At 33.9% G+C, this 561,075-nt stretch overlaps 1 protein-coding gene, 3 long non-coding RNA genes and 2 pseudogenes across 7 annotated transcripts; 2 read left to right on the forward strand and 4 right to left on the reverse strand.

Annotated features, from left to right (window-relative positions):
- Window positions 1-32,884: 32,884 nt before the first annotated feature.
- Window positions 32,885-273,728, forward strand: LOC141514148 (uncharacterized). 4 transcript variants are annotated; one of them, XR_012475954.1, is made up of 11 exons: window positions 32,885-32,935; window positions 98,083-98,167; window positions 103,258-103,387; window positions 162,606-162,687; window positions 167,716-167,797; window positions 255,669-255,722; window positions 268,173-268,241; window positions 268,859-268,919; window positions 270,500-270,558; window positions 272,989-273,069; window positions 273,339-273,728. It is a non-coding gene; the product is annotated as an uncharacterized LOC141514148 (long non-coding RNA). The 4 variants fall into 4 exon arrangements; XR_012475956.1 differs by lacking the exon at window positions 272,989-273,069; XR_012475955.1 differs by lacking the exon at window positions 162,606-162,687.
- On the reverse strand, window positions 118,636-253,489 carry LOC141514149 (uncharacterized). The gene is made up of 3 exons (XR_012475958.1): window positions 253,359-253,489; window positions 119,753-119,858; window positions 118,636-118,688 (listed from the first exon to the last, which is right to left on the reverse strand). It is a non-coding gene; the product is annotated as an uncharacterized LOC141514149 (long non-coding RNA).
- Window positions 248,256-249,141, reverse strand: LOC141511432 (small ribosomal subunit protein eS27-like). Its single transcript, XM_074220621.1, has one exon. It carries the CDS (start codon window positions 248,870-248,872, stop codon window positions 248,618-248,620), a length of 255 nt encoding a protein of 84 aa, XP_074076722.1. The 5' UTR covers window positions 248,873-249,141; the 3' UTR covers window positions 248,256-248,617.
- A 36,579-nt stretch (window positions 273,729-310,307) lies between the features above and the next one.
- On the reverse strand, window positions 310,308-353,680 carry LOC141511433 (uncharacterized). Its single transcript, XR_012475332.1, has 3 exons — window positions 353,633-353,680; window positions 313,354-313,461; window positions 310,308-310,877 (listed from the first exon to the last, which is right to left on the reverse strand). It is a non-coding gene; the product is annotated as an uncharacterized LOC141511433 (long non-coding RNA).
- A 62,743-nt stretch (window positions 353,681-416,423) lies between these two features.
- LOC141511434 (small ribosomal subunit protein RACK1-like) lies at window positions 416,424-417,356 on the forward strand (annotated as a pseudogene).
- A 16,598-nt stretch (window positions 417,357-433,954) lies between these two features.
- Window positions 433,955-434,885, reverse strand: LOC141511435 (bridging integrator 3-like; annotated as a pseudogene).
- Between the last annotated feature and the right edge of the window lie 126,190 nt (window positions 434,886-561,075).

Genomic DNA, 561,075 nt, shown 5'->3' on the forward strand with positions numbered 1-561,075 from the left:
CAATTTAGGCCAATGAAAAAAAATACAAAAGGCAAATGAAAAGAATACCTTAGAAAGTAGAATTGGCTAGCTGGAACAGGAGATAAAAAGCTCTCTGAAGAAAATAAATCCTTCAAATGCAGAATGGAGCTAAAGGAAGCTGATGATTTCAAGAGAACTCAGAAAGAAATAAAACTATACTAAAAAAAATAGAAGAAAATGTTAAATATCTCATTGAAAAGATAACTGACCTTGAAAACAGATCCAGAAGAGATCATTTAAAACTTTTAGGTTACCTGAAACTCCTGACCAGGAAAAGAGCCTAGATTTCATATTTCAAGAAATAATACATCAAAACTGCCTTGAGATCCTAGAAGCAGAGGGTAAAATAGAAATTGAGGGAATTCACTGATCAGCTCCTGAAAGAGATCCCAAAAGAAAAACTTCCTGGAATATTATAGCCAAATTCTAAAACTCCCAAGTCAAACAGAAAAATACAAAAAACTGCCAGAAACAAGCAATTCAACTAGCATGGCTCTATATTCAGGATTACACAGGATCTGGCAGCATTTACATTAAGGGGTCATTAGGGCTTGGAATGTGATATTCCAGAAGGCTAAAGATCTTGGTTTACAACTGAGAATCATCTATCCAGCAAAACTGAACATCCTCTTTCAGGAGAAAAGATGAGTTTTCAGTGAATAGGACTTTCAGATGTTCCTATTGAAACAAGCAGAGCTGAACAGAAAGTCTGACTTGGGGGAAACCATAGAGGGGGTGGACAAGAAGGACTAACTATGAGAAACTTGATCATTGAACTGCTTGTATTCTTGCATGGGAAGAAGATAATGATAACTCCTATGAAACTTCTCATTTATAATAGCAGTTAGAAGGAATATTTATAGACAAGGCACAGGAAGGAGCTGAATATAATGGTATAATATAGTAATAAGATGGAGTCAATGGGTGATAAAGGAAAGTAATGGGAGGAAGAAAAAGGAAAGAAAGAAGGGGCTAAGATATTCCACATAATAGTCAAGAAAAAGCTTTTACAATGGAGTAAAAGAGAAGGCAAGGGGGAGTGAATAAGCCTTCATTTTCACCAGAAATGGCTCAGAGAGGAAATAACATACACACTTAATAGGGTGTAAAAATCTATCTTACCCTAGAGAAAAATGGCAGAAAAGGGATGGGATAAGGGGAAATGGGGGAGGGAAAGGGAGGAGTAAGTGATAGAAGAGAGGAAAGATCTTAGGAGAGGGTACTCAGATACAACATACTTCTGAACAGGGACAGGATGAAAGGAGAGAGAGAGAATGGAATAGATGAGAGTGGGGAGGAATAGAGAGGAGGGAAATATTTTAAATTTTATACATTTTCTCCTACCCTACCTTCCCTCCCATTCCCCCCATACAGAAGGCAATGTGATCATCTTTATATTGTTTCCATGCTATGCATTGATCAAAAATGAGTGTGATGAGAGTAAAAGCATATCCTTGAGGAAAAAAAAATTAGAGATAGCAAAATTATGTAGTACACAAGTATAAAAGATAGCAAAATTACATAATAAGATAATTATTTCCCTAAATTTAAGGTAATAGTTTTCGATCTTTGTTCAAACTCTACAATTCTTTCTCTAGATACAATGAATAGGTTGAGAACCATTCTGTATGGGAGCATTGTGAATTATTTTCACCTGGTGTCCTTGAACACTAGAGTCTTATCTTACTATGTGCCTTGAGAGTGAATTAGAGACTGAAAAGGAATTTAGGCTCTTTTGCTTTGGTGAATAAATGGCATATTGGAGATCTTGATGGAGTACTTGTCTCCTTTGTCATCCTTGTCTCCTGCCCCTCCAACTCTCACCTGGGGAGACTGAGGGAGGCCAGAAGAGTCTGGAAAAGGGAATTTACAATCCAAAAATAATAGGATTTTATATATTTTATATAATTGGAAAACACAATATTTATAAAATAAAAAAGAGTTATATATCTATTGGGAAGATTGAAGGCATATGCTTGAACAGAAAGCATGAGTACAAATTTTTCATGATAGTGAAAATGCTTTTGGCTTCTGAAATTTATATTTCTATCAGGATAATTGAAAGGAGTATACAATGACAGAGGTAGCAGGGGGGAGTACAAATCAGGTATAAAATAAGCCATGAAAAAAGGATTATACTGGGAGAAGATGGTGGAGATACTAAAGAATAATTCATACTACATGAAGAGGCACAAAGGATGTATTATAGCAGAGGGAAAGAAGGGAGAGTGAATCTTACTCTCAACAGATTTGGCTCATGGCAGGAATGTTATTCATTCCCAATTGGGTTTAGAAAACAAATAGGGATGCAGGAGGGAAAAGGGAAAAAACAGTGTGAGTCAGGCAGCAACCAGAAGCAAAACACTGATGAAAGGCATTAGGGCAAAGAAGGAAAAAAAAAGTATAGATGGGGGAAGATATGATGGAGAGAATTTTTTTAAAAAATTGCACAAATAAAACTAATGCAACTAAGACTAGAAGGAATGCAAAAAGGTGCAAAATAATTTTTATAGCTAAAGTGTCTGATAAAGGACTCATTTCTAAAAATATAGAGAAATGAGTCAAATTTATAAAAATAAAAGTCATTTCCCAGTTGATAAATATTCAATGAATATAAACAGCCTATTTTCAAATGAAGAAACTAAAGACATATAATCTAAACTATGATCATATTAAGAAATACTCTAAATCATTGGTGATCAGAGAAATGAAAATTTATAAAAATCTTCAGCACTATCTCATACATATCAGATTGACTAAAATTAAAAAAAAATAGTGAAAATTATGAATACTGGAAAGAATATGGGAAAACCAGTGGTGGAGTTGTGAACAGATTGAACTGCTCTGGACAGCAATTTGGAACTATGCCCAAAAGGCAATAAAAGCAGACTTTTTGATCCAACAATAGAACTACTAGGTTTATAAGCCCAAGAGATCAGAAAAAAGGGAGGGAAGGCCAACAAGTACATAAATATCTATAGCAACTTTTTTTGAAGTGGTAATGGAATCTCCATCAATTAGGTCATGGCTGTACCATGAGTCCTATTATTCTATAAGAAATCGTGAGTGACCAGACTTAAGGTCTGGTAAAAGGTTGCATGAACTGATATTGAGTGAAGAGAATAGAATTGGGAAAACACTACACATTAAGACTAACATGAAATGATGAAGTATGATGGCTTTAGCTACTCTCAGCAGTTCAGTGATCAGACAATTCTGTGATTGTTATGGAAAATGCTGTCCAAATTCAGAGGAAAACAACTATCCACAGGATACAGCAGAGTAAAGCATATGTTCATTTTTTTGTTATGTTGTTTCTTCCTCCCTTATGATCTCTCCCCCTCCGCCTTAGTTCTAATTCTTCTTTTCACAACATGCCTAATATGGAAATATGTACATGTAGGTATATCAAATTATTTGCTGCCATAGGGAGGGAAGAGGGAAGGGAGGATGATAGAAAAATGTGAAACTCAAAAGCTTGCAAAAGGATGAATGTTGATAACTTACCTTTCTACATAATTGGGGGAAAAAACTGAAAAAGTAAGGAAAAGAAAAGTAGTTCTGAGGATGGACAGGATAAAAAGAGAGAGAGAAGGATACCCAGAAGAAAATATAATTAAAGAAAATGCATAATTTGTAATTATATCTGTAAATTTCAATAGGATGAATTCACCCATAAAATAGAAGCACAAAGTAGAATACAATAGAGATTGGAATTTGCAATAAATTATTTCCCAGAAACAAATTGGAAATGGAAAGAGACACACAGAGTTAAAATAAGGAGCTGGAACAGAGACTATTTTGCTTCAACTGAGGTTTAAAGAGCAGATGTAACAATAAAAATCTCAGAAAAGCAAAAGCTATAATAATCTTTTAAAAAAGATGAGGAAGCCAAAACAAAAATAGTTCAATTAAAAGAGATAAGGAAGGAAAGATATTTTGCTAAAAAGCATAATAGATAATAAATTAATATCAATGAAATATTTATGCTCCAAGAAGTATAGTTTTAAAATCCTTAAGAGAAAAGTTAAATGAGAAAAGGCAAGAAAAGTTTGTAAAGTTATATAAAATATAAATAGCATAATATTTATTAATACTAATTAATAAAATATAATATAGTATATAAATATAATATAATATAAAACTATATTTCCCTTCTCAGAACTAGATAAATCTAACAATAAAATAAAGGATGGATAGAATCTTTAAAAAAGTTTGATATGAAGCATCTCTGGAGAAAAGTGATGAGAACAGAAGACATTCTTTTTTCAGCTGCACATAGCACCTTCAGAAAAATTCACTATATATTAGATCATAACAACTTCATATACACATGTAGAAAAACACAAATATTCAATGTATCCTTTTCAGATCATAATGTAATAAAATAAAAATAATATTGCAATTAAAAACTGTTAATATGCTACCCACAAGGATCATTTTGTGCAGTTATGTGCCCACAATCTAGTTTGTGTTTGAGTTTGAAAAAAACTGCCATAGAACTGCTTTATGAATAAAAATGGTAAAACTTAATTCTTTTAGTTTTAATTAGTTTTAATTCTTTTAAACTAATCTTAGCAACAAGTGATTAAAACAATCAAACAATCATCTAGCTAGCTACCTTTTGTTGAAAAATTCCACTGCTAAATATGTATAACTTCAAAAATCCTTCTTATGTTTCAAGTGTCAGTTACCAGAAATGAAACATGAATTATAGGATAATGTTCTAAGTTTGAGATTTTGGTGAGATTAGGGTGGTGGGGATGGGAGTTCTAACAACTCTATTGGCAGAAACATATTGTTCCTTCATCAACACATGGAAAGTCTTACTTTCATTAACTTGCTTTTTCTTTCCATGGAAGATATCTTGGAAATGTAGCATCTTTTTTGGAGTGGTGGAAATTTTTTTTTATCCTTTGCCTTACTAAATGTCATGCAGCTTGGTCTTCTGGCACTCTTTTCTCAGTACAATATATTATCAATGATTCCTTCAGTATAACTATACTGAGTTCATCTTTTTTAATTCACTTTAGAAAATATTGTTCCCTGGAGATCAAAGATCCTTGTGAGAATAACAGTGTCTATTGTGGTACTTTATAATTATTATTATTCATGAATTCCTTAATGCCATAGATAAAAATGGGAAAAGATATTTGAGATCTTGTCATTGTATAGACCTAGGGCTTTAAGAAATTTTGGGGGATTATCTATAACAAGTTTTTCTTTACCAGATAAGGAAATGGGAGCAGAGAAGTTAAAGAACTGCCTGGAAGTTTAATTGGGAAAAAATCAAGATTTGAATCCAGATCTTTGACAATCAAAGGGCCTTAACAGTCAGGATACTGAATCTTGGAAAGTTTATGTGACTTTCCCAAGATCTCAAGAGTGGCAACAGAGTCATAATTCAAACCAAACTCCTGTGATTTTAAATTTAAATTTCATTTAAATCGAATCATTACTGCCACTCACTCTTCTTTTGTTCAACAATGACTTTAGCACTTCCACTTTGCAAATGGAAGGATGAATTATTTGATTCCTCATTTTTTTCTAGAGAAGTTTTCTCTTTGTAACTTTCTAAGCATTATCTATAACTAGATTCACAAAATCAATGCCCAATTTATCTATTGATTTTATGACATCTGTTATTTCTTTCTTTATCTTTAATTTCAATTATATAGTATAACAGAATAAAAAAATTTCCTCTTAAACCCTAACCCACAGACCTTCATTAATATGCCTCTCTTTTTTTAAAACACAAGCATCCAGTAAATCCAATTAATGTTTTCTTAAGTGGTACAGAAAAACAATAATTGCAAATTATTTTCCCCAATAGCAGATTCATACTCTCCCATAAATGTCCCTAGATTCTGGAAAGGGAGAAAGAGTGCATGAACTGATAGTACAATAGTGCTGAGGAACATATATGGGGAAATACATGAACAAAGTAACACACAATTCTGAACCTGCAGAGTTTTGTCTCTTTTTTTTAATCACAATTCTTACCATGAATTGCTCTGATGTTCATTTAAAAGAGATCTACACAAAACATGGGATGAATCCTGGTTTATGAATACTCTCAGGTGTACTTTCTTCCTCCAAGATTGTGATATCTCACCTGAATTGATGAATCCATTGTTAGTTTTATCTCTTTTAGTTGACTGCTGTGCTAACTCTTCATCAGATTGCTGCAGTTACACAGCCTCTGCCTTCTCAGAGTATGATATCTCTTCTGGAAAATTTTGTTCTTCAATGGGCAACTGAAATCTTTTTTTTTCAACTTTCAGCAAACTGGCTATTTGGAAAAAGGATACAGTGGTAGTGGTGGTGGTGAGGAGTGTTGACCTAAGTTCAACTACAGTGTTATTGAAAATTTCTCACTTCCAGATAGGAGGACTTTCTTCTCCTAGTAATAATTTTTTCATAGTTGAAAAAACCCTTAATTACAAGTCACTCATTGATTTAGGGTGATTATTTTCAGTTCAGTTATTTTCATATGTTTTGGGCGATTTTGAACAGAAGAGTAGTTACGAAAAAAAGCTGTGAATTGTTCTTATTCCCCCACCCCATTCACATTTGATGTGCTTCTATTCACTTCATATGTAAATAACAATTAAGACATTCACGATTTCCCAACATAGAAAAAGGATTGCCATTTAGATATTTGAAGACTTCATCCATTCATCTATCTATCTTTTAATCTCTTAAGAACTTCAGCTTTTGTAGAAACTTGAAGCATTAAAATCTCCCTTAAATGTGAATTTACAGGTTAGACAAAATTATAAGTAAATAGAATAAAAGTTTCATGTAACATCAATGCATAAACTCCAAGCTAAAATAACCCTGGCTCCCAACATCTTGTTCTTTGGGGTTCATTCTTTTCCAATATCACCACCATCTCCCCACATTTTTCTTTCTTTCTCAAGGAGTACAATCCTAGGTTAAATTTCTATGTTCACTCTAATAACTATTCTTAGACTAGTGAACTTTAATAAATATGAAAATATTCCCTCAAATCCCCTAATTTCTCAGTTCATCATTATGTTCAACTTTTTGTTTATTTAGGGTTTTGTTTTGTTTTGTTTTGTTTTGCAAAGCAAATGAGGTTAAGTGGTTTGCCCAAGGCCACACAGCTAGGTAATTAAGTGTCTGAGGCCCGATTTGAACTCAGATACTCCTGACTGCATGGCCAGGGTTCTATCCATTGTGCCACCTAGCCGCCCCATGTGCAACTTTTATAATTCTTCCACTCAACTTCACTTACACAAAGGGATGGTCATGACTACAAATTTGCCATCACCCACAAAGTGATCTACTTCCATGTTCAAATATTCCAAATTCCATTTGCACAAAAATTTTCCAAGGATCATACTTAATCAACAACGAAACATTTTAATAACTTATTACTTATTCATTACTAATTAAAAACTGAAAGCATAAACCCATATTAACCTGAAAAAATCAAAAACAAAAAAAATATGAGCCTCATATCTCTTAGAAACCTTTTATGGATTTTAGTCATAAGACAGAGCAGATAGAATGGAATTTTAGAATTATAGAAAAAGAAGGTAAAAGAGATAACAGGAGCAGAAGATCAATATCAAGTAACGGCAGGTAAAATAATAAACTAATCAGTAAACAGTAGGAATAAAACTTAAAAACTCAGGCACCTCATTATATGTTTCACTAAAAAAGAAGAGTTTTGTAACCTAGAACTCTCTCTTCTCTATTCATTTTCCTTTCACATATCCCTCAAAGATTATTTTTCACGATTTCCTTCTTCACTTCAATCTATGAAAAAAGTCATTCTTTTTTTCCTTGTCAAAACGTAATTTTCTCATGTGCCCTTCCTTGATTCCATCCCCTTACATTTTATTATATATAATATCTCAACTTACTTTTCTTATGTGCTCTTCCTTGATTCCATCCCCTTCCATTTTACTAGATATAAAACCCCAAGTGGCCTTCCCTACTCCCTTTCTACTCTTCAACCTTTCTCTGTGTACAGTTTTCTTTTATACTAGCTTCAAACATGCCCATACTTTCCTTATATATACCAAAAAGGAAAAAAAAAGAACCAAGATGCTAGGATACTTGATGCTAAGATCAACCCTAGAGATGTTTTTATATCTCACTTTTCTTTCAGCTAAAACCTGGCAAAACCTTTTTTCCAGTAGGTGTCTTTCATTCTCTCTTTTTTTAAAAATCTTTGACTTATGAATTTTGACGTCAACAATCAATAGAAACTTCTTTCTTCAAAGTGCTCAATGATCCCTTAATTTCCAATTGCAATAGCATTTTCTCAGTTTTCATCCTTGAACTGTCTGAAACATTTGAAAATGTTCACAACCTTCTTCTTGTTATTTTTTCACCTATATATTTCCATGATGCTGCTCTTTTTTTGGTTCTCTTCCAACCTTTCTGATTATTCCTTCTGTCTCTTTATGGATCTTCATCTCCCCCATTAGAATATAAGATTCTTAAGAATAGGGTTTATTTTGTTCTTTGGATTTATTTTATCAGGTCCTGGCACAGTGATAATCACATGGCATGTACTTGATAAATCCTTTCTAGTTGGTTGATTGAATGATACATCATGCCCATTAATTACAGGTAAATCCCAAATCTCTTCTATGGACTATCATGCATTTTTCTCATTTAAAGATCTCATCAGTTCCCTCGGGTTAAAATATCCTCCCTCTGCAAAAAAAAAAAAAGTCAAAATCTATCAATCTAACATTTAGCTCTTCAGAGATATAGGCCCATGTCACCAACTATATATTGGATGTATGTCTTGTAGGCATTCCAAACTTAGTTTGGATAAAGGAAAAAATTATCAACTTGTCTCAAAAAAGTCATTGTTCTTATAAGTTTTCCAATTATTATCAAGGGCATTACAATCCTCCAGGTGACCCAGGTTTACTTACTGGATGATATTCTTGGTTTGGTTGTTTTTTGGCATTCTATAAGACATTCGGTTAAGTGATTTGTCCATAGTCACAGAGGTAGGTAATTATTAAATATCTGAGGCCACATTTGAACTCACATTCTCCTGACTACAGTGCTGGTGCTTTAACCACTGTGCCACCCAGCTGCCCTGGATGACATTCTTAACCTCCTCATTCTCACTTACTCTATAAACCTGATAATCTGGAAACTCATCTATTTTTCTAATCTTCACTCACATATACAGTATCCTAGTTTAAATTTTTATTATCTCCCATGTAGATTATTGCAATAGCCTCATTATTATCCTCCTGCTTTAAGTCTCTTACCTCTTCAATCCATCATCCACAAAGCTGCTAAAGTGATTTTCCTAAAATTTACATTTTACTATTTTTCTCCTCAATAAACTCCAGCTTTTTTATTTAATTTTAGTATCAAATATAAATTATGATATTTGGTATTAAAAGCTCTTCATTCTTTGTCCCCCTTATTTCCTTTCCATATTTCTGTAATACCACCCCCACCACCCCCTTCTCCCACATAGACACATCCCCAGTGATTTAGAATGTCCTGGTTGAGTTGATGTTCCTCACACATAGCACTCTATCTTTCATCTCCTTGTCTATGTATTAACTGGACCCCATGTCGTCATTGCTTTACCTCCTTCCCTCTATCTCTTAGAATTCATTGCAAGACTTAGTGCAAGGGCTTTCATCTATAGAATGTCCTTCTCAGTCCCCAATGGTTATTGTCTTTTATCCTATCATATACCTACTTTGTAGATGCATATACCAATTCATGTACATGTATTGTTTCTCTCATTTGGATGCAAACTCCTTAAGACTCCTTTAAATTTCAAATACATAGCATAGTGCTTGGCAATAAATACCTTGTGGATTAATTGACTGAGCATGATGCTTGGAAAATGCAGGGCATCATATATATATATATATATATATATATATATATATATATGTATATATATATATACATATATATATATATATGTATATATATATATATATATATTTAACAAAGATACATCCTATTTTATACAAAATTCCAAATTGAGGGTATGATGATTTTAAAAATAGCAAGTCATAATTCATTCTTTGCATATGTCTTGGGAAGGAACATAGGAAATTAGATATTGTTGCTTTGTGAGCATCTATTTGAATTTTATAGAATTGACATACATGTTTGGTACACATTTAAGTTCAATAAAATCTCTCCTTAGGTTTACATATATACATTAATTAAAAAACCAGGTCATAAATGAGGAATAATTTTTTCATTGAGAAGGCAAAAAGTTGCATATAGGACATCAAAATTTACTCTTAAAGACAATAGAAATTACATACTATGTATACTAAGTTTCAGTATCTAATTCCATAGACCATATAATGCACTTGAAGAGACTCTCATGTCAAGGAATCTGTATTTTTGAGGAGCAAATAGTTCATGAGAGGCTGTCATTATTAATCACTATATCCAATCTTTTGATTATTCCAAAATAGTAGCTCAATTGAAAGTGAAAACATTTCAATTTTGGCAAGATATTTTTATTGTGCTTAAACTCAATGTATTATATTTGGCAAATGCAAAAATTTTAAATGTGAATCATATATCAGCCTAAATTTCAACTGATCAACAAGAAGTAGCTTAGATGTAACAGAGCTAAAACTACGCTATAAAGCAGTGGCCTAAAAACTGTTTGGTTTTGACTAAGAAATAGTATGGTGGATCAAAGGAATAGATTAGATACAAAAGAAATAGTAGTAAATGACAATAGAAATCTATAATAAATTCAAAGACCCCAGTTTCTGGGATAAGAACTCACTATTTGACAAAAACTGTTTGGAAAACTGGAAAATCAAATAGCAGAAACTAGGTATAGACCAAGACCTCACATCTTCTACTAAGATAAGGTCAAATGCAGGATTTAGACATAAAAGATGATAATAAGTCAGTTAGAAAAGGAATAGTTTACCAGTTCATGGAAAAGAGAAGAAATAATGATCAAATAAGAGATAGAAAATATAAAAAATGCAAAATAGATAATTTTGATTGCATATTTATTATTTTTTATTTATTTGTTTTTGTTTTTGTGGGACATTAGAGTTAAATGACTTGCCCCAGAACACACAGCTGCTAAGTTTCAAGTGACTGAAGCCATACTTGAATTCTGGTCTTCCTGACTCCAAGGCAGGTGCTCCTTGATAACCTTTAATTAAAAAGTTTTTTCTCAACTAAAATAAATGCAATCAACAATAGAAGGAATACAGAAATCTGGGAAAAATTTTATAGATAGTGATTTTGATAAAGGACTCATTTCTAAAATATGTAGAGAACTGAGTCAAATTTATAAGAATATTTGCCATTTTCCAATTGATAAATGGTCAAAGGATATTAGCAGACAGTTTTCAGATGAAGAAATTAAAGCCATCTATAGTTATTTGATAAAAAATATTCTAAATCATTATTGATTAGAGAAATGCAAATCAAAACTATTATGAGGTATTACCTCATATCTATCAAATAGGCTAATATGGAAAAAACAGAAAATGATAAATGCTGGAGAGGATGTGGGAAAATTGGGGCACTAATGCACTGCTAGAGTTGGGAGCTGATCCAAATCATTCTGGAGAACTATTTGGAACTATGCCCAAAGGGTTATAAAACTGTGCATACCCTTTGATCCACTAAAACCACTTATAGGTCTGTAGTCCAAAGAGATAATATAAAATGGGAAAAGTCCCACATTACAAAACTATTTAGAGCCGTTCCTTTTGTATTGCCAATGAATTTGAAGTTGAGGGGATTCCCATGAATTGGGGAATGACTGAACAAATTGTGTTATATGAATATGTTAGAGTATTATTCTTCCATAAGAAATCATGAGCAAGTGGATTAAATTAAAATCTGAGAGACCAATATGAACTGCTGCCATGTGAAGTGTGCAGAACCAGGATAACACTGTACGTATTAATAGCAACATTTTATGATGAACAACTATGACAGACAAAGCTCTTCTTAGCAGTACAATGATCAAAGACAATTCTTATAGACTTGTGATGGAAAATATCTTCCACATCCACAGAAAGAACTATGGTGTCTGAATGCAGATCAAAGCATACTATTTTTATTTTTTTTGAATTTGCTTTATATTTCTTTCCTTATGTTTTTTACCTTTACTTTGTTTCTTCTTTCACAAGATGACATATGGAAATGTGTTTAACATGATTGTACATGTATAATCTACATAACATTTCTTTCTGTCAAGGGTGGGGGGAGGGAAGGGATGGAGGCAGAAAAACATACAATTTCATCAGATCACAGATTCTGATTTTTATCAGAGCTATGACTTAGTTTTAAAATTTAATCCAATTTAATAATTATTTATTAAGTGACTTAAGTATTGGGCACTGTGCTAAGTGTATATATGTGTATATGTGTATACACATATAAAAAGAAATGCAATCTCTTTATTACAATATCTTATAATCTGATAAGGCAAGACAAAAATACAAAAGGAAACTGAAAAGTTACTGGGTAGGGAAGAAAGAAGGGCAGGATCAGCAGCTATCCAATGCATTCGATAGAACTGAAACAAAGCAGAAAGAGACACTGGTGGTCAGATAAACCATAAGAATTTTCTAGATTCAAGCAAAGGCAAAAAGTCTAGATCTTCAAATAAATAAATAAATAAAACATTTTTAAAGTACAAAAAAAGTTTGATTTTTCACAATGAGATTAGGTACTTGGAGTTGATTAGAAGAAGACTACTCTGAGGCCTTAAGTTCCTCTAAGATGTGGAGAGAAAAAATTAAATTCAAGGTAGACATGCATATAAGTAAATAAGCATCTATTTCACCTCCTGGAAAATGTACAAGAATCAAAGCACTTGCTGGAGTTCATAACTAAATACTCAAAAAAAACTTAAAGCAATGAAATAACATTTCAGTTTACCATGGAGACAAACTTTAGACATTCTATTTGCTCCCTAGTACCACCAAATGTTCCCACAAAATTTCTCCAAAATAACAGTATCAGCCTGACCAGAACCTTCTCAGATGCAAAAATACTTTGGATTTGCTAAACATTCAATCTACTTTCTATAATTCTATAACGAATCATTCAGCAAGCACTTATCAAGCTTACTAGACACAGAGCTAAGAGTTGTAGATAGAAGAGAAGTTAAAGTGTATATTCCTGTCCTCAAGGAATTCAAACAATAATGGGAGAGAAATTGTGCAAACAAGTAGGTTGATATGAGATATATAATGTAAATTGAAGATAATTTTAGCAAGAATACACTTGTGGTGGAGGAATCAGGGGGTCAGGAATCACAGCACAAAAGGTCTCTTAAAGGAGGTGAATTTTGAACTGAAACTTAAAGGAAGCCAAGGAAGGCAGGAGGTATTGATGAGGAGGAAAAAGGATCCAGCCATTTGGAAGAGTAAATGAAAAGGCATGGAATGTGATATATGAGTGTTGCGTATGAAAAATATTAAGTGGAGTAGCATAGCTGAATCAAAAGCATTTGAATAGGAATAATGTCTACGAACAATAGAAAGGTAAGAAGGGGTTGTATAATAATGACGTTTATTTGCTAAAGGGTTCTTATAATTGATTCTAGAGGTAATAGGGAGTTACCAAATTGACACAGTAGGGAAAATGGTGACATGGTGACATATGTACATAAGTAAAATTGTTTTGGCAAATAATTACAGAATGAAAAGATTGGAGGTAGGAAGACCAGTTAGAAGGCAGGAGATGGTAAAGTCCCATAACAATGTTGTGAAAATATGAGGGAAAATAAGAGAATGTTTATAAAGATGTAATGACCAGAAAATAAGAGGTTGAATAGAAAAGAAATAAAGTGAGGAGTTGAGGATGATGTGAATTTTATAAACAAGGACATTTAGGAGGATGATACTAACACCAACAGAAACAAGGAAGTTGGAAAGACAAATGGTCAAAATGATCTGCCAGTCAGAAACTTGAGAAAGGAGTATTTACTTGTGACTTGACTTGAATTTTGAGCATCAAGAATCTTTGTCAATTGAATCTAGATGAGGAGAGCAAGAAATATATATATATATATATATATATATATATATATATCATAGAATCATAATTAGTGGGAATGGTAGAATTTTATGAGAGTAATTTATGGGTGGGTAGACTTGTTTAATTTATAGACAGCAAAGGGGAAACCAGTAGATAGGGAGAAATTTGACATTAAATAGAGTGAGGAAAAGTGGTGAGGACAATCTATTAAAGGAAATAAGAGGAGATAAAATCAAAGTATTTATAAGAGGCTGGGTTTGATGGCAATGTCATCAGACATTGAAGTAAAGAAGGAAATAGTGAGTAATGATGTCAAACATATATAAGATTTGGGGAGAGGAAATAAAAGGAAATCTCAGGAAATTGAATAATGATAATTTTCTTATTTGGTAAAATTAATGGTTAGTTGAATGATAGGTTTGACTTGAAAAGATATTTTATGTATATATCACACAAAGAAATGAGCATGTTATATTTATAATGAGCATATTATATTTATGATGATCTAATATTTGAATGATCTCACAACACATTTGCCACTCCAATTCCAAAGCACAAGTTTCTTCACATCACTTTCCTATTCAACAATATAGTAGTTGCCTTTTATTTCCAAGATAAAATCTACCATTTGACTTTTAACACAATTCATAATCTTTCCCCTTCCTGCCTTTGTCATCTTTTTATACTTGAATTCTACTCTTTTTTAGGGTGTTTTTGCAAGGCAAATGAGGTTAAATGGCTTTGCCCAAGGCCATACAGATAGGTAATTATTAAGTGTCTGAGGTCGGATTTGAACTCGGGTACCCCTGACTCCAGGGCCAGCACTCTATCTACTGTGCCACCTAGCCATCCTTGAATTCTACTCTTTAATCTAGCTACATTGCTGTTGTTACTAATATGCCATCTTTCTAATCTTTTATTTTCAAAAGCATATAGTTTCAGCAAGGTCTTTCCCCCCTTACTTCCAATGTACCTAGAATATGACTTTTATGTATATTGTTACCTATTCATTTTTCCCCAGTGGAATATAGAATATGAGTTCCATGAGGGCAAAGGTATTTTTGTCTTTAAATCTTTATAGATTAGCACACTGCATGCAAAATTGTGAGTATTTAATATATGTTTGTTGACTTGTCTTGTTTGAATATTTTAGGAAAACTAGAAGTATTTTTGCTTGGGGCAGCCAGGTAGTATAGTGCATAGAGTACCAGACCTGGAGTCAGGAGGATCTGAGTTCAAATTTGATCTTAATAGTACCTACTAGCTATGTCACTCTGGCCAAGTCAATCACCACAGTGGCTAAATCACTTAATCTGAATGAATCGTCTTTAATCTGTGTTTCTCAGATACCCAATATGTTAAAAAAAATGAACTAGAGAAGGAAATGGCAAATCATGCCAGTATCTTTGCCAAGAAAACCCCAAATGGAGTCTGATACAACTGAGCCACCACAGTGTGCTGACTTTTAGTCAGTATAAAAAGAAGCAATAGATAAGGAGAGACTGAAGGTTAGAGAGAAGTGGGGAGTAGACAATAGTAAAGTCAAATCTGCCCTCAAAGTTGGGGAAAGATTGCATAAAGAGTGTATACATGAAAATGGCCTGTGAAAGAGAAAGGCTTCTTTTTTAGAGAATGGATTCAGGGAGGAAATGGTGAAGAATTAAATCAAAGGAAAAAGGTATGATGAAACATTGTTATTTGAGGAAAGTATAATCAAATAGTTTTTGTATTTAACTAAAAAAAAATGAAGCAAGTACTTTAGTTGAAATGGTCCCAGGTGAATGGATTGAAAAGAGAAGAAAAGGATAACATCTTTGTAAAGTAGAATAGAAAGCCAATTAAGGAAGAATTAAAAGATTGACTTCCTGCTCTAAGACTCATTTAAGATTAGATAAGAAGTACTTCCTCTAGATTTTCGTCTAATTCTTCAAATTAACATTCAGCAGAGGATAGGAGTGGAAAAAGGTAAATGATGGAAGTAATTCAGGTTTGTTGTTTGGCAAAGGATGAGTGTAAAGAGAGCTAGGGAATCAAAAGGATAGGCTAGCAAGGAATTGAAGTATCTAACTAAAGGAGTTTATATTAGGAAAGATGGAGAGTGTAGCCAGTATTTGGATGATATCCCAGGAAAAATATAAAGGAATGGAGAGATTGCTTGCAGGTCACAGTGAGGATTAAGAATTTAGTTTGGGAACAAGGCAGAGATAAAATGGAATTACAGGAGATCATAATCATATAAAAGAATTTAGAGAGTTACTGATTTTAGAAGAGATCTATAGATCTAATTTCAAAGACACAGCTATCCTTGTGTGTAGCTAATGTGGAGTGGAAGAGTAGCACTATAGGTTGGCATGCTGTGATTCACCCATATAGGTTATATGTGCTCACATGGGCTTGATTAAATGATGCTCACAGGGATGTATAAAAATTATTCTAGAATCTCCTCCATTCCAAGGCTAAAGATTGACTCTTTTTCTCCCCTCGGAGGGATCAAATTAGATATCAGAGGTTATCAAATTAGAATAATATTTATCTACCACCCTAAATGCTACTATTCTAGGGAAAATAATTTTAGGTCAAATTGAATTCTTCATTGTCATTTAATGGCAATGGTATGCCACATATTTCCCACAAAATACTAGTCCTACAATAAACATACATAGTAAATAAAAACATTTATTAAAGTTTCTAGCAAAAAAAGATACATATAATCTATGAATGAAGTCTCCCAATGAGAGTGAACTATATCAGCCCAATGAAGAGAATCTTAAATCTCAACCAAGATGAAATTCCCCAAAGACTCTAGTGTAATAAACTTAAGATCAAGGCATGACATGTATCATTTTCTATATATGCCATATTCTTCCTAGAATTTTACTTTTCCTTCAAGGAAATAAAGATAATCTGGAACTACATATCTTTTCTCTTAAAGGTAGAAGCCCAGAATTTCTCTTCTCTCAAACTTTCACTAATTCTCCCCTTCCTGCTGATGTTGAGAATTTAGTAATCAATCTCCACTAGTGAGGAGTCTCACATTCAAATGTTCTTTAAAGTACAGGTTACAGGCAATAATCCATAGAAATTCAGACTCTCAAAGGGCAATAAAAATCTGCATGCCCTTTGATGCAGCAAAACCACTACTGGTTCTATACCCTGAAGAGATCGTGAAAAAGAGTAAAAACATCTCTTGTACAAAAATGTTCATAGAAGCTCTGTTTGTGGTGGAAATCGAGGGGATGATCATCAGTTGAGGAATGACTGAACAAATTCTGTTATATGTACATTATGGAACACTATTGTTCTATTAGAAACCAGAAGGAATGGGATTTCACAGAAGCCTAGGAACACTTGTATGAAATTATTACTGAGAGATGAGCAGAACTTGAAGAACACTACACACACTCCTAACAACATGATCAACCATAATGGACTTGCTCATTCCATCAGTGCAATAATCAGGGACAAGTTTATGGTATCCACAGTGGTGAATACCATCTGAAACCAGAAAGGAACTGTGTTTATTACCTTCAACATTTTATTTAAAAGGTTGTCTTTTGTACTACATCATTTTGCTATCTCTAATATTTTATTTTTTTTCCTCAAGGATGTGGTATTTTTCCTCTCAAAACTTTCAATTTTGATCAATGTATAGCATGGAAACAATATAAAGATTATCAGATTGTCTTCTGTGGGGGGCGGGACTGGGAGAGGAAGGGGAGTGAAGTGTAAAATTAAAAAAAATACCAAAAAATGATAGGTTGAAGCTACTATTGTATATAAAATTGAAAGACATGATATTTATATAATAAAAATAATCTTTAGGAATTCAGTAAAATGATATCTATATCTATTGCTAAAGCTATGGCCCCTAAAATGATGTCAGGAGTTGGATGAAGAATTGTGAGTCAGACATTGAATCCATTGAGAAAAGAGTAAGAATGATCTGAGGTTTGATATATAATTGCCATCAGGATTTGGATTGGGTAATATATTTATAGAAATGGGATCTCGGGGCGGCTCGATGGCACAGTGGATAGAACACTGGCCCTGGAGTCAGGAGTACCTGAGTTCAAATCCAGCCTCAGGCACTTAATAATTATCTAGCTGTGTGGCCTTGGGCAAGCCACTTATACCCATTGCCTTGCAAAAATTTTTTTAAAAAAATGGGATCTCAAAGAAAGAGGGATTGTTGAATGTTAGTATTAGAGTGAGGGTCTGTATACAGCAATGTGAAGGAAGGAACATTCATTTTCTTATTCAATTTTTATTTATTAATTAACAAAGATGTATTTTTCCCTCTTATTTTTCTTTCAGTTGGAGAAGATAAAAGAAAAATTCTTGTTACAAAAATGAATTGTCAAGCAAAGTAAATTCTTGAATTATTTATATTTAAAAATTGTGTGTTATATTCTTCACCATGAGTTCACTATTTCTCTGCCATAAGGTGGGCAAAGATGCCATATTGTGGATCCTCCGAAATCATAGCTTATTGTTGTGTGGATCAAAGTTCTTAACTCTTTAAAGTTATTTATCTTTATAGTGTTGTTTATATAGTATAATAGTTTTCCTGTCTCTATTTACTTCAATAAGTTCAGAAGAGAAAGGGAAGGGAGTAAATAAATATTTTATTGAACACTTACTATGTGCCATACACTATGATAAATATACACACACATATAAAATACACATGCATACATATTTACATATATACATATATAAATATTATTATATTGTCACAATGTAAGGAAGGTGCTGCTATTGTACATTTTTTATAATTGAGGAAAGAGTGACTTCCCTTGGTTCACATACCTAATAAATATCTGAGACCAGATTTAAATTGAGGTCCTTCTGATTCTAGGTCTAGAGATCAATGCACTGTGATAATTCCAGATGATTCTAGGATTATTGTATTCTAGTAACTAGATGATTACTGAAGGTAGGAACAATTTCTTTTTTTTTACTTTTCATGTTTAATTTCTAGTGCTATTTCTATCATATAATCAGTTGCTTCAAAATAGTTTTTGATTTCTTGATCATCATGCTTTTAAAAATGGTCATAGCAATATAAACATTTGTTCTCATAAAAGGATTGCTATACCCATTCATTGAGTGTCACTTGTGTATATGATTATCTGAGCAAGTTAATTCAATAAACACTAATGATACTCCAGGGTTCAAGGAAGTCATATTAATATTTCTAAATCCTGGGAGTTCATTGTTTAAAATGGAGAAGGGAGGCAGGGAAAAATCAATGGACTGTCAATGAATGAAGAGAAGCAAGTTGTTAATCACTGTGGTATTTGTGAATTAAGAGCTCTGAATATGTGAGAGTTATAGCATTCTAGTTTGATAGATTTAGAGTTGGAGAGGACCTTCAAAGTCAGCTAGTTTAATTCTCTTACTATATAGATTGGGAAAATTATTACCCCAGAAGAGAAATGGCTTGCCCAAGGACACAAATTGTGGAGACAGAGGCAGTATCCAGATACTCTGATTCCACAACTTTTCACTATTAATGTTTATTTACAAATGAACTAAAATAATGTTTCAAATGACACATGGATATTTAAGATATTTAGCTGACAGAGCCATCAACTTGAAATCAAGTTTAAAATGAATCTACTGCTAGACATTAGTACTCCATCTATCTGTTGTTCAGTGGATAAAGAAGTGGGGGAGGAAAGATTTCTAGTTTACCCCACAAAGGATGGAACCCTTCCAGGACAATCACTTGTGCACTGTATGTATACACACAGACATACTTACATATTTTCAAGAGGGAGAGAAGTGTTGGATTGAGTAATACACATACTAACTAACCAGTGACAGAATGCTGGCTACCATTCAGAGTTCACAGGATATTTTTGGAAAGAAATCCTGGAATAGTAAATGGAAAAAGGACAAACAAAGAAAAAGCCCCACCACTGAAAAGGCACATTTGTTTCTGAAATCTCGAATGAGGTCTACAAACTGTAAAAACTGCAATTGTTTTTCTTTAAATACATCTATCATTCATAAGGACAGAATTAATTACTCACTTCTTTCCAAAATTCCTCTAAATTTGTGAAAATAAAACTGAATGAATAAATTATAGCAAAATAATCCTTCAGCCTGGCACAGAATAAAGCATTTAAAAAGCAAAGAAAAAAATGTTAAAATAAATGCAAGACAGCTTTATTTTCTCACAGATAAAATTTCATAGGTATGACTTCTTTATATTCATTCATTTTTTCATGTTTTGTTAAAGGTTAAAATAATTCTACTTGTCAGTGCTGCCAAAATTCATGAATGACTTTCCCATATAACATATTAGTAGAACATTCCAAGCTATAATATTTTACTTACAACTAATGTCAATTTGTTTTTTTTCTTTTTTCTCAGATAATATCTATTAAAAATTTCAAGAGATTTTTACCATTCCAAAGAGGAGAAATTTTGGAACTATGCAAGTGTTAAGTTATTCTGTTCCATTCTTCTTATTTTATGAAATATGCTATAAGAGATTACAACTGACATGATAATATTTTATAATATATATATATATATATATATATATATATATATATATATATATATGTTATCTCATGTTCAAAGATAGAACTTGAAACTTGGAACCAAAGTTGGATTTTAAACATCTAAGTCATCATCACTGATAGTTATTCTGAGTTATTCTAAAGAGTTTAACTTCTTTTTTAAGAAATTTCTAGTGCATATGACCAACAAGATGAAAGGTTAAAATCTAAATTCCAAAGCCTCTTAAGTCAATGAAAGATAGAAATTGTTTACTAAAGATAAAAAACCTTTAGGTGTCAATATGATTTAAGACATGTGGAAGAAAAAAGATGGTTTTAAAAAAATCAACTGATGCCTACTTTGAGGTCACTCATCACCCTTCCACCCAGCACTGACTTTCTTCCTGAAAAGAGATAGCCAATCTAACCAATAGGATTGATTCAGGATATTTACAAGCTTGAAATGAAAATGACTCCCATGACTCCCAGTCCTCCTCTTCAGTATCTTTTCACTGTCATGGAAATCCAGGCTTCAGGCTGAAGAATTTTGTTGAGGTCATGTAAATTTTTGCAGAAGAGCAAAGGAATTGAGGATAAGAAGGAAAATAACTATAAAAGCTTAAATACATCTCAGTATCATTCTCCACCATTACCCCCTTCTCCAAGAACCTCCAAATTATCAAAATTACAAATTACAAAACTCTCTCCTAGTTTCAATGGTACCAGTGTAATAGTTCTCTGAAATTCTGAGCTAGAAAAATGAGTAAAAGAGGAATAGCATGGTACATGTCTGTGTGGAATGGGAGCTATGTAGCACTCTACTAAGTTTGGGGGAAAGAGTTCATCAGCTGGGGCCAGTTCTTTTTCACAAAAAAGTTAACCCCCCCCCCAAAAAAGCAAACAAAACAAAAACAAAACCAAAGAAGCAACAACTGAGAACATAGAGCCTAGAGTTGTAAAAAAATGAATTGTTTCATGTGAGAAGGGATCACACATTCAGATGTACTTCCTAGGGAAAATATCATTAAAGGGAAGAGATTTAGAAAGTGATCAATAGGGGAAAATTAGGTATGCTGTATATTCCTGGGAGAGTGAAATGACCAATGATTGCAAGAAGAAGAAAATTTGAAAAAATTAAGTAGATAAGTAAATTGGAGGAGGAAATGTAAACTGAAGATCATATCACCAAGTAAATGAGTTCAGGTACATGAATGATAATTGATGAAAAAGAGTATTCTCTCAGATTTTAGTGCATGGGACCATATCACATTGTTCCAGAAAGCTTTAAAAAGAAATTAGAATTATGAGAGCAGAATATATAGCTTGAACAGTAAAAATATTTAACAAAATAAAAAAACCCTAGAATTTCCAAAGAAACAAAAGAAAAAAGAAACATGAATTGAGGATGCAAATGAATAGAAGTGAAAGTCAACCTAGAAGAAAAGAAACAAAGAAAAATAATCTTAAAAGAAAATACTACTTCTATCCAATAAAAGCATAAAAGCATACTGGTCTTGAAGAGAAGTTAAATAGAGATAACCTAAAGGTTAGAGATTTTCCAGAAGAGTTTAAGAAGACAAAAGACCTGAATATTGTAATGAAATAATTAATACAAGAAAATTGCCTAGAATTTCAAAAAATGAAATACCAAATAAAAGAATTCATAGGTCATCTCCAGAAAAAAAATTCTTTGGGTTCACACCCCAAGATATATAGTGATTTTCTTTAGCAATTAAATTCAGAAACAAAAATTCTGCAAATATTAGGATAAAGATCTACAAATACCAAAGGAAGGAAATTCAAATAATGCAGGATTCTTCTGTATCCATCAGAAAATGCAGAAGGGAAAGATATAATGTGCTCTAAAGAGCAATGTACTTTAAGATACAGATTAGGATTACTAAATCTACAAATTGAAATAGGTCATAAGTGAAAAAGCACATATATTCATTAATAAAGAGAAGACTGAAATATTCTTAGAAAGAAAATCAGAAAGAGATTATTATTTCTTGATCACTGAGAAAAAAATGTAGGAGAGGTCAATGCATCCAACAGCCAAAAAGAACAATAGCAACAGAATGACTACAGAGAGACTCTAAGATAATGTTCCAAATGTATGCTAAGAAGTGTGAAGATGGAAGTCAGCTGTTGGTAATGGTGTAGAAAAGGGACTGGGACATTAAGGAGAGGACTTTATCATGTGCTAACTATAGAGGAATCAATGTTTTTGTTTGTGTGTGTTTATGTTTGTGTGTTTGTGTGTGTGTGTGTGTGTGTGTGTGTGTGTGTGTGTGTGTGTGATGTGTAATGAAAAGCTGATCCTTCTGGTCTCTCAGGCAAGGAATGCCTATAGGAGATTGGATAAGAAGTAGGAGTAAAGGAGGAGAGAGAAAGAAGGAGCTTGCTTTGGTGTTGGAAGAGGATTCCACTGATGAATGCTTCTATGAGTGAAGAGATGGTCTGTGAAAGGGCATAAGGATCTTGTGCTGGGAATGACTGAGGAGATTTAGTGCTTGAAATGATTAATCATCTTATCTTTGAGAAGAAGAGAGATGGAATTCTTGGTATAACTGGAACCTGAAAGATTGAAAAGGCATGAACCCAGAGCAGAAAATATGAATAACATGGAAAAAGAAGGTAACCAGATATTGAATTTAGATTGTTGAATAATTAGGGATTTGGGAATGGAGAGGTTCTGCCAAGAGGTAGTGTCTTCTCTGTTTTCTGGAGAATTGTCACTATTATGGGAGTGAGTCAGGAATCTATTTGATCAAGAGGAAGTGAAAGGGAGTTGACATTACATAACTATTGGAAGACAGGAAAGAATACCAATTAACTAACTAATAAAACTCCAAAGCAAAATGAGGAAATGGGGGAAATCACTCCACATCAAGCTTATTTTTTTAAAAGCAGGAGTTGCAATTCTTCTATCTGACAAAAATGGATTAACTACATAATGTTGAAAGGAATCATAGGCAATAAATCAATAAACTTTTACCATCCAAATTCCCTAGCATTCAAATTTATTAAGGAAAATTCAACTATACGAAGAAAAGTGGTAAGAAAATATTGAAAAGATGTCGATATTTTTCTCTTAATTTTGTATAAAATAGCAAAAAGACAAGCAAAAGGGAAAATATTGAACTGAACAAATTACTGTGGAAAAGTAAAATTAAAAGTCCTAGTCTTTGGGTGGCTAGGTGGCGGAGTAGATAGAGTACTGGCCTTGGAGTCAGGAGTACCTGAGTTCAAATCCAGCCTCAGACACTTAATAATTACCTAGCTGTGTGTCCTTGAGCAAGCCACTTAACCCCATGGCCTTGCAAAAAAAAAAAGTCTTAAGATATCTTCTACATGAGACTGCAAAATAATTCAGTAATTTCAGTACCACAAAGGAATTTCATATATAAAAAATACCCTTATACTATAGCACAGTGATATTGCAAACAAATGTATAAAGGCAAAAACTATAAAAATATCTCTTGTGGACCATAATGTAATAAAAATCATCTTTGGTTTAAGGTTCAGAAACAAAAGACAAAAATATGAATGGAGACTTAAGAATGAAATCCAGAATAATGATTAAATGAAAAAAAGTTCATAAAAACAATATATTAAAATTTCTGATATGTAGTTAAAACAAGTTCTGAAAGGAAAACATAAATCCTTACATACATATATATTAGCAAAAGGTAAAAAATAACAGGTTAATGAAATAAATGAATTCATATTTAAAGATTTTAAAGGCAACAAATAAAAAGTCTACAATGAATGCAATGAAGATTTTAAAATAGGCATTTAAAATAGGGAAAATAGATAAATGAGAAACTAAAAAAGAAAAATGATAAATAAAACATTAATTCTTTGGAAAAGTTAAAGAAATTGATAATTTATCAATGGGAAAAGAGTACAAAAAGATCAAATAAATAAAATAAAAATTATCAAGGTGAAATTCAGCAAGACTAGAAAAAATAATTAGAGTAAATTATTCACAATTAGGCAGCTAGATGGAAAATACAGTAAAGTTAAGAAAACCTAAGTTTAGATCCAGCATCAGACACCTTAGTAATTTTGTAACCTGAAAAACACTTTTTGCCTCAATTTTCTCCTCTGTAAAATGAGCTAGAGATGACAATGGCAAAATATATCAGTATCTTTTCCAAGAAAATTCCATATGGTGTGACAAGGAATCTGACATGACTGAAAAACAACTAAAAACAAATAGTTAGATGCTAACAAGATTGAGAACACAAAAACCATAGAATATCTTCAAAAATATAAAATACTCAAACTTTCAGAAGAGCAAATAGAGATCTGAAATAACACAATCTCAGAAAATGAAATAGAACTTGTCATAAAGAAACTACCAATGGGGACAGAAAAGAAATATTATTTTAATGGATTCACAAAAGAATTCTTTCAAACAATTAGTGCCAATATTTCAAAAATTATTTTTAAAGATTATCTTGCCAAAATATAATTATGACAACATATAAGCCTAATAATTAAATCTGGAAGAAGGAAATTATATGCTGCTATCAATGAATATTGTCTCAAAAACTACACAAGATTTGTAAGATTATAACAATTTATCCAAGAAATCATTCATATTGACCAAGAGGGATTTATACTAGCTATGTAAGGATGGGTGAACATTAGGAAAACAATCAACATAACTGATTATGTTAAAAGTCAAAACATTCAAAGCCATAAAGCTTTTTTAAATGGATTCAGGAAAAAACCATTGTCAAAGTCAAACTTTTAGCATGCTAAAAATTTCACCAAGTATAGACAGAGGGAGAGAGAGAGAGAGAGAGAGAGAGAGAGAGAGAGAGAGAGAGAGAGAGAGAGAGAAGGATCTTTTTTTATATCAAAAATCATGATTCTAAAACAAAAACAAGATATACTAACTTTTTTAAAATTAATACATAACTGAAACAAGAATGCCTATTTTCTCCACTATTAATTGATGAAATTCTGGAAATGCTAGGAACAATGAGTGAAAATTAACTCAGAAAGATAGTTAAATAGGACATAAAACCCTCCTTTTTATGGATGCTATGATTGTATATTTGGAAAATTCAAAAAATCAACTACTTGAATAATAAGACTTTGAAATTATAATTAATTGATTTCTCCTTTCAGGGATACACATTATAGTATTGTTAGAATGTAGTTCAAAATGTGAAAACAGTGTTAGAGAATAAAACTTGGAAGGGGCTTCAGAGGTCATTTAATGTAACTCTTGTGGCAAGAATTCTGTCAAAAATTCTCCTGCCTCTGATTTATGTCCTCCAAGAAAACTCACTTTCTTAGAAGGCAGTACTTTAAAATACATAAATTAGTTGATTTTAAAGTTATTAGAAAATTATTTTCTCCATGATTAGCTTAAATGTGCCTTTCTTTTGGCGGAAACAAGCTTAGTTCTCCATCTAGCTCAAAGTAGGGTAAATGAGATAATATTCTCAGTAAACTTTGTCTCCTTAACCAATTCAGAAGGTGAAGGCAATTCTATTGCTTTATTCAAGTGCAACAGTCAATCAATCATTATTACTGTCCTATTATCCAGAAATTGTGGTAAGCTCTTAGGATATAACAAACCTAAAAGAAACATATATTCCATCAGACTAAATGTACATTTATAAGTAGGTACAAAGGCATATGAAATGTAAATATGAAGTAAGTTAGGTATGGAGATCCATTAGTAGCTAGGGGATTTGGAAGGATTCATAAAGAATGTCATATTTGAGCTTTGTCTTGAAGAAATAGAGCAGAAGTTCTTAACATTTTGTATGTGTGTCATGAATTTATTTGGCAATCTGGTGAATCTATGAATCTTCACAATACATAAAACAAAATATAAATGATTACAATTGAAAACAATTCTACTGAAAACCAGGTATAAAATTTTATTTTAAAAAGTTCAAGGATTTCAGGTCAATATATTTTGAGATAGATTTTAAGAGTTAGAACATATTTCAGGTATGAGAGATAACCAGGGTAAAGTCAAGGAGATAGTAGATGGAGCTTATTGAGCACGTTAATGAAATGACTAGATCTACACTTAAGAAAAATCATTTTGTCAGTTGTATTGAGAAAGGGCTAATCAGTTATTTAATAAATATTTATTCCTTGCCTTCTATGTGCCAGGTACATGAGTTCTCAGGTGTTCTAGGTTCTGGGAATACAAAGAAAGATAAACAGATCCTTTTCTAAAGATGTTCAGAGTCTAATGGAGAAGGCAATTTGTAAGGAACCATGTACACATATGTTACAATCAATGTAAATTTGCAATACCTAACAGAAAATAATCCAGAGGAGGCACAGAACTATGCAGGGGACAAATTAGGAGAGTGTTGCAACAATCAGATGATGAAGATCTGAGCTAAGATGGTGATCATATGAGAAGTCAAAAGGGGACATAATGAAAGAGATACTGTAAAGATAGAATCAATTAGATTTGGCAGTCTATGAGGTGCAATTGACTGTGAATGGCATTCTGGATATAAAAGGACAGCAAAGACAAAGACTCAGAGATAGGAGAGGTATTGTGAATGAGTCAGATCATGAAGAAATGTAATGCATAATCAGCCTGGAAAAGCAATTGGAATTCAGATTGTGAAGGGCTTTAAATGACAAACAGCAAAATTAATTGAGTATAAGAATCATTGCCTTTATCTGGTCCTAGTTATCTTTTTTTCCCCCTCTTGTGGGAGGTGGGGGATAGAGGGAGAATCACTGGGCAAGAATTTTATCTATACTTTCAAGGGAATTCAGCTTTGTCTACTGCTACTACTGTACAACCAATAAGAGAAACAATTGCAAAAGCAAACACTTGTTTCATTCTTTATGATTATAAAACAATTTCATCACAACAATCTTATGGGGTAAGTGCAAGTTTCATGATCTTTATTAGATGTGGAAATTGATGAATATTGAGTTTAAATGGACAGAATAACATTAGTATCAATGCCAGTTTTCAAACTCAAATCTTATGACTCTAAACTTAATGCTTTTTCCCTCTATTATACCACAACTGCCTTACTTTATTATAATAAAAATAATTTAATCTAGTAGCAAGTACTTCTGAAGTAATTGCTAGCTTTAACCAAATTACTTGCATTGTTAGCAAAAGGGGATGGGGGAACCCAAAACCAATACTGTTAAACACATATTTTCCAAGCATTGTACATTCTTTTATTACTTTCAAAACGAAGGCAGAAGCTTTGTATGTTTCCAGCCAAATAATTCCACAAAGGATTACAGAATGTAATTCCTCTCCAATTGGGTAGACATTTAACCTACTGTGTAAGGGAAAGCTTTGCCCTTTTCAAAAAGCTGGAGAATGAACTACTTTCAAGACAATTGAAGAGAGAGGAAAATGTCCAGTGAATCATTTATATCTATACATAATGATATCTGTGTTCTCTATGTACAGCTTGCATCTGAGATTCCTAAGCACTTTACCAATATTGATTCTTTTCTAAAACATCTTTTTCTTTTCCATTTTTAATGCATATTTGTTATTCACTACAACATGAAAGGAACATCAATTGTATGAAAAATTATAAATATGAGCATACACATATACATATTTTTGTATGTGAATAATACAGAATATTACAAAAGTTTAGCAACATTCTGATTCTACAATTATCATCAGAGATTAAACAATGGAAAAACAATAAAATTGCTATATACAGTTGAAGGGTCTTCTCCTAACCCATTATGAAGAGCATTCCTAATCAAATAGGTTTTCCCCATTCTTTATATTTGTAACTTTAGATTTTGCCATGCATTTCTCTCCTTGATCTCTGTTGAATTGCCATTTATAAGCAGCTGATTCATACCCCAAGCTACTGCAGTTGTGAGTTCCCAGAAGTGGTATAACCTATCAAAACCCAATAAACCTAAGCTATCACAGCTGGAGAAGATTAGGAGCTGCCCAAGTATAATGAGATATGTGCATAGACTTTTAAGTGATGTACATTCCTCTGATTAACAACGCAGAAGTCAACTATTTTACTGTGGTAAATGGAAAGTTCCATTGAAAAACTCATTATAAAGTCTGAAGAACAGGCAGGTTTATTTCATTTGATTGGCTTAACATATGCATTTCACATGATGAGAAGGATAAGGTTTGTGACAGACAATTGTATTTTGCCATCTATCAAGGACAATAAAATAAATGTGTGGGAGACAGAATACACTAAGGTCCCAGAAGTGATACAAGAATGAAAGTACAGCAGTTATATTGATCTAGAACGCAATTGTATTCAAATCAACTGTCAAGATTTATAGACAGCTTTCATTGAGAAAAGGTTATCAAGACACCCAGGGTTTTTCTCTTACAGAACTGGAATCTTTCGTTTGTTTTTCCTCTATCTTCCTGCCATACAAATTGATAAGCTCAATCTCTAAACGTTTTAATGAGTATAGATTTCATTATATTCTATCCTGCTTCCAATCACTAAAGCAAAAGCTAGGATCATTACAATTTACATAACTTCTTTTCCCTTTGCTTTCCATATGAAGTACTGAGGTCTGGGAGCCTAAAGGACCCAAGTTCAAATGAAGAATAGTATTTTATGTTTAAGTTCAAACTTTGTTAAAACTCCTGCTTTGACAATGATTCCCTCTGGCATCTTGGATTCAGCATTAAACCTCTTTGGCTCATTACCCACCTTACAAATGGAGATAATCATGCATCTCTCACAATGGGCCTTGGTGAGGAAAAACACTACTCTTCATTTCCACTGACTGGATTCATTATGGGCAGGCATAGCATTATGTGTCAATATTTCTATGGATTGAATTTTGCTCCTTCTTAAACTCCTAATTTTGGCAAATACCTTTCTTTTCTAGTTCTAGTTTCTATCATGCTATAAGCAGACCTCTTTTGAAAATGTTATAACTGTCACTTCCATTCAATTAGAAACATTTCAATAGCTTTCCTCAGTTGCTGAGGGTAGTTTCTTATTCCCATGTGTAGCAGGGATCATCCTATAGATCATTTTTTGGGACAAGATTGAACCCTGACCCCTTTCAAAAGATCATATGTATTCTGCCTGTCCAGGAATTTGTACTTTGGAATGATGCAATAATTCTATATTGATCCCTACGACTTTGAGATAGTGTTGAAAATGACCATCAATTGAGTGAAAAAGAGCTCAATCGATATGAAGAAAAGAGGAAAAGGGAAAAAATTTCTTGTCCTTTTGAGTATATTCTTTGACAATCCAGTGAAAATTATTTAGGGATTTTACTCCCCCAATAAGGTTCTCTTGCACCCTTAAGAGGATTAGTATTGTCTAGGTTCATTGCAACTAGCACCAGAACACACCAATGATTGCCCCTCCCTAAAACTTGTGGGGGCCAGGGGCAGGGTGGGTTGTAATTTCCTGCATCCCAGTTTCATTATCAAGTTACAGATTAATTTTTTTTTAATTTTGTAAGACAATGGGGCTAAGTGACTTGCCGAAGTTTACACAACTAGGTAATTATTTAGTGTCTGAGGTCAAATTTGAACTCAAGTCCTACTGACTCCACTCTGTCACCTAGCTGCCCCAAGTTTAACTTTTGCAAAGAAATATTTATTTTGAAAGGTATGTCTAATAAACTTACTCCCTCTTCTTGTACCTTCTTTGTGTCTTGATAGAGAAAGCAATTGAAGTTCATAGACTGGTTTAGATATTTGTAAAGTACCAATTCCAAGTTCAAATCCCCCCTCAGGTCTGAGCCCAGGATTCCACGTTCAGATTATACATGTTTATAAATTATTTGTGATTTAAGTTTTTGGTTTTTTATTTGTTTTGTTTCTGTATTGGAGGGCCCCCAAAAATATCCTATACCTTAAGGCAACAAAGTATAGTAAGGCTAGTATTGTGCTTAGAGTCAAGAAAACCTGAATTCAGATCCTACTTTAGACACTTCATATCTATCTCTGTTTTTCATCTCTTTATCTGAAAATTGTATGTGTATATTTCTGCATGCATGCATGCAAGCTTGTGTATATGGTGTGATACACTAAAGTCATATATATGTGTGTGTGTGTGTGTGTGTGTGTGTGTGTGTGTGTATGCAAGTTTGTGTGCATGCTTTGAACAGTGAATACTTTTTTAAAAAATTTATTTAAGGGAATGGGGTTAAGTGACTTGCCAAGGTCACAACTGCCAAGCTAGGCAATTATTAAGTGTCTGAGGTTGAATTTGAACTCAGGTACTTGTGATTCCAGAGCCAGTACTCTATCCACTGTGCCATCTAGCTGTCACTGTGAATACTTTTAGAGAAGGAATTTTGTTAATATTGGGGTCATCCTGGACATTAGCTTTACATAAACTTTGTTGAAGTTATTTTTCCCTCTAGATCTCTAGAAGGTTACTACAATGAGTAAGAAAGTAATGAAAAAAGGCTAAATTCCCACTCTTTGAGTTATTCTTCCACAAAACTAAATGTTTAGGTGACCTGAGCCTGGAATAATAGACCTCAAATTTTAGGCCCGTGGGACTAAATCTGATCCTTGTGGCCAAGTCTTTTGTGGGAGATTTGTGTTTGCTGGATCATGGATAATCTATGTCTACATATGGACAACTGAAAAAAAAACTTTTGTTGATGCTTTTGATTTTTATATAATAGTTGTTTCCAGATATATCTTCTTGTCTCATGAAGTGACCCTTCTCTTGTAATAAATATAAAAAATAATTTAGAAAAATAGCTTAAACAAAACCAAAAGAGGAACAGTGTATGCAAAATTCCACATTCCACTCTAAGAAAAAAAAAGAGGTGCATTTCATAGGATCCATCATTATGATTGCATAACATTTGGCTCTGTTTTAGTTTTATTGCTTTTTTGTTTCTATTATTATAGTTATTTTATATATATATATATATATATATATATACATATATATATATATATATATTAACAGATTTTGATAACTTTATCCTGGATCAGCTCATTCATGTCTTACCATATTTTCATGCACTCCTCATAGTTATTTCTCACAATACATTTTTTATCTTTATGTAGCCACTGCTTGTTTAGCCCTTAAGTATTTATTAAGCATCTACTGATGCAGAGAATTATGAGAGATTATGAATATAGAAAAATTATAATCAGAAAAAAGTTCTGTAATTTTTAATGTTGTTAAATCTGGGAATCATGTTAAGGGTATAGAAGGATCTTTGCTTGTGAGATGTAAATTGACTTCTATTGTTTCATTGCTTAATGTAAAATTTGTAAATTGTCTCCTCATTTTCAACCCCCTAGCCTTTAACCTTCTTTCAGTAACACAAGGGAGGAGGGATTTCCCCTTTTGCCCTCAATTCCTAGATAAAGGGTAAGGCTATAAAAGTTGAGTTGGACCCCAGTTTGGAGCTGAGCTTCTCTCTCTGACCCAGTCAGCCCTCTCTAGCTGTCTTTATTCCTACCTCTATTTATCTCCCTCTCAGTCTCATTTGCTATCTACCTAGCAAAGAAGCCTAGCCTTTTGTTATTCACCCTATCCTAAAGCGCCTATGAGCCTTCGGGAGGAAAAGTTGCATGTGTGTGTTTTTTTTTAACATGTTTACTTTGCTATATTTCAAAATAAAATCCTAAGGAATTTTAAATTTCCTGAGGGTGGGAGAATTCATTCCTATTTTGGTGACTTTCATTTCTCAACCACCCCAAATTCCTATCCTTATCTGGAAATGCAAAGAAAGGTTAAAAAAAATCCTTACTCCTAAGATCCTACATTATAATAGGGGACATAATATGAAAGCAATTGTATATGTATAAAATACACATCAACAGGGGTGAGCTGAACTCAATTCCTGATTTTTAATCTCATTATTAATTTTTAAGGTGAGAATTCAAACCTATAAATTAGAACTTCAGTTGCTGTTGGGGTTGAGTGTTTAGAACATGATAATATAATCTATACTTAAAAGCATGTTTTATATATATTTTTACATAGAACTAACATATATATATATATATATATATATATATACATGGAACATTTATAAAGGCTTAAAAGTTGGAATAATACTGGAATCCACTAGACTCATAACTTAAAGACAAAGAAGGGGTTGAGATTCTACATTTATACCAAAAAAAGTTTGAAATTGAAATTTGAATATTGAAAATTCAATTTGAAATTGAAAGTTTAAATTTATCTTTATACAGTATTTTATAGAGAAATACTTCAGTGTAAGGAACTGGGAGTTGACTTTGGAAACAGGTTTGAATATTGTTTTGTAGCATATTATCTAAGTGACCATAGACAAATAACAACTTTTCAGTGCCCCCCCCACTCCCGCATCTCTTTAAATTCTGTTAAAACTGTTGAAGAGGAGTTTTAACACTGGAAGTTCCCAATGCAGAACATACCCCCAACCGACATGTAAGACATTTTCTTATGTAAAGCAATAGATATGAATTTGATGATTTCATATTAGTACTATGTGTTGGCAAGTACTTTTTATGTTCTCATTATGCCTAAATATTCATGAAAATAGCACAACCTAGCAGGGAGTGGGATTGAAGGAAAGTAGAGTTGAAAAGTTGTTTAAGGTTAACTAGGGTTCCTTTAAGCTTTACATCTATTACTCTGTGAACTCTAAGATGGTACTATCGGTACATGCTGTAGGTTAATGTTTCTGTGCAAGTCAGCCACTAAATTACATGTTTCTTCTTTGTTCCCTAAGCAAACTGATGAGAACAATTTCCAGCATGTGGAAGCATTTTCTTACTATCAGAAGTAGAGATGTGAGATGGGGTTAGGGAGATAGGTAGGGGGAATGATCTGTAAACTTTCCCAAATAAAATATTTATTTAGAAATTGTGAAATTTTCCACAAAAGTTTTTTTTTTAATGACCTTTATCTTCAAGTGAAGAAGGCCACGATGATGAAAGAATGAGGGACATTTTTGAATATTCTTCATCATAAAGTATTCTTTCTGCTTTTGGGAGAGTAGAATTGTCACAAAGAATGGCTTAACAAGTTGTGGTATATAACTGTGATGGAATACTACTAATGAGCTCAATGATTTTGGAAAAACGTGGAAAGACAAATGAAATAATGAAGAACAAAAATAAGTAAACTAAGAGAACACTGTATACAGTAAGTTATTCAATTTTAAGAACACCTTTTTTTGACTTATAAATACTTAAATTAACTATAAAGATTACATGAAGAAAGATACTATCTGTATTCATAGAAATGCCAAATCAAAGTATGTATAGAACAATTTTACATATATATATATATTTAAAATAATTGTACACACACACATGTAAAATGGTAGCAAACTCTAGGTGGGAAATAGGGAATGGAAGGTAGGAAAAAAAGAAATTGACATGATAATTTTGTTGTTCAGAAGGAAATGCAATGTATAACTGTGAGAGTTAGACTATAAAGAAAGCTGAGTGTCACAGAATCATTGCTTTTGATATGTGTTGCTGGAGCAAAATGTTGGATGTCACTTGCATAGCAAGCAGATCCAATCAATCAATACTTAAAATATTAAATTCAGGTTATTCATAAAGGTCAAATACTGAAGCTGAAATTGTATATAGTAGATTGGCAGTTTCATGTGCAATCAAATTTTTATTGTTTATTGTTTCAAAGATGCTTGTTTTATTCTATAAATTAAAAATATTTTTAAATAGTGACCCCATTACTGCCAAAAGACATATGTAAAAACAGTCATTAAAAAGAGTTCATGTCATTACATGCCTTCCTATCATAAAATGGCATCTGATTATTAGGAAAATAAATGAACCAGGGTGTCATAATAATATTTTAAATTATTACCTTTTATATTTGCATAATATATATGATATATATATAATATATATGCATAATATATCATGAGAAATTCTGGGCTGAGTGCATCAAAAGTTGGAATTGAGGTTGTGGGAGAAATATCAACAATCTCAGATATGGAGATGATACCACACTGATGACAGAAAGTGTAGAGGAATTAAGAAGCCTCTTGATGAGAGTGAAAGATGAGAGAGTAAAAGCTGACTTGAAGCTAAAAATCCAAAAAACTAAGATCTTGGCAACTGGTCATATCACTTCCTGGCAAACAGGGGGAGAAGAAATGGAAGCAGTGTCAGATTTTATATCCTTGAGCTCAAAGATCATCGCAGACAGTGACTGTAGCCTTGAAATATAAAAAATGCTTTCTCCTTGTAAGGAAACCTGTACAGCTTAATAGAAAGCAGAGACATCACCTTCTTGACTAAGGTCCCTATAGTCTAAACTATGGTTTTCCAGTAGCAATGCATAACTATGAGAATTGGAATAAACAGAAAGCTTAGATTTAGAGAATCCATATTTTTGATATGTGATTCTGGAGAAAACTTATGAGAGTCACTTTTGTTGCCATTGGGATTTTGGGGGTCACCAATTAAAGATAGAATTTGGGGTAACCAAGAAATCAAGGGCTACTCAAAAGGACAAAAGTATTCGCATGCTCCCTGGGATGTGAAAACTGCTCAGGATTTTATTATGAATCTGGAAAATCTAAGTTCTAATTTTGCCTCAGTCATAATTGTAAGGCCACAGGCAAACATCCCTTCTGTGCATCACTTTCTTTATCTCTAAAATGGAGATAATAATTGCATCTTCCTCGAAGAGTTATTGTGAGAATCAAATGAGATAACTCATGTAAATTTCTTGCTAAAACTTAAAGTGCCAGATAAATGCTATCCTTTTTTATTCCATCTTCATCTCCATTATCAGTTCACTTGATTCTATTTTACATTGATGTGGGGAGTTATGGACATGGGATATGTTGTTATTAGAAATAAATTTTGTAGAAGGAAAATATTTTCTGTGCCTATCTGGAGAATTCCCTTTTCTTCGAAGTGACTCCATTGTTAAATTTGAATTCATCAAGATGGGAGCAGCCTCAGCTTGTTCCCCTTCCTCCAGCTTCTGCTTTCCAGTCGATTTGATCTTGGTCATTGATGTGTCAAACTTGCGCTGGTATGACAGGAAATGACAGTTTGGACTTAGAGGTCATGCCCACGTTGGTACAGGTAAGGCTAGCACATAGCTTGCCTATTGGAGAATACCTGGAACCAGATACTGGACCATTCTCCAAGCCTGATCATTGTCCAACCCTCTAAAGAAGTGCATTTAAGACTGACAGGATGAAAAGTTGACTTTCTCTCTCTCTCTCTCTCCATCCCACCTTTGCCTTGCAAGGTTAGGGATCTATTTCTCTCCTCCTTAGGTAATGCCTCCTGCTCCAGGCGTAGTATCACTGAAGACCAATGGGCCTCCATGCCATGAGGCTCAACTAAATCAGCCCTTATATTTGTGTCTCTTCCCCCACCCCATTCAACTTAGCCACTTGTCCTGACTATTTTCTTTTTCCCTCAGGCACCTGGCCTGGTCCTTTTGGTATGTAACATGTCCTCAAGCTATTTGCTGCTTCTCCAGGAGGAGAAAATCTTTTAATCTGTATACTTTGCAAGCTTATATAATAAAATATGAGTAGTTTTATAACTTCAGGGTTATAAGCGAATTCTTTCCACTTTCAAAACCACTCAATCTCAAATTGGTGACCTCATTCCTCCAGCAATAATATCACTTCAGAATACTCTTCCTTGATTTCTCTGAATCTGTCTTATTTACCCTTTCTTATAGTATAATAATTAAGTAGCCAAATGATAAAGTGTATAGAGTATTGAGGGAAACTCATCTTCTCAAGTTCAAATCCAACCCCAAAGGGCTATGTGACCCAGGACAAGTCACTTATGCTATTTGCCTCAATTTCCTCATCTGTAAAGTATTCTGGAGAAGGAAATGGTCAATTTTCCTTTCCAGGAAAATCTCAAATGAGATCACAAGTCAGTGACTGAAAAAATGATTGAAAAATTATTATAATATTCCATTCCAATATTTACTTTTTATCTATTTCTCAGTTATTTTTCTCCCATTACTTGATATGACAAAAAGTGATGCCAAAATATTTTGCATGTATAAGTCTTTTTCCTTCTGTCTATAACCTCTTTGGCATTTGGTATTGGTGTGGGAAGTTAGCAAGTGTGTCAAGATGCATATAAAATTTGGTTTAGGGAATAGTACTACACACACACACACACAGACACACACACACACACACACACACACACACACACACACATATATATATATATGATTCTGTGAACTCTGAGGAAGTTGATATAGACTGTGGTTTGAAGTTCATGTGCAAATCAGCCTCTACATTGCACATTTCTTCTTTGTTCTCAGAGGAAAATGTTGAGAAAAATTTCCAGCATGTGGAAACTTTCTTTGGAAACATCTATATCAGTAAAGAAACATGAATGTAAAGAGTAAAATTTTTAAGAAACTAAAATCATCACATAGTTTAACTAGCAAAGATTTTCTTTGAGGGAAAACCTCCCTGGGAGTTAGAATATAAATGACAATTTCAATCCAGAAGGCAAAACAGTGTGGGAAGAAGGCAAAATAGTAACCCAGAGCTCAATAGGTTAGAGAGATTTTGCTAATTTCTTTCCCCAGTTTCTTTTCTGAAAAGGTTCTTTTTTGAGCTCACAGAAGAGACTTAATTTCCCCCTTAAATGATTATTTTATATTATACAATAATATTAATTATTTATTCAGTTTTTTAAATATTTTGAATACTAAGCTGGCTGCAGAAAAAATAATTAGGAATTCTTATACCTGGGAAAATTTATTTAAGGGACAGAGAGTATAGTTGGGATAGATGAAATATTTTGCTGAAAAAGAGAAATCTTTTCCCCCAGAAAATGTTTATCACATTCTCTAGGAGAATGTAGAAAAGTAAGAATAGACAGGTATTGTGAGGGAAAGGCAACAGGGAAGGCAAGTCCTGGGAGAGTCATACAAAGGTAACTGGAGACTAGAAGGTTAAGGTCTTATATGATTCATAGAATAATGTCTAAGCTAGGTAATGTGTTCCTCCATAAAGCATAGGAATTGTAGGCCAGAGGAGCACCTCCAAAATGCTAGTGCCCTGGGACAAAGCTCCGGTTGCTTCATGATAATTATATTTCTGGCTGGTGCCCTGGGACAAAGCCCTGCTTGTTTCATGGTAATTATATTTCTGACTCACTAACATGCTCAGTGAGTCTGTTTGCTTTGAAATTCATCATACTGAACTCTCAGAAAAAATGTAAAACACAAAAGAAAATTGTATTTAAATGTGCAAATATTGTCTGATTAAATTATACTTATTCATTTAATGTACTAAATTCCAAAGCTATAAAAACAGTATTTTTTGTTCCTTATTGCTGTTGGTCATCAAGATATCAAAATTATGTGAGATGCAAAAGAAAGGGTTAAATTATGCCTCAATTTTCTTTTTTTTTCTCCTGGCAAGAAAAATGTTTTTCCTATTGCTTCAAAATTTTTCTGAAATTGTATATCATTATGCCATGATAAAATGACACAATATTAAAAGAAAGGCTCTCTTCTAAGATGGTTCATAGTTGTTTAAAAGGATGTAAAGTATTATAGCATACCACTTATCTGTGAACTCTGAAATAAATATATATCTGGAACAAACAGTGACTTGCTTTAAGTACCACTAGGCTGAGATCATAGGAACTGGTGACCTGAGCTAACCCTTACCCCTTATCTTGCATTGAACAATTTCTTAAGAGGAGTGATAAGCCTTCTTTCATCCATTGATTATTTGAATATAATAACACATACTTCCCAGGGTTGCTATGAGGAAAAAATAAAATAATATATGTAAAGTTTTGTAAACTTTAAAATAAAATATAAATGTATTTGAATATTAATAATATAATATTTAATTTGAACAATTATAAAGCATGTCTCAAAGAAAGATGATACTATGAGGCACTACACATAAAATAACAGCATATTTTCTTTTTAGTTTGAATTTTATGTAGTAATAAAATATATATACTTTATAAACATGCATAATTATATAATTTAAAATTAAACATATATATGTTGTAGAAATAGATTCATGTAATAGAAGCATATATACTATAGAAAATATTTATTTTATATTACAAATTTTTATGAAGGAGTATGTATATATAGCCAGTATTTTAAAAGAGTGAGTTTGTTTGTTTGAAGTCTCAGAATTTAGGGGTTAGCTAGGTAGCACAGTGGATAAAGCACTGGCACTGGAGTCAGGAGTACCTGGGTGCAAATATTGCCTCAGACATTTAATAATTACCTGGCTGTGTAACCTTGGGCAAGTCACTTAACCCCATTGCCTTGCCAAAACAAAGTTTCCTTTTTAGAAAGTCATTTTGCCAGCACCCATTTACAGACAACAATTGACAAGCCTTAGAAGTCAAAAGGCCTCTAAATATTACAAAGAATTTTGTTAAAAAACATAATGTAATATATTTATATAGAAAAGTACTGAATTGCCAACCCAGTATAAAACATTTTTTTTATTGAGCAAGCAATAAATTGTTATAGCTTATACCTCTGACTACCCTGAAAGGACCATTATCTAGTATAAAGTTCTTTGAGCTAAACAAAGTTGATACATTGATTGTAAATGTGGTAGGAGCACCTATACAAAGGAAAGACTGTAAGCCAAATTTATGCATTTCAGTGTATCAATATCCAATAGTGCATATCAATGCATTGAAGTTACATACATGCACACACAGACACAAAAACTGAAAGAAAACATGTACAGACATAAACACAGACTTATGTAAGTGTGTGTGCTATTTGTATCACACATGTATATGTGTTTGTATACAAATGCTTATGTGTGCATTTTGATGCACTGCACATAAACATATGCATTATGGATGTTTCATATATATATATTATTTATATCTATAGAGATAAATACATTTTTAAAGATACATATTATATATATACAGAGACTTACATAGATAGATAGATAGATAGATAGATAGATAGATAGATTTTTATACATATATAAAATATATGTGTAAGCTCCCTAGTCTAGGAACATAAAGTGTCCCAGTCTTCATGCTGGACAAACTGTTTTCTAGATACAGGCTCAGGGAGATGTTCCCCCAAAAAACTAAGAGCCATTGTATATCCTTGTTACATATCCTTGCTGTATTAGGGTAAAATAAATCTCCTCCATTACTAAATATTCAATGATTCATGAGTGTCATATTTTTCTTCACAATCAAATATGAACTAAGATAGTACTGGCTTTAGAACCAAGCTTATAACATGTAGATCATATGTATATGCTTTCATGAATACCCAAAGGATGCATATTTAAATATATGTGTGTGCATATACATATCTATGAACACATAAATGCATGTATAATACACATATATACCCTATAAAGGAATATTTATTTCTGTGTATACAGACAAATATACATATATGCATATGTATGTCTATGTGTAGAGGGATACAGAAACATATATTCATGTGTGGGTAATTCATTCAGAAAGATCTCATCTTAGATTTAAAAGAAACCTGTGTATTTGAACTATGATAGTATTTAATCATTTATAATAGGTTTATATTATTAAGTTCTTTCAGGCAATTTGCTATTTATACCCCTAGAATATGCCCCCAACAACTGGACAGCTGTGATATCTCAGGGGTTCCAGGACTCCAAGATAAAATTAACCTGAGATTTAAAACTAAGTTTGGTAAATTTGTAAAAATGCTAATTTATATGCAGATAGACAATTTCAAGGCAGAGCCAAGATGACAGCATGAAGTTAGGAAACTCCCAGAATTTTTTCCCAACAAAACCTTAAATGAATACTCTACACAGACCTTAAATTTATAAATCCCACCAAAAGGAGAATAAAACAAGTTTTCAACTTTACTGAAGAATCTTCAGGAAGAGTCTGTTTCTTCTGAGTAAAGGAAAGTACAGCCAGCAAAGGCAAGAGAGTAGGAATGCTAGCAGGATTCTCTTAGCCACAGCACAGCAGAACAAGTGAGTGAGGCAGCAAACCAGCAAGGAGGGTCCCAACTAAAACCTAGAAAACATAGTCTGAGCTCTGAGAATACTGGTGCAACAGATGGGACTGTATTGAGAAGAAAGCTCTGTACAGGCAAAGTCTTAGCATAAAGGGAAAAATCGACCTTTGCACAGAGTACATCTGGGCTGTGAAAGCAACACTTTGGCAAGTGACATAAGCCTGAGACCACATCCCAGGCTCAGTTCAAAAAGCTTAAGACTTCACTATCTTTACTCCACGAGCAGGGCTCACCTTTCAAAATGAGAAAAAAAAAAGTACTAACCATAGAAAGTTACTATTCTGATAGGATAAAAATGCCATCTAAGAAGAGGTATGTGGAGTCTCAAAGGAATTTATGAATTAGCCTCAAATCCATAACTTCTTCATTCAAAAAGGATTTTTAAAAACCAAAGAAAAGAGGAAGAAGCAAAATAGAGCAATGATATGAGAGCCATGTATGAAAACTTTGAAAAAGTGACTAAATAAATCAGCTCCTTTAAAAGTAAAATTGACCGAGGTGGCTAGGTGGCATAGTAGATAAAGCAATGGCTTTGGAGTCAGGAGTACCTGGCTTCAAATCTGGTCTCAGACACTTAATAATTACCTAGCTGTGTGGCCTTGGGCAAGCCACTTAACCCCATTTGTCTTGCAAAAACCTAAAAAAAAATTAAATTGACCAACTGGAAAAGGAAAACAATTTACAAATTAAAATTAGACAAATGGAAACTAATGGCTCTATTTTATACAAGATTCCATCAAACAAAACCAAAAAGCTGAAAAAAAAACAGAAGTACCTGAAAATATCTATTAGGCAAAACAAATGATCTAGAAAATAGATTCATAAGAGAAAATTTACAAATTATTGGTCTACCTAAAAGCCCTAATTTAAAAAAAAAAAGAGTCTGGAAAATATCTGTCAGGAAATTATCATGGAAAACTGATCTAATAGCCTAGGATAATGAGATAAAATATCAACTTTAGATGCACCTTAATTTGGGGGCCTGAAATTTGAAAAAAATGTATTACATAAAATTAATGAACTCAAGTTTTATTTATCCACATTATCACTGTCAAAACTCTCATCCATTAGCTTGTCCTAATCTGCGTTTGATGATGAATCATTGTTTTAGGAGAGCTCCAACTGTGATCCTTTCTGTGCTCTGGTCTGGAGTTGACCACAAACATACCCTGGGCAAGTCTGATGTGTGGACTCGTGCTTAGTCCATTCTGTTTCATGAACCTGAAGCACAAATTGTGTCCTTTTCATCAACAATTCTTCTGGCCTCCTACTTGAACCATCTTTGTGAACACAGGAATTCCAACTGCCCTTTGCTCTTCAATCCATCTTTTCAGTTCTCTCTATCAATCAGGCCATTTAACTGATTTGCCTTTCATGGCCTTCTTCTGCCAAGTAAGTTCAATAATGTTTCTTCTCAGATTGTTTTCTGTTGGAGGATGACAAAACTGATGTTCAGCAGCACAATTTGCATTCACTTTTGCAAACTGGATTAGTTTGATCACTTTGAACTTGAATTCAGCACTGTACACAAATCTTTTCTGATCCATTTCTGGGCAGAACATGGCAAAATGTTATCTAATATATAGGTAACAAAAGCAAAGCAATGAGAGCAAAGGCAACAAACAGACAAAGCAGGAAATGCAAATAAAAAGCTACAACCACAGTATAAAAAGCTCCCAGTTTTTAGACTCAAATTTATACAAGTGGATATACAGTAGTCTTTAAAAGAATCCATTGATTACCTCCAGAGAGAAATCCCAGAATAAAAACTCCAAGGAATATTGTACAAATTTCAGAATTCTTAGCTAAAGGACAAAATACTACATGCACTCTCCTTTTGAGTAGTTGAAATTCCAAGAAAGCACAAGAAGAACTACACGGTATTTCATCAGCTTCAACATTAAATGTTTGAAAGGCCTAGGATATGTTATCGTGGAGAGCAAAGGAACTTGGATTACCACCAAGAATCAAATATCCTGAAAAATATAACATTCTTTTGAGGGAATAAATGGATTTTTCTATGAAGGGGAAGACTTTGAAAATTGTCAAATAAAAAGACCAGAGATGAACAGAAAAATTCATTCTTCAAATACAAGACCCAAGAGATGCATAAAAAAGTAAATGGAAAAGGGGAAAAATGCCAGTCAATAACATTAAACTTGATACATCCCTCCAAGGAAAGATAATATTTGCAATACTTGAGAATCATATTTCTCTTAGAATAGTTAAAAGAAATACACTTAGATATAGGGTATGGGTATAGGATGACCCTGAAAGAGATGATCCATTAGCCAGTGCTTTTAGTTGAGGACTGAATATACTTGGAGGGACTGTATTTAGAGGGCATGGGTATAAATGGATCATAAAGTGATTTTGCTTAGGAGTGTTGCATTTCTGTTGGAACAGAGGGTGGGAGTTTACATAGAGGATCTATATTTAGAGGATCTATACATAAATAAATCATGAAGTGATTTTGCTTTATGTGACACTTTAGTTAATGAGGGCTAAAGTACTATAGGGTCAGACAGAGAGAGTGTACTTAAAAGGATTGTATATAAATAGATCATGAAATGATTTGGCCTCAATACATTAGTTAACAAGTGTTATAATACCCTGTGGATAGAGGGAGAGAGGGAATGAACTTGCTATTTTAGCTAATGAGTGTTGTAGTACTATAGGGACAGAGGGAGAGAGAGTGTATTTAGAAGGGCTAGATATAAATGGCTCATGAAGTGATTTTGTTTTACTTTAGCTACAATTAGAGGGAGTGTGCTTGGGTGAAAAGTTATATATGGCTCATAGAGTGATTTTGCTCTACATGATTCTTTGGCTCATGAGGATTATATGTCTATAGAGGGTCCTTGAAAAGAGATGTGATATAAATTGATTGTAATTTGATGTCATTTATGGTTCTTGAGAAGTGTATTTTTAATAGGACAGAAGAGGGAAGTGTTCTTGGACACTTGGACAGAGGCCATAGGAATGAAGTGACTATGAGGCAATGTTGTTTATCAATTAATCAACCCTTGAGAATTGTACTTCTACCAGGACAGATGAAAGGAGTATATATATTTCAAGAGAGAGATTGTGAGTACAAGACAGAGTTAAGACAATAAAGACAAGAAAAGAAGAATTGTACTAGGAAAGAGTTAAGTATTAAAGGATGAAAAGCACAAAGATTCATTATAATAGAGGGAAAGAAGGGAGGTTGTGAACATTGAGTAAATTCTACTCTCAACAGATTTTATATGGAGAGGGAATAACATACATTACAAAAATGGATTTAAAAATTTATTCTACCTTACCGGGGAAAGGGAAAGAAAGAGGAAAAAATGACAGATATAATTGAAAGTAAAAGTAAAAGTAAAGGTAAAGTTAAAATGAAAATGAAAAGTAAAAGGAGAAGAGGCATAAAACATTGGTAAGGATAGATAAGGGGAAAGGAAAGAGAAAAGTATAAATGGGGGAAGATAGCATGGAGGGAAGTAGAAAATTAGTAATCATTTTTTGGGCAGGTTCTTGCAAGGCAATGGGGTCAAGTGGCTTGCCCAAGGCCACACAGGTAATTATTAAGTGAATGAGGCTAAATTTGAACTCAGGTATTCCTAATTGCAGGGCCGGTGCTCTATCCTCTGCACCACCTAGCCTCCCAGAAAGTTAGTAATCTTAACTGTAAATGTAAGTAGGATGAACTTTTCTATAAAACAGAAGAAAATAGGAGAATAGATTAAAAACCAGAATCCAACAGTATGTTATTTATAAGAAACATTTTGAAGATAATAAAGGAAAAAAGGCTGGCACAAAATCTATTATGCTTCAGCAGAGGCAAAACAAAAAAGAAACATCCAGGGTAGCAATCCTGATCTCAGACAAAGCAAAAATAAAAAATAGGTCTCATAAGAAGGGATAAGGAAGGGAACTACATCTACTTAAAAGACACCATAGGTATTGAAGTAACATTATTAAATATATATATATATATACCCCTCCCCCAGTGGTATAGCCTCCTAATTTGTAGAGGGTAAGCTAAATGAATTACAAGAAGATAAAGACAGCAAAACTATAATAGTGGGGGAATCTCACCTTCTATCTCTCAGAATTAGTTAATTGGAACCATCAAATAGATAAGAAGGAAGTTAAGAAAGTGAAAAGAATTTTAGAAAACTTAGCTATGATATAGGCCTCTGGAGAAAACTTAAAAGGGATAGAAAAGGATATAACCTTTTCTCAGCAGTACATGATACCTCTACCAAAATTGACCACGTACTAGAGCATAAAAAATTCACAAATACATAAAGGCAGAAATATTAAATTCATCCTTTTGAGATCATGGTGAAATAACAAGTACATGTCTTAAAGGGCCATGGAAATATAAAACAAAAATTAGTTGGAAACTAAATCACCTAATTTTAAAGAATGAGCAGATCAAAGAACAAAACATAGAAATAATCCACAATTTCATCTAAGACAATAACAATGAGACATCATACCAAAATTTATGGTATGCAGACAAAGCAGTTTTAAGGGGAATTTTATATCTCTAAATCTGTATATGCATAAAATAGAGAATGAGGAGATTATGAATTGAGCATTCAACTAAAAAAGCTAGGGAAAGCACAAATTAAAAATTCCCAATTAAATTCCAAATTAGAAATTCCTAAATCAAAGGAGAAATGAATAAAACTGAAATCAAGAAAGCCACTGAACAAAAACACTGATTTAATTTTATTAAAAAAAATAAAATAGATAAATCTTTAGTTACTCTGATCAAAAATAAAAGAAAGAAGAAAACTAAATTACCAATATCAAAAATTAAAAAGGTGAAATCACCACCAATGAAGAGAAAATTAAAATGATGATTTGGAACTATTTTGTGCAACTATATGCCAACAAATTTCACAATAATATACATACATATATATGGCAAGAATTTCAAAAGAATTGAAAATGCCCCAAAACTCTTACAAAGACAATTCTGAAAAACTGTAAGTATGTGTCTGTCACTAGACAAGGAGGCACACTCAAAGAAAGTGGTATGTTCCATGGTCACATTTCAAGGTGGCAGAAATTTTGTTTTAAAAAGAGATACTTCAAATACCATTGGAACATACTTGTATTCAACTAAAAATTATAGATCAATATTAGCCTCATGATAATTAGGAAATCATTTTAAAATATCAGACATTAAAATCCTCAAGAATGTATTTGAGAATTTATAGAAATAAAAATGGTTGTGGGGTTTTAATGTCATAAAACTTTGATCTCATTTGCTGTCTTGTGATGTCTGTGCTAATATGGATGCAAATTCAAGACTCATTTGTCAAATTCAAATTTAATAGAGGAAATCTATTGTATTAAGTTTTATTCTGCATTTCAGCTATTTGAACAATTGGACTTTTTATAAGAATCTAGTGTTTTCCTATCCAAGTCTTAAAAGAATTGAGGAAAGCAAGTTACTATAAGCATTATTATTCTAATTTTATATATAATAAACTGCTTGGAATTATTAATTATCTTGACTATAGTCACTTGGCTGAAAAATATCAAATGTAAAATGTGAATCTAGGTCTCCAGACTCCAAATCTTTGTGATAGTAATTATATATATATATATATATATACACAACAAATATATATTTAATATATATTCATACATATAGCAGATAGGATCTCTATTAACTTTAATTTTTTCCTCATATTCTATAAACTATAAAGTATGAAGCTTAGTTATCAATATATTTTATTGATCTGTCAGATAATTTAGCCTGAGAATATATCAAAATTTCATTAGCTTTATATGTCAAAACTTTACAATATGTATCCATACCTACATTTATTGCTTTGAGTCTCTTATTGGGTTAAGTGAGCTGTGGCTTAAAGTTACTTAAGGTTTTTCTTTCTCTTAATCATCTCTTGCTCATTTAACAAAGGAGAAATGATATTGAATTAAACTAAGATGATTACTAAGTGAATGGAGTGAAGGGGATTGGTTTGAGATATGATTGGTAGGAATAACAAAATTTAACAATGAATTGGATACATAGGATAAGTGAAAGTGAGGAATCATAGAGTGATTAAAAACACAAGAATGGAAGAAATGCTGGATGCCATTGAAAGAAATAGTGATGCTTGGAAGAGTGGTGGGTGTGTGGGCAAAAATAATGAGCTGAGTTCTGTTTCAGACATATTGAGCTTAAGAATTTATTTTCAATATGCCTAGTAAGTAATTGCTGACAAAGAACAAGTAATCCACAAATAAAGAAGGGAAGGCTGTATAAATCTTGGGATCATCTTAAATAGAGATAATTGTCAAATTCATAAGAACTGATGAAATCACCAAAAGACAGTATAAACAGAAGAGAAGAGGGTATAGAGGAGAAGTTGATCAGCAAAGTTAAGAATTTCAAAGATTGTAATAGGCACAATGAAGATTTACAGTCTACCGTTTCATCATTTGTCATTATTTGGGGATGACTGTCTTTGTACAGCACCTTTCCTGACTCTAGGGAACAGAGGGATGTCATTCATTCTTGCTCTCTTTTCTTTTTCTTCTGTCTTTTCCTATCTGCAGAAATCAGAGACAAATTTCATTCCATCACCCCAACTTTTTAGTGAACAGGTTTAACTTTACACTGTCACCCTTATCTTATTTTTTTTCCCTCTTAGATTACCACTAATTGTGCCTTGACAAAGTTAAGTCCTGAATTATCGCATTATCCAGTGTGTCTTGCACCTACTGTCCTAGAAAACTGGAGAAAATCATGAACTGCGTTTCCTGGATTCATTACACACTATGTAATGTAATCTCAACTAGACTCTCAGTACTGGAAGGCAAACTTTATTACCACATTTAACAAAGAAATTTTTCCAGATGTTTTCATCTTTTCTCAAGTCTTCCAGAGGCCCTCCTTCCCTTATTCTCTCAGTAAGAATGGTAGCTTGTTATACCATTGAAAAATATTTAGACCTGGTTCTCCTGTCTTCATCATGTCACATCTCCCAGATATCATCTGCCACTACTTCTGCTTTTATCCTGCTCACTATGTCATAGACCTTCTTTATAAAGAAAATTTCTTTGCATGCAAAAATGATACAATTTTATCTTGTCTTCTCCAAGAGATTGCCTTCTCTATCATACCTACACTTTCACTAATATTCAAAATCTCTCTGTGAGCTGCCTACTTCCCTATAGTCTATAAACATGATTGTTTCCTCTGACTTCAAAATGACTCATTTTATCCTTCCATCCCTACTAGCTATCATCTTATATCACTCCTCTTGTTTGTTGCTGAACTTCTGAGAAGATCATTTAAAATGGGTATGTCCATTTCATTTCTTCCCACTCTTTTCATCTTTCCATAGTTTGACTTCTGATTTATCATTCAATTAGATTTGCTCTTTCCAAAATTGCCAGGGGACCTTGATCATTTTAAAATTCTCATCTTTCTGTACCTCACCATGCATTTGATGCTTAATTACTTTATTTTCAATGATTCTGTCCATGTTTTCAAGTCTTTCTAATATGCCTCCATCCTATTTTTCCTCCTACCTCTATCTATCCTTTGACTAGACCCTCCACCTCCACCTGGAGTGCAGAGTTCCAGGACCTCTATATAAGGAAGATGTTATTCTCCCATTTCCTGCCAGTTACACAGCTTTGAACTTCTTTGGAACTGTCTGTTATGTCTGTGTTGGATACCTTCCTCCCGATTTTCAGCTTCTTTTTGTTTTTGTTTTATTTTAGGTTTATTTTAGGCTTTTCAGATTCTTTTGCCCTTGAAGGCAAAGTCTATCTTTGTTATCTTCTGATGCAGCCACCACCTTGGTCTAGGGTCACACCAGTTCCAACCTAGACTATTGTAAGTGCCTGAATTTTGGCCTCACTGCCTCAAGATTCATTCCTCTCAGTCATTAAAATTAATCTTTCTAAAATTCAAAGCCAATCATGCTATCTCCTGCTGAATAAACTCCAGTTTTACTTTTACTTCTCAGATCAAATATGAAATCTCTTATTGGTCAAAATTCTTCATAGCCTGTCCTTTACCCAATTCTTTGGTCTTTTTATACCTCAGTTACCACCAGGTAGTCTGTGTTCCTGTGCTACTAGACTCACATAAACCATCTTATCTTTAGATCCCAGGCATTTTCATTGATTACCCACTATATCTGGAAGTCTTTACCTCCACATTTCGGTCTGATGGTTTCTCTGGTCTCATTAAAGTCCTAACTAAAATCTAACCTTCTAGAAAATGCCTTTTGTAATCCTTCTTCCTGCCAGTTCCTTCCTTCTGTTATCTTCTTCTTGACCTGTGTGTGTGTGTATATATATATATATATATATATATATATATATATATATATATTATATATATATATATATATATATATATATCTTTAATTGTTTACTTACATATTGTCTCTTATATTAGAGAATTAACAACCTGAAAGCTCACAGGGAGCATAGGGGACTATTTGTTTTTTTGTCTTTCAGTACTCAGCACAGTGTCTGTCTCATAGCAGGTTTTAAGGGGAAAAAATTATTTTTTGACTTATTGACCAACTTACTTTGTGTTTATTGACCAAACTACTTTGTGTTTAACAGATTTTGTATGTAAAGATGGAAGCAAAATGGACAAAAAACACAGCATCGATTTGGAGATAATCAAATATCTAAAAGTATATAAAAATACACTTCAAATCCTTTTATTAAAAACAAAACTAAACATGAATTTCAAACACTATTCATATATTTTAACATTTGATTATCTATAAACATCTAAATAATTTGTTTATCACTTAGATGCTTGCCATCACTTAGATACAAACTTAATCAAGAAAAGGTGAACTTTGACTTTGCTTAAATAATCTTTCATATCAGAATATTCAGTAATCTCATCTTTTCAAATAAGATTGAGGTATAACTATTATATAATTCTGCTCAACTCCAGATTTATTGTAGAAGTGTATTTAATCCAAAAGTATATTTATTTAGCAAGAAATTAAAATTCAGCAGATTTGTTATTTTTAAAGAGATTTACTAGTTCATAATGTTAAATGATGTGAAATCTTACAAAATAAACTTTTCCAGAGGAACTAATGGAAAGGAAATAATGTTTATTCTTTGATTATTTAAAAAAAAGTTGGATAAATTCTAGTCTCTGAACATGACACTAATAGGAATGATAGTTAGCTTGTTGCTGTTTTAATTGGAAATAAAGCATTTTTCTATTGTCCATAAACAGTTTTTCAGTTATAAGAATATAATAGGGACAGGATCTATGATTTCATTAGTATAGAGAGCTCCTGAGAAGAAACAATTTTTTCCCTAGAGGCAAGTAGACATCTCCTGGACCTTGGATTGTTTTAGAGAATTGAGTAAGATATTGAAAGAATAAGGAAGGGGTGGCTAGGTGGCATAGTGGATAAAGCACTGGCCTTGGAGTCAGGAGTACCTGGGTTCAAATCCAGTCGCAGACACTTAATAATTACTTAGCTGTGTGGCCTTGGGCAAGCAGCTTTAACCCCATTTGCCTTGCAAAAACCTAAAAAAAAAGAATAAGAAAGGTATGCTTGGTCATTCAGTCAGTGTTTGTCAAAGGACTCTGAGAACAAATTTCTACTTACTACTCAAAGGGACCTACATTGCAAATTGCTATAGTCCTAGCTGGGTTCAAAGACTCAATGTATTCAGACATGAGAATAATGACTAGGAACAGAATTCAGTATTCCCATTTTTTTAAAGGATCTATTTTTAAAAAGGGCAACTCCTAATCTTAGATTGTACAGGGACTTCTGGTCTACTTGTTAATGGTGCCTATAAATCTCTCTTGTATTAGTGTGTAAGATAAAATTGGAATGTTAAACTCACAAACCAGATTCAACTATGGGTTCCTTACTATTTTATATCTTATGGAGAAAAGGTCAAAGAAAAACAAACTAAAAGAACTCAACATGTATAAGCAGAGGAGTAAAATAACATGTATGACTTTGAACAAGTCATTTAATCTCTCAATAACTCAATTTCTTATTTGCAAAAAAGATGTCATTGTACCATTTGATCTTTGAAGTCTTTTCTGGCTCTGTAGATCTGTGACTCTAGGACTCTAAATCAAATTTATAGTTCCAGAAATTCTCTGTTGAACTTTATCAAAACTGAAAAAACTCTCCCTTTTAAAAATAGCACCCCTCCCTCAAGTTGACTCCATGTGGCATTATATTGTTCATTTAAAAATTAACAGTTATTCCCCAAATAATAATTTTCTTTAGAGTAAGACATCATCTCCTAAATGATAGCTTAGGTAGAAGGGGAGCTATAAGGAAATTCAGGAGAGAAGAAACAGCTGGAGAAAGGAATTAGAGATCATTTAGAGAGGGCTAAGAGGATCACATTGATGTCATGAGGACTGAATTAAACATATCTTTTATTGTAATTTGGTGAAATAATCCAGTGCTTATAAATACCAATAAATGTGGCTGAGTGTTATAATGGCTCAAGAATACTTAGTCCAGAATGATTAAAATGTTTTTATTAAGGTATCTTAACAAAATGGCACACCTCTCTCATGGCAGGAGAGACCAGTGGGGAAATTCCAACATACAAGCTGTTTTATGCACTTTGAAAGACTTTGTTCCTGCCCCATTCATGCCAATCATAGGCTGGGGTCACAAATCTAATTGATACATTAGTTCCTATATGTTTCCCCACCCTGTTCATTATACTAATGAGCAAGAACAGATAGATCTCTTTGAGCATATGCAAAGGAGAAGGTCAAGACTAGGTTACTATTTCTTGACCAGTAAAGGACTAGTTTCTTCTAATCTAGTTTGTCATTTTTGGAACAAGATTAGGAGAACTCTCCCAGTTTTGTGATTGACTGGGCCCATTACCCTTTTGTAATGGATTTCAAAGGGGGTCCAACTCCACACCCTGTGAAGACCAACAATGCCTTTCATTCCTCACACTGAGGAAAGGCAACATTTTACATGATTTTTAGTCTTTCTATTTTTTTAACTATTCATTACCTCCTTTTTAAAATGTTTCATATAAATGATAATTATATTTGAGGCACCCCTTGAACTAATCTTGTATAGATTAGCCACATTCCCCTCAGTTTTCTTCAGAGAGATGATTTTACATCCTAGTGTTATTCCTTTTTGCTGGGACCATTATTTTATTTAGTCACTAATTTCATTATTGTGGAAAGGGGATCATTATACTCTGAAGTCTACTAAACTTATGTCTCTTCAATCTCTCATTTATTGACTCTATCAGTTTACATGGATTTTATTATCATCTCAACACAGACAGGGCAGCCAGGTTGCATATTGGATAGATTAACAAGAGTCAGGAAGACTGGAATTAAAATCTGATTTTAGTTAATAGCTATGAACCCTGTTCAAATCACTTAAAACCATTTGCCTCAGTTTCCTTATATGTAAAATGATCTGGAGAAAAAAATGACAAATCATTTCTCCCAAAGAGAAAAACAAAAACAACTGAACAACAGCAACAACAATAATATAAATAGCTCTCGGATAAACTTATCTAGCCCCTTTACTCCCTGAACTTCCATCATCACTTGCCTTCTGGACATATCTGGACATTTCACCAAGGTATATATCCATCTATTCACTTCATTTTTATAAGTAATGAAATTTGGCAATTGAAGAATGCCTCTGATGGTGTCTCAAGGTGTAGGGGAACCTAAGAATCTGGTTTCTGAGAAAATCCCAGAGATGTCCAAAGACGGGATTGGAAATACCTGAGTAATCAAACATATTCTGTAACTGCTTTTGGTCTAATAACCAAGGATTCAGGGGAAGCTTGTTCTATTGGCTTTGAAACTGAAACTAGGAAGTTTTCAAATGCCCAAGGTTCTGATTTCTAGAACTTTAGGAAGTTTAAAAGGTTCTAGAAATCAGAATCTTAGATATTTTAATTTCAGTTTTTCTCTTTTGCTTTGATCCATTAGCTGATAGCCTCTGGTGAGAAATAATGTAAGGGGAGAGAGAGAGATATAAAGGCAGAAGACCCTTTCCATTGAATCTGACATGTGGAACAATGGAAAAGGAATTTTCCTTTGCCTTTGTAGTTGTTTGTTTGGTTTTTATAGATGAAGTGATTGAAGACCTCAAACTTAAATTTCAAAAGATTAGATAGAGCACTGGTCCTGGAATCAGAAGGACCTCAGTTCAAACAAAATCTTCAATCTTTGACAAGTCACGTTAATTCCATTGCCTCGCAAAAACTAAAAACTAAAAATAAAAAAAAAAAGATTAGAAGAGTGAAGAATCTAGCTTGTGAGCTTCTGGTTATCTCCCTGTCCTAATTTTGGTAGCGTTCTAAGATTAATGCCACAAGGAGTGACTTTCAAGAATAGTCTTGGGATCCAATGAATGAGACAAGGACTTATCTGATAATAATACTAAATTTGGATATGTTTGGTGTGATGAAAGTTAAGTAAGAAGTGAGCTACTTCTTAACCTCTTAGGGATTGAGAGGGGATAGAAGAGAGCGGTGAAGAAATGTTTCTATTTTTGTTCTTATTATATCTTCAGACTAAATATTCCTTTGTAAAAGCTAATTAGTATGCCCATTTTAAGTGCAACTGGATCACTAATCATTGACAACTAGCGTTTAGCAGAGTGGGAGGGACACAACTAGTGGAACTTTGAGTCAATAGTATTATAGAAGGGAATCTCTAAACCTCTCAGTTGATCACATGTTATCTGAGGAGGAGATGTAGCTGACCTTCCTCAGGAAGAGTGAAGCTATAAAGTACTTATGAGATTAAATTCTGTCAAAGGCACCAGTATCCGTGTAACCTGCCAGGTTTCTATCCATTATGATATACTAAACTTCTCAAGCTATATCAAACTTCAATATCTAATCAGTTGCCAAATATTTCCATTTCTGCCTCCACAATCTTTCATATATGTCTTTGTATCGTATCTTTTATAGTTACACCCTCAGTTTAAACCCTTATTAACTCTCACCTGGATTTTTGCAATAGCCTACTAATTGATTTTTCTTGTCAATCTGCCACACAGTGGATAATCTGGTTTTGGTTAGATACAGTCTGTGCATGGTACTCCCTATTCGTTAAAATTCAGCAGCCCCCTATTTCCTCTGGGATAAAGATAAATTCTTTATTTCTATGAAAATTATTTAAAAACCTGGCCCTTCTCTTCATGCTACAGTAAGGTTTTTCTCACATATGCACTCTTCTTATTCTGATTCAAGAATTCCTCTCTTTCTTCAATTACCTAAGTTGCTACCTTCAACATGAAGTCTTTTGTGATCCTGCTAAAATGTTAGATTCTCTCTTCTAAACTACTTTTGATCTTACTAATATATTTATTCATTCTAGATATACCATCTCTTGCAATTTAATAAAAACTGCTTCATAATATGGTTCTTTTTCCTTTCTTTTTTCCTTTTATTCTTATCTTTTCTTTCTAACTTCTTTCTTCTTCTTCCTTCTTTTCTTCCTTTTTTTTTCTTTGCATCCCCATCATTCAGCCCAGGGCCTAGGAAATCATATGTACTTAATGCATACTTATTGAATAATTGGTTGCTTGCTTGGATGCTATAAGTAATGAGCATTTCTTGTGATATTTTGTATATAAAAGTCATTCTTTAACAAAGAGGTAAAAGAATGGATAAGAGAAATTTCTAATCCATCTTGATCATGGAAAGCTACAAAGAAACTTATAGTACTGGAAACTAGATCTAAAAGAATACTATAGTTTAATCACTACATTTGACATGAACATGATTTTTTTTCTTTTTTTCTATTCCTTTTTAAAGACATCTCCAAATGTTCCAATTACTATGAATCAGTTTTTTAATGATTGTATATTTTTATTATTTTAATTAATTGCTTTATTTTCCCAAGTACATGCAAAGAATGTTTTCAATATTCATTTTTTGTTAAAATTTTGAATTCTAAATTTTTCTACCTCCCTCCTCTTCCTAACCATTCTTCCTAACAGTGAGTAGTCTGATATAGGATATGCAAATACAACCATGTTAGACATATTTCGATATAAATCATATTGTGAAAAAAGAGTGGGAAAACAGGGAAAAACAATGAGATGGGAAAAAACAAAGCATAAAACAAATTTTAAAAATTGAAAATAGTATGTTTCAGTTTGCTTTCAGATTCCATAGTTCCTTCTCTGGATGTGGAAAACATTTTTTTCAACAGAAGACATTTAAAATTGTCTTTGATCATTGTACTGCTGAGAAGAACTATGTCTATCATCACACAAAGTTGCTGTTAATGTGTACAATGTTCTGGTTATGATCACTCTCCTCAGCATTAGTTCATGCAAGGTTTTCCAGGCTTTTCTGAAGCCTGCCAGTTCATGATTTCTTTTTTTTATCTTTTTTTTATTTAACATTTATTTATTCTCATTTTGTAGAAATAATGTTTTTATACATTAATAAAATATTCTTGTTTAAGAGTAAACAAAATACCCCCCAAAAAAAAATTTAGACTCACTTGAGCAAAGTAAAGGGAAGAGAAAAAATTAAAATTAAAATTTAAAAAATAGTAATAATTGTAGGTATGGCCAGGTGCATAGTGGAAGGAGCAACAGCCCGGGAGCCAGGAGCACCCGAGCCCACATCCGGCCCTGTACACCCAACAATCATCTAGCTGTGTGACATGCAAGCCACCCCAACCTCACTGCCCTACAAAAACCCACAAAATAAAAAAGACCCAAAATAAAATAAAATAGTAATAATAGTAGGGGCGGCTGGGTGGCGGACAGAGCACTGGGCCTTGATCCCAGGAGCACCCAGGTCTAAATCCAGCCTCAGACACACAACGATCACCCTGCTATGTGGCCCCAGGCAGGCCACCCAGCCCCATTTGTCCTGCACTCCCCCCAAATAATAATAATAATAATAATAAATTGCTGCAGTCTGTGATCCAACACCACCAACTCTGTCATAGGTGGATCACATTCTTTATGATAAATCCATCACAAAAGTTACTTCCATATAGTTCCACTGTTACTATTGCTGATGGCAACTCCCTCCTTTTGTACTTCTCCACTACCATGTACTATACTTTCTTTCTCCTTTCATTGACTCTGATGTAGGGTAGATGAGTGGCACAGCAGACAGATCCTTGGCCCTGGGGCCAAGAGTCCCTGAGCCCCAATACCACCCCTTAGGCCCAACATCTACCTGGCCCTATAGTCCCAGACAGGCCATCCAATCCAAGCCCCTTGCAAGAAGTAAAAAAGAAAATGTGTTATATCTGACCACTCTCCCCCCATGGTCCATCCTCTACTCCATCATTCACATCCCCACCCCTTGCCCCTGTCCTCCCCCCTCTCCTTCTTACTCCCCATGTCTATACCCCAGTGAGTATATATGCTGTTTCCTCTCTGAGTCACCTCTGATGAGATCAAAAATTCCCTCAATCTCCCTTGACTTTCCCCTTTCCATATAACTGCAATAGCTCATTGTAATAAAAAAGATTTTTATTATATGAAATATCTTAGCCTATTCTACCTCTCCCTTCTTTTACTTCCATTATATTTTCCTTTTAGCCATTAACTCCATTTTTACAATGTTATATCTTCAAACTCAGCTCTTTCTTGTGCATCATCCATAAAAGCTCCTTCTATCTGCACTATTAAATGAGAAGTTTAATATGAGTATTATCAGTATCATTTTTCTATGTCAGAATACATGTAGTTCAACATCATTGAGTCCCTCATTGCAATAGCTCATTGTAATAAAGAAAAATATTATTATTATATGAAATATCTTGGCCTATTCCCCCTCTCCTTTTTTTTATCCCATTGCATTTCCCTTTTTTTCCTATTGACTCCATTTTTACACCATATTTCATCTTCAAATTCAGCTTTCTCCTATGCTTCAACTATAAAAGCTCCTTCTACCTGCTCTATTAACTGAGAAGGTTCATATGAGTATTATTGGTGTCATTTTTCTATGCAGGAATACATGCAGTTCATCATCATTAAGCCCCTCATATTTTCCACCTCTCCTCCAATCTCTATTCTTCACCTGAGTCATGTGTTTGAAGATCAAACATTCTGTTTACCTCTGGCCATTTCAACAGGAACATTTGAAATTCCCCTGGTTCATTGAAAGTCCATCTTTTTCCCTGGAAGAGGACATTCAGTTTTGCTGGGTAGTTGATTCTTGGTTGCATTCTAAGCTCTTTTGCCTTCTGGGATATTATATATACCAAGCCCCACCAGCTTTTAATGTAGTTGCTGCTAAGTCCTGTGAGATCCTGATTGCAGTTCCATGGTATTTGAATTGTGTCCTTCTGGCTGCTTGTAATATTTTCTCTTTGACTTGGGAGTTCTGGAACTTGGCTATAATATTCCTGGGGGTTGTGTTTTGGGGATCTCTTTCTCAGGGGGATCGGTGGATTCTCTCCATTTCTTTTTTTCCCTCTGCTTCTAGGATATTAGGGCAATTTTCCTGTAGTAATTCTTTGAAAATGATGTTAGGGCTCTTTTCCTGATCATGACTTTCAGCTATTCCAATAATTTTTAAATTATTCCTAAATCTGTTTTCCATATCAGTTGTTTTTTTTTCCAATTAGATGTTTCACATTTTCTTCTAATTTTTCATTCTTTTGGTTTTGAAGTATTGAGTCCTGGTTTCTTGTAAATTCAGCAATCTCCCTGAGTTCTATTCTTTGTCTGAAGGATTTGTTTTCCTCAGAGAGCTTTCTTATCTCTTTTTCCATCTGGCCAGTTCTGCTTTTTAAAGCATTCTTCTCCTCAGTAACTTGTTAAACTGTTTCATCCATTTGACTTAAGCTGGTTTTTAGCATGCTATTTTCTTCAGCATTTTTTTGGATTTCCTTGACTAAGCTGCTGACTTCATGTTCATTTTTTTCCTGCATCTCTCTCATTTCCTTTCCCAGTTTTTCTTCTAACTCCCTCATTTGATTTTCAAAGTCATTTTTGAGCTCTGTCATAGCCTGAGCCCAATTTCTGTTTTTCTTGGATTCTTTAGATACAGGAGCTTGTGCTTACTCATCTTCAGACTGAGTGTTTTGATCCTTCTTGGGCTCATATGCAAAATACTTCTCAATTGTATTCCTCTTGTTTTCTCTGCTTGCTCATTTTTCCCAGGCTAAACTTGTTTTGGGGGTGCTTCCTGAGCTTTTGGGACACTCCCACAAGGATCTCAGTGTGTGTGAGGCTCTATCCTCCCTCCCAGTTTGTGAATGACCATAAGCGGCCTCCTCTGCCACAGGGCTGAGGGACGAGTGGCCCTGCTATTCTTTTGGGAGGGGCCTAGACTGAGATCAGGATCTGAATGTGGTCAGAACCCCAGAGTCCTATTCCAGGGGCAGAGCTAGGCAGTCTCTCTTCACTCCCCTCCATAGGTTCAATGAGCTCATGCTCTAGGGGCTCCTGCTTACCGGGTCCGCCTGCTTCTGTTTCCTGGATCTAGACTACCTTGGCCATGCTGCTAGCTGTGTGCCCTCAGGGCTGGTTTTCATGTGCTTGCTCTGGCAGAGGTCCTCCCGCTGTTCCCCCACTTTGTGCCCGGTGCTCCCAGGGGCGTAAGTCAGGAAACTACCCCGCTGATGTGAGCCAGGCTCCCAGCGCCCTGGGACTGCCTCTGGGAGGCTGAAGTTCTTTTTCTCTGGCAGGCCACCCCTCTGGCAGGCCGCCCCTCCAAACCCGGGGAGCAGAGCCTTTCTGCTCTTTTCCAAGTTACCTTGAGTAGGAGAACTGCCTCACTCGGTCCCTCTGTTGGTTCTGTCTCTTGAAAATTTAGAGTCATTAGTTTATAAGTTTTATGAGAGAGTACCTAAGAGAGGATCCTCTCTTGTCGCCATCTTGGCTCTGCCTAGTTCATGATTTCTAAAAGAACAATAGTACTCTATCACATTCCCTCAATTTCCAATTCTAAAAACAATGGGGAAAAAAGAGTTTATATATATATGTATATATATATATATATATATATATATATATATATATATATATATATGGATCTTTTTTCCTCTTTTTTATGATTTCTGAATTCCAGACCTATACCAGTATTGCTGGATCAAAGGGTATAAACAGTTTTATAGCTCTTTTACCATAGTTTCAAATTACTCTCTAGAATGGTTAGAATAGTTCACAATTCCACCAATAGTGGATTAATGTACCAGTTTTCATATATTCCCTTCAATGCTAATCATTTTTCTTTTTTCGAAATATTGATCAATCTGGTAGGTGTGAGGTGGTAACCTCAGAGATATTTTAATTTGTTATTTCTCTAAGTTCTCTAATCAATAATATTTAGAACTTTTTTTTTCGTATGACTATAGGTCACTTTAATTTCTTCATCTGAAAACTGACTATTCATTTCCTTTGACCATTTATTAACTGGGGAAATGACATATTCTTATAAACTTGACTCAGGTCTCTAAATATATAAGAAATGACTCCTTTATCAGAAACAATAGCTGTGAAAAATTGTCTCCCAAGTTACTACATTTCTTTTAATCTTGATTGCATTGGTTTTATTTGTGCAAATCTTCTTAATTTAATATAATCAAAATTATCTGTTTTTTTACTTTACAATTCTCGCTTGCTTGGTAATAAACACTCCCCTTTTCATAGATCTGAGAGATAAACTATTCCTTGTTCTCCTCATTGGCTTATGGTATAACTATTTATGTCTAAAATCCTATGCTCATTTAAACCCTGTCTTGCTCTATGGTGTGAGATATTAGCCTACACCTAGTTTCTGCCATACTCTTTTCCAGTTTTCAGAGCAGTATTTTGTCAAGAAGTGGATTACCAGTAGATTACTATAGTCATTTACTACTATTTCTTTTGTACCTAATCTATTCTACTTATTCACTTCTTTATTTCTAAGCCAGTACAAGAGAGTTTTGATGACTGCTACATTAAAATATATTTTTAGATCTATTACAATTAGACTATCCTCTTTTACAATTTTTTTTTATTAATTCCCTTGATATTCTTGATCTTTTATTCCCCCAGGTGGATTTTGTTACCATTTTTTCTAAATCTATAAAATATTTTTGGGTAGTTAGATTGGTATGGCACTGAATAATTCATTTAATTTAGGTAGAATTATCATTTAATTATATTATCTCAGCCTACTAATGAGCAATTGAAATTTATCCATTTATTTAGATCTGTTTTATTTGTGTGAAAAGCGTTTTGTTTTTATTTTCATGAAGCTTCTGAGTTTGTCCTGCCAGGTAGAGACCCAAGTATTTTATGTTGTCTACAATTACTTTATATCTCTTGTTGATTTGCATTATTGGTAATATATAATACTACTGATGATTTATATGGGTTTTGTTTTATATTTTGCAATTTTGCTAAAATTATTAAATGTTTCAAATAGTTTTTGATTTTTTTCCAAGCAAACTATCATATCATCTGCAAAGAGTGAAAATTTCCTATTCTAATTCCTTTAATTTCTTTTTTCTTTTTTCATTGATAAAGCTAATATTTCTAATAGAATATGGAATAATAGTGGTGATAATGGGAATCCTTGTTTCACCCCTGAAATTACTAGGCACGCTTCTAACTTGTCCCCATCACGTATAATGCTTGTTGATGGTTTTAGATAAATATTGTTTATTATTTTAAGGAAAATTCTATATATTCCCATGCTCTTTAGATTTTCATTGGAATGGGTACTGAATTTTTTCAAAAGCTATTTTCAACCTCTATTGATTTCTGTTAGTTTCATTGTTTATATAATCAATTACATTGATAGTTTTCCTGATATTGAACCAACTTTGCAAATGAATCCAACCTGATCTTAGTGTATTTTACTAGTTAAAAATGCTGTCATCACTTCGTTAATATTTTATTTAATATTTTTGCATTGGTATTCATTAAGGAAATTGGTCTATAATTTTCTTTGTTTCAGCTCTTCCTGGTTTGGGTACCATATTGGCATCATAGAAGGAATTTGGTAGAACTATTTCTTCACCTATTTTTCCAAATTGTTCTTTAAATATTTAGGCCTTGGAAATTTTTTATTAGGGAGTTATTTGATGGCTCATTTAATTCATTTTTCTCAAATGGACTTATTTAAGTATTTTATTTCCTCTTCCATTAATCCAGGCAATTTATATATCTGTAAATATTCATCTGTTTCACTTATATTGTCAGGATAATTGGCTTACAGTTGGGTAAAATAGGTTGGAATTGTTATTTCAATTTGCTCCTCATTGATGGTGAATTCACCCTTTACATTTTTGAAACTGGTAATATGGTTTTCCTTTTATTTAATCAAATTTGTCAAAGGTTTATCTATTTTATTGACTTTTCATAAAACCAACTCTAAGTTTTTATTAGTCCAAAAGTTCATTATTTTCAATTTTATTAATCTTTGATTTCCAGAATTTCTAATTTGATATTTTATTGGGTATTTTTATTTGTTCTTTTTCTAGCTTTTTAAAAATTGCCTGCCCAATTCATTGATCTCTTCTTTTTCTATTTTATTTATGAAAGCATTTAGAGATATAAAATTTTCCCTAATAACTTCTTTTTGATAAATTCCAAAAGTTTTCTTTTGTTGTCTCAATAAAGTCACTGTCCTGGATGAAATTGTTAATTATTTTTACAATATGTTGCTTGATCTATTCATTCTTTAAAGTTAGATTATTTGTTACTAAATAATGTTTAATCTTTCTTTTCATGGTATTTTATAACTCACAATCTTTATTGTATCACGATATGAACATGATATATGAATATTTCTGAGGCTTTTATTCCCTAATACAGTCATTTTTTGCATGTGTGCCTTAACTTCCTTCATGCATATTTTGTGGTGAGATATATCTAATTCTGAGAGAGGGAGAGGGAGGTTCCCAACTATTATAGTTTTTCTGTCTACATCTTCCTGTAACTCATTTAGTTTCTACTCTAAGATTTTTGGATGCTACATCATTTGATGCATATATGTTTACTGTTGTTATTACTGAATTGCCTATTGTCCCTTTAAGGAAGATGTCGTTTCCTTCCTTATCCCTTTTAATGAGATCTCTTTCTTGCTTTTACTTTGTCTCAGACAAGGATTGCTCTCCCTGCAGTTTTCACTTCCATGGAAACAAATTGTGCTCCAGTCTTTCACATTTCCTCTGTATATCTCTCTGCTTCAAATGTATATTCTTTTAAAACAACATATTGCAAATATGACAGTCAATGCAATCAGTCAACAAGCATTTATTGTCTCCACTAAACCTAAGAGAAAGTGTTTAGCATCTATTTATGGACATTCTATGCACTTCAAAATTACCTAGGACAGAGATCTATGTTTGTGACCATGAAATAATTGGAATAGAAAAAGTCTTAAAGACTTTAAGATCTACATCCCTCCTCACAAAAGAAAAGACACCATCAGAAGAGACAGACTCACAAAGTAGATAAAAGAAAAATAGGGGGGGGGAAGTCTGAAATTGTCAAATGTCTCAAGAAGAAGCAATCTCAAAGACCTTGAAAATAATCAGTTAAATTAACCAATAAATTATTAGCAACAAAAGGAAATATGGATTCCAGACATGAAAAATGAGTTTGGGCATCTGTGAATAAATGCTGCAAAACAAAGGAATATGATATGACACTCCATGAAACGTAGGAACTTGTGAAATATAAAGAGCACAGAACCACAAAATGATGTTTCTGAATCATTTGAAAGAGAAATGGGAAATACGAGAACAATTTTGTTGTGACTTACATAACAAAAATAATAGAATACAAAAACTGGATCATATAATGTTATGGCTCACCAAATGAGAGAGAGGGAGAGAGAGAGAGACCGAGACAGAGAGACAGACAGAAACAGAGACAGAGACAGAGAGACAGAGACAGAGACAGACACAGAGACAGACACAGACACAGAGACAGAGACAGAGACAGAGACAGAGACAGAGACAGAGACAGAGAGAAATAACATGGAATTGTAAAAGACAATATAGAAGAGAAACAAAACACATCAACATTGAAAGAAAACACGCTCGATGTTCATGCACCACATACTGATCTTGAAGACAGAGTGCATATAGACAACCTAAGACTCATAGGGCTCCCAGAAAAATTCAAAAGAAAAAGAAACAAAACAAAACAAACAAAAACTCCCATAACAGGAAAGAAAATGATTTAAGAAAACTGCCTAGAACCTCTAAACATAGAGAATGAAATATCAGAGAAAAAATTCATCAGTCATCTGGGTCAGGGGTGAGAATTTCAATATTACAAACTCATAGACACAGAGTGGTCATATTTAATAATTTAATTCAGAAACAGCAAGTTTTGTTAACAAAAATTAGACATTAAAAAAAGGAAAAGATATTAGAATAATGAAAGACTTTTTTGCACCCAGTAGAAAATGTAGAAAAGAATGGAATAATGTGTTTTCAATAAAAATGGGGATCAGTCTGAAACCCAGGGTGAAAATCTGAGACTAACGATAAAGGAAAAAGATGAACATTCAATAATAAAGATGCTTTTAAAGCATTCTTTGGAAAGAACGCCAGATCTCACCTAAAGAGATTATCTGATTCTGCAATACCTCATAAATTCAGAATAAGTGAAAGAGTAGTCAGTGGCAATAGTAACAAAATGACAGCAGAGAAACAAATAAGAAGCATCTTTTTAAATGTGCACAGGGAGACAGGAGTGAAGATAGAAGTCTGATAAGTTAATGGGGAAGAGGTAGGCTTAGGACATTATGTACAAAACCTATTGACACAGGCTAGAGGTGAATTTTTTGTTTGTTTGCTTTTGGGAGATGGTACTATTTTGCTATATATAGGGATCCATGAAAGAAAAGAAAGATACAGGAGGTAGATAGGAACCTTTGATTTCCAGTATCAAAGCAAGGGTTTTCAATGAAGGAAAGTTCACCCCTATGGTCTCAAAGAAAATGGAGGCTGAAGAAAGGGGAAAAAAGGGGAAAAATGTAAAGGAGAAAAGAATAGAAACAGATCTTACTTTGATGGTACTTGAAAAACCTAATTGTTCTACCATAGGAAGGGGGGGTGGGTTAGAACTCTAAAGGGTAACTCATACCTGAGTTAGTAGGAGGGAATGAAAATCAGGAAGCAATTTTGAGACAGTGAGAGGGAAAAAAAAGGTAATCAAGGGATGGTATATATCAGTGGAATTCTATAATGAAGGATGTGATGGGGAATGGTCTTATGACAGAGCAGAATATCCAGTGTTACCTGCAAGAAATGATATTGAGGGATGTCTAGGTGGTGCAGTGGATAGAGCATTGGCCTTGGAGTCAGGAGTACTTGAGTTCAAATTAGGCCTCAGACACTTAATGGTTACCTAGCCATGTGGCCTTGGGCAAGCCACTTAACCCCATTGCCTTGAAAAGTCTAAAAACAAAAGAAATAATATTGTTCTAGGAGTGAGGTTCGATTAAAAAAGGAGAATCAAAAGGGAAAGGTAGTGGTAGAAATTGACTAAAGTAGAGAGCCTAGAATGGATAACTGAAACTGCTGGCAAGAGGCAAGATGGGCGGGGGAGAAGAAGCAACCCACCCAAATTCTCCCAACAGTCTTCTCCAATCAACTTTAAAATAATGTCTGATATCAAATTCTGGAGTGGTCAAATGAGACATTAATAATTCAATACAATTTAGAAGATTGGTAAGAATGATTCATTACAGCAAAATAAGAGCCAGTCTAGAATTAAATGGCAATAGCACCAGCAATGAGACTTGGAGTGAGCCACGATAGCACCAACAGTAGCTTCAGGAGCTATTAGCACAGCCTCAGGAAAAGAGTAGGAAACTGGTCAAAAAGATAAAATAAGGATTCCTGAATTGAAACAGAACTCTGTTGCCTTAACCATACAAAGTTTCAAGTTGCAGTTTAAATGCACTGGTGTTTGTGGCCACATCGAAGCTGATACTGATCACAGTTCCAAGGCAGAGAGAAGGCACATGTTCCAAATATTCATAGCAGCTCTTTTTTTGTAGTGACAAAGAATTGTAAATTAGGGAATCGATTAGGGAATGACTGAATATGTTATGGTATATGAATATTATGTAGTACTAGAAGAAACTATGAATGGTAGGACTCTAGAGAAGCATGGAATGAATTATATGAACTGATACTGAGTAAAGGGAGCAGAACCAGGAGAATATTGTACACAGTTACACATTGTGAGGTGATCAACCTTGATGGATGCAGCTCCTCTCAAAAGTTCAGAGAGCTAGTACAACCCTAGGAGATCTGCTATTAATAATGCTATCCACATCCAGAGGAAGAAAAAGATGAAACAAAACCAGAAAAAAAACCTGCACAATCTTAATGATTACTACACTTTTTAAAAAAAAATTCTTTTAGGTTTTCTTTCTTATCTCCATGATTTTCTTTTTATCCTTTAATCCTAAATCCTCATAACCTAAAATGACTAATCTGTAAACAAAATTCACCAGACTGTTTACTCCTGAGGGGAGGGTGGAAAGAAATTATTTAACTTAAAATATGCATATGCATGTGGATGAAGGTTGAAAAACTTAATTAGAAAATTAAAATAAAATATCAATTAAAGAAAATTGATCATAAAAAAAACTACTAGAGTAATAGAGAAGAATAAGAAACAAACTCCAAAAATAATATGAAAACTGCAAAAAAAAATGTGAACACAAAACCAACAAGAATTCATGCAAGAGCTAAAGAAAACATTTAGAGTGTTACAGTAAAAATTAAGAAAAGAAATGAGAGTTATGTAATAAAATTATGAATGGAGAATTAAAAGTTTGGTAAAAGATATGTTAAAAAATACAAGAAAATAGCTTTTTAAAAACTGAATAGGTCAAATGGCAAAAGAAGCACACACAAAAATAATGATTACTGAAGGGAAAAAAATTTCCTTACAATGCAGAATTGACCAAATAGCAACAGAAACATGAAGAAAAATAATAATTACTGAAGGAAAAAAAAATTTCCTTAAAATACAGAAATGACCAAATGGAAGAAGAGGTACAAAAGCTTACTGAAGAAAATAAGTACTTAAAAATTAGTTGTAAACAAATGGAATTTAATGACTTCATGAGACCATAAAAAATAAAAAAAAAAGTAAAAAGTATAAAAATATAGAAGATAATGTGAAATATCTATGGAAAAACAACTGTCCCGGAAAATAGATTGAGAGACAATTTAATAACTATTGGACTGGAGGAAGATAGGTGGTGCAATGTATAGAGCCCTGGCCCTAGAAGTCAGGAGGACCTGAGTTCGAATGCAGCCTCAGGTGTTCGAGCTAGCTGTTTGACCCGGGTAAGTCAGTTAACTCCCTCACCAGAAAATAAAAGGAAAATATAAGGGAATGCTATTCCAATATCTTAGAATCAAAGGCTAAAATTAAAAGTAAAATTATCTACCAATTACTTACTAAAAAAAAAAGATCTCCAAATAAAAATTCCAGAAATATTATAGCCAATTCCAGAGCTCCCAAGAAGAAAACATTGTGAGTATGCAGAAAGAAGCCATTTAGACACTGGATCTAATCCAGACATCACCACAGATACTTCAAGGGTTGAGGGGGAAAGGTCATTTTATGACATAGAGGACTTCAAGAATTCCTGATGAAAAGACAAAGACCTGAATATAAAATTTGACTTTAAAAGAGAAGACTTGAAAGAAGAATAAAAAGGACAACATGAAAAAGAAATCATAAGAAATAAAGTAAAACTGTTTACACTCCTATAAGAGAAGATCATGTATGCAACTCCTATGAACTTTTAACATATTAACATCGAAGAGATCATAAGTTTGAGTTAATTATGTGGAGATGCTCTCCAAACAAAAGACTGAAGTATTGAGAAACAGGAATGCAAGAAGAAAATGGGGGGGAAATGTCTTATGTAAAAGAGATGTGAAAGGAAGAGCTTTTACAATGGAGGGGAAAATGAGAGTCAGTGGTGGGCAAACACATCAAATTGAAGCTCATCTAAATTGATTCAGAAAGGGAAAAATACACACACACACACACACACACACACACACACACACAAACACACACATGCAAACACACCCCTACATACATTCAGTTGGTATGGAAGTCTATCTTATAGAAGCAGAGGGAAAGGTGATAAAAGAGAAAATGAATTAAGTGCAGCTGTGGTCAAAAACAAAACATCCTTTTCAGGAGAGTCAGGATAAAAAGAGAAAAAGGAGTATAAAGAGAAGAAAATTTGATAGAAAGAAATACACAGTAAATAATTAAAACTCTAATTGTGAATGGGTAATACTCATTCATAATATAGAAATATATAATCAAATCAATTATGAACCAGAATCCTACAATATGTTGTTAACAAGAAACACACTTGAAACAGAGACATACACAAATTAAAAGTAAGAAACTGAGGAGAATTTATTATTCTTTAGCTGAAAAAAAAATATAAAAGCAGTACTAATCACGATCTCAGGCATAGCAAAAACAAAAATAGATGCAGTTAAAAATAAAGTAAAAAACCCCTACATTTTGTTAAAAGGTACTCTATAGAATAAGGTAATATCAGTATAAAAATATAAGTACCAAATGGCAGCATTAAAATTATTAAAGAAACAATTAAATGAGTTACAGGAGGATATAGAAAAAAATGTACTAGTAAGGGAACCCCAACTTTCTCCTCTCAGAAGTAGATAATAAGAATTAAGGAGATGAATAGAATCTTAGAAAAGATAGATATGATCAAGCTCTGAAAAAGAATTGGATGGGAATAAAAGGAATATCCTTTTCCTACCTATTCATGATACATTCACTAAAACTGAACACATATTAGGGCATAAAAACCTCACACCCAAGTGTACCCTTTTCAGACCGTAATGCGATAAAAATTACATTCAATTAAAGATTGTGGAAGCATAGATTTAAATTAATTTGAAGCTACTCTAGTTTTAAAATATGAATTATAGTAAAAATAGTTTCATTAAAGAGATGACAAAAATGAACCAATATAATCAAAATTTGTACTAAGGCAAAGAAGTTCTAATGGTAAAATTTATTATCTCTTAATGCTTACATCAATAAAGAAAATGAACAGATAAACTAATTTGCATCCAATTTTTAAAAAAATCTTGAAAAGTAACAAATTATAAGTCCTCAAATAAAAATAAAAATAAAATCCTCAAAATGGAGAGATTAATAAAATTGAAAAATGTTAAAAAATTAATAAATTTTACTCATTTGTTTATTAATAAATGAAGTTGGTTTTATTTAAAAATAAATTGAAAAAGAAATAATTGTTTATGTAGACTTAAAAATATGTACATGACAATCTAATTTCCAGTATAGAAAAAGAAAAATTATGAATGTCCTATCAATGAAGATGAAATTAAAGCAATTATTAGAAAGTATTTTGCCCAATTATATGTCAATAAATCTGATACTTCAAATGAATTGAATACGTACTTATAAAACTATATATATATATATAACTGATAATATACACTTTTCCTAATACAGTAAACATGAAATAATGTATGAAATATTTTACACAAAATAAAATTGGCAACATGCAAAACATTTTTATCCCTTTTGATTCCCCACAATTCTGTGACTTTTTGTGCTAATACCTCAAAACCCCCCCACTGATTTCAAATAATTTTCACTTTTAATAACACATGAAATTTTCAGTATCATAAATATTATAAAGCAAATTGACTTTTAAAACTAAAAAACTTTTTTAACCTGTCACCTTCCACTTTATCAGATAGTGGTATGAGGCCATTGCACATCTTCAAATCTCTCTTATCTTTACAACCTCTGAAAACCAAGGGAGAAGTTGCTGAAACTAGTAGTTCAGCCCAGCCGGAAATTATTCCAGCATAGTCAGTTTCATGTGTCCCATTCTCTTGTCCCACTTTCAATCCTAGGAACAGAAGCAGTGTTTATCAAAAACTTCCCAAGGGGGGTGTCCCCACCTCTCCAGCTAAGCACCCCAGATCATGCCACTGAGTTCTTTCTCCACTTCTCTGGTCCACATAAAAAAAAAAAAAACAATTTGGCTGCAGGCTGTGTTGGAAGGAACTAAAGAAAGTAGTCAAATTTTATCCCTAGCAACTTGACAGTTTGCACAGTTCCGTGTGAGGAATTCACATCACCTCCAATACTCAGATTAACAGCATATAGTCTCAAATGTTCATCAATGCTTATGCAAAAGTGAAAATGAAGTTATTAATAAAATCACCAGATTGCTTGAAGTCTCAAAATTCAACTGTGAGAATGTTTAAGACTGACTATACTTAAATAACTTTATGTTTTAAAAAAGAAATTGAATGAGCCATAAGTGAGTTCCCTAAGGAAAAAATTCCCAAAAAAGAAATGCAATTAAACATTTAAGAGCAATTAATTCTTTATACAATATAAACTGGTTGGACAAGTAGATTTTTAAAAAGGAGTCCTTCTAAAATCCTTGCATGATGGAAATAAGATTTTGATACTAAACCAGGAAAAACAAAAAAATGGAAATTAAAAAATTACAATAGCGTCAGTTTGCCTAATGTATTGTATTACAAAAATCAAATACTATGAGTAGGAAGGACTGATACCATAAAAGCAGGGTTGGTTTAGTATTAGCAAAACTATAAGCATAATTTACCATATCAATAAAAAGAATATGATTATATAAATCTATGAAGAAAAAGTTTTTAGACAAAATATATAATTCATTCCTATTTTAGAAAGACTAAAAATCAGAGGAATGAACGTAACTTTTCTTAAACTGACAGGTAATATCTATCTATAACTGTAAGCAATATAAAATAGCAATAACTAGAAAAACATCCTAATAACATCAGAGATGAAAAAAAAAGGATGGCCATTATCATCACTATTATATAGCATTGTACTTGAAATTTTTGCTTTTGTAATAAGAAAAAAAAAGAAATTCAATGTATCAAAATGGGCAATATGGAAACTATACTATCACCCTTTGCAAATGATTATGATGGTATAATTAGAGAATTCTGGAAAATCAATTAAAAAAAAATAATTAAAACAACTTTAGCAAAAGGGCTGAATTTATAATAAGCCCACAAAAGTCATCAACATTTCTATATATCACCACCAAAACTTAGCAACATAAGGCATATTGCATATGAGATAACAGAAATTTAATCTAATCCTCAGGAAAAGAGTGAATCAAAAAGCAAATTATAGGAACAATAAAAAGTTTCATAAAAAGAATGATAACAATGAGCCAGCATACCAAAATTTATGGGATGCTGCCAAAGCAGGACTTAGGGGAAATTTTATTTCTCTAACTTCATGTGTCAACAAAATAACAAAAAGAACAAATCATTGAACTAGGTATGCAACTAAAAAACAAAACAAAATATGAAAAAGAACAATTAAACTCTCCATTTGAGTACCAAATTAGAAATCCTGTTGGGATATTGATGTATTACCTTTCTGGAGAACATTATGAACCTATGCCTAAAGAGCAATAAAACTGATTAGACCCTTTGACCCAGCATTTCCAATTCTAGATCTATATCCAGAAGTTGTAGAAAAAGGGAAAAGTCCTACATGTTCCAAAATATTCATAGCAGCTCTTTTTGTAGTGGCAAAGAATTGGAAATTGAGGGGATGCCCATCAATCGGGGAATGGCTAAACAAGTTATGGTACATAAATACTATGGAATACTATCGTTCTATAAGAAACCAAAAATGGTTAGTCTCTAGAGAAGCATTGAATGACATACAGGATCTAATGTTGAGTGAAGAGAGTAGAATCAAGAGAACAATGTACACATCAACAATAACACTGTGAGATGAATAATCTTGTTAGAAGCAGTTCCTCTCAGCAGTCCAGAGAGATAGGACAACTGTATTAGACTGGCTATGGACTATATTATTCTCATCCAGAGGAAGAAAAACCAAAACCCAAAAACAAAACAAAACACACGCAAAAAACCCAATCCTTCAGAATCGGATGAACACCTTATAAAAATTATGTTTTATGTATTGCCTTCCTTTAATCCTAATTCCTCATAGCAAAAATTACTAATCTGTAAACATATTTCTCAAATTATGTATATATAATGCCTTACCTGACTGTTCCTAATTGAAGGGAAAGGGATGGGAAGGGAAGGTGGAAGGAAATTTTCTATCTTAAAAATATACATGTGCATATTGATGAAAATAAATAAATAAATAAATTAGAAATCCTGAAAAATCAAAGGTGGGATTAATAAGATTGAAAATTAAAAAAACTATTGAGTTGGTTTTATTGGAAAAAATAGATAAACCATTGCTTAATTTGATTTTAAAAAGAATAAGAATATAGAAACACAAATACCCAGAATCAAAATTTAAGAGAATTAAATCACCACCAAAGCAATCATGAGGAAATGTCCACATTAACCTAATATTTGATAAATGCAAAGACTCCAACTTTTAGGATAAGAACTCACTATTTGACTAAAGAGTTGATGGACAAAAAGGAAAACACAATTAGATTATAGATCAATATTTTATATAGTGTATCAAGATAAAATCAAGACAGGCAAATGATATAGACAACAAATATTATATGCCATTATGACAATCTAAGCAAAATTGATGAATATTTTGAAAAATATAAGTAACCTTTACTAACAGATAAGGAAATAGAATGCCTAAATAAACCCTTCTTAGAAAAATAAATTGAATAAACCATCAATGAACAAATGGAAAAACATCAATTCTTATAGTTACATCAAACCAATATAAAAATGACAATTCTGCCTAAGTTAATTTAATTATTTAATGCCATGCCAATTAAATTACCAAAAAATTATTTGATAGATCTAGAAAAATAACAGCAAAGTTCACCTGGGAGAACAAAAAGCCAAGAATATCAAGGAATTAATTTGAAAAAAAATACATAGGATGGGATCTAGTAATAGCATATCTCAAATTATAAAACATTAATCACCAAAACAATCTGCTACTGATTAAGAAATAGAGGACTGGATCAGTGGAACAGATCAGGTACACAAGACACAGCAGTAAATGTCCACATTAACCTAATGTTTGATAAATGCAAAGACTCCAACTTTTAGGATAAGAACTCACTATTTGACTAAAGAGTTGATGGACAAACAGGAAAACACAATTAGATTATAGATCAATATTTTATATAGGGTATCAAGATAAAATCAAGACAGGCGAATGATATAGACAACAAATGATTCCATAAGAAATATCTATCTCCCGGACCTATGAAGAGAGGAAGAATTCATGAATCAAGAGCGTTGTAAATATAAATAGATAATTTTTATTGTACTAAAATAAAAACCTTTTTTTACAATCAAAATTATTACAAACAACATTAGGAGGATAGCAGAAAACTGGGAAGAAGTCTTCCCAAAGTGTCTTTGTTTAAGACCTCATTTAACAAGTATATATAGAGAACTGAGAACTGAGTCAAATTTATAAGAACACAAGCTATTCCCTAATTGATAGTCAAATGATATGAACAAGTCCTTTTCAGATGAAGAAATCAAAGCTATCTCTAAGTATATAAAGAAGTGAACAAATCACTTTTTTAGTATTTTTCCAGCTACATGTATTTGCAATGTTGCATTATTTGCAATGTTAGTTTTTATACTTTTGAGTTTCAAATGCTTTCTCACACCACTCCTCATTGAGAAAGCAAGCAATTTGATATAGCTTATAAATGTTATAATGTAAAACATTTCCGTAATAGACATGTTGTAAAAGAAAACAGACAATCCTCCAAAAAGAAACCTTAAGAAAAATAAAGTTAAAAAAGTATGCTGTATTCATATATCATAAGCACTTTCTCTGGGGGATGGTTATCAGTCTTATCAAAAGATTTTCAGCATTGTCTTGGGATCACAATATGACTGAAAAAAATTAAGTCATTCACAGCTGCTCATGCTACAATATTACTTCTACTTTGTAAAGAATACATTTCACCTTTTATCAGCTCATGTAAGTCTTTCCATGTTTTTTTTCTTGAGAGTAGCCTGCTCATCATTTCTTATAGCAGAACAGTATTCCATCATAATCACATAATGCAATTTGTTCAGCCATTCCCTAAGTAATGGACATGACCTCAATTTCCAATTCTTTGACACCAGAAAGGACCTGTTATAAGTGTTTTTGTACATAAAGATCCCTTTACTTTTTGTTTGTTTTTTCATTTTTTTGGAATAGAAACCTAATAGTGATATTGTTAGATCAAAGGGAAGGCATGGTTTTATAACCCTTTGAATAAAGTTCCAAATCATTGTACAGATTGTTTAAATCAATTCACAACTCCACCCACTGTGCATAAAATGTCTTATTTTCTTTACACCCCTTCTAACATTCTCCAGTTTTCTTTTCTTTTTAAAAGGTATAAGAGCCACAGAATTGTTTTAATATGCATTTCTCCAATCTAGTGAGTTAGAACTTTTTTCATGTATCTATAGATAGCATTGATAACTTCACCTGAAAATTGTTCATATTTTGATAATTTATAAGTTGGGAATAGCTTTTATTTTTATTAATTTAACTCAGTTCTCTGTCTGAAAAATGAGGTCTTTATCAGAGAACTTCAATATTTTTTTCGCAGTTACTATTGTTAACTGTATTTCCCTCCATCTTATTTACCCCTGACCCATTTAGACTATTCTTTCTCTTTCACTCTTGCCCTCCTCAAAATTATTCAGCTTCTGACTAGATCCTTTTCTAATCTGCCCTTTCTTCCATCATGCCTACCCCTTTTAATTATCTCCTTCCACTTCTACTTTCCTGAAGGGTAAAATAGATTTCTTTACTCAGTTGAGAGCGTATGCTATAATTGCTTTGAGTCAATTCTGATGAAAATGAGGTTCACTAACTCCTCTTACCATCCCCTCTTCCACTCCACTGTAACACTTTTTCTTGCCTCCTTTATGTGAAATAATTTACCCTATTCTAACTCACTTTCCCTTTATCCCAAGATATTTCTCACATCCATAAATTTCATTTTTTAAGATATGATCCCTTTGTATTCAACACAGATTCAAAATCTGTGTTCTATATCTATATCTATCTATATCTATATCTATATCTATATATCTATATCATCTATATCTATATCTATATCTATATATTTATAACTACCCTAATAATGAGAAAGTTTATATGAATTATGAGGATCATCTTCCCATGTAAGAATATAATCAATTCAACATCATTAAGTCCCTTATGATTTCCCTATCCTGTTTACCTTTGTATGCTTCACTTGTGTCTTGTATTTGAAGAGCAAATTTTCTGTTCAGCTATGGTCTTTTCATCAGGATATTCCCCTATTTCATCGAATATCCATGTTTTTCCCCGAAAGAATATGTCCAGTTTTGTTGGGTAGTCGATTTTTGGTTGTAATCCAAGTTCTTTTGCCTTCCAGAATATCATATTCTATGTCCTATCATCCTTTGATATATATATATATATATATATATATATGTATGAAATTTATACATATATACAAATTCACATCACATATATTTTATATAGAGATATTCACATACATATACATTTATTTATAGATGCAAATTGGCATACAAATTCATAGATATCTTTGTATTTAATTTGTGTTTCTCTTATTTTATGACATTTCCTGAAAGCAACAGCCCCTTCCTCATTCTTGTCTTTTACTTCAGGCCTACCTATTTCCTAACCTAACACACTTCCAAGAATTCCTCCCTTTTACTCCTTTTTATAACCCCCTCATTGAACTAAATACTGTTCTATATACCCCCCTTATCCTATCTCTCATCCCCTACCTCAGTTATCCACCCAATCACCCATATAGAAAGCTTTTACACAAACACAAACACACACATAACACACACATATATACACCAGAGTAGGTTTCCAGAACTATCAGATCTCCTTCTTCATCAAATTTCTCTGTATTAATTATTCCTCTCATACCTCATTTATTTATGATAACACTTTTTCCTAAACCTTTAGAATTACTTTCTGTTTATCTCTGCCCCACACTTTCCTGAAAGCAACTCAAATGTTAATAACAATCTTAGACATATGTTTATATTTCCATATATAAATAGTAAACAATTTGTCCTTATTAAATAGCTTGGAATTCATTTTTGATGTTTATCTAATATTTCTCTTGTATGATAAATGTCATATTTTCTATTAAATTCAGATCTTTTGGAAGAAAATTATTTAATATTCATTTTTTATTCATAATTATGTTTAACTTTGTTGGGTATGGTACTTTTGGCTGCAACTCTAGGTCTTTTCCTCTTTGATATGTAATGTTTCATGACCTGTGGTCTTTTAATGTATCTTCTCCTAGGTCTTGTGTAATTCTAATTGAGACTCCATCATATTTGAATTATTATTTTCTTTCTGCTTTTAAAATTGTCTTCCTTATCTGGGTATTTTGTAATTTGACCATGATATTCCTGTAAGTTTTCCTTCAAGGATTCCTTTCAGGATAGTGATTGGTGAATTTTTTCCTAGTTCTACTTTCCCCTCTTGTTCTAACAAGTAAGGGCAATTATTATATTAGTGTATCAAAATTATTTTTTGATTAGTGGTTTTCAAGGAGTCCAATTATTCTTATGATTTCTCTTCTTTTTTTTCAAATTGGTGTTTTTATTTTATTCATCTACATGCATATGCTTATTTTATGTCCCACCCCTTCTCTTCAGCTCAAACAGTATGGTGAATATTACACACACACACACACACACACACACACACACACACACACACACACAAACACACACATTTGTGTTTAACATGTTTACAGATTAATCATTTTCTGTATGAATAATTCAGATTAAAGGAAAGGAAAGAAAACCAGGATATAGCAAAGAAAAATATGAGAAATTTTTTTAAAAAGTGATGTAATATTCATGCAGATTCTGTAGGACTTTTTTGTTGTTGCTATTTTGTTTTTGTTTTGTTTCTCCTCCTCTGGATGGGAATAGTATTGTCTATAGCAGATCTCCAAGGGTTCGTCTAGCTCTCGGAACTGCTGAGAGGAGCTGCAACCATAAAGATTGATCAACTCACAATGTTGTTGTAAATGTTGTCTTGGTTCTGCTCCCTTCACTTACCATCAGTTTGTGTAATTAGTACCATGCTTTTTTAGAGTTCTATAATTTATGGTTTCTTAGAGAACAATAGTAATCCACAAAGTTCAAATACTATAACATGTTTAGTCATTCCCGAATTGATGGGTATCCCCTCAACTTCCAATTCTTTGTCACCACAAAAAGAGCTGCTGTGAATATTTTGGAACATATGGGACTTTTCTCATTTTTTATGATTTCTTCTTTATATGGGCCTAGTATTGGTATTGCTGGAACAAGGAGATGATCAGTTTTATTGCTTTTTGGGAATAGTTCTACAGTACTCTCCAGAATGGTTGATTCAGTTCACAATTTCACCAATGATGCATTAATCTACCAATACTCCCACAACCTCTCCAACATTGATTGTTTTCCCTTTTTTCACTTTACAATCTGATAGATGAGGTGGGACCTCATAGTTGTTTTAATTTTCATTGAGGGAATCCACTGATCACCTGAAAGATACCCCCATACCCCCCCAAAAAACCTCCCAAGAATATTATAGTCCAAATCCAGAACTCCCAAGTTAAAGAGAAAATATTACAAGTAGCCAGAAAGAAACAAGGCAAATGTTGTGGTGCTATAATTAGAATTACATAGGATTTTTCAGCATTTATATAAAGGACTCCTAGGGCTTGGAATAGGATATTCTAGAAGGCTAAAGAGGTTGTATTAGAACCAAAACTCAACTACCCAGCAAAATTGAACATCCTCTTACAGGGGGAAAAGCTAGATATTCAATGAAATAAGGGACTTTTAAATTTTCCTTTTGAAATGACTGGAGCTGATCAGAAAATTTTAATTCCATAACTCATTCCATCAGTGCAACAATCAGGGACAATTTTCGGGTATCTGCAATAGAGAATACCATCTGTATACAGAGAAAGAATTGTGAAGTTTGAACAAACAGAAAAACTATTACCTTTAATTTTTAAAAAATTATCTTATTACATAATTTTGCTATCCCTTATATTTATTTTTTCCTTAAAGATATGATTTCTCTCTCAAGACATTAAATTTAGATCAATGTATAGCATGGAAACAGTTTAAAAACTATCAGACTGCCTTCTGTGGGGGGTGGGGGGAGCAAGATTAGAGGGAAAATTGTAAAGTTCTAAAAGAAGAAAGAAAGAAAGAGAGGAGAGAAGAGAAGAGAAGAGAAGAGAAGAGAAGAGAAGAGAAGAGAAGAGAAGAGAAGAGAAGAGAAGAGAAGAGAAGAGAAAGAATGAAAGAAATAATGAACAAAAGAAAGAACGAATGAATGAAAGAAAGAAAAAGAACATTTTAACTCCAAATACAGCACTCAGGAGAAACATAGAGTATTCAGGAAGGGCAAATTTTGAGGAATTTAAGTATGTTGAACTGTTTGTATTCCTGCATTGGAAAATGATACTGATAATTTATACAAACCTTCTAATTTATTAGAGAAGTTAGAAGGGGCATAGATAGAGAGATGGAGTACAGAAAAGAGCTAAATATGAAGATATAATATATTGTAACTATGGAATCAGTGGACAAAAAAGGAATGTACTTGGAGAAAAGGAAAGGAGAGGTAGAAAGATATTTCACCTAAAAGAGTCAAGAAAAAGCTTTTACAATGGAGAGGAAGAGGGGAAAGGGGAGGCCTAATGAGGGTTCATTCTCATTGGAAATGACTCAGAGAAGAAACATCAATAGGGAATAAAATCTATCTTACCTTAGAGGAAATAGGAGAGGAAGAGATGGGAGAAGGGAGACAGGGGGAGGGGAGGGAGGGTGTAGGTGATAGAAGAGAGGGAAGATCTTGGGAGATTATAGTCAGATCCAAGACACTTTTTATTTTTTTGCAAGGTAGTATGGTTAATGACTTGCCCCGGATCATACAGCTGGGTGGTTGTTAGGGATATGGGCTCGGTTCCTCCTGGGTACAGGACCAGTGCTCTGTCTGCTGTGCCACGTGGCTGCCCTGTGACACACTTTTTAGAAAGTACAAAGTGAAAGAAGAGAGAGAATAGAATAAATGGGAATGAGGAGGAATAGAATGGAGGGAAATATAATTAGTAATAGCAATTGTGGGAAAAAATATTGAAGTAACTTCTTTGATGAACTTATGATAACAAATGTGATTCATTCCAGAGACAGAGCTGATGTTATCTGAACACAGACTGAAGTAAATGTTTTTCTTTTACTTTCACTTTATTTTTCTTGAGATTTATCTTTGAGGGGGAAGGGGAGATTATGTTTACTTTTACAACAAGATCATTTGTAGTAATGTAAAAATAAATCAACTGAAAAAGAAAATACAATTGGACAAATGCAAAAATGAAATAATTTGCTCAAATACACAACTGGAAAAACATAAAAAGATATCAACTCCTTCAAAAAACAGAAATTGATGGGTGGCTAAGTGGCACAGTGGTTACAACACCAGCCCTGGAGTCAGGAGTAGCTGAGTTCAAATCTGGCCTCAGACACTTAATAATTACCTAGCTGTGTGACCTTAGGCAAGTCACATTAACCCCATTGCCTTTCAAAAACCTAAAAAAAGCAGAAATTGACCAATTGGAAAAGGAGATGACAAAGATAAATGAAGGAAATGCCTCTCTAAAAATAAGGATTGGACTCTATGGAAACTAATGACTTCATGAGATACCAAAATTATGTTACATAAAATTTTAAAAAAATGAAAAAATAGAAGAAAATACCTCATTCAAAAAACTGACCTGAAAATAGATGGGGGTGGGGTGAGACTAGGTGACGCAATGGATAGAGCACTGGCCCTGGAGTCAGGACTACCTGAGTTCAAATCTGACCTCAGACACTTAATAATTACCTAGCTGTGTGGCCTTGGGCAAGCCACTTAACCCCATTTGCCTTGCAAAAAATAAAAGAAAAAAGTAGATACAGGAGAAACAATTTAAGAATCATAGGACTATTTAAAAACCTTGAAAAAAACTTCAGAATATAGTAAAGGAGAACTGCCTTGATATCCTAGAGCTAGAGGGCAAAATCATCATTAAAAGATTAAATCAACACCCTCTTGAAAGGAATTCTAAAATGAAAACACCAAGGAATATTGTGGCCAAACTCCAGATGAAGGAAAAATCCTGTAAATAGCCGGGGAAAAAATAATTCAAGGAGTCACAACTAGGATTACACAGAATCTGACTGCATTAACATAAAGGTTTCAAAGGTCCTGGAATATGATATTCCAGAGAGTAAGAGAAACAAACCACATAATTTCAATTACATTAAATTAAACAGTTTTTGCACAAACAAAACTACTGTAACCAAGATCAAAAGGAATGTAGTAAATTAGGAAACAATTATTACAACTAGTGTTTCTGGCAAAGGATTCATTTCTAAAATATATAGACAATTAAATTCATTTAAAAAACAAGTCATTTCCCAACTGACAAATGGTCAAATATACAAAGGCAATTCTAACTATAGTCATGAAAAAATTGCTCTAGATCATTATTGATTAGAGAATATCTTCTAAAAGGTACCACCTCTAACCTTAGATTGTTCAATATGACCAGAAAGTATAACCATCGATTTTGGAGGGGATGTGGGAAATCTGTGACACTAATATATTTTTGGTGGAGTTTGGAACTGATCCAAACTTTCTCAAGAGTAATTTCGAATTAACCCAATTGTAATAAAATGTGCATACCTTTTGATCCAGCAATACCACTACTGGATCTGTATACTGAAGAAAACATGAAAAAGGTTAACAATTCCACATATGGAAAAATATTCAGAGTAGCTCTATTTGAAGTGACAAAAAATTGGAAATTGAGGGGATGCCGATCAATTGGTGAATGGCTGAACAAATTGGGTTATATGTATATGATGGAATACCATTGTGCTATAAGAAATCATGAGGGACAGGATTTCAGAAAAGCTTGGAAAGACTTGCATGAATTGATGGTGAGTGAGATAAACAGAACCAGAAGATTACACACACTGACAACAAATGAGACAATGATCAACCATGATGGACTTGGACATTTCATCAGTTCAATAATCAGGGACAATTTTAAAGGATTTGTGATAGATAATAACATCTATATATGGAGAAAGAACTGTGTAGCTTAAATGAAGACTAAATTTTATCATTTAATTTTTAAAAGTTGTCTTATGTATTATATAATTTTGCTATTTCTAATGTTTTCTTTCTTCCTTTTGGATCTGATTGTTCTCTCACAACATGTTCAATTTCGATCTATGCTTATCATAGTTGCAAATGTAAGGCCTATATCAGATTGCCTTCTGTTGGGGTGAAGGGGAAGGGAATGGAGGGAGGGAGGGAGGGAGGGAGGAAATTGTAAAACTCAAAACCTTGCTCAAAATAATTGGTAGAAAATACCATTAAATATTATTGAAAACAAATAAAATATTTATATAATAATAATAATAATAATAAATAGTAAAATGTCAATTACTCATAGTCAGGACAAGTTCATATAATAAAAATAACAATTCTATACAAATTGAGTTACTTATTCAGTGCCATAACACTCAAACTAACAAACAACTTTTTTTCTGTACTATAAAAAAACAGTAACAAAACTTATCTGGAGCCTAGCTCTACCAGAGCTAAAACTATACTATAAAGGAGTAGTCATCAAAACAGCCTGGTACTGGTTGAGAAATAAAGCAATGGAACAGTGGATTAGGACAGATTCAAAAGGAACAGTAGTAAATGATTACAGCAATCTACTTTTTGAAAAACATTAATTTCTGGGATAAGAGCTCATTATTTGACAAAAATTGATGGGAAAACTGATTTCTCTTCTTGATCTTTTCTATAGATTGTTTTTTTTTTCTTGTTAGATATACTACATTCTCTTTTAGTTTTTCATTCTTTATGTTTTGTTTTATTATTTCTTGGTTTCTAATTATTTCACTTACTTCCTGTGTCCAATTCTAATTTTCACAGAATCATTTTCTTCCTTAAGATTCTGTTTCTCAGGGCAGCTAGGTGGTGTAGTGGATAAAGCACGGGCTTTGGAGTCAAGAGTGCCTGGGTTCAAATCTGGTCTCAGACACTTAATAATTACCTAGCTGTGTGGGCTTGGGCAAGCCACTTAACCCCATCTGCCTTGCAAAAACCTAAAAAAAAAGATTCTGTTTCTCCCTGATTCCACAATAAGGTCAAAATGGGTACAGGATTTAGACATAAAGGGTGACAGCATAGATAAATTAATAGACCAAGACTCTAAGACTCTTATCTATCAGATCTGTGGAAAGGGGACAAATTTATGGACAAAAAAAAAATTACAGTACATTATAAACTGCAAAATGAATGATTTTGACTATATTAAAAAAAAGTTGTTTCACTAATAAAGTCAATACTGCCAAAATAAGAAGGAAAGCAGAAAGCTGGGAAATAATCTTCACAACTAGGAGTTCTGATAAAGGTCTCATTTCTAAAACATAGAGAACTATATCAAATTTATAAGGTTACAAGCCATTCCCCAACAGATAAATGGGCAAAGGATAGGAATAGATAACTTTTAAATGAAGAAATTAAGGCTATAAATATATATATATATATATATATATATATATATATAAAATCATATGAAAAAATGCTCCTAATCATTATTGATTAGAGAAATGAAAATTAAAAAAACTATGAGGTATCACCTCACACCTATTAGTTTGGCTAAGATGAGAAAAAGGAAAAAATGGTCTTTGTGGGAGTATTGGGATATTGATACATCTCTGGTGGAGTTGTGTACAGATCCAACCATTCTGGAGAGCAATATGGAACTATGTCCAAAGAGCAATAAAAATGTTTATTCCCTTTGACCCAGGAATTCCAATTCTAAGCCTATATCCAGAAGAAATCATAAAAAATGGGAAAAGTTCCACATGTTCCAAAATATTCATAGCAACTCTTTTTGTAGTGGCAAAGAATTGGAAATTGAGGGGATGCCTATCAATTGGGAACTGACTAAACAAGTAATGGTATATGAATACTATGGGACATTATTGCTCTGTAAGAAACTATTAAGTGGTAAGACTCTAGAGAATCATAAGAATGAGTCACAGGATATGATGATGAGCAAAGTGAACAGAACCAAGAAAACAAAGTACACATTAAAGAACAACATTATGGGATGATCAACCTTGATGGAAGCAGCTAGACCCACTATGGACAGTGTTATCCCAATCCAGAAGATGAAAAACAAAACAAAAGAAAACAAAGAATCTGATGAACACTATAAAAATTATCTCCTGTATATCTCTTTCCCTTAATCCAAATTCCACATACTGAAAATGACTAATCTGTAAATATATTTATCAAAAGTATGTTGTAAGATGTTATCCTGACTATTTGCCACTGAGGGGGGCGTGGGAAGGAGGGTGGAAGGAAATTTTGTAAGTTAAAAATATACATATGCATATGGCTGAATTTTGAAAATATTTTCATAACATGTATTTGGGAAAATAAAATATGAATTAAAAAGATTCTGTTTCTTCTTTCTCTTCATAATCTTCTTTTTCTTGGATTGTTCTTATTTTTCCTTTAATTTCCCCCCCAATCTCTCTTATTTAGTTTTAAATTCATTTTTAAGTTCTATGAATTCTTTTTGAGTCGGTTTTTGACTGTACTCTTTGGAGTAGGAGATGCTATTTTTTGCTTCAGTATCTTCTTCTGAAGATGAACTCCAGTCTCTTCTATTTCCATAGTAACTCTCTAAGATTGGGTTTTTTCTTCTTTGGCTGCTCATTTAATTTTTTAAAAAATCTTAACAGCTTGTTATCATATTCACCTCTAATCCTGGGATGTGGGGGATGGTACATCTGACCTCAAGAGCTTTTGCCCAACTTGCTTCCTTTCTCTCTCTAAACCATAATTGTGATCCCTTGGCAGATTGTGGTGGAAATGTGCTTACTCCATGAGAACACTCTATTGGCTATAAGCTTCAGTTCTCCCCTCTGCCCTGGAACTGAGTCCAAGAACTCAATTCTCCTATAAGTGTCTACAGTCAGCAGCATCCTTATACGTTTACTCCTGTACTCAGTGGATATGTGTTGGTTTGTCAGAACTCTGTCCAGGAGCTAAAGGTTCCTGAGGCTGAGACAGAGGGTATCTCCCACCTGAGCTGCTCCCAGGGTTCTCTTCTTGCCATTTCATTTTAGTCTAGAGATGTTTATATTTCGGGGGGGGCCAAATCTCTATCCCAGGAAGTTTCTTCAGATCCTCATAGGTTTTCCCAGGGTGACATATGCTTTGCCTTAATTCTGTTTATTTTTGCCATTTTATGGCTTGAGTTGCTTTTTTTAACTTGGTTGGGGAAGAAATCTTGGAATTTATTGAACTACTCTGTTATCTTCCCAGAATCCTCTCTCCTTTCAATTCCTGAGAGCTTTAATTGCCCGGAGGGGATCAGTGGATTCTTTCAATTTCTATTTTACATTCTAGTTCTTGAATATCAGGGAAGTTTTCCTTCATAAATTCTTGAAAGATGATGTCTAAAATATTTTTTGATCATGGCTTTTAGGTAGTCCATTGATATTTAAATTATCTCTCCTGGAATTTATTTTTCAGGTCATTTATTTTTCCAAGAAGATATTTTATATTGTCTCCTATTTTTTCATTTTGTTTTGCTTTGTTTCTTGATTTTTCATGAAGTCATTAGTTTTCATTTCTTCAATTCTAATAAATTTGATAAAAACCTTATTTCTGAAATATATAGGCAGCTTTATCAAATTTATTAAAAAAATAAATGCTATTCCCCAGTTGATAAATGATATGAGGTAGTTTTTAAAAGAAGAAATCAAAGCTTCCAATATTCATATGAAAACTTTCCTCAATGAGAAATGCATGGTAAAAGAGCTCTGAGATGCCACCTTTAAAGTTATCTCCCATGATAGAAAAAAATAGAAAATTAAAAATGCTGAGGATGATGTGGGAAAATTGCAACACTAATGCATTATTCTTGGAGTTGTGAATTGACCCAACTATTATAGAGAACAATTTGGCACTATGTCTACAAAACTATAACTTTACATAACCTTTGACCCAACAATATCACTACCCTATCTATAATCCAAAGCGATTTTTAAAAAGAGGAAAGACCCTATTTATACAAGAATATTTATAGCAACTTTTTGTGGTTAAAAAGAATTAGAAATTGAGGGGATACCCATCAATTGGTGAATTATGGAACATATTGTGGTATATGATTTTGATGGAATAAAATTGTACTATAAGAAATGACAAGCATGAAGCTTTCAAAAAGGAAGAACTGATACAATATGAAGTGGGCAGAAACAAGAGAACATTGTACATAGTAATAGCTTTACCCATTGTGGTCAATAATATAATTTAAAAAGATTCTGAAGGCCTCATGATAAAAGGTTCTATACATTTCCAGAAAGAGAATAATGTTTGAGCCCAGATTGAAAAGACAATTTTCTCAATTTCCTGATTTTTCTCTTATTTATTTTTGTAATATGGTTAATATGGAAAAATATGTTTTTCATGATTTCATATGTATAATTGATAGCATACTGCTTACCATCTCAATGTGTGGGATAGGGGTAAGAAAAAAATAATTCAGAAATCATTTTATTTTAAAATGTATTTTATAAATAAATAAGTTTAATTTTTTCAAAAAGAAGTTTGGGGGCCAAGATGACAGAGAGAAGACAGGCACAGTGCTAAATAAAGTCTCTGTATCTTCCCTCATATATAATATGAAACAAATCTCTTAACAGAAATCCAATCTACAAAACCCAGAAACAGAAACTCTGGGATCATGGGTGAGCCGGGTGCAGAGGGCAGACTGCCAGGAGCACAGGACAGGGTTCAGAGCCTGAGAGCTCCACTAGCCTGATCAGTGGTGCGAGCAAGATCCTGAGACCCTGAAAATGTGACCAGCCTGATAGGAGACTGGGTGGGTGAGAGTCTGAGAGCTCTACTAGCCTGATCCGTGGGGCAGACTAAAGCCTAAAAACTTAAAAACAAGCAGGGCAAGCCTGATCAGCCATGGTTGTGGCACTGACAGTCTGGAGCTTGCCTGCAGAGCTGGAGGGTGAGTTCCAGTGCAGGGGATCTGCAGTCACACCTTCATTTCAGCTGAAGCTTCTTCCTCAGAACAAACACAATTACAGCCCACCTCTGCACCAGGTTAAGAACAAAGTATCTCCTTTAGCTGTGAATAGGGAGGGCAATTATCTTGCCCTATGGCCTCAAATTAAGGTCACAGATACTTCAGAGAAAGCAAGCAACACAGCCTACTGGCCAGTCCACTTGGAGTTATTAAACCCAGTGAGTAAAGTCTCTAGGGATCTCAACACCAAATTTCTGTGAACTAGCCCCTCACCAACATAAGGTCTTAGGAAAATGAAGAAAGGTCAGTGAAAGGAGGGACCATAGAAAAATTCCTAGAAGAAAAAGACCCTAACTCAGAAAGACCTAGAATCTGTGAGGAGAATTTTTCTTGGATTCAGTTTTGCCCTTCAAGGAATCATGACTCAGACTTGGAAATGCAGGTTTTTATTTGTGTGAGAAGTGTTTTGTAATTGTTTTCAAAAATTTTTTTTGAGTCTAACATGGTAGCTAGACTCCCAGGTACATTATTGGTGGAGCTATGAACTCATCCAACCTTTCTGAAGAGAAATTTGAAATTATGTTCAAAAGGCAACAAAAATGTGCATACCCTTTGATCTAGCAATACCAGTACTGCATCTATACCTTGAAGAGATTATGAAAAAGGGTAAAAACATCACTTGTACAAAAATATTCATAGTTCCCCTGTTTGTAGTGGCAAAGACTTGGAAATTAAGTAAATGTCCTTCAACTGGGGAATGGTTTAACAAACTGTGGTATATGCATGTCATGGAACACTATTGTTCTATTAGAAACCAGGAGGGATGAGAATTCAGGGAATCCTGGAAGGATGTTTATGAACTGATGCTGAGCAAGATGAATAGAACCAGAAAAACATTGTACACCCTAACAACAACAACAAGAAGGTGATGACCAACCTTGATGGACTTGCTCATTCCATCATTGCAACAATCAGGGACAATTTCGGGGTATCTGCGATGGAGAATACCATCTATATCCAGAGAAAGAATTTTGGAGTTTGAACAAAGATCAAAGACTATTACCTTTAATTTAGAAAAAAAATCATTATCTTACTATGTAATTCTGCTATCTCTTAATACTTTATTTTTCTTCCTTAAGGATATGGTTTCTCTCTCATCACATTCAACTTAGTTCATTGTATACCATGGAAACATTGTTAAAGACTAACAAATTGCCTTCTGTGGTGGGGCAAGGGCTGGGGGGGAAGGAAGATTAGGAGAAAAATTTAAAACTCAAATAAATAAAATCTTAAAGAAAAAAGTTTTGGCTATATATATGAGATAAAAAGAGGGAGAAAAACAGAGACCCTTTTTAAAGGGAGTCATGAATCAGAAAATAAGTTTCCAGGGAGACAGAGAGAATACATAATAAAGAGAATTAGATAATCATTTTTGGACATTAGTGTCAAAAAATGAAATTTTAAAAACTGATGAACAGCTATAAGTAATTGGGAAAATGAATAGATGGGGAATCTACTTGAGTGAGACAATAAGTCAGGTCTAGGGAATTACATGACCAGATAAAAGAAAAGAAAAAATGAATGAAAATCATAACCCCAAGGAGTTTATTCTTGCTGTCCTTTGAGCTCAAAATTTAATGACATTACTATGCTAGAGTCAAGGTTAAATATGTCTGACTTTGACTGATTATACCAATTTGATTTTGGAAGACTAACAAATCAGACACAAATAGTCCAAATGAATGATACCCTAAAGTTGTAAATTTCATGCTTCTTGTAAGTCATTGTAATTCTACTTTTCTTGTTGAGCACCATGACTTTTTTTTAATGCAGCCATACCATGTTGGATAGTGTCCTGTGTCAGTATTTCCATGTGTCACAAGTTTTGGAAGTTCTTTACAGGGATTTGAGAGTGCCTAGTGATGTTTCTTCTGATCTCCATATGTGTGAATGCCAATAAAATCTGTGAGTTCTCCATAAAATAGACCTTCAAGTAAATATATGTTTGGAATTCAAACAATGAGACCAGCCCAGAAGAGTTGCATTCTGTGTTGCCAGAGGATTAGTGCTGCCAATTTAAGATTGAGAGGTATTGAAGGTGAAAGAATTCACATACAGCTCTGGAATTTTAAAACTATTCAGTAATTATTATACAAAACTGCAAAATTTACAGATTAAAACCTTTTCTCCTCCTGCAGAGTTAGTAAACAGTTTGAGGACAGGTTAAATGAGCAAAGGATCAAGTCAGGTGCCTGAGGAAAAAGAGAGTGAAAAGATAAATATCCAGGAAATCGGGCTGAAAGGGAAAGGAGAGATAGCAGTAATGGTTGGTTTAATCCAGCCTTATGACATAAAGGCCCCTGGTTTTCCAGTGGGCCTAGGCTGGGAGCACAGCCACTAGTTTAAGAGGAGAGAAAGAGAAATAGTCATTCTTGCAGGTTGAAGGTACGATGAAGAAGAGACAGCTTGTCTTCCTGGTCGACTTAAATCCATTTCTCTAGTGGGTTGGACTAAGGTGGCACTTGGGGAATGGCTCCAGGTATTCTCCAATAGGCAAACTACAGGCTGGTCTTTCCTATCCCAAGGTATGTGACCTCTAAATCCAATATCTCATTTTCTGTGAAAGATGATTGTTACATCAGTGCAAGCTTAACCCATCAATATTCAAGGTCAGGTAGACTGGAAACTGGAAACTGAAGGAGGGGAATGAGCTGAGGCCTCTCCCACCTTGACAAATTCACATTTAACAAGGGAGAGTCACTTTGAACAATAGGAAATCTCCCAGACAGGCACAGACAATATGTTTTCTTCTAAAAAATTTATCTCTAATCACAGCATCTCCTAAGTCCATAACTCCCTGAATTACCTGCAGTAAGATTTAAATGCTTGACAATTTAGCTCGAGAAAGGATCCCCATGTCCTGTACCTTATTTTGCCAGGTAGTCTTCAGAATCATCTTAAGGCAATTCAAAGGGAAGCAATTCAGTATCCTAGCATGGCATTTATATGCTGTCCATGTTTCATAGGTAAACAGCAATGAGTTCAGTACAATGACTCTATAGATCTTTGTTTTGCCAGGCAGTCAATATATCCTTTCTCCCATATTTTTCTCTGGAGATTCTCAAACACCAAACTAGCTCTGGAAATGTGTACATCAACCTTATCTTCCATATGTACTTCCCTGAAAGTGAATTTATCCACAGTATTCAACATTTCTCCATTTGCAGTAACCATAGGGGCAAGAAAGAACCTTTGTTTCCTTTCTGCAAAGTTACCATAAGCAACAGATAATCAATTCCTATTCTTTTGTGTCTCAGGCTCAGAGGTTGCATTGTGTACATAATCATCTACAAACAAAAAAGTTGTTCAACAAATGTCTCTCCATTTTAATCTTGGCTTGTGGCCTTTTCAGTTTAAATAATCTACTACCAGGTGGTTGTTGACCTTTCTTTTATTTCTGTCCTCATTGAAGACTTTTGACAATATTGTTGAAAACATCACAATAGAAATCATAATAGCAAGCACCAGACAAATGAAAGTATCAAAGGGCTTGGTCATTTCAATGAATGCTGTATACATTCTCTGTTCTGCTCCTAGCATTTCTATAAGGAAATGTGGAGGAAATAAACGCAATTTTTTTTAGATTTTTTTTCAAGACAATCGGGTTTAGTGGCTTGCCCAAGGCCACATGGCTAGGTAATTATTAAGTGTCTGAGGTCACATTTGAACTCAGGTACTCCTGACTTCAAGGTCAGTCCTCTATCCACTGCGCCACCTAGCCACCCCAAAATAAACACAATTTTAACCATTCCTCAACACTTTCTGAAGCCATAGTAGTTTTCAAGTAGCTGACCATCTTCTATTTAAAGAATCAGTCTATTTAGGAGGACTTTGGTGAGAATCTTGCCAGCAATGACTAAAAGAAAGATTCTCCAACCACTATGAATATCACAGGAAAACTTTTCCAATGAAAGTATCTCTGAACATCTAAGAGATAACCCCCTCTTGCCATATAACCTGGAAGATTTGTCAGTTTTTTGTATAACAGAATGAGTATCAGGTACTTTACCACATGAGAGTAGCTTACTGGCATTCAAATCATCTTTTGCAGCTAGAAATTCAAATAGAGAGGGATTGACTTCAAACTGAGGTAGAGGGTCAATGATTTCAGCATTGATTGATGAGAATTGGTTAAAAACACTGCAGGAGTGTTTAGCACATTTCTCTAGGATCTTGTCCTCATTTATCATTTATTGTGGCTTTATCAGGGGTGAGTGGTTGATATATTTCATAGTTCTTTCCTTCTTAAATGACTTTTAGCATTTAGTGATGATGGACTGGTAATATCACCTTGGAAGTGTTCAGTCCTTTTCTCTAGGATTCTCTCCCTATGAGTGATCAATGTGGCTCCATCAGCACTGATTAGTTCAGATACAACATAGGTCTTTGGTCCATAAAAACCCTAAGAGCATCATAAAAGCACTTTGGATGTAAAATTATTGATGCAAAAAAATGTCATCTACCTTCTTAATGAGTCAAGAATCCTGCATCTCTCTAAGCATTACTTTACTTTTTTATGTGTGTAAATATATATTTTAATATGTACACACATGTGTGCATTATGCTGTATATATTTACATACATATTCACAGAAATGCCCTGCAGTAGATTCCAAAAGGCCTTCTCAAAGAACAGAAATTATAAACTTTTTTATATCTATACTAGAATATACTTTATATATATACATATATATATATACAAGGAACAAATATGCATCAATTTCTATGAATAGGCCTTATTGACAAAAACACTGCTAATATTAGGCTAAATAAATGGTTTTACAAGTTTTCTCATTGCTTTACTTTTGATGGAGATAATGCTACCTTCTTAGACAGATGAACTATTCTGTTGATAAATCTTATAGAGTTCCCATTTTTCATTTAATAGTTTTTTTTAATTTCCCCATCATTTTCATCAAATCAATCTTGAAGTTTGTTGAGTATTCTGACTTGCATGAGTAAATGCAATGATATACACCAAATCTCTGAAAACTTTGTTCTTTTTTGTTGACTCAGATTTTCTTCTAACTTAACAATGAATTAGAAACAAAAAAAAATGTAGAATGATGGATAAAACCAAAATCTCATTCTTTGAAATAACTAATAAATTAACAAGTCATTAGATAATCTAATTAAAAAGAGGAAAGCATAAAATCAGTTCAATATTATTGCAAATGAACAAAATGAAATCACAGGAAAAATAGAAGAAATAATAAAGATTAAAGCAATGTTTCCAATAATATGCTCACAAAACTGAGAATATAAAATTAGTAAAGAAAGACCTTCCAAAATAAAAAAATGCTCAAATTATTAAAAAACCAAATAGAGATTTTAAATAACCTAATCTCAGAAAATGAAACACCTAATTTTAAAGCAAATTCAAGAGAAAAGAATTAAAAACAATGATAATTGTATTCACAGTAGCAGTCTATTAAATTTCTAGGTAATAGTTAACATTCATATTTCAATAAATTATTCTTAAATGATGAGAAAGAAAGCCATCTAACATAATCCTTTTATAAGAATAATATAGTCTTGTTACCTAAATGAAAGACAGATTAAAAAAAGCTATAAGGTAATATAATTAATGAATTTTGTTTCAGAAAATTTAAACAAAATTCTATCAAGGAGACTATGGCAATTTATCGAAGAAATCATTCATTATTGCCAAGTGAGATTTATAAGCAAGGTCCAAGAATGGTTCAATATTAGGAAATCAAACATTAGGAAAGAAATAAACAGAATTAATCATATTGGTAATGAAAACATACAAAATCATCTAACATGATGCAGAAAAACCTATAACAAAGTATTACATTTCTCTATGTTTAAAAATATTATAAAGTATAGTCAAAGATGACTTTTTAATATGATTAAAATAATCTATTTAATTCCCAAAGTAAGTTTAATATCAAGGGAAATAAACCAGAACCTTTTCTATAAATATATGAGTGAAGCAAAGATCACTATTTTCTTTTTTCTTATTTGACATGGCTCTGAAAGTTGCAGCATCAATTAAAAAAGGAAACAACAAATAATAAGTATAGGTAAAAGAGAGATGAGACTATCTCTGTTGGTGTTATGATGAAAAATCTTGAAAATCTAGCAAAAAGGGGCAGATAGGTGGCACAGTGGATAGAGTACTGGCCTTGGAGTCAGGAGTACCTGAGTTCAAATCCGGCCTCAGACACTTAATAATTACCTAGCTGTGCAGCCTTGGGCAAGCCACTTAACCCCATTTGCCTTGAAAAATCTAAAAAAAACAAAAAATCTAGCAAAAATACTGAGATAATAATTTCAGCAAAGTTTAAAGTTATAAAATTGATCTTCAAAATTCAATAATATTTCTACATAATAAGAAAAACAAGAAGCAATAGCAGAAGGAAAAAATCCATTTCCAAATAATCATACAATGCATAAAATACCTGGAGATCAACTTATCAAAGAACAAAAGATTTCTAGGGTTTAAATTATAAAATATTTCTTAAATAAATAAAGAACAATATAAATTGTTGGAAGAATATCAAGTGTTTATACTCAGACCCTTCCAACACAAGGAAAATAACAATACTAGAAAAATAATTTGTATTTTGATGTTGTATCAGTCAAAAGGGATATTTTATTGAACTTGATAAAATAATATTAAATTAATTTGGAAAAAAGATCTATTAAAATAAAGTTAAAGGGGAATAGCACTATCAGACTTTAAATTATGTTATAAAGCAGTTGCCATGAAAAATATCTGTTTTTTTTTTTAAATAGAGCATTAATTCCATAGAAGATAAGATACTGGAAAAGCTGAAAACAATAAAAAAACACGAGAACTTTTGCAAAACAGAAGACATAAATTATCTATGAAAAACTCTATATTTGGTTTGAAAAACAAGGAAAACTGGAAAGCAGTCTGACAGAAATTGGTCTTAAGCCAACACCTTACATCATAGTCCATAATACAGTCTACACTGATTCAATTGTTATTTTGGTTCTTCAGTCATATCAGACTCTTTATGATACCATTTGGAGTTTTTTGGCAAAGCTATTGAAGAAGTTCACTATTTCCTTCTCCAGCTAATTTGACAAATGAGGTTAAGAGACCTGCCTAGGATCAAACAACTAGTAAGTCTCTGGGGTTGGATTTGAATTTAGGTCTTCCTAACTCTAGGCCCAGCACTCTATCCACTAGGCCACCTAAACCTCTAAATTGATGTATATGATAATATTACAGATCATTATATATATACATATATATATGAAATAGAAAAAGATCATGTTTTCCAGAAATATGGGTGGAAAATATTATTCTTAACCAAACAGTAGTCAAAGGCATTTACAAAAGAAAAAGAAATAAATTTCAATTACTTTAAAACTGAATAATTAAATCCTTTGTACAGAGATAATATATGCACCTAAGATAAGGTCAATTTTATATAAGGTAAGGGAAATAATTGAATTGGGAATGTTTATCAAATGTTTATCAAAATTATCTGACAAGAGTTAGTTATTCAAAGTAAATGAAAATTTTATTTGCAAATATTGTTCTGTTGTTTATTATGCTAGTTTATATCATAGTATACATGTCATTCCTTTAGAGATAAAATGCTCAAAATATATGTATAATTTTCAAAAGTATTGCAAACTATTCAAAACCACATTAAAGAATGCTCCAAATCATGCATAAGAGAAATGTATACTAAACAACCCTGAGGGATTTTACCTCGTCCCTTACAAATCAGCAAAATGACAAAAAATTGCAACAGTTAATTTTGGATGATTTATATAAAACATTTTTTTTATGTTGCTATAAAAATGGTGCAACTGGGGTGGCTAGGTGGTGCAGTAGATAGAGCACCAGCCCTGGAGTAAGGAGTGCCTGAGTTCAAATCCAGCCTCAGACATTTAATAATTACCTAGCTGTATGTCCTTGGGCAAGTCAATTAACTCCATTTACCTTGAAAAAACCTAAAAAAAATTGTACAAACATTTAGGATGACAATTTGGAATTATGAAACAAAATGACTAAAAAATCAAAAATCTTAGAACCAGAGGTTCCTTTATTGAGCTTATACTATGAAAAAGCTAGTCATTAAAAAAATTAGGAGCAATTTTATTTTTGAGAAAATTAAGAACTGGAAATAAGATAGTTCATTAATGGCTAAACAAACAGTACATGAATCTTATGAACTACTACTATGCTGTAAGAAATGATGTATGTGATGAATACAAAGAAGCTTAGAAAGGTTGCAGGAGATAGAGCAAAGTAAATAGAGCCCCCTCCATTTCACCCCAAAATCTACTACAATGTAAATAGAATAATTGTATATCAAAAATAAAAAAGTAATTTTAAAAAATTATAAAGATCCAACAGGATTTGAATAAAAAAATTCCTCTTTAAATCTTTTGTCTACATATGAGGCCCTTAGATGTTATGTTTTGCACAGGTTTTTTGGTCATTTTTTAATGTATCCATCTATTGGGCTGATATTTTTCCTTCTCTGAAAAATACAATTTTATAAGTGATGACTGTCTGGGAGGGTAGAGAAAGAGATATTGGGTATACCTGTAATCATATAAAAAGACTAAAGATAAAAAATTATTAACAAAGGCAGAAAAAGAGACTGAGTCTAATCTCTGACTATGAAGATATTTTTAAGCATAGCAGGTGGTTACATCTCAGTGCTGGTGAGTTCATTGAGGAATTTGGCCAAATTCAAATGTTCTGTCACATACAGTTTTATTGAATCTATTTAGACCCTACTTCATTCAATAAAAATATTAACCGATAAAACAAAAAAATTATCAGTTTCACAGAAATAAACATTTCTGAAATAATTATTAAAGGACAATGGAAAGAAAAACATAAATTTGAAAATGTTCATAGATGTAGAAATCTTATCATTCAGCACTGAGTTAAAAAAATTCATAATAGTTTCATTTCATTTGACTTCTGGTAATACTTAAAAATAATGTGATGCATTGAAGTATGAATGGATAGAGCATACTATTGAGTAATGGCTTTCATTTCCACAGAATACATAATAATCAGAGCTGAAAGCAATGAAAACACTTAGTATAACATTAATAAAACTCTGTCTTATCAATACGGACTTCATGGGAAGCCATTCACAAATAATTTCCAAGATAAGATATTAAAATGAAAATGACTCCAATCATCTTTAAAAATTGAAACTTTTAAAAATTTATTTTTTTCTACTTCAGCAGCTTAATAAATAACAATTGTTAAAAACATTTTCTCTCTAAAACCAAAATAAAATTCTGTTCAAATTTCCTGTTACCTTGAAGCTATCTATAAACCTTAATAACTCCTCTCTTCCTTAGATGTCTCTTGCTTCCATCCTGGAACTCAGAACCAATATGCAAAATAAAATGACCCAGTATGCAATTTGCTTGTAATACGAGAACTATTCACAATTCCAGGGTCAAGAAAAACATTAGCATATTCGTACAGTGGCAGACAAGTAGCAACTCTTTCCAGGTAAAGACAGGACCACAGAGAAGGAGAATAGTGAAGACATTTTCCTCTAATCACAGCACCTTGTAAGAACCAAAAATTGGCAGACCCCAGCTCTGAAAATAGCTACATAAAAAAGGTTGAAGTTCGAGACAGTACCTCCCCAGTTCAAGGTGAACAAAAGTAAACCCTAACATAAAGTTCAAAGTCAAGAAATAGAATGGAAAAAAATGAAAAAACACCAAAAGTAGAACTTAACTATAAAAAGCTATTATGGTCATAGGAAAAGCAAGACACCAACTCAGAAGAAGATAACATATTAAAACAGGTACAAGGGAAACATCAAAGAAAAACACTAATTGAGAAATGGAATCAAAATGGCAGAGTAAAGGAAGGAACTCCCCTGAGCTCTCCCTCAAACCCTTCAAATACTTTTGTAAACAAATTTGTAAACAAATTTAAGAGCCCATTAAAAATGGAGTGGAATAATTTCTCAGTTCTACACAAGTTAGAAGGTTGGCAAGAAAATCTGTTTCACTAGGGTGAGAGGAGAAATCAGTTCAGCACAGAGTAAGCAGAGAGTGCTCCAATAAAACATGAGAAGGTCTTAGGGTGGCTGAATCACTGACAGCAATGATGGTTTCCAAACCTCTCAGCCCACAGTAAGGGGGTTAGACAGTAGGGCAGAAGGAGATTTACAGGGGTCCTTCAGTTGACACCAGGGGCAGGACTTGGTTGTATTGTCTATGTGTGGAACTGGGTCACAGGCTTGGAACATAATTCCAGGGGAAGAAGGATCACTAGATTAGCAAAGTTTACAGCTGCAGAGAAGCAAGTCACAGTTCCAGGGTGGAATAGAGTGTTTGTGCTTATTCACATACAAGTGCACAGTACAGGATAGTAATAAAGACTTCTTTCCTTAGATCATACCATTTTGTAAGAGGTAAAAAATTACAGGTGCCTGGAAATACCTTTGAAAATAACTGAAAAGCTGCAGCTAAGAATAGTGCTCCCTCTACTTGGAAAACAGAGTTCTAAGAAAGAGATTGAAAAATAAAAAAGTATTCGGACCACTGGAAGTTCAAAATTCACATTCAGAAGATGACAAAGGCAAAATTTCTGCATCCAAAGTCAATGAAAAATACAAATCGATCTCAAAGTCTATTCAATTCAGTTCAATTCAAAAAGGATTTTGAAAATCAGATAAAAGATGTAGAGAAAAATTGGGAAGAAAAATTTGAGTAATGTGAAATAGAAGAGATGATTTAAGAATTATTAAACTAGTGAAAGCATGATAAAAATGAGGCAAGGGGAAAAAATGACTCTAGACAGCATACTACCCCAGGGTAAAGGAGAACTACTCCAATATTTTATATCCAAAGGATAAGAGAGAAATTTAAAGAATCCTAGAAGTGATCTCAGAATGAATCTCTTAGGAATACCATAACCAAAATTCAAGGAGAAAATATTGCAAACTACTATGAAGAAGCAATTCAAATATCATGGAGCTTCAGTAGTATTACAGAAGACTAAGTAGCTTCCATGTTAAAAGAGCAGTGGGTTTGAAATATAATATTTCAGAGGCAACTAGGTGGTGCAGTGGATAGAGCACTGATCCTGGAGACAGGAAGACCTGAGTTCAAATCCAACCTCAGACACTTAATAATTACCTAGCTGTGTGATCTTGGGCAAATCACTTAACTCCATTGCCTTGTAAAAACTATATATAGGTATAGATAATGTTTCAGTAGGCAAAGGATCTTGGATTGTAACCAAGAATAAATTACTCCACAAAAGTAATTAAATAATTGAGAGGTGGGGGATAAATATTTAATGAAATAAAGAAAGCTTAATTATTCCTTATGAAAAGACCAGAGCAGAAAAGAAATTTAGGATATACAAACAAGGTTCAAGAGAAGCTTAAAAAGAGTAAACATAAATGAGAAATTATAAGGGACTTAAAGATGTTCAACTGTTTATATCTCTATATGCGAAGCTAATATATGAAATTCCAAAGAATTTTATTATTATAAGAGCAGTTAGAGTCTATATAGGGTAGACTACAGAGGAAATGGGTATGAGTTAATTATGTTAGGATGATCTATGGGAAAAAATGGAGTGAGAAAGAGGGATGCACTGGGAGAAAGGGGAAGGAAGAGATAGAATGAGAAAATTTTCTCATATACAAGTGAAATGCAAGAAAGAGCTTTCACCTTGGAGGGGAAAATGGGGTGAGTGGGTAATGATAGAACATCATTTTCGCTGGAATTGGTCCAAAGAAAGAAGAAATACGTGTGTTTGTGTGTGTGTATTTGTGTGTGTGTGTGCGCGCACACACATATTCAGTTGGGTCTAGAAATCTCTTATACGCAAAAGGAAATAGGAGGGTAAAGGGATAGGAAAACCAAGGAAGGATGATAAAAGGCAAGGAGCAGTAAAGAGCACAGTGGTCAAAAATAAATAGACTTTTGAGGAGGGACAGGAAAAAAGAGAGAGAAAGATGAACAGAAGAAAATTGGATGAAATGAATTTTATCATAAATGAGAATGTAAAGCGGATGAGCTCACTTCCTCCCCGCCGAAATGGAAGCAAATAGTTGAATGGATTAGAAATTATAATCCAATAATTTGTTTCTAAAAGACACACTAGAAAAAGAAAGACACATACACAAAGTTAAAATAAAGGTCTGGAGCAAAATCTATTATGTTTCACTAAAATAAAAAAAGGCAGAAATAGCAATTATGATTCAGGTATAAGGAAAATTATATTTTAATAACAAAATAATAAAATAATAATAAAAGAGGACTTCAGTTGACAAAATGACAGAGTAAGGCAAGAACTACCTGGAGCCCCCAAATTGCTTCCCAATCTTATAAAAACTCCTCAGATAAAAATTTGGAGTGAGACACTAGCTTTGAGGGTCAGCAAGGAAAGATTTGGCTCACTGAATTTGGAGGGGGAGTGGGATCAAAGAGCATCAGTGACAAGCCACACCTTAGCCCCATCATGGGGTAAGTCAACATTTAGGCCATACACTCTACTGAAAGACAGAAGTTCAGGCAGACCAGCAAGGCATTAGCCAGTACTAGCCAACAACAAGGGCCTAGTCATTGCTAGTCTGTAGTACCTTCAAGGTGGGCCAGCAGATAGTGTCATGGAAACAATGAACATGAGCTTGGACAGACTTGGCGAAACAGTGGAGAGTAGTGGTGTTCTGTGCTCCATGTGATCATGAAGAGTTTGACATGACTGAAAGAATGAATATATAGATTTGTACTCTAAGCAACTCACTAATTCAAAAAATTACAAACAAATTTTTCATTTGAACTGATGAAAGAAGTTTCCAGATTGAAGATTCCTCACAGCAATAATAGCAAAATGTTAATGATGAAAATATATGCAGAGTTTTAGAAAAGCAATAATAATGCAATTTATCTGTTCTGTTAAAAGACTCCTTTGATTATACTTTTAAAATATTTTATCAATGTATTTTGTTTTATGTAACTACCATTTCCTATTATATTTTCCTTTTATCTGAGAGTCATCCCTTACAAGGAAGTTTAAAAGGGGGAGAATGGTGGACAGCACAGCAAAAATGATCAATACATTGAAAATGTGTGGTAAAATATTCACTATTCTACACCTGTCATTAGTCAGTCACCTTGTATCTGTTCTCTGGAGTCAAGATTGATTGTTATAATTTAATATATTTGTTTTTTTAAGGTTTTTTTAAAAATTGTTGCCTTTTTCCTTTATTACATTATTGAAATAATTTTACACAATGTTTTTCCTACTTTTGCTGAGTTCACTTTTCATGAGTTCATGTTTTCTCTTAATGTCCACTGATCATTGATTGACACTTCCTTGTCTTCCAGGTATTTGTAAACTGCAAGTTATAACAAGGCAGCCACCCTTCCCCACACCCTCAGATTGTGATAGAACAGTAACCAATGGAAAAAGGTATAAATGTTGAGCTATGTGATATATTTTAGAAAGTAGATATCTATTGCTTACAGAGCAAAATTTTCTTAAGATTGATTTGCCCTGTAAGCAAATGTGTCACTTCCCTCTGTCTCTTCCCCACTATAATACCTATCTCTGGAATAAGGCTTAAACTATAGGTATAATTTTGTTTCCTTCTCTCAAGGGGAATTAATAAGGCTCTAGCAAGAAAGAAAATAGTTATGTGAGACTGAAAGCAGTGGGGGAAATACAGAGGAGACTTCATAAGAATTTTGTCCTTGCTGGATCTCTGGAACCCTCTTCTAACATCTAGGAAGGCTTTTTGGACCTGGCTCTTAGCTAAGCCTAGAAATATCTCCCTTTGTTTCTCTGCTTCTTTGTCTCTCTGTCTCTGTCTGTCTGTCTATCTGTCTGTCTGCCTCCCCCTGCCTCCCTCCTTTTAGTGTGTTTCGATCTGGTACACTATAAAATCTAATGTTATATATGACTAATGAGAGAAGATTTCCTAATTCATTATTTACTTTCATCATCTTCAGTGTTCTGTTCTTTAGTCTTTTAGGTCTCCTCATGATCCCATTTGGGACTTTCATGGAAAGGTTGGCTGAGTAATTTGCCATTTACTTCTCCAGTGCATTTTACAGATGAGATACAGAGACACATAGGTTTAAGGGACTTGATCAAGATTGCATAGCTATTAAATATATGAGACTGGATTTATTTCCTCCCAATTCCATGCCAAATGCTCTATCTAGCCATAGTGCCTCCTAAAATACCCATGCACCATCTTTGAAAACATATCCATGAGGCATCAGTTCTTTGGTTTGGTCCTTTATAAAAATGACAATCTCAAGGTACTCTGTGGGTGTATATTCTCTAAAATAAAATCATGAGTCTCTACCAATGTGCTAACTTTTAATGGGAATTCAAAGGATAGTTGGCATATAACAAAATTATTTAAAGAAATGGCATAGTAGGGGAAATAACAACAAAATTCCCCCCCCACAATATCTTGTGTCACCTCATACAAACATGCATACTCTCAATGACAATAAAGCACATATGTGGGGAACATTCATAGAAGAGTACACATATAATGAATGTGTCTGAACAGTTCACAGAAGGACAACTTGGCTCTGATGTTACAGTGTTGATGTAATGGAATAGTGATGTGAGACTCTGTCATTTCTGCTCTCTTCTGATGTCATAGTTTTGTGGAATAGTAATCTCAAGGTTTTTGCATGATGTTATAGGATTTTCTCTCTCCAGCTTCTGGATCATCTAAAATAGTCTACATTCTCTTAAAAATCAGCAGCACTGTCATGGCTTTTTTATCTCAGATAAACTTTCACCAGTTCCTTTAGAAAAGGTATAAATCCTTGGGTCAGATTGGCAAAATGCCTTGAGTTGTGCTATCCTCTCAGAATTTATTATTTTCTTTGGACTCCTCTTTCTAGTCAAAGTTCTTAGGTTCTTTTGACAGAGATTTCAGTCTAGTTAATGTTAATGCTTCTGCATACTTCTCATCTTGCATCTTTGAAACTAAACTATTATCTAGGGGCATAGTGATTGAACCCCAGTTTCTTTCACTCTCTCATATAGAAAAATGGTTTGGGAAAATTCATAGAAGCAAACCAAACTCAGAAAGTTCATGTCTCTATTACTTACCTAAATACATTTCTGACATTTTATTTCCATTAAATGATTCAGTAAAGACCAGCAAGAATCCTCATAGTGAATTTTTATATTTATATGTGAAAATCTTGAGAATCATTATTCAAAATTATTTCAATTTGTAGGTTTTTAAAATTTTAGATAATTTTATTGCACTAGAAATTATCCCAAGACAATTTTTAAGTTCTAATTCAGTAATCCTATTTGAAGGGAAAAGGTTTTGTTCTACTGAATAAAAGAAGAAATATGTCACTTAAAAATTGTATTCCCAAAGCCCAGCATAGTACCTCACAGAAAGTAGACACTTAGTTAATGATTCTTGATTAACTGATTCAGTTCAGTAGACACAGTATGGTCCGCATGTAAAAGATGCTTCAAGATCTTAATATATGTTGGAAATTCCTTGGGAAGAAAACTCCAGTTTGGAACAAAACTAATTTATCTTCATTATAATCCATTAAGAACATTAATAGAGCAAAAGAAATGCAAATTGGAGGGATAACTGTGAATTTCTATTATTACATTTTTCTTTAAATGAGTGGAATAATATAGAAAAAATATGGAGTACTGACATTTGGCAATAACCACTATCCCATGACTGACTAAGTGGGTCACTGATCTGGTTTGAAAGAATTCCCATAGAGTATGCCACTTCAAACCATTTTTTATAGAACTATGGAAGAGATTGAAACCTAGTAAGAAAAATAAAGCCAAAATCTCTTCTCTGGTCACTTAAAGTGTTCTTCTTTTTTCCCCTTTGTAAACTATGTTCTGAGGCTTTAAAACTTACTTTTCAAAGAACTTTCCATGATCTCATTCAGAAATTTAGAAATGCTCAAATGGTGTCCTATAAAGGAATAACTATTTTATATGTTGACCATTTATCTTATAACTAGAAAAAAATCACAAATCCCAGCAATTACTTAATGTGTTATATACTGATAAAATAATTTGAAGAAACTTAGAAAGCTACAAAGATGGATCATACCCAGTGAATATTAAAAAATAAAGAGACCTTGAATTTAAGCTTGAATTCAGAAATGGAAATACACTGTATTTTTTTTCCTGCAGGTGATGACAGGCCTTAAAATGTAAAACTATTCTTGCCTGGAAAGGCTACTTACTTTAAAAAAAATTAGACATTAAATGATCTCTTGTGTATTTCTATGTTTCTCAGTGTTGTAGACAAATAGCAATGAGACATCCTATTTACTGTAATGTGGAGAAATGCCCCAAGCAGTTCAAAATGCAAGTCCCACCCCCAAAGCCAGATGGTGTTTGTGCCAATAATTCCAAGAAGATCCATTGAGAGAATGGAGGTGCCAGATCAGACACTGCTTTCTGCTGATTGTCTTATATTCACCCCAGACAATGTGAAAAGAATTAGTCTTAATGATCACTGATTAGTTTCTACTAGACTCATTTTTTTCAAATTTCTAAAAAGAAATAAACAAATAAAAAATATCCAAAAAACCAAAACTTCTTCTTTCCAGCCACCTTTGGACAGTGATATATATATATATATATATATATATATATATATATATATATATATATATATATATACACTAGACTATGTCTCTGCCAAGTTCAAAGTTAAAAAACCTTACTGTTCTGGCAAGAACTACAAACAATTTCCATTGTACTAATGAAAGCTAAAAGCAGTAGGATCTGCCATACTTTTCTTTGACACAGACAACACAGACCATTAAGTAGATATGTTTCTCTAATGGATCAATTTACTCAGTGTAACAAAATAAAAATCACCATCAACATGCATGTTTGGTTAAAAAAAACTGAGTAAAAACACACAATTAGACCATTCAGCTTTGGGGAAAAGCCTGTGCTTTGGAACATAATAAAATGGAACATTTCTCTTTTAGAAGAACATAAAAGTATGGCTTGCAAAAACCTTTAGAAGCAGTTATACCAAAATATTCACTGAACAGGTATATCCTGTGTTTTATTCAAGTCCTCCTTCAATTCTTATTTATGGTATTGCGATACCATGAGTTCTGGATTCTCGAAATAGATTTCAGCAGTTTATAAAGCTTTGGAAGAGCTTCAGTTATAGGTTCAAATGCCTGTCTTCTGGGGATTATACAAAACAAGGACTGAAGAAGCCCATAATCCAGAATTATCACTGGAGGATGATTTGGGGGGGGGTAGAAATTCACATACATAGTCTTCTGGAATGTGATAGAGCTGTGATTTCTTTTGATGGGTGAAATTCTCACATTGATGAAATCTTTCAATACTAAAAAGAAGTGAAGATGGAAGAGAGAAACACATGCAGAGCTATGAAATATTCCCTTCTATCCTTAAATGGATTATTTTATGTACTTCAACCCAATTCAGATTCTGTGTATATTTCATATAGCATTGCAGCAGGTATCTGAAAGTTTTGGCTGAATTTAATTGAATTCAATTCCACATATGATTATTAATCACCTACTACTTGCCATGCACTACTGATGATTCACACCAATGTACATACATATACAGATTCTTGTCCTTGAGAATCTTAAATTTGACAAGGAGAAACTGCTATTTAAAAAAAATAGATTTTGGAAATGCAGATGGGAGAAGTTTATTTATTAATGTGCAAACAAATGCTTTGTTATGAAAATATACTTATACCTTTAATATCCATTTCAAGTTCCATATGATGAGTATAAAAAACTTTTACTGCTATCTGAAATATTATTCATCATTTCCTTTACTTGCTAGTGGAATTAATTTTTTTAATTAATCCTTTTTACTTTTTATAATTGGAGTTCTCCATGCTCATTTACAGTCAGCCATTAAATATTTATTAAGTTTCTGCTATGTTCTTAGAGCATGGAAGATAGAGTATCTTATTCAAGGGTCAGCAGGAAGGTCAGTGTCACTGAATCATAAAATATATGAAGGTGTATAAAGTATAGGAAAACTAGAAAGGCCAAGGCAGAGGAAGAAAAACAAAACAAAACAAAAAAAAAAAACCACATACAGAAAAAAAGCAACTCTTCAGAAGCTGGTGAACACTTTATAAAAATTATCTCCTATGTATCTCTTTTCCTTAAACCTAATTCCTCATACCAAAAATAACTAATCTGTACACATGTTTATAAAAAATGTCAGTACAATGGTAATCTGACTGTTTGCCACTGAGGGGAGGAGGGTGGGAAGGTAGGGTGGAAAGAAATTTTATAATGAAAATATACATAATGTATGGATGAAAAAAATGATTACAGAACCAAAAAAAAAAACCCCAAAAAGCAAAGAATATGTTTCTAGGTTGCAATGAAGAAGAACAGACCAGATTATGAAGGATTTTAAAAGTCCATCTCATGATCTTGGAGGTAATAGGAATCACTGTTATCTGCTATGGCAAATGAGAATGACATGATCTGATTTGTCCTTTATCATTTCAGCAACTGAATGGAGGATGAACTGGTGTGCTGAGAGAATTAAAACAGAGAACAACTAAAGGCTTTTTCAGAGACTCCAGTTGGAAGTGAAAAAGACATACAAAGCAATGGTAACAGTGACAGAGGAAAATAGGTAAAATATAGGAGATATGTTGCAAAGGCAAAAATGACATGCTGTGGCAATTAATTTCAGACAGACAGTGAGGAGTCAAAGATAAATTCTAAGTTGTAAACCTCGGTAATTGGGAGGAAAGTGGTGCCCTTGGATATTATAGGGAAGCTAGAAATCCCTAGGGTTTGTTTTGGGAGGAAAATGATGAGTTGACTTTTGAACATTTTGAGTTTAATATATCCATATCTTGGGGGGCTTCTGGGGTAGAGCCAAGATGGCAGTGCAAAGCTAAGCATTGTCCCAGAGCTTTTCCTGATACAACATTAAATGAAGACTCTATATGGATGTTAAAGCTCCAGATCCCACCAAAAAATAAGAGTAAATCAGTTTCTCAACTCAAGACATCATGAAGAATCTTCAGTAAAGGTCAATCTGTTCTGGAAAAAAATGGGGAGTCCAGCAAAGGTTGTAGAGCAGGAAAGCCAACTGAAGGTTTTTATTCACATGCAATTCAGGTTACAACTAAGGAAGTTAATTTGATAATAGGCAAGCAGGGAGGGCCCCAAACACAAGGTCTATGAACTGAGAACACAGAGGAAAAAGACAGGATGGGGTTAGGAACAAACCACTGCATAGACAAAGCCTCGGCATAAAAGAAGAAAAAAATCTCTGTATAGGCAATACCTTGGAAAATAATAAGCTAGGGACCAAATTCTGGTTCCAACACATAAAGCTTGGAACTATACTTCCTATACCCCAGGAACAGAACTCAACTATAAAAATGAATTTTAAAAAATCAAAAAAATTCTAATCATAATAAGCTACTATCTAGATAGGGTTGACAAAAATGCCATCTCAGAAGAATCAAGTAGTGTCAGATTGCATGTGAAGTCTCAAAGGAGCTTATGAATTTATTTCAAAATCAAAATCTCTTAGAAGAACTCAAAAAGGATTTCAAAAACAAAGAAGAAATGAAGAAAACAAAAAGAAATTGATGGAACCAGAAACGACAACAAAGAAGTAAAGCTTTCTACATGAAACAAGTAACAAATTCAGCTAAGTAGCAGTATATAAAATAAACCAACATAAATCGTCAGCATTTCTCTATATGAATAACAATCCAAGAACAAGACTTAGAAAGAGAAATTTAATCTAAAGTAACTATAGACAACATATAATACTTGAGAAATGACCTCTCAAGACAAACCCCAAAACTGTATGAACACAATTATAAAGCACTTCTCACCCAAATAAAGTCAGATCTAAATAAGTGGAAAAAATCAAATGCTCATGGTTAGGTTGAGTTAATATAATGAAAATGACAATTCTATCCAAATTAAATTACTTATTCAGTGCTACACCAATCAAACTATCAAATAACTATTTTACAGAGCTAGAAAAAAATAAAAACAAAATTCATCTTGAGCAACAAAAGGTCAAAAATATCAAAGAAACTGATGAAAATAAAATATTAGGGCAGGTGGACTAGATCTACCAGATCTAAAACTATACTATAATGTGACAGTCATCAAAACTGCCTGGTAATGCCTAAGAAATAGAATTATGGATCTGTGGATTAAAATGGGTTCAGAAGAAACATTAGTGAATTACTATAGTAATCTACTGTTTGACAAACCTGAAGACATTAGCTTCTGGGATAAGAACTCACCATTTGACAAAAATTGTTGGGTAAACTGGAAAATAGTATGGGAAAAAACAAGGCATAGACCCATATTCATATCTTTACCAAAATAAAGTCAAAGTGGATACAAGATGGGTGGCTAGGTGGTGTAGTGGATAAAGCACCGGCCTTGGAGTCAGGAGTACCTGGGTTCAAATCTGGCCTCAGACACTTAATAATTACCTAGCTGTGTGGCCTTGGGCAAGCCACTTAACCCCATTTGCGTTGCAAAAAAACTAAAATAAAGTGGATACAAGATTTAGACACAAAGGGCAACACCATAGATAAATTAATAGACCAAGAAATATTAATCTATCACTTCTATGGAAAGGGGATAAATTGATGATCAAGCAAGAAATAGTTAATGAGATGAGAAAGAGGGAAAATGATCAAAGTCAGATGATTAGGCCATTAATGCATTGCTGGTGGAGTTGTGAGATGGTTCAACCATTCTGGGATATGAAACTATGCCAAGAGAGCAATAAAAATATTCATTTTCTTTGACCTGTCAATTCCAATCCGAGGGCTATATTCAGAAGAAATTAAAAAAATGGGAAAAGTCCCACGTGTTTCAAAATATTCATAGCAGCTTTTTTTTATAATGGCAAAGAATTGGAAACTGAGGGGATGTCCATCAATTTGGTAATGACTAAACAAGTTATGGTACATAAATATTATGGAATAATATTGTTCTATAAGAAGTCATAAATGGTCAGACTTTAGAGAAGCATGGAATGAGTTACAGGATCTGAACCTGAGCAAAGGGAGAAGAACCAAGAGAACAATGTACACATTAACAACAACGTTGTGAGATGATCAACCTTGATGAAAGCAACTCCTTTTTTTAGGTTTGTTTTTTTTTAGGTTTTTGCAAGGCAAATGGGGTTAAGTGGCTTGCCCAAGGCCACACAGTTAGGTAATTATTAAGTGTCTGAGACCAGATTTGAACCCAGGTACTCCTGACTCCAGGGCCAGTGCTTTATCCACTATGCTACCTAGCCGCCCCTGAAGCAACTCTTTTCAATAGTTCAGAGAACTTGGACAATCTTATTATGCTTATGGTCAATGCTTTCCTCATACAGAAGAAGAAAAACCAAACCAAACCAAAAAAATAAAATAAAAAATCCTTCAGTATCTGATGAACAGTTTATAAAAAATATCTCTTATGTATCTCTTTTCCTTAATCCTAATTCCTCATACTGAAAATGATTAATCTGTAAAAATGTTTATCAGAAATATTTATGTACAATGTTAATCTAACTGTTTATCATTCAAGTCAGGGGGGTGGGAAGGGAGGGTGAAAGGAAATTTTGTAACTTAAAAATATACATATGCATATGGATGAATGTTGGAAAATATTTATAACATGTATTTGTAAAAATAAAATATACATAGAAAATAAAAACAAAAAGAACATAAGTCCTTATATGAATAAAATAAAGAGGATATCAATGAATTAGGCAAACAACTTAAAAAGGTAGGAAAAGAACAAATTGAAAATCCCTAATTAAACAACAATTTAGAAATTCTAAAAATCAAAGGCAAATTAATAACATTGATAGTAAAAAAAACTGAACTAATAAAAAAAACTAATGGTTGATTTGCTGGAAAAAACAATAGAATAAATTTTAGTTAATCTGATGTAAAAAAAAGAAAAAAGTAAACCTAGTTACCAGTATAAAAAATGAAAAATGAAGAGGGTAAACACTACCAATGAAGAGGAAATCAAAGTGATTATTCAGAACTATTTTGTCCAAGTATATGCCAATAAGTTTGGCAATCTAAGTGAAATGGATGAATATTTACAAAAATATCAGCTCCTTAGATTAATAGAATAGAATAACCTCATAATAGAATAAACTCATTTCAGAAAAAGAAATTGAAGAAATCTTCAATAAATTCCCTAAAAAATAATCTCCAAGCCCAGATGGATTTACAAGTGAATTCTGCCAAACATTTGAAGAACAATTAATTCCAATTCTACATAAACTATTTTTTAAAATGGGAGTTCTGTCAAATTCCTTTTAGGAAACTAATATGGTACTGATATCTAAACCAGAAAAAGCTAAAAACAAAGAAAATTATGAACATTGATGCAAAAAAATTTTAAAAATTTTACCAAAGAGACTGCAACAAGTTATTTCTAGGATAATATACTATGATCAGATAGGATTTATACCAGGAATGGTTCAAAATTAAGAAATCATGGTAGCTTACCATATCAATAACAAAACTAACAGAAATCCTAAGGTTCTCTCAATAGATACTGAAAATGCCTTTGACAAAATACAACTTTCATTCCTATTAAAAAATACCAGAGAATATAGGAATAATTCCAGTTATCGTTAAAATAATAAGTATCTATCTAAAATCATCAATAAGCAACATATATATACATATATATGTGTATATATATATATATATATATATATATATATATATATATATATATATATATATATAACTGAAATAAACTAGGACCATTTCCAATAAGATCAAGGATGAAACAGGATGCCCATTATCACAATCACTATTCAATATTGTATTAGAAATTTTAGGGATATTTTGTTTGTTTGTTTTAGGGTTTTGCAAGGCAAATGGAGTTAAGTAACTTGCCCAAGGCCACACAGCTAGGTAATTATTAAGAGTGAAGGCTGGATTTGAACTCAGGTACTCCTGACTTCAGGGCCAGTGCTCTATCCAGTGTGCCACCTGGCCGCCCCTAGAAATTTTAGTTTTAGCAATAACAGGAAAAAAGGTAATTGAAAGATTTAGAATTGGCAACGAGGAAGCAACACTTTCAATCTGCAGAAAGTATGATAATATACTTAGAGATACCTAGAAAATCAATAAAACACGACTTGAGGGGCAGTGTAGTGGATAAAGCACCGGCCCTGGAGTCAGGAGTACCTGGGTTCAAATTCGGCCTTCACTCTTACTAATTACCTAGCTGTGTGGCCTTGGGCAAGTCACTTTACCCCATTTGCCTTGCAAAAAAACCTAAAAAAAACGACTTGAAACAACAACTTTAGCAAAGTAGCATTTTAAATAAACCTTATAAATCATCAGCATTTCAACATGAACAACAAAGTCCAAGGGAAGAAATAGAAAGAGAAATTCCAGTTAAAAAAAACTTTGGACAACATAAAATGCTCCCAAGATAAATGAAGAAATTATATGAATACAATTACAAAATACTTTTCACATAAATAAAAACACATATAAACAATCAGAAAAACATAAATTGCTCACGGTTAGGAGCTAATAAAAAAATGACAATACTACCAAATTAAATTGGTTATTTAGCATCATACCAATCAAACTTCCAAAAAAACTAGTTTACAGAGATAGAAAAAATAATAACAAAATTCAACTGGAATACAAAAAGTCAAGAATACCAAGGAAATTAATTCAAAAATATAAAGGAATGTGGACTACCTGTTCCAGAACTAAAAGAATACTATAAAGAGCAGTCATCAAAACTGGATCAGTGTATTAAATTAGGCACAAAAGAAATAGTAGTGAATGGCGACAGTAATGTATGCTTTGACAAAGCCAAAGACCTAGCTTCTGGGTTGAGAATTCACTATTTGAACAAGAATGTTGGGAAAACTGGGAAATATTATGTCAAATATTAGGCATAAACCCACATCCCACACTCTATACTAAAATAAGGTCAAAATGGATATAGGATTTAAACTTGCAGGGTGGGGTGGCTAGGTGGCATAGTGGATAAAGCACCGGTCTTGGAGTCAGGAGTACCTGGGTTCAAAGCCGGTCTCAGACACTTAATAATTACCTAGCTGTGTGGCCTTGGGCAAGCCAGTTAGCTCCATTTGCCTTGCAAAAAAACCTAAAAAAAATAAACTTAAAGGGTGACACCATAGACCATTTAATAGACCAAGAAATACTTTATCTGATGTATCTATGAAGAGGGGAGAAATTTATGACCAAGCAAGAGGTAGAGACCATTAAATATTGTAATATGGATGATTTTGATTATATTACAATAAAAATGTTTTGCACAAATAAAGACAGTGCAATCAAGATTAGAAGGAAAACAGAAAACTGAGAAACAATTTTCACAGTTTCTGATAAAGGAAGCATCTCTAAAATATATTGAGAATTGAAACAAATTTATAAGATTACAAGTAATTCCACAATAAATAAATGGTCAAAAGATATGAATATTTAGTTTTCAGAAGAAAATTAAAGTTATTTATAATCACATGAAAAATGCTCCAAAGCATTATTGATTAGAGAAATGCAAATTAAAACAACTATGAGTTTTTACCTCATGCCTATCAGATTGGCTAATATAACAAAAAAGGTAAATGATCAGTGTTGTAGACGATGTGGGAAAATTGAGACATTGATGTATTGCTGTTGGTTTTGGGAACTGCTCTGGCCATTCTGGAGAGCTATCTGGAGCTATGCTCAAAAGCCAATAATACTGTTCATATCCTTTGATCCAACAATACCAATACTGGGTTTGTAGCCCCAAGAAAAAATATAAGATAGGAATAGTCTCACATGTTCAAAAATATTTATAGCAGCTCTTTTTCTAGTGGCAAAGAATATGAAATTAAGGGGAGGTCTATCATTTGGGGAATGACTGAATGAGTTAATATGAACATTGTGGAGTACTATTTTTTCTGTAAGAACTCATGAATGAACAATTTAAAGAAGTTTGGAAAAACTTTGCATGAAATGATGTTGACTGAAATAAGCAGAACCAAGAGAACATTGTACACATTAACAACAACACTGTGAGATGATCAGCTATGATGGATGAAGCTCTTCTCAGCAGTTCAGATAAAAAGAGCAAGATCTGTTCTGAAACATCTGCTATATTGATGAAATGAAATGAAATGAAAGATCTGCTAATGGACAATGCTATCCACACCCAGAGGAGGGAAAAAAAGAAACTATGGTCTCTGAATACAGAACAAAGCATTCTATATACAATTAAAAAAAAACTTCTTTTATGTTTTCCTTCATTTCTCATGTCTTTTCCCCCTTAGTTCTAATCCTCTTTTACAACATGATTAGTATAGAAATATGTCAAACATAATTGCACACATACAACTTTTACCAGACTGTTTGCCACTATGGGAAGTGGAGATGGAAGAAAAAGTGGCAGAAAAATGTGGAACTCATAAATTTGCAAATAAATGAATGCTGAAAAACTACCAATTCCCATAATTGGAAAAATAAAATAGAATTTCAATTGAGAAAAAAAAATCATTTTGGGGAGAAATATCAACAATTTCAAATAGGCAGAGAATACCATTCTGATAGCAGAAACAGAAGAATTAAGAAGTGTCTTGATAAGGGTAAAAGTTGAAAGTGTAAAACAACTGGCTTAAATTTTAACATCAAAAACAAACAAACGGGGGGGGGCGTGCTAGGTGGTGCAGTGAATAGAGAACCGGCCCTGGAATCTGGAGTACCTGAGTTCAAATCCAGATTCAGACACTTAATAATTACCTAGTTGTGTGGCCTTGGGCAAGCCACTTAACCCCATTTGCCTTGCAAAAAAACCCTAAAACAAACAAATAAACAAACAAACAAACATTAAGATAATGTCTACTGGTCTCATCCCTAAATGGAAAATTTAGGGAGAACAATAGTTTCAGAATTTATATTCTTCATCTCAAAGTTACTATTGACCAGGTACTGCAGGCATACAATTAAGAAACTTGCTACTGCAAAGAAAGCTATGACAAAAAACAAATAAACAAAATATTCCCAGAGACACAAGAAGATAGGACTACTTGGAAAAGACCTTGATGTTGTGAAAGATTGAAAGCAAAAGAAGAGGGAAGTAGAGAATTAGATGAATAAATAGTTTTATAGAAACAATGAACATGAGCCAAGACAGACTTCAGGAGATGATAGAGAATAAAAAAGCCTAATGTGCATGATGTCATGAAGAACTGAACATAAGCAAAAGACAATAACAATAAGAGGGGATGCATGAATTATGAAAAGAAAGTTTTGTTTTTTAGGATTTGGGACAATTTTTCTTGTTTGCATAATGAAGGAGAGTCTAGAAAGAGGGACAAAAATCATTGAGAAAGTGTGGATGATAGAAGGGACAATCTGTTGGAAAAGAGAGAGAATGGAATAGGATCACTTCTTCATTTAGAGGGATTTTCCTGAGTAAAGAAAAAGACCACTTTAATAGAAATTATTTCCTGGTATAAAGAGAGAATGGCCTACATGTATAGAAAGGAGTAGTTATTACAGATGGCTCAAAAGGAAACAAAATAGAAATCTCTAGCTTCTTTTTACCTCACTGTGCTCCAAGGGAGACTTTTATTCTTGCCATGATGGAAAACAGGAATTTTGGGCCAGAGACCCCCACCACTCTCCTCAGAAAGAAAAGAATACCAAATTAGAAATCTATTTGTTCTCCTAAATATATATTTAAATACTAATATTAAAATAAATTATATATGATATATAATTATCTTCCCAGAGGTTTTTCCTTCAGCAAACCAGAGTTGATCTCTTCTGTCTTTCCCCTTAAAAATGGAACTCTGAAAACCCCAAAGCAACTCAACACTTGGAGAAGACTTGAAGCTTGATCAGTCTCAAGAACTGAAGTCATGAAGAGAGATTCCCATTAAAAACTTTCAAATGGAAATGATCATGAAGAATCCTCAATTGGGGGCAGCTAGGTGCACAGTGGATAGAGCATCGGCCTTGGAGTCAGGAGTACCTGTGTTCAAATCTGGCCTCAAGACACTCCTTGGGCAAGCCACTTAACCCCATTGCCTTGCAAAAAAAAAAAAATTAAAAAAGAGTCCTCAATAGAACTCAAAGGTCAGAGCTCACTTGCATCTTGGCAAATCTGCCCTGATGTTCACACAGGATAGGACATTTATCTCAGTCAATGAGAAGAGAATCCCATATTAATGGCCTTTGGAACAGGAGTTGTATTGATATCACTTAATTTCAGGACCCAGGATCCAAAAATGTTTGGATTATTTTCAGTTTATTCTGGATATAGTTTGTACATGATTGTTTGCAAATTGTTTCCCATATTAGAATAGCAACTCCTTGAAAGGAGGGAGTCTTTTATTTTTCTTTGAATTCACATTTCTTATTTGACCATTAATAATTGCTTTTTAACTAACTGACCTCTTTATGTGAGACAAAGGTAGAGTAGAAGATAAGGGGGAAAGTGTTTAAGTGAAGTGAGACAAAGAGAGAAGAAACAAAAGGGAATTCTCAGTAAATGACCTCAATATTTTAAAGTGAAATAAGATTCCAGAACTTTAGCTAAGTTTGGAGTGGGGGAAATGGAGGAGAAGAAGTCATGGGAGGATTGAAGAGAGTTTAAAAGAAAGGTTTTAAAAAAGGAATTATCACCTGAGATAAATGAATTGTTAGGAGGTAATGAAAGTATCCTCTTGCAACAAGAGGGTCCAACTGAGATTATGCAATATTAGGGAGTAAAAGGACCCATTCCACAAAATTTCAGTTCTTTTTCCAATTCTGTTTAGCATCATGTCAATAAAAGTGTAAACAGCAGGTGTGTGCTCAATTTCTATAGCATCTTCCTGGGTAACATTTTTGATGTATTCTTTTTTCTCTGTTTTTTTTTTAACCTGCGTTCCAAAAATAAAACCTATGACCCCCTAATGGTCTGCAGCTTGACTTCAAGTATCCATGGCATACTCAAAAGTGGGAGTGCTAGGTTAATATCTGATTTGAAAAATATCATTCTATTATGCTTTCCTCAACCTACCTATATTTCAAACTTCTTTATTTTTTATTATTTATAGTATATATAAATAGTATATATAGTATATAGATACTATATATAGCATATAGTATATTATATTTATAGTATATATGTATATATAGTATAGTGTTTATAGTATTATTTATAGTATTCCCATTTTTTATTCTATTTCAAATTCCTATGAATTTTGATTTCTCACTCACCAGAAACTATTCTCTTTAAAATCATAAATAATCCCTTAATTGCCAAATCTGACAATTTTTCTAGTCCTTATCCTTTTTGACTTCTTCTGTACACTTATTTTTATACTCTAGATTACTGAATGATGGACAAAGAACAAATGATCAATATCATAATTACAACAAAGCCGAAAACAAAGATGATACCATGTAACCCGTATAGGTGAAGAATACAACACATCATACAATTTGTTGCTCAAATGTATACATTCTTCCCTAACACAAATTGTTTATTACAGGAGTTTGTAATGCATTAATCAAATGGTAAAGACTTCATAAAGTCTTCTTCTGAGCCTTAAATGCTCTAGTAACATTTTTCTAACAAATCTTGAGTAAATTTTGCTTCTCTTTTCCTTATTCATAACTTCTTTACATACTCATGCTCAAATAATGAAATTGTAACAGTTAATATTATTTCCCTCTTTTTCTCATAAATTCCTCCATAGGGGGTGTGATACTATTTAATCCAGAAAAATTATACCTAACTTCGCAGCATCTCTTCTTTGATATTTTCAATAGTAACTTTGTTATATCCCAAATAAATTTTCAGCTTTGTCTATCAAAATAACTTTAGTCATATTTTTCTCTCCATAGTATAGTTGTTACCCATGGAGAGTTTTGCACATAAGAACAATATTCAGTTCTTTTTCCAGTTCCCACATTGGCTTTCTTTTTGCATGGTCTGTCCTTACTTCTCCTCTTATGCTTTCTTTTTTCAATTTCTTAAATGTAAGTTGTTCATTTTCTGTATTACTTGATTCATCTGGTCTGCATGGTCTGATGTTTCTTTCTGACATCCAGACAGTTTCTCCATCTGTGGACAAAACAAAAGCATACCCTTGACCCCAGGTTAGTAAATGATCAAGTCTTTTCCAATGTCCCTCTTTTGTATCCTTCCACATTACTCTATGAGTACTCTTAGGGATGTTTATTATGTTATCTATGGTAATGTTCTAACCAAAGTGTTTTTCAGCCAAGGTTTTATTCTTATCATCCAAAGTCAGAAAATTAATGAATGAATACAAAGCATTATTTGGACATACTCTGTATCTGCTTCCCCACATTCCCTCTTTTCTGTTTATGTGGGAACATTTTTAAAGAACTATAGGCTTGACCCCTTAGGACTATAAGGAATACCTGTAATATGTTTAATATTTTAATACAGATAGAATTGCTTAAAATGCCATAGAAGTATATCCAGGGCCATTATCTGTTTTTATGAATTTTGATATCCCTGCAAAACAGTAAGATACATGATCAATCACACCTAGAGTAGTAGCCTCTTAACTTTGTGCTGTTGTCATTGTATATGAACTAAATGTATCTAGAGTAACATAAATAGAATTCATTTTTCCAAAAGATGTATAATAAGTCAAATCCATCTGCCATAACTCATTAGGAGTCTGGTCTCTAGGATTCTTAAAATAATTTGGAGGGGTAGGTAAATACCCCTTTGTTGACAGGATATTACTATATTCCTAGTTTGCTCTCTGGTTATTTTAAATTATTTCCTTAGTGAAGAGGCATGCTGATGAAATTTTTTGTAAAACAGTTTAGTTTACTCTTCTACTAAGATTATAAGCTCATAAGGATTGGAAAGGTTAATTGATAGGTTCTATGATTACCTTCATATATATAAATCCAAGTAATCCAGGATGGGATTTTATATGTTCAGTAAAAAAGGAATTATATCCATTTCTAATAACTTCTATTTCTAGTAATTCTTTAAAGAGTTAATATAATACTACATCAGTGCTATGATTAATAAAAATTGTTATTATGGATCTGATGACATGATAATCATACTTACTATCTGTAAAAATAATAAGGAGTTGTGGCCATTCTTTTAATACCAATAATACAGCATATACATTTTTGGTATAGATGTAAAAAGATTATATAATTTCTTTTCTATTATTACAATATGCTTGGATCTACCTTATTCTAAGCTCCATTACATTCTTTAAAAATTTCGGGGAACCCAGAGGGTCATAGCTGCTGATATTGTCCCTCATCTATACAAAGAAATACAATTATTAATTCTAGACTTAGATATTATTAACTCTTAACCTATGTGAAACATAAGGTTCCCAGGCTGACATTTCATTCTCTTAAAGCAAAAACAAAACAAGCTCTCTTAAAGTTAACATTTAGATCTGAATATCTTTTACACAAATTTCTTTCACATCTCTGTATTTTAAGCTTATTTTCCTTTTATTCCAAATATACTATCACTTTCAAAAAAGAAAATAAGATTCTCTATAAATTTAGTTTTAAATATAAATTTCAAAAAACCCAATGTAAATTTTTTCCAAAGTCAGTGTTTCAAGATACACATATAATTTTTTAATATATATATATATATATATATATATATATATATATATATGTTTCATAAACATGAGATTGAAAAAATTTCACAAACTCTCTGGGCCAAAAAGACCTTGAGAGATATAATCTGTCAAGGATTTCTCTAATTTTTTTATAACAAATCTTTACAAATGTGATGAATGATACTTTAATTCATTCATATTTTGTTATTGTAATACAATTTAAAATTTTCAAAATATTGTTTGAATCTGTTATTGTACAGTTTACAAATTATACATAATCACATTTTCAATTTTAAAATATATTCCCTTTACTCCTTTAAAGATTTTCTTTATAGTTCTTTTTCCTGCTATGACTCTGGAGGAGTCAAAAAATATTATAACCACAAAATTATTATTATTTTTTTTTACAAATCCCTGAATTCAGTTACATGTATTTTCAGCGAAATTTTTTTCACTGGATTACACATCATAGGTTTAACCAATTTGAAGAAACAGTTAGCATTTATTTAGCAGTTGCTTTCATATCAAAACTTTTCACTTTATGGAGATTATTACTTTTCCAATCAATTTACTGCCAGATATTGTAAAAGTGGTTGTTTAATGCAATTTTCAGATTATCCCAATCTCATTTAAATGCATATCTCCATTTGCTTTCTCCTTTTTTTATCTGATTTTCAAATCATTTCTTCAAAGCTCTCCATATTGTTAATATACTATGTTGAACATGTCCCCATGTTGTTAATATACCATTCCATTACTCTTTACCATAAATTGCTTTATTAAGACTAGTCGAAAAATAATTTTAAGGACAATTTCAATTTCTACTATATCCCTTATATGTATAATTTACCAAGTCAGTAAGTAAAACTCTGTTAGAAAATCAGTTCGGAAAACAAAGAATAGAAAATAAGACAAATTAATAGAACCCCCTCTTTCCCAAAAAACAATATGATTTCCAGGAAAATCTCCTGTGGGCCCAAATCATGGATTTTTGGTAAAAAGAAAAAGATTCAATCTTGAAAAGAGAGAAAGGAAAGAAGAATGGCCAATCAGATAAAAGCTTTTAAAACAAACACATAGAAAACACAGAAACGGAATCAGAGCTCATTGAACCAGAGAGGCCACTGAACTCAGGGGAAAACCCCACCCTAGTTCTCACAGTAGAGAAAATACACAGAACATTTAATATATCACAATACATTTTTCCATAAAAGGTATTAATATTTTTAATATTTCTGCATTTTGACTAGTATAACTATTGAGAAGGTGAAACAGTCATTTAAAAATCTCTCAGCTTAATTGGAATATCCCCTGTCCCCCTTCTTATTTTAGAGTAAACCAAATAACTTCTTAAGTCTTTTCTGGGGGAAGGGGTAGAAATGTCTGTTCTTAAATCCTCACTTGACCCAAAATTTTCTAAATTAACTAACTTTATCAGAATATATATTGATAAAGTCCTGAAGCTATAATGTGATATCATTTTGCTAAAAGATTAAATATTTTCTTTTATCAATTTATTTTTGGCATTTTTAGTATCCAAAATATATACTTTAGAATTAATCTGACTCTCTTGTCTTTTTGGAATATTTATTTCCCTCAAACTTTATCAAATTAAAAATAGTATTTCTTTTTATAATATATATATATATATATATATATATATATATATATATAACATATTTGGTAATATACACTGTCTATCCTGATTCTTTTAACTCCAAATAATTTTCTTTTTTAATACTTCTCTCTCTCTCTCTCTCTCTCTCTCTCTCTCTCTCTCTCTCGATATTAACTCCAAGGTCAAAAGATTAGAGCCAGATTACAAAACTGGAGGTGTGGAGAGGGAGAAGGAGGAGGGGAAACATTCTGGCAGAATTACAGTGAAGAAGTGGGGAAGAGAAAAATTGAGCAGTATTTTATCATTGTAATATTCATTTATATGTTCAATTTAAAGTACCTTCTAAGTTCAATTCTCCTTTCCTTGGGAACCACGGAGAACATCATAAACAGTATGTAAAGACATTTCTTATTTGTTTTTTGATAATTTCTAAGCTCTTCTCTTTAGCCAGCTTCTTTAAGATATTTATGTCTTATCCTGGTTTATTTTTAATTCCTTGGAAAGTTCCTTCCCTTTTACACCTGTGTACCTGCTTGGGAAAAGAAAGTAAAAAGACACCTCTGCCGAAACAGTTACACTCAAAGCCTTCCCCTCTTTACCTGATCCTAGGATTCCTTCACAGCTTTACCGGAGGGTTTTCTTCTCCTGAAGGACTATCTCAGCTTCCGGACGACTTGAAGCCCCGCACCTGCTCCACATTAAGGGCGCCAAATGTTGCGATCCCTTGATCAGCAAGGGATTCATTCATTCAGCTCAGGAGAGAACAGAAACATGTATACACCTGGGTGGAAAATACCAGCTGGACAACTGGCAGAGCCAGTTTACTGAAAATATTAAACAGTTCTTGTATAAGAAAACCACAAAATTAGCATACAGGATAAAAACAATTGTGTTTGGGCAGGAATTAGGCCAGCAGGATGTGACCTAGGTCAAGAAGTTCAGAAACAGGGCTTATTGAATAGTGAGGCCAAGAATTACACAGTTGTGTAATCAAATCAGAGTTCTATGGAAGTTTTCAGCTCAAGGGTCACCAGAGTTTAGGTTTTCTGGCCATATCTGGCCTCTTGACCCCAAACTCAATTGAGAGGTTTCTATAGAAAGTAAAATGGAAAAAAATGCTCTAAATCATTATTTGAGTTGAGAAATGCAAATTAAAACAATTCTGAGGTATCACCTCACACCTATTAGATTAGTTAACGTGTCAAAAAAAGGCAATATGATAAATGCTGGAAGGAATGTTGCAAAACTAGGACACTAATACATTGTTGGTAGAGTTGTGAACTGATCCAACCCTTCTGGGGAACAATTAGTTATTATGCCCAAAAGTGATAAATTTATGCATATCCTTTGATTCAGCAATCCCACTACTAGGTCAATGTCCCAAAGAGATTAAAAAGAAAAGTTAGTGGGTCCTATAAATACCAAAAAAAAGTATGGCAGCTCTTTTAGTAATAGCAAAGTTTTAGAAATTGAGAGGATACCTATCAGTTGGGGAATTAGCTGTACAAGTTGTGGTCTATGTAATGAAATGCTATTGTGCTATAAGAAATGATGAGGGGGTAGTTAGATGGCGCAGTGGATAGAGCACCAGCCCTGGAGTCAGGAGTTTGAGTTCAAATCCGGATTCAGACACTTAATAATTACCTAGCTGCATGGCCTTGGGCAAGTCACTTAATCCCATTGCCTTGCAAAAACCTAAAAAGAAAGAAAAAGAAAAAAAAAGAAATGACAAGCAGGAGACTTTCAGAAAAACCTTTATGGACTCAAGCAAAATGAAAGGAGAAACATTAGGAGAATATTTTATACAACAACAGCATGTATGTATGTATGTATGTATCAACTTTGTATATGATCATCAACTTTGAATAACGTAGCTATTCTCAATAATACAATGATCGAAGGCAATTATAAAGTGTTCAGAGATAGAACTAATGGAATCTGGATTTAGACTGGGGGATACTATTTTTCACTTTACTTTTAGGGAGTTTTTTTTTTGTCTCTGCTATTTTTTCACAACATAATTGATATGGAAATTTGTTTTACATAGTTGCACACATACTATCTAAATTTGCTGTCCAAGAAAGAAGGAAGGGGAGGGAAGAAAGGAAAGAATTTGGAACTCAAATTTTAAATAAACTAATGCTTAAAATTAGCTGTACATTCAAAGAAAATGAAATGTCTAAAAAAGAATTAAAGTATTAAAGAAGGTATTCAATGAGTTTAAAAAGTAATGAAATCTTTGATTTAGCTTAAAGATATGTCAAAGGTATAAACTTGCATACATATATGTTTAAATTAAAAGTAACAACTTTTGAAAAAACATCAAGAAGTTGTTACTTTTAATTTAAACATATCTTTAACATGTGGAATAATAATATCTGCCCAATCCACCTCATAATTTGTGAGACAGTGACATAGAATCATGGTTAGAGTGCTATAACTGGAGTAAGAAGGGACAAAGTTGGCAGAGTAGAATCAAATAGCTTAATATCACATACTTTATGGTGAAATACTTTGAAGTTGGAAAAGAAAAAAAAATCTCAGTCAGGTTCCACCCTCAACCTTTTCCTTTTTCCTCCTCATTTAGGGGATCACTTCTACTTCATGTGAAATAGGGAACAAAAATATAGACTGAGTCTTTTGTCAGCCAAGTAGACAGGAAAAAATGGAGGAGGGGCAAACAATTAGTAGGTATATGGTAAGGAGAGTATAAGTTACTCAGTGGATGCAAGGGGAAGGACTTTTTGGTTGCTACCTACCTTCTTCCTCAGATCTTCCTTTCAGGCATGACTTTCAGTCAAGCTAAAACCCTTGATTCTACTCCTCGGGGGAATGGCTTTTCTTTTAAATCAGCAGATGGAAAACCTATGAGAATAGGAGGTACCTATATTAGAAAGACTAAGTATAGTTCTATTTGTAAATCTTACTCCCCTAGGATATTTAATCAATCATGTCCAATTATTGATACAAATTTAAATGATACTTTGGGGAAGTTTTAAAACTATGCCAATAAACCCTTTTTGTTCAATCCAAACCTCCAGTTTTCCAGGAAAGGCCTCAGAAACAAGATCTATTAGATGTTTTTCTCCTTATTTACCTCTCTTCATCACCATTTTCTTGGCAAATAACTCACACAGATAGGTAATATAAGGAACGACCACATTATCTTAGAGAAACTATTTTTTGTGAAAATGGCAAAACAAAAGCAAAAGAAACATTAAGAACAAAAACAAGGAGAACAATTCATTTCTCTCTTGAGAGAATGAGGTAGTGAAAAGGAAATAGAGGGTTCATTGATCTGCATTTATTAAGGGTCCACTATGTACTAGACATTGTGCTAATTGATGAAGATAAAAGAAAATGAGTGAAAACACTGCCCCTGTCCTCAAAAAGCTTATGATCTAATGGATCATAAGGATGGGAGAGGTGATATCTGTTCTTTCTCAGGAATATTAGGGTTACAGTATTCTGATCTGCTCTGATCTGTCACAGTCTGTATTTGATTTACATAATTTTTTGCTTCTCATTCCCCAGGCAGTTAACTCATGTTGCAGCATTTGCATTGATGGTAATTGTAATTCTGCTTTCCTGTCCTGGCAATGGCCCCAGATCAGGTTCATAACAGACATGACTACTGGAGAATCAGCACCTGCCTTGCAGTAGCCATGCCAGTCTGCCTTCTGCCCAGGCCACCCCTACTCATATCATCTCGGTGGCACAACAGCCAGGAGTTTTCCTGCCTCTTCGCCATCAATCCTGTCAGTCTGCTAGCATTCCTTTTATCTCTAAGTAGGCATCTTCTCTTCTCCATTCCTTTATTTTAAAAGAGTAGAACCTCAGAAATAGAATTGTAACAAGGACTTCATGAGCTAGTGGAAGAAATAAAGCAGGAGTTAAAAAAAATGAAACTAGAGTTCTTTAGAAATTATGAGAGAGAGCACATATCCTAGAACAGATAGTAGAATATAAGACGCAAGTAGTAAACTCTGGAAAGCAGAACTCAATGAATCCATGAGACAAAAAGAAATAGTAGATCCAAGTACTGTTCGAGTGGGCATCACTATGTTTTTTGCAGCTTATACACAATATATTCCAGAGATATTTGAAGTTGAGCCTTCCTAGTGTTTTTGCCAAGGTTAGATAATATTCTATCATATATAATATTTCCATCTGCTGGTCAAGGTCTAGTGTATTATTTTGATGCTCATGTTGGCTGATCACAATTTTATCATCTAGTTATATATCAAGGATCCATGTTCATATTCCAGCCTTACTATTCTCTTTTTTTAAGCTTTAACTTCTACTCTAACTCACCCTCTTAAACTTAAATTAAAAAAAATTCAGAGGACATTTCCTCTTTGTGCTGAATTGTGGATTTTATTAATTTCTTTCATGCCTGCCAAGTTGTTTTACCACCATAATAATGTTGCACTAGTCTGCAAAGGGATTTTATAACATGATTTCAGACTTAGTAGTTTTCAGCCTCTATACAAATCCCAAAGCTTGTTCTCTCCCTTAACCTAAACCCCTTTTTATTCTCAGATGTCTAACAATTCTCTAATGATTCTTACACGTTGGTCACTCAAATTTAACATGATACTTCTCTAGGTGAATATTGTTTCATTCAAGACTAGATGCCCAAGTTTTTAACTACATTCCTTTGTCATAAGATATCTAACTAAGTTAATCTCCTTTTCAAAAGATTTATTAATAATTACCATATAAAAGTATTATTACATTAAACATTAAATATATTGCAAGACTAAGCATAAAACAATGCATTAAAATAGAGAGATAATGAATCAGGAAATTAACACCAAAAACGTAATAAATACAGAGCTAAAACCACATATTTATTACTTACCTGTCACTAGGCATAGTACCCAAATTAAAATTAACAATGCACATGCATATATGCATATATATATACATATATATATATATATATATAAAATCTCAGCAAAATATGTTTTTTCGTAATACCAGCAGAATCAAATCATGGACTTTTGCACATACGGTTATCATGTGAATGTGACAGATTAATTATAAAAGAAATAAATTCCATTGCAACTAAAAGAAAGAAAAATAAAAACTACTCTTAAAAATCAGATGATATAATTTCAATAAAAACAAAAATCAAGAAATTGACCATCAAATTAATAATTGATCATCAAAATTAATAATACCAATTTTTTTCCTCCAAATAGCACAAAAAACTGAGCTAAATTTATCCATAAAACTAAATGTGTCAAAAAGAATGAAAAAATATACTTTTTTAAAAAGAGTAACAGTATTGCTGAAACAACCCTGGGAAGGTGGGGGAAAGCTGCTATTGTAAAAGAAGTAAGTAAAAGAAATATTTTAAGAATATCCAAATGCAATTTCTTTATCAAGATCAACAAGTATGGGGCAGCTAGGTGGCACAGTGGATAGAGCACAGGCCCTGGATTCAGGAGTACCTGAGTTTTAATAATCCTTGATAGTTCAGAACTGTGAACAAACTTCTTCCCTTCAAGGAGAAAGAGTTTTGTAAACAACTCATTCCTGCTTTAGGAAGGGAAAATGGCTGCTTGTATTCCACTTGCTCTCCAGTTTCTATGGCTACCAGATGGTGGTTCTTGGTAGTATCTGGTCACTAGAATTATACTCTCTCTGATAAAGACTTTTGTTTCTATTAAAACATATGATTTCAACCCCCCCCCCAACCAGTTTATCCTGGCAGAATCTAAATTTGATTTGCAAACCTCGAATAATTAAATCACTTTCCCTGTAGATTGTCTCTATCTTCCCCATTTCCCTGAATATATTCCAATAAGAAAAACATGCACAGATTCGATAGTTTTTCTGGTTTTGATGCAGTTTCAAATACATGATGAAAAATACCAAGCACATTTCTTAAAAAAAGAATAATTCTAAAACACTGTTTGCAGTCAAGAAGGGGGTCTTTCTTTTAATGCCATCCCATACTCTATCAGGATGTGTACAAAAAGGAAGCAAATTAAATTGGATAAAAGGGAAGTGAATCTCTGCTTCCCTTTGGTGTCTCCTAAGCTATTCTTACTACAGACACCCAAGGCTTAATGTTTATAGGGTTCTGGTAGGCTCTGAACCTATTTATATTACAAGGGCCTGCCTTCTAGTATTCCTTGCTGTGATTGGGGGTGAGGTAGTATTTGTGGGGAAACATGGACTTTACTTAACTCCTCAGTCAGAAATTTAGCCCTATGATGGAAAACTTGCATAAAGACCCAGGTTAGGATTTTTTCAGACTTCTAGACATTCACTCATCATTGTCATTTTCCTGCTGCTTCAAGATCAAAACCACTTTTCCTTTTAAATTGACAAGAATTGGAGAATTTCATCATAGCAAAAATAGAAAAACATCTAGATGAAAAGCACCAATTTTCATCTAGCTCTAATATATAAGCTTCTGGGAGAAGAATTAATTCCATAATAACATGTCTAAGAAAGAAAAGAAGAAATAAATATGTGTTTAAAATGATGAATGAATGAAGTTTGCATAGTCTGTATATTTATTCAGGGTAAAGTGAGAGGCATTTACTATCTTCTTTCTAATGATTCAGAGAAGAGCTCCTGATGGAAGAGCGATTCTTTTGAACAGAATGCAAAGCAGTGCCAGTTTAAAGTATCAGGGACAAAAAAATGTTAAGATGTTACATTAAGATGATCATAAATAATAATTTTAACTTAGATATCTTAGTTGTTGCTTTACTTCATTATCTCTTTTGTAGTTTCATGAAAAGAAACTTGTTTACAAATTAGCATTCAAGAAGTGAGAATGCTTTATTTTTCCCATAGTTAGAATCCATATAGAAATAATGTTTCTATGAAGCAGAAAGGTTTCTGAATTCAAGCCCCCATCATAACATACACTATACAGAAAACATTCGATTAGACTAGATTCACAACTGGTCAGCTACTGGAATTGAAAATGTGTTGTGCTGCAGGGGAGGGGACAAAGACTTCTTAATCTGAAAGATGGGCAGTCTCTCATTGTCTAAAACATGTTTTGATGATTTTTTTTTTCATATTGGGACTAGGGTAAATGAATATCAAAACCTCAGGTTTATATGTCTCTTTTTACTGTCTCTCTATATAGAAATAGTTTTACTTTGAAATGGAGATTTCAAGTCAAGAATGAGAAAATACAATGTAATCCACCTGCCTGATTTTCTTCCACAAAAATCTACATATATTTCTAATAAAATATAGTTAGAATAGATGTTCCCTGACATTTGCTTGTTTATACTCAAACAAAGTATAATGATTAGGGAGATTGTTTAGAGAAGAAAATCTACTGTAGATGAAATAGAGTTGCAGCTTTGAATCACTCTGATTAGCTTCCTACATTTTATCATGTGATGAAGGAACAAAATAATGTCATGAGAAAAAAAGAATTTTATTGGAATTTAACTGATCTGCATTTAAATGTAAGTTCAGCTACATTTCACCTATGTGCCCTTCTAAACTTTACTTTCCCTTTTTGATCCTGTTTCATCACTACAATAATAATTTCTATAAACTGAATGCCTTTTAAGATTTCTTCCAGTTCTTAATACTGTTCTTTACTTTTGTGCTTTATTTATAGTCATTGGTAAAGTTCTAACGTTCCTGTGTTTTCTACTAAGCTCAGTTCATGAATATGTATAGACATAACAGTAAATACAAATGCTATGCCTGATCCAAACTATCATGAAGTTCATTCTCAGTTGAATGTAGAGACAGAATACTGACCTGTAGAAGGGAAATGACAACTCTTGGAAATTAGAACAATAAGGAACTGCACCCAGAAAGAGAGGTGAGCAATTGAGTTTTGTGTGAGGAGCTCACTTAATGTGAAAGACTCTCATAGGCCTCTTGTTTCCCATTATAATTAGTTATTATTACTAACTAGATGCGAAGCTCTAGTGTTTCTATGTTTTAGGCAAGATTTAAAATCTGAAAATTGCACCTAGGAACAAAAATTCCCACTTTTCCTACCCTAATTACATCGCTACACAAAATCTTCTGTCTTATATGTTGGTTCGAGGTATGACATAAATGAAGTATAAATGTGTTACTATCCTGTGAGGAACAAAAAGAAAAAGGAAAAAAATAGAAAATTTTACAGCAAATGTAGTACAGGATCATCTATGTGCACCCTGGGAACATTTCTGATTATTGTAGTATAGTAATTACCATGAATGACAATATCAACTTAGCTCATTTATTTATTGGTTTATTCATTGGATCTGCAAAGACAATGCAAATTTTGAACACAAAAGGGCTGCTGAGAATATCACTCAGTTATATGTAATCAAATGACAATGTGTATTCTATCAACATCGACAAACACAACCAGAGGTTTTTCATAAGAACTTCCTTGACTCATGCATAAATGGTTACCATAGCTATTAAGCTAATGCAAATGGAAAAAAGGTAACAACAAGGTTGACTTGGGTGGCTTTTTGATGATACAGTCTTTGAGGTTTAGAATCTCTCCATACTTAATATTTCAGAAGTTCCACTTTGTTCTTGGTGGCATTTTGACTATTACATAATAACTGCTTAATTCTGTCTCACCTAAGTCCAACTTAAAATTCTTCAAAGTTACATATTAAAGTATTTTTTCCCATTTGTACTTTTTACTTGGTATTATTTATATTACTTTCCAATACAGCCATAGATTGGAAAATGAAAATGTTCTATCTCTAATAGTAGATGGTTATTTTTTTAACTACTGACTCATACATGAATAAAATACTCACCTCTTGGTTTTCACAAGGTGAATAAAAATGACCTATAATTTTTTATTGTTTTAAATAAATTATGTACTATAAATATAGCATTAAACAACAACCCAACTAATTAAGCTTGCTATCTCAGTGTATAGATTTCAATTCCTAAAATGTCACAACTTTTCAGTCATACCCTCTAAGTGACCACAGGATTCTTTATTTTTCCATTCACTCTCATTCACTTCTCCCCCCTCATCCCTGTTTTTTGGAACTTAGTAACACATTATCTTTTCATCAACCTTATGTCAGACACAGTGAGTAAATGTATTCAGTGAATTCAATCTTATTTCTGCTTTCATTCACTTGATTTCCCCCTTTAAGTAAATATTGTGCTGCTAAATAGGGAAAGAAGGTTAGGGAAGGTGGAAAATCATGTGAGTGAATCAATTCCACTCCACTTCTTACACATTTACTGAGAGTATAAAACCAAGTAGTACTAGAAAATCTGCACCTGCAGTCTGAAGCATTATTTGCACTGGCAACATCATTTTCCATCACCTGGAGTGGAATCAGTCTACCATTGTGAAGTGGTCTACAGGAACCTAAATCCTTTAGAATCACTTACTAGATTTTTGACTTCTAGTCCTTTATCAATTATCTGCTTCTCTCATCAATTGTCAACAGACTGCTGAGCCAGGAAAAGTTATTTCAATGAAGTATAGTTGACATCTGTCTCATGGAATTCAGAATTTTTAGGTAAATTTGCATGTAGTCCAGCTCACTAGTAGTTACATATAGCTTTTGTCTTCTTTCTTGGACATCACAGCAGCATCAATAACAACAACTTTGGAACAGGTCACCAACATCCACATTGAACTTCTTTGGTGGTTGAACTCAAGAGTTTGTAGTTGCCTAGTCCTAGTGGGCATTTAACTTGATACTGGCAGAATGGCTATAATCACTTATCAATGTCTCTGTAACTACATACTTCAAAATCAAAAACTTTGGGTTGTCTATGGAGTAACAAATTTGGTTTTTGATCAAATTTTGCTAGAAATTGTGACTAAGGGCTAACAAAACATTTTTTTTTGTTGTCAGACCACTGCAGAAGCCTCCAAAGTGACTTCTGTATGAAGGACAAGACTTGCTTGGGTTTACATAGACTAGTACTGCTGAATGTAAAGACAGTTTAATAAATTTTCAAAATTTGTTTACATTTGCCTGTATACTGTTTTATACATTTGCCTGTATACTGTTTATAAAGCATATAGATTTTGTCCTAAGTTGTATTACTTTAAGAATAAGGGCAAATTGAAAAAGTCAAATACTTATCCTCACCCCAATAAAAAAAAAAGTAACTTAATTTAGCCTTGATATCACTATCAGGTAAGTATTGCTCTATTGAATGAGATATCAATCAATATGAATGGATGTCCAGGAACATTCTGTAACTAAGGGCATAAGATAGCAAGATGAGTTGGAAAGCAAGTATTTGCATGTCTGGTGCCATCCAAACCCTTGAGAGAATCACTTTGGATAGGGAGGTTTAAAAAACTCTTTATTCTCATTTGCTTCCTAGAAAAGAGTATGAAAACCATGTAAACTTTGGAAAATCAGAGGATTTGCTCTTCTAGTTAGTATCCTAGTAACATGATTAGAACAGCAATGACTAGCAGCAGTATTTGTATCAGGAAATAAGAATGAATTATACATATTGAGGAAAAGAAACCTTAGAATTATGTAAGGAGGCCAGCAAAAAACAATACTATGCCTATAGAATATAAATCCCTTAATTTTGTATCCCCAGTCATTTCTGGAAACATGTCACTAGTCATTTAGCAATAACAGCATAATTATTTTGTTTTTCATCCAACATTTATTAAATACCAATTGATCACTTTGCTAAATGTAGTCAAGGCAAAAAAAAATGGTGAAACACACTCTATCTTCAGAGTTCACATTCTCAGACAATATATAATTAATTAGGTATAAACAAGATGTATATTGTCTAGATGTAATGATATATAGTATCCTGTTTCTACATAGTTTTGATTTCTTATAGATTTCTTTAAATTGCTATGAAAACTATTTCAAATTTCAATTGTGGTAATTCAGAATAAAAAATCTATTAAAATACTATTTTTTAAGTTTACATTTCAATGTTTTGTGGATAATTGTTGATCATAATTTTATTTATAATTATGATTCAGTTTTGACCCAGTTTAATTTACTAGAATGCTAATATGAATTTTTCATTCTTCAGATCCTCCCCATTTTTGATGCTGCTTCCACTTTCTTGAAAAGGGTTTGTTTACCCATGCTCATACTGTTTTTTTTTTACTTCAACATTCAGTTAAAATTGTTTTCTCCAAAATTATCAAGTTGTTTGGTAATTTTTGACAAATCTAATGACATTTTCTCAATTCTTATTCTTGTGCCCTCTCTGAAACTTTTGATACAGTTGATCACCCGCTTCTCTCTAGATTTCCATGATATTTTTCTAACTTGATTTTTCTTTTGGTCTTATAAACTTCTTCTTCCAATCTTATTTGCTCCTTCTAAGTCTCCTTAGTCTCCTTTCATCCAGATCACTTCTGTTAACTCTGTATATGCCAAGCCTCTGTCCTGAATCTTATCTTCTCTCTTTTATTTTTTTTAATCATTTTGCTTGGTTATATTCCAGGGATTCAACTCTCATCTCTATGCTGATAACTCTCAGTTCTCTTTATTTAGTGCTCACCTCTCCATTAGCCTTCATTTTCTCTAATTTCCTATTAAACATCTCAAAATGAATGTTTTCTAGACATATTAAATGCAACATGTCTACAATTAAAATTATATTTTCCCCTAAGTTCTACCATCTTCCCAATTCTTCTATCAGTGTGGACAGTACCACCATCCTCACAATCAATCAAGCTTGCAATTAATGTGTCATCCTAATTAATCATTCTCTTTCATCTAACTCAAATCTAATCAGTTGCCAAATCATCATCTACTCTATTTTCATAACACATCATATATATCTTCTATGCTTTAACTCTGATACACCCTAGGCTCTGGACATTACTGGAATATTGCAAAAGCCTTCTAGTTGGTCTCTCCAATTCAAATTTCTACCCACTTCAACACACACCCCATCAGAGGACCACCATTATATCCGGGATCATATATAAAATCCTCTGGCCTTCAAAGCTCTTCATAACCTGTTGCACTTCTATCTTTCTGGTCTTCTGGAAGGAAGGAAGGAAGGAAGGAAGGAAGGAAGGAAGGAAGGAAGGAAGGAAGGAAGGAAGGAAGGGAGGAAGGGAGGGAGGGAGGGAGGGAGGGAGAAAGGATCTCACAATGGAAAAGAGTGAAAGACAACACATAAAGGGAAATGGTGACCAGGGAGGGACACTTTATTCCAGAAAACTACAGCTATATTGACATAGTAGCAAGTGAGGCTGTTTGGGGAGTTGACACACCCCATTCAGGAACAATGTAAATATTTATATGATCATGGCTTAAATTTTCAGAGTTGGGGAAAGGAAGAGAGGGGAAGCTAGAAATGTTACTGAAGAAATGACCAGATAGTCAAGATAAAAGTGAAGTGTATGTATGTATGTATGTACAAATATGCATCCAAACATATATATATATATATATATACATATACATATATATGTCTCTGTGTGTGCGTGCGTGTGTGAGAGGTTATGAAATAGTGGTGTGAGAGTAGTGGTCATGAATCAGGTGAATGGGGTCCTGGATTTATTTTTCCTGGATGCAAGATGACTGTCAGTGCTTTGGACAAGATAATGGCTGGTGATTTTCTTAAAGAGGAAAATCTGAAAATCTGTGTGAGGTTGATGAACTTTTCAGGAATTTTTCCATTTGTTCAAATGATTTCATGTGGCCCATCAACTCACCATTGGTCATGTTGTTTCCTTCTTATAGGAGTATTTAGGGCCAAACCTGCAATCCTTTGGCTATTTAAGCCCTGCACTTTTGCTTTTTCAAAGGGTACTTTTCCTAGACCCAGTGATCTTGATAGGTATGTAAACACATGTGCCTATAATTGGAAAGAAGATTTCCCTCTATGCTGAAAGATCACACCAAATTCTGTTAATATTGTATCTGACAGACCAGAACTATAGAATGATTTAAGTTCTTTGAAGCACTCCTTATATGTGATTACAAAGGTTCTATTCTTTTAATCTTTCACGTATTCAAAACTTTCCATTAAAAATAATTCATCCATCTTTGTCAGATGCCTGTCACTCCTTGAGTAGTTAGTTATCTTACACATGACAATCATAACTGCTCTTTCCTTAGAGGATTCATTACTATTTCAGTCCTCTTATTGCTTATCTTAATGAGGTATCCAGTCTTGAACTAGTCCTTAGCTGTGACTATCAACAGATATAAAGTTGAACTAATTTTTTCCTGCTTTAGGAAACCTAGTATTGATTCTTCCAGACATTTCTCTCTCTGACTTCAAGGAAATATCCCTCCATTCAGATATAGGTAAAACTTCTGCTTCTGACATAGAGAATGTGATATCAGTCTAATTCACAAATGATATATCTGAATTGGATCCCATGGAACTTGCTGGAAGTATAGTCTGAAGTACAAATTTAAGCTAAAACCACAGCTACTATGTTTTGTTTTTCTCATTACTCATTAATATTGTCCTTTTCTTTTAAACAAGAATCTTATACTTTAGTTGGAAATTTTCTATCATATTTGCAGGTGCCATTCTATGTTGATTTTGTAATGAATCTTTAAATGGCAAGATAGGGCTGGTAATTCACCGCACAAATTACTAGATCCTACATTCATGATTCCATTAAAAATCAGTCTTTGGTTTCCCAGTTCTTTGACTATATTTTTCAATATTGGCATACCTCAGAGACATTGTGAGTTCAGTTCCAGACTACCATAATAAAGTGAATATCTCAATAAAGTGAATCACATGAATTTATTTTCCAGTTCATATAAAAGTTATGTCTACACTCTACTGTAACCTACTAAGTGTATAATGACATTGTCTGGAAAATAATGTATTTTAATAAAATACTTTATTGCTAAAATATGCTAATCATCATCTGAGCCTTTAGTGAATTGTAATCTTTTTGCTAGTGAGTAGTCTTGTCTCAATGTTTATGACTACCAACTGATCAGTTGGTTGCTGAAGATTAGTGTGGCTGTTGCAATTTTTTAAAATCAATCAACAATGACATTAGCTGCATTGATTGACTTCCATTCACACACACACACACACACACACACACACACACACATCGCTAGTATATGATGCTGTTTAATAGCATTTTACCTACAATTGAACTTTCATAATTGGAGTTAGTCCTCTGAAATCCTGCCATTTCTTTATCAACTAAGTTTATGTAATATTCTTCAATACTTTATCTCTGAGGGAAATAGAGAAGTCCAAGGAAAAGGAGAGCAGTTAGTGAAGACAGAACACACAAAACATTCATCAATTAAATTCACTCTCTTTTACGGGCAAGATTTGTGGTACTCCCAAATAATTATAATAGAAACACTAAAGATCACTGATCACACACCACTGAAGCAGATATAATTATAATGAAAAAGTTTTAAACATTGTAATTACCAAAATGTGACACAGAGACACCCCGTGAGTAAATGTTGTATCCCCAATAACAATAAAGTGATGTACATTAAGAAAAGCTATTGCTATACTTTGTAATACCTTCAGTATCACACTCAGTAGATCCTTGTTGGGTTTCAATGCCCATTAGTAATGTTTCATATACGATAGTCATACTTCCATAATATTGATTTATAATGGTAATATTCAATCAGCAGCCACAGTATACAATCGATCTGACTATTCAGGTTTGTGCCACAAAGATATTATAAAACCATGCTGTAAGCAAGACATAGTGGAGAAGATATGCACATTTACAGCAATGATAGAATTGCCATTCAATATGTCCAACACCAGGCAAATAAGTAGCAATGGCAGAGTCATTAAATAATAGATTTTCCATATGCAAAAATGATGTGATGATATAGTGGAGTGGGTGCAATAAATGCAATTAAATAGAAAGATTAAAACCCAACCAAAGAACAGGAAAAATAGAAAAAAAGGGTGAGAAAACAAAAAAAAAAGCAAACAAAATTAATTTGTAAAAAATAAAACAAAATAGTGTGGGAAATGCATTTCAAAAGGGAAAATTGGGACCACATTACAAAATCCAACAAATAGCAAATCTAAAGCACAAAACTGAGGAGACAAAAATACCTTCCAGGTAATAGCAGAAATCAATGAGTTAAATTTGTCTTAACTCAAAGCATTAAACAAAAATGAATGACATTAAACTAGAAAAAATTAAAAAGTGAAATAAAAATTTTAATGATGTAGGTATCTCCAATGTTTGTAGAAGAAATTTTCAATAAGTCTAGTTGAATGAACAGGAAAAATTAACACAAATAAACTTTCAAAACATAAAGAAAAATGTAAAATATAAAACAAAAAAATCCAAGATAAGATTTTGTAGAATCAAATTAAGTAATATTTATAGTTTCTGAAATCTTAAAGTAATGTATTAATTAGAGCTATCATTAGAAGGGAGCAGATAGGTTGTGTAGTGGATAGAGTGCCAGGCCTGGAGTCAGGATGATTTATCTCCCTGAGTTCAAATCTGACCTCCAACACTTACTAGCTGTGTGCTTCTGGGAAAGTCATTTAAAGCTCTGCCTCAGGTTCTTATCCATAAAATAAACTGGAGAAGGAAATGTCAAAAGACTCCAGCAACTTTTCCAAGAAATCCCCAAATTGGGTTGTGAAGAGTTGAATGTGACTAAAAATGACTGAACAAAAATTATTAGAAACTAATGCTTTTTTGTAGGGAGTAATTTTTTAAAAATTTATTTATTTTTGAATCTTGCAATTTTCCCCAAATCTCATTTCCCTCCCCGACCCCCCCACAGAAGCTAGTCTGTTACTCTTTACATTGTTTCCATAATATACACTGAACTAAACTGAATGTGTTGAGAGAGAAATCATATCCTTAAAATATATATATATATATATATATACATACATATATATATATGAGATAGCAAAATTACATAATAAGATAACTTTTTTTAAAATTAAAGGTAATAGTCTTTGGTTTTGGCTCAAACTCCATAATTCTTTCTCTAGATACAGATGGTATTCTCCATTTCAGATATTCCAAAATTTTCCCTTATTATTGCACTTATGAAATGAGCAAGTCCATTAAGGTTGAGCATCATCCACATGTTGCTGTTAGGGTGTCCAGTGTTTTTCTGGTTCTGTTCATTTTACTCAGCATCAATTCATGCAAATCCCTACAGGCTTCTCTGAATTTGTAGGGAGTTATTTTTAAGGTGATAAATTTCTGTTACTCTGATAAAGGAGAATAATTTTTCTTCTTCTAGCCTACACTTTTGTGAAATAAGCATCATCTGTCTTTTGAAGTCATTTCCTTTGCCTCCCATAGGATGTGACTTTTTCTCTAATAATCACTAGTTTCAGGTACCTCTTTAGGGCAGCTGAATGGTGGAATAGATAGAACTTTGAAATTGGAATCAGGAAGATTTGAATTTAAATCTTGTTTTCTACACTTACTATGACCATGTAACCTCATTTGCCTGTTTTGTCATCAGTAAAATAAGCTAAAGGAAGAAATGGCAGACCATTCCACTATCTTTGCCAAGAAAACCTAGGTAAGGTCACAAAGAATCAGACATGACTGAAATTATTGAATAACACCAACAAATTCATACATATAATATACCTATACATACATGCAGAATCCCCTTAAGCACACTGAGTAGCATTTATTAAATTTGTGTATTGCCTTTTTTATACAAAGTAGATGCTACTGATTTGATTTTAAGTGAAGTATTTAAATGGTGCTTCTAGCAGTAATAATGGACTATATATATATATATATATATATATATATATATATATATATAACTATCATATAATTTTCCTTGTTATAAATAGCCCACAGTTAAGATTACTCATGAATCTGAATCTCATAGATGCAACTGTAACAAATTTGTGTCATGCAAAGATGGAAGACATGAAAATGGAACTAAGATAGGATTAGCTAATAAAACATAGGAATTTATTAGTTTGCACTGTGTGTCAAGGGTGCAGTGGAAGAGTAGGTTGTAGGGTTGTTTATGGAGAGTAGAGTACTTTTCTGGAATAGAAAAACACTTTCACAATATTGTTTATAAATTAATATGATAGAAATGATCTGGAACCAACATTATATGCTCAAAGTTCCTATTGAGTAGAGACTATGCTTTATAGATTTTCATATCCCCAAAGCACCTACTCCATATAGAGAACAAAACAGTTGCCAATTAAACATTTCCTGAATGAGAGAGCAATTAGTTAGTGTAGATTAGTCAGTAAGTTTCTTGGTAGAAGGTGATGTTGACTTCCGGCCAAGATGGCAGAGAGAAGACAGGCACAGTTCTAAAGTCTCCTGATCTCTTCCCCATCTATCACATGAAACAAACCTCTTAAAAGAAATCCGACCCACAAAACCCAGAAAGAAAAGCCAGGAGAAAGAACATCTACCTCAGGGTTTGTCTCCCCCCAGCAGCTTTGGCCAAATTTGAATTTGAGCGGGTGAGTCTGGGCTCAGAGGGAGGATCAGCCCCGATCAGCCAGATTAACAGCTGAATTGGAACCAGGAGTCTGAGGACCAGAGAGCTGGACCTGCTGGATCAGTGGTGGGACTGGACAAAAGGGGCTGGGGTCCGTGGGGAAGCAGAGGCACTGGTGTTGCTGCTGTCCCCCTGAAGCTTGGGGACCAAGCTGGGGGGAGAGTTCTGGTGCAGGAGAGCTGCAGACACCATCCCTAGGCTCCTCAGGTCTGAGAAACTCTGAGTGCATGCCTCGATTGCACAGAGGCCTTTTCCCAAACAAACAAATGCAAACTACTTCTGCCTCAGGCCCAGTTGTGTGAGAAGAAGAACCAGCCCAGCTGAGAAATGACCTCAGGCCAGGGTGAAGCCCACCATTGAGTGAAGGCAAAAGAATTCAATAGTTCCAACTCCTCTCTTTGGGCAAAGGGAGAAGGCCTCCCAACCAAGGTCACAGACACTCCAGAGAGGGCAACAAGCACCTCCTACTGGCCAGCCAGAGAAACTGCACTCAGTAAAGCCTTTAGCGATCACAAGCCCAGGTGAACCAGCCCCACCCCCAACTCAAGGTCTTAGCATATTGAAGAAGGGTCAGCAGAAAGGTGGATCCATAGAAAAATTCCTGGAAGAGAAAGACCCCAACTCAGAGAGACCTGGAACCTCTGAGTAGAGTACAATCTGGTCTCCAGCACAGAAAGACTTCCTTGAAGAAATAAGGAAGGAGCTTAAAAATTTCGGAGAGACAATTAATACCTTGCATCAAGAAAACAAAATCTTAGAAAATACAATTGGACAAACACAAAAGGAGAATAAATCTCTCAGATCATCAACTGGACAATTACAAAATGAGAATAATTCTCTCAGATCCTCAAATGAGCAAATGCAAAAAGAAATTAATTCTCTCAAAACATCAATTGATCAAATGGAAAGCTCTTTCAAAAGAAGAATTGACCAATTGGAAAAGGAGTTGCAAAAGGTTAATGACGAAAACTCCTCCCCCCCCAAAAAATGGAGTCTACAGAAATTAATGACTCCATGAGACAGCAAGAGTCAGTTAAACAAAATCAAAAAATAGAAAAAATAGAAGCAAATGTAAAATACCTCATCAACAAAACCACTGACCTTGAGAATAGATCAAGGAGGGGCAACCTGAAAATTATAGGACTTCCTGAAAACATTGAAGAGCTAAAAAAGCCTGGACTTAATATTACAGGATCTAGTGATGGAAAACTGCCCTGATATCATGGAATCAGAGGGCAAAGTAGTTATTGAAAGAGTACTTTGATACCTGCCAGAAAAAGATACTAAAATGAAAACACCAAGGAATGTTATGGCCAAACTGCAGAACTATAAGATAAAAGAGAAAATCCTGCAAGCAGCCAGAAAGAAACAATTAAAATATCGAGGAGCCACAGTAAGGATCATGCAGGAGCTGGCTGAATCAACTTTAAGGGATCAAAGGGCCTGGAATGAGATATTTCTAAGAGCATGGGAGCTTGGAATGCAGCCAAGAATCTACTTTCCTGCAAAGCTGAGCCTTCTCTTCCAGGGAAAAAGATGGACATTTAACAAAATGGAAGAATTCCAAAATTTTCTGATGAAAAGACCAGAGCTAAACAGAAAATTGGGACATCAAACAGGAGGTTCAAGAGACACATGAAAAGGTAAAAAAAAGGGGGGGCAGTAAAAGAAAAAAAAATGCAATCCAGTAAGTTGAAACTGGCTATATCCCAGCACTGCTGGGGCAAGGGGGGGGGGGGGGGGGCAGAGATTCTCATAAACCTGGAGAAATGTAACTATAACAGAGAGAATACACCTAGCCACAAATGATGGACATTCATGACCTATTCATGAGACTACTATCTAATGGGATGTAATCAACTTTAACCCCACTCGGGAGAAAGACTCTAATAACTCTCAGGAATTTTGACTCTATTTGATAGAATATGTAGAACTAGAAGGGACAGACACTCAGTATTTTTTATGACTTAGATAGAAGGATATAAAAAAAACACTATCTCCCTAAAAAGGGGGACAGGAAAGAGACAGGAGGAGGGAGGGGACTGAATGGGGTAAATCTCATTACACTAAGAGGTACAAAAACCCTATAGTAATAGTGGGGAAGAAGGGAGCAGAGGAGGAACGCCTGAATCTTCTTCTCATGAGACTTGGCTTAAAGTCAACCTACACATACTCAGTTAACTTATAAAACATCTAACCTTTCAAGTATTAAAAGGGGAAAGGGGGAGGGGGATGAAGAAAGGGAAGGGGAGTGGGGGAAATAAGGGGAAATAACAAAAGGAAGGGAAGGGAAAAGGGAAAAGGGGAAAGGGGAAAGAAAGGGGAAGGTGTGATATAGGAGGGCAAACACATGGAAGTGGCTGAAGGGGGTGGTTTTCAGATACAAAAGACTGGTGAATATGGATAAAAAGGGGGGAAGGGGGAAATACAAACAGAGGGAAGATAGCATGGAGGGCAATAAAGATTTAGTAATCATAACTTTGAATGTGAATGGGATGAATTCTCCCTTAAAACGTAAGCAAATAGCAGAGTGGATTAAAAACCAGAATCCTACAATATGCTGCTTACAAGAAACTCATTTGAAGCAGAGAAATACATATAGAGTAAAGGTAAAAGGTTGGAGCGAAATATATTTTGCTTCAGCTGAAGTAAAAAAAGCAGGGGTAGCAATCCTTATCTCAGACAAAGCAGCAGGAAAAATAGATAGTGTTAAAAGAGATAAGGAAGGAAACTTTATCCTCCTAAAAGGTACCATAAACAATAAAGTCATTTCAATATTGAATATATATGTACCCAGTGGGAAAGCACCCAATTTCTTAAAGGAGAAGCTGAAAGAACTACAGGAAGACATAGACAGCAAAACTCTACTACTGGGATACCTCAACCTCCTGCTATTGGATCTAGATAAATCGAATCATAAAACAAACAAGAAAGAAATTAGGGAGGTAAATAGATTGTTAGAAAAATTAGATATGGTAGACTTATGGAAGAAACTGAATGGTGATAGAAAGGAATATACCTTTTTCTCTGCAGTACATGGAATTTATAGAAAAATTGACCATGTACTAGGACATAAAATCCTAATGATCAACTGCAGAAAGGCAGAAATAGTGAATACATCTTTCTCAGATCACAATGTAATAAAAGTCATATGCAATACTGGGCTAAGGAGATATAGACCCAGAACAAATTGGAAACTGAATAACCTCATTTTAAAAAATGAGTGGACCAGAAAACAAATTATAGAAAGAATTAACCATGTTATCCTAGATAATGATAATAATGAAACAACGTACCAAAACCTATGGGATTCATTCAAAGCAACTTTCAGGGGATATATTATAGCTCTAAATGCTTATATGAATAAATTGGAGAAAGAGGAAATCAATGAACTAAACATGCAACTAAAAAAATGAGAGAAAGAACAAATCAAAAATCCCCAATTAAATACCAAATTAGAAATTCTAAAAATTAAAGAAGAAATTAATAAAGTCAAAAGCAAAAAAACTATTGAATTAATAAATAAAACCAAAAGTTGGTATTATGAAAAAAACCAATAAAATTGATAAACCTCTGGTCAATTTGATTTAAAAAAAAGGAAGAAGAAAACCAAGTTGCTAGTATCATAAATGAAAAAGGTGAACTCACCACCAATGAGGAGGAAATTAAAGCAATAATTTGAAATTATTTTGCCCAACTCTACAATAAATTTGATAATCTAAGTGAAATGGATGAATATTTACAAAAATTTAAGTTACCCAAGTTAAATGAAGGTGAGATTAAATACCTAAACAACCCTATGTCAGAAAAAAGAAATTCAACAAGCCATTATTGAACTCCTTAAAAAAAATCTCCAGGGCCTGATGGATTCACAAGTGAATTCTACCAAACATTTAAGGAACAATTGGTTCCAATCCTATATAAACTCTTTGGAAAAAATAGGGAAAGATGGAACTCTGCCTAACTCTTTTTATGAAACCAATATGATACTGTTACCTAAACCAGGAAGAGTTAAAACAGAAAAAGAAAATTATAGACCTATTTCCCTGATGAATATAGATGCAAAAAACCTAAATAAAATCTTAGCAAAATGATTACAAGTCATCACTAGGCTAATACATTATGATCAAGTAGGATTTATTCCAGGAATGCAGGGTTGGTTCAATATTAGGAAAACTATTAGTATACTCAATTATGTCAACAACAAACCTATCAGAAACCATACGATCATGTCAAAAGATGCTGAAAAAGCTTTTGACAAAATACAGCATCCATTCCTATTAAAAACACTAGAGAGTGTAGGAATAAATGGACTGTTCCTTAAAATAATTAGCAGTATCTATCTGAAACCATCAACAAGCATTATATTCAATGGGGAGAGGCTAGAGGCATTCCCAATAAGATCAGGGGTGAAACAAGGGTGCCCATTATGACCACTACTATACAATATTGTATCAGAAATATTACCATCAGCAATTAGAGAAGAAAAAGAAATTGAAGGAATTAGAATTGGGAAGGAAGAGACAAAACTCTCACTCTTTGCAGATGACATGATGGTCTACCTAGAGAATCCCAAGAAATCATCCAAAAAACTACTGGGAACAATTAGCAATTTTAGCAAAGTTGCAGGTTATAAAATAAACCCTCATAAATCCTCAGCTTTTCTATATATGTCTAGCAAGAAACAGCAAGAAGAGCTAGAAGGAGAAATCCCATTCAAAGTAATCTCAGACAATATAAAATATTTGGGAGTCTATTTGCTAAGACAGACTCAGAATCTTTTTGAAAACAATTATAAAACACTTCTCACACAAATTAAATTAGATTTAAATAACTGGGCAAATATCAACTGCTCATGGATAGGGAGAGCTAATATAATAAAAATGACAATTCTACCAAAACTAAACTATCTGTTTAGTGCCCTACCAATCAAAATTCCAAAAAATTACTTTAACGAGTTAGAAAAAATTGTAAGTAAATTCATAAGGAGAAATAAAAAGTCAAGAATTTCCAGGAGCTTAATGAAAAAAAGTGCAAAGGAAGGTGGCTTAGCCCTACCCGACCTAAAATTATATTAAAAAGCATCAGTCATCAAAATAGTTTGGTATTGGCTAAGAAATAGAGTGGTGGACCAGTGGAATAGACTAGGTGTAAAAGCAGGAGATGATTATAGTAATCTGCTGTTTGATAAACTGAAAGAGTCCGGCCATTGGGATAAAAACTCCCTCTTTGATAAAAATTGCTAGGAAAATTGGAAGTTAGTATGGAAGAAATTTAGATTAGACCAACAACTCACACCCTTTACCAAGATAAGATCCAAATAGTTACAGGACATAGACATAAAAAAAAAAAACAATACTATAACCAAATTAGAAGATCAAGGACTAGTCTACCTGTCAGATCTATGGAAAGGGGAACAGTTTATGACTAAGGAAGAGTTGGAGAACATCACCAAAAACCAATTAGATGATTTCAATTACATTAAATTAAAAAGCTTTTGCACAGATAAAACCAATGTAACTAAGATCCAAAGAAATGTAGTAAATTGGGAAACAATCTTTACAACTAATGATTCTGACAAAGGACTCATTTCTAAAATATACAGAGAACTGAGTCATATTTTTAAAACAAAAAGCCATTCCCCAATTGTCAAATGGTCAAAGGATATGCAAAGGCAATTTACAGATGGGGAGATCAAAGTAATCCACAGCCATATGAAAAAAATGCACTAAATCATTAATTATTAGAGAAATGCAAATTAAAGCTTCTCTGAGGTACCACCTCATACCTCTCAGATTGGCCAGTATGACCAGGAAGGATAATGATCATTGTTGGAAAGGATGTGGAAAATCTGGCACACTATTACACTGTTGGTGGAGCTGTGAACTCATCCAACCTTTCCGGAGAGCTATTTGGAACTATGCCCAAAGGGCAACAAAAATGTGCATACCCTTTGACCCAGCAATACCACTACTGGGTCTATACTCTGAAGAGATGAGGAAAAAGGGTAAAAATATTACTTGTATGAAAATATTTATGGAAGCCCTGTTTGCAGTGGCAAAGAATTGGAAATCCAGTAAATGTCCTTCAATTGGGGAATGGCTCGGCAAAGTGTGGTATATGTATGTCTTGGAACACTATTGTTCTATTAGAAACCAGGAGGGATGGGATTTCAGGGAAACCTGGAGGGATTTGTATGAACTGATGCTGAGTGAGATGAGCAGAACCAGAAAACACTGTACACCCCAACAGCAGCATGGGAGTGATGTTCAACCTTGAAGGACTTGCTCATTCCATCAGTGCAACAATCGGGAACAATTTTGGGCTGTCTGCAAAGGAGAGTACCATCTGTATCCAGATAAGGAGCTGTGGAGTTTGAAAAAATGTGCAAGGACTATTCCCTTTAATTTAGAAAAAAATAAATAGCTTATTGTCTGATCTTGTTACGTCTTAGACTTCTCTTCTCTTTAAGGATATGATTTCTCTCTCATCACACCCAATTGGAATCAAGGTACAACATGGAAACAAAGTAAAGACTGACAGAGTGCTTTTGGTGGGAGGGAGGGGGGCAGGAAGCAAGATTGGGGGAAAATTGTAAAACTCAAATAATATCTTTAATAAAAATAAATTTAAAAAAATAAAAAGGTGATGTTGACTCTATTTCATACAAATTATAAAATCATTCAATCTCAGTATTGGAGGAGACCTTAGAAATACCATCCACATCCAGGAAAAGAACTATGGCACCTCAACACAGAACAAAGCATACTGTTTTCACTTTTTTAAAATTTGTCATGTTTTTTCCTTTCTCATGGTTTTTCCCTTTTGTTCTTATTCTTCTTTAGCAATATGACTTATATTGAAATATGTTTACCATGACTGTATATGTATAATCTATATCACTGTTATAGGGAGAATGGAGGGGCAGGGAGAAAGAGGGAGGAAAAATATGGAACTTCATATTATTTCAAAAATGAGTATTGAAAAACATCTTTACATTTAATTGGGGAAAATAAATTTAATTAAAAAAGAAAATTATCTAATTTGCCAATTTTATAGATGAGAAAACAATGAATTCTATGGAGATAAACCAGCTAACTCAAAACTATAGAATCATTAAGTTTTAGGTAGAAGGGACCTTTGAGGAAGTTAGATGACATAGTGGATAACAACACTGGACCTAGAGTCAGGAAGACTCGAATTCAAATGTGGCATAAGATACTTATTAGTTGTGACCCTGGGAAACTCATTTAATACCTCCCGCCTTAATTTACTAGAGAAGGAAATGGCAAGATACTCTAATATCCATGCCAAGAAAAACGCACAAACAGTACTGTATTGCTATATTTCACGGAATGATAAAGAGTCAAATAATACTAAACACTTCTAACTTAAGTTATCAAATATATAACCTACAATTATAGTTAAGGAAACAGAGATCCATTAAATTTAAATGAATTAATGGCAGGATACAAAGATGAGTCGGTCAGTAGCATTTATTAGGCTTTTGCTGTGTCCTAGGTACTATAACAAGTGATGTCTTTTAAAGAATTTTTAAATGTTCTTCCTACTATATACCACAAGTTATCATAGAGGGCTTCATTGCAGAGACAGGCCTAGAGACATGTGATGAAGAATTGCAGAATTTTCAAAAAAGGGAAGACAATTTAAGGTATGAGACAAGGATGATTCTAAGGACATAAAGGGAATTTAATAAGATACTGCCAAACAGAAGAACTTATTAAGTAAGAATTTTTATAACAATCTATTCATGATAAAGCAATCTTTTTATATATTTAAAAAATGCAATATTCCAATCATGGGTCACATAGATGTGGAAAGAATGTAAAAGCAGATATTTTCAATTTCTACGTGGCTATATTTAGATTCAGAGGGCAATTTTAGAAAATAAACTTTGTTTCCCCTCTGACTAAGAGTAAAATCATGAAAGTGTTCACTTTTCCAACAAGTGGTGGTCCAAGAGTATAAAAAGTTATCTCCTGGCATCCCTTTGGTCTTTAGTAAGTACATAAAACCAAAAAGGAAATCTGATGCTTAATGACTAACACAATGCTGGTATGGAATTTATGATAGCAAGTAAGCTTTAGCTAAAGATGACAGAATTGCCCCAGAGTAGACTACTCCACCCATTTCTGACAATTAATTTCAATTAAGGATATTTTTTATTTTTAATATGGTGAATTCTATGATTTGTATACCATATGAGGCTAAAATTGGAAAAAGATTATTTAGAAGATTATGACTTCTTTATCTTTATATTTACCACAATATCCATTACTGGATTGCCTTTTTTGCTGTTTATGTTTTTGCTTGTTTTTTCCATTCAGCAAATATTAATGAACTAGACTTCATTTCACAAAACAAATGGGGAGTCGATAAGCCTTTATTGACATATTCTATGTTCCAAGAACTGTACTAAATATTTGTGACACAAAGAAAAGCTAACATTCCCTACAAGAATCTTACAACTCAGTGAGGGATAACAACATACAAAAGTAAGCAGAAGAGGAGGAAATGGGAAGTAGGGAAGGAAGAAGGTATTTAGTGAAAGGGCATGATTGATAGAGAAGGGGAAAAGAAAAGAAAATAAGAGATAGGTGACCTACATTCCCTCGTTGAATGGAAGGTCTCATAAAAGAAATCTCTCCCCACCAATCAAGGTGGGGGTGGTATACAAAGAATAGAGGTTATATTACTGTTGTACTCAAAGCTATCACATCATGCATGAATATTTTAAATCATGCACAAAATTCTCCTTTTCTTATATATTATTTTTTTCCTTGGTGTTAAAACAACCAAAATAACTCTGTCTGGAATATCCATCTGACCTCAGCATCTACTTCCTTCTTATATGTCAGTTTCAATAAAAAAATTTTATATCACCTTTCATTTAATACATTATTTAGTTAATATATTATTTGGTTAGTACATTTAGAAATCCAAGATTGATCAAAATATTTTAATGAAATTCCTTATTATAACTTCTTAGTTTCTGTTACTGCTATTTATAAATGCTGATTTTTTTGTGAAATTATTTTGTGCCCTGCTACCTTTCTAAATCTAATAAATATTTCATTTAGCTTCTTTACTGATTCTCTGGAGTTTTCTATCTTCATAAACTCTGATAAAGGAGATTATTATATCTCCTCTGTGCTGATGTTCAGAAATTTAATTTTGATATCTGACCAACATAGTCACATTTGTTGAAATCTCCTGAATTTCTTGCTTTCTTCATTTCCCAGTCAACTTTTTTCTTGGACTTCTATTTCATTGTCTAGGAATTCTCTTATTCTCCATGATAACTTCAGTCCTAGAATTCATATTTTATATATAACCCTTGAAAAAGTACATTTCTATCTTAGAAATTACAACACATCAGCATCCCTCTGTTTTTTGTATACCATCCTCAGTTTGATTTCTTTTATGAGATTTTCCGTTTAAGGAGGGAATGCAGGTTTCTTATCTCATTTTCTATTCTGTTATCCTTCTATTTATCTGTAGAAATGCCAGAAATAAGGAATGTGATTTTGTGGAGAAGGTGTAGGAAATGTTGTAGATAGGTTGGAAAGAGAGAGGGATTTACTTATTCATACTATAAAATTGGCATAATTCAGATTTTCAGGCCAAAATACATTTTTCCTGGTGATTTTCCCACCTCAAAAATATATTTTTTTACATTTTTCAAGGCAATGGGGTTGAGTGGCTTGCCCAAGGCCACACAGCTAGGTAATTATTAAGTGTCTGAGGCTGGATTTGAGCCCAGATACTCCTGACTCCAGGGCCGGTGCTCTATTCACTGTGCCACCTAGCCTCTCCCATCTCAAAAATAATTTGTAGGATATCATGCCTTATAAACTATCAATAATTTCTAGATAGATAACCATATTGTAGTACATAAAGTTAATTCCATTTCCCTCATTGTTTTCCTCTGAAGGGAAAGAAATTATATTGTTGAATCCCTGGTTCAAAGATAATTTTCTGTCTGTTACCATAGATGTCATACTAATTGCAAGGTATGATGATCTCTTATCAGTCTCCTCCTGTATGTTGTTCCTTGTCTGATCTTTTGTGATCCTGTTCTCTTTTACTTCTATCTACCCTTCACACCATTTCTTAATATCTTTTAATGGCTCATCATTTATATCCGGAGTCCTGGACTATGAACATGCCTTAATTCTCTCTTTTTTTTCCTTTCTCTAAACTCTGTCTTAGTGATCTCATTAACATTCATGGGTTTAATTATCTTTTGAGTTACATGATTCAGAAATTTATTTATCCAATTACACATCACTATAGGCCTATTAGATATTTAAAGTTGGATGGCCTGACATTTCAAATGAATATAATTGTATCACAGGAGAATCATATAGCTGGAAGGGATTTCAGCAGACATTTATTTCAACTTATACCTTGAATCCTCTCTGTTAGGAAATTTTTCTTTACGACATACATAAGAGACTTCCCAGACATATTTTCCCCTCATTACTCCTAGTTCTGTTCACTAGGGCCAAGCAGGAAAAAATTGCATGCTTCTTCACGGCTGTTCAAAAATTTGAAGAGAGCTAGCATGTACCTACAAAATATTTTTTTCCCTTTCCAACAGGCCAGCCATCTCCAGTTGCATCATAGCTACAGTTTAGTAACGCAGATATTTCCTGGGAGAAAATTTAAAAGAAATTAACAGTACTTGTGTTGCTTTAGCATATAGACATAACTTTATGTAGTACTCTATGAAGAATAATCAACTAAAATAAGAAACTGCTAAAAGACTTCCCCTTCTTATCAGTCATGTAAACCCAGGTAATATGTGATTGGCCCTATTCCACCCTGCTCTTTTCCCCAAGTGATAGCTTTCCTAACATTATTGTCAAGGTACACTGGACTATCTTCCTTCCTTTGCCTTTTCTTCTTAGTTCCAATTACCTTCTGACATTTTTCCATAAATATAATTCCATCAGCTCAACTGAAGATTTCTCAAGAAGATCATTTAATGCTATATGCTGAAAGCAGCTTTGACTAACTCATGTGAGCAAATTGTTAAATTAACAGCAGAAAGATGCTGGAAATTGGTAAATACTACAAATGAGAGCTTGACTTATTGTGTTAATGACTGTCTAAACTAAAAAAATTATGGTGGGAAAATGTTAATGTAGATTAAATTTTAAATGTATCATGGCTATATTTTTAAGGAGGAAGAACTGGGTGGTTAAATGTTTATCATAAAACCATAATTTAAGCATGTTTGTGCTTCCAAGATGTTTTCTAAAAGAGTTTACCCAGAGAAATAGAATAGCTACTTATGGTTCTGACAATCCCTTTTTCTGTTAAATTATCCTACATTTTATGTAAGATATATGCTTAATATATATACATATATATTTGAAAATTATATCTAGTAATTCCTCTTTCTTTTTATGCTATGAATTTGATTTTTGCACCCAAAGCAAGATTTTACATTTCTCCCATTCAAGTTTATCCTAATAGATTTTCCTCAACAGTTTGTAAAGATCTTTCTAGAGATGAACTCTAAAAATAACAATCTAATTTTCTGTCATTTGCAAACTTGAGAAACAATAATTTTACCAATGTCTTTCATGAAAGTATTAAACAATATAAATAAAAGCACAAATGCCTGATGATATAAACATTAATCAGTACTTGATGGTTCTAGACTTTTTAATCCACCTAAGTATAATTTCCATTTTTTCCACAAATGCATGAGTGACTTTGTCAAATACTTCAATAAATTCTGGACATGACATCTACAAGCATCTCCTTGGATCTATCAGTTTAATAATAAAAAAAAAACAAGAATGAGATGAGTTTAGTGTAGTAATGCTTGCTTTGGATAAAACCATGGTGACTATGATTATTTCTCTATGCTCTATTATCATATTGTCATAATATGGTCTAAACTTTTCCTCCTTTCCCCTAATCCAGGAATCAAATCTTTCATTGCTACTTTTATCCCCTATGCAGAAATATATACACACATTTCCTATTTCTATTCTTTTTAAAAAGATATATACTTCAAGAGCCCCATGTCCTATATCAAAAAGGTTCATTGATTACTAATGCTGATTTATTGGGATTTTATCCCAGGGCACCAATATTGAGTATGAAGGTTATGCTTTCTTCCAAAGATGGGCCTTTAATCATTGCCAATTTTTCCTCATTGAGGACATTCTGTTTCTTTTGTTTTTTTCTTTACTATCTTTCTTCAGGAATTGGGAATGGGACTCAGATTCTCTGAGGCTTTTCTCATGGCAATATCATACCCTTTATGAGTTGAAAATATAGGCAGTATTGGAGAGAGTTGCATTGCCACACTGGTCCTCAGGAAGGACAAACAACAGCAACAGCAACAGCAACAACAACAACAAACAACAACAACATATTGATATATAGTACAGTACAGGGAACACTGGCAATCAGAGGCAAGATCTTTGAAAATGCTATTAAGTAATTATATGAGTTCTCATGTGCCTTTACTTCTGGAGTCCGTATTTTCTTATCTGTAAAAGGAGTACATTGGATGAAACCAAAGGTATTTTATCTAGAGTCTATGGATCCCAGGGGGTTGGAGGCTGGAGGGGGTGTCAATTTCAAAGTTTTACCTAAGTTTTATGTCTCCCTAATATGTAAGGACAACTCACACTCAGAAGACACTTAACAAATTTTTATTTGTGCTTGGTATTAAAAAGTGCTAACTTTACAATTACCAAGTAGCAAAAAATAGAATTACTATACTTTCTAGACACAATATGAGATTCTGACAGTATTGAACTCCCTGCTTTTATTTATTTGATGGTGTGTTTAAAATTTGAAGAGAATGAAGACTGTATTTGGATTTGGAGATTAAGGATCTGGATGCACATCGATTAATATTTAGTTAGTGCATACTATATGCAGAATATTGTACTATCCTGATGAAGTTTGTAATCTGTTGGGGGAGACAACATGCAAACAAATATATACAATGAGCACTAATTACAAGACAAATCAAAAGGAATAATTAATGGAGGGAAGGCATTAAAATTAAGAGGTATTAGGAAAGGCTTCAAGTAAAAGTAAAGATTTTAATTGAGATTTGAAGGAAGCTAGAAAGATTATGAAGAGTATTCCAGACATAGAGGACAGTTAGAGAAAATTCCTAAAGCCAAGCTATGGAGGATACAGCTCGTACTGAAGGGTAGATGCTGGGAGTAATGTTCAAGAAAATTAGATGGAGTTAGGTTATGAGGGACTTCAAAATAGTAATACAATTCATCTGGAGCAACAAAAGGGCAAGAATAGCAAGGGAATTGATGAAGAAAATATAAAGGAAGGTGGTCCAGCCCTACTAGTTCCAAAACTATACTCAAAAGCAGCAGCCATCAAAACTGCCTGGTACTGGTTAAGAAAAAGAGTAATGGATCAGTGGATAAGGAGAGGTTCAAAATAAACCGCAGTAAATGACTGTAAAAAGCTACAATTTAACAAACTCAAAGACATCAACCTCTGGAATAAGAACTCAATATTTGACAAAAATTGTTGGGGGAAAAAAGGAAAATAGTATGACAAAACTAGGTAGAGATCCACATCTCACACCCTATACCAAAATAAGGTCAATATGGGTACTGGATTTAGACGTAAAGAGAGATACCCAAAAAATTATCTATCTGATCTATACAAAAGGGATCAATTTATGACCAAGCAAGAATTAGAGCACATTATAAACTGTAAAATAAATGATTTTGATTATATTAAATTAAAACGATTTTGCATTAATAAAATCAATGCTGCCAAAATTAAAAGGAAAGCAGAAAGCTGAGAAACAATCTTCACAACCAGGTGTTCCAATAAAGGTCTCATTTCTAAAATATACAGAGAATCACATCAAATTTATAAAATCACAAGTCATTCCCCACTTAATAAATGGTCAAAGGATAGGAACAATTTTCAAATGAAGAAATTAAAGTTATAATAATCATAAGAAAAAATGCTTCAAATCACTATTGATTAGAGAAATGCAAATTAAAACAACAATGAGTTATCATGTCACACCTATTAGATTAGCCAAGATGAATAAAAGGAAAGATGATCAATGTTAGAAGATTGGGACATGGAAGCATTTCTGGTAGAATTGTGAATGGATCCAAACTTTCTAGAGAGCAATATGGAACTATGTCCAAAGAGCAATAAAACTGTTTATACCCTTTGACCCAGCAATTCCAATTCTAGGACTATATCTAGAAGAAATTATAAAAAAGGGAAAAGTCCTACATGTCCCAAAATATTCAGAGCAGCTCTTTTTATAGTGGCAAAGAATTGGAAATTGATGGGATGCCCATTAATTGGGGAATGGCATAATGGATAGGAACTGAAGTCAGAAAGACGAAAGTTCTAAATTCTGACTCAGATATCTTACTATGTCTCCCTGCCTTGAACAGTCTCCTATCTTTCAACTATGCTTCGAATCAGTCCCTCTAGGCATTCATCATTTTATTTCTTTTAATTCATGTCTTCTATGCATGCTTGATTTAATCCTATTACTCTTTTTTTTGTTTTGTTTTTTAGGGGGTTTTTTGGCAAGGCAAATGGGGCTAAGTGGCTTGCCCAAGGCCACACAGCTAGGTAATTATTAAGTGTCTGAGACCTGATTTGAACCCAGGTACCCCTGACTCCAAAGCCAGTGCTTTATCCACTGTGCCACCTAGCCGCCCCACCTATTACTCTTTTAATCATCCTAAACTCAGGAAGATAAGTCCAAATCTGGTCTCAGACACTTACTGTGTGACTGAGCAAGACACTTAAATCATTTTGACCCAGTTTCCCCCATCTGTAAAATTAGTTGGGAAAGAAAATGATAAACTACTTTAATATTTTTACCAAGAAAACTCCAAATGAGGTAAAGAAGAGTTATACAAGAATGAAATGTCTGAGCACAGTGAAGAGAGGTAAAGCCCAGATATGGTAAAATAATTTTATAATTCTCATTTTGTGTTCACGATCCAAGTTTTTCTTACCATCCTCACCTATTCTCATTTTTGAAGCTGATAGGTATCAAAAGGATATCTTTATTTAATTTGGAGTAAGTTAACAAGTAATTTAGATAGGATGAATCCAACTTTTCATTCTCTGCAAAAAATACTTTTATTTATTTTCTAGTCATTTTCATTATGGTAGTTTTTTGGAAAATAGTCATCATAATACTGCAATATGAGGAGAACAAATGTCCCATGTATGTTTCTCCTCTCTCTCTCTCTCTCTCTCTCTCTCTCTCTCTCTCTCTCTCTCCCTTTCCCTCTCTGTTTCTTTCTTCTTTTTTACCAAGAAACTTATCTACAAATAGTCAACAGTTTTCTGGTGACAGAGTGAGATAGAGCAAATAGAAAATCCAAATTTTTCATTGGTAATTACAATATGAAAAAAAAAATCTAAAGGTAGTTTAGTAGTTTTGTTAAGGTCTTTATAAAGTGTCTATATGATAATAAACAAAAATTTCATATAATGAGATGGTATGTATGATAAAAATAATGAGTATGAAAGTTATAATTATGTAAACTAGAATTATTTTTTCCTCAGGGAAACTGTACTTGAAACCAGACTGATCTAGAAAATCAATACTCTAGTAGCTTCCAAGTTGACTAAAGCATAAAACACTAAGACCAGGATTTTCTCAGGCTCAATTTTTCTCAGGATGTTTCACTGTCCTTTAATCAAGCAGAAATTGATTTAAAGAACTCTAATCTCCATTGTCATGCATGCATATTATATATTATCATGTTTGTATAAGTCAATAAAAAGAATAAGCAACACTCATTAATATACAATTATGTACTCATTGTTATGGTTATAATCAAACTGCTCCCAAAGATTATGTGGTTTGTTTGAAACCAAGCAGTTCCAAGAAAGACACAATTCATTTATTTATTTTCCTCAAAAATCATTATTACAGACTTAATTGGGGGGGTGAAGTCAAATATACAAAAGTAGGGACTCACTCAAGTTCTCTGCCCCCCCCAAACCACTCCAAATATCATTAAATATTGAGTCTAAACAAAATCTAGAGTGTCAGAACCAACAAAAAGGCTTACTGAAACAAATTTCCACCTCAAGACAACTTGGGAGATTGTTGGGAAGGGTCTGTGGAATCAGAGTGAAGAGGAGCACAATGCAGCACAATCATGCCAGAGCAGACCAGCCCCAGCAAACCAGGATCAGACAGCAGAGCTACTGAGCCAAAGGCAGCAGTGGCAGTTTCCAGATGTTTCAGCTAAGAGATTGCCAAGGACAACTTGGAAAGTCAGCAGGAAAAGTCTGCTGCACCAGAGAGAGAGAGGAACATGGTCCAGTGCAGATCTCAGCAGTGCACACCAGACCCCAGCTGACCAGGAACAGTTCTTGGGAACCTCTGAATTGTCAGAGCAACTGCTCCCCAAGCTCTCAGTCCACAGACAGTAAGCGGGTCAGAAGATTACAGGGGTCTCTTTGCTATCACTAAGACAAGACTTGGTTGCTTTGTCCATACTCTGATGTGGGCCACAGTTCCAGAAAAGGAGGAGCATTAGCACAACAAACCTCGCTGCTGTAGGAGAGGAGAGGGGGATGTGGGGGACCTTCCTCACAGTTCCAGGGAATAAAGGAGTGCTTGTGGTCACTCAAAGACCAGAATACAGACCAGGAGAGCAGTTAAAAACCTCTCCTTAGATCATAGAACTTTGGAAAAAATGAAAACTTGCAGGTCCTTAGAAGTACCTCTAATAATAGCTGTACAAGAGTTAAAAATCAAGTCAGTAACTGGAGAAATGAGCAAGTAACAGAAGAAAAAAATCTAACCCAAGGAAGTTACTATAATGATAAGGATAATCAAAACACACACTCAGAAGAAGATAACAAAGTCAAAACTCCTACATCCAAAGCCTCCAAGAAAAACATGAATTGGTCTCAGGAATGGGAGAGCTCAAAAAAAGTTTATGAAAATCATGTAAGGGAGATAGATAAAAAATGGAAAGAGGAAAACTGAGTCAGCAGTGAAGGAGACACAAAAAATTGCTGAAGAAAATAATATTTTAATAACCTCACACGGTGTGAACAGATTCAACCTTTCTGGAGAGCATTATGAACCTGTGCCCAAAGAGCAATAAAGCTGTTCCTACCATTTGACCCAGCAATTCCAATTCCAGGTATATACATATATATATATATATATATATATATATATATATATATATATATATATATCCAGAAGAAATTATAAAAAAGGGAAAAAACCCTACATGTTCCAAAATATCTATAGTAGCTCTTTTTGTAGTGGGAAAGAATTGAAAATTGAGGGGATACCCATCAATTGGAGAATGGCTAAACAAGTTATGGTACATGAATGCCATGGAATACTATTGTTCTATAAGAAACCATAAATGGTTGGACTCTAGAGAAGCATGGAATACCTTACAGGATCTGATTCTTAGTGAAGGGAGTGTAGAACCAAGAGAACAATGTACACATCAACAACAACACTGTGAGATGAACAACCTTGATGAAAGCAGCACCTCTCAGCAGACCAGATTGCTAGGACAACTGTATTTGACTGACTATGGATTATATTATCCCCATCCAGAGGAAGAAAAACAAAACAAAAAACAGGTTAAAAAAAAAACCCAACCCTTCAGAATCTGATGAATACTTTATAAAAATTATCTCTTATGTATCTCTTTCCCTTAATCCTAATTCCTCAGACAGAAAATAACTAACCTGTAAACGTGTTTATCAAAATATGTATGTATAATGCTAACCTGACTGTTTATTGCTTAGGGGAAGGGGGGTGGGAAGTGAGGGTGAAAGGAAATTTTGTAACTTAAAAATATACGTGTGCATATGATTGAAAATAAACAAAAAATAAACTAAAAAAAACTGATTTGGCCAAATGGAAAAAGAAGTCCAAACAATTCAGTGAGGAGAAAGTCTTAAAAAGCAGAATTGGCCAAATGGAAAAGGAGATTCAAAAGTTCACTGAAGAAAATAAATACTTTAAAATGTAGAACTGAGCAAAAGAAAACTGATGACTTTGTGAGAAATCAAGAAAAAAACTAAACTAAACTAAAAGAATGAAAAAACCTAGAAGAAATTGTGAGATGTTTCACTGGAAAAATCAAGCGACCTGGATCTAGGAGAGATAGATCTAGAAGAGATAATTTAAAAATTAATTGATTATGGGGAAATTATCAGGGAATAGGGGTGGCTAGGTGGTGTAGTAGATAGAGCACCGGCCCTGGAGTCAGAAGTACCTGAGTTCAAATCTGGCCTCAGACATTTAATAATTACCTAGCTATGTGGCCTTGGGCAAGCCACTTAACCTCATTGCCTAACACAAACCTTAAAAAAAGAGAAAAGAAAAGAAAAGAAATTATCAGGGAAAACTGCCCTGATATTCAAGAAGCAGTGGGTAAAATAGAAGTTGGAAGAATCTACCAATCACCTCCTGAAAGTGATCACAAAATGAAAACTGCCAGGAATATTACAGTCAAATTTCAGAGCTCCCAGATCAAGGAGAAAATGTTACAAGCATCCAGAAAGAAACAATTCAATTATCCTGGAACCACAGTTGGGATAATAGAAGATGTAACAATTTCTACATTAAGGGATCCTAGGGCTTGGAATATGATATTTCAGAAGGCAAAAGACCTTGGATTACAAACAAGAATCAACCATCTAGAGTAAATGGATATATACTTTCAGGGGAAAAGATGTATATTCAGTGAAATAGGGGACTTTCAAACCTTCCTGATGAAAAGATCAGAGTTGAACAGAAAATTTGATCCTCAAATATGAGACCCAAGTAGAGCATAAAAAGCTAAACAGGGAAGTCAAATCATAAGGGACTTAATGTTGATGAACTGCTTATATTCCTTCATGGGAAGATGATACTGATAATTCATATGAACTTTCTTATTTATGGGGATATTTAGAAGAAACATCTATAGACAAGGCACAAATGGCAGTTCAAAATGGAGGGATAATATAGTAAAAAAACTGGAGTTAAGGGATGAGAGTGGAATGTACTGGAAGAAAGGGAAAGGGGGAGATAGAATGGGGTAAATTCATATAAAAGAGGCAAGAAAAAACTTTTGCAGTGCAGTGGGAGAGGGAGAAGTTGAAGGGGAGTGAGTGAACCTTACTCTCCCTGAAACTGATTCAGAAAGGTAATAAGATACACACTCATTAGGTATAAAATTTAACTTATACTAGAGGAAAGTAGGACAGGAGGGACTGGGGAAAAAGTGGGAGGGGTGGTGATAGAAAGAGGGAAGATTGTGGCAGGGGGAGTCAGCTGCAAAACACTTTTTGAGGAGGGACAGGGTGCAAGACAACAGAATAAATAGAGTTGATAGGAACAAGATGAAGGGAAATATTAATAGTAAATGTGGGGGGAAAATACTGAAGTAAGATTCTCTCATGAAGACTTCATTTCTCAAGCATAGAGAACTGAGTCAAATTTATAAAAAATATTTCTCAACTGATAAATTATCAAATATATAAAGTTTTCATATGGTTATAAATGCTATATAGTCATATCAAAATAATGTTCTAAATTGATTAAAGAAATACAAATTTGAACAATTCCGAGATACTATTTTATGCCTATTGGATAGAATAATAAGACAAAAATAAAAATGACAAATGTTGAAGGGGATGTAGGGAAAATGAGTTATTCACTATTGGAGGAGTTGTGAAATAATAAAACAATTCTGTAGAGCATTTGGAACTATGCCTAAAGGGCTATAAAACCATGTCTACCCTTTGACCTAGTAATGACACTACTAAGTCTGTTTTTCATAAGAGATAAAAAAAAACAGGAAAGGAAAGGACCTATATATAAGGATATTTATAGCAGTTCTTTTCTGAGGGCAAGGAATTGGTAATGGTTGAACAACAATGGTTGTGATTATCACAAAATATGAGAATCTACTAAAAGAAATGAAATGCTGTCAGTAAACCTGGAAAGATTGACATGAGATGCCATGGGAAATGTGCTATATGCAAAGTAATGCCAATAACTTAGGATTTGCACCTACGAATGACTTAGGTTTTCTCAGCAAAGCCATCAAGACAATTCTGGATTTATGATAAAGACTACTGTCTATCACCAAAGACAGAGCTGATAGTGTCTGAATACAGATTGAAGCATACTTTTAAAAATTTTATTTTTGTTGAGACTTTCTATTTTTAGGAGGGTGGTTCTATGTTTACTTTCACAACATGACTATTTTGGAAATGTTTTGCATGGCTATAAATTTTTAACCTATATTAAATAGCTTGTATTCTCAAAGAGGTAGAGTAGGGTGGGAAGAAGAGAATTTGGAACTCAAAAGTTTTAAAAATGAATTTAAAATTTTTTTATATATAACCAGGGGAAATTAAATAAATTATATATTAAATTTATTAATCCAATCAGCAGGGTATCAATAACAATATCAAAGTCAATATTTATATAGCACCATAAATTTTGCAAAGCACTTTACCTGTGTCATTTATACCAATTATATGGATGAGTAAATTGAAGCAGATACAGGGTTGTATAACTAATAGATATCTGAAGTAGGATTCAAACTCAGTTTTCCTAATCTAAATTCCACTGTCCAGTTGCTAAATCTAAGCATAGCTAGCATGGTTTAGTAAGTAGAGAACTGAATTTGGAGTCAGGAAGGCTTGAATTCAAATATTTCCCATCATACTTACTAATTATTGGCCCTAGGCAAGGTACTTTCATTCCCCATTTTTAAATTAATTTTCTTTTTAAAAAATATTTTCTTTTATCTTTTATACTTACATGTAAAAAAATAATTGTTAACATTTAAAATGGTGAGTTCAAATTTTGCCTCCAATCATCCCTTCTTCCCCAGTGAGAAGTCAATATAGTAATGATTTGATATATACATATGTGCAGTCATGCAAAACATTCTCTTACTTATTTTCAAACTCTCCCTCTAGGCCTTTTCTTTTTAATAATATTATATATAGACTCTGGAAGACTGGATATATAAACTTGTCTTTTGACTGATGATTTCCAATTGTGTCCTGCCACTGTCAGATGACTCCAATTATGAGGGAAAGCCAGACATAAAAAACCCTTCTCATTCTCTATTTGCAGTTCTGCTTTCTCTGACCTCCCCCCCCCCCCAATAAACCTGACTTTGCCTGAAGCAATTTAAACTATATTTTTTATCCGTGGTACTGCTTGGAACTTTTCACAATATCTATTCTTCAACGATACATGCATCCTTAAAGCATCAAATTTTGTCACAAAACATATTGCATAGAACATGCAGTTTAAATAAGTCAGTATGGAAAAGACAACTGTATATATTAAACACAGCTTTTATGTTTGAAGTCTGATCAAATTTCTCTTGTCTCTTCCCTTCAGAGCCAAGGCTATTTCTATCAAAAATGGCTTTTATCAAAGATACCCTACTCTTCTTAGGTTCCCTATTTTAGTTATGTGTCTTTCTTTACCCAATCCTTTAACCATTTGGGGGCCTGGAAAAACTTCACAAACAAAACTTTAAAATCAACTTTTTAAGGTCAATAATCCTGGAAGAGATGGTTAAAGAGATAGATTTAAGATACAACATCTATTCTACATATAATACTTTCTCTGGCCCCTATAATCAGAAAGTTAGGTAAGTTATATTTCCCCCAGATTCCTCTAGTATTTTTTTAGGTTATTTTGCAATGCAATGGGGTTAAGTGGCTTGCCCAAGGCCACACAGCTAGGTAATTATTAAGTATCAGAGGCCAGATTTGAATTCAGGTACTCCTGACTCCAGGGCCAGTGCTCTATCCACTGTGCAACCTAGCCACCCCTCTGCTAGTATTCTTAAAGGGCTTTAGTCATCTGGCAATGACTTCAGCCCCTACTTGATGCTGTCCTCTTAATTTTAGGGAGATGTTCCCTGGATTAGAACTCCATTTAACCATCAACAGTTGAATTAACTTTTACAAAGCAATATTTACTTCAAAAGTATAATATATATATAAACATACTTCCTCAGTGTATGGAAAGCATAATCCTTCCCCCACCCCCACCCCATACCAGTTCAGTCTTGGAAGAAGAGCTTAAATAGATTTCTGTAGAGTCCTGAATTGCAAAACCAAAGGTTCTTTCCGATGGGAGTCCAGGATGCCCTGGCTTCTTTGGGCTTCCTTGTTAGCTGGCTGGTTGCAACATCTTGCTGGATCCTGACTCCAAGGTCATCATGGCTCAAACTTTGGGCTTAATAGACCAACTAGAGATCTCCTCTCAATTCCCAGATTTAGAAAAGGAAAATGACACAGAACAAATACAAATATCCCTAGGCCTATTTCTTGGAACCAGGATAAAAGCAAAAAGGACTTCCTTCCCCTCACTGATTCAGATCATTGCTCCTCGGCTGTGAGTGAACTTTTTTCTTCATCCTCTGGACACATCAGGAAGTAAGATTTTGGAAAGAACTTGTTGTGACTAAGCCTCATCAAAGGAAATAATACCCACCTTCATGGTAAGGAATGCAGAGTGTCTCATGTTAAAAGAACTGGGTACACCCAGGACAAGCCTTTTAAGGATTTTCCTTGCTATGTGAATTGGACATGCTCCAAAAGCCCATCATACATGGAAAAGCCCAAGGAAATCACCTTGTGGTGGGAAATAGCCCCTCATGTATTAGAGTCATTCAAGGAAGATTTTGGTACACTTCTACACTACTGTCAGAGAGGCAAGATCATAGTAGTAATCTCTAGGCATCCTGGAAAGAAAACTAGTCTATCACCTGGTTATTTCTGAATTTAATGATCAGTCCTCCACCCTACCTGCTCCCTTTATGTTTGTTCTTCCTTTCATGCCCCATTTTTGTAATAGATTTGTTCCCCTTTACCATTTCCTACCCATTTTCTTTTAAATCATACCATACCAACCTTTCATCAAACTCCCATAGCAATGATGACAGTTCTAATAATACTGATAACATTTTCATATATATATATATATGTATATATATACATATATATATATATATACATAATTAGTTTGATCTTAATGAGTTCGTTAGGCTTAGTCTTTAATGCTTTCCTCCTATCTTTTCTGAATTTTCATATTTAAATTTTCATTGAGTTATGGTCTTTTTGTTAAAAATAACCTGTAAGTCTTTCAGTTCATAAAATATCCATTTTTTTTCATTCAGGATTATATTTGACTCTGCTAGGCAAGTTATTTTTGAAAACAACCTCAACTTCATTTTTTTTTTTGCTCTTTGTGCTCTTTTTGTTGTTGTTGTTGTTCCAAGAAGAGTAAAAGAGTAAAAGACCTAGAGTAAAAGCTTCTAGGTCTTGTGAAATCCTGACTATATTTTTCAGAGCATTTAAATTGATTTTTCTTATTAATAAACACACGCACATATATATATGTTTACTTATTTTTAATTTAATTTTGTTTTATTTTCAGCAGCTCATTGTTATATTTAGGTTTTAATCTCAAATTATAGGTAATGTTGCCTTAGGCTTCAGGTTCTTCTTACTGTTCTTTTCTGAATGATGTCCAGAGCCTCTATCTTCTCTTGTCTCCTAAGGTACAATTAGTATCCCCAGTCATGCTGTCCCCAACTTGTCCTTGAACCCCATGATCCTGTCCTCACCAGGTTTTTGCCAGCTTCTCCTCACTGTTAACAGTTGGTGACCATGAATGGTCAGAACCACTAGGCCTGGTTTCTGGAACAGCCTCACTCAGCCTTCTGTTGTTCCTTAGATGAAAGTTTGTGAGGTGAAGCTTCCTGAGGTCCTGAGAGGAATTCTGGCCAGGCAAAATTTCTTTAGCTGGTGAGTGAGGTTATAGATGAGGTGAAATTGCTTAAGTCCTGGTCTTTTGGCCAATGGAGCAGCTCCAGGGCCTGTATTTCTTGATTCAGTAGTAGGCCTGGAGGTTTCTACACTTAACTGAGGCTAAACCTCAGCCCCTGGAGGTCCTGAATTTTCTATCTCCTCCATTAGTCTTCAGAAGACAACTGCTGTCATCTCTTACTTTTGCTGGTGTACACTCATTCTGTGGTGATTTTTTGACTGTGGAGAAATACAGAGAATCTGGAAATTTAACCTGTTTCAACATTTTCCCAGAATACCTCCTGTTATCCCCTTTACCAATAAACTGCAGTGACCTATCACTAAGATCCAATGTATGAGCCAATGACACTTGGCCTCTTTGCTGTCTCTTTCTCAAAACACTCTATCTCCCAATTTCAAGCATTATCCTTTTTCATATATATATATATATATATATATATATATATATATATATATATATGTATATATAACATATATAATATAATATGTGTATAAAATATGTATATAATATATACATATATGAATGTATGTAGTCTTATGTAAATATACATGTATACATATGTTTTATATACATATATATTGCATAATGTGTGTGTATATATATATATATGTATGTATGAAAGTAATCTTTTTTCCCCCTCTTCAACTTCTCCTAACAACTGAAATACTAAAAAAAAAAATACAGTAAAGGGGTGGCTAGGTAGCTCAGGATAGAGTACTACCCCTGGAGTCAGGAGTACCTGAGTTCAAATCTGGTCTCAAACACTTATAATTACCTAGCTGTGTGGCCTTGGCCAAGCCACTTAACCTCATTGCCTTCCAAAACAATACAGTAAAAAGAAATTCTTACTTTCTATTATTACATAAACATTATTAAGTAAAACTTACTACCATATTTGTCACATCTGAAAATTCAATTCTTATTCATCTTATTGGTCCACATTCTCTCTGTGAAACCTCTTTATCTATCATAATTGATGTTTTAAGTTTCAAAATTGTTAGGTTTTGTAATATTTATGATTTAGTATAAACTGCTTTTCTCACTCTGATCACTCCACTTTGTATCCACTCATAAAAGTCCTTAATGTCTCTTTGAAATCATTTTAACCTTATATAATGTTTAATTTTATTCTTCTACCACAAATTGTTTGACATTAGCCAATTAATTCAATTAGTTCCCTGCTTTGCCTCTTTTTTTTGCCACCATAAAAACAGCTACTCTAAATATTTTCCTTTTCCCTCTTTCTTTGATCTCATTGAGATACAAGTCTAGTAGTGGTAAAATTGGGTCAAAGGGCATGCACTTTTTGGAAAACTTTTTGTGCATGATCCTAAATTGCTTTGCAGAATGGTTAGATCTATTTCAGAATTCCATACAAAGGAAAAACTGTTAAGAAAACCAGGCAATATTATGGAAAAATTAGGTATTAAACCAACACTTTACAATTTATAGCAAGATAATGAATATGTCATATAAATATAAAAAGGTCTGATCATAAATTAGACAAACAAGAAGAAATTGCATATCAAATCTAGGGCCAGAAGAAGAGTTTATTACCAAACAAAGGGTTGATCATTGAAGATAAAATAAATAACTTCGATTATATAAAAGTTTTTGTTTGTTTGTAAGGTTTTTTCTTAAACAAATCTAATAGTTAATGCAAAAATGGAAATATTTAAAATCTTTATAGCAAGATTCTCTGATAAAAAATTTCCAAGAACCATGTAAAATTCTAAGAAAAACTTAACTGATAAATAATCTAAAGATATGAACATGCAAATCTCAATGGTAGAAACCTATGAACTATATAAGTGGAAAAAAGTCACCATAACTAATGATTAGAGCAATGCAATTTAAAGCAATTCTGAGCTTTTACCTCATAGCTATCAGTTTGTCAAAGATGATCAAAAAACAACAGCCTTTTCATTGTTTCCCCCCCTCCAGAAAATGCTCTCTTCTTACTTTTGCCTTCTGATTGACGTGCTTTTCTTTAGGAATCTGATAAAATCCTACCTTACAAAACCCCTTAATAATAGTATCTTTTCTTTGCTAATTAATTTACATGATGATGTGTATATCTTTGACCATAGTTATTTCCCTGTTGTTTCCTATATTAGATTATTCTTTCAGGTCAGGAACAATTTTTTGCCTTCTTTTTGTATTCCAAAGAGCTGGCATAAATTAAGAACTTAGAAAAATTTATAGACTGATATCACAAAAGATAGAGCAGATCATAATATTTTAACTGAGCATTTTGTTCAAGATATAAAAATTACATAGGGAAAATATTAATTGAAGTCAATGTGGACAGATGGCATCAGAATCATATTTTCTTGGAGCTGTTTCAGTCTCTGGTTCTCAGGGTATAACTGCACTTTGCCAAAGGGCTGAGGGGTGAAAAGGAGGTTATAACAATGGAGAGAAATGGTTATTGTTACAATCACAAAACATTTCTATTCATACTCAGCCAGATAGTTATCACAATAGTCTCTCAAGGAAATATATACAAGAGTCTGACTTGTGATTCACTGTATAAATATATAATGACTCATAATATAAATAATGTTCATATCATTTGGTTGATCAAACATTTTCTTATATATATGAGCTAGATGGTGTATTTGGCTATTATTGAAATTCCTCCTGGGTTTATTTTCTTGAAACTAAAAGAGAATTGGATTATAGATTGATTCCCCTTCCTCCCCCATCCCACCCCCCCAGAATTTTGGAATTGAATGCAAGAGATTATCTACTCCATGTTTGTCTTTAATTTAAGATTACACACACATACACACACACACACACACACACACACACACACACACACACAATGCCAGATGCCAGGCTTGGGTTTCAGCTGACACAAATTGTAATGTTTACATGTTACTTTATTTCTTTGGGTCTCATTTTTTTCAGCTGCACATGTGAAACCAGATTTTCATCCCAATGTTCTCTTGAGGAAAACATAAAACAAGATCTTAGTGTCTCTTCTACCTTGGTTGCTTTTATGATTCTATTGAAGTTCTAGAAAACAAAAGATGGCAAAGAAAAACATACAGTTATGGTGAAACAGGAAGGAACATAAAGCTTTGCACTGTATACACCATTCCTTTGCTACAAAGCATGAGCTAAAGTTTTCTAGTCTTTCCAAGACTCACTTTACACTAAGTACTGTACAATAGTTTCTACTTTAGTATTGCCAGATGAATGTTTGCAGTCTAGATTATATTCATATTTCACAGATAAAGAAAATTTTTGTTGTTATAGCCAAATTAATAATTTCTTGAAGTTTTATGACTAACTAATCACACCCAGCATACCCTATCAGTGAAGTAGTGTTAACCATGGCAATTCAGGTTTTGTTGTTGTTCAGTTGTTTTTCAATGATGTTTAACTTTTCATGACTCCACTTAAGATTTTATTGGCAGAGATACTGGAGTAGTTTGCCACTCCACTTTTCTAGCTCATTTTACAGATGAGGGCAGGTTCTGATATACTTAACATTTAATTAAACTTAAGCATTTAATTAAAACTTAAAACCATATATATATGTATATACATATATATATATATATATATGTTATGCAATAGACAGTAACTGCTAAAAGACAAAAGGAAATAACAGTACAAACTTCTTTTAATTATTAATGAATGATAGAAATTATCCTAATGTGATGTTGAAAATATTTGACCTCCTTGAATACTTGTGCTATCACTCCTACTCCCAGGCTACATTTTCATTTTCCATAATGACAGAGCAAAAACTGAGGACCTGTTAAAGAGGTCTTTATAGGTATTATAAAAGTTCTCATTGGCAAGTATATTCTAATTTAATAAAATTATTGAATATTATGGTATAAGTATCATGCTTTTCTCATAAAAGAGGTAAAATTGGATTCCTGAAGCCTAATATAATAAAGCAGAAATCTCAGTGATTCTTTTGAAATAGAAATAGAAATAGCTTTTATATTGCTAGTGTCTAGCTTAATGTCCAAGCCTATCAAAAGATATAATTTCTAATATCCTAATACAGGCCTAATGAGCATAGAAAGACTGAGTATTTGGTACCCAGCAAATAATTTTGGAGAGGGAGGAGATAATAGAAACTGCATTAAATGAAAATACATACTAATTCCCTTCTTTCTCTGGAGTCTCTATTTCTTTTTTATGGCTAGTTCTTTATTGTAACAATCTTGAAAAATCAATGATCTTCCAAAATAGCCTGCTTTTCTTTAACACTGTACAGTGAATCTATTCTTTTTTTCTGAGTTTTGAGATTAATTACTTAATTTATTTTATTTTAAATTTTTCCCCCAGCCACATGTGAAAACAAGTTTTAACATTTACCTCCAAAGCCTTGAGTCCAAATTTGCTGCCTTCCTCCTATCCCATTGAGAAAGTAAGTTACTTGGTGTAGGTTAAAAATGTGTAGCCATAATAAACACTACTACAATAGTCATGTTGCAAAAGTAAAATACCACCCCTTACACACACATACAAGGAAAGAGAGCCTCAAGAAAAGTAAAGTAAGTGGGGTGGGGGTGAAGCATGCTGTCTTCAGACATCATCAACTCTGTCTTTGGCTTGGATAGCATTCTTTATCATAAGACCATCAGAGAAATTACTTCATTGTTCTTTTTTCTATAGCTGCTAATACTAGCTGTATTTCCCTCCATCCTATTTTCCCCTCCCTCATTTATTCTCTTCTCTCTCTGCTTTACCCTGTCCCTCCTCAGAAGTTTGTTGCATCTATCTTCTCATATAAATTTCCATCTCTTTTATCACCTACATCCCCCCTTCCCTCCCCCATTCTCTTTCTCCCATCCCTTTCCTTTCCTATTTTCCTGTGGGGTAAAATAGACTTCTATACACAATTACATGGGTATGTTATTTCCTTTCTGAGCAATTTCCAATGAGAGTAAGGCTCACTCACTTGCCCTTACCTTCTCCCTCTTTCATCCCACTGCAAAAAACTTTTCCTTGACTATTTTACGTAAAGTAATGTACCCCATTCTACCTCTCCTTTCCTTTTCTCCCATTACATTCCATTCTCCCCCAATAATTCCATCTTTTTAAAATATTATACCTTAATATTCTGCTCCCTCCTGTGCCTTGTTTATATATTCTCCTCCTAACTGCCATAATAAATGAGAAGGTTCATATGAGTTATCAGTAGCATCTTCCTGTTCAGGAATACAAGCAGCTCAACATCATTAAATCACTCATAATTTGTCATTACCATCCAACCCCTCTTTATGCTTCACCTAAGTCCTGGAAAATAAAACTTTTCTGTTAAGTTCTGGTTGTTTCAACAGAAAAATTTGAAAGTCCCCAATTTCATTGAATGTTCACCTTTTCCCTGAAAGAGGATATTCAGTTTTGCTAGGTAATCCAAGCTCTTTTACCTTCCAGAATATCATATTCCAAGGTTCTAAGATTCCTTAATGTAGAAGTTAATAAATCTTATACAATCCTGACTGTAGCTCCACTATATTTGAGTTGTTTCTTTCTAGCTACTTGCAATATTTTCTTCTTGACTTGGGAGTTCTGTAATATGACTGTAATATTCCTAGCAGGTTTTACTTTGGAATGTCTTTCAGGAGGTGATCAATGGATTCTTTCAGTTTCTATTTTATCTCTTCTAGGATATCAGGGAAGTTTTCCTGGAGAATTTCTTGAAAAATGAACTCTAGGGCCTTTTTTTGGTCATGACTCTAAGGTAGTTCAATAATTTTTAAGTTATTCTAGATCTGTTTCCCAGATAAGTTGGTTTTTCCACATTTTCTTCTACTTTTTCATTCTTTTGCTTTTGTTTTACTCTTTCTTGATTTCTCACAAAGTCATCAGTTTCCTACAGCTCCATTCTACATTTCACTAAATTATTTTGTTCAAAGAACTTTTATATCTCTTTTTCTATCTGGCCAATTCTGCTTTTTAAGGCATTTTCTTCTCCTTGACTGCTTCTTCCATTTGACCCAAATGGGTTTTCAGTATTTTTTGTAACTCTTTTACCAAGCTGCTGGCTTGGTTTTAATGATTTTCATTCATCACTCTAATTTCTCTTCCCAATTTTCCTCTGTGTTTCTTTCTTGATTTTCAAAATCTTTTTGAATTCTTCCATAGCCTGAGACCAATTCATATTTTTCTTGGAGACTTTGGATTCAGGAGCTTCGACTTGTTATCTTCTGAGTGTGTATTTTGATCCACCATAGAAACAAAGTAATTGTCTATGGTTGGATTTATTTTGTTCTACTGTTTGCTCATTTCCCCAGCCTATGGCTTGATGTTAATTCTTTGTTAAGGTCTGCCCTAGAACTGTGAGGAGGATCCCTGCTCTGCTGCAGGCAACATTCTCTATTGTGCTGCTGTTCCTTTTCCTGAGACTGGGACCCCAGACTGCAACCTGGATCTGGGTATGGGCAAAGTCAAGGAATTCTGTCTCAGGGATATCAAAGAGACCTTTGCAATGCCCCCTAACACCTTTTACAACCATTGTCTGAGCACTCTGAAGCACTGCAGGTGACTCTCCAGGCCTGCTCCTGGTTCTCAGGCAGGATTTGCACTGAGGCCTGCGCTGGACTGGGCTCCACTTTCACTCAATTTTCCTGCTGACCTTCCAAGTTGTTCTTGGCAATCCCTGGACTGAGAGGTCTGGAACTGTCACTGCTGCCAGGGACTCAGGTGCCCCCAGGAACCCAGGTACTCAGCAATCTGAGTCTGGATGGCTGGAGCCCATTTGTTCCTGTGTTACAAGGCTATCCTGCAGCCCTTTCTAACACCACTGTAATAGACTCTTCCTATGGATCCTCCCAGTTGTCTTGGGCTGGAAATTTGTTTCACTCAGTCTTGTTGTAGGTTCTACTACTCTAGAATGTATTTTTAATTTATTTAAAGGTATTTGGAAAGGTCTGGGAGAAAGATTGGTCAAGTCCTAGTTTTACTCTGTCATCTTGGCTCCACTTCCTCAGTTCCTATCAATTTCCATATTGTCTGAAGTAGAGTAGTGGGCAAGGGGGGTGCAGAATATGCTAAAAGAACCTTAGCAAACAAGAATATTAATAATTGCTGGTAGTTAATATATTTCCCTTCCTTTTTATTAGATTGATAGATATATATGCATATAAAACATGATATAAAATATATACATATATATTTACATCACCCAGTATTTTTTCCTGTATTCTTCTACCTGTTACTCACCAAAAGTCATATATTATAATAAATAATATTTTAAAATTTGAAAAGGAAGGCAAAAATAAACAAAACTGATCTATGCATATTTTTTCCAATTTTATCTATTTTTCTGAATCAAATTTTTTTGTTATTTCTCCCTTTTCAAGACATTATTTTGTTTCTTCAATTAGCTACTTTTTTATTTCATTTATTTATTTTCATATTACTACACTAGTGTTGTTGCAAAAGTAAACATAATTCCTCCTCCCCCCACAAAGATAGAAACTGCAAGAAAAATAAAGTGAGAGGGAAAAAATGTTCTCCATTCTTTGTTCAGATACGGTGGACTCTGTTTCTGGGCTCCATCACATTCTTTAATCATAAGTCCATCAGAGAAGTTGCTTCAATATTTTTTCCCCACAGTTGCTATTGCTAGCTGTATTATTCTCCTCTTATTGCCCCCCCATCCCCATTTATTCTATTATTTCTCTCTTTTTACCCTTTCTCTCAAAAGTGTGTTGTATCTGACTATCCCCTCTCCCAAGATCTTCCCTCTCTTCTTCTATCACCCACACCATCCTCCCTCCCCTGTCCCCTCTCTCCTATCCTTTTGCTCTACTTTTTTTCCCCTATAGGGTAAGATAGATTTCTCTACACTATTGAGTTTGCATTTTATTTCCTCTCTGAGCCAATTTCAATAAGAATGAAGATAGCTGCTTTTTTCAATCTACTTTAAAGCATAATTTTAAATCTCCACTTCTTCCCTCTCCTCCAATTTCTTAGTTTTATTTTCTTTTTCTGAGCCATTTTAAAAAGGATTTCTCTTTATCTTGCTCACTTCATTAATTATCTTCCCCTTCTCTGTCTAGTCTGTTCTTTTATTCTGTGACTCATGGTCTGCATATTATTAATTTCTTCTTTAAACTTTTTGTTATTTGAAATTAAAGCTTCTGAAATACCAAGGTTGAGCTCCCTCTTCTAAACAACTTTTAAGTAATTGGCTTTTTAGATCCTGTCTCTTCACTTTCCCATCCCTTTTCCCCTTTATGATTGTATTTCACTCTTAAAAGCATCAATCAATTCATGAGTAAAATGAGCATAGAAGCACTGTCTCAATGCAAAATTCGCCAGTGTCCCAAATGATTTCTAACCTCTCCTGTCTTAATGGTATTTTCTTTCCTATTTGCCAAGCAAATTCCTTTTTACAACTTCTACAAACCTTTACCACTTTTATGTACCCTACAATACTGTATTATTAATAACACACAGACAAATTGATTAATCTAGAAAGGTTGTTCCTATTTCAGTTTTTCATACCTGCTTCTTTTCTTTATCATTGTTTCTCCTCATTCTCTAAATTCAACTTTGATTTTTATACCATTTTTTATTTAAGAGATTAAATCTTTTGTCATTTTTTTTAGCAATAAGGATCATCTTTGTCAATTTTTTTTCTTTTCCTTTTTCCTATTTTGATGGTCTTAAGAGATGGGGCAATTTATTTAATTATTCTTTCCTTGGATAAATAAATATAATTAACTGTTTTATTTATCTTTCTTATGTTTCTGTTATATTCTTGTGTTTTTGATTAGGTTCAGGTTTTTAGGGTATGCCAATTTTTGTTGCGTCTTGAACTCCTTTAGTTTTTGGAAAAATTAATACAGATTCTTATCACATTCTATTTCAAATCCCATCCACAGTGAGGGATTTAGATTTCACAAGTCTAAATCTCTTCTCCAAGTAGCTTCTGAGAGGACAGAATTGGCCCCAGTTGCATAATAGTCTGTTTATGGAGGTTAAAGAATAGTATTGTTTTATTCAAATTCTATTTCATTATATTTTAAAGCTTTTTTCTTTGTCATTTGCATAATTTTCTATTTGTTAATGGAAATTGTTGAATTTAATCCTGATGCACTTAGGGGTTTGAAATGGTACTTTTTTACTATATATTTGGATACTGATGTTTATTTGTTTGCCCTTAAAAAAAGGAAAGGTATATATTCTTTTGATTTTGTGATTTATTATGTGTTCAAAAGTTTTGGACAGATTTATTTAATTATTTCTTGCATTATGGTGAAAAAGCTTTTTAAATTCTTATATTATTCTTGGGCATCCATGTATCTTAAGTTGTCTATATCATATTTTCTAGATAATGGCCTCTACTTACATGGATATCATGTATTCTTTTAATGTTATTTTTGTTTCTCTCAGATTGTTTTTCACTTTTGTGTATTTTCATCCCTAATCATTTGCACAGATTTGCACAGAGCATAAAAATGTGTTGGCAGCAATAGCTACAGCAGCATCAATAGAAGTTTGAGGAGCTCAGCCCAGAGAAAGTAAGTAAATTGGACAATTGGTCAGAAAGAGATTATAGGGAAATCATTGTTGCACTGGGTACAACTGACACTGATGGCAATGTAAACATAAGGAGTCACATTCAGAATCATACGAGATTTATTGATTTTACATTCGAGAACTAGAAGACTCAGTATATGATATTTCAGGAGACAAAGGAGCCAGCCATTCAACCAAGAATAACTTACTCAGCAAAACTGAGAAACAACTTCAGGGGAAAAATGGATACTTAATGAAATATAGGATTTTAAAACATTCCTGTTGAAAAGACAATAGCTAGATAAAAAATTAAATAGAAATTTTCACATTCAAACACAACACTTGAGAAACATAAAAAGGTAAATGTGAAAGAGAAATCGTAAGGGGAACAATAAAGTTAATCCTATTATACACTGCAATATGAAAGATGACTCATCTAATTTCTAAGAAATTTGCCATTATTAAGCACTTTACATAGATAGATGTCATGGGTGTGAGGCAATTATGTTGGAAAGATGTCCTGCAAAAAGTGAAGGGGGGAAGAAAAAAATGATGCTTTTGGTGAAAGTAGATGGGAAAGGTAAAATGGGAAAAGAGGCATATATGTATAACTTATATCAGATTACTTCCTATCTTAGAGTGGGCAAAGGGAAATGTGGGAAGGAGCAAAACCATACAAAAATGAATGTTGAAAACTACAAATAATTGAAATAATTAATAAAAAAAACTAAAAATAAAGAGGCATACAAGGAAGAATTTTTACAATGGAATGTAATATGGGAGGGCACTCTAAACAGAATTGGTTCAAAGAGAAGGAAAAAACATATGTGATACACATACAGATACTCTCAGCTGCGTATAGAAATCTATTTTAATCCAAAGAAAAATAGGAAAGAAAGGCAGGGAGAGAATAGAAGGGTGAATAGTTTAAGGAAAGTAAAGCAGACTTTAAAGAAGGAAAGGGATTTAAAGAAAGAGGAAATATAATGGAACAGAGAAAAAATGAAATGGAGTAAAATACATAGTTAATAATTATAACTCTTAATGGGAATGGAATGAACTCATAAAACCAAAAGAAAGAGACAAATTAGATAACAACAATATACTATGAATAAGAGAAACACTTGAAACAGAAAGATATAAAAGTTAAAATAAAAGATTGCACCAGAATATAATATTCTTTAGCTGAAGTGCAAATTAAATCATAATTTTCTCACTTTGCCTTTTTTTGCTTCTTTTTTCACAAATAACTATAATGGAAATATATTTTACATGATTTAACAATTATAATTAATGTTATATAGTTTGGTTTCTTAAGAAGAAATGGGTAGAAAGGTCATTACCAAGAAAGAAATTAGGATATGGGAACAAGAGGAAGAAGAACATCTGGGATTGGTATTGTTTATATCCTCTAAATATTAGCACTCTGTGTCAAGAACCTAGTGCTCATACCTTAATTATGACGTTACAGTCTAACATATATTTCTAGGCAAAAGATTTTGGAAGTTCAGATAATTTTGATACTAGCCTCAACATTAAAATTTACTTAGTCCTGAAATGCTATCCTGAATACTTAAACTAAACTGATCCTTAATAGCTGTGAAACTATGGGAAATCAAATATACTTCTTTGAGCCTCAGTTTACTTATCTATTAAAAGGGGCATGGAAAGATATTAAATGATCTCACCAGAGCTAGTAAATTTCAGAGAAAAATTTGGATTCTAGGTCTTTCTGCTTAATTATCATAGGATGACTGTAAAGTCAAGAAGGCAGACTAAAAAGAGAGATTATCTAGATTCTGGAATCTGTCCATGATTTAATAAGGGAGAAATGGTTTCAGGAAAAGATTAAACAGGTTAAAGAGATGTTAAAATAAATTAGAGTTGAATTTGTTAGCCTCAAGATTCTGATACAAAAACAAGTTTAGTAAGAAGTATGGAAATAAAGATCAATCCCTCTTCCTTCTACTTAATGCCCACTTCTCTTGCTTTTCCTCCCAAGACTAGAGAATAATAGTGACTATTGTATGTAAGGTGTCAGGGAATAAATACAAGTTCAAAACAAAAATAAGGTGAAAAAATATGATAGAAGTACACTTAATTTAATTAGAATGCAAAATACATTTAAATCCCTTTAAAAATATTGTGATAGTTCATGTCCTTCACATTACCTGAACATTTGCAAACTGAAACCAAATACAGTCAGAAGACACAGACAGAAATTCAAGGAAATCATGCCTTCTAAAAACATTATAAAACCATTTTCTAGAAATCTCTCTCTCTCTCTCTCTCTCTCTCTCTCTCTCTCTCTCTCTCTCTCTCTCTTGATTAAGGGTATAAGATTTGATATGGGAATAAAGATTTGTTTGGTCTTCTGTAATTGTCAAGGACAGCCTAATCATGTATCTAAGATAGTGATTTCAGCTCCATCAACAATTTCAGGGTGAGTTCATTTAATGGAGCTATTGAAAAATGAACTGGAGCCAGAAAGACCTGGGTTCAAATTCTATCTCAAATTCTTACTTATTTTTGACACTGACAAGTCACTTAACCATAATGAGTCCTAATTTTCTCATCTTTAAACTGGGGATAATTACAGCACGTAACCTTATTGTGAAACTCAAGTGAAATAATAAGTCTAAATCACTATGTAAATTTTATGATAATATATTATCAGTTGTTAAAATGTATCATATTAATCATTTAAAAAATAAATCAAAAATCATTTCTTTACCATGTGCCAATCACTGTATTATATTCTAGATGATGGAGTTAAAAAACAATAATTTAATCAATCCTTGCTTGTGAGCTTGAAAGCTTATGCAAATTTTCTAGGTAAATATGTTATATTCAGGGGAGGTATTAACATTTGGGGGGACAAAGTAAAGCTTCTTGGAGGAGGCAATGATTGAGATTTTTTTTATTTTAGGCAGTGGGGTTAAGTGACTTGCCCAAGGTCACACTGCTAGACAATTCTTAAGTATCTGAGGCTGGATTTGAACTCAGGTCCTCCTGAGTCCAGGACCAGTGCTCTATTCACTGTGTCACCTAGCTACCCCCACAATTGAGTTTTAAGAGGTATACAGGAAGACAGAGGACACTTCAGTCTTGTGTGAGGATACAGAGATAGGTGATATAGGGTTATATGTGAGGAATAGAAAGGCTGGTTTGGCTAGATAATGTTTGTTGAATAATATGCATTAAATCTAGCAAAGAAGTTTGGAGTCAAGTTGTGAGGTGCTTTCAGTATCATTCAGAAATCTTCATGTTTGATCCTGGAACTAAAAGAACTATTGTAGTTTATCAAGCTGGAGAGTGTCACGGTTTTCTGACCTGATTGAAATCCTTCCACCTTTCATAAAGACTTCTTTACTTGGCTTCTCACATCTTTAATTAGAATAATTCTCAACCTGCCTAACATTTATGGTGATGAATCTGTTTTTACAGTTCCTTGACTGCCTTAAATGCAGTGTCTCCAGCTATGCAATGGACTCTACTTCGAAGCTCCACTTGTTATGACCACACCTTAAATGTCACCTTTCTCAGAATGATAAAATTCCAACATCCCAAACCCTAAACTTCAATACCAGGACACTTATTTCCCTTCTTTCTTTCTTGGTCATACACTACCCATGCTCTATGAATTATCAGGAACTCCATCATTCAGCAGAATTGCATCATCCTTATCAATATACCTGATCCCTGAGGGGATGGATCAAAGAGCTCTTCCCCAAGCTTCCACTTAAAGAGGGCACACAGGCCTCCTCAAATCTTTGGTCTTGTCCATCATGTCCTAAAACCGGATGTCTCCTTCCTCTGCCTCGTTTTCATTTTCTTTTTATGTATTGTGTTCCTCATTAATTGTGACCTCCTTGAGAAAAAGTAGCAATTTTCTTTTTCCTATTTGAATCACAAGAGCTTAGCACCAAGAGTAGGTGCCTGTTAAATATATATTTACTAAGTTTTATTTCTCCTCTTCCTTTGCTACTTTTTTTTAGTTGTTTTTTTTTTTTTGCAAGGCAATGGGATTAAGTGACTTGCCCAAAGGCCACACAGCTAGGTAATTATTAAGTGTCTGAGACCGGACTTGAACCCAGGTACTCCTGACTCCAGGGCTGGTGCTCCATCCATTGTGCCACCTAGCCGCCCCCCTTTACTACTTCTAAACCTGCATTTGAGCCTTTTTTCAACCTCAAATATTTCTCCTTCATCCAGTTCATCAATCATGTCATGGCTTCACTTATCTCCTACCCCAGTTAAAACTTTATAGTCAATCGTTTCAATGATTCTAGCTAGATAAAGTAATAAGTAGACCAGAGTATTGCTCTAGTCTATAACAAAACAATGGAAACTAACCTCTTCTGTGCTTTCATCACTTGTCAGTCCTTTTACTCATCTCTGTTACAACATTATCCCATTCCATGTGGTGGCTGTTCCCACATTTTTTTCCCTACTCTTCAAATTCCAAACCTTATCTTTGACCTCTTCGGTTTAAGAGATAGGTTTATAGCCTATTATACTGACAGTGAAGCTATCAGAAATGAGTTCCTTCTTTTCTTCTGTGCCTCTCCTTCACTCTCCAATTCATCATCCTTGTCTCAGGCAAAAAAAAAAAAAAAAGAATCACCCTCCTCCTTTCTAAGATTAGACCTTTCAGCTGTGTTCTGGTTGTCAAACACTCTGCCATTCTATATTACCGCATTAGACATTCCTCCCCTTCCCCCCCCCCCCGATCCTGACATTGTCTCATTCTACTCTACTAATAAGTCAGACAAGTTTAATAAATCAATCAATCAGCTAACATTTATTATGTACCAACTGCATGTAGAACAGTTTGGTAGATACTACCAAGATACAAATCTTGGGTAAAATAGTCACCGCCTTCATGGAACATAAAATCTAATAAAGGGTTAAAATATAAATACAATCATGTTTAAAATAAAATCATTAGGAAGGTGAAAAACAAAGTGCTAAGTGAAAACTGAAGAAGAGTGTCTGGCCTGAAAAAAAAAAGAAAACTATACAGGAGGCTAAATTTTAGTTGAGTTTTATAAAATGGGTAGGAATTTACTAAGTTAAAAAAAAGTAAGGGAATGTGTTCTAGGCACAAAGCTGAGCCTGACCAAATAAATAGAGATTTTGAAGGGTCATTTTTAAGGGAGGCAAGAGTCTTCTGAGTTGCCTAGAGTATATTGCATATAAAGGGGAGGAATGTAACCTGAAATTGGAAACCTAAGAGGCTGCCAAATTATAGGAGACTCTGTCATAGCTTCCCATTTTTTTGAAAATAAGAGAGACACAAAAGTATTCATAGCAGCACTGTCTGTGGTGGCAAAGAATTGAAAATCAAGGGTTTCTCCATCAGTTGGGGAATGGCTCAACGAATTGTAGTATATGTATGTTATAGAACAAAATTGTTCAAATAGAAACCAGGATGGATAGGATTTCAGAAAAGCCTGGAAAGACATGCATGCATTGATGCTGAGCAAGAGGAGTAGAACCAGAAGAATATTGCACACCCTAACAGCAACAAGAGGGTGATGATCAACCTTAATGGATTTGCTCATTCCATCAGTGCAACAATCAGACAATTTTAGGGTATCTATGATGAAGAATATCATCTGTACCCAGAAAAAAATTGTGGAGTTTAACAAAGGTCAAACTATTTCCTTCAATTTTTTTTTTAGGTTTTTGCAAGGCAAAAGGGGTTAAGTGGCTTGCCCAAGGCCACACAGCTAGGTAATTATTAAGTGTCTGAGTCTGGATTTGAACCCAGGTACTACTGACTCCAGGGCCGGTGCTTTATCCACTATGCCACCTAGCCGCCTCCAATATTTTTAAAAAGTTCTTATGTATACATAATTTTAATATCTCTAATATTTTATTTTTTCCTCAATAATATGTTTTTGCCCTCTCAATACATTCGATTTTGATCAATATATAGCATGGAAACGATTTGAAGATTATCAAATTGCCTTCTGTGAGGGGGGGAGATGGGAGACTAAAGGAAGGGGGGAAAGAATAAAATTCAAAACCTTACCAAAAATGATAGACAGAAATTACTATTGTATATAATTGGAAAACAAATAAAATATTTCTATAATAAAAATGAATAAATAAAATCCATTAAAAAAAGAAAATAAGAGAGACATGGACAGATCCATGCTTGAGAAAATTTTTTTCTGATGGAGACAAGACCTTGAAATGGTTTAGGGCAGGTTGGGATGTGTTATTGAGGGCATTACTGTCAATGGGAATAGAAAGAAAACAATAAATGTGAAAGCTATGGAGGCAAGATCAATGGGAATTGATAATTGTCTAGGAAAGTAAGGGAAGAGGACAAAATTCAAGACTAGCACCTCTACTATGAATACAGTAGACAAAAGAAGGATAGCTAGGTAGAGCAGTGGATAGAACACTGGTCTTGGAGTCATGACTGTAATTTGACTCTGGTCTTAGACATTTGATTTCTCCTAGCTATATGACCTTGGGCAAGTCACTTAACCCTGATTGTCTCACATCCAAGGCCATCTCCAACCACTGGACCAGATGGTTCTGGAGGAGAAAGTGAGGCTGGTGACTTAGTATAGCACCCCCTCACTCAAAGCCAATTTATGTGCTTGTCATGGCATCACCTCCCTGATGCCATGATCTTCAAAAATGAAGGACAAAAGAAAAAACCCAAACACATTAACATTAGTAGACCAAAGACAAAAAAAAGATGAAATAGGAAGGAAGAATACATTTAGAGTGTTGAATATTAAGCTCAGTTTTTGATAATGTGGAATTTGAGGTGTTGGGAGGACATCCAGTGTAAGATGTATTGTTAATGATTACATCTATTGATATGGAACTCACAAGAGAAATTAGGCTTGAAAATATAGTTGGTGAATTCATCTTCATAGACATAGAGAAAGAAGAGGACCAGTTGCACCAAGTCTCAGAACTGTTGAACTGTTCTCACTCCACTAATATTGATACCTAGAATTTAATTAAGGAAATGTTCTGGACAGTGACAAATCTCAAAGAATAATCAAGATACAGTTGTTCTTTCTGAAACTCATATTGGGACAAAACCAAAAGCTGAATAAATAAAATTTATCTCTCCTGATTTAGTCACATGAATCTTCTTTACTTAACCTACCATAGCTCAGTCTCCTGAATTCTATGTAATCAATTAGACTCAACCACTGTTAGTAGCAGGAATCACGGGTGTATGCTACCATGTATAGTCTCTTTGTACTTGTACCTGATAAGAATCTTACTTATTCTTTTGGGTCCAGTTAATAATGTAGTCCCTCCAACTAGGAGGGATTCCTTTTCTCTCTGAAATCTTGGAATATTCACCCATTTTTCTTATTATATCCTGCCTTGTATAACTTTTAATTTCTCTGCTGGCCTATAAACTTCTTAAGGGTAAGATCTGTGATTTAATCACTTTTGTACTACACCACTACCCACTATTGTGTTCAAAGGCCCCTAGAAGAAAACTAGCAAGAAGAAAACTTTAGGAGGAACATCCATCATTCCTGAAATCTATGATGTATCAATACAAATTCATGATGCTTAGCTGTGTGAAATCTCCTTTCTAATGTAGATAAGATACTTCTCTCTCTCATGAAAAGATTAGCATGAGTTCCTGATAGTCCCCAAATTTCATCACCTTGTGGTCAGTCTTTTAGTGGCCATTTTTCTCTAAAAAAGCAGTTAATTGTAACAGAGCTGAGCCAGAAGGGAGCATAGCAAATTCATTCAATAGCAACCTGAAATATCTGGCCTCAGACATTTAATAATTACCTAGCTGTGTGGCCTTGGGCAAGCCACTTAACCCCATTGCCTTGCAAAAAAACCTAAAAAAAAAAATAGTAACCTGAAGCAACAAAAAGTGGGTGCTAGGGCAAGGAATTCATTCTCCTGTCATAAAAGTTTGAAGTTTTGATTAAACAGATATATGAGACTAGGGATTATTTCTTGCTGTTTTGCTATTTTTATAACATTTTATAATCAGTTACTTTAAAATCATATAAATTTTGTTTTATATAATTAAAGACATTTTGAAAAGAGCATTGGAATAATTACCAGTGTGCCAAAGGAATTCATAGTCCAAAAAAAAAAGTTGAAAATATCTGATGCTAAGCACTCAAAACACAGACATACCTACTTCCGGCTTTTTAAAGAAAAGAGAGGAAAGTTATACTCAGCAGATACTTGAATATTCTCAAATTCTACAAGTCCTAAGATTAAAATGTACATGAAGACTTTTTAGCTTTCTTGGTTTCTCTATTATTTTTCCCAAATGCTAGCAAGGCTGTGAATCTTCTCAAATACTCCTATCTATTATGACTGAAGGGCAATGTAAGATATGGATATTAGAACATACTGAGAATCCAAGAAAGCAAAATAACGAAGCATTTGTGCTCAAATAAAAAATTTTTCAGATACCTCAGAATAACTATTATAAACTATTCACTAGTAACACCTTAACTGTATTCTCCATAATAATGCTTTCTCAAGAGAACTGATGAACATTGTCTCTATACATCACACACCCAGACATTTATGTATGAATGTGTGTTTCTTAAATATTTCATTTCTCCTTTTTTGCAAAGATTTATTATTCTATAAATCTGGATGAGGGAGGAGGGAGCATGCTAGAAGTTAGAAAAGGAGGTAAGCTAATTTAGCAAGCATGTGTTTCACCGACACCTTTAAAAGTATTATTAATCTTTGATATTTGTGGTCCATTTATTAAAGAAAACTCATCCAAGCTTGCATAGGAATCAGCAGCAAAAATAATTTTAATCTAGCTTTCCTGTTGGAGTCCCTTTGATAGGAGAAATGTTTGCTCAGTTCAGGCACTAAATGATATCAGTTAACCTCTCTGGGTGGGTCTCAGCTTCCTTATTTATAAAATAAGAAGATTAGACTAAATGACCTCTCAGTTCTCTTGTAGTTCTGAATCTCTTATCTAATTGTCCTACTCCTGCCCAACCCTCTCATAGCAGTGGTAGCAGCAACAGCAGCAGTAAGTCTCTGAAGCATTTGCAATGCCCTCCCAGTGAAAGGAGGAAATCTGATGAGAGCCTGGAGAAGGGTCTTGAAATCTAGAGGAATTGCCCACATAGGGCAGAACTAATATACCTGAGCTGCTGCAATTCAGCTAAAAGTTTATAACAGCTTATTTCCCTATAACCTCCCCTGCCTGTTAGAACCACAAAATCCAGAGAATTATATTTACCCATTTTCCCTCTTCATTGACACTTCCTTGGAAACTTCCCAGAAATAACATAGGACAATCAGATTGAGTGCTCTACCTCTCAGTTCAATCTGATTATTTACTTTCTAGTGACTGATCTACCTTTTTCCACACTCTACCCTTATCTTAAAAACTTGCTAATTTCTTCAAAACCAAGGCTGGCAACTTTGGGAATAAACCAGTAAAAACTTTAGTTGGCACAACTGGCAAGCTGGCCCTGACTCAAGATCTTCTAACATTTCTCCTTCCAGGAATTCCTCACTTTTATTCTAATTTAGTTTAATTAAAATAAAAGTATACATATGCTAAGTCCCTGTTATACATAGCACTTTATAAAAATATCAGTGGCTCCAAACTTGAACTCAAGGAGCTTCCAATCTATAGGGGGAAGGAAGATAGGACATGTACACAAAAGACTCATACACAGTTATTCTCTGTATATTTGTATTACTTGGATCACTAAAGAATACTTAAGCCAACTCATTTCCTCCTCTAGAGTCTAAAGTCAATGAAAATGAAAATCCATTGAATCCTTCCTCACAGCTGCAGTTTTCTTCTCCCACTAACCCCAAGAATACCTTGGTGACTTAATAAGTTAATTGGACTCTCTGTAAAAGAAGGGGATAAATTGCAATGTACTTGTATTCAGAGGAAATAAAGCTTAAAATAAATTACAGCTAGGTGATACAGTAGATAGAGCACTGGGCTTAGAGTGAAGAGGACCTGGGTTCAAATCCAACTTAAGACACTCGACACATTCTAGCTGCGTGACCTTGGGCAAGTCACTTAACCCTGATTGTCTTGCATCCAGTGCCATCTCCAATTGTCCTGACCCATATCTGGGCACTGGATCCAGATGATTCTGGAGGAAGAAGTGGGACTGGTGACAGCACCCCCTCACTCAAACCCAGTTCATATGTTTGTCACCTCCCTGATGTCATGGTCTTCTTTGAGAACAAAGGACAGGAAATATTGGCTTAGAATAATGACCAGTTGACTTTGAAACAGAAAATCCTGCATTTAAATCTGTCATCAATTATTGACTAATTGAGTGAAGTCATTTGACATCTTTGTACCTCAATTTTGTCATCTGCAAAATGGAAATTTCCTCAGCTGCAAAATGGAAATAATGTCATTCCTGGGTTGCTGGGTTGCTGGGTTTCTGTATGGATTTAATATAGTGATGTGTAGATAACATACCTTCTGGGACTATTTCCTCAACTCAGAATCTATCATTCTGCACAAGGTGTACTTCAGGGTCCACAGCTTCCACTGCTTTCACTTAGAAGGCTACTTGATATTTACCATACATATAAACTCATTCAGGTACATGTTTTCTTCTCCATTAGAATGTAATTTCCAATTGTAAGGGAATATTTTCATTTTTTCTTTACATTTCTAGCCTTTAGCATAGTTCCAGACATATAGCAATTTCTTAATCAATGATTATTGATTATATGGTTAATTTACTGTGATTTTATTTGTTTTATCTCATTTTCTGGGAATGTCATTGATGGGGGGGATTACTTGGCTAGGGGCAAACTCCTAGCATAAATATATAAATTACTTTGAAAACCTTAAATTCCTTATGAATGTGTTATTGTTATTAGTGTTAATAATCATAACTAGATGATTTAATGCTATTGTAGTGCAAAGAAATGATGACAAGGAAGATTTCAGAAAAACCTGGAAAAATTTCTATTGGATTCATACCAAGGGAAGTGATCTGGACCAAGAGAACAATTTTTATGGAAATAATGGTTTAATGTTAATCACTTTTGAAAGACTTAGTAACTCATCAATACTATAACCAAGAACAGCTCCAAAAGACTTGTAATGAGAGTTTGTTCCCCTTCAGAAAGAGAAATGATGGACTCAAAGTGCAAATTGGAACATATCTTTCTTTCCTTCTTTCTTTTTCCTTCCTTCCCCTTTCCTCCTTCCCTCCTCTGTCTCTGTCTGTCTCTCTTCTTTTCTTTCTTTCTTAATGTATAGTTTAATAAGTTATCCTTTTTGCAAACTAATATAATTCCTCATTTAATGTGCTGCATTAAAGAGGAAAATTTACTGAACCAGGAAGAATAGTTTGATCAGTGGAAATGAGAGAGAATGACTCAGATCTGTGGTGTTCTCTAGAAGCAGTTAGGTGGCACAGTGGGAAAGAACAAGAATTAGTTATTAAGAAAAAACACTGAGTTCAAATCCTGCTTCTGACTCAGTGTGAACCCGAGCAAGTCATTTAACCTCTTTCAGGCTCAGTTGCCTTATCTATAAAGTGAGGGTAATGATAGCATCTACCTTATAGAGTTGTTGTAGCATCAAAAGAGGTTAATGTGTTCATCACTTTGCAAGCCTCAGAGTGCAATATTGATAGTGGCAGTAATGATAATAACAAAACTTCTCTCTTCTCATCTGGAAAGTGAGTGTTCTTTGAGGCTTATTCCCTTGGATGTCCTATTAATTGAGTAGGAGATATTCTTCTTCTTCACCACCCCTACTCCTGAACCCTTCCTCCCCCATATATATAGCAACTTCTCAACACATACATCAGCTGCCTTGGCAAGCCTGAAACTTGGAATTCATCCCTAGTTACCTCTTCTGCTTTTGAGTTTCCTCCCCTTAGCATAGATTCCTGGACATCAATCATGACAGGTGGACTTTTGAGGAGTGGCATCCTCTGCATTTTGGGAGTTCCTAGGAGCATCAGTCAGAGCTAACTGGCAGCAAGATGAGCTTTTTTGCAACTACATTTTGGATAAAATGACCACTGGCCCTGGCTTTCTGGAAGCTGTGGACCCTGAGGGAGTTATTCAGAAAGTTCAGAGCCAAGGTGAAGATGAAATAGCTGTTCAGCAGTCCCAGAAAATGTTTCATGTTTTATGTTTTAAGTATCAACCTCCTGGGAGAGTATAACAGTAGTTCTGAGTTGATTTCATGTTTTAAATCTTTGTAAAAAACACACTTGTGAGCATTTCCAATTGTAAGCATTTATTTTATAAAAAGAAAAAAGATTGTACATAGTTATTTGTATGTTTTTCTCTCCCATTAGATTATAAGATTCCTGGAAGCAGAGATTTTTACCTTTCTTTATATTCCCTGGGCTAACTGTGATTGACCAAATTACTATATATGCCTATATTGAATACCTCCTTTTTTGGAGTCCCTATTTAAGTTCAAGAACAAAGTTTTAAATGACATCCTCTTGGGGTTACAGAATTGGGGGGCAAAGCATTATACAAACACAAACATGTATGTATATATATATATACATCTATATATGTATGTATCTGTGGATATATGGCATATTTATATGCATGCATATAGTATCTGCACATGCATGTATTGTATTGTTATGGTATGCATGTATGTATCTGCAGGTACAGTTACAAGCATACCTAAGAACAAAGTTTTAAATGCTGTCCTCTGGGGAGTTCTGAATTTAGGAGTAAAGCACTAGATAAATAAATAAATATGTGTGTGTATATATATATATATATATATATATATATATATATATATATGTATCTGTGAATGTGTGTATATATGTAAGTATATGTGCAAAAGACTGACACGTCTCATTAGAGGTACAAACTCAGAGCTGAGAAGTCATTAATGGGAAAGGGCTCCTCATATTCTGATGGATCAGTAAAGTCAACTATTAGAGATGCAAATATTTTTTCTGTTAAATTATTGAAAATAAAAATAATTGAAATCTTATTAGCTACAGATGCAAAACAGGCCTATATCTTTCTGGGTCCTGAGTCACAATGAAGAAGCTGGCTGGACTTCAGAATCTTGGTGGCTTGGTTATTTATGGATGCCTATAAACCTATTCTTCTTCCACCTCCCTGGACTGAAATCACGAGGCACAAATGCCAAGTTGGCAAATTTATTTTTCCAGGAGCAGCTGGCTTCTTGGCAGCCTTTCTTGGCAAGAGTGTTGCCCCCTTTGAAGTTGTCTCCTGCTTTGCTGTGTGCTTTTAAAGATGCCTGATGAACTGTTTGGGCTGCTTTGGTATCTTGGATGTTATTTTCCTTTTGACTCACCTTTTCAATAAAGAGACATTTATATGCATTTTTATCCATGTGGAAGGAAAACTATTGGAAAATAAAGTTTGTGTGGAGAGAAAAACAGACACATGCACACACACACACACACACACACACACACACACACACACACACTCAATACTCAAATTGATCCATGCTTTCATCAATGTGGCTATTGCTTCCAATGAACCAGATTAAAGACCATCTTTTTCTACCCCTCTTATAGGACTCTGTTCAAGTTCTCCCATATATTCTGTACAGAGGATCTACCCAAAGTACTAGAAGTCTTTTTACGAAGCTTTGGTGGTTAGGTGGTAAAAGAATTAGAGCACTTGGTCTCAAATTAAGATCTGAGTTCAAATTCAGGCTTACATGCTTACTAATATTGTGACCTTGGAAAAGTTACTTAACTTCTGAAGTGTCAGAGGAAGAACTAGAAACTAGGTCTTCCTGACTCCTATGCCAACCCTCAATTCTCTATGCTATGCCACAAAGTTTGATAGGAAAGACCAAATTGATGATTACCCCATCAAGAGACAGTCTAGGATGTATATGGTTGTCACATATCCTCAGATGCCATATGCTAATGCTTTCCTGGAGCTTATGGTGCTTAACTGATGGGGAGGAAGAGAAAACAATTAAAGGTCAAGAGATTCCCATAGTAGACAGACACATCTCCAATAGTCCTATTTCTCATCAATCAGGCCATGGGGTGAAATAGTTCTGGTTAAGACAAGTGAGAAGAATGTCTTATACAGCATGTCTCTCACTATAATAAACATAATTGTGCAAGTCACACCACCAATTGCTTGGTTGGTTGGTATGGTCCTCTTCAATACTGAAGGATGACTAGTAGAGCAAAAGTGGAATAAACACACACAACCACAAGGACTGTGTACAAAATACCAGTGTCCTATAAAGAGTCTAGGCCATTCAACACTTATATGATAAATGAGCTTATAGTTTTTTAATAGCACACTTTTATTGTTGGGGAATTCAGCCGAGCAAGGTGGCTTATTTCATTTTTAGACAGCTCTAATTGTGAGAAACTCTCTCCTTAAACTGATTTTAAAAACTGTATCTCTCTAATTTTTACTCATTGGTTCTAGTCCCAGTCACTCTTCCATCATACAAGAATCTTGAAGGAACCCACTCCTCCATCTACATAATAGAACTTTAAATCCTTGAGATAAATACTTTAAATACTTCATGGCTATCTGAAGCTTTCTCTTTTTTCCATGTTAAGTGTTCTGTTTCTATTACTCATGATTGCCAGAGGTCATTATATTACAATGTTAATGTGCATGTGCATGTTTTATTTCTTATATGTTCTCCAATGTATTGCTGCTTTTTTTGGTTCTTATAGTTAGTAGAAAAATATGATTTAAGATTTGGGAAGGACCTCTTCATGAAGTCTAATCTATTCCTGAGGACTGCTTCCCAAGCTCTCTACAATATCTCCAATAACTGATCAACTAAGTTCTGCCAGAAAACTAACAGTGAAAAGATATTTGCTAAATCACAAAGAAGCTTATTCCACTTATTTCAAATGAAATGTTAGATAGTTTTTGAGTTTGCTTATATTATCTAAATTGGTTCTTCTATCCTATGGGACCAAGCAAAGCAAAGCAAATCTCTTCAATCATAAGACAGTCCCTCAATTATTTTTATGTAGAAATAACTCACTTAAGCCTTTATTTCTCCAATTTTAAATATCCCCATTTCCTTCAACTGATCTTTATGAGTGTGGAATTATCATTTTTCCATCTTGGTTGATCTCTACTGGATATATTTCATATTATTCTGAAAATGTAGCATTCTGAATGGAATATAGTAACCCAGATGTGATCTGACCTGGGCAAAGAAGAGTAAAAGCATAAAGTTAATTTTTTTGGATGATCTTTTTCTATTAATTTGAACCAACAAGGCATGAGGTCTTGGCAAGAATGTCATACTTCTGGATCATATTGAATTTTCAGTCTACTAAAATCAACATTTTTTTTTCAATTACTTATTGCCTATACAGATCATAATCCCATACTTGTGAAGTTAAATTTTAAACTCAAAGTCAGTCCTTTAAATTTATTCTTAAGTTTTATCATCTCAAATTCAGTCCAACATTATGATCTGTTAGATTCTTTAGGAAACTATTTTTGACATTCATTTTTGTAGTCATTCCCTTTAGTTTTATGTCACTCCTAAATTTAATAAACATAGCCTCTCTTTATTTAATAAATTATGAAAATGTTGAATATAAGTTGGCTAAAATCAAAGTATCATGGCTAATAAATGTTTTCTTACTGATGAGTTTACCTAACTACTTTGATGTTTTGAAGGATATATATTATTTTCAATTTAGTTATGCCCTGCATGGTGTGAATCATAGGTCGTTTGTGCCTTTTCATCTTTTGTCAGTCTTTCCCATGAACCCACTGAAATCCTCTTTAAAGCCCTACCAAGTGAATTAGAGGTATAGGTCTCAATATATTTTGGGAACAAAAGTAGAACTTTTTGATGATAGTCATAATCTGTCACTCACTGAATAATATCCATTTTCTTTTCTGATCATACACTTTCTTTCAAACCACTTCTTTTACACTTCACTGTCCACATTTAACTAACTGCTACTAATGGGCAGATAAGCTCAAGGATTCTGAGAGTGGCTAAACCCCTAGACTCAGGTTTTGCTTCCAATTCAGCCCTCATTTCCATAATCTGAGGAAGAAACTTCTACAACCTAAATGTTACAGCCAGCTCAGAGAAGCTGAAACAATATATTACATGTAGTAGGCAAGGAAAAACACGATCATCATCTTGACAACTATCTCTCTTCCAGATCCTGATTGAGGCAACCCAGGACCCTAAACTTAAGAGCCTTGGTAACAGAAATAATTCTAATATACTACCTTTGCCCAAGAAGTAAGCCATGTAGAGATTAGATGCTAGAGTCAAGTTACTGAAAACCCAGAAAAGTCTTTCCTACAAAAATTCCTGGTAGTTCCAAATGGTTCGACATTAAAAAAATGAATGTTTTTTTTTTCAATCAACATTGTGAAATACCTTTCATGTACCAGTTACCACTGTACTAAATACTGGAAATACAAAGAAAACAAAAGATGGTGTCTGATGTCAAGGAGCTCACAAGGAGATGTTAAGGGAGACAGTTTTCAAATGTATCAAAAAATATATACAAGATAAATTAGAAATAAATGAACTAGTAGTATAGCAAAACCTCCAAATATTTTTGAGAACTGACTATTTGTGCCCAAAGTATGACTTGACATTTATCTCTATTATGGTTATAGATCATGATGCTTAATGATTTACAATCGTAAAAGAATCTCTGAGATTATGTTTAACAAAAAGATTGTGCGTGCGTGCATATTTGTATGTATATGAATGTTTTAGCCTGACCCCAAATCAGGTAGCTAAAGTTTAATTTTGGAACAAGTGTAGACACTTATAAGTCATTCAATTACCAGAGAAAGGGATTTACTTAGCCATAGAGGGAAAAGATTTATCAACAAGGAGAGGAATTAAGGACACCTCAATTTCATTCAGTTGAAAGAAGCTCCCTTGTCTAAGTTACCCATTGTTCCTTTCCACCAGTCAAACATCAGAGATCCACTATTGTTCTTTATGGATATTTTGTTCAAAGGTGGTGAGGAAGTAATATCAACAATTTGAACCTTTAATCCTCTAAGCTAAACAAGTCTTGAGGAATGTCTCAATATCTTTTTATAAGAAAACTAGCCCAACTTGCACAGGGATAGGGATGAGGATATTGGTCCTTCGACGTCTTACTTTTTTTTAAAACTGTTACTGTTCAACTTTGACATCTGATATTCAAGAATTCTAATTTGGACAGAATTAAAGGAGGAATAAAAAAACTAAAACATAAACAAACACACACACACACACACACACACACACACACACACACACAAAATAGTGTAACAGTTTTTTTCTGGTAAAAAAAAAAAATAGCTGAATCTGAGTTTCAGGAAGGACTGAGTCCTGGGTCTAAATGATCAGATTCATGATGATACCAAATCAATTTGTAGCAGCTCTCTCAAAGTAAACAAAACAACAAACAATCAAAAAAGTGACCATAAGTAGGATCATTAATTAAAAACGATAGGCCATGACAAAGAGGATGACACTTTCTGCAGTCACAGATCAAAAGAACTGTACTCTAAGACCACACACTTAAGTGTTCCCTGGTTTACCAGTCAGAATCTCCCCTCATGGAGAATCCTTCATATAGGAAAGTGAAATATAAAATCCTTGACTAATAAGATTCTTTTTAGATATTATACTCATTCTTCTGTATGGGATGGCTAAATAGAGTCATCTCCCTTTCGATTCCCATAAACAAACATCGTCTCAACATTATACTATGCCTAGGTCCTGCAAACCTTTTGAGAAAAAGTTTGTATAATCATGCTTGGGTATGCTATAAACTGGTAGCAATGTAGAAAGACATTGAAAATATTTTTGCATCATAGTAAGCAAAGAGGAACAGTAAACCTACCTTTTGCTGCTTCTTATGCCAAAATGCCCACTCCTTTCCAGTAGGCTGTCACTGTTGCTAAGGATTTATCTGCCATCTGCTATCACTGAGACCTACATTTCTGCCCATTGCTGCTGTCAGAGTCTGAATGCCTACCCATTACTCACTCTACCAGGAACAACCACCACTCCAGGACAACTGTTGCTAGGAGTGTCTGATTCCTTCTGCCCTTTGCTAGGCAAGAGTGTTGCTATAGGTCTGACCAAAATCCCATTGTCATTACTCACACCTTATTCTCTTACGCTATAGTGGGTCTGACTCTTCATCTCCTCTCCTCTATATTCCTTACAGAAGCTTTCTTCAGACCAGTGCGACCACTGTCTATTTTTGTATGGTTCAATCACTGTGAGAGCTGTTTCTCCTAAACTTGACTCTGTCATTCTATGACAGAAGAAATACCTAAAGCAACTCAAATGATAACAATTCCTAATCCTATCAGTTAGTCTCCTACTCCCTGGATGAAAGCAGTTATTTATGCTGATACTGCTCCTTGGGTCTGACTTCTCTTCTTTCTAAAAACCCCTTGGTAGAGGCTAATTCCAGATGGCACTACAGCTCACAGTTCACAATTTGAAGGTGTTAAGGAAAATTTTAAACAGGGGCAGCTAGGTGGCACAGTGGATAGAGTCCCAGTCCTGGAATCAGAAGGATCTAAATTCAAATCCAGTCTCAGACACTTGATACTTACTAGCTGAGAGACCTTGGATAAATCAATTAACCCCATTGCCGTGATCGCTCTCATCTATCACCTATCCCCCCGCTTCCCCTGTCCCCATTCTCCCATCCCTTTTCTCCTAATTTTTCTCTAGGGTAAGATAGACTTCTATACCCTATTGGTTATGTATATTATTTCTTCACTGATCCAATTCTGATGAGAATACTCATTCATTTCCCCCTCCCCTTCCCCACTCTATTCCATTGCAAAAGCTTTTTCTTGACTGTCTCATATGAAATATCTTAGCCTATTCTTACCCTTTCTCCTAGTACTTTCCTTTATCACCCACTGACTCCATTTTTATATAATATTATACCCTTATATTCAACTCCCTCCTGTGCCTTGTCTATATATACTCCTTCTAACTGCTCTAATAAATAAGAAGGTTTATATGAATTATTAGTATCTTCTTCCCATGCAGGAATCCACCCTCTCTATGCTGCTCATGAGTCCTGTACTTGGAGATAAAACTTTCTATTCAGCTCTGGTTGTTTCAACAGAAAAGTCTGAAAGTCCCCTATTTCATTGAATGTCCATCTTTTCCCCTGAAAGTGGAAGTTCAGTTTTGCTCAGTAGTTGATTCTCAGTTATAAAACCATGAGGCCATCTTGGCTCTGCCCTCTGCTGCTTGTCTGTTATAAGTTATTCCTGCCATTTGCAAGTCCATATGTTTTGATTCGATGCTGGAGCAAGTCATATTTCTGAAAGAGCTAAAGTAGGCCAACCCCTATGATCCTATGGGAATTTTTCTCCCTTAGTATTATATCCATAAGAATCAGGTAAAATGTAGCCTTTTTGGGCCACAAGAAGTAGTCAGATTAAATGACCATTAGACATTCATAGCACTAAGTTTTACTATTCATTATATAAGTTTTGAAAAGTAGTTGTCCTATTTCTAAGATCTAATTTCTACTTAAATAATGATATAGGGTCAGACCAATACTCTTCATGAAGAGCTATTCTTTATGATTTCAGCGACACAAGATGTCCCTTCTAACAAGAAGAGTGGGGCATATTGTTAAGTGGAAATGACATTTTCAAGTTAGTGCTTACCTGAGGGTCCTCAATAGTTGGTGCTCTTCAAGAAAATGCTGTGACTTTTCTAGAAGTAAATGTATTTCAAGTCCTTGCTCTAGTGTTTTAATAAGGTGGGATTTATATGCAAAAAAAGATCTGAGCAGTCATTCATCTAGTAATAGGGTATGCTCTGGTTCCAAGGGAGCAAAGTACAAGTTGCCTGATTAGCATGTACAAGAGACTTCAAGAGATGGGAAATATGGAATTTGTATTTATATTGATCTCTAAGACAGTGAGTCTCACTGAGTGTCCCAGGGTCTAAAGAGAATATCATTAGAAAATTAAAGACCTTTCTATTATGAGACCAGGACCAGTGAATAGAGTTTTGATTTTTCACTTTATACAATTGTTAATGTCAATCAGAGATATTATATACTTTCCTTGAAATGAATAATGTTTAATTCCCTTCAAAGATTGGCAAGAGTTTGGAAAGTGGATCTATCACCACTATAGAAATTGGGGCAATGGTGTTATGCTTCAGTGAGCACAAGATTATTTCCTAAACTAATGATATTGCAGTGGATTCTTTTCAATTATACTCTTCATGCGTATTAGGCTCCCCTTTTGAAAGACTGATATGGCATGATCCCACATGGTTCTGGACCAATTTCTAATTGGTACATTGACTATATTAGTAAAATAAAGTGAATATTTACCTAACTAGATAAATAGTAAAATGTTTTTTGATGAACAAAGAAAAAATCAATAATATCAAGGAAAGTAATAAAAATGTATGAACAAAGTTGTAAGGATTATACGTTCAGACATGAGCTTTTATGTTTTTTAACACCTACATTTCCAAATATAGTTCTCCACTCCCTGAGAGCCATGCTTAATAATAAGGAAAAAGAAAAATTCAGTAAAACTATGAGATTAATATTTTAATTATATTTTATATCTATAGTCTTGGATCTCCAAAAAAACAAGGGATGAAGAGTTCCTTGTTATATAGTTCTTGGGTCCAAGGTTTATCATTATTATTCCATAAAATTCAGTTTTACTTATTTTGTTGTTCTTTCCATTTACATTTTAATAGTTACTATACATTTATGAGGAGGAAGAATCCATTTGTGGCCCACTGGCATTTCACTAAATACCCTGGTGGAGCCACATCCATTCTGAATAATCTCATCAGCCACTATGGAAGTTAACCTGAAAGGAGAATGACTATAAAAATAAAGAAAATAGAATCTTGCTGAAACAATTTTTTAAATCCCTAGATAACATATTTAAGATACATCTTAAGGGTTTTTTTATTTCCCCTCCTCCCCCAGGAATATGAGTCTTTAAGTTTGTGTGTTTGTATATGTGGGAATTTACCCTATGAAGGTCAAAGATAAAAAGAAAGGGTACCAATACGCACACATACATACACATATGTATGTATATATATATATATATATATATATATACATATATATATAAAATATAAAAATATACAGTGACTTTTCTTTTTTGTACAAGCAAAGAAACAGAAATATTTCTGAACAAAATGAATGAAACTAAAACATAAAGAGAAGTAAAGATAAGGAGAAAAATCATTGTTATCATTTATTTGTAATTAAACTACTAGTAATTGAATTTCTGTGTCGAAGGACTTTGAAATTTTAGTCTGAATAACTGGAAATTATTTAATGTGTCCACAGTTTCTTTTTTGTCTATGTCCCATAATCTAACCTAACATTATCCTAATAATCTAACCTGGCATTATACTGACTGGTCTGTTTTTTTTCTTCCCTCCCCCCCCACCCCACCCAGGGCTACTCTTAGCAACCAACTTATATGTACTCTAGCAAGTTAAGTTCCCAAAGTGCGATATATCAATTCTCCTTTTAGTTTGGCTAAGAAGATCTATCTATCAGTTCAAGAGCCTCATTCCAGTATAGTTCTCACACATAATGTTACCCACCAATGACTATCACCCCAGGCCCACTTAACCAGTTAAGAATAATTAACTATAACAAGGCAATATTTACTTTGAAAATATAGTAAAAATGAAAGGGGAATCATGCATATTACAAAGTTTCAGTGATACATTCTTCCCTAAAGTCTCCTACTACAAAAGTAATAGTGGGAATAATCACAATCTTGCAGTCCACCTATAAGTCTAACTCATACTTTCCTACCAGTTCATGCATGTCTTTGGAGAAGAGTTGATATACCCTTATAAAAACCTAGCAGGGAGGCAAATATATGAGGAAAGTCATGTATTGATGCTACTAAAAACTGTAGACTATGATGATTAAAGCCTGTATTCCTTTGGCAATGATATAAGACTTAGAAATATTCTGCTATCTGATTGATATTTATCTTGCTTTCTCTTGTTGTTGAAGCAATGATAAACTCTTTTAGCTCATGGCCACTCTTAATAGGGCTGATTTAATAATAACTTTAACAATAATTTAACAATAATAGGGCTCTTTAATAATAACTACAACAAAAAGCACAGCAGCAATGTACTTGTACAATGAAAAGTAGTTTCCTTCAGACAGAAAGGTGCAGCATAGCTCAAATTAACTTTCTGTGAAATCTAAAAAGGCCCAGGCAACCATTCACTCAACAAGAGTCTACATTTCCCAGTCAGTTTCTAGAAAAACAAAATTTATTTTCCAATAATCATACTTCAATATAAAGCAAATGCAAAGCCTGTTACCCCTTCTTCCTCTCAAAGCTTAGAGAACAGTGGAAGACCACCACCCCTTGCTAACTTTCCCTCACTCAGGTTGTAGATGGCATTAGACAGTAATAAAACCAGACACTCAACACAGAACCAGAATTTGACTCTTACCTGGAGGAGCATAGCAGTTGAAGAGCTCCTTTAACTCTGCTTTCACCAGCCAATTAGCTCAATACCTTTCTTCCAATCAATAGATTCCCAGGAAAATCACTGAAGTCTTAAATCTTAGCAAGACCATGACTAGAAACAATTTTTCTAGTTATTTCTTATGTATTCTATCCCCAACTTCTTTCCCAAAATTCTTCTTATGTCAGTTTATTCCCCCACTGTTTTGTTCTCTGTTACTATACTTTCTTCTGTATCTTTCTAGATATTATTCTCAGGCTTTTCACAATGCCAGAAAACAGAGACTCTGGGAGTTTTGCAATTCACTTTTATCTTAAGAAATAAACTCAAGAAATCCACCTGAATTTATGAACCCATAACTTCTTAAATAATTTTCCTTATACTCCAAACAATTATATGATTCTAAATTCCTTAATTATAAAATACCTTTAAAAGACCAAATACAATTACATACAAATCATCTGATGGGATGCGGTGATATTTATCATTTAATGAGGAATTTCTCTATTGCCAAACCTGTGCTTTCACTATTCTTATCTAATGGGTCTTTCTCTTTCTTAAAATAGTCTTTTTTTGGAGGCAGCTAGGTGGCACAGTGGATAAGAGTATCAGCCCTGGATTCAGGGGTACCTAAGTTCAAACCTGACTTCAGACACTTAATAATTACCTAGCTGTGTGGCCATAGGCAAACCACTTAATTCCATTGCCTTGCAAAACCCTAAAAAAATAGTATTTTTCTCAATCAGTTTGAGATTTCATGCTTTTTTTCAATTATTTATCTGTTTTCCATATGCATTTTCCTGTCATTCTCAGGAACCAAAATTTCACATACAAAATATGTAGTAGTTTACAATATATTTTACCTAATATTTGTCTGATAAAGGTCCACTATTCAAGATATATAAGGAATTGGTATAATTTTATAAGAACAAATGCTTTCCTCGGTGCCCAAAGGATGTAAAGGTTTTTTTTTTTTTTTTTTGAGGAACTTAACAATCAAAAGAAAAGCTGCTCCAAAAGAGCAACAAGAGATAAGCAGATTTAGAAACTCTGAGGTTTCACCTCATACCCATTAGATAGACTAATAAATAGAAAAATAGATATAAAGATAATTGCACCTGGGTTAGGAGGATGATGTTTGTCCTTCATTCTCAAAAACTATGACATTAGGGAAATGATGCCATGACAAGCACATGAATTGAATTTGAGTTGGGTGGGGGGAGCTGTGTTGTCACCAACCTCTCTTTCTCCTTTGGAGTCATCTGGGTCCAGTGGGCAGACATGAATCAGAATGACTGTAGATAGCCCTGAATGTGAGGCAATCAGACTTAAGTGACTTGCCCAAGGTCAAGTGAGCAGACAAAAAAACAGGGTCACCTAATAGTGTCAGTATCACCCAAATACAAAAGAAGTGGTTCTTTTTTTCCTCAAGAGAAATAAAAATCCCAACTCTGCTTTTTGAAATTTACACTAAATTTACACTAAAAAATTTTCTACTTTTTCTTGTATACCAGTCACAATTTTCCTCTTTTTTGCCATCCCCCTTCATTTGCCAATACTCACAAACATTTATACATTTTTATTTAGAGTAAACTAGCTTTAAAATATGACTAAAGCAAGAACTTTGGAGCAGGTTTAGAGAACAAGGGAAAAAATGCCTTTATAGAATATGTATTCCTTCCTGGGTAGAAGGAGAAAGAAGAGAACTAAGGCACTTCACTGCCTTTTCTAAGCTCTCTTGGCAAGAAAAGAAAAGAAAAAGCCATACTGAAACAGTAAACCTTGATCTATTCCAGCCACATTGCTCTTTGGTGTCCAAACAGACATTACCAGCAGAGGAAGCATCTCTAGGATTTCTGGCCATTTCCTTCATCTCCTTTTTCTGTTCTGCAGTCCTTGACTCAACAATAACCCTAAGCAAACCTGACAACATAAGGCCTTTGGAATTGTGCTAGCTATTATCCTAAGCCTTCAGGGCTTCAATTCACACTCACCTGCTTTCGGTATTTTCAGTTCCCATTTTAACTTCTGGCATGGCAGGGTTACCTAATCTTCCTTGCCTGCAATCACTCCCTCTTTGGTATTCCAGTACTCATCCTCACTGGCAAGTCAAGAGGTGGGCCACTCAAATCCCAGGATAGAATTCCTCCCTGTCTGTAAGATACCTACCACCTGCTGCATTTATACCTCTAGTTTCTAGTACAGTGCCTGGATTAACATGTGCTTAGCAAAAGTTTGTTGAGTTCAACTGAATTTTGTTGACTCTTAATACATAAACAATGAAGGATGGTAATTATCTCTCAAATTAATTTCATATCTGCAAGTGACTTCAGAAATCAACACCCGATTAAACCCATCATTTTATGGATGAGAAAATTGGTATCCAGAAAATTTGAATGACTTATTTAATTCAATTATTATCAGAACAAATACTGGAACTTAGGTCCTAAAACTGCCAATTTTGACATTATCTTATTTATTATCAGACCATAAAAATAATCTTTAATGGGTCAGAACTGATAGCAATTTATCATTTTGAGAACTATAAACTTTTAAAAAAAGTAATTTCTCATTGTAATAGAACAATCCAATAATCCTGTGAGGTAGTTGCTATTATTAACCCCATTTTATGGTTGAGGAAACTTGGCCTTGGAGATGCACACAAGGTCATGCAGATGATGTCTGAGTTGATTTTCAAGTCCAAGACTGCTAATTTCAAGTCAAGTATATTATCAAATAAATCATCAAATGTTTATTAAGTGCTTACTTTATACCTTGGAAATAAAAAAAAAAAACAGCCTTTATCTTATATTCTAATGGAGGGGACAACATGTATTTTGTCCTACTCTCTGTGTCAAACTAGTTACATTTTATCCTACCCCACCATAATCCTCTAATCCCAAACCATGAAGATGTTGAGGAAGTTTTCTTTTGCTTTGTATCTTCCCTCATTTCAAGTCTCCACTAACTTGTAGTTCTTCCTTTTGAAGGTCTAAGGGCTTGCATTCTAATTCCATTTAACCATTGAACATAGAGTTAACTGCTATAGTGTAATATTTAATGGTATAGTAAGATAACATATAAAGTATAAAATACAAATCTTTTTTCCAGTATTTCAAGGGCACAACTAACCACCTTGACAGGGGAGGGGGTAAGGGGAGAAAGTGAGAGGTTCATAGTTTTGCTAAGTTCCTACATAGCATTAGTGCCATGAGTTATAAGTCCAAAGCCAGAAGCAATAACTTCTGCTGGGCTGGCATCCCAGCCCTGTACCTCCCCCCCCCCCCCAGAGTGTTGCTACTGAACTGGTTGGCATATTTTACCTGTATTCCTGAACTCCTTGATTCCATGACTTTCCCTTTCAAGACAGATGAGATAGCCAACTCCCCATATCTAGAATATGTTTTTAAAATAAAAAAATTCAAATCCCAGGTTCATTTCTGAAGTCATATGGCCTGAAGGGGAAAAGAAGGCAGCTCTCAGCCCTTTCCTGATAAACACATGATGTAAATAAAGGAGTAATCTTCATCCTCAGAAGAAAATGCAATAGAAGACCTCTACTCCTTTTAGAGCATTTTAAAAATACAGACAGTTCTGAGTATATAATCAATGAGAAAAGGCTACTTCTGACCATATTGGAGTCTAAAGCATAATATATAGACAATTTCCTATATTTCAGTTACCCTAACATAGTCTCCCTAGTCTAGGAGAATGTTTGTAGCTGGTGACCTAGTAGATAGAAAACTGGTCCTTTGGTCAGGAAGACCTGAGTTCAGATTTTCCCTCAGGTACTTACTATATCACCCTAGACCAGTCATTTAGCATCATTTTGCCTTGGAGGAAGCTAGGTGGTAAGTGGATAGAGCACTGACCCTAGAGTCAGGAGGACCTGAGTTCAAATCCAATCTCAGACACTTAATAATTACCTAGCTGTATGACCTTGGGCAAATCACTTAACCTCATTGCCTTACAAAAATAAAAAGCAAAAAACAAAAAAAAAATCTACTTACCTTAGTCTCCCCAAATGTAAAATACACAAAATAACAGTACTTAACTTGCAGAACTGTTGTGAGGATAAAATGAGATAGTTATTTTTAAAAAATGCACAGCACAATGTCTGGCATTGTATGCTACTCTTCCCTTCCCCAAAAGTGATGCAATTTTAAGTGGCATCAAGCATCAGTTTTAAACATAAAGAGGTATATATAGAAAATAAGCACAGAATAGATTGAGGGTAACTTTAGAATGGGGAATTTTTGCAGTTAGGAATCTGGCAGAGACCTCCTAAAGAAACTAGTATTTAATCACCTCAAAGAGTCAAAGATTAGGAAGATGAACATTCCAGACATGGGGCAGAGCCCGTGCAAAGGACTGTAACCAGAGATAGTGTATTATTTGTGAAGTTCAGTAAGGTTAGCATAGTCAGATGTAAGATGTTTGGAGGGGAATAATGTGAAAGAAGTCATGAAAGATAGAAAGAGTTCAAGCTGTAAAGGGTATTAAATACCAAACAGAGGAAATACTTCTTTTAATACTACTAACCACTTTGCCATGCTTTCTTGGAATCAGATTGGTTTTAAAAAAAAGATCCTCAAATATTTTGCCATAATTTCCTTAGCAAAACAGGGTTTGTTGTTCAATCATTTCTTTTTTATTAAAGATTTTATTTATTGGGGCAGCTAGGTGGTGCAGTGGATAAAGCACCAGCCCTGGAGTCAGGAGTACCTGGGTTCAAATCTGGTCTCAGACACTTAATAATTACCTAGCTGTGTGGCCTTGGGCAAGCCATTTAACCCTGTTTGCCTTGCAAAAACCTAAAAAAAAGATTTTATTTATTTTGAGTTTTATAATTTTTCCCCAATCTTACTTCCTTCCCCTGACCCCCCACAGAAGGCAATTTGTCAGTCTTTACATTGTTTCCATGGTATACATTGATCCAAATTTAATGTGATGAGAGAGAAATCATATCCTTAAGGAAGAAACATAAGGTACAAGAGATAGCAAGATCAGACAATAAGATATCAGGTTTTTTTTCTAAATTAAAGGTAATAGTCCTTGGACTTTGTTCAAACTCCATAGTTCTTTCTCTGGATACAGATGGTATTCTCCTTTGCAGAGAGCCCCAAATTGTTCCCTGATTGTTGCACTGATGGAATGAGTGAGTCTATCAAGGTTGATCATCGCCCCCATGTTTCTGTTAAGTTGTACAGTGTTTTTCTGGTTTTGCTCATCTCACTCAGCATCAGTTCATGCAAATCCTTCCAGGCTTCCCTGAATTCCCATCCCTCCTGGTTTCTAATAGAACAATAATGTTCCATGACATACATATACCACAGTTTGCTAAGCCATTCCCAAAATGAAGGACATTCACTTAATTTCCAATTCTTTGCCACCACAAACAGGGCTGCTATGAATATTTTTGTACAAGTGATGTTTTTACCCTTTTTCATCATCTCTTCAGGGTATAGACTCAGTAGTGGTATTACTGGATCAAAGGATATGCACATTTTTGTTGCCCTTTGGGTGTAGTTCCAAATTGCTCTCCAGAAAGGTTGGATGAGTTCACAGCTCCATCAACAATGTAATAGTGTCCCAGATTTCCCACAACCCTTCCAACAATGATCATTATCCTTTCTGGTCATATTGGCCAGTCTGAGAGGTGTGAGGTGGTACATCAGAGAAGCTTCAATTTGCATTTCCCTAATAAGTAATAATTTAGAGCAATTTTTCATATGACTATGGATTGCTTTGATCTCCTCATCTGTAAATTGCTTTTTGCATATCCTTTGACCATTTGTCAATTGGGGAATGACTTTTTTAAATTTGACTCAGTTCTCTGTATATTTTAGAAATGAGTCCTTTGTCAGAAACATTAGTTGTAAAGATTGTTTCCCAGTTTACACATTTCTTTTGATCTTGGTTACATTGTTTTTGTCTGTACAAAAGCTTTTTAATTTAATGTAATCATTGTTCAGTCATTTCAATCATATCTAACTTTTATGCTTTCATATGTGGTTTTCTTGATAAAGATATTGAAATTGCCATCATTTCTCCAGCTCATTTTACAGATGAGGGAACTGAGGCAAGGATGGTTAAGCGATTTGTTCACAGTCACGCTATATGTCTGAGCATCTTCCAACTGAGACCTGACAAACTTTTAAAACTACTAGTCTGAGTTCTGGCCAAAGAAACTCCATTAACTTAGAGATGCTTGCTCTCCCAAGCCCAGAAAGTAGTTCTCTAAGGTCTTCATGACATTTAGTAGGAGACAAATTGTGATGAATCGCAGTTAGGATGTAAATAATCTGTCCCTTATTCATATATAAATAATAACTGATTCATAAGGAGAGGAAAGAAACATTATTGGCCAGGACTAGAAAGTTCTTGCTTACTATTTTCTCCAAACCCCCTGATTTTAATGGCCTGGTATTGTGTTTGCTGGAATAATCTTTGATTTTGTAGTATCCCATTTAAACTTCTATGTCACAGTCCCTTGTTAACTATAGAAGTCAATAACTCCTAAATCTTTGGTCTTGTGCTCATTTCTTCAGCATCAAGAAGTGAATTAAAAAGAACCAACAATTTACCTCCATACTATAGTAATCATGTGACTTTGTCCCTATGAATTCATATACTTGATTTTGTAATGGTTAAATGGGAGTAGATGAAAGTCCACACAAAGTAATTCAAGTCCACCCAGACAGACAATGCTTAGGAGATTTTCCTAAGCCTTCAGGCAGCTAGCTGCCTGGAAATTGCCAGTAACAAAGGGGTTAAAGAACAGCTGTTGTCTCATGGAAACTTGTAAAACATTCTATTTATAAACAATTCTGTTTAGAGATTATATTTTCTATATTCCTATTCCCTTGCTTTATTTTTATGCCTAAGAACTTTTCCATGAAAGTGGGTGGGGAAAAGGGGTGCTTTTCCTCTCCTTTTAAAGGTTGTACCTATTCCTGAACATAAGTTTCAGCAGCTTCATTCTATATTGGGCATATGGAAGCCTTTTTTTTAAATTTCCAGCAAACATTTTCATCACACATAGGATACAACAAAATAAAAATACAAACTTTATGCATTGGTAATAAAATAATAAATGACAGTACTGTAGTTATTCGATTTGATCTTCTTGAAGTCTGTAACATTTAAGAATTTACCTTTGCTCAAAATCTTTCTAAGATTTATATTGAATTTAAACTCTAAGCTACCTTTCTGTCCTTATCTCTGAATACTTCACCACGTGGATTCTTAGGTCCAACCAAGTTTGTTAATTCGTTTTTCACTAATTCCCTTGCACTCATACTCTCTTTGCTTTTGGTCATGCTTTTCCCTTCACACACAATGTGTGATGATCCCTTGCTCCCATCAAAACCTACAAACCATCTTTAATCTTGTCTTTCTTCAGCATAAACCTAAGGTTTATTCATAGATTTTTGTTGAGAGAAGTGGCAGTCTCTGAATTGAAACTCAAAAATTTCATCTTTATTCAGTATAATTTGTTTCCTTAAACCTTTAAAAACATTATTCTGAGGAGGATCCATAGCTTTCAGCATATCTAACTAAGGGTTCATTTTACAGTATGAGAAGAGGGGGGGGGGGAGAGAGAGAGAGAGAGAGAGAGAGAGAGAGAGAGAGAGAGAGAGAGAGAGAGAGAGAGAGAGAGAATCCTTGCTCCGAAGGAAAGTGAGCTTTTTTTTATAAACTCCTGTATCACTTTTCTTTTCGCACTCATTTATTTCACTCTGCACAGTTACTATAGCAGCACTATCTACTATGCCAAATTGTTTCTAATGTTGACTTTTAAAACAAATATGGTCTCCAAGATGAGGCAAATAATAACTTACATTTAGATTGTAATTTTTTGATAAAATACTTTCAAATTTGTTGCCTAATTTGAAATTCCTAACCATTATGTGACGTGAGTATTATTAGCATTATTTAATAGCTAAGGAAACTAAGGCTCAGCTACAGCAACTTATCAAAGAAATCATCATTACTGTATAACAAGTCCCTGATCTTTTGATATAAGTCTTAGCCTCTTTATACAATATCTTGCATGTAAGAAAAATAGCAAAAAATTTATTGTCTGCCACTAAGGAAAATTCAATTTATATTTAATTCAATTCCATCCGACCAGGAAGCCTAAGTGGCATATTATATAAATTGCTGGTCTTAGAATCAGAAATATTTGAGTTCAAATTCATCCTCAGACATTTAATAGCTTTGTGACCTTGACCAAGTCACTTCATTTCTATTGCCTTAGTTTACCTTTCCATAAAATAGAAATAACAAGACTGTTATAAGGATCAAATAAGACACTATTTGTAAATTGCTTTGTAAACTTTGAATCACTATATAATTCTGTTGATATTATTATTTCAGCTATCTACAATTAACAATTATTAGTGCAAAGAGATCTGACTTTTTCCAACTCAGTATAAATAAATCTTATTTAGACCCATACCTATGAATTTCTCATTTTAGTAAGTAGTGATGAAAGGGATAAAAGGCATGGTATTTCTATCAGCCTAATCTCTAACTGGCTATCTGAGATTTGTAATCTCTTCTTTCTGAGGACAGATTAAATTCAAATTTTACCTTTCATCCAATGGAAGTATATTGCGGGGTGGGGGGGGGGGGGGGAGAAGGAGGAGATTATGGAGATGGCTCTTGCTTGTTCCCTGTGCTAAAGGATTAGTCCATCTAGAGACAGGTTAGGATTTACCAGGTTGTTGTATTCTATCGCCAGAAGTCACATGCTAGTGTTCGCCCAGTATTGATAATACACTGTGGTCCCAATTTAAGACCAAGAGGCTCCAGAAGTAGCCAAACCATTTCTAATAGTCCTGTTTCCTATTGTTCAGGCCTTGGGGTGGAATGATACTTGTAAAGGCAAATGAGAAGGATGCCTTGCACAGCATACCCTTTACTGTAACAAACATAATTGTACAACTCACACTACCAATAACTTAGTTGGTTGGTGAGGTCCTCTTTGATATCAAAGGACTAGTAGTAGTAGACAAATGTGTGGTAGTTCTGTGCAGTTCAATTTTTTCGGAATTCTGTCTGATATTGCCTTGTTAAGTTTTCTCACTTTGGGACTTCTTTCTTCCTACTATTCAGTTTCATGAATACCATTTTATCATCCATACTCTTTTTTGAGCACTCTAGATGTACTTTAAGCACTCTAGTTTCTTCCTTTCCTATTTCCATTTCTGATAAGCATCACCAAATGTCTCTATTTTTACAGAAGCTTAGAAGCTACTATAAATACTGAGTAATTGTTCCATAAAAAATATATTTGGAATGTGTATACCACAAAAATGAAATTATGGAAAATGAATGATATGTTAAAAACCAAATCCAAATTATTTTTTTCATGTGGAAAACTGGTCTGAATTATGCAAAAAATGTCCCATTCTAGATGAGCATTTTTAGTCATATAAGAACTCATAAATTGATAATGGCATAATATTTATACAAAGAAAATAAGACTCGGAATGAACAAGTCAGACTTCAGATGTAGTTTCTTAATCTTACAAACTAGGTGAAGATGGTCTCTGCAAATAAGTTTCCTCATCTATATAATGAAGGGACATGATTAGTGTCTCTAAGGCAACTTCTGACTCTTACAAAGCCACTATAAATTTACAGATGTTGATTGTTGCTATTTTTTGTCCTTTGTTCTCAGTGAGGATCATAACATCAGGGATGTGATGCCACGACATGCAAGTGAGTTGGATTTAGGTGAGGGCAAGTAGTGCAATGTCACCAGCCTCACTTTCTCCTTCAGAGCCATCTGGGTTAAATGACCAGATATGGATTAGGACAATTGGAGATGGCCCTGGACCATCTTTTTAAACTAAGGTCTTTCCCAAGTCTCAGTTTAACTAAGGCAACGCCCATTCAGTGATTAAGGCAATAAGAAAGAAAAGAAGTAAAGAATGGCCTCTTTTTATGTAGTCCAACACCCTCCCCACAAAAAACAAAAAATCAATATGGGAGATGTAGATGCTGCTAGTTTGAAAGAATACACTGATGTCAAATTAAATGCAAAAGCAAAAAGCTGTGATGTATATTTTTGGAAATATTCATTCATTTCACTTAGATTGTAAGATTCATTAGCAAAATTGTTCTTAATAATTACTTTAATTTCTTCCTCATTGATGGTTAATTCACTCTTTTTATTTTTCATACTGGTAATTTGCTCTCTTCTTAAAAATAAAAATGTTCATTTTATTATTTTTATAAAGATCAGTTCCAAATTTTATTTATTAGTTCAATGGCTATTTCTCAGTTTTATTAATCTCTCTTTTGATTTTCAGACTTTCCAATTTTATGTTTAATTGAAAATTTAAATTTTTTTTTCTAGCTTTTCTTTTAGTTGCATGCCAAATTTATTGATCTGCTCTTTCAAGGTGCAATCTGCTTAAATGGAAAAAGTTTCCATAAGAGAATCTCCCCTTACAAATGTCATTAGAAGTACAGACCTACTCTCTCTCAAAAAAATAAATTGAGAAAAATTTTCCTCTTCCTCAAGGAATTATGATCATAGTCTAGCCAACCATATGTAGGCCATTAGCCTGTTGTTCTTTATTCAGTCTCCAATCAACATGGTGTTAAAGAGATAGAGTCAAGAAAAATGGATTCTTATTTTATCTTGAACATTACATTAATATGGAATTTTAGGAGAATCACTTCACTTCTATATAATGAAGGGACAAGACTATTTTACTCTAAGATTTTTTTTAATTCTTATAACCCTCCAAAGTTATTATTGATCTTTTAGTTGTTAAATCTTATGATCTTTTCTTAATCTTTATCCTTCTTGATATCACCACAATTTTCAACCCAGTTTATTACTTTCATGTGACAAAACATTTCTACTTTCAAGTTATTTTCTTTCTATGATTTTTTTCATTTTCTGATTCTTCTACCTGTCTGACCTGCTCAGTCTCCTTCTCAGTCTCCTTTCCTAGATATTTATTTATATCATATCTGCCTATCATGCTCTTTGCTGAGTCATTTTCTCTTCTCCCTCTATAATATCTCACTTGGTTGCTCTCATCAGCTCCTCTCAGCTTAAAGATAATTACTACACCCTTGATTCTCAGATCTACAGATCTAGCCTTAGCTCATCTTCTGAATTCCAAACCTATATAACCAGTTATCTTTTGGACATCTCAAATTGGATGTCACACAGACATTTAAAACAACACTTCCAAAATGGAAAACATCTCCACCCCGATCAAATCTCCCCTCTTTTTGAGTTCCCCATTATTGTTAAGGGTTTTATTTCAATCTGAAGTTTTGCAACTGCAGTATCATTCTTGTCTCCTGACTCATACTCACCACACAGTTCCAATCTCTTTATCTAATTTTTTCATCTCTACTTATAAAGCTAGTACTCTAGTTCAAACCCTCATTATCTCTAAACTCGATCAGTAGTGTCAAATTCAAATAAACAATAGGGGCTGCTAGGGGCTGTTAGATGGCACAGTGGATAGAGCACTGGCCCTAGAGTCAGGAGTATCTGAGTTCAAATCCTGCTTCAGACATTTTAATAATTGCCTAGCTGTGTAGCCTTGGGAAAGCCACTTAACCCCATTTTCCTTGCAAAAGCCTAAAATAAACCCCTCAAAAGACAACCCCCCCCCCAAAATAGGGGTTGCTAAACCATACCTAAGGATCTCAGAGATCAAATGCTGACTTAGAAAAACACACGTGTTATTTTTTCAATTAACATATCAAATGCATTAAAATCAGATAGGAACCACACTTTAATCTGAGTGAGGCTTCCTTAAGGAATATTGTGGGCAGCATACAGCCTTGCCTGTGGATTACTTTAAAAGTTTAATCTAGACTATTACAACAGACTTCTTTTTATTCTTCCTTCCTCAAATATCACCATATTTCAATCCATTGACAAAATGATTTTTCTAACTAACAACATTTTACCTACCCTTTTTTCAGTATACTCCCAGCACAAAATAGGTTCCCAATTACCACTGGGATCAAATAAAGTTGCATTTTTAGCATATAAAGTCATTTACAGCATGACTCCTTTCTTCCTGACCAGTCTTCTTATTCTACAGCAGAACTCTATTATTCTGTTTCCTTTTACTGGCTCATCATAGTTGTCTGATTTCTATCTTTGTCCTGGCCATCTTCTTGACTCAAATGCTCTTCTTTCTTGCCTTCATTTCATATCCTTGGCTCTTTTCTGCTCAATCTGACATTCAATAGGACATCCCTGCTACTAGTGTTGATACTCTGAGATGACCTGCCATCTTTTCTACATTAAAAAAGTACATGGGGGTGCAGCTAGGTGGTGCAGTGGATACAGAACTGACCCTGGAGTCAGGAATACCTGAGTTCAAATCCAGCCTCAAACATTAATAATTACCTAGTTGTTTGACCTTGGGCAGGCCACTTAACCCCATTGCCTTGCAAAAAAAAAACCTAAAAATAAAATACATGTTCCTGAACAATTTATCAATAAAATTTATTAAGTGCTTATTATGTATAAGATATGGTGCTAAATGCTAGAGACATAAAAAAGATGCAAATGATAGTTTCTACCCTCAAGATTTTATAATCTGATGGGGTTGGAGGAAGGCAACAAAATGTATTCATAAACAAGCTATATAGAGGATAAATAAAAATAATTTTAAAAAGGAAGGCACTGGAATTAAGAGGGGTTGGGGAAGGTTTCTTTTATAAGCTGAGATTTTGGGGGCACTCAGAGGAAACCCAGGAAGTCCTTAGGGAGCTCAGAAGATGAAGTATAGGGGAACATCAGGGAAAATGCTATGAACTGTGAGATGGTACATTTTATATAGAGACCTGGCAGGATTCTAGTGTCACTGGATAAAAAAAGTACCTGCTGGAAAAAGGTGTAAGATTGAATAAACAGGAGGAGACTATGTTATACACATAGTACCTCACCAATAAAATGTTAACCTCTTTGTGAGTTTTTATTCTTTTTGTATCCCTATTACAATTATTGCCATAGAGTAATTGCTCAATAAAAATCATATTTCTGATGGCATAGGCAGGTAAAAGCTATGTCTCTTGAGACTTCAGTTATACAAAGCACAGGAAACATGGAAGTTTACACAATGGGGTGTGGAAATTTCCAGAAAAAAATAGGATAAAGAGTTAGGCAAAAGGAGCAACAAAATTTAGAGCAGTTCTGTCTCAGCCCCCAAACAGAGAAGTTTTGTTTCAGGATTTTTAAAACAGTCTAATCCATTTTTTTCAATGGTATGGCATTCCCCTCTAAGAAAATTACAAATCTAGAAAATGGATAAATATTATAAGTATTTGAAAATGTTTTAGGGAATTATGAATAAAACATTCTAAATAGATCATCAATATGAGTTTATTACAATATTGCCATTTTCCCCCCATTACTGGTATAATCTTTAACCTAACTAAAATAGACCTGGGAAAAGGCATGTTCAGGTGCCATTCATTATTGTACTTACCTGGATATTTTAAAAGAGAATTGTTATTCAAAATGGGATTTTATGGAGGAAAGACCACCAAAGTAAGGAAGACTTCTATTCCAAAACATAATCTAAACTAACTCTATCTTACCAACTATCTCTCATAAACCTTTTCATAACCAGTGCCCTGGCTTTGTTCTTTCCAACTTCTTTTCTGAAATCATCCTGCTTGTCAATTATTACAGCACAATAATAATCCAACACAACCATATCCCACAATTTGGTCAACCATCTCTCTTAATAGGTGGACAGGCCTCCTATTTGCAATTGTTAGCCACCACAAAAAGAGCAGCTATAAATATTTTTTGGTAAAAAATATCCTTTTTAGAACACAATCAGCATAATTGACTATATAAATAACAAAACTGACAGAAAAGATATAATTCTCCCAATAGATGCTGCCTATTGACAAACTACAACACCTATTCCCATTAAAAACACTAAAGTAAAGAAATAAATGGAGTCTTCCTTAAAATAATAAACAATACCAGGGTGGCTAGGTGGCATAGTGGATAAAGCACCAGCCTTGGAGTCAGAAGTACCTGGGTTCAAATCCAACCTCAGACACTTAATAATTACCTAGCTGTGTGGCCTTGGGCAAGCCAATTAACCCCATTTGCCTTGCAAAAAACCTAAAATAATAAACAATACCTATCCAAAACCATCAAGTATTACATGTAATACCACTCAGAGCATTTTCAATAAAATCAGGGGTGAAACAAGGATGTCTATTATCACCATCACTATTCAATATAGTATTAGAAATGCTAGCCACAGCAAAAAGAGAAGAAAAATAAATTGAAGGAATCAGAACTGGCAAGGAGGAAGCAAAGCTTTCATTCTTTGCAGATGATATGTTGGTATACATAGAGAACCTAAGAAAATCATCTGAAAAATTTTTGAAACAATTAATAAATTCAGTAAAGCAGCAGGATATAAAATAAATACACATAAATCATCAGTGCTTCTATATATCAGCAACAAAGCCCAAGAGCAAGAGATAGAGAAATTCCATTTAAAGGAACTGTAGACAAAATTAAATACTTGGGAATCTGTCTCCCAAGACAAACCCAGAAACTGTATGAACACAATTATAAAGCACTTCTCACCCAAATAAAGTTAGCTCCAAATAATTGGAAAAATGTCAGTTGTTCAAGGTTAGTTCAAGTTAATATAATAAAAATGACAATCTACCCAAATTAAATTACTTGTTCAGTGCCAAACCAATCTAACTACCAAAAAGAACATTTTGCCAAGCTAGAAAAATAATAACAGAATTCATCTGAAGCAACAAAAAATTAAGAAAAGTAAGGTAACTGATGAAAAAAATGTAAAGGAAGGTGGCCTAGCTCTACCAAATCTAAAACTACACTATAAAGTGGCAGTCATCAAAACTACCTAGTAATAGTTAAGAAATAGAGTATTGGATCAGTACATTAGGATAGGTTCAAAAGAAACCACATAAATAATTACAGTAATTGACTGTGATAAACAGAAAGACATTAGCTTCTGGGATAAGAACTCAGTATTTGACAAAAATTGTTGGGAAAACTGGAAAATACTATGGCCAAAACTAGACATAGACCCACATCTCACACCCTATATAAAAATAAGGTCAAAATGGGTACGGGATTTAGACATAAAAAGCAATACCATAGATAAATTAATAGACCAAGAAATTTTCTATCAGAGCTATGAAAGGGGACAAATTTATGACCAAACAAGAATTAGAGCACATTATAAATTACAAAATTAATGGTTTTGACTATATTAAATTAAAAAGGTTTTGCACTAATAAAATCAATGCTACTAAAATCAGAAGGAAGGCAGAAAGCTGGGAAACAATTTTCACCACTAGGAGTTCTGATAAAAGTCTCATCTCTGAGATTACAAGTAATTTCCCAATTGAAAAATGGCCAAAGGATATGAATAAATAGCTTTCAAATGAAGACATTAAAATGATATTTAATAATAGAAAATGCTCCAAATCATTATTGTTTAGAGAAATGAAAAATTAAAACAATTATGAGATATCATCTCATATCTATCATATTGGCTAAGATGAGAAAAAGGGAAAATGATCAATGTTGGAGAGGTTGTGGGAGGATTGGAATATTAATGCTTTGCTGGTGAAGTTGTAAAATGATCCAACCATTCTGGAGAGCAAGGAACTATGCCCAAAGTGCAATAAAATTGTTCATTCCCTTTGACCCAACAATTGAAATTTTAGACCTATATCCAGAAGAAATCATAAAAAATAGAAAAGTTCACATGTCCCAAAATGTTCATAGCAGCTCTTTTAGTAGTGGCAAAGAATTGGAATTTGAGGGCATGTCCATCAATTGGGGAATGGCTAAAAACATTTTGGTACATTAATACTATGGAATTTTATTGTTCTATAAGAAACCAAAAAGTGGTTGGACTCTAGAGAAGCATGGAATGAGTTACAGGATCTGATGTTGAGTAAAGGGAGCAGAACCAAGAGAACAATGTAAACATTAACAATAACTGCTATGAACAATGCTATCCCCATCCAGAGGAAGGAAAATAAAATTAAAATTAAAATAAAAACCTTCAGAATCCAATGAACACTTTATAAAAAATATATCCTATGTATCTCTTACTCTTAATCTTAATTGCTTATACTGAAAATGACTAGTTCTGTAAATATGTTTATCACAAATATATATGTACAGTGTTAACCTGACTATTTGCCACTGGGGTGGGGAGAAGGAAGGTGGAAGGAAATTTTGTAACTTAGAAATATGCATACGCCTCAGGATGAATGCTGAAAACCTTTCATAACATGTATTTGTAAAAATAAAATATTAATAAAAATATCATCTAAAAAACTACTTAAAGCAATTAACAAGCAAAGTAGCATGATATAAAATAAACTAATGTAAATCATCAGTATTTCTGTATATGAACAATAAAGTCCAAGGACAAGAGATAGAAAGAGAAATTTCATTTAATGTAACCACAGACAACATAAAATATTGCCAATAAAAGACAAACCCAGAAAGCAAATTAACACAATTATAAAACACTTTTCATACAAATGAAGCCGGATCTAAATAACTGGAAAACTTCAACTGCTCATGGTTAGACTAAACTAATATAATAAAAAATGAAAATTCTATGCAAATTAAATTACTTATTCAGTGCCATAGCAATCAAATTACCAAATAACTATTTTTACCAAACTAGAAAAATAGAAACAAAATTCTTTGGGAGCAACAAGAATATCCAGGAAACTAAGAAATAAATAAATCTATACATAAATCTATACATGTATACATATGTATGTATAGATACATATTTATATATGTATATATATATATATATATATATATACATATATAAAGGAAAGTGGTCTAGCTGTACCAGATCTGAAACTCTACTATTAAGCAACAGTCATCAAAATTGCCTGGTACTGGTTAAATAATAGAATAATAGACCAGTGGAATAGGACAGGTACAAAAGAAGCAGTAGTAAATGACTATAGTAATCTATTATTTGACAAATTCAAAGACATTAGCTTCTGGTATAAGAACTCATTATTTAACAAAATAATGTTGGGAAAATTGGAAAATAGTATGGCTAAAACAAGGCATAGACTCACAGCTCACATCAAATACCAAAATGAGGTCAAAATGGGTAGAGAATTTAGCCATAAAGGGAAACACCATAGATCAGTTAACAGATCAAAAAATACTCATCTGTCAGATCTATGGAAAAGAGAAAACTTTATGACCAAATAAGAAATAAAGTACATTATAAATTGTAAAATGGATGCTTTTAACTATAATAAATTAAAAAGTTTTAGCTCTAATAAAACCAATACTGCCAAGAATAGAAAAAAAAACCAGAAAGATAGGAAATAATTTTCCAGCTAAGGGTTCTGATAAAGGACTCATTTCTAAAAGTAATAGAGTATTGCATCAAATTTATAAGGTTACAAGTCATTCCTCATTGATAAATGACCAAAGGATATGAGTAGGCAGTTTTCAAATGAAGAAATTAAAGATATATATATATATATATATATATATATATATATATATATATATGTATATATATGTATATATGTAATCATGTGAAAAAATGCTTCAAATCATTATTGATTAGAAAAATGCAAATGAAAACAACTCTGAGCTACCACCTTGTACCTATCAGATTGGCAAAGATGACAAAAAAAGGAAAACTATCAGTGTTGTAGAGATTATGGGAGAATTGGGATATTAATGCAGTTTTGTGGAATTGTGAAATAATTTAACCATTCTGGAGAACAATTATGAAACTATGCCCAAAGGGCAATGAAACTGATCATACCCTTTGACACAACAATACTAATACTAGACCTATATCCAGAAGAAATCATGAAAATGTCCGACATGTTCCAAAATATTTGTAGCAACTCTTTTGGTAGTGACAAAGAATTGGAAATTGAGGGAATGTCCATCAATTGGGGAAAGACTGAACAAGTTATGGCATATGAATGTTTTGAACTAATGCTGAAAGAAGGGAACAGAACTATGAGAACATTGTATACATTAACAACTCCCACTGATGGGAGAGAGGTGGGAAGGGAGGGTGAAAGAAAATTGTGTAACTTAAAAATATGTAAGTGAATGAATATTGAAAAACTTTCATAACATGTAATTGGGAAAATTAAATAGAATATTAGTAAAAATAGATCCTTTTCCCTTTGTTGAAGTCTTGAAGATATCTAACATTTTTGAAGTAATTTTCCTCATGGGGCTTATTATAGTCTACAAGGTCAGAAAAACTTTTTAAGACCACAGGTAACTAAAAGAATATTATATGCAAAAATAGCAATATTGCATTTTGTTTTTTTCTTTACATTTATTTATTTTCATCCTTATGCACCTGCATATTTTTAAATTACAAAATTTCCTTCCGCCCTCCCTTCCTTCCCCCCCTCTCCTAAGCTAGGAACAGTCAGGTTAGTATTGTACATACTTATTTTGTAAAATATGTTTACAGATTAACTATTTTTGGTATGAAGAATTAGGATTAAGAGAAAGAGATACATGAGAGATAACTTTTATAAAGTGTTCATCAGATTCTGAAGGGTTGGGGTTTTTTTTGGTCTGTGTTTTGTTTTGTTTTGTTTTTTCCTTCTCTCAATGGGGATAATAGAGTCCATAGCCAGTCTAACACAGTTGTCCTAGCTCTCTGGACTTCTGAGAGGAGCTGCTTCTATTAAGGTTGTTCATCTCGCAATATTGTTGTTGATGTGCAAATTGTTCTCTTGGTTCTACTCCCTTCACTCAGCATCAGATCCTGTAAGTCATTCCATGCTTCTCTAGAGTCTAACCATTTATGGTTTCTTACAGAACAATAGTATTCCATAGTAGCAATATTGTTTTAAGAATAACTTTGAGCAAGTCATTTGTCTCACATAAACATAGAAAAAGTAACAGTATGAATATTTAAATGTATATGGAAATTTTGAGTCTTTGAACGCCTTATTTTATACACCTTGAAGTGAGATTTCAGGGTCAAAGGATATGAGCATCTTCATAACATTTTTAGCATAATTACAAATTATTTTTCCCAGAATGGAAGAAATTCACACCTCCATTAGTAGTATGTTAATGTTTATGTCTTTCTAATTTGTTCACTGTTTATTAAAAGCTCAGGATCATTTTAGTTTACATTTCTCTTTTTATTAGTGATTTTTTCATATGATTGCAAAGAGTTTGCAATTCCTTTTGAGAAATGGGTGTTCTTAAGTTTCGACAATCTTCAACTTCTAATAAGGATTATATAAACCACATTTTTATTTGTTCTCAATATAAGTTTTAATATTAGATTTGTATCAGAGGCATTTAATATAAAACATTTTTGCAAGTCAATACTTCCATTTATTACTCAAGCTTCATTAATCTTCTCCATGTAAAAGTCTCATTTCTATATAATTTGACTCTATTTGGTTGATTCCCTTCCCCCCCCCCCAGTAATTATTAGGAAAAGAATGACTCATTCTCTTCTAATTTTCTAATGGTATGACTTTATATTCAGTTCACAAAAGCTCAAGCTAATTTTATTTCTTTTTATAACCTATTTAATGTGTCCAAAGTTCATTAGAAAGCCTATGGAATGCTGATTTGACAATATAAGAGAATGATTTCAGAAGTGAGTATTCAGCAATTATATAATACTACTTGCCAAACAATGTGCTAAGTGCTTTAAATTTTTTTAACAAATATTATTTCATTTGATCCTCATATCCATCCCAGGAGGTAGGTACTATTGTCCCATTTTACAGTTGAGGAAATAGGTAAACAGAGGTTAAATGTCTTCCACAGGGTGATATAGGGTCTGAGTCTTGATGTGAGCACACTTGGACTGACTCCAGTCAGATGCTTTCAACTTTGGAATCAGATACCCTAGATTCAAATCCCAGCACTGTCTCGTACCTATGTGTTATCTTGAGAAGTTCAGTTAACTTATTTGAGACTCATTTTCCTTATTAATAAAATGAAGGAATGGTCTAAATTACATCTCAATTCCCCTCTAGCTATAAATCTATGATTCTGGGTTATTTCTGTTCTCTCTATTGATTTCTTAATTTGTAGAGTGGCAATAATAATAACATTCATACTGCTTCACAGAGTTGTTTTAGAGGAAATGATTTACAGATGGTAATTATTATCCAACAACTTATTTTGCTACCATGCTCTCTGAATGAGAAGAGTGAAGTGTGATTTCCTGTTTGAGTCTAGCTCAAGGCAAATGAAAACAAAATGGACTTTTCTTCCTTTCACTATGAAAATCCCTTATGTAGGAAGAGATACTTACCAATGAAGTGAGTCAAATGACCAGATAGGTCTAGAACTATGAGAATGAGAAAGGATCACTATTTTGGGCAATTAAGGGATCATGAATAACTTTAGTGGAAATAGTTTCTGGAAAATGATGAGGTTGAAAGCCAAAAGGTTTAGACAAGAGTGAGAAGTCGGAAGCACGCATCATTCTCTCAGGGATTTTAGGAAAGGGGAGAAGGTATGGTATAATGGCTAGCAGAAATGTTCGGAACAAGTGAGGGTTTTTAAGGATGATGAACTAGTTGCTACGGTGGATGTAGACAGGAAGAGCTGAATTCAAATCAGGCCTTAGACTCTTATTAGTTATGTGACCCTGAGCAAATCATGAACCCTATTTGCCTGCTTCTTCATCTGTAAAATGAGTTGAAAAAGGAAATGACAAATCACTTCAGTGTCTTTGCCAAGAAAACCCCAAAAGGTGGCACAAGAGAGTTGGATATGAGTAAAAATAACCAAATAACAACGAACATATATGCTAGTTGAAGGGAAAGAACTAGCAGGTTGAGAGAAAATGAAAATTAGAAATGGAAATTGAAAACAGGAATAATCTAATGGAAAAGAGAGGAAAACCTGGATCAAGGATGCCTTTTATTGTTAATGTAGACAATATTTTCTTGGTTCTGATTATTTCTCCTAATTATTTCATGCAAGTCTATCCTTGTATTTCTAAGACCATCAAGCTTATTTTTATAGCATGATAGTATTCCATCACAATCATATACCACAATTTGTTTAACCTTTTCCCAATTGACAGTATTCCCAAATTTTCCACTGTTTTTACTACTTTGCTACTTTTTACAAAGAGAGCAGCTATGAATGTTTTATAACATATAGGTTCTTTGCCTTTTTTCCTAATCATCTTTGAAAACATACCTACTAGTAGTATTTTTGGATACAGGTAATTAAATAATGGTTTGGGCATAATTCTGGATTACTCTTTAAAATGGTTGGATCAGTTCATTCTTTCACCAGCAGGGAGAGAAACAATTTTTCTATGTTGGGGGTATGTTGCAAACAACAGTGTATAAAATATCAGCACACTCAGAGATAATGGGGCTTTTATAAACAGAATTAAGTTTTTGCAAGTGTGTTCCAAGGGCATCACCTGGTGAATGAGGATCAGAGATAAAGGAATGTACTATTTTCAGAAGAAATTGACTAAATACCTTCATGATTGACTTATGTTACTTGTCTTTGGATCCTGGAGTTTCAGTAAGTGCACCTGGAAAATAACAAACTGACAGTTGCCAAATTTTTGTGTTTTTTTTTTTCCACTTTCAGCAATGGACTTAAAATGCGCATTGTGTCTTTAGAAGGTGCTGCAATGGCCAAACAGACCCCGGAACCTTCCACAGGTTATGCAAACGGGAGGCAACACAGATCACTGCCAAGTTAATACTTAAGGGTTGGAAAGGGTATTTTGCTGCCTCTTTCACTTTGGGTGAAACAGGAAGCAGAGATTTCCTGCTTAAGGTTTGCAGTTCCCTTAGAGGAGGCAGAAGGGAAAAACTAAAATGCTGAAAAATGTTAATAAATTAGCAGGTCATTTGTTTTAAAATATTCATTGGAGTGATGATTCAATCTGGAGGGTAATCTTAAGGAATGTTCTCCCAAAAATCAAAAAAAAGCAAAATATTCTTTGTAATGAGGTCTTGAGAATCCATGGCCCCAAAGAAAATTTTCAAAGAAGAAGACAAAATGAAGTAGCTTCAAATTAAGTCAGTTGTGTTGGAATCAGTGGAGCACTTGCTTAAGTTAAGTGGATCACAATAGGATGGACATGCAATTGAGTCCATGAATTTGGATGGTAGTGCTGAACAAGGGATTTGGGAAGGTATAGAAATTTTCCTTCCAGAGATTTTTATTATTATTTTTGTAAAGCAATGGGGTTAAGTGACTTTCCCAAGGTCACACAGCTAGGTAATTATTAAGTGTCTGTGGCTAGATTTGAACTTTGATCCTCCTGAAACCAGGGCTAGCACTCTATCCAATGTACCACCTAGCTGCCCTTTTCTAGATATTTTTTACTTGTTTCTTTTGATAGTAATTAAAAATTAGCAATGCCTTAAGCTTATACTGCATCCAATAGTTAAGTTACATATATAATTTTCAAACAAAAATAAAAATGATATTAAGTGATAGTTAAAAATCTAGTTTTTCTTGGACCTTTAAAGACAAACTGAGTATGGTTTTACCCGTCATTTTTATGTTGTAAGAAATTATTCACTTACATAGATATAAAGATAGAGGTAGAGAAAGAAAGATAGCATATAAATATAGAGAGCTGGAAAAAGCATTAGAGACTATCTGTTCAATTTCCTTTTATTTTTACAGATGACTAAACTGAGGCAGAAAAAGTTTATGTGACTCAAAACCCAAGGTATTGGATAAAGTGCTTTTAGTCAAAAGATTTACAAGGAATAAGAAGATATAAGATATCTGATATATATATATATATATATATATATATATACACATATATAATGCATGTATATATATATACATATTTGCGTATGATTGTATGCATGCATGTATGTACAAACTTACCTGAAAAAAAATTAAAAGAGATATAATTGAAGTTTCATCGTTTGCCCTAAAAAAAATATTTCAAACCAAGGCAACACACATTTATTTAACCCTTACTATATGGCAGGCCAGCTAGGTGGCACAGTGAATAGAGCACCCACTCTAGAATCAGGAAGATCTGAGTTCATAATTGGTCTCAGACACTTACTAACTAGTTAATTTGAGCACTTAACCCTAATTGCCTCGCCTCCAGAGTCATCTCTAGTTGTCTTGATTAATATCTGACCTCAAATGGAGTCGTGGCCTTTTTTGAAAATGAAGGACAAATAGCAACAACTTTGTGACAGCCACTATGCTAAGCACTGGGAACAAAAAATAAGGCAAAAAACTGAAAACAGGGGCAGCTAGGTGGCGCAGTGGATAAAGCACTGGGCTTGGAGTCAGGAGTACCTGAGTTCAAACCCAGCCTCAGACACTTAATAATTACCTAGCTGTGTGACCTTGGGCAAGCCACTGAACCCCATTTGCCTTGCAAAAACCTAAAAAAAAAATTAAAAACAATAATATAGTTACTGCTTTCAAAAAGCTCAGGCTAATTTGCAAGATAACATATGAACAATTATGTACAAAAAAGAAATTAGAGATAATATTGCAGATGATGAGGCTTTAACTGAGACTTGAAAGAAAGCATGTCCTCCTCATGCATGGAGGACAAGCCAGTGTGTTTGTTTGTAGGAGTGGGTAGGGGGAGAGAAGTCATGATGATATGGGAAATCAAACAAACAAAAAAACCTGGGTTTGGGAGATGGAATGTTTTGTAACAGGAATATGAAGAAGGCAAATGTGAATCAAGAGAATATATAGAGGATGGAAAAGTTGTAAGATAAGGGTAGTAACTGGAAAGGAAAGTTATGAAGGACTTTAGAAAGCAAAGAATTTTTATATTTTATTTTGGAGGTAATTGGTGGCTATGGGTGTTTTTATCTTTTTGTTTTTAAACAGATGAATGTGACATGGTCAGACTTTTGCTTTAGCCAGATCACTTTGACAAGAAGTGGAGGATAGATTGGAATGGTGAAAGACTGGGCAGGAAGATCTATAGTGGACTATTGACAATAATTTATATTGCATAATAAGAGCCTGCATGAGCTGGGGGGAGGGGGGGTGTTGCAGTATCAGAGGAGAGCAGATGAAATATTTGAGGGATTATTATGAAATTAGAAATGACAAGATTTAGCCATAAGAAGGATTAAAGAAAGTGAAAGAGAATAAGGACTCAGAAAATACACAGTTCTTAAGCTTGAGGCCTGGGCAAATAATGCTACTCTCAGAAGTATGAGAGAAGTAGGAAGAGGTATGGGTTTGAAAACAAAATATAATTCAGTTTTGGACTTCTTAGATCTAAAATACCTCTGATGTATTCAGTTTCAGGTGCCTAATAGGCAAAAATGTGAGACTAGAGGTCAAGACTGGAAAAATAGATCTGAGAACTATCTACAGAGAAATGGTAACTGAATCTCCTGGAAAAAGTACTTTGAGAATTCTATAACAGAACTTTCTTGCTCTCAGGAAGCTTATTATTGGTATAACCTCATCAACCTATAAGATCTCATCTACCATGATCATCTCTTCACTACCCTAAGCTTCTCTAATTTGGAAGACAAGACCATGATCTCCTTTTCAGAAGAGAACTGCTCTCATTTCTCATCTGACTGCTTTACTTTGACATTTCTCTGAAATTTTGCATTTCTCTCCACCATACCCCACCAAGTCATGCATTCAGAAAGAAATAACATGTAGCAATAAATTTTTTTGTCCTTCATTCTGAAAAAAGACCATGATATCAGGGAGGTGATGCCATGATAAGTACTTGAATCGGATTTGAGTGAGAAGGGGCTGTGCTAAGTCCTCAGTTTCACTTTCTCCTCCATAACCATCTGGGTCCAGTGACCAGATATGAATCAGGAAAACTGGAGATAGCCCTGGATGTCAGACAATAAGGGGTAAATGATTTGCCCAAGGTCATAAGTTAGTAAGAGTCAAGTGCCTGAGACTGGATTCAAACTCCCTTCAGTGCCACATTAAGGAACATACTAGACCTGGCAGCTATTTCTAAAAACAAAAAAAGCTCTCAGAACACAATATTTCAAAAGGCAAGGCTTACAACCAAGCAATTTACCCTCCAAAGTTGAATATATTCCTACAGTGAAAAAAGAACAGATCTTTATTGATAAAAAGATGAGTTCAGTAGGAACTTTCAATTACAAACATATGATCCACAGAAACCTGGAAAGATGAATGCATTTGAGTAATTAGAATAAATTCTATGATAGTATGTGTTAATATTCTAATAGGAAGACAAGAAAGAAGTATCCCATTAGAAATCTAGTGTATTCAAAATATTTTGAGAGTTAAGTAAGAGTAAAAAAATGTTCAAGAGTATGTGAATAGTTCTGTTCTGAGTATTTGAAGAGGGTAAAGAAAAGACAGGGTAAAGCAAATACATGGGTGTAGAAAGGAAGAAAAAAGGATGAAACTCGCTATTTCTCACAATTAACAAGTGTGAAAAGAGTATACAATCTTGAACAAAAAAGAGTGGGAATCAAATGATCCTTTTTCATATAAAGTGAAAACAGAGGATTGAATACACACACACACACACACACACACACACTCAGACTGGTATAGAAACTCAATTGGAAATAAATTAAGATATGATTGAGGAGGAAATAAAAGGGACAATAATACAGGAAGAGAAAAGTCACAAGAAAAACAAACTTCCTGATCCTGAAATTTGAGGGGGAAGGCAGTGAGGGGAATGATAAAAGCAAAGAATTAAATGTAAGTGGGTACTTCATACTGCCTCTTAGATACAACTGGGAAAGGCTGGAACAAATTGTGGTATATAAATGCAATGAAATATTTTTATAAGAAGCTAAGAAGTCCACAATTGAAGAGGATACTGAGTAAATGAACTAATAGAGAGTAATCTGAGTGGAATCAAGAGAATGATTTCACCTGCTAGGAACCATTCATTACCCTGTAAGTGGTGGGACTTGATAAATTAACTGGATCCTTTCCTGCTATCTTCTCTGTCATATTTGCTGTGAACTCAGAGGCATGGTGACAAGGGCTCTTTCCTCTATTACATTATCCACCTATTTTTCTAGACAACTTGTATCCTACAGTGATGGGCAAGGGCCATTCCTTTTCTGATAAGAGAACTGTATCTCACCTGCAATAGATTATAATCTCTATGTTAAGAAGTATCTTAGATCATGCCACAGTTGGCATCTACTTTCTAGACTGTTATAGACTTTCTATCTGTTGATTTTGCAGTGCTGAGAGTGGTGTAAAAAACCTACCCCAATAATGTCACTTAGAGCATGGACTTTGGCTAAAAACTTGAACAAATATCCAATAAAGTTCCCATTCATACCTCTCCCAAAATAATGATAGCAAAATTATAAAGAAATATTTTAAAAGACTTAAAAACTCTAATGAATGCAATGAAAAACCATGTCTATACAGATGTATATTGAAGGATGTTACCTACCTCCTGATGAAAAGGGAATGAATACAAAAGGCAGAGGGATACATTTTTGGACATGACTCTGGATTCATTTGCTCAAGCATTATTACTTGTTTCAAGGTTGCATGTTTATTTTTTCTCTTAGTAAAAATTAATAATTTGTTAGTTATAAAAACAGTAAAAAAATCATCAAAATGGATCAATTAATCAATATGTTAATGGAATGTAATATTACCTCTTCTAACTTTGCAAAGAAAAAATGAAAGTATATACCTATCTCTTTGAAGCCAAAATCATAAGTTCACAGCATTTACTTCTTATTGATTTACTATGGCTATTTTTTAAAAATTTCTATGATTGTAGTAATTGTGTATATATTTTTTCTGGTTCTGTTTATTTAACTTCCCATCAATTCATTGGTCTTCTCTTGTTTCATATTCTCTCTTTTTTTTCAATAATTTTTTTCTGTGCTTAAATGCCAAAAAAAAAAAAAGAAAAAAGAAAAATGATTTCCATACCTATAACAAATCATGAAACAAAACAATTCTATTTGAAACTTTCTCCATTTCTTAACACTGAGTTTTTCACAATATACATTATATGTATAACCATTTAAAACTACCCTTAATTTTCTATGCTTCCTTTTGCATTTGGGAAATAAAATAGCCCTTTAATTTTTGGTACCATCCTTGCAAAAATACTTCCCTGATTCCTCCCTTCTCTTCAAGAATGAGAGAGAGAGAGAGAGAGAGAGAGAGAGAGAGAGAGAGAGAGACAGACAGAAAGCCAGAGAGAAACAGAGAGACAGAGATAAAGACAGAAATACAGACAGTCAGAAACAGACACAGAAAATATAGTTGGAGGTAATGTACATAGACGGTTTGGGTATAAATGGATTTTGAAGTAGTTTTGCTTTATATGAGTTGAGAATTTCTATTCTATTATATTCTATTGGGACAGTTGGAAGAACTATACTTAGGTGTGGCCATAACTGGATCATGAAGTGATTTTGCTATGCAAGATACTTTAACTCATGAAGATTGTATTTCTATTTGGACAAAAGGAGAAAATGTACTTAGAGAGTTTGGAAATAAATAGAACATGAAATGATTTTGCTTTGCATGATACTTTAACTCATGAGGTATATATTTCAATATAAAGGTACTTGAATCTTAAGAATCTTCCTAAGACAATTTAAATGGAAGTGATTCAGTTTCCTAACATGGTGTTGGTAGATTGTCCAGGTTTTCCAGGCATATAGCAATGAGGTCAGCACTATGGCTCTGTAGACCTTCAGTTTCATAGTTAGTCTAATACCTCTTCTCTCCCACATTTTCTTTCAGAGCTTCCCAAATACTGAGCTAGCTTTGGCAATGTACGTTCCAATCTCATTATCAATGTGTACCTCCCTGGAAAGGACACTCAAAACTTCTCCATTTGCTATAATCTATGATTCCACATATGGTTGATGTGCTGCTGGCTGATGGAGCAGCTGTGTTTTCTTGGTCTTAATTGGGAGACCAAAATTAGCACAAACAGTAGAAAATTGATTCATACTTTGTTGCCTCTCTTCTTCAGAGGGTATACTGAGTGCACAGTCATTTGCAAATAGAAGATCAAGCACCAACACTCCCTCTACTTTGGTCTTGGCTTGTAGTCTTTTCAAGTTAAAGAATTTGCTATTGGTGCAGTAGTTGACCTTGAGACCATGTTCATCTTCAGTGCAAGTTTTGATAACATGGCTGAAAACATTATGCTATAAGGATGGGAGCAAGGACACATTCTTGTTTCACTCCATTAGAGACTGGAAATCTCAAGAGTATTGTTCTCTATCCAGAACCCAGGCAAGCACGCTGTCATGAAATTGATGTACAATACTGATAAACTTCTCTGGGCAAGCAAATTTTGATATGATTTTCCATAAGCCCTCACTACCAATGGTATCAAAGGACTTTGTCAGATCTACAGATGTTGTATACAGACCTCCATTCTGTTCCTGGGCTTTTTTCTGGATTTTTTGGGCAACAAATACCATATCGACTGTTCCCTGACCCTTTCCTAGAGCCTCACTGGCTCTCAGGAAGGTGACCATCTTCCAGGTGAAGCATCAGCCTATTGAGAAAGACTCTGCCAAGAATCTTACCAGTGATGACTAAAAGAGAAATAAATACTCCTGTGATTGTCACAGATAATCTATTCCCTTTACATTCATAGAGATGGATGATGGAGGCATCCTTGAATACTTGAGGGATAACCTCTTCATGTCAAATAACCTAATAAATATCAGTTCATTTTTGGATGAGCAATGGATCCCCCCACCTTGTAGATCTCAGCTGGAATAGAATCAGCACCAGGGGCTTTGCCACCTGAAAGGAGACTAATGACATTCAAAACCTCTTCTTCAGTTGGAACTTCAGCTAGTGACTGATTGACTTCACATTGAGGTAAACAGTCAGTGGTTTCTGTATTGATTGATGATGGTCTGTTAAGAACATCATGAAAGTGTTTAGTCCATCTCTAGAATTATGTCCTTATCATTAATCAATGTAGATGCATCAGCACTGAGTAGTTGAGATGTACCATATGTCTTAGGAAGATTCTGAAGATCACCTAGCAGGAGAAGATAGCAGACACTGAGGTTCTTTCTAGAGCTAAACCACTTAGTATTCTGACACTACTGCAGAGAGTGCAACTACAATAGGCTGGATATGTTGTTAGATTGCCTGATGTATGCTTGCCAAAAATACCTCACAAGGGAGTCAGAAGAAACAATACGAGACACCCTGAAGGTCTCATTGAAGAACTTTAGAATTGATTGTACGACATGGGAGACAGTAGCATAGGATTTCCAACATAGAACGCACCCATTAGTGAGGTGTTGCACTCTTTGAGGAAGGCAGAATTGAAGCAGCTCATAGGAAAGTTTAGAGTACCACTCCAGGTGTTCACATGGACTATTTGTGCCCAACTTGTGGTAGAGCATTCCAAGCTCATATTTGACTGATCAGCTACAGTCAGACACACTGTAATTTGTCTCAGGCAAATGAAGGCCAAGAACCAAAGATACTTGGAAAGAGGGTGTGGTAAAAATTGACTATGATTTGATGAACTTGTGGCTCTTGAGAATTGTATTTCTATTGGGATAGTTGAGGAGGGTGTATTTGGGCAGAGACTGTGGGTATAAAGTGATTTTGAAGTAATGAGGCTTATAAATCAATCAATAAATCAATAAACCCTTGAGAATTATACTTATATCAAGCCAGCTAAAAGGACCATGTTTTGACAAAGGCTGTGTATACAAGATAGGTCTAAAACAATTAAGATATGAAAAGAAGGATTATACTAGAAGAAGGCAAGGCATTAAAGGATAAATAACACCATATGAAGAAACACAATCATGCATTATAATAAAGGGAAAGAAACAAGGAAGTGGGCACTGCATAAATTTTATTCTCAATAGATTTGACTCAAAGAGGGAATAATATACATTGCCAAATGGCTTAAAAATTTATCCTGCCCCATAGGTAAGTGGGAGGGAGGAAGGGAGGAGGGGAGAGTAGGAAGAGACTGATAAAAGGGAGGGTCAAAGTAAAAGTAAAAGTGAAGTTAAAGTAAATGATAAAAAGAAAAGCAAAGGGGGAAGGCACAAGGAAAGGGAAAAGAAGTGTTGATTGAGAGGCAGCAACCAGAAGCAAAACATTGGTCAATCAAAGGGATAAGTTGAAAGGAAAGAGAAAAGTATAAATGAGAGAAGATAGCATGGAGGAAAATATAGAGTTAGTAATCATAATTGTAAATGTAAATTGGATGATCTCTTCCAAAAAATGGAAACAGTGAACAGAGTGGTTTAAAATCCAGAATCTTACAATATGTTGTTTACAATAAACACATTTGAAGCGGAAAGATACAAAATAAAGGTAAAAGACTGGAGCAGAATGTATTATGCTTCAACTGCAGTAAAAAAAAAAAAGAAGAGTGATCCTTATCTCAAAGTAAAAGTAAAATTAGATCCCATTAAAAGTGATAAAGAAGGAAACTGCAGCTTGTTAAAAGCTACCATAGGCAATGAAGTAATATTATATTAAATATATATGCACTATATTGTATGACATCCAATTCTTTGAGAATGTGAACAAGTCACAGGTGATATAGACATTAAAACCAAAATAATGGGGTCCTCAGTTTTCCTCTCTCAGAATTAGATAAATCTAAACATAAAACAAATACAAAATTAAGGAGGTGAATAGAATTTTAGAAAACTCAGATGTGATAGACTTCTGGAGAAAACTGAATGGGGATAGAAAATGATATAACTTTTTATCTGCAATATATGGCATCTACAAAAAACATGACCATATACATAAACCTAACAATCAATGCAGAAAGGCAAAAGTATTAAATGCATCCTTTTCAGATCATGATGAAATAAAAATTATATGTAATAAAGTGCCATGGAAAGATAAGCTAAAAATTAATTGGAAACTAATGTAATTTTAAAGTATGAGTGGATCAAGCAACAATTCATAGGGGAAAAAAATCAAGAATTTCATTCAAGACAATAACAATGAGATTCATAGTAAAATTTGTGGGATACAGCCAAAGCCACTTTTACAGGAACTTTTATATCTCTAAATAATTTTAAATATAGAATGAAGAGATCAATGAATTAAGCATGTGACTTTGAATAATGTACTGCTGAGAAGAGAAAGTCCATCTTAACTGATCATTACACAATGTTGCTGTGAATTTGTTCAATGTTCTTTTAGTTCTGCTTACTTCACTCAGCATCAGTTTATATAAATCTTTCCAGGCTATTCTGAAGTCCTATCCCTCATGATTTCCTATAGAACAATAGTGTTACATCACATTCATATATAGCATTTTGTTTAGCCATTTCTCCAATTGATGAGTATCCCCTCAATTTCCAGTTCTGTGTCATTACAAAAAGAGCTGCTAAAAATATATTTGTACACGAAGGTTTTTTTACCTTTATGATCTCTTTGGGATAGAGACCTAGTAGTGGTATTGCTGGATCAAAGAGCATGCCCAATATTATTGCACTTTGGGCATGGTTTCAAATTACTCTCCGTAAAGATTGAATTAATTACAACTCCATCAATTTAGTGTCCCAGTTTTCCCACATGCTTTGCAATTTTGATCATTTACATTTTTTGTCATATTGGCCAATCTGATACTCATGAATTTTCTTTAAGCAAGGCAGAGTTGCATAGTCAACAACCTCACTCTCTCTTCCTGAGGCATCAAAGAAGTATGCATCTGAAGCATGATTTGAACTCAGATCTTCCTGACTTAAAGTCCATTATACAATCCAGTCCAGTCTAGCAGCATAAGGGAAAAGGAAAGGAACCTATTAGAAGATACAGACAATTTAAAAACAAATGATAGAGCTATATTATGGCTATTTTAATATAGTTATTGTTATCTCTCTAGACTTTATAGATATCAGTATCTGAATCAGCATATTGATATAGGTGCAAATAGAAGAGTAGATAGGAAAAAGAGAGGAGAGAAAGAGAAAGAGGAAGAGAGAGAATCAGATAGAGAAACAGAGAGTATGGGTCGTTTGGCTCCTATTTTAAAAAGAAAAATAAAAAATACTTTAAATTTATTCTTATTCCTTTTCTCAAATAGTATCAATATTTCTTACTAATTGAACAGACCTCTGAGTGGAGGTTATGAGGTCATAGCCTTGTGGCTTCCTGTTTGCAAAGACTGAGAGTTGAATCTAATTAAACTCAAGAGGAAAGGTTGTTCAGGGAATACATTTGGAAATATGTGAACGTGCATTGAGGATGCAAAGGTAGGTTAAAATACTTGATAATGTTGGTCCACATGACATTTGTGTTTGTCTACCTCAGCATTATAGAATAAACAGAAACCCAAGAAAGTAACTGGATTACAGGATCATTTCTGCTACGTGCCTCAAACATGCAGAAGATAATCTCTCTAAATGTAACACTACCTCATGCATTGTGCAAAATAAATAAACTTGCCAAACAACATCAGAGTACATTCAGGTAACAGAGGGAACATAGGTATGAGCTTTGACCTCAGTATAACATTTCCTTTCTGCTGTGATGTTTATAATTTGGAGGCATTTACTGGAAATGGATATTCAAGGTTCTTTTGATTCAAGTGGAAAGAGCCTAGAAAGTGTTGTGCAATCTGTAGGTCATTTTATTAAATAAAACAAATTATCCCAAATCACAAATTTCTCTTAACCAGTTCAAAGACATAGGATCCTGTTCGGTATAAATGGGGGGTAGGAAAAAAATGAGGGTAAAAGACAGAATAGTGGTTGCAGGAGGAACGAAGCCTGGCTGGGAATTCAGTTGTATTGTAATCCTAGCTCTATCATTAACTAGCAAATGCATTCCTTCTCACATCCTTGATTTCTTCATTTGTAAAATAATCTAGATATTCTTCAAGAATCTTTCCAGTTTTAGCTCTGTGTTTTCTGAGTTCAAGGACTTTAAAGTTCCACTTAAGTCAAATAGGCTTCACAGTCTCCAGCCTTTCAAGGTGATTAAAAGCTTGAGAAAAGAAGATGGGGAATTTACCTGGGGAGAAGGAAATTAGATCTCTATTTCTCTCTCTCTCTGTCTTTGTATCCATCTCTAAATCCCAAGCACCTAGTAAAAAACTAATCAAATCTGATGTTTTTTGTCCTTCACTTTCGAAGACCACAGCATCAGGGAGGTGATGCCATGAGACAAGTACATGAATTGTATTTGAGTGAGGGGGTGTCTGGGCTAAGTCACCAGTCTTACTTTCTTTTCCAGAGACATCTGGGTCCAGAGGTCAAATATGTATCAGGACAACTGGAGATGACTCTGGATGTGAGACAATCAGGATTAAGTCATTTACCCAAGGTCACACAGCTAGTAACAGTCAAGTGTCTGAGGCTGGATTCAAACTCCAGTTGACCTGACTCCAAGTCCAGTGCCCTATCCACTGGGTCACCTGGCTTGAAATAATCAAGACCTATCAGAGAGTTAATCATTCTTTGTCAAATCGAATTGAATTCTTACATCAAGTTACAATATATGTTAGCTGATCTTGCTCCATTAGACAACCGTACTGATTTCTCCAAATCTACACAATTCATTTCATACTTTTGTAGTGCCTATGTGTATGTTCGTGTGTTTGTGTGTGTGCATGTGTGTATGTGACTGTGCTTGGTTCTAGGAGAGATAAAATTGCCTTTATGGAAATTATATTGGAATATATCATTGAGCCATCCAAAAAAAAAAAGACTTCCAGTGTTATTGCCTAAAATTATGGGAATGCATGATGAAATTATGTTCCTATTTGTAAACAATGGGATATTTTAATATACTAACTCCTAAGTAGTACTATAATTTACTTAAGCCTATGCAAACCAATTGAATAATAAAAAAAAGAAAAGAAAAGCTGAACCTAGTTCCAGCAAAACATCTAAAGCATAAACTTTATTCCTAGGGCATTTGAAAATGTATTAATGGCTAGTTGATAGAATGAGATAAACTCCATTAATTCCAAATTTATGTCATTTACATACAGGTACTATCAAAATTTACTTTCATAATGAATAATTTAAGTACTATGATCATGATATTTACAATAAGGTAGTATGTAGCAACGATAAAGCACTAGCCCTGGAATCAGGAAGACTTGAGTTCAAATCCTGCCTCAGACATTTGACACTTGCTGTGTAACCTTGGGCAAGTCACTTAACCCTGATTGTCTAATATCCAGTATCATCTCCAATCTCCCAGATTCATATCTGGCCACTAAACCCATATGACTCTGGAGGAGTGAGTGGGTCTGGTGATTTAGCATAATACCCCCCTCACTCAAATCCAAATCATTTACTTGTCATGACCTCAATTTTATATTATTTTATTTTATATTATATTATGATCTTCTTTGAGGATGGACAAACACAATTTCACACACTTAAAAATAACTTTAGCACTGTTCATTTCCATGCAAATGATTAGTATACTAATTTCATATTTGAAAGTTATCACAGGAAAGTAATGAAAATTCATTTCTTTCTAAACACTTTATAATCCAGGCTGAATTCATAAATAATTATATATGAAACTAATAATTCATATTAGTCTTTGTTCACCTCTCTCAATTATTTCTAATTAATGAAATAATATTGTACTTTCATTTCATAGGTCAGCCTTGTTGCTATCAGTGCATTAAAAGTTGATGTTTAAGTCACAGTTATTTCATCTGACTATTTTTGCAGCTTTCAGGGCTTTAAAAGGGAATATTATGTGTGTGTGTGTGTGTGTGTGTGTGTGTGTGTGTGTAACATTATATTATGTTATATTGTTATTCTGGGATATTCTGCCAGTTCAATCTTGTATATCAAAGAGTACAGAGGGAACCTCACTCTCCATCTCCCTTAGGGATTCATCAATGTTATCCAAACCAATTTGTGGTAAACACACAAAAGGATGTTAGCAATGAACCCAGACCATTTCACAGACTATGCTGATTCTGTGTTGGTTCTGTTCTGAGAAGAAACAGCAATTGCTATAATCCTAGAAAAAAAAAGTTCTGAGATGAATTGCAAGATGTTTCTTAATAGCCTGGGTGGTTAAGTTACATTGGTAGTTTTATGAGAAATATGTAGGGAGCTTATTATAAAATACATTATTCAAGGATAAGCAGACCCCAAATATTTTTTTAATTATACCAATCAGAAATAAGAAATGTGCATAAAGAACATAAGGACTGGGAGAATTCCTTTGGAGCTACAGTTATGGATTTATCAACTTTATTGACTTTTTCTGTCTTCTAAGCCCTTCTCACTTTAAAAGAAGTTATTGAGTTTAAACAACCTGAGTCAAGAATAATTAACTTTCTTTTAAAAAATATTTTATTTATTTTTCAAACAAAATGTAAAGAAAGTTTTCTATAATCATTTTTTGGTAAGGTTTTGTGTTTCACTTTTCTCCCTCCCTTACTTCCTTCCCACCTCTCCCTGAAAGAAAGCAATCTAATATAGGTTATATATGTATAACTATATTAAACATATATCCATATTAATCATGTTGTGAAGGAAGAATCAAATCACGAAGGGAAAAATTGTACATAAAACATTTTTAAAAATTGAAAATAGTAAGCTTTGTACTGCATTCAGACTCCATAGAGTCTGAGAAATTATGGAGTTTCTTCTCTGGATGTGAATAGCATTTTTCTATTACAAATCCTTTAGAATTGTCTTTGATTATTGTACTGCTGAGATAAGCAAGTTTATCATAGTTGATGATCTTGAAATGTTGGTGTTAATGGGTATACTTTTCTGGTTCTGCTCACTTCACTCAGCCTCAATTCATCTAAGTCTTTGCAGGTTTTTCTGAAGTCCTATCCCTCATTTCTTACAGAACAATAGAACTCCATCACATACATTTATCACCATTTGCTGACAATTAACTCTTTCAGTCAACTGATGAATAAATACTTATGAAGTATCTACTGTGTGGGCAGTTAGGCAGAAGAGTGGATAGGGTACTGGCACTAGAGTCAAGAGGACAGAGTTCCAATTCATCCTCAGACACTTACTAGCTGAGCAAGTCACTTAATCCTAATTGAATCACATCCAGTACCATTTCAAGTCTCTCTGAAATTTGGCCACTGGATCCAGATGACTCTGGAGGAGAAAGTGAGACTGGTGGGTGACTCAGCAAAGCCCTCCCTTACTCAAATCTGGTTCATGTGCTTGTCATCAACATGATGTCACCATCCTTTTCAAGAACAAAGGGCAAATATCCCTGTGTTCCTGACACTGAGATTAGTGCTGAGGATACAAAAATAGACAAGAGCTTCTACCCTCAAGTAGCTTAAGATCTAAGGCAGAAACAATAATGCAAACAAATATATGCAAAGTAATCTATGTATAAGGATAAATAGGAAATAACAAAAAGAAGACACTAGAATCAAGTGAGGTTGAGAAAGGCTTCCAGTAAAGTTTAAAAGGAAACCTGGGAAATAATGTTCACAGGTCTTATTTCTAAAATATACAGAGAATTGCATCAAATTTATAAGATTAAAAGTCATTCCCCAATTAATAGTCAAAAGATATGAATAAATAGTATTGAAATGAAGAAATTAAAGTTGCATATAATCTTATAAAAATATGCTCCAAATCATTATTGACTAGAGAAATGCAAATTAAAGCAGCTGTGAGGTTCCACCTCATAGTGTATCAGATTGGCCTAGATAAAAAAAAAGGGTGGGGATGTTCAGTGTTGGAGAGGTTGTAAGAGGATTGGATCACTGATGTATTGCTGGTTAAGTTGTGAATGGATCCAACCTTTCTGGAGGGCAATATGAAACTATGTCCAAAGAACAATAAAACTCTTCATACCCTTTGACCCAGCAATTCCAATTCTAGGTCTATATCCAAAATATTCATAGCAGCTGTTTCTGTAGTGACAAAGAATTGGAAATTGAGGGAATGCAATTCAATTGGGAAATGACTGAACAAGTTATGGTATATGAATGTTATGGAATACCATCATTCTGCAAGAAACCCTGAGTAGTCAGAATTATGGAATGAATTACAGAAACTGATCCTGAGTGAAGGGAGTAGAACCAAGAGAAGATTGTACACACTAACACAACATTGTGAGTTGAAGGATGCAGCTCTTTTTAGCAGTTCAGAGAGAGCTAGGACAACCCTAGGAGATCTGCTATGGACAATGCTTTCCACATCCAGAGAAAGAAAAACAAAAGAAAACAAACAAAACACCTTACAGAATCTGAATGAACACACTACACTCACTTTTAAAAATTCTTCTTATGAATTTCTTTCTTTTCCCTTAATCCTAATTCTTATACAGAAAATGACTAAACTGTAAACATATTAAAACAGAAATGTACAATACTCAGCTAACTGCTACTGAGGGGAGGAGGGGTAGGAAGGGAGGATGGAAGGAAATCATGTAAATTAAAAAATGTACATATGCATGGAGATAAATGTTGAAAAACTTTCATAACATGGAATTAGAAAAATAAAAAAAAAAGATTAAAGGAAGCTTGGGAGGACAATACTTTAAAACCCAGAAGAAATTATAGGACACACACAAGAATAAATTAAATAAAAGAATTGTCCTCCATGACATATACTTATTACTGGAACCAGAGCCATCCCATTTCAATTTACTTAGTTATGGATATTGTAAACTTACATGCTCCTGTGTGTGTGTGTGTGTGTGTATGAATTATTTTTCTGCATCTTTAAGCAAAAGTTGATGGATGAGATTAACTTTCACATCTATACTAAAGAAAATCTTTTTAATCAGATCAAATTAGATAAAGGTGAATTTTGTCTTTAGAGAGCCTTTTCAACAAATTATCATTTGTAAAGCTAAACCTAATCTTTTAGAGTAGATCAACATAACAAACAAATGCTAGTGTTTTTAATTCCATCAAGCTTTGAAGTTCTGTGGAACACTGTTAGGGCTCTCCTTTTACTAGAATGCCTGACATTTTCCCTCCTCCACCTCTTTCTAAATTGCCTCACCCCATCCTACTTTGGGGGATTTTACCCATCTTTGATTGTATGAATTAGAGGTGATGTTTCAGATCCTTCCTTCTGATAGTAAAATCTATAAAAAATGCTTAGGATAAGGTTTCATTTTGGGGCCTTTGGCAATCTAGTTATAGAACCCAAAAGCACAGGTGTGTAATTCTTGAATTTAAAGAAATATCAAAAAATGTGTATTTCACATACACATTTCTAATTCTATTGTTCTCTTTCTTTTCTTCCTTTTTGTTTTTTTTTTTTTTTGGTTTTTGCAAGGCAATGGGGCTAAGTGAATTGCCCAAGATCACAGAGCTAGGTAATTTTTTCAATTGTCTAAGGTCATATTTGAACTCAGGTCCTCCTGACTCCAGAACCAATGCTCTATCCACTGCACCACCAACTGCCCCAATTGTTGTTTTCTTTCTTAAGACCAAACCTCTGGGAACTTTTCTCCCTGATTAGGACAAACTCTAGATTTAATGTTTATCCCTGATAGGACTAACTCTGTAAAAACTAGCACATATCTCCCACCCCCAAAAAGAAAATATTGTTCCAAATCGAAAATAATTATGGCTAAATATCATAAAATTAAAAAAAAATATGTTATAAATTAATATAAAGATACTCTGCTTTTTACAATACTTAGAGTGGCAGGAGTACAAAAGCAAACTTGTAGAGTTTTGCAGAGGCCAATATTCTTTTCCCTGATACTACAGAGATTCTGCAGGAGTACTGCCACCCTGAAAGAAGGATAGAGGCCGATTCTGTCCAGTAAGTAATCTGAATTTGAAGCAGAAAAGTGAAGGCAAGTAGGCTTAAAAACAACCCATAATGAAGTTTGACTGGGAATTGACCCTAGGCAAGTGATCCTTTCCAAGTCTGCAAATTCTGTCCAAAACAGCTCCTATAACTCACCCACCCCACCCCCAAAAGGTGAATATGTAAATCAATAATAATCAGCAATGTTAAGTTCTTCCCAGTAAAGAGTAGGGAAGAAGAAAAAACATAGAGGGATCAGAATGAGGAATTATCACAGATAGCATAAAACAAAGCTATATGCATAAAAGGAAAGATAATAAAGTCCTTGGGAAGCCAACACTGACACTTGAGAAAGAGGCATCCTCTTTTTCCCCACTTTGAAGAAACTAAGGCAAATTTACAACTCAGCAGAAAGTAAAAAGGTCTGGAAAATAAGGAATGATAAAACTTTAAAAAAATTTAAGAAATGTTAAAGAAAGTGAACTATTTCATGGTAGAATATCGAATCCTATAGCCTCCTAAGAGAGGATGAGGCAATAACTAAAAGTAGAGATTCTTTTAAAAGAATTCACAAAAGAGAAATTTGGGAATAAATTTAGGTCAGCATTTAGTGCTTTAATTAATTAGATTTTGATAGATCATTTAATAATTTAATTAAAAATAGCAAATTTAGTGACCAATAACACACAGAGAAGCTGCCTGAAGCAAGATTTGATCTCAGCTACTCCTGACTTAAAATCTATAACTCTATCCCGTGTACACCTAGCTCTTCAAATAGAGAAAAATCATTATAAATTAAGAATGAAATCTATAAATCATTTAAATGAACTCTATTAATTTGACTTACTAATGGACTTAAGTTTTGTGCTCATCTTGGAAAACTCCCTGTTGTCAAGATTCTATTGTCAATCCATATGCCACCATCCCCTATTCCTGCAAAGATAGCAGACACTAATTTGACCATACACATTAGAAAGAATATTGGGAGGTTTGAAAACTTATTGCATTCTGATTAGAATCAAGTCCTAATTTAGAGAGCTCAAAGTTGTAGAGATTATGCCCAGAACACCTTCACCACCCTGGAAAAAAAATTTGCATCATTCTGACTTAGTCTGACCATGAGAGAAAATGGGAGCTCCAATACTCCTAAAGGACTTGGAGAAGGCCATCCACACCCAGAGAAAGAACTATGGAGCCTGAATGCAGACCAAAGCATACTACTCTCAATTTTTAAAATTTGTTTTATGCTTCATGTTTTTTCCCTCTCATGTTTATTTTTCTCCTTTTGTTCTGATTCTTCTTTTTTCAACATGACTAATGTAGAAATGTATTAATGGAAATTGAAATATGTTTAACATGGTTGAATATCTATAACATATCAGATTACTCACTGTCAACAGAATGGAAGAAGGAAGGGAAGGAAGAAGAAAAATGTGGAATTCAGAAAAATCCTATTCAAAATGAATGTTGACTTAATGGACTTGCTCACACCTACAGGGGAGCAAGCAGGCACAATTTTAGTATGTCTGTGATGACAATGCTCTCTATATATCCTGAGAAAGAACTATGGAGTTTGAACAAAGACCAAAGGCTATATTACCTTTAATTTAAAAAAAAAGTCTTCTTATTTAATTCTGCTATATCTCATACTATATATTTCTTCCTTAAGAATATTTATCTCTCATCACATTCAACTTAGATCAATCCATACTATGCGAATGATGTAAAGACTAGCAAACCGACTTTTGTGGGGGGGTGGGGAGAGGGAAGTCAGATTGGGGGGAAAAATGTAAAACTAAAAATAGATATTCTAAAATTTAAAAAAAAGAAAAATGAATGTTGAAAACTCTCCTTGTGTGTAATTGTAAAAATAAACAATAAATTTATTTTTTTAAAAAGAGTGGGGAAAAAAGGATGGTTCAAGGCAGAAGGATGTGAGTACTTGCATTTACAGTTGATAGACAGGAAGGAAGGAAAAACTGAAGTTCATCAAAGACCAGAAAGGATCCACCAGAGAGTTTTTAGGTCCATTATAAATTCCAAAATTTGCCATATTTATGTAACTTTGTAACCCAGTCTCAGAGGTATGTGCAAGAGTGAAAGGAAGAGATAGTAATGAGTTATATGGGAATATTAATATAAGGGGTCTTTGTAGCATAACCAGGTCATCTAAAATGGACACTCACTGGGGAAACTTGTCCTCAACATACTTGGATCACCCAATATGTAGGTACTCTGTGTCCTGTCCCACATTAGTGGTAAGAGCATCCTTTGCCTGCTTAGCTAGAAAAGACTGTATCATCAAAAAATGCCAGTTTCTTTCTTTGCTGATAAATCCCAAGTGTAAAGTTTACAATTTACTTGTTTCAACTAGCTTTTTAGCTCAATCGTTAGAATTTTCCAAATATATCATCTACAAAAAGAAAGATAGTTTTATTATTTCATAGTCCATTCTGATACCTTTAATTTATTTTTCTTCTCTTATTACTATTTCTAACAGTTTTAATACAATACTGAATAATATTGATGATAATGGGAATACTTGTCTTACTCCTTTTATCCATAGGTCTGATAGGTAATATGTCCCAAGTTCCTCTAATTCATTAACATCTTCCTTTATATCTAAGTCATGTATTCATTTTGACCTTATCTTGGCAGATGTGTAAAAATTTAAGAAAAAAGACAATTCTATCAAGCTACTTTGCTTTTATATATTTTTTTAAACCAAGTAGTGAATACTTCTCCTCAAAGCTTAAATTTTTAATTTGTCAAACATAAAGTTACTATAATCATTTAATATTGTGTACATGTCTACTCTGTTTCAGTGACCCACTTTTCTATTTCTTACTCAGTGACATAGTACTGATACCTTTCATTGCATTTTTATTAAATTCTTTGATATTCTTCATCTTTAGCTTTTCATAATGTTATTTTTTCTAGCTCAGTAAGATAATTTTCTACAATTTAATTGGATGGCATTGAAAAAGTAAAGTAGTTTAGGCAGAATTCTCATTTTCATTATATTGGCTCCACTTATTTATGAAGACTTACTGTTTCTCCAATTATTTGAATGTGATTTTATATTTATGTTCATGTAATACCTGCGTTTATCAGGGCAGGTATACCCCTAGGTGTTTTATGTTGTCTATGGTTATTTTAAAGGGGAGAATCTCTTACTTTCTCTTCTTGAAATGTTTCACTGGTAGTATGCTCATGATTTATGTGGGTTTATTTTATATCCTGTTACCTTGCTAAAATTTTAATTGTATCAATTAGCTTTTTAATTCAATCTTTAGAATTTTCAAAATATATCATCTGCAAAAAGAGAGATAGTTTCATTATTTCATAGTCCATTCTGATACCTTTAATTTATTTTTCTTCTCATTACTATTTCTAACAGTTCGATTACAATAAAGAATAATATTGATGATAGTGGAAATACTTGTTTTACTCCTGATGCCACTGGGAAGTCTCCAAGCTTATCTCTGTTACAAATAATATTTACTGATGGTTTTAGTTAGATGCCTCTTATCATTTCAAGGGAAAAAATACCTAAACTTTTAAATTTTATTGTTTCATTGTTTTTAGTAGCAATGAGTGCTATATTTTTCCTGTATCCATTGAATGATATGATTGTTGAATGTTGTAGAATGATATGATTGTTGTTAATTTTGTTATTGATATAATCAATTATGTTAATAGATTTCCTTATGTTAAACCATGTCAGCACAATATTTGTTTTACAAAAGGAGTTTGGTATTTCTTTGCCTAATGCTCCAAATAATTTTTTCATCATTGAAATTAGTTGATCTTTAAATATATGGTATAATTCCTCCATAAATCCATTTGGTCTAAGTGCTTTTTTCTTAGGAAGTTCATGTCTGGTCTGTTCAATTTCCTTTATTTCAAAATAAGTTTATTTAGATAGTATTCTATTTTTCTTTTCTGTCATTTCACTTAAATTGTTCAACATACTGGCATAAAATTGGGCAAAATAGTTCCTAATAAATTCTTTGATTTCAGTATAAATAATGGCATTGTCACCCTTTTAATTTTTGATACTAATGATTTGATTTTCATCTGTTTTAAATACCATAATAACCAATGATTTATCTATTTTATTAGTTCCTCCCCTGAAAACCAAATCCTAGTTTTATTGATTCAATGCTTTCCTTAAATTCAGTTTTTATTAATCTTATCTTTGATTTTTGGAATTTCCAATTTGATGTTTCAATTAGGCGATAGTTAATTTATTCTTATTCTATTTTTTCAGTTCATACCAAATTCATTGATCTGTTTGTTATTTTATTGATTTAAATGCATAGAGATATAAATTTTCCTCTGATAATTTTTTGTGTACCCATAGGTTTTTCTATGTTGTTTTATTATTACCATTCTCTTTAATAAAAATTATTCTTTGTACTTAAATGATTTTTTCTTTAGCCCACATTCTTTTTTTAAAATTCAATCAATTATTTTTCCAACTAAGCATTCAACAATCATTTTTTTTGTTAGATTTTAAGTTCTACTTTTTCTTCCTCTCTCTCTTCCCTCCCCCTCTCTTTGATAATCTACTATAGGTTATACATTTATAATTATGACAAACATATTTCAACATTACCCATGTTGGGAAAGAAAAGTCAGAACAAAAAGGAAAAATAAATGTGAGGGACAAAACATAAAACATAAGACAAATTTTAAAAACTGAAAAAAATAAGCTTTGCTCTGCATTGAGACTCTATAGTTCCTTCTCTTAACTCACAAGTTCATTAAGATTAAGTTATTTTGTTCACAATTAATGTTTAAATTCTCTTTCCATTGCCTCTTATTAAATATAATTTTGTTGCTTTATGATGTGCTTTTCTTCATTTATAGTTTTAATGCCCTAATATGTCGTCAATTTTTGTAAAGGTACTGCTGAGGGGAAAAAAAAAAACCCTATATTCCTTTCTTTTCCCATTCTGTTCCTTCAAGATACCTACCATATCTAAATTATCTAAGATTTTTTCTTATTTTTGGTTAGATTTATTTATATCTAAAGGAGGAAGTTGAAATCTCTCACTATTATAATTTTGTTATCTATTTTCAACTAACTCATTTAATTTTTTCTTTAATAATTTGGTTGCTAAATCATTTAGTGTATATGTTTACTATTGAAATTACCTAATCAGTTATTCATTTTCTTTTACTATAATGTAGTTTCCTTGTTTATCTCTTTTAATTAAATGTATTTTAGTTTTAACATTGTCTGAGATCATGATTGTTACCCCTGATTTTTTGTATCATCTGAAGTAAAATTAATTCTACTCCTAGTCTTTACTTTTATTCTGTTTATCTTTCATTTTAAATGTTTCTTATGAAAAACATATTTTCATACTCTTGACTTTTAATCCATTCTTCCATTATATAGGTGAACTCATTCCACTCACATTCAAAGTTATAATCATTAGTTGCATGTTTCCTCTATCCTATTTTTCTCAGTTAGTCCCTTTCCCTCTTTTTACTTATATCACCTGAGAAGTCTAGTTTACTTGTAACCACAGTCTCCCTAATCCTTACCTTTGCAAAATTGCTCCTTTACACTCTCTCCTTGCTCTTCTATTCTTTAATTTACACAACCTTTCAAGATTCTCTCCTTTTTAACTCTTTCCATTCCTTCATAATTTGAAAATTCACATCCTTCTAGGATTTCCACACTAGTCCCATCTTCTCATCCTCCTACTTCTCTATAAGTTGCAAATAATTTTTTACTCTTTTAGTTCTGTTGAAAATAAGGTTCTAGCACTACCATCTCTTCATCTCCTTCTGCCCTCCACTGTAATAGTTCTTCCATTCATGCCTTGTTTGTATAAAAGAATTATTCTCTACCAATTTTAACTTTTTAGGATCATCCTATTATATTCAACTCAACTTCAAACCTTCTATCTATGTATGCTGTTTCAAACTTCTCTAGTTATGATAGCATTCTTATGAGTCGCCAATGTTTTCTCATATAAGAAGTAGTTTAAACTTATTAAATCCTTTATAATTGGCTTTTATGTTTACCATCTTATATTTCTCCTGATTCTGTAAGTCCAATTTGCTGTTTAATTCTAGCCTTTTCCTCAAAAAAACTTAAAAGTCTTCTAAATTATCAAATATTTAATTTTTACATTATAGGATTGCATTAAATTTTGCTAAGAACCCAGCCACTTTGCTCTTCAGAATATCATGTTAGTTTGCCTTAGATCTTTTGTTGAAAAAAAAACTGCTAAATCTAAAAATTATATGTAATGGGAATAAATTCAGAGCATTTTCTATAAAATCAGGGATGAAATAAGGATGCCCATTATCACCACTACTATTCAATATAGTATTAGAAATGCTAGCAGTAGTAATAAGAGAAGAAAAAGAAACTGAAGAAATCAAAATTGTCAGTGAGGAAGCAAAACGTTCACTCTTTGCAGATGATATGATGGTATACTTAGAGAATCCAAGAAAATCATCTTAAAAACTCATTGAGGGGGTGGCTAGGTGGTGCAGTGGATAGAGCATCAGCCCTGGAGTCAGGAGTACCTGAGTTCAAATCTGGCCTCAGACAGTTAATAAATACCTAGCTGTGTGGCCTTGGGCAAGCCACTTAACCCCATTTGCCTTGCAAAAAACAAAAACAAAAATAAAACTTCATTGAAACAATTAGCAAATTCAGCAAAGTAGCAGGATATAAAATAAACCCACATAAATCATCAGCATTCCTAAATATGAACAACAAAGCCCAAGAACAAAGAGATAAAAAAGGGAAATTCCATTTAAAATAACTATAGACAACATTAAATACTTGGGAATCTATGTCCTAAGACAAACTCAGAAAATTGAACACAATTATAAAGTAGTTCACACCCAAATAAAGTCAGATCTAAATAATTTGAAAAATGTCTAATGCTCATGGTTAGGTTGAGTTAATGTAATAAAAATGACAATTCTATCCAAATTAAATTACTTATTCAGTACCATAGAAATAAATTACCAAATAACTACTTTACTGAACTAGAAAAAAATAATAATAATAAAATTCATCTGGAAAAGGGAAAGAATAGCAAGGGAACTGTTGAAAAAAAAATGTAAAGGAAGGTGGCCTAGTTCTATCAGATCTAAAACTATGCTATAAAGCAGCAGTCAACAGAACTGCCTGTTACTGATTAGGAAATAGAGTAATGGATCAGTGGATTAGGACAGGTTCTAAAGAAGTCACAGGAAATGACTACAAGCAATCGACTATTTGTTAACCCAAAGAAATCAGCTTCTGGGATAAGAACTATTTGACAAAAATTGTTGGGAAAACTGGAAAATAATATGGAAAAATTAGGTTTTAGACACACATTTCACACCCTACACCAAAATAAAGTCAAAATGGATACAGGATTTGGACGTAAAAAGCAATAAATTAGATCAAGAAATTATCTATAGGATCTATGGAAAAGATAAATTTATAACTAAATAAGAATTAGAACACATTATAATCTATAAAAATGAATGATTTTGACTGTATTAAATTAAAAAAAAATTTTCATTAATGAAATCAGTGCTGCCAAAATTAGAAGGAAAGCAGAAAAGCTAAAATATATAGAGAGAATTGCATAAATTTATAAGTTTACAAGTCATTCCCCAATTGATAAATGGTCAAAGGATATGAACAGTTTTCAAATGAAGAAATTAAAGCTATATATAATCATATGAAAAAAATGCTCCAAGTCATTATTGATTAGAGAAATGCAAATTAAAACAACAATGAGGTGTCATCTCAAACCTATCAGATTGGCCAAGATGAGAAAAAGGCAAAATGATCAATGTTGGAGAGGTTGTGGGAGGACTGGGACATTGATGCATTGCTGGTGGAGTTGTGAATGGATCCAAACCTTTCTGGAGAACAATATGTAACTATGTCCAAAGAGCAATGAAACTGTTCATACCCTTTGACCCAACAATTACAATTCTATGTCTTTATCTGGAAGAAATTATAGAAAAAGGAAAAAGTCCTACATGTTCCCAATTATTCATAGCAGTTCTTTGGAAATTGAGGGGATGCCCATCAATTAGGGATTGGTTAAACAAGTTACAGGACACAAATACTATGGAATACTATTATTTATAAGAAATTATACCTGGTCGGACTCCAGAGAAGCATTGAATGACTTACAAAATCTGATGCTGAGTAAATGGAAAAGAAGTAAGAGGACAAGGTATACATCAACAACAAAACTGTGAGATGAAAAACCTTGATGGAAACAGCTCTTCTCAGCAGTCCAGAGAGCTAGGACAACTGCATTAGACAGGCTTTGGACTATTATCCCATGCAGAGGAAGAAAAACAAAGCAAAACAAACACATAAAAAATAAATTCAAAATCCTCCAGGATCTGATGAAAATTATGTATCTCTTTCCTTTAATCCTAATTACTCAAACCAAAAATTACTAATCTGTAAATCTGCTTATCAAAATAGTATGTACAATGCTAACCTGACTATTCACTAGCTGAAGGGAAGGAAGTGGGAAGGGAGGGTGGAAGGAAATTTTGTAACTTAAAAATATACATGTGGGGACAGCTAGGTGGTACAGTGGATAGAGCAAGGGCTCTGGAATCAGGATGACCTGAATTCAAATTTAATCTCAGACACTTAATAATTACCTAGCTGTGTGACCTTGGGCAAGCCACTTAACCCCATTGCATGGCAAAAAAAACCCATATATAGATATAGATAGATAGAGATAGAGATAGAGATAGAGATAGATAGAGATAGAGATGATAGAGATGATAGAGATAGAGATAGATATAATATATAATATATATACACACACATACATACATACATATGGATGAAAACAAATAAATAAATACATTTTTAAGAACTGCTAAATCTTATGTTATTTTGCCTGTAGCTCCACAATATTCATTTTTTTATTTTTATTTTCTTTTAATGTTTCCTCCTTAACCTGGGAGCCTCAAATCTTAGTTATAATGTTCTACTGAATTTTCATCTTATTCAGGTGGTGATCAAGGGATTTTTTCCCTCTTCTACAACTTCAGTGTGATTTTCCTTAATAATATACTTGAAGTATAATATCTAACATAACTTTCAGGTAGTCCAACAATTCTCATATTTTCTTTCCTTAATCTTAATCTATTTTCCAGGGCAGTTGGTTTTATAATTATATATTTAATGTTTGCTTCAATTTTCTTCATTCTTTTGAATTTATTTTACTTTTCGTGTTATTTTTTAACTCATTAGTTTCTCCTTATCCAATTATTTTTAAAAAATTATTTTTTCCAATTGGTTAACTTTCTTTAATTTTTTTGCATGATGTTATTTTATCTATTTTTTCAACTTCTCTTTGATATTTAAAGTCCTTTTGGAGTTCTTCCAGAATTCTTTTTGGTGTTTTTTTTACATTTTTCTTTGAAGCTTTAGAAGTACCTGATCTGACTTTACTGTTTTTTTCTGAGTTCAAACCCTGTTCAGATTGTTTCTCTTCTAGATACTCATTTTTAGCAGCTTATTTCTTTTCTGTTAACATTATATTAGAGTCAGGCTCTAGTCTGGAGGTATGAGAGATAATGTCTCAGACATCAGGATTTTTGTGATATAGTCAGAACAGTCTTGGGGGCTTGACTTTAGGTTTTCCTCCCTTCCCTGAATTAAGACCAAAGCCTTCAGCAACACTGTCATTACCTGTACTCTTTACTCTTTATTGTTCCTCCAGATTCTGTAAGGTTTTGCTCATCCTTCAGCCCTAGAAGCAGGAATTTTGCTCTCCTGTGAGTCACCATAGCTAACAGCCCCACCAATTCTCTGTTGGTACACTCACCAGCATGTTCCTCCTGATCCACAACCACAACCTAAAACCTAATCTGAATGGTGCACTTGTCTCTGTCCAGAGCTAATGGAGGGCCTGGATCAGTCATCCAATCTCCACACTCTCTGTGGCAAAAGTTTCTGAAGTTAATACTGTCTCCAACATAAGACAGTTTTTTGTTGTTGCTATTTTTTAGTTTTTTGTTGGTTTTTTTTTTCTTTTTGCTGTTGATTCGGAGGTAACTGCATTTCAATCAAGCCAAATCAAAACCTGAAGTGAGGTTTTTCTTAGTATCCTCCCCAAGTTGTCTTAAGCTAGACAATTGATTTACCCCAACTTTTAATTATTTTTTGCCTTTTTTAAGTTCACTTTGTGGCATTATTTTAAATAATTTGTGGGAGAGATGGGGAAATTGGGAATTAGGTAATTTCTTGACTCATTCTGTCATCTTCCCCCTCCTCTGGGATTCCTAAAAGAGAATAGCTTTGTTAATCATGATTAACAAAAAAGAATAACATAAAAAATATTTAAAAGTCAACATGGTATATACTTTTCTCCATAATGCAAAAGAAAATGGCTTGTAACTTCTGTGTAAAATAAAGCAAGATAACTCACTTAAGAGGCAAAATAAAGTACAATAACTTAAAACTTATGTTTCAAATGTCAATACAAAGTGGTTAAATTTAACAATTTCAATAACAAAAATAAATTCTGCTTTCAAATACAAAAAGAAAAACCAAATAACACACGATTACTCTCTATGGGAGAGTATTGAGTCTATATGGACCACATCCTGACCCCAAAATAAGGAATATGAGGCTTCCACAAGGCAGAAGGTACACTTAGAGTACATGCATGTTTGTGACAGGGTGTGCATGAATCATAGTTCTAGAGGTGAGATGCCTTGGTCATTGTGAAGGAAAAATAATCATGGGAAAATAAGGGGTAGAAAATAGATAAAATAATTTGAGACAAATAATAAATGTCAAAAAAGATGGAGGAAATAGTCTTCTCAAGGAAAAATTCGATATTAATTAAATCAATACCCAAGATTCAATAAACATGGAAGCATATATTACCTATGGGAGTTGGGCTTGGGGTGAAATGCAAGAAGTGTCAAGAAAAATGGAAAGCACTCAAACAGAAATTAAAGAGAACCCAACATTTTACATCCAGATAAACTAAAAATATATATTAGACCTCAAAATTAAGATCACTCCACAAAATAACAGATGAAAATCATAGCTACAGCTAGGGCATGACTTCTTAATCAAACATGGAAAGTGAAGATAACAACAAATTTGAAAGGATAAAAATTGAAAAGGTTCTATATGACTAAAAGTAAGAAATGAAGCAAAGGTATTGACTAGGAAAGCTGTTTCTAAATCTTTTAAGAGAGACTGACCTTGCCCAAGATGCCAATACTTAGCATACTCCCGAGAATAAGCAATTAGAATCAACAATTTGCTTGGATATGAATATTACTATGTGCCTATGGTTTCATGGAGATCTCCCATTCATCATAACTGTTCTCTTTTTCTTAGTCTCCCTGTCATTTTTTGATTAATCTTAAGTCACATCTCATTTCACATATAGAATAATCAGCATTAGAGTACTGTTCTTCAAAAAAGTGCCCCAGTTCATCTGAAAGGAACTATACTCCTCTACTGGGTCAAATCTTTTTTACAATCCCTTGCAAAAGTCAGTTCTGCTAAACTTGAAACTTATTATTGTATAAACACAATATCAATGCATTAATTTCCAAGGACTCTCAAACTTCAGTTGTTCATCCTTGTTTTTGAGGAAGACCAGTGACTTACACATGAATTGGATTTAAGTAAGGCAGAGTTGTACAAACTTGTATGTCTCTCTCTCTCTTTCTTTGAGAGTCATTCAAGTTCAGAGACAAGACAAAAGTCAGGACTACTGACAATGGCCCAGGATACAATGGCTGAACTTAGCATCTGATAACTACCCAAATATAAGTTCTACACAGCATATGTTTTAGCCATCTACTTGGCTTTTGCAACAAATTATTCTCATCTACCTATCACACCTCTGGAAGTCATCACGTGCTTGGGGTAAGACATCATTTTATCTCACTGACAGTTTTGAGATCCATTGGTGACTTTCAACTTGGTTTAGCCTATCTGTTAAAATGGTTTAACAGGGTTTGGTCATGGAATCTGCTACATCTTTTTCATATCACAGGAAAGAGTTGGGTGAAGGTAGACATCAAAGGTAGATGAGCAGCCCTGAAAAGAGTTTAGCAAGTCCTCATTCCCGAACACCCCATACACCTGGGAGGAAATGTGGGTGACAACCTATGTAAAGTCAGAGATGGATGACGGAATGCCAATTTCTTGGAAGAGCAAATGAGCCAGTTTGTTGGAGCATGAAATATATGAGGGGGAAGAATACACAAGACTTGGAGAGATTTTTAAATGTCAGTCTGAGGAGTTTATTGTTTTATCCTCAAGTCAACAGTGAACACCTAGAGATTTTTGAGCAGGGGAATTACATGATCAAACTTTGCCTTGGGAATATAAATTTGGCAGCATTTATCAACAAAAATTCCCAGGTTTTCCTCATCTTAAAAGAACCCTTCATCCTTATCACTCCTTCACTTTTTCTCTTCTATCTCTTATTGCTACATTTATTGTCTTAATTTCCTCATTTTCTGTTAATTCTTCAAACCCCTACATTCAGGGTTCCAGAACTACCACTTAACTCAAATTGCTGTCTCAAAGACTAAAGGTTATCTTAGTAGTCAAACCAAGCTAATCTGCCTGAATTCTGCATTTTATCTCCAGATATACCTTTGTACACACTGGTTTTCATCTCAAAGATGCATTCTAACTTCTTTCTGCCTCTCACAAACCCAAACTTCATTCAAAACTCAGCTTATGCATCATCTCCCTTGAGAAGCCTTTGCTGGCTCCCCCCACCTCATCCCCTTCAACTACCATGTACATACATATTTATATGTGGTCTTTGCCCACCCTACAGTATCAATGGAAAACAAATGAGCAATAAAACTATTAACCCAGTTATAAAACTAAACAAAGCATCACTGACAGGGTACTTTGGTGACAATATATCTGTTACATGACCCCTAGTACAGGTACCATAATACATAACAATTATTCACAAAAATGAAACAAGTATGCTTAAGGAATATTGCACATTTCCTTAGCAATATAAAACATAAAGTTATAAAAAATAAAACATGATTATAGGTATTAATACATGCAAATAATAAACAAAACAATAGACATCACTACAGCATGAATATAACAGAGCATAAATGAACAATACATCAAAATAATGTATCAAAAGACAAACATTAAGCAATTAACATGTGTATTTATATATGTATTATATATATATATATATATATATATATATATGTATATAGTGTATAAACTATAGGTAAGGCACACAGGCAATCTCTATTCTTATCACCCTAATATTTGTGGAACTATTTCTAAAAGTTCATCCACAACATTATAAATTAGTCTGTTAATGGTTTGAATCCAGTTCCTTTGTCTTTAATCTCTCTGCTCCTATAATTGAGCTATGTGATTATCATAAACTGACTAAGAATGGGTCTATGAATGGGTCAGGAAAGGAAAGCAAGGGCAGTTTAAAATTGTCTCCCAATATGTTTTTACTCAGTAGAATATGCATAAATTTAGAATAATGAAAGGATTCTCAATAACTTTTTTAAATGCAGCTCTATAATATATCTAAAATACATATAACATTATGAAGCAAATTTATTCCAAAAATGCACAGATGGTTCCACATGAGGAAAACAACACAAAACATTTTTTGAAAAAGTAAGAAATTATATGATCATATCAACTACGAAATGCATAAAATATCCATAAAAATAAGTGTTTGTTAAGATAAATCCCCTAAAGCAATCTAAAAAAGGAGACTTCAACATGAAGAAAAATATTTACTCAAAACCAAAATCAAGCATTTCAGAAAGTAATAAAATATTTGAAGCATTCCAATTAAAAATAAGATCAGGGGGCAGCTAGGTGGCACAGTGTATGGAGCAATGGACCTGGAGTCAGCAGGATCTGAGTTCAAAGCCTGATTCAGGCACTTAATAATTGCCTATCTGTGTGACCTTGGGCATATCAGTTAAACCCATTGTCCTAAATTTTTTTTTAGTGTTTTGTGTTTATGTGTGTGTGTGTGTGTGTGTGTGTGTGTGTGTGTGTGTGCAAGGAAATGGGGTTAAGTGGCTTGCCCAAGGCCACACAACTAGGTAATTACTAAGTGACTGAGGCCAGATTTGAACTTAGGTACTCCTGACTCCAGGACCCTTGCTCTATCAACTGTGACACCTAGCCACCCTAAATAAAATTAAAAAAAAATAAATACAAAGAACAAAATAAGAATATTCAAAGGTATATCTAGAGATAAAAGGCAGAATTCAGGCAAATTAGCTTGGTTTGATTACTAAGATAACCTTTAGTCTTTGAGACAGCAATTTGAGTTAAGTGGTAGATCTGGAACCCTGAATGTAGGGGTTTGAAGAATAAACATTCTTAGGTTTTAGAAATGTAAGAAATTATAGTTAGTCATGAAAAAAGAAAATAAAAGTAATTTGGAATATCATTATTCATGGAAAACATGGATTTCTACATTCCAAGTGACTCAGTAGAAACATAAACACATAAACACATACAGATACAATATTTCTCTTTTTACTATCATTTTACTATCATTGTTTGAGTCTTGTCTGACTCTCCATGACCACATGTGGGGTCCTATTAGCAGATACTGGAGTGATTTGTCATTTTCTTCTCTAGTTAATTTAGTAGAAGGAGGAAACTAAAGCAAGCCAGGTTAAGTAACTTAACTAGAATCACATAGTTAGTAACTGTCTGAGGTCAGATCTGAACCCAGGAAGATGAAATCAGAAAATTAGTCTTCTTAAATCCAGGCCCAACACTATTAAAAGTCAGCAAAAAAAAAAGAGATCTAATCTTCAATAAAGAAAAAATATATTTATCAGAAGTAGTATTTTCCTACTCTTCACCACTGAACCTCTTTTAACAGCTTTAAAAGGTTTTGGTTTTGTCCCCTTTCCATAGAACACCTTTGACTTTTCTTGAGTTCACTAAAAAAATTCTGAACTTGTTGAAATAAAATGTACTATAGCCACACAAATTGTACACTGTTAGGACTACCTAGAATTTGACTATGCAGTGCTTTATGTTTTATTTGGATTATAGTTGTTATAAATCTTTCAAAGTGTATTTAAGGAAGTTTGTAATAGTTTAGAAAGACAAGGAGTCAAATGCAAAACTTTGGCATCCTAATTTACTATCCTTATGTCTTAAAATCACTGATCTTTTCTTTCAAAGTAAGCAATCAATCAAAATGCACAATATTAAATCAGCCTAGGGAGTATAATTTCATTAAATGAGATATTAATTGATTCAAAAAACATTTGAGCATCTACTAAAAACAAAGCAATATATATATGTAATTTGCAGCATAAGTCAGCTTTTCTTCCCTTTATACCCTCCTCCAAAAGGATGATTTCTTTTATGGAGAGAGGGCCATATGCGACTTAAATGTTTCTCACCTATGGCTATTTTAATATTTGGCATTTATTTTATTTTTCCATTGAGCTACTATGATTTGGAATAGGAAGAGGAGAAGGACATGGGGGATGGGTTCTTTCTTATTGGATCCAGTAAATTCCAGGTATCTGTGATACCCCATCCCTTAAATAAACCTAGGCTTTCAGCTCCAGGCCTCATTTTTAAAGGGGGTTGGGGAGTTGTCTGCGGATGAAACAGATGCCAGATGGAAACTACTTTGCTGACTTCCTCCAAACATCCTTGCAGCTGTTACTGTTTCCCTGATTTTTTCCAGTGAAATTTTTAGGCCTCACCTGTTGATATGCATGACAGGGTTTTCCCTCCCCCTCTCAACTTTTCCTTTGGAAATTAAAAGAGGGTGGGTGATTAGGGAACAATTCTAGAGATGACAGATCTGGACATCAGGCCTTTGATATGGATTGAAGGAAGCAAGGAAACTGGGAAGGAGGGAAAAGAAAAAGGGGAACAGGAAGATTCTAAACACAGTACAGTCTTTTCTCCAGAAATGCCTGCAAGGGTAGAGCTATTGCTGAACTGACAGTCCTTATTATTGCTATTCCTCCAGCATGCTCTTTTATTGCACTTAAAAGATAAAATAAAATTCATGATTTTTCCGAGCTTTGGACTTCAAAATGAAGGCTTCCCAGTTGGGTGATCCAAAGTATTAAACTTTCATAGAAATAGACATGAAAACTTGGGACATAATAAAACAAATGGAAGACAAGTTTGGAATATATCCAGGTTGTAAAGGACAGGTTCACTTGGAATGTAATTAGCAGTTAGAGAAAAGAAATGGCAGTGTTATAAGACATGGAATGATTTCCTTTTCTGGAACAGGTACATAGCTGTAGCTGCATATCCAAATTGTTAGATAACAGTGTTTTGGGGCAGCTAGGTGGTGTAGTGGATAAAGCACCGGCCCTGGAGACAGGAGTACCTGGGTTCAAATTCGGTCTCAGACACTTAATAATTACCTAGCTGTGTGGCCTTGGGCAAGCCACTTAATCCCATTTGCCTTGCAAAAAAAAAAAAAAAAAAAACCTAAAGAAAAGAAAAAAAATAGATAACTTTTAACAGGGATGCAGGGGATTTGAGGAAATTAATTATCTCTGTTGACAAACTTATGTTCTTTAAATGGACCCAATAACCACTAAATGCCTAATTTTCTAGTATCTTCCACAAAGAACATAAGAGTGAAGTATTAAAAATTAGCAGAGAAGGGATTGGGGGAGGGGGAAATGGCAGCTGAGAATGGTGTAATACAACTGCAATAACTGTTCCTGAGGCATCTGAGGCTGAAAGATCTCCTGAATTCAGAGTGCTGTGTCACAAGGCTTAAGCTGCTAATATTTCCTCAATGAATTTAGCAGCAGTATGGTTAGCTCTTGAGATTGTGATGGAACTAGGAACACGGGGACAGACAAAATGACCCAAGTAAGAAAATAGGGCTGAACAAACCTCCTGGGCTGATTAGAATGGGACTATCATGATTATTCTATCCACTTATATCCTGGGTGATACAGAGATCCAGTCTTAAAAAAAGAAAAGAAAAGAAAGGAGCTAGAGAAGAGGGCGGAGACAGGAAGAATAAGGAGAAGAGTGGGGAATATAAGGTAAGAAAGGAGGAGAGAGGAAGGAAAGACAAATGTATCATGGAGTTAGCTAAAATTCAAACCAAATGCTAGAAAACATTAAAACAGGGAGTCACCAGTGTCATGAAGAAATTGCTATACAGGATCCTAATAGGAAAAATTCTTATTTATTTATTTATAGTTTTACAAATGTCTCTAATGTTCTTTTATAATTATATATTAAATATGTAATATTTTACAATTATACAGCTGACAATGCAGTATTATAATGCAGGTAGCTCAGAGTATTACAAATTCAATATAATGAAATTCATATTCATTTGAAAAGGTTTAAAATAAATTCATTTAATCATGTGTATTAGGAAAAAATGCCACCACCATCACCACCACACACAGATGAAACTTTCTTATTTACTTGATCCTTCCAATGACCTAGGTTCACCATCTCAGTATTGTCCTTAACTTTTTATTCTTAATCACACCAACTATCTGGTGGCCAAATCTTTTTCTTCTCTATTTTCACAGAGGAGTTTAGGTTGTGGACCATGTATGCCTGGGAATGGCAGCAAGCCTAAATATGCACATTGTCATTAGCCTTTCTCTAGTTATAAGGAAAGGGTCAATAGTAATGCTTACCCCACAATATGCCAAGTAATGGCATGATCTATCAATCCTTATATCAATCTTTACAGCATCTCCTTTCTATTTATGCCCTTCTATCCACATAACTCTCATCCTCATTTAGGTCCTCATCAAATATGTCCTGATCTATTAAAACAAAACCAAATAAAACATTAAATGGTTTAGAAACTTGGAGCCTTGAAGATCCATTCCATCCTAAAAAGAATGGTTATTTCCTAAAACATAGGTCTGCTCATGCTGTTTTCCTACTCAATAAGCTCCAATGGCTCCCAATAAACTCTAATGGCTCCCCATTATCTGTGGATTCAAATGTAAGCTCTATGATTAGGCAATTAAAGCCCTTCAGAACCTGCATTCGGTCTTATTATAGATTATTCCTTATTTTGTTTTCTAGTCATTTCAGTCTGACCTATTCTATTCCTATCCCTTTGAACTGATTGATCCCCTCACCCCTCCCATGCCTAGAATAAAAACAGCACTTATATATAACTTTAACAATCACAAATCACTTTGCAAATATTATTCATTTGATCCTCACAACAACCCTATGAGGGAGGTGACATTATTATAATTATGTTATAAATGGGGAAACTGAAGCTGAGAAGTTCCATCACTTGCTAGAAATCAAACAGTTAGTATCTGAGGCAGGATTTGAACTTAGTTCTTCTTGACCCATTATACTACTTAGCTACCTTCCTCAACTGGAATGCATACCTTCCTCAAGTCTATATCTTAGAATCTTTAATTTTTTTTTTAAGACTTGGATATGAAGAAGCAAGAAGTATTCTAATGCAAACCTCCTTGTTTCTATCTTTATTATTATCCATATATGTACCTTGTCTCCACCAATATATATATATATATATAAATTATTTGACTCATTGCCATATTTACTCTGTTCATGATGACTTCTTTATTATTCCAAGTAAATATTTCCATATTTACTTATAATTTGAAATATTTCTTTCATTAGTCAATTTAGCCCTAAGACTCTAATCAGTTAATTATATCTTATTTTAATAAAATGAAGAAACCTTCTTTCCCATTAAGTAGTTGTTTATATCTCTCTAAAAAGCAAAACCTCTAATCTCCTAGGAATGAAAAATATCAGTAATTGACTATAAAATTTAATTTCAGAGTAATCAATAACAACATAAAGACATACATTTTAACTCCAGGGAAGATTACAGTCAAAGTCATCTCAAATCATTAACATAAATGTTTATGTAAACAAAATGTCATTTAGTTCACGGGACAAAAATAATTTCATGAAGATTGATTTTTTTTTTTATTATTTCTCTCCCCCACTTCTTAGTTTCTCTAGAGGCAGCTATGCATAGAGAATGGAGCCTAGAATCAGAAGGACTGAGTTCAAATCTGAATTTCAAATACTATCTGTGACTTTGGGCAAGTCTGCCTCAGTTTCATTAACCATAAAATAGAGATAACAGCACCTGCCTGGAAATGTTGTTGTAAGGATCAAAGGAGGTACTTGTAAAGTGTTTAGCAAAGTACAAGGTACATAAGTAGGTATAATATAATTGCTAATTCTCTTCCTTCTCAAACTGACTCTATTAACTTTGTGTTGCATTATTTAGGTCTGAACATTTTTTCTTGTGTTCCATATTTTTACCAGCAAGCATCTATAAAGGGAATATTTGATACTTCTGATTCTTAATATATATAACTATTTATTTTTACCCTGCCATATGACCTAGTTTTCTAAAGGTATTATGTGTATCATTTTTATATTTTAAAAAGACACCCATAAGTCTGTCACATCTAATTTATTCAACAGTTTTATCGATTCAATTTCCTTTTGTCTTTCTTTTCTTTCATTTCTTTTCATTTTCTAAATCTTTTTTTTAATCAAATTTCTTTTATGTTTTACAGTTCCTCATTCATTTTGATTCAGTTATTAGTGCTGCTTCCGTCTGAAGGAGCATGCTTCTGTAAGTCTTGCCTTTCCTCCAGTGGGCTGACAGAGCACAGTGAAGCATACGACACAGAGAACCACTGTCTGTGCGTGGCTGAAGACCGTGGTGATTTTATAGCACCCGGGGCACTTTACGTCCATGAAATAGGAATTGGGGCTCTGCACCAGGCGTTTCTTCTTGTGTTTCCACTTCTCCTCCTCGGGAGAGGGGTGCAGGAGGTCTCTGGCCAGAGGCATGTTGGCCCGGGGAGATCTTTACCGCCGGAAAGGCCCTTTTCTAAATCTTGATGTTAGATTCATCAGTTTCTGAGAAAAGGTATTAAAGCCTCCTACTATACTATGGAACTCAGTTCTTGTTTTTTTCAGAAAAGAAAACTAATGTGCAAAACCTCATCCCTCCCTTGTCAAAACCCAATATAAAGTAGAGAAATAGAACTCCTTCCCCCATGGAGTCATTAATTAAAGTCAGTACTTCTTTTCTCTTAATATTCTTCCACAGATATCATTCTTTTTGAGAATCTGAATAAATTACTGGTCTTTTCTTTCCCATCTTTTCCTCCCCTCACTCTTATATCTCTTCATGTAAACAAATTCCCCTTCTATTATACTAGCCACAAAAGCTACTGATTCATTTACAATGATGTAACTTAGTAATTTTTCCTTTATCCTGATTCTTTAAGTTCCTCTTAAATCTTTAGTATTTCATATCTTCTTTTTTGTCCTTTAAAAACACTTAATTACTTATTGGCTTATCCCTTTTACCCCCTTTATATAAAATGTACAAATACAAGAGAATGAAGTGGATTTTTTTCTTCACTTTACAGATGTACACATTTACCTTGTGTTTTAATTTTTTGCTTGTAAATTTATATACTGTTTGTTTCCCCCACATTCCTCTTTTTCCATCCCATCGTCCAGGAATGCTTCAAATGTTTTTCTTTTGTTGAAGGTTCACTTTAAAAAAATTGATGATTAGGCTTATTCTAAGACTTAATAGCAAGTAGCAATATCGGGATGATGTTAGTAAGAAAAGATGGGCATTTGCATCTGTGAGAAACTTAGGGATAATTAAAGGAGCCTGGAAGTTTTTTTTAAGGCAATCCAAATCACTTTATTCCTATTGAAATCTAGGTACACAATTCATTGTCCATCTGTACTATCTACTTGTCTATCCCAGTATGTTTACTAATAGACAAGCTCTATAGTTTACAATAAAGGCAATAGACTTTCTTCCAGGGTTCCTTCAATTCCCAGCTAAAATCTCACCAAAAGTAATGAATCTTTCATGATTCCCTTAATGCTTATAACCTTCTCCCTGTTGATTATCTCCAATTGCCCAGTACATATTTTGTTTATTCATTGTTGCTTCAGTTTTGTCTCCCCATTAGACTGAGATCAGGGAATTATCTTTTCCCTTGCTTTGTAACCTCAACACTTAGCAAAATGCCTGACACATGGTAGGCAATTAATAAATGCTTGTTGGCATGTTTGATAGTAAGTCCAAATTCCGTTGAGTGATTAGATATCTGTTCCAGAAGGTTTTTCAGTTCTGAGACATGATACAATCAACAAAGTGCCATCTGCAAATGTGAGCATCTGGAGTATCTAATCATCTACTGGGAATTCTTCAACTTGGACTGAATCTTCTCAATTAGAATGGTAAATACATTAGGTGAGGCATTCTACTTCAGTTCTCAAATAGCAGCAACACATATAATATGACAGTTTCTGAAGAATTAAAAAATAATGATATTACAACAAGGTCAATGGAAAGGTGAGGGGTGGGAGGGAGGAAGCTACAACATGTAATCAGTGATGAATTCCAAATAAGAAAAGAAATAAAAGATGGCTTTAAGAAATTACAGGATAGGAACAGAATATTTGCTTGCAAATGACAATTAGATATCCAGGAACCTCCATTGCCACACTTATAATATCAGGAAAAAATAATGAAGTCAAAGAGGTAATAAAAATTTGCATTTCCCTTGGCCTGAGATATTTCTGAGATTTTTTTTTTAGGTTTTTGTAAGGCAAATGGGGTTAAGTGGCTTGCCCAAAGCCAAGAAGCTAGGTAATTATTAAGGTCCAGTGCTTTATCCACTACGCCACCTAGCCTCCCTGAGATGCTTGAAAAATAGCATTCATTAGTAGGAGGAAACACTAGTAGTTTATAAGAAAATACAAATCATCACCAAACAAGACCTTGGTCTTCCCTCCAAATATGAACAGAAACTAAACTTAACAGAAAATAAACAGAAAAATTGAACTCATCTCCTGAAACATTAAACTGAAAAGTCTGAGAAGTATCATAGACCAAAAACAGTAATTCCAAGTTGAAAAAAAAATACTACATGTAGCCATAAACTAATAGTTCGAGTACCACATTGCCATAATGAGAATTACACAAGATCTTGAAGATAATTACTTAAGGAAAGGAAATCTTGCAATTTGAAATGCCAAAAGATAAAATATATATAGTACTACAACCAAATTTGTTGAATTTATTACACTTTATAAGTTTATTACTCAAAGAAATTCTACCAATTCACAACTCCAACAAGATGGTGTACCTATTTTCCCTTATCCCCTTCAGCATTTGGGATACATAATTATTATAAATATATAAGTATTAACTATAACCATAGCAATGGAGATGAATAGATTTAACTCATTTATAAAAATGAAAAGTATAGCAGAATGAATTAAAGCACAATCCCAACAATATGTTATTTTTAAGAAACATTCTTAAAATTTAGGTATTCACACAGAGTTAAAATGAAATATGTTCCGCTTCAATTGAATTAAAAATAAACTCTGGAGTAGCAATTATGATCTCCAGTGAGGTAATATTGAAAATAGATAAGATCTACCCATCAACTGGGGAATGGCTAAACAAGTTATAGGACATGAATACTATTGTTCAATAAGAAACTATAAATGGTCGAACACTAGAGAAACATGGAATGACTTATGGGATCTAATGCTGAATGAAGGGAATAGAACCAGGAGAACAATGTACAACACTGTGAGATAAACAACATTGATGGAAGCAGCTCCTCCCATCAGTTCAGAGCTAGGACAACTGTATTAGACCAGTTATGGACTTTGTTATCCCCAACCAGAGGAAGAAAAACAAAACAAAACAAACATACACACACACACACGCACACACACACACACAAAACCCTTCAGAATCTAATGAACACTTTATAAAAATTATCTCTTATATATCTTTTTCCCTTAATCCTAATTCTTCATACAAAAAATTACTAATCTGTAAACATGTTTATCAAAACATTGCACACCCACTGAGGGAAGGGAGGTAGGAAGGAAATTTTGTAACTTAAAAATATGCATGTGCAGATGGATGAAAATGAATAAAGTTAAATTTTTTTTAAAAAGAAAATAGATAAGATCTCCAAAAAAGGATAAACAGGGGAATATCATGATGAGTTAAGTCACCATATATAAAACATGACTTTTTGAGATATATATGCCAAATGAAATTGTGTGTGTGTGTGGGGGGGGAACTAGTTAAAATGAAAAAGAAATAGTAAAAATCATAATAATTGGAGGAAATCAATACATACCTTTTTAGACAAAAAAAAAATCCAATAAAATAAACAAGAAAAAATTAAGGACATGAAGAGAAGTTTTTGAAAGTTAGATTTGGTAGAAATTTAAGAAAAAAGTATGTAAGTGTGTGTATTTACATATGTATTCTTTAAAAATGCAATTCATCAATTATGAATAAATTTCTAAAGAAAAATCCCTCAGGAACAGTTGAATTTACAGGTGGGTTCTATCAAATATTTGAATAAATTCTATCAAATATTTTTCAAAAAATAAAATGAGTTCCAAATATATAAACTATTTCCCCAAAAATAGGAAAATAAGAGATCCTTGCAAATTTTTTCTATAATGTAAATATGATCTTGATGTCTAAATATGGTTACGAGAGAATAATCACAGACCTATACCCCTTCTGGCCAATATAAAAATATTAACAAATGTGTGTGTGTATATATATACACATATTTGTGTATATATATATATATGTATATATGTATATATACACATATATATAAATGTAAAATACATTATTACCAGATTGAATTGATGTAAGAAATCTAAGATCATTCCATTATTAGTCAAATCATAAGATTCAAAAACTACATTTTAACAATAGTAATAAATACATTATTATACCACTATATGCATTAAAAAGCTTTTGACCACATTCAGCAAACATTTCTGTTTTAAAAAATCTATAAAACAAAGGAATAAATTGACCTTTCCTTAATGTAATTTCTATTAAAAAAACAGAAGTTACTCTTATATGTAAGGGGAGTAAATGACAATCAGGATCCCATTGTTATCACTATTATTTGACATGTACTAGATAGTATCGATAGCAATAATAGAAAAGACTTAAAAGACTTAAATAAAGTTAAGCAAAAGCAACAAAGTACGGCTTTTTACAGATGATCTAAAATCTTAATTAGGGTTAAGAGGAATATCTAACCCCTGCCCCCCTAGAAGCTTAGGCTACTTCCTCCTTAAAAGGATTGAAACTATCTTTGCAACTTGATTGACTTAGAAAACTAAAGGCTCAGGTGGCTGATGTTGCTTAGTTGCCCGAGAAAAATCATTCACAAAGAGCTCTAGGCTCTTTCTAATGCTTAGATGATTGAAAATAGTGAGAAACACTGGCTTAGCTCACCTGAATCAACTCTAGGTATCCTCAGAGTTTATCTCTTCTTCCTTCATTAATCTCTTGTCCCCATATTTTATCAAAAATATTAACAAGTTTTAGCCTCTCACCGTACTATCACCTGCTTGCTACCTTTGTTCCTAGTCATGTGCTGCTGTTTAAAATAGAGAAAATCCCCCACTTCTATTACCAAATCTGTATGAGTCAGTCATTTCTCTGTCATTTCCTTATTGACATGTTGCTGGTTGAGTTCACACAGATGTTGCTTCTGAAGAGCCTTTTGATTCCATTTTAGTCGTTTAATAAACTGTATGCATGAGTGAAAAGAGCATATGTTTAGGAGTCAGAGCATTTGCATGAAAAACCTGCCTCTGATGTTTGCCAATTTTGTTAGTCAGTTGATAAATATTTATTAAGCCCCTATATACAGGCAGCTAAGTGGTTCACTGGATAGATCACTGGATCTAGAGTCAGAAAGACTTACCCTCAAATCTGACCTCAGATGCTTTACTATCTGAGTAATCTTGAGCAAATCACTTACTTCCCTGTTTGCCTTAATACTGTTTGTCCTTCATTCTCAAAGAAGATCAGAACATCAGAGAGGTGATACCAGGACAAGCATATGAATTAGATTTGAGTGGGGGGAGGGGGTTGTACTAAGTCATCAGCCCTACTTTCTCTTCCAGAGCCATCTGGGTCCAGTGGCCAGATATGAAGCAGGACTAGAGATATGGCCCTAGATGGGAGGCAATCAGGGTTAAGTGACTTGCCCAAGGTCATAAAGCTAATAGTGTCAGAGGCTGGATTCCAACTCCCATCCTCCTGATTCTAAGGTCAGATTCTATCCACCATCTAGTTGCCCTTTCTGTTTACCTTAATCCAGGGATAGGAGAACATTATAACCTGCAGCAGTATGGTCTGGCTTGGCCAAGGCAACCTAAAGCAGGACTCAAAAGTTAATAAATCTAGTAGGTTTTTAGGGTTATTAATTAGTCATTTGACCAAATATAGTCCTTGAATGACCCTTGGCAGATAAAAGTTTCCCCACCCCTGCCTTGTTCCATTGAAGAAGGAAATGATAAACCACTATAGTATAGATAAACCACTATAGTGGCTGTCAAGAAAACCCCATGGACATTATTGAGACATTATGGTCCACAGGATTACAGAGTTAGTCACAAACATGGGCAAACTCCATGTTAAGTGCTGAGGATACAGAAAAAAGCAAAAACAATTGCCTTCAAGGATCTCATAGTCTAATAAGGGATACAACTTGCAAACAGCTATGAACAAATTTTATATATATATATATATATATATATATATATATATATATATATATATATATATAGTTTAAATTTAAAGTAATATCAGAGGAATGGCACTAACTTTTAAGAGAAAGGCCATACAGTCAAGAAGCCTCAGAAAGATTTCTTCCAGCAGTTAGAATCTGAGCAGACTTGAAGAAAGCCATTGAAGGAGGGTGGAGCTGAAGAAGAGAGAGCATTTCTCTTGGGACAGCTCATAAAAATACTTGGCATCTATTTAAGGAACAGCAAGGTGACCTCTGTCACTGGATTGTAGAGTACATGAGTACAAATTATGAAGGGTTTTAAAAGCCAAATAAGGGATTTTGTATTTGATCCTAGGGTTCTAAGGGAGCTACTGGGGTTTAAGTCTATGTGACTCTGTGTGTGTGTGTGTGTGTGTGTGTGTGTGTGTGTGTGTGTGTATGTATGTGTGTGTGTAAATGTGCATATGTATATGTATCTATGTATGAATATATGAATATGAATGTATTTATGTATGTGTGTTAGAAGGAGATAAGAGGTATTGTATGGCATGACAAGACCTGCTTCATAGGTAGGAAGGAAGTATGCATTTGGGGTTTTTAAAGATTAAAGATAACGAATTCAATTTCAGACATGTTGTCTTTAGGAGGTCCTGGGACATCCAGTTCGAAATTTTGAAAAGAGAATTGGAAATGTGAGATGGGAGGTCAGGAGAAAAGTTAGATGTGAGAAACATTTGCATAGATATGAATCCAGTGCTTTTAAAAAATACAACCAAAATCCCTTCAGTAGACTAGAATATTCTGAAGCTCATGTTTATTTATTTTGGAACTTAAACCACTGGGTGTCACTGTGGAGTGGGAGGTGTCTTTCCTTATTTCCTTCTCCCTTTCAGAATGAGGAAGATGGGTCAAAAATCCTCACAAATCATTCCTAACTTTTTCTCCTGGATGTGATAGAAAGTACAACTATCTCTTCTAGACCTTCCTTACTCCTCCTCCCTTTTTTTCCTTTCTTGATCTTCTAGGTCTTGATGGAAGCTCATACTTAGGAACAGTCCTAAGGACTGGAAACCATCCAGGTAAGTCTGTACAAGAAGAATGAAAATGTACAAGAAGAATGAAAATAGGCTTGTGCATACATCTAGGGCCAGAAAGAAGAAAGAACTGTAAGCATTTTTAGATTCTACTATTGGAGTTTAAAAAATTATTAAAAACACAGAAACTAACAATTCATAAGTTAGTATTTATGGTACCTAGTTTCCCACCAAAATAGAATGGGAGAGTTCTAGGTTCTGGCAGTTATACCTGATATATATATATATATACAAATACACATACACACACACACATATATATATACACATGAATACATATATATGCCTTTATAAATATAATATGTTGAAGTCCAGATTTAATTTTAGGTCTTCCTGACTCTGCCAGAGTCAGTACTCTATCTACTGCATTACCTAGAGTCAGAAAGACTAGCTAATGTAATGGATAGAGTGATGGCCTGGAGTCAGGAAGACTTAAGTTCAAAATTGGTCTCAGACACTGTACACTTAATAACAGTGTGATCTCAGGCAAGTCACTTAACCCTGATTGCCTCACATCTAGGACTAGCTCCATTTATCCTTATCAAGATCTAGTCACTGAACCCAGATGGCTCCAGAGGAGAAAGTGAGGCTGGTGACTTAGCACAGCATCCCCTCACTCAAATCCAAATCACCTGTATATCATTACATCACCTCCTAGATGTCATGTCTTCTTTGAGAATGAAGGAGAAACAACAACCTATGTGTCTGTGTGTATGTGTATTTATACACACATATAGGAATATATATAATATATAAAATCTTCTTAGAGTTATCACATATAGACAACAATCGCAATTAAAAATATGCAAATAGACAAAGGCAACAACCTAATTAATAATATGAAATCAGACTTGGAAAACACATTGGAATTTAGGTTTGGAGGTGGGGGAGCATTAGGAAATGCTACAATTTGATTTGGTTAATTTGATTGTTTTAGGGGACTGCATTTTAAAGTATGAGATTAGATAGACTAGATAATAGGGAGAGAGTTTGCTACCTGTCAGATTATTTTCAGTACTGGAAAGTATTCACCACTACCTGTCTGATATTGCTGGGCTATCTCCAGTGAATGATGCTTTGGTATCATCATTCTAAACCTCTCTTGAAGCTTCCTTTCAGCCAGCTCTCCTTTATATCTCCCTACTCTGTGGTCATTACTCTAGAGATATGACTGCCAAAACTCTTCTTTCCAATTCAAAAACACATCCAAATTACAATGTAGTCCCAAAGGCTGGGATAGTTCCTAGTATAGATAAATAAGAAAAAAAATTCTCAGCAATTTCAGTAAGAGTTCAAATAACTCCCTCTTGATGCCTACATTAAAAACATATTTTGCCCTGCCTATGAGTGCATAGTGAAATAGTGAACAGAATACCAGACCTGAAGTCAGAAAAATTCATCTTCTTGACTTCAAATCTGGCCTCATACACTTACTAGCTGTATGACCCTGGTTAAATCACTTAATCTTGCTTGCCTTAATTTCCTTAACTGCAAAATAAACTGGAAGAGGAAATCAAAAACCACTCCAGTGTTTTTGTCAAGAAAAGACCAAATGGGGTCATGAAAGAATCAGGTGGACATAAGAAAAAATAATTGAGCAACAATGAATCTAAAGATCTACTAAATAAACATGATCAAATATAACTAATATAAGACACCCAAATGAGCAATTCAAAAAGTAGATTTAGTTTATTTACTAAAACCATAATCCCAGTTAAATATGTTCCTACTTCTCCAGAATGCTTGCTAATGAGGTGTAAACTTTTTTTGTTGGTTTGTCTACACCTTTGTAACTTTAGCCTTTATCCTGTTTAATTACACTTAGAAAAATCAAGCTCCTAATTTCTTTGCTTTGAATATGCTTTATTTTGGTGTCAGCTTAGAATTGCTTTATATTATTTACACTGCTTTCATCATGAACTGATTATTTGCTGACAGATCTTACCTGTTTACTGGTTCCAAACATCTGCAGACTTGTAATTAGATCTTATCAGTTCTGACCATATCCTGGTGAGCATTATTCTACACTCCTGTGCCACCGGCTGCTAAAACATCTTAAGAGGTTGGCAAGTTTACAAACTTCCTTATTTTTATACCCTTCCTACAAAGATCCTGTGTTTTAATTAGTTAAATCAGTTTTGTTTATGCAATTTTCTTTGAACCCAACATTCCCTATAATTTTGAAAGCTGGCTTTTAAGAATGCCTGTTCTTCAAGGCTAAATGGAAAAGTCATTACAAATTATCTGATCTACCTCCTTCATTTCACAAAGAGGGAAACTGAGACCCTGAGAAAGGAAGTGCCTTGACCATATTACATAGCTAGTAAATGTTGAAAGAAGAATTCAAATCATTTAATTCTAAGTCCTCTGATCTTTTGATTATATTGGGATAGCTTGAATTAAACCCTTTATTTAATACTCTACTCTTAACAATGGGAGTTATTTATATAGAATTTCAAAGAAATTCTTCAAGGCTATTTTTCTCCTTATAGAAAATAAAACTAATAATAAATCACTACTATGGGAAATAGTTCAAGTAATACCAAATAGGTTTCTGTTTTGACACTCAAATCATTTTAAGTGGGAGGGATTAGATGATCTGATCTGGATTTTATCATTTTGTAGTGCAAGCAGTGAAAATAATTTGGAATTGAAATGGGGCAGCTAGGTGGCACAGTGGATAGAGTACGGGCCCTGGAGTCAGGAGGACTTGAGTTCAAGTCTGACCTCAGACATTTAATAATTACCTAGCTGTGTGATCTTGGGAAAGTCATTTAACCCTATTGCCTTGCAACCCTCCCCCCCCCCAAAAAAAAACCCAAAAAAGAAAATAATACTGAATTGGAATCAGAATACCTGGGTTTCAGGACTGAATTTAATACATGGTAGAACTGTGGGCAGTAGATCCATTGCTAAATACAGTGCCTGATGACCTAGTAGGTCCTTAATAAATATTTATTGATTAGCTAACTACATGTGAACAAAGATTTTTATTAATCATTACTTAAATATAAACTATTGAGATGATTCAAATATAAGCTCCTTGAAGTAAGGGACTGTTCCTGATTTTGTTCCATAACTATATATTTATATAGTCCTAATATATGATATAATTAACATATATTACATAGGATAATTTAATTAATAGAATTAGCATTGGGTAATTTCTTTTCTTATTATTACCCAGTATTTATATAGAATCTTAAAGTTTGCAAAGTGCTTTGTATGTTATCTCATTTTTTCCACAAAACAACCTTATGAATTACCTGCTATTATTATCCTGATTCTGAAAAAGGTTGATGGAAAGTCTTCTGTGAAATGATGCTGAGTGAAGTTAGCAGAACTTGGAGAACATTAAATACACTGACAGAAACATTGTGTGATCATCAACTATGTTTTTTCCCTCTCATTGTTTTTTTTTCCTTTTGTTCTCTTATTTCTTTTTTTTTTCTTTTGGGTGTTTTTTGCAAGGCAGTGGGGTTAAGTGGCTTGCCCAAGGTCACATAGCTAGGTAATGATTAAGTGTATGAGGCTGGTTTTGAACTCAGATTCCTTCTGACTCCGGGTCCAGTGTACAATCCACTGTACCACCTAGCTGGCCCTCCTTTTGCTCTGATTCTTCTTTCACAATGTGACTAATACCGGAATATGTTTAATATAGTTATACATGTATAATCTTTATCAGATTACTCACTGTCAAGGAGAGTGGGGAGGGAAATCTAAGAAAAATGTGCAACTCAAAATCTTACAAAAAGTAAATGTTGAAAATTGTTTTTGTATTTAGTTGGAAAATGAATAAATAAATTTAAAAGAAAAAAGAAAAATGGAGACTGAGAAAGATTAGGTGACTAAGCTATGTCATTAACTGAGTAAACTGCTACCCAGGCCAATCGGGAAAAATAAGTACCCTTTAGTTTTATAGAGGTGACTAGAACATTTAAAAGCTACTTTCTGTGAGTCATTTCAGTTGTAATTTGAGATTAAAAAGATCTTTTGCAAAAGCCTCTCTTTTTTTATAAAAGATTGATTACTCCAAACTTCATGCTCCAAGACTGTGGTAAAACTGTAAGGAAGTAAACTAGAGTTGTGAAGAGTTTGAAAAGGTCCTGGTCTTCTGACTTGTAACCTTGAAAAAGAAGACAGGTGGATCCAACTTTTCTTCAGGTTCCTTATGGGAGAGAAAGACTAGATGAATTTGGCCTCAGAGTTAGTGTTAGAATAAGATCCAGAATTCAGGTTTTCAGTCTCCTAATCAAGTTGTTTTTTTATGATACATCACTGTGTGTGTGTGTGTGTGTGTGTGTGTGTGTGTGTGTGTGTGTGTGTGTGTTTGCAAGGCAAATGGGGTTAAGTGGCTTTCCTAAGGCCACACAGCTAGGTAATTATTAAATGTCTGAGACCAGATTTGAACCCAAGTACTCCTGACTCCAGGGCTATCCACTGCACCACCTAGCTGCCCTGATATATCACTTTTCAAGAGATAGATGGTACAACAGAGAGTGTGTTGGACTGAGTCAGAAAGAGAAGATCTGAGTTTGAATCCTTTTTCATATATATTTATTATCTGGGTGACCCTCAGCAAGTCACTTAATCTCTCTCATATTCAGTTTCTTTATCAAAAAAATGAGAACAATAATAGCAACCACCTTCTGACTTGTGTAGAATGAATTAGATGACATTTATAGAGTGTTTTGCTGACCTTAAAGTGCTTCACAAAAGCTGGCAAATTATCTACAAGTCATTTTCAATTCCTGTCTTTTTAAATCAGTGGCCAAATTTCTTTCTGCACATTGTGGTAGAAAGCATTTTCTAGAAGACAACTTGTACCAGACTGAATGTCTTATTAATTCTCTTTTATTGGGGAACTGTGCCACCTCTCACCTACTCCTCCTACCTGCTGACTGACAACCCTGTCTTTAATTAGCTCACTGTGCTGGATGGTATATGATAACTTCTCTGAATCATCACTTTATTATGATTTTATTTCTTTCTTTATTTTAACAGTAATTTTCCTAAAATCTTAGGATGATTTGCTTAACTCCAAGTCCATCTGGAGATCAGTGCATAAGGGAATAGTAATACCCAATACAAAACACCTGGCAAATATCTGAAGGATTCTAAGGAAGGAGAACTTGTAATCTTTATCTTATCAGAAAGAGAAAATAGGAACAAAATGAACTTGCAGCACAAAAACTCAGATCCCATCCTTAGGCCTTTCTTGGTTCTCTCTGTGGCTAATACCTTGCCCTTTCAGAGTACTTTCTATTTTCCTGGTTATTGATTTATTGTCTCCCTGATTAGAATGTGAAAGACTGGAAAAGGAAGGGTCTATTTTGTTTTATTTTTTAAAAGGGAGAGCATGATGGTTGCCCTTTCTTGCATCTCTAGCATATTACACAATGCCTAAAGAATTGTTTAATAAAATGCCTCTTGACTGACTTGACAAAGAAAGATTGAACAAAAAAATTTGGTTATAACTACCTAAGCAATAAGCAATTCAAACTGAATTTGATTTTTTTAAAATTATCTTTTCCTAAGATAAAAAATATTTTCCAAGAAAAAAGATGAAATATCTATAAATTATTAAAAAGTTCATCAAACCATCTCTTTTGAATCTTATAAATTTTGCAGTTCTTGCAAGTATGATTTTTCTCCATTTTAAAGAGGAAGAAACCTGAAGTTCAGAGAGGGTAACTTACCTGATATACTGGCTAGGAAGTGGTATAGTTCAGACATTAGATCAGACCTCTGATAACAACTTGAGGTTCCAATTAAGGGGAGGGGGGATTCCTGACAATTAGAACTTTTCAAAGTGGAATGGTTCCATTTTCCATGAAACTTTAAAGGAAAACTCAATGATCATTCATCCGATATATTATAGGAGGGCTTCGTGTTTAGAATAGAATTAGCAAAAATGCTTTCTAGGATTCCTGTAAACATTGAGAGTCTGTTATTCTTTTATTCCAAATCATACATACATACATGTATGTATAATTTTGAATGTATACATATATTAACTCTAGAGTCATTAGGGAAGCTTTATATGGGCATAGCCTTAGTAATATTAGAATGCAGAGAATTTGGAAAAGCAGAACTAACTCCCAAATATAGAATACAAACTAACAAAATAATGAAATACTTTCTGGATAAGAAAACAGAAAGCTGAATTGGAGATTCATTCATTACTTCTAAGAGAATTACAATGATATTCAGTTTGGAAGGAATTTCAGAGATCATCTAGTCCAATGTTATTTTTAAAAAGAATCTGAGTCCCAGAAAGAAAGAGGTTAAGGGATTTGTTCAATGTTAAATTGACTACATGTGGCAGTATCTTATCTTCAGAAAAAAAGATCTGCTCCATTTATGTATCTGCATTATTGACATTTCTTAGATCTAAACAATCAACAGAACAATAAATTAAGTTCTGATTTGTATGTTTGGCAATTTCTTGGTGTAACATTTTACAATGAAAATTTAATAAATGATGCTCACTAGTCAATTTGAACTAACTCTGACATATACCTGAATTTGGACTCAGGTCTTCTGATTCCATTCTTCTAGAACTCTCATTTTTACCACTCTTAAAAAAAATGGAAAATTAAAAAATAAAAATAATTTTATGTAAAAATGAATACCTTCTTTTATTCATAATTGAAATCAGGAAATTATTTTAACCATTGGTCTGTGTTCTGTGTAAGTGCTTCTTTGATGTCTTATAATGGTGCGGTGTGGACGTAATACAGGCATTCTTGATGTCTATGATAGTGGAGAGAACTCTCAGATACACTTCGCCAGCCTAGAGCTTTGAATAAGGATACAGTGATTTAGTGTATTTCTGTCATCCAATGCATAACACTTTTAAATTTGGAGAGGTCCAAAGCAAAATAATATTGAATTAGCATGTAATATGTGCCAGACCCAGGAAGCAGTTAAATGACTCATTGGATATAGTGTTGATCCTGGCCTTAGAATGATGTGAATTCAAATCCAGCCTCAAATACTTATTAGATATTTGATTCTAGACTAGTCATTTAACCTCTGTTTTCGTTAATCCACTGGAGAAGGAAATGGCAAACCACTCTTTTATCTTTGCCAAGTATCCCTTCACCACCACCCATAAATGGGGGTCCCAAAGTGCTTGGACACAACTGAACAACCACGTGCCAGGCACTATTCTAAGGAGTGGGGATACCAAGAAAGGAGCAAAATAAATAAATAAATAAATAACCCTTGGTTTTCATTTAAGGAAATGTTTACCTAGAAGAAGCTTTTCCTGACTTCCCTTGCCTATCCCCTTGATGCTAGTGACTTCCCTCAGTTTTCTATAATTTATCCTCCTTAGTCATTTGCATGTTGTTTCTAAGCTTTTCTCATACTTAGCCCAGGGCCTGGAATACAATAGGTACTTAATAAATGCTTATTGACTGATCAAATGACTACCATTATTGATTAAAAAAAAGATTTACTAATACATTATATTTTGAGGGAATATTATAATAACCTATATTAATTCTCAAAATTGTTTGACAATCTTTGAATGGATAATATCATTGAATGTTAATGTTCAAGAAGTTGAGAGATGAACTCTGCTTCTTTTGACTTTAGAATTGAAGAAATTCTTCCTACCTTCCCCATTTACCACCCCCCCTCCTTCTCCTTTGGAAAGTAATGACTCTAAGCACAGCTCCATTTAAATGAAGCTGAATTTAGATTACATTTTAATTATGTTGTGAGGGTGCTTCTTTTCAGCAAAGGCGGAATACAGAAGGTCTTTCAGGGAAAATTGCAGAGCTACTCGTTTTGAAAATGGTTTGCAAAAGAGGAAAGATAAATTACAGACTATGCATGTTTTGATATATTGGACTTTCTGATATGATGGAGTTTTTGATATACTGGAATTTCTTTCTAATTCATTCATTATTGTCAACAATTCATAGTTAGAACTTTGCATATTCCTGGAAGGGAAGTCAATCTCACTTCTGACCTTTTAGAATTTCTAGTGCTTTCCAATTTCATCTCAAAATAAATCTCCTACTTGAGGGTATTCTGAACCCCCTCCCAAATTCTAGTTTGTCTCCTTCACACCATTAAATGAACTTTTTTTTTCTTGTTAGTTTGTAAATTCCTTAAGTGCAAGATATTATTTCATTTTTTTTTAAATATTTATTTATTTTTCATCCATATGTACATGTATATTTTGTACAAACTTTCCTTCCACCCTCTCTTCCCACCCCCTCCTCCCCTCAGTGGCAAAAAATCAGGTTAACATTGTACATACATATTTTTGATAAACAAGTTTACAGATTAGTCATTTTTGGTATAAGGAATTAGGATGAAGGGATTATTTCTTTTCTTTTATTCCCAGCATCTAGCACAGGAGTCGCACATAGAAAACTTTATTTATTTATTTATTTTTCATTCATATATTTATTTATTTATTAGCTTTTTTGAATACCAATGACCTACACAATATAAATGACAGGACATTTAAAGGCTTGATAATGGATCACAAATCTTGTGTGTGTGTGTGTGTGTGTGTGTGTGTGTGTGTGTGTGTGTGTGTGTAGTGTTTCTGTGTGAATTCTTTCTAAGTCTTTGTAACTTTGAAACTTTCCCTCTCAGACCTTGAGTGATTCAGATAGAAGTTGGCAGAAGAAATAAGGAGAACTGGGAAACAAGGAATATTCCATTCAGATGGCCTCTCATTAGCTTTTTCAGCAGTTTTTAGATACTATATTGATTTAATCCTTAATTCTATTGCTTCAGTTTCTTTAGTTTTCCCAGCAACACAATGCAGAACATGGAATTTTAGAACAGAACCAGATTAAACTAAGGTTGAACTCCTTCATGTTATAACAGAGAAAATGAGGAGTTACAAAAATATGACTATGTTGTGGCAAGAGATGATATCTGAAGCCGGTCCTTTTAACTCCAAATTCAACCACTCAAGTTACCTTTTCTTGTCATATAAATTATTGTAACTGAAGAGAAAACTTTTTTTCCTCTATTTTTCTATATTTTATTAAAAATGTAGAATTCAATTTAGTTCAAAGAGCATATATGGAATGACTACTATATGTCAGACATACCGAGTACTAGTGGTATAAAGTTACACAGGCAAAAATTAAAATCATTACTAAGGTGCTTAGTTTTAATGGGAGAAAATGTTTTATTCATGGTTAAGCATATTATTATTGCTGTTCAGTCTTGCTTAACTCTGGGTGATCCTATGGACCATAACACACGAATTTTGTTGAGGGGGTTTTCTTGGCAAAGATACTGGAGTAGTTTGTCATTTCTTTCTCCAGTGAATTAAGACAGAATTTAAATGATATGCCCAGCCCAGGCAGCTAGTTCCTGTAAGAGGCTGGATTTGAATTAAAGTCTTCCTAAAAACAATAAGAAGTGTTAGAGTTGGGGGCAGGGAAACAAACACCCAGGAATCAGATGTACTGCTTGACCATCTCTATCACATTTCTATGTGCATGACATATGTGCAAAATGAATGAACTTCTAGCTTCCTCTTTTGCAGAAACTTCAAACTCAAGATTTTGAGTCAAAGATTGATGGGGGAGAGGCTGGACAAATAGTTCTATCATTGTCTCCTGGATCACATCACATAGTCCCCATTCCACCTTTGGATATTGATCCAAAGGATATGAACAGGCTGATATCTAAAATTGTTTTGAAGTTTACTTAAGGACTGAGTATAATCCTGTATATTTCCTAGGTAAAATTTTGTCAGGACTTTGCATTCAACACTTCCTGTATTTTTACAGTAATAGCAATGTGAGATAGTAATACTCTGGACAGATAATTATAAAAAGCCCTGTAAAGACATCTAATATTCTTTTTTTTTTTTTTTAGGTTTTTGCAAGGCAAATGGGGTTAAGTGGCTTGCCCCAGGCCACACAAGCTAGGTTATTATTAAGTGTCTGAGACCGGATTTGAACCCAGGTACTCCTGACTCCAAGCCCGGTACTTTATCCACTACATCACCTAGCCACCTCGACATCTAATATTCTTAAAATTGAAGATCTTAAATAGTTAAGACTATCCTCAGTTTTCTAAATTTTCTTGTTTAGTCAACACAATTTTATTTCATGCACTAGGGAAAAAAGAGACCATGAACACACCAAACTGACTCCATAAAAAAAATTCTATTTTTCTAAGTTAAAAAAAAATTTATAGTTTTACAATTAGATTGAGAAGACAAAGAATAGATTGAAAGTAGTATATCATTGACCCAAAAATGGATGGAGGGAATGTTATACAAGAGAGGTAGGTATAAGATCAGGAGACTGATGACGATAAACTACTATTGGAACACTTTGACAATAAATATTATTAGCTTAAAACTCTTTTTCTCTTGTTCTGCTAGTGTATAGAAAGTTAGCTCCTTGAGGTCAGAAACTTTTTTTTTCTTGTTTCTGAATCACCAGTGCCTACCAAAGTTCCCAACATATTGTAATTATTCAATAAATGATTGATTGATCAATTGAAGATTCAAGGTTTCCTTTAGGAAGGAAAATTCTCCATATTCCCTAGAGAAACAATATCTATCTCACCCATAACTTTTTTGAAGTAATATCAATTTCCCTAGAAACTGATCATAAATGATAGTCTCTACTAACTTGTAAAGCTTTAGTACCACTAAGAAGAATTCTGTAAAGGTATCCAGTTGGGTAAATCTCTTGATGTAACCAACAATTAAATGAAAATGGTAGTTTTACTCCATTAATAAATATTTATTAAGGACCTATTATAGCCCATGTATTAATCTGAGTGCTGTTGAACCAAAAATAAAAATGAGAAAAATCTTCCTTCAATGATCTTTCATTCTTTCAGGGAAAAGAACTATATGTGTGTGTGTGTGTGTGTGTGTGTGTGTGTATATATATATATATATATATAGTCCATATATACATATATACATATAAAGATAGATGGATCAATGATGGCTAGCTAGCTAGCTAGCTAGATGATAGATAGCTAAAATAGAAAGTAAGTAATTTCAGGTAAGGAGGGGGTTGCCAGTGGATCAGGAATCAGCAAGCTACTATGTAAGAGGTAACTATTGATCTTTGCTTTGGGAAAAAAACCTGGAGGCAAAGGATGAGAAAGGAGGATATTCAAGGCATGGGTAACAATTGTGTGTGAAGTACAGGTAATATATCTCTTTTGCTGAATTGTAGAGTGGAGGGGGAGAGAGAGAGAGAGAGAGAGAGAGAGAGAGAGAGAGAGAGAGAGAGAGAGAGAGAGAGAGAGAGAGAGAGAGAGAGATTTGTATTGCGGTGGAAAGAATCTAGATTGTTAAAGGCTTTAAATGTCAGTGGAAAAGGCTTGCATTAGTGTAAATATTTTACAAAGTTTTGAGGACTCCCTGAATTCTTTCTACCTGGCTAAAGCTAAAGCATCACTCATTAACCTCCTTAATTCTAGTTCTAATTACCTAACTAAACAAGCATATGATTCTGTAAATAAACAAACATATGTAAATAAATAAATAGAAAACATCTAGCTCATTGCCAAGCTAATTATCCTGCTACTGTTAAAAAGAGATTAATGTGGGCTGCTATCTCTTCCAGGTAATGACTGTGCTGAATGGAGCAAATCTGTTCATTCCAGAATATATTCCATAATTTCAGGTTAACATCTTTCTTCATTTTTCTTAAGAGACAATTAGGGAGCTAGAGCACCATTGGCAAGATTTATTAGTGTGGACAGTAATTCCTTTTCCTGGCAAAAGTACCAACTACTTGGTGCCAGGCCTCTTGCCTACCTCCATAACAGGGATGAAATTGAAGCAGCTGCCCTATGCAACCTCAATCCAGTTCACCCGAAAACCAGTGACTGGAGAGCAAAAGACTATTGCTTTTAGTGGAAATGATTAATTGGAAGCAAACAACAGAATTGGAAGCCTGACCATAGCTTTGCATCTTATATTAGTCAGTTCTACAAAGCCAATTAAACTTCAGAACCAAATTTTGTGCATTTAGCGCAGGCTAGAAATGGTTTTTACTTTTTTGATATTATAGAAAAGAAAAATTCACTCCAACTCAAGATACAAATAATTTTTTTAAAAGTTTTGAGGGGTTTTGTTTTGTTTTACATTTTTATCACTAATGAATGACCTCCATCCACCTCATTCATACATACACCTAAATAGATATATTGATTGTACCTGCCAATGTATACTACATTGTCTATAATTGGTATATAATTCATGGTATATATGGTATATAATTCACATTGTAGTATAAAGTTAGTAGAAGAGATACATGCTTTATTAGCAATTCCCTAAAGTCAATAATGACTACTAATTACTGATCTGAATGTTTCAATGTTGTTTTCCCTTTACATTATTTTCTTCCTTAAATAAATTGTTCTAGTTCTGCTTTGTTATGCATTATTTCATACAACTCTTCCCAATAGTTTTTTTTTTCAGGGAATTTCCTTCAAATGAAGAAAAAAGGAAGGAATTACAGCTTTCAGTAGGACTTGGTGAGTCAAAAGTTCTTGATCTGTTCTCATCTGAAGAAATTGTCTCTAAGAAATAACCTAGATCTGCACATTAAAAATATAATTGATATTTTAATAGAGATATGGGAAGTCAAAATACTTACAAGGAAATAATGAAACTTTAATCACAAGTCAATCTAAAGAAGTGTCTGATAACATGTACTGAATTCCATGGTGAGGCTCTCCTCACTTTCCTTAGAATGGATGGTACAGCATGTACCTAGAATGGGGGTGCTTCTTGCATTGTAAGTTTCCATCTCTCCTCTGAGATTTAGTTCAACTAATCTAAAATTTAATCAAAATTTGGAACTACTCCCCCTCCCCCATTTAACAGCTTTATGATCACTAGTGTTTATGGCTCTCTCATAAATCTGTCTATCTGGAATTTTGTTTTACATGGTATTTTGGCCCTAGACCATAGTAAATAATAGCTTACATTCATGTTTTTAGCCTCTCTTGAATTTCATCTCTCTATTAACGCTAAATACTGTTCCTATCCTACCTTTATGCAACTGCCAATTATATAGCCCTTTTTGGAACCCAAACTCCAAATTGTTTAACTTAATTAAGATTATCGTTCTTCACTGTCTTTTCTACAGACTACAAGATTGTCATGGTGTATATCCTGAAGAGATGTGTCCACTTTTTTCGTAAGTGTAGGTAAGCTGTATTTTATTTATAAGTCTAGGACTGTATAAAAACTGGTTTAACTTGCAAGCAGCCAATGTAAGCTAATTTAACAATAACTGGGGAACATTATTTATTTAAAGAAATTCATCAATTTATATAAAGATATTTAGTAATATAGATGGAGCAATTCAAATGGTTAAAATCTTGTTAAGAGAAAAATTAGCTAAGTTAAAAATATCAGAGTTCTTTTCTGGTTCAGAAATCAGAAATCAAGTAAATATTTAAAAATATGCACTACTCTGATGTAAAAGTATTTCCAGATGGGCAGAAGACTCTTAGAATGACATTCCAAAATTCAAATCCAATTAAAAAAAAGGTAGAAATAGTGATGTTTCTATGTCACTGCTTCAGTGATTCCTTTGATGTGACTACTTCATACAGCAATGTATCTCTTCCTTTTATGCCCTATTAAAAAGGAAGTTGCTGCTACTGTAGACAAACTAGTGATGAGACTCTGTACATAAACCTTAATCTCACTGCACTACTTTGATCAATCTGTGTCCTCATGAGTGAGTATATATTCCCTTGTAAATGACAAACTAGACTTATCTTCCTATGCATCTCTTCAATGAGATGAGGACCTTTCTGAAAGACAAAAGAGGCTCTACAAGTCAGGGGGCAGGGGTGGGGTGGGGAGGGAAATAAAACCTTACTAACAATTGGATTTATTCCTAAATTCAAGTCAATAAGGCAACAAGTCCATTTATAAAGAATTGGCTATGAAGCAGGCATTGTACTAAACTAGAGATCCAAAGAAAGGTAAGAAATAGCCCCTCTCCTCAGGAGACATGTCCTAATGTACAAAACAACTTATAATTATGTACATATTAAATAGATGCAGAATAAATAATGGTAATCTTGAAAGAGAAGACACTAGCAGCTGGAGAGACCAGCTGCTTCCTCTTCCTCATTGTATATCTTCAAAAAGATACTGGATGACAAGTTGCTGAATTTATTAAAGTAGAGATTCCTTTTCAGGTATGGATGAGATTAGAGGGTTCCTGAGATGCTTTCTAACTCTGAAATTCTACAATTGAGCATTTCCTAAATCTCTCAATATTTTGTAAATACCAAGGAAACTTGAGGCTGTTCTCTAGTCCTCTTAATCTTGTTTCCTTCCTAATTATGTAGCTTTCTGATAACATTCATTGCCATGCCTCCTAAAGACTTCTTAGTTGCTAATACCTCACAAACTGTTCATTTATATGTTGCCTTAATTCATTGACCTTCTCTAAAGAACTACTTTTAATGTAAAATTTTCAGAGACTATGATATTCTTGAAACTCAGCTGAAGTTTGTATAAAAGATAATGCTTTTCAGTTTTATGCACTGGAACAATGAAAATTTATAGATTCTGACAGCAAAAAAAAGTTTAAAAAAAGATGCATGTAAAATGTCCTTCTGTATCTATGTGGAAGCAGAGAATCAGTTTCCCTATCCTCAAAATCATTGTCACTACTAAAATGGATTTGCCTTTGACTTGTAGCAAAGGAAATGCCATTGTGAGAGGCCAATTTAAGTACTATTCTATATTTATTTATTTTTTACAGGTTCCTTGTTTCTGTTTCCATCTACATTTGTTAAGTTGTCAACTAGCTGAACTTGGGAGGTAAATTTAAAAGCTATTTATTTCCATTTTTATGACCAAAATTTTAAATGTATGATTCAAAGATAACAAAGAACTCAGCCAAAATTTAACTCTGCCAATAAGAGGTGTACAACATTATTTCTATTTCCGAGACAGTATGGTGGAGTACATTAAGCACTAGATTTAGAGTCAGGGTAATCAGTGTTTGCATTCTACCTTCCATGCTTCCTAATGGTCACTGGGCAAATCATTCAGCTATACCATGGAGATAAATTATAATTCCTACTTTATAAGATTCTTGTGAGCATCATATGAGGAAATGCATATAAAATATATTTTAAATTTCAGAGAATATCAGCTATTATTATTTTGAGAAAAAAAGAAAATTCCTAATTCTTCAGATCTTATTTGGCTTTTAATGTTCATTTTGTTAGTAACATAATAATTGCATTCCAAATTGAAAAATTATTAAATAGATCCTGAAAGTTGCATATAACATGTTCAAATTACTATATTCAGGGGCAGCTAGGTGGCACAGTAGATAGAGCACCAGCCCTGGAGTCAGGAATACCTGAGTTCAAATCTGGCCTCAGACACTTAATAATTACCTAGCTGTGTGGCCTTGGGCAAGCCACTTAACCCCATTTGCCTTGCAAAATCCTAAAAAATAAATAAATAAACAAAATAAACAAAATGAATGAATGAATGAATGAATACTATATTCAGCTGGTCTGGTCCAGTCAGATAGTACTATTGAATGGCATCTAATTGTTAAATTTCAATGTGAATATCTATAGGGCTTTATTGTTGTTGTTATTCAGTTGTTTTAGTTGTGTTCAGTTGTTTATGAACTTATTTGTGAATTTCTTGATAAAGAAATTTAAGTGGTTTGCCATTTCCTTTTCCAGCTCACTTTACAGATGAGAAACTGAGGCAAACAGAGTTAAATGATTTGTCCACAGTCTGAGGACAGATTTGAAATCAGGAAGATGAGTCTTCTAGATTCTAAGTCAGGCACTCTATCTTCTATGCCACTGGTAAATGCATTTTAGGTATTAGTTTATTATTTGTTGATAGTCTGGACTTAAAAAACAAATAAAATGCTAATAATGCATTTGACCTTCAAAATATGGTTTTAAAATTTTTTGCTAGCTATCCACTTGGTAATCATTTACCAGAAAAACTTTCCCTAGAAAGGGGAAATGCTGCTTTTTAGAGAATCAGAGAGGAAAATTGATGTTGAAGTAAGACTTTTATCCTCTCAGCTTAACTTCAGTTAACCTTTAGAAGCCAAACTTTGTTCAGTCTTTTGTTCAGATGTTTCTGATACTCATATTTGTAGCTTTCTTCCTTTCTGGGTTTTCATGAAGTGAATTTTCCCCATTTTTATCTTTTTCTGTAGTATCTTTTGATGAGTCTTCATTTAAAAATATCCTAACTATGTGTGTTCCCTAAGTATGGTCCAGCACCCCTGCTCTGTTCGACTTTTATACTCTCTCTTCTAATTATCTCATAAGCTCTCATGCAGATGATTCTCAGATCTTTTTTTCCAAATCATTATCTCCTCAACTTTATCACCAACTACCTATTAAATATTTTAAACTGGAGAATTGAGTAAAATCTTGAAGTCACTATGTCCAAAATAGAATTCATTTTATACTCACCCCAATTCAAGCCTCCTCTTTTTCAAACTTCCCTATTTCTATTGAAAGTAACACCGGGAGGTGGCTAGGTGGCATAGTGGATAAAGCACCGGCCCTGGAGTCAGGAGTACCTGGGTTCAAATCCGGTCTCAAACACTTAATAATTACCTAGCTGTGTGGCCTTGGGCAAGCCACTTAAAGCTGTTTGGCTTGCAAAAACCTAAAAAAGAAAGAAAGAAAGAAAGAAAGAAAGGAAGGAAGGAAGAAAGAAAGAAAGAAACACTGGTAGAATAGTTTGGAACTACATCAAAGGACAATAAAACAGCTTACCCTTTGATCCAGATCCACATGTAAAACAAAAAATATTTATAGCAGCTCTCTTTGCAGTGGCAAAGAATTGGGAATTGAGGGGAAGTCCATCAATTGAGGAATAGTTGAATAAATTGTGGTATGTAAATGTGATGGAATACCATTGTTCTATAAGAAATCATCAATGAGGGGCGGCTAGGTGGCCCAGTGGATAGAGCACTGGCCCTAGAGTCAGGAGTACCTGAGTTCAAACCCAACCTCAGACATTTAATAATTGCCTAGTTGTGTAGCTATGGGCAAGCCATTCAACTCCATTGCCTTGCAAAAAAAAAAACAAAAACAAAACCCTAAAAAAAAAAAAGAAATCATCAATGGGAAGACTGGAAATACTTTTATGAACTGATGCTAAGTGAAGTAAGCATAACCAGGAGAACATTGGACACATTAACAGCAATATTGTATAATGATCAATTATGATAGATCTAATTCTCCTCAACAGGACAATAGTCAAAGATAATTCTAAAGAATTTATGGTGGCAAATACTATCCACATCTAGAGAAAGAACCATCGAGTTTGAAGGTAGACTATTTTGCAAATCTAAAATTTTGGTTTATGTTTTATATTGTTGTTGGATTTTTTTCCCTCTGATGGTTTTTTTGTTTCCTTTTTGTTCTGACTGATATGGAAATATTTTGAACATGGTTGTTCATGTATAACTTATATCAGATTACTAGCTGTCAAGGTGAGGAGGGAGGGATAAAAATGTAGAACTCAAAAATCTTACCAAAAATGGATATTGAAAATTAATTTTACATATAGTTGTAATAATTTTCTTTTTTTTTAAAAAGGAGCTCTTAAACCAAGAATGGTCTGAGTCTAGGAAGCATGGAAAGAATTGCAAGAGCTGATACTGGGAAAAGGGAGCAGAACCAGGGGAACATTGTACACATTAATAACAACATTGTGAGTTGATGAACTTTTATGGATGCAGTTCCTCTTAGCAGTTCAGAGATCTAGGGTAACCCTGGAAGACTTGTTATGAATGATGTCATCCACATCCACATGAAAAAAAAATACCGAAAACCCACAGAATGTGAATAAACACAATGCTCACTTATTAAAATTTCTCTGCTTTTCCTTCCTATACCATGGTTTTCTTTCTTTTTCCTTAGTCCTAATTTCTAATACACAAAATGACTAATATGTAAACATGTTAAACACAAATGGACATGTATAACATTCACTACATTATTTGTTACTGAGGGGAAGGGTGTGGCAAGGGAGGGTGGAAGAAAATTGTGTAACATAAATATGCTAGTGGATGAATGTTGAAAAACTTTCATAATATGTAACTGGAAAAATAAAAAAAAAATTAACCAAAAAAATGAGCTCTTAGCAATGCCAACTAAGGTTTTCAAATTTTTCTGTTAACTGTTGACTTTTCTTAGTAAAGATTTCTTGAAATGTCAAAAAAAAGTAACACTAGTCATCTATTCTCACACGTTTGTAATGCTGAAAAAAATCCCTCTCTCCTTTTAACTTGACTCAATAAATGTCATCATTTCTACCTACACAATATCTCTCACATTCATCCTTTTTTTGCTATTCATATTAGCATAATTTAGGGTCTCACCATCTTTTACTTAATGATCTCCTAATTATTTTCTCTGCCCTAAATTTCACCCCATTTCAACCTGTCCTCCACTGAGCTGCCAAAGCAATATTCTTTAAACACAGATATGATTATTCTATTCTACTCAGGAAATTCCACTGGTTCTTTATTATCTATGTATAAAAACTAACATTCCTTCTGTTTATCAAAAATGCCTGGAATATATTTCCTCAATTCAAGGAATTCCCTTCTTTCTTCAAGTTGCAGAACTAGCACTAAATATCTTTTGACCCCTTGATTAGTAGTTATTATTGTCTCTCCCTAAATATCTTGTATTAATCTTGTGTTTATTTAACTATATTTATATAAATATACATATATAACTGTACTTTACAAGTATATATATATGAAATGTTCATACTTACATATATGCTGTTTCCCTACAAAAAGTAAAGTCTTTAATTGTAAAGATTTTTTCTTTCTTTTTTGTTTTTGTGTCCCCAGAACCTAGTATGATAAATGCTTAATTAATTCTTGAGGATCAATTAATTTGTGCTGTATTTCTATTGCTCTTTATTGTATGTATATTCCTGCAGACAGATTTATTGAGTGAACTGTGGCAAATTGATATTTTGGTGAATAGTACACATCAAAAGGCATGGACAATGATGATGGTATGACACAAAATTAATTGTTTCTAATCTCAGACATAATTTCTGAAGTCTCCTCTTTTGTCTCTTATGCGCCTATATCAGAATCCTTGGATGCTTGGTAGCCGCCGTTTGTGAGACTCTAATGGGATGGTAACTTTCATGTATATAACAATATTTCATGGTCATGACTCAATAGAGAGAGTGCTGAACCTGAAATTAAGAAGACATGAGTTCAATTTCAGCTTAAGATGTTTACCTGCTATATAACTCTAGGCAAGAAACTAACCCTATTTGCCTCAGTTTTCTTGCTTATAAAATTATCTGAAGAAGGAAATAGCAAATTAATTCAGTATTTTTTGCCACAAAAGACCTAAATGGGGTCACAAAGAATCAGGCAGAACTGAAAACCAATGTAACAGCAACCAAAAAAAATGGAATGGACATATAAAGGTGTGGTATTGTAGAGGAAGAAGAGGAGAGTTCAAGAATTCAAATATCTGTACAACTTATGAGAAACCTAGAAATTTTTCTTTGATATGGCAGTTTTATCCTAAATCATTACTATTTTCTCCTGAAAACCCTAAAAGCCATATATGTGTGTGTATGTATGTATTTACATATTTATATATATAAAATCTGCCCTTTGGGACTGAATCAGAGACAAGACTTCTTGTCACTTGGAATTGCCCTTCTATTTCATGGGCATAAGGGCACAGTCAGTTCATGTTTCAGAGAAATTCAAGTCAACACTGAATTCAAATTTTATAAGAACAAAGAATCCTAGAGCATAGATGTAGAATTAATAAATTAATTTTGGAATTAATTTGATAATACCCTCCTGGGAGTATTTTTAACTTCCCAACCCAGAACTTTAGGGCCCTAGATAGAAATTCTGTGTGATACAAAATCCCTATACAGATCCCACTACCATATACACTCTGATGGCATTAAAATCATAGTCATCAAAATATTAAAGACTAAATATGCTTAGCTTAATAAAAATAATACTGAAGGATCAGCACAAATCAATCTCAATCATAAAGAACAAGTGGAACTTTTTTATTTTAGTTTCTGCAAGTCAATGGGGTTAAATGGATTGCCCAAGGCCACACAGCTAGGTAATTATTAAATGTCTGAGGCCGGATTTGAACTCAGGTACTCCTGACTCCAGAGCCGGTGCTCTATCCACTGTGCCACCTAGCCACCCCAAAGAGGAGCATTCTTTAGGCATTTAGTTATGTTGCAACTGAGGTGAGAAAGTCTAGTACTTCTCAATCGTTTCTGTCAACTAATACTTTTAAGTGTTTAGATATAAAGGATGATACCATAAGTCAATTAGGGGACCCAGGAATATTTTACCTAATAGATCTATGGAGAAGGGAAGAATGTATGACCAAACAACATAGAGAACAGTATAAAATGCAAAATGGATAATTTTGATTATATTGGCAAAGAATTAGAAATTGAGTGGATACACATCAATTAAAGAATAGTTGACCAAGTTGTAGTATATGAATGTAATGAAAGGCTCAGGTGAATTGCTGAAAGACCTAGAAAGACTTATATGTACTGATGCTGATTGAATTGAACAGAATCAGGAGAACACTGAACATGGTAACAGCAACATTGTGGAATGATCAACTGTGATAGATTAGCTCTTCTCAAAAGTACAGTGATCAAAGACAATTCTAAAAAATGTGATGGAAAATGCTGTTCACAACCAGAGAAAGAGAATTTTGAAGACTGAAGACCAAAGTATACTATTTTAATTTTTTTGTTTTTTTCTTTCTGGGAAGGTACTAGAATTAAGAGTTGTTGGGAAAGATTTCTTGTAGAAGATATTTTAGATGGGAATTAAAAGAAACCAGGAGGACAAAAGGTAGAATTGAGGAGGGAGAGAGATCATTACAGGCTTTGGGTCAACTTGAGAGGATACTCAAAGTCAATAGAAGAAGTTTCTTATTCATATAACAAGGTGGACAGTCACTGAATCAAAAAGCATATGACAAGGAGAAAGGTATGGGAAGACTGCAAAGGATGGGAAGGAGGAAGGTTATGAAAAGATTTGAATATTTGTTGCATTGAGGTCTCCAACAACAGACCTGAGTTTCATTACTATGAATCAGACAAACATACATTTGTTGTTTTTATTTAGTCATTTCTGACTCGATTCCATTTGGAATTTTCTTGGTTAAGATAAAGAAAAAGTTTTCCATGTACTTCTCCAGTTCATTTTACAAAAGATGAAATTGAAGTAAACAAAGGTATGAGACTTGCCTAGATACTTAACTAGTGTCAAAGACCATACTTAGATCTTTCTGACTCTGGGTTAAGTAATCTGTTCATTGAGCCATCATATATACAATACAATAATTGTACAATAACAATACAATAAATATTTATTTAGCACCTACTGCAGGCCAGGTATTATGTAAAGTGCTGGGAATAAAGAAAGAGCCAAAAGACAATTCCTATCCACAATGAGTTTACAATCTAATAAGGAAGACAACTTGCAAACAAATAGATATAAGGCAAGCTATATACAGGATAAATAAAAAAATATTAATGGAGAAAAGGTACTAGAATTAAAAAAGGTTAAAGAAGACTTCTCTGTAGGAGGTGTGATTTTAGCTGAGACAAAGTAAATGAAAGATCAGTAGTTAGTGGAGGAAGAAAAGTATTTTAGCTATGAAGGACAGCCAGACAGAATATCTGAAGCTGAGAGATACAGAGTGCATTTTTCATGGAAGACACAGGACATCAGTGTCTCTAAGTCAGAGTAGGCATTAAGGTGTAAAGTATAAGAAGAATGTAATGTAGGAGGTGGCTAGATTATGAAGGACTTTGGATGTCAAGCAGAATTTTTTATTTGCACCTGGAGACAATAGGAAACCTCTGGATTTTATTTAAGGTACTGAGGGGTTGGGAGGGGATGTTGACATGATCAGCCTTATGTTTTAGGAAATTTGTTTTAATGACTGAAGGTAGAATAAAGTGGGGAGAGACTTGAGACAATAGGCTCACATTGATTGAGACCAAAAGGTCTCAATTATAGTAATCAAGGTGTGAGCTGATGCAGGCAAGCATAGAGAAGAATCCTGTACAAATCCTAGCTTGTGACCCTGAAGGACTGGGAGGATGATGTTGCTTTCTACAGTAATAGGAAAGGTAGGAGTTGGATTTGGGAGAAAAACCATTGAATTCTGTTTTGGACATAGTAAATTTCAGTTGTCCAGCAGACATTCAATTTGAGAAGTCTGAAAGGCAGTTAGAGTTGTGAGAATAAAGGTCAATAGAGAAACTCTGGCAGGAAATATAGATTTGAGAATTATCAGTATTAAGATGGTAATTAAACCCAAAGGAGTTCATGAGATCATCAAATGAAGGTGTGTGTGTGTGTGTGTGTGTGTGTGTGTGTGTGTGTGTGTGGAGAGAGAGAGAGAGAGAGAGAGAGAGAGAGAGAGAGAGAGAGAGAGAGATGAAAGTCCAATGGAATGGATAAATGACCAGATAAAGGAATTTCAGAACTCTTGAACAAAAATATCATAAATTTATGAAAGATGGTATGATAAGATTGACACTGACAATCTTGTCTATGGCCAATGTGAGATGAAGTAGTAGCTCATGGAAGCAGAATAGGTTGGGGAACTGAGTGGTTATGATATTTGAGGGACATTCAATATATACATTGAAGTCCTCAATTATGAGGACAGGGATTGGAGAGAAAAAAATATTGTAAGCCAGATATGGAATTCATTGAGGAAGAAAGGGGAATAAACTAAGGGACTCTAGATAATAGCCATCAGGATTTTGGTTGGATGGAAGATATGAATAACATGAACCTAAAAGAAGAGAGGTTACTTCATTAAGGAGGTAGAGAAAGAATCAGAAACTGCTAGTGGGGGACAGAAGTATTCCAACTCCTCTTCCTCAACCAGAGTCTTGAGAAGAATAACTGAAGTTGCAGTCAGTCCTAGAAAGAATGACCAAGAAGTCTATATCATTAGGAGAAAAACCAAATTTCAGTAATGGGAGGAATGGGAGAGGAATAGATTTAAGATGAATTAAAACATTGTCTATGGAACAGGAATTCTAAAGGTTAGAGTGACAGGGTTGAGTGGAGTTAGAATGAAACTTTGGGGTAGGAGGGTTGAGGATGATAGAAATGTGGAATCAGTTGGGAGGAGGATGTGGAATAGAACTGAATGATGGCACACAGTAATTCATAATCTCTAGGATGTGAAAGGTATAACTAAATGTTCCTCATTGAGTATAGGACATCACTGTCCAACTCATAAAAGAAAGGCCTGAAGTCAAAGGGTAGATTTTTCTCCTCTGTATAAGAGATTCTCTATGTAACCATTGGGAGATTAAGATTTTCCAGTGCATAAAAGAAAAGAAAAAAGGATTGGATATGAAATCATGAATCTCTAATATGTAAGGTTTTATTTAGGCATATTTCAAATTACTGTTAGGTTTAGCATTACCCTTTTTATCTCAGTAACCTCTTGAAATTCACTGTTCTTTTTCATTTATTTTTCAGTGATCCATTGATACATTTTTCTTCCTTTTATTCTTTCATTTTTGTCTCACTACCATCACACTCCTTCCCTTAAGTCTTGCTCTCACCAAAAGAAAGATTTACCCCCAAATTAATAGGTGTAATCAAACTAAACATATCCACACATTGTGTCTCAAAATGTATATCTCATTGCATCTCAAATCCATCAGTTTTCTGGCAAGAGTTAGAAAGGTTTCTTAAAGATTAGGTTTCTGAAATCATGATTAGTCATTGCATTAATTGAATCCTAGTCATTCACAGTTGTTTTTCATTACAGTATTGTAGTCATTGCAGAAATTGTACTTACTCTTCTAAGTCCTCCTAGTTTTATCTGAAACTGTCCTTTGTGTGATTTCTTATGGTTCAATAATATTTCATTACATTCATTTATAATAATTTGTTCAGTTGATAAGCAATCACTTTGATTCTCTTTTTCCTATAACAGAAATGCTAATTAAGATTTTTTTGTTTCCCAGATCCTTTCCTTCTTTTTGGTCACTTTGAGATATTTACATAGTGGTATCCTTAGCAAAAAAAAAAGATATACAAAAACTTTGGAGTTTTAAATCCAGATTGCATTCTAGAAATTGAGTCAATTCTGACCTCTATCAATAGTGCATTTTTATGATTTTGTTTCCACAATGGTTCAATAATTATAACTTCCTGTTTCTGTCATCCCTGCCAAATCCATGGGTATGAGATTGCTCTTGAAAGATCTTTTAATTTACATTTCTCTGCACCTTCATAAAAACTGAACATTTATCATGGCATTAAAAACTTCACAGACATATATAGAAAAGCTGAAATATTAAATGAATCCTTTTTAGTTTAAAATGCAGCAAAATGAGCCAGATGAGCAGAACCAGAAGAACACTACATTTTAACAGCAACATGGGGCTGATGACCAACCTTAATGGACTTGTTCATTCCATCAGTGTAATAATCAGGGACAATTTTAGGACATGATATGATTTTTTTTCTCAACACATTCAATTTTGATAATTTATAGCATGGAAATAATGTAAAGATTATCAGACTGCCTTCTGTGGGGGCAAGGGAGAGGGAAGGGAGGGTAGGGGAAAATGTGTAAAATTCAAAACCTTATCAAAAAATGATAGGTAGAAACAACTACTATATATAATTGGAAAACAAATAAAATATTTAAACAAACAAACAAACAAATAAATAAATAAAATGCAGCGAAATACATCCAATAAAGGGCTATGGAAACATAGCTTATTTGGAAATGAAATAATTTAATATTAAAGAATGAGTGCATCAAAGAATAAATTATAGAAGCAATCAATAACTTCATTAAAGAGAATGGCAACAATAGGCAATATGTGAAAATTTATGGAATGCACCCAAAGTAGTATGTTAGAGAAATTTTATATCTCTAAATGCTTACATTAATAAAATAGAGAAAGAGTAGATCAGTGAAATGAATATGAAAAATTTATGACAATTTTATGAAAAATTATTTAAAAAGAATCATTTAAAAATATCCAATCACTAAATTGGAAATTCTGAAAATCAAAGGAGAGAATCAGGAAGACAAGTTCAAATCTGGCCTCAAACATTTATAAATTCTGTGATCCTGAATAAGCTTAAACTCTGTTTGCCTCAGTTTTCTTAGCTATAAAATGGGGAAAATGACTGAATTTATCTGGCAGGAATGACACGAGAATCAAATGTGATATTTGTGAAGTTATTAATACAATGTGTGGCAAATAGTAGGTGCTATATAAATACTTATTCCCAGAATCTTCTTCCCATTAGTTAAAGAGGTAACAACTATGTTAGATATAGAGGTGAACTTGGAATTAGGAAATTTTGAGTTCAAATACTACCCTGACCCTTTCTAGTCACATGACTTTGGAAATGTCATTTAATCTCTCTCAAAGGAAAACTTCTTCACTCAAAATATCTTCCTTAATAATTTAGGAAGGAAAAGGGATATGAATGATACCAGCAAAATGATATATGTTTTGAAAAAAGGAAGTCTAGCCATATCATAAGAAAAAGGAATAGTTGATATATTCATTCATGTGATTTGGTATCTTTGTAATATAAGAAGAATGTAGAAAAAATTCTAGCATGTTGGGTGAATACCTTGTGAAAAAAATAATTGTAAGATCTAGGTAAGAATGAACAATTGAGTATGGATTGAAACCTGTTTCATTAAAAGGAATGACCACAAGATGATATTACAAAGTCTGTGAAGTACGGAATGCTCTTGGGAAAACATTTTTCTCACTGCCCATTCCCTTGTTTATTTTCAGATTTTGTTAAACATTGAAACAGTAAAGTAATAACTTTAAAAATAAGGATTTGCATTCAACACAACCCTTTCTCATATTCCTAGATTACCATCTCCTTCATGTTGCTTTATACTAAAAAGCCATTCCCCTTAAGAGTGTATATTTCTCTTTCAGAAATAATGGAATGCGAATTTGAGGACACATGAGTCATGGTTTATATGTTGTGATGAGTCATCAAAATGTAATGTGCTAAAGCAAACCAACTCTGAAAAAAATAGCCAGAATTTAGCAAATTGGGACATCTTTGTCTAGGTCTATTGAGAATGAGAACTGACCTGTTACTGGGAGCTTTTCTGTTTGTGAAAATATATATACATTCATACACACACACACACACACACACACACACACACACACACACACACATATATATATATATATTTGTGTGTGTGTGTGTGTGTGTGTACAGACATATGCATGCATATAAATGAATATCTATATCTATATATTTATATCTATCTCTATCTATCTATCTATCTATCTATCTATCTATCTATCTATCTATCTATCTATCTATCTATCTATCCATCTAGCTGGAAAACAAGGGAAATGCCCAGCAGATAAAGCATGGGAGAAACAGCAAAGAACAAGATTTCTTTTTCAAATGCACTAGGCCAGAAGGTGACCTTTCATCAGAGTGAGCTTGTGAATTGGGGGCAGGAGAGAGAGACTTATTTGAATAATGAAAGTTCAGTTGATAGGACTCCAGGGTGGCATCATGGTATTTTAGGCTATTGTTACAACAAGTAGTGGTATGAAAGAGGAGAATTTTAAGATGAAGAATAAAGATGATGACTACAATTTCGTGGAGGAAGCATGAACTCCTGGGGGGGGGGGGGGAATATGCTCCTTCTAGATATTGGAACCTTGGATCAAAGTCCTGTTCACCCTCAGGCTCATTGCAGCTCTGTATGAGATCTGCTGTCTGACAAAACAGGGTCAGATTTATCTGCAGACACTTTAATTATGCAATAATATTTTGACCAAGTAAAAATAAAATAAATGTTTACTCTGGTTGAGTCAAAGGATAAATGAGGAACTTGCATTTAAACATTATCCTTAATTAAATGTATCTTTATTGCTTTGTTGTCTTCAGGACAGATGGGAGAACACACATTAGTAACTGTGTGGTTACTATCACTAATCATTAACTTTTCACCTTGATTTTGCAAGAGGTAGGGGAGGGAAATCTTTTTATTCTGGATATGCTTCTTCCTCCATGACTTTTGTCTCTTGGCTTTATATTTATTTTATCCACACTCCTTATCATCTCTTGCCTCCCTCTTCTAAGTGCTTCTATTCCTTTCCTTTTTTAACCCATTCCCATTTCCCATTCCTTTCTAATTTCAAATCCTTAACTTTTAGTATTCCCCCCTCTACATTCTTCCCCCACCCCACTCCACCTTCTGCAAAAAAGTAATAACAATAATAATTTGATTCTGTTTAGATAGAATTGCATTCTATCCAGAGTGCAGTCTTGTGAATACAGCCTTATCCCTGATGATTTTGGTGTGCAATCAATGGAACCCAGGTAGCTTTTAAGGATGTCTGAATATACCACCTCATCAAGTATACCTTACTTTTAAGCATTTTAATTCGATCAGGAAAATTGTTAGAATCTTGATGGATCTCTTATCTCCCATGGTTGCAGATGTTACTGCCACAGGGAATTGGGCATAGATTGCAATCTCTCTACACCATCTCTCCTGTTCTGTTCTATTCTTTATCATGCCATACTGTAAATCTTAGATATCATATTTATTCAATGCACTGGAATCTCTTCTTTGGTTCTTTTAAAATCTCAAGGGTACTTCTTGCAGCTGCTGCTGCTTCTGTTATTTAGTTAATTAGTATTTAAATGGAACTTCAAAGTGTATTATATAAAGTATTATATATATATTATATTCAAAGTGTATTATATAAAGTATATATAAAGTATTATCTCCCTTTATCCTCTGTGAGAGGTAGATGCTATTTTCTCTCTCATTTTTACAGGTGAGGAAACTGAGGCACATAGCAATTAAATGACTTGCTCTGGGTCACAATATTAGATAAATGTCTGAGATCAGACTGAACTTGAATCTTCCTGCTCAGTTCAATGAGTGTTTTGTTTTAGAGTTTTTGGAGGGTTTTTTTTGCTGCATAAGGAACCCACTTTCATTTGCAAACAAGTGACTTTGATAATATATTTTTATGAATTTTTTCATAAACAAGTCATTTCTTGTATTATACTGTTGAATGCTTACACTGAACATGTATCTTTCCATCATCCTTGGGCAACCTGACATTTTGATTCTTCTAAGATCCTAAAGTTCAGTTTATGTCATATAGCACCACTAAGAAAATAACTATTTCTTTGAGAAATGAAAGTAAAGGCTGATCTTAACTTTGAAAAGGCTTGTTCTCATATTCCACTTAGGACTATTGAATATCCTATTCAATTACCAAAAGTGACCCAACCCTATCTCCTTCTATTTGATTCTGAACTAAGTTCATTTTTTAAATTCTGAAAAATCTCAATACATTTGCTAATATGGTAGCTTGTAAAAATGGATGTTTATACATATTAAAAAATAGCTATTATTCTAGCAATTCTGTCAAACCACTCACTTCATCTAAAATAATAAAACAAATCAAACCAATTCAATTGTTATTTGTCAATTTTTTGTTCTGTGTATTGCCAAATAAATATTTTTTTATTGAATTTAACTATTTTTATAATTCTGGGTTTGGGAATCCAGTTAGAACAAAGCAGTCTAGGTAATGAAAAATCATCTATGACAAAAATATGAGGGGGAAGTAGGAAATCAGATGCTAGAGTTCAGAGGTATAGACAGGAAAGTTCAGGGAGAGATAATGATAAGTAGTCAGACCAAGTCAGTCAACATGATAAATTGGCCTATAGCTAGTTCCTTTGGGGTCAACAGGTAAGGTGTTTTCCTAGGACTCAAGTTCAAGGAAACAAACACACACACACACACACACACAGACCTAAACACACACAAAAGCTAAGTCATGGATCTTCCCAATGATGGAGAAAGGAAGGAAAATCAGAAAGCATATTTTCTTCCATCCAAAAGATGAAAATATGGCAAAGGATTGGAAAGGTAATCTCAGAAAAAATTGTCATAGCATTGATACTTCCAGAATCAGACATTGCTCCTAATGGAAGTATAACACAAGACTTATTCTGCTGAATAGGTCCTTTAATCTGTTTTCCATCACTTTTACCATCTAAAGACTAATTTCTAATCATCCAATTTGCTTGCTCAAATGGAAGTCTCAATTTTACCCTTTCCATGACTAGATATATTTTCTAGTCAACTGACTCATAAGCAAATAAGTTATTCTAATTCCTTTCAAATTTATGTTATGCCATGCCTAATTCACACTTTAAAAGGAAGTTTTATTATAATAAGCAGTAATTAGAGACCCTGGACTTCTAGTTAGAAAGACCCGGATTTAAAATTTCACTTTATATAGTTTTTAGCCTTTGACCCTCGACAATTCACTTAAATTGTTTTAGTTCCAGTTCCCTAATCTATAGAAGGGGATGATAATATTTATGGTACTACCTCTTGTCTCAAATGAGATGTGGGCTTTAAAAACATAAAGTGTTAGGTACATGCCATTTATTATTATTATTATTATATTCACATTTTATTCACATATTATATTCACATTATATTATTATATTCACATTATTAAATGTGAATATTTTTCTCCTCTAAAAGATTCTTTTCAGAAAAAATACAGAGGATTAGACAATTAAGATTCTAGTTAATGGCCTCAAAGAGAGGAAGAAATTAAAACTTTCAACAGGTATCTGAAAAAATGCTCTAAACAATTCTAAATTACAAGTTAAAGAAATTCTAATTCCACTCAATATTTTTGCAAAGTTGACAAAAAAGACAAAATGACAAACAAATGCTAAAGGAATTGCAGCCACTGATGGAACTGCCATCCTTCAAAAGTAACTAGACTATGCATATTCTTTAAATCAGCAATGCCATTACTTGGTCTGGATACCAAAGTTATCAAAGCAAGATGAAAAGGATTCATATTTTTTTTTTAATTGTAGTACATCTTTTTGTGCTGTCAAAGAAATGGAATCTAAGGGAGTATCCAACTATCTAGAAAACAAGGGAATATGACCACATTAATAAGGAATGTGTTCAAGATTTGCTTTCTGCTCTTTTATTGTGCATTTCTGTCATACTGTTTTAATGTTGTTTTTAGCTTAAGACTGTCAATGTAGTGAGTATACTTGGACCTGAGTTAATTTCAGTCCTATCTCTGTGACTTATTAACTGTAAGTCCAGACAAATCAATTAGTCTCACTGTGATTCAGTTCTCATTTGAAAATAAAAATTAGATTAATAATACTTCTTCTGGCTAACTCATAGTTTAGTTTGAAAAGTACTCTCACAAATATATTATTCTTAGAACAACTCTGGAGGTAGATTCTATTTTTATCCCCAGTTTGTAAATGAGGAAACTAAGATAGAGATATATTACATAGTTTGCTCAAGGTCACACAACTAATAAGTAAATAAGTAAATGAATTTGAACTCAAGTCTTTCTTATTCAAGATCATATCCATTTCATCATTACCTGTCTTTAAGTGAATAGTAGAGTTCAATGCATTGGAAGGGGAATGAGGGTATGTCAACAGTATAAAATACTTCAGAGAAGTCAAGGAATATAATAATAAAAAAACTGCTTTGGATAATTCAATCACTAATAATCTTTGAGAAAGCAATTTTAGTAGAGTGGTGAAAACTTTTAAAAAGTCATATTACAAGGCAGGAGGGAGGGAGTATGCATTCCAGAAATGGGAGACAGTATGTGCAAAGGCCTGAAACAGGATATAGAATATCATGTAAGGGGAGTTTGTTCATTGCTTTTCATCTACTTAAAATAGAAATCAAGTCCCTTGAGGAATCAGATGCACAATGGGGTCATCGGTAATAAAGACTGCTCAAATGGAAGTGGCAGAAGTCCAAAGACAAATTTCTCCTACTTCACAATTTTGCCTAGGGATATAAATGATTTTTTTTAATCTCAAAGGTCAATTTAAATCCTTAGTACTCCAGAGAAGTCCATCCTTTTGAAACAATGTCAAGACTATTCAATTGTCAGGAATAGATTTATAGTATTACTACTGATATATTTTTACATATAGTTGCATTTCACAATTTTATACCATGAACATAGATTTGATATTATTGAACTGAATATGTTTTTCAACTAAATTTTACAGTCAGAAAATTAACCTTAATGGGCATTGATTTTCCTTCAATGGCTCTTTTTTTGGTAGTTTCAATTTAAAAAAAAAAAAAAACAAACAGGTAGTAAGTGCTTTCTATATGCCTGACTCAGGTACAGAAAATAATGATAAAAAGACAAAATCAAAATTGTCCTTGTTCTCAAGAGACCTGTGTCCTACTCAGGGGAAATGAAGGGGAAGCATAACACATTTTTAGAAAAATAAGAAGATCGGAAAGTGATAGATAAATACCAAAAGGAAAGGGGATTAATAGGGGAGGCTTCAAGTAGTAGTGACACCAGAGCTGAGTCTTAAGGGAAATTAAGAATTCAAAGAAATAGAAGTGAAGCTAAGAATACATTCCTAGAATGGGGGTAGTGAAAGGAAAAGCAGAGATAGAAAATGGAATGTTTAGTTCTGTGAACAAAACCTCTATTTTCCATGAGTTAGAAAGACATTAAATGAATAATTCTTGCTTTTAAACATCTCCTATGTGACATAATGACAAATCTATAGGACTGTTCCAGGGGAGGGTTGGAGTCAATTAAATGGCTTAGGAAAATCAATTCAATTTTCAGGGTAAGCATTTATAACTCAGAAATGAAGAAATGCTACAAATGAAGGCTTGATTTATCATTTTATTGATTGTTTAGACTTAAAGTGATGGGGAAATTTTTGATAATAACCAACATTTATTTTTTCTCAATTGATATTATGTTATCCAATTACATGTTGTGAAAATTTTTCAACATTCATTTACATACATATGCATATGTATAAGTCAATAGCTAACATTTATGCAGTAATTAACTCTGAGACAGGTTTTGGCACTATGGACTTTGCAATTATTATCTTATTTGATTCTCACAACAACCCCGGAAGGTAAGCTCTCTAATTGCTATTGTTGACAGTAGGAAAATGGGAGCAAATAGAGCTTATGTGATTGTCTAAGATCACATACCTCTGATACATCAAGTATCAGAGGCCAGTTTTGAACTCAGGTCTTCTGGACCCTATACCCAGCATGACATCTACTGTACCATCTAGTTGCCAGATATATGTAATATCAGATTCGGTTTAGACCCCTTCATCAGGACCTTGTCAGTCTGGCCCTACTTTGAGTTTCTGAGCTATAGGGGTTAGACTGAGTTGCGCGTGTGTGTGTGTGTGTGTGTGTGTGTGTGTGTGTGTGTGTGTGTATCCATAGCAATGATGATAATAAGGTTTAAACTTAAAAGGATTTAGTAATTTATGATTTTTGCCTTCCCAAAATTCTGTGACATTTGGAAATACAAGCATTTTTCATGTGAGGTAATAGAAACTTAATAGGATGATAGGATAAGACACAGTTACACAATTTCAGAACCAAGATTAAGACGTTAGTGCCTTAAGTGCCTTAGAAATAATCTATTTTCAGTAATAATCATAGTTCACATGATTCATTTCTCCCATCCTCATACCAGAATGTAAATTCCTTGACACAGGAATTGCTCTCCTGTTTTGTCATTGTATCCCTGGGGCTTATCACTGTTCCTTGCTTGTATTTTGGGGGAGGGGCCTCTGATTTTATTGGTTTAGGGAATGCCTGGTATAAGAACTCCCTCCATTAACAAAGACTGCAACTTGAAGTCAGAACTTAATGCCTTACTGTTTAGTTGTTTTAGCTGTTTCTGGGCCCCTGTGATCCATCTGAGCCACCATACTGGAATGATTTGCCTTTTCCTTTTCTAGATCATTTTACAGATGAAGATATTGAGGTAAATAGAGATAAGTGATTTGCTCAAGGTCATCCAGCTAGTAGTAAAACCAGGAGGCTGGATTTAAACTCATAATTTCTGACTCCAGATGCAGTTGTGCCTCACGCTTCCCTACTGCCTTGATGCCAATTCTCTATCACCTAAGGCATGTTGCCTTTCATTTGGGTTTGTACATCTGTACCACTATCAATTACTTACAGAATGTTGAATGGAAGAATATAATATAGGTTTCACATCTTTATTATTAAAAATATGTAGTGAGTATTCACAAATTGCATTAAATTATGTATTAAATTTATTGTATCAATCTATATTCAATACAATAAATCCTAAACTGATTAAATAATCAAACTCTCCAGAATTCTATGTCCCTTATAAAAAATAATTAATATAGAAATATGCCAAACATGATTGTAGATGTATAACCTATATCAGAGGACTCGCTGTCATAATGGGAAGGAAGAAAGGGTAGTAGAAAAATGTTAACAAAAGCTTACCAAAAAAATGAAATTTGAAAAGTATCTTTGCGTGTAATTGAAAAAAGAAAATAAAACAAAAATTAATAAATAAATAAATAAATAAGATCTTCCAGTTCCTGCGGAGATACTCAAACAATACAAGTTGTCCCCAATGTCTTTTTTTTAAATTTTAATCTTTAATATTTTTTAAGATTTTAAAATTGACTCAAGATTTTTGGGATAACAGTAAGATTATACAGTTGGCAGAAATTTTATTCATTAAAATATGTTTTGAAAAAATTATCTCTCATGATCAAATTTATTAAAAAATGAGGATGACTTAGAAATCACTATTCAAAAAATAAAGCTCAGTGAATTTGTATCTATTAGTTGAACAAATCATAGGCAATTATACTTTAGAATAGTCTCTAAATTTAGCTCAATTTGTCTTGAAAATTGTTCATATTTGAAAGCATAAAGGAGAAATAATATATTTATTTGCTTCCAAAGGTGTTTTATACACACACAAACACACACACACACACACACACACACACACACACAGAACAAAGCAAAATACTTAACAGAATGTGTGATTTTTCATGGAAGAAATATGATTATTAGGAAAGGATTCATCCAAAGAATTTTTTTTTTTTTAGGTTTTTGCAAAGCAAATGGGGTTAAGTAGCTTGCCCAAGGCCACACAGCTAGGTAATTATTGTCTGAGACCGGATTTGAACCCAGGTACTCCTGACTCCAGGGCTGGTGCTTTATCCACTATGCCACCTAGCCGCCCCTCATCCAAAGAATTTGATGGAAAATTTCTAACAGAGACATTTAAGTACAGTTCTCTAACCAACAGATTTGTCTGAAGTGCCATCAAATAACAAAATCTAAAAATTTTAACTTATGTAGTGCATTTGAAGAGAAATTCACATGATATCTCTCCCTTTGGTGGAGGTTTAGTAGCCTTTTTCCAGGAGAGTTATGATTACATGAAATGGACTTATGTTGGAGAAACTATAGATTATTCATAGATATTTTTAAAATCATTCTATTTGTCATTATGATAGATATGGATGAGAAAATGTACTTCCCTCCATTTATAAGAGGGAGTAGGGCACACAAATGTGTAACATTTTCATTTACTCATAAATTTGGTTGGTACGCTCATCAGTTTAACTGAACTATTTCCATTATTCATGTTTAAAATTTTCTTTTCCGTCTTTATCATTTTTCTTTGTACTTTTTTAAAAAATATATAAATACATAATATATATTACATAGAGTGACTCTCTAGGTAGATGGAAGAGAGGAATATATTCATAAATGAAAGTATATAAAAACAAAAGAGAACAATAATCTAAAATAAATAATTCACTAGAAAAATTTTAAATTGAGAAAGATCAGTTCTGTTTGTTATTTTAATTATTTGATTAATAGAAAACTATTTTTATCATTGTTATTATGTTTCTGAAAATATACTTCAATCAAATAAAAAAGATTACTGACATATACATCTTTTTAAAACTAGATAATTAACAAAACAAAAAACTTAAAGAGAAATAGATAAATTAATAGATAAATAAAATGAAAACAAAATAACTCAGAAAGCTAAGAAACAAAATTAAAAGTTGTTCTTTTAAAAGATTAACAAAATAGATTTATGTTTAGATAAGAGGAACAAAAGTCAAGTGAGTAATATATAAAATAAGATAAAATCAAAACAAGCAGAATTATTATAACACTAATAATCACTATCAACTTTTCAAAATTATTTTCCATCAAAATTGAAAATTTATGGTATTACCTATAAAATTTAAAATACCCAAATTGAGAACATCAAAGGGTGCAGATGACTGGGCCTGAGGTCTGAGAAACCTGAGTTCAAATCCAACTTCAGATATTTACTAGTTGATGACTTTCGGAAATTCACTTAACTTCTGTTTCTCCCAGTTTATTTATTTGTAAAATGGAGATGAAAATAATAACCCCCTTCTCTCAGGATCAAATATATTAGGATCAAATAAAATAATAATTATAAAGTGCTTAGTTCAGTGACTGGAAAAGCATTATATAAATGTTAACTATTATTATTGTATTAACAGAAGATAAAACAAATCTTGTAAACAGCTTATAGCAAAAAATGAAATGAAAAACTATGAAGAAACTTACAAAGTGTGTGGGGGTGAATATCTCCCCATTCTCCCCAGAATGAAATGAGAAAATAGGGGTATAAAATATCATATATGCCAGTATGGCAGTCATAATTTGCTACACTGTTAGATTTTGCCGAATTTTTTTCTTTTTCTTCTTCTTTTTCCTTTTCTAATCTTTGTTTAAAAGGCAGGCTTATTTCCTGTGGTAGAATGTACAATCAAGGATAGGGAGAAAATTCAGAAATGATTGTGATCTATAATGACAAAATAATCAATAAACACAGCAAAACAAAAAAGACAAATATAAACCAAAAATCTACTCCGAGCTGTGAGTACTCTGATTAATTGGGATAGAGGGTTCATTCTTTGGAATCTTCTGTGTTTTATCTGTAAATAGTAACACCTTTTCCACTGCCAGCATCACTACCCACAATTAAAAATGCAAGCCAAGTATTCATTTTTCTTTCACTTTTTTCACTTTTGCCCTAGTTAATATGTCTTATTCTGAAGCTTATTTCCCACTGACTATCACTGAACTCTTAATCTTTTCTATATCTCATTATCAGGCCTATGTTAAATTGATATTACATGATATGATAATGCACATCAAGTTATCAGAGACTGATAATGATTTAATCTGTTCCATTTCATGTCTGGGGAGAAGGGAGGTATTGGCAATTCAGTGGTCTACTCTTCAGTGGCTTAATGAGAAAGAAAAAAGCTCTGATGGTGGATTCCTATAGCACATCCTTTAGCAGACGAATAGGCAGGAGGATTACTTTGGGGAAAGAGATACCTGCCATAGAATTGAATATGCAAATATATGGTAGTATGTAGTATATGTATATTTTTGATAATCATATGCATAGAGTGTTTCCAGTTGCTCTCATTTCTGAGACAACTCATTGCATGAGTTTCAGTGGCAGAATGGCCCACATTTCAGGTGATGAAAAATTTTAAAAGATGAACTCAGCTTCAGGGAACCTATGAACTGCAGTGGAGAGTATACTGGACCTGCAGTCAGGAAGACTCTTCCCCAGTTCAAATCTGACATCATATCTTTACTAGCTGTGTTATCCTGAGCAAATCATTTCACCTTGTTTGCCTCAGTTTTTTCATCTATATAATGAGCTGGAGAAAGGAATGACAAACCTTCATTTTTTTGGTCAAAATGTAAAAAATGCCCAAAATGGGGTCACAAAGAGAGGGACACAACTGAAATGACAAAGCAACAACAGATTGGAGAAGTGCAAGTATGAGTTCTCGTTAAACTAGGATGAAGCTGCAGTCACTCAGACCTAGATTTTGCCTCTATTGATTAGGGCAGAGTGGATCTATTATCTTTCTCATTCTCAATGCTATGCTTCCATCACTATATTTTGAAACCAAGAACTTTCTTTACTGAGGCATTATCTAGCTAAATTTAATATAATGCTCATTTTTAAAGTAGTAAATTCTCTGTCCTTGGCATTCATCTCAAGTGAACTTAAAAGCCCAGAAAGATGAGTAATGAGTGTCTAGTGAGCAATGAGAAATTCAGCAGCAGCAGCCTTAGATCACTTTCCCTTTGGTAGATACATATTTTGTTTGGGTTTATTTTTATTTAAATGGATTGTTTCAGATTTTTAAAGCCTTCTCTTTAGATATGTCTATTACAGTCAAATGAGTCCATAAGTATACCACAATTTAAAAGAATTTAATTTGCATGAGAGGCAGCAAAGCATCATGGACAGAGAGTTAGCTTTGAAGTCAGAAACGTGGGGTCATTCATACTGGTGATGTGATCTGAGCAAATTACTTAAGTCCCATTCCTATGTAAAACCCTTAGACTATATATATATTGTACAGGAAGTACCAACCTGTATGGTAGAGGGAGTTTTCTCACCATCAGGTTGCCTAAATTCACGAAATCACATTCTGCCCTTTTTAATATTTGGCTATTTAAATTTACAAAATAGGTTATTGTTTGCACAGTGACTTTTCATATCCCAAAAAGAATACTACAAAGTTCTTTGATACAGATACTCCAAGTTCCTTTTGAATGTTTTTATTTCCAAATATTTATGATATAACATTTCAGAAGTTCTATGTTTGAAAATGAGAAACATCTATACAATGGATGTCTTTAGAGGAAGAAGTTTCAGATGTTCCCTTTTTAAAGATTTTTAGCAATCAAGTTTTCAGGTTAGGCTTTGCCAATTTGGCACCTTAAAATAGTTTCCACTTCAAAGGAAACTAAGTACTGACTCACTCAACTCCCTTAGCCACTCCATCTTTTGGCTGAAAGTGCTTTTACCAAAATGCTTTTCTATCCCAATGATCTATTTTCAATCAGATCCCTTCCTACCCATATAAAACCCATAGTTTATTTTCAGGCAGATCCTATTGGATTGTAAAGTAGACATTATTGAAAATGTTTATTAACAAACCTAAGAAGGAAAAATAACAAGCATGCTATTACACTTAGCCTAATTAGAGGAATGGGAAGATTTATTAGGTGGCTATTTTTAACAGACCCCCCAGTGGATTCAATAACCCATAAGCTCAGCAACCAGGAAGTGATCTCACTGGTTGCCAAGTGATAATGAATTATGTTTGTTATCCTAAGAGGACATGTATATATTGTAACATCACTGCAATACTATTTCTCAAGAAAGGTCAAAAAGAAAATTTCCTTTTTTTTTTCCAATTGCCTGACTAGCAAATTAGTTCTACCAAAAGAACTGGACTTTAATTAAAAGAGTAGTTTTGCCTTAAGGCCCTTAATAATTACTAATAAAACTTTAATTTGTTCTCTCTATTCTCCTCCTTCTCTAGCCTGTCCTGTGTCCCAGTCTAAAAGGTAACAGGAAATTTGAACTGCAACAGTAAAACAGGGTGCATTCAAAGCTATAAGCAGCATGTTTCTGACATATGAAAGAAAATATTTAGTTATGGGATGAGAGCTGAAGATAAAATGGAAATATAGCATTTTAATTCTTTTTGGATAACATACAAGGTTAATTGAAGCTGTATGGGGCAATTAGGAAGCACGGTGTATAGATTACCAGTCTGGAAGTCAAGAGGATCTGAGTTCAAATTCAACCTCAGAAACCCCATACTTACTAGGTTTATGACATCGATAAAGTCACTTAAACCCTAATTGCCTTGACAAATAAATAAATGAATAAATAAATGAATGAATGAATACATAAATTTTAAGAAAATAAAAAAATTAGACTCTATTCATCAGTTTGCAGGGAGTAACAAATTAGCAAAGATAATGGAATAGACGCAAAGACCTCTTTTTTTTTTTGCAAGGCAATGGGGTTAAGTGGCTTGCCCAAGGCCACACAGCTAGGTAATTATTAAGTGTCTGAGGCTGGATTTGAACTCAAGTACTCCTGACTCCAGGGCCAGTGCTCTATCCACTGCACCACCTAGCCACCCCTCAAAGACCTCCTTTGAACACTTTTAAAGTCCCAAGATGATACATAGCACAAGTCTGAACTGCTCAGGAATTCAATAGTTTTATCTTCAAATCAATAATACCTGGCTTTAAATTCTACTTCCATGGAATATTATACATCTGATGATGGAAAAGTCATATCTTCTCACTTTCTCAAGAGTATCTTTGGGAATAAAAATTGAGAGAAATTAGCAGTGTGTGCTGTTGAAGAGAGTTTAAACTACATGGACAAAAACCATTGGTCTGGATCATTCTTTCTCTATTCCATCCCTAATAAAAGTTCTTTAGAAATGTAGGTTCAGAGGGCAGCTAGGTGGCTCAGTGGGGGAGGCTAGGTGGTGCAATGGATAGAGCCCTGGAGTCAGAAGGACCTGAGTTCAAATACAGCCTCAGACACTTAATAATTATCTAGCCATGTGGCCTTGGGCAAGCCACTTAACCCCATTGCCTAGAAAAATCTAAAAAAAAAAAATGTAGGTTTAAATGACTAAATAAATTGAATATTTCAAAAACCTTTCAGATTGATATTATTAATATAAGAAGTCTTTCAATATTATTTTAATACTAAGAATATAAATAAATAAGAACCTAGTTCCAGCATTACCATGTGTGCCATCAAAATAAGATTCTGACATTTATAGGTCATCTATTTTGATCTTCATAAAACATGGGTTTTGCTTTATGTATTTATCCAAGAACGGTTTATGTATTTCTTGTATTAAAACAATTGAAAGTTGATCTAGGGTATTCACTGTCCTTTCTCTAATGCAAAAGAGGCAAAAAAATAAAAACTCTGGAAATTTTAAAAGATTTGGCAGTTTTGCAATAATCTGACGTTAAACTAGAATAAACCCTGCAAAGTACAAGATGCTGGACCCAAGGTCTACAAACTCTAAAGTGTTCAATTTCAGGTAAGAATAAGTACTGTTATCTAATGACACAAGTTTTTTCAGTTTTAATTTCAGTGGCAAATTTTGTATACTGGAATTTGGGTGGTATATTTTCACAGAAGACTATTTCTGCTAAATGAGAATACCACTTTTGAGAAACAAGAAAATCAAAACAAACAAATAAAAAAATTCATCAGTTCAGAGTACATTTTTGAGGAATGGTGTATGTGATAAACAAAACTTTCATTTTGACAACAGGAGGCAAAAAAAAGCAATGTTTCTGGTCTTTGGAAAATTGTTATCAGTCCATAAACCTTTACAAGCCAACAGTCCCTACTTCTTTAAATCCATGAAGGGAGGGGGGGAAGCAAACAGGAAAAAAATAACCTAACTCCTATCTCCTTTTTTCCCCTGAATCTTGTCATTCACCCTTTCATATAAGCATATATGTGCATATGTATGTAGCTTTCAAAACCATCACAACTTTGCTGAGATATTATATATATACATACATGTTCATAAATATATGCACATAAATAAATATATCAATCATTATAATTATGTATATATCATATATATCTTCATAAATCATAGATTGTTTCATGCATTCCTCTGAGATCTGTATTTCTTATTTAAAAAACAAAAGTTGACTTATTTATATTTACATATATAAAATATCTATTATAACTATACATATGACTATATATGCAAAGTTATATGCATTATGAATACACACATATATATAAATATCTGACAGAATATTTTAGGTTGGTAAACAAAGTACTACAAAGTACTCTCTTCAAAGGACATGAAGTCATCAAAATAAGTTCAAAATGGGCACATGATTTAGTCATAAAGAGTGATAATCATAAGCACATTAAGAAAGCAAGGAATCAGAACCAAACCGATCAGAACCAAAAAGTAGAGAAAAATTCATGACCAAACAAGAGATAGAATGTACTATGAAATATAAAATGGATCATCTGACTATATTAAATTTAAGTCTTTGCATAAACAAAAGCCAATGCAACAAAGATTAGAAGGAAAGCAGAAAGTTGGGAAACAATTTTTCTTGCAAATGTCTCTGATGAAGGCCTCAATTTTCAAATATAGAGATAACTTAGGCAAAATGATAATACAAGTTCTTCCACAGGTGATAAGTGATAAAAGGCCATGACTAGGTAATTTTCAGATGAAGAAATCAAAGTTATCTATAGTCATATAAAAATATTCTACATCACTGCTGATTAGAGAAATTCAAATTAAAACAACTCTGAGATATCACCTCATACCTATTAGATTGGTTAATATAGCAGAAAATGAAAATATTAAATGTTTGAGAGAATGTGGAGAATTTGGGGCACTGATGCAATGTTGGTGGAACCGTGAATTTATTCATCTCTTCTGGAGAGTAATTTGAAACTATGCTGAGAGAGCTATAAAGCTGTGCATACCCTTTGATACAGCAATACCACTACTAGTTCTTTATTCCAATAAGATCAAAAAAAAAGAAAAAGTAAAGGATCTATTTGCATAAAAATACTTATAACAACTCTTTTGTGATGACAAAGAATTGAAAATTGAGATGCCCATCAATTGGAGACTAAAGAAAATGTGATATATGATTGTAAAGAAATATTATTCTATGGGGTGGCAGGGTGACGCAGTGAATAGAGCACCGGCCCTGGAGTCAGGAGTACCTGAGTTCAAATCCAGGCTCAGACACTTAATAATTACCTGGCCGTGTGGCCTTGGGCAAGCCACTTAACCCCATTGCCTTGCAAAAACTAAAAAAAATGTTCTACTATAAAAAAATGCAAAATGAAAAGCAGTATGTTCTCAGAAAAACCTGAAAAGACTGATGTGAATTGATGCAAAATGAAGTGATTAGAACCAGAACAGTATACACAGTAACAGCAATAATTTATAATGAACAATGATACAAGACAATTCCAAATGACTCATGTTGAGAAATACTATCCATATCTAGAGACAAAACTGGTGGAATCTTAATTCAGATTAAAGCATGTTATTTTCACTTTTCTTTATGAAAAATTTTTTAATCTTCATATGAACATATGCTTTGCATGATTGCATATATATAAGCTAGATCAAATTGCTTATGGTTTCAAGGAGGGGAAAAGAAAGAGAGGGAGATGATTTGGAATTCAAAATTTTTTAAAATTAATGCTAAAAATTATTTTTATATGTAATTGTAAAAGAATAAAATATTATCTAAAAAAATTCATGAATTCCCCAATCATTAACTCTAGTTAATAGTGATTCCTCCTTTCTTTGACATTCTATGTTCCCTGAACCCTATAAGACTTGGAGCATGTATTGCCTTGCATTGCTATGAAAATTTTTTAAGTAATTAGTTTCTCTCAATTGGATAGTAAATTCTTAATACCTTCGACTTTTGTATACCTTATAGAATGTGACAATTGAAATTGGAGGAGGAAACTGAGACTATGGATAGGTTAGTAACTTTTTTTCTATGTATTGAAGATGGTTAGTGACAGAACCAGGGCTAGATTTCAGGTCCCCTGATTATCAGTATATTTCTGAGACAAACCATGTGTAAATATATCTGAAACCTATTTAATGTCTGAACACAGTCTTTACTTAGGGAATTAGCTCATTATGTGTGTTTATGTATAAATATAATAGAGCACACATATATAATGTGTGTATATATATATATATATATATATATATATATATATATATACCTATCTATTGTACATAACATGGTTATATGTATGCCACTATTTTCATTCCTGAATGTAATTGTGCAAGTGAGGGGATTTTGATTTGTGATTGAAAGGTAGGGACTGGAGCAAAGAGAAATGAAAGCAAACTAATCATTAGCAGACATTACTTGATCAACTTGCTAAAACTGTTAAATCTCATTTTCTTCACTAATGAGAGGAGTTTATATTATATACTATTCTATTATGATAAAAGTAAGTGTGGAAGGTATATTACAGTACTGTCTCAGGACAAGAAATTTTGAAGATTTTATTGTATGATTTCCCCTTCCAACCTCCTCTTATCATTGTCACTTAATGAACTTGTTCCATGTCCATACAGTCCTCTATTCAGGAAAGGTTCTCATGCCCCTTGAATGCCCCTAATGAGGTTTTCCTTCTTATCTTCTATTCTCCTTACATTTACCTTTCTCCAATAGAACAATGTTCTTTTAAAATAGTGTCTGAAGTAGTAAAAAAGCTAAGCAGGCACTGTATATTAATCTTAAGGCTAATTGATATAATGCATAGAGAACCGAACCAGAAGTCAAGAAGATCTGAGTTCAAATCCAGTTTCAAAAATTTAATAGCCTTGTGACCCTAAACAACTATCTTAATTTTTGACTGCATCAGTTTCCTTACCTGTAAAATAAAGTAGTATTGACTTCTGACTCCCAGGATTGTTGTTGTTGTTGAGGATAGGGGGATAAGGGCAAATGAGATAATATTGGTAAAATACGTAACAAAACAAAGTGCTAAATGAATACTAGATATTATTTAGCCATTTGGGAAGATAGATACCCTCAAGGGATTTATAATGAGACAAAAATCTAAATTACAGGAAATATAAGTAAAAGCACAAGATAAAACACATAAAAGAATATGATGGGATATGTAAATGAATTTTGTGACATAATGTGTACATAATTGGAGAAGAAACTAGTGACAGGAATTGTAAGGATATCAAGTCAAAACTGAAGTGGGGAAGAGGCAGAGGCTGTGCTTGATTGAGGAGTCATAGAAAGTTCTATAAAGAATACAGGTGATTTTCTGCAGAATATAAGATTTGGGAAGTTTAAGCTAATGATCAGGGCAGTTTAATAAACTATGTGGTCATGTTGGGCATATGGTGTTGCTTTAGAGATGATTTTGAGGTGGGAGGGGATTGAGTAGTTGGAAGTAAAAGAGTAATCCTAACATGAGGGAAGGGGGGTGACTGGGAATAGGAGAGAATGGAAGCACAGGAGCCTCTAGTGAAGCTTATAGAATGATTTTGAAACACAGGATCTATAGCATACAATGAAGCCTTCATAGTATTCTTAGTTAAGTAGAGAAGTGTCGGGACCAAATCAGATTTGGTAGTAGAACTAAGTGAAAAGTGAAAAAGGCAATACTGAGTCAAATGATGGTCCAAATTGTGCTGCAGTACTAATAATGATTATACTTTTGGTCTTCATTTACAAAATGAAGAGGAGAATTTAAGCAAATAACCAAGTAATTAAAACAAACACATATTTTGATTGTGTAGATTATTGAGCCAAATTTATCTATCTATCATCTATATATTTTTTTTTGTACTGAGATTTTGTAAAAGCTATGTGTAATAATGGATCCTACTGCCCAGTATGGTTCATTCTTTCCTACTGTGTACCTTACTCTAGGTTCATTCATAAAGTAGGTCCAGTCCTAGGGGAACTTAAGCTATAAAGGGAGAACTGAGACTCATTTCCTTATGGTATCTGACATGTTACAGGCTCAACTCAGAGCTCTGGGGAAGCTTACTTAAAACTTAGATTTCAATCATGTCTGTAATTTAACCAGAAAAGAGTAGAAAGATGCTTAATGTTCAATGTAGATCAGGTGTAAGACAGCTGTTTATTTCCTCAACACAAAAAAATGCTTAAAACAGGAAAGACTTAGAAAATCACATGAACAAAACCTTATAATGAATGAATTGAGGAAAAACAATTTGTTTAGTTATTATATGCAAAACATGGAGCTAAGTGCTACAGATGCAAATAGAAAAGACAGGTGCAGCTCTTAAGAATCCCAAATTCTTGAGAAAGTATAAAAAAGCAAGAGCTTCATTTTTTACAATTTTAACCCAACCAACTAGGAAAAATAAAAGATTGGAATTGAAATTAAAGAAAATTTTTTTCTCTTGATTTTTTATATAAATATTTTATTTGTTTTCCAATTATATACAATAGTACTTTCTTCCAATAATCTTTTGCAAGGATTTGAATTTTACAATCCCCACCTTTTCCTTCCTCCCTCCTCTTCCCTAGTAGAAGGCAGTCTGAGAGTCTTTACATTTGCTTCCATGATATGTCTATAACATAACTGAATGTGTTGAGAGATAAAAATATATCCTTAAGGAAGAAAGAAAATATTGGAGACACAAAATTATGTAATACATAAGAGGACCTTTTTAAAATTTGATGATAATATATCTTTGGTCTTCATTTAAACTCCACAGTTCTTTCTCTGGATACAGATGTTATTCTCCACTATAGATCCCCTAAAATTGTTCCTGATCATTGAACTGATGGAGTGAGCAAGTCCATCGAGATTGATCATCACCTCTTGTTGTTGTTAAGGTGTATAATGTTCTTCTGGTTTTGTTCTTCTCATTCCACAATGATTCATGCAAGTCTTTCCAGGCTTCTCTGAAATACCATCCCTCCTGATTTCTAATAGAGCAATAGCATTCCATCACACACACACACACACACACACACACACACACACACATATACACACACATATATATATATATATATATATATATATATATATATATATATACATCATATACATATTTGTTCAGACATTCCCCAATTGATGGATATCCCCTTGAGTTCCAATTCTTTACTACCATGAAAAGAGCTGCTATGAATACTTGTGTACATGTTATCATTTTTCATGATCTCTTCAGGATACAGACCCAGTGTTGCTATTGTTGGTATGTACATTTTTATTGCCCTTTGGGCATAATTCCAAATTGTTCTCCAGAAAGATTGGATCAGTTCACAGCACCACCAACAACAATGAATCAGTGTCCCAAATTTTCCACATCTCATCAACATTGATCATTATCCTTTCTGGAAAAAAATTTTTAAATAGTAAAAAAGGAAAACCATATTACTTCTATTAGGATTTGTACCCCTGGGTTTGGCATAAGATGTCTGAGAAAGTATTAACAAGACATGCACTCTCTCCCAGGCAAGTTGGCATTTTATTGGATACTGTGATGACAAAATAGAGTTGGGAGACACTCCAGCAGAAATCTAACATGTTCTTATTTATATAGGGAGAGAAGAAGGAAGAAGAGAAAAGAAATGATCTCAGATAAATAATTAATTCGGTTTGGAGTGGCTCTGAATGTTAGAGCTTGGCGCCACCAAGGGACAGTTGGAAGGGACAGAACTTATAATTAAGTTATGAATGTGCTTATTAAGGAGAGCTTTTGGATATCAAAGAAGTCTCCAGGTCCTGATAATAATAATAATAAGTGATCAAGTCTCTAAACAGACCAGCTTCACATAAAAGATTAAAAGGCAGGGATTACCCTAAGCAGTGGGCACTGATAACAAGTAACCGGAAGACAAAAAGACTTTGGGCAAAAGCAGAGGGATGGCCTGCAGAGACAGTAAGTAAGTAAGTCATAGCTGGGATTCCCAGTTATAGCAAGAGCATAGATAGGACACTCAGAGCAGCTATAAATGTTGGGGAAGAGGTTCATTAATTGGGACTCCATCATTATTTTTAAGAGGAACTCATATGAATATAGATTAGTTATATAGAATACAGAGGCAATCAATAATAGTAACATAGTCTTCAATAATCCCCAGGACACCAACTATTGGTGTCTCACATTTCAGAATTTGATTTAAAAAAAACTGCTAGGAAAATTCAAAAATTGTCTGGCAAAAGTTAGCTTTAGATCAACATATCATTTCAGGTATGGAACAAACTATAACCCAATACAGTCCTCCTATTTTTATACGGCTGACAAGTTAAGAAGACTTTTTACATTTGAAAATTTAAAATAAAGTTTTATTATTATATTAAAAATGCAAAAACTCTTCTTAGCTCACTAGCTATTAAAAAAAAAGTATGTGGGTGGGCCAGATTTAGCCTTAGGTCATGATTTGCTGACCCATGCCAAATACTTTAATTGGAATGCGTCTATGACCTAGATATAAAGGATTATACCATTTTAAAAATTTAAGGGAAAAAATGGAAATACAAAAACTATATTGGTTATTGATTATATTATTTAAAAGTTTTTATATAAACAAAATCAATGCAAGTAGATTTGGAAGGGAAACATTTAACTGGAGGGGAGGGGAGGACTGTGCATAGTTCTGTGATATAGATCTGATTTCCAAGATATACAAATAGACTGTGGATACAAGATGAGATGTATATATTTTTGTATAGAGCCAATGAAGATATTCATTTTGCTTGAATATATGTAGCAGAATGAGAGTAGTGAGCACCACAAGTAGAGAGGTATTATTAAGGGTTGTCATGTGACTGAAAGGGAGACAGAATAGATATTTCAAACCTCTTTTTCTACCCTTCTCCAAGGGAAACTTTAATTCCCTCCAGGAGATGAAACAAGATGCCAAGCCTGTTACCAACTCTATTGGTACATAGCTAGAATTATATCTGTCTCCAACTTTAAATATTGCTTTTCTAAAGAATGTAACCTAGTTGGGACTAATGTCTAATTACCTCCCTTATCAGGTCACCATCATCAAACATTTATTAAGTACTACTACATTCCAGGAACTTGCTAAAAGCTGAGAATATAAAAGAGACTCAAGAAAAGCTCTTCCCTCAAGCAGCTTGCAATCTAATTGGGAAGATAAAATGAAACAAATATAAAAAACACAAGCCAGACCCAGGATTAATAGTGAAGAAAAGCACTTTTTAAGGTTTTTGCAAGGCAAATGGGGTTAAGTGGCTTGCCCAAGGCCACACAGCTAGGTAATTATTAAGTGTCTAGGTAATTATTAAGTGTCTAGGTAATTATTAAGTGTCCGAGACAGAATTTGAACCCAGGTACTCCTGACTCCAGGGCTGGTGCTTTATCCACTACACCACCTAACTGCCCTAGAAAAGCATTTTAATTAAAAGGGCTTAGGCAAGATTTTCTATCAAGGGTGGGATTGTAGTTGGGACTTAAAGGAAGTCAGGAGGTCAGTAGTCAGAGTGGAGAGAAAGTATTCCAGGAATGGAAAATAGTCAATTAAAATTCCCAAAGTATAGAGATAGAATGTCTTGTTCATGGAACATGACTTAATCAAAGAGTCTGTATTAGAGAATGAGGAACAAGAAAACTGGAAAGGTAAGAAGGAGGTAGGTTATGAAAAACTTTGAATGCCAAACAGAACATTTTATATTTGCTCCTGAAGGAAACCAATACAGTTTAAAGTGACATTCTTAGACTTACATTTTAGAAAAATCACTTTAGTGACTGAATGGAAAATGAACTGGAGAAAGCAAGAAATGAGGCAGTTAGAGCCACCAGTAGCCTATTTCAAAAAATCAAGGCCTGAAGTGAAAAGGCTGTCATTTTGAGTGAAAAAGGAACTAACAAATTACAGATCCAAGGTTTGAACCATTTCCCATCTAATACCAGTTCTACAATGAATACACAGAGTGAATAGCAAAGGATCCCATTTATTCAAAATATAACAAAACAAATTCTCTGATTTGTTTTGTTATATTTTGAATAATATCATAGATACATCATAAATCCAGAGTAAAAACATCTTCCCAAGAGAAGCATGATAACTCAGTTTAACCAAGAAAGAGAGAGAAAGAGAGCCCTGGATCTTACTTAAGATGAAACTCCTTGTGATCTCTAGTGTAGCAATCTGGGGATAGAGATATGATACATATTTTTTTTCTCAAAGCTTCCCAGTCTCTTTTCCTTCAACATCCTGAAAAGTGATTGACCTTTTTTATCTTCTTTCTCAAAGCTGGAAGCCAGAAAAGTTCAACACAAATTGACTTGAAGTTTGGTCAGGCTCCTATACTAAAAAAGTCCTGAAGTGAGGAACAGGGATTCCCATTCGAAGAGTGCCCCAAAAGGACTGACCCACAAAATTGATCCTAAAGGGATCAAAGAAGACTAGAGCTCTTTCATCTCATCAACTTCGTCCCACTCTTTACAAAGGGCAGAGCATTCATCTCTACCAATGAGAAGAGAATTTTATATCAATGGGCTTTGGGACACGAGTTACACATATTTGTTTTTATATATATGCAAAATATTTCATATTTGAAATCAAATTATCATTTACATACTCGACACTATGTTGTTGAGAAAAAAATAATTATCCCCATTTAACATATGAGTATAGAGAGGTTATAATTTACCTAAATTCACAATGTTAATTGTTTTGTTGATGATAGAACCCAGCTCTACAAGAGAAAAGAATTCCTTCCACTAGAGCAAAAATACTAAAAAAAGAAAAACCCCACATCATAACTGAACTAAAATACTGTCAGCCTTACTGCAGCAGGGATAATGTCTGCTCTATTTACTGTTGGTTTAGCTCTAATGGAAATTTCAGCCTGTATTGTTTAAACAATGATACTCAGACTTGGAGTGGAGCAGGTGGAATCAATAATTGTTTAATTGAAGATTTCTTTTTCTTTTTTTTCCCTAGCAAGAGAGAAAAAACTCTCTCTGGAAGAAATCATTAAAAATATCTCCACAATTATATTACTAGATGAGTTTTGTGAACTAGACACAACTAGAAGGCTTTCAAATTAAAGTAGAGATTTCTTCAGCAGCGCAGGTTGGAGTTGAGAGGCTTCCATATTTAATCTGGGAGAATCTAAATTTTCTTAAGATTTTTAACTACCTCAAACCTTGTGGATAAGGTCACATGCAAATGAACATATGCTGTCCATCTTCAATAGAAAGCTAGTCCTCTGAAATGAAATTTTCTTACATACTTATCATGTTCTATTGCATATTATAGTCTTTTATCTTATTAATCACCTTCTAGACTGTAATAAGTTCAGTGAGGGCTGGGACTATGCTTTTTCTAAATCCCCTTGTCTATCCTATCTAATAAATATGTCACACTGTTGAATGATACTATCAGTAAGACATATACATATACTTTCAGTTCTTTTCTGAATCAATTCTTTTGCTTTGTGTTCCATGTCACAAATAGCATGTATATGTGAAATATAAGCACTGGAATTAGGATAGAGAACCTATGAATAGCTATGAGGAAATAAATAAGATATTGTGAATGTAAAATTAACAAAATTTAGCAATTTCATCAATATAGGGGTGAATGAAAGGGAAAAGTGAAAGAAAATCTTTTAAAAATTAAATGCATACTGGCTGTTTGACACTAGGAAATTCACATAAACTCTCAATACCCCAAGCTTTTCTCTAAGATTATAAATTGAAGGCAGACCTAAGAGGAGAAATACTTCCTCCCCACTTATCCTCACACTGATGAAATCACTATAACCCATGAGGCAGTAGTGGGTTGGAAATTCAAGTCATTTGTTTAAAAATTAATAATCTTTGCTATTAGACATCAACAATTTAAGAATTCAAAAAATATTTCATAAATACAACAGAAATGACTAGAAAGTTGTTTGTCTGAAAAAAATATATGTGGATTCTAATGGATTACAAATTTATTAAACCAACTGGCTGCAATGGTAGGCAGAAAGAAGAGAACAAAAGTTAGGGACAAAAGGCAGGAGAAGAATGAAAGTAGGCTGACCTGAGCTCAAACAAAATGGAAGTACAAGGAGGAACTCTAATGGGAGAAAAATGATTGCCTTGTGAAAGAATATTCCAAGATGAGTAGACCCTATGCTCCTTAGAGTTAAGTACTACAGATTGAGCCAGCAGCAGACAAAATATGGTTGTGAAGACTAAGAAGTCAGTGCTAAGAGCCAGAAGGAGAATCAGTATCCTCCTCTTCTCCAATATGCTTTTTCACAAACATTTAAATAAATTAAGATTTGTGGTTTGTTTTTTTAATGTATCACTTTTACATGCTTTTCTCAAACATGTTGTACAATGCATCTAATTTTTAACCTGTTATTCTTAATTATAATACTGAGTTCAAATTTATGATCGAAATTCTGAGCATATCAAGTCTATTAAAGTTGTTCAACTATAGGATTCCTTTAGGTTTATTTTTACCCCAATAAAAAAAAAGAAAATGTATCCTTTAAAATGTAGAATTCTCAGAAATTAATTTGTTAATATTTACATAACAAACAAGCTATCAAATCTCTCTCTGAAAACACACTAAATTCTTCAACCTCCTAACAAAAGAATTATGACCAGTTATGTAGTCATTAGAAAGGAAGAAAACAAGCATTTATGAAGTACCAATACTCTGCTTTAGATACAAAATTAGTACTTTAAAGATAAAATAATCATAGTGTTTATATCAGCTTCGAACTCATAATGAACATAATAACATAATAGATTATGAGCTCCTTGAGAATAGGGACTATCTTTGTCTTTCTCTATATTCCCAGAGTTTATCCTAGTAGTTATTGTTTGCCTGATATTTAACTATATAAAAGGCTGACATGTAAAAAAAATACAACAGAAATCAGTCTAATCACAATCTGAATTTAAAAGAAAATATTAACAATAATAAACAATGAAGAATCATATTATAGAAAAAGACTTTTCCCAGTAAGATTGGCATATTGTGTTTATAATGTGCTGAAGAATACAATATCAGGAAGTATTAATAAACATTCTGGGATTTTGTTAAAATAGGAAGACTAACAGAAGACATTTTAAAATTAAATTCAGTTTTCTCCTTCTGTCTCAAGAAGTATCTGTTAAATAGTTATATTCCTGCTGCTGTTACAGACCTTGCTGGGTATAGTAATATGCCTTCAATACAACAAATGATCTCTAAAAAATCTGCAGAGAATAAGGTGGGAGTGAACATGACTACAGGAATCCCTGGAAAACCTTTTTTAACCTTAGTCCTTTCATCTGGTTTAATAATTGTGTTTGTAAAATTGAGCAAAATCCTTTAAGATTATTAACCTACTATTTATCAATAGAATAAATTCTAAAGTGTTATTTGAATGATAAGCATATGGTCAGTTGTCATGGTGGAGATAGATGGTTGATAGTATTACAGAGCTAACAATTTCCTTTCCCTAGCCCATCTCTCTAGATGGACAACCTCCTAACTTTTATCTTCCACTTTTAATTGGGGCTGCTCAATATGTAGGTTGTGGCATCAAAAATGAAACCCCTGTGCATTTAGAATGCGAGTTCTCTCTCAAACAGTGTAGTGGCAAATATGTTCTCTTCGATCTATTAATGCAAGACCCAGTACTCTTGTAACTTAATTTTGATAACTCATAGAGTTCTGGTAGATGACAGTTGAATCACAACATGCCAACATTCTATTTCCTCTTGAAGGAGGAACTTTTGAAAGTGAGTTTATATATCTAAATGATTATAGTCCATGTGAGATTCTGATATTGCTGATTATACTTTATATCTTAACAATTCTTTTTTAACTTTGCTTGTTTATTCCTTTTTCTGTGTATGTTATTAAGAAACTTGCTTCTTCCTTTGAAAATAATGTGTATGTTTTTAGAAATGTTCTCCATCTCCACCCTCCATGCTCAATAAATTTCAGTCTCCAAAGAATGCATCTCCTTTTGATTCTTCTGGTGGCACTATTCATTACATAACTTTCTCCATAATCACCTAATTTTTTTTTTACCATAAATGCAATGCCAAATGCCAATATATTTAATAGACTATATGGAATTCACCCAGCCTAAGGGCTGGGTTATTTACAGAATTGCTGACCTGTAATGTTGCCATAAACTCTAATATTTATAAAACCTTTTGTATGTCATGTCATCAGTTACCATTTATAAAATGACCACCACTATTCAAAATGTATAAACGCTATTGCATTTTAATACTTCTGAAAACAACAGACCTTCCTGCCATCACTTTTGTCTTTTTGGTTTCAGGGAAAATACAATATTGACATCCATATTCAGCTGCCAAGTGTAGACTAGTGGTGGCTGTTCATTTCTAAATGATTTCATTATTGTATTAAAGATGTTCTCTGGAACAGACTGTGCTGCAGAAGCTAAATGTGCAAAAAAAAAGATTTTTACATAATTATTCCCCTCCCTTCATCAATCCTATTCAGTGTTCATTCCAAGTCTACTATTTTCTTAAGCAGAAAATGTGATATTCATTTGTAAGAGGAGAAAAAAGTCTGGGAAATAAATGATAATGAGTGTAGGATGAACAAAATAAGGTCTGGTTAAGAGTTTTACCCTCCTCCAAATTCCTCATATTCCATTTAGAATCAAAGACAGATTATCTCATGAAGAATTCCTATTGCTAGTTATGTGGTAAATAGCTAGTCCTCAACAACTCAGATTATTACATCATTTTTTCTGTGAGGATGGATTTTCTATACCATAGATATATTTCAGAGAAATGACAACTATGACAACTGCTGAAATACAAGTGTAAGTAAACTTGTGACTTGAGCAAACTGATCTCTTTACATGAATTTCTTCTTTAGTTCTAATAGCCAAGTTGGCTCCAACCTTAATGGTGGTCCTTACACATATGGGATACTTTAGGACAATAATTCTTCCAGGTCTTCAAAAAAAGGTAAAATTTCATTTTTAAGCCTAGTTTTGTGATGCAACAATACTATTATAACAAATAGAAAAGAAAAAATATGAACTAATGTGAAATTTTATATATAAGAGACTAGATGGTCTTTGTATTCTATGACATAAAGAAGGTTATCTCAATCATTCCCAAATATACCAGATGATCTAGATTGAGAAAAAAATAACAATAAGTAAATTGTCAAGAACATTAAAAAAATAACCACTGGTTAAGGGAAGATACCCATTTGAGATACTAAAATTTTATATGTCATACCTATGTTAATTAGATGGTTTTGTAAGGTGAGAAATGTCTTCTAAGTTAATAAATTCAGTCTTGACATTGATCTTTAAGATCATGACACCTATTTCTCAAGTCAACCCAAGCAATATTTTGATTTTTTCCCCCCCTTTACAATGACCAGTGTTTGAAACTGCAGGCAGAGTCAAGTGACTTGTCCAGGATCACACAACTGGTAAGTATCTGAAGTTGAATTTGAACTCAGATCTTTCTGACTCCAGGTACAACACACTATCCACTGTAGTGCCTATTTGCTCAATTATGTTATAAGAGAGAAAAAATAAGCACTGAGAAAAAGACCTAAAAAAAATTTAAGGCAGTACATAAGTAAAAGTGAAAAGGAGTGGGGCAGAAAAGTTGTTACTTATTGATACATTACACTCATTTTATAAATGGGGAAATTCTCAATTTTGTACCTAATTCATTGTCCTTTTCACTGCAACAAGCTGTTGAATATAATTTACTCATATGGACTCAAATGCTCATTTAGTGAATCGATGTGAGATGAACAAAATTAATACAACATAAAAATAAATTCACACTTTAAAATAACCAGTTATTTCAGCCAATTTGATAGCCTAATACAGACCATGACACAATTGATTTAACTAATCATATAGTTATCATAACTAACAAACTCAGGTGACAGTAAGAGTTCATGTATAAGATATATTATTGGTACTCCCAATATTTTGAGGATGAGTGAAGGGTATATCAAAAAGGAAAGTTTTAGATTTGATCAGAATCTTTTTTTTAAAACTTCTTCAATTGATATTTTATTTTTCCAAAAACATATTATGAAAGATTTTCAACATTCATATGCATATGTATATTTTTAAGTTACAAAATTTCCTCCCACCCTCCCTTCCCACCTATCTCCCCTCAGCAGCAAACAGTCAAGTTAATATTGTACATATACATTTGTGTTAAACATGTTTACACATTAGTCATTTTCAGTAATAAAGTGTTCATCAGATTCTGAAGGGTTTTTATTATTTTGCTTTGTTTTGTTTTGTTTTTCTTCCTCTGCATGGGGATAACATTGTCCATAGCAGTTCTAGTAGGGTTGTCCTAGCTCTTGTACTTCTGAGAGGAGCTGCTTCCATCAAGGTTGATCATCTCACGATGTTATTGCTAATGCGTATTTTGTTCTCTTGGCTTGGCTCTTTTCACTCAGCATCAGATCTTGTAATTCTGGCCATGCTTCTCTAGCGTCCAGTTATTTATGGTTTCTTATAGAACAATAGTATTCCATAATATTCATTTACCATAACTTGTTTAACCACACCCCAAATGATGGCATCCTCTCATTTTTCAATTCTTTGTCATTACCAAAAGAACTGCTATGAATATTTTGGAACATGTAGAACTTTTCCCATTTTTTATGATTTCTTCTGGAATTGGAATTGCTGGGTCAAAGGGTCAGTTTTATTGCTCTTTGGGCATAGTTCCATATTGCTCTCCAGAATGGCTGGATCCCTTCAGAACTCCATCAGCAATGAGATTTGACCAGAATCTGAAGGGAAAAACATTTCAGCTAGGTCAGAGGATGATACTTCATATTTCAAAGGAAGATGAATATAATATCTCTATCTAGACAATTGTGAAATACTATACATATATACATTCAGGGGCAGCTCTTTGCTGAAACCAGACACATAGAACTGGGTTTTGGAGATTTCATTGTCCTTCTTTTAGTTTTGTAAAGTCATAGCTATTAATGCTGCTCTACTGGCATAGAGCTTTGTGATGTGTGGTGAATAATCATTATTCTAGATGACTATGACCGCTTAGCTCATTTGCAGTCACGATTTACAATTGTGATATTGAATCATTGAAGTATGTTTAACTTTTACATGGAATAGAAGAGTAATGAATCAAAGGAAAAGATCACTAAGCCTCATAGATATGAACAATGGATAGAGGAAATGAAGATCACTTTAAAAATTAAAATATACACAGTACTCTGCAGAAATCTCTCTTCATCTTCATAACTACTTACTCTCAGCAAAACAATAGATTTCTTGGTTGTGCAAGGGAATCATCATAACGTTTATAGCTAATCAGAAATTCTAGTGTCAAAGTTGTAGATCCATTACATTAGTTATAGATAGGTGTTTCTAAATCCCCCTGATGTGTATTAGAAAATGTATTTTAAAAAGACAGTTCTCACTTCTGACCTTTACAGAGAAGATCATGGCCCTAATGCAAGAATTCTTAAGTATTTTTGTGTGTCACAGACCCTTGGGCCATGTGGTGATCTCTTCTCAGGATAATAATGGTTGTTTTTGTTTTTTAATTTCATAAAATAAAATACATAAGATTATAAAGGAAACCAATTATATCGACATATAGTTATCTAATTTTTAAGTTCATAGATCCCAGAGTAAAAATCCTACATTAATCTCTTTTTTTTCCCCCTTCATCTCTTCTCCAGTTTTTGCATGGGGCAGGGAGATGAGCTAGTCCTAATCTTTCTTGGTATCTTGAAGCAAATTAAGAGACTGATCAAAGCACTAAGGCATGAAAGCAGTTGAGAAATGTTACTCAAGGGAGGATTAAAGAAACCTAACCTTTGGGCTTGGCACTGAAGAGAAGGTCATGAAAACAGAACCTCAGCAGACCTAGTTCACTTCCCACTATGTCTCCTCCAAAGATCTCACTAGAGTAAATGGCACTTACCTTGGTTCTCAATTCAGCTCCCTGACAGAAAGAAAAAGAAGTGTCAAATATGTTTTTCATCTTAAGGCCTCTCTGGGCAAATATACAAAATGGAAATTTGATAGAAACAAATTTCAGTTGCCAGAATACTCCTTAAAGAACAAGTTACAGAGTGTGGCAACCATGACAACCCAGACTGATGGTTTTATCTCCAGAACTGTTGTTAGTGTTGCCTAAAATGAGACTATTTTAATTAAGAAAACAGTGCGCATGTTTTGTTTTGTTTTTGCTGCATATACACCTAGATCCAAGTCTTTTGATTCAAATACAATTTAACCTTTCATTGTAATGAGAGTTAAGCATTTGTTTATTTGCACTAGTGTGACTTCATTATCTGACTAATCATCATAGTATTACAGCTAACTTTTAATACTTGGTTGAGTTTGCAACAAATTAATCAGGTCTGGTCTATGTTTATAAGGCATAAATTGAAATGGAGATTGGACAATTATGCAGGTAATTGGCTTAATTTATTCAAAGGGAAAAAAATACCCTGAATTTTGTTGTAGGGCTTGTAAAATTTGTAAAAACCTGCTCCAACCTTTCTCCCTCCCCAATCTCTCCTATTTCCTAATTTATTTTTCCAATAATGCTTCAATAGTCTTAACATTCAGTTTCCAAGAGTCTTCTTATAAGTATAGTATTTTGTACTCAGGGAGCTTCAATTTGAATTTTTATTCAATTTCATTTAGCAAACATTTACTTAAAAATCAAATCTTGGTTTTTCCATAACCCTGCAATTAAAGTGAGATAATTCACTTTTAATTCTGATTTTGCTACCCTTTGACAAGTAATTTCTCTGAGTCTCAATTTCCTTACCAGAAATGAGGCTCTTGAGTCAGATAATTCCAAGAAGTTTCCTTAGAGTTTTAACTCTGATCTTTAGTTATCTCTGACTATACCACCATCCTCTCTGAAGATACTGTAATGAAAGAAGTTTTGGGACTAAAATAAAGGTCAGGGGCAGCTAGGTGGTGCAGTGGATAGAGTGCTGGCCTGGAAGTCAGGAGTACCTGAGTTCAAATCCAACCTCAGACACTTAATAATTACCTGTGTGGCCTTGGGCAAGCCACTTAACCCCATTGCCTTGCAAAAAAACCCCTGAAAACAAAAAACAAAAAAATAAAATAAAGGTCAAGTTGGATAGTTCTTTTTCCCAAACGAATGAATGAATAAGCAAACAAATAAATAAAAGGCATTAGCTACATATGATCATGTTTTGTTGATTTTTTGCATAACCAACACTTTATAAATAATGCCATTACTCTTACCCAATGCAAGGAAGAAAAATGAAGCCCAAATGAATGTCCTGGAGTCTTGAGTCCTAAGTGGCCAATTTGAACAGTAAGACCAGCATGGCTCTGGAGAGTTTAAGGAGCCTAATAAAAAAAGAAAATGAGAGAAATAGGAAAGCTCTGTGGAATCTGAAACTAATTTTCTTTTCTTTTATAAATTTTCTGAAGTTGGATAATGATCTATAAAATCTAATGTGTGTTTTTGTTAATTGGTTGTTCTTATTGGAGGAAGGCAAAGTGATTAACTGAAGTGGATGTTTTATTAAAAACCTGTTTCAGTGTAAATGTGTATTTCTTTAATTAAGACCAAAAACAAATTGTAACAAGTAAAAGCTTTAATTTGATCATTTTTAGCTATGAGAGCCAATTTTACTTCCCAATGTTTAGTTTTCTTCTCCTTCTCCTCCTCCTTTTCCTTCTTATTCCTTAAAAATCAGGGACTCAGAATAGCAACTTTAACTCTCTTCAAACAGTAGCTATTATGTCTTCATATCAATAATCTTGGGATCCACAAATTGCAAAATGAGAGCTGAAGTTCAGTGACCAGGATGGAACTCATGGTTTCCTAATGAAAGAGATGTGTACTGTTACATGTAGGTTTGAGGAAGATGAGGAATGGAAGAGAAGAGACACTTTCCAGTAGTTTTACTTAGTACTTTTTGGTCGGTTTGCTTCAGTAATTTTGAGGATTCAAGCCAGATGATGATTAGAGACTAAATACTGGGAAGCTAAAATACTTTAGGGTTTCTGCAGTCATCTCTGCTTTCAGAAGGTAGAATGGCACAGTTGAAGTCAATGATTAAAATCTCTAAATTTCATTTTAGAAGAATAAGCAACTAGCAATGAAATTGACTGTCTACTCCCAAATTTCTCACTGACAAATGTGATAAATATTTACTCTAAAGATTGGTTTTCCTTATTCTTTTTTTTTAAAGTTCATTTGTACTGGAGTACTTTAGAAAAAGATGATTCGTATGTTATTATTTGTAAAAAGGAATTACAAAAGAGGGAAACAGTGACTGATTTTTATATTAAGATGGAAATAAATTATCAGATAAATCTGGATACTGAATGGCAATTTGGGAGTAATATCAGGGGAAAAAGACATTTATTTTGTTCTTCATTTTTAAAATAAATGTCCCAAAGTAGATAAAGCTGGATCCAGACCTTTTGTCCCTAGAGCAAAGTGAGTTAGCTATTGATGTAGAAGGTTAGAATGGTGGGTAACACCCCTTCAATCATTGCTTCTCTTTTCCTTACACAGATGTACAGAGGAATTTCTTTGAAGGGACAAAACTGAGGTGTTGACTAGAGAATAGTTTATACCAATTGGAAGAGAAAGGGAATTCCTGACCCTTGCCAAATACACACACATTTCAACTTGGGGTGTGGGGGAGATTGAGTGGGGAAGACCAAGAAGGGAGTTCACTTTAAATGAAATGTGAGGACAGATACTAGAAAAGATTAAAGATAAAGAAGGCTTAATTACTACCCTGAAAAATGATTATGGCTTAACAATAACAACTGACACATGTCTCCTTTAAGATTTCCAAAGTATTATGCATATTCTATTATATAAAAGAACTGAGAAAATTGAAGCCAACTCTAAGAAGATCCCTCTCGGACTTTGTCAATATCTCATATCCATTTAAAATCACCCTCCCAACTCTCTCCTCCTTTGTTCTAATGTCTAAGGAAAACGTAAATCTGAAAAAGCTCAGGCACTAAATTAGTAGTCTTGATCCTAATCCTTCTCATTTCCTTCTGGAGCTTGCCCCTTTGCATTATTTATATTCTTTAATACTTCTTTATCCATTAGTTCCTTTTTCACTGCCTACAAATATATCTGATCTTACCCATCACTTAAAAATAATAACACAAATTAATTTTAAAAAAGCCATTCATATAGTTCTGCCAACATCACAAGTTATTATTCTACATCTCTTCTCTGGCAAACTCCAATGGTATGAAAAACTGCCTCTATTTTATTTATTTTCTTATGCTGACTACAAACCATGTCACTCAATTGAAATTAAAGTAGGATCAATGAACTAAGCTGCTGAATCTAATGTCATTTTCTTTTTAAAAAAAAATTATTTATTTAAGGCACTAGGGTTAAAGTGACTTGCTCAAGGTCACACTACTAGGCAATTAATAACTATCTAATCTAATAAGTATCTAGTATTTGAGCTCAGAGCCACCTGATTCCAGGGTTGGTGTTCTATCCATTGTGACACCCAGCTGCCCTTTGAATTTTTAATAAAATCCTCATCTTTCTTTCTCTCTCTGAAGTTTTAAACACTAGTGACAACTCCTGCCTTAAGAACACCATCACCTTAACTAAATTTTCAATTAAAATTTTATTTATTTAGTTTTCCAATTATATGTATGGATAATTTTCAACATTCATTTTTGGAAAGTATTGTCCCTTCCATCCTTCCCTCCTCCCTCCCTAAGTAATCTTAGTTGTAATCCAAGGTCCTTTGCCCCCTGAAATATCTTACTCCAGGTTCTCTGACCCATTTAAGTTTGAAGCTACTAAATCATGTCTAATTCTGACTGTGGCTCCCTTCTTTATTATAGGATTTTTGTTTTGGGGGGTCAGGAGTCTGATCCCTGCTTTCTGCTCTGGTGTCTTAGGTGCTCCCAGTTTATTCCCTACATTAGGGTAGCTTCTTTGTGCTGCTTGCAGTAGTTTCTCCTTTATATAAGAATTCTGAAATTGACTATACTAACCCATGAAGGTTTTATTTTGGTTTCTTTTTCCGGAGTTGATCAATGGATCTATTCAAAGACTATTTTGTTTCTTGTTCTAGGATATAAGGACAACTTTCCTTGATAATTTCCTGAATGATATTGTCCAGGCTCTTTTTCTGATTGTGACTTTCAAGTAGATCAATATTTCAAAAATTATTCCTCTTGGATAAGTTTTCCAGATTGGTCATTTTTCCTAAAAATGTCCTTTACATTTTCTTCTATTTTCCCCAACTTTTGGTTTTGTTTAATGGAATCTTGATATCTCATAGAGTCATTGGTTTTCACTTTTCCAATTCTAATTTTTAGATTTTATTTTCTTCAGCTAGTTTTTTTGTTTTTCTTTCCTAGTTAGTTAATTTTTCTTTTAAAGTAATTGTTTTCTTTTTTTCTATTTGGCCAATTTTAGTTTTAATGATATTGTTTTCTTCAGTCATTTTTTGTGTTACCTTTTCCCATTTTTCAGTTAGCTTAGTTCAGTTAGTTTCAGTTAGTTAGTTCAGATAGCATGGCTATCATTTCTTTACGTGACTTTTCTTCTTCCTCACTTCTTAATTTTTTAAATTCTTTTTGAATTCTTTCAAGAGGACTTTCTGTATGAGACCAATTCATAATCTCCTTTGAGGTTTCACATGTAGGCATTTTGTCACTTTTCTGAATGATGTTTTGATCTACCCTGTCACTAAAATAGCTTTTAATGGTTAGGTCTCTTTTCAGAATTTTGCTTATTTTGAAAGTTGAGCTCTCCTCTCGAGGCACAGGGGTTCAGTCCCAAACTTTTTGTATTGTGGGTTGGGAGTCTGGTCCCTGACTTCCCCAAAATATTTCTGGTATCATGGGTACTTGTGCTTTGTTCCCTGCATTGGGGTGGCCCAACCCAGACCTGCCTATTGAACCAGCATTCAGTGGCTCGAATTTTGCCTTCCAAGCTGTTGTTGGGCCCTTACTACTGATCTACTACGGTGCTGGCCTTCTGTGCAGGTAGGAGCTTCTTGCTTTTGGGAGATTCCTTCCTGGGAGCTTCCCAGATCCCAAGCCTATTCTGGGCTGCACTCCCCTTTTAAAGTTCCTTTAATATATCTTGAGCTGAAAAGTTGATTCGATCTTTTTTGTTTGTATGTTTGTGTGTGCGCTAAGTCATTTTGCGATCAGTTTAGAGATTTCATTTAAAGTTGTTTCAGTAAAATAAAAATGATTGAATGTAAATGTATACGTTTCATACATTTCTTCATAAATCTGGTTTTTAAACATTTGTTCTGATCTTTCCTTTCTTCTCTCTTCTGCTCTCCTTATATTTCTTCCCTTATTCCCCCTGCCCCATACCTGAACCTTTTGACTTCAGTCCTCAGCTCCCATGAGGTTAATTATAGTCTCTATGAAATGATTAAGTTCCACATATCTAGACACTCTCTCCCTTCTGTGTTCTAATCCCACATTATCAATTTGCTGCTGGCCATCTCCAACTGAAAACTTCATATCCCATATGGGTTCAGTCCAACACTTCCATAATTACTTAAAACAGGCACCCACCTGCCCAAGCATTCTCCACTTTTCTTTCCGCAAACCACAAAAAGCAACAGAGGCTGACTCTGCCCTTTCACATAAAGGAAAGGAGGACAGCTTGGGCATGAATCAGGTAGACTTAAAATGTGCCTCCAGAAACAAGACTCTGCAGATAGCTACTAATAGGATTAAAATTAAAAAGCAGGGGAAGAGAAGCCTGGGTAAGCATAATAGATAGAGGAAATGCTGAAAGGGCAAAAAGATTAGAGGTCTCAATGAAGGTGAAGAATAGGTTTAAAAAGGGAGAGATATCAGAGGTTTTGCTTAGAAAGAGAAATGTCAGAGTGTCTTAAGGAAAGAAATGGAATAGGGGCAGCTAGGTGGCGTAGTGGATAAAGCACTGGCCTGGAGTCAGGAGTACCTGGGTTCAAATCTGGTTTCAGACACTTACTAATTACCTAGCTGTGTGGCCTTGGGCAAGCCACTTAACTCCATTTGCCTTGCAGAAACCTACAATAAAAGAAAGAAATGGAATAATAGGGTATAGTTGTGAGATGCAGTTTGTGAACAAAAGCATCAGAATGTGTGATTGAGGTGAAATTAAAGAATAGTTCATGGGATTTAAGGAGGCTGAAGATTCAGGAGGTTTTTGTGTTAGAAAGAGCATCACTAAAGATATTGATGTTTTCTATTTTTAAAGGAAGGGCTTAGGAAATTGTGCCTAATGCTGATCCAAGTACTGAAGTCCTTGAGAAAAGAGAGAAAATGATCTAGCACCCCATATACAAAAGTTGCTATGATCTGAATTGGGTGGAAATATTTTATTGATTGAACTTTATAATAAGAAAAGTTGAAGTGATTAAAAGTAAAAGGACAGTCTATAAGTGGCAGGAGCAAAGAATATTTTAACTTATCTTTTCATTGTGTGTGTAAAGATTATAAGAAAAGATACTACTAGCTCTGGAAAGGATAGCTAAGATATTGAGTATCGTTGAAGGGTAACCAAGTTTCAGTGAAGAATAGTGGATAGAAGAAGTAGGAAAGAAAGAATTTCAGACTAAGAAAATTATGTTCATTACAGAATAACAATTCCAAAAGACTTAGTGGAAGGAGTGGGTGAAGTAAGAGTAAGCCCATAAGTGAGATAGGGTTGAGAAGAATAAAAAAATGGAAGGTGCAGATTGTGGAATTTTATACATGTGATGCATGACTATAGGGTTAGAGAGAAATAGAAAGTAGATTTTTAGCCATAGAGATAGAATTTCAAATGCTTTGTTAAAATTTCATCTCACCAAGTACTTTTAGGCAATGTACAAAGCACTAAGGATAAAAAGATGAACAAAAACAGCTCACAAAGGAGCTTCCCCCCCAAAGTATCTTAATTTCTTACTCAGTCACTTGTTATTATACGCTCCTATATTTCTCCAATAATAATTTAAAAATTTATCTGGTGGGAAACTCTGCCCTCCAGGCACTAACAATCTATGATACCTCAGCTTCTTCTTGTGCTGGGAAACACTGCAAAAACCAAGATCCCTAGAAAGAACCTGGAGCTTTTAATCTACCCTCAAAGTAGCCAGTATGAGATCTGTCTGAATATGCTATTACATTCACAAAAATATTTAAACCTCACTTGAGACTTAATTGTTCCAGCAGGCTAAGGCTTCAACCATTGAGAATACTTTCTGATGGCCTAAGAAGAAAATGTAGTGCAAGAGGAGTAACTCATTTGTCCCTTAACACTGGTGCTCCACCATGTCAGGGAAGCTATCCCTAACTGAATCAATGGTAAATTAATCCATTCTACAATTAAATAAACCTTATTCTTTAAACTGCTTCATCATCTTGTGACATCTATGAATGGCTAGAGTATGACCTAACTAATAATAAATTGCAAGGGAATAAGTTTTATTTTGGGTCTGAGAAATTAAATAAAGATTTGAAATGGGGCGGCTAGGTGGCGTAGTGGATAAAGCACCGGCCTTGGAGTCAGAAGTACCTGGGTTCAAATCCGGTCTCAGACACTTAACAATTACCTAGCTGTGTGGCCTTGGGCAAGCCACTTAACCCCGTTTGCCTTGCAAAAAAAAAACCCTAAAAAAAAAAAGATTTGAAATAGTCACATCAATTGTTTAGTGATCTATGGTGAAGAGAAAGGTTATTCATCATAAACTTTCTCTTCTCTCTTCATTATCTTGCCCCATTCTATTTTGCTTTAGTCCAGTCTCTGATGAAAAAAGTTTTCTCATGAGAAAACACAATCTATCTAATTGTACTCTTGATGGTCTCCTTTGCTCATCCTCTAACTCTTATTTCAGCTTGTACTACAATCATCCCTTTTCTCTCTTCCTAATCTCTACATTTATCCCTCTGATTAACTCAATCTTTGCCCATCATAAAAAAGAATACTTTCTTTATCCCATCATCCTGCCAAATGCTCTTGTTATAATTCTTTTTCTTTCACAGCCCAAATCTTAGAATAAGTTAGTTATACTCAATGCTTCCACTTAACCTCCTTTCACTTGCTTCTCAACCCCTTTGCAATTTGACATCTGACCTTATCACTCACCTGAAATTACTCTCTCCAGTTGCCAATGATTACTTAGTTGCCAATGCAATATCCTTTTCTTAATCCTCATCCTTCTTGATCTGTCTGTAATATTAGAGACTATGATCTATCTATCATTTCCTCTATTATACTAACACTAGATTTTCACAGTGCAACATTCCCTTAGTTCTATTACCTCAGTATTCCTCAGTGTCTTTTGTAAAATCATCACCTGACTCCCTAAATGTAGCTGTAACCCAAACTTCTGACTTAGGTCATCTTCTGTGCTACTTCTATCCTCTTTTCTGCTCACTTCCCCCCACATCCTCATCTCTTTTTTGTCTCTGTCTCTCTACTTCTCCTTCTGTGCTTCTCTCTGAGTCTTCATCAACTTCCTTAAGTTCAGTTATCATCTCCACATAAATGACTCTGAGAGGTATATATTCAACTCACTTATCTCTACTAAGTTCCCAATTTGTTCTTGATGTCTCTTTTGAAGGAAATTTACTCACTCATCCCCTTAGCTCACTAAACTCAATATGTCCCAAACAGAATATACTCTCTTTCTCAAAAACAGCATCTTCTGTTCCAAATGTTCCTATTTCTTCTAAGGGCTTCCCAATTTTTCTAGTCCCCAAGGTTTGCAACTTTGGAGTCAACCAAACCTATTTCATTTCTTTCTTTAGCCTTCTCTAATCCAGTCAGTCAATTAGCATTTATTAAACATCTATTATTTGCTGGCATTAAAGTGTTAGTGGTACAAAGAAAGGTAAAAAAAAATCCCCAAATAAAAACAACCAAATAACAATAACTACAGCAACAAAATAAAACAAACCCAGCCCCTGCTTTCTAGGAACACACTGTTTAATTGGGGAGAAAACTTACAAACAACTCTTTATAAAAAAGATTAATTGTTATTAAGTGTCAGAGAGAAGACACTAAGATTATGGAGAACTCAGAAAGGCTTCTTTGCAAAATTTCTAAAGCACAAGTCTGACCATGTAGATATAGGGTCAATATTTCTCCATTGCTTCCAAGAAAAAATACAAATTCCCCTGGAATTTAGTACTTCACCATCTGATTGCATTATCATCTTAGATCTCACATTTCTTCCCACAGTTCTACCACAGTCAAATTGTTAAACTTACTCTTCTCCATAATGTGACATTTTCCTACCTCCATGACCTTGCACCAGCTGTGCACCATGCATAGACTTCCTTCTCTTCTTTGCCTCATAGACTTCCTGACTTTCTTCAAAGAACAGTTCTAGTGTTATTTCCTTTCCTGGAGACCTTTCCTGGTAACCTTATTTGTTATTACTTCTCATACCCCTTTAATATCTTTATATTAATTTTTACTATATTTAACATACACTTATTTGTTTACCTGTTGTTTCCTTCCAGTAATAATAACAATAGCCAGCACTTATATAATATTTTAAGGTTTGCAAAGCACTCTACAAATATTAGCTCATATCATCCTCACAACTACCTTGGGAAATAAACTTTCCATTTATATCTTTGGATTCCAGGACCTAGCACATTGCTTGTTAACTAAAAAATACTAAAACAATTGAATTGAACTCAAATAACATGTGATCTTTAACATTGCAGGTGGCAACATGTTCATGCCTGTTCATTCAAAATGACTCTGAGTATGCCCTTTCAGAAATTTGCCATGAAAAAGTCCACCCAACATGTTGGAGACCTTTCTCAAGTTCTCTTTATATAAAGAATAACAATGAAGTAAGTTACTGATATTTATCTTATTTTCCTCTCGTAACAATCTTGTAAAGTAAATATAACAGAGAAGAATAATACTAATAGTAATCATATCACCAGGTTATAATTGAGATTATATTCACAGGATGTGACAAAAGTTTTAGTACACTTTAAAGATTAGATAAAAATTGCACCCATATTTTGCATATGTGTGTTTGCAGTACACAGACACATGGAAAATCTAGGGTTGTAACACACACACACACACACACACACACACACACACACACACAGAGAGAGAGAGAGAGAGAGAGAGAGAGAGAGAGAGAAAATCAAGCCCTGATTAGCAACAATTGATTTCTGAGGTACACTGAAGTTCACATTGAAAATAGTTACCCACAAGACAAGTGATTTCAGCAAACACCTGCAAAAAGACCTACCTTTGGGACAAATCAACTGTAACTATTCAAGTTAAGATTTCAGCTCCTGTCTTCCTGACTTTGGTCCAATGGTCTATCTAGTTCATGTACCACTCAGACTCCTGCTTTGAATACATCATGTTTTTAACAGGAAGAATGAAGCAAACATGCAAATAAGTGTAACACAAAATAAAACATGAAAAGTACAAAAGAAATGCAGCATTTCTTGCTAATATCAATTAAAGCCCCACAGAGAACTATACTACTTGAATGTTTGATAATCCTATTTCATCTATGAAGAATAAAACTATTTAGGGGCAGCTAGGTGGTGCAGTGGATAGAGTACCGGCCTTGGAGTCAGGAGTAACTGAGTTCAAATCCAATTTCAGACACTGAATAATTACCTAGCAGTGTAGCCTTAGGCAAGCCACTTAACCCCATTGCCTTGAAAAATCTAAAAAAAAAAAAATAAGACTATTTAAGTCTCTGTTGAATTAGTGAAACTTGGATAAAAAGTTTTGCATTGCTAGTCTTTGTTCTTGTCATGACATATCATGTAGAAAAATAATGAGTATATGAATTTAGTGTCAAAAATATTTAATAGCTACTGAATGATATAAGACCCTACCCTCTAGCTCCATAATTTATCTCTGAGCACTTTTCTCAGCTCAGATGTGAATTATTTCCGGTTTGCTTCTCTTTGCTTACTTAGAAAGATGAAATAGACCTTGATTTAAGACCCTCAAAACACTTTGATGGATGTAGCTTCTCTCAGCAGTTCAGAGAGTTAGGACAACCTTTTTAGACCAGCTATGGACAATGCTATCCCCATCCAGAGGAAAACAAAACAAAACAAAACAAAAAAACCCCTTCAAAATCTGATGAACAGGGGCAGCTAGGTGGCGCAGGGATAGAGCACTGGTCCTGGAATCAGGAGTACCCGAGTTCAAATCTGGCCTCAGACTTTTAATAATTACCTAGCTGTGTGGCCTTGGGCAAGCCACTTAACCCCACTGCCTTGCAAAAACCAAATCTGATGAATACAAAAATTACTTTTTAATAAACTTCTCTTATATATTTCTTTCCCTTAATTCTAATTCCTAATACTGACTAATCTGTAAACATGTTTAACATAAATGTGTATATACAGTATTCACCTATTTGCCACTGAGGGGAGGGAGGTGGGGAGGGAGGATGGAAGGAAAATATGTAACTTTAAAATATGCATATATTATATAGATGAATGTTGCAAAACTTTCATAACATATATCTGTAAAAATAAAATATCAATAAAAAAAGATCCTGATAGCATGAAGATGTGTGTGTGGGGTCCTGAGTACCCAAACATAGCAAAACTGCTGTGCCATCCTCTTGGTGCACAATGGTGCAATTCCTAGAGTCAGTGTTCCAGGACTTGGTGCCTGAGGCAGTCCTCTCCTAACTGCTTCCTGATCTCCACCAGAAATCATGATGCTTAAATATCTATTGTGCCATCGATGGAGGCACAAAGTCTGACTCTCCATGCCAAATGCTACATCTTTGGAAGAGGACAATTTTAGATCTAGAAAAACAGAACACACTCAGAATGATTGCTATGGTTTCCATTTAAGTCCTGCCTTACTCAAAATTCATAAAATGACTGTCCACATAAATTCAACAAAATAATCTATATATTACAACTATAATACTTCAAAATATGTAATCATTCCCCTGAGCATCTTTACAAAAATCCAAACTCCTTATCCTGGCATTCATGGTCTTAACCTGCCTTTCTACCAATGAACTACTCAACCTTCCCTAATCTCAGTTTTAGTTAAAATTAATAGTTTACTTTCCCTTGATATTCCTTTATTTTCCTGTGTGGGTCCTCACTTAATATTTTATTTTTTGTTATTTTTTTTCAGACTGGACCTCTAATCTAGGGTGATAGTGCATCAGTCATTCCCAGTAGTGGTTGGCACAGTACCTTTATTTTAATCTGAACTGATTTTCTACTTCTCATTTCTGTTTGTTGTTTTTGCAAGGCAATGGGGTTAAGTGACTTGCCCAAGAACATACAGCTAAGTGATTATTAAGTGTCTAAGGCAAGATTTGAACTCAGGTCCTTCTGACTTCAGGACCAGTGCTCTATCCATTGCATCATGTAGCTAACCCTGGTTTTCTCCTCTTTAAGCAGTCTAGTAACCCTTAGCTCTCAGGACCTCACCATATTGGTGCCAGAATCAGTGTGAATACTCGAGCTTTAGCCCAACTATTGCTCAGAACTTCCACAAACAAGAGTTCACCCAACCTCTGCCTTCTAAGCAGCAAGAGCTATAGGCATGTGCCACAGATCTGACATCCTTATTTGTATTAATGCTATTCCACATACAAAGGAAAGTATGGCATAGTGGATAAGGAACCTGTATTTGAACTAGGATAGGCCTGTTAGAATCCTATTTCTGACAATCATTTATGTGTACCCATTGGCAAGTCATTTGGAAAATGAAGAGGTTGAATCCTGGCTATTAAGGCCCTTTCTCTTTTGACTTTCTCTTTGCTTTTTCATTACCTTGGTAAATTCTCCCCATCTTTTTAGGTCCATTTCCAGGGCTACTTCCAACATGTGACCTTAACAAACATTAATCATCCACTTTTTAGAATTTCTATAGTGATTATTTTGCATGTCATACTTTATAATATTTCATTATATACTTTGCCTTGTCACTTAGCTTTCTTATGCTTCTAGAGGACAAGAATTGTAATTTTTTAATCCTTTCAATCTTCCTCAGTACCAGTCACAATGCTTCATATGTAATAGACACTTAAGAAATCAATCACCATTTCTCAACATCTATAACAAGGGAAACAACCCTAAATTTAGAGGGATGGAACAAATATTCTGAAGGTACTAAACTATATACTGCTAGCATTGTGGAGGCAAGGGGTTTTGGAGGGGAATTCTTAGCTGACTTTCCCAAAGCAACTCTCCACTGGAAGGCCATGACTCAGATGATAGTTACCCGTCAAGGAAGGTTAGACAGAAGTAGGAAAGTGTATGGCATAATTGACATGATTAACATTTTTGTAGAGGGTTTGATTTCTCAATCTGGGCTTCCTCTTGAATTCTTTAGCCTCACCTTTTGCCAGCTTTCTTGGTAAAGTACTGCCTGAACCTTCTTCAAATAGCAGACACAAAACATAATTGAAGAGTAAACTTTCAGTCTAGGCCAATTGGGTAAATTGCCTTTGTGTTTTTCCACCCCTGCCTCATGCCAGATGGAATAGTTGGCCCTCAAGTCCATGGCCCTGGGCTGGCATTTAGAATAGTGGGGATTTTGAAAATGATTTTCTTTTTTTCCTCAGACAACTATCCTGGCACAGATAGCTTTTGTGAGAGGTTGATCCCAGGGTCATTTCCATAATATTTTGGCTTTTTTAAAGCTATCTTCAGTGGTTTCTCTGACTGTGTGTGTGCTGTTCTTCCAAGAGATCATGTGAATAATTTCAGAATGAACTGTGCACTGGTCTCCAACATATGTAAGCACTAGAATTTCAGGGAAGATTTCTGCGTCAGTGACAAGCTGAGAATGCCTTTTTTCCTTCTGTTCCCTACTCATACTGTGGGGTTGTATCCTTAACAAAACAGCTGTTACTGGAAAGAACGACTAATGTTCCATCAGGAAAATTACAACCTTAGCTTTCCCTAATCTAATAAGCATATTTTGTGTGCCTGTGTATGTATGTGTGTGTGTGTGTGTGTGTGTGTGTGTGTGTGTGTGTGTAGGAAGAAACTCTAGGTAACTGATTTTTAACCTTCTCAGATATATTAAAAACTGAGTAAAAACAATTTCTGTGTAAATATTTAAGAAAGAGTCAGAGTAAGAAAGGCACCATTACGTTTAATGGTTCTTTTCTACTTATAATAAAACTTCAATTCTGAAACTAAAGATACTAAAGGAATTTTTGGACCATATTTAATGGGTACAGAATGGTGTAGTGGATAGAGAGCTGACCTAGGTTCAAATCCTGCCCCATATATATATATATATATATATATATATATATATATATATATTTATATATATTAGTTTTGTGATTCCAGGCAAGTCACTGCCTAACACATGTAATAAGGCACTTAACCTCTGAGTGGCCTAGGTAAAGAGCTATGAATTGCAGAGTAGCAACTGAGCTTCATTGATGTAGGGAAAATTTTCATCTGGGAATTTCTTATGCCATTGAAATCACAAGCCAGGCCCTTACTGTAAATGGGGGATATTAGGAAGGTCTCCTAATCTTGTAGTCTGAAAAACTTTTCATGGAAATGACCCTGCATGCTGGACTCATCCAGCAGGGTCCATTTGTGAATTACTTCTGCTGACATAGGCTGCCTATAGGTCTTTTGATCCTTCTATTGAAGAATGAAGACTATGTCAAAGAGGGTTGGTCAAGGAGGCAAGAAGAGGCATCCGGTGATCTTTAAAAGATTAGGACAAAGTCTTTTTTTTTTAATTTGCCCTCTTCATTTTATTTCTTCTTCTAAAGATTAAATTAGATAGTGTACAAAAAGCACTTTGTTATCTCCTGAAATACAAGAAATATGAGCTATTATTTTGATTTCAGTTCATCCTTTTTGGGGTTTATTCTCAGAAATTAAATTTGCTAAATATGGTTACTATTTTGTAGAGAATGCAAAGTGTTTAAAAAATTCCCTTCTATCATCAAGAAATGCTTTATAACAGGAATTACCTAGAAACTTCCTAGTTTTTCATAGTGTTTTTTTTTGCAAGGCAGTGGGGTTAAGTGACTTGTCCAAGGGTCACACAGCTAGGTAGTTAATAAGATTCTGAGGATTGATTTGAACTCATGTCCTCCTCACTCCAAGGCCTGATCTCTATCCATTGCCCTCCCTGGCTGCCCCTTTTGTTGCCCTTTGAGTGAAGAGTTGTAGTATTTTATACTCTTTAGTGTGCAAATAATAACTACATTGAATTGCATTTAAAAATGATTAAAGCTTATGAATAATATGTTTTTTTAACTGGCAGTTTATAGGCCCTTTGAAATCTTTCCACAGACTCCTTGGGGTCTATGGACCTGAAGTGATTTCCAATTTCTGTTGATGAAACAAAGGTATAAGACTTCTTATCCCTGGAGATTGAGAAGGTAAAATGGAACATTGAATAGAACAGTTAAAAAAAAACAACTTTTTTCTTCTTTCATTTGATTTCACTTCACTTCCCATCAGATGCTCTCTTCAGTTCTAATATTCTACCCAATGAACTGCCAACTGTCTTATTTTTTTTTCCCTTGGTGAACAGTGTAATAGTTGTAATTTGTGTTCTTAAAGAAAAGCAGTCTTTTTTGTTTTTAGGTTTTTGCTAGGCAATGGGGTTAAGTGGCTTGCCCAAGGCCACATAGCTAGGTAATTATTAAGTGTCTGAGACCGGATTTGAACCCAGGTACTCCTGACTCCAGGGCCAGTGCTTTATCCACTGCGTCACCTAGCTGCCCCCAAAAAGCAGTCTTTTCTTTAAAACACACCTAAGAAGTCTCTGCAGCCAGATTTATCCCCTACATAGGGACAGTTGGGGGAGGACAAAGTCTTCATCTTTCTCTTCTTCTCTTTGAAGTTTGTCTTTTGGTTGGAACACAATTAATATCAGTTCTCTATTGAACTTATACCACAGGAGAGAGTGAGAGTTTTCTCTCCTCTCCCACAGCTATGGCAACACAGATATGAACAAGTGAATAAACAAATAAATAATGACTTGATGAATGAATAATCAATTAATGTATAAGGATATGTAGATCTAAATGTAAATATATGTATAAATGTATGTATATATGAATAGATATGTGCATAGAGACACTCATGTATATTCACATATATGTGTTACCTAAATGCATGCACACACAAATATATATATATATATTTACATGCACGTTTATATGTAATAAATGAGTCTAGGCAGATACTTAAAAATCTGAAATTCTTAGCTCCTTTCCTTGCTGTATATTTCTTTTGTTCTGGAAGAAGAGCATGATATCAGGGAGGTGATGTCATGATATTGAAGTGAATTGGATTTAAGTGAGAGGGTCCTGGGCAAAGTCATCAATCTCACTTTCTCCTCCAGAGAAAGTGTCCAGTTATTCCAGTTGCCAGCTATGTTATCAGGACCACTGGAGATATTCCTGGATTCAATGGGAAAACTTAGCCTTTGAGGTTTTTTCTTTAATGTGAATGTTCTTTATTATCATATTCAAAATAACTAATGTAGACATTCTGTTCCTTAGCTTTTCTTGTTTGTTGAATATGATTTTTTTTATTCCATATAGTAAAAGGTAGCCTTGAAGACTCTCTTCTTGTAAATTCTCTTCCTTGCATATAACATAATAATCAATCAATAGGCATTCATTAAACAATGATGATGTGACATCTTTAAAAGGACACAAACACAAAAAAATGAAAAAAAAATCCCTCTTCACAAGGAACAATTTTGATATTTTCCTTAAGTCATATCTGACTCTTTATGACCCAAAGATATGGGAGTAGTTTGCCATTTCTTTCTCATTTTACAGATGAGGAAACAAGAAGCAAGGTTAAATGACTAACCAAGGGTCCATACAAGTAGTCTACATCTGTGGTTGGATTTGAACTCAGGTCTTTCTGACTGTAGGCCCACAAATCTATCTGCCCTTTAAAGGAACATATATTTTATCAAGAAAAAAATATGTATATAGATTAAATATATATAATATGTATTCATATATATGCAAATACTATAACAAAAATAGTTAAATACTAGGTAGTTAAGGAAGGGAGAGTATTAACTGTTGGAAAGAATAAATGGATAGCCTTAATGGATAAAGTGATGCATAAGCTGTAGCTTTTTTTTGTTTGTTTGTTTTGCAATGCAGTGGAGTTAAGAGACTAACCCAAGGTCACACAGCTAGGTAATTATTAAGTGTCTAACTCAGGTCCTCTTGACTTCAGGACCTTGTTATATCCACTGTACCACCTAGCTGCTTCTAAGCTATCCCTTGAAGTGATTCTTAGAGTGAGAAGTGAAGAGGGTGGGCATTCCAGTTTCAGGTATGACATACAAAATCATGGAGTTAGGAGATGGAATGCTATGGAAGGAATAGAGAGGACAGTTTGCCTGGACCCAGATTAGACAGGGAATTAATGTATAATAAAATATGGATCGGACTTTAAATGTCAGAGAGAGAAGTTTAGGTTTTATGTTGTTCACTATAGGGAGTCATTGTAGTTCAGTGATAATAGCAAGCAGTTTTATAGCCTTTAAAGATTGTCAGGTGATTTGTATTCTATCCAATTTAATCTTCACAAATAACCCTGTAATATAGTTAGTATTATTATCTCTATTTTATGAAGAGGAAACTAAGGTCCAGAGAAATTATTTTACTTGCCCAGAGTCACATAGCTGATCTTGAATTCAAGTCTTTCAGACTCCAGGTGTTCTCTCCCCCATGACACCTAGTGAAATGGTCTTATCTACTCTTGTTTTTTCTTGTCTTATTTTAGTCTTCATTGTCCTTAAGTTTTTCAGTTTTTGTCTCTGTTGTATATATATTTCTGTTGGATATATAGTGGTTACTATCTCCTCCTTAGCCTCAATAAAGAACATTCTCCTGTTTCTTTTCTCACAGCTTCTAATGGTACCTTCTCTTAATCTTTAGATGGCACTTCATATTTTCACTTCTTGCTCCTGTCTGAGGTATTTATATAAGGCCCTCTTTTTTATTGTCACTACTTCTCATTTCATCCATCCCCATGACTCTAATATTTGCCTTTATTCAAATGGCTTTTGGTCATTTTGTTTTCTTTTTCCCCAGGTCCATGTAAAATTTTGATATTCATTTTTATAACTTTGAGTTTCAAGTTTCCTCCCTTCTTTTCATTCCCCCCCACCTCCATAAAGAAAACAAGTTATTTGACATAGTTTTAAAATGTGTAGATATGGAAAACATTTCCATAACAGTCATGTTGTGAAAGAAAATATAGACTCCCCCCCCCAAATAAAGATAGCAGAGAAAATAATGGAAAATAAATATGCTTCATTCTGTATTCAGACACCATCAACTCTCTCTCTCTCTCTCTCTAGGGATGGATAGCTCTCTTTATCAAAAATCTGTCAGAGTTGTCTAGGATCACAGCACTGTTGAAAAAAGCTAAGTCATTTACAGTTGACCATACTACAATATTGCTATTACTTTGTATTCAGTACATTTTCCATTGCATCTGCTCAAGTAAGTCTTTCCAGGTGTTACTGAGAAAATACTGCTCATCATTTTTTTAAAATAGTGGAATAGCATTCCATTATAATCACATACCACAATTTGCTCAGCCTTTCCCCATCTGATGGGCATAGCCTGAATTTCAAATTCCTTACCACCAGGAAATAGTCACTATAAATATCCTTATACATATAAGGTCTTTTCCTTCCCTTTTTTCATTTCTTCTGGAATACAGACTTGGTAGTGGCATAGTAGTGTGGTATGCATGGTTTTATAACCCTTTGCAGTTTCAAATTGCTCTACAGAATGGTTAAATCCTTGCACAATTCTTCCAATAATACATTAATATCTCATTTTCCTGACATCCCCCCCCCAAATTGTTATTTGTCATTTCTGTTTTATTAGTCAATCAAATAGAAATAAGGTAGTATTTCAGAATTGTAGTAATTTTTATTTCTCCTAATAATATTGAGGTAGCACTTAATGTCATAGACATTAATAGCCTCATTTGAAAACTGTTCATTTCTTTTGATCATTTATCAACTAGGGAATGGTTGTTATTTTTCATAAATTTGATTCCATTTTCTAAGTTTGAGAAATGAGATCTTCATTAGAGAAACTTGTTTCAATATTCCCCCACCCCAGTTACTAATGCTAAATGTATTTTCCTCAATTCTATTCTCCAACACTGATCTTTATTCTTTTCTTTTTATCCTTTCACCCTGTCCCTCCTCAAAAGTGTTTTTCTTCTGACTATCCCTATCACAACCTGCACTCCCTTCCTTTACCCTTCCCCTTTCTACCATACCTTTCATCTCCTACCTTCCTCTAGGGTCAGAGATTTCTATGCACAATTGACTGTGTATGTTATCCCCTCTCTCAGACAATTCTGATAAGAATAAGATTCATTTCCCCTTACTGGTCCCTCTTCCATCCCCTATAAAAAACTTTTTTTTCCCTCTCTAAGCACTATATATTATATCCAACAGAAATATATATATATATATATATATATATATATATATATATATATATACATACATCAACAAAAGCTGAAAAACTTAAGGACAAAGAAGACTAAAATAAGACAAGAAAAAACAAAAGTAGATAAAACTATTTCACTAGGTCTCACAGAGAATAGAGCATCTGGAGTCAGAAAGACGAATTCAAAATCAGCCATGTGATTTTGGGCAAGTAAAATAATTTCTCTGGACCTCAGTTTCCTCTTCATAAAATGCTGATAGAAAAGTTCAATAGAATGGAGCAAAGGGAAGCTGATGACTTTTGAGGAGTCAAGAAATATTCAAACAAAACCAAAAGAATGAAAAACTGAAAGAAATATGAAATATCTTATTGAGAAACAACTGACCTGGAAAACAGATGCAGAAGAGACAATATGATCATCAGACTATTTGAAAACCACAATCAAAAAGAAAATCCTAGTTATCATCATTATAAGGAGTCATTGTAGTTCAGTGATAATAGCAAGCAGTTTCATAGTTCTTTAAAGATTGTCAAGTGATTTGTGGTCTATATAATTTAATCCTCACAAATAACCCTGTGATGTAGTTAGTATTATTAGCTCCTTTCCCATTTGATCAGTTTTGAGACATTCTTCTCCTCTTGGACTTTTACTCTTTTTCCATTTTACCCAGTATGCTTTGTAAGATGTTATTTTCTTTAGTGTTTCTTGTATCTCCTTCGCCAAGTTCCTGACTCAGTTATCATGATTTTCCCTCTTTGCTCTCATTCCTTTTCCCAATTTTTCTCTGTCTCCCTTTCTTGATTTTCAAAATTCTTTTTGAGTTCTCTCATGGCTTGAGACCAATTCATATTTGTCTTACAGACTTTGACTTTGTTATCTTCTTCTGAGAGTGTTTTGATCTTCCTTAACACCATTTTTTGGTCATTTTTGTGGTCAGATTTTTTTTCTTTTTAAAGTGCTCCTTTCCTCAGCCTACTCTGCTTTCAGGGTGTAGAGTGAACTGTCTCAAGTTTTTGGGTTTTTTAACAGTTGTTTACAGAAAAACTTCTAGGTCAAGCTCTAAGGAGAGGTTTTTTATTACTCTCCTGATCTAAGCTCTTCTCTGTGGGTGATCACAAGCTCTCCTTTCTTCCCTTCTTTGAGGCAAGTCCCCAGTCACCTGCAGTAGTAGGCTCTGTTGTGCTACTGATATTCCTGATCCTGGGACTGTAACACTGTAACCTAGTATAGGTTATATATATATATATATATATATATATATATATATATATATATATATATATATATATATACTAGTATAGGCAAACAGCAGAGTCCTACTTCAGAGAGAAAACAAAAGAGGCCTAGATTTCCCCCTTACCAACTGTGGGTTGAGAGAACTCCAGAAGCAGCTTGGTGACTCCTAAGGACTCTCCTGGTCTACTGAGGCAGGGTCTGTTCTACTGAGATCTGTGCTGAACTGTACTGTACTCTCCCCCTGGTGAAACAGGCTTTTCTTACTGATCTTCCAGTTGTCCTTGGCATTTTCTGGACTGAGAAGTCTGGGTAGGGCCACCTCACTGACCCAATCACCTTGCTTCCTGTTTCTGGATTGCTAGGGTTGGTCTACCCCAATGTTCTGTAATGGACTTCTCCCATCTTGATGCAACAAAGTCTTCCTGAAAATCTTCCAATCTTGTTTTGGGGTAGAAAATTGTTTCACTCATTCTTTATGTGGGTTCTACTCCTCTAGAATTTGTTTAGCGTCATTATTTAAAGGTATTTGGAGTAGTTTGGGGAGAGCTCTGACCCTTCCCCCCATCTCTATCTTGATCTTTTAAAGATAGGTCTTTTCCACATCACAGTGTGACTAAGGCAAGAGAATTTCCATTCAATCATTATGGTTAGGTAATAGAAGAGGAGAAAAGGCCAAGAATGACAATGTGGGAGTGATTCTGGGTAAGGGGGATTTAAACTGGGAGGTTAAGACCCTTATAGCTTACTCTGAACCAATCTGTGATGAATCCTGATATGAGTTTTTCTTATGCTTGAACAAAATTTCATAAACTCAAGAGTTTGGTAGTTCTAGATACCAGGTACAGATTAAGCAAATATTTCCTGAAACTCTGACACCTCTGGAAGAGGTTGTGACTTTGATTTGTTCAGTCTAGGCTAAATGAAACTGAAACCTTTTCAGAAATGCCACAGAGTGAACTGGGATTGTTTGCCTACTTAGAATTCATTAATAGAGTGGCAGATGTATTTCTGAATCATTTTAAGAGATTCTATGAATCATTTTAATGCTTCATGTGCTTTTTGTCTATCATGGACTCCTGGGAGTCTTTTCTGACAATTAACCATTTCAGGTTTAAAACTTTGTCTCTTCATGACCCTTTATTTTAACACTTCCATTGTGATAAAAGAAATAAATAGCTCTCCATTATCTGAAATCTTACTATTTTGTACCTTGAATAACTTTGCTAGAAGACTGTTTTAATTCCTCTTAAGTAGCTTCAAACCATTGTCTCATTATGACTGTTTTGCTATTCAATGCTACAGTATCTCCCTCATAGAATTGTTGCAAGGCTCAAATGAGATAGGGTATAAAAGATGCCTTGCAAAATGTTATCTGTTATCTCAGTGCCTGTCATCATTATTGTCCTCAGATGATCATAACCTGTGTTCCCTTTGGGAAAAAATGGAATAGATGATCCAAAATGCAAAGATATTAGATTTGATCAGAGATTAAATGAGATTTCCTTTTTAAACTTCCTTTTGGAATACCGTGGAAAGTATTTTTTTTTAATGAGCCTTTATTCCTCACCACCAAATGATTGCACCAAGATTGATGACATGTAAGGGATACTTTGAATTTAAAAATAAGAATTGCACATATAAAAAGCTAAATGAGTTTACTACTGGTTTTCATAGCTTGGGGTATGATGAGAGTAGGAATGGGGGTATGGTTCAGTCAAGGAGAAGGTACAGTATACCATGTGCCTTATACACACACACACACACACACACACACACACACACACACACAAAAAACACATGGACAAACACAAACATACACATACACACATACACAAACAGAATGGGGTCCAGTAAACATAACTAATGATAAGGATATCTTTGGGAACTGATTGTTCTGACTCTTGAGAGGAAGAGAAACATTTTGGACCCATCCAACCCACCATTCTACCCTACTCCCATTTTACTACCATGAAAGGTCAAATTAGAAATATAACACTTTTCATTGACTTTAAGAGACTGGTTAAAAACAATGAGATAATGAATATGACAAGAAATTTCTTTAAATTAATTTGTTTCCATTAATGGCTCCAAGATGATTAACAGTTTAAAACTGAGTAATTAAGGATTTTGGAGAAAACCTGAAAAATGTTTCTTCCTTCATACTACTGAACTTGACATGATTTTAGTTTTAGAAAATAAGATATTCCAATAACTATTCTGCATACTTGACAGTTCTGTATGCTAACTAGACTGTCTTTTCTTTATTTTGTGGCTTGGTACAATTATTTATTATCTTTGTGATTGTTACTGGCTTTAATAATAGTAGAAGTGTCAATGTCTTTTGAGGTCATTTCTCTCCTTGATCATTTTTATGAAAGCAACTTCTTAATGATATTCATCCATCAATACTACATGACAAGTATTAGAATAAAATACTCTGGAAAACTGAAATCATAGGTTACTAAAATATTAACTGAGAGGTAAAGAGTGGGTATGAGTTGGATCAATCTCTACTGAGAACAGCTAAAGAGAAAATGCATTAAGGATGTTATAAAAAGTATAGTGAAAAAAACAAGTGGGCCAGTTAAGTTGGAAAAGACAAAGATGGACAGGCCCTGAGCTCCAATAATATCACTGATACAATAGTTCACTTGTTGCTATGCTACATCATAATTATTCTAATGGCACAGTGGATATACTTTGCTCATTGATCCCCAGTATGGGGTATTACATATTGTAAATATTCAATTAATGCTTAACTAACTAGAAATTAATTGTTCTTCTACACCTGGGTTAACATGTTCTCTATTCAACAGATTAATACATCTCAAAAGGATTTAGTGTCTTGTTCTGCTTCAAGCTGAACTCAAAACCATATCAGAGATTAGAAAGGAAAGGATGTCTCCTTCATATCTCAAGAAAATAGTTGCCAGAAATTTCTTTTATCATAGAGTATATTTTTAAGACTCCTACCATTATTATTTTATTTCACTCTTTTCTTTTTAAACATGAGCTCACTGTATCAGGCATGAAACAAATACCAAATTCTTTTTATGCATTCATTTATTCCTTTAATTAATTAATTTATTTTTGCACATTGCTACAACAGTCTTGTTGTAAAAGTAACAATAGTCCCCCCATCCCCAACAAAGATAGGAAAACCTCAAGAAAAATAAAGTGAGAGAACAAAAGTATGCTTCAGTTTGTATTCAGATACCATCAACTCTATCTTGGATGGATATCATTTTTTATCATAAGTCCATCAGAAAAGATGCCTCAATATTTTTTTTTGCATAGTTGCTATTGCTAGCTATATATTACTCTCTATTCTATTCCTACCAATTCCCATTTATTCTATTCTCTCTCTCTCTCTCTCTCTCTCTCTCTCTCTCTCTCTCTCTCTCTCTCTCTCACTTTCTCTCTCCTTTCACTATGTCCCTCCTCAAAAGTGTGTTGTATTTAACCATCTTCTCCCACAATCTTCCCTCTGTTCTATTGCCTACACCCTGTCCCCATTCTCCCATCCCTTTCCTCTCCTTTTTTCCTCTAAGATAGATTTCTATACCCTATTCAGTGTGTATGTTATTTCCTCTCTGAGACACTTCTAATGAGAATGAAGTCTCACTCATTCCCTCTCACCTTCCCCCACTTCCACTCCATTGCAAAAGCTTTTTCTTGCCTCTTTTACATGAAATATCTTAGCCCATTCAACCTGTCCTTTCCCTTTCTCCCTGTACATTCCTGTCACCATTAATGCCATCTTTATAACACACACACACACACACACACACACAGACACACACACACACACATATGTATATGCTTCTTCTAATTGCCCTAATAAATGAGAAGGTTCATATGAGTTATCATATGAGTTAGCACCATTCTCCATTTGAAATATTTTTTTTTCAGAGAACTCTTTTATCTTCTTCTGACCAATTCTACTTTTTAAGGCATCCTTCTCCTCATTGACTTTTTGGACTTTTTTTCCCCATTTGATCTAAATTGGTGTCTAAGATGTTATTTTCTTTGGTATTTTTTAGTATCTGCTTCACGAAACTGCTGACTTGGATTTCATGATTTTCCTGCATTGCTTTCATTTCTCTTCCTGATATTTTCTCTACCTCCCTTATTTGATTTTCAAATCTTTTTTGAGTTCTTCCATAGTTTGAGACTATTTCATATTTTCTTGGAGACTTTGGATAATGGAAGCTTTGACTTTGTCATCTTCTGAGAGTGTACTTTGATCTTCCATGGGAACAAAGTAATGTCTATAGTCAGATTCTTTTTCTTCCATTACTTGCTTATTTCCCCAGCCTATGGCTTGATTTTAACTCTTTGTTAAGGTGAAGCTCTGCTTCCAAGGTAGAAGATGCACTTTCCCAAGCTTCTGAGGGTTTTTTGCAGCTGCTTTCAGGTACACTCCTCCCTCTCCCTGCTACCTCAATTCCATCAAAGTCTTATGATAGTGTTTGACTGCTCTCTTGGCCTGTGCTCCTAATGATGAATAACCACAAGCACTCCCCTCTGCCCTGGATTTATGAGGAGGGTTCCCATTCTACTATGGAATTAATGGGGCCCTAGACTGTGACCTGGATCTGGGTATGAGCAAAGCAGCAGAGTCCTGCCCCAGGTTCAGAGGACAGACCTCTGCAGTCTCCCCTGACCCCTTTACCATTCATGGGCTGAGCACTCTGAAAGCAACTCCTGGGTAGTTTTGCAGATTTGTTACTGGTTTCTGGGGCTGGGGTTCCACTGAGACCTGAGCTGGCCTAGGCTCTGCATTCACTCTGGTGTGGCAGTTTTCCCACTGACCTCCCAAATTGTCCTTGGCAATTCCTGAGCTGGAAGGTCTAGAAACCATCCTTACTGGGTCCAGGTACCCCACAGTCTGTTTCTGGATGACTGGAATCAGTTTGTTCAGGTGGGTGTGGCTAACTGCACTATGGCTCTTTCCAAACAAGTGGAATAGAACCTTCCTTTGGATCTTCCAAGTTTTCTTAGGCCAAAAAATTGTTTCGATCAGTCTTTCTGTGGTTCTGCCACTCTGGAATTTGCTTAGAGTCATAATTTAAAGTGATTTGGAATAGTTTGGGACATTTCTGGAATTTTCTTCCTTCACTCTGTCGTCTTAGCTCTGTCCACCTTTTTTTATACATGCATAATGACTTTTATAAAGTGCTTTAAGTTTTCCAAAGTACTTTACATTTTTTATTTAATTTGAATGTTCAACTGTGTTATCAAATATCTAATATAGGATATAGAAATTAAGAAGGTAATTTCATGAGTGGGATTTGAACCCATATGTTTTTTCATGTCCAACATTCTTTTCACTATACCACTGATCTATGCCTCACCCACTGAAAATTTTATATTACTTTGATCAAAATGAGAAACTGTGATCCTTTCTGTTCCTCAAAAGATTGTATAGACCTATAAGAGACCTTAGAAATCATTTAGTCTAGAAACATTATGCATACATGTGTATATTTGAGACTATCTGTCTGTCTATCTATCTATCTGTCTGTCTATCTATCTATCTATCTATCTATCTATCTATCTATCTATCTAACTAAATGCTTTTATTTCTTAAAACTACAAGAAGAATTTTGGAAATAGATTGAAAGATATGATCTACATATAAATACACACACATACATACATTTATATTTCTATACCACATATACATACACACACACACATACACACAAATTTTTCTTGTTAGGTTCAGTTGTGTCTGACTTTTTGTGTTGCTATGTAGGGCTTTCTTGGCAAAGAAGCTATGGTCATTTGCCATTTCCTTCTCCAGTTCATTTTATAGATGAGAAAACCAAGGCAAACATGGTTGGGTAAGTTGCTCAGAATAATACATCTAGTAAGTGTCTGAGGCCAGATGAACTCATGACTCCAGGTCTGGCATCCTATTTACCATATATATATATATATATATATATATATGGCAGCTAGGTTTTATATATATATATATATATATATATATATATATATATCTGTGGTGTGTGGGTGTGTATATATTATATGTAATGTATGTATTCATATATATATGTGTGTCTATATCTGTGGTGTGTGTATATATATATAATGTGTATTTATATATATATATATATATATACATTTTTATCTCAATAAAATTGTTTTTCTTTGTAATTCAATATATTTTATTTTATGTAACTAAAAGAAAAATTCATCCCTCTTCCAAATTTTCCTATTAGGCACCACTCTCCTTCCAATATAACCTCAGAGTGATCCTCTATTCTTCACTCTTCTTCAGTCCCTAAATACTTACCAGTTCTTGGCAATTCTATCTTGCTGATATCTCCTATTATTTTTTCCATTACCTCTCTACTCACACCAATACCATTCTAGTTCAGGCCTAAATTAGACTCAGGCCTAGATTTTTATTGTACACCCCTATCAATAAGACATTTTGAATACACCCAATCTTTTATTTATTTATAAATTATGTAAATATAGTATATTACTAGTAAAACCTAAACACAAATAGAAAATCAAGAAAATGATGAGCTGAAAATGATCCAAGAGTCAATAGGGACCTACTATAGTTTATTAAGTAGGCAAGTAATATGGTCAAACGTCCACTTGAAAAAAAGTCACTTTCCTTGGAAAGTTGAAGAGAAGAGACAAAGAAGAGGAAAAGATCAGGAGACTATTGCATTTGTCTGAATGAGGAGTGATAAGATCTTTGTGTGGTAGCTATGAGAGCAGAGAGAAGTGTAGGAATCTGAGGTATGTGTAGGTAGAAACCACAAGGTTTCAAAGATGACCTTGAGGTCATGAGAACCTAGTGTTCTCTCTTAAAGGGAAACTACGCATTTACATAAAATAAATTCCAAAATATGGTGGTGCCATTAGAGTATCAGGGAAGTTTCAGAGAATGAGTTTGGGAACAAAGATAGTCTAAAGAAATCAGTGATACAGATCAATATCTTTTCATGCCTGTTCATCCTGTGTGAATCATTCTAGCCCATGTAAAATAAAAAGTTGAGTGGCACCAACCTACTGGCTATTGTTCTCCAAGGGCAAAAATAGTCCCAGTAACAGCCACAAATTGTTGAGATGGGACACAGGGATAGGAGACTACTACTTTTCCCAGTAGCGTGATACATGTATAGCTTTGGATGTATCTGAGTCATAAGGAGCTGACTCCTGACTCAGAAGGGAATAATTTGGGAGCTTACATAGTTGAGGAGGAGAAGAGTGAAGTACTGGGAGATAAATGTAGGTAGATGTGATTGTGTTAATTAATACAAAATGAGACATTGTCATGTTGGTTGTTCACACATCATTCTACTCACCCTGCTAGTGCAAGGCCAAGGCTGTAGTTTGAAAATCATTGGTCTAAACTATTATAATATCCTTTAAATGATCTTTCTGAACTCATTCTCTCCTTTACTTAATTCCTCTTTTGTATACCTACTGAGTTGATATTTCCAAAGCATTGATATGATCATGTCACTGCTCTATTCAAGAAGCTTTATCTTTTATAAAGATCATTGATCTTTCTTAGACTCTTGCTTGAATCTTAAAACTCTTAGTATCCTTACCTTCATTCACGATTTAGCATAAGTGCTATCTTTATTTAGAAGCCTTTCCTAATTTTCCCAATTGTTACTGCCCTACATCTCTTTGCATTTCATTTGTTAAGGTCCTGAATTTAACTATCTGAGAACATGTTTTGTAGCCACAGAATGTAAGTTCCTTGAAGGCAAGACCAGTCAATAAACATTTATGAAGAACCTATTAAGTTTCTAGCCCTGGGGTTAGAAAATAAAAAACAAAATGTGCCTTCAAAGAACTCACTGGCTAATGGGGGAGATGACATGCACTATGGTTTTTCCATTCCTAATACCTGTGAGAGAATCTGGAACATATGAGGTACTAATTAATACTTGTTGATTAATCGCTTGGTTAATTGAATTGCTAATGCAAAGTTCTATTATTGTGATTAGTCTTGTTATCACAAACATAAGCAGAAATCCCCATCCTTATTAGACAAGGAATAAAGAGTTAATATATTTAGAACTGAAAGGGATCTTAACCACAGTTGATTCCCTCCTTTTACAAAATAAAAAAGACTGAGACTAAGAACAACATGGTATAACAAAAAGAATACTGGCCTTAGAATTGGTCTAAAAGAGTATCTCTGTGATTATGGGCAAATTAACTAACCACTCTGAGTCTCAATTTTCTGAGGAGAAATAGAGATATTCTCTCCTTTTATTTATCTCATAGAATTGCTGTGATCACATGAGGTAATACTTATAAAGTACTTTGGAAATCTCATAAAATCAATTTTTAGATTTTTTTTACTTGTTACTGTTAAATAATTTGTCTAAAATCATAAAAGTGTTAAGTTGAAAAATTGAAATTCAGCTAAATTAATTTCAATTCGATTGTATTTAAAAGTATTGGCATTTAGTTGAGTAGGTCCTGATGATAAAAAGACAAAGAGAAAAAAAGTGAAATAATTCCTGCTCTTGAGGAGTTCCATCAGAATTCAAATAAATTTTCTTGCCCCAAATTCAAGATTCCTTCTACTACAAATATATTGCTTTCCATTGAGAAAATTAAAATGGTTATCAGAAGATTACTTTCTCATCTTCAACAATTTTTAATTTTATCCAGATTTTGTCACATGTAAAGCACTATGCATGAAATAGAAAATAATACAAAAATTTACTTCTTTACTTCAAAGAACTTAGGTTTTATTTGTAAGGAGCTATAATGAAAGCTGACTATGGCAATTGCACGAACACACATCAGCCTGGGAATCTTGATTCTTATGATGCCATTTTTACCAATACAATAAACCCACAGAATCCTCTTTACCTTTTTTGCTTCATTCTATTCATCTTCTGCCCTACCTAAGAGAATGGAAAAAATTAATCATTTTTTCCTAATGATGTCTCCCTAAGCATATCAGGTTAACTGTGGGCAGCAGCTTCTGTTTAATTTGTGAATGTACAATTGAAAATAACACAGTTATTGAATTACAGCACCTGACCAAACAGCCTGGCAAACTGCCCTCTTTGCCTGAAGATATGGGACTCAGTCCAGAGACTTAGACTAGTGACATGAGCCCATGATTTTCTGATGTGGTTTATTTGAAATGAATACACAAAGTTTTCCAGACTGGGGTCAATTTAGTGGGCTTCTCAATTTTGCTTTTTTTCCTACTCTTTGCATATAAAGAGAAGTATTAGGGAAATATTCAGCAAAGGGCCTTATGGATGAAGATCCAAATTGATTTACTTATCTTCTGGTTTGTTTGTTTTTAATTCATAATGTTATTTTTTGAGAAGAACTGAATCTGGCCAGATTCCACATTTTTCCTTTTCAGGAGGCTCTAGCATCTCACATTTAGCTACTAAAACATTTAGCTATTATATATATCTTCATTGGAGACATGCTACTACTGTAGTTCCTAGTGACATCACAGTAACCTCGGCAGCGATTTCATGGTTAGAGATAAATCTTCACATTCAAAGGACCATATAATCACAGATACCTCTACACTTTCAAATGATTTCTTGCATTTTCTCTTGCTCTATCTTCACTTCATGAATATAGATTTTCTCTGTCTTTTTATTTTTTGTGGATAAATGCAAAAGCAAAGCAAAACAAACAAACAAAAAACCCCTTTTCCCCAGGAATGCTCTTTTGTCATCTAACAAACTGTCTATACTCTACCCAGGCTTTATCTTCCTGCCTGGTATCCTCTTCCTCTTGTCCTGCCTCCTCTCTGGAAATTCCCATATCTGGAAACTTTTCTACTCTAAATAATTCAAACTAAAAACTTCCTGTTTCCTAGGTAATTGACATATCTTTCTGCCTGTGTTAGAAATAAGAGATTAGAACTATGATTGCTCTGATATAGGGAACCCCAGGTAAGGAACCCCCTACACAAATGTAGATTGGTACTTTCTCTTGTTAGGAACTTAGTCAGTTGATTATAATAGTGGATGGAGGTGGAGGGGTGCAGTGACTTGTTAAGAGTCTCAGAGGCAGAACTTTGACCCAGGTCTCCCTGGTTTGGGGGCCAGTCCCCTATTCATAAATCATGACTGTTTCTTGTCTGGGACTAAAGGAGCAGGAAGTTAATCTGTTTCATGGGAAATATCTGAATTCTCAAAAGAGCATATTGAGTTCCTTGATTGTCCCCATCCTACATTCTATAAGTATTTAATTCTTTGGTACTAATGATGGAGCATACTTTCCTCCTTGTGATATAGAAATAAACTACAGGAATGTTTATCTGAGTTCAATGTGTCTAACAGTATGTCAATTTGTTTTGTTTTTCTGAAGACAGGGTAGAATTCTATTAAAAGAAGTTATTGAGAAATGAAAACATTATTTTGAAAATCTTTGAAAATTTTTTTAAAAGAACATATATCAATTTATAGCTGTCTTGGATAATTTAAACAATAAACTCTCTTCCAATCCATGACTTCATAAATGTCAAAAGTCAAGGCAAAGAAAAAACTGTTGGGGAGGGTGAAATCTAACATGCTGTTCTTTATTTCTTTTATTAAAAATTAAATAAATGTTCTAACCAAGCTAATTTCTGGGAAGAAGCATTGTTTGGAAATGAGAAAAAAGGGGGGTGTTACTCATGTGGCAAATTTAGTTTAAGTTGAAACAAAGAGGAGAGAATTATACCCTTTATAAGGAACTTGTTAACACAATTCTAGCATTTTTAAAAATTTATTTTGGATTTTCTTTCAAGAGAGATGATGTACACACACACAGACACACACAGACACACACACACACAGAGAAAGAGAGAGACAGGGAGAGGGAGGGGAGGGGAGGGGAGGGGAGGGGATGCGAGGAGAGGGAGGACAGAAAAGAGACAAAGAGAATCAAAAGAAAAAAGAATAGAGATGAGGTCAAATGATATATCTTAGTTGTCATACTACATTTCTCATAACTGTATTTCTTTCAGCATAATCAGCTGTTCTCTCACCCACAACAGTTAAGAAATAAGAATAGAACAGATCCACATGACAGGCAAACAGCAGATTGAGATGAATAAATAAATAAATAACTGACCTTGACATGAAGCTTTAAGATTTGCAAGGCAAGTTTCATCCTATTTACAGAGTATTCAGAGCTGGAAGGAAGCACATGAACTAGAATCTCCTTTCCATCATTCATTATGAGAAACCTTAGCTAAAAAGTGTTCTAGTGAGGTTGAATTCATTGCTTCCTGAGGCAACTCATTCCCTGGAGTGGGAAGGATTTTATTAACTAAATAATTATCCATTATAAAAGCTCAAAATTATCTACAAATTTATTTATTGTTCATTCATCCATCTTAAGTGAAAATTATTGTAATCCCTTTTTCATCAAAGTATTTTATTTATTTGATGACAGGACCACATTTTTCCTATTTCCCAGCACTGCTGCAGGTTAAAAGTACATAGTGTCTTCCACTGATCTTTATGTGGCATTATATTTACAGCAGCCCTAAGAGTGACTACAGGTATCCTTACATATGAAGAAACTAAGGTCAAGAGCAATAAACTGACATATAGAAAGGTAATGAATAAGAAAGTGGCAGAAGTGGGATTCTAAGAGAGGCCTCTGCTGATTCTTTACCAAAACCACATATCTATAAGGAATTCCAGGTTTCATAATGGCATTTTAGCCATAGCAGGAAACATTTTTCTTTCTTTTAAATATCAACAAAGCAAGCAGCAAAAAAAAAAAAAATTAAGTACAATGGAAACACAATCAGATTTACACAGGACTTAACCACTTCAACACTGAAGAATTGGAGGATTTAGAATACTATATATCAGCAGGAAAAGTGCTTTAGGTTACAACCAAGAATTTACTACCCTACAAAATTCAGCATATTCTGTCAGGTAAAAATATAGATGTTCAATGAAATAGAGGACTTCTAAAGTTTCCTTATAAAAAAGACCAGAATTGAACAGAGAATTCAATCTCCAAATACAAGATTCAAGATATACATAAAAAGGTAAATGAAAAAGGGAAGGAAAAACAAAAGAAAACAAATGTTAATCAAGACTATCAAATTGGGGGTGGCTAGGTGTCACAGTGGATAGAGCACTAATCCTGGAGTCAGGAGTACCTGAGTTCAAATCTTACCTCAGACTCTTAATAATTACCTAGCTGTGTGGCCTTGGGCAAGCCACTTAACCCCATTTGCCTTGCCAAAAAAAAAAGCCTAAAAAAAAAGACTATCAAATTGTATACAATCCTATAAAGGAAAATTTAACACTTGTAACTCTTGAGAATTGTATTTCTCTTAAGATATTTAAAGAGATTAGATTTAGAAGAGATTAGATTTAGAGAATATGGGTACAGTTGGTTCTTGTCTTTCCATTGAAGAGGACCAAGATGAGATCACTGTGTTTGAGACCAAAAGCCCAGATGAAAAGTATGAGTGTTTACTCTAAATTTATGTATCTCAATTTCTTTTGACCTACTTTAATTCTGCTTTGCTAGCAAAGCTTAGCACTTTCTCTGATGAGGGCTGGACTGAGTCAGTGTCTCCCATATGTTACAAATACTTACAAAGTTCTTGAGACCTTCACAGAGTCTCAGTACTCAGAGCATTTAGAGACTCTATAGTAAATTAGTTCAAAAGTGACTTTAGGTACAGAGGGTGAGAACTACTTAGTACTATTGGATTTAATCCATACTTCAGTTAAAAAGGGTGCAAGTACCCTGGTTGGGGAGATACAGGGGGGGAGTATGGGAAAGAGTCTGCTTGGGGGGTACAAATGGTTCATGAAATGATTTAGTTTTGGATGATACTTTCCTTGGAGAGTACTTGAAAAGGAGGTAAAGTATAAAATAATTATAATTTGATGCAATTCATGACTCTTGAGAAGTGTATTTCTAATGAGACTATGAGGTAATACTGCTTTTCAAATAGTCAATCAATCAATATGTGATCATACTCTGAATGATAGTACTCTGAGTTTTACAAGCAATCAATTAATCAAACTTTGACAGTACTTTGATTGATGGCACTTGATTTATAGTACTTAATTGATAGTACTTTTATCCATAAATAACATCAGGTGAAGAGGCACAAAGATCTGTTAGAGGGAAAGAAGGGAGAATGTGAACAATGAGTAAATTCTATTCAATGTATTTTGGCTCAGAGAGGGATAAGAAAACCACTTGTATATAGAAATCTGTCCTACTCTACAGAGAAATGGGGAAGGAGGAAAAGATAAAACTGTGATAAAAGGGGAGGTGGAGGTATAATGAAAATAAAATGAAAGTTAAATTTCAAAAGAAAAGCTAAAGGGGAAAGAAGCAAAACTGGTGAGGAGCAATAAGAGGAAAGGAAAGAGAAAAATATAAATGGGGAAAGATAGCTTGGGGGGAAATATAGAATTAGTAATCTTAACTATAAATGTGAATTGTATGAACATTCTCTCCCATAAAAAAAGAAGCAGCTAGTAGAATGGATTAAAAACCAAAATCCTATAATATCTGGTTTAAAAGAAACACATTTGAAGCAGAGAGATACATACAGGGTAAAGGTAAAAGGATGGAGTAAAAAAAAATATGCTACAGCTAAAGTAAAATAATTGTAGGTAACAATCTTTATTTCATATAAAGAAAAAGCAAAAATCTATCTCATTAAAAAAGATAAAGAAAGAAACTATACTTTCTTAAAAGGCACCATAGGTAATGAAGCTATAGCATTATTAAACATATATGTACCTAATGTCATATCATCCAAAATCCTAGAGGAAAAGCTGAATGAATTACAAGGAGAGACTGACAGCAAAATTTTAATAATGGGGGACCCCAACCTCCCTTTCTCAGAACTAAATTAGATGAATCTAACCACAAAATAAACAAGAAAGGAATTAAGAAGGTAAATAAAATTATAGAAAACTTAGATATGATAGACTTCTGGAGAAAAATTAATGGGGATAGAAAAGAATATACCATTTTTCCTGCAGTACATGGTACCTATACCAAAATTGACCATGTACTAGGGCATAAAAAATCTTATGATCAAATACAGAAAGAGAGAAATAATAAATGCATACTTCTCAGATCATGATGCAATAATAACTACATGTCATAAAGTATCATGGAAAGATAAACCAAAAATTATTTGAAAACTAAATAAGTTTAAATAATGAGTGGATCAAACATCAAATCAAAGAAATAATCATTAATTATAGTCAAGAAAATTATAGCAGTGAGATATCATACCAGAATTTATGGGATCCAGCCAAGTCAGTTTTGAGGGGAAACTTTACATCCATCCATCCATCCATACATAAATGTATGTATGTATGTATGTATATGTCTATATGAATAAAATAGAGGAGTAGATCAATGAATTGGGTATGCAACTAAAAAAATGTAGAAAAAGAACAAATTAAAGAACGTCAATTAAATACCAAATTAGAAGTTCTGAAAATCAAGGGAGAGATTAATAAAACTGAAAACAAGAAAACCATTGATGCTAATAAATGAAACTAAGAGTTAGTTTTATGAAAAAGCCAATAAAATAGATAAATGTTTGGTTAATCTAATTTAAAAAAAGAATTAACCACCAATGAGGAGGAAATTTAAGAGATAATTTGGAGCCACTTTTGCTGCACTGGATGCCAATAATTTTGATAGCCTGAGTGAAATAGGTGAATATTTACAAAAATACAAACAGCCCTGATTAAAAGAAAATAAAGTAAAATACTTAAATAACCCAACTTCACAAAAAAGAAATTGAAGAAAACATCAAAAACTGCCTAAGAAAAATCTCCAGAGATAGATTTGCAAGTGAATCCAACCAAACATTTAAGGAACAATTAATTCCTATTCTACATAAACTATTTTAAAAAATAGGAGAAGGGATTCCACCAAATTCCTTTGAAGACATCAATATGGTTCTTATACCTAAATAGAGAAGAACCAAAACAGACTAAAAAAATTATAGACTAAACTCTCTAATGAATATTGATGCAAAAATCTTAAATAAAATTTTAGCATTGGGGCTACAGCAAATTATTCCAGGATAATACACCATGATCAGGTTGGATTCATATCAGGCAGGCAGGGATGGTTCAGTATTAGAAAAACTCTCAACACAATTGAACATATCAGTATCAAAACCAATAGAAATCATATGATTATCTCAGTAGATGCTGAAAAGTTTTAAATAAAATATAACATCCATTATTATTAAAACCATGAGAAAGTATAAGAATAAATAGTTTTCCTTAAAATAATAAGCAGTGTCTATCTAAAACTTTATGTAATGGGGATAAACACATTTACATTAAGATCAGGGGGTGAAACTAGGGTGCCCATTATCAGCATTACTATTCAATAGAATATCAGAAATGTTAGCTTTAGAAATAAGAGAAGAAAAAGAAATTGAAGGAATCAGAATTTTTCAATGAGGAAGCAAAGTTTTCATTCTTTGGAGATGAAATAATGGCATTTTTAGAGAACCTGAGAAAATCACCTAAAAAACTCCTTGAAACAGTTAGTAAATTTAGCAAAGTAAGAGGATATAAAATGAACCCAGATAAATCATTAGTACTTATATATGTGAACAGCAAAGTCCAAGATCAAGAGATAGAAATTGAAATTCCATTTAAAGTAACTGAAACAGCATTAAATATTTGAGAATGCACCTCCCAAGGCAAATACAGAAGCTGTATGAACACAAATACAAAACACTTATCTCAAAAATAAAGTCAGATCTAAACAATGGCAAAAATATCAATTACAGGGGTGGCTAGGTCGTGCAGTAGATAGAGCACCGGCCCTGGAGTCAGGAGTACCTGAGTTCAGATCTGGCCTCAGACACTTAGTAATTACCTAGTTGTGTGGCCTTGGGCAAGCCACTTAACCCCATTGCCTTGCAAAAACTAAAACAAAAAATGTCAATTGCTCATGGTTAGGTCAAGTTAATAGCATAAAAATGATAATTCTACACCAATTAAATTACATATTCAGTGACATATTAATCAAACTAACAAATAATTATTTTGCTGACCTAGAAAAAATAGTAACAAAATTCATCTGCAGCAACAAAAGGTCAAGAATATCAAGGGAATAATGAAAAATATGTAAAGAGAGGTAGCCAGCTCTACCAGATCTACAACTATACTATAGAAACAAGGATGCCTGTTATCAACACTACTATTCAATATTGTGTTAAAAATGTTAGCTTCAGCAATAAGAGAAGAAAAAGAAATTAAAGAAATTAGGAAGGAAGAAACAAAACTCTTACTATTTGTTTGCAGATGACCTGATTGCATACCTAGAGAATCCTAAAAAATCATCTAAACAACTATTAACAACTTTAGCAAAGTTATAGGATATAAAATAAACCCTCATAAATCCTCAGAATTTCTATATACTACTAGCAAGATACAGCAGCAAGAACTAGAAAGAGAAATCCCATTTAAAGTAACTTCAGACAACATAAAATACTCAAGAGTCTACCTGCCAAGGCAGACTCAGAAACTCTATGGAAACAACTATAAAACACTTCTCACACAAATAAAATCAGATTTAAATAACTGGGCAAATATCAATTGTTTATGGATAGGCCAAGCTAATATGATAAAAATGACAATTTTTACATTTTCTAATTTACATTATCACAATTTTAAATTAAACTTATTTAATGCCTTCCAATAAACCTTCCAAAAATTACTTTAATGAGCTAGAAAAAAATTGTAAGTAAATTCATATGGAGAAACAAAAAAATCAAGACTAGCTTGGGATTTAATGAAAAGTGCAAAAGAAAGTGGTTTAGCCTTACCAGAACTAAAATTACATTATAAAGCATCAGACATCAATAAACAAATTGGGGTGTATGTACATTATGGAACACTATTGTTCTATTAGAAACCAGGAGGGAGAAGCCTGAAAAGACTTTCATGAACTGATTATGAGAAAGATGAGGAGAACCAGAAGAACATTGTACACCATAACAGCAACATGGGATTGATGATTAACCTTAATGGACTTGCTCATTTCATCAGTGCAATAATCAGGGACAATTTTAGGGTATCTGCGAGGGTATCTGTATCCAAAGAAAGAATTGTGGAGTCTGAACAAAGACAAAAAACCCTTAATTTAAAAAACATTATTTTATGTATTACATAATTTTGCTATCTATTATATTTTATTTTTTTCCTTAAGGATATGATTTTTTTCTCAACACATTCAGTTTTGATCAGTGTATAGCATGGAAACAACATAAAGAATATCAAACTGCCTTCTGTGTGTGGGGGGGTGCAAGGAGGGAAGTAAGATTGGGGAAAAATTGTAAAATTCAAAAAAACAATAAAACTATACTATAAAGCGGCAGTCATCAAAGCTACCTGGTACTGGTTAAGAAATAGAGTAATGAATCAATGGATTAGGACAGGTTCAAAAGAAACAGTAATAAATGACTACAGTAATTTCCTGTTTAACAAACTCAAAGGCATTAATTAGGTTCTGGAATAAGAATCCACTATTTGACAAATAGTCATGGATTACTATCTAATAGGGGAGACAACATGCAACCAACTATATACAAAATGAAGTTTATACAAGATAATTAGGAAATAATGACAGAGGGAAGGTGCTGAAATTAAGAAGAGTTAGGAAAGTTTTTCCATAGGAGGTAGGATTTTAATTGGGACTTAGAGAAGCCAAGAAAGTCAGTAGTCAGATTGTAGGAGGAAGGGTATTCCAGGTTTAGGAGACAGAAAAAGAGAAGAGATGACTTGTCTTGTTCATGGATTTGTTAGTAGGTCAGTATCACCAGACTGAAAGATAGATATTAGAGAGTAAGATGTAAAGAAACTAGAAAGATAGGAGAGATGCAGATTAGGCTAGAAAGGTAGTCATTATGTACTTTGAATGCCAAATAGAACATCTGATTTAGGAAAAGTAGATTTGCGAAACATCAGCATAAACATGGTAATTAAATCTATAGAAACTGATAAGATTATGAAATGAAGTAGTATAGAGGGCTAAGAGAAGATGACTTAGGACAGAACCCTGAGCACAATTATAGGTAGAAGGTGTAATTGAAGAAGAATCCAGCTGAAGGAACAGAAAAGGCAAACTCAGAAAGGTAAGGGAGACTCATGGTCAGATTTGTATTTAAGGAAAAGTCAGGGGAACCAATTAATTATTACACTGGTGCAACAATTAGAGAAGGATGAAGATTTGAACTAAGATGATAGTTGTGGCATTGGTTGTGGATAGTTGAGAAAAGTTTGGGAAGATGTGAACAAAATTAAAATCCTTCCTTCTACTGTCTCTCTGTTAACCATTTCCTTATTGATTGACTGAAGATAGAAAAAGCAAAATTTGACAATTGATTGTATATATATGGAATGAAGAAAAGTAATAAGCTCCCACAATGAAGTCACAAATACTAATCTGGGAGGTTGGAAGAAAATAGGTTCTTTTAGAGAAATAGGGAAGCACAGAAGTGAAGAATGTTCAGGGAAGAAAGAGGAAGCATTCAGTTTTGAAAATGGAAGTTATCCCTTCCATGGCAACATGAAATAAAAAAAAGTTATGTGATTTCCCTCATTTGAACACATTTTAGTCAGTAATATGCAAAGCATAATTCAATCAAGTGTGTACTAAGCAGCTTCCAAAAGTTCAGAATGCAAAGTAGAGGTAAGAGATAAGTCCTATAATGAAAATTAAAGAAAATGAGTTATATATTCATTCACTAATTCATTCTTGTAGACAGAGCTGGAAAAGAATTTAGATATCATCTGTTATCTTCTCATTTCTTACAAATAAAAAAATTGAGACTTAACAAATCTCTAATCTTTTTGTCTAAAATCACAGAACTAAAAGTAAGAACTGTGATTTGAACTCAGATTTTTTTGACCATTTATCCTGTGTTCCCCTAATGGACCATAGTCCATTCCTTCCATGTAATCTGTTGCCAGGTCTGTTGATTTCATCTTTGCAAAACTCTTTAAAATACTCTCCCTTTTATCCTTGGACACTACCACCATCCTGGGGCAGATCTTATCATCTAACTCTTGGACTCATGCAATAGCCTGCTGATAAATCTGTCTGCCACAAATATCTCCCCACTCTAATCCAACCACCTTTCAGCCTCCAAAGCTTTTCTTCCCCCCTAAACTACAATTCTTTTTTTGTTTAAGGTTTTTTTGTTTTGTTTTTTTTGCAAGGGAAATGGGATTAAGTGGTTTGCCCAAGGCCACACAGCTAGGTAATTATTAAGTGTCTGAGGCCAGATTTGAACTCAGGTACTCCTGACTCCATGGCCTGTGCTCTATCCACTGATCCAGTTAGTCACCCCCTAAAGCACAATTCGAACCATATTACCTTCTTATTCACTCAACTCCAATAGAACCAGGATATAATAATAATAATAATAATAATAATAACAAAAACAATAATAACAATAACAATAAATAGCAATAATAACACTTTGCTTCATTACTATTGAATTCCCCATCACATGCTCTTAGCTCTAGTGCCAATGTTCAGTCGTTTTTTTGGTTGTTTTCAATTCTTCAAGACCCCATTTAAGTTTTTCTTGACAGAGATAATAAAATGTTTTGTTACTTCCTCCTCTAGCTCTTTTTTTTACAAATGAAGAAACTAAGTCAGAGTAAAATGTCTTACCAAGGGTCATACTGTAATACTATCATAAGAGTCTCAGGCTAAATATGAACTCAGGAAGTTGACTTCAGGCCTGGCATTTTAACCACTGTGCCAACTAGCTCCTGTGATAACTCCTATTCCACAAATGAAACATTCCATGCTTAGGCCTGAATATTTTCTGTCTGTACTGATAGAAAGCATTCTCATCTTATTTCCACCATCTGGGTTCCAAAGCTTTCCTTCAAGTCTCAACTAAAATCCCATCTTCTACATGAAGCTCTTCCCAAATCTTATTAAGTCTACTCCATTCACTTTCAATTCCTTTTTAAAAATTTATTTTGTATAGAACTTGTTTGTACTTGTTCACTTGTTATCTCTTTCATTAGACTGTAAGATCCTTATGGGCAGAGATTTATATTTTGAATATTTTTTTTAGTTTTATTTTTTTTGAAAGGCAATGAGGTTAAGTGGCTTGCCCAAGGCCACAGAGCTAGGTAATTATTAAGTGTCTGAGGCTAGATTTGAACTCAGGTACTCTTGATTCCCGGGCCGGTGCTCTATCCACTGTGCCACCTAGCCACCCCTGTATTTTGAATATTTTTGTATCCCCCAAAGCGCAGCATCTAGAACAAAGGAGATAATTAATAAATTCGTTGTGACAGATTATTATAGACATGTTGACTGCTTATAAGGGTTTTGTAATCACATAGGAGACAAAAAAGTAATCATACATAAAAAGGCAAAACTAGAGGAAAAATTAAGCATAGATAAGGCACAAAATTTATCAGATCTCAAGAAGTATTGCTAAAAACCTGACTTTTGCTTTCTAAAAAATTATGTTGAAGAAATAAGATGCTTCCATTCTTATTAATAATGTACACAAAATATCACAAAAGCAAAAGTTGTCCCCAAAGGTATATTCAGAAAACTAGCTCAGATTATCTTCAGGTTTCTTTCAATTCTTCGTCTTTAAATCAATATTCATTCACAAACCAAATATTGAAATCCTCCATAAGCAATTCGCAGATCCTTGTAATCTATCAGATGCTGAAACAAATTCAGAAGCTAGCTTTAGGATTTGTAATTTTATTGCTATAGGAAATTCTCATATTAGTAAATTCCTTGTTCCAATACAGGTCATCAATTCAGTCTTAAAAAGTTGTCCAGAGGACTGAGGGTTTAAAAAACTTACCTAGCATCAATAGTTCATATGTGACAGCTTTGAGAACTGAGCCCAGGTCCTTCTAACTTTATCAATTATACAAATCTTTCTCTCAAACCCATTTAATTGGTTTAAAAATTAGCACAATCGCATTATATCATTTCTATCAAATTGTGAAATGAATACTTAATATAGGGATGACAGTCTCAAGAGCTTCTTTATAAAAATATTTCAGCAAGTATTTTCAGTTTAAAGGTCAATGACCCTTCTGCCACTGTTACTCTTGTTATTATAAGTGTGTGATAAATGAAATATTCAAAACATTTCAAACTAGGATATGATCTAAAAATATGCTCTGAAGCAGAACTGAAGGTCATGTTAATAATTTTATTGTTGATGATGGGAAGAAGTAAAAGAAGAAGAAGAAGAGGAGGAGGAGGAGGAGGAGGAGGAGGAGGAGGAGGAGAAAGAGGGAGAATAAGAGAAGACAGGAAGAAAGATAGAAAAAAAGAAAAAAAGAAAGAAATTAAGAAAGAAAGAAAAAAGAAAGGAAGGAAAGAAGAAAGAAAGAAGGGAGGAAAAGAAGAAGAGAGAAAGGAAGGAAGGAAGGAAGGAAGGAAGAAAGGAAGGAAGGAAGGAAGGAAGGAAGGAAGGAAGGAAGAAAAAATAAAGAAAGAAAAAGAATAGTGTAGTGGACAAATAATCTTATCTAGGAAAACCTAGGTGCAATTGCCACATTTGGCACACAATATGGCTGGTCAAGTCACCTTATTTCTCATTTCCCTCAACTCCATATATATCAATAATGAAGGTTCTGAATTGTTTTGAAAGAAATTTCACTAAACCAGTGAAGTCACACATCCTATACCCATCACTATTATAACAACAATTACAACTACAACAATAATAGACACTACTACTACTACTACTACTACTACTACTACTACTACTACTACTACTATTACCACTACCACCACTATGACTAGTACGACTACCACAACTACCATGACTACTACAACTACTACTATAACTACTACTATCAGCGATAATAATAATAACTCAAATGCTTGAAAGCATCAGTCAGGACCTGCTTGTAATAAAATACATATAATGACTGCTGCCATGGAAGGAATTATAGGAAAAAAGATGGAACTAATACAATCAAGAATAAGTATCAAATACTATTGTGGCAGAAATGGCTTGGTAAAACCAACGGAGACTTGTGCAAAGATTTTTTTTTTTTTGTAAGGCAGTGGGGTTAAGTGATTTGCCCTAGGTCACACAGCTAGGGAATTATTAAGTGTCTGAGGCTGAATTTGAACTCAGGTCCTCCTGACTCTAGAGCTGATGCTCTATCCACTGCACCATCTAGCTACCCCTTGTGCAAAGATTTTTTGAAGGTTACAAAAAATATATACTGTGTCAATATGCATAATAAGAATACTATATATATATATATAATATATACAAGTTAAGGAAAAATAGAAAGGAAGGGAGAAAGACTAAAGAAAGGGAGGAAGGAAAGGAGAAAGATGCAGAATGGTATCTATAAAAGCAAAATTATATGAGAAATTCATGAGAATCAATAAATGAAAGTGACAAGCAAAAAAATAAAGTGAAAGAATTAAAGCATTGCAAGGTAGAAAATAAATAATTCTATAACAATCAAAAACTGTGATATGAAGTCATGAAAAGAAGAAAAAAATGAGGAAAGAGATGATCCCCAAAGAAGGAAGAGAATGTGGGAAATTTCTGGTTGAAATAATCTTTTCATTGTATTATTATTTTATTTCCAATTACATGCAACAGTAGTTTTCAACATTCATAATCTTACAAACTTTTGAGTTCTGTATTTTTCTACCATTTTACCTTCCCTCCCACCTCCTCATGGCAGCAAACTAATGTGTGATTAACATATTTCCATATTTGGCATGTTGTGAAAGAAGAATTAGAACTGGGATGGGGGGAGCCATGAGAAAGAAAGAAAAAAATATATAGTTTTTTTAAAGGGAACATAGTATACTTTGCTCTGCAAAGACTTTTCCTCCGGTTTGGATAGCATTTTCCATATTAGGTCTCTCAGGATTTTCCTTGATCACCAAATTGTTGATAGCAGCCAAGTCCAAGGTTGTCCCACAATTTGTTAAATAGTGAGATTGATCATCTCACAATATTGCTATTAATGTCTACAATCTTCTCCTGGTTCTGTTCACTTCACTCAGCATAAGTGAGTTTTTCCAGGCTTTTCTAAAGTTGACCAATCAATTTCTTACAGAATAATAGCACTACATTGCATTCATAGACCATAACTTGCTCAGTGAATTCCCAGTTGGTGAACATCATTTAAATTTTCAGTTCTTTGACACTACAAAAAGAATTAAAGGCATATGGGTCTTTCTCCCTTTCTTATTATCTCTTTGGGATATGGACCTAGCAGTGGTTTAATGATGTATCAAAGAATATGTACAGTTTAATTATCTTTTGTTCATAGTTCCAAATTGCTCTCCAGATGGTTGGAGAGATGCTCTCCACTAGCAATATATTAGTATTCTAGTTTTCCCACATTCTCTCCAATCTTGATCATTTTTCTTTTTTGTCATTTTAGTCAATTGGATTGATGTGAGGTGGAACTCACAGACTGCTTTTAATTTGCATTTCTCTAAACAATAATGATTTGAGCATTTTTTTCACATGACTTTAGATTGCTTTAATTTCTTCATCTGAAAACTGCATTTTCATATCCTTTGACCATTTCTCAAATGGAGACTGATTTGTATTCTTGGAAATTTAACTTAGTTCTCTATATCTTTTAGAAATGAGTGCTTTATCAGAAATGCTAGTTGTAAAAGTTATTTCCCAGCTTTTTTCATTCCTTCTAATCTTGTTTTCCACTGATTTTGTGTAATTTTTAAAAATCTGATGCAGTTGAAATTATCCATTGTGCAATATATAATATTTTCTATATTTTGTTTGATTATAAACTCATCCCCAGATCTGAGTGACAGACTAATTACTTCTGATTAGTTCTAACTAACTAGTTCTCCTAATTAGTTTATGCTATCATCCTTTATATCTAAATCTTGTACCCATTTCAACTTTATCTTAGTATAGGATGTAAGGTGTTGCTCTATGTCTATTTTTTCCCCATAATATTTTTCCAGTTTTCCCAGTAGTTATTGTTAATAGTGAGTTTTTATCCCAGAAGCTGGAGTCTGGGTTTATTAAACAATAAATTGTTATAGTCAAGTGATGGGAAAGTTGTTTTCTTTTTTTCTGCCAAGGGCCATCTGGATATTTATAATATCATCTGTGGGCTTATTTGGTCAAACATTTAATAAATTTAATCCTAAAAAAGTTTCTAAATTTATTCAATTTTCAGTCCCACCTTCTGGTGCCTTGGAAATGCTAGACCAATTTTCCTGGGCTGATGTTTCCCTCTTTAATAATCCCCTGCTTTATAGTTTCTTTTATAACTAATCTAATCCACTGATCAGTTTTAAATCTGGGACAGTAAGGCCACCTTCCTTTGCATTTTTTTCAGTTATTCCATGGATATTCTTGACCTATTGTTCCACCACATGAATTTTACTTATATTTTTATAGCTCTGTAAAATAGTTTTTGACATTTTGACTGATAGTGCACTAAATAAATAATTTAATTTAGGTTGTATTGATCTTTTTATTACATTGGCTCAGTCAACTCATAAGTAATTGATATTTTGTTAATTGTTTAGTTCTGATTTATTTGTGAAAAATATTTTGTAATTGGATTTATATAGTTTCTGGGTTTGTCTTAGGAGATAGATTCTTAAGTATGTTATGTTACAGTTACTTTTCTATAGCTGTATTTCTATCACATGCTGCTGGGCTTTGTAAAATACAGAAATCTTGATAATTTACATAGGTTTATTTTATATCATGCCTCCAAAGTTATTAATTTTTTTGATTAAATTTTTTAGATAATTTTCTAGGGTTCTCTAAGTATACCATCAAGTCATCTGTAAAAAGTGACTTTTGTTTCCTCATTGCCTATTTTAATTCCTTCAGTTATTTTTTTCTTTTCTTATAGCTAAAGTTTACATTTCTAACACAATATTGACTAATAGTAGTGATAAGGGACATCCTTGTTTCACTCTAGATCTTTTGGGGAAGTCTTCTAGTTTATCCCTATCACAAATAATGCTTGCTGATGATTTAAGAAAGATACTACTCATGGTTTTAAGGACAACTCCAGTTATTTATATAATCTTATCTTTTTAATAGGAATGGATATTATACTTTGTTTCTTTGGTTTTTTGTTTTTGTTTTTATTTTTGAAAGGCAGCAGTGTTAAGTGATTTGCCCAAGGTCACACAAGTAGGTAATTATTAAGTATCTGAGGCTGGATTTGAACTCAGGTCTTCCTGATTTCAGGGCTGGTATTCTATCCACTGTGCTACCTAGCTGCCCTGGGTACTGTATTTTGTCAAAAGGTTTTCAGTATCTGTTGAGATAATCTGTGATTTTTGTTAGTTTTCTTTTTTGATATGATCAATTATCCTGATATTAAACCATTCCTGGATACCTGGTATAAATCCTACATGATCATAGTATTATTATCATAGTAATAGCTTGTTGTAATCTCTTTGCTAAAATTTTATTTAAAATTTTTGTATTGATATTCATTAGGGAGATTAGTCTATAATTTCCTTTGTCTGCTTTGGCTCTTCCTGGTTTAGGTATCAGCATCATTGCTGGTGTTATAAAAGTAATTTGGCAGAGCCCTTTCATCACCTGTTTTTTTTTTAAATAGTTTATACAGAATTGGTATTAAGTGTTCTTTAACAATTTGGTACAATTCATTTGTAAATTTATCTGACCCTAGAGATTTTTTCTTAGGGATTTCATTGATAGTTCAATTTATTTTTTTCTGAAATGAGGTTATTTTAGTATTTTATTTCTTCTTTTGCTAACCTGGGCAATTTATATATTTGAAAATATTCTTCCATTTCAATTATTGCCAGAATTGTGGGTATACAGTTAGACAAAATAAGTCTGAATTATTACTTTAATCTCCTCCTCATTTGTGGTGAGGACACTTTTTTTTTGCAAAACAATGGGGTTAAATGACTTTTCTAAGGTCATACAGCTAGGTAATAATTTAGCATCTCAGACTGGAATTGAACTCAGGTCTTCCTGACTCCAGGGCCAGTGCTCTATTCACTGTGCCACCTAGCTGCCCCAAGGACACTCTCTTAATTTTTGAGACCAGTAATTTGATTTTCTTTTTTTTTAAATCAGATTAACCAAAGGTTTATATATTTTATTGTTTTTTATAAAACCAAGTCTTAGTTTTATTTATTAGTTTTCCTTGCAATTTTATTAATTTCTTCTTTGATTTGATGTATTTTTAATTCTAATTTGTTATTTAATTGGAGATGGGGGGGTTCTAGCTTTTTTATTTGCATAACCAATTCATTGATCTTGTTTTTCTTTATTTTGTTCAATTGTGTGTGTGTGTGTGTGTGTGTGTGTGTGTGTGTGTGTTTACATATAACATTTCCCTTAATAACTACTTTGCTTTTTTCTCATGATTTTTGGTATTATGGCTCATCATTGTCATTGTCTTGGATGAAAATGTTGATTTTTTTTGTATGATTTGTTGTTGGATCCACTCATTCTTTAAAATTAGATTATTAAGGTGGCAGTTAATTTTTAGTTTGTTTTTCTATGACCTTTCTTATGCATATTTTTTCTTGCATCATGGTCTCAAAAGGACACATTTAAGACTTTTGCTTTTTTGCATTTGAATGTGAGATTTTATGTCATAATACATGTACTACAAGATTAGATAGTATATTCCTTTCTATCCCCATTCATTTTTCTCCATAGGTCTACCATATCTAATTTTTCTAAAATTCTATTCTTCTTCTTAACTTCCTTCTTCTTTATTTTGTGATTTATTTTATTTAATTCTCAGAGAGTGAAATTGGGGTCCCCCACTAATAAAGTTTTGCTGTTTATGTCTTCCTGAAATTAATGTTACTTTCTCTTTTAAGAATTTGGATGATATTACTTCATTGCCTGTGGGAGTTTACAGAAGATAGAGTTTCTTTTCTTATTCCTTTAAATTAGATCTAGTATTGCTTTGCTTTGTATAAGATCAGGATTGCTACCCCTACTTTTTTTTTTTTACTTCAGCTCAAGAATAATATATTCTACTGCAGACTTTAGACTTTACCCTGTGTGTATCTCTCTGCTTAAAATGTGTTTCTACCAAACAACATGTAGAATTCTGGTTTTTAATCCTCTCTGCTATCTGCTTCTGTTTTATGGGAAAGTTCACCCCATTCACATTCACAGTTACCCTCCTCTTTGTACTTTTCTCTCTCCTTCCCTCTTATCACTCAACAATATTTTGCTTCTGACTTCAACCTTCTTTAATCTGCCCTGCCTTCTATCAGAACCCTACTCTTTTCTTTTCCCTTTTCACTCTCCCCCATTACTTTTTTTTCCTTATATTTTCTTCCCCCCCCCCCTCACATTTATCAGTCTCTCCTTCCCTTTTCTTTCTCTTTTTCTCCTACTTTCTGTATGGTAGGATAAATTTCTGAAACCCAAATGGAAAAATGTATTTGAGTCAAATCTGTTGAGAATATTTGCTCAGTGCTCACACCCTCCCTTTTTTCCTTCCTACTATACTTTTGTGCCTTTTCATGTCATATTATTTATCCTCTAATGCCTTCTTCTTCCAGTTTGATCCTTTTTTTTTTTTGCTTGTCTTGTTTTATGACTATCTGATACCACACCCTCTGGCTAAGTACACTTCTTTTGTCTTTCCTAATATAAGTACAAATTTTCAAGTTTTATAAGTATCATTTTATAAGTATCATTTTATTTAGTCTCTTCGTACAGACCCTCTGCCCAAGTATGTTCCCCCCAACTGTCCCATTAAAATGTAATTCACAAGAGTCATAAACTTCATCACATAAAAATAAATTTATACCTATGCTCCCTGTCCTAGTACACTTCTTACAACTATCCTAATAGAAATACAACCACATCCTCTGTCTGATTATGCTCCTTTCAACTGTGGTAAGAGAAATACAATGCTTTTTTTTTTGTAAGGCAATGGGGTTAAGTGACTTGCCCAAAGAAATGCAATTCTCAAAAGTTACAAGTTTTGTCTCTCTGTGTAAGGTCTTATTGACTAATTTTTCCCCCCCTTTCTCTTTACCTTTTTATACATCTCTTGAGTTTTGTATTTGAAGATCAAATTCTCTGTTCAGTTCTGGTCCTTTTATCTGGGAAGTTTGAAAATCTTCTATTTTGTTGATAGACCATCTTGAAATTTGACCACATTATTCTGTGAAGTTTTAATTCTGAAATCTTCTTGAGATGATTGGTATTCTAATGATTATTCTTTTTGTTCCATGTTATTAGGACAGTTTTCCAGGATAATTTCCCAAAAGATTCTGTCCAGGCCCTTTTTTCTGATCATCACTTTCAGATAGAACAATAATTCATAAATTATATCTCATGGATCTATTTTCCAAATAGGTCATTTTTCCTAAGAGGTACTTTACATTTTCTTCTATTTTTTCAGCTTTTTGGTTATGTTTGATGGAATCTTAATATCTAATAGAGTCATTAATTTCTATTTGTCTGTTTCCAATTTTTATTATTTTATGTTCTTTAGTTACCTTTCTTTTTTGTTTCCTTTTCCAGTGGGCTAATTTTATTTTTTTGATGAGTCACATTTTTCATCCAGTGGGCAATTTTTCTTTTTAAAGAAGCAGTTTTCCTTTCAAAATGATCAATTGCCTTTTCAAACGTATGTTTTCTTCAGTCAATTTTTCATAATTTTCCTCCATGACTGATTTCTCTTCTTAATTTTTCTTCTTCTTCTCTGGTTTTTAAAGCTCTTTTTGAGCTTTACCAAGAGGATTTTTAGAATTTGAGATTAATTTTTAATCTCCTTTGGAAAGCATTTTGTCACTGTTTTCCTCTTCTGAGATGGTGTTTTTAATCTTCTTGATTGGAATAGTGGCTTCCTATGGATAGTCCTGTTTCTATTTTTTGCTCATTTTGATATTTGAGCTCTGCTCCTAGAGCATAGCAAGGATAATTCCAAGGGTTTTTTTTTTTGTTTGGTTGGTTGTTTTAGTTTTTGCAAGGCAATGGAGTTAAGTGGCTTGCTCAAGGCCACACAGCTAGGTAATTATTAAGTGTCTGAGGCTGAATTTGAACTCAGGTACTCCTAACTCCAGGGCTGGTGCTCTATCCACTGCACCACCTAGCCACCCCCTGTTCTATTGTTTCTTGATGTGTCGTGTAGTCATTGACTTCCAGTTGCCCAAATCTAATTTTCAGGAATTATTTTCTTCAGTGGGCTTTTCTGTCTCTTTTTTTCCAGTTGGCCAATCCTGCTTTACAAGGGGTTTTTCTCTTCAGTGAACTTTTGTGCCTTTTTCACCATTTCACTTATGTTGCTTTTTAAACTGTTATTGGCTTCAATATTATTTTGCTCTCTTTTTACCAAGCCATTGACTTCTTTATCCCTATTTTCTTGTATAATTCCCATTTCTTTTCCTAATTTTCCCCCTCTACTTCTCTGATTTAAAAAAAAAATTTTGGTTTTGGTGTGGGATCAATTCAGTTTTCTTTGATATGTTGGATATTGTAGTTTTGACTTGTCTTCTGAGTTTAAGTTTTGATCTTCTCTGTCATCATAGTAGCTTTGTGTAATCAGGAACTCTTTTTGTTTGTTTTTTCAGCCTATTTCTTGATTTTTAACTTTATGTTAAAGTGAAAATTGGGTCCCAGTATGGAGGTGGTACTATTCCAAACTTCAACTTTTTTTTGTGCAGCTGTTTTCAGTTCTAGTTCTAAATTTTAGTTCTTTCAAAGTGGGACGATCTATAAAGTTGTGTGCTTACTACTTTCTTGGTCTGTGCTCTTGCCTGTGAGTAACCCCAAGAAGTCTTTTTGATGCTGGAACTTTGATGAACCTCCCAGTTCCCCTGCAGCTGGGATTGTGATCCTGATTTGAGTATGGGAAATGTGATAGAGTCCAGTATCCACTACTACCAAAGGGAGCCCCATAATCTCCTTCTTGTCAATTAGTTAACCTTCTTACCATCTCTTAACTGAGAATTCAGAAACTACTACTCTTTATTCAGTACAACCCCTCCCCAAGGCCTTACTGGCTTCCCAGAGTTTTACCTACATTGGACTATGCTCCACCCTCATTCTGAAGGAACAGACCTTTTCTGCCAATCTTCTAAGTGTTCTTGGGCTGGAAGTTTTTTTTTTTTATTAAATCCTCATTCTTTTGTGAATTCTGCTGCTCCAGAATTCATTTTGAAGTTGTATTTTAAAGTAGTTTAGAGCAGAATATGGGAGACCTCAGGCAAGTCCCTAACTTTTCTCTATCACTTTGGCACTAATTTTTGAGTAACATCATTCTTAATCAATGTCCTATTTAAAGGTACTCAAAATCTCCAAATTACACAAATAGAGCCTCATACAAAATATAGACATTTAGTGGAAGAAATAAAGTCATATGAAATAAGTTGAGGTCATATCATCTTGTCATTTTGGCTGCTACTATCCCTAAGATATTTTTAGAGAGTTTATGGAATATAGATTTCTATCTCCATATTTTTATTCAATGACCATAAGATAACTTGACCACCTATTAAACAATCTGTAGAATAATAAGTATAAAATAATTATATAACTTAATCCAAGACTTTTTCTATCTGAACTCCCATCAGAAAAGATGTAAGAATCCAAAGAGCAGAAATAATAACTGAAATATGAAGAGAATGGTGTAAGGAGACAAACAAGTATTAAGAATCTACTATATGTTAAACTCTGTGCTTTATTTAAAAATTATTATCTCATAAAGTCAATCAATTTTACAAACATCTCATGGTGAGATGAAAGACAGAATCCTGTATTTGTGTCTGTGATTACTCAATAAATATTCATTTCATAATGATTTTTTGTCCTTATGCTATGTCTCATAACCTGGGAAGAAGAATATCAACCTTAAGAAAACTAGAAACATCTAGCATGATCCCTTTGGGATTAATTTGTTCCTCTTCTTTACTCTAGGGCTAGGAATCTACCTTGTAAGTTGTAAAAGACAAATATTCCCACAGAGGGATGAAGAGTTGAGGAAGAAAAAGGGCAATTTTTCTTTGCCCCACAAAGCTCTTTAGCAATATAAACATGAATTCTAAAGTTAAGGAAATTAATTTACATAGGAAAATGAAAATGTGAGGTTGGTGAAATTTCTTAGGTAACTTTGTTTTCCTTGTGCTAAAAGGTGATTACTTGTTTTCCCATATGCAAATGACTACCATACACCAAAGATTTTGCTATATATATTGAATGATATTTATTTTTTGTTTTGTTTTATTTTGTTAATCTTATCCTTATAATAACCAGCTGAAGTAGATAATTTTCTTTTAAAAATGCAACCCAACCTTCTCTTTCCTTATTCTTCCCCTTTCCCCATTGTCCTTTCTTTTTTTTTTTTGAGAAGCAAGGCAAATGAAATTAATGACACATTCATCTTTAAACATAACCATCATAATGCAAATTTGTTTTGTTTTGTTAGACTATAATTATTTGTTATTAGGACAATTTGGAAGACATGGAGAAGGAGGTAGTAGTGATAATGATAGAAAAAAAGAAAAGAAAAATATGTGAATGAAACTGAAAAGTGCTAAAGAAAAAAGAAGTTTCTTAAGAGATCATTGGAAAGGATAATATTAACACTATCATGTAAAGGTTAATTTATACTTTCAAAAATATCTATATATGGATATACAACTGGCTAATTTTAAGCTTCTACTTTCACTAAGATGATTATCCCTCTTTATTCTTTCTCTTTTCCCTTGTGTTAAGTTCTGAGGAATATACAAATTTACCTTAGGACAAAATGTCAAGCAAAACCAAAGTGCAAAACCAAACCTTGAAAGGGATCTTAACCTTGAAATTCGACATTTGTGAATGATAGAGAGGTAGAATTCAGTCTATTCAAGTTGGACATAGAGAGGATAAGATAATATGATCTTGCTGAAAAGTGGAAAAGATCAGAAGACTGTCCTAGCTGGAGTCTCTCTCTGCTGAGCTCACAGCTTATTACAGACTGGGCTGATCACAGTCAGGCATAGCCACTCCCTCATTGACAAGGGCAAATACTAATAAAAGCAAAAGGAATTCCAGAGCTACCCAATTACCATATAAAACATAGAAATGCAGTTCATAAGATTGACTTAGAGCATGTCCTCTTTTCCTGAAGGAGGGAGATCCATTTCCCTGTTATCTGAACTAGATAATTCTTTGATAAACCTTTTCCTTAATGATCCCTTAATGACCTGAGCTAGGGAAAGATGTGATCTCTACCCTTTAGCAGTTACAAAATTTCTGTCAATGTGACTTTTTAAAGTCTTTTTCAGTATGTGTGAATATATGAAAATAAATTAAAATCTAATTGATCATTTGAATCTGAATTAATTCCATTTACTTGAATGCTAGTGATTAAATTCAGACAGAGGGAAATCATTTTCATATTTGCAGTTTGGATTTATTAAGTGTGTATATTATAGAATTTAGGTGCCAAGCTGCTTTCCATTTCTCTCAGCAAAGACAAAATTTTCAAAATGAAAATTTTTCACTAGATAATCTATATTCTGATTATCAAATTCTTTGCTGTTGTATTCATTTTCTTCTGATATTTCATGTCTACTCTATGTCACTGATGTATGTCTACTTTTAGCAGAAACTAAATATAGGAGTTCTGATGATTGCTGTTAATCTGAAGTGTGGAAATGTAATTGCTGCTTCATTTTTTGCCTTTAAAAATTATTTCCTTTGAGATTCAATACCATTTGTTCCTTCAAGTGAATTTTGTTATTATTTTGTCTAGTTCTATAAAGTATCCCCTAGGTAGTTTGATTGGTCTTGAGCTAAATTTATAAATTAATTTAGTCAGCATGATTACAGGTTTCACTAACTGAAAAATGAGAGATTGTCTCTATGAATTATTTCAGCTGTAACATTTAATGTTTCTATGATTCTTTCCCAGGACTGAAAGTCCAGGTCTTGGGCATACATAAAACATGCCTGACCAAAGGATGATATGGTTTCTAGAAAGGACTAAATGTACTCTATGAAGTTATATCTGGTCTATTTTTTTTTAAAAATCTGGTTTATATAACACTTTGCCACTTACAAAGCAATTAATGTTTTCTGAGATCACACAGCTCTACAAGTTTGAGAACTATGATTTGTTTTTAAATCATATCTTCTTATCGGTTTATCCTCCACAATCAAAATCATCTCTTGACAAACTATTTGTTTTTGGAGATGATATCTGTTTATATTTAGTTTTTTTTATTATTTTATTTTTTTTGCAAGGCAAATGGGGCTAAGTGGCTTGCCCAAGGCCACACAGCTAGGTAATTATTAAGTGTCTGAGGTCAGATTTGAACTCAGTTACTCCTGGGTGGTGCCCTATCCACTGTGCCACCTAGCTGCCCCTATATTTAGTTTTGTTGACCTTGAATGATAAACAAGTTCATAACTGGAATCATGTCATGAAGATGATGAGGATGATTTATTATTAGCAATTATTGGAATTTCAAATAATTCAAATAATTCTTTTCAACCTTAGTAGAAGAATGATATCTGATGGGGAGTAGTGGAGGGAAGGAACTTTCCAAGGAAAGACATTATTTAATTCAATAAACACTTATTAAATGACTACTTTGTTCAAGGCACTGTTTTATAGAGTAAGGATGTAATTTTTAAAATGCAATGAAAGAATTTCTGACTTCAAGAAACCATAAAATGTGATAAGAATTTTAAAATTATTGAATGTAAATGATATTTTCTTTTCCTTAGAGGAAAAAATTCATTTTATATAAAAGTGCTGTTTAGTGTGATTTTTCAATTGAGTCATACTTTGTTATCATTCATATACATCAATGGCTTAAAAAGATGTTTTAGTGCAAGTACCTTTTTAATTTGAAATCTAAATTTAGTTTCTTTTAAGAAAATGTCAAATCTAAAGTTAAACAAAACTATAAGATTAAATTGCAAAACTGATACATTGTACATTGATTGATTTTAGAATTATTATGTTAATCATATTTTTAAATATAGAACAATTTTCCAAGTGGTTAGCAAATCCTAAGCATTCTTAGTATAAAAGAGTCATATATATATATATATATATATATATATTGCATGAAAAAGACATGATACAATAACAAATTGTATCAGTAATATATGTACAATAACTATGTAGATATAGCATATCATATTAATTTTTATATAATACATCTATCATATTATTAGAAATACAAGTTATGCGTGTTTTAAAGTATATGCTCTTACAAATAAATGTTCACATTGGGAAGGGTTAATGATGTTCTCTTTAGGCAATATGTGATATCTGATAGAATCTAATGTTTGATAGATTCAGGCTACCAACAAGAAGTGGCTGACAAACTTAATTGCTAGTAATTAATGTAACCCTGTGAAACATTTGAGAAAATGATATCATCTAATGCTGTTGATTTCCAGTTTTGCAGGGAAGCTCAAGTTTCAATCATCTTCCTTGATATCAATGCTTTATTATTTATAATATTAATAGTGCACAGCCTTTCTCTTTATTGATCAATCCAATATGTATTTTCATTGTTTTAAGTTTTTTTTTTTCATCCAGATAGATAACCAGAAAATTTCCACTCCTCCTTTGCCAGGGCCCCTTTCTCATTTCTGATATTGTTCCTATGCAAGTTTCTGTAGTTAGCTTTTTAATTATTGTTGAATTGTTTCTGTTGGCTTTTCAATTGCTTTCTTTATATTGCCTTAATATTTTTTAACTTTGCTTTCAGTTATTGATTTAAGGAATTTAGAATTATTATATGATTCTATTTCCTAGATTCTTCTTTCTTTGTTTTGTTTTTGTTGCCTTAAAGTGAGCATTATTCCATTTAAATTTTCTACTATCTAGATATTAGTGCAATTTTCTGGTGCCTTTCCTTTAATAATTCTCTAACTGCTTTTTCCAATAAGGCATTTGATTAGCATCTTGAGGATATTTCCTGAGAGTTCTATTTGAATTGACAAGAAAATCTTTTTATGAAAGTAGAAACATTTGCCAGCTGAATTGCTTTATCAGACAACTAAAATCTAAATCCTGTTCCTCTGGATTGACCACTAGGTAAGTAAGGAAAATACATTTTCCAGGTATTCATTTTTTTCTGAGAACCCTGTCCATTCATTATTTATGTCCCCTTTCTGGGAGAGAACTCTCTGATCATATATGAATGGATAAACCATTGAATACTCAACAGTGAAGCCCATTTTTTTTCCTGTAAGGGAGTGTTAGGAAATAAAAAAAAATTTGAAATGAGTAGCATTCCCTCTTATAAGTCTTATCAAAAAGGAGGTTCATATACTCTGTGACCTGCTATCTGCTTCTGGCTCCTCATTCACAATAATGAAATGCACAGACTGGAAGTAGCTATGATGAATCTGTCAACTTAGCCTTCAATACTAATTAAAACATACATATAAATTCACTTTCACGAACAGGAAAGCTTTGTATTTAACTGTCCTATTGGATAGAAAGAGGGATGGAGTAAGGCAGGAAAGGCTGGCACTTCACCATGTCTTACCAGTTCTTCCTCAGGGAAAAATTCTGAAAAAAAAATGAGTACTCCCCAGACACAATTGCAACTTATTCCCTTGGGATACAAGGAAATAGCAGCAGTAGCAACAGCAGCAACAGCAGCAATAGCAGCAGCAAAGTCCAGTCACTGCTCTAATACCAGGCAAACTGATCGATTCTTGTCCTCCTGCTCTCTTGTTTTTCTTCAACTAAAATCAGCTATCATGCAGAGTGTCTTGGCTCATGCCATCTCATATTCAATTTTTCATGGGAGCTTGTCTTCCAGGATAAGGGGAAAAAACACCTTCTTTAGTATCTGGGTCATAAACTCACAATTTTGTTTTTCAGCCCACAGAAATTCATTCTGGATGGGTAAATTTCCTAGACAGAGTGGGAATCATAGGGGGCACATTTTTATTATTAGTTTAAAGGTCATATATGTTTGTTTTCATGATACTCTCCTTTCCCTGCCTATACACACACACACACACACACACACACACACACACACACAGACACACACACACACACACACACACACACACACAGACACACACACAGACACTATTTTGTGCATTGTATAAAATTTTTGTTGGTTTTCATGTTATTTAAAATCAATTTTGTTGGAAGAATGACCTGAAGACAATCATTACCACAAAACCAGAGTAAGTAATCCTTGATACAGAGACATATTTCTCTAATAATATAATTCTTACTCTCTGGAGAATAAAGGTGTCAGGGGTGATACCAGACTTGGAAGAAAATATAAATAATGATTAACTCCAGATGCTAAATTGCCTCTTCCTTTTTGGTGACTTTGGAGATATTTGGAACTTTGGACATGGAAGATTTTTCTCCTGAGTCAGTTTTAGGAAGTTCAGGGAAGGGGCGGCTAGGTGGTACAGTGGAGAGAGCACTGGCCCTGGAGTCAGGAGTACCTGAGTTCAAATCCACCCTCAGACACTTAATAATTACCTAGCTATGTGGTCTTGGGCAAGCCACTTAACCCCATTGCCTTGCAAAAATAAAAACAAACAAAAAAAAGAAGTTCAGGGGATGTAATTTGTTCTCAACTTCCACCTGACAGTCCTCTTACAGGAGATAATCAAGATCAGATTAAAATTCTACTTATTCCTTTGGTCATGACTCTGCCTATCAAAACAGATGTTGGTTGATTTAGACAACAGGTATTTTCCTAAATACTAATTGGTAAGTTAATTTGAGGCAATGAAATTATATTTCAAATGAACTGGAGCATCTGACTTTAAAGGAATTTATATTACTTCCCCTTATGACATCAAAATGTATATATTCCTTTCCTGTTCATCTTTTCAGACAGGTAGTCTTAAAATAAAAAATCAAAATGTTAATTCTCATTAATAGTTTATATTGAAAGTGCTTTATATACATAATATCATTTGATATTTATGACAGTCTTTGAGTTAAATATTACAGGTAAAAATAACTTCATTTTTGGCTTGGGTTTAGAGAGGGTCCTTGATTTGCTTGTGGTTGTACTGTGTTAATAGGCAGGATCTGAAACTAACCTCTTCTGACAAATTTGCCAGTACTCTCTCTCTACTGTGCCTTGAGTTCTCCCTAAATAATCACAGAATATTCAGGGTCTTTGTTGAACCCTATTGTTGACCAAACAAACTGGCCTACTTTCCTCAAGTATAGCAGAGGTAAAAGCAAATAGAGCTGTGGCCAAAGTTTCTTTTGGAGGATCAAAACAGGAAAATCTTTATTTTGAATGTCAGGATTAAGGTTTGATCTAAAATGAAGGCTTGCTTCTTTCCTGGTGAACATAAATAAATGTATTGTAGCAGGCCTATCTATTGAGGTGGAGAAATCAGTTTTCTAAATGAACTTGGGAGAGAATGTTTTACCTAACTGTACAAAGTACCATAAATATTTTTGCTAAAATTATGAAACTGTCTGGTTCTTTTCAAGTTGTCTCAGAAACTATGAGGTTTTAATGTGGAAATTTCATGCACAGGTTTCATCTTCTTCCTTCCCTTTGTCCTTGGTTTTGCCAAGTCTCCCTTTTCTGTGTATAGTAATGATTGATGGATTCATGCTCTTTTGGCCTACCTTATGCATTACACAACTCCCAATCAAAGTCAGGATTGCAATCACCATCTATGGCCAAAATCAACTTTATGAAATTCTATCTGATTTATTTACTGAACTGAATGAACGTGGCCTGGAGTCTGAGTGTTTTGGTTTCCACATTTCTCCTTTGAAATTTCCAAAACATTTAGTGAAATGCCATGACATCCATTTCTCCCACAGGAGAAGGATGGAATAGGTTCCTAGCTCTCAGGGCTGCTTTTTTAAAAAAATATATATACTTATTTATTGATTCACTTTTTTAAAACTATTGTTTGTTTAGAATAGGCATGATAGTCCACTAGTTTTAGAGTCAAAGGACCTGAGTTCAAATCTGATTTCTGCTTCACCTATATGACTTTGTACAAGTCACTTTTTGCTTTCTTATATATTATCTCTTGTTCAGTAAATTTTTTTTCACAGTTAAACTACTCCCTGACAATCTTGATCAAAGTAGGAATTTCTATTTAATACTTATTTGAACAGACAGAGATTTTTTGGGGAATGTTCCCCTAGGAAAGTTAACCTCTTCAGAAATATTCTCTTGCTGTTGGGGGGGGAGACAATTAGAAATGACATGTGGCTTTATTTTTTCTAGTTAAGATTATTTGACGACTGACTTGCTATAGTAGCTCACATTATATCCCTTGACTATCTACTGTTTTCCTTAGCATCATGGACCACAATAACTTCTTAGTAAGCAAACACAGGTCAGAAAAACTCTTTACTAGAAGCTAGGAAATGGAGAAAGAAGGGTGATGATTCTTTTCATGGAGGATCTTGTTAACATTTTCTAATAGCTACAATTTCAAAAGTGTCAGGTTTGTTTTGAATAGCTCTCTGCATATATTTGAGTCTTTCTACCTAGTGACTTCTTATTTTAAAAAATTATATAGCAAGATAAACTCCTATCAGTTGAATAGTTCTATTTTGAATCTATACAGTAAGAAGGGGAAGGGAGTAGGGAGAAAAGAGAGCGATGTAGTAGGGGAAATAAATTTCCTCCCTACAGAAGTCACCTTCATAGGCAGGTTGGGACTGTTCTACTTTAAATTCCCAAAGCTTAGCTATTTAAATTCCCCAAGAGCCTGGTTAATATATTTGCTCAGCAAATCAAGTCATTCCTCTTTCATTCCCTCAAAGGATATGTTCATATCATGCAAAATTGTGGCCACAATTTTGTCATTAAGTTTAATTAACAGCTTGAGACCATATTAACTAAATCCTTTACCATTCTTCCTTCTCCCAGGAAATTTTCAAGACACTCTATAATTCTCCTTAAATCATAATATTCAGAACTAAATAGAATCCTCTAGTGAGGTATGTTAAAGGTAGAGTATCACCTCCTTATGCCTGAAAGCTATGTCCCTTTCAATATTGTCCAGTATTAGTTTTTTGACCACCATATTTAACTTCTGCTTTAATAAACTTGTAGTTCACTAAACCCCAGATAGCTTTAGAAAAAGACACTTCTTATCTATATATCTCCATCTAATATTTGTGAAGGGGTTTTTTTTGGTACTCAAGGGAAAAGGTTATATTTCTGTCTATTGCATCTCAACCTACTAGATTCAGCCTGATACTCTTATCTTATAAAGACCCTCTTGAATCTTGCCTCTGTCATACAATGAGTTAGCTATCACTTCCAGCTCTGTGTCATTTATTCATCTAAGTTTTCCATCTTTTCCCCATGTCTGTTATTAATAATAATGCATAATAAAAATTAATAATAATGTTAAGTTCAGGGCCCTGCCATTCTTAATTGGAGACATACAATCATGTTGATAGTGGAACAATCTCTTTGGACTAATATCTAGTCCATGTTTCTCCAATTATAAAATGATGGAGCAGAAATTGATAGTTGTCAAGGCCCCTAAAATTCAAAAGTCTGTGATCCTCTGACTACAGGGAGCTTCTCCACAAAAAGAATATGTATCTTTACCAAAAAAAACTGAACTAAAATGTAGGTGATCATATGCATAGGATTCCCTTCATTTACTAGTTTAGTAAGATTAAAATAAGAAATGAGGTTAATAGTCTGCTAAGGCCAGTTCTTGCTGAAGCTATTCTGACTCTGCCATTTAATATAAAATGACAGTATGCATAACTAGAAAGAATTATGACTTAAAATGTAATAAGATAGAATTCTAGTTGAAATTTAACACAAAATGTAAAAATAATTTATATTTATATAGTATTTTGTGATTTTCAATGTGATTTAAATTCCTTATTTCATTTAATCCTTTCATGATAAAGCATATAGAATATAGGACTTGGAGACTGGAAGACCTAACTTTTGAATTCCATCTTCAAAGGTAAATGTTGCTTTGATCTTGGCTAAGTCATTTAAACTTTTTGGACTTCATTTTTGTCATTTGTAAAATGAAAGGAAGCTAGGTGGTACAGTGGTACTTTACTACCCTGGTGTTCAGAGATGTACCTTGTGGGCCATCTTTCTAAAATTGTAGTGGATAAAACACTGGACTAGGAATTAGGAAGACTCATGCTCATGAGTTCAATTCCAGCCTCAGACACTTACTAGATGTGTGACCCTCAGCAAATTACTTAACTGTTTGCCCCAGTTTATTTTTCTGTAAAATGAGCTGGAGAAGAAAATGGCAAACCAACTACATTATCTCTGCTAAGGAAACTTTAAATAGGGTCATGAAGAGTCAGATACAACTGAAATGACTAAACAAAATAAAAGGAGAGGAACTTTGCCTCAATTTTGATCAAAATTCCTTACAACTCAAAGTTTATGATCCTATGTTGCCTATGAATGTAGGTGTGGGTTGGAGCATCCTCAAGTCACTTGATGAAAGCTGTTTATTAAATTTTAAGAGTGAATATTGATATTTTAGAATTCAGTAAACACTAAAAATCAGGGTTTGGTTTATTGTTTTGTTGACTGTCTAGACTTAAGTAACAAAGAAAATGTTAATAAAACAGAAAAAGTATAAAAGGTATCATGCATCTATTTTTCCTCTATAGAAACTTATTAACATTTATCAATATACCATTACCTATGAATAAGAAAATATTCTTTTGCTCAACATTAGATGATACCAGACAGTTTCAGGGCCTTGTCCAGCATCACATAACTAGTGTGTATGTGGCAGAGTTCAGATCTAGGACATCCTGACTCCAAATCCTATGCTCTAGCCACTAGAGCATGTGTCATTCACATGAGCCATAAGGAATTAGATTTATTAGTGCTAAATCAAGAGTCTGAGATCTGAGATGTACTTCTGGCTCTAATATTGACTGTGTGAGAAGGAGTCCCAGAAGCAGCACAAGGGTCAGTCAGGGACAGAAAGAGTAAGATTAGGTCATGATGCTAATTACTTTCCCTCTAACTTCTCAATTTAACTGAATTTTACTGGTCTTACCTACTTGTGCTGTACAGTAGAAGGCAGAATTTGGAAAAACAATGAATTTGTCAAAATTAAAGACTATATTTCTACAAAAAAGGGAAAGAATATTCTTTAAAGGGAGATTGTAATCCCAGAAGTCAGATATTTAGAGTTGAAGGGGCCTTCAGAAAACATCTAGTTCAACACTGATAAATAGTAACCCACTGTTTAATAGTCATGTCTGACTGTATGTGACCCCATTTGGTGTTTTCCTGGCATTTTTTTAATTGCCATTTCCTTCTCCAGATAATTTTAAAGGTAAGAAAACTGAGCTGCGGGGGATGAAGTGAAATGATCAGCACCAACTAGCTACTAACATTCTAAGGTCAGATTTGAACTCAAGAAGATGAGCCTTCTTGTGTCCAGATCAGGTACTCAACTCATTGCTCCACCTGGTTGCCCATTATGCAACTTTTACCTCTGAAGAATCATGAGAATTAGACATAAACATACACACACATACAGATACACACACCAATTTTACATGATTATAACATTAAATGCATTAATAAAATTTTATAAGTATATTTATACATATTTAATTTATATGTATGTCTATACATATATAATTCTTTACTATAAAATTGAAGTACTGAATTACAAAATGTTAATGACAACTCGCATTCTGGAATGCTTTGCTTTATGGTTAAAAAATTCTGTTTTATTATTTTGCTTTATTTCTCATAACATCCAAATATAAGAATTAGAAGAAATACTGATTTCTGAGTGAGAAGGAATGATCATAGATTTAGAGTTACAAAGAACCATAGAAATCATCTTGTCTAAAATCTTGAGTTTAATGATGAAGAAATGGTAATACAAAGAAGGAAAGCACCTGATTCAAGGTCACAGGGATACTAAGTCAAAGAGGTAGAATTCAGATTCAAGTCTTTCTGTTCTAAATACAGCTCTTTTACACTGTCCACTTATCTAGGGTCACACAATGGAAAAATGTATGAAGGATTAAATTTCTTTTATTCTTAGGAATATTTTCTTTGGTTTATTTAAGGTAATATTAGAAATGGATTATATAAGAATATTTTGGAGGATAAGATGGTTCAATTCCACCAATCACAGATAAAAATATTTCTATTGATATTAGCTGCTAGCAATGATGTTGAGGAAATGTCTCCTAGCAGACTTATTTTCAAGCTCTCTTGTTAGTAAAAAAATGCTTAAGTAAAATTTGAAGATCAAATGACACATTCACTTTTTAGAAACTGACTCTGAAACTCTAAAATTAATACTCAAAAGAGGTTTGATCTATTGATTGAGTTGGTAAAAAAAGTTTCAACTTTCTCAGTAACAATATCTCAAATAAATGAATACAGTTGGCCACCAAAATGTAAGCAGTATCCAAATGAATGATTTTGGAAATGGTATAAAGATCTTGGCTCATATTAGATTTGAGATAAACCATAGGTCAGGTGAAATTATTTATGGCTACTGATTTCCTTGGAAATCCTATGTTCCAATGGAGTTCCTCAAATGTAACAGATGTACATACATATATATGTATCTTCAGGACAACCCAGAAAAAGCATGGTTTTTAAATTTATAAATATAATATATGGTTGGTCTGGTATGGTCATGCTATCAGCACAGTTATGAGGTCCTTTTGCAATGTCCAAAAATGGTTTATATCTTCTCTGTAGAAGATATTGAGAATACATAAACATTCCTCTACCATTGAGATAGGAGAAAGTATACAATAACTTCTTGATAAAGATGAAATAAGGGAAGAAGAATCTGTTATACATATATGTATATATATATACACACATATATATATATGCCATAATGAAAAAAGTCATAAACAAACATCCCAGAATTAGTTATTTGAATCGATTTAGTCAAATGTGGAGTGGCTCTCCAAGGATCTGATCACAAAAAAAATGAACACGATATGTAAAATATTGAATCCATCCAATACAGTCTTTAATTTCAAGTATATGGATTAATTAACCTAATTAATCTAACCACATGACATATTAGGAAGATATTATTTTTGATTTACAAATGTCATGGAGACTAACTGGGTTCTGACCACCTTTATACCACCTGGAGCTTTCATACTATTTTTGAATCCAAGGATGAAGAAGGACATAGGATAATCTAAGTGGCTAGTCCTCCCCAGAATTTGACAGTTTGTTTCTAAATGGCCCTAGGATTCTATGAAATTTTATGCTCCAGTACAAAAAGGGATGAAGAATGGAACAAGTATTTATTAAACATCTATTATGGGTTGTTCTAAGAACTTTATAATATGTTTAAATTTCTTCTTCACAACCCCCCGCCCCCACTGAGATAAGTTCAGACCTATTTTATTGTTTTAGAAATGGAAACACATATTTGGCATGACTTGCTAAGGATTAACTAGCTAATAAGTGTTTTAAGAAAAACAGATTTGAATTTATATTCCCAACTCAAGGTCCATCTCTCGATCTATTGTGTTGCCTAGCTGCCTGAGAGACAGAGACAGATGAGAGAGAGACAGAGACAGAGACAGAAAGACAGAGACAGAGAGAGAGAGAGAGAGAGAGAGAGAGAGAGAGAGATTAAGGAGTGGAAGGAATAGGGGGAGGGAAAGGGGGTGGGGGTGGGGGAAGGGAAGGGGGGGCAAGGGAGGGGAAGACAAATACAAAAACAAAGACAGAGAGTGGGAGTCAGATACAGCCAGAGAAAGACACACACACACACAAAACACACACACACACACACACACACACACACACACACACACACACAGAGGCAGAGAGAGAGAGAGAGAGAAAGAGACAAAGACAGAGATAGAAACACATAGAGAGATCGACACAGAGACCAAACAAGAGATGGAAAGAGAGCAAGAGAGATACAGAAAGTTTGAGTGACTGATGAACATTTTTTTGTGTAGACATTTTATGGATATTTTTACTCTTTCCAGAAGACCTTCTTTTCAAATCTCCTCCTTTCCCAGACTTCCTCAATATTGCATCCCCACCACTACATTCCCCTACACCCCTCACTGTCCTTTGAGAAATTCAAGAAATTAACCCTTTATTGTTCACCTCTCTACTTTTTTGAGGCAACTGTCCATTTCTCTTCATTTTTTTAACTTACATTTTCCCTGTTCATTCCACTTTTCACTATGTTTTCCCTCTTGCAAAAGACTGATTCCCTTATATGGGGTCATGGAATTCAGTCTATCATTCATCCTCTTTTATCTCTAGATTCATTATTTTCTCTTTTTTTGGCAAGGCATAGAATAAAAAGGAATGTCTTGGTTAGAGTTTTTAACCTAAAAATTAAAACCTAGGAAAATTTGAATCTGGAGCTTCAAAGAATTGCAGAATTTAAGAGTTCATATACTAAAAATTTAATCAACTGAGTTTTGGATTAAAAGGAATAAAGGAGGTACAAACCTTTCCATTTATTTTTCTGTTAGCTACTACAGAGAGTAACCATGGACAAGGAAGAAAAAGAGTAGTCAAGATGTTTACAATTCATAAAAAATAAAACCAAAGAAAGAAATCAATAACAAAATTCATGGCTCAAATGACTACCCAGAAATTTGCAAAGTTTAGGTATTCAACTCAGGATCAGGTGTTGAGTGTATATAATTACTTTATTCACAAGAAACAAGAAGATTTCTGCCTAAGAGAATATCTTCAAAGATCATAGAGTTATCTTTCCAAAAGAAGCCCTGTAAAGTATATTAAAAAGATGCTAGAAGAAAACAAGAATAAAGAATACCTAAGCTAAATGAAAACATATCTTTTATCTATTCTAGAACATGTTTGGATATCTAGGAGTTAAACAAATTTGACAAAAGCATCATAGAAGTAAGGCAACATGAAATCAAGTAGACTCTGATGCTAACAGAGACAAAAAAGAGGGTTCATGTTAGAGAAGTCAAGGTAAATTTAGGCAGGGGGCTGAAAACTGGCAGCAAGAAGAAAATTTGATACAGGGAATAAACACTAGCAACTGAACCTGAGCTAAGCTAAATGAAATCAAATACTAAGACAACTACAGTTTGTTAATGATAGTGGTCTATCAGAAGCAAACAATATTTTTAAATACTGCTCAGAACACTGGGATCATAGGAAATGACAAGGCCACCTCCAATGCTGCAGGAGAAGGTTATGTAAGAAACTTGAAAACAATGTGATAGCAACAAACTGGGGCATGACAGAATTCTTGCAGGGAATAGAACCAGTTTGCATCTGGGAATCATCCAAGAAAAAAAAGACAGAAAAACAAGTTAGTATCCATAGCATACCAAAAGAAGACTCATACAGAAATCAGAGACTGAGGGAGAGTATGGGACTTGACAAAAATCATTACATCTATATCAGCAGTAGCAGAAGCATCCAAACTGTAATGAGCGAACTTGATCAAACAAGGTCTATTTTACACACTGAAGATAACTGAAATACAAAATCTCTTTCTTTTTAGAAGTGTATTTAAGAGGCAGTGGGGTTAAGTGACTTAGCCAAGGTCACACAGCTTATTAAATGTAATTATTAAATTATTAAATGTCTGAGGTCAAATTTGAACTTAGGTTCTCCTGACTCCAAGGGTGGTGCTCTATCCATCAAACAAAATAAAAGGCTGAAAAAAATAGAATAAAATGCAAAATACCTTTTAGGAAAACCAAACAACCTGGAAAATAGATCCATAAGAGATAATTTATGAATAACTGGACTACTAGAGCATCTAGATTAAAAAAAAGATTCAGGAAAAGATCTTCCCGGAAATTATCAGGAAAAACTGTTCAAATCTGGTAGAACAAGAAAACAATATAGCCATTGAAAAATACAGAGAACTCTTCCAGAAAAAGACCCCAGGCTAAAAAACTCCAATGACTACTATAGTCAAATTCTAGAATTCTCAATAAAAGAAGAAAACACTGCAAGCAGAAAAAAGGGAAAAAAATAACTACAAAGGAGACACAATAAGACTTACACAGGACTTATCAGCCTCACCACTGCAGGATCAGAGGGCATGGAATGCATCAGAGGGCAAATGACCTGGGATTACAATGAAGAATTTACTGTAAAATTCAGAATATATACTGTCAGGGGAGATGATGGATGTTCAAGAAAAGAAAGAACTTCCAAAATTTCCTGACACAAAGGTGAGAATTCAATTGCCAACACATGACTCAAGAGTTACATAAAAAGGTAAATGAAAAGGGAAAGGAAAAAACAAAGAAAACAAATGTTAGTCAAAACCACCAAATTGTATATCACCCTATAAGGCAAGATATAACACTTGTACTCTTAAGAATTGTATAATTGTATTTCTCTTAAGATACTTAAAGGGTTGAATATAATTGAAGAGATTGAACTTTGAAGATATGTATATGCTTGGGGCTTGGGGCTTGTCTCTTGTCTCTACATTGAAGAAGACCAAAGTGATATCATTGAGTTTGAAACAAAAAGCTCAGATGGAAAGCAATAGTATTTACTCTAAACTTAAATGTCTCAGTTTCCTTTGATTTACTTTAATTCTGCTTAGGTCACAAAACTTAGCACTTTCTCTGATGAGGACATCATAGTTGGGTGGTCCTGACTCAGTGTTTCCCTATCTTACAATCAATTGCAAAGTTACTAAGAGAGACCTTCAGGGAATCCCCACAAGTAGAGCACTTTGAGACTCTATAGTTAATTAAATCAAGGTTGGTTTAACTCATACTTTACTTAAGAAGGGATTAAATACCCTGGGTGGGGAACTAAAGGGAGGAGGTGTGGGAAAATATATGTGTGGAGGGAAGGGTATAAATGGTTCATTCAGTGATTTGGCTTTGGATGATACTTTGACTCATGAAGATTATGTGTCCTTCCAGGGTACTTGAAAAGCAGGTAAGGTAAAAAATGATTAGAATTTGATATAATTCAAAACTCTTGAGAAGTGTACTTTTTTTTAAGGCAATGAGGTTGAGTGATTTGCCCAAGGTTATATAGCTAGGCAATTATTAAGTGTCTAAGGTTGGATTTGAACTCAAGTACTACCTGACTCCAGGAACACTGCTCCACCTAACTGCCCCAAGAAATGTACTTCTAAGGAGACAGAAGGCTTTAGGGTACTTAGTGACAATGAGGCAATATTGCTAATCAAACAATCAAGCAATCAATCAATCTATGATTGTATTTTGTTAGTACTTTGGGCCTATCAAGCAATCAATTAAGCTGTGATTGATGGTTCCTGAGTAACAGGACTTGATTGATAACACCAGAGAAAGAGGAATAAGGGATAAAAAAGGGAAGGTGTGAACACTGAGTAAATTCTATTCAATAGATTTGGCCCAGAGAGGGAATAAAATACATTCCCATGTGGGTTTAAAAATCTATTCTACTCTACAGGGAAGGGGGTGGGTTGAGAAGGGAAAGATAAGGGAAGAAGGAACTGATAAAAGGGAAGGTGAAGGTATAAGTGAAAATAAACTGAAAGTTAAATTTTAAAAGAAAAGTTAAAGGGAATAGGAAGTAAAACTTTGGTGAGGAGGAATAAAAGGAAAGGAAAATAGAAAAATATAAATGGGGTAAGATAGCATGGATGGAAATGCAGAATTAGTAATCTTAACTGCAAATATGAATGGGATGAACTGTCCCATAAAACAGAAGCAGATAGCAGAATGGATTAAAAACCATAAATTCTACAATATGTTGAAGCAGAGAGATACACACAGAGTAAAAGTAAAAGGATATATCTTTGGCTAAAGTAAAAAAAAAATTGGTGATGGCAATCATGATCTCACATAAAACAAAAGCAAAAATCAATGTCATTAAATGGGATAATAAAGGAAACTACATCTTATTAAAAGGTACTATGGGTAATGAAGGTATATCATTATTAAACATGTATGCACCTATTGGCATAGCATCCAAATTCTTAGAGCAAAAGCTGGGTGAATTACAAGGAGACATAGACAGCAAAATTTTAATAATAGGAGACCTCAGCCACCCTCTCTTAGAACTAGATAAATCTAACCACAAAATAAACAAGAAGGAAGTTAAAAAGGTGAATAAAATCTTAGGAAACTTAGATATGATAGACTTCTGGAGAAATCTTAATGGGAATAGAAAAAAAGTATACCATTTTCTATGCAGTACATGACACCTATACCAAAACTATCTAGTAGGGCATAAAAACCTTATATCAAATACAGAAAGGGAGAAATAATAAATGCATACTTCTCAGAATGATGCAACAAAAATTACACATAATAAAACATCATGGAAAGATAAACCAAAAATTATTTGCAGACTAAATAGTTTTAAATAATGAGTGGACCAAATAGAAATAATCATTAATTATATTCAAGAAAATTATAAGTGAGTCATTATAGCAAAATTTAAGGGATACAGCCAAGGCAGTTTTGAGGGGAAACTTTATATCTCTAAATGACTACATGAATAAAATATAGAAAGAATAGTTTAATGAATTGTATAGGCAACTAAGAAAAACTAGAAAAAGAACAAATTAAAGATCCTCAATTAAATGTCAAATCAGAAGTTCTGAAAATCAAGTAAGAGATTAATAAAATTGAAAGTAAGAAAACTATTGATCTAATAAATAAAGCTAAGAGTTGGTTTTATGAAAAAGCCAATAAAATAGATAATCCTTTGGTTAATCTGATTAAAAAAAGAAAAAGATAATCAAATTACCAGTATCAAAAATGAAAAGGGTGAACTGACTACTAATGAGGAAGAAATTAAAGAGATAATTGCGAACTACTTTACCAAACTGTATGGCAATAAATTGGATAGCCTGAGTGAAATGGATGAATATGTTCAAAAATAAACAGCCCAGATTAACAGAAGAGGAAATGAAATGCTTAAATAATGCCATTTCAGGAAAAAAAAGAAATTGAAGAAACTATCAATAAACTCCCTAAGAAAAAGTCTCTAGGTACAGATGGATTTAAAAGTGAATTCTATCAAAAATTTAAGGAACAATTAATTCCTATTCTATATAAACAATTTTTAAAAAATAGGACAAGGAATTCTGCCAAATTCCTTTTATGATGACCTAAACCAGGAAGTAACAAAACAGACAAAGAAAGTTATAGACCAATGTTCCTAATGAACATTGATGTAAACATTCTAGTAAAGAGAGTACAACAAATTATTACTTGAACAATACACCATGAATAGGTAGGATTTATACTTATAGGTAGATAGGCAGGGATGGTTCAGTAGTAGAAAGACACTCACCATGATTGAACATATCAAAAGCAAAACCAACAGAAATCATATTATCTCAGTAGATGCTAAAAAACCTTTGATAAAATACAATATGTATTCTATGAAAAACAATAGAAAGTATGGGAATAAATGAATTTTTACTTAAAATAATAAGCAATATCTATCTAAAACTGTCAACAAATATTATTTGCATTGGGGATAAACTTGGAGCATTTCCAATAAAGATCAGGGGTGAAACAAGGATGACCATTATCACCATTACTCTTCAATATAATATTAAATAGGTTCTCTTTAACAATAAGATAAGAAAAAGAAATTGAAAGTATCAGAAAAGGAATGAGGAAGCAAAGTTTTCACTCTTTGCAGATTATATGGTGATATACTTAGAGAATCCAAGAAAATCATCTGATAAATCTATTTGAAACAATTAACAAAGCAAAGTATCAGGATGTAGAGTAAACCCACATAAATCATGAGTGTTTCAATATATAAGAAACAAAGCCCAAGAACAAGAGCTAGAAAGAGAAATTTCATTTAAAGTAAACAGCATTGTAGACATTAAATACCTGGGAATCTACCTCCAAAGCAAACTCAGAAACTGTAAGAATATAATTTTATAGCACTTCTCACCCAAATAAAGTCAGATCCAAACAATTGAAGAAATGTCATGGTTAGATCGAGCTAATAGAAAAATAATGACAGTGCTACCCAAATTAAATTAATTTTCAGTGCCATACTAATCACACTGTCAGATAAATATTTTACAGAGCTAGAAAAAAATGTATGAAAATTCTTCTGGAGCAACAAAAGTTCAAGACAATCAAGGAAACATGAAAAAAAAATGAAAAAGAAATGTGGCCTAGCTCTCTACCAGATCTAAAACTACACTATAAAGTGGCAAAACTGCCTTGTACTGGTTAAAAGATAGAATAATTGATCAGTGGATGAGGATGGGTTCAAATGAAACAGTAGTAAATGACTACAATAATCTGTTCTTTGACAGACCCAAAGAAATTAGCTTCTGGGATAAGAATTCACTATTTGACAAAAATTTGTTGGGTAAACTAGAAAATAGTATGGCAAAAACTAAGCAAAGACCTACATCTCACAAAGCTCTACATCTTATAACCTATACCAAAATAAGGTCAAAATGGGTACTGGATTTAGACTTAAAATGTGACACCATAGATAAATTAATAGACCAAGAAAGATTCATCTATGAAAAAAAAAACAAGATTTATGGAAAGGGGAGAAATTTGTGATCAAACAAGAAATAGAGTACACAATACATTGCAAAGTGGTTGCATTTGACTATATTAAATTAAAAAGGTTTTGCATTAATAAAATCAATGCTGCCAAAATTAGAAGGAAAACAGAAAGCTGGGAAACAATTTTCAGAGCTAAGGGTTCTGATAAAGGTCTCATTTCTAAAATCTATAGAGAATTGCATCAAATTTACAAGGTTACAAGTCATTCCCCAACTGATAAATGGTCAAAGCACATGAACAGTTTTCAAATGAAGAAATTAAAATAATATAAAATCATAGAAAAAAATGATCTAAATTGAAATGCAAATTAAAACAACTATAAGTATCACCTGATACCTATCAGATTGGTTAAAATGACAAAAAGGGAAAATGATCAATGTTGGAGATATCTGTGGGAGAATTGAGACATTAATGCATTGCTGGGAATGTTGTAAACTGATCCAACCATTCTGGTGAGCAATATGGAACTATACCCTAAAAGCAATATAATTGATCTTACTCTTTGAACCAGAAATTCCAATTCTTTGCTTATATATAGAATAAATCATAAAAAAATGGGAAAAATCCCACATGTTTCATAATATTTATAGCAGCTCTTTTTGTAGTGGCTAAGAATTGGAAATTGAGGGGATGCCCATCAATTGGGGAATGGTTGAATAAATATAGGAAATCATAAATGGTCAGTCTCTAGAGAAGCATAGAATGAATTATAAGATATAATGCTGAGCAAAGAGAGCAGAACCAAGAGAACATTCTTCACATTAACAACTACTTATGAGTTGATCAACCTCAATGGATGTAGCTCAAAAGTTCAGAGATCTAGGACAACCCTATTAGGTCAGCTAAAGATAATTCAATCCTCATCCAGAGGAAGACAAACAAAACCAAATTAAAAAAAAATCTTTCAGAATCTGATGAACACTACACTCACTTTTAAAAAAATTATCTCTTGGGCAGCTAGATGGCGCAGTGGATAAAGCCCTGGCCCTGGAGTCAGGAGTACCTAGGTTCAAATCTGGTCTCAGACACTTAATAATTACCTAGCTGTGTGGCCTTGGGCAAGCCACTTAACCCCATTTGCCTTGCAAAAACCTAAAAAAAAAATTATCTCTTATCTACTTCTTTCCCTTCATCCTAGTTCCTCATACTGAAAATGACTAATCTATAAACATGTTTAACACAAATGTGTATGTACAATATTAACCTAACTGTTCACTGCTGAGAGGAAGTGGGTGGGAAGGGAAGGTGGAAGGAAATGTTTTAACATATATTTATATATATATATATGTGTGTGTGTGTGTGTGTGTGTGTGTGTGTGTGTGTGTGTATAAATGAAAGTTAAAAACTTGTGTAACATGTATTTGTAAAAATAAAATATCAATTAAAAAGAACAAAAAAGAAATCCTGTGAGTTAATAAAAACCCAAGAGTATTTTTTAAATGTAAATTTTAAGTGATATAAGAAATTAGGAGGAGTAAATGAAAATAAGAATAAATAGAATAGAAAATGGGAAACTGATCCATTAAGTGGGTTTTCTGAAAAATTCAATAGAGTAAACTGAATTCTCTGAGATAATAAGAAATATTAGAACAAAGTAAAATTACTAAAAATATAGAAAATGCCATACATTTATTTTTAAAAACAATCGAACTGGGGAAAAAGTAGAGACAAGAGAATTTAAAAATGAATAGACTTCCTGAAATGCATGACCAAACAAATGAAACAAAACAGAACTTACATGTTATATTTTAAAAAATAAAAAAAATCTCAAATTATAAACAAAGAGTAAAGTGAAAATTAAATCTGTAGATCACTTAGTGAAAGAAAATCTAAACTGAAAATTTCACATAATTTAGAGTCAAATGCTAGATTTCTAAGGAAAGGGGGAAAATTCTACAACAAAAAGCAAAGAGTTCTAGTAGTAATGTAAAAATGGAAGTACTATTAGAAGTTATTATAAAAGGGAGAAAATATATATCTAAAATATGTGAACAAGGGCTAGAACTAAGCATAAGTAACTTAACAAAATATCTTTAATTTAGGAGAGGAAGCCTTGGGGGGTGGACTTTTAATTGCAGGTGTTGTTTTTGAAAAGACCAGCAGTCAGTAGAAACTTTGAAATGTCAACACAGGAGTCAAGGGAAACTTAGAAATGTAAATACTTATGAGTATTTGGAAAGAGCTAAATGATGATGAAATGTTTATATTTTAATGAGGGAGAAGAGATGCTCTTCAAAATTTTAATTACTTCAAGAATTACAAAGGGGGGGGGATTTTTTTAACCTGGAAAGGGGATATACTAGGGAAGAAAAAAAGGAGATGGGAGAAAGTTAGAACTTACTATACACACACACACACATACACTCTTATTCAGTGAGCTATTTGTAAAAGGAATGTATTGAACTGTAGAGGAAAACAAATAGAATCAGGGGAAAAGGGAGATTGGAGTATGAGCCACAAGCCATACATATCACTTTCAAGGGATTGATTAAAGGGATGATTAAAAATACTAAGAGTCAAAGCACCTGAGATGAAGCTTTAGGCTTGGTGAAAAAAGGAGTGACAAAGACTGCTTCAATTACAGTCTATTAATTTTGTTCATTTGTAAAAAAAGTTATTATGGAAGAAAATGTTACAAATGATGCAAATAATACAAATAATAATCACAACAATAAAAGTGAATGAGATAAATTTTACCTATTAAAAGTAAAATGTAGCATAATGATTTAGAAAGAAAAACTAATCAACATATTGCTTATAAGTAAGAGACTGAGCAGTTTATGACTAAAGAAGAGTTGGAGAACATCACCAAAAAACCAATTAGATGATTTTGATTACATTAAATTAAACAGCTTTTGCACAGTTAAAACCACTGTAACCAACATCAAAAGAAATGCAGTAAATTGGGAAACAATCTTTACAACTAATGATTCTGACAAAGGACTCATTCCTAAAATATACAGAGAACTGAGTCATATTTTTAAAACAAAAAGCCATTCCCCAATTGACAAATGGTCAAAGGATATGCAAAGGCAATTTACAGATGAGGGGATCAAAGCAATCCATAGCCATATGAAAAAAATTCTCTAAATCATTAATTATTAGAGAAATGCAAATTAAAGCTTCTCTGAGGTACCACCTCACACCTCTCAGATTGGCCAATATGACCAGAAAGGATAATGATCATTGTTGGAAGGGTTGTGGGAAGTCTGGGGACACTATTACACTGTTGGTGGAGCTGTGTACTCATCCAACCTTTCTGGAGAGAAATTTGGAACTATGCCCAAAGGGCAACAAAAATGTGCATACCCTTTTACCCTGCAATACCACTACTGGGTCTAGATCCTGAAGAGATGATGAAAAAGAGTGAAAACATCACTTGTACAAAATTATTTATAGCAGCCCTGTTTGTGGTGGCAAAGAATTGGAAATCAAGTAAATGTCCTTCAATTGGGGAATGGCTTAGCAAACTGTGGTATATGTATGTCATGGAACACTATTGTTCTATTAGAAACCAGGAGGGATGGGATTTCAGGGAAGCCTGGAGGGATATATATGAACTGATGCTGAATGAGATGAGCAGAATCAGAAAAACACTGTATACCCTAACAGCAACATGGGAGTGATTATCAGCCTTGAAGGACTTGCTCATTCCATCAGTGCAACAATTGGGAGCAATTTGGGGCTGTCTGCAAAGAAGAGTGCCATCTGTATCCAGTTAAGGAGCTGCGGAGTTTGAACAAAGTTCAAGGACTATTCCCTTTAATTTAGAAAAAAAAAAACAGATATTGTCTGATCTTGTTACCTCTTAGACTACTTATCTCTTCTTTAAGGATATGATTTCTCTCTCATCACACCCAATTTGGATCAAGGTACAACACTGAAACAAAGTAAAGACTGACAGATTGCTTTCCTTGGGGGGGGTGGGAGGGAAGTAAGATTGGGGAAATTTGTAAAATTCAAATAATATCTTTAATAAAAATAAATGTAAAAAATTACTAATCAAGAAAAAATAAGTAAGAGTCTATTCATATCTCTGCCTCAAATAGTGTAAAGTCATCAGTATAAGGTAATAGTGTAGAAGAATTGAGAGATTATAATTACTTAATATTAACCAAATGTAGTATACATAATATTAAACTGTTTACGATATCTTACCAAAAAATAACCATGTTAAGGCTTAAAAAATCACAGAAAAGCAATAAAATAGAAACATTATGCACATTTTTTACTTATCCCACAATAAAATAATAATTATTATTAGTCTGATGAAAATTGGATCTTAGCAATAAAATATATGAAATTGATGCAAACATAAAAGAGTACGAGTTATTCCCTGGTGGTCAAAGGATCTGGATCATCAACTTATCAAATGAAGAAACACAAGTTATCAAATTGATTCCAATTCGTTAAAAATAAGAGAAATGTAAATAGGAGCAACTGAGTTTGTATTTCAGTACCATTGCTAAAGGCAGGGGGAATAAAAATGGCATCTGTGAGAGTAGATGATGGAGGATACACACATAGATGTAATGTCTTTGGAGTTATGAATGAGTTTGGAATGCAATTTGGAATGCAATTTGGAACAATTTATATATATTAAAAATCATTAAAATGTGCAGATCCTCTGACTCAATAAACGACTAGACTTCTTTATCAACAACATTAAAGGAAAAGGGAAAGAACTCACATATATAAAATTATTTCTATCACAATTTTTTGTTGGAAAAAAATTTTACAAATGAAATTATAATAAATCAATTGATAAATGACTGGAAACCTAGATGAAAAATTACTGAATCATAAGAAATGAAGAAAAAATTATATGAAGTGATTACAGAATTGAAATGAGAATTTGAAAAGCAATTTATACAGAGCTTCGACATTATGAGAACACATAATTGTATAAAATTCAATAATTGAGCTCAATGTAGTGATCAATTATGGTTTAAAAACTGTTGATGAATTTTTCAGCAATTTCTCTGGTAGATGCTTCCAAGATCATAATAGTAATATCTAAAAAGAAAAAAATAAGAAAAGGGCATCAGCAACAATAGATCATTGAAAAGAGAATAGAGCAAAGTTCAAGGACAAAGTCAAAAAAAGGTACTATTGGAACTACTTACTAAGTCTGAAAAACACAACAAAAAAGCTATACTGAAAGGAGACTCTTTAATTCATATGCAGTTCTTTTTTCTGCTTATTTAGGGAAATTATTATGTTTTTTGATATTTGTCAAATTCACAATAATAAAGGAAGTTTTCTTTTTTCTTAAAGGAAAATGGGGTTGTGTCTTGCCCAAGGTCCCATAGCTAGGTCTGAGGCCAGATTTGAACTCAGGTACTCCTGACTCCAGGGCCGGTGCTCTATCCACTGCACCACCTAGCCTCCCCAGTTTTATTTTTCTTGACAATTTGGTTTATTTATTTTATATTATTACAATAATCTTGTTGTGAGAGTAAACATAAACTCCCCCCCCCAAAAAAAAAACCTCAAAGATAGTGAGAGAGAAAAAAATGTATGTCAGTCTGTGTTCACATTCCAACGGCTCTGTTTCTGGGATGAGTTGCCTTCTTTATTGTAAGTCCACCAGAGAAGTTGCTTCAATATTTTCCCACAGTTGCTATTATTAGCTATATTTCCCTCCACTCTATTCCTCCTCTCTCAATTATTCTGTTATCTCTCTCCTTTCATCCTGTCCCTGCTCAGAAATGTGTTGTATCTGAGTATCCTCTCCCATTATCTTCCTTCTCTTCTATCATCTATTTTCCCCTCTTCCTCCATCCCCCTTATCGCATCCCTTTCCTCTCATTTTTCTCTAGATAGATTTCTATACCCTATTAAGTGCATATGTTATTTCCTCCCTGAGCCATTTCTGATAAGAATGAAGTCTCACTTACTCACTCATTCTCCCTCACCCCATTGCAAAAGCTTTTCCTTGACTCTTTTATGTGAATTATCTTAGCCCTTTCTTCCTCTCTTTTCCCTTCCTCCCTGCACTTTCTTTTATCACCATTGACTCCATCTTTTTATTATATTATACCATTATATTCATCTCCCTTCTGTGCCTTGTCTATGTATGCTCCTTCTAACTGTTCTTATAAATGAGAAGATTTATGAGTTATTGGTATCTTCTTCCCATGCAGGAATTCAAACAGTTCAACATCATTAAGTTCCTCATAATTAATCCTTCTTGTTCACCCCCTCTATGCTTCACCTGAGTCCTGTACTTGGAAGTCAAACTTTCTGTTCAGCTCCAGCTGTTTCAATAGGAAAGTCGTAAAGTCCCCTGTGTCATTGAAAGTCACTCTTTTCCCCTGAAACAGGATGTTCAGTTTTGCTGGATAGTTAATTCTCGGTTATAAACCAACCTCTTTTGTCTTCTGGAATATCATATTCCAAGCCTTATGAGCCCTTAATGTAGATTCTGCCAAATACTGTGTACTCCTGAATATAGAGCCATGGTAGTTGAATTGATTGTTTCTGACAGCTTTTAGTATTTTCTCTGTGATTTGGGAGTTTGGGATTTTGGCTATTATATTCCTGGGAGTTCTACTGGGAACTCTTTTAGGAGGTGATGGGTGAATTCCCTCAATTTTTATCTCATCCTCTGCTTCTAGGATCTCAGAGAAATTTTGCTGTATTATTACTTGAAAAATGAAGTCTAGGCTCTTTTACTGGTTATGATTTTCAGGTAGTCCAATAATTTTTCAATTATCTCTTTTGGATCTGCTTCCAAAGTCAGTTGTTTTTCCAATGAGATATCTCACATTTTCTTCTAATTTTTGGTTCTTTTGGTATTGTTTTATTGTTTCCTGATTTCTCACAAAGTCATAAGAATTCTCTCACCACCCCTTTAAATTGTCCTGGGTGATCCCTGAGCCAAGAGGTCTGGAAACCATCTCTTCTGCCATGGACCCAGGCACCCCCAGAGACCCAGGTGTCCCATGGACTATTCCTGGTAGGCTGGGGCTAATTTTCTCCAGCCTGGCTACACTGTGCTGCAGCTCTTCCCTGGGTCCCAGTGAAATAGACCTTTCCTGTAGGACTGCTAAGTTGTCTTGAATTGGGAAATTGCATCACTCGGTCTTTCTGTGGGCTCTGCCCCTCTAAATTTCAGCTAGAGTCATAATTTGATGGCTTTTGGAAATATGTTTCCTGGAATTCCTGCTTTCAGGCTGCCATCCTGGCTCTTCCATAAAAGAAGCTTTTTTTTTTAGATTTTTTTTTCTCAAGGCAATGGGGTTAAGTGGCTTGCCCAAGGCCACATGGCTAGGTAATTATTAAGTGTCTGAGGCTGGATTTGAACTCAGGTACTCCTGACTCCAAGGCCAATGCTCTATCCACTGCACCACCTAGCCTCCCCCCATAAAAAAAGCTTTAAAAAAGATAATGGTAACTTCATATAACCGTGATCTGGTAAAATGGGACAAATACATAATGAAACTTTGAATTCATGCATCCATTTGGAAAATTACTTTGGAATTACGTTGAGAAAATAATTAAAATATTTATTTTTGTTGAATTATTAAAAATGTGGTATTATACAATCTTATGAAAATGAAATGAATAGGACTGAAAAAATAGAATGTGTAATGATTGCAATAATATAAAACTCTCCCCAAGAAATGCTGTATTATTGTAATTATCAAGGTTGCTTCAAAGAAGAGAAATAAAATAATTTGCATCACTTTTTTGCAACCTCTTCTGTTAGACTTCATTGATAATCATTTTTCTTTCTTTTCCCCTCCTTAACTTCCTGTCTCTTTTCCATTTTTTTCTTTCTTTCTATACTTCCTTTCCTTTTTTTCTTTGTTATGATAGTTCTGTAGCAAAAGAGGGAAAGAAAGATATATTTTGGAATGAATATGACATAAATAAGAAAAGATTTTTAAAAAGATAGATAAAAAGAATGGATCATTGTTAAATATGTGTATCTGATAGGGTATAATGAGAAGTGAGATTTATAAGGAAACCAAGAACCAAGAAAGGAGAAGTATGATGGAGAAGGGAAAGAAGAAATGATTTTATCCTCGAAGCATAATGCTTCTCCTTCATTTTTGAAGAAGACTATGGCATCAGGATAGATACTATGACAAGCACATGAACTGGATTTGAATGAAGGGGGGGACTGTGCTAAGTCATCAGTCTCCCTTTCTCCTCTCACCAGTCTCACTTTCTCCTCTGGAGCCATCTGAGTCCAGTGGTCAGATACACATCAGGATGACTGAAGAAGGCCCTGAATGCAAAGCAATCAGGGTAAGGGACTTGCCCAAGGTCACAGAACTAATAAGAGTTAAGTGTCTGAGGTCAGATTTGAACTCCTGTCCTCCTGACTCCAAGACTAGTGCTCTATCCACAGCACCATTTATCTGCATTCCTTGGAGCATAATGCCTAGATACAAAGAGGAAATAGCTGAGGAATTTTGAAAATGCATCAGAATAACAGTGATGATGCTATACCAGAGAACTGGAAATATGGTGGTAACCTCAATAGAAACAGAGAAGTTGAAAGAGTGATGGATTTTGGTTAAAAAATAATTTCTTTTGGGAACATCTTAAGTTTGAGATATCTATGAAAATTTCAGTTGGGAATGCTATAGATGTGGAACTGGACCTCAAAAGAGAGAATAGAATTGGCTATATTTATCTGTTAATCATACAAATAAAGATGATAATTAAATCCATGTGTGCAGATAAGGATACAAAATAAAAGAATATATGGAAGAAACAACATTCAGGACAGAATTTTGGATAACACAGTTAATAAACAAGATTTGTATGGTGGTTCAGCAATTCAGACTAAGATAGAACAGTCAGATAGGTTACTAAAGAGTTGTGTCATGAAATCCTAGAAAAATTAAGTGATTAATGCTATCAAATACCAAAGAATGAGAAAGGAAGACAAGGTTAAAAAATTTACAATTAAATAATTGTTCAAAACTTTGCAGAAAATTTCACTTAGGTGATAAAGTTTGAAGTCAGAAACTGCAAAAGATAGAGGAGTGACTAAAATCAACAAGTATTTATTAAACTCTTAATATGTGACAACTACTATATGAGAAGAAAGGAAACAGAAATTCCAAGTGTGGATTTTTTTCAATGAATTTTCATAAAAGTGAGGTTAGAAATAGGGTTATAATTATAAGGTCAGCAAGTTGTTTTTTTTTTAGGTTTTTGCAAGGCAAATGGGGTTAAGTGGCTTGCCCAAAGGCCACACAGCTAGGTAATTATTAACTGTCTGAGGCCGGATTTGAACTCAGGTATTCCTGACTCCAGGGCCAGTGCTCTTTCCACTGAGCCACCTAGCTTCCCCTGGTCAGCAAGTTTTAATGATTTTTATGAATGGGAATGACTTAATAGAGAAAAATAGAATATTAGAGATTGAGAGATTGTTTGTGGGGACAGTCTAAGAGAAAAGGACATGAGGATTCTTGGAACTGGATCAGAATGTGAAACCATCTTTCTGGCAAGGCTTGGACTTGTGAGGGGGACCTAAGTTATTAAAAAAAATAAAGGAAAATTAAACCTTCCTTGATGCAGAAAGAGAGGAAACTAACATTAAATTAAAACAGTACACTTGAGAATTTCTGCTACAACTAAATTAAAAGAGTTCCCTTACTTTTCTTTCCTCTTCTTTCTGTTTTCCCTCTGTTCTCTCTCTCTCTCTCTCCCTCCCCCCCTCTCTCTGTGCATATTGTATATAAGCCTAATTATATATGTCTGTTCGCAATTATGAGCACTGACTTTCATGAGTAGAAGACTGAACAAAATTAGATTTCTGAGAGGGAATAAAGAGGAATTGGTGGTCCCATCTGTGTGTGTGTGTGTGTGTGTGTGTGTGTGTGTGTGTGTGTGTGTGTGTTCTGTCTGTCTTTCTGTCTCTCTCTGTCTCACATTCTAATAATCTACACCATGTCCTCTAATTCCAATAATCCCCAAAACTTTCCTCTATGCCCTCCTGATTTACAAAATTTCTGAGAGAAAAAAATTTTAGATTATCTTTCTAAGCTATGCCTTTTAGATTAGTCGGTTTATTTTTTAGAGTAAGATATAAAATAACAGAGACAAAGTGAAAATTTAAATTTATCTATTTTTAAACATAAATAAATATTTATAAATTTTGTTTAATATATAATTTTATGTCACCATATTACACCTATTTAAAGGAATAATATGTACCTATATATGTATTATATGTATGAAATATGTACAAAATGTTTGTTTAATATGCTTACATATATATATATATAAATTTTTTATAACAATCTAAAACTTGCTTATTGCCCATAGATTTTCATTAGTATTTAAATAAGGCAAGTTTCAAGGCCAAAAGAAGTGCATTTATCAACATTTATTAGAAATACTAGTCTTAGGACAGAACCAAGCTGGCAAAGTAAAGGCAGGAACTCTCCTGAGCTCTCCCCCCAAAGATTTCAAATATCTTTAAATAATTATTCTAACCAAATTCTAGTGTGGCAGAATGGAGCAATTTTTCAGTCCAAAACAACTTGGAAATTCTGGGGGAAGTACCTGCTACACCAGGGTGAGAGAAGATCACAGAATGGTGTGGACAATGCTAGAGTGACCTGGCCCCAGCAATTGAGGAAGAGACAGAAAGAAGGGTGCCTGGGTAACTGCAGTGGTGGAAGTTTCCAGACCTATAAGCCCAGAGATTGACAGGGACAACTTGGAAGATCAGCAGGAAAAGTCTACCAGACAAGGTTAGAGTGAAGCACAGTCCAGTGCAGGTATCAGCAGTGCAGACTTTGACAAACACTGAATCAGCAGAGTCAGTTGCTTTCAGTGCCTCAGCCTATGAATACTAAGGGGGTCAGAAGGAGATTGCAGGGGTCTCTTTGTTGATACTTAGGTAGAATTTTGTTGCTTTGCCCAGATGTGGCAGTTGCAGTCTAGAACCCCAGTCCCAGGAACATGAGCAGAAGCACAATAAAACTTATATTTACAGTTGAGTGGAGATCACAGTTCAGGCATAAAAAATGATTGTAATCACCTACAGATCAGGAAAGTAGTATAAACTTCTTAGATCATAAGACCTTGGAAGAATTAAAAAATTTCAGGTCCTTTGAAGTATCTCTGAACAGCTGCAAAAAATCACGAGAAGTTTAGGACATAATATCCTACACCCCAGAAGCAGACATCCACTTTAATAAAGGGTTACAGTCAAGTAATAGGTTGGAGAAATTTGTAATTGACAGAAGGAAAAAAAAATCTGACCATAAATTGTGGCTATGGTCATGATGAAGATCAAACAACTCACTCAGAAGCAGATAACAAAGTCAATGCTTCTACATTTAAAACCCCTAAGAAAAATATGAATTAGTCTCTGGCCATGGAAGAGTTCAAAAAGGATTTTGGAAATCAAGTAAGGGAGTTAGAGGAAAAATTGAGAAGAAAAATAAGTGTAATATGGGAAAATCATGAAAACCCAGTCAGCAACAGAGAAGGAGAAACAAAAAAAATACTAAAGAAATCTGACTGGGTCAAATGGGAAATGAGATCCAAAAAGCAATGAGGTGAAAAATGCCATAAAAAGCAAATTTGGCCTAATAGAAAAGGAGAATTCAAAAGGTTAATGAAGAAAATAATTCCTTAAAATATGAAATGGAACAAATGGATACTGATGAGCAAAAACAATAAAGCAATACCAAAAGAATGAAAAACTTGAAGAAAATATTAAATATCTCTTTGGAAAAAAAGCAAATGACCCAGAAAACAGATCCAGAAGCAATAACTTAAATATTATTTGACTACCTGAATGTCAGAATAAAAAAAAAAGACTCTAGATATCATTTTTCAAGAAATTATCAAGGAAAACTGTCCTTCTTTTCCTAGAAGCAGAGGGTAAAATGCAAATTGAAAGAATCTAGTGATTGCCTCCTGTAAAAGATACCAAAATATACTGCCAGGAATATTATAGTCAAATTTCAGAGCTCCAAGGACAAGGAGAATATATTGCAAGGGATCATAAAGAAACAATTCCAATATCTTGAACCACAGAAAAGATAAAAGAAGATTTAACAGATCAACTACCTAGAGAAACTGAACAAACTCAGAGGAAAAGATAGGCATTCAATGAAATAGGGAATGTTCTAATTCCTGATTAAATGACCAGGAATGATCAGAAAACATGATCTTCAAATACAAGACTCAAGTGAAGCAAGAAAAGGTAAGCAGGAAAGGAGAACCATAAGGGAGTTAATGATGTTGAACTGCTTATATGCTTGCATGAGAAGATGATACTCATAACGCATATGAACTTACACAATTATTAGGGAAGTTAGGAGGAGCAAGCACAAAGCAAAAGTGGGAGATGAATTTGAATGCATAATATATTTAAAAAGATGCAATTAATGCAGGAAAGAGGAATGTACCAGGAGGAAAGGGAAAGGGGGAGGTAGAATGGGATAAATTATTTCATATAAAAGAGGCAAGATAAAGCTTTTTCAGTGGAATGAAAGAGGGGGATATAAAAAGGAGTGAGTGAGTGAGTGAACCTTACTCTCATCGGAATTGGCTCAGAAAGAGAATAACATACACAATCAATTGTGTATAGAAATATATCTTATTCTAGATGGAAGTAGGAGGGGAAAGGGATGGGAGAAAGTGGAGGGAGTGATAAGAGGTTGGGAAGATTGTGGGAAGGGGTAGTCAGATGTAAAACACTTTTGAGGAAGTACAGCGTGAAAGGAGAGAGATAATAAATGGGGCTGAGGAAATAGGATGGAGTGAAATACAATTATCACCAATAACTCTTAGAAAAAATATTGGAACAAGTTTCTCTGAAAAAGACTTCATTACTCATACATAGATAAGTGAATCAATTTTTTTAGAAAATGAGTCATTCCCCAATTTGATAATTGATCAAAAGGTAAAAACAGTTTTCAGATTAGATTATCAATACTATTTAAATCATTTAAAAATATCCTAATTCACTATTGATAGGAGAAATGTCAGTAGGAACAATTCTGAGGCACTACCTTATACCCACTGGATTTGCTAATAGGACAGAATAAGAAGGTGACAAATGTTGAAGGAGGTGAGGAAAAATTAGATTAATGCATTGTTGGAGGAGTTGCAAAGTGATGCAACAATCCTCTAAGAAATTTGGAACTATGCCAAAAGGACTATAAACCATTCCTACCCCTTGCCTAGCAATGCCACTATTAGGTCTATATACCAGAAGAAATTAAAAAAAACAGGAAGGAAAGGGACATTTGTATAAAGATACTTATAGTAACTCTTTTCTGAAGGAAAGGAAGTTGTTATTGAAGGAATGCCACTGGTTGGGGAATGACTGAATAAATTGTGGTATTCAATTAGGACGCTATGCTGTTGTGTTTAAGAAATGAACAGGATGCTTTCAGTACAAAATTTACATGAACAGATATAATGGGAAATGTACCATATACAAAGTAACAGCAATGTTGTAAGATGATCAGCTATGAATGACTTACCTTTTCTTAGCAATGGTGTGATCCAAGACAACTCTGAAGGACTTATGGTAAAAAATACCATCCATTCCAAATATAGTGCTGATGGTGTTTAAGTAGATATTGATGCATACATTTAACTCTATATTTCTTGAGGTTTCTCTTACAACATGATTATTGTAGTGATATTTTTTCATGACTACACATTCCTAACCTGTAACAACTTTTCTCAATGAAGTGAATTGGGTGAGAAAAAGGGAGAGAATTCAGAATTCAAGATTTTAAAAGTGAATGTTAAAACTTGCTTTTATATGTTACAAGGAAAAATAAAATAAAATACATTTTAGAAATATTAGTCTTTTGTGGTACATTGCATGACTTAAATTTGTGCTATTTTATTTCCATTCCACTTGGAATTCATTTAACTCAGCAATACTTGTACATCTCAGACTGTAAATATATTTATAGGATTTCAAAATTTGCTCAACTGTGACAAGACTTTTTAGATCACTGAAAATAAAAAATCCCCAAAACACTTTATTGTTTTATAGACTAGTAAGATATGCGTATGATATAGAATCCAGTTTTTGAATGACAGAGAATTAACTAAAGATGGGGGAACACTAGATAAATTCAATTGAAATTAGATTTTCTGTCAACTTAATGACAGTAGAAACATTGATACATGTGCTATTTTATTTTATTGGTAAATAGAAATTTCTATTGGTAAAATAAAATCATAGTAAAATTTTTGTTTGTCCAAATAATCTTTACACCATTATAGGAATTTATAGAATTTAAATGTTATCATTTAAATGTTATCATTTCATTTTACTCATATAATTACTCATTTACTCTTGTAGCTGTCCTTTTTGAGATACTATTTCTGTCATTATTTTAACAAATATTATTTTATCAATTTTTCTAAAAATTATTAATCTCAGAATCATAAGTCTCAAATATGTAATATTTAATTTTATTATGTATTAAGTTACTACCAACAATTCGTTAAAGTACCTATTTTCCCTTATTCCCTCTAACAGTTTTCATTTCAACTAGATTTGTTTTATTTGCTTCATTCTAATCAATAGTGATTTTGAGCATTTTTTATATGAGTGTAGATAGTTTTGATTTCTCCTTCTGAAAACTTTCTATATCATTTGACCATTCATCAACTGAGGAATGACTTATTTTTTTTAATAAATTTTACCTAGTTCTCTAAATGGTGGATGAGGACTTTATCAGAGATACTTATTGTAATTTTAAAAATTTCTTCTTTATCTAGGGTGACTTTTAACAAGATGTTTTCCTAATTATCTCCTTTATTTAGATCTAATTTTCCTTTCCTTTTGTCTGAGATCCTGATTTACAGCATTGACCTATTCATTTCAGCTAAAGTAAAATAGACTCTGCTCCAGTTCTTTATTTCAAAATGCGTATCTTTCTGTCCCAAATTTGTCTTTTCTATACAAAATGTCATTGGATTCTTGTTTCCAATCCAACCTGCTACTCTCTTCTGTTCAGTTTATTAGGTCATCCAATTCACATTTGAAGTTATAATCATTAACTCTAAATTTCTTTTCATCCCATTTTCTTATTTATCCTTCTCTCTTTTATTCTGTACCTTCTCAAAGGTCTCTCTTGCATCTGTCCATTACCCCCCTCAATCCACTCCATTTCTTATCATTCCCTCTTCCCACCCATTCCATACACATCCTTTACTCCCTTCTCCACCTTCTCCCTATTGGATATGATAGATTTTGATACCCAATACTCTGTGTGTATAAATATATGTGTGTGTGTGTGTGTGTGTGTGTGTGTGTGTGTGAGTTTGTGTCTTTGCATTCTTCCCTCTTCAACCAATGAGAATGAGGTTCAGATAATTCCTATCCCTCAATGGGCCTTCTAATATAAAATCTCTTCCCTCTCTCTTTATGTGAGAAAATTTGTCCCATTCTCCTAATGCATCCTTCTTTCTCACCCTTATATTCTTTTGTTTTTGTAGACCATCACAGTATAGTTGACTCACACAAATGTCCATTGCCTATGCAGACCCTTTCCAACTGCCCTAATAATGTTATAGTTCTTAGGAACTACATGCATCACATTCTCTATAGGAATGTATACAATTTAACTCCAGTGAGCTAAGGGTCTTCATTGAGATCCTTATGATCATTCTTTCATTTTGACTTTTTGTATTTCTCTTCAATCTTATGCTTGAATGCCATATTTTCTATTCAGCTCTAGTCTTTTCAACAGGCATACTTGAAAGTTCTCTCTCTCTCTCTCTTTAGATACACACACACACACACACACACACACACACACACACACACACACATGTATATGTTTTTCCCCCTCTGAAAAACTCAGTTTTTCTGCAAAGGATATTCAAGTTATAATCCTAGGTCTTCTGCCTGCCATAATATCATATTCAAGCCTTCTGTTCTTTTTAATGTGGAAGTTGCAAAATCTTATGTGATTCTGACTCTGATTCCAAAATATTTCAATTTTTTTCTTTTCTGCCTGCTCTCAATATTTTCTGCTTGACCTGTGAGCTCTAGAACTGGCAGTATTCCTAGATGTTTTCATTCTGGGATCCATTTCAGGAGGCCATTGGTGGATTTTTTTTCAATTTCTGTTTTGCCTTTTTAATCTAAAATATTGGGGTAGTTTTCCTTTATCATTTCTTTAAATATATTGTCATTCTCTGGTCATGGCTTTCACATAGTTCAATTATCCTTAAATTATCTCTACTTGATCTATTTTTCTGGCCAAATATTTCCAAAGAGATATTTCACATTTTCTTCTTTTTTATCTTATTCTTTTGTCTTTGCTTTATTGTTTCTTGAAGTCTCATAGTATCATTAGCTTCCACTTGCTCAATTATATTTTTAAAGGAAATTTTTCTATAGTGAGCATTCTTATCTTTTTCCATTTGATCAATTCTGTTTTTATTCAATGAATTTTTTTACCTCCTTTTCCTTTTCAGCTATTGTAGCTTTAAAGAAGTAATTTTCTTCAGTATGTTTTGTGCCTCTTTAATCAAACTGTTAACTTTTATCCTTAATTTTTCTGCATCATTCTCATTTCTTTTTCCAATCTTTCTTTTGCCACTATCATTTCTTTCATTACTTCTTCTGTAAATTCTATTTGATCTCATATTAGTCCAATTTTTCTTTGTATTTTTCTTTGAGTCTTAACTTTTAACTCTTTCTTTATTGTCTTCTTCTAAGTTTATGTCTTTATCTTTCCTGACATTATGGTTCTTAATGCCCAAATCTTTTGTTGTTCTTACTGTTATTTCCTCATTTTAGCAGTCTTTTTCTCTAAAAAGATTGACTTTGCTCATATGGGGTGGAAAGACACTGTATCAAGGTTCAGACTTTTTTTATACTATTTTCAGAACCAGTTCTGAGGATCTACAAGTTTTTCGTGTAAACAAAGTGGTTGATCTGGGGGGTCTCTGTTCTCCTGATCCGTGCTCTGGTCTTCTTTCTGGAAGATACCTTCTCCCCTGCAGTCACAAGTACTAGTACTCCTCAAGGCTAAGAAACTGTGACCAATTTTCCAGTCTTTGTGTAGAACTGCTCTTCTGCCCTGTAAATATGATTATGACTCCCTCCTCCCTTGTGACAAAAAATTAGCTCTTCTCTCCACTTTGGAACTAAGGCCCAAAGTTGCTTATGGGCCATAGAGTTGATGATAAGCACCAATTGTACCCTGTTAAGCAAAGAATCTCCTGCAATCTCTCTCTAACCAGTAATTTGACCTCTTTATTGCTTCTGGGTTAAGTGTTATCAAAACTACTATTGCTGCTGCTGTTATGGACACCTCCAAAGCCAACCATTCCTGTCCATTCCAAATTTGCACCCATTCTTGTGTTATAAACCTCTCTAGTGGACCTTTTAAGTGGTTTTAGGTTGGGAAAATGTCTCCTGAAATTTTTTTTGTCTTTGCCAAAATATGAATTGAGACATTTTTCTCCAATCCAATACTGAAAGTTTTGGATGTGTATCCTTTTACAAACTGAGTTTCACATTTTTCTACCATAACTACCCATTCACCCCCCCCATGGCATCATATAATATGATATAGATTATACATGTGTAATCATTAATACATTCAGATATTAGTTATGGTATGAAAAAGGAATTTGAACAAGGGGAAAAACAGCATGAGAAAGAAGGGGAAAAAAAGGAAAAGCAAAAGAAATTTCAAAAAGTGAACAGAATTTACTTTCTTCTGAATTTAGACTCCATAGGTATTGGGGTTTTGTTTTGTTTTGTTTGTTTGGTCTGGATGTGGATGACATTTTCCAAAACAGGATTTTCAGAAGTGTCCTTGATCACTGAACTCCTGAGAAGAGCTATGTCCAGTGTCACTAATCATCTCACAAAGTTGCTGTTAATGTTTGCAATGTTCTCTCTTGTTCTGCCATTTCACTCAACATCAGGTCATGTGAGTCTTTCCAGGTTTTTCTTAAGTCCATCTGCTCATGATTTCCAACAGAATGATAGTACTCCATAATATCCATTTACTATAACCTTTTAAGACATTACTGAATTGCTAGGTAGCCCCTCAATTTCCATTTCTTTGCCGCAATGAAAAAAGTTGCTATAAATATTTTTGACCATACGAATTTTTCCACTTTTTGTTGATCTCTTTGAGATATAGGCCCAGCACTGGCATTGCTGAATCAAAGGGTATGCATAATTTTATTGGCCTTTGGATATAATTCATTATTGCTTTCCAAAATGATTGGATAAGTACACAGCTCTACTTACAACCATTATTTCCTGGTTTTACTATATCCTGTCCAAAACTGATCATTTTCCTTTTTTGTCATCTTAGCAATTCTATTAGGTATGAATTGTATCTCAGAGTTGTTTTTAATTTGCATTTCTCTTATCAATTATAATTTGGAGGGGGCAGAGCCAAGATGGCAAAATGAAGGAAGGGAGTCCTAGGACCTCTATTCCAGAGCACTTCAAATACCTTTAAATAATGTCAAGTCAAATTCTAGAGTGGCAGAACACACAGAAAGACTGAATGAAACAATTTTCCAGCCCAAGACAACTTGGAAGATCTTCAAGAAGGATCTATTACACAGGGGTTAGAAGGGAAGCACAGCATAGCACAGGTGAACTCACTCTAACCATCCAGGAACAGCTCACAAGACTGGGGGGTGCCTGAGTCATGGCAACAAGAGTGGTTTCCAGACCTCTCATTCCAGGGATTACCAAGAACAACTTGGAAGGTCAGAGGGAAACTCTGTTGCACCATAGTAAGTGCAGAACCCAGAACAGCACAGGAGCAGGCCTGGGGAGCTACCCAGCAGCTGCTTCCAGAGCACTAAGCTCACAGATGAGCAGTCAGAAGGATCATATGCAGACAAGGCACAGGAGGGAGATGAATATGAAGGTAATTATAAAGATGGGGTTAATAGATGAAAAAGGAATGTAATGGGAGAAAGGGAAAAGGGAGTTAGAAAGGTCTATGTTATTTTTCATAAAAGAGGCAAGGAAAAAAAAGCTTTTGCAAAGGAGTGGAAGAGGGGGAAGGAGAGGGAGAGTGAGTGAGCCTTCACTCTCCTTGGAAGTAGCTGAGAGAATTGGGTATAGAAATCTATATCTTACCATAGAGAAATAGGAGAGGAAAGGGGTGGGAGTGAGGGAATGGGGAAGTAGAGGAGAGTGAGAGAAGAGAGGGAGCTACTTTTGAGGAGGGACAGGGTGAAAGGAGACAGAGAATAGAATTAATGGGGGTGGTGGGGAATAGTATGGAAGGAAGTACAATTAGCAGTAGCAACTCTGGGAAAAAGTAATTTCTCTGAAGCACTTATGATAAAGAATGCTATCCATCCCAAAGACAGAACTGATGCTGACTGAATACAGACTGAAGCAAAATTTATTTTTCTTTCACTTTAATTTTCTTGATGTTTTTCTTTGTGTGTATGTGTGTGTGTGTGTGTGTGTGTGTGTGTGTGTGTGTGTGTGTATGGGTGGGGTTATGTTTACTACTACAGCATGACTATTGTAGTAATGTGAAAAAAAGTTATTAGAAAACATTTACCAAATCAAATAAATACTGAAAAAGTACTCTTTGTAGCATTTTTTATATATAACTACAGGCAGCATTAATTTATTCATCTGAAAACCAAATGTTCATATCCCTTTAACATTTATAGATTGGAGAATGATTTGTATTCTTATAAATTTGACTTAGGTCTAAATATATTTTAGAAATAAATCCTTTATCAGAAACATTAACTGTGAAAATTGATTCTCAGCATTCTTTCTTATCTTGGTTGCATTGCTTTTATTCATACAAAATCTTTTTAATTGAATGTAGTCAAAATTATCCATTTTGCAGTTTATAATGTTCTCTATTTCTTGCTTGATCATAATCTTCATAGATTTGACAGATAGACTATTACTCTCCAAATTGACTTATAGTATCACCCTTTGTGTCCAAATCCCATACTCATTTCAATCTTATAATGGTAAAGAGTATGAGATGTTAGTCTATACCTTGTTTCTGCCATATTATTTTCCAGTGTTCCCAGCAGTTTTTCTCAAATAATGAATTTTTTATTCCAGAAGATGGTCTTTGAGTTTATCAAATAGTAGATTACTTTAGTCATTTTCTGCTTTATTTATTTCAGGGGGGAAATGTAGACTATTTAAAATCACTGTGCAATTTTTCCAGTGCTGTAAATTTTGCTCTTCTTCTTTTCCAATTCTCATCTATTTATACTGGTAACCAAGATAGTACAGTACAGGTTGAAATCTTTCAATATTTCCCTCCAAACAACTTTAAAATACTGTCTCAATTTGAAATGATAAGCTTTAGCAAAATAGTCAGGTACTTTGTATTTTTTTTTGGTCTGTTTTCTTTCACAATATGGAAAAAATAGAAATAGTCTTTTGTGGGGGGAGGGAGAACTCACACAGAGCAAGCATTCACAGTTGGAAAAAACTAATACAAGAGCACTTTCAAGGTTTTCTTGAAAATTTTGGAATTGATTGAATGATATGGGAGACACTGACACAGGACCAACTAAAATGGAATGCCCTTGTCAAAGAAGGTACTTTGCTCTATAAGGGTAACTCAAAAGAAAAACAAGATGCACAGGTTAGAGAATAATTGTTCTTATGGATTATTTGTGCCCAATCCAGGGCAGGGCATACTATATTCCACATCACTAACGTAGAGATGTCATTTTGTTCTTCTTCAATAATGAAGGATAACACAGATATAAAATGTTTTGCATAACTATTTATGACTAATATTGAAAATATTGTTTATTTAACTTTTGGGGTTTTTTTTGAAAGGCATTGGGGTTAAGTGACTTGCCCAAGGTCACATAGCTAGGTAATTATTAAGTGTCTGAGGTGAGGTTTGAATTCAGGTTCTCCTGACTCCAGAGCCGGTGCTCTATCCACTACGCCACCTAGAAGCTCCAAAAATACTGTTTTTTTAAAAAAGAAATGGATCTGGAATGTGCTAAGGGTGAGGAATAACCATGGAACTGATTGTAAGTTTCATTGAAATCACACAATTTCAAGAGATATAAAGGAAATTCCTCATCTGGAGAGGATTTACCTGATATGGTTATGATTTGAGCATGATTTGATGGAGCACATGCAATATATCATAGATCTTTTCCCTTTAATTAATGTATTATTGTTGATACAGATGGCTGTTGAGGTACCTTCTAATTCTCAAATTTGGGGATTCTGTGTTTTCTTACTTTTTGATGGTAAATAAAGGCAGTTAAGATTAAACATAATTACATATTCAGTCATTGTAGGATCATAGGAAGAGAGGATCACAAATTTGGAAAAAGGAAGGGATTTTTAGAGGGGAGAAATTTAATACAACCTCTTCATTCAGTAGTTGAGAAAACAAAGGACCAGAAAGTTTAAGTGATTTACATATGATAGACTGGTCATTTGAATTCAGATATTTTGTCTGCAAAACCAGACCTTCTTTAACTCTACCACAAGATCTCTATCTATAAATTTTGTAAAATTCTTGAAGAACAATTACCATATTGTTGAAATGAAGAAAAAGTTTGCTTTTTCAGTAAAAGAAGCTATTCCATATAATTAACCTCATGAGCATTCCAAATAGAAAAGCTTTCAGTGAATTTGAACTTGTTTAGATAAATCTTAAAAGTTATCTTGTTGATCATTTGTTTTTTACTTTTCAGTCTCATCTAGTTTCATCTATAGCCTTACAACCTGAATTTCTATAAAAGGAGTTTAGATTTAAAACTATCCAGAATAAAAATAATTTGTATATTTTTAAAGAGTGATGATGTTATGAAGATTGTTTCTCTCCACCCCCTTCTTATAATTAACATTTAGCACCACAATCATGAACAAGTTAATTTCAGATTACTAAACCCATAAGGTACAGGTATGTCAATTGTGTGAATAGGCAAATGTGCCTTACAGTGGTAACTAGGGAACTATGGAACAGAGTATTCCACCCATGCTTTGTTCCAGTTTCGTGACCAAGAATAGACTGGGGGAATGAAAAGCAGTGTACTTTTTTTTTTGGTCTCCTAATTCCATGCTTAACTCTTTGCTCTAATCTAAATACTCTAAAAATAATTACAGATATATTTTGCTCTTAATATAATTTATTTATCCTACTGTATTATTCTATCACATTTTTAAAAGAGAAAAATTATTAAATTAAAAAATAAATATTAATCAACCTATTGAGTCTGACATAACATGCAATTATTTCACTTCCATGTTCTTTTCCAGCTCCATACACATACATATACACATATGTGTATATATGTATATACTGCGTGGGAGGGGGAAAAGAGAGAGAGAGAGAGAGAGAGAGAGAGAGAGAGAGAGAGAGAGAAAGAGAGAGAGAGTAAATCTTATCATGGTGACATTATAGCATTCAATTTTTATTCCTATTTTATTATTCATTCCTTTTATACTGTTGTAGTAATTGTTTATATTATTTTCTTTTTTCTGATTATTTGATTTTTCATCAGATCATTTAAGTATTTGCATTTTTCTCTGTATTCATCATGTTTATTTTTCCTTACAACACTGAAAGTGACCTTTCTTTTCATCATTAACATTCTTAGAATATAAGCCTAGTAGTGGAATCTCTGAATCAAAGAGTATGATCATTTATTTATTTTTTTGAGTAAGTTCCCATCATTTCCTATTCTCAGCTTCACCAGCATCAAATTAGAGTATCCATATTCCTATAGCCTTAGCCCCAAGGATAGCAATTCCCATCTTTTGCTAGTTTTGCTGGATGTGAATTCATATCTCAGGGTTATTTTGACAAGAATTTTCTATCTTTTCATTAGGAGAAATTTGATAATTAGGAGCATAGGTTTAGAACTGGAATGTCCCTTAGAAGTCACTAAGTCTACAACTCACATTGAAGAGATGAAAAAACTGAGCCTGAGTTATATAACTTACCCAGGGTTGAAGAGCTCGTAAGTTTCTGGCCTATAATCTGAACACAAATCTTCCTGACCTGAAACCCAGCTCCATAATTATTTTTTTTTAAAGAATCATTTGTTCATATACTCAGCATATATATTGAATAATGACTTTTCATCTTTATTTTATATTTATTTATTTATGCAAATAATCTTGGATATCATACACTTACCAGAGATTTACTACAAAAATATTTGTTTTATTAAAAAGCTATTCAAACCTATGTAATCAAAACTTGTCTTTCTAGGTGGTGTAGTGGATAGAGCACGGGCCTTGGAGTCAGTAGTACGTGAGTTCAAATTTGGCTTCAGACACTTAATAATTCCTAGTTGTGTGGCCTTGGGCAAGTCACTTAACCCCATTTGCCTTGCAAAAACCTAAAAAATAACTTGCCTCTCTTCCATGTTTGATTTAATATCAATACCTAGGCATACCTGGGAATGACATATGATGAATAATATCTATAGTAGATTTTTTAAAAATTACCTTATAAGTTTTAAGGACAATAAATAAAGCTTCTACTAATATCTGTGCTTTATTATTGCAAAGAGGTGATCCTGAATTATTAAAGATGGTGCTAGTGGGTTCCAAGCTCTAATGGATTCTTCCAAACTGTGAATAACTTTGTGTATAGAATAGATAATGGGTTATATATCTGTCTTCCAAGAAGCAGACTATCTAAGTCTGGAGAAGTTTCTCACCACATGACTAGCTATGATGACACATTAATCCATTTTTGAAGTCAAGAAGGGTTTCATCTTATAAGTGAATAGAAGACCTACATGAATGAAACCAGGGATCATTGAAAGATTGAAGAAAGTAGTTAAATGAAGAATAATAAATATTAAAATATTAATGAACTAGAAATGAATCTATTCTAAGTTGCTTGAGATCAAGGATTATATTTTATTTCATCTCCACATTTCCAAGGTTTACATGGTGTTTTTCATATAGTAAACCCATATCTTTATGACTTTATTATTTTTCTTGTCATATTTTTTGCTAGTAGCTCTAACAAATAATTTTTTGGATTGAGTTAAGTGAAGATAATTTGCCCAGAGACATATTGTACTAAAATTATTCCTGATCAGGCCTATGGTTTCAGGACTATCACAAATATGTTTTGTCTATCTGACTGATATCTAATTGATATTCCCTTAACTGTCAAATGAATAATTTAAAAAGCATCATATGACAAAGAAAGATGAAGACAGTCTTAAATTATAGCACAGCTGACTCACTATTCCTCCCTAAATATACATCTAGTAGGTAGACAAAATTTGACCTGACCCTTAAATTTATTTGTTAAACAAGAATCTTTTTAACATGCATGATTTCCATGGAAACCAAGGCACATGGAGTGTAATTCTAATAAATATGAGGCTTCCTCCCCCTTTTCTTCATCCCCACTAAGATTAGCCTATTCTATCTTCTTAATTTCATCCAGTGGAAATGTCCAAAAGAGAATTTATCTTAACACTTTTGGGTTGACAATGGTTAAGCACCTTCTTTACAGTATTAGACAGCATGCTAGATTTTGGGAACACAAAGACAAAAGCAAGAGTTCATCATAGATCCTCAGGTTCCAAGTTCAGTGAGACTACATTGCACTACTGCTCAAAAAGGTAAGCAACATATTTCCTCACAGGCCTTATAGTGTAGAAAGTTAATTTCTGGGACAGGAATTCTCTGATTCAAATCCAATCTTTGATGTTGACTCTCTGCCTCTGAGTAAGTCCACTTTACTTCTGGGGGTCCTAGATAACTCTCTCAGAATGGAATCTATAGGGAAAATGAGTAGTGATTATGTGTGTTTCTTCAATGGAAATTTCTTATAGCAATGAAATCAGAAGTTCCCTCCCTCCCCCCCTCCCAGTCTTCCCCCAAGTGAATATTCTTAATTTACAGGTGAGGATATGAAAATTGAGAATTCAATAGGTCAAATTCAGAATCATAAAAAGAATAAACAACTGGGTCACAACTAGAACCTGGCTTCTGATTTTCCAGACCAATGCCTTTTTACTAAATCATACTATTTCCTACTGTAATAAACCACAATTGATTTTCCTCCCTACTATTACTACTCTATTACTACTATTTTTTAGATACTTTACATTTCACTGGAACTTTGCACTATACAAATAGTTCACTTGCAGTACATTTCTATTGGTTAAGTGCTCAGGATTGGCTAATTCCATTGTCAATAGTCATGCCATTCAACAACACTTCAGTACAGATTGGGGATTCTTTGTTACAACTCAATTTAAATTCAGACCAAGAACTTTTATACCTCACAAAATCACAAAGTCAGCTTCAATTCTGGCCCTATCTATAACGAGATATTTTTGCTCAGATCAATAAAGAAAAAGAAACTACCCCAATCTAAGTTCAGACTTGCCTAGGTAGGACAAGTACTTTGACTCTCATGTTATCACAGGTATATAGGGGCTGGGGAGAGGAATGGTATCAATTACAACTTACCCATATAAATCTTGAGAAAATTCTGGCATGATTTGCCACTCCTTTCTGTAGAACTACTGAATCATCAACTTCTCCCATTACTTAGCCAATAGAGGAATCTTGTATCTCCAAATGCAAACCTCTAATTTATGAGTCATATTTGGCCTGAAGTAGTCCTCTTCAAAAGGTCTGTGTGACCATTTGAAATCAGGAATGATGAATCTGAAAATGCATAATGAGATTGCACTCAATGAATAGAAGAGGAGAAATAATTTTCCTTAGATTCACTTTAAATAACATCTTATCTCTTAAATACATTAACTTTTGGGTCAGAATCTACACCCCCTTGGAAATGTGGTACTGAAAATGATAGGAGACAATTAATAGTGGCAAAAAATTGAAGTTATTTTTTCTTCCTCCTTCTCCCCTCCTTTTAGACACTATAATCATGGATCCAGGAAAACAGAATAACAATGTCAGGACTAAGGTTTTGTTCTAGGAAATGGAAAATAAAAATGTTCTGATTTTCAATATATACTTCCTCTACATCCAATATGTTCAAGTCCAATCTTATCCTTGGTTTTAGCAGTCTCATCCTAGCATGTATATTTACATCTTGAAATCCATTTCCCTCTCTAACTTTTTACTCCTTTCCCTACCCTATAGCATTAACCAGTCTTTAGCATATAAAACTTGCTGAATCCCAGAGCATGCTTTATCATCCAGACAATCACATACCAGATGAAATCCCATTACCCTGCCACAACTTGTTCTGCCTCTTCTGATTAAGGTTGAAAATGTCTTAATTGCAGATCTTGGTATCTGGGAAGTACTATGACCAATAGAGTCAAAACTTCTATGATGGCAGCTTCCACCTAAAGAAATTAGATTATACTTGATTGAAGATGACAGTTTTTCAACACTGAGACTAAATTTAGTGTTATGGAATTTTTCATCTTTTATTTTAGTTCTAAACGGCTTGCAAGACTCCCTAGTGAATGTATCCCACACAGTTGTAAAAGACCATTTTTTTCCTCCTCTCTGGTATTTGCCTACAATTGTCTTTTAGAATACATTTGAGTAGTAAAATCTATAGACCAGTAATAGAATGATTTAAAAGAATTTGTTTTGCTTGACAATGCATATGTGAACCAAGATTTCCATTTTTCTTTTCAAGTGGAGGGATGTGATAGGAAGAAGACAAAATATAATCATGTTCATTAGAAAAATAACCCAGCAATGTATCATTTATTCTATAGGAAGGTATAGGAAGATAATTATTCAACTTTACTGCTTTTAGGAGAAAACAAACTCTCCAAGTCTAGTCAATGGCTTAATGTATAACCCATGGAAATTCTGACCTACAAATATGAGCTTGAATCATAGTCCAAAGTGACACTAGAAATATTTTTAATTGATATTTCATTTTTCCAGATACATGTTATGAAAGATTTTCAACATTGTTCCATAAGCATATGTATATTTTAAAGTTACATAAATTCCTTCCACCTTCCCTTTCCAACCCCTCCCTTCAGGCGTAGAGTCAGGTAAATATTGGACATATGCATTTGTGTTAAACATGCTTACAGATTAGTCGTTTTTAGTGTGAGGTATTATGATTGAAGGAAAGAAATACATAAGAGAAATTTTTTTAAAATTGAATCTAGTGTTCATCATATTCTGAAGGGTTTTTTGGTTTTGTTTTATTTTGTTTTTCTTCCTCAGGATGGGGATAGCATTGTCCAAAGACAGTCTAATAGGACTGTCCTTAATAGGACTGTCCTAGTCCCTGAACTCCTGAGAGGAGCTGCATCCATCAAGGTTGATTGACTCACAATATGTTGTTAATGTGTAGAATGTTCTCTTGGTTTTGTTACCTTCGCTCAGCATCAGATCCTGTAATACATTACAGGTTTCTTTATAGTCTGAGCATTTATGGTTTCTTATACAATAAAAGTATTCCATAACAATCATATACCATAACTTATTCAACCATTCCCCAATTGATGAGCATTTCCTCAATTTTCTATGTTGTGTCTCTACAAAAAAGAACTGCTATGAATATTTTGGAACGTGTGGGACTTTTCCCATTTTTTTATTTCTTTTGTAAATAGCACTTGGAATTTCTGGGTCAATGGGTATGATAAGTTTGATTCTCTTTGGGCATACTTCCATATTGTTCTCCAGAATGGTTGGATCAGTTCACAACTCCACCGGCAATGCATTAATGTCCTAATCCTCCCACAACCTCTCCAACATTGATCATTTTCCATTTTTGTCATCCTAGTCAATCTGACAGATGTGAGATACTTTATAGTTTTTTAATTTTCATTTCTCTAATCAATAATGATTTAGGGCATTTTTTTCATATGATTAAATTTGGTTTTAACTTCTGCATTTGAAAACTGTATATTCATTTCCTTTTACCTTTTATCAATTAGGAAATAACTTGTAACCTTAAAAAAATTGATGTAATCCTCTATATATTTTAGAAGTGAGACCCTTATCAGAACCCCTAGTTGTAAAAATTGTTTCTCAGGTTTTTGATTTTCTTCTATTTTGGTAGCATTGATTTTATTAGTGTGAAATCTGTTTTTTTATTTTTTTTTTTTTAGGTCTTTGCAAGGCAATGGGGTTAAGTGGCTTGCCCAAGGCCACACAGCTAGGTAATTATTAAGTGTCAGGCCAGATTTGAACTCAGGTACTCATGACTCCAGGGCTGGTGCTCTATCCACTGCACCACCTAGCCACCCCATGTGAAATCTTTTTAATTTAATATAGTCAAAATCATCCACTTTGTAATTTATAATGTACTTTATTTATTGCTTATAAATTTCTTCCCTTTTCATAGATCTGGAAGATTAGTATTTTTGGTCTATTAATTAATCTATGGTATCACAATTTATGTCTAAATCCTGTACCCATTTTGACCTTATTTTGATATAGGTTGTGAGATGTGTGTCTTTGCTTAGTTTTTGCCATACTATTTTCTAGCTTTCCCAATAATTTTTGTCAAATAGTGAGTCCTTATCCCAGAAGCTAATGTCTTTGGGTTTGTCAAAATATAGATTACTGTAGTCATTTACTACTATTTCTTTTGAAACTATCCTTGATCCATTACTCTTTTTCTTAGCCAGTACCAGGCAGTTTTGATGATGCTATTTTATGGTATGGTTTTAGATCTGGTAGAGCTAGGTCACCTTCTTTTACATTTTTTAAAGAAAGATTTTATTTATTTTGAGTTTTACAATTTTCCCTCCTATTCTTGCTTCCCTCCCCCCACCCCCACAGATGGCAGTCTGTTAATCATTACATTGTTTCCATGGTATACATTGATTACTTTTTTTTTCATAGTTCACTTGGTACTTGACCTTTTGTTGCTCCAGATGAATTTTGTTACCATTTTTTCTAGCTCAATAAAATAATTATTTGCTAGTTTGATTTGTATGGCACTGAATAAGTAATTCAATTTGGGTAGAATTGTCATTCTATTCTATTCTATTCTATGTCATTAAATTTATTCTATAAACATGATCAATTAATATTTTCCCAATTTCTTTGATCTTGACTTTATTTGGATGAGAAATATTTCATAGTTTCATTCATACAGTTTCTGGGTTTGCATTAGGAGACAGATTCCCAAATATTTAATGCAGTCTGCAGTTACTTTAAATGAAATTTCTCTTTCTATCTCTTGCACTTGATCTCTCTTGTTCATATGTAGAAATGTTGATGATTTATGTAGGTTTATTTTACATTCTGCTACTTTGCTGAATTTGCTAATTGTTTCAAGTAGTTTTTTTTAAGATGATTTTCTCATGTTCAGTAAGTATACCATCATATTATCTACAAAGAGTGAAAGTTTTGCTTCCTCATTACCAATTCTGCTTCCTTCAATTTCTTTTTCTTCTCTTATTATTAAAGCTAACAGGTCTAATACTATATTAAATGGTATTGGTCTTAATGGGCATCCTTGTTTCACCCCGATCATTCTGAAAATGCTTTTAGTTTGTCCCCATTATGTACATATATAATATTTTTATGGTTTCATATTATATATATATATATATATATATATATATATACTGCTTATTATTTTTAAGGAAAACTTCATTTATTCCTATACTTTCTTGTGTTTTTAAAAGGAATGGGTATTATATTTTATCAAAGATTTTTTCAGCATCTATTGAGATTGTCATATGATTTCTGTTGGTTTTGCTACTTGATATGTTCAATAATATTGAATGTTTTCCTAATATTGAACCATCCCTGCCTACCCAGTCTAAATTCTACTTGATCATGGTGTATTATCTTAACAAAAACTTGCAGTAAGTTCTTTGCTAAAATTTTATTTAAGATTTTTGCAACCATGTTCATTATGTAGATTGGTCTATAATTTTCTTTGTTTTGTTTCTTCCTGGTTTACGTATCAGCACTATATTGGTATCATGAAAGGAATTTGTCAGAATTTCTCCTAATTTTTAAATAGTTTATGAAGATTAGGTATTAATTTTTCCTTAAATGTTTGGTAGAATTCACTTGTAAATCCATCTGGACATGGAACCTTTTTTCAGAGGGAATTTGCTGATGGTTTGTTCAGTTTCTTTTTTTCTGAAATGGGATTATTTAAGCATTTTATTTCCTCTTCTATTAATCTTGGTAGTTTGCATTTTTGTAAATATATATATATATATATATATATATATAATATATATATATATATATATATATATATATATATATATATATATATATACATATCCATTTCACTCAGGTTATCAAACTTATTGACCTACAGTTTGACAAAATAACTCCAAATTATCTCTTTAATTTCCTCCTAATTATTTGTTAGTTCACCTTTTACATTGTGATTCTGGTAATTTCATTATCTTTTTTCTTTTTCTTAATTAGGTTAGCCAAATCCTTATCGATTTTATTGCTTTTTTCATAAAGTCAACTTTTAATTTTATTTATTTATTAGATCAATGGGGTTTTTTGCTTTCTTTCTTAATCTCTCCTATGATTTTCAGAATTTTTAATTTGGTATTTAATTAGAGATCTTCAAATTGTTTTTTTCTAGTTTTTTTAGTTGCATGCCCAATTCATTGATCTTTTCTTTCTTTATTTTATTCAAATAAGCATTTAGAAATCTAAATTTTACCCTCTTAATAGCCTTGGCTGCATGCCATAAATTTTGGCATGATGTCTTATTGTTATAATTTTCTTGGATATAGTTGTAGATTATTTCTATGATTTGTTGTTTGATTCACTCATTATTTAAAATGAAGCAATTTAGTTTCCACTTAATTTTTGGTTTATCTTTCCATGATCCTTTATTATAAGCAATTTTTATAGCATCATGATCTGAGAAGTATTCATTTATTAATTCTGCTTTCCTGTATTTTATTATAAAGTTTTATGCCCTAGTACATGGTCAATTTCATGTACTACAGAATAAAAAGTAAATTCTTTTCTATCCCCATTAAGTTTTCTCTATCATCTAAGTTTTCTAAGATTTTATTCATTTCTTAACTTTCTTCTTGTTTATTTTGTCATAATTTATCAAGCTCTGAGAAAGGAAGGTTGAGGACCCCATTATTGAAGTTTTGATGTCTATGTTTCCTTGTAATTCACTCAGCTTTTCCTCTAGGAATTTGGATGCTATACCTCCAGGTGCATACATGTTAATAATGATAAGGATTGGTTCTGACCAAGATGGCAGAGAGAAGTTAGGTACTGCTTTAAGGTCTCCTGGCTCTCCCTCAGAACTAACATGAAACAAGCCTCTTAACAGATTTTGGAACCACAGAAAATAGAGAAGATCCAGGGAGAAGAGCATCTACCTACAAGGGTTATCACAAGTGAGTGTGGATGAGCCAGAGGCAGAGAGCTGAGACCCAGCACAAAGGCAGCAGGGTGAGGCTAGGGGGCTGACCTGAGAGCAGTAGTAGAAGCATTTGTTATTTATGCAAGAGCCAAATAGAGAGCTCCAGAGCAGCAGCCCAGACATCTATTCAGTCAACTCAGCTGGTCAGGAAGACGGAGACCATGAGCCACCATGTTTTCAGAGGAGTCCTCATATTTCCAGCTGAGTCTGCCATTCCTGTGGAAGAATGAAACTTTCTAGAGAACAAATATCCTCCCCTTGGTATTTACACCTTGCCCTGAGGCTCAGTTGTGGGCAGTAGATCTCCCCCAGTGCTGATTGGGTATTAAGTATATTAACTTTCTAGACTAAGGGCCCATTCCACATTTTTCCAGGACAGCCTAGATCCTGTTGTCTCCCTCCACCCCTCCAAGGCCTAGAGATGGGCCATTAATCACAAAAAAGCCAGAGAAAGCTTTTGGTATCACTTACAGGCTAAACCACTGAATAACTTATGAAGTGGGCAAATCCCCTAGGGATCTCATCACCAAAAATCTTTGAACCAGCCCCTTCTGCAACACAAGCCCAAAGGAAAGGTCCCAAAATGAAGAAAAGCCAGCATAAAAGAGAATCCATTGAAGGTTACCTTGAAGACAAAGATCCTAACTCAGAAAGGAATAGAGTTTCAGAGGAGACTATGAATTGTTCTCCAGCCCAGAAAGACTTCTTAGAAGAGCTCAGAAAGGAGTTTAAAAATCAAATAGTAATACTGAGAAAAGAAATTCAAAATAAAAATTAACATCTTCCAACAAGAAAACAAATCCTTTGAGTATACAATTGGATAATTGTCAAAAGAAATTAATTCTCTCAAAAACAATTGGGCAAATGAAAAACTCTTTGAAAAAAATAGAACTGATCGATTGAAAAAGCAGATGCAAAAGGTAAATGTAGATAATTCTTCTCTCAAAAAAAAGATTGTAATCTATGGAAACTTAATGACTTCATGAGACACCAAGAATCTATTAAAAACCAAATCAATGAAAAGATAGAAGAAAATGTAACATACCTCATCAGCAAAACCACAGACCTGGAAAATAGAATCAGGAGAGACAATTTAAAAATTATAAGACTTCCTGAACACCTTGAGGAGAAAAATGTCTGAACTCCATACTTCAGGACATATAGTGAAGGAGAATTGCCTTGATATCCTGGAAACATAGACAAAATAATCATTGAAAGCATGTATAGATTACCTCCTGAAAGGGATCCCAAAATGAAAACACCAAGGAATATTGTAACCAAACTCCAGAATTATCAGATCAAGGAGAAAATTCTTCAAGTGGTCAGAAAGAAACAATTTAAATACCAAGAAATCACAGTCAGGATTCCACAGGACCTGGCTGTATCAACATTAAGGAATGATAGGACCTAGAATCCAAAGAGCAAGATAGTTTGGAATACAGTCAAGAATACACTATCCAGCAAAACTGCACCTTCTCTTCCAGGGGAAAAGATGTATATTTAACAAAATAGGAGACTTTCAACTCTTCCTGAAGAAAATACCAGAACTAAACAGAAAATTTGATCTTCAAATGGGAGATTCAAGAGATATATGAAAAGGTAAAGAAGGGAAAAAACTGTTATCCAATAAGATGAAGCTGACTATATTCCTATCTAGGAGAAAGATTCTCATAACTCTTGAGAAGTACAACTCAATTTCATGACTTGTCTAGAACTCTGATTGAATGAGTTAAAAATATCTCTTTAAAAAGGGGAAATACTCTTTTCTTGCTGAACTGCTGGCATGAAGGAGAGTTGACTGATCTCTTCAGTGCAATCTGGATCCATCCTTTCTTCTGGAGTGATCCCCTCAGTTCTTGTCATCATGACTGAACAGATGATCTTTTGGGGTACCCTTAAAGGCCACAATGGCTGGGTGACCCAGATTGCCATGACTCCCCAGTTTCCAGGTATGATCCTGTCAGCCTCCTGAGATAAGACCATTATCATGTGAAAGATTACCAGAGATAAAACAAACTATGGGATCCCCCAGTGAGCCCTTAGGGATCACTCACATTTTGTTAGTGATGTGGTCATTTCCTCTGATGGCAAGTTTGCACTCTCAGGTTCTTGGGATGGTACATTAAGACTATGGGATCTTACAGCTGGCACTACCACCAGGTGTTTTGTTGGTCACACCAAGGATGTACTGAGTGTAGCCTTCTCTTCAGACAACTGCTAGATTGTCTCTGGTTCCAGAGATAAGACTATCAAACTGTGGAACACGTTGGGTGTCTGTAGCCATTTAGAGTGGGTGTCTTGTGTTCATTTTTCACCCAGTAGCAGCAACCACATTGTTGTTTTCTGTGCCTGGGATAAGCTGGTAAAGATTTGGAACTTGGCCAACTGCAAACCGAAGACAAGCCACATTGGCCACACAGGCTGCCTTAATACAGTTACAGTTTCTCCTGATGGCTCTCTTTGTGCATCTAGAGGCAAGGATGATCAAGCCATGCTTTGGGACCTCAATGAGGGTAAGCATCTCTATACTCTGGATGGTGGAGACATAATCAATGCCTTCTGCTTCAGCTCCAATTGCTACTGGCTTTGTACTGCCACTGGGATCAGCATTAAGATTTGGGACCTAGAGGGCAAAATCATTGTGGATGAACTTAAGCAAGAAGTGACCAGCACCAGCAGCAAGGCTGAACCTCCACAATGTACTTCCTTAGCCTAGTCTGCTGATGGTCAGATTCTCTTTGCTGGATACACAGACAACTTGGTATGGGTGTGGCAGGTGACCATTGGCACTTGGTAAAGGGTCATCCACAACTCAGATTTTGAAATAAAGATCTTAAATTTTGCCTTTCAAAAAAAAGGAGGAAACAAAAAAACAAAAGGGGGGGGAACAGAAAAGAGATGAGAGGAAGATGGAGACTGAATGGTTTAAATTAAATCTCATGAAGAGGCTCAAATGACCTATTGAAATAGAGGGGAAAAAGGGAGGGAGTGAGAACCAATTGAATCTTACTCTCATCAGATTTGGTTCAAAGAAGGATTAACACATTCAGTTGAGTTTAGAAACTTATCTTACCTTTTAAGTATTAAAGGGGGAAAGGGAGAGGGAGGAGGAAAGGAGGGACTGACAGAAAGAAGGGAAGGAAGAAGACATAAAGGGAAAGGGGAAAGAAAAGGGAGGGGGTTGGATAGAAGGGGCAAACACATAGAAGGAGGTCGCATTTAAAAGCAAAATACTGGGGAATAGGGAAAAGGGGAAAATACAGAGAGAAGAAAGCATGGAAAGCAATAAAGATTTAGTAATTATAACTTTGAATGTGAATGGGATGAAGTGGATAGAAGAGTGGATTAAAAACCAGAATCCTACAATATGCTGCTTATAAGAAATGCCTTTGAAGCCAAGAGATACATACAGAGTAAAGGTAAAAGGCTGGAGAAAACTATATTATGCTTCAGTTGAAGTGAAAAAGGCAACCCTTATCTCAGACAAAGCAGCTGCAAAAATAGATCTCATTAAAAGAGATAAGGAAAAAAGTATATCCTCCTTAAGGTGCAATAGACAATGAAACAATTTCAAAACTAAATGTGTATGAACCAAGTGTTAGAGCATCCGGATTTTTAGAGGGAACCTGAATGAGTTATAGTAAGACATAATCAGCAAAACTCTACTGGTGGGAGACTTCAATCTCCTTCTCTCAGAATTATATTAATCTAACCATAAAATAAACAAAAAGGAAGTTAAGGAGGTAAATAGAATGTTAGAAAACTCAGATATGATTGACCTTTGGAGAAAATTGAATGGGGAAGAAAGGAATATATATATATATATATATATATATATATATATATATACCCCCTTTTTTTCTTCAGTACATTGCACCCACACAAAAATTGACCATGTACTATGGCATAAAAACCTCATAATCAAATGCAGAAAGGCAGAAATATTGAATTCATCCTTTTCTGACCATGATGTCATAAAAATCACTTGCAATAATGGGCCATGGAGAGATAAAATTAAAAGTAATTGGAAATTAAATAACCACATTTTAAAGACTGACTGGCTCAAACAACAAATTATAGAAAGAATTAATGATTTCATCCAAGACAATGACAATAACAAGACAACATACCAAAACTAATGGAACACAGCCAAAGTAGTCATTAGGGGATATATTATATCTCTATAGTTTACATGAATAAAATAGAAAAAAAGGAAATCATTGAACTGAGCATGCAACTAAAAAAGTTAAAGAACAAATTGAAACCCCCAATTTAATATCATATTAGGAATTTTAAAAATTAAAGGAGAAATTAATAAACTCAAAAGCAAGAAAAAACTGAATTAATAAATAAAAACAAGACTTTGTTTTATAAAAACAATGAAATAGATCACTCTTAGATTAATTTGATTAAAAAGGAAAGAAAACCAAATTACTTTTATCAAAAATTAAAAATGAGGAGGAAATAAAAGGAATAATTTGAAACTATTTTGCCCAAATGTGTGTCAATAAATTTGATAATCTAGGTGAAATGGATGAATATGTACAAAAATAAAAATTTCCCAGGTTAAATCATGAAGAAATTAAATATCTAAATAACCGTATCTCAGAAAAAGAAATTAAACAAGCCATCAATAAATTTCCTAATTAAAAATCTCCAGGGCCAGATGGATGCATGAGTGAATTATATCAAACATTCAAAGAAGAATTGATTTCCATTCTATCTAAACTCTTTTTAAAAATAGATGAAGAGGAAACTCTGTCTAATTCCTTCTTTGACACCAATATGGTTCTGATACCTAAACCAGAAAGAGTAAAAGCAGAGAAAGAAAATTATAGATCAATTTCCCTAATGAATATGGATGCAAAAAATTTTAAATAAAATATTAGCAAAGTGAGTCAGTAAGTTATCACTAGGATTAAACCCCATGACTAAGCATAGTTTATTCCAGGAATGCACAGTTGGTTCAATATTAGGAAAACTGCTTGCATTTCAATAACAAACCTAACAGAAATCATACAGATGCTAAAAAAAGTCTTTGACAAAAATATAGCATCCATTCCTACTAAAAACAATAGAGAGAGTAAGAACAAAAGGATTGTTCCTCAAAATGGTAAGCAGAATCTATCTAAAACCATCAACAAGCATTATATGCAATGGGGATATGCTAGAAGCATTCCCAATAAGATCAGGGGTGAAATGAGAATGTCTGTTATCACCACTACTATTCAATATCATATTAGAAATGTTAACTTCAGCAATAAGAGAGGGAAAAGAACCTGAAGGAATTAGAATTGGGAAGGAAGAACCCAAACTCTCATTCTTTGCAGATGATATAATGGTATACCTAGAGAACCCTAAAAATATCATGTAACAACACCTGGAAACAATTAGCAACTTCAGTAAAGTCACAGGATATAAAATAAACTTACATGAACCCTCAGAATTTCTATATATTACCAACAAGATAAAGCAGGAAGAGTTAGAAAGAGAAATCCTATTTAAAACAACATCAGACAAAATAAAATACTTGAGAGTACCAAAGGCAGACTCAGAAACTCTATGAAAAACTATAGAACACATTTTTTTTAGGTTTTTTGCAAGGTTAGGTAATTATTAAGTGTCTGAGACTGGATATAAACTCAGGTACTCCTGACTCCAGGTTTGGTGCTCTATCCACTGTGCCACCTAGCCACCCTATAAAACACTTTTCACACAAATAAAATCAGATCTAAATAATTGAGCAAATATCAATTTCTTATGCATAGGCCTAGTTAATATAATAAAAATGACAATTCTACTTACTTTAAACTACTTATTTTGTGCCATACCAATCAAACTTCCAAAAAATTACTTTAGTGAGCTAGAAAAAATTTGTAACTAAATCCAAATGGAGAAACAAAAAGTCAAGAATATCAAGGAATTTAATGAAAAAAAATTTAAAAGAAGGTGGATTAGCCTTACCAGATCTAAAATTGTATTAAAAAGCATCAGTCATCAAAACTGTCTGGTATTGTTTAAGAAGTAGAGTGGTTGGGGCAGCTAGGTGACTCAGTGGATAGAGCTCTGGCCCTGGAGTCAGGAGTACCTGAGTTCAAATCTGGCCTCAAACACTTAATAATTACCTAGCTGTGTGGCCTTGGGCAAGCCACTTAACCCCATTGCCTTGCAAAACAACAACAACAATTAAGAAGTAGAGTGATGAATCACTGGAATAGGTTATATACTAAAGAAATAGCAGGAAATGATTATAGTAATCTGCTGTTTGATAAACCCAAAGAGTCCAGTTTCTAGGATAAGAACTCATTTTTCAATAAAAACTACTGGAAAACTAAAAGACAATATGGCAGAAACTTGGATTAGACCAATATCTCACACCCTACACCAAAACAAGATCAAAATGGGTGCAGGATTTATACATAAACAAATTAGGAATAGTCTACCTGTGAGATTTATGGAAAGAGGAACAGTTTATGACCAATGAAGAGATAGAGAATATTATAAAAAAACAAATTGGATAATTTTCAATATATTAAATTAAAAAACTTTTGCACAAACAAAAACACTTTATCCAAGATCAAAAGAGATACAGTCAATTGGGAAACAGTTTGCAACTTTTTGTTTCTGACAACACTAATTAATCCTTGACAAATGATCCATTTCTAAAATGTATAGAGAACTGAATCAAATTTATAAAAAAAAAACAACCTATTTCCCAATTGACAAATTCTCAAAGGCAGTTTTCAGATGAGGAAATCACAGCTATCTTTAGTCATATGAAAAATTGCTCTAAATTATTACTGATTAGAGAAATGCAAATTAAAGCATCTCTGAGGTACCACCTTTCAGATTGGCCAATATGACGAGAAAGGATAATGCTCAATATTGGAAGGGATGTGGCAAATTTGGGACACTGATACATTTCTGAAGGTGCTGTGAACTGATCTAAAGTTTCTGGAGAGCAATTTGGAATTATGCCCCAAAGAAAAAAAATGTGCATATCCTTTTGATCCAGCAATGCCACTACTGGGTCTGTATCCTAAAGAGATCATGAAAAAGGGTAAAAACCCCACATGCACAAAAATGTTTATAGTAGCTCTGTTTTTAGTGGCAAAGAAGTGGAAATCAAAGGAATGCCTATCAATTTGAGGGATCACTGAACAAATTGTGGTATATGTACAAACCTTGGACTTACTCGTTCGATCAGTGCAATAATTGGAGAATTTTAGGGGATCTAAGTGTTTTTCTCTCCATTGTTCTAGAAATTCATTCATCTTATTCACAAATATATGCAATTATACAAATATACACATATACATATGTAATGTAGACAAATATATACACTACATAAATATACAAATGCATATAAGTAAATTTATAAATAAATGTGAATATGTGTGTGTATGTATCAGCAATAGGTCTGTATTTAATTGTTAATGAAAAAGAATTGAACATGTTAAATGCATCTTTTGGGGAAGTTCTATGGCTTATTTGGGGGGAGAAAGAGCTTCTAGTGTGATATTTACCTTTTATAGTGTAGATCACAATTTTTCAGTGAATTAGATCAAAGCATCATAAATTTAGAACTTGAAAAGGGCCTAGATGTATTATATAGTTCAATGTCTTCAAATAAGAAAAATGAGGCCCAAGAGAGATTAAATAAGTTGTCCAAGTTTACATAGGCAGTAAGTGGAATAGATGGGATACCAATCCAGTTCTCCTGATGTTAGAGTCCTAGGGAATTGTTCAGGGTTCTTAGAGATTAAGGGACCTACCTAGGTTCATACAGCTACTAAGTGTTAGAGAGAGAATCTAGGTATTCATGGTGCTAATTTCAGTCCACAATCCTCTATGATAAGTTTTCTTCAAATATTTTCTACCTCCTAATAAATATAGGGTTTTTTTTTAAGATTTACACATTAAAAATATTTCCATGATAATGATCATCTACTTTGTTCATTATCATGCAAAATTTAAATCAGAGGATATTTCATATGCTTCTTTTTATAATCCTCTGTTTGTAAGCAAGGTGTATTTGTGTGTGTGTGTGTGTGTGTGTGTGTGTGTGTGTGTGTGTGCGCGTGCGCATGTGCGAAGGCATTTCATAACCTGGAACTGAGGTGGTCAGTAAAAGAAGCTGAGTAAACATTTTCAAAAAACACATGAATCTGGAGATATAGCTATCTGATAATTGTCAAAAGGCAGAAGGAAGAGCTTCCCCCTTAAACATGTCAATTAAGAGTTATATAGACAAGTTCATTAAAAGGATTTATGGCCTTGAGTCATTTGTCTTAGGAGAAAGTTTTGTGAGCACTTAATGGAATAGGAACAATCTGGTCTGTTTATCTTGGAAGTGAAATCTCTTCATTTTAGAGGTCGTGTTTCTTATGGAAGGATATATAGGATCATAAATCTTAATTTGGTGCTATTATTTCCTACCACATGTTAGTTGCAAGATTTCCCTTTTGTTATTCTAATAATAGCTCCAAATTTTTTATGCTTCTAATCTTAAGACTTTAGTCAGTGAAGAGGATTAATAAACTACATGATTCTACAGTTGGAGAATATCATCATACAGCCCTTTCAAGTATATGATGCATAAAGAACAAAATCATGGGTTCAATCAGGTGCTATCTAACTACAAAATGGATGCTCCACTTCCCTCTCAAGAAGAAAATCCTTTTCATAAATCAAAATATTTAGTTGAATGTACTAGTGCAAAGGAGACAGCAGACAATTTGGTTTGTCTACTTGTAGCTATATCTGCTGTAGTAACTGGTACAGAATCTATCTAATTTTTAGTTGTAAGCATACAAAAAATTTGTTTACCCAAATGCTATAACTCATTTGAACATGAAAGTAATTCATTGTAGGAGCAATTTGCTTTCTTGACATGATTTGTCTGAAATTTTAAAATGCAAAAAATATAGGTATGTGAATACAGAAATTCTTTCTTTTCCTAGACTAATTTGCTATAGATAGTAATGCAGGGAAGGGATCACAATTATCATCAGGAAGAAAGACTATTCATTTTCTATAGACCTCTTCTCCCCTCCAACAAAAGAAATTATCTAGAAAGTGGAGACCAAATACTACTAAATTCTAAGGACAAAGATGAGTGACTCTACAAAATAAAATCTACAAATTAACAATTTAAAACTAATCATAAAAACACACCCAATACCCTTCTCAAGCCTACCTCTATGAGCCCCCAAAAGAGATATAAAGTAGATTCATAGGCTATGCCCATGAATGATCTTGGAATCTTCCTAATTCCTCTGCTTTCTCAGAACACCCTGTTGACTTCCTCAACTCCAGACATAGTGGCAAATATTGACTCTTTGCAATCCTATCTGAAAAGGGAGGGGATGAAAAAATTCTGACTCTTGTTTGTCTCCACATTTGGGCCACTAAATTTGTAGAGCTGCTTGATGTACACTCATTCTTCTGTACTTTTGCCTTTCAGAAAGCAGCAAATGATAACTCTCAGTAATGAGAAGAAAAGAAGAAAATCAAATAAGGAATTGGAGCAGAGAACAAGTATGTGTGACTGTACTATATCTGAAGGTGATATAATGGATCTGATGGAAAAAGGGAAAAAAAAAGTTTGGGATTATTATCTGTCTACCCTGATTACTTAGATCATGGACCTAGATGTTTGAACTATATGTCACCCAGTGAGTTAGCTTTATACCCTTTAATAATTAGCAAGAAGCTACACTGGCTCTTGGATAGATGACCATCTTCTAGGTGAAGGCTCAACCTATCAAGGAGGATTCTGACAAGAGTCTTGCCAGCAATGACTAATGGAAAGACAACCAATACTCTCTTCCATGTTCCTTTTCAATTAGATATAAAAGAGGGATCCTTGAACTCAAACTCTTGCAATATAATCTAGAAGATTTCAGCCAGCTTTTGCATGAGGTATAGACTTCGTGATTTGTAAATCCAGTAGGAAAAGAATCAATACCAGGTCATTTGCCACATGAGAGAAGCCTAAGGGTTTTTAAAGCCTTCTCTTTAGTTGGATAGAGAGGGATTTCAGCCTGAGGTAAATGATCAGTGGTTTCAGTATTTATTGAATATGGTCTTCTGAGAACACTCTGGAAGTGTTCAATCCATCTTTCCAGGATCATATCATTTTCATTCCTCAATGTGGTTCCATCAACATTGAATAGTTGAGGAACTTTCAGGTAAAGTCAAAATGGCAATGTGAAACTAGCATGCTCCCAGACCTTTTCCCTACCCAATGTTAAATGAAGCCACTACACAAATGTTAAAGCTAGAAATTCCACCAAAAGATAAGATTGAAACAAGTTTTCAACTAAAGATAACATGGAGGATCTTCAGGGAAGGTCTGTCTCTTTGGGGAGAAAGGGAAAGTAAAACCCAGCTAAGCAGGAGAGTAGGAAAGTCAGCAGGAGGCTTCTTTTCACAGTGCAGCCCGGAACCAGCCAAACAACAGCCTAGGTCCCCAAAGTTTCACAGTTGGCCAGCAGGTAGTGTTCCAAACCCAGGCAAAGTCTGAACCCTTGGAAGGCTAGGGCAACAGACAGGACTGGATTGGGAACAAACTACTGCAAGGACAGAGCCTGGACATAAAAGAGTCAACAGATATCTATCTCATTAATGTCTGGACTGCATAGGCATCATCTTGGCAAGCAATAAGTTAGGGATCAGATACAAAAAAGGTGGGACTATACTCCCTTTACCCCAGTAGCAGAACTCCACTATAAAAATGATTAAAAAAACTCAAAAAGAATGCTAACCATAGAAATATACTATTCAGATAAATATTTTAAAAATATCACCTCAAAAGAAGAAGAAAAGCAGTGACAAATTACCTACTTGAAAAGTCTCAAAGGTTCTTTGTACTCAAAAGTACTTGAATCCAAAACCTCAAAAGAACTTAAAAAGATTTTAAAAACCAGGGAAGAGATGAAGAAGAAAAATGGGGGGGGGGGGAATGAGAGCCATACAGGAAAATTGTGAAAAATTGACCACAGAATTTCACTCCTTTAAAAAGTAAAAATAATCAATTGCAAAAAGAATATAACTCATCAAACAATAAAATTATCCAACTGGAAAAGGAATGAAACTCATCTAAAATAAAAAAATAACTAACTAGGGGCAACTAGTTTGGGAGTCAGTAGGACCTGAGTTCAAATGTGACCTCAGACACTTAATAATTACTTAGCTGTGTGGTTTTAGGCAACTCACTTAACTCCATTTCCTTGCAAAAAAAACCCAAAACTTAAACAAACAAAAAAAAACCTGGTTATTTGGGGGCACCCAAATTGGCTAACTGGTAAAGGAATGAAACTCATCTAAAACTCAAATGACAAACAGGAAAAGAAAGGCAACTCAATGAAAAGTAAAATTAACCAACTAGAAAAGGAATCACAAAAACTAACTAAAGAAAATAAAGCCCTAATATTTTTAAATGGACAAATAGAAACTAATGAATCTATGAGACACCAAAATTGCATCAAACAAAATAAAAAGGTTGAAAAAATTGAAGAAAACTTTTTTCAGGAAAAAAAATTGATTCAGGAGATATAATTTATGAATTAATGGTCTACCAGAAAATCTAGATCAAAAAAAGAGTCTGGAAAATATCTTTCTTGAAATTATCATGAAAAATTGTCCTACTATATAAGATCAATAAAACAAAATTTTCCTTGAAATAATATACAGAATCATCCTCCCTCAAAGAAAGAGACCCCAGAAGCCTTCAAGGACTATCATAGCCAAATTCTCAACTAAAGGGAAAAATACACTAAGCAGCCAAAGAGAACCAATTTAAACACAAAGGAAGCACAATCTGAATTACAAAGGACTTTTCAACTTCAACACTAAAGACTTGAGGGACCTGCAATATGATATTCTAGAGAGCAAAGGACCTTGGATTACAACCAAGAGTTTACTACCCTGAAAAATTCAGCATATTCTATCAGGGAAGAAAATGTATTTATGTAGGTGGTATTTCTTAAAGAGACAGAGGGAGAAAGAGTACTCATAATTCTATACATAATTAAATTACAAATTTCTTTACTTTATTAGATACCCAATAAAGAGGGTTGTACAATTGGTTCAGTGGGTGGAAGCATACTTAGAAAGTTTGGACCCAAATAGATTAGTAAGTGACCTTGTCTTAAAACATACTTTAGTAAGCAAGTTACAGTGCTTTAGTTGGAGAGCTGAAAGGATAGAGGGAGAGAGAGAGTTTACTTAGAGACTGGACATGAAAAGATCATGAAGTGACTTTATATTTTTTTAATGTTTCAGCTACAATTGGAAGATATATATTTGGGTAGAGGAGTAAGTTATAAATGGCTCAAGAAATTATTTGGCTTTCCATAAAGCTTTTGGTTCATGAGAACTGTGAGATCATGGAGGTTACTTGAAATGTGGGTGCATTATAAATCATTCATAATTTGATGTGCTTTATGACTCCTGAGATGTGTATTTCTAATGAACAGAAGAGGGGAGTGTAGTTATGAGGCAATGCTACTTATCAATCAATCAGCCCTTGAGTATGGTATTTATATCGGGATAGATAAAAAGAGTATATCTTGCAAAGGATTGTAGGTATGAAACAGTTAAAATAATAAAGACATAAAAGAATATTTATAGTAGGAGAAGGTCAGGCATTAGTTGTTAAATAGAACCAAGTGAAGAGGCATAAAGACCTATTATAGTTGAGGGGAAGGAGATTGAGTGTGAACACTGATTAAATCCTACTCCCAAGAGATTTGAATGAGAGAAGAAATAACACACACAACTGGGTTTAAAAAATCTATCCTACACTATAGTGAAGTGGGGAGAGGGGAGGGGGAAGCAAAAGGGACTGATAAAAGGGAAGGTAAAGGTAAAAGTAAAGTTAAAGTTAAATTTAAATGAAGAATTGAAGGGGAAAGGGAGAAACACATTGGTGAATAGGAATATGAGGAAAGGGAAAACTATAAATGGGAAAAAGACAGGATGGTGATAAATACAGAATTAGTCATTTTAATTGTAAATGTAAATGGTCCTATAAAATGGAAGTAAATAGCAAAATGGATTAAAAACCAGAATACTACAATATGTTCTTTGCAAGAAACATATTTGAGGGGTGGCTAGGTGGCGTAGTGGATAAAGCACAGGCCTTGGAGTCAGGAGTACCTGGGTTCAAATCTGGTCTCAGACACTTAATAATTACCTAGCTGTGTGGCCTTGGGCAAGCCATTTAGCCCCATTTGCCTTGCAAAAACCCCCCAAACCACCAAACAAACAAACAAAAGAAACATATTTGAAGCACAGAGATCCACACATGGTAAAGGTAAAAAAACTGGAGTAAAATATGTTTCTTATGTCAGCAGAAATAAAAAAATAAATAAATCAAGGTAGCAATCCTAATCATAGACAAAGCAAAATACAAGTAGATCTCATGAAAAGGGATAAAAAGAAACTACATCTTCTTAATAATAATTTATATAGTTATTACATCATTATTAAACATATATCACCAAGTGTTATAGCATCCAAAGTCCTAGAGGAGAAGCTGAGCAAATTACAATAAGACATAGATAGCAAAACTATAATAAAGGGGGATTTCAATGCCCCTCTCTCAGAATTAGATAAATTTAACCACAAAATAAATAAGAAGGAAGTTAAGAAGGTAAATAAAATCTTAGAAAACTTAGATATGATAGACTTCTGTAGAAAACTGAATGGGGATAGAAAATACACATACCTTTTTTCTCTGCAGTTCATGATACCCACACCAAATTTGACTATATACTAGGACACAAAACCTTACATTCAAATGCAGAAAGGCAGAAATAATAAATGCCTTCCTTTTCAGATCATGATGTAAGAAAAATTACATGCACTAAAGGGCCATAAAAAGAAAAGCAAGCATAATTTGGAAACTAAATGACCAAATTTTAAAAAGTGGATCAAAGAGCAAATGAAAGAAATAATTAATCATTTCATCCAATAAAATGACAATATGAGATATCTTACCAAAATTTATGGGATATAGTCAAAGCAAATTTAAATAAAAATTTATATCTCTAAATGCATTTATGAATAAAATAAAAAGGAGATCAATGAATTGGGCATGCAACTAAAAACTTTAGAAAAAAAGAACTAAGTAAAGATCCTAAATTAAATATCAAAATAGAAATTCTGAAAATCAAATATGAAATTAATAAAATTGAAATCAAGAAAACTATTGATCAAATAATTAAAACTGAATTGGTTCTATAAAAAACAATAAAATAGATAAACCTTTGATTAATCTGATTTTTTTAAAAAAGAATTTCAAATTACCAATATCAAAAATAAAAGGGTGAGCTTATCACCAATGAGGAGGAAATTAAAGAGATAATTCAGAGATATTTTTCCCAACTATACGCCAATAAATTTAACAACCTTAGTGAAAAGGATGAATATTTAAAAAATACAAGCTACCCAGATAGATAGAAGAGATAATAAAAATATTCCAATTACCTCATTTCAGAAAAAACTATCAATGAACTCGCTAAGAAGAAGTCTTGAGTTTCAGGTGAATTTGCAAGTGAATTCTGCCAAACATTTAAGGAAAAATTAATTCCAATTCTACATAAACAATTTTTAAAAATAGGAGAAGAGTTTTACCAAATTCCTTTTATGACACCGATATTGTGGTGATATATACATCAGGAAGAGTATCTCTTTGCAGATGAAATGATGATATGTTTAGAGAACCCTAGAAAATAAAATAAAAACTACTTGAAAAATTAAAAACTTTAGCAAAGTAATAGGATATAAAAGAAAACCACATAAATTATCATCATTTCTATATGTGCACAAAAAGTGCACAAGTAAGAGATAAAAAGCGAAATTCCATTTAAAGTAGCTACAGAAAGCAAAATACTTGTGATTCTACCTCCCAAGACAAACCCAGAAATTGTATGAACACAATTACAAAATTCTTTTCACATAAATAAAGGCAGATCTAAACATTTGGAAAAACACCAATTGCTCATGGTTGGGCCAAGCTAATATAATAAAATAACACTTCTACCCAAATTAAATTACTTATTCATTGTCATATTAATCAAACTATCAAACACCTATTTTAAAGAACTATAAAAAATAGTTACAAAATTTCATCAGGAGCAAGAAATGATCAAAAATATGAAAGGTAAAATTTCAAGGAAGGTGTCCTAGCTCTATCAGATCTAAAACTAAACTACTATGTCACAGCCATTAAAACTTCCTGCTATGGGTTAAGAAAGAATCATGGACTAGTGGATTAAGATAGGTATATTTAAAAATATAGTAAATGGCCATAATAATCTTTTTTTTTGGCTTCTAGGATAAGAACTCACTATTTGACAAAAAAAAAAATTCTGGATAATCTGGAAAACAGTGTCAAAAACTATTTATAGACCTATATCTTACACCATAAACCAAAATAATATCAAAATGGGTACAGGATTTTTACATAAAGGATCATACCATGGACCAACTAACAAGTCAAGAAATACTCTGTCAAATCTATGGAAAGGTGAGAAATTTATGATTATCCAAGAAATAGAGAACATTATGAATTGCAAAATGGATGATTTTGATTATTCTAAATTAAAAATGTTTCTGAGAGGAGGATAGTAGGAAGAGAAGGTGGAAGAAAGTTGTGTAATTTATACAAGTGGATGAATGCTGAAAAATTTTCAAAACATGTAATTGGCATAATAAAATAAAATATCAAAAAAGGATGGTAAAAGTAAAGAAGCAAGAAAAACAAAACAAATAAAAAACATTGAGTTGTTGAGAAGCAATTTAGGTCTTTTATTCTAAAATACTTGAAGTCATCATAAAATCACTTTGATTAATGCTAGCAGCATACAACTGAATTTCATTTGCCTTCCTACTGTTCCAAGAAGTCTACCACCTTCTAAATTTCGTACTTTCCTTTTGATGGAGCTAAATACTGCCTTTTTGAGATAGAAGAACTGTCCTGCTGGAGAAGCTTGCAGAGTTCTTGTTTTACATTTAACAGTTTCTGAATTTCCCCATAATGTTTATAAAACCAGTACTGATGGTTGTGAGTGTTCTGGTCTAAATGATTAAATGCTATGTTATAATCAAATCTCTGAAAGTTGTCCATTCCTTTTTTGTTATACTGTTGTCAACTTGTTGACTCAGTTTTCCCTCCAAGTCAGCAACAAATTGTTTTTTGTCAGAGCAATGCTCTAATCTGTTCACATTAAGTCTTCTGGTAGTTGTCTTTCCTTGTGACCTCTGCTTTTGTTGAATGCAAATATTTAGCATCAGTGACTGGTCTAGCACACTGCACCACACATCATCTTTGATACTCTCATATCCTTTCTATTTCTTCTTAAATGACATATTCTATTAAATGCCAAGAGTAGCTGAAAGGCTATATAGAAGAAATGTTGCTACATTTAGGAAAATGGGAAACAGTGGTCATGATTAAGCCATGAGACACACAAATCTTTTTTACTAATTACCTGTTACTGTTGCTGTTTCCAAGGATTTCCTGCCATGCCTGATAATCTATGCCTATGCTTTCATTGAAGTCACCTAGAATAATAAATTTTTCTCTTTTGGCACATTGTTGATGAGGGTCTCCAGTACTTCATAAATTTTTTCTTTGACCTCATAAGGCTTTATCATCATGGGTGCAAATACATTAATGATAGTGACATGATATTTTTCTGTGCCAGCCATTCACTGCTTTTGGGAGGCATGCAAATTTGGATACAAGATTAGTTTTGATTGCAAAACCTTTTCCAGCTACAAGCTCTCCCCTTCACTATGGCTACTTGAGAAAACTGTGCAGTTAGCTATTAATTCAGTAATCTAGCTTTCATTTGCTACACTTGTGTTACTCAGGGTTAATATTTAGATGTGATATCTGCTGAGTTCTCACAAAAAGGGCTGCTGGTCTTTTTAAACCTAATGGATTTCTTACTGTACAGAAGTGTGTACATCCCATGTAACAATGATGAGGGGAATTATCTTCATAAATTTTTTTAGGAAGGAGGGAGGTAGGGATTTATTAACCAATATTGTCATTCATAAAGATTGCTCTAACAAATGGGGGCTATATGTAAGAAGACAATACTATGGCCTGAGCCACCTGTGTGTAGGATCAAAGCTACAATGCCCAATCTATATGTACCTGCTGCTTCATAACTTCACCTTATACCACAAGATTTTGAGATAGATAAAAATAGTACAATGATATTGGTGATGTTTTTTGACTCAACACAAATTGAATTTAAGTGAGGCAAGAATTGCATGAAGTCAGTGAAGTCAACTTTCCCTTCCAGAGTCATTGGAATATAAAGACAAAGATATAAAGGGATATAAAGACAAAGTCAAGAAAACTGGCAATGGCTCAGGATCCAGTGTATAATCTTGGCAATGTTCCTACATAGTTCCTACTTCCACTGCCTTCATGGACTGCTGGAACAAATTGCTTATATTCACCCATTTTGCTGGGAGAAGTCTCTTTATGTTTAGGTTAGACACTTCCACTAATCTACCAATAGGGTTGAGCCCTATCAGTTACCCTGAATCAGATTTTCGGATTTATATATGTATATACACATTATAGGATCTTGGAACCACAGGTAAGATTTGGATAAATGTGAATATCAAAGCTAGATGAGCAGTCCTGAAAAGGACTTAACTTTTAACAGAGATAATGATCTTTCCTCAACACCCATTTGCCCCACCAACATATAACATCAAATATGAATAAATTCTTCAGTAAATAGAGGACAAAGGATAAAATAGAAAAATTTTGATAACATTAAATAGAAAGGCTTTTTTTCTTCAATAGAATTAATTCAGCTATAATGGGAGATGAAACAAATCTTTGTATGGATTATTTATGATACATTCTGATATGCAAAATATTTCAAAATTGGCAGAAATAAAAAGTAACAAAATTATTCTTTTAACAAATAAGTAGTGAAAGGGTATGAAAAAATCATTCTCAAAAGATAAATTGCTAGCTATTGATCACCAGATGAATGTGCTATAAGTTACTAATAAGTGAATGCAAATCAAATCCCTGAGGTTTCATCTTAAATCCAAAAAATATACAAAAATTAAAATATGATAATGGTTAAATGATGGAGAAGGTTTTTTTTAGGTTTTTGCAAGGCAAATGGGGTTAAGTGGCTTGCCCAAGGCCACACAGCTAGGTAATTATTAAGTGTCTGAGACCGGATTTGAACCCAAGAACTCCTGACTCCAGGGCCAGTGCTTTATCCACTGCACCACCTAGCTACCCCAATGGAGAAGCTTTTATGGAAAGACAAGCACACATTTTCCTGGTAAAATCTATTTGGTCTATCTATTCTGGAAAAATTATGTATAGAAAGCAACTAAAATTTCAATACCCTTTCACCAAAAGATTTCTCTGTTAGTTATATATCCTAACAGTTTTTTTTAAGCAACCAGCAATATGTGTAGGCTTTATTTTAAGTTTCCTTGAAAAAATATAATCCCCAGTTCTGAAATCAGGGAAGCTCAGAATTTTTTGCTCTTTCCATGGAGCTCCAGAGTTGACAGATGAATAGAGAAACAGCGTTAAATGTGCATTTTAAGCTAGTTTCCAGACCCCAGAAGGTTATCTCCAGTAGAAAACTTAGAACTCTTTGCTTGATTGAGGCACAGGATGAAGACAAACTAGCTTTTCCTTAACACTTGGAAGCTGGGACAGGTTTCTCTTCCATTGCCTGGGCAGATTAAGGAAGACAACAGCTTTGGTTTGTCCCTTCAAGTTATTGCCTTATCTCTAACTCAGACAAAATGACATGTGAGGTGAAAGGTTCACCACCAGAAGTAAGGCTAGACTACTGAGACAAAACAGTAAAACAAATCAGGGTATTTGAGATAAAATGGCCTAAAATCCCAAAATTTCCTGACTTGAAGACTTCAATGTTCTGGCCCAGTCTGAGCTGCCTGGCCCATACTTTTTGCTGTTGGACTTCTTACCTTCTGCTCTAGACTGAGGCAGGAAACAGCTATATGGAGGACCACTTGGAAATAAGAGCCCTCATGTCTGTTCCTTTTATACTAATTATCTAGTTTCACTGTCTTCTAGTGTCCCTCTCCAAAAGAGGCAGTAGCTTGCTTGGAGTCAGACATTCTATGGCATGGCACTAAAATGAGACCAACTGCAATTAGAGGGTTTGTGAGAGGGGGAATGGGGGGGGATTTCTCATAAGAGGGTTAGACTTGATCAAAGGGCCAGTGAAAGGTAGCAGATGCTGTCTTTCCTCCCTTGCCAGTGGGTCATGTCCTTCAACACAAAGTTGGCTTTCCTGGATTTGACAGTGGCTATGGCATGAAGATCTCTGCCCTAGTGGGGATTCAGTGTAGAGTTCAGTCATCAGCCACAATGGAGAGGGCTCAGAGTTCACTCAGCTTTGTCTCATTCTCCTGCTCCCTCTGCTCATCAGTATGACAAGGTTGGTCCAGCTGTTGGGTTAAGTCTCTGAAGATCTTGTGCATATCAGTGTAGTATACAACCTGTGCCTGGATCAAGGACACAAAGCTTGGCTGGAAGTAATCAAGGTGGCTGCTGTAGAAATGAGGCATCTTCTCCAGGAGTTGTCTGTTCTTGGTTTCAGAGTCATCCTTCACAGGCCGGAGCTCTTCTTTACTTGGTGGAATTTGGCTAGATCTGGTCCTGTTTTTTCCTTTTCCTCATACTTTTCCACCTTGGACTGGACTGCAGTTGTTTGTAGTCCTGTAGGGCCAGTTCCCATCTCTTCACCATCATGTTGAGGCTGGGAAAGACACTACCAAACTTTTTTAAGGGTTCAGTCACTGTCTTTTGGATCTGACTCACCTGTTCCTGGTTGAAGGCATCCATTGTTTCATAGCTGTATCGAGTGCAGTCACCATGTTTAAAAATTCCTGATTGTACTCACAAAGGGGGTTGGAGAGGAGATCAGAAGAAATCTTAATAGCTGATTTGGACATGGCTAGATCTGCATAGGTGCTCTTCTTCAGGTCCTTCTGCAGCTTCTTGGTCTGATCCTCCAGCTGTTGGAGTTTTCCATATTCTCTTTTTTTTAGTTTTTATTTTTTTGCAAGACAATGGGGATAAGTGGTTTGCCCAAGGCCACACAGCTAGGTAATTATTGTTTTTGAGGCCGGATTTGAACTCAGGTACTCCTGACTCCAAGGCTGGTGCTCTGTCCACTGTGCCACCTAGCTGCCCCTCACATTCTCTTTCAAAGTCTTTCTCCACTGTTTTGGGGACAATCTATTTCTTGGGTTGCCCAGTTTTGAATGGAATCCAGCTCATGGTGGCGGCCCTGGAGTCCAAGCTGTGCGTTGTGGCCCCAGCCTAGGCCTCAGTCCACTTTGCCACCCTAACAAAGTTTTAACAAATTTCTTATGTTTCTAAACATTTTAGAAGCATTTATTTTGGAGGGAGTAGAGTAGCAAAGAACTAAAAACAAAAGATGTCCACTGATTAAAAAAATAAACTACTAAGCAAAACATTATGGTACACGAATGCAATGGAATATTACTGTGGAAAAAAAGGAAAATGAATATTATATAAAAGAAATGCTAGAAAAGACTTTGACTAACTGATGAAACCTGAGAAAAAATAGATATCACTACAATGAAAATTGTAAAAACAACCAAAAAAATTAAAATGTAATATCAAGAAATTATAATGACCAAAAAAATTGTCCCTAAAAAGAGATATGAGAAGACATCTACCTCTATTTCTTTGAATAGGATTTCTATTGGTTTAGAATATTATATATAATCTTCTTCTTTTGATGTGTTGCTAGTTATCCTATAATACTTTTGCTTTCTTTCCTCCCTGTTTTTCTATTTTGTTATTTTGGATAACTTTCAGGGAGGTATAATAGGGAAAGATGTGTTGATGAATGTAGATGATATTAAAACAAAATTCAATAATAATAGTACTAATATTTGCCTTTCATTCTCAAAGAAGACCATAACATCAGGTTCATGATGCCATGACAGGCTTATGAATGAGATTTGAGTAAGTGGGTGCCATGTTAAGTCACCAGCTTCATTTTATCCTCCAGAGATGAATCAAGATGATTGGAGATGGCCCTGAAAACAAGGTAAACAAAATTAAGTGACTTGCCCAAGTTCACACAGCTAGTAAATGACAGAGACTGGATTCGAACTCCTGTCCTCATGACTCCAAGGCAGTACTCTATCCACTGTCACCTTGTTGTTCCACTCAATAATAAAGTTATACATAAAATAATAATGAGGGGAATCAACAAATTTCTGAAACAAAGTGGAAATAGCATTCTATCAGTTCTTTGAAAACATTATTTAATAAATATCTTGGCATTTTAGGTTTCTTAGTGATGTTGGTGATTACAATGTATAACGAACAAGTAATCTATGAACAATATTTGTTATATGTCATTTGTGTTCCAAAAACCATATTAATGACTGGGGTACAAAAACAAAAATTAAATATTGACTGCCTTGAAAAAGCCTACATTCTTTTGTGATGATAGTAAAGATAGAGTGATTAAATGGTAGAAGATCAGTTTTGAGGCCAGACATATCTCAGTGTAAGTTCTGAGTTTGACACATATTATTCTCCAGGGAACTGGATTGTATTAATTTGGCAGATTCATAGGATTTTTTTCCCTTTAAAATGAAAATAATTTATGAAATTTTCTTATTATTTTATTTTTTTCAACAATTGTTTCTATCACTCTCACCATTTAAATTTCAACATTTAGTAGGGAATGTTTCTCCAAATTCTTGTTTATTCAAGGGTGGGAAACCTTTGTGCTGCCAAAGACCATCTGGACATTTATGATAGCATTAGTAGCCTATATTTAGTCAAACATTTAATTCACTGGTAGAAAAAACACCTAGATTTATTGAGTTTTGAGTTCTACTTGTGTTTGCCTTGGCAACACTAGGCCAAAATAGCTGTGGTCTAGATGTTCTTCCCCCCTGCCCATCCTGGACTACGTATTCATACAAAGGAAGAAGAAAATAAATATTTATTAAATGACTTCTATGTTTCAGGCACTGGGCTAGAAATTGGAGATACCATAAAGAGCAGAAGACAGTTCCTATCCTCAAGGAGTTCACAATCTAATGTGGGAGACAAGTAAACAATATGTTGAAACAATGTACAAAATAAGTGGGAAATAATTTAAAAAGGGAAGGAATTAGATTAAAGAAGGGTTGAGATTCCAGTCAGTTACCTTTAGAAGAGAGACAGGGAACATCCAGCCTAGGGTTCAAGGCCTGTGGTTTGGTGCTTCTATTGCAACTGCAGGCAGGAAATGAAATTCAAAATCTAGGATCTTTTTAGGAGTGAATTAACTAAATGTTTGACCATAAATATGATGAGTAAAGAACAAGAACACTAGAGACTAGGAGTGACTATTTTAGACATGTCAATAGTGGATAAATATCTATTAATGTCCTACAGTACGTCAGGTGCTAGACTAAGCACTAAGTTTACAAATTCAAAAAAAAGAAAGGTATTTCCTGCCCTCAAGGAACTTCTAAAACATGCCAAAGCCTGAAAGGGGAGAGGCAGGGGTGGGGGGAGGAAAGGTGTCCAAAATTGGGGTTTGGTGTAGAAGTCAATAAAAAAAAGTCCTAGTTTGTGGTCCTGCCTTCCATTCAAAGAGGTAGTGGTAAAGTGAAATTTCATGGGATCTTATAGATGATAAGGTTATCCCCAAAAGGAGCTTCCTGGGGCATTGAGAAGTCCCAACATTGAGATGACTCTTAGATATTGAGTGCAAGATGTCTAAGAAGAATTTGGAAGTGAGCAGAGGTGTTGGGACAGGATAGATAGATTTTTAGAATCATCACGAAAGAATGTATTCAATCCATGGGAGCTGATGAGATTCTTAAGTGAACAACTGTAGAAGAAAAGAAGAACACAGATGGAACCCTGTCTTCACCTATTGTTAGATGGCATGACCTGCATGATGTTGGAAAAAAAGATTGTTGAAAGGTCATATTGGTAGGAGAATCAAGTGATAGTAAAGAAACTAAGTACATATTAATATCATAAAGATGCAACATCCACGATTTATTTCATGAAAATACCTGAAGTTCAATGATTTGATTGAGTCACCAGACAGGAATTAAAACTTCCATGATTTCCTTTTTTCTTACTGGGATAGGATATCAATTTCATATTTGGGGAGCTACATAACAGGATGATCAAGTAGCATTAAAGTATTAATTGCTGATAATTGGTGAATATTATTCCTCCCAAGAGAGTTTTCATTTTAACTAGATATTCTAGAAAGTTCCAGTTTCTTAAATACTAGAACTAGAGTACATTATTATGGGAGACCTTTCTGAAGAAGTTCTTGCTACTTGATATATAGGTCACCTCCCCTCTCACAGCTAGACTAACTTCTCCACCTTACCACTTACACACATATCTTTACTATTAACACTCTGCTCTGGGTTTAATATCCCAATCCTTTCTTGCAATGGTAAATTGGGTCCCCAGAAGGCACCTGATTCTAGGAATGATCCTGAGAAGTTGAAAGTTTCTAACATTTCACTTAGAAGCCCTTGTTGCATCTATTCTCTTAATATTGATTAACTAGTTAATATCTATTAACTTTTGTAAGATCACAATGACAGGGGTGGCTAGGTGGCGGAGTGGATAAAGCACCGGCCCTGGAATCAGGAGTATCTGGGTTCAAATCCGGTCTCAGACTCTTAATAATTGCCTATCTGTGTGGCCTTGGGCAAGCCACTTAACCCCGTTTGTCATGCAAAAAACCTAAAAAAAGGATCACGATGACAAAGAATTATATAAATAAATCTTTTACACTGGAAATTATACTCTCTCCTGAGGAGAATGGGAACCAACTTAAAGTACCAAATTCTGAACAAGTCAACTAAGGAACATAGATGATGAGCACATACCCCAAGACTCTAGACTCTGTGATTCTTTTTTTCCTTTTTACAAGTCTCTAACAAGATGTCTTATGGTAATAGAATACCTAACAAATATGCTCTCACTTCCTGGGCTAACTATATGCAAGATACAAATTCTCACCTATTGGGTCAATATATTTCTTTTTTTTTCCTAGGTTTTTGCAAGGCAAACGGGGTTAAGTGGCTTGCCCAAGGCCACACAGCTAGGTAATTATTAAGTGTCTGAGACGGGATTTGCACCCAGGTACTGCTGACTCCAGGGCCGGTGCTTTATCCACTATGCCACCTAGCCGCCACTGGGTCAATATATTACTATGTCTTATCTAGTATGCTGCCCTATTGATACACTGGTTTTTCACTAGATTTGTTTGTTGATGCTTTGAACTTCAGGGTGCCAGTTGTTAGTTAAATCTTGCTATTCTTTTAGACTCTTTCATCACAAGACTGTTCTTCATTTCAGATCAGAAAAACAGTAAGAAAATGATGGAAGGGATGACTTCAGAAAAACCTGGGTAGACTTTAATGAATTGATGTAGAGTGAATTAAGTAGAATCAGGAGAACATTGTCCACAGTAACAGCAGTAATGTAACAATAATGAACCATGAAGGGGCGGAGCCAAGATGGCGACAAGAAGGGATCGAGTCTTAGGAGCTCTCTGATAAAACTCTAACTAAACTTTCGAGAGACAGAACCCACAAAGGGACCCAGTGAGGCAGTTCTCCTACTCAAGGTAACCTGGAAAAGAGCAGAAAGGCTCTGCTTCCTGGGGTCAGAGGGGTGGCCTGCGAGAGGGGTGGCCCACCAGAGCCAAAGAACCTCAGCCTCCGGGAGGCAGCCCCAGGGCGTTGGAGGTCTCAGCTCACAGCAGCAGGGGAGTCTCCTGAGCTGCACCCTGAGGAGCACCGGGCACAAAGTGGGGGAACAGCGGGGGACCTCTGCCAGAGCAAGCATGTGGAGCCCAGCCCTCAGGGCACACAGGGAGCAGCTTGGTCTTTCTGCAACCCAGAGCCAGAAACAGAAGCAGGCAGAGCCAGTAAGCAGGAGCCCCCAGGGCATGAGCCCATTGAACTGAGGGAGAGGAGTGAAGAGAAACTGCAAGCTTGGTCCTCTGCCCCTGGAACAGGACTCTGGGGCTCTGACCACATTCAGATCCTGATCACAGTCTAGGCCCCCCTGTAGAACAGCAGGGCCCCCCCACCTCATCCCCGTGGCTTATGGTCATTCACAGACCAGGAGGGAGGACAGAGCCTCACACTGAGACCCTTGTGGGAGTGTCCCAAAAGCTCAGGAAGCACCCCCAAACCAGGCCCAGGCTGGGAAAATGAGCAAGCAGAGAAACAAAAGGAAGACTATTGAGAAATATTTTGCAAATGAGCCCAAGAAGGATCAAAATACTCAGTCTGAAGATGAGGAAGTCCAAGCTCCTGTATCTAAAGACTCCAAGAAAAACAGAAATTGGGCTCAGGCTATGACAGAGCTCAAAAAAGACTTTGAAAATCAAATGAGGGAGTTGGAAAAAAAACTGGGAAAAGAAAGGAGAGAGATGCAGGAAAAACATGAAAATGAAGTCAGCAGCTTAGTCAAGGAAATCCAAAAAAATTCTGAAGAAAACAGCATGCTAAAAACCAGCTTAGGTCAAATGGATAAAATAGTTCAAAAAGTTATTGAGGAGAAGAATGCTTTAAAAAGCAAAATTGGCCAGAGGGAAAAAGAGACAAGAATACTCTCTGAGGAGAACAAATCCTTCAGACAAAGAATAGAATTCAGGGAGATTGATGAATTTACCAGAAATCAGGACTCAATACTTCAAAACAAAAAAAAATGAAAAATTAGAAGAAAATGTGAAATATCTCATTGAAAAAACAACTGATATAGAAAACAAACTTAGGAAAGATAATTTAAAAATTATTGGAATACCTGAAAGTCATGATCAGGAAAAGAGCCTTGACATCATTTTCAGAGAATTACTACAGGAAAATTGCCCTGATATTCTAAAAGCAGAGGGCAAAATAGAAATGGAGAGAATCCACCCATCCCCCAGAGAAAGAGATCCCAAAAAACCAACCCCTAGGAATATTATAGCCAAGTTCCAGAACTCCCAAGTCAAACAGAAAATATTACAAGCAGGCAGAAGGACACAGTTCAAATATCATGGAGCTGCAGTCAGGATCACACAAGACTTAGCAGCAACTATATTGGGAGCTCGTAGGGCTTGGAATATAATATACCGGAAGGCAAAAGAGCTTAGAATGCAGCCAAGAATGAACTACCCAGCAAGGCTGAATGTCCTCTTCCAAGGAAAAAGATGGACTTTCAATGAACCAGGGGAATGTCAAATGTTCCTTTTGGAATGGCCAGAGCTGAACAGAAGTTTGATCTTGAGATACAGGACTCAGGTGAAGCATGGAGATTGGAGGAGAGGGGGGAAATATGAGGGACTTAATGAGGATGAACTGCATGTATTCCTTCATAGAAAAATGACACTGATAATACTCATATGACCCTTCTCAGTTAATAGAGCAGGTAGAGGGAGCTTTTATAGTTGAAGCACAGGAGAAAGCTGAATTCAAACATAAAATATGGTGTAAAAATGGAGTCGATAAAAAAAAAAAAGGGAAATGTAATGGGAGAAAGAAAAAGGAGAGGGGGAATAGTCCAAGATATTTCACATAAAATTTTTTTTCATTACAGTGAGCTATTGCAATGATATGGAAGGGGGGAGGCAACGGGGAAAAGGGGAAATTTTGCTCTCATCAGAGATGGCTAGGAGAGGAAACAACATATATACTCAATGGGGTATAGACATTTGGAGTAAGAAGGAGGGGGGAGCAGGGGGAAGGGGTGGGGATATGAATAAAGGAGGAGAGGATGGACCATAGTGGGGAGAGTGGTCAAATATAACACATTTTCTTTCTTACTTCTTGCAAGGGGCTGGGATTGGAAGGCCTGCTCAGGACCATAGGGCCAGGTAGATTCTGGGCCTAAGGGGTGGTATGGGGTCTCAGGGCTTCTTGGCCCCAGGACCAGGGATCTGTCTGCTGAGTCAGTCAATGACCCTACAGCAGAGTCAGAGTGAAAGGAGAGAGAAAATAGAGTACATGGTAGTGGAGAAATAAGAAAGGAGGGAGTTGCGATCAGCAATAGCAACAGTGGAAAAATATGGAAGTAATGTTTATGATGGACTTATCAGAAAGAATGAGATCCACCCATGACAGAGTTGTTGGTGTTGGAACAAAGACTCAAGCACATTTTTTGTTATCATTATTTGGGGGAGGGTGCAGGGCAAGTGGGGCTGGATGACCTGCCTGGGGCCACATAGCAGGATGATCTTTGGGTGTCTGGGGCCGGATTTGGACCCAGGTGCTCCTGGCTCAAGGGCCAATGCTCTGTCTGCCACCCAGCCACCCCTACTATTATTACTATTTTATTTTATTTTGGGTCTTTTTTTTTTCTTCTTTTTGGTTTTTGCAGGGCAGTGGGGATCAGGTGGCTTGCATGTCACACGGCTGGGTGATTGTTGGGTTTACAAGGCTGGATATGGGCTCAGGTGCTAGTGGCTCCAGGGCTGGTGCTTCTTCCATTGCGCTGGCCATATCTACAACTATTACTATTATTTTTTTTATTTTAATTTTTTTCTCTCCCCTTTACTTTTTTCGCCCAAGCAAGTCTATCTATATTCATGGGGGAGGAGGGGTATTTGGTTTACTTGTAAACAAGAATATTTTATTAATGTAAAAAAAACATTTGTACAAAATGAGAATAAAAAATAAATTAAAAAAAAATGAACCATGAGAGACATAGTTACTCTGATCAAAATAATGATCCATGACAATTCCAAAAGACTTATTATCAAAAATACTATCCACTTTCAGAGAGAGAACTGCTGGACTTAAGAGCCCAGAATGAAGCATATTTTTCCTGTTTTTCATGTGTTTTTTTTGTAGGAGGTCTTTTGGAAATATGCTTTGCATGTATATGTATTATATGTAAATAGGTATCATATTGCTCGCCTTCTCAATCGGTGAAGAAAAATCTGATTCTCTTTTAAAGATCAGTAAAAACAAACAAAAAACCTGAAGATTAAAAAAAAAATTGTGGTGGCATATGTTCATTACCACATGGGGACTAAGTGGAAGTTAAGATGCTCATCCCATGCCCTACTTGGTTGATCACAACATTAATGTTCACTCTGAAGTTGTTAGCAAAGCTATCATCTTTCCTTTGTTTTAATATTCATTTTAAAACTTTGAGTTCAATATTCTCTCTCTTCCTTTCTCCCTTTGCCTCTTACTTCATTGAGAAAGCAAACAATTTGATATAGGCTATGCATGTATAGTCATGTAAAACATTTCCATCATAGACATGTAAAACTGTATAGAAATAAAAATCTTTCAAGAAAAATGAAGAAAGTTAAAAAAATATATGCTTCAATCTGTAGTCAGACACCATAAGTTCTTTTTGAGATGGATACTATTTTTCATTCTAAGTCCTTCAGTGTTCTATCAGATCATTGTATTGCTGAGAATAGAAAAATCATTCACATCTGTTTATCTTATAATATTGTTATTACTTTGTACACAGTACATTTCACTGTACATCAGTTCATGCAAGGTTTTTCAGGTTTCCATGAGAGCAATCTGTTCATCATTTCTTGTAGCAGAATAGTATTTCATCATAGTCTCATGTCACAATTTGTTTAGTCATTTCCTAAGTGATAGGCCTGCTCTCAATTTCTAATTTGGTGCCATCAGAGAAGACCTACTCTAAATGTTGTACATATTAGAATCTATTTCTTTTTGCTATTTTATCTTTTGTAATATAGTGTTAGTTGTGGTATTGCTAGGTCAAAGGATAGGCATAGTTTTAGCCCCTTTGAGCATTGCTGTGAATTGCTCTACAGAATGGATAGATCAGTTCATATTACCAAAAATGTATTAATGTCTCATTTTTTCCCACATCCCCTTCCAACATTTGTCATTTTCCTTTTCTGTCCTATTAGAAAATCTAATCCGCATGAGGTAATATTCAATATTGTTTTAATTTGGATTTCTCCAATCAGTAACGAGTTAGAGCATTTTTTCAGATGGCTAAGGATAGCTTTGACTACCTCATCTGAAAACTGTTATATCTTTTGATCATTTACCAATTGAAAAATGACTCATGTTTACAAGTTTGACTCTGTTCTACATATATTTGAGAAATGAGGCCATTTTAAATTTGCTTCATTTTTTCACAATTACTATTAATAACTATATTTCCTTTCATCCTGTTTCTACCCATTCATTTTATTCTTTCTCTCCTTTCAACTTATCCTGTCTCAGAAATGTTTTGTTTCTGACTACCCCTTTCTCCCAATCTGTCCTCCCTTCTGTCATGCTACTATCTTTCTCATATACCTGTTCCTCCCTATTTTCTTGTGGAATAAGATAGATTTCTTTTTTTTTTTTTAGGGTTAAGTGGCTTGCCCAAGGCCACGCAGCTAGGTAATTATTAAGTATCTGAGGCTGGATTTGAACTTAGGTACTCCTGACTCCAGGGCCGGTGCTCTATCCACTGTGCCACCTAGCAACCCCTGGATATATGTTTTGATCTTTCTTGTCACCATAGTAACTTTTTATGGTCAGAGTTTTTTTCTGTCTGCTCATTTTCCTTCCATTACTTGATTTTTATCTGTTTCCAGGGTGGACTGTGCATAGTTGCAAGCATCAGGGGCTTTTGTGCAGCTGTTTTCAGTGGTACTTCTAGGGAATTGTAAGTTTTCAGTTCTTCCAAAGTTGTATGATGTATAAAGAAGTGGGTTTACTACTCTCTGGGTCTGTGCTCTGATCTACAAGTGTCCACAGAAACTCTTTTCTGCCCTTGAACTATGAGTAGGATCCCCGCTCCACTGTGACTAGAAGCTCTGGTGAGCTAGTGCTCCTCCTGGTCCTGGGACCACCCCCCAGATCTAAGTATGGGCAAAGCAACAGAGTTCTCTGTCTCATTGCTAGCAAAGAGACCCATATAATCTGAATGGGCTCTTCGATAGCCACTGCTGGACTGTACTCCATTCTCAATCAGGTGCTAGAGACTTTCCTGCTGACCTTCTAAGTTATGTTTTTGTGTCTGTTGTTTGAGAGGCCAAGAAAACTCCACTGCTGCCACAGATTCAGTCATTCTGAGATCTGCCCCAGGTTTCCTGGGTTCCCATCTATACTGGCTCAGCTTGTGCCATATGGACTGCACTCTTCTCTCATCCTGATGCAATAGATTTTCCTGTTGAACTTTTAAATTGTTTTGAACTAGAAAATTGTTTCATTCTTTCTTTAAGTAGGTTCTGCTTCTCTATATTTTGTTTAGTTATTATTTAAAGGTATTTGGAAGATTTGGGGGAGAGCTCAGGTGAGTCACTATTTTCTTGACCATCTTGGCTCCATTTAATATTATCTTTTCTAACCATTTTTATGTACACTCAGTTTCATCTTACTTCCTACTAAGTCATCAATATTTTTTGCTCCTCTGCCAAGTTGAATCCAATTTCATCATTATATTCATTACATTCCTAGTTCACTTATGCCTGAAAACTAAGTACCTTTTGGGTTGGTAAAGAAAATTGCATTATTCTTGCTCTCTAAAACCCATCAAAAAGATCAAATTTGGTCAAATACTAAAGAATGAATTCCCAACCAGTAAAATCCTTTAATGTCTTTAAAATTCAGAGTAGGTGCTACTTTCTTCATATATCCTTCTTTGGTCATGTTGTTGTTCTCTTACATCTTCTATTATGCAAACATCTTATTCTAACTTGTACTATCGTTGTTTGTGCATATGTGTGTGTGTGTGTGTGTGTGTGTGTGTGTGTATGTATGTGTGTATACATATAGTCTGTCTGCCCTGCCAAGTTGCAAGCTCTTTTAAGACAAGGATTCACTTTTATTTCATACTTGTGACTGTATTGACTAAAACAGCATGTTGCAAATAATATATGACCACAGAATAGGTGATATAGTATAATGGAAAGAATAATGATTTTGTAGGAAGATGATCATGACTTAATCTTGTTTTTGCCTCTTGTTTAGCCATCTATTTGACCTTTGGTGAGTCCCTAGATTCTTAATTTCCCTATTCCTTTGTTTTCACCATCTATAAAAATAGGAATAATAATTTAATTAACTTAAATGTCTTGTTAAATTCAAATGATATTAAGTATGTGAAGTTTTGTTACATCTACAAATGCACATTCATTCTGCAATATATGTAGTGTAACATTTGCAAAGAGCATTTACAATTTGCAAATTGCAAAGTAAAAGGAAACTAAATAAACTAAAATGGAACTGAAATCATACTGATACAGGTGATCACAATGTTCTGGAATATGTAGTCTAGTGAAATTTAGTTTGATAAAGACCCTTTTGATAACTAATTCAGAATGAAGGTGTCTGATTGTTACTTGAGCCTGAGAGTTCCCACAGCTTCAGCACAAATTTTTCAATTTAATATCACATTTAAAAGGAATTCTTTCTTTATTCTGTCTCTTAGAATTTCTAACTTTCTTCAAGATAAGACTCAGAGGTCAGTTCTTGCACAAGGTCCAATCCTCCCCCCACCAACTCCAACTCCAGATTTTAGTGCTTTCTTTAAATTAGTTTATATTGTTCTGCATTTAATTTATTTTTATTTATCTGTTGATATGTTGCATCTACCTTGGTAGAATATAAACTCCTTGACAGCAGGAAATGTTTTCTTTTTCTTTGTTCATAGCTCCTAGTATCATAACTTACATATAGTAAGCATTAAACAAGTGATTGTTTAAGTGGTTCACCAAGCATTTAAGTTCCTACTGTATGACTAGGACTTCATAGGTGCTGGACAAGATACAAGATTTGGATTTGAACTCATGAAGTTTATAGTGGGGTGATGTGACACAAAGATAGATAACTATCTGTACAGAAATAGTTTATGACTTTTTTCCTTTTGTTAAATCCCAGAAATACAAAACAACTCACAGAACACCTCAGTCAAAATACAAAGTTTATTTCTCTACTCTTTCAATGGTGCAAGTAAAGTATCTATAAATTAAATGTCACATGACAAATTCCTTTGGTACTCTGACTGTCCCTGTGTTAGCCTACACAATGTACTCTGCTTAAGGATAGAAAGTATTTTGGAGGTTTTTGTGGGTGCCCATGGTACCTAGCATAGTGCCCTATACATAGTAAGCACTTGAAAAAACTGATTACCAAATTTTTTGACAAATTTTTAAATTCCTTTTGTATAGCGAAAACTGCATTAGTAGGCTAGGACATAGTAGACATTTCATGTATGCTTCATATTGGAATTTGAAAACATAGTTTTTAATATCTTTTGTTTTCATAATGCTACCAATTCCTAATATATATTTCTTTCTTGTTGCTGAATCATATGATCCATGTGAGCATGGAAGGTTTTATTTTCTGAATAGCAGAATTGAAATAATTTTGCCTTTATTGTCTGCATTCACAGAGCATTATGACACTCAAATGACATGATAAATATAAAATGCCTTAATGCATTATATTAAAGAGAATTATTAATAGCCATTTCATCGAACTCAAGACATCTGTATACCTGTCTTGATTCCTGATATGCATACCACCATTCTCTTAAGATGTTATTTTAAAATGTTTTAATTTATTCTTGAGAACTCTTATAATTTCAGGAAATTGACACCATAGAAAAAATAAGCAATTGTCTAGTAATTGTAGATGACTATAATTAATCTTATATGTACTATATATTTTCCCAACTTTAAAAGCAGCTATAGTAACTTTATTTAACTAATTCCTAGATTTTGACTCTTACTGAAATAGCTGTATTTGCAAACCCAAGCCCTTAGGATAGAAAATTCATTTTTTAGTCTGTAGCAGCATTGGTGGCTCACAGGAACAACCAGGGAGACTTCATCCATGTCCTTTGTCCTTATAGTGACCAGGCAAAAAGGTCTGGTAAAGAAATTCTTAAGCAGAAGGGCATTTGTAGTAAACCATTTCTGGGATTTATTTCATTCTGTCATAAATTAACCTGTATTTACACATAAAATGTAGTGTACAGGTTTCATGAGTTTTAGGTAAGGACTTAAAGGTAATTTATAGGCCTCCTATTTGTGATTAGATGAAGTTTCTACCACTAGTTTACATGATATTTTCCTTTGCCTGGCTCCCCTCAAGAGGGGACCAGAGCATTAAATGGAAACCTAGCGGAAGGTTTTGAAGATTGAGGTAGGCCAGCTTAGAAAATCCCAGGAGATGTTGTCTCTAATTTTCCCCTACATTATCCCCACATATAGCAGAACTTCTCAATATTTCCTCCTGCTACAAAAGAACACAGGTTTGCATAATATGATTCAGCTCTGTCAGAGGCTGTGCTTTTATATGAGTTAAATGAAGCACTGAGGGATATTACAATGTGAATACCTGTGAAATATCAGGGGGCTCATGACTGAGACAATTAAAGTGAAATGCCTTCCCACTGCTATTGGAAAATAAAGAGTTCAATTTATTAACCTATATCCCCTCAGTAAAGTCAACTGGAGAACATCAGAAACTTAGGGTTAAGAGATCCTTAGGTTCTAATACATCTAGTTCAATCCCTTCATTTTACAGAAGAGGAAAATGAGGTCTAGAGAAGCGAAATGAATGGCTCAATCCATGCCCTTCTTTGGATTTATGTTTAGAGAAGTAGTTAATATGGCTTTAATCAAATTGATGTTATCTTGTTTTCCTTTCTTCTTTCTGAAAACACTAAAAAAGCATATAATCTGATATCCTGGGTACAACACTGACCTCAGGTAAACTTAGAAGTAGGCGCAGTTTGGCGGTTCAGAGAGAACTAGAACTATTAGACCGGCTATGGAAAATGCTATCCCCATCCAGAGGAGGAAAAAACAAAACAAAAAATCTTTCAGTATCCAAGGAACCCTACATTCACTTTTTAAAAAAATATCTCATATGTATTTCTTTCCCTTAATTCTAAATCCTCATGCCAAAAATGACTAACCTGTAAACATGCTTAACACAATTGTGTAGGTACAATATTGACTGGACTATTTGCTGCTGAGGGGAGAGTGTTGGGAAGGGAGGGTGAAAGAAAATTTAATAACTTGGAAATATGCATACAGATATGGATGAATGTTTAAAAAACCCTTCAAACATGTATTTGGAAAAGTAAAACATCAATAAAAAAATAAAATTAAAAAAAAAGAAGTAGGCACAGTTTAATTTCAGTCCATTCTGGCTCCCAGTTTTCTGCTTTTTCAATTCAGGTACTAATATCTTCATACTTCCTCTATTAAAACTTTAAAAATTTCCTGACAGTCTTCATGGCTAATAACAGCTTAAAGAAAACTCCTATTTGTGTGTGTGTGTGTGTGTGTGTGTGTGTGTGTGTGTGCATATAAGTGGGGAGGTAATGAACTGAAACATTCCACAATAGTAGGGAATAAAGTATTTAGGGAGAAAATTGGAACAAAAGAGTATCATCATTTCAGAGAACATGCAATGATTGAGTTGGAAAAGAGTTTAGAAATCATATAGTCTTGCTTCTTCAATTCACATATAATATACTTAGGATTAAAAATTAACTCAGCTTTTAATTCTAGCTCCTTTCAATGTAAGATAAATGAAAGAGAAATAGTATTTTCAGCAGAAGTCTTCCCAATGTACTTGAAATCCTAGTGGTTGAGTGGATCTGTATATCAGTTCTAACCTTACTGAAGAAACTGTGTTGCACTCTAGGGTCTGCTTTTGGTTCAATTTATAATTAGGGGATGGTTTATTTGACATTATTTTTTCTGATAAGAAATTGGAAAGTTAGATCTATTTTTCTCATAGCTGGCTCTATTTCTGACAATCTTTAAATATTGACAATTTTTGATATTGTATAGAGATTGAACTGGCCATGGGGATCATCTCAGAGAATATAGATGCAAAATTCTTTTGGAAACATCCAAAGACTCCAGAGATATGATGAGTCAGTTTTTGGGAACATCAGATGACAAAATTCCTGTCCACTTCACTTCTAGCCAAATTGGATCTCAGTGCTAAGGGATGCAAGAACTTTGAAATGAAAAGTGATTCCCATCATTGGGTGTTGAGCCAGAAACTTTTAAAAAATAAATGACTTCTGTTTTGGTCACTTTGCTTTGATTCTTTAAAAGCTGGGATGCCTTATTATTCTGCTACTGTTTCAACATAAGACAAGTGCTCACCAAGGTAAGTATAGGTGTGAATGCCTGATTTTTCTGAGATGCCTCCAATTTCTTATCTTTAGGCATTCTCTCTGGCTATGTCCCAAACCTGTACTCTCCCCTTCCTCTTCTATAAACTGCCAGCCTTCCCTAACTGCTCTTTATTCTAGCACTTAAGTTATTTTAATTGATTGCTATTTGTCCTATATATAGCTTGCTTTGTATTTGCTTACATGCTATTCTCCCCATTAATTTGCAAACTCCTTGAAGGCAAGGACTGTCACTAGCCCCCTTCCCAACCATCCCTCAGCCTCTTTTTTTTAAATTCTCAGCTCTTAGCACAGTGCCAGACACATAATTGTTTATTGATTGATTTATTTGTTCAGGTTTTGAGGTGACCTTGTGACTTTGAGAGGTCCAAAGGTATTTGGGCCCATTGGATCAGAGCTGACTGGTAGTGTAAGAGGAGTTCTTGGTAACTTTCAGTATTCTTTTTTATTTTTAAGGCTTTCATAAGGCAAATGGGGCTAAGTGGCTTGCCCAAAGCCACACAGCTAGGTAATTATTAAGTGTCTGAGGCCAGATTTGAACTCAGGTACTCCTGACTCCAGGGCCAGTGCTCTATCCACTGTGCCACCTAGCCACCCCCACTGTGCCACCTAGCCACCCCGACTTTCAGTATTCTTGGAGAAAATGGTCATCAACAAGATGACTGACTCTTTCCTGGCCCATTTTGCAAAGATAAGGAACTTTTGTGGGAGTACAGAACTGACAAAATATTACATGACTAACTAGTATTTAACTGCAGAATACTTCAAGTTTTGATAATGTTTAAATATCAGCTTTTTCAGAGAACTGAAACAGTATACACTTTGCTATTAAATTCTGTTTTAAGTTTTTCTTCCAATGACTTCCATCAGTCTTTTTTATTTGGTATGTCTTTTATGTATAGGTACAAAAAAAATATATGTGACACATCTGATTCACTGTAATCTTTGAGTAACTTTTTATTCTTTTCCCTTTGTAAATTCCAAACTAAGCTTTTTTTTAAGGCAATGATGTTAAGTGACTTGCCCAAGGTCATGCAGCTAAGTAATTAAGTGTCTGAGGCCACATTTGAATTCAGGTCCTCCTGACTCCAAGGCTGGTGCCACCTAACTGTACTGTGCCACCTAACTTCCTTCCCCACCCCAAACTAAGCTTTAAGGAAATTGTGTCTGTGTGTGTGTGTGTGTGTGTGTGTGTGTGTGTGTGTGTGTGTGTGTGTGTGTATACAGTAGTGTAAGAAGAGAAAACCTAACCCTCCACTCCTCTCATTTCAGACCAGATTGCCCTAAGTCTGATGCTGGGCACAAGCCCTGAATAGAAGGGACCCTTGGAGAGTGAAAATGAGTGCAATGACACTGCTTTGACCTTGATACTAGATTATTAATATTAATCCTGTGGCACTTGAGATATGCTCTAGACACTAGTTAACAACAAAGGATGAATTAATGATATTTTGATTTTATCAGCCAATGTTATTATCTGATATCTTGCTATTAAATTGCCTTCATATATAATGTTTATCCAGGACACTCTTCTCTCCTCTTTATTAAGGATTTCATTTGTCCTATGGGTCTTTTTCATTTAAGTCAACATGAAGCATTAAGGAAATTATTCCTTCCTATCTTCCTCTCTCTTGTATAGGGACAGATTGTCAAATAAGACAAAGAGCCAAATCACACAGGAGATAAGTCCAAAAATTGAAAGGAAAAAAGAAAAAGAAAGAAAAGAGGGTGGGGTCAGTTCCAGCAAAAGCCAAATGTCTCTGAAATCTTCCAGAGCTTTACATAAGCATCAGTCTCTCTCCACACCCCACATAGAAAATGAAGTGGAATTCATGGCCTTCTCCATAAATCTATTTGGCTCCAATTGTCACCTTTTATTTTTAACTCTCTACAATGATTCCTCATTCCTTCCTTCTATATCCCAAGTACATTATTGAATTTCCTTTTGGCTTATTTAGCTTTGTGTACTGTATATGTCTATATGTGCTACTAAACAATTATGAGGCACTAAAATTAATTTCAAATTTGATCTAGCAGTAAGTTAAAGAAGTGATATTAGGAGCACCTGGATGATAGAAATATTTAAGACTCTACTTCAATTAGGACTCCAATAAAATGCACTTGTAGGATTTGAATTGAACTAGCTAAAAGGATATAGAGTTGTCTTATCAATATACATAATCTAGGAAATAACTAAATAACTTTTTTGTTTTACTTTTTACTTCACTTCCCACAAATTCATACACATACTTCATGCTCCTTATAGTTTTGCCTAGGGACAAAGTTTGTCTAAATTCCATTGTCTCTTGTATTTGTTAGTATAAAATACCTTGTATTTTTTAGTTTTTAGAAGGCAGTGGGGTTAACTGACTTGCCCAAGGTCACACAGCTAGGCAATTATTATGTGTCCAAGTCCAGATTTGGACTCAGGTCCTCCTGACTCCAGGGCTGGTACTTTATCCACTGCACCACCTAACTGCCTCTATAATATACTTTTTAAAAGAAGAATTTTTCTTTTTAATTTGGACATTCAAGTTTTCTTGACTTATATACATATAATGGAAATTTCCCTTTGTAATATCTAAAACTAAAGAGAAATAACCCAAGAATATTTCTTAAATGAGCTGGAAAAAGGGATTCAATTGTGCTTGATTATTGATATAAATATTTTAGGGAGATGCTCTCCAGTAAAAAAGTGCCCATCTGGCCAAGAATTAAAATGCAAATAAGCTAAAACTTCACAATTTAAATAGTTACTGTTTGATTTACATGATTTTCTAGCAAACTGATTTTTTTTCTTGTAAGAAGCAGCAACATATTACTAAGATAGATGTGTGTGTATTTGTGTGATAGTGCATGTGTATTGTGTGTGTCTTGGATTAAGGGTCCAGAATCCAGGATACTAGGTTCAGGATGTAACCAACTGTTTTAGTAACTTTAGACAAAATTGTTAATTTATCTTGATCTTAGTTTCTTCCTCTATAAATAATGAGACAGGCTGCATCTCTAAGGTCCCTCTAGTATTGGCATTCTTTAAATGACCTAAATTTAAATTTGCTTCTATGACTTCAAATCCAACCTGTGTTTCTGGTACATTCTAATATTCCATGATATTTCTAAGTTATAGAAACTATGTTTTTTGTAATTTTAAAGTTCATATTTAAACCTCAACATTTAAAGAAAAGAAAAGCTGAGTCATAGAGAAGTGACGTGATTTTCAAAGGTTACAGAAGTAGAAATGGCACAACTGGGGTTTGAACTCAGATTCTCTGTTACAAATACAAAACTCTTTCCACTATGCCCCATTCTTAGACAAGGAGCATGGAATTCTTGAGGCAAAGTTTATCTAGGCTCACCTTACTTCTTCTACTGGAACCCATAATTATAGGATTCTAAAGACCATGGAGCTCACTTATTCCCAGACCTCATTTTGGTCACAAAGTATAATCTAATCCTCTCAAGCTGTGGAAAATGAAACATCATACTGTTATGGAAAGTGCCAAAGTAGATGTGTTTTTTTTAACAGATACAAAAAAAGCAGAAATGAAGTGATATTTTCCCCAAAAAATTTTCTATAATATCCAAAGGCAATCTGGGCAGGTTGTTTCTGAACTAGCCTTGAGTAAAACACTGAAGCCATTTTTCAGCTATAAAAAAGACAACTGATATTAAGAAAGCAAAGCATAGGAGAGCTTAACCAGCATGGTTTTTGTCCCCTTACACCTTTCTCATCTGGACAAGAAGTGTGTCTGGAAGGAATTGAAGACAGAAAGGAAAGTAAATTGGGAAGATTAGGGTTGGAGTCTTGGCTTGCCAACACTGTTTGTAAATTAAATCCAACAAATCTTTTGCTTGTAACAGCTCATAAAACTTATTCATCTATATATGTCACAGTTTTCTTAGTTATCAAATAAGGATGATAATATGTGCACCCACAGAAGTATGATATAATCAATTGAGATACTGTAAATAAAACAAGTTGACTGATCATGATAAGGCATGTTTGTATTCCCTATTATTAGAAAAATGTTTGACTGGTGAATCACTTGAATTCAGGATTTCTGGGCTGCAGTAGAGGTAGAATAGAATTGATGGCCACATTAAGATCAGCAACAGTATGGTGAACATCTTCAGAGTGAAAACTATTGGGTTGCTTTAGGAGAGGCAAAGCAACCCAGGTAGGAAATGGAAAAGAACAAAGCTTCCACGACAATCAACATTAGCCAGGCTTATGAGTGGCTTCTGCTCTTCCAGACTTGGAAAGGCAAGGAAGCCTAGCCTCAAAATACAATATACATGTACAAATACATAACATATAAATTATATATATATATATATATATATATATATATATAAATTAGTTTTAAAGATAACCATGAATGGTCATTATCATTTATTGATAAAATAGTATGTTTACTATATGGCTGACATATTATGCTATAAAGTTATCTATCATATTATATTTTATATTCACATTTTTATTATTTTCAGTGTGATTCCTTTTTCAAGAAATTAAACTTTTGGATTAGAAAAATTTACTCATAGAGGAGTAATTATCATGTTTCTAAGAAAAGCAGAGGATAGAGAGATGACCTTAGATTCAGTAAGTCCCCAGTTCATTCAAGTGCTGCTTGACATAATCTATGTGATCACAGACAATTTCATACCATTCCAGAAACTCTCTAAAGGTGTAGACTCATCACCAATTTTATCAGTGAAATTTCCACTTGGGGAATTCTTTGAACCAATAAAATCATAAGTCTATTGTCATATCTGACAGTTCTCATTCTATTTATTCTTTCTGCTGCATTTGACACTGCTGACCACTTTATCTCCCTGTGCATCTTAACCTTTGGGGTTCCACAACATCACTTTCTCCTGGTTTCCTTCCTGTATATCTTCTCAATTTCCTTTACTGCATCATTCTTTATGGCATGGATGAACAGCTAGAAAGTACATTAGATAGAGAACTGGACTTGGAGTCAGGAAGACTTGAATTCAATTCTGATCCCAGATGTTTGCACTTCATGATGTTGAGGAAGTCACTTTACTTTGCCTCAGTTTCTTCATCTGCAAAACTGGGATAATAGTAGTACCTAACTCCCAGGGCTGTATGAAGCTAAAAAGAGATATTGTTAATGCTGTCATTGTTATTCTCATCAATGTCTCTTGAATGTGTATGTTCACAAGACTTTATTTTTAATGACTCTTGAGAAAGTCCTTTGAGAAAGTTACCAGTACTACAACTAGGATTTAGCAGTGAATACACTCTATCCTTTTAAGGTAGAATTCTTTGTTTCCTTCAAAAGAGGGTATCAGGTGCCATCTCCTTTGCAAGACCTTTCTTAATGCTCCCATTTGTCAGTCCTCTTGCTCTTTTGCAATTACTCTTTATATACTTTGCATTTACATATTTATGTATTCTTCATCCTTCCTATTTTCCACTGTCCCATATGAAGTGGGTCGACTCTCTTTGAGGGCCTAGACTTCCTTGTTTCCATTTTAGTTATTATATCCACAACTCCTAGCTCAAAGCCCTTCATAAATTTAGTAACTTTAGGCACTAAAGTAACTATAGTAATAGCTTACTCAACATTTCCTAAATTTAATTTACTTCATAACTTCCAAGTTTAGAGTATGCTGCCTTATTCCCTTAGGTTAACTTATTTCTTTCTTGTAGTATCAGTAGGACAAACCAGTAGATGTTGTAGTTGCCAAATGGGAAGTTCCCAAGTCAGGAACTGGCATTCTTGTCATTACCAACTACCCAATTCTTGCCCATTTCCTGAGCCTTACCAGCAGGTTTTCTCCCGGCAAGGTAACAAAATCACCAGTACTCTTTTCTTTCTTGCCTTTCTCCAAACTTCAACTCACAGGAAGGAAATAACCACACTCTTTGGAGACTAAGGATGCTCATTTTACTATGTAAAATATGTTTCCATGCCACAATGGTCAGTGTAACAGAAGCATATAATAAGAATAACCATTTCCTCTTTGCTGCCTAAATTCTGTCCTTTGACAAACAGGGTGAAAGCTTAGCAGCAAAACCTCCTAAGCTTATATTAGAGGTTACCAGTGGGAAACATTTATTTTATTTTATTTTTTACTTTCTTGCTTTACTTTATCTGTTTCCAATTCTGGTAATGAAGTAAGCAATTATTGTTTTAAAAATTAAATGTCATGAGGTTTTATATTCCATTTGTTTCTGATAAATAACTTACAGCTTATGACAGAGGTTGCTGGAAGACTGTCTCAAAAATTGTTTCATTTTAGCCAAGAACTAGTTGAGCTGGGGCCTTACCCTTGATGTGGGCTGGACAATTTTTGAGCCTGGACTGAATTGCCTGCTTAGTTCTATTATAAAAAGATCACAATATAGTAGATTGATAGCTGACCTCAGAATCAGGATGACCCAGGTTCAAGTCTCACTAAAACAGCTTGGTTGTGTGACCCTAAGCAGGTCATTTAACCTTTTATTACCCTATGCAGTTCTAAACAACAAAAATAGCTGTCATTTATATAATGCTTGTAAGATCTGAAAGATATTTTACCAATAGTTGAAATCTGCATTGAAAGAGCAAGTTTCTCAACCTTGGAGTTCCTTTTACTGAAGAAAATGCAGGTTCACATATATATATATATATATATATATATATATATATATATATATATAAATTTATGTAAATTTATGCACATATACATTTAAATATTATGTACCTATATTGGGTGAAACAATGGATAGAACATCAGGCCTGGAATCAGGAAGATCTGAGTTCAATTAGTTCCTCAGACATTTCTATCTATGTGATCCTGGGTTAGTCACTTAACCCCTATTTGTCCAGTCTATAAAAATGGAGACACAATAAAGAAGGAAAATGACATATCATTCCCATTTTTTAATTAAGAATCCACGTGAACAAAGTTCATGGGACCACATGGAATCATATATAAATGAATGAGTAAAAAAATTTTGAAGACTCATATAGTTTGTATATTGTAGTCTGGACCTGTGTTTCCTATATAGTATGTGGATGTGTATATGAGTGTGTGTGTGTGTGTGTGTGTGTGTGTGTGTGTGTGTGTGTGTGTGTATATAATGGCTCATCAAGTTATTCAGTAGCCAATTTATCATCACTGCTCCAATAATTAAAAGAGTTAACCACCTGAAAGAGTTGGCAGCAAACAGAATATGTGCACTAGATATTGTGCAAGTGGAGAATAAACTGTACATGATTTGTTGATTTGAATAAAACTGAGGTAGACTTCTTAACATTAAACCCAGTTCCTTGCCTACAACTCTTAAATAATTAGCATATTACTTTTATCATTATTTTTGTAACTTTCTTAATATTATTGACAAACATGTATTTCCAAAAACCCATTTTCAATCAGAACATTACAAGCTCCCCACTGATTCTTTTTAAGATCAGTCTTTAATACTTCAGAGAGAGATCATAAATCCCCTTAAAACTGATTGCAAAACTCTACTGACTTACAAATGAATCCTCAACAAACACACAGCCTTTTCTCATAATAATGTGGAAGTGTTTAAAGTGCTTCAAGATTTATGGAACATTTGTATATATTATCTAATTTGAACCTGACAAAGAACCACAAGAAATAAATGCTATAGTTACATAGGAACCTCCATTTTACAGATTGAGGATGAATATGGTCAAATGGTAGATTTACCATGATAAGGGTCAAATCATTCTGGCTTTAGTTCTAGTGCTCTATCTGCTGTAAGAAAGAAGAGGTGGTGGCACCATTTTGTGAACTATATTGTGTTTTGAACCAATATGCATAGGTAAACATGGACATATATATGATGTCCCTATTCCTTATAGAAGAAATATTGGTGGTGGCAGTGGTTGAATCCCTTAGTTACCTATCTGAAATGAAATTTCCTTTTTTTTTTTTTTTTTAGGTAAAGTCTTTTCAGGTTTTTTTGAAATTTGCTGCTCATTATTTCTTTCTATTTTTTTTTAGTTTTTTTGCAAGGCAAATGGGGTTAAGTGGCTTGCCCAAGGCCACACAGCTAGGTAATTATTAAGTGTCTGAGACCGGATTTGAACCCAGGTACTCGTGACTCCAAGGCCCGTGCTTTATTCACTATGCCACCTAGCCGCCCCTGCTCATTATTTCTTATAGCACAAATAGTAATATACAACATTTATATACCACAACTTGTTCAGTCACTATCCATTAAACACTGTTCCCTCACTTTACAAATCTTTGTCACTAGGAAAGTGAGCTGCTATAAATATAATTGTACATGTGGGTCTTTTCCCCTTTTTTGATCTTTCTTGGGATACAGACCTAGTAATGCTTTGCTGGATCAAAGGGCAGGGACAGTTTGACTACCCTTTGGTAGTAAAGTTCAAAACTCTACCAACATTGCATTAGTGTCCCAATTTATCACATTTTCTCCAACATTTATCATTTTTGTTTTGTCAATCTGATAAACGTGAGGTGGTACCTCAGTGTTATTTTAATATCACTTTCTAATTAATAATGATTTAGAGATTTATTTCATATTACAATAGATAACCTTGATTACTTCTGAAAACTTTCTGTTCATATTCTTTAACATTTTATCAATTGGAGAATGGCTTATATTTTTATAGATTTAGCCCAGTTCTCCACATAAATGAGAAATGAGTTCTTACTGTAAAAATTGTTTCCCATCTTTTTGCTTTCTGTCTAATCTTGGTTACATTGGTTTTGTTTATGCAAAAAGACTTTTTAAATTTAATATATTCAAAATTATTATTTTTTCATTTCATAATATTTTCCATCTGCAATTTAGTCATAAATTCTTCTCTCTTCCACAGCTCTGACAGATAAACTATTCTTTATTTTCCCAATTTGTTTCTCTAGTATTCTCTAACTATACTATCCTATCATCTGCAAAAAGTGAAAATTTTATTTCCTCATTGCCTATTCTAATTACTATATTTTTTTCTTTTATTGCTAAAGTTAACATTTCCAGTACAATATTGTATACCAGTATAGATAATGGGCATCCTTACTTCACCACTGAACTTATTGGGAAAATTTCTCTCTTATCCCCAATATAGATAATTCTTGCTCCTGATATTAGGTATTTACTGCCTATCATTCTAAGAAAAGCTCCATTTATTCATATATTTTCTAATCTTTTTAATAAAAATGAGTGCTATATTTTTTCAAAATCTTTTTCTGCATCTGTTGAGATAATCATATGATTTCTGATGGTTTTGTATTTATACAGTCTTTTATGTTGATAGTTTTCCTAATACTGAACCAGTCCTGTATCCCTGGTATAAATCTCATCTGCTCATAATATGCTTTATTGATGAAAAATCACTATGATCACTTAGCAAATATTTATTAAAAATTTTTGCATAAATATTTATTAGGGATATTGGTCTATTATTTTCATTTTCTGTTTTAGCTCTTCTTGGCTTTGGGATCGGCATCATATTTGGGTCATAAATGGAATTTGGTAGAACTACTTTGCTTAGTTTTCTGAATAATTTATATAGCATTAGAACTAATTGTTCTTTAAATGTTTGATAAAATTCACTTATAAGTTCATCTGGCCTTGGTAATTTTTTCTAAAGTAGTTCATTGATGGCATGTTTATTTCATTTTCTAACTGGGGTCATTTAAATGTTTTTGTTCCTCTTCCCTTAATATGGACAGCTTATATTTTTGTAAATCCATTTCACTTAGATTGTCAGATTTATTGTCATTAAATTGGGTAAAATGAATCCTAATTATTATTTTAATTTATACTTCCATTGCAATATCTTCTCAGTATATTGATTAAGATGGTAATGTAAATTTGACTTCTGACAGATTCTTTTGCAAATTCTTTAGCAGTTTTTTCCTGAAATAGGAAATATATACCCTAGTAGTTTATGTTCTTGTGTTTAACAAACACTATGCAACTATGTTCAATTCTTTGTGGGTCTTAATCTGTTCTATTGACAATATTTATAATGCTGTAACAAATATTTTTGATGGATATACTTTATATTTTGAGTCTGATACTGTTGTATTAATTTTTTCTACTTCTTAACTTTTTAGACTTTTTTCCCCTGAAAATTCATTATTTTGTGTTCATCTAGATAATTATTTTTATTATTTTGTAAAAACAATGACTTGGGTTGGTATTGTCTGTCAACAAATCAAGGCAGTATTCTTTTTTCTTTTTTATTATATTGGCATAGTCCAAATGTTCAAGTTTAACTTTTCATTATTTAGGGTGGAGGTTATTTTATTTAAAAAAAGATTTATATTTTCAGTCAGCAACTACATAATAATTTTGTAATGATTTATCTATTTCCCTTATATTGTCCATATATGACTTCATTTTCCATTGATTTTATCTTTACTTCTCTGAGGAGGGAGAGGGAGGGAGGGAGGGAGAGGGAGAGAGGGATGGAGGAAGGGCAAAAGAAAGGGAGAGAGACTAAATGAGTATATAAATCCATTTTATCCAGCATTTAATTAAGTAAAAAGGAATAAAAGAAAGGGGGAGTGATGATAAAAAAAAAGAAGAGATTAGGGAGAAAATGCTCAGAAACCAGACTTTTGAGGAGGGAAAGGTTAAAAAAGAATAAATAGAAGATAACAGTGTATAGAGATGTACAGGTATTGATTATTACTGGGAATGAGAATGGGATGAATAACTCCATGAAATGGAAACAGCTAGCAGAATGAGTTAGAAATCAGAATTCAACATTATTAAAAAGAAGCACACTTCAAACAGAAAGACAAATGCAAAATTACAATATGGAGCTGTAACATACTTTATTATGGTTCAGCAAGATTTTACAAAAGGCAGGGCAACTAATCATGTCAGAACAAAATAAAAATTAATCCTAGTTAGAAGAAATAAATGGAGAAATTAAATCTTTTTAAAAGATACCAGACATCAAAAATATATGCACCAATAGAATAACATCAAAATTCTTAAAGAAAAAATTAAATGAGTTATGGGAAGAAATAGACAGTAAAAATGTACTAGTTGGCAATCTCAGTTTAACCCTCTCAGAACTAAATAAATCTAACCATAAAATAAACAAGTAAAAAGTTAAGGAAATGAACATAACTTTGATAAAGTTAGGTATGATTAATACTGGAATTTATTGAATGGAAATAGAAATAAATTTTAGCTGTATTTGGTACCTTAACAAAAAGTGACAATATTAAAATGTAAAAGCCTCACAAAGTAATATAAGCATAGAATAAAATATAATTGGAAACAAGTCTATTTTTAAAGAATGAGTGCATCAAAGGGCAAAACATAGAAACATCCAATAATTTCATTGAAATGATGACAATGAGTTGTTATACAAAATTTGTGCGATGCTTTAAAATTACTAGAAAACAGGAATAGAGCTTTTCTTAAAATGTCAAGTAATCAATAACATTATCAACTATAATGGAGATAAGTTGGAAACTCTACCAGTAATACAATATTTGAAGCAAGGATTTCATCAACATTATTATTCAATATTGGACTAGAAATACTATATAGCAAATAGAAATGTTATAATTATAACAATAAAAATGAAATTGAAGAAATAAGAATATATGATGAGCAAACAAAATGATTATAGTCTGCAAATGATATACTTAGAGAATTTTAGAGAACCCAAAATTAGTTGAAATAGCAAATTTGCATATTATAAAATAAACCCACATAAATTATTAGCATTTATATATATCACCAAGAAAAATCAGGAAAAAGATAAATTCCATTTAAAATAGCTTCAGACAGAATAAAATTAAGACATCTACCTGCTATAATAAACTGGAATTATATGGAAATAATTGCAAACTACTTATTTATATAAATAATGGCAAATAAAGAAATATTAGTTGTTCATATGTAGACTGAACTAATAAAATAAAAATGATTATATTATCTAAATTAATTAATTTATTTAAGTATCATATCAATCAAGTTTAAAAAATTTACTTCATGAAGTTAGAAAAAATCCCAAAATTCATTTGGAAAAGCAAAAGGTATATCAAAGCAATCAATGAAAACAATGTGAAAGAAGGCAATCTAGCTATAAAAAGCTTTGAACTACACTATAAAATGGTAATCATCAAAACAATGTATTACTCTGAAACAAATAAAATGATTGATCAATGTAATTGATTAAATATACAAGATATAGAAGAAAGTTACCATAGTAACCTAGTGTTTGATAAGCCCAATGATTAAAGCTACTGATGCAAGGACTCACTATTCAAGAAAAACTTCTAGAAAATCCAGAAAATAGTCTGGTAGAAGCTAGGCACAGATAAATTCCTAATTCTGTATTACAATATAAGCTTATAATTGATACATATTTTAGTAATGAAGAGGGATATCATAAATACATTAGGAGAGCATAGAAAATTTTTATTTCTGAGATATGTGTAAGGGAAGAGTTCAAGATAAAACAAGAAATAGAGAGGATCACAAATTTCCACTTTATTTTTCTTTTATTATTTTTACTTTTTACAATATAACTAATTTGAAAAAAGTTTGCATGATTTCAAAAATTATAATCTTTATATAATTTTGCTTCTAGATGGATGGGAAAGGGTATAGAGAAAAAGAGAAAAATTTTCATGGAAAATAAGAATTTTTTTTAAAAGAAACTTTTTGGGCAGCTAGGTGGCACCAGCCCTGAAGTCATTAGTACCTGGGTTCAAATCTGGTCTCAGACACTTAATAATTACCTAGCTGTGTGGCCTTGGGCAAGCCACTTAACCCCATTGCCTAGCAAAAATCTAAAAAAAAACTTTTTTTGGTGGAACCAGGATTAAAGAGAGAAGTCAGGAATTTCCTTAAGCTCTCCTGGTTTTCCCTCCAAAACAAAATTAATCAAGCTTCTAAATGGACAGAACCCACACTGAATAGAGTGGACCATTTTCCAGTAAGGTCATTGTGGGAACGAGTCAGAGATTTTCAGTTACAGGAGAGATTTGCAGCAGAGGCCCCTGGAGTCTGGGCTCAGCAGACTAGGAGTATTCCAACACTTGGAGTATTCCTGTTCAACTGTCACCACTGGGCAGAATGGCCCAACTCAGTTAGCAAACTTCTGGCATTAGAAGGACCCAGACAAGTAAGTAAGCTGCTGGTATTCTCAGAAAAAAATGACCCAGTCTAGTGAAGAAGCTGCTGGCCATTCTCAATGCGATGATCCAGTCTAGAGAGCAAGCCTCTAGGGATTTTCAGTGTAGAAAGTCTGTGAGTGTGTCCCTCCCCCATCATAAGAAGCTTGGCACAACACCCTGTAAGTAAACTCAGAACGAGTAGAAAAGCCAGTACTATAGAAAGTTACCTTGGAGATATGGACAGGTCATTGAGAATGACAGAAAAAAAAACACTACATGTGAAACTGCAGAATTGGTCTCTAGGCCAAAAAAGACATTAGAAGAGCTCAAAAGGATTTTAAAAATCAAGCAGAAAAGTTGGGGAAAGAAATACAGGATAGATTATGTATCTTGCAAGAGGAAGCATAAAAATTGAGAGAAGAAAACAACTCCTTTAAAAATACAAATGCATAAATGCAAAAGCAAATGAAAAACATAACATCTCTTTTAGAAATAGAATTGATTAAATGGAAAAGGAAATGCATAAGCTAATCAAAGAGAATAATTACTTGAAGAAGAGACTGAGATATTAGCAAACTGGCATTAGAAGAACCAAGTGAAGTGAATAAGCCACTGGAATTCTCAGCAGGAATGGCCCAATCTAGTGAGGAAGCTGCTGAACATTCTGAGTCTGAATCCATAATATGTTCACTTTTTTAAAAAACTTCTTTTATATTTTTCCTCCCTTATTCCTCCCCTATTCTCTCCTTAGGTCTAATCCCTCTTTCACAGCATGTTTAATATGAAAATATGTTAAACAGAATTATTCATGTAGAACTTTTACCATGCTGTTAGCCACTGTGGGGAGAGAGAGAGAGGGAAAGAAGAGTGGTAGAAAAATGAGATACTCTTAAATTTACAAATGGATAAATGTGGAAAAGCTATCATTACTTGTAATTGGAAAAATAAAATAAAATTTCAATTAAAAAAATAAAAGATGAAACTGGGCCAATAGGAGACTAAGAACTCCATATGAGACATCTCCAAGATACATGCAAAATAAAAAAAAAAAAATGAAAAAGTGTAAGAAAGCGTAAATTACTTCGTTGGAACTCAACTGACCAGGAAAATAGATCCAGAAGAGATAATTTAAAAATAAATTGGACTACCTGAAAACTAGGATTTAAAAAAAGAATCATTTTTCAAAAAAATCATCAGAGAAGATTGCTTTGATATCCTAGAACCAGAGGAGTAAATTAGCATTGAAAGAATGCACGAATCACCTCCTGAGATTCAAACATGGAAACAATAAATACTTAGTCAAATTTCAGAATTATCAGATCAAGGAGAAAAATCCTACAGGCTGCAAGAAAGAAGCAATTCAAATACCAAGGAGACCCAACCATAATCATGTAGAACTTGGCAGCATCAACATTAAAGAATTAAAGAACCTGGATTATGATATTACAAAGGGCAAAGGAGCTTGGATTACAACCAGGAATCAACTAACCAGCAAAATTGACCATATACTTTCAGGGGAAAAAGATAGACATTTAATGAAATAGGTGATTTTTCAGATTTTCCTGTTGAAAAGACAAGAGCTAAACAGGAAATTTGATCTTTAAACCTGAGACTCGAGATAAATAGAAAGGTGAGGGAAATAAAAAGAATGTTATTCAATAAGGGAGGATGATATCTATATAATTCTTGAGAACTGTATCTTTATTAGAGGAAATATACTTTTAAGGTACAGATAAAACTTCATTTTGATGGATAATATGAAAAATTAAGAGATTAAAAAAAGAGATTGTACTTGATGGGAGGAAGGAGTGGTAGAATGGAGTAAATTACATTACATGAAAAAGTACAATGCGTCTATTATAGTAGAGGGAAAGGAGAGGGGGTGAGAAGTGTTTGAATCTTATTTTCATTGAATTTAACTCAAACAGGGAATAACAAATGTATTCAACTGGATTTAGAAATTTGTCTTGCCCTACATGTGAAACTGCAGAATTGGTCTCTAGGCCAAAAAAGACATTAGAAGAGCTCAAAAAAATTTTAAAAATCAAGCAGAAAAATTGGGGAAAGAAATACAAGAGAGATTATATATCTTGCAAAAAGAAGCATAAAATTGAGAGAAGAAAACAACACCTTTAAAAATACAAATGTATAAATGAAAAAGCAAATGAAAAACACAACAGCTCTTTTAAAAATGGAATTGATTAAATGGAAAAGTAAATACATAAGGAGGAAAAAGTGAAGGAAGGGAAAGAGAAATTTGTAGAAGGGAGGAAAGAAAGTAGGCAAAACTAAAAGGGGGAAAGGGAAAGGGGAAAAGGGGAAAGAAAAGGGACTGGGATTTATAGAAGGGGTACTGGTTGAGGGAGGTAAGTGTTCAGAAATAAAACACTGGTGAGGAGGGAAAGGGTGAAAGGAGAAAGAAAAGTACAAACAGAAGGCAGATAGGATGGAGGGCAATAAAGAGTTAGTAAATATAACTGAATATGAACAGGATTAACTCTCTCATAAAATGGGAGAAGACAACAGAGTGGATCAAAAACCAGAATCCTACAATATGGTGTTTACAGGAAAAATATTTGAAGCAGAGAGAAAAACACAGAGTTAAGGTAAAAGGCTGGAGCAGGATATATCATGCTTCAGCTGATTTGAAAAAAAAAAAGCTGCTGAAGTAATCCTCATCTCAGACAAAGCAAAAACAGAAATAGATCTCATTCAAAGGGATAAGGAAGGAAACTACATCTTCCTAAAAGTTACCAAAGATAGTAAAGTGATATCAATACTCAACATATATGCACCAGTAGTATAGGATCCAAATTCTTAGAGGACATGCTAAAGGAGTTACAGGAAGACATGGACAGCAATGCTAGACTGATGGGGAACCTCAACCTTCCTCTCTCAGAATTAAATAAATCTAACCACAAAATAATGAAAAAAAGGAAGTCAAGGAGGTAAACAAAGAGTTAGATATGATAGATTCCTGGAGCAAATTTAATGGGAATGAAAAGGAATATACCTTTTACTCAGTTATACATGGAACCTAAATATATATTGACCATATAATAAGGCATAGAAGACTCACAATCAAATGCACTAAGGCAGAAATATTAACTGCATCATTTTTAGATCATGGTGAGATGAGAATCATATGTAATAAAGAGTCCTGGAAAGAGAGAATAAAAATTAACTGGAAGCTAAATATCCTAATTTTAAAGACTATGAATCAAACAACAAATTATAGAAATGACAGTAATGAGACAATATACCAAAGTTTATGGGACACAGCCAAAGTAGTTATTAAGAGATATTTTATAACTCCAAATACTTAAATGAATAAAATAGATAAAGAGATCAAAATTTTCTATTTTTAATTTTAAAATTTTAAAGTTTTTGTTTTATTTTTCCCTTTCAGTTTTTTTTTAATTTTTGTCCTAATTCTTCTTTCAGAACATGATTAATATGGAAACATGTTTAACATAGATTTACATATATAACTATATTTGATTTCTCTCTGTCAGGAGGAAGAGGAGGGAATGGAGGGTGGAGGAAAAAATGTAAAAATCAAAACCTTTACAAAAATGACTATAGAAAACTGTCTTTGAGGCAGCTAGATGGTACAGTGGATTCAATATTGACCCTGGAATCAGGAGGACCTGAGTTCACATCTGACCTCAGATGCTAAATAATTATCTAACTGTGTGACTTTGAGCAGGTTGCTTAACCCCAATAACATGCAAAAAACAAACAAAAAAGCTATCTTTACATGTAGTTGGAAAAATTACTGATTTTCTTTTAAATTAATTTTTCCCTATCCTTATATCCAAATAGATATTAATGCATCTCAGGTTAAACATTTTTAATTTTTTTTAGTGGAAGAGGGACAGTATTCATCTTAATCTTCTCAATTCAGATAGGTATGAACTTCATAAGATACTCTTTATTCTACCACTGTATTCATCTTGTATGCCTCGATTACTAGAAAAAGTAAGTTGCTCATTGCTCTTTTCTAGGGTATTCTTTTTTTCTCCCTTTTCTTTGCTCTCTTTGATCAACTAAAACTTCTTTGTATTCTAAAAAGACAAAAATCTTAAAGTATTTTCTCTTTTTCTGCCTTTTTTTAAAGAAATATTTTATTTATTTTGAATTTTACAATTTCCCCCCAATCTGTTTCCCTCCCCCCACTCCCCACAGAAAGCAGTCTGTTAGTCTTTACAATTGTTTCCATGGTATGCATTGATCTAAGTTGAATGTGATGAAAGAGAAATCATATCCTCAAGTAAGAAACATAAAGTATACGAGATAGCAAAATTACATAACAAGATAACATTTAAAAAAAATTAAAGGTAATAGTCTTTGGTCTTTTTTTCAAATTCCACAATTCTTTCTATGGATACAGATGAATTCTCCATCACAGATAGCCCCAAATTGTGCCCAATTGTTGCACTGATGGAATGAGCAAGTACATTAAGGTTGACGATCACCCCCATGTTGCTGTTAGGGTGTACAATGTTCTTCTGGTTCTTTTCACCTCGTTCAGCATCAGTTCATGCTAATCTTTCCAGGCTTCCCTGAATTTCCACCCATTCTGGTTTCTAATAGAACAATAGTGTTCCATGATATACATATACCACAGTTTGTTAAGCCATTCCCCAATTGAAGGACATTCACTTAATTTCCAGTTCTTTGCCACCACAAGCAGGGCTGTTATGAATATTTTTGTGCACCTGATATTTTAATCCTTTTTCATAATCTCTTTAGGGTATAGAAACAGTAGTGGTATTTCTGGCTCAAAGGGTATGCACAGTTTTGTTGCCCTTGGGCTGTAATTCCCAATTGCTCTCCAGAAAGGTTGGATGAGTACACAGCTCCACCAACAATGTATTAGTGTCCCAGATTTCCCACATACTTTCCAACATTGATCATTGTCCTTTCTGGTCATATTGACCAGTCTGAGAGGTGTGAGGTGGTACCTCAGAGATGCTTTAATTTACATTTCTCTAATAAGTAGTGATTTAGAGCAATTTTTCATTTGATTATAGATCACTTTGATTTCCTCACCTGTAAATGCCTTTGCATATCCCTTGACCATTTGTCAATTTGGAAATGGCTTGTTCTCTGTATATTTAAAAATGAATCCTTTGTCAGAAATACTAATTGCAAAAATTGTATCCCAATTTACTACAGTTCTTTTAATCTTGGTTACAGTGGTTTTGTCTGTACAAAAGGTTTTTAATTTAATGTAATCAAATTTATCTAGTTTGTTTTTAATGATGTTCTCCTTCTCTTCCTTGGTCATAAACTGCTTCCCTTTCCATAGATCTGACAGCTAAACTATTCCTTGATCTCCTAGCTTGCTTATAATATTGTTTTTTATATCTAAATCCTGTATCCATTTTGATCTTATCTTGGAATAGGGTGTGTGGTGTTGGTCCAATCTTTTCTGCCTTTTTATGAATTTAATTATTATTTGCCCCCCATTGGTTAAATAATTACATTTCCAAATTTCTCTTGTCTTTTGTGATTCCATTGCAATGACTTTTCCCAGTGCTAATTTAATTTTTTAAATTTTACTTTTATTTTCTTAATTACTTTAAAGGTAATTTTAAACTTTCATTCTGCAAAATTTTGAATTTCATAATCTTCTCTCTCCCTGCTTCCCCAAGGCAGTGAGCAATCTTATGTAGATAATTATATTTGTATTATCATATTTTCATATTAGTCATGCTGTGAAAGAAGAATCAGAAAGAAAGGTAAAAAGCAAGAGAAAGAAAAAAATAATTTTAAAAAGTGAAAATAACATGCTTTGGTCTGCATTAAAATTTAATAGTTCATTCTCTATTTGTGGCTAACATTTTGGTTGGCATTTTTCTAATGCATCCTTTCATAATTGTTTTTGATCATTGTATTACTGAGAAGAGCTAAGTTATCATAGTTGATCATCACACAGTATTGCTGTTAGTATATATAATATTCTCCTGGTTCTGCCCACTTCACTCAGAATCAGTTCATATATGTCTAGGTTTTTCTGAAGTCCACTGGCTCATCATTTCTTATAGAAAAATAGTATTCCATTACATTCATCTAAACAATTTGTTTAGCCATTTCCCAATCGATGGTCAAATCCCCATTTTCCAATTCTTTGCCACACAAAAATAATTCTTGTACATGTGAGTCCTTTTCCCTTTTATATGATTACTTTTGGATATAGACCTATTAGTTATTGCTCGTTCAAAGCTTATTCACATTTTTATAACCATTTGGTCATAGTTCCAAATTGCTCTCCAGAATGATTGGATCAGTTCACAACTCCACCAACAGTGAATTTATGATCTAGTTTTCCCACAACGAATTAGTTCCAGTTTTCTCACATCCAACAAATTTTCTCAATAGAAGTGCTTGAAAATCTTTTATTATATTAAATGTTCATCTCCTCCCTCACTCGATATAATTATTCTTAATTTTGTCAGATGTTATTTTTCTTTCAAGCCTTTTGATTTTATTTCTTTTTCAAATTATATTCTAAAACTCTATTTTTCACTTAAATTGGTGACTGCTAATCTTTTGCATTCTGATCACAATTCCTTGGTATTTGACTTATTAATTCCTGGCTATTTGCAGTACTTTTTGATTTGACCTGTAAACCCTGAATCTTGCCTATGTTATTTCTAAGAGTTTCCATTGGAGGTTTTTTCTTTTTGTTTTTTAGATGGTGATCAGTGAATTCTTCCCTTTAATTTTTCTTCTTGTTGGATCTAATAGTTCTGGATATTTTCCTTTTATGACTTTTTGACAGCATATAACCAGGATTTTTGTTTTGTCATGATTTTCAGGAAGTTCAATGAGCTTTTTCCTCATTCTATTTTCAAAGTCATTTTTAAAAAATTGTTCAACCCTCACATCTTCTATCTTTTAAATTTTTTCTTTCTTGTGATCTCATCAAATCACTTTTTGTTTTCTCCATCCCATTTTTCTTGGTGTGTTTTCTACTCAGATATTTATTTTCTTTATGATATTTCATCTTTATCTCTCTTTTTAGTTCTATTTTCCATATACTATTGGTATTCTGTACTTTCTCTGTTCATCCCATTTTAGTCTAAAAATAATTTTAGAAGAAAATAAGACACTTGTAGGTTAATTAAGATTTAGCAAAATGAGATTTATTTTGCAATAACAGTAGTTCAGCAAACAAAATTCAATTAGGATAAACCCTGAAGAGGCAATCAGGTGGAACAGTCCTTAAAGTTCTGTACTTGAGTCAGAAAGATACATTTGAATCTTGTCTCAGACACTAACTAGCTATGTAACTTTGGAAAAGTTCATTTAATTTCAATTTTGTCATCTTTAAAATGAAGATAATAATAGTACCTAGCTTCCAGGGTTGTTGTAAAGATCAAATGATATAATGGATATAAATTATTTTACAAACGGTAAAGCAATATATGTATGTGCCTGTTTGCATGTCATTATAATAATGCAGCGATTATCATTAAATTTACTTGAGTTGATTCATGTTATCAGTTTCCTTATTTCAGTTACCCATTGTGATTCAATAATTAGACATCAAGTCATTCTGACATTATTCAAGGTTGCTTTCATACTTGGTTAATAAGGAATTATATCAATAGTTTGAATCTTTGGTCCCTCAAGTTAGTGACTCAGAAAGTCTTGATGAATTGTAAGAATTATCCTAACTTGCAATGGACCCAATCAGAATATTGTTCCTCCTATATTTGGAGATCTTATGACCAAAATATTATTTTTTTCTAAATTTTTCATTGATTATTTCAGAGTTATTTACTTCTTCTCGGATTTCATGATGGTATTCTTCAACACTGTGATAGTTCTTCATTTTAGTAGGGTTTTTACCTGTTTACTCATGTCTATAGCATATAGCTTGGTGGCTCAGTGGATAGAGTGCTGCACCAGAAGTAAGAAAGATCTGAGTTTAAATGTGACCATAAACACTTACTATTGTGTGAACCTGGATAGGTCATTTAATCTCTGCCTTAATACCAAAGAAGGCAATGGCAAATCACTAGGGACAACTAGGTGATATAGTGGATAGAGCGCCAGGCCTGGAGTCAGACAGATTCATTATATTCTAAGTTCAAATATTGCCTAAGACACTTAGAGTTATGTGACACTGAATAAGTCACTTAACCTATTTGACTCAGTTTTCTCATCTATAAAATAAGTGGATAAGGAAATTGCAAACCACTCTGGTATCTCTGTCAAGAAAATCCCAAATGGAATCCAAAAAGTCAGACACAATTGAAAAATTGATTGAACAACAATAAATAGTTCCAGTACTTGACTTGGGAGCCCCTTCCTTATGGGGTGATAGAGGTTAGGTATTTTCTTTTTCTATTGTTTCTAAGTGAAGTTATGTTATCTTGAGGCTAGATCCTAAGTGTACTCCAGGTTGCAAGCTACTATCTTGCATGACACAATTTTGGGACTAGACTTTCTTCTATAGTCATAGTCTAGGACTGTATGCCTAGACCGGAGAATTGAAATGGTCATAGCTTCTATATCAAGTCCTATTTACACAGTTTACAATTTCTATCTATATTTTTAGAGCTTTCTCACATCACAGTCATATTGGTCTTGTCCATTTTCTTATGCCATCTTCTATTGTAGTTTTAATGGTTTCAGATTTCTGTCCTTAGAGTAATCCACAGGTAATGGCATTAACTTTAGCCATTTCTCTCAGATCCTTCCCAGACTCTTGATTGTACTGGTCTCACCCTTTTTCACTTGTGTAATGATCTACTGGAAGGTTGAAACAACTGGAGCAATTCTCACTCCTTTCCCTGTTTCCTTGTGTCAGTTCTCCCTTATAGGTTAGATGAACACAGCAGGGTTTTCCTCAGAATCTTTAGGTTCATATGCCACTCTTCTTCATTGTTAATAATTTTTTTTTCCATGGAGCTAGATTTGTCTAAATCATTTTATCTGGAAGTATCCCTGGCTACATTTTCAGGATTCCCTAATTCATAATGCCTTTTATAATTCTAGCTTTATTCCATCTTCGACTCTTCTGTGTCAACCACATTAGAATATGATCTCCCTGAAGAGAGGGACCATCCTCTTTTTTTTAGGTTTTTGCAAGGCAAACGGGGTTAAGTGGCTTGTCCAAGGCCACACAGCTAGGTAATGATTAAGTGTCTGAGACTGCATTTGAACCCAGGTACTCCTGACTCCAGGGTCAGTGCTTTATCCACTACGCCACCTAGCCGCCCCAGACCATCCTCTTTTCTTTGAATCCCCAGTGCTAAGTACAGTATCTCATACATAAGTGACACTTCATTGATGATTATTGATTTATTGATATTCTGTACATATAGTCATAGTGGAGTATTACTTATTTATCTCACCCTATTCTTCAAGCTCAGTGAGGGCAGAGACTACATCTAAATTATCTTTGTATAGCCTTTAATTCCTAATTTGGTCCTCTGCACAAAATAAAGTGGTTCTACTCTGTAGTCATTTCACTACTAAAAAATAATCAGGAATTTATGTAGCTGGAAAAGTTATCTCTTGAATTTCAACCCAGTGTTTAGGGTCTCTCATTTAGCTAGTTTGCTACTTGCTAAATGTTTATTCTTTCTCCTAAAGGAATAATTATTGCTGTTGCATTTTCAGTCTTTCTAGAGAACCCTTCACCATTCCTTTTTTTAAAATCAATTTCTTTATTGTTGTTTTCTGCTAGGTTTTTTTTTTTCTGTGATTCCTATATTATTTTGTGGTCAATGTTTTCTCACTATATTGAGGTCATTCAGAATACAGGATTTAGTCACTGTTAAGCCTGATTCTCAGACAAAAGCCATGTAGTACTTCAATCATCCAGCTATTATTACTTAAAGTTGTTTAGTTTGATTTATGTTTAGTAGGACTGGCAGAATTTCTACTTTTCTTTCACAGCTTTGGAAAGTCAGTGTCATCTCTATAGCAGACAATTTGATAGAATCCCTGGGGTTGGCCCTGGAGTCAGCAGTACCTGGGCCCAAATCTGGCCTCAAGACACTTCATAATTACCTAGCTGTGTGGCCTTGGCAAGCCACTTAACCCCATTTGCCTTGCAAAAATCTAAAAAAATAATAATAATGGTCCCTGAATGAATATCATCACTCAAAATTCATAAATAATAATGGCATTTTGCTAGAACTAAATATTTGATTATTATATAATCATTACCAGTTTTGCTTCATCTTTTTATATCACATATCATATCTAATCACTGATACAATTTGTCTGTGGGAGCTTAGTATTCAAGTTCAGGGGGTTCAATATTGATAATCTTGATTTTGTTTTAAATTCAGAAAATTTCAAAATGTAAGAAAACTTCATTCAGAAACATACTGGTTCATATATATATATATATATATATATATATATATATATCAAAATATTTCAAAGCGCTTCTAATATAAGAGAAATTCTGAACTGAAGTCTAATAAGAAGCTGCATCACTTATTGAAATTCAGTTCAATAAGGATCAGCAAGCCCTTCTCATCTAATTTTAATTTAAAGTAGTCTGGAGTGTGGCCAAGAAAAAGCCATAGGGATTCCAAGGAAGCTTTTTCCTTTAGTTGGCTTCTTTTCCAGAAGCAAAGCATTTCTATATCATTAGTATAACTATATTAGAGTAAAGCAAAGCTAGGAAATTTTTCTCAGAAAAGGTCATGGGGATTATGGAAAGTGAAGAGGGCCAAGAATCAAACCCTGGGGAACTCCTCTGAAGAAGCAAATATTCAAGAGAGGATCTTTTTAGAAGTAAACAGAATGACATGGGAGAATAATACTAAAGAAAAAGCCTTTAAAACCCCTTAAAGATAAGTAAAAGGGATTAAAACTAGGGAAAGTGTCCAAGCTTCCTCAAAACAATAAAAGTGATTTAATCCAAGCAAAATTTATTAATCCATCCTTTTAGAATGTGAGACTTAAATCACTTGTTTGGATCTACTTATCAATCAGGGATTTAATCCTGAATTATTGTGACAAGCTTTATAATAAACTACCTGTGAAGGTGAAATGAGAGTTTTCCTTTAATAGGGAAAAAAATGGGGGGATTAATGTGGGAGGTAGGGAGGGAGGTAAGGAAAAGTGGAGGAGATTAGTATGTGTATGTTGCCACCCAGGTCTGTTCAAGGAGTAAAACACTGTGCCAATGCTTGTTAATAAATGCTCAAGGCAGGAGGGAAGGGAGAATAAGTATTTATTATACACTTATAGGTCAACCATTGTGCTAAATCCCTTGTAAATATCTAATTTGAAATTGAGAAATACCTGTGAGGTAGTTGATAAAAGTGATTGAAAGAGGTTGTGACTTGCTCAGAGTCACAGCTAATGAACTTTGCTAGGGTTGCAGCTAGTAAATGTTTTAAATCTAATTTGAATTCAGGTTTTTCCCTAATTCCAGGCCAAGTTATCTAATCACAGTGCCACTTACTTGACTCTAAAGGACCCTCACAATCAAAGTTTCTTACTTCAAAGTATGCTAGTTTTGTATAATCTACACAAAGGAAGAGTGTAGAAGATATTAGAAGAAAAGACCAGCATGGTCTCAACTATTACTGAATCCCTTTTAGAGAGACAAGAAAAATCTTGATTTAGTAATCCTTTTAATTCTTTTATGCAACAAATCTTTATTGAGTACCTTATATAAAGAACTAAGCCTAATTGTATGTCTCATCACCGAGTTTATAATCTAATAAGAGAAATGACATATGAAAATAATAATTCTAAGTATCAGAGTAAAAGATAATAAAAGATATGTGTGACTATGAAAAAATCAGTCACAAAATCTCAGAATCTGAAAACTGAAAATAATATTAACCTTCATATCTAGTCCAATCCATACACTTTCATCTTTGACCTCTGCTCTAAATACAATTAACATGTCCAAATTTAGACCAATATATGTGTGACCAACTGTGCAGAGTCAAATTATGGCTTTGGCTTTCTTAATCCTTTCAGCGCAGTAATATCCTATCAGCAACTATCATTTTCTATTCTCTGAAAAGTTGATTCAAAGGTCACTTATTGATCAATAAGAAATACCTGGATCCAGAAGCATTTGAATTATAAAGCTCACAAGGGTTCACCAAAGCTAGAAATATCTATTTTAGGATTGTTGTTAGATCACATGTACCTAAGAAAGGGAATAAGCCTAAAGCAGGGAATACAGGTCAGATGTCTTGGAGCCATCATTTCCTCATCTTTTTTGCTCAATTTCTCTCTACAAGGGATTTACCAAGTTCCATGAAAGATACCACTACATCATCTTTATGTTATGTCCATTACATTCCCATTGTAATACCTTTTTTCAATTCTTTATCACTTTACACCTAAACTATTATTTTTTTTTCTAACTAGTATTGCTGACTTCTCCAGTCTTATTTTTCATCTTGCAGACTCATAAATCTCCTTCTTACATTGTTTTGGTCACATCATTCCTCTCTTCATAGTGCTCAAGGAACAACCATTGTCTAACAAATAAAATTTTATTTTAGTGACACAGGCACTTTATAATCTTGTTACAGATTACTTTTTCTAGCTTTACATTAGCTCTATTTTGATTACTGTCAAATTAAATACCATGTTTATCCTATTTTTATATTGTTCTTTGTACATTGTTTCTACCATTCTATAAGCTTCTTAAGGGAAGGAGTTATTGCTGCCTTTCTTAGAATAATCACTGCTTAAAACAGTATCTTGCACAAAGTAGACACTTTATAATTAATTACCTTCTGACTTGACCTGCTCACCTGCCTGCTAATGCTTATACTGTCCTCTAAGTCTGCAAAGTACTTTCTCCCACATCTCCCTTGCTAATATAATTCCATTCTTACAAGATGTAGCTCAAATGATGCCTCCTCCATAAAGTTTTCTATTGGAACACTTGTGTATAGAATTGGAAGATTCAATTCAGATTTGAATTCCATTTAAGGCATGAAATAGTTGCATGATGCAATATTCAATTCATTTCTCTGAATCTGTTAGCTCAGCTTCAAAATTGTGAAAAATAATATTTTCACCATCACCCTCATTGTTTTGTAATGAGAAAGGTAGTTTGAAATCTTAAAAGTACTATATAAATGTGTGTGTGTTTGAGACTTATGAATACTCTCCTCAAGTGAAAATAATAGAACCCTCCTCAAATGTCTCATAGTACTTGTTTTCTGTCCTTCACATTTGTAATCTGATTATCAGTTATTTGCACGAGACTTATTATGTTGTAAATTTCTTGAAGGCAGGATAGAATAGAATATTTGTTGAATTGAATTGAATTAGATTATCACGGTGACAAAGTGCCAAAAAAGGTAAAAGAAACAAGAGATTTTTTCCAGCTAGAGAAATCAGGGAATACTTTGTAGAGGAAGTGATATTTTAACTTGATCTGTAGACAAAAAAACTCTTTAAAAATATTTCTATGATTTAATTTTTTATCTATATAATCTTCTTTTATGAAACCCTTCTACACCTAAAAAAAGGAAAAAACCTAAATCATCAAAACTAATCAAAGCATCATCCAGGTTACTAAAAACTTCTCTGATGAAGGTACCTTGGTACATGCTCATTTGTCTTCTTTAAAGATACAGTTAAGGGGAAGCTAGGTGGCAGAGTGGACAGAGCACCAGTCCTGGAGTCAGGAGAACCTGAGTTCAAATCCAGCCTCAAACACTTAATAATTACCTAGTTATGTGGCCTTGGGCAAGCCACTTAACCCAATTTGCCTTGCCAAAAAAAAAAAAACCTAATAAAAAAGATACACTTAGTCATTGTGTTTATCATTATTTTTATTATTATAATTTTAAAAAATTCATTACTATACATTGAAAAATACTTAAAACATAAAAATAATAAGGTGTCATTTTTATTTTTTCTGGGATAAAGACTCTTGGGAGATTTGTGCGACTATGGAAAAAAATCAGTTGCATAATCTCAGAATCTGAAAGTTGAAAGTAATACCAACATTCACATCTAGTCCAAGCCATACAATTTCATCTTTGACCTCTGTTCTAAATATAGTTTACATGTCTAAATTTAGAATAATGTATGTGTGACCAACTGTAGGGAGCCATCAATCCTTTTAGCACAGTAATATCCTGTCAGCAATGATCATTTTCTATTCTCTGAAAAATTGATGCAAAGATCACTTCTTCATCAACAAGAAATACCTAGATCCAGAAGCATCAGAATTACAAAACTCAAAAGGGGTCACCATGGCAAGAAATATCCATTTTTTAGGATTGTTGTTAGATCACGTGTACCTAAGAAAGGGAACAAGCACAAAGCAGGGAATGCAGTTAAAGAATTGGAAGTACTATCTTACACTTACATAGACAATTTCATGTACTTTCTCCCATGCATAATAAGCTTTCACAACTGCTGTGGTGAATGGAGAGGAGGAAGAGATTCCCAACCATATCCATCTCATTGGAAATTTAAGAGAGAATTGATGTTCATGATACTTTCAAGTTATTGGAGAGAGTCAGAGATAGGGAGATGGTGACAGATATAAAGACACAGAAACAGGGAGGGGGAAAGAGGGGGGAGGGGGAGAGAGAGAGAGGGAGAGACAAAAAAGAGGAGAGGACATCTGCTCTCCCTGATTTTGTGACCAGTTCTCTCACAAGCGTTGACCTGAGGACTCTAGTCACTTATATTTCATGGGAAAACTTAAATCCAACAGATGATGAAAGCCCCCTCTTATAGTTCCATTTAAATGTGTATATTCATAAACACATTATCAGCAAGAAAATGTATTACTTACTTAATGCAAACTTCTTCAACCTTTCAACTTCTATAAAAAGGATTTATACCAGATGTAGAGTAACTTGATCTAAATCCTTATGATAAGAAGGAACATTCTCCAGCAAAGAAATAAAAATCCTATGATTTGACATGAGAGAAATTTATAGAGTGCTTACTCAGTGTTTCCCCACCACCATTTCTATGACCGTGTCCCTTCATGTTTTTCTAGCAGAGAACACAGCAAGCAAAGACACAGATTGATTGTGGGAGCCTAGTTCTAAGGTAAAGATTCATTGCTGCTATAGTGATTCTATTCAAATGCTCTCTGTTTTCTTCTATGATCCCATCTCAAAAGATGCTGATTCTACCCAGGCACATGAAGGAAAAGAAGACCATGTATGGAATAATCACTAATCTGAAAACAGATGAAGGGAATTAAATGAGGTTTAAGGGAAAGACAACTGGCAGGTAACTTGAAACAAATCTTTTGTCCTAGAGTTACATAACCTAGATAATCCTTAAACTGAAGCCATTTTGTCCAAACACATCCCAACTCCACTCAAAAAAACGGAAGTCATACATACCTCAGAAGAATATTGCAAAATTTTTTAAAAATGGTATTGCGATGATGTAAGAAAGAGTATAAAAATGATCCCAAAGTACACTGATTGAGACAATCCATAGATGACCTGAGAGAAGAAAGGGAAAACTTATGGGGATACAAGTGGTAAGGGATTTCTCTATAGGTGCAAAATAAAAAAACAGTGAAGGGAAAGAAATGTTATCCAAAACAAAAAAAAGTTCAAACTACAAACTAATTTAACACTTCCTACAAACCTGAGCCTAATGGTCAATTAAAAAAGAAGATAGTACATTTCTCTCAGTATTACTGAATTGGAATTTTTTGTAGTCATAAATAATTTGAATTTTTAAAAAGAATTCTATTTTTATTTTTTAATTACTTAACCTTAGAGGAATGGCTTGAGCTTTAATTTTTGTGTAATAAACCTATTAATTTTGAATAGCATATCCTTATCAGAATATTTGATGCAAAGATTTTTGCACCTGAATAAATGCTTTTCTCCTTATTCATGTCACATTCATTTTCTTAATACATGTTTCCTGTTTTCATGTAATCAAAATTATCTGTTTTTCTTTTTGTATATGCCTCCCTTAACAACTTGGCTATATGCTAAATTTGAGTTAATTGTGTTACATGGTGTGAGAGGTTAATATAAACTTGTCTGTTAAACTAGTTTTTAATTTTACCAAAATGTCTTATCAGACAAAGCATTCTTTGCCCCAAGTACATGATATTATTGCATTTCTCAAATGCATACATTGAATTATTGAATTCATTTGTTTGAGTCACCTTTATCACTCTGTTCTCCTTATCTATTCTTTTTTTCCTTAATCAAAACAGTTATGGTGATTACTGTTCTATTATAAAATTTTATGTCTAAAATTAGGATCGCCCCTTATATTCCTACTTCCTTTTTAATTATTATTTTAAATTCAAAATATTTTCCCCTCCAAATAAATATCCCTAATGTATTCATAAATTCTATGAAGCATCTCCTTCATAGTTTGACTATAGTAGCATCAAATCTATTCATTGCTTTATATATTATCATTTACTGCATTATAAGTGTTTGACTAGCTATTTACACTTAATGTCTCTATAGACATTTAAGAAATTATTTCTTTAAGTATCATGTAAAAATTATATATACAAGCCTTGAATGTTCCTTGATAGATTGACATCCAATTATTTTTACAACATTTCTATTTATTTTAAAAATGTTACTTTTCTATCATATTCTTTTGGTTTTATTATTGCTAATTAGAAATTTTGAAGATTTTTTGTAGTTATATTTTACATACTGCTATTTATCAATGTTATAATTTCAGTAGTCATTTCAAATTTCATTTAATAATTTATTTTTTGTTTTTATATATGTAATCATATACATACAGTTGTGGTATTCAGTCAGTTTGGTTTAGTAGAACTGATAACCTAATTTTATGTTGAGTTTGGCCAATCGACTGTTAAAATTGCACCTGAAACCAGGATGAGAGCCTGGGCAGTCACCCAATGTGGAAATGAAAATTTATATTCCTTACTCTTTTTTAACATTTAATTGCTCAACAGCATTTTCTAAGTACCTGTAGTAATGGTCATTCTGTCCATAGGTAAAAAAAAAGACAGAAATATGCTTGTAATATATATTTATTCATTTCTTAAAACTCATTATACCTTTAATGAAAAAAACTACATTTTAATTCCTGTGATTTTGTTACTTCAGTAAACAAACATATAACATAAAGAGAAAAAGTACCAACCCGACTGTTCCCTACTGAGGGGAGGAGGGTGGGAAGGAAGGGTGGAGGGAAATTTTGTAACTTGGAAATATGTATGTACAAATGGATGAAAATTTTAAAAAGAGAGGAAAAAGTACCAACCAACCACTGGATGACAAGGTGTCATTTGTTTCTGCTTTGTGTTTTGCCCAAAATTCCCTTGCGATATATGAGTGCACTGGTGTTCTTTGTACAGTGAAACCAAAAGGAAACTGGGACACAATGAATCAGTTGTAAATATATATTTGACAGGTTATCTTATCACTCATTTCAGAAGCTATGGAAGTAGAAGAAAAAAAGAGAATAGATGGAATGAGTTTTGATTTTGCATATGTTCCAAGATTAGCTACTGTGATCACATGACTGCTTTCACTTCAAAAGGATACGTTTGCTTGCTGTAAGTACTATAACATAATCCAGTTTTGTGGACCTATTTTATTGCTCTGATTTGAGTATTATATGCATGAAGTATTAAACTACCTTTTGGTCTATCCTTTTGTATACTTAAAATGGGCATTAGGGCACAGAACTGGTTTCAATTTTATTTGAATCCCATCATTTCATATATACATATCTATCTATCTATCTATCTATCTATATATATATATATATATATATATATATATTTATATGCGTGTGTGTGTGTGTGTGTGTGTGTGTGTGTGTGTGTGTGTGTTTTGGCCATATTTTGACTTGGAGGGGTTGCTAGGCAATGCAGTTAATGACTTGCCCAATATCACACAGCTAGGTGATATTAAGTGTCTGAAATGGATTTGAACTCAGGTCCCCCTGACTCCAGAGTTGGTGCTCTATCCACCATGCCACCTAGTTGCCCCAACCTTTTTTTTTAATAGATAAGAATTGTGCTTTGTTAAGAGTGCCTTTTAAATTTTGTGATTTTGATTTTTTAATATGATTGTTTTCATTGCTAATGTTAAATATGATTGTTTTAATTTCTAAGGTTAAATCACACCTTAATTTCTGATGCAAAACTATCAGAGTATAAAGAATAATATTTTTAGTACCTTTCCATAGTCTTTTTGATCATTTCATGCTAAGAAATTGAGCAATTAAATTTTGGATGGAAATTCATTGGCAATATTGATCTATAGTTTGTTTTCATTAATTTATTCTTTTCTGGTTTAGTAATTAGTGCTTTATTTCTATCATAAAATGTGTTGACTTGTTTTTTCTTTCACACTTTTTTGAGTATGATTTGTGTACTATTAAAGATTTTATAAAATCAACTTATAAATTCATATGTACTAGTTTTTTTCTCTTTTTGTAGTTCTTTCACACAATTAAATTTTCTTTTCTGATATGTGATTGTTTAATATCTTTGTTTCATTCTGCTAACTGGATAATATATATATGTATATATATATATATATATATATATATATATATGTATATGTTACAGATAGTCCTAAATATCTAAGCATTACAGTAGATATAGTGCCCAACATAGTCAACATAAAGAGAAAAAGTACAGTTTGAATCTTACCCCAAATACCTTCTGTGAGACTGTAAGTCATATTACTGCTTTTTTCCCCTCAGTTTCTTCATAAATGAATTGGGATTGAAATAATAGCTACCTGTAGGGATTTGGGGAATCTAAAATGATATCATAAATGTTAAGCACTGTATAAGTTTTTCAGTGTTATACAAATGTTAAGTAATATCATTTTGATGCTCAATTTTGATGACATATAATTGTATATAGTCATTTCTGATTATTTGACCTTCACTTTCAGTATTTGACCTTCCAGAACAAAATCTGAATTGATTTCCTTAAGTATTGATTTATTAGATCTCCTTATTGTTTAAAGGACTTTCAAAAGTCTTTCCCCAAAGCCTGGAGGGATTTGCATGAACTGATGCTGAGTGAGATGAATAGAGCCAGAAAAACACTGTACACCCTAACAGCAACATGGGGGTGATGATCAACCTGGATGGACTTGCTCATTCCATCAGTGCAACAATCAGGGACAATTTTGGGCTGTCTGCAATGGAGAATATCATCTGTATCCAGATAAAGAACCGTGGAGTTTGAACAAAGTTCAAGGACTATTCCCTTTAATTTAGGAAAAAAAAAAACAGCTATCTTATTGTCTGATCTTGTTGTCTCTTATACTTTTGTTTCTTCCTTAAGGATATGATTTCTTTCTCATCACACTCAATTTGGACCAATGTACAACACGAAAACAAGCCAAAGACTGACAGATTGCTTTCCATGGTGGGGGTGGGGGGAAGTAAGATTGGGGGGGGAAAATGGTAAAACTCAAATAAAATCTTTAATTAAAAAAAAATATTTCCCCAGCATCACAGCTCAAAAGCACAAATTCTGTGGCACCCAGTTTTCCTTATAATCCAACTCTTAAAGTCACAGATTACTATAGCAAAACCAAAGCTTTGACTTATATGAATGTTTGTCAATAAGGTGTCCAGATTGTCCAAAATTTTCCTTCCAAATAACAAGCATTTTTGGTTTTGTTTGTTTGTATGTTTGCTGTATTTCATGACAACTATGGCTATGTACAGTGATCTTTGAGCCCAAGAATATAAATTGTGACACTGCTTCCTTTGCTCTCTCTCTCTCTCTCTCTCTCTCTCTCTCTCTCTCTCTCTCTCTCTCTCTCTCTGGTAGGACCCAGTTGCCAGGATCATAGTTTTTTGAATTCTAAACTTCAATTCAGTTTTTACACTCTCCCCTCACTTTCAGCTAGTCGCTTCTTAATTCCTCTTTACTTTTTGCCATCAGAGTGCTATCTGCATATGAGATTATTGTTTTCTCTAGACAACTTTAATTGGTTTTGCTTATATTTCTTTAATGATGATCTATTCCCTATTGTTCCACTATAATCTAGTCCCTCTCTCCCTGCATCCTATCATTTTAATTCTTTCCAAGATTTTAAAAAAATTTTCTTTTAAACATTTAGTTTTTTTCTATTATTTTTCCCATTTTTCATCTTTCCTCCAACATCTACTTAACTGGATAGTTCAAAATCCTGCTCCCTCTCCCATATAATCTCTGTTTTTATTATCTTTTTGTTCATTTTCCAAAAAATTCTTTGTTTCATTGTGCTTATTTCTTTTCCAATACAGACTATTTTATTTTTTTATTCATGGTTCTCTAATTTCTTTATTATTACCTTCATAGAGCTTGACCAGTACTTTTTTTTGTTCTGTTCTCTGTGCATCTTGGACAGGATTTCAAGAGGCAATGGACAAAGAAAAACAAGATTAACCAAGGAGAGAAAGCTAATCTAGGGTGAACAAGAGATTTTGATCTCAAAAAAACCTGCTAAATTAAGTAGTTAACACTGCTATTAGGGCCAAAGTTAGGAATGCAGTCTTAAATATTATGATTGCCAATCCAAACAGATAACCAACCATAAGGAGTCATGAAAATAGAGAAACATCTGGCTAGTCTGAGGGTTACTGAGTAGCCTACTATGGCTGAATCTTAGAGTCTTGATGAAGAGTAGTGAGGACATTAAAACAACAGGTTAGGGTCAAGTGTTGGGGGGAATTCAAATGCCAGGCTTTTAAGTTTCATCTTAAAGCCTGTAGGGAAACATTGAAGGTCTTTGAGGTAAGGAATATATGATTTGGATAAGTATAATAATATGACAGTGATGAAAAGAATATATCAGAGTTAGGGGAGACTAGAGTTTGAAAGACCAGTTAAGAGGCTATTTAAGTAGTGCAGGTGAGAAATAATAAAGGTATAAATGAGGTGAATAGTAGAAGGAAGGAAGAGAATGGATTGCAAAGGTATTGTTAAAGCAAACTTGTTAGAACTTGATATTTACAGTAAATAGGAGGTAAAAATGAGAGACAAGTAGCACTTCTTAAATCTTAAGATTATAATTAAATGTGAATTATCATTATCACAACTCTGATATTGTATGCCAAAGACCAAGTCAATTAACTCTTTCTAGCTTCAAGCAATCTCTACTTACTTAAATCTTCAGATAGGTTGTGATGTGGAGTGGAGGGAAGTTTCACTGATAAAATCTCAAATCCTTGATGTGTTAGTGTAGTTTATTATTAATAATAATAATTATTATCATTAAGAGTTCACAGGGGTAGCTGAGAAAATGATAGTGAGCATTAAGTGCAATTCAGAAAGAAAAACAGACAAATATGGAAACAAAGTTTGTGTTCAATTTTGTAAATATATTATAAATTTAGAATTAGAAGGGACAATTTCATCTCATCCAACCCGTTCATTTTACAGATGACATACCTGAGGCCCAGAGAGGTTGTGACTCATCCACAAGGTATATGAAATGACAAATTCAGAATTTCTAGCCTTAATTCTCACTCCAGAGTTGGTGTTATTTCCACTGGTATAGGTTGCTTGTATTTTTGTTCATTGGAAAGTTGAACATTTAAGAATATAGCCAGAGTGATGGATCAAAGTTAGAAACTTGAAATTTGGTGTCATTCACATTGAAATGATAATTGTAGTTGTGAGAGAGAAATAGCTTTTTTAGTGATATAAATAATTCCTATGAATTCTGCCAAATTGCTGTTCCATCTCCTCTTTAGTAGCGTTTTTCTGTTTTCACTTTGTTCTTTGTACCTTTGTGTAAAAACAGAAAACAAAGAACTGAAATTCATGAGCTGAATTTTGCTATTAGTGAAGGCTTTTTTTGAGAATGAAAGGGGAAATTATTATCAGTGATATATCTGTTTACTCTTTAAAAGAAAAAAACATAATTAGTGTGATCATTTGTAAAGTTCTTCTAGGCAGCTGAATATGATTCAAATTCTTTTTTCTTTTATTGCTTTACCAGACTTAACATATGAATTAATAGAATTTTCTAATTATTTTCTAATTAGAATATTCTGAAATTAAATTAGGAACTACAGGATCAAGCACTTTTTTGATTGTGTTCTTTTCTTTAAAGCACCACATTATTCATTCCCTTTGCTCTGGCAGGGAGAAATTAATTTGCTTACCTGTATTTTCTTGTTCTTGGTTTAACCTGTGAGTGAAAAGGATGTCCCATTATAATTTCTATTTCTTGATCTTGTTTAAACCCAGGACCTTTAACCTTGCTTTCCTTTGCCTTTTTGAGTACTTAGTGTAATACATATTGCCAACTTGCTTGTGGCTGAATATAACTTGCTCAACTGTGAATACTTATTTTATAGCATGAAGCATCAAATCAATAATAGCACTTGAAGTATTCACATCCCTCTGATTTTTATTGGATTGACCAGATAAATTAGGTTGTTCACAGAATGTGATGCAATCTGGAATTAGAGTGTTTTCTTCAAGTGACAGAAGCTAAGTAGGGGTTGGTGGGTGGATGGTGAATGACTTTTAACAAATGAACTAATAACTCAAATATCCAGGGAATTTTTATATTGGGATATACAACATACTCTGTAGGTTTCTGAGAATAAAACAAGACTTTGGGGACTAAAATGAGATATTTAATTTCTCATTTCTTTTGGAAAGGGAAATAGTATTCCCTAATACTCTTTCTATCCCCATTCTCCCCTGAGAAAATTATTCTAAAATTATAATAACCTGAATTATCCTCTTGTCTGAAAATCTTAGTCTGAAGAGATTATGAAATAAATGTCTGAGGGAGTTTGACAAAATGTACATTGTATCTAATTTCTGGCTAAAACAATAGGTACTTTCTATATCCATCTTATCTTATTTGAAGGCACCAACATTCCTGGGTATTTGACAATCATGTAATCTAATCAGCTTGAAAATTTAGCTCTTCAGACATGTGAACTTCTAAGGTACCTTTGAGTAGAAATCTATGAACCTGTAACTTACTTTGCTTTGTAATGTTGAGATAACATTTTAATGAGAAGAAATATTAAGGGACAAGCGCTGATTAGGAAACAGCATGGATTCTTCAAATATTTGATAATATGTATAGAATTCTAAAAGTAGGAAAACCCACCATATACCAAGATAAACTACAACCATCTATAATTTTACAAAAGAAACTTCATCTCCTTATTGACCATTTTCACTAGTTGATCCTCATGTCTGCAACTCTTTCACTCTTCATCTCTGTCTATTAGGTTTTTTGGTTTCCTTCAAGTCTTAAGTAAAACTCATTTTTGACTAGAAACCTTTCCTGTTCATTCCTAATGCTAGTACTTTCCCTCCATTGAATATTTCTATTTGAGTATGAATGTATCTTCTTTGCAAATAGTTGTTTATTTTCATCCATTAGATTATGAGCTCTTTGACAGCAGGGATTGTCTTTTGCCATTCTTTGAATACTCATTCCTTAGTACATTGTCTAACATATAATAAGTATAGAAAAAAGGTTTATTTATTGTCATTACTGATTTACTGATTTCTCCATTATAATTCCTCCACTAATCCTCAGATATTGCTGGGTGGAAGAAGTCTCCTGACTGGACTTCAGTTTTATTATCCAATATCAGGTACCATCACTGCTACATGCCTATCTTTTTACTCTTTGATCAAAATCTTTTCTGTTCAAGTCAGCTATATCATCATTTTCAAATTCTCAGTAGAGTTTGCTTCAGTTAAAATAGATAAATAAATGATGTCATCTGTAATGAATTCTCTCTTTTCCTCAGTTCTATACTGCAAAACTCCTCAGAATAAGTTCCTACTTTCTTCACTTTTGTTCCAGTCACAGAAGATGTTGTGGGCAACTTATATTTTTGTAAATATTTTTCCATTTCATTTAGATTGTCAAATTTATTGGAATAGAGTTGCCCAAAATAATTCCTGAATTATTACTTTAATTTCCTCCTCATTGGTGGTGAGTTCACTTTCTTCATTTATGATACTAGCAATTTGGTTTTCTCCTTTCTCTTTTTTAATCAAATTGACCAGAGGTTTATAAATTTTATTTTTTTCATAAAACCAACTCTTGATTTTATTTATTAGTTCAATAGTTTTCTTGCTTTCAATTTTATTAATTTCTCCTTTAATTTTTAGAATTTCTAATCTGTATTTAATTGGGAATTTTTAATTTGTTCTTTCTCTAATTTTTTAGTTGCATATTTGGTTCATTGATTTCCTCTTTCTCTAATTTATTAATGTAAGCATTTAAAGATATAATATGTCTGTTGATAGCCACCTTGAGTGTACCCCATAGGTTTTGGTATGTTGTTTCATTATTGTCATTATCTAGGATGAAATAATTAATTCTTTGTATAATTTGTTGTTTGATCCACTCATTTTTTAAATTCAGGTTATTTAGTTACCAATTGGTTTTGGGTCTATATCTACCTGACCCAATATTGCATATGATTTTTATTGTACTATGATCTGAAAAAAGATGTATTCACTATTTCTGCCTTTCTGCAATTGATCATTAGTTTTTTATGCCCTAGTATGTGGTCAATTTTTGTGTAAGTGCCATGTACTACAGAAATAAAAAGTATATTTATTTCTATCCCTATGCAATTTCCTCCATAAAGCTATCATATCTAGATTTTCTATCAATCTATTTACCTCCTTAACTTCCTGGGAGTGAGAGTGGGAGGTTAAGGTCTCCCACTAGAAGAGTTTTGCTGTCCATGTCTTCCTGTATCTCTTTTAATTTCTCCTCTAAGAATTTGGATGCTATACCATTGGGTGCATACATATTTATTATTGAAATTACTTTATTGTCTATGGTACCTTTTAGGAGGATATAGTTTCCTTTCTTATCTCTTTTAATGTTATTTATTTTTGCAACTACTTTGTCTGAGATAAAGATTGCTACTCCTGCTTTTTTCACTTCAGTTGAAGCAAAATATATTTTACTTCAACCTTTTATCCTTTACTCTATATGTAACTCTATGCTTCAAATGATTTCCTTGTAAACATCATATTTTAGGACTCTGGTTTTTAATCCACACTGCTATTCATTTACATTTTAAGGGAGAGTTCATCCCATTCACATTCAAAGTTATAATTGTTAAATAATTATTACCCTAGATGCTATCTTCCCTCTGTTTGTATTTTTCCCCCTTTTCACTATATCCATATTCCCCAGTATTTTGTTTCTGAATACCCCCACCTTCAGTGTGTTTGCCCTCCTATATCAACCACCCCTCCCCTTTCTTTCCCCTTTCCTCTTCTTCCTTCCCTCCCTTCCTTCTGTTAGTTCTCCTTTTGCTCCTCCTCCCCTTCCCCCTTTCCCCTTTTCCCACTTTTTCCCCTTTTAATAATTGAAAAGTAAAATACATTTCTTAACTTGACTGAGTGTGGAGTGTGTGTGTAAGTTAACATTAAGCCAAGTCTGATGAGAGGAAGTTTCAGGTGGTTCTCAGCTCTTCCCTTCTTCCCTTTTATTACAAGAGGACTTTTGTACCTCTTAATGTAATGAGTTTTTACCCCATTTAATTTCCTCCATCCTCCCATCTCCTTACTGTCCACCCCTTTTTAAGGAAGTATTATTTTTAAATCATTCTGAGTCACAGAAAAGTCATGAGTGTCCATCACTTCTGGCTAAACACATTCTTTCTAATAGAGTTTCATCGCTCAAGAGTTATAAGTATCTTTCTCCCACATGAGGATATAGCCAGTTTCATCTTATTCAACAGTAGTTTTTTCTTTACCCCTTTTCATGTGACTCTTGAGCCTCTTGTTTGATGTCCAAATTTTCTATTTAGCTCTGGTCTTTTCATCAGGAAATGTTGGAAGTCTCCCATTTCATTAAATGTTCATCTTTTCCCTGGGAAGAGAAGGCTTAGCTTTTCTGTGTAGTGGATTCTTGGCTGCATTCCAAGCTTCCTTGCTCTTTGGAATATCTCATTCCAGGCCCTTTGATCCCTTAATGTTGATGCATCCAGGTCCTGCATAATCCTTACTGTGGCTCCTTGGTATCTCAATTGTTTCTTTCTGCTGCTTGCAGGATTTTCTCTTTTATCTGAAAGTTTTGGAATTTGGCCACAACATTTCTTGGTATTTTCATTTTAGAGGGCATCGATGTATTCTTTCAATAACTATTTTGCCCTCTGGTTCCATGATACCAGGACAGTTTTCCATCACTAAATCCAGTAATATTAAGTCCAGGCTTTTTTTTCCCTCTTCAATGTTTTCAGGAAGACCAATAATTCTCAGGTTGTCCCTTCTTGATCTATTCTCGAGGTCAGTGGTTTTGCTGATGAGATATTTTACATCTTCTTCTATTTTTCTGATTTTTTGGTTTGGTTTAACAGATTCTTGCTGTCTCATGAAGTCGTTAGTTTCCATAGATTCAATTCTTTTTTGTAGAGAAGAATTTTCTTCATTTACCTTTTGCATCTCCTTCTCCACTTGGTCAATCCTATTTTTGTAAGAGTTTTCAGTTTGACCAATTGAGGTTTTGAGATAATTATTTTCTTTTTGCATTTGTCCAATTGTGTTGACCAAGGATTCGTTTTATTGTTGCAAGGTGTTAATTTCTCTCCCAAATTTTCCAATTGATTTTTAAACTCCTTCCTGATTTCTTCAAGGAAGTCTTTCTGTGCTGGAAACTAGATTATATTCTCCTCAGAGGTTTTAGGTCTCTTTGAGTTAGGGTCTTTTCCTTCTAGGAATTTTTCTATGGACTCTTCTTTTTTCATTTTCTTAAGACCTTCTATTAAAGAGGGGCTGGTTATCAGAGGTTTTGGTGTTGAGATCCCTAGAGGCTTTACTCACTGGGTTTAGTAACTTCAAGTAGGCCTGCTTGTAGACTGTGTTGGCTGCTTTCTCTGGAGTGTCTCTGAGCTTGATTTGAGGCCCTCTCCCTTGGCATGGAGTGGGAGGTTGAAGCTGATAAATACTTTTATCTTTGAGCAATGGTGGGCTTTGCTCTAGAGCAAGCTAATTGCTCTCCCTATTCACAGCTGAGGGAACTCTGCTGTTCATACCAGAGCTTGGAGCAGAGGTGGGCTATAATTGTGTTTGTTCTGGGAAGAGGCATCAGCTGAAGTGGAGGAATGGACTCTGAGTTCCTCCAAGCCAGAGGAGCCCAGGGATCAATGCCTGCAACTCTCCTGCACTGGAACTTACCCTCCAGTCCTGCCAGCAAGCTGCAGATCATCAGTGCCACTAACAATACCTCTGCTCCCCAGTTGGCCCATGCCCCTGCTGCCAATCAGCCTAGTCCCACTCTCAGGCTCTCAGTCTCTCACCCTGTCCTGTGATGGCCCAGGCTCACCCAGCTCTGTTGCTCACAAGTGAGCCTGGGGTGGATGTGGGCTTTAATTATTTTTTGTTTACTGGGAAGAGGCTTCAGCTAAAATGAAGGTATGGATTCTGAGTTCCTCCAGACCAGAGGAGCCTGGGTATTGATTGTCCACAACTCTCCCATGCTGGAGCTCACCCTCCAGCCCTGCCAGCAAGCTCCAGACTCTCAGTGCCCCAACCAATGCCTCTGCTCCCTGGTCCCATTCTCAGACTCTCACCTTGCCACTGATCAGGCTAGTCCCTCTCTCAGGCTTTCAGGCTCTCACCCTATCCTGTGCTCCTGGCAGAGTGCACCCTCTGTGCCCAGGTTCACCCATGATCCCAGAAGACAAAACTTGAGGTAGATGTTTTTCTCCTAATTTCTCTTTCTGAGTTTTGTTGATCCAATTTCTGTTGAGGTTTGTTTCATATTATATATGAGGGAGGATCAGGAGACTTTAACACAGGGCCTGTCTTCTCTCTGCCATCTTGGCCAGAATACCCAATTCTGTTTTTCAAGTAATTATTTTCTTTAGTTAGTTTTTGTATCTCCTTTTCCATTTGTTCATTTTTGAAAGAGTTGTTTTCTTTATCCATTTGCCAATTCCCATTTTTTTAAAGTTGCCTTTTTATTTGCTTAATTGTATTTTTAATGTAGTTGCTTTCTTCAGTTAAATTTTGTGCTTCCTTTTTAAAAATGTTGAATTTCTCTCATTTTTTCCTCAATTTTTCTACTTGTTTTTAAAACCTTTTTCAAGCTCTTCCAAAAGCATATTTCTCTCTCTGAATTCAGATGTAGTACTATTTCTGCCATCCTCTTCTGAGATGGTGTTGTAATTTTCATTGTCTCCATAATAACTTTCTATTGTCATGGTTTTTCTGACTTTTCTTACTCAATTTGACCTCTGCTCCTGGGTCACAGGGACGCTATTCCAATATTCTCATTTGGGGAAGAGACCTGCTCACTAGATTTCTGGATTGGAAACACTAATACTTGCTCTTTGGGCTGGGGCTGTTCAGCCCAATTGCACTACCTTCAAAGGGTGTGTTGTGCACATTTTTTGAGTCCTCCTAGCTGGTCTGTGGAGTGTTGGCCTGCTGAGCTAGGACCCAGGGGCCTTGAAAATAGGTCTCTGCTGTGGCCAAGAGGCTCTGACTGTTTGACTCTGAAGTACACCCATGCTGGTCTTCACTCCCTATGCCAGGCTCTGTTCCCTATGCTGGACCATGCCTCCCCTCCACCCTATTACAAGACCTTTCCTGAGTTCCTTATCAGATAACTTAAGCTGGAACATGCTTTACTACTTTTTTTTGAGTTATGTCATTCTAGAATACACTTAGAAGCTTGATTAATATTGTTTCTGAGGGAATCCAGGAGAGCTTAGGAAAATTTCTGACTTCTACCCACCATCTTATATCTGCTCTTCCTCACTCCCCTCCCTACCATGATCCAATACTTGATCAATGAGACAATGTGCATTTGGATTGGAAAAGTAGGATTTTACTGGAAAGAGAAGATCATCTAGAAGTCAGAAGGAGTCATTTGAGTTTACTAAAAAGTGGAGTCAAATCAAGTAAACCATAATATTTAATATTTAGTGTTGAAAGACAGGTTAAAAAGAGAGTTGTGATGAAGGAAATTAGAGGGACCAAGGAGTGCAGCATAGAGAGGAATGTAAATTGGCCTATACATCCTTAATCTATCAGAGGAAGAGTTCAGGCAGATTCTACTTCTAAAGTGAGAACTAGTGCACCAGTAAAATGAATTTCAAGGGTGAAGAGGGTGTAGTGGAGAAAGTCTTATGGATGATAAAGAATGCAATCTTGGAAGGAATGAAAAGAAAATAAAGTTTCTACCACATTTTAAGAAAAAATTGCTAATGTAGAGGATGAACTGAAGGAAAGCATTCCAGAAGGGCAATAAAGTAATAGGTTTTTAGAATAGTTCAGTCTTAATGGGATTAGTGTCTGAACTACAAAGGTGTTTATACGAATGGAGAGAAGGGGAGATTCATTAGAGGTATGTAGATGCAGAGAATACAGATTTGCGGAGATGTAGAAGAAGAAATGTCAAGATTTGATAACTATAGATATATGAAGTAAAGAAGAATAAAAAGTCAAGGGTAACTCTAAAGTGACAAACCAAGGTACTAGAGGAATGTTAATTTATTATAAATGTGGAAGTCAGAAATTATAGTGAGTTTTTTAGAAAGATAATGGGTTTTTGTTTTGAAGTCTTAGTCTCCCTTATCCCATCTCACCCCAATTTCAGTTAATTGTCAAACCCACCTAACCTATTTGTTCTCTTCTCTCATCTTCTATCATGAGTTCAAGCCTTTATATTTCTTTTTTTTTTAGGTTTTTGTAAAGCAAATGGGGTTAAGTGGCTTGCCCAAGGCCACACAGCTAGGTAATTATTAAGTGTCTGAGACCCAATTTGAACCCAGGTACTCCTGACTCCAAGGCCAGTGCTTTATCTTCTCCACCACCTAGCTGCCCCTGAGGCTTTATCTTTCATAGACAGAAGCTTCATAATTGGCATCCTTGAATTCAGTATCTTCCTTCTTGAATACATTGTCCTCATGGCTGCCAGAATGATATTCTTAAAACTGATTTAACCATATATATTATCCTATTTAACAAACTTCTGTGATTTCCCATAAAATACACATTTCCATGTTTGGCAATTAAAATCCTTCAAAATTAGAGTCTATGATACTTAGACCTTTATTCCCAAGAGATTACAGAAAGAAGAAAAAAAAGGACTCATTTGTACAAAAATACTTATAATAGTCTATTGTTGTTGTCAGAAAGAACTGGAAACTAGAAAACTTTCCATTAATTGGAAAGTGACATAAAATTATAGTACATGAATATAAGGGTATCATCTTATATTATAAGAAATTATGAAAATGTCAGGTTCAATGAAGCTTGGGAAGATATGTATGAACTGATGCAGAGTGAAATGAGAGGAACAAGAAGAATTTTTATAAAGCACTTAAAAAAACAAAAAATTTAATAGTTTTAAGAAATCTTAACACATTGACCAACCACAATTCCAGAAGATTAGTGATGAAATAAACTATCCATCTGCCACGAAAGAAGTGACTGACTCAAGGTGCATTTGTTGAATGTGAACAATGCAGGGATAGGAGTGGGCGAAAGAAAAAACTGATTTCTGCTAATTAAAAAAATGAATTTTAATTTTTATTATTTTTATTTAAGGCAATGGAGTTAAATGACTTGCCAAAGGTCATACAACTAAGCAATTATTAAATGTCCAAGGTTGGATTTGAACTTGGGTCCTCCTGACTCCAGGGCTGGTTCTCTATCCACTTTGCCATCTAGCTACTCCAAAAATGAATTTAAAAAGTTTGAGTCCAGTCTATTTGATTATATTTCTCAACATGCTAATTCTCCCAAAAGCTGCTCTTTTATATATGCATACATACATATATATATATATATATATATATATATATATATATATATATATATATATGTATATATATATATCTCCCATTTCTTACCCCCATGCCTTTGCATAGACTGTTCCCCTTGTCTGAAAAAGCTCTAGTGTATACCTTTGGTTCTTAGAAGCTGATGATTCATTCCAAACTCAATTTAATTTCCTCCTTCAAGAAACATTTCCTAATTTTACAAATTGTTAGTCTGTTACATACAGGGACCCAGAAGTAGTTCCTTAAAGTGGTTAGGGGTATTGTTCTCACTTCATTTTCTAGAATTCTGCTTTCCAGTTTGGACAAAGTTCAGTCAGGAAAAAGTCTGGTTTCTAATAAGAAGTGTTTGGCTCCCTTTTCTCACTTTTTCAGCTCGTTAACCTCCTACTCTAAGCACCGGAGGGACAATTTTACTCACAGCTTATGTTATGGCTGTCTACATTTCCAAAAAATGTAATGAAATATTAATAAAAATCAATAAATAACTAGTAATTAAGTATACAAAAGTTTTTAATTTTAAAGTATGAATTGGATATGACTATCTTATGCAAAATAGATCATTTGTTCATAGCCCTAAAAGAAATGCTAAACATTAAAGATTAAGAGTGCACATTAAAAAAATAAGTCATAACATGATTTAGTAATTTATCTTATAGCTACTATTATAATCATCTGGGAGGCAACTATTTAAACTTCACATGAGATGGTTTGCCACCTCTCTTCTGAGGTGATAAGTCTCTTAGGCTGAGAGCTAGACAGCTTGCATTTCACCTTGGTTCTGCATTGTCCAAAAATACCAGGGAAAAATTTTGCTAGTAAAACAGATTTGAGCCAATCTCTGTGCCTTTACCTAGCCTTTCTATGCAGTTTTCCCCAAATTAGCCAGTTCTAACACCTCTCAAGACTCACAAAGCCTAAAATGTACCACAAAGAATGGCACTCAACAAATTACCAATAATTTTTTTTTAAAGGGGCCCAATCCACTGAATTGAGTCCATGTTCTACAAGAGAGAGGATATAAGTAAAAGGAAAGAGCAATACCTCTTATTATAGCCCAATTCATAGAAAGTCTAGAGAGAGAATTTACTGCCTGATACATGAGATAATAGAAGCAGGAATTCAAGACAGAAATGGTTTATTTTAAGTGACTCAGAAACCTTTCCAACTGTCACTGGGGGGATAAGGGTGACTTGGGAGTATAGATCACTTAATTTGTCCCAAGTCATACCAAAATCCCAAGTCCTACTAGTACTAGGAAGTCAAATAGTAGGAAATAGACTTCAAAGCTCCCATATTTTGAATTAAAACCAAGAAAGGAAATTTTGAATTTGTTTCATGGGCACATGTAGATTTGATTCCATGTGGATATGACTCCAGTAATATATTATATGTGTTTCTCTGAAAATATGGTTATCCTTCAAAAGCTTAATAAAAGAAGGCATTGTCATAGTTCTATATTTTTATCCCAGTGTCTAACAAATAGGAGTTCCTTAATTTTGTTGGTTTATTAGTTGATTGATTGATTGAAACATCTGTCCAAAAAAGCGAAAATCACTAGTGACACATTAGGAAGGGTCTAAAGAGGAGCTGCTTTCCAACACTTTCTAGTTGAGTGACCCTGGGAAAATAACTCACTAGACATGTTTATAAAATTGACTATGACACTACCTATAACTCAGAATTATTGTGAAGAAAGTGTTTTGAAACCCTAAATGAGAACAGGAACATAAACTCTTTTTCTTTTATTTCCAGCATTTTCTTCCCAAATATAATCAAAAAGGAAATGAATGTAACTAGAAATATAGTATAATATGTCACTCCCTCTGTTTCTTTGTGATGACAGATTTTATGAAACAGGAAGTGAAAATGAGACTAAAAATGTCAATCAGTTGGGTGCTTGTTCTCATGAGGACAGTGTCTGATTCAGTGATTCATTCATACACATAGAAACAGAATGAATTCAGTGTGGTATAATGAAAAAAAAATGCAGTTGAATTAAAAAAAAACAGGTTAAAATATGGACCCTACTATTTTTCTATTTTTGTGGCCCTTGTTTTTTAAGATTAATACCTATTCTTTCTGCTATAGAGAAATATAAAAGTGGAGGGAATATAAAAGTAGAGCAAGATCCCTGGTTGGGGATGGGAGTGGGGTGTGGGTGATGTTTAGTACTTTCTATATGTTCTCAGTAAATAACACTGTGTTAAAGCTGATAAATAGTAATAGATAATTGATATTAGAAACGAAATTAGAAATTAGACTGATGAACAGTGATATTAGAAGTCATATCCGTCAGAGTTACACATAAAATGCTGAGGGGGAAGAGAACCCAACTTGGTAGTATGAATAGAGATTATATAACCAGAAAGGAAATTTCTGGGATAAATCACAGATGCCTAATATTTATGGAGACTCAATGAGGACTTTCTATAATCTCATTCTCATTCTCTCTATAATCTCATTCTCAATTCGCTACTAATTTGTGGTTGTACTAAAAAAATAACATTTCTCTGTCTTATTTCAGACTAAAATCAGTTATTTCTTTGCAAATTAAACCAGTTTCTTGCTTCTTTGAAAGCTTATCTACTGTTATTTGTTGTTTATTATTTGTAGTAGGTAGGCAAATGATAAAATGGATAGAACACTGAACCTGGAATCAGAAAGACTTTAGTTCAAACTTCTGTTTAACCAACTGTGCAACTCTGTGCAAGTTATTTAAACTCCCTCAACCTCATTTTTTTAATCTGTAAAATAGGAATGATAATAGTACCTCCTTCCCTAGCTTGCTGTGAGGATTAAGTGAGACTATTTGTAAAGCACTTTGCAAATCTTCAAGTGTTATGTAAATGTTAGCCATTGTTGTTTTACTATGATTGAGTTTATCTGGTGTCTAGAGGTTTGCCTCAGAGAATACTTACTGAAGGCTCACATATATTCTTTTTCCACCCCTTTATGCATTTAAGGAAATCTAGAACAATTGCCTTTATTTCAATATCCCAATGAATTGTTAAGTCCATAAAATCAGTTTTGTTTTCTGACCTGAGAAATCAATCTCAAGTACTTAATTGGGAGGCCCACACATACATGTTCTGGGTTTACCTGATCTGGTGTTCTTTCTTCTTGAAAAGATCTTACTTATCATACTGTGAATGATTTGGGATTTTATTTGTTTTGCTTTTCAGAGGGCTTATTAGAGAAATGTGATATAGGAGCCCATAGGAAATTTGCCTGGAACTCCTAAGAGATCACATGTCATAAAGGAACTCTTGGAAAAAGTCTGATGTACCCTTTGTGGAAAGGACACCTGGAGATTTTATTCAAAACAGTTGGATGACTATTTGTGCTAAGGAAAACTTTACTGCAAAGAATAGTTTGATTCCTCAGCTGAGATTGAGGAGATGACTTGCATTTGACACCAGGTCCTAAATCTATTCATGAGAAACTTCAAATCCTAGAATAACAGGTGTCCTTTCAAGTAAAGAAACTGGATTTGTCCCTTTTTTTTTCCTTTTCTTTTTTGCCTGTGGGTTATGGAAGGCCATTGCAAACATCAAAATGAGCTGTTGCAAATTTCCAAAAAATTTATGCTGTTGGAGTCTTCTTGACCCTATTTGGGGTATACTGGATTCATTTGTCATTTCCTTCTCTAGCTCATTTGGCAAATGAAAAAACAAAAACTGAGGCAGAAAGGGTTTAGTGATTTACCCACACAACTAGTGTCTGATGCCAGATTTGAACTCCTGTTTTCCTGACTCCAGACCTGGCACTATAACCACTGTGCTACCTAATTGCTCTTAAACAAGTTATGACTTTTGATAAACTGACAAAATATTCTTTCTTCATTGATTCTTTATCACTATGTATTCATGGGTAATTGTGATTTCTGCCTATTCCTATGTGTTGTGATAAGAACTATACCACACTTACTGTTTTGAGATTATTTTCTAAATGGTATAGAAAAAATGATGTTTAAGATTCCTAAGGTGGTAGGGTGGATAGAGTACTGGACTTCTTTTTGCCATGGAGAAGGAAACAACAAAAAACATTAGTATCTTTACCAAGAAAATCCCATGCATAGAGGTTCACGGGGTCCTTCAGAAACTACTGAACAATGACAAAAATGCTCGAAAGCTTTTCTGAATAGGAATGTGGACAATGAATTCAAACTATAATATTCAGAAGATGAAACAGTTCTCAAAGATTATTTTTTTTAAAAAAGGAGTGTAATCAAGTGAATGAACATGAAGGGTATGGTTCTTAGAGTGCGTTTGTTTTTCCTGGTGGGTTATACAAACCCCATATATAATATTTTTTAGCAGATTCCAATCCAATTCATGGAAGTTTGGTTAGCCTTTTAATGGACTATGAATTAAGGAGTCTTCTAATTGGCTTAGAAATCAGAAGTCAGAATTAATTATATTTATAAAAGGTTCAAGTGTATGACATCTTGCTTTCTTCCCTGGCATCTTTTTTAGTGAGGACTACTAAAAACCACCAGCTGGGGAGCAAGAAGAGTGGCTAATCTGTATTCCTCTAACTGTACATCTCGTATGCATGAATACCTACTGCATCTGTTTCAAATACATCTTTTGTCCTGATCTTAAATGTGTTCTGAGGAAGAAGAGTCTAAGTAGCTGGTAAAAATGGTAGATCTATCAAAGTTATCTAAAAATCCTAGAATCAGTGGCAGTAGTAACCAAGGTTTGTGAGAGCCATCACGGCAGCCAAGCAACCAGTTAGTCCCAGATGAGCAGTAAGTAATCTGCTAGCCAAGGTACTATGTCCTAGAAGGTGCCAGTCCACATGATCAAGAGAGTGACTCATACATTGCTGAAGCTACTCCCTGAAGCAAACGGGGTGGAAACTCTTTAAAGTGAGAAAAAGGACTCCAAGTGCCAGGATTCATGAGATAATTATATACAGAGAGGATAGTGTATTCCTAGGTTGGAAATATGTTTGTATAATTTGTCTTCATGCCATCTTTTGTGATAAGTTATATCCTTTGTGAAAGCTAATTGATGTCAATTGGTTGGTCATTACTGGAGGTGGGGGAGGACTCTAGTTGGTGACTTATGACTGACAACATTATAAGCCATAACCCCTCAGGTTACCCTTGAATAGCAAGGGTAGTACCACTCACTGAGTACACTACTCATTTATGTAAATGGGGAGTTGGTAAAGTAAGACTCTTATTAGTGGATCTGCACCCCCACTTCCCAATAATGGTATTAAGTGACACAGTGGATAGAGTATTGGGTCTAGAGTCAGGAAGACTCAGCTTCCTGAGTTCAAATGTGGTGTCCAACACTTAATACCTGTGTGACCCTGGGCAAGTTACTTCATCCTGTTGACCTGAGTCTCCTCAAATATTAAATGAACTAGAGAAGAAAATGGCAAGCCACTCTATTATTTGCTAAGAAAATTCCAACTGTGTCATGAAGAGTCAGACATAACAGAAAATGTATGAAAAAGAAAGTTAACTCATATGGGGTTATAATATCCTGCTGGGTAGTAAAGTTCCATATCTTTAAACTGGTTAAAAGAAATTATCACCATTTATTTTGAGGGTAACTGAACCAAAGTAAGATAGGTGTCACCAGTTAGAATGTTCACAAAAGGTATTTCTCCTCTGAATCTCTCAAACTTGCTGAATTCAGAAGACTCTACAAACCTTTTGACATTTTCATGGCAAGTTTTGAAGATGATTTTTAACTATATCACATGATCCAGTGAGGTTTTAGGAGTAAATTAGAAGTATCCTAGTGCTTACTTCAATATATTGCTTTGATGATTTATAAAATATTATAAAGTAAGACCCAGCTGTTCAACTCTGTTAAGCAGGTAACCTAACACTTGTTATTCAACAGCTTTATGTGTCAATGCAGATACTGCTATTTGCTGAAAGGCACACTAATCTGAAAGGGATTGGCCAAATATTAACATCCTCCCCCCCAACTCCTATGAATATGTTTATTTAAAACCTTGTGATTTGAACTGACTTATGAGCTGTATGATATTGAGAGGCTATTCAAGTATAATTGTAATATAAATCCATTTGTTGGTAAAGCACAAACATAGTGTTGAAGAAATTGTTTGCTTTGCACAACTGAATTTCACTGAAATAAAAACATACTAAGCAAGACATTTCCTGGATACATGAAAAGAATGCACATCCTTGCATTCATCCATAGACAGCTTTTGTAAAGAAATGAAACTTAAAAAGTCTAAAGAAGAAGATACATAGAGATTATATATATACACACACTACATGTAACTATATAGACATATATATAAACATAGATACATATATGTTTATATACACACATATATATATATATATATATATATATAATTTGTGAGGGGTCTAAAGATTCAAGAATTTGAACATTTCTGAAAGAAAAATAGTCAGAAAAAGGCTAGAAAGATAACAAATTGACTATTAAAATGAAAAATTATTGAGACTATTGAATCCAATTATGATCTTGGGTTTGTGAAATGACTTCAAAGATGGAGTCAAAGAGTGACTCTGTGTAATTCAAAGTACAGTCTCAAAATTATGTATTTCTTTACAAGAATTTCATTTGTAAAAGATGCATTTCAAGGTTCAATTGAGGTTTTATTTCATTGTTTTTTTTTATCAAATAGCTTTTGCAAATATTGATCAGCTAAAGAGGCAGTTTAATACAGTGGATCAGACAAGCCTGTGTTCAAATCCTACCCTCTGATACTTTCTAAATATGTGATCCTGGGAAATTCATTTAAGGCCTCTTACTCTCACTTTCTTCATCTCTAAAATGAGATAGTAATAACTGTTGTACTTACATCAGAGGGTAACTGTGACTTCCAATATACACAAAATACTTATATATTTTAAACCACTATTCCAGATATTAGAATTGAGCCACTCATCTTTTCTTTATAACCAATAAATGACCCAAAATTATATCTTGGTTATCATGGTAAAAAAAAAAAAAAACATACAAAAGAGTGGCCAAAGTTTTCGCAATTAGCCTCTATTTTTTAGGGTTTTTTTTTTTTAGGTTTTTGCAAGGCAATGGAGTTAAGTGGCTTGCCCAAGACTACACAGTTAGGTAATTATTAAGTATCTGAGGCCTGATTCACAATTAGTTTCTTTGTTTTTAGACTGTATCTTGTATAGTAAGTTAAACTGTAGTATACTGTAGTATACTTTAGAATCTTTCTAAGTTGAGAGAAACTGTCAAAACTCAGTCAGTTATTGTCAATTCTCTAAAACCTTGGAGTTCACTAAAGTATCTAAGTCTCAGACAATTAAAAGTACAAAATATCAAAATTTTATTGACAGCAGGAGGTTAATCAATTACTCTTAAGAGCTTTCCAAGCTCCCAAACAGCAAGATATTTATCTCTCTTCCTAAAATCATTGACACTTTTCAGCATTAGAATTCTGCTTAAAACTCCTTCTTGAGAGAGAAGTTTGAGGAGCAGAAGAAATGTACTTTTTGAAGCTCTTATAATAATGTTGAATTTTCTATATACGTCCTTCACCTCAAATAAAATGTAAGTTTGTGGAGGGCAGAAACTAGTGTTCTTTTGAATCTCCAGCACATGATACCTGGCATATTTTAAGTTCACAACAAATGCTTTTTGAATGAATGGAACATATAGTCTGTCTCATACTGGGATAGAGCAAAATGCTAAAAATCATGTACTAGATACAGAGACAAAAACTTTATTTTTCTCCTCTGCAGAATAACTGTGAGAGGAACATAATAAGAAGCCTAATCTCTAAAAGAAATTTCAAGAAAGGACTCAAACATATTAACTAATTAATTAATTAAATTCCAAAAAATGAAAGAGTAAATAACCTTTTAGAAACAAATTATTTTACTTTTTATTATATAAATATTTTATTAGTTTTTCAATTATATAAAATAAAAGTTTCTACCTATCATGTTTTTAAGGTGTAGAATTTTACAATTTTCCTCCCTCCCCTCCAATCCCCCCAAGGCAAAATGATAATCTTTACATTGTTTCTATGCTATGCATTGCTCAAAATTGAATGTGTTGAGAGAAAAAACACATCCTTGAAGAAAAAGTAAAATATTAGAGATAGTAAAATTATGTACAGCATAAGACAACTTTTCTTTAAAATTTGAAGGTACTAATCTTTGGTCTTTGTTTAAACTCCACAGTTCTTTCTCTAGATAGCAATGGTATTCTCTGTCACAGATATACTAAATTTGTCACTGATGGAATGAGCTAGTCCATAAAGTTGATCATCAACCCCCTGTTGCCATTAGGTTGTATAATGTTCTTCTGGTTCTACTCCTCTTGCTCAGCATCAATTCATGCAAAAACTGCAGGTTTCAGGAGGCTAGATTGAGCAGTGGGTAGAGCACCGGCCCTGAAGTCAGGAATACCTGAGATCAAATATGGTCTCAGACACTTAATAATTACCTAGCTGTGTGGCCTTGGGCAAGCTATTTAACTCCATTGCCTTGCAAAAAACCTAAAAAAAAAAAAATTCCAGGCTTCTCTGAAATCCCAGCCCTGCTGGTTTCTAATAGAACAATAGTGTTCCATATCATACATATACACAATTTGTTTAGCCATTCCCCAGTTGATGGATATCCCCCAGATTTCCATTTCTTTGCCATCACAAACAGAGCTACTATAAATATTTTTTTGTACAAGTGATGTTTTTACCCTTTTTCTTGACTTCTTCAGGGTATAGACCCAGTAGTTTGTATTAATGGATCAAAGGGTATGCACATTTTTATTGCCCTTTAGGCATAATTACAAATTGCTTTCCAGAAAGTTTGGATGAGTTCACAGCTCCACCAACAATGCATTAGTGTCCCAGATTTCCCACATCCCTTCCAACATTGATCATTGTCCTTTCTGGTCATATTGTCCAATCTGAAAGGTGTGAGGTGGTACCTCACAAAGGCTTTGCATTTCTTTAATGAGTAATGATTTAGAGCAATCTTTCATATGGCTATGAATTGCCTTGATTACCTCATCTACAAATTGCCTTTGCATAGCCTTTGACCATTTATCAATTGGGGAATGGTTTTTTTAAAATATAAATTTGACTCAGTTCTCTATGTATTTTAGAAATGAGTCCTTTGTCAGAAATCATAGGTGTAAAAATTGTTTCCCAATTTATATATTTCTTTTGATCTTGGTTATAGTGGTTTTGTTTGTGAAAAAGTTTTTTAAATTAAATATAATCAAAATTATCTAGTTTGTTTTTAATGATCTTCTCCATCTCTTCCATGGTCATAAACTGCTCCTCTTTCCATAGATCTGACAGTTAAACTGTTCCTTGTTCTCCTAGTTTGCTTATAATATTGTCCTTTATGTCTAAATCCTGTACCTATTTTAGTCTTATCTTGGTATAGGGTGTGAGATGTAAGTCTAATCAAATTTTCAGCCATACTAACTTCCAATTTTCCCAACAGTTTTCATGGAGGAGTGTGTTCTTATCCCAGATTCTGGGCTCTTTGGGTTTATCAAACAGCAGATTACTATAATCATTTCCTACTGTCTCTCTTGCATCTAATCTATTCCACTGATCCACTACTCTATTTCTTAGCCATTACCAGACAGTTTTGATGACTGATGCTTTATAATATAATTTTAGAGCTGGTAAGGCTAAGTAACCTTCTTTTGCATTTTTTTCATTAAGCCCCTTGATATTCTTGACTTTCTGCTTCTCCAAATGAATTTAGTTACATTTTTCTAGCTCTTTAAAGTAATTTTTTTGAAGTTTGATGAGGCACTAAATAAGTGATTTAATTTAGGGTAGAATTGTCATTTTTATTTTTTTATTTTTTAGGTTTTTGCAAGGCAAACGGGCTTAAGTGGCTTTCCCAATGCCACACAACTAGGTAATTATTAAGTGTCTGAGACTGGATTTGAACCCAGGTACTCCTGACTCCAGGGCCGGTGCTTTATCCACTACGCCACCTAGCCGCCCCCAAAAAGGCCTTTTTTTTTCAGGTTGAATTGTCATTTTTATTATATTAGCTCAGTCTTTCCATGATCAGTTGATATTTGCCCAGTTATTTGAATTTTATTTTATTTATGTGGAGTGTTTTTATAGTTGTTTTCATAGAGTTTCTGAGCCCACCTTGGCAAGTAGACTCCCAAGTATCTTATATTGTCTGAAGTTATTTTAAACAGGATTTCTATTTCTAACCCTTGCTGCTGTGTCTTGCTAGTAATATATAGAAATACTGAGTATGTATCTGGATTTATTTTATATCCTGTAACTTTGCTAAAATTGCTAATTGTTTCTAGTAGTTTTTTACATGATTTTTTTAGGGTTCTCTAAGGATACCATCATATCGTCTATAATGAATGAGACTTTTGTTTCATCCTTTACCTTTTCTAATTCCTTCAATTTCTTTTTCTTCTCTTATTGCTGAAGCTAACTAACATTTTTAATACAATAATGAATAATAGTAGTGATAATGGGAATTCTTGTTTCACCCCCAATCATATTGGGAATGCCTCTAGCTTACCCCCATTGCATATAATGCTTGTTGATAATTTCAGATAAACACTACTTATTCTAACAACAATCTTTTTATTCATATGCTCTCTAGTGTTTTAAGTAGGAATGAATCCTGTATTTTGTCAAAGGTTTTTTCAGCATTTATGGAGATAATCATATGATTTCTGTTAGGTGTGTTATTAATATAGTCAATTATACTCACAGTTTTCCTAGTATTGAACCAACCCTAGTGATAGCTTGCTGTAATGACTTTGCTAAAATTTTATTTAAGGTTTTTGCATCCATATTCATTAGGGAAATTGGACTATAATTTTCTTTCTCTGTTTTAAAAGGTGTTTTTTTTTTTGCAAGGCAATGGGCTTAAGTGGTTTGCCCAAGGCCACACAGTTAGGCAATTATTAAGTGTCTGAGACCAGATTTGAACTCAGGTACTCCTGACTCCAGGGCCAGTTCTCTATTCACTGTGCCACCTAGCCACCCCTCTTCCTCTGTTTTGACTCTTCCTGGTTTAGGTATCAGCAAAATATTGGTGTCATAGAAGGAGTTAGGTAGAGTTCCTTCTTCACATATTTTTCTGAACCAATTGTTCCTTATATGTTTGATAGAGTTGATTCGTGAATCCATCTGGCCCTGGAGATTTTTGATTAGGGAATGCATTGATAACTTGTCAAATTTATTTTTCTGAGATAGAATTATTTAAATTTTCAATTTTCTCTTCATTTAATCTGGACAATTTTGATGTTTGTAAATATATATCCATTTCACTTAGTTTATCAAATTTATTAGCATACAATTGGTCAAAATAGTTCTGAATTATTACTCTAATTTCCTCCACATTGGTGGTGAGTTCATTTTTTTCATTTGATACTAGTGATATGGTTTTCTTTCTTTTTTGTAAATCAAATTAACTAACTCTTGGTTTCATGTATTAGTTCAATAGTTTTTCTTGCTTTTGATTTCATTCATTTTCCCTTTAATTTTTAGAATTTCTAATTTAGTATTTAATTGGGGTTTTAATTCGTTTTTTCTCTAATTTTTTCCACTTGCATACTTAGTAAATTGATTTCTTTCTCCATTTTATTCATGTAGGCATTTAACTGTATAATACATCCCCTAATAACTCTTTGCTGTATCCCATAATTTTTGCTATGTTGTTATTAACATTATCTAGGATGAAATAAATGATTCTTTCTGTAATTTGGTGCTTGATCTACTCATTCTTTAAAATGAGATTATTTAGTTTCCAGTTAATTTTAGACCTATTTCTCCATGGACCATTATTGTACTTGACTATTATTACATTATGGTCTGATAAGGGAGTATTCATTATTTCTGCCTTTCTGCATTTGATTACGAGGATTTTATGATCTAATAATGGTCAAATTTTTGTATTGGTGCCATGTACTACAGAAATATATATATATATATATATATATATATATATATATATATATATATATATTTTCCTTTCTATCCCCATTCAGTTTTCTCTAAAGGTCTATCATGTTTCCTTCTTGTTTATTTTATGTTTGGATTTATCTAAGTCAGAGAGAGGAAGGTTGAGGTCTCCCACCAGTAGATTTTTGCTGCCTATGTCTTCCTGAATTCATTCAGCTTCTACTCTAAGAATTTGCTGCTATACCACTTGGTACATACATATTTAATATTGAGATTGCTTCACAGTTTATGGTACCTTTTAGGAGGATATAGTTTCCTTAATTATTTCTTTTTAATGAAATCTATTTTGCAGCTGTTTTTTTCTGAGATAAGGATTGCTACCCCTACCTTTTTCACTTCAGCTGAAGCATAACATATTCTACTCCAATATTTTACCTTTACCCTGTATGTATCTCTTTGCTTCAGATGAATTTCTTGTAAGCACCATATTTTAGGATTCTGGTTTTTAATCTACTCTGCTTTCCACTTAGATTTTATGGGAAGAATTTATCCCATTCTCATTCAAACTCATACTCTCTCTTGTCCTCCATGCTATCTTCCCTTTGTTGATATTTTTCTCTTTTATACCTTATCCCTGTTTTCCAGTATTTTGCTTCTGAATACCACTTTCTTCATTGTGTTTGCCCCCTATACCTAATCCCTCCTCCCCTTTTTTACCCTTTTCCCTTTTCCCTTTCTTCCTTCCATTCCTTCTATCAGTCCTTATTTTCCTCCCTCTACCCCCCCCATTTTCCCCTCTTAATACTTAAAAGGTAAAATAAGTTTCTAAACTCAACTGAGTGTGTGTATGTTGATCCTTCTTTGAGCCCAATCTGATGAGAGAAAGATTCAGGTGGATTTCCACCTCCTCCCTTCTTCCCTTCTATTGCAATACATCCTTTGTATCTCTTCATGTGATGTAATTCAGCCCATTCAATTCCCTCCATCCTCCTGTCTCCTTATTGTTCTCCCCTTTCAAGAAGATATTATTTTTAAATCATTCTATTAGTCAAGAACAAGTTACAAGTGTCCAACACTTCTGGCTAAGAATATTCTCTCTAACAGAGTTATAATTCTCAAGAATTATGAGAATCTTTTTTTCTCAGGTGGGGATATAGTCAGTTTCATCTTATTGGATAACAGTTTTTTCCCCTTCCCCCCTTTTCCCCTTTTCATGTATCTCTTGAGTCTTCTGTTTGAAGTCTAATTAACTCTTCTTTTTCTTCAGGAAAACTTGAAAATCTCCTATTTCATTAAATGTCCATCTTTTACCCTGGAAGAAAAGGCTCAGATTTGCTGAATAGTGAATTCTTGGCTGCAATCCAAGCTCCCTTGATTTCCTAATGTCATATTCCAGGTGCTTTGATCCCTTATGGTTGATGCAGTCAGGTCCTGCATAATCCTGACTATGGCTTGTTAGTATTTAAATTGTTTCTTTCTAGCATTTGCAGGATTTTCCTTTTCATCTGATAGTTCTGGCATTTGGCCACAATAATCCTTGGTGTTGTCATTCTGGGATCCCTTTCTGGAGGGGATAGATGTATTCTTTGAATAACTATTTTCCATTCAGCTTCTATAATATCAGACCAATTCTTTTTTACCATATCCCTAATTATGGAGTTTATGGAGTTCAAGGTTTTTTATTTCTCCTCAAAGTTTTCAAGAAGACTAATGATTCCTAAATTGTATCTTCTGGATCTATTCTCCAGGTCAGTTTTGCTGAGATAGTTTACATTTCCTTCTATTTTTTTAGGGGTTTTTTTTGGTTTTGTTTAGCAGATTCTTATTGCTCATGAAGTCATTTGTTTCCACAGATTCCAATATCTCTTTTATTTTTAATTTATTTTTTTGGCAAGGCAATGAGGTTAAGTGACTTATCCAAGGTCACATAGCTAGGTCATTATTAAGTATCTGAGGCCAGGCTTGAAATAGGGGGATGACTCCAGGACCAGTGTTCTATCCACTGCATCACATAGCTGCTCCCAAATTTCATTTTTTGAGAAGAATTTTTTTCATTTACCTTTCAAAACTCTGTTCCTAGTTGCTCAAATCTATTTTTGTGAGTTTTCCATTTTCCAAATTGTGGTTTCCAGAGAATTATTTTCTTTTTTGCAGTTGCCTAGTGTCTTTTTGAAGAACTTGTTTTTAAATTTTATCTTGCTTTTCTTTTCCAAATTTTTCCATTCATTTTTTAAAGAAAGATTTTATTTGAGTTTTACAATTTTTCTCCTAATCTTACTTCCCTCCCCCCCATCCCCACAGATGGCAGTCTCTTAGTCTTTACATTGTTTCCATGGTATACAATGATCTCAGTTGAATGTGATGAGAGAAAAATCATATCCTTAAGGAAGAAAAATAAAGTATAAGAGATAACAAAATTAGATAATAAGATAACAGGGTTTTTTTCCTAATTAAAGATAATAGTCTTTGATCTTTATTCAAACTAGACAATTCCTTCTCTGGATATAGATGGTATTCTCTATTGCAGATAGCCCCCAAATTGTCCCCAATTGTTGCACTGATGGAATGAGCAAGTCCATCAAGGTTGATCATCACCCCCATGTTGCTGTTAGGGTGTACAATGTTTTTCTGGTTCTGCTCATCTCACTCAGCATCTGTTCATATAAATCCTTCTAGGCTTCCCTGAATTCCAGTCCCTCTTGGTTTCTAATAGAAAATAGTGTTCCCTGACATACATACATATACCACAGTTTGCTAAGCCATTCCCTAATTGAAGGACATTCACTTAATTTCCAATTCTTTGTTACCACAAACAGGTATGCTATGAATATTTTTTGTGCAAGTGATGTTTTTACCTTTTTCCTAGTGGTATTGCTGGATCAAAGGGTATGCACATTTTTGTTGCCCTTTGGGTATAGTTCCAAATTTCTTTCCAGAAAGGTTGGATGAGTTCACAGCTCCACCAACAATGTATTATTGTCCCAGATTTCCCACATCCTTTCCCACATTGATTATTTTCCTTTCTGGTCATTTTGGCCAGTCTGAGAGGTGTTAGATAGTACCTCAGAGATGTTTTAATTTGCATTTCTCTAATAAGTAGTGATTTAGAGCAATTTTTGTATGACTATGGATCGCTTTGATTTCCTCATCTTTAAATTGCTTTTGTATATCCTTTGACCATTTGTCATTTGGGGAATGGCTTTTTTAAATATAAATTTGACTCAGTTTTCTATATATTTTGGAAATTAGTCCTTTGTCAGAAATACTAGTTCTAAAAATTGTTCCCCAATTTATTACATTTCTTTTGATCTTTGTTACTGTAACCTGTAACCATTCAGTTTTTAAACTCCTTCCTGATCTCTTCTAAGAAGTCTTTCTGCACTGGAAACCAATTCATAATCTCCTCTGAAGCTCTAGTCCTCTCTGAATTAGCTTCTTCACCTTCAAGGTAACATTGAATGGATCCCACTTCCTGCTGGCCTTTCTTCATTTTCCAAGGATTTTGTGTTGAGGGATGGATTATTTCTCAGACTTTTGGTGTTGTGATACCTACAGGCTTTGCTAACTGGGCTTAGTAACTCAAAGTGGGGCTGGTCAGTAGAGGATGACAGGTGCTTTTTCTGGAATGTCTGTGACCTTGATTAGTGGCCCACCCCTTAGGTCTGGGGGTGGGGGCAGCAGGATCTGGGTTAGACTCCAACAATGTGTGTTGGACCCTGTCCATATAGTTAATCTACATAATCCACAATCAGCACTGGCAGAATGTGGGGGAAGTTGTAACTATGTTTGTTCAAGGGAGTGTCACTTTCTACCTGAAGAAATAGAGCAGACTGAACACAACTGGAAACACAGGCACAGGGGTTCCAAGCTCTGGTCTTCCAGACCAGCTGAGTTGACTGGTTAGATGTCTAACTGCTGCCACTCTGGAGTTCTCCCATTTGCCATGCACACAGCCATGGATTCCTCAACTGTACTCAGGTTAGTCCCTGGCCTTACCCTGCTGCTCCTCTGCTGGGTCTCTGTTCTCTGCCCCTGGTTCATCCATGCTTCCCTGTGCCAGATCTTGCTTGATGTTCTCCTAGGTTGTTCTCTGGGTTCTGTGGATCCAAATTCTGTTAAGAGGTTTGGTTCACCGTAATTATGAGGGAAAGTTAGGACATGTTTTTTTAATTAATAAATTAATTTCTTTTCATCCACATGTACATGCATATTTCCAAGTTACAAAATTTCCCTTCACCCTCCCTTCCCACCCTCCTCCCCTCAGCAGGGATCAGTCAGCTTAGCATTTTACATATATGTATTTTGTTAAACATGTTTACAAATTAGTCATTTTTTGGCATGAGGAATTAGGATTAAGGGAAAGAGTTACTGCAGATAAATTTTATAAAGTGTTCATATTTAGACGGGTTTCCCCCCTGTGTTTTTATTTGCTTTGTTTTTCTTCTTCTGGTTGGGGATAATATAGTACATGACCAATCAGATACAGTTGTCCTAGCTCTCTGGATTGCTGAGAGGAGCTGCATCCATCAAGGTTGTTTGTCTCATAATGTTGTTAATGTGCACGTTGTTCTCTTAGCTCTACTCCTTTCACTCAGCATCAGATTCCACAAGTCATTCCATGCTTCTCTAGAGTCCAAACATTTATGGTTTATTATAGAATAATAGTATTCCATAGTATTCATGTTCCATCACTTGTTTAGCTATTCCCCAATTGATGGGCAACCCCTCAATTCCCAATTCTTTACCATTCTAAAAAAGAGCTGCTATGAATATTTTGGAATGTATAGGACTTTTCCCATTTTTTATAATTTCTTCCGAATATAGATCTAGAACTGGAATTGCTGGGTCAAAGGGTATGAACAGTTTATTGCTCTTTAGGGATAGTTCTATATTACTTTTCAGAAAGTTAGGATCTAGTCACAATTCCACCAGCAATTCATCAATGTTCCAATAAAGGTAGGAGATCTTAAGATAATGTCCGGCTTCTCTCTGCCATCTTGACCAGAAATTTAGATTATTTCTTGAAAAATAATGTCTAGGTTCTTTTCCTGGTCATGACTTTCAGGTAACTCAATAATTTAAATTATCTCCTCTGTATCTTTTTTCCATGTCAGTTATTTTTCCAATTGCTTATTTCAAATTTTCATCTAGCTTTTCATTCTTTAGGTTTTGTTTTATTGTTTCTTGATTTCTCACAAAGTTATCATCTTCCCTGAGGTCCATTCTACATTTGACGGAATTATTTTCTTCAGAGAATTTTTCTTCAGAGTATCTCCTTTTCCATCTGGCCAATTCTGATTTTTAAGACATTCTTCTCCTCCTTGGCATTATGGACTGCTTTTTCCATTTGACCTAAACTTGTTTTTAAGGTGTTATTTTCTTTTTTCTTTTTATTGATATATTATGTTTTCAAATATACGTTATGAAGGCTTTTCATATACATATATTTTTTTAATTTAGAAAATTTCCTTCAACCATCCCTTTCTACCCTCCTCTCCTCAGAGGTGAAGAGTCAGGTTAAAATGTATATACACATTTGCGTTAAACATATTTGCAGATTAGCCATTTTCAGTATGAGAAATTAGGATTAAGGGAAAGAATTATGTGAGATGTTTTTTAAAAAGTCAATGTATTGTTCATAAGATTCTGAAGGATTTTTTTTTTGTTTGTTTTCTTTTTCTTCTTCTGGATGGGGATAGCATTGCCGATAGCTGATCTAATAGGGTTATCTAAGCTCTTGGAACTACTGAGAGGAGCTGCATTCATCAAGGTTGATCATCTCACAGTGTTGTTGCTAATATGTAGACTGTTCTCTTGGTTCTGCTCCCAAAATACTATTTTCTTCAATTTTTTTTTCATATCTCCTTCACCAAGACTTGTTTCATGATTTTCCCACATTGCTCTCATTTCTTTTTCCAATTTTTCCTCCACCTCCCTTACTTGGTTTTCAAAATCCTTTTGGAATTCTTCCATAGCCTAAGACCAAATTGTATTTTTCTTGGAGGCCTTGGATACAAAACTTTGAATTTTTTTTCTACTGAGTATGAATTTTAATCCTCCATAGGACCAAAATTATCTATGATCAGATTTTTTTTCTTTTGTTGTTTACTCACTTCCCTAGTCTATGACTTGATAGTAATTCCTTGTTAAGGTGGGTCTCTGCTTCTAGTCTATTCCAAACTCTTGAGGGTTTTTGCAAATATCTTGAGGGTCTTTTGCAAATGTCCCCCAGGGACTTAAATTCCTTCACATTCATATGTACTTCCAGAACAGTTGCTATTTATTTTTCTTTAACATATTTACATATTACTAAAATATTCTTAAGAGTAAATACAATACCCCTCCCCCATAAAAATACAAAGCCTTATCAGAAATAAAGCAAAATAAAGCAAAATAAAGAGAAAAAATGTTTCAGTCTATGTTCTGATACCATCAGCTCTGCCGCTTTCCTTATCATAAGTCCATCATAGTAGTTACTTCCATATTTTTCCACAGTTGCTGTAATTTCCACCATTCATTTGTCCCCACTACCATCTGTCATATTTTTTCTCTCCTTTCACTCTGTACCTCTTCAAAAATGTGCTGTGGGGCAGCCAAGTGGTGCAGCAGACAGAGCACTGGCCCTGGGGCCAAGAGGCCCCAAGCCTACATCCCACCCCAGGTACCCAGCAACCACCTGACCTGTGACCCAGACAGACCACCCAATCCCAGCATCTTGAAAAAAATAAGAAAAGAAAATATGTTATATCTGACTATTCTCTCTTATGATTTTTCCTCTATCACCCACATCCCCTTCCCCACACCCTGTCCCCTTCTTTCCTTTTACTTCTAGATGTCTGTACCCTTTTGAGTGTGTATGCTATTTCTCTCTGAGCCATTTCTGATGAGAATGAAGGTTCCCTCATTCCCCCTCACCTTCCCCCTTTCCTTATCATTGCAAAAGCTACATGAATTAGCTTGTATATGAAATATTTTAGCCTATTCTACCTCTTTTCTCTTTCTCCCTTTCATCCATTGACTCCATTTTTACAATGTATTATATCTTCAAATTCATCTCTCTCCTGTGCCTCATCTATAAAAGCTCCTTTTACTTGCTCTATTAAATGAGAAGTTTCATATGAATATTATCAGTATCATCTTTTCATGCAGTCCTGTACTTGAAAGTCAAACTATCTGTTCAGCTCTGGTCATTTCAACAGGAACATTTGAAAGTCACCTGTTTCATTGTAAGCCCATCTTTCCCCCTGGAATAGGATGTTCAGTTTAGCTAGGTAGTTGATTCTTGGTTGCATTTCAAGCTTTTTTTGCCTCCTGGAATATTATATTCCAAGCCCTATGAGCCCTTAATGTAGCAACTGCTAAGTCCTGTGTGATCCTGACTACAGCTCCACGATATTTGAATTGTGTCTTTCTGGCTGCTTGTAATATTTTTCTCTTTGACTTGGGAGTTCTGGAACTTGGCTTTAATATTCCTGGGGTTGTTTTTTTTTTTTTTATTTTGAATCTCTTTCCAGGGGAGATCAGTATAATCTCTCAATTTCTATTTTGCCCTCTGCTTCTAGGATATCAGAGCAATTTTCCTGTAGAAATTCTTTTAAAATGAGGTCAAAGGTCCAGCTAGGTGGTGTAATGGATAAAGCACTGGCCCTGGAGTCAGGAGTACCTGGGTTCAAAACCGGTCTCAGACACTTAATAATTACCTAGCTGTGTGGCCTTGGGCAAGCCAATTAACCCCGTTTGCCTTGCAAAAATCTAAAAAAAATAAAATAAAATGAGGTCAAAGCTCTTTTTCTGATCATGACTTTCAGGAAACCCAATAAATTTTAAATTATCTTTCCTGGATCGGTTTTCCAGATCAGTTGTTTTTCAATAAGATATTTCACATTTTTCCCAATTTTTCATTCTTTTGGTGTTGAGCTATTGTATCTTGATTTCTCGCAAAGTCATCAGCTTCCTTTAGCTCCATTTTATATCTGAAGGATTTGTCTTCCTCAGAGAGCTTTCTTATCTCCTTTTCCAACTGGCCAATTCTGCTTTTTTTAAAAGCATTCTCCTCAATAACTTTTTGAACTGTTTAATCTATTTGACCTAAACTGGTTTTTGACATGTTGTTTTCTTCAGCATTGTTTTGGATCTATATTTCTTGGAGTCTTTAGATGTAGAAGCTTGGACTTTCTCATCTTCAGATTGAGTATTTTGGCCCACCATGGGACCAAAGTAATTGTCTATGGTCAGGTTCCCTTTTTTATGTTTACTGTGCCTGGTTTTGGGGTGCTTCCTGAGCTTTTGAGTATTACTGAGACACCCCTGCAAGGACCTCAGTATGTGAGGCTCTGACTGCTCTCCAGGTGGATTAATAAACTACAAGCTTACCCCTCTGCCATGGGGTTGGGGGGGGAGGTTCCTGATCTATGGAGGGCCTAGACTGTGACCAGGGTCTGAATGTGGTCAAAGCCCCACAGTCCTGTTACAGGGACAGAGGACAGACACTCCCCTACTTTTGGTGGACTGAGCACTCAGGGCACAGCTGCTTGGAGGCTCCTGTTGATTGACTCTATGGGCCTGCTTCTGTTTCCTGTTATCTGGGCTATGCTGAGGGCTTGGGCTTTGAGCTCACTCTGACAGAGGTATCCCTGCTGATCTTGCAAGTTGTTCTTAGTTCTCCCTGGGGTACAGGTCAGGAAACTATTTCAGCTGCCAAGAGTCATTGCTCCCAGGTGTCCTGGGGCTGTTCCCGGGAGATTGAACTTCCTTTGCTCTGGCATGGTGCCATTCCTCCAACCCTGTGGAACACAGTTTTCCTACTGTTTTCTAGGTTACCTTGGGCTAGAGAATTGCCTCACTGGATCTTTCTGTGGGTGTTCTCTCACAAAAATTAAGAGTCATAATTTTAAGTTTTTTGGAATATTTTAGAGAAAGCACCCTAAGAGAGGTTCTTCTCCTGCTGTCATCTTGGCTCTGTCCCCAAGTTCACTTATTTAAATTGATATTTTATTTTATTTTTCTAATTACATGAAATGAAAGTTTTTTCAACATCCATCCATAGCATATACCTTCACTGAAAATCCTCCATGAATTCTAACATTGAAAACTTCTTTGGATCTTGTCTATTTTTTGCTGGGATCTAGAGTTTTAATGTCTGGGCAGAGTCTTCATTTAGGTTTCTGTAAGGAAAAGTTCCAGGAGCATGCTAGCTTCATGCCACTTCCTTGAATGTCCTCAATCCTTTCAACTTCTTATGAGAGGTTCTTACTGCTCTCCTGGCCTGTGCTCTGATATGTGTGGATCACCAAAAGCACTCTGCTCTACCCTGAAACTCTGAGGAGGGTCTCCACCATGAAATGGTAATAAAGCTCCTTTTCCTGAGACGGGCTCAGACTGCAGCCTGGATCTGGGCATAGGCAAAGTCACAGATCCTTCCTCAGGGATAAATAACAGAAATTTCTGCAGTGTCCCTCAATCGCCTTACTGGTGAATGGAGTGTTGTGAAAGTATCTGCTGAACTAAGTGGCTCCCAAGACCTGCTCCTGGTTCCTGGGGGCCAAATCTACACTGAGGTCTCCTCTGGACTGGGCTCCCCTCTCACTCTGGTGCAGCAGAGTTTTCCCATTGAGCTTCCAAATTGTCCTTGACAATCTCTGGGCTGAAAAGTCTGGAAACTGCCACTTCTTCCAGGAATGCAGGTACTCCTCCAAAATCCAAGCACCCAGCAGGCTGTTCCTGGATGTGTGAAGCCAGTACAGCCAGGGCTGCATTGCACTCTTCCTAACTCCAATGTTAAAAGACCTCTCTGGCAGCTCTTCCAAGTTGTCTTGGGCTGGAAAATTGCTTCACTCAGTCTATCTATGGGTTCTGCCACTCTAAATTTGGTTACGCTCATTATTTAAAAGTACTTGGAGTGGTCTGGGGGGAGATCTTATGGAATTCCTGCTTCCACTCCACCATCTTCCATTGATTAGCTTTGGCAAAGGGCTATTAATTGTGAAGATTTGCCTGAACTAAAATACACTTGAAAACCTCCAAAACACAGAACCCTATCTCCTATCTTGGTCCCTGGAATGAACAAATTCAAACTTAAAGTTAGAATTATGAATATCTTCCACCTCACACCATATTCACTTTAAGAGATCACATTACTGATGGACAAGTAGGTTATATAGGATATAGCATCGTGGTTGCTAGGGTTATTCATTGCAAAGTTGGGTCAAACTTGTCACTCATTCAGGTTCTTTGTTGAGCCTAGCTATTGTGGCAACTTTTGCATGGTATTATGGGTTCCAGTTGCCAGATCTCTGTTAGTTTTTTAATCTTTTGAATCTCCCAAGATTATAATAGTGTCTGTTTCATCTTTGATATTCTTTAACCTGAAATCAGAAAGTGCAAACAAAATAGAGGTTGAAGAAACAAAGACCGCAAGCAATCATGGTGACTTGACTTCTACCACTGCCTCTGATGCTATAAGGATCCTTTTCATAATTCTCCAGCATGATTTCCTCTTCACTAAAATGGCTTTTAGGATGAGATAGTTCTTCCACTGATTTGAGTCATTTGTAAGAGCATTTAATTCTGCCTCAAGTTTTAGTTTCAAAGACTTTTCACAGTCATGAAGTAAATCATAAGAAAACCACTAGGATAACTATATATATTCTATTTGGAAGAAGAGGAGACCCTTTTTTCTGGAACATATATTTGCTCAAAAGTGCTTAGTACAGTTCCTAATACATAGTAGAAATATGAATACTTATTCTCTTCCTTTTCCCTCTTCCCTCTTACATGATTCTCCATATGAGTGAATACATGGCAGAGCATATTGTGAAAAGTGTAAGAACTTCTTTAGCCAATCCCCACCATGAGACTCCAAACAAGACAACAGAATTGTTTTTCAGTTTCTTCATCTGTAATTTAAGAGGCAATCTAAATTGAATAGAATTGTGTGTTTATTAAAGAAATGATAGTACTCTATACTAATGTCTCATCCTGGCATAGAGATGAACTTACATTTTTGAAATCTATGAGGAGAAATTCTAGTGAAATTAAAATGTCTTAGAGTATCTGGGTGAAGGGCAGTAAGTCTAATGTCCAAAAAATCAACAGAACAAAACTGGGAGATAAACTCATTAGAAACTGTCTACAGGTTAATGATTTCTTTCTTTCTTCTTATTTATCTTTTCTCCTTTTCCTTTTTCCTTTCTTTCCCTAGTCAGCTCAACTGATGGAAACATATAGTTGATTTGTTTTGATGGAACACCCTCAAGGATACTATCATTGCTCCTTGAAATATTGAAGTAGAGAGCATACTTATTGTGTTTGGGTTCTATATATACAATTAAGTGGAACACTTAACAATGGGAAGAAGAAAAAGAGCTTTTTTAAAGGCATGTCTATTTTTAAAATGTAGTTGTTTGACGCTCTGATGAAAAGTCTTTAAAGAACATAATGTTAGTCACAATGCAAACTCCTTTAATTGAATGGCATGGGAAAAGCCCTGGAGCTACCAGTAAAGAGCAGAAGGGCAGCTTCATGAAGTCTAGATTGAAATCCTGTCAAAATATCTAAAATTCCATATTTAGATCTGATGATGTAATTAGATAAAATCCTCAGATTGATATACATGTGTCCTATTTTTTATGAAATCTAATCTATAATCATTTTACTTTGCAAAATGCATTAATATAGGAATAATTTTTCTTCCTACCAAAGGATTTGTTGTACTCTGAGATTTGTTTTGAGAAAATATATTCCACAGGGCATTTAAAATGTCAACGAATAATTCAAAAATCCATTATTTCATCTAGGTGAGTTTTCTTACAGTTTTCTTTGAGTAAATGTCCTGATATTTGATTCATAAAGATTTTTCTTTTTTATTTTTTTAAAGTAATGGGGTTAAGCGACTTGCTCAAGATCACACAGCTAGGTAATTATTAAGTGTTTGAGGCTGGATTTGAACTCAGGTCCTCCTGACTCCAGGGCCAGTGCTCTATCCACTGTGCTACCTAGCTGCCCCCATAAAGATTTTCAAGTTTGATTGGACCTTCTGGAATTTTCACTTTACTGGCAGAGTCCTCAAGAACCTGAGATCACTATATCATAGGGAAGAATTGATAGGAATTTAGTTGAGATCGAAACATGAATCAATGCATAAAATACATTAATTCACAAAATTTACACAATAAACTTAATAAAGTGATGAACATCAATGTGGCATCTCCCTATAGTAGGAGAGGCAGAATATACTAATAGTTGCTGGTCAAGAGAAAATTACAGAAGTGGGTTTTGGAGGCAGTAATTCATTTTTTTTGTGAAAATAAATGAGCACTGAGGGCTAACTCTCTTCCAGTCTCTATACTAAGCACTAAGTAGAGTGTGCAACCCATCTTCAAGGTATATGCAATCTAATGGAAAAGTGGGTGACTTGGGGGGGGGAACCTAAACAGTGATGATACAACTTAAAGATAATTAAGTCTAAACTATGTATGAAATAGATTAAAAAGTACTAAGATGTTACTAATATATTTGAAAATAGGTTAATGTTATCCATTATTTCAGAATGCTACAGGTTACTGATTTAATGGTTTTTGTCTGCAACTACAAGTGATGAAAATCATATTATTGATAAAGAGAATTCATCTCATAGGGAACTTAAGAACTCTGGATTTACTCATTCCAAATTCCTTATGTGCATCACAATGAAAGATTTATAACTGCCATACATGAACATAGTTGGAATTCAAATCAGAAATTCAAGAAATCAGAAAAGGTCAAGGTTTCACCTATATTGTCTACAATGGCTATGAGGAGTATAAAATAATATAATAGATAGTGGGTTGGTGGATAGAGAGCTGGGCCTGAAGACAGAAAGACTCATCTTCCTGATTTCAAATCTGGTTTCAGACACTTATGATCCTTGGCAAGTCAATTGTCCTTGTTTACCTTACTTTCCTCATTTACAAACTGAATTGAAGAAGGAAATGGCAAACAATCTACTGTCTTTTCCAAGAAAATCCCCAAATGGATCACAAAGAGTTGCACCTGCCTGAAAATGACTCAACAACAATAGATTAGCATAGTGAATTGAACTTGGTCTGAAATCCTGCTCTGTTACTGACTACCAATATGACTTTGAATTTTTCTTAGTCTTCTTTTTTTCTTGGAATAATAATAATATCTTCCCTATCTATGTAAAAATTCAAGTAGGACAAGGTAGGTGAAAGTACTTTGTAATTGTAATAGTATAATATAAATGTAAGACATTAATACCTTCAAAGGAGGAAAAAATTTACCCAAAGCAGAAAGCCCTCTACTGAAACCTCCTCAGTCACTGTTTCACTAGAAGCAGTTGTTTTCTAAAACAAAAACACCAATTATTTATCATACTTGCTATGAAACTTTAATGAAAAATTATGCAAGTCATTTTTTCCTAAATGAAAAGAAAGAACTTCATAAATGAATATCTGCTCTCTAATTATTATCCAGATAATTAAACAGGTAATTTGAACTGATCTTGTTCCAACTGAATCTAATTAATAGACTTCTTGCTTTTATTTGCAAAAAAAGGGAAGGAACCTTGTTTCTGCATAATTTATTAGTTCTTTTGAATACTGCAGGACTACTAATTTCTTTCCAAAAGGACACCTGACTGCTGTTTGTCTGGGTAATGTTAGAGATGCTTCAAACAATTTGGACTGCTACTAGGAGGAAAATAAATGTTTTAATTTCAAAAGTTGCTTTAATTTATCAGAATACTACAGGATATAAATAATGGTATTCTAAAGGTAAGCAATATTCAATTTTCAGATCTTAATGTGCTTATCTGCAAGAAAATAAAAATTGCATAATATGCCATTTTCCTGAATGTTTTTCAAAATTCAGACCAGCTATTAGAAATTAGCCTTTTTAATCTCCTTTTGGAGAGACATGCTCATTTTCCATTAAACACTAAATATATCAAAGGCATAAGGAACCAGGGGTCAGAGATACATTAGTCATTTTTGGACTGAGTCACATATATTCACCTCAGTACATGGAAATTTCCTCAGTGAAGAACTTTAAGACTTCAAAGTCCCTTCACTCATCCTCTCCTTCAGACTTCTCTCTATTGATGAAATCACCATTTCCCAAGTCACCAAACCTGAGAATTCACTTTACATTTTCTCCTCTCTCATTTATTCAATTAGTTGTCAAATATTATTATCTCTTGTCATAATGTCTTCCAATCGTCATCTCCTTTTCATTCCCACTATCAACAACCTGATTCAGTCCCTCATTATCACTTTATTATGTATTGCAATAATCTTTTAATAGATCTCTCAACTTTCATTATCTCTTTTCTTTCATTCTGTACCCATAGATTGGTTTAGACTAAGCAATTCCAACACAATAGATTAATATTCCTAATTATATCTTTTTCCCAATGAAAAAGTCGTCCCTGACTCTCTACAGACTTGTGAATAAATTTAGACTTCCTTTTCTATAACATTGATCCCTACCCAACATTTTAGCTAAATCATATACAACTCTACACTAACCTCTAGTCAAATTAGAGTCAATCCTCAACTTTTTCAGGGGTAACATTCCTAGAAAATTGCATGGAATGGGGGCAACTAGGTAGCACTGTGGATAGAGCACTGGCCCTAGAATCCAGGAGGAATTGAGTTCAAATCCAAACTCAGAAATGTAATTGCCTAGTTGTGTGACCTTGGATAAGTCTCTTAACCCAATTGATTTGCAAAAAAAAAAAAAACTGCATGAAAATAAAAAATAAAAACACTGATGCCTTGAATCTATGGAAAATAGGCTTCTTTCATCACTAGAAGCCATAATCTTTTGGAAGAGATTGTTGAAAACACATCTTTCTACATATATTTTTAAGTAATAAATAATAGAACATGATAATATGTACTTTTCCTAATATGGTAACCAGAAAATACAGCACACAAAATACAATTTGTTACATGTAAAACTTTTTTCTCACCAGTAATTCCCTAGGATTCTGCTATTGTTTGTACTAACATTTTGATAAAAAAATTTTCATATAGTATTCACTTTTCATACAAATAAAATCTACTGTACTATAACTATTTTCCTCTTTATTGTGAATATAACATATCATTGATTCATTAATACCAAACTTGTGGGCAACAACAGCTGCACACATTCTAGCATGAACCTTATCTAATACCTTTCTTCCTCCCACTAAGTCATATTAATAACTTTGCACATTTGAGTATAGAATCCTCAAAACTTGGACTACTTTTGGGGGACATAATTGTGACACAAAACTTGAATTTTAAAGGTAAACAATAGCAGTAAAGCACCTAATCTGATACCTTCCTCTCAATAACCTTGTACACATGGTATGTTTCATCTTTTTTTCTACTGCACATATTCCAACTCTACAGCATTGCTAACATAAAAGTGAAAATGAAGTTACTAATAAAATCGCAGGGATGCTTGAAGTCATGAAAAGTTAAACATATGTATGTTGAGGATTGATTGAGGTTACTCTTCTAGGATCCTTAGTGCCTTTGTTTAGACTTCTCTTTGTGCCTGAATGATACTTCATCAATTGACATTTTACTCATTATTTCTGATACCTCTTCCTCCTTAAAATTTTTACTGATGAATGGAGTTGAATATTTGCTCCTTTTCCTCTTCTTTCATAGCACTTTTTCATATGTCTCTTGTCAGTGCGTTATACCATTTCTCATTGCTGGGTTTTTTGTTTGTTGGTTGGTTGGTTTGTTTTTACTAATTTGTTGTATTAGAAATTCTGTTAGGACAGAGACCTTGTCATTCATTTTTACATCTTTCCTCAACACCTAGTATAGTGCCTTGGATATACCTCTTGTGGGTATAAAATGAATCTTAGTTGAACCAGTAATTAAAGGAAATCACTTTCCAGTAAAGTAGGAAAATAGCTAAGGTGCCTACAAATATGGAGTCCATAGAGACACCCTTAAAGCTAGCTTTCCCAGGAAGGAAGGGATAGTACCAAAGTACTGGACTTTCAACTATAGGACATTGTCCTAGGCAATGCCCCAGGCAACAGGTAGATATGGTCTCTAAGCAACTCTGGTTCCATTTAGTGCATGGCTTCATAAAGTTTAATGAGAACTAGCCCATGGGCAGGAGGAACACTATGTCCTGCATTTTACTCTTTGTGAGTGAATATATCATAAAACTGTGTTCCTTAGAATACCTGCCTAGACTATGTAAGAGCCTTCTGGTTGTTGTTTTCTCCTTCTGCTTGCTGCTTTCTCCTTCTGGTTGTTGTTTTCTCCAGCTTGGTGAAGAATGAGGTACAACTTGAACTATAGATAAGCTATTCTGAAGTAGTATCCTTAGCCCATAGTGTCTGAAGGGAACCTTTCCAAGTATTAACCTTTCTAAGTATTCTAAGCATTAACTGAAAATATCCAAAGAGTAATGAAAATTAAAATACAACCACCACTTTTCATGTTTATCTCCTGTACCCAGGTCAATGAACGCAAGGACTGAGCTAAAGATTTACAGATTAAAAGTGTTAATTTTTGCAAAGGTCTTAGTGTCTGAACAGAGTAGGCTCTTAATAAATACTTGTTTCCCTTCCTTCCTCTACCCTTGATCTCCCTACTTGAGGACCTTCATGGTGCAGCATAAGCATGACCTCAGGGTATCTTCAGATTGGAGTCCTAAGGAAAAATTTTCATAGTCATGAATTTCCTTCACAAAACTCAGACTTTTCATTATACATTGTATTTCTTACCAAAAGAGGGACTAATTGTAAAATCTCTATACTTCTTAACTTCTTGTATGTAAAAGACTTTTTTTGGCAGCCCAGCTTTAGCTTTTCTAAGAAGAATGTTTTTAAAGGCATAAAATAAAATAAAACAGTTGCCAAGGACACTAATCTTATTGAAACTGTTTTTTCACAATATTTAAAATAAGTTCACTGATCACAGGTCAAGAACTACGTTTATAAGATCTACTTTTATAAGGGTTTGGGATTCAGTAAAAGAGCAAAACTCTAACTTTGTCCAGCTTGGTGGCAGGAGTCCCCAGTTAGTCACTGTCTGATGACTATCTTGTAGGCTTTCAGAGGAGACAGCCCTTTACAATGTGACCCCGGACCTCTTCAGGCAACAGATAATTGTGTAGAGAAGCTTTGCAGTGTATCTGCAATTATATGTTCCTCAAAATCAGAGTTAATTTCTAGAGATCACAAAGGTCCATTGTTTTGCAAGAGAAAAGAATAAACAACCTGTGCTTTCAAGTTGGGATAAGTAAAAGCCTCAAGGATATAATTAAGGAAATCAAATTACAGATGACACATCAGAAAGTTTCCTTTACCCCTAAGTAGCAAGAACCAAGAATTTCAGTATAGTCCCTAATGTAGGCCCCATAGAGTTTAGACATTTGGCTCTGTCAGAATACAGATTTTGGTCAAATTCCTAAAGGAGACTTGTATTAGAAAAGAATGCAAATTCGACAAGAGGAACACAGCATTAAAGATCAAAGCAAAACAAATGAGTGCTATCTTGGTAAGTGAAATCACTAGTATATAATTAGCCTTGGCAGAGGCTGACTAAATCCATCTTTTCAAGCCACCTTAGTCATCCTCCACAGACTCCTAAGCTTTCTATTAAAATCAGACATCTGTTGCTAAAATGGATTGCTGAACTTCAAGGGAATTGTGTATATTAACTATGTATGTATGTTAAGGTTTGCTACTCTCATATTGTTATTGTTGTGTGTTCTTTATTCTCAAAGAGGACCATAATATAAAGGAGGTGATGCCATGACATGCAAATGAATTGTGTTTTAAATGAAAGCTGACTATGCAGTCACCAGCCTTACTTTCTCTTCTCTGGCTAAAGAAGTAGGCAGATATGTAACCATCCTTAAGAAAGATGTTGATTTATAGCATCAGCTGTTGAAGGGACCTATTACTATATCAGAGCTTTGTTTGCTCTAATTCAAAGAATCACAGAGAATCACAGAATATGAGAGTTGGGAAACAATTGTGCTAATCTAGTCCTTGTGCTAACAACAAAATCTCTTCTACAATATTCCTGGAGAGTAAACATTCCTCCTTTACCTAAAAATCTCCATTGAGGAGGAAACTCAACAATTGCAAAAGCAGCACATTCCACTTTTGAACATCTCTAGTTGTTAGGATGTTTTTGTTTTTGTTTTTCCCTAATATTAAGTCTTAATCTGATCCTCTGCAATTTTTATCTTTGTTTTAAGTCCTTCCCTTCGGGGCTGAGCAGAACAAGTTTAATCATTCTTCCACAAGACAATCTTTCAAATACTCAGGCAACAAAACTGTATTTCCTAAATCTTCTCATCAGCAGGCTCAAAACTCCTGAATACTTCAACTAGTTAAAATTTTCTTCATGACTTATCAACTGGTACTCTTCAATGCTATTATCTTCCTAATAGTTCATAGCAATTTTTTTGTGGTCATAGTTATAGGAAGGGCTTTAGAATAGAAGTGTTGCATAATTGGCATATAAATTTCTTGGACATGTAGGTGACATGCTTTGTCTTGATTTTTAATGTCTTAATGCAAAAATTCTGAATAAATTTCCAACTTTTGTCATACAGGTTTCCAGAAAACATTTAAAACCACCATATAAAAAGCAGTTCTAATATGGCATTGAATCATTGAATTCATTGAGTTGAAATTATGGGACAGATATTCTTTTTGGGAGATGGAACCAAGATAGCAGAGTAATGACTGGGACTCAATCTGAACTCTCCCCCAAACCAATCTAAATACCTTTTAAAGAAATGACTCCAACCTTATTCTAGAGTGGCAGAACCTATAAAAATAAAGAATAAAACAGTTTTCTAGCCTAAGACAACTTGCAAGATTCAGGTAAAACCATCTGCTGCCCCTGGAAGAGAGAGAAGAGCAGGGCAGTATGAACCCTGCTGGAGCAAATCAGTCCTAGACATCCAGGAACAGACCGCAGGATGACTGGATCAATGGCAGCAGTGGTAGTTTCCAGACCTCTTAGCCTAAAGCTTGCCAAGAACTTGGAAGGTCAGTAGAAAAAGTCTGCCACACAGGGTGAGAGTGGAGCATAGTCCAGCACAACAGGCCTCAGAAACACAGATCAGACCCCAGCAGATCATTTACAGGTCTTGGGAACCACTGAATCAATAGCACCAGCTACTTCTGAATCTCTTAACTCAAGTATGGTAAGGAGATCAGAAGGAGACTACAGGGATCTCTTTGCTATCCTTGAGGCAGAACTCTGTTGCTTTGCCTGAATGAGATCTGGGTCATTGTCTGGGATCCCAGTTCCAGGAAGAAGAACAAGGGAAGCACTGCAAAGATTATGCCATAGTGGAACAGGGACATTCCTCAAAGTTCCAGGTCTGAAAGAAATGCTTGTGGTCACTCAGAGACCAGAGTATAGGCTAGGAGAGATCTTCATAGATATAAGACCTTGGAAGAATTGAAAACTTGAAGATCTCTGAAAATAACTGTTAAAAAAAAAACCCAAGAACTTGAGACAGTATACCCTCTACCCTGGAAACAGAGCTCCACCTTAACAAAGAATTAAAATCAAGTCATAGACTGGGGAAATAAACAAACAAGAGGAAAAAGCATTCAACTATACATAGATACTTTGATCAAATGGAAGATCAAAATACACTCTCAGAAAGATAAAGTCAAAGCTTTTCCAAAGCCACCAAGAAAAATATTAATTGGTCTCAGGGCATAGAAGAGCTCAAAAAGAATTTTGAAAAAAATCAAATAAGGACAGTAGAGGGAAAATTTGGAAGAAAAATGAGAGTAAATTAGGAAAATCATGAAAACTGAGTCAGCATTGGTAAATGAGATAAAAAATACTGTACATAACAGCATGTTAAAAACTAGGCTGAACCAAATGAAAAAAAAAGAGGTAAAAAAAAAGCTCACTGAAAAAAATGATTCCTAAAAATATAGAATGGAGGAAAGGAAAGTTGAAGAATGTGCAACAAATCAAGAAACAATTAAAAAACAAAACAATGAATAATCATAGGAAAATGTGAAATACCTCATTAAAATAACAACTGACCTGGAATATAGATACAGGAGAGATAATTTAAAAACTATTGGATTACCTGAAAATTATGATCATGAAAAAAAAAAGCAGCCTAGATATCATTTTTTCCTGGAATTATCTAGGAAAATTGCCCTGATAGACTAAAAGCAGAGGGCTAAATAGAAATGGAAAGAATTCACTAATCACCTCCTGAAAGAGATTCCAAAATAAAACTGTCAGCAATATTAAAACCAAATTTCAGAACTCCTAAATCAAGGAAAAATATTGTAAACAGCTAGAAAGAAACAATTCATGGAGCTACAGTAAGGATAGGACAAGATTTAGCAGCTTCTACATTAGGGGATCATAACTTTGAATGTGCTATTCTGGAAGGGAAAAAATCTGAGATTATAACCAAGAATCAATTATACACAAAAATTGAACATACTCTTTCAAGGAGAAAGATGGATATTCAATGAAATAGGGAAATTTCAAAATTTCAGATGAAAAAACCAGAGCTGAACTGAAAATATAATCTTCAAACAGAAGCAGACTCAAGTGAAGCATGAAAAGGTAATCAGGAAAGGAAAATCATAAGGGAGTTAATAATGTTGAACTGCTTATATTCCTGCATGGGAAGATGATACTGATAATTCATAAAAACTTTCTCATTTATTAGGTCACTTAGAATGTGCATATATAGACAAGGCACAATTGGGAACTGAATATTAAGAGATAATATATTTAAAAAGATGGAGTTAAGGGATGAGAGTTGAATGTACTGGGAGAAAGGGAAAGGGGAGAAGTAGAATGCATTAGGTTATTTCACATAAAAGAGGTAAGGAAAAGTTTGTGCAGTAGAGTGGAAGGGGTGGGAGATGAGGGGGAATGACTGAGCCTTATTCTCATCAGAAATGGCTCAGAGGGGGAATAACATACATGATAGGTTTGATATAGAAACCTATCTTATCCTAGAAAAAAAGTAGGAGGGAAAAGGGATGGGATAAAGGGGGTGGGGGTAAGTCATAGAAGGGAGGGAAGATTATAGGAGGGGGGTAGTCACATACAAAACACTTTTGAGGAGGAACATGTGAAAGGAGAGACAGAATAGAATAAATGGGGGTAGGGGAATAGGATGGAAAAACATATATTTAACAATAGTAACTGTGGATGTTTGCAGGCAGGTATGCTGACCCTGAAGTCAAAAAAGCTGAGTTCAAATCCAGCCTCAGACACTGTACCACATTACATTACAAAAATGAACAAAAAAAATTAACTGTAGTAAAAGTATTGAAAAAAGTTTCTCTAATAAAGACCCCATTTCTCAGAAAGGAGTCAATTTTATAAAAAATAGGAGCCATTCCCCAATTGATAAATGATCAAAAGATATGAATAGTGTTTAGTTGAGGATATATTTAAATCATTTAAAAATATCCTTCCTCATTATTGATTGTAGAAATGCAATTTACAACAATTCTGAGGTACTACTACCTTATGACTGCTAGATAAGCTAATAGACCAGAAAGAGACAATGCTAAATGTTGGAAGGGAAGAAGGGAAAAAAAGACATTAATGCATTGTTGGAGGGGTTGTGAAATGATTCAACAATTCTGTAGAACAATTTGGAACAATTCCTAAAGGACTTTAAAACCATGAATACCCTTTGACCTAACAATGCCACTATCAGATTTATATTCCAGAAGAAATGAAAAATAGGAAGGAAAAGGACCTATAAGTCTAAAGATATTCATAGCATCTCTTTTCTGGTGATAGGGAGCTGGAAATTATGGGGAATGACTGGAGGTTGAGGAATGACTGAACAAGTAATGCTATTCTGTTATTAAGATATGATGAACAGTATGTTCTTAGTAAAAAAAAAAACTTACACTAGCAGAAACAATGGGAAATATACTATTTACAAAGTAACAGCAATGTTGTAGGATCATCAGCTGTGGATGACTTACCTTTTCTTAGCAATGCTGAGACTCAAGAGAACTCTGAAGGGCATATGAAAAAGAATACTATATATCCCAGAGACAGAACTAATAAGGATTGAAGCATACTTTTTTTAACTTGATTTTGCCTGAAGTTTCTCTTTTTTTTTTTGATGGGGCTTATGTTTACTTTTACAAAATGATTAGTATGATAATGCTTTCCTTGACTACACATTTTTAACTTAAATCAAGTTGTTTTCTCAATAGGGTGGGGGTCATTGGGTGGGAGGAAGGGAGAGAATTTGCAACTCAAGGTTTTAAAAGTGAATATTGAAATTTTCTTTTTTCATATAACTGGGGAAAATAAGATAAAATATGAAAAAAATTCATGGGACAGCAAAGTGACACAATGAATAGAGCACTGACCCTGAGTTAAGAATACCTGAGTTCATATCAGATCTCAGACAATTATTAACTTAGCAAACATGGACAAATCATTCAAGCCCAACTGCTTCAAAAAAAATAAAATTAGATCTATATCAATCACATTATTTCATACTTAAAGAAGATAAAGAGAGGTCTAAAAATAGTAATGGTTTCCACTCAAAACCATAGAGCTATTTAGAGAGAGGAAAAAAAGTGAGAATAGAACTTGAATCTCTTATCTTCCAGTCTAGTCTACTTCCAAATAATGCAATGTGGTATAATAAAAAGAACTCCATATATGCAATCAGATGATCTGAATTTAAATCCTATTTCTGCTACTTTCCAAATATCTGATTTTGGATCTCACTGATTTCTTCAAGTAGTTCAAATTTTTCTCATGTGATGTGATCCCTTTCTGGGTATCAGTATTTTTTTTAGATTTTTTTCAAGGCAATGGGGTTAAGTGGCTTGCCTAAGGCCACTTGACTAGGTAATTATCAAGTGTCTGAGGTCGGATTTGAACCCAGGTATTCCTGACTCCAAGGCCAGTGCTCTATTCACTGCACCACCTAGCCACCCCCAACTGCACCACCTAGCTGCCCCCTGGGTATCAGTATTTTTATCTGCAAAATTGATAGATTTGTTTTGACTTAGATACCCTCTATCTTTAAATCTTAAACTGTTGGAGTTTTCCCCAAATGCAGATATTTTGCAAGAGTGTATATTTAGAAGTGATATACTGGCACAACTTGTCTTTTTATCTTAGGTCTAAAACAGCTTCAGAATGGAACTAAGCCCACATCTGAAAAGAGGGGCCAAGAGTATTAAATAATTCTTTGCATTTTGGATCTAACTCATGGCAAGGAGAAAATCAGAAGAGAAGGAGTCTATGATTTCATTAGTGTCTGTTTGATATCATAACACCACTTGAAAATGAAAAGAGGATATAAAATTGATATTCTATGTCATAAAACCCCCATACTGTGGTCCTGCATTTAATTCATGAATACCAAAGCTGAATTCTGTAAGACTGGTTTTTATGTGTAGAGAACATTGGAACCTAATAAAACATTTGCAAAAATTAGTGATCCTATTCAAAACTTTTTTTTCCATAGAGAATGATAGAAAGAAAGGAAGGAACAAGGAAAGAAAGAAAAGAAAAGAAAGAAAGAAAGAAAGAAAGAAAGAAAGAAAGAAAGAAAGAAAGAAAGAAAGAAAGGAAGGAAGGAAGGAAGGAAGGAAGGAAGGAAGGAAGGAAGGAAGGAAGGAAGGAGGGAGGGAAGGAAGGAAGGAAGGAAAAAGAAAAAAGAAATTAAGGAAAAATTCAGTTATAGTATTTTAAAAAGTTGCCACAGGAGTTCTGATAAATGTCTCATTTCTAAAATATAATAGAAAACGGCATCAAATTTATAAGTCATTGCAAATCATTCCCCAGTTGATAAATGGTCAAAGGATATAAATAAAGAAATTAAAGTTATATATAATCATGTGAAAAAATACTCCAAATCATTATTGATTAGAAAAATGCAAATTAAAACAACTCTGAGGTATCACCTCATACCTATCAGATTGGCTACGATAGCAAAAAAGGAAAATGGTCAGTGTTGGAGAGGTTGTGGGAGGATTGCGACATTAATGAATTACTGGGGACATTGTGAACTGATCCAACCATTCTGGAGAGCAATATTGAACTATGCCCAAAGAGCAAAAAAAGATCATATTCTTTGACCCAGCAATTTCAAATCTAGGCCTATACCCAGAAGAAATCATAAAAAATGAAAAAAGTATCACATGTTCCAAAATATTTCTAGCAGTTTTTTTTTGCATTGCAAAGAATAGGAAATTGAGGGCATGTCCATCAATTGGGAAATGGTTAAATAAGTTAAGGTACATGAATATTATGAAATATTACTGTTCTATAAGAAACCATAAATAGTCAAACTCTAGAGAAGCCTGTAGTGAATTACAGGATCTGATGCTGAGCAAAGGGAACAGAAATGAGAACAATGTACACATTAACAACTATATTGTGACTTGATCATCTTTGTGTATGCAGCTCCTCTCAGCAATTTAGAGAGTTCAGACAACCCTGGTAGACCCACTATGGACAATGCTATTACCATCCAGAGGAAGAAAATATAACAAAGCAAAAGAAATCCTTCAAAATCTGATGCACTACATTCACTTTAAAAAAAAAATCTCATGTATTTCTTTCCCTTAATCCTAATTTCTCATACTGAAAATGACTAATATATAATATAAATGTGTATGTACAATATTAATCTGACTGCCGCTAAGGGGAGGGGAGTGGGGTGGGAGAGTGGAAGGAAATTTTGTAACTTAAAAAAATGCATATGCATATGCATATGCATAATGATGAATGTTGAAAAACCTTTATGACATGTATTTGGAAAAATAAAATATCTTCAGTATTTTTTCTTGTATATCTTTTACCAAGCTGTTGATTTGGTTTTCATGATTTTTCTGTATCACTCTCATTTCTCCTCCTAATTATTCCTCCATCTCCCTTAATTGTTTTGCAAACTCTTTTTTGAGCTCATCCAGTCTGAGCCTGTTTTCTAATTCTCTTGGAGGTTTTTGGATATGGAAGGTTCGATTTTGTCATCACCTGAATATGTGTTTTGGTCTTCCACAGGACTAGATTAATTCTCTATAGTCAGATTCTTCTTTTTCTGTTTACTCATTTCCTCACCCAAGACAGCACTTGGCTTTGGGTATTTTTTTTGGGGGGGACACCCCATTGGGAACTTTATTCCTCCAAGGTCTTATGCTCTCTTGCCTGTGTTTTGATATGTAGATGAATCCTGTATTTCCCTCTGCCCTAGAGCTATAAGGAGGGATTCAGCTTGGCTTCTTAGTATGGAAGCCTAAACTGCAACCTGGATCTGAGTGTGGGCTAGCAGCAGAGTCCTACCCCAAGGGACAGCAGAGAAACTTCTATAGTCTTCCCTGACCCCGCACGGTCTCTTGGGGTGCAGGCTGCTTTCTCTAGATTCTCGCTGCAGATTCTGCAGCTGGTGCTCCTCACTCTGTATTCATTTTGGTATAGTAGAGTTCTCTCACTACCCTTTCAAGCTGTTGCCAGTGATCTCTGGGCAAGGCTGGGCTGGAATGGGCTGCACTGTGGCCAAGGTTTTTTTTTTTACAACCCCCCCACCCCCATCCTGCTGAAACACACCTTTCCTGTGGAACTTCTAAGTCATCTTGGACTAGCAACTTGTATCACCCAGTCTTTCTGTGGATTCTTCCCCTCTAAATTTTGACTAGAGTCATCATTTGTTAGCTTTTGGAGTTTTGGGGGGAAGGAGTTCCTGGGAAATGCTGCCTTTACACCACCATCTTGCCTCTGTCCCTCTGGAAAAATTAAATATCAATTAAAAAAAGAATCACCTATCAAAATTAAAAATAACAGAAGGGGAAACTGGTTTTTCAATGAAAAAAAGTCACACAAAATCCAATTCATCTCATCACTGCTAAATATAGTTATAAATACATTGTTACCACATTGGTAACACAAAAAGGGATCAAGAATTTATTTTATTTGTATAAATATAAGTAAAAAACCAATCCCTGGGCAGGTAGGTGGGACAGTAGATAGAGCACCAGCCATAGAGTCAGGAGGACCTGATTCCAAATCTGACCTCAGACACTTAAGAATTGTCCAGCTGTGTGACTTTGGGCAATTCACTAAACCCCATTTCCTTAAATATATAAAAATTTAAAAAAATCAATCCCTATCCTCATGGAGTTTATATTCTGAGGAGGAAACACACACACACACACACACACACACACACACACACACACACATACACCCATTCACATGCACAGAAAGATAAAAGGTGACAGAAGAGTACCTAAACAGAAGGATCAAAGTCATGAAAGTCAGAAGTATAGTGAAGAAGATTAATCTACCAGGGCATCTTTTTAAAATGGAAGTCCTGGAAGGAACTTGCAAATGAGAGAAGAGGACCAACTAGGCAAAGGATCAGGAGGAACCAGATTTTGAGTACATGAATGTGATAGTTTATTGAAGATAAAATAATAATACTGTTTTTCCTTCATTCTTGAAGAAGAACATGGCATCAAGGAGGTGATGCCATGACAAGCATGTAAACTGGATTTTGAGTAAGGGGGTGCTATGCTAAGTCACTAACCTTACTTTCTCCTTTGGAGCTATATGGGTCCATTGGCCAGATATGAATCAGGATGACAAGAGATGGCCTTGGAGAGGAGGTGATCAGGGTGAAATGACTTGCCCAAAGATACACAGCTAGGATGAGACAAGTATCTGAGGCTAAATTTGCACTCCTGTCCTCCTGACTCCAAAGCCAGTGCTCTATTCACTGTGCCATCTAACTATTATTGAAGATATGAAAAGAATAATTGATCACTATCATTATGAGTATGGGACTGATACTTCTTGCCTCAGGTCTCTTTCCCCTTCAAATGATTCTCCATGCACCCAAGAAATTAATTTCAAGTCTTATTCTTCCCCCCCTCCACATACACATTCAATAAAATCCCATGGCTTCCTATTGCTTCCAGAAACAAATACAAGTTTATTTGATTGGTATTCAAGACCCTTTATAGTTTAGTCCCCTTTTAACTTTCCAGTCTTCTTATACCTTTCTCCCCAGAATGAACACCCTGATTCAGATTACTGAACTTCTGATTTTCCCGTTCATCTCTTGACTGTTTATTTTCTCCATCCCCACCTTACCCTCAGTTTACCTTCCATACCCCCTCACCTGTTCTGAAACAGTATCCCTTCTCCTCCACTGTGACTATTGATCTTACAAGCTTCTTTTAAACTAAACTAGCATCCTACTTTCTAATCTAAATAATTTTAAAATTATTTCCTATTTATTTTGAATATGACTTGCTTTGTATATTTATTTGTCTGTGGGCTCCCTGATTAGAGTGCAAACTGTTTAAGGGTTATGACTGTCTTTTGTCTCTTTTTTCTTTTGTATCCCCAGAAATTAGTACAATGCCTGTCACATTAGTAAATCCTCAATACATGTTTATTTAATTGACTGTTGATTGAATATTAGTTATTCTATTTGGAAAATGTTTGAAAAGGTCTAGTTCTACTGCTTGTATTTCTACATGAGATGGAGATACTGATAACTCATATGAACCTTCTCATTTATTAAAGTTAGAAGGACCACGTATAGACAAAACAGAGAAGAGAATTGAATATAAAGATATAATATATTTTAAAGACAAAGTTACTGGGCAAAAAGTGAATGTACTGGGAGAAATGGAAAGGAGAGTGTTATGATTTTTCATGCAAAAGAGTCAAGAAAAACTATTATAATGGATTGGAAGGGGAAAAGTTGTGGGCAATAAGTGAACCTTCATTCTCATTGAAAATGACTCAGAGAGAAAAGAACATACATACTCAATAGCGTATAGAAATCTATCTTTGTTAAAGGAAAAAAGAGAGGAAAAGGATGGGAGAAAGGGGACAGGAGAGGAGAGGGAGTGTGGGTGATAGAAGAAAGGCAAGATTGTGGGAGAGGGTAATCAGAGACAATACACTTTCGAGAAGGGACAAAGTGAAAGAAAAGAGAGAATGGAATAAATGGTAGTGGAGAGGAATATAGCTGAGGGAAATATAGTTGGTGATAACAACTGTGGGGGAAAATATTGAAGCAACTTCTCTGATGGAGTTATGATAAAGAATGTGATCCATCCTGGAGACAGTGCTAATGATATCTGAATACAGTCTGAAGTTCAGTTTTTTCTTTTTTCTCTCATTTTGTTTTTCTTGAGTTTTCTCTATTTTGGTGGGGGGGATTATGCTTACTTTTACAAAAAAGACATAGTAAAGTGAAAATAAATAAATACATTTTTAAAATGTCTAGGTCTAGTAAGGATTCAAAATGAACAGAACTGTTCCCTTTTAGTGATGGAAAAAAGACTATCTATTAGATGAAAGGAAAAGCATCCTAACAATTAGAGTTAATTTAAAAAATAGAATTGGCTATCTCAAGATTATGTGAGTTTCTTATCACTGAAGATCTTTAAGCAGAGGCTGAATGACCATTTGTTAGGAATGTTGTTAGATACAAGTCAAACTGCATAATGTCTGTAGTACCTAACAATTTGAAGATGTTGTGATTCTTTGGGTATTAGAAATTATACTTTCCCTCTGTATAAAGATGAATTATAGTTTCATTTTAGTTTCCTTTGTACCTAGGCTTGAGATAGATCAATGTTTCCAGACAGAGCAATGGCAAATTCTTAATCATTTACAAAACATTTACAAACAGTAGGTTTAAAAGATACAATTTAGACATTTAAAAAACTTTGAATACTTTTCTTTCTCTTTTTCCTTATGAGCAGTGCAGTTTGATAGGATAGAATTCAGATACTTTACTGATTCACAGTACTGGATGATTTAATAACTTCTTAGACTACTTTGGATTTAATATATATATATATATATATATATATATTGTATATATATATATATATATATATATATATATATAAATATATGATACTGAAAGATAATTTCTAGTAATTGCCTATAGGCAAGATAGAATTTGGTACTTTGAGGAAAAAAAGCAACAACAACATTTCTTTGAATAATTACTAAGACTTGACTATTGGATATATTATAACAAGGTTCAGTGTTCTGTGTATGAAGTAAGAGAACATATGTAATGTGGAAATTGAAAAGAGAAGATATATTCTCCAGAGTCACTCACTATTTGAGAGCCAATATTTGAGAATTTGAGAGCTAAAAGAGATCTCAGAAATCATCTAAGTCCTACTCATATGAAAAAACAATTCTCACTTTAATATATGAAAATTGGTTGTTTAGGCTATGTATAAAGACCACTGAGGAAGAAAAAGTCATTACCTCTCAAAGCACTTTTGAACAATTCTAATTGTCATGAAAAAATTTCTAGCATGAAACCCTCCTTTGCCTCTTTGAACATCTTCCTATTGCTTCAGGTTCTATCTTCTGGGGTCAAGTTTTGCAGTTCTAATCTCTCTTATAAATCATGGTTAGTTAAATATTTAAGTACAGTAATTATAAGCCTCTGAGTTTCCTCTTTTCCAAACTAAAAATCCCAATTCCTATCATTGATTCTCCTATAACATTGATCCAAGGTTCTTCACCATCCTGGATGGCTTTTTCTCAATGTTCACATTTATCACAGTCTTTCTTAAATTGTGTTTCCCAGAACTGAATTTGATATTCCAGATTAGCTATGACAAGGTAAGGATCCAGAGAAACATTCACTTTTTTATTCCTGGAAGCTAAGTGCTCTTTAATAAAGTTTAAAAATCTTAACTTTTATATTTTGTTCTACTTTGTTACTAAGATTAAAGTTCTTTAACCGTTTCACTTCACTCTTATCTCCTTTATAAAGACAAACTTATTCATCTGTTTCTTAAAAGGGAATTTATATTTTTTACTATGTTGGGAACATTTGTCTATCCTTTATGAAAAAAAGGTAATATCAGTGTTAAATAGCTTGTGATATTAAAGGTATGAACTACTAAAAATATATGTAAAATACATTGATGAGCAAATGAAGCATCACCAAGAAATTTAAGAGTAGATGATCCCAATCTTAAAGTCCCTTTCAGCTGTAATTTCTGGAGAATCCCAAATAATTCTATCTAGCCATTAATTGTAACACTTAAGTGCTCAAATGGCAATTGTAACTTTGTAACTTTTGTTTCATCTTTATATATGAACAACTTACAGATAAACAGGTGAAGATTTGTCAGTTAGATCTATTCTTCAGTCATATGGGGACAGAAAAATTGATGATAGAAACAATTAATTGGTTAGACTTCTGGGTCTGTGCAACCACATGAGAACATTTCACAATCAGGTTTTTTTCATGGACCTTTAAATACTTCCTGTTTCTGGTCAGGAAAGAGAACTCTTTTCTTGCCACATTTTGACACTTCCAATTCATCTTAGAACCAGGAAGTAGACATAAGTGAAAGGGAGGTGGGATATGGAATGAAATATTTTAGAACTCTAAAGCATTTCTGTTCAAAGAATTATATGGATTTTTGAATGAGTACTGGTATTATCTAAAGCTAGTTTTTTTGTTTGTTTTATTGTGTTCAATTCATTAGTATAGAGAGTGCCTGGTGTGAAAGCTAGATCCACCAATTCAAATGAGTAATTTTTCTAGAACTTAAGAGATGTGACTAGGGGTCTAGGTAGTTAAATTACCTGTCTGCCCATGATCCCATAATTGGGAGGCCTTATGCCAGTTCTTCCTGATTTTAGAGTTATTTCTCTGACCTTTGTATCATGCTACTTCTCCATAATTTATTTTTTAATTTAATATTTTTCCATGGCATCGGACTCATTTGCAGACCCACATAGGTTTCAACTATATATTTTCTACTCATTTCCCACATGATCTTGAGAAAACCACTTCCTTCTCTGTAAAATGAGAGGGTTGAATTAGATGGCCCTTAACTTCAGATCCTTATAGTGCTACATGCAGTGATTATGACTATAATGAAAATCAAGTTCACACTCATTTCACCAAGACAGTTTGTTTAACAAAGAAAAAAATATATGTTCCACCACAGATTTATTAATAGCAGTAAATGAAATGAGTGTTAGCTTAACTGATATCTATAAAAATTCCATGTACTTTCCTGTTAGGTACACCCCTATTTATTTATCTACTGGTGGAACTTACTAGAAGGTTGAGCAATCCATTAAGTTTTTAAGAGCCACTGCAATCATTTGTAATTTGCAAATTTATGTTGGGCTTATGTTGCAATTTCCCAAAATGTTTTTAAACTAATTTCTTCCCCATAGGACTTTTCTGAAGAGGTTCCCTAGGGTTTAGGGGAGATCTTTTGGGTGGGGAGCAGGTGGGTATTTTTAAAAACTTAGTAGAATTAAAGTTTTGCAATGGGGAATTTTTACAAATTTTGTCTATGATAAAAGAATAGGCACTGGAAGACCAAAAGTCTTATCTACAGTCACTCTACTGAAGGATCATCAGAAGGTCAATAGAATGAGACATACATTTTGCTCAAAGCAAACAAACCAGAAAATTAGCACATAGGAAAATGTTTATTTGGTCAATCCTTTCAGAGAATATAGAACTCCTCATTTTATTAAGAGAAAAAAAAATTTTGAGAAGTGTTAGGAAAGACAAAAACTTGCCACTGAATATAATTGACTGGAATTAATCAGTTATTTTCTCTTTACTCTGTTTATAGACACATAGAACATAAAACAGGGTGATTCATGCTCCCTGCATACATTTACCACTGTGATGGAGGAAAGTCAATGTAAGGTACAGGTTTCTTAGGATGCTCCTCAAGCATCTGCCTATGGATGACATTGAATTGAGTATAATGAGAGCCAGAATATTCTAGAACCTTTGGGAAGAGTTCTTTTACCACTCAGGAAGATTAAGCAGACAAAGAATTTCTATTTGAATTCACATTCTGTAGAATCTGCCCAACAGTATTTATGTCTTAGACAGTGCAAATGGACTACCAGTTGAGCCCAGAGTTGAACAAGAGTCAAGAATGGGCATGAATTACTAATTGATATAGGATTTTTTGAAACTGAGCAGGTACACCTGGTCCTTTAGGTACTCTTGGGGAAAGACCACAATGATAAGTTGTGGGTTATAAGAAGGGGAGATGTTAGGTTATAATCACAGTTTAATAAGGTACAGAGGCAGAGGTTGTTGGGGAAGTGGACACTGAAGTGGACAAGAAGTGCAAGGCAAGTGCTAAAGGGAGGACAGAGAGAATTGATGTGAAAATTAGGTTTGGGATGGTGAAGGAAGGCAAATAGAAAAGAGAAAAAAAAGACAGAGAAAGATAGAGGTTCCATGAGTCACTCACCTATACATGAATTAGAGTTCAGGGCACTTGGCAATCTGAACCCTGTCAAAGATGGAAGAGTGCTGAGGAGGTATAAGTTTGAGGTATTATTTTTATAGACTTTTTTGAGGGGGAAGACTAACTTATTTGTGTCACCTTGGAATTCATTAATGTATCTAAATCATTTCAAAGTTCTCAGTAAAACTTTTAAAATGATTTTATCCATATAATCTCAAAATTATCAGTAACACTTAGTGATCTGCTGATCCTGGTATCTGAAACATATTTGAATTTTATATAGCATAGTACCAAAAGGCATTGACAGCAAAATCTAAATAAATCATTCCCCTGATTGAGCATATGACTTGTAAATTATACTCCTTTGACCTTTTTTTTTTATTTCTAAGTATCCCTTTACAATCTTAGTTCCTTACTATTGCCACTTTATATTGGTTACTTATAAAAATTTATTACTACACTGACTAGAAGGCAGAGGGAAGATCAAGGCACCAGAACAAGCTCAATTTTAACATAAGGTTGGATTGCTTTTAGGAAATTATAAAGTTCCTTTACTAACTCCAAACTTCCCCAAAAAGCAAAGTTCCAACTTTTAATATTAACATTCTACTGTTCTTTCCATATGGAAGACTAACATGGAATATAACATAGTTCAAAGAATAAAAGATGGGTATCACATACGGACAATGGAGATATGCACATGGGAGTAGGCTGCAACAGATAGCCAACTGAGTATTCCAAAGAACAGGAGGAAAAATTGTCATAAAGGAAATGAATGACAAGAAGAGAAAAAAAAACTAGACACATGACAAGAATGGGGAAAATTTAAATTTAAAGTTGGAAGGGACCTGAACTATACCTTAGAGCAACCCCTTTCATTTTACAGTTAAGCAAATTGCGTCATAGAGGTTAAATGACTTGCCTAAAGAGAGACACAGTCAGTGTCTGAAGTGGGAGTTGAACTCAAGACTTCCGAATACCAAATTCAGTCCTCTATCCACCTGTGCAGGACTGCACTTATACTCTTGTAATGCTAGAAGAAATCAAAAGCAGCTTTCTGTTCTTTGGTTTTACTACCCATGGCAGATACTTGAGGGAACATGAACAAGAATCTTATTAGATGGTCCAGCATAGGCTGCTTATCAGTGGCATTGGAAGGAAATCCCAAATCACGAGATTACAGTTCCATTTAAGTATATTTTTGTATAGGATTATAGGGAGGATCAACCTTAAAATAGGGTAAAAAGAAAATACAAATGTCTTTATGAAATGAGTTTTCTGAAAATGTATCTAAATGGAAGAATGTGGAGGTGGAACCCAATATAAATGTGTCAAAACAAAAAAGAACCTCCCACAATAACGTTTCTTTAAAAAGCACAAAATGAAAAATATGAAATGAAATGAAAATGCATGGCATGTAGGCTTTGCACATTGATATACTACCTACCAGAATGTTTCTTTTCTGCCAATGAAGAATCTTCAAAGATTTAAGTCAAGAGGAAAAGGATAATATTAGATGTCTCTAAGTAATATGAATCTGCCATTTCAAACATTTAGATGATATCCAGTGAAGATACAAAAAGCTCTTTATTATTAAATCCTTCAGGGGTGCTTTGGGATTCTATCACATTAACATGCAACCTCATTTTTTAAGAACATCAGATGGAATGACAGTAGGATATCATTGAAAAGACCTTGGGTGAGGAATCACAAAACTGACTTTCAAATTGCACTTCAGGTGTATAATTATACCTATGGGTATTATAGTGAGGCATTTCCCTTCTTTGTGCCTCACATACCTCAATTGTAAAATGAAGGAGTTGGATAAATGATCTTTGGTGGGTCTTCCAATTCTAGATCTGGGAATCTTACGTTGAGAAAGCTTGTCAGTCAAATAATTGACTTTATGTTACTAGAAAGAGATGCTATCATCACTCATGTATTAGATAATATACATGTGGAAGTAGAAGATTTGATACTGTGTCCCAAATTTTCAGCTGATAGATGAATTTAAAGAAAGTCAATTTAATATCTTAGGCATCAATTTCTTCATCTGTAATATGAGGATAAGTATTTTGCTATCCAGGCTTTGGGGATTGTTCTAAAGAATAAAAGAGAAAACTGATGAAATGTACAGTATAGATGTGAACTATCGTCATCATATCATCATCATCATTATCATTATTATTATTATTATCTGGTGGGAGGAGTGGTTAGAAGTGTAGATCTGTGGATGAACAGGGTGATGAATCATTCACATTTTTCCTCCTAGGGATCCTGGTAGGGTTCCTTCTGATTAATAGCTAGACTCTCTATTGGCTAAGCTTATGGTTGTGATCAATTCTGTATTTGTCTCTCTCAAAAATGCTCTAAGGGAAAATATGTATTTCTTGTCTTCTTTGTCATGTGTGTAGAACAGTGCATTTAATAAGCAGTTTCTTAGGGTTCACTGTAGCAAAGGGGTTTCTAAAGGCTGTCCCAGTCTTTAGGGGACTGGGTTGTAATTTTGACCTTGTGCTTTTAACCTTGTACCAGATGTCCCATTAATTATGCTACTCAATCACCAAAACATGTGAGACATAAGGAGCAATAAGGGGATTTGTGAATTTGACCTTGTTTGAATCTCTTAAAAAGACAAAACTTCACAGTACTTTATTTTAAAGGATTAGGGTTTATAAAATGCAAGAAATCATTTTGAACTTCTGAGAAATGCTAGACTTTCCTGTTCCTATTTCATGGCCTCCACATTAATCCAATCTGATTTTTGTCTTGATTGAAAATGCATTCAATGAGAAATAAAGCTTGTTTCCATAACCACAGAATAGGTAAATGCAGGGGCCATTTCTTTCCCCAGAAATTAAGCTCATATTTATAAAACTTTCATAAGAAGGTCAAAACTTTTAGAAGGTGTAGGTAGCAAAATCACTGTACTTTGATATCAGTTTTAAAACATACATCATTTAAAATTCTGAACTGAAAACTAGTCTCTGTGTGACCCATCAAACTACAAGTACTCCTTTTACAGATGTTATTTTTAATAAGATATTTAAAAGTTTGAGAAAGTTGTAAGGACCTGACTGCCCTTAATTAATGCAGATCAAAAATTCTTGACAAACTATAACCCAGATTGCTAACAGGAGTAGCATAAGCAATTCCTGAACCATTGTCAGTGATTTTTGAAAACTCTCAGAAAAGAGAAAGATGTCAAAAAACCAAATGTATCAATTTTCCAAAACAAAAAGTCAAGTCATTAGACAATCAACTAGTGAATTTGATTTCAATCCCTATTAACATTCTAGACATTATTAGATAGATGGTTGGTGACAGATGTCACTTATATTAATTGCAAACAAAATCATCAAAATCTTTCATGCTATTCCTGCAGAGAAGGAAAGGTCTAAAAGATAAAATATCTAGGTAGATTTTGAACTAGATATATGAATACTGACAGAATAATCCATATTGGTTCAATAGTATATTAGAAGAAAATCCCTAATGGAGTTGTCCTGGAATTTATTCTTTTTTAATTGTTATTGATGTTATACTTTTCCCAATACATGTTATGAAAGTTTTTTAAACATTCATTTATATGCCTATGCATATTTCTAAGTAACAAAATTTCCTTCCATGCTTCCAATCCTCCCTCCCCTCAGTGGTGAACAGTCAAGTTCAATATTGTACTTAGACATTTGTGTTAAGTAGGTCTACAGGTTAGCTATTTTTGATATGAAGAATTAGGATTAAGGAAAAGAAATACATAAGAGATTATTTTTTAAAAAGGGAATGTAAAGTTCCTCAGATTCTAATGGATTTTGTTTTGTTTTGTTTGTTTTTCTTCCTCTGTATGGGATAGCATTGTCCATAGTCAGTCTGATAGGGTTGTCCTAACTCTCTCCAGTAATTTATTCTTAAACCTATTTTTTATTTTTTATTTTCTTAATGTTTTCATTTCATTAAATATTTCCTTATTACATGTAAGAAATAGCACTTTTTAAGAAGCAAATTCTCTTTTCACTCCTGTTTCTTCTATAGCCCTTGAGAAGGCAAATAATGACTTCATGTGAAGTAATGCAAAATATAAATCACATCCTCAAAACAAGAAAAATAAAGAAAATATATTCAATATTCTCTCCAGGTTGAGCAGTTTTCTCTCTGAAACTACATACAGCTTTTCATTACGGATCCTTTGGAATTCTTTTGGATCATTGTCTTGTTCAAAGTCCTTATAATATTGCTGATACTGTGAACAGTGATCTGGTTATGTTCAATTCACTTTATATCAGTTCATAAAAGTCTTTTGGGGTTTTACTGAAATCTTCCTGTTCATATCTTATATAGCACAATATTACTCCTTCGCAATCATGCAACAGCATATTTGGCCAGTCAACAATTAATGAACATTCTCTCAATTTCCCATTTTTTGCTATGACAAAAATACTGTTATAAATATTTCTGTACATATAAATTCTTTTTTCTTTTCTTTTATCTCTTTTAAGTACAGACTTACTTTATTGGATTAAAGGCAATATGCAATTTTATAAACCTTTGGCACATTTCCAGAATAGTAGTATTAGTTCACAAATACATCAACAATGCATTAATTTCCCAATTTTTCATGTCCCCTCCAACATTTGTCATTTTCCTTTTTATCATGTTAGTCATCATACTAGATATGAGGTAGTATATCAGAATTTGTTTAAATTTGTATTTCACTAATCAGTCAATGATTAAGCATTTTTCCTTGTAATGACAGCTTTGATTTCTTCTTCCATTCATATCCTTTGATCATTATCAATTGAAGAATGACTCTTATTTTTATAAATTTCACTCAGTTATTTAAATATTTGAGAAAAGAGACCTTTATTTTCCCATTTCCTGTTATCCATCTGTATTTGTTTTGTTTATGTAAAAGCTTTATAATTTCATGTAATCAAAATTATTCATTTTCCTTCTTGTGATCTTGTAATCTTCTCTAATCTCTTGATTGATTATAAATTCTTTTCCTAGCCTTTGGAGTCTGGTGGATACATGATTTACTTGTGATTTCACCTTATATGTCTAAATCATTTACCCATTTACTATTATAAATTTTGTGCCTAATCTATCCCACTGATCTATCATGTTATTTCTTAACCAGTACCAGGCTGTTTTCATGATTATTACTTTCTAATATAGTTTGAAATCTTGTTTGAAGGCAGCCTTTCTTCACATTTTTTCCATTGATTCTCCTTGATTTTCTTGACCTTTTGTCCTTCCAAACAAATTTTGTTATTATTTTTTTTTCTTGCTCTATAAAATAATTTTTGGTCGTTTGATTGGTATGGCACTAAATAAATAAATTAACTTATGTACAACTGTCACTTTGATTATATGGACTTAGTACACCCATAATCAGTGGATATTTCTCAAATTGTTTATATTTCTTTATTTTTATGAAGAAAGTGTTTTTTTTAAATGGTGTTCATGTATTTTTTAGCTTTATTTTGGCAGACAAATTCTCAAATATTTTATTCTGTCTACAGCTATTTTTAAATAGAATTTTCTATCTCCTGCTATTCTATGCTTTTTTTTTACATTGGTTTATCATTGACTTAAAGAAGGCATGAATGACATGCTCAGGAAATTTACAAATGATATAAAATTAGGATAGAAGGCTAGCTTGTTGGATAAAATTCAGCATCCAAATTGGTCTTCAAAGATTGAAAGTATGACTGGAATCTAATGAGATGATATTAAATGGTGAGAAATATAAAAACCAACACTTGGTAATGAAAGAGGAAGTTTAGTCTTCACAAGCAATTCTTGTGAAAAATATCTTGTGATTTTAGTACACTAAAAGATCAGTATGAGTTAAGAATGTAATACAGTAGCCAAAAAAATTAACTCAGGCAAGCTAAGAAATATATATATATATATATATATATATATATATATATATATATATATATATATATATATATGAATATAATTTGGATTTACTAAGACCTGGAGTTCAAAGTCTAAGTATTCCACATACTTAACTGAATAAGAAAGTCACTTAACCTTCTTGGATCTTATCTTAAAAATTGAGGAGAGTAATAGCTGCATTATCACCCGCACAAGGTGTGATACCAAAGTGATACCAAGGTGTGGACCAAAATGAGATGCTTTATGAAAAGTAGTTTTATCCTTCAAGTGCAATATAAGTGTCAGCTATTATTTGGTCCAAGAAGGCCAAGAAGAAAATTAAGTACAAGTTGCAGAAAAAGAAGAAGAGGATGGGGAATATTTGTATTAATTAGATGCAAAAATAGAATAGGTTGCTTTAGTGATATTGAATTCTCCATTCCTGGAGGTCATCAAGGACAGAAATGTTGTTAAAAAGATTTTTGTTCAGTTTATTAGTTTAAACAAGGCTTCTGATAGCCCATCAGTTCTGAAAATTCTGTAATTTCTGTAATAAAGTGAAGCTTCTTAGGAAATCTGACTATTTTAAGACTTCTTAGATGTATACAGATTCTCCTATTTACAGGAGGAGGTGAGGATGAGGGTGAAGAAAGAGTATGGATATGTTAGTTTGGTCAAAATGCAATTCAATTCAAAAGCATTTCTTAACATAACACTGCTGGGGGGGGTGGTGAAGATTAAAAAAAAAAAAGGAAAAAGATTAAGACAAGAAAAATCTGATTTTAAGCCTGGCCTCAGGCACTTTTTAGGTTGAGTGACCTTGGATGAGAATGTCTCTTAAATTGTGCCTGCTTAGTTTTCTTATCTATAAAACTGAGCTAATTATAGTATCTACTTCTCAGGCTTATTATGAGAACCTAATGAAGTCATACTCTTAAAGCATTTACCCCAGTGCTTAGCATGTAGTAAGTGCTTAAAACATGCTTATTTCCTTCCTACTCTCATTGAGCTTCCAGTCATGAGTATGGCACAGACTAGAAGGTGCTAAGAGTGGAGGAGAAATTCAGAGAAATTGTTGTGAGAATATGTGAAGAGTTCACAGTCAGAGGACCTAGTTTTAATTCTCCCTTTGATGTGTACTATCTGTATGACCTTGGACAAGTCACTTGGCTATCCAGATCTTCTGTTTCTTTATCTATAAATTAAAAGGTTGGACTATTTGCCTTCTGAGGTACATTCTAGATTTACATTTATGATCCTATGATTCTGTAACCACTCACAAATGACTGTTAGTGTAGAGGAAAGATGAAAAGCAGGCACATGAATTCAGTCTTGACTGGTGTTAATCAAATTTTTTACTGAGCCATCTCTAACCTGAGTGTGACAAAATAGACCAGAGTACATCATATATAAGTTTATTAAAGGATTTGATTTGCAAATCATGGTTACTCCATTCCTTGAAACTCTGACTTGCTGCTGTAGAATCTGATTCTACTCTACATTATATATTATACATTATGCATGATCATAAGTAGTTAGCAGGGTGGGGGGGACGGCTAGGTGGCACAATGGATAGAGCACTGGCCCTGGAGTCAGGAGTACCTGAGTTCGAATCTGACCTCAGACACTTAATAATTACCTAACTGTGTGGCCTTGGGCAAGCCACTTAACCCCATTGCCTTTCAAAAACAAAAACAAAAGTAGGGGGATCATAAAACAATCAGATTTGGGGTTTGAGTGATCTTGCCAGGACAAGTCCAACATGCAGGAAATACAACAGTTGCATCATTTGTGATGATACAAGTTTGAGGCCTGTAGGAACAACTGGGACTGATTGTTTAATTTTGGGGTTATAAGAATAATAGAGGTTATATTTTATTTAACACAGGCAAGCACAATTCAGGGTAAGACTGTAAAGATTATTGGATAACTTCCACTGACTTTTTTTCCCAGGTCCAGAGCCTGCCTGGGAATGGTTCTCTAGAAACTGAATTATCATTATTAAATTCATTACATATATCATTCTTAACAATATAAAACCATAACTCAACAATGGGAAAAATGATTTTAACATACAATGTTATGCAGGGAGAATATTCTGGCCATGGGGAATGTGTGAATGTGCAAGTGCCAAGGGGTAATATAGTTTGGGTGGAATATAGAATATATAAAATAAAGCAGTATAAATTATGATTAGAAAAGATCATTTGGAACAAGATTTTTAAAGGGTCTTGAGGAGTTTGTATTGAATGGTAGACATTCAAAGTTTGTGAACAATGGAGTAATGTGGAAAGATCAAAGGATTAGAGAGGTTATTTTGATATCAATTTGAAAAAATGTGTAGAAAATGGAAGAAACTGGAGGCAGAGAAAACAGAAGTCTATTTCAATAGCCATAATAAGATTTTGTAGTACAAGACTATTTCCTTTATGACTCATGTGACCCCACTACACTCAAATGGTCCAAAACTATATTTCTCATCCCATCTAATCATCCACCAGGAAACCAAGGTGTTACTCAGATGTTGTCACCTTGTAACCAACTATCTCTCTCCTCTACAGCAGGATCTCTTACCTGATCAAAGGACTCTAGGCCCTTTCACTCTGCTTCCCCTTGAGATTATGCCTATTTATTAACACTTCCCAAAGATATCTATGCATCAAATGAGGAAGAAAAAAGTAAGTAGATACAGGAACCCTCCCAGAAAGGAAACAATGTAAAGACTGAAAATTGCCTTCTGTGAGGAGTGCGGGGAGGAAAGTAAGATTGGGGGAAAATTGTAATACTCAAAATAAATAAAATTTTTAATTTAAAAAAAGATAGAGGAGACAATTTTCTAGAGAAAAGATAGGATGGAATGGAATCATTTGTTCATGAAGAGGAGTTGGTTTTAGCAAAAAAGGCATCTCTTCTGTGAGACAAGAATGAGAAGAAGAAAGTTTCAGAAACTGCAGCAGATCTGAAATGATGTAGAGGGGAGAAGTGCAAACTCTCAGTGAATGACCTTAAATTTTCCAATGAAATATATGGTTAATTTCTTAACTGATAAGATGAGGGGTTTGTGTGTGTGTGTGTGTGTGTGTGTGTGTGTGTGTGTGTGTGTGTGTTTGTGTGTGCACATGCAGGGTTCTTGGGGGAGGTTTGAGGAAGGATGAAAAGATTTAGGTAAGTCACTCTAGTGAGTGACAGGGATAATGTATCAATTTAGGGAAGTATAACAGGATTATATTGCTGCAATAAAGGTTCGTTTGACCTTATATAGCATAAAGTAGTGGATCTAGTCATTAAGGTTTCAAGATTTTTACCAGTTTCATACTTCAGCACATGGACTGAAATGAAAGTATAAGATGTGGAAGTAATCTCAGGCTCAAGCATGGCAAGGCAAGATCAAGAATATTTAAAAGGATAATGTATAGTTAAATTGGTTCACCAACAGATCAAGATGAGAAAGAGGAAAACTTACACAGTGCATATGATCTCCTAGAAAATATACAAGGATAGAAGTTTCCAACAAGGATGAACAGAGTTTGAAGTTACAGGGCAGAAGGGAAGTATAATGTCAACAGATTATGATCCAATAAGGAAATTTAAGAATACATGAAAACAAAAGTGGTACATTTGAGGATGACAGCAAGACTACGGGCATAGTTATCTTTATGTGCAGCTGAAGTATGGTTAAGAAGTATGACATAGAGCTAAGGAATTTGAGAAACTGAGATATTAGGTTGTTTGAAGGAGAAATCCTTAAACCCCCAAGAATGAGGGCAGAAGTTGGGGAAGAAAGAATGACTGTGAGTCAGGCACTACAATCATTGAGGAAAGAAAGGTTGTGCTTTAGAGGACATAAAAGTATTTACAGAATATATATACAAACTAAAATCAAAGCAGTTTGGGAAGGTGGCAAATTAGAACCTGGAGACCACCAAAAGCTTCACCATGTAAACTGAGATTAAAAAACGATAATTCCATGAGGTGAATATAAAAATGATATGCATTTCAAGCATGGGGATAGCCAATGCAAATTGCATGGAGGCAGAAGACATTTGGTATACCATAGTAAGGAAATGCTGAGGAGATTAGCATCAGGGAGGGATAAAACAGTAAAAAAGGGTAGGAAAGTAGTGTAAAAATAATAAATGCTTCTGGACCCAATGAAGTGTGATTTGCTATCCAAGTGGCCATATGCTCTGGACACAAACATACAGGTTCACACACATACAGTCCAGACCAGGTTCATTCTATAGATCTCTATTGAGAGGGGTTAAGTTCCATTTTCTTCCTCCACATTCTTGGGTTATAATACTTTCACTACAGAGTTTCTCTTACCAGTTGATCACTAATGGAAGAGGGAGAAGAGTCATTCCCTTTATAAAAGCCCATTGAATAATCAGTTTTCCATATTTACTGTCTAAAAGGGATTGCTTCATCATTCTCAATATGCTAGATGCTGGGTCTTCTGGTGAGGAGTGAAAGTATGGCAACTCACTCTTTTTTTCCTACCCTGACTTTAATATGGCTATGAGGACATAGCAACTTAAGCAAATGGGGTGAATAAAACCATCTTGAAACTGGAACTCAGAGTCTAGGGTGTGTGTGTGTGTGTGTGTGTGCAAGAGACATAACATCAACTCTGAGATACATGTGCCCAGAATTAGAGGCAACCTTGTCAATCTGGGTTCCTTGGTCAGAACTGATTGATAGTAGTCAAATTTTCATCATTAGAAATATGAAAATAATAGGAATAAAAAAAATCTAGCCTAGCTTTGTCCATAAACTTTGAGAAGAAATTATAGATCTTAGGTGAAATGTGACAATGGTTATTCATTTGTTCCATAAAGAACTTTCTGCTTTGGTGAAATTTAAATCTTAATTTCCTTGGAAAATCCAATAGCAATTAAGAGTTGTCACTAAATCCTGTTTTACTCTCCTTTCAATATGAGTTTGTGAAATTCTTTTGTAGCTTGTATTTATTTTGTGTATAGGATGTTCTATACTTGATTTACATAGATCATGTCTTCATTTTACCCACTTTGGGGATATCTAATAATAATTTCTGTCCTCCATTATCAAAGAAGACCCCAACATCAGGGAGGTAATGTTATGACAAGCACATGAATTGGATTTAAGTGAGGGGGTGTGTATAAAGTAATCAGCATCACTTTCTCCTCCAGAACCATCTGGATCTAATGGCCAGATATGAATCAGGATGACTAGAGATGACCCTGGATGCAAGGCAATCAGGCTTAAGTGACTTGTCCAAGGTCACATAGCTAATGAGAGGCAAGTGTCTGAGGTTGAATTCGAACTCTTAATCTTCTTGACTCCAGTGCTCTATCCACTGCTCCACTTAACTGCCCTTGGGGATATCTGAAATATGAGTCAAAACCTAAGTCCCCTAGGACTTCTGGCATGAGGGTACCATGATACAAAGTGTAAGGGAAAAGAAGCAAAGATTTAAAGAGGTTGTAAATTTGAACTGATCAGAAAAGGAGAAAAAATGTAATCACACCAGAAGCAATAGTCTGCTAAAAAAATATGGAAGGTAGCAAGGTCATATCAAGGAAGAATAGTTTGGGGAAGAATGAGACATGGGAAGAAAGTGATAGTGTGATAAGATGACAAAGAAGATGTTACAAGATGCGTCATGAAATGACTACAATAACCTCATTTTTCAGCATTTAAAAAGACCACATATTTTCACCATTATCAGGTCATAACCAAGTATTCAGACTTGTGGTTGGTAGGGGGAAAGCTTAGAACTCTGAAATTCTGTACATTGTAGCCCCAGCTAGATAGCAATGTTTTTGTTTTTTCTTTCTCTCTGTATTCTCTAGGCAATTTGTGCAGACACACATAGGTTTGGGAGAAGGAAGTATTATGCTGTGGGTGAAGTTCAATCAGAATTCATTTTGGGGGAGGCATAAAACCACCAACAGCAACTAAATGTTCTTATAGAGAGGAGTCTCTGCAGGCATTTTGTAATGAAAGTTCAGAGACCAAAATCTGGAATTTTTATAATTTCCCTATTCAAATATTTTCAAATTTCTGATTTGCTTTATCTAAAATTATAATTGATCATTACATTTCTGGGATGCAACTACATATGTATAGTAATAGTTGCAGCTTTTGGGAAAGGAGTGGGGTTTACTTAAAATAGACCTCTATTTATAGCAGCCTACCTATACTATGGAATATTACCTTTTAAACTCTAATATATTTTCTAAATTATATGTAAAAACAATTTAATTTTTTTAACTTTTGAGTTTGGAATATACTTTTAAAATAAAATCTTCAAAAGCCTACTTTCCCTTACCTTCTATCACAAACTGTGATACCTCCCACCAAGTCACCCATCTTTTCTACTTCAGCAACAAACTTCTCTTTGTTATTTCAAATTAATTCTGCTAGAGATTTCCTCTTGTTGACTCTACTTTTTGAAGAATAAAATTATTACTAATTAAGGGAAGTCAAGAAGTTATTTTTAAGACAGAGCCACAGCAAACATGTGGATAATTAAAGTATCCCCCACCCCCACCCCTTCATTGAATACTATATCATGTTACTGTCAAGAATGTGATATTTACTAAATTCCCCTTCTATCTCCCCTTTCTGTTCATATGAATTACACTATATCTTCCAGGTTATCCCACTCTGGTTTCTGATCAGCTATCATACTTAATCTTGAAAAGGTTACAAGCCAAGAGCAGAAGATGGTATGTTGGTACATAATCTTTTATTTGCAGATGGTTGTGCACTCAATGCAGTCTCTGAAGATGAGGTATAAAAAAAGTATGGAGAGATTCTCTGCTGCTTGTGCTAATTTTGGTCCAACAATTAACACCATGAAAACACAGGTGCTCCATTAGCCAGCACCACATCATCCATATGTAGAACCATTGATAACAGCAAATAGAGAAGTTTTGAGTGCTGTGGTCAAGTTCACTTACCTTATCCGTGCTCTTTCCAGGGAGATATGCATTGATAATGAAGTTGAGATATGCATGCCAGACCTAGTTCATTGGGAGGCTCCTAAAGAAAGTGTGGAAGAGAAGAGGTATTAGACTGACTACTAAATTAAAGGTCTGTAGAGCTGTTCTGCAACCACATATTTATATGCCTGTGAATCTTGGTATATGTCTATCTATGCCATGTCAGGAAATTGAATCACTTCCCTTTAAATTATCTTAGGAAGATTCTGAAGATCACCTGGTAGGAGAAGATACCAGACACTGAGGTCCTTTCTTGAACTAAACTGCCAAGTAGTCAAATGTTACTATAGAGAGTTCAACTCTGATGGACTGTTCATTTTGTTTGAATGCCAAACATACAGTTGCCAAAAAGATTATTTCATGGAGAACTCACCCAAGGTAAGTGACTATAAGGGAGTTTAAAGAAGTGCTACTGGGACTCCCTAAAGGTATCTCTCTTAAGAACTTTAGAATTGGTTATACAGTATGGTACATGGTATACTGGTACATGACCACCCAGCATGGCATGACTTCATCAGCAAGGGTATTGCACCTTATGAACCATGGCAGAATTGAAATTCAAAGAAAATGTAAGATATGTAAGTTTACATGTTCCTATGGACTATTTGTGCCCAACCTGTAGTAGAGCATTTTGAGCTCTTATGGGTCAGATCAGTCACTGTGGGAACACACTGAAATTTGTTCCTAGTATTGTGATGTCTTTTTTGTCATCTTTCATAACAAAGGACAAAAACTAATCAACCAACTTACAAATATATAATATGCATACATGCATATATAATTTATTTTATAAACTTTAATTATCTATATTTTTTATTTTTATTTATATTATCTATTCCTTTTTGTTTTGTTTTTATTGTAATGAGGTATATCCATCCAGAGTCATTGCAGTTTTGTCTCATCCTATTAAGTCTCAAGTTTACTTATAAGGTCAAATGTGGCTCCTTTCTTTAGGAATTTTACTTCTTGCCTATTGCCTAATCTTTGGGCATTGGTGTACAAGAACTTGAAGCCAAAGCTTTTATTACTAGCTTCTTTCTTGTATTTTTGTCATCTGTGAAACTCTATCTGTTTCTGGTTATTCTTACTTTATTAGTATTACATTTCTTTCATTTAATCCCTCTAAAATCCTTGAAAATATGAGAATAGAAAAGGAATACTTATTTTGTTTTCCCCCCTAAAAGAATATAAGCACTTCATCATTTAGTTCCAAATTTAGCTAAAAAATTTTGCCTTTCTTTTTCTTGCATTCTGAATTTGCATTTCAAATTTTCTACTGAACATTATTCTTTTCAAAAGGAATGCTTTAAAGTCCTCTATAATAATCTATCTTTTCAATTCCAGGATAATATTCACTGCTGTAGCATGTTATTCTTGGCTGTAATTATTTATATTTTTTATTATGAATTATCACATTTCAAGATTTGTTTTTCCTCTCTAATCAGTCTTGTGTGATTCTGACTGAGATTCTTGAATTTTTTCTTTCTGTTTTTCTATGTTTTTTTTTAGTGACTTGTAAACTCTAGACTTTAGTTATATCATACCTTGTTGTTTTAATTTTGGGGGCATATGTCAGGAGTGATTAATGGAATATTTTAATTTCATCCTCTGTTTCTAAAAGATCATGATTTATTCAAATATGATGTCTAGGCTTTTTTTTTCACTTAGTGATTATTGTTTCTACTACTTGGGTAAGGTTTGTGATTATTTGTTTAACAATGTATTTTTAAATTTTCAGCAGTCCTATAGTAATCTACTGTTTGACAAATCCAAAGACATTAGATTCTGGATAAGAACTCAATATTTGACTAAAATAGTTGGGAAAACTGGAAAATAGTATGGCAAAATCTTGGCGTAGACCCACATCTCACAACCTATACTAAAATAAGGTCAAAATGGGTACAGGATTAAGAGAAAAAGTGTGACACCATACAACAATTAATGGACCAAGAAACACTCTGTTAGATCTATGTTAAAGGTGAGAGATTTATGACCAAGCATTTTAAATTAGAAATTGGATGGTTTTGACTATATTAAATTTAAAAAGTTTTTGCACTAATAAAACCAATGCTGCCAAGAATGAGAAGGAAAACAGAAAGCTGGTAGATAATTTTTACAACTAAGGGTTCTGATAAAGGTCTCATTTCTGAAATATATAGAAAATTGCATCAAGTTTATTAGGTTACAAGTCATTCTCCAATTGAAAAATGGTCAGAACATATAAACAGTTTTCAAATGAATAAATTAAAGCAATATATAATTGTATAAAAATTGCTGCAAATCATTACTGATTGGAGAAATGGAAATTAAAACAACCATGAGGTTTGACTTTCCACCTATCAGATTGGCTAAGATGTAAAAAAAGGGAAAACAATCCCTGTTGGAGAGGTTGTGGGAGAAGTGAGACAATGCATTGTTGGTGGAATTGTGAACTGATCCAACTATTCTGGATAGCAATGTGGAACTATGCTCATAGAGCAATAAAACTGCTAATACTCTTTGACCCAGGAATAACAGTACTAGGACTAAATCCAGAAGAAATCATAAAAAGGGGAAATCTCACATTCTTAAAAATAACCATAACAGTTCATTTTTGTAGTAGCAAAGAATTGGAAATTGAGGGGATGCCCATCATTTGAGGAATGGCTGAATAAGTTATGATATATGAACGTGATGGGATATGATGGGATACTATTGTATGAATGGTTGGACTCTAGTGAAGCATTACAAGAATTGATGCTGAGTGAAAGGAGCAGAACTAAGAGAATATTGTACACATTGCAAGTTGATCAACCTTGATGGATGCAGCTCCTCTCAACAGTTCAGGGAACTAGGACAACCTTAGGACACTGAATATGGATAATGATATCCCTATCCAGAGGAAGAAAAGCAAAAGCAAAACAAAACAAAACAAAAATACTACAGAATCTGAATAAACTCTATATTCACTTTTTAAAGAGTTCTCTTATGTATTTCCTATTATATGATTTTCTTTCTTTTCCCTTAATCCCAGTTGCTCATACTGAAAATAACTAATCTGTAAACATGTTAAACACAAATGTGCATGTGCAATATTCAGCTGACTTTGCTACTGAGGAGAAAGGGATGGTAAAAGAGGGTAAAAAGAAATTATGGAACTTAAAATATACATATGCATGTGGAAGAATGTTTTTAAAAACTTTTCTGACACATAATTGGAAAAATAAAATATCAAGCGAAAAAAGTAGTCATATAAATAACTTTCTATAATATTGGAGGGCAAACTAATTAAGGCAAGGTAATCTCCTCTCTCTCTCTCTCTCTCTCTCTCTCTCTCTCTCTCTCTCTCTATTTTTCTGTCTCTCTCCTTTCTTTTTAAAAACATTTTGCCTTTGCCCACATGTCAGTCAAGTGTAATTTTCTCTAACATTTTCTTTATTAAAATTTTTATTGATATGTTTTGTTTTTAAACTAAAATTATTCCCATATATATTCTTCCTCATAGTAAAGTTTCCTATTATAAAAATAATAATAGTATAGCAAAAATGATGGGTCAAATGACCTTATATCTCTATCTATTTATCTCTATTTATTACCATCTATCTATCTGTCTATCTATCTAATGATCTCATTTGATCATCCCAATAACTCTTTGAGGTTTTATTAGCTTTGTCATCTTACCAGTAGGAAATTGAAACAAAGAGAACCTAAATGGCTTGTCCAGAGTCACAAAGTCAAAGAGTGTGTGAGGTAATATTTAAATTCCATTCTTCCTGACTTGAGGTCTAACTCCATTCTTGCAGCATTTGCAATAATTTGTATCTATAATTTACCTCTCATCTACTGAAAGCAATGAAGTACTTTGTTGGTGGTGTTTTTTTTAATCATCTGTTCTCTGGGACCAAGATGAGACCCTTGGTACTTGAAGGTTGTACCAATGAAAGCTCTGATAGGTCCTACTTAGCTGATAAAGTTTTCACTATAAGCCTGGCAATGTTATGTTGTTATCTGAGGAGTAACTTAGATAAATTTGGAAACCCTCAATATAAAAAGGTTGGCTACAAGTTGATAATATTTTTAAGCACAGTAACTCATTAAACTTTCTGCTAAATCAGAAAGGGTACTTGATCTGGACATTGATCTGGTCATTGTGCTCATCCTAATAAAATCATGCATATTTGAAAATTTAATGCAGTAGGCAAAGATCATGAGAAACTCAATAAAATCATAGATAGTGGTTGTCTAAAGATATAAGAAAAGTACAATATATTAGAATTATGTGTTTTCAAGTATTTTATTTCTAGTTTTGTCAATTTCTTAAAGTTTCTTTGAATGAGTTATACTAATACGCTGTTTACTAGATCCTAGAATCTTTTTTTGATATCTTCTAAACAGCTTTCCCTTAAATACATTGTCCCTCCTGCAATTTAAATGAATATCTGACATTTGTTTAACAATTAAATTAATCTATATCAAGAAGAAATGAGGACTGTGAGGGAGAATACTCCAGTATCAAGTAAAGGCAAGGGGACTTTACAAATTTGAGCTAGAACTTCTGAAGAAAATGGAAAAGAAGCAGGTTGCTGATTCTAGTAATATCAGTACCTAAATTCTCTCAGTGTCAAATTCAGGTCAGAGAGAACTGTGATAAATCAATGCCATGGACTGATCTGAAATTATCATAAAAAAAAAAGCTCTCTGGAAATAAGGTAGAAAACCAGGAGTTTTTTTTTATTTACATTGTACCAGTTAAGACCAATAAGATTTCATAGAATTTTATCTGGAATTCTTTGTGCTTGGAATCAATTAGGAACAATATAAGTTAACTTGAAGAGGAAACTCTCATGGGTAGAGATGCTCTAAGAAACACACACACACACACACACACACACACAAACACATACACACACACACACACCATCCCCAGAGATCATGTAGTTGCTGCTTTAAGAATGGCTAGTAGCTATGGCAGTAGAAAAGGGTAGGGTCAATGTATAGCTGCAAGAGAAGGACTCATCCCTGTGTTTCTGAGGGTAAATTAAGTGGAGTTCATCAGAATTGGGTCACCAAAGGGAAGAAATTCATATATAATGTTCTAAATAGTTTTAAACCCTTCTTAATTTTATCACTGAAGAACAAAGCCCCACTCAACCTCACCATAGATCTGATATTTTACACTACCAACAACAGTCTTATATCAGTATTGTTTTTTAAAAAGGTTTTATTTGTTTTGAGTTTTATAATTTTTCCCCCAATCTTGCTTCCTTCCTCTCACCCCCACACAGAAGGCAGTCTGCTAGTCTTTACATCATTCCTATAGTATGCATTGATCTAAGGTGAATTTGATGTGAGAGAAATCATATCCTTAAGGAGGAAACATAGTATGAGATATAGCAGAATTACATAATAAGACAATTTTTTTTAAATCAAAGGTAATAGTCTTTGTTATTAACACTTCAAGGTAGAAAGACAAAACAGCTTATTAAAAGGTGAAGATCAAATAAAGCACTAAAAAGAGCATTAAAGGTTACATAATTTTAGAGTCCTTTTTCTTTATCTTGCAGTTAACTACAAAATCAACTAGTCTGCTTTCTTTTGTTACTAACATGTCAAATATAATAGACAACTTCTAATCCTATTTGGAGAATACCAGTAAAACAAACTCTGTGATGATTAATTGCCTTTTGATCTTTATGGTTATATAAATACTACTGTACTAAGAAATTGTGTTTAAAAAAAGGGAAGAAATGATTAAGCTCCATTTTTATAGTAGACAATCCTTTAAAGTAGAACAAGAGATGGTCAAAAGAATCTTCCTTCCTTGAATGAATTTTCCCCATTTCTTAGTTGAGTTTTCTAAAAATGGTATTTTATTAAGGTTTGAACAAGTTGCAGGGTTGTCCAGAGAGATGTGAAAAATTTAAATATCCCTGCAATTCTATTTTTGAGATAGTGTTATATTTATTGGTTATTCAAGATCAGAAGTTTTTAATTTATTTGTTTCAAGTTCACAAGCATTTATAAAGCACCTATAATGGGTTAGACATAATGTCAAGGACTAGGGATACAAAAATATTCAAAAACATTCCCTTCTCTGAAGTTATGCATAGTCTAATAGGGAAGGCAACAAATAAAATGAGACACAGTCAGGATGAATTGGAGATAATCTTGGAGGGAGGGTAGCAACATTAAAGAGGACTGGGAAAGACTTCTTGCAGAAGGTATCATAGATCCCAAAGGCAGTTTCATGACATTTAGGATATCTTCTCAGAAAAATGTGAGTTTTCCCATGCTTTTTGGAAACCTTAGCCTCTGTTCTTTTTTATTATATATTTTTAAATTTAATCTTATTCATTTTCACATCACTACAATATTCTCTTTGTAAAAGTAAATATAATACACCCACACACAAAGATAGAGAAAACTCAAGAAAAATAAAGTGAAAGCAAAATGAATGAAAACAATGTACTTTAGTCTGTGTTCAGATATCAGCTTTGTCTCTAGGATGGATCACATTCCTTATCCTAAGTCCATCTTAGAAGCTGATGCAATATTTTTTCCCAGTTTCTATTGCAACTGTGCAATTGCCTCCCACTTCCATTTAGTCGATCCTCTCTCTCTCCTTTCACTTTGTCCCTTCTCAAAAGTGTATTGTGGGGTAGCCAGGTGGAGCAGTAGAGAGAGCACCAGCCCTAGAGCCAAGAGGATCCATGTCCAAATCCAGTCCCAGACACCAAACAACCACTCAGCCATGTAACTCTGAACAAGCCACCCAACCTGATTGCCCTGGAAAAAAGGAACTATTATATCCCTAGATCTTTCCTCTGTTCTATCACCTACAACCCCCTTACCCCACCATGTCTCCTTTCTCAGGGATGTTGTTTTCCCAATGAGATATTTCACATATTCTTCTAGGTTTCATTCTCTTGATTTTGTTTTATTGTTTCTTGATTTCTCACAAAGCCATTCACCTCCTTTAGTTCTATTCCATATTTTAAAGAGTTATTTTCTTCAGAGAGCTTTCTTATCTCCTTTTCCATATGCTCAATTCTGCTATTTAAGGCATTCTTCTCCTCATTACCTTGTGGACTGCTTTTTCCATTTGACCAATACTGGTTTTTAACATGTTATTTTCTTCAGTGTTTTTTGATATCTCCTTCACCAAACTGCTGACTTGGTTTTCCTGATTTTCCTACATTGCTCTCATTTCTTTTCCCAATTTATCCTCCACCTCCCTTACTTGATTTTTCAAAATCTTTTTTGAGCTCTTCCATAGCCTGGGACAAATTCCTATTTTTCTTGGGGGTTTTGGATACAGAAGCTTTGACTTCATCATTTTCTGAGTGTGTGTGTGTTTGTGTGTGTGTGTGTGTGTGTGTGTGTGTGGTTTTCTTTAGGGTTTTGCAGAGCAAATGGGGTTAAATGACTTGCCTAAGGCCACACAGCTAGGTAATTATTAAGTGTCTAAGACTGGATTTGAACCCAGGTACTCCTGACTCCAGGGCTGGTGCTTTATCCACTGCACCACCTAGCTGCCCCTGAGTGTGTGTTTTGATCCACCATGGGACCAAAGTAAATATCTATTTTTGCTGTTTTCTCATTTCACCAACCTCTGCCCTTGTTTTAAACCACTTCTGAAGCTTTTGAATGATTCTAGGGCCCCTCCCCAGGGAACCTAATTCCTTCAATGTCTTATGAGAGGTTCTGACTGCTCTCCTGGCATGTGATATAGTCTGTGGATGGTCACAGGATTTCCCCACTGTCTTGGAGCTGTGAGGAGGGTCCCCTGCTCCACTATGACAGTAGCAAACCCCAGACCGAGACCTGGATCTAAGTATGTTCAAATAAATAGAGCCCTATCCCAGGAATAATGAGGAGACCTTGACAATTTCCCCCCCAACCCCTTATCTTCCATGCGCTGAATGTTCTGGAAGCAGCTGCTGGGGAGTCCCTGCTGGGTGGCTCCCCAGGCCTGCTTCTGGTTCCTGAGGTGGATCTGCACTGATACCTGGTTGCTCTGAGCTCCATGTTCACTCTGGTGTGGCAGTTTTCCCACTGACCCTCCTGATGACAAGTTGTCCTTGACTATCCTTGAACTGAGAAGTCTGGAAACCACTCTGGCTACCATAGACCCAGGTACCCCCATGAACCTAGGTCCCCTCCCCCTTGAAGTTCCTGGATGACTGGAGATCATTCCCAGCAAGACTATGGCCTTTGGCCCTGGCTGTATTGCAACCCTTTCCAACCCCATAGAAGAAACTCTTTCTGCAGATCTTTCAAGTCGTCTTGAGCCAGAAAGTTGTTTTACTTGGTCTTCTATGGTTTCCACCACTAGAATTTGGTTAGAGTCATCATTTTATGACTTTTGGAGTGGTCTGGGGAAAGAATTTCTGGGAGTTCTTGACTTGACGCTGCCATCTTGGCTCCACCATCCATTCTTATAAAGGAAGACTCAACATCAGCACAAAAAGAAAGCTAAAATTAACAGCAAGGCTGCCAAGAATTGGGACATTAGCCTTGGAGATTTGGGTTCCTTGTCATTAAAAATATTTTTCTTCTTCTACTTACACTTACTGCTGTTCTTATAATCTGAAGGATGTGGTAATGTGGATGGGGAACCTATTTAGCCAACCACATATTTCTCTGAGGGATAGTAAATCCTGACATATTAGACACCTTGGACTCATGTACTTTGATTCATGCAAGGTACAGCCCTACCTGGAGGGAGGATGCATTGCTAGCAGGCTGCTGCAGTGGCAATCTAGCACTTATCCATCAATATCTCATTACCTTCTAGTTGCCCAGATTGAGGAAGTAGGAGATATCAATCTCAATCCCATCCCAATTTAAACAAGAAAAAAAAATGATTCATTGTCAGGTTGGAGGACTGGATTAGAAAAATGGCTCCCAGTGTTTTACAATGCAAGTATTTTCCATCTTATCTTTGTTAAAGGAACTTTAAATAGGACTAGACTTGGGGCACAGGGAGCAATTATGGACTCAGTCAAAATCTCTAGAGAAATCTATGGAGAGTAACTGAGTACTCAGAGTGTATAATCTTCTGAACACTTTGAGACAAGGAAGAAGATATTTTTGTTAGATTCAATATAAGGGGCCTCTGGCTAGACTGCAAGTAAAAGGAAGGAAATAGAGCAAACTTATGAAAGAACTTCCCCTTTCTCCTGGCTAATCACCAGATCAAGGGTGTAGTTGTCTATTTGAGATCCCACAAAGAGGTAGATGGTCAATCCCTTAAGCTTCTCTCATCCTGTGAGCTTTCCCCATCCCTCTGTCTCTCTCTATGTCTGTTTCTATCAGTTTATCTTTCTGTCTCTCTCTCTCTGTCTCTCTGTCTCTATCTGTGTATATGTGTGTATATGGTGTTTCTTTCTCTGTCAGATCAGACTGCTTCATTTTATTTTATTTTTTGCAAGGCAATGGGGTTAAGTGACATGCCTGAGGTCACACAGCTAAGTAATCAATAAGTGTCTGAGGTCACATTTGAACTCAGTTCCTCCTGACTCCAGGGTCAGTGCTCTGTCCACTGTGCCACCAAACTGTTCCTAAACTTTTTCATTTCAATAATGGCCTTCTCTCACAGGGTTTTTGTGAGGATCAAAAGAAATATTTTTTTAAATTACAGTTCCTGGAACATAGTAATCACTTAATAAATACTTTATACTTTTCCCCTTCTCCCATCTCAGGTGGTTTGGTAGCTGATTCTTTTGAAGAAATCTAGTGCATGTTCATCTTGCATATTAACCCCTTTTTCTATATATGAAGTCTCTCTCTCTCTCTCTCTGTTTGTCTTTTACTTGCTCTCCCTTCATTTTCTTTTTTTTTTATAAATTAATAATTCTGCAACAGTTAAGTAACATAATCTTGTTTCAATCTAGGTCTCTGACCTTGGAAACTGTATTGTTTTATATTTTGGTACATTTTCCCCTTTTTAATTTGGGTCTCTGAATATTTTGGAGATATTGTTGAAGAAAGACCTGAATTCTAATGCCATGTGATTTATAAGTGGCATATGTTTTTCCTGGATATTTTTACGTGTTTTATCCTAAGGGTCAATTCACAAATTGTTGAAGAAATTGCCTACAAGGCAACAAAAGCCAAAAGATTCTAGGAAAAAGTGTATGATAGAAAGAATTAAAGGACAGGGCTCCAGATCATGAAATCTGGAATCCTTTAATAACAACAGAGACTAAAGCAGAGAAAAACAAGTTTATAGTTGATAGGGACCAAAGAGGCCACAAAGTTCAAGCCCTTCATTTTGCAGATGAGGGAAATGAAATAAAGAAAGATTGAAGCATCTTTCCAAGATTCACATAGCTAATATGTATCTGAAGCAAAGATAAGAATTCAGGTCTTCCTGATTTCATGTCCCCTGAGCTATCCATTATATACCTTTCTAGCCTTAATTTTTGTTTTTTCCACAATT

The sequence above is a fragment of the Macrotis lagotis genome, chromosome 2 (assembly GCF_037893015.1).
Source record: "Macrotis lagotis isolate mMagLag1 chromosome 2, bilby.v1.9.chrom.fasta, whole genome shotgun sequence".
NCBI classification, from domain to species: domain Eukaryota; kingdom Metazoa; phylum Chordata; class Mammalia; order Peramelemorphia; family Peramelidae; genus Macrotis; species Macrotis lagotis.

Bases quoted from the DNA above. Each gene is read 5' to 3' on its own strand.
- LOC141511432 (XM_074220621.1), bottom strand. From the start codon at position 248,872: ATGCCTCTGGCCAGAGACCTCCTGCACCCCTCTCCCGAGGAGGAGAAG.